The sequence below is a fragment of the Tetrao urogallus genome (genome assembly GCF_951394365.1).
Source record: "Tetrao urogallus genome assembly, chromosome: 5".
Lineage (NCBI taxonomy): Eukaryota > Metazoa > Chordata > Aves > Galliformes > Phasianidae > Tetrao > Tetrao urogallus.
Genome location: NC_136818.1, coordinates 25,958,561 through 26,535,276, shown reverse-complemented (window position 1 = coordinate 26,535,276; position 576,716 = coordinate 25,958,561). Strand labels below are relative to the sequence as shown.

Sequence of the window (576,716 nt, the reverse complement as noted above, 5' to 3'; positions counted from 1 at the left end):
AAAGAACATCTGTCTTGCCTGGATTTTACCACCTTCATGACAAAATTGCGTGTTATGTGAAAAATCCAGCTGCTTGCAACATCTGAAGGAATGTTTGAGAGCCTTACTCTCATTCCAAAGCTCTTTTCTGCCTCAGTTCTCAAGCAGCATTACATTTTCTCCTGAGAGATTCTTTAGGTTCACAGGAAAGTTCTTAATAATAAGATCATGAACTCTCTCTCTCGACTTCCTACTATGGGTAAAAGCATATAAACACATATATGTTTCTAAAGCAAAAGAACCAAGATAGCCAAGAATTCCTGCATTTCCTGTCTGTGCTTCCTGACTTTATTTTCCTAGTTAGATCAGAAGTAGCATGCAACAGTTCTTGGAGAACTCTCCATGGTTATTTTAATTCTGAAGGGCACAGCCTTGCTTTTCAAGAGTTCTGTCACACAAATGGAAACAAAACCCAGCACGCATGTGTCCTGCTGCTCTTTTCTGCCGCTGCAGAATAGTTTTTGATGCTCAGACTGATGTTACTGTGAGCAGAGAACAGCTTCACTTTTTATCTGTTACAGAGTGAAGCAGAAGATCTGATGTTCAACATCTTAAGTCCTGCCAAACCAGCTCTTACTTTATTCCCTGCAGCCACACTACTTTTAAGAAGCAAACCATCCCTGCTTGACTAGCTAAGCTTTGGCTACTTAGCCATCTGTTTGCAAACCAAACATAGCACTATTTATAAAGCAGTGCTCCAAGCTATATACAGAATGAAATGCTCAGAACTCTCTCAAAACGCTCCAAATTCTAATGCGATTAGTGAGATTCCTGTGTGTAATTTGCTCACAGCTCATGCACAGCAAGACGGGATCTGCAGCAGACTACAACAATCTTCCTAATTTCTATCACCTGCATGCTGTGTGTTCGGAGCACCCATTTGGCACACTACATATTTACAATATGCACGGAGACCCGGTGACACCTCACATGAACGGTGCCAGCATGAATGCAGATGACCAAAAGCAGCCCACTGAGATGCCAGGGCGGTTTGTAACTCTGCTGAGCAGCTAAAGACAATGCAAATCTGTCTTGAGTGAGCTAGAGTCCTCAAATTCAGCTCTGGGATTGTGAGAATACAAGGCAGTTCTGTGTGGTCAGAAAACCCTTTTTTGCATTCCAAAGGACAGGATTTACAAAACAAAAAGCTATTTCACTCGCAGGGCTCACTCGTAGAAGTCTATGACATAGACCACATAATTGGTGGTGATGCTGGTTTCAGCAGTGCTGGTAGACAAAACATCCTACAAAAAACAGGAAAAGTATACTGAAAAATCTATGGATAGACTGCAAGATAAAGTACATAACCTCTATCAAACCCAAAACAAATGGAAAACCAACAATTCATTCTACAAAAGGACAACAGCACAAAATATTGTCCCCACAGAAAAATTATCCTTTTCTTACCCCAGGAAGTCCAAGATGGAGAACTGGATGAACTCAATTTTGTCATTCACACCTCTGCCACAAAAGGACAAGGACTCCTAACTACTTTCTCTGTGCACAATAGTGCTATTTTGAGAAGGAACAAAAAGCTAAAACACCCAAATTTTCATGGATATATATATGATATTCACATACCTGTAAATTGGAGTTTTTACAGCCTTACCTACTTCAGCCTCAAATGTTGAGGAAGAGATTCTACCTCTGTAGAACCTGAACCAGTTCTGACCAGAAGAGAGAATGAAGGGAATTATCAGCAGGCTTGTATAGGGTAAAGCTTCTTACTGTTTAGCTAAAAAACTGCTCAGGTACTTAGAGAGATCGTGCATCATTATGTAATAGCAAGCCCTAGTAATAATCCCAGGAGTAAAGCCCTGTTAAAAACTGAAAGAAAGAGAAGAGCTGAATACTTGGCTTTTTCTGAGTGCTCTATAAAAAGATTTCCAGCCAACAAGTAGCTGAAGTTCAGCAATTCTAGAATTGACTGTTTTGGCACCTAGGGAAAGATAACAAACACTGGGCTGTATCTCACATCCAGGAAAATCCAAAAGACTCTTTATGAACACATCCATCTTCATGTCATTCACCCAAATCAAGCAAGTGACAAGGTCTCTGGCAGTGCTGTTCTGCACGTCTCTCTTGCTGGTGGAATTGTCCGTGGCAATGTCATTTAAGCCTTTCACCCAGAGCTGCAAACAGAACTGCTGATCTGCTGTGGGTGCAGGGTAGACTGCCTTATAAACCAATAAGTAATATACAAGCGCTAAATTTAAGTTGCTAAAAGTACCAGAGAACATTACCAAACATTACCACATACCACTGTGTATATATATATAGCTCTGCAGACAGATAGATAGATGCACGTTCCCATAGGTTTTTCATGTATAAGTTGTGGCCAGAAAATCCTTCGTATCTATGAAAGGAAACGCTGCAGTTCGTTCTCAGAGAGTAGGATTGTACTGCAAAATCTCACTGAGCAACACCAAGAGGCGTAGGCAGGGATTCTGCCAAAAGGCAGCAGCAAACCGCACAGCTTCACTCCCCGCATCCTCCATCTCAAACCCTCAGACAAGGACAGGAGCGAGCTCGTGCGTCCTCTGCTGCTGCTCCACGTCATTACAGTTAGCAACAAGCAACTTCATCAACAGAACTGATGCTTCAGAGCAGCAGCTCTGCTATTCTGCCTGTAGAGCAGCAAAGCCTGGCTCCCCAGCAGCACATGCAGGACCCCAGGAGCCAGGATCAGCCCAGCAGCGCACAGAGCAGATGCCAACCCAGTGGAATTTAATACATTTCAGCATAAGTTCAACAGACGTCTGTAGTTCTTTATGACCCAGTCTCACAGCAGCAGTTTTTACCAGCCTGCTTCATGCCTGACAAAGTGGTTTAGCTCACTTCTCACTCACCCTTAGAGCTCCCAGATGCCTGCACTGGATTACCCCAGGTCCCCACCTGAGGGTCTTGTCACAAAGCCCCAAAGGGACCGCCCTCCCACCCAACACATTGAGCTCACTTCTCTCCAGGGCCCACAACATCAGCTGCCCCCCTGCCCAGCAGCCAACCCACAGCGAACCCTCCCACCCAGGGTGCAGAATGGAGTTGGCAGTGGTCAGGGAAGGCTCCACCACCACAGGAGAGCACCCATCCCATGGCAGGGCTGTGTCATGACGGGTCATAGATGTGCCAAACATTTGGGCTACAAGGAAACAGCTGCAGAGACCATGGCTCATTGGAGAGTCAACAGATGTTAGAAAAGGGTTGGTTTAGGTTTTTTGTTTTAAATTTTGCAGGAAGTAAAGATGTGTGAAGACAATGAGAGGAGGTAAACAGTGATTTGACACAACTAATGTACAAATGACTTGGCGAGAAGCAGCAGAACACCAGCCTGAGCAGGCAGGTTGTGGTACAGCAGTGACACCTCAGGGCTTGAGACGCGCAGGGAGAGATAAAACAGAGTCATAGAATGGCTTGGGTTGGAAGGAACACCAAGGATCACCAAATTCCAACCCCCCTGCCATAGACAGGCCCACCAACCTCCAGATCTGGTAGCAGACCAGATGCTGCCCAGGGTCCTATCCAACCTGGTCCTGAACACCCCCAAGAACAGAGCATCCAGAGCTCTCTGAGCAGGCTGTTCCAGCACCTCACCACTCTCCCTGTGAAGAGCTTCCTCCTGACATCCAGTCTAAACTTACCCTCCTTGAGGTTAAAGCCATTCCCCCTTGTCCTATCACTGCCTACCCATGTAAAAAGTTGATTCCCCTCCTGTTTGGGGCAGTGCAGACAGACCTTTCTTTCTAGACAAAAGGAGGTCAGGATCCCTCTGCTGGAACAAACCAGGTTTTTTGTCTTTTTTTTTCGTTTGTTTGTTTAATGATAGCAGCCAGTGCTGGGCAGTGCAGAGCTCCAGAGGAGCAGAGAGAAGTTAAAGAACAGGTGGCTGGCTACATGTGTGCCAGCCCCTTCCACGCCGATTACTTTCATTTTCCTGAAGGAGATCCCAGCCAAACCAGGGCATTGCATGAGGAGCATGCCAAGTGACAGCAAATCCTGGAAAAGGAGCCCCCTGCACACCGATGTGGGAGTGAAGTCAGTCACCATCGGGCCACACAATGCTCTCCAGCTTGGCTTTGGCCTTGGCAATGAATTCCTCAGAGGCACTAACAAGCGGAAGCCGTGGAGGTCCCATGGGGATGCCAGAAACAAAAGTCATTACAGCTTTTGTCTGTGCAACCCCAAAACCTGCGCAGACAAAAGCAAGATCAGGTTATTTCACACATACCAGTCTCTGTGCAGAAGTCAAAAAGCAGCAGCACACAGTTCCTGTGTAATATGGCATCAACTGGGCTTGAAGCACTTCCCAGAAGTGAGAACAGCATAACAAAGAGATGATTGTGCTTGCAGGCAGGAAAGACATTACAGCAAAAACTACACCTAGTTATTACATGTCTTATACTACTACTGTTTCCCTCCTGCTGATACCAAATCAAAGTACCATCTTAGACAATTGCTTCTCTGTCTTCAACATTTGCAGCCTCACAGCTATCCCTGACACAACCTATGGAGCATTCATGTGAAATAGAGCCCTGGGAAAGATAACATCCTGTTGGCATGTGATGGTGACAGCGGGGCAGTAGCTTCAACCACCAAGGGAAACTTCAGGATGCCTACCTGCCTGTACATCAAGTCTCCCTATATACTCTGGGTGTTTGCTTCTTAACCTGTAAGACTAAATGATGATGCATTTCCTCTTAGTTCTAACCTGAAAGCTCAGTTGGATTCATTGGAGTACTTATAAAACACGTATAGCAAAAGCACAGCGGATGGTTCTGTTCACCAGGTGATCATTTTGAAATATCTTATTCAGCTTCTCTACATGACTCTGGTTTAGTTGGTTTTAATTGCTTTTCACATTAAAACTTAATTTCTAAAAATCAATACAATTTGAAAATGCTTTGGCCTTGTACATCCTCAAGCAGTTACTCTAAATTATAGAGCAGCACGAGAAACAAGTATGAGTGCTGCATTCCCCTACTTGGGCACCACTATTCCAGAGAGGTGACTCTTAACAAACACTACCAATGGGCTTTAGGAGACTGAAAAAAAAAAACGACAAACAAAAAAACACTACAGTCAGGATAAGAAAGGAAAGTAAATCACAGCTTTGAAACTGTAAAATTTCACAGAAGGAAGTGAGAGTGAGATCTCTCAGGGATGCCTGGTCAGCTATCAACTCAGGAAGCTGCATAAGTAGCAGTTTCTCATTGTGAAATCTTTCAGGAAGGAAATTCTTAGGGTACAGCGTCCCTGGAGTACTGAGTCTGCATGTTAAGATATAACAACAGACATGGGCAGTATAGAACTTACCTAGTTTGATGACAAAACTGAGAAATTCCCCCGTGAGAAACTAAAAGAGACAAACAACAGTTTAACCATTCCTTCAAATTTAAAGAAGCAAAGCATATAGAACCATAATGATATTTACATTTTATACAATTGCTACACTGCTTTGAGAAAAGTCTTTTGTCACTGTAACATGAGGAAAGCACAGCAACAACAACAGAGCAGCAAGGTCCCAGGCAACAGTAAGTGAGGATTTGCTCAGATGCAACAGTCATAGGCACAGAAATAAAGGAAACCTGCTTACCTTCAAAAAGCTTCAGGTAGGCAGGACCCTCAAAAAGGCAGCCTTATCTCCACCACCAACCCTTAAATGAGGCCTGGAACCTCAAATGAGGTGCATTGCTTGTACCTGAGCTCCCCTGCGTTGGCCCTGCCTTCCTGCCAGGTGCTCAATCACTGCTTCAAGCCATGACTTAGCTTTTCCACTACAGCCACCTGGGCAGCCCATGTGAAATAATAACTATTCCATTGGAATAGGTGAGAGAGTGAAATATTAAAAAAACATTAGACTCATTCTATTACTAAAGCTCAAGCTGCCCCTCAATGCAAGCAGTCTTTAAATAGTGGTAAGCCTTGTGGCAGGCTCCAGGGGGTTTACCAAGCTGAACATCCACTGCCTAGTGAAGAGATTTCCCAGAGCAGATCATTCTTTAGGTGTTTGGGCTTTCTTACATTCATCCTGCAGCCACATATCTTTTAAGGCAAAAAAAAAAAGGAAGCATCAAATGTCCCAGTGAGACATAAAGATATTGAGTAGAGTTTGCATACTGGTTGCTCACAACTCCTCCAAAACCTTCGTGCAGCCCAAGTCCAGGAGGGGTCAGGGCAGAGCACGTTTGGGAAAGTTTTCTGTATTACATCTTGTAAGGTATCAGAATATGCCTAGCCAAGAATTTTAGTTACTGTGGGGCCTGCTCAAGGCAAAAGGCCAAGCCATTGTTTGCTCTGCATAAATGAAACCAGCGTGCTGAGGGTAAGTATATGTTCATGTTATGAATAGGAAGCAGGGGGCTGGAGCTGAAAGCAGTTTGCTTTAGCAGGGATACATGTCAGGGCACAGATGACAAAAAGACACAGAGCACATCCCAGTGCAGGTAGAGGAGAAACAAGGGTGCTCTCTGTGGGGACAGCAAAATACTGTACCTGGTACTTCTGTGCTAATGCAAGGTCTGGCTTTGCAAAAGCTTGCAGCATCAGGTTGGTTTTCCTACCTAGGTAGTTGTAGGTACTGTCAAAAAAAAAAGTATGTACATTAAATTAATAAAGCCACGAAGTCAGAAAATGTGGAATAAGAGCTTAGAACCACTGAAACAAAGTAGCTGCTGGCTTTCTCTGCTGATATTATCAGAATGCCTGTTACTTTCCTGCTGCTAAGTGCTGTTAACAGAAAAGCACCAGAAGTATGCAAGGCCTATGAAGAAGTTTGGAGATCAGATTTCTCTGCCAAGTTCTTTCAAAAGGGAATTGTTTTTAAAATGTATAAGTAAAAATAAATAATTAGGCTCTGAATACTAACATTCTAGATAGTAATTCATTTAATGGATCGTCTACACAAAACCATGGGTGTCATACAGGAATTCGTTTAAGAAGCCCAGCAGCCCAGTACAAAAGGAAGAAGTGAAATCAGAAACCAAGCTGCAAAAACTGTCAAAGAGCCCACAGACTTATAATGTGAACTGAAGTAAATGACTTTAATCTGCCTGGGTTTTGGTTCCTTACCAATACAGTGAAGACAGGAGTGATTCCCTATTTCAAAAAAAAGTATGCTGAAACCTTTGTGTTTGCTTATGGACTGCAGCAATAATCCCTTAAACTATAATTAAGGTATATTATGCCCTTATCCCAGATAATAAAACTATCCCAATGCTATCTTGTCTGCCTGCTTTGTACTGTGCAGCTTTACCCTGAAGAACCCTCTGTCTCTGTGACAGAGGACAGTTACAGAAACACCCCATAGACAGTGGAAGATGTAACAGTAAGATGTGTGTGGGAGAGGGAAAAGTTTAAGAAATACTGACCTTCCAACTGCTCCATTTGCCCCTATTGCCAGTGCACTCAACAGTTGCTAGTTTAGGAGGAGAAAGAGAATGTTAAATAAATAATCATAGATGCACTTTCAAGAAGAGAGAAACCCCCTGGGACATACAGGAAGGGGGGAGGACCTTGGCCCACGGGGATGTGGTCAGTGGGCAATATGGGTGGTAGGTGGATGGTTGGACTAGATGATCTTAGAGACCTTTTCCAACTTTAATGAGTCTATGATTCTAAGATTTTTACTTCAATTAACAAAAGAAAAGGGGAAAGAAAAAAAAAAAGTGAGGAGGACAGCAAAACTACCTGACACTGTATGTTCAGGGTTATTTTTTTCCTCAAGGCTGAAACAAGAGAATACCTTAGAATAAATCATTAAAAGGAGCCTCTTACCTCATCTACTCCATAGAGGAACATGAACTGTTCTCTCTCATTCTTGTTTATACACTGTGCAAGGTCCAAGAGGTCTGTGTCGCTGAACTTCACACCCTGGAAGGTGGGGATCTGCTCTCTTATTCCATCCAGCAACTCCTCAACACGAACTGTGCATAACAGCAACCACACATGAAGAAGAACAGCCCTGTTCTGGGAGATTTCCCTGTCTCTTCCCTAAGTGTTAGACTTTTATTTTACAGATTACCCACTTTTGGCCTAAGCCTGGTAAACTACACACCTTTTAAAACAACTACAAGACAATTTGAGCGACATAAAAGTTACATTAAAAACATATTTTTGAATACTTTGAAACATTCCTTTTACAAGATCAAGAAGAAAAAGAAAATGAGTTGAGGGGCTCAAGAAGAGCTGACTAAGCAGTACTTACTCTTTACACCCGTCAGAGCTGGAATGTGGTAGTAATAAAATGGAACTGTAGGGGCTTCGGATGCAACTTTCTGTAAGAAACCAAGGAGTTCATCTGGAAGAAAAGGATCAAGTGAAGGGAAGTTCAAATTCACAGCAGCCAGGGACTGTGGAACAACCATTCATAGCTTGTGGAACGTACATAGCCAATAACATATAAACCTGCACACATCACAAAAATAAATTGTAACTGTCCTTAATGAAAGACCTCAGGAAAGGTCATATTTATTCTAAGCCAGTCTGGTTTCAGCTGACATTCTTTCTTCCTGAGAATCTTTTCATTGCATCCTTCATAATTCTGAGGCAATCTTCCCATTGGCATTAGAAGGAAGAGGAATGCCAAAAAGCTCTGTGTTGAAACCTTGTTGTCATCCTACTACAATCACTGCAAATGTCTTCTACTGTTTGTGCCTCTGTGTTTTCACCAATTCAGTTGCTGCTGATTGTGCCCTTGGCCATTGATACCAGCCATCCTGGCAATCCACTCCTGTTTCTTTTGGTGCTTTCATATGTACAATTCCATTCATAAACCACTCAAACAAAACGTTTCTGTTCCAAACCTCCATGTGATATGTGTTTTGTTTTTGTTTTTTAATCTTACATTAGTTATGTTAAAAGCTAAAGATTCAATTTCTAAGTTTTGAGAACCAAAGGGCAGATAACCCTGCTAGGCATGCCAAGTCACAAACCCCATCACCTCAGTGACAGTGGATGTGGCTGAATCTACAGCTCATTGAGTTGGTCAGCGTCCACTGAGGGTGATCATGGTTCTGAATTCTTTCTAGCATAGCCCAAACCAAGTGTGACTTCAGTACTGACTATTCAGAAGACAGACAAGCTGACTACTCTCTCAAAAGACATCCCTCCCACTTCTTGCTGTGAAATATTTGGTGCTTCCCATTTTTAAAAAGATTGTCCTAGGTTTTGCTTTTGTATGGTGCCAGGCACATCACAGATGTGCAAACATTATAACCAGCACATTTTACAAAGAAGGAAAACAGCACGCAGGAGAGCTCTGAGAGAGGATTAATGCACAACTCAAATGCTTAGCCTTAGAGAATATCCTTTAAAATGTAGGAATTGGAAGAGACACCTTGCAAGCAGCTGAAAATACCCCTATTGCTCAGAGGAAAGCCACATTTGCTCTACAAGGTGCACTATTATCATCACTGGTTCTCATGGACTGGAGCTGGCTTTTGCCATGAAACACTGTTAATGGTTTGAGGACAGCATAAAAGGGCCTCGAGAGGTCTGGTAGTCACATCTACTCACCTTTGTTTGTGGGTTTGAAGAAGGAGGGAGCTATTACTGCAATGCCACTAGCACCTATGGCTGCTGCATGTCTGGCCTACAAAAGAAGGAATCGTAAATACCTGAAGGTACATCTGCTTTTATATTTATTACGCACATAGTGGAAAGAAATCTTATCATATACACACCAGTTCTTGGGACTCCAGTAGACTTAAAGCTCCCACGTGAATTATCACATGATCCAGCCTGCACAACAACAAATTCAGAAGGTTTGAGGAGGTTTCAGCAGCGACAAAAAATACCCATCTGCCAAAAGGAACCAGTTTAAACTAGAAGTGACACAGACTAAGAACTTCAGTGGGATAAATTAAAAGACTGCTCCTGCCAAGGGAGTTTCCAGGGTTTTTATCTGTCCACCCTTCGGTGTAGCAAAAAGGACTCTCACAAGTGCTGAGCTGAGTGGAAATGGATACTATCTATCTGGCAACTACAAAAAAGCAGGCTTCTATGACAAAAGAGCTGGGGAACAAAGATCAAAAACAAAAGTACTCAAAGAAAAAAAAAAGGTTATCAGCAAATGTGGCTTTGCAATCAAGTATGCCTGTACCATAACGTGAGATCTGGAATTCCCGGCTCCCTCTCAGCTACTCACTTGTCTTTCCCTTGGCACATCCATTCTTCTGCCAACTGCTTCCTCTCCTGGATGCTAAGGGACAGGCCTTCTCCTGTGGTGCCATTCACTGTTACAACACAACATAGCTGTTGAGATCTGGCCCAATACATTGGTTATGCTGAAGAAAAGTACTGACAATTCTGATGATATTAAGCAGAATTATATTTCCCTCAATACATTTTAAGACAACATCAGTCTGCACGAGCATCTGCAAGGAGTTTAAAGTGTTGCCATTGCTAAATGCTTGTGTCTAAAGCATGTTTCAGCATCAGCAGTTGTAAGAGGAAGGAGACAAAGCCAGCTGCTGAAACTGTCCCATGTCCTCCCCAACAGGTGCTACCTCTTTCACCCAGCAAAATGTCAAGTGCATGAAAGGATACTCAGCAAGGGAACAGTCACTCCTTCACTACAAGGAAAAAGTCTGAACTGAAATTTGGTGATTCTGTCATGAAGTGGAACCACGTATCTGAGGCTTAACACCTAATGGAAACAAGGAAATGTCAGTATGCTCAGTCACAAAGTTAAAATAAAATAGATTAAACTGAGGCTGCTGAAGTCACTGCCATGCTCCAGTTTCCATTATGAACCTCTTTTGACTAAAATTTTGAACAGAAATCTCAGCATTGACTTCAGCTTACTTAACTACACAAGGCTATGAACAGAAATGGTTTATCAGATGCTCTGTCACCTATCCAGCCATCCCTCAGAGAGGGGAACAAGGGAGAGCAGCGGCTGCTGTTGCATCACACAGTGCATCACGCATCTCTTACAGAAATTCACTTGGCTTTGATGAACCCTTTGGAACTTCTGGACTCCTGAGTGAACTTTTTTTAAGTCAGATGATTATATCCTACTCGGGAAAAGGGAAGAATCACTCAATTGAGTTTTCTCTTTCAAATACAGTATTATCCATCACTGCTGGGAAGTCACTGTATGAAGGCAATACTTATTTTACCCTGCACAGAAATGGCTGTAGGTAAAACCAGATCTTTAAGTATTGTTTACACTCTCTCCAGTGGTGAATATAAACATGAGTGATGACCTCATATCCATATTCCCTCCCATTCCAGCTCCTATGAGGCTAGGCAGCACAGGATTGCTCTCCAGGCAAAAGGAACATTATGCACTTCCTGTGGGGAATAAAAAAAACTTACCAAAGATGTTCTTCACATTCTGCTTGCTTACCAGGTAATCCACATACTGGTGAATCACTGAAAGGTTGATTTGTCTGAAATGAAAGGAACCACAGCAACTTTAGGAGTCTCAGCAACCGTGTCTACCTACAACAATTTTAAACTTAAGATTCAGTAATCAAAAATAAAGTCATCATGTATTTCTCAAGTTTTGCATCTGTGCACACACAAATTACCCCAAGGTATGATACCTTCAGCATGTGTTTAACATACCACAAGCAATGAGACACACTTGAATCTTCTGGACTGTTAAGAGAAGCAAGAATGCTCTTGAGAGCCCAAAGGTATTTGTGCACGTGCTGGCCAATAGTTAAACTACACTTGTAACTACAGGACACAGGCTGTGAGACAGAGCCTGCTGCATGTGACTTTGACCTCTCTCTCATTAGAGGATGGGGAAAACAACAGACTTCCTTGACAAACAGAAGAAATTGATTTATAGGTTTGTCTTCACTCCAGAAAAAAAAGAAAAAATGTTTATCAGTGCATAGTATTTTATTCTTGTTCCTATTTGCCAAGCATGCAGACCGACCCCACAGTCTGATGTTTGATTCTGGGACCTTTACTGGGTTCATAATTTACCCCAGTTCTCACAGGATGTATCTTATGAGGGCCAAGCATCCCAGGTAGAGGGCCCAGATCACATTCCAAATACCACCTCGCAGTAAATTCAAGCAGTAATAAAAAACAACACTGAAAATAAGTTTTCTTTAAAGGAAGAAAGCAAGCTGTGACGGCAATGTACCTAAATTCCCTTACTGATCTCAGACCATGCTCTACAGTACATTTACATTGTAAAGGCTCACTTTCAGAGGACTGTATCAGTAAATAGCAACCACCTTCCTCAAAAACACATACAGATCGTGACACATCCCCCACTAGAGAAGCTCAGGGCCCTTTGCTGACTCCAAACAACTCAGTCTTGCAACATCAAACTGCAGTAAGGACGACATCTGTTTATCATTTCCATGAGGAAGGCGGAAATTCAACTTTTGATTTGACATTATTTTTGCAGTCCTTGCAATATTTTGTTCTTGTTTAGACTAATTCTGCTGACACATGAATGCACGCAAAAGCACGTGTGAGTTCGTTAGGGGCAAGAGAAGAGTAAAAGGACATCAGATTTAGATCATTATTCCTTTGCTCCTAAGACTTCTTTTTAACGAGCGATGTGATCTGAGTTTGAAAATACTGCAATACTAACACGATTTCCTGTGATTTAGTATTGCATCTACAAAAACAGCTGAAAAAATGGATTAAGGACTGATCTAACCTCCAAGCCCTGACAGACAGCCTCTCACCCAGCAGTTCCCCATCCCACAGAGATCTGATCCAAATCACAGCCCAAAGCCATCCGTTCCAAATACGAAAGGAAATCCCGAGGAGAGAGCTGACAGCGTGACACAACCGTGCAGAGGTGCCAGGCGATGCTCACCCATCAGGAGTCATCGGGGTGACTGTGGCAGCGACCAGACCCTCCAGCTTCTTTCTGGGCGTCATCGAGCTGATCGGGGAAAAATAAAGAAAAATACCGATTAGCAATCGCACATCTTTAAAGCTTTGTCTCCGCTCACTCCAGCTTTGAACAGCGTCAAAGTTCTGAAGCAGGTTTCGACAGGGTGCTGGGGGCCGGGTGTGTCGGAGTCCGTCCCGCCCCCCCGGCCCCACAGCCCCCTCACCTCCGCAACCAGCGCCCGAAGCGCCCCGCCGGCTCCGGAGCGGCCCTGAGGCGGCTCCGCCTCGCCCCGCCCCGCCGCGGGGGTTCGGGGCTGGAGAACGAGTTAGGAGGAGCGGCTGAGGGAAGCGGGGCTGCTCGGTTTGGAGAAGAGGAGGCTGAGGGAAAACCTCATCGCCCCCCGCAGCTATCTCTTTTTCTCGGGTGAGAAGCGATCGGATAGGTGGAAGCGGCCCCAAACTGTGCCGAGTGAGGTTTAGATTAGACATCGGGAAGAATTTCTTGGTGGAAAGGCTGGGGTCCCCAGCCCTGCAGGTAGAGACACGGGGACGTGGCACTGAGGGTGAGGGTGGTGGTTCAGTGGCCTTGGCAGCAGGGCTGGGTGACGCTTGGACTTGATAATCTTAAGGGTCTTTTCCAAACTAAGTAATTCTACGATTCTAAGTCGTGGCACTGAAAAATGAGCAGAAGACAATGGCAGATGGGTGCTAAAACCACTGCCCACACGCAGCCCATGTGGTTTTTGTTTGCTTCCCCCACGTGTGGTTTCACCAGATGTGTGGCACATGCAGCACGGCGGCTGGGTCCCATGGAGAAAGGCAGCAGTGCACATCACCACCCCATCTGTCCTCCCAGCACAATCATCTGGGTTTCCTACAGCTGATGCCTTAGAGCCAGCTATCTGCCAGTTTTGCTCAGACTTATAGTTCTGCATAGAACTTCCAGATGTACTGCTGATCTATGCTATGATAAGACCAATATACTTAAATATCCGCCATTTTGCCTAATCAAGGTGCTTGCTCAAAGCAATAGTTACTTCCATACGAATTGCTTATCATGACACTCACAGAATCATAGAACAGTGTGGGTTGGAAGGGACCTCAAGGATCATGAAGTTCCAACACTCCCTCCACATGCAGGGCCACCAACCTCCACATTTCATACCAGCCCAGGCTGCCCAGGGCCCATCCAACCTGGCCTTGAACACCTCCAGGGATGGACGGGGCATCCACGGCCTCTCTGGGCAGCTGTTCCAGCACCTCACCACTCTCATAGGAAACAACTTCCCCCTGACATCCAACCTAAATCCTCCCTCCTTGAGCTTAAAGCCATTCCCACTTATCCTATCACTGTCTACCCTCGTAAAAAGTCAATTCCCCTCCTGTTTATAATCACATTTTAAATACTGGAAGGCTGCAACTGAGGTCTCCTATCTGCCTTTTCTTCTCCAGGCTGAACAGGCCCAGCTTGCTCAGCCTGCCAAATAAATAAACATCCTTTCTGACCACAAGACTTCTATACTGAGAGCAACATCCTTGAGACAGGGGCACGAGTCCAACACAGTAACCAATCAGCAGAATGCAGACGGAGACTAGGTGCCCTCAGAAATCCTGTGTCCAAACATCAAAGTGAGTAGGGGGACACCTCCCCAAACGACCACCAAAGACCCTGAAGAACTCTGCCCAGGCACAGAAGACTCAATTATGTTTGTGTAACCTGCAGAACAATCCCCTGTTGTTGCATGCTCCGGGAGCACATTTTTCATGCAGTCACATAACGATCTCAGAGGTGGTTGGGTCTCTGGTATTCCTCCTCCACTCCAAAATATGCTCACTGTGGGCCGTTAGTGCTCAGTGGTCACTTTTCGTGCTGTTTGGCTTCATTAGCAGGTTGTCACAAAGCACATCTATTTTTCATTTCTTTGAGACTTTTCTCCCTTTTCCAGGTGTCCTTAGAGCAGCTCAGAACAGTCTGTAGGGCTTTAGAGGAGTTAGATACATTTAGAAGGATGTGGAGCTGATAGCATCATTGAGTTTTAAAGGCCCAAAGAGAAGTGTTATTTCTAGAAAAGAAGTTTCGGAGCTGCAGAAAAGAGTTCTAGAGCAGTTGCATGGGGATCGAGAGGGTTTTGAGAGCTATTTTGTCCTGTTATAGTATTGCTTAAAGCAGTGTAAGAGAATTTAGATTAGATTATTGCAATTTAGAGGGTTTTCAGAGGGGCAGAGTGGAGGTTTTAGATGAATATATAGCTTCTCACCATTGCTTAGAACTGATTCTGGAGCTGTTTAAGGAAGTCCAGGCTGATTTAGTGACACTTTAGAGTGCTTTAGAAACAGTTAACTTCTATTATTTAATTAATAAATACATTTTAATTTAATTGAGCAATTTAGGGGGTGTAATTCAGCTCTTTAAGAGGTGTTTCATAGCTGTCCAAAGGGCTTTAGAGCATCTCAAAGCATCTCCAAGCAGTTTAAAAAGTCCTTGGAGGAACTGCAGAGACCCAAATGAAATTCAGAGGTTCTCATATCAATATAGAAGGGGTCTAGATATGATCAGATGAATCTGAAAGTTGCTTAGAGCAGGTTTAGAAGGATGTTAGGGTAGTTCAGAGGACCCTAGCACTCTTTATGGGCATATTACAGCTTCTCAGGACTGCTTAGATTGCTTTTGTGGAGCTTTGGAGGAATTTGAGTTATTTCTGAGATTTTCAGAGATGTTAACAGGAAGTTCAAAGCATCTGAATGGCAATAAATCCTATGAGATATTTAGAACTGTTGTGGGGCAGCTTAAAGCTGATTAGAAAAGTTTTAGAGTAGTTGAGAGACCATTCAAAGCTGTGTAGATTACACACTTTGAGGCAATTGCCTTACTGTGGCTACAGTAAGCTGTCCTTACAGCTCTCCAGAGCTGATTAAAGGATTTTCAAGCAATCTGGAAGAGATATATAGTTTAGAGCTGCCTATAAGGGGGTTAGGATAGTTTTAGAGTGGTTAAGAGCGCTTTTGAGGAATGTTACAGTGGTCCCAGCCCATTACCTCCACAGCTTAGAATTGGTTGATGGTTGGGACTGTCTTCCTGCATCTTTCTAAGCCATGCTCACTGTTTCTGACACTCCTCACTGACGATGGCTCTCTCCCCCAGTCCTTAGGTGAGGGCTTTATGTTTCAGGTCGGTCTCTGCTTATTTCAGAAAGAATGTAATTAAGAAAAGGATGGTTAAAAAAAGCCTGTAAGGCTCTCAGATATTTACACTGATGAAGCTCTCTGTAATTACCAGAAGAAAGCAAAGAGAACTGCACCTCAACTAAAACTGATGTGCAAATTATTCAACAGTGGATTGAAAGATGGCGTAAGTTCACTTCCACAGTAGTATGTAATAGAGTGGATAATTACTAACCGTCCTCCAGGCATCAGCAAATTAACACCTGCATAAAAGAGAATTCTTCCTGAACAATGCAAGAGTCTCATTAGGCCGAAACTCACACTCATACTTTACTTTTGTCCATCTACTAAAATCCTGCCATCCCAATACACCAATTGAGCAATCAGCAGTGCCAATGATGTGGATGTGAGTACAGCATCCTAAGGAAGATGTTTCCCTCGAGGGAAAGAGGAAAAGAGCTTACTGTGGCCATTTAAAATACTTCCTCTCCTTTATACTCATTTTAAGAGTGTGTTTAATGCCAAAAATACACATTTAGAAAGGCTTAAAAGGCTCTGGAAATTTATATTCAGGAAAATGCAAACAAGAGAGCTTGTATTCAGGAGAGAATCCAACATTTGCATTGTAAATTTTGGGTAAGGCAGAAGAAAGGTTTAGGCTGTGTGCAGCTGCAGCACGCTGTGCAGTGACCGGAAAAGCATCACCCCGGTAACCAGAGAAATGAGTGGCAAAGTGTCAGTGCTGCCAAAACGCAGAGGATGGTAAGGACACCACTGAAAACAACAAAAATACAGTGGCTGTTTTTCAAAAACTATTACAGGAATAAAAATACAGTTTTACAGATGTATTTTTTTTTTCCACTGGGAAAATAAATGAACACCAGTGTCAAAAGCTTATCTAAATTACCCCATGTATCAGTTCAATTTCAAAGAGGGGAGTTATAAACATCTAAGAATCAGAATTTTTGTGCCAAGAGGCACAGCTAGGTTGCCATGTGCTGACATAGCGAATTGACATAGCTACTAAGAACTTGCTTCATTATTCAGATCACTGATTTGCTAAGGCAGGTCAGCCAAAGGTACTCCAATTTCCCTCCAAAGGACGTTAGATTGCTGTGCTTTCTGTTGCTGTTTGTACATTAACATCTCCAACATTTTTTACATTGGCTACAATTGAACACCTCTGTACTTTAATTTGACCTTCCCCAAACTACCTGCACCAAAGATCTGGATTTTCCCATTTCTCAAGCTATCACGTGTGCGGTTGTGTTTGGGTGTAATTAGGATATACTTTGGCTTCTATTTGTCTCTGAAGTAAATAGACGTACCCAGATACACTCTTCTTTCAAAGACAATATTCTGACCCAAATCTATTTTCAGAACTAACTGCAAGTACCAAAGCCTAAATGATGGCAGAAACTCTAAAAGGTACTAGGGGTGGAAGTGATGAAATTCCCTTACATAGCCTATTGTCTACTGGCACTCAGAAGTACAATATTTGAGAAGCCGATGCGATGTTTTTCCTAATTTTTCTGACACGGATATTCACACGTGTCTGCTGCACTAAAGATGTTCGGCATGCCAAGATGTTAAAGCTCTAGATGTCAAGGCATTTGAATACTTAATGGCCCCAGAGACAGCTCACCAGAGAATATTCACATGCAAGGCTCTAGAATTATAGAGAACTGTCACTATACAATGGATCTGTTAATGAACCAAAGGGACTCTCGGCAAGCAAGAGGGTTTGAGGGAATTTGTAATTAAAGTAAACTTCACCTCTGAAAACAAACAACAGTGCCATCTGCTGCAGGAAGCAGCACTGGATCATCTCTGGAGAGAGAACGGGTTCTTCAAGAAGCCCCATCAGGAAGCCTTACTGCATAATCTAAGCAAGAAAAATACCCATCAAAATACCCACACTCGTTACCAAAATCTCCACCCTTAGGAGATGGGAAAAGTTCTGATATGATCCAAACTCATGCAAGAAGGATCAGGAACAACCTCAGGAGACAAGCCCTCAGTCAGAGTACACTTTCCTACTGCCATACAACACTAACACTAACACCAGTGTGCCAAAACTACACTCACGACTTGATTGCAAGGACTTTGAAATTGATTCTGTGTTCTGCCTCACATTACATGGTACACAGTGGTCCTCATCTGTATTGTTGAAGACCTGAAAATAGAAAGCCCCCTAACAAGAAGCATGCTGCTTTTTCAGTTATCTCCTAAGTTTTTGTAGAATGTGGAAAAATCTGTTCTAGGAGAGCATTTTCTTTGACACTTCTCTTATTCTCTGGGCCTGTTTCCATTATCCCTGGACATGCTTTCAGGTCCCTGGGCTCTCTATGGCAATTTCTGCATGCCTAGGTCTTTTTCACATTGGGGACTGTCCCCATTATCAAAAAACTTTGAGCCAAGAGCACCCAGACCACAAGACAGGGAAGCTGTAAGGTGCTGTCACTGCATGCAGCATGCAGATGGAGAAAGTTGAGAATGAGAGGGAGAGAAGGAGGGAAAAAGAAGAAGTAGAAGGCCAAAGCAGGCAAAGAAAAATGGAAGTGAGACATCGCATTAAAGACTAGGAAGATGGAGCAAAAAAGAGAAATTGTGGAAGCACTGTCTTTCTGCCTTTAAAGACAGGGCAACAGGCATTTGCTTGAGGAACTGCTGGAAGATGTAGGTAATCAGTCTTTCTGGGGATGATACTGAATGCCTACTTTCTTCTGGAGAGCCTGTCTAGTAGACAGAGGCCTTGGGCTGCTGCTGTGGTTGTTAATAACTTCATTTTCCTCATTTCTGGGGAACATTATTTGTGGTGTGGATGGCTGGTGACTTCAAACACCACGCTTTCAAACATGGTTGACTTTCCTGTTGATAAGAAACCATCAATATGTAGCTGTTCTCCTTAGAGCTGCCTTTGCTCTAAGTAATGCCCTTAGACAACTGTTATCTGGCTCTTTAATCTTCAGAGTTGTGTTTGCAAAGGAGGATATACATTGTTTCTTACATTACGCTATAGCTGTTATCGCGACAGTCTTATATCACTGTTAAATACAATTAAAAAAATCAAAAATACCACTAAAACATCTCAAAGATAAGGATTCCCCTTGATTCATGTTCATTTTTCTGAGTAGAATCTGTCAAAAGCAGAAAGAGGATAAACTGGTAGGGGAAACTGAATTTGCTCCATATCCTTCCAGCGCTTGAGGGGGATGCAGGTTTCCTCTGCATTATTTTGCCATACTAATGCTGGCTAAAGAAGTTTCCTGAAGGAACTGCTTGTGGTTCAGCTGGCAGCTAGATCCCTAAACAGATTCATATTAAAAATAACTCTTGTTTTGGAAAGTAGCCAAGTGAATAAAGCAGTGTATTAAGCTGAGAAAGATTCCAATATCTTTGGGCTGTATGGACAGAAGAGAAGGAGCTTTAGGAAGATTCTTCATGGAAGCTGCGAGGATTAATTTAGGATTAATTCTTCAAACTTAGATTGATTCAGAAAAGGTGACCTTCAGCAAGAAAATCTTCTAAAACTCTAAGTCAGGAATGCTCTGGAGTGGTGCTGGATGTAGGATGCTTTTTATTTGGACAAGATCAGTGAGTTCCATGCAAACCCTGATGAAGTGAACCACTAGCAACAAGTCACTCATTTGGAAAGCTTTTAGATAGTGCTCTCACTGAACAGCTGTTGTCTCATTCACAAAGGCTATCTGGATGTAGTGAAAAAACAATATTCATCATCAACTTAGAACGAGAATTGCTTTAGCAACTGTGTCATCTGTTCAAGGCAGAAGGGAGATGCAACATTTTCATGTATCTCTTGTAACAGGCAAAAAGCACATGGACAAAATACACACAGGTATTTCCAGAAAGCAAAGGATTTATGGCTGAAGGCCAACCAAATAATGGCAAGTTGCTGTACTGAAACATAAAATGTTACAGCACAAGGTCCAAACACCACCTCATTAGAGAGATCTTCCATTTACAAGGGATAACATGGAGACTTCTTGGAACAGCACTTTAGTACATTCAACTGCTTCTTCAGAAGGTGGTAGTCTTGTGTTATTCCCATTCCCTTATTGGAAATGAGAAGAAAATAGAACTTGCTAGAAGCTTTTCTCTTTCTTTAGAGCAAGGAGATAAGAGGTTTCTTTAAGCAGATGAATTAGAAAGATAAGGATCATCTAATCATATAGAAAGACTCAGACCATTATTTTCAGTAACTAGAAACATCAACACCTACTTTCTCTGTTTTGAAGTAGAAGCTTCTGCAGCAACTGATAGGTGTTTGCAAAAGCAAATGCATTTATACCTGAAGACTCCCAGTTCTTTTAAATCAGAATCATCAAGTGGAAGAGCAGCTGATGCTGGGAGAAGCTTAAGCAGGAAAGCAAGACTGCCTGGAGCATGTGAGCAGCGTGCATTCCTCTCAGTCCCTTACACACCCTTTTTTTCCTATCAGTATACAGACTTCCCAGTTAGAAGAACACGACTCAAAGTTATCACTAACTATACTGTAACAAAACATTTTCCATGAGTTTGTCTAAGGCTGACACAATTAGGCCAGTGGAAAAGATTCATCAATTTGTGCAAGCAATGTGAAAAGAACCCCTAGGAATAAAGGCGACCTAAAAAACACTTGCATACATTTGACAGCAGTGATTGTAATTACGACAAAGAACAAACCTAGGCATTTTTGCTTTACAGCATGTTGTTTAAGGCCTTGTCTAGGCTTGTTAATGACAAGTGTAGCTAAGCCTACACAGAGGAAAAATGGAAACCACCAGTACCACAGCTTTGTCCTTGTATTTATCCAATAGAAGTTGGTAGCCTGAAATACCACGACTTAAGTTCAAGCGCACTACACCGTAACACACACAAGTATCTTATGAAAACAGTAAAGTTCCAGCTACAAACAGCAAGCTATAGCCTGTGAGCTTTTACTCTCATTACTGCCTCTTGAGCTTACAATACAGAAAAATATTGCTTTGTTAGCTATTGTACAGAATACCAGCCAAGTCCCACACATACGTACATACAGATGAGATACTGAATATTGTCTGCTTAATTAATATATTTTAGAGCTCTTCTGTGAGCAACAAGTCTTTTACCTATGTTTGCATTAGAAGTATAATGTACAAGGAGAGGTTGATATTTATGAAAGCATACTTATGTAAGCTTGTATTATGATATGGCTTGCTTTCCCCATGTAGTAGAGATAGACAGACACACCAGCAGTACAGATGAACATCCCTGCCTGTATGTTCTGCAAACTACCAGGACCTCAAGGTGCTAAAACAGCTTTTTTATGTTATTTTTTTGTGTAACAGACAATGGCTACAGATCAGCGTGCTCAGGTGTTACCCTGGAGATAAAACCATGTGCCAGCTGTCATCCTGCCCCTTCCCCCAGTTATTTATGATACAGGCACATATATAGTTATGTACTGAATGCATGTCCTCATGGCTGCCCTGCTGCCCTTCACAACTGTTGGCATGTCTTCACAATGCATCCATGAGGAACAAGAGAGGGTTGAAAAACAACCTCTTGGGGGAACACTGATGATTGTTCTCAAATCTCAGGCTACTCCACTGGGAACAGTTAGCTCTTTGTTGGGGACAGAAACATCATCTGGGCACATACATACTGACTGGGGATTTGTTCTCTGCTTCAGAAACAAAACAAGAATTCAGTGGGCTTGTGTTTATCTACATTTTAGTCGCCCTCCTTTTCAAGGCAATACTCCTCCATGCATGTGAGCAGGGCTAACTGTGGAGATGGACCAAAGTGGTGTGGTAGGATGTAGTCCTTCCATGGCCTTCTCTGCTCTGGAGAAAGTAATTATCAGCATACACTTCACAGGAACTTCAGGGTGACAGAATAATTTAACAGCTAACCTTGCAGAAGCAAGTGCAGCTCCAATGCAAACTCCAGAAAATAGCAGCTTCTCCGTCCCCAAAACACCTTGGTGATGATTTTCCTGTTTGATCCAAGCAGAAAACAGGTGGAACAGTTTACTCCACAGGAAGAGTTAAACCTGCAGAGAACCTGTTTCAGGCCCTAGCATGTTCTAACAGGCTCAACTAGTAAATTCCTCTTTACACAACCCTATTTTCATGGCATTAGATCAAGGTTTGCAAGTGCTACTTGCATATACTTTTTTTTTTTTTTAATTGAACCTTTTAGAATATAAGTGTATCAGCCAGCACCCTGGTATAGATCTCTGCAGGCAGCATGTTTTCTATTAGAAGTCATTCCCAGCTATTGATTTCAAATGTCTCAGAGAGCTTGGGTGAATCGAGCTGCAAGAAATCTGTGTGAAGTGTGGGAAACATGAGAGGTATTCTTAGAAATCAAATGGTGAAGTTTAATTTGCCCTATTGTGCTGGCATCTAAATATGTCGAGAACTGCAGCTGGTTAAATGGAGAGTCCAGCTTCACTTTGTGTACTATAAACACAATAGAATTTCACAATAGCTCTGTATAACCCCTTTGTGCACATATCCAAGAGCTAAGGGGGCTGACCAGCCCCAAATGCCATTCAAAACAGCCAGCTATCAGAGAACACTGTGCTTTTCATAACATGTCAGCAGAAATCTTGTGAGGATGGTCTTAGCTGTTTACAGCCAGATTTGTACCCACCATTTCACACCAGGGTTAAAAAGGAAAAGCTCTCATTCTCTAACATCACCTTCTGACCTGAGTTGGAGGGGTGTGACATTATTTTTTTGTACAGTTCTTTCTCCTGGGAGCGCGAAACCTATTGCTGAGCCAGCCCTAAGTAGGCACGGTGCCATAGAAGCGGTGGAAGTTACACAAGGGCGTGAAACTGCTTATGGAGCCAGATCACACATCGGACCCAGTGTTGCCTGGTGGGCAGGAGGTGGAGCTTTCGGCCTTTTGTGTGGAAGATCTCCAATGAGACCCAGAGCTCCGGTTTTCCTAACAGCATCCCCTGCATCGGGGCTGAGGCATGGGCGGAGTCTGATCGAACTAAAATAAACACCGACTTGTAGCACCTCGTGGGTGCGCGCAGCCTCCAATAGCTAGGACAGCCTATTCACCAAAATGTAAGTACATCCACTTTCTCCGCTCTTAAATGCAACTAACAGCTCCATGGAATGGCTTATTTTTGCTACGTTTACTCACTGCATCAGCCTGCTGTGCTTTCTGTCCTTTCAACCTTTGTGTTAACAGCAACAGGAAACGACTTCTTGGGTTAGAGATATATTAATACAATAGAAAATCCAAAGCTAAGCTTTACTGTAGGTCTAAGAATGAATTCAACTCTATATTTGAAAGACTCGTTTTCCTCTCTCTTCCCCAGAAAGAGCTGTTTTATGTTCATAATCCAAAAGTATTTCTTGCATGCAGTCATGATGGTTTTGGTTGCAAAGTTACAAAGTGCTGTGAGCAGCAGCTCTGAAAACGTGTCAGGACTGGCAATTACAGAATCAGACTAGCTAGTGCAGCTATGGAAATGGAGGAACATTCATTTCTCTGCTAGGGTACCAGCAGCATATGAATTGTTTCCTATCAAAGTGTGACAAAGAGAAATAAAGGGAAGTACCAACCAAGTTTTTTCAGCTTTGTCTTTGAGATGGCAAAGGATAAAACATATCCACGTATTAAGTTTCAGTATAGATTGTTCACATTTGCTTCTAATAAAGCAATTGGATTCCTGCTTCCTTGTTATTTTTGATTTGTAAATACTATAGACAGAAATTGTACTAGAGTGGAACAGTGCCTTGTGGTCTAAGTGCTGACTGGGCAGTTATGCTGTATGTTAAGGCTGGGACACGGAAAGGGACAGTGCCTGCTTTTAACTGCTGCCATCAGGTCCGTGTTATATCACTCTCATACTCACTGCTGTACTACAACTCTACAGCAGCTGCTAGATAGCGCTTTTCAGCATGCGTGTCTGTATACTTTAAGGATTGTAAATGAAAGCACTGCCAGCAGTTTGGGGTGGGTTTTTAAAGCTTCTCACCCTTATAAATCCCAAATAGAAAACTCCTTTTAGCCACCTCACAAGCAAGGTGTACAGGGAAATCAAAGCAAGGCGTACAGGGGTATCAATAGTATTCAACTCTAGTCTCTAGCAGCCTGTGGGCTGCAAGTGTAATATACACCATATTCATGGCTACCAGGCCACTGAAAGCAAACAGAAAGCAGTCTTGGTTTTACATACGTAGTCGTGGCCTGACGTTCACAAACCACTGTGTTAAAGGCAGCGTAACTCAAGACTTTTAAAATATATTTGTCATGGATTGCACATGGTCCACCACTCATGTTAGATACCGCTATCAGTCAGTAACAAAACATGGACACTGTCTTTGTTGGTAATATGAGGTGGCATGATTTCACCTTGTCACTCAGAGCAGTCAGGTGGGAGATGCTATTAATTACGTTCATCCACCTTGAATGCTGTAAGCCTATGAGAAAAAAAAAGCAGTCACGGGGCAACAGCTTCTTGTGAGGGCAGCTGTAAGCAAAGAAATGCAAAATAACCTCAAAGCTTGTTCTAATGCCCAAATCACACACAATTGAGTTGTGCTTTGAGAAGATGGCCCGCTATGACCTCATTATCAGCACTCATGGTGGCTTAATGACATGCTGCTTCTGCAACATAAAATGCATGCTAGGAATACTGTAACATGTAAAGGCAGACTTTGTCTGGATATGGGTTATGTAGTGTCATCTAGCGAGTAATGACAAAAATTATAAGCCAAGGCTCTTAGCATTTCAAGCTAGAACTTTAAACCTCACAGTTTTTTGCTTCATATTGGGGCTGAAAGGTGTTACTTACAGGTTAGAAACCAAAGGATGAGGAAAACCTGTTGAAATTAAGCAGAAAAGCCTTACTGTTTTCTCACATCCCATCTATGCCGCATTGACTGGAGAGGCCAACAAACTGTGTCTCCTTTTCAGATCTGGCAAGATGATCAAATCCTTCAAGCAAACGTTTCTGTCCCTGGATCTGCAGTCCCCTAGGTGGAGCTCAATAGAGACCATGGTAAGTACTAAAGGCCTGGGAGGAGATTCTCTACAGCCAAGGTGCTGCAGAGCTAAGGTGGATTTGGGATTCTTTGATGAGCAATGAAGAAACGTTGCTATGAACACTGCTCATGCCTAACAGCAAAGTGGGAAGAGGGACACTTGTAAATTCTAAGCAACTTGTTCTAAGGCAGAACAGCGTAGTTTTGCAATGGAGAAAGTTTGATTTCGGGGTGTGCCTACAGCTATGAGGCTGCCTGGGGTTTTCTGATCACAGTGCGTTAATGCTGATTTGGGAAGAATAGCTACCCTTTTGTGTCATCTTCAGTATTCTGCTTGTGGTCACGGTAACTTCTGCTGCCTTTCAGGCAAAGGACTCCGAACTGCGCCAGTATGAGACAGCCAAGTGGGTCAGCACAGTCATTAAGGGAGAGACCCAGAAGGAAGCAATGCGCCAGGGTTTCTGGAAACTCTTCCACTACATCCAAGGGAAGAATGAGAAAGGTAGGACACACTGGTATTTAACTCCCACTTTCAAGTGCGAAACTTCAGCTCAAAGAACCACATCAGGATGGATTTGCATCCCAGGCAATGACTGTCAGTGCAGAATTGCTCTGCAGAGAGAAGCAGAATCATGCTGGGCAACGTAAAAACCAGATTTTTTTCAGCCGCAACACCGAGGCCACCTTAGCACCTGATTTTAGGCTAAGCCTGCAGCAGTCTTTACACTTGCATTCACCATTTTTGCTTGCAGCTTACTATGGATCTTTCATCCTTCTTTAGAAATCAAGATTGATATGACTGTGCCAGTGACGTGTCTGGTGAAGTCTGGCTGTGCAGACTTCAAGATCTCCTTCTTCGTGCCATTTGAACATCAGGACTCCCCACCACAGCCCACTGACTCCGATGTGTTTGTCGAGGAACGGAAGGCAGCCGCCATCTTTGTCAGGTAAGCAGCACAGGTGTAGCTGACAAACTAAGAGCTGCACTATTCTTAGTTCTATCACTTTTTAGCTGTACAGTGAATATACCATGCTAACCAGGAGCCTGGAGTTTAGCTGTAGCATGTACCTGTACACTGACTGGTAGTTCTAACTACAAACTGCGTGAGAATTGCTCAAATACTGATGCTCCCCATCCCAGCACTTCTGGGGAAAGAAAGCAGAGAACAGTTGCATTTTGGCCTGAACTCCTAACAGAATGAAACAACCTTTCCTTTTTACTTCCACCAGGTCCTTCAGTGGATTTGCCTCACCAGATAAATACGCTGAAGAAGCTGAAGCCTTGGCTAAACTTTTAAGAAACAGAGGCCAACCATTCCATGAAGATTTCTTTTACACAGCAGGCTATGACAGTCCCTTCAAGCTCTTTAACAGGCACAATGAAGTGTGGTATTTTAGGAAATAATCTAGAGTCAGAGAATACTAGGAGGCTACTAATCAACTCTGAAGGGAAACAGACCCTATTAATGGCTTTTGCTTTACTGCAGAAGATATTTGTATGCAAACACAGGAACATCTCTAACTGATTTTATCTATGATGAAGTTACTCTGGCTAAAAACTCAAGTAGTTCACACCAGCTGGAGGGGGAGGGAGATGAAACTCAATCTTGTTCCTCTTAATCAAAAATTCTGGGAAGCATCAGAAAATATTCCTGTAAGAGTTATCTAGTTTTTCTTGTTCGAAGTGCTGTACCAATACAATAGCTCAAGTGTTAAGAGCAGCAAGTTTCCTTTTTCATCACAAAAAGATGGGGGAAGAACATTAGTTTTTCCAGAAAATAATGGCATTAATGAGTTTTGATAACAGATATGCCTTAACAGGCTCTAGTACCATACAAACATTTCTACCCTTAAAACAGGATTGGATTATCCAAGTCTCCCACCTCTGCTAGCATTTTTCTTCCTCACAGAGGATGGACAGTCATACCCCATCCCAATGCCACTGACCAGACCAGACTTCATCCAGCAGAAAAGAGTTAATAGAATCCAAGCCCTGTGGTGGTTCTGTGAAAAATCTGTTCTGCTGTTTTTCTTTTCAACTTCACCCAAGCCTAGGTATTGCTCAGGTCAACTCCAGTCTGCCTTAACACTCATATTAGCTACACTCTACAGCAGAGAGCACTTGCAGGACTAGCATTTCTCTTAACTAGTTGGCTCCCTGCACTAAACCAAGTATTGTAGCTTTTATCAAACACTCTAGAGCTGCTTCATAGCCAGCAATCAAATCACAAAGCAGTTCACAACAACAGGTAGAGTTCACAAGATTTTATTGGCTCCAGTCCTCAGTGTATGAGGCAAATGTTAACATCACAAAGTCTTGTTTTAATGCCGCTCATGTAAATGCAACCCATTATCCCAGGATCTTCCACCTATTAAGTAAGGCATAAGAACTGTTACAAGGCACCAAACCAGTACAACAAGCTTACTGGAACAACTCAGACCTTAGGTTTTCATCTCTGTTCAGTGAGAGAGTTCAAGCTAAGGTTTTAATCATCATCATCTGTTCCAGCAACTAAGTTTTATTAATAGCTACACTCACCTGTTTGCTCATACAGTCCCAAAGTTGCATCCTCACCTAAAGCAGGAAAAAACACTTAGCATGCAGTGACACACCTGCCAAGAGATCCTCTCAGCAGCTGTGTAACCTCAGAAAGAATGGAACGGAAATGGTAATATCACAGAAATTCATCTGGCAGAATCAAGTTTCATCAGTGGTTACCAATACTCCCAGAAGAGAGAATTAATCTGTGTTATCTTACGCAGTGAGGTGGCAGAGCAGTCCTTTCCTGAGGAAGAGAGAAAATGTTTCAGAGTAAGATATCACTATATGTGTGTTTATAAAATATCAAACTAATTTTAACCTGTACAAAGGCTGTATTTCAGCTGTCAACTGGCAACTTCAATTTGTAACACCTAATGTAATATTAAAAAGCTTATAATCCTAAATGAACTGGAAATACAGAATCACTAACACCAGAGGAATCAGAAAAAAGTTGGCTATACTTGCTTAATGGTGCTTTAACTGAGAGTCATTTTGTTGGAATGAGCTGATATAAGCCCCATAAAACCACTGGAACAAAGTGCTACAGCAACCTACATCTTCAACTCAATCCTAAATTTGTGTACCTCCAACATAAGCAAGATTACTATTATTCTACTATGAAGTTTTTGCCAGCTAAAGAGTATTTTTATTCCATTTCAAGCGTGCAGCAGTGTTAGTGTCAGTTCACAGAACAGCCAGGTTCATGTAGGCAGGTGTTGAGCCAGGAGTTGTATGCCTGCTGCTGTGCATTCTGCTGTATTAAACTGTCAACATATTGGCTTAAGTAGTCCCCACTGATTCAGCTTTTATGATTTTTACTGTGTGAAGACACCAAGCAATAAAAAAATGTTTTTTTGAGCCACTGTGGCCAAGCCTTTTCTTCATAGAAACAGAAGACATGAAGTTTACCAGTGACTACAGTTTAAGAATTATCAGACTACCAGATTTGCTGGTAAAGTTCCTAACTCAAATTGAGAACTGCAGCTCACTGTTGCTCCATGCACACAATGTTATTCTCCCAACAGCAGGGAGTGCAAGACTCACAACAAAATACACACAAATCAACTTTCATGCACCACCACCGTTACAACAACATCCCAGAGATTAGTGGACCTCATAACCTCCAAAATATACTCTAGTTTAAACTTACCTCAAAGTTGGTGTTATTTCTCACATGCTCCCCTTCAGCTTCACTCTGTAACAATGATTTTTCTTATTAACACTCTGCTTGGCAGTGTTTCAAGAAAGATTGAAATCTGTGTACTGTTTCAGATCAAAGGTCCTCCTCAGTCTCTTTCAGAGAGATTCCCATTGCTTAGAACTAATCATCATGAACAGTACATGCTTAGAGAAGCTTGAAGTTGTTACTGTTGTTTTTCCTTAGTGGGCACTCAGTATTTCAGACTTTGCCTCATTCACATGAAGTAAAAACTCACCTTGCCACAGAGACAAGTAATTTATTACATTATTCAGTAATAATCCTTGCAAAAATCCACTGTATGAGTTACCCAACAAACAGTTGAACAGTAACTGTACTGTTTCCTATCAGCAGCAGTCACTGATGCAAGCTCTGCACTGCTAGGCTTAGGCATTCTTTCCAACAGGAGCACTTACATATTTCAACTGGTCGACACATCTCATTAAAATATTTCATGGCAACTGAGAAGCAAAGAGCTTACCAACCAAGCATCTGGCACAAAATCTTGGGCAGTTCTTCTGTTCTCAAATCTAAGATAAACACAACGATGTAAGTTCTTAGTACAGTGCTAGCGCTGCATTACAACCACAAGACTTCCAGAAACTTCTTTTTCCTTCTGGAAAAATTATCACCACCTGTCTTTGGTGATTCCACACATGAATTGAAGCTACTGGTGCTCACAAATGCGATCAGCAGATGAACATCTGCCATTTATCTGGCAACACAGAAGCATTCACATTCCACCAACTCCATCCCAGAAAAAAGCAGCAGCTACCTCCAAAGCATTCTCCTCTAGGAAAGATCCTAAATTACAGTTCAAAAATAGGTAGCGCTTTTCCTATACCCCCCCTAGAGAGCAACTTCTGTAAAAGCCTCAAAGAGAAGTTGTTCCCCTTTATATCCGTTGCTACACAGAAATCCCTCCCATTGCAAGTTATTAATGATCTATTACCAGCACACCTATGGCTACTGCCAGACACAGGGTTTTTCAGTGAAGAGAAGTCTACATTAGTAGTTTCAGGTCAGACATTTGACAACATCATTATAACCCTGTAAGACATGCCTAGCCTGTCTGTGCAATTACATTCTTTACAGAGCACTGAAATAATTGGAGCCTCAAATACAAAATTCAATTCCCAGTACCTTGGTAGGTGAAGCCTGCTGGCTGCTATAAAATTATCTACTGCAGGAGGTTAAGAATAATCCTGCAGCTACAAGATGGCAGCACAATTAGAGGCTAACATCTAGCATCTTCCCCATCACACGCACACAGTCATGACCAGTAATAGAAATTCACTGGCTACTCACTTCTGCCTGCAGCACAACCAACTGCACCACTTCACAGTTCCACAACAGTACTAGAAGAAAAAGTAGTCAGGAGAGCACAAAAACAAACACAGAAGAATGAAATCTAGTCAGATGCCTGAAGTCAGATAGAGCTAATTGCAGACCTCCATGATTGAAGTCAGGGTATTTATGTCTCATCACACAGGCAGCCTACACATCCAGTCACTGGACAGCTATCTGCTCTGGGCTATGGCTGCTTTAGGAACAGGATGGACCCAGATGTGCTGTGCTATCAACAATTTCACAAGCACACATGCAGATTAACAAAGCCAGCCCATGTAGGATGGGCCTTTATCCAGCTCTTCTTTTATACATCCCTCTGGACTGGCTGAAATGCAATTAGCAGCCAATGCTGCCCTCTTTCCCCGCCCTCAGCTGAGTATTTCATTTCACAAGCACATTCTAGGCTTGTTAATGCTAACACTCGAAGTTAAAAACAAGTACTTACGTCTTGATGAGAAGCACTTTCAAAGCCTGCAAAGGAAAAGCTGCCATTAGATGTGATCCAACAAAAATCTTTAGCTCAAGAACAACCACCTCAGTCAAATACTGTATCAGTGTTTAGTCAAGTTTTATCCTCATTGGGATCAGAGACCTGATTCAACATCATTTACAGCAGACTGCAACATTTCCATCCTTCACAGGGGAGCCCAAATCTACCCCCCAGCTCTCCTCACCATCTTCGGGATCTTACTCCTCAACTGCTAGAATTGCAAAAAGCAGCCAAAAAAACTTCCAGTAACCTCAACTCCATGCAAACATTCAAGTTGGCCTAAACCAGAAAAAGCATTTCAGATACTAAATTAGCACTGCTGCATTTACTGTTCAAGGCATTTAGTCTCAGCAGGAACATTCTAGAAATTTTAACACTTCACAAAATTTCTACTTTACTGGGAAGTATACAGGATCATAAGACATATTTAGGGCACGTATCTTTGCTGCAAATTTTCCAGAAGCAATATGGTTCTGCGTTTTCCAAATGCAAGCCTAAATGTAGCACTGTAACTGACCTAGTCCACAAAAGCAGCACAGTCAAACACAGCCTTCTAAAATATGTTTAATTACCTTCAGTTATAACAGCAGCATGTTCACCAACATCAGCAAAGGTAAATCAGCTCTGCTGGGCACAGGCACTCTTCCATCTCCAGGCAAGGCAGACTGTAAAGCAACAACATGGTGAATACAGTGTTTCACCCAAGCTTCCCATGTGAGCTGTCTGCCAGAATTACCCCAGGCACAAGAGGCTGCATCAGATAGGAGCGAAAGACCAGTAGAGTGATCATCACAAGTCATCTGCTGAACTATGTTGTCATCACACACAGCCTTCTGACGGGTCAGGAACAGAAAGCTAGTTTGTGCAACTGCAGTTAATGCAATATTTACCTTGCACATTCATCTCGTGGCTTTTCCCAGTGCCTGCAACAAAAGAAAATCAGATTCCCTCCGCCTTCTTAGTCAAGTCTAGACTCCCTAGCAAGGAGCCACACACAACAGCAAGATACATCAGATAGGAGCGAAAGACAGAACATGGCTCATCATGAGACAATCTGCTGAACTATGCTGTCATCACTGTATCTGCTTTGGAGTAATAGTATCAAGCAGTCATCTAGCAAGGACTTTGAAAAGCTCAAATTCTCAAAATGAAACATGTAAAATCTCCGTACAGTGCTTGAAATACTAACAAGTACCCATTTCTGTGCATCAGGGGCAATGAATCCCAAAGCACTGCCATCCCATTTTATGCATCCCACCCTTTTCACTGCAGTGACTCAGCAGCTACACAGAACAAACCCAAACACAGACTGCACAAAGGTTCTTACCAGGTGATGTTTCTTCCATGAGTGCATTATTCAAATCCTGGAAGAAAAAAAGCTTATGAAAGTAAATTCAAGGCCAAAATATTTTATCAAGGTGAATTTTAAGCTGCTGTGCCTCAGATAGAAATTATGGTGGTTTGAGCTCTCATCATTTTCTTGGTCAAGAGTAGCAAACTATACAGTCATCATTGTGGCACCAGAGGATTAACTTAGAGAATAAAGTCTGCCTACTGAGGTCATTAAAATAAAAATAAGATCTAAACAGTGAGCCCTTAAATGTTTGATTTTTTTTTCCCCAATAAGTTTTACCTTGTGAAGTAGAATCAAGTCTTCATATTCAGCAGCAGGCCTGAAAGACAGACAGGACATCATCAAATGCCTGCAGAACTAGGGAGCATCTCCAGCTGTCACTGCAGTAACGGTAAGCATGGAAAAAGCCTCAGCACAGAGTTTTCAGAAATCACTTCTGTCCACTACTCTAATACTGAAAACATCACAGGCTCTCCAGTTTAGTGACAAATCCTGATCATTACAGGTCCTTTTTAGAAACATGCATTGAGCATGTTTTCCCCAATCTGTTGGTGTGGATGGTGAAATATCAGTAATGAACAGACACACATCTAGTGTACTCTTGGTCTGGTTAGAAGCTGAACTAATTTTCTAGAACCAGGAGCCTGAAATCCAATTTCCAGCAAAGGAACATGTGGCTTTTCCCAGCAGTAGAATGAAAATTGCTTAAGAGACATCAGAATTGCTTTACACGGGTCCTGCAATTTCTTCCTGAGACAGAAGAGAAATCCAGGCTAGTTGCTCTAAGTGCACCTACACAGTACATATTTTTCAGTTTAAGCTCTATATTCCAAAAACAGCACTCACCTATTTTGAAGCCGCAGGAGAGAGAAGAGTGTAACCGGTTCATCTTACACTGAGAACAAAAGAGCATGCGTCAGCTTTTCTCTTAAGTCTGAGGATATTATGGTCACACATTTCCTTTAAAAAAGGAGGAAGCGCAACTCAAAGCAACACCCTGAGCCTCGCTGCAAAGCTTCCCCTTACTGAAACGACACCAACTTGGAGACAAACCCACCCACATAACTACTTGCCCGTACTGCTTACCAGGAACAGGTCAGAATCACTGAACTGCTCCAACTGACTGCAGCCAGCGGGTGGATCCAGCAGCACCAGGAGCACTGAACACGTGGTGCCTCAGCCACTCCATCTGCCTGCCTGCCTCCCTCCCTCCCCGGTTCCACGTCCAGCTCAGATATGTTGGTACTCATCAGCCTCTCAGATGTCCCTACCAACATAGTTTTCATCATGTGCGGGCACATGGAATGCCAAGGGAGCTCTGATACTCTTCCAACAGCACAGGAGGTTCGAGGCCTTCTAGAGCTCAGCCTACAACCCGAATAAAGGGGCAGGGGCACCTCCTCAGTTGCAATACATATTTGAAAGCCTCCCCAGAGAGGGTTCTCCCTCCCCAACATCACTAGAACCACTCGTTCACCCCCGAGCAGGCAACAGTGAGCCCTACCACCTCCTGGAAATCTTCAAGTAGAGCTGCACAGCGCAACCAGCCGGTGCTCATGTCTGCACCGGCTATTTTCCCCGTGCGCTTCGCTCCGAGCTTTTCCGAGCTGCTCTCGCCGCACAAAGCAAAGCGGCGGCAGCGCAGGGCGCTCCCACGCAGCCGCTCCCGCCCTCACAGTGAGCCGAGGCCTAACGGGCGCGCCGGGCCCCGTCGCCACAATCCATCTCCATCTTCCTCCTCTAGCTTCCATCGCGAACCAACAACGACCCACACAGCCTCCACACCCCCCATCGAACGCGCCGGAGCGGAGCTGAGCGGAATAACCCCACACGCACGCCGCTGGCGACACGCAGAGCTACGTAAACATACCCGCTCCCGTGGCATAGGCGGAAAGGCAGGACGCGTGCCCGCGCGCCCCTTATATAGCCCCACGGCAGTCACGTGACCATGGAGCGGCCCCTCCCTCCGGGCTGAGGCGGGATGGCGATGCGCGGCAGAGAGGGCGGGAATTTTCTTCCGGGGTGGGGGGGCGGTTTCGCTTCCGGGCCGGCGCTCGGGGCCGTGCCCACCCCCGGGAGGTCGGTGCCGGCGGCGGGGCGGGGCGCGGCGGGGCGGGGCGGGGGGAGCGGGGGGAGCGGGGCCGCCCGTGACAGCGCGGCCGCGCCGTACCCCCGGCAGCCCCGGCGGGGCCTCCGCTGTGCCGCCCGCCGTGTCGGTAAGGAGGCGGGGGAGGCGGGCGGACTGTGGGAGGTGTCGGGTTGTCCGAGGGGCTGTCGCGGGCTGGGGCGGGCAGCGGCACCGGCCGTCCGGGGGGAGAGCGGGGCCGGGGGCTGCAGCTCCTCGCGGGGAGTGGGGGGACGGCGCTGAGCTCCGCTCTCTGGGGGCGGCGGTGGGGCTCGGGGGGTGGCACGGAGCCGTGTCAGTGGAAGGGCGGGGGGGGGAAGGGTCTGCGCTGTGGGCACGGCGGGCGTGGAAGTGGCCGGGCCGCAGGGAAGGGCTTGGGGTGCCGTGTGGGGACGGGCTGAGCTGAGGGGTCCCTGTGCCGAGGGAGCGATGCGCTGCTGCTCGCCTTCGGGTTTGTGTCGCCGGGCTTCTGCTCTCCGTAGCTGTGAGGGCTAAAAATTAACCGTAATTGCCTCATTCGTGGAGAGAAGGCCTTGAGTCATCGCTCCTTAGAGATTTGGTGAGGAAGAAACGAGCTTTGTGCAGCTCGCTGGTGGCTGAGGAAGGCAGCATCCCGGGAGGCGGCTGTGGAGGGGCTGGAGGAGCGCGGAGATGTGGCACTGAGGGACGTGGGGTGGGCTGCGGTTGGACTTGGTGAGCTGAGAGGTCTTTCTTGGCCTTCATGATCCTGTGATCTCTCCTCACAGTTCACGGTGGGCTTTGAAAGGTTTTTATTCAAGTCCCGTCTTAATTTGGAAGCCGTCGGCTTGGCCAGTGACAGCACGTCTCCTCAGCCCCAAGGCGCAGCGCTTCTCAAATCAACTGCTGCCGCTGTGCGCAGCGCCCAAATTTTCTGACAAGGGAGATGTTGGTCTCCCAAGTTTGACATTTTCCATCCAGCGCCCAAACGTGACTGTTTCTGCCCCAGATACACCCAGCCTGACCTCCGCCCAAAACCCCGAGTGCTGGCGGGGGGTTCCTGCTGCACTCCATGGTGGCTGTCAGCCACCTCACGGTGGGGAAGAGGCATTTTCTGAGATAAGCCCAAATCACAGCTGCTGATGCTTTAAATTGTATTAAAAATAGAGAAGCGTCTTCAGCATGCTCTCTGCGAAGAGCAGCGCTCAGCAGGAGATCCCACTTATCCTCCAGGTGAGGAGTGTGCAGTGCGGTGCCAGGAAACACAAAGGCTGAGGCTGCCGTGTAAGCTCGTTATCCTCTGCCTCCGTGGTCAGCGTCCAGTCTTCTGAGCAGAGAGATTACGCCTCGCCAGCATCTAATTGAGGCTGCCCCCAAAACGTGTCACAAATTGCTGCTCCCTGGGTACGGAGGCAGCGACGTGTCCGTGCTGTTGGAGCAAGCGCACAAGCGGAGTTTGGGGCTCCCCGGGGAGCAGCTGACTTCTGACCCCGGCTGCACACAGCCCCCATCAGCAGGCAGCGTCTGACTTTTCCTTTTATTTTTCTTTCTGCGCTTTCCAAGCTGATTTCCTGAGAACTCGTGGGATTCCCCTGTGTGCTGGGCCTGCCCACAGCCCTGCAGGCCTGACTGGGCCCAGGCGTCCCAGCCCTGCACTCCCTGTGTAATGTGTGCCGGCCACGCTCCTGCAAGAGTCTGTTTGCCTTGATTAAGAGAATGCTTTGGATTTCATCGCTTTAGAAACCGGTGGCTGGGAAGATTATGCGATTACAGGGCCCCGGTCCTGTAAACATTTGCACATACTTGACGTGATTTCAGCTGTGTGTTTCTAATGGTATAAGTGAAACGGCTGATGTGAGTAAGGCCCTGCACATTTAAATGCCTGCAGGGTTGGGGCTGGAGATATCGGCCACGTAGGAGAGGAAATGACTTGACTTGGATTATCTGCACTTCCATTTTCCTATTTTAATGACCGTCCATGCAACACAAACACGGAGCAGGCGGTGGGGAAAGATCAGTGTGATAAGACTCAGTATTTCCTTGGCTCTGCGGTTTGGGGTGGGACGTCATGTATTAGTTAGCTAATACTGCAGCTGTATCCTCCAACACAACACCATGACAAAACCTGACATCCTCGATTCTGTTAGGGACAGCCCTATTCTTCTATGCAACATTTGTTCTTCTTTTTCCTTCCAAAGGCAAAGGGGGCAAAAAGTTTTGAGACATTACAACCTCAGAAGAAAAAAGGAGAACAGCAGCACGCCAGCCCCATTTCCTCCCTGGTGCATGTTACCATTAGCGTTACAGGTAAGACAGCGGATTTGCTGCTTCACCACATTTTGTGTGTTTGAAGTTCTGCTCTTAACTCTGTGTTGAGGTGGACCTGTGTGCTACAGTTACTTCTTCATTTCGTGTGGGTTCTGTTGCTTTCCTCCAAACGTAGCAAAGGGGAGAAGAAGCCTTCAGATGTGGCATTGTTAAGCTGCGCCTTGGGAAGCTTTATGCAACTCTGATCTCATCCGCCCTGTAGATACGCAGCCGTCCTGCCGTGTAGCAATCCCTTTGCACAACCCCAGAAGATTGACAGGCTGCTCTGCAGCTTCAGGTTTAGTAACATATTTTGCCAAGTTTGCACAAAGTCTGTTTTGGCATATGAACATGCACTATCCTGCATGAAAGAAAAAAGCCCGTTGAAGCTCTAGAGCCCTGTCCTTCAAAGGCACATATGCTTAAGTTTAAGCATGTGTTAGTGCCTTTGATTGGGAGATTTCTCAGAGTAGGCACTATCAGCCTTGATATTCCTGGACTGCCTGAAATTGTTTTGATATCTGTAGCACTCTGCCTAATTGACGCGCGGATGCCATCCGGCTTGGAAGCTGCTCGTGCCAAAAGTGGTCTTTAATGAAGATATTTATTTTCCTTTTTTTCTTTCTTTCTTTTTTTTTTTTTTTTTTTTTTTGTGTGAGTTTACGTCTAATTTTGGACCATTCCGAATTTTTACCATATATGGTCAGGGCTCCTTTTCAAACTTTGCCAAAATGAAATGTGATGATTTATAAAAAAAAAAAACACAAAACAAAACCAAAAACCTAAGAGAGCTAGTTTGCTAATCCCCATTGTTCAGGAGTCATATTTTGCTGTATGCAATATCTAACGACACAAATGTTAGCTTCTTTTTTTCACAGAGTCATTTGTGCTCGGTGGATGGTCTGATCGGCTGATGTTCAGAGTTGGATGCTGTTCTTTTTCTCCCCTGGCCTGTTGTGTGTTTTTTGCCCTCTGTTGGAAGCGCTACAGATGACAGATATTTTGGGTTTAATGACACGATTAAGATGCCTTCAGTTCAAATACGTGCTGGTCAGCTTTTGAAAAGTCTCTGTGGAGAGAGGTTCTCTCTCCTTCCTGCTCCTGTCCTATAAAGGACAATTATTGTAACAACACTGCTCTCCCCTATCAACGTGCTATGAAGGTAGAAGTGCTAAGTATTTTAATCCATTATGCAATCATTACCTATTTTTAGAACCTGAACCATTTTTTTATGTTCTTTTTACAATGCAAATGTGCTTTTATTGCGGCTCACAGAACGAACTGTTTAGAGCACTTGAGCCGCAGGGAACAGGAATGAGGATCTGTCAGGGTCTGTTTTAACACAACGTTTGTAAAAGGTGGTGTGCAGAACATAAAGATCAGAGAACTGCTGCGAGCCACTTGTAAATTAAATGCTGGAAAAGCTCTCTAAAACCTGCAATATTTCAAGCAGAATGAAAGGAGATGAAAGACGTTCTAAATGCAAATGGTAGCCCAGCTCTGTTAACGATGGCATTTTTCTTTCTTTGCCAGTAGGGCCGTACACCTGCAACTCAGACAGCCATGGAGAAGAGCGGGAACATTCAGCTGGAAATTCCTGACTTCAGTAACTCTGTCCTGAGCCACCTGAATCAGCTGCGCATGCAGGGTCGCCTGTGTGACATCGTGGTCAACGTGCAGGGGCAAGCTTTCCGCGCTCACAAGGTGGTGCTGGCTGCCAGCTCGCCCTACTTCCGTGACCACATGTCCTTGAACGAAATGAGCACGGTTTCCATTTCTGTCATCAAGAACCCGTCTGTTTTTGAGCAGCTCCTTTCTTTTTGCTACACCGGTCGGATATGTCTGCAGCTGGCTGACATCATAAGTTACCTAACGGCCGCCAGTTTCTTGCAGATGCAGCACATCATAGACAAATGCACGCAGATTCTCGAGGGAATTCATTTCAAAATCAACGTGGCGGAGGTGGAAGCAGAATTGAGCCAGACCAGGACGAAACATCAGGAGAGACCCCCGGAGTCCCACCGGGTGACGCCAAATCTGAACCGTTCCCTGAGCCCCCGTCACAACACCCTGAAGGGGAGCCGCCTGGGCCAGGTTAGCACAGTGCTGGACATTCGGGAGCTGAGCCCACCGGCAGAGTCCACCAGCCCTCAGATAATCGAGCAGAGCTCGGACGTGGAAAGCAGGGAACCCATCCTGCGGATTAACAGAGCGGGACAGTGGTATGTTGAGACAGGAGTGGGAGAGCGCGGGGGACGGAACGACGATGACGTCCGGGTGCTGGGAGGAGTGCGCATTAAAACAGAGAACCTGGAGGAGTGGCTGGGGACAGAGAATCAGCCGTCAGGAGAAGATGGCAGCAGTGCTGAGGAGGTCACTGCTATGGTCATCGACACCACGGGCCATGGATCAATAAGCCAAGAGACTTACACGTTAGGGTCCTCCGGGGCCAAAGTGGTGAGGCCGACCAGCAGTGAGATTGACAGGTGAGTTTTCTTGAGCTTATTTACTGACCCTGGCTGTATGAAGAGATTAAGCAAGATTTTCACTTGTCTGGATTGTTCCATTTTGAATATCTGCCCCTAATATTTCACGTGGCCATCTTAAGCAAAAGAGCTGATGGAATTTTTCTATCGTGTTAGAGAGTGTATGGTTTTGGTTATGATGTTTTGGCTGGATCGTGATCAGACCAGGTTCTCCATGTGCAAGCTGACTTGGGAACTCGAGTTTTAGCACTTAGAGACGTATAGATTGGAATCTCTGTGTCTCAGTGTTCCAACTGTGGTGGGATTTCTGTCTAAAAGAGACGTTGCAGTTCAACCTCAGCAGATGGAATCGATGAGATTGTATGCAATACGTTACACAAAGTGCCACTGTAGCAATGCCTTCTGGCCTGGGAACTGGTGGGTTGCTCTGCTTTAGGGACTAGCTGGTCACCAGCTATGGGTCTAGAGGAAATTTTCTTCCTGGTGGCCCAGCATAGCAGCGGATCTTGGGTTTATCTCTTCTGAAGCTACCAAAGCGGGGACCCTTTTGGCCTCCACTGTTTATGTGAAAGAGCAAAAAGCTTTTATTGGTAATAGATAGTGAAATACCCTGTGTTTTGTTTCTCCATCCATCTACTTCCCCTGAGCTCCAGCATTTGTTTTCTTGCCCTTAGCTCAGACCAAACAGCGGAGCTGATAAAGGGTGGATTGTTTGTATCTGTGAGGTTATGGATTTGTGGGAGATTTCCCTTCACATCTGCCTCTGTTCTCTTCCATCTCAATCCCTCTGGTCCCATGGGGCAACAGCTACCCAGAAGCAGGGGATATTCCATCACTTTAATAAATCAGTCTGTGGGAGTGGTCTTGAGCTGGCCTGTGGGACAGGAAGCCTTTCCTAACTTCTCACCTCTTTTCCATGGGTCATCTAGCCCTGAGCATCTCTTTTTGCATTGCATTCCATATCTGCTGTTTCCTACCTGGAACCCACCTCATCACTGCTGTTTGATGTGTCTCAGTGTCACTCTTGTGAGGGGAGGAGGATGAGGGTGGCACGTGAGGGACGCCCTTGGAGAAATGGTTTCCTCTCCCATAGAGTTCCTGAGTTCCCCGGGCCCATATCAATTTATTTGCTTGCAGTAGCAACCAAAAAGTTCACTGTTACTGAACTGGAAGCCAAATGACTCAGTTTTATTTTTCAGATGTTAAGACTGAAACTGCAGACCACTATGACTTGGTTTTTCCTTTATACTTGTGCTGTTCCGCATTCCGCCTCCTGTGTGTTAGCTGGTGAGGATGAAGAGATGTTACACAGGTGCCTCTATTGCTCACCCATTGTTCTACACACCACAGTGACCTGATGCCCATTAAAAACTGCACTTACGCTCTTCCCCCACCCCACAGATTTAGCCCTTCTGGCAGCATGGTTGCTGTGACTGAGCGGTACAGATCAAAAAGCGAGTCTCCCGGGCGGATGGATGAGCCCAAGCAGCCCAGTTCCCAGGTAGGCAGCTCTAGAGGTTTGCAAGTAAACGTTGTCGTTGAAGGCTAAGGGGACTATGTCGTGGTGTAATATCTAATGCTCTGCATTTACAAGCAGTGCTGCTTGAGAAACAAGAACCATTTGCTGTGGCAAGGGGTTCAGTTGTGTGCACTGATATCGCATGCCATCAGTATATGATTTAAAACCGATTGTCTGTTGTTTGGGATTTCATCCAGATAGCTGGAAGACATGAGGAGTTTCTCTTGTTGTCTGAGGGCATAAATGCCAGCCCTCATTTCTGGGCAGGCCACCAGCTCCTGCGGAGAAACTTTGTTCACCTGCAGAGCTGTATCTGCTAATTTGCTGACAGCAAATGCCTGAGCTGAAGGAGGAGGTATTAGCTGGCTTCTGTAGAAGGGCTGAGGGGTGACAACATCTGAGCTTTTTCCTACTAGTATCAAAACCATCCCCAAAAGCCCTCCCAGTGTTACACCAGTAAAGCTTTTGGGTGGAGCGTCAGGTGGCTGTAGGTTTACCCTGTGGGTTTGTACCGTTTTGTCCTTTGTCTAGTTTCTTTCTTGCATATAGTCAGCGTTGCAGTGACACTGTAGTGCAAGTGCATCACCCAGCACTGCATAGTATGACTCTCGTGTTCCTGACACATGAGCAATGTGTCAGTTCGTAATCAAGTGACTTTGCTGGAAGCAGGTGAGAAGTTAGCAGGCTGCTCTGACCTTGAGTGAGAGCGAGTGAAGAGAGGAATAAAAAAAATCACAATTTCTATCTGCTAACTTCCTAATACCCTTCAAAAAACCAGATGATACCTTTTTGTTCCTATTTTGCTGAAGGTTTGTTTTGTGTCCTCAGAATTCATCTACAAAATTTCAGGTCAAACTAACCCTCCAGGGCAAACGCGACATAAAAAGCAATTTTAGCTCCTAGTGTGGAAAAGCTGCCGTTATTTCTTTGTAGTGAGATGGCCTCAAACTTAGAACCGTAGGCTTCAGCATATGCAGGGCAGTATTATCACCTTTCACTCTTCTGGTGTTCCTGTACTGGTGTTATAAATAGTTTGCCTTTAATCCCTGCCTGGTGGCAGAGTGCAAGCAAAGTACCATAGCATGATGCATCTCCTTTAATTCCCTGCAGCTTGCCACTGCTTGAACAGCCTATTTCAGGGGCACCTGATGTGGTTATGCTGCTGCTTGCACGTGCCCAGCCCCAGCAGCCAGAGAAGAGCTTCTCCTGTGCTTACGCTGCTTGCTTGTCTGTGTTTGGCATCGTCAGGAAATGCCACAGGCATGGGATGCAAACGCTGCATCCTGCAACACGGAGGCAATCGGGGCCATCTGCCCGCATTCATTTTGGATGTGATAGCTCTGGAAAGTTCCAGAAAGCAGTGCCCATGGCTGCCCTAGAGCAGTGCAGCCCTCGGCTGTTTGTCTTTCTGGCAGCCTGCTGCCCTGGCTGTGTGTCTTGGACCACACATCTCAGCTCTCTGTGCTGTGGCTTCCCCTGCCATGACACGGGGGTAGATGGATTGGATAAGAATTTAGGCAAACATCATTCATGATAAAACGAAGCCTGAATTACACCTGAATAAATAACACCTGTGAAATGACACCTGAAGAGTTTCAGATGTGATTTGGAGTTTACTCCACCTTGGTTTTACTGTAAGCTCATCAGCTGGCTTTTTTTTTTTTTTTTTTTTTTTTTTTTTAAAACACTGAATAAATAAAATAGGGCACAGTGAAACTGACCCAAATTTAAGGGGAAAAAAAAAGAATAAAAAAAAGAATACCATGAATTGACCTATTTGATCCACAACTCCATCAGTGGCTGAGTGCCCTTCTGACAAAGGCAGTATTTTCTTCCCCAGACCTAGTGAGTGGCTTGGCAGAAGGGGCGGTGGAGCAGAGGTTTCTAATTGATTGCTCATTTGTTTCCAGCCCCAAGGCTCCTGTTAAGCACTTAAATGTGTGCTTGAGGTTGAAAACATTAGTGCTGTTGATTTCTAGGCTTGGCACATGCTTCAATGTTTGACTGGACTGGGGCTTAGAGGAACAAGCAGCAGATCTTCTTCCCTTCTTTTCTATAAAGCCACCTATTTGTATAATCAATGTATATACAGATGTCATAATTATGAAATAAACAAGAGAGTTTAGCTAAGCAAGTTATTATACCAAAAGAGAATAGATAGAATGCTTACCCATATCCTGGGCTCAGTGTAAAACTCCAAAGGAGGGATTTCGAGAAAGAGATCCTTCCCCACTGGCAGTCAGCTCTTAAATGGGTCTAGGAGAGGTGCAGCCTGGCTCCATCCCTTCCAACAGCGCAGGTGAATTGCTCCCATGGCTGACTCATTGCTGGCCTCAGGTGATCAATCAGAGGTTCAGGCCGTGATTCAGCAGTCCCCATACACTGTTTTTCTAAATCTGTGTTGTTTCCTGGGCAGGGGGAGGAATCTGCCATGATCGGAGTGAGCGGTTACGTGGAATACCTGCGGGAGCAGGAAGTGTCAGAGCGCTGGTTCCGGTACAACCCACGGCTCACCTGCATTTACTGTGCCAAATCCTTCAACCAGAAGGGCAGCCTGGACCGGCACATGCGTCTGCACATGGGCATCACGCCTTTCGTCTGCCGCATGTGTGGGAAGAAGTACACCCGCAAGGATCAGCTGGAGTATCACATCCGCAAGCACACGGGCAACAAGCCCTTTCATTGCCACGTCTGCGGCAAGAGCTTCCCTTTCCAGGCCATCCTCAACCAGCACTTTCGCAAGAACCACCCGGGCTGTGTGCCTCTGGAGGGGCCTCACAGCATTTCCCCCGAGACCACGGTCACGTCCCGGGGGCAGGCGGAGGAGGAGTCCCCCCCGCAGGAGGAAGCTGTCGCTGTGGGGGAGACGGCACAGGGATCTGTGTCCACTACTGGGCCGGATTGAAGCGCGGCTGTGGAGTCTGGGGAGAAAGGACCGTCTTCCCACTCGGGCTCTGGAGGCAGCACCAACCTCACAGGCTGGTACTGTAATTAGTGCAATGCCACCACCGGACAGAAAGAAGCTCCCAAGATGTTGCCAAAACAGAAAAATCTCTCTCTCTCTCTCTCTTTCTCTCTCTCACACACACACACACACAACACACTTAGAGTGTTAAACGTTTTTCCCCTTTATTCCTCCTGGGGAGAAACAAGACAACTGTGTCAATCATCTTCTTATTCAGGGATCGACAGGATTTTAAATTTTTGTAATGTTTAATAGTGATCCAGGACAACAGTCACTTTTATTTCTCAGCCGCATCGTGGCCCAGCAGGTGAGCCAGGCTGTTCCTCGCCATAGCCAGCGGCGAGGGGAGAGCAGGGCAAGGGGCAGTCGCCTTTCTCCCTTTCCCAGGTAGCTGCCACGTTGAAGAAATCAGACTGTCCTGGTGGAACCTGCCTTGCCTCACTGTATTTATCCCTGTCTTGTTTTTGGTGTGTCTCTTTTTACATTTCTACTCCAACTATTATTTTAGGGCTTTTGGCTTGCCCGTCCCAGGTGCGTGGCCTCCAGCCCCTTGTTAAGAAAGGGCAAGGCTGGAAAGCAGTATTCATTCTAGAGGTCAGCAAAATTGGAAGCGCTTCGGCTACTGAAAGTAAGATTTAGCAGCTGTGAGGTCTGCATTACTCTTAATGTGTTGGAAGAAGGTTTGGAGGGGTCTTTTGGGGAGAGGCATCTTTTGACCGGGACAGGTCAGGGCGCTCTGACTTCAAACCAGTGCACTGCTGTGCTTTGGCTGTTGCCAAGCTTTAGGAAGAGGTTTGTGGACTGGCTGAACAGAGGAGTTAGAGGCTGGCTACCAAAGTCGTCCTTCACCCCAGCTCTCCCTTGACACGCACTTGATATTTTATAACAGCAATATGGTTTACCGAGATACTATAATCCCAGCCAAGCAATCATGGGTGGTTGCTTTTAAACTTGTTTCTACAAACTAATTTGATAAGTTTTTTATCAATGAAACGCAAAAAGAAAACCTTACTTTATTTCCTTCTAAGGGTTTGGGAATCTTCATGGTTCCTGGAGCAATCACGACTCTGTCCCCTTGCATGGACTACAAGTTCTAAGCAGTTCTGACGTTTAGAGCAAGTTTGGCAAACCCAGAGAGACATGCCTGCATTGTGTATCATAGGTGTTTGCACGTGCTTACGTGTTTCGTAAATGGAACAGCATGGGACAGGTAGAGAAGTGCAAATATCTCGACGTCTTTTGAAGAAGTCTTCTTTTTAAAAATATGCAATACTTTAAGAATTTTCTTTGGTTCTGGTGCTGAATTGTTCATGGTGGAGAGGGAAATGAGTGACGTGTTGCGCAGATTGGGTTTGGAAGAGGACGTTTGTTTGAAGGGATTCTCTGGAGGATGTCTAATGTGTATAATAAGGAAGGATGAGGTTCTGATCCTTAAGATGATGGGAGGAACAATGAGACATTGAAAAAGTAACATTCCATCCTGCTTTCACAAAGGAAGCCAGGCAAGCGGTTACGGCGTGGGCTTGGCAGGCGGCAGGCTTCCCAAGTGAAACTGCAGCTTGTCCTGTCATCCTGCTGTCTGACTGCACCCTGGTGGGCACAGGGAACACCCCTGGCCCTGCTCTCCCCAGTCCAGATTGGGACTTGTGATCATTTTCCTACCTCCTTAAAGGCAAGAATTTGGGGAAGAGGGAAGTACTCTTACCTTGCTTCTGCTTTGTGCAGGTGAGGGGTCTCACTGTTCCTCCCACGTCTCTCAGAAGGCAGACGTGGCTCTAATGAATGTTTTTTGTGTGCGGGGGAGGGAAGGGCTTGGTGTTCATCAGCAGTACTAGGGATGTGCTCCTCAGAGGAACCTCGGCCAGTGTTCCGAGCAGGGAGCCTGCAGAGTACAAGTTCACTGAGCATTTTGGACAGGAAAACGATATCTCGCCTCCATTTTCCTTCCTCTCCTTCTTTCTCTCTTGTCAAGTGCATCATCACGTGGGGAATGACTCTCTGAGCAGCCACCCCATTCAGTTTCCTATCAGAGGTCAAGCAGTACGGTCGCTGGAGAGCAGTGACAACAGATGAGAGCTCAGAGGTGGCTGAGGCAGGCTGTGTTGCAATTGAGGTGTGGGGGGAGTGGAGATATGCAGAGTATGCTGCTTTAGTCATAGCTTTTGAAGTTACCAAAAATCATTAAGAGAAAGAGTTACAAACTTTGAAATGCTATCCTGTTCACACTAGAGAGCGTCAGAAGTTACTTTAGTTGCTTAAAAGATTTTTAAGTGTTTTAAAATAGAACTTTTAAAAGAATACTACCAAACTATAAAAACATAAAATTATTTATATACATATATTATATATAAATATAGTGGGAAAGTTTCCCTGCTAAGCTTGCTGTGAAGAGAGGGGTGAAGGTGCAGTGACTGCTATACAAGCAGCATTGGTCTGAAACAGATGGCAACCGATCCATCAGTGCGTAGTGATGGAGATGAGATGGTGAATGCCTTACTTGTATGGCATAGCTGCGAGTTTCTCAAGCAGATTTTTGGGCTTTTTTTTTACTGTATTGATACTGTGAATGGAGGAGCATCCACAGCCCAGGTTGGAATCCTGTTGGGCTGATTCGCTACTTTTGATTGGCCTGGTGAAAATCATTACCTTGTTCCTTCATATTGTTCTAGGCTAGTCTGAAAACAAAGCTTGTGAAAGGTCTTTATTTTTTCCTCTGGGTTTTTTTGTTTTGTTTTGTTTTGTTTTAGTGCAGAGGTTGCCACTGTATAAATGATCATTTCTGATTGCATGCAAAAGAGCCAATATTCTTGCCCAGGCCTCACCGAGGTGAAGTTTATAGCTTGTAGCTAGAGTCAGTATAAGGTATGGTAGTGGGAATCATTTTAATATTATTTCTGTACATTTAATGGATGTGTATATGTATGTATGTGTGGAAATCACGGTGCCTCTGACATTTTCTCGAGCAGTGCTGAAAGCAGTCGAAGCCCATCTGCACCAGGAGAGGGAATCGGTTCAGAGGGAATTGTTCACCTAACTTTTCTTTCGGCGATTGATTGCTCGGTGCAGACAGGGCTGCGATTGGAGAGTAAAGGGTTGGAGGTCGCGTGCAGTGTGGCCAAACCTGGGCTGAGCTTCCCAGCTTGGCAGAGCTGCTCGGTGTGGTGATGGCGTCCTTGGTTGCGCCGAGCTCTTTGCGGTCGCGCCGAAGCTGTGGAGGAACAGACGCCGGCTTTCCAAGTACGAATGCTTCTGTGACGGGTTGAGGCACAGCTTTGCGTTTCCACGTCTAGCTGCGGCTTTTTCCCCTTTGCCAAAACTGTGATTTCAACTGTGATTCAAGGAGGATGTGAAGCGAAGTGTTGTCGTGATACCTCTGTAACTTAACATTTCTGCCAACTTCAGCTGGGGCTCACTGACCCATTTGTTTGCTTGCCTCAGGCGGCAGGGGGGACGTCCTCTATTTCTGCAGGCTTCAGTGTCAGAGGGAGAACACATTTCTTAGCTCTTTTAGTTTCTTACCTCTTTTAGTTTCTTTTAGTTTCTTTGCTGCGGCAAAGAAACCTTCCTCATGCCAAGTGTAACGCTTCTCTCCAAGCAGCCTGCAGAAAGCCCTGAGTGACAGCAGAGCAAAGCGCTCAGACGGTCCCCGCTGCCGCCAGCTTCCCTGTGAATAGCTGTGAAAATAATGAGAATTATGTTAGTACTGTGCTGCTGCTTTGAGAAAAGCCGAGCCTTCCTCTGGGGAGGAATGGCTGGGAGAGAGACGAGCGAAATGTCTTGCTGTTCTCCTGCAACAGGAGCTTGGGACAGCAAGCAGGGCTGCTTCGCTCCAGCAGCTGGCGAGGGATGAGCAAAGAGGGCTCGTGAAATGGGAATTCATCACAGCAGGGTGACAGCACGCTTAGAGACACAGAATGAGAGCCAGTGCTGGGGCAGGTTGGCGGGGCAGGCCCCAGCGCTCATCCTGCACTGAGCTGCACCAGTGCTGTGGTTACCATGTCAGGAACATTTTGAGGATGGGAGAAATCCAGGGGCTTTGGTTCAGGAAATGTCTCGTGTTTTATTTGGGCTTGGGCTCCGAGTTCCCCCAGGAGCTGAGCCATAACCACAGCCAGAAATCTGGGGTCTTCCGTGGAGCTGTTACTGCTCTGAAATAATCTGAGGAGTCCTGCCATCTCTTGCCAGCCGCCTCGGGTTTGTCGATGAAAAGCTCTCTTGTGTGAAATATAGGGAAAATCAGAGGGTATAGGAGTGCCTGAACTGCGGGGGTTGGGGTGCTAGTTGGAGGAGAGGTGCCGGGAGAGGAAGGCCTGGCAGCATCTTATTTCTGTGCGTAGGATTGATTGGGTTGTTTTCATTGTGCAAATAGTGAATGCTGCCATTGCGAGGATGGTGGCTGTGATGAAAGCAGGGCTGGGCTGCGTGCTGGTCCCACACAGGTACTGGAGGTCTTCCTACTGATCTGAAGGTACCAGAGCTTGTCTGCTGGGGAGCTGCCATGCGGTTCCTGCCATTTCTTTGTGTCAGATCCGACCATGGCTTTTTTTTAGGTTGAACTAAAAGATATCCGACTGTAATCTTCACTGACCTGTTTGACTTTTTATTCCTAGGGACTGTAGAAAATTCAGGTTTCATCTAACATTATCCTCATCCCAACTGTGAACACGTTACTACTGCTTCTTATAATTTATTACCTTTCCGTTCCTGAACGTCTGTGCGATCCGGCTGTTTACCAGTGCCACCTTCCAGTGCTCCATTAGTTTTCATGCACAGGGAATTGTTGCAATGGATAAGCTGACCATGCTAGTTGGAAGAGTAGAAGCTTTTGCAGAGTGACTTTTGCTTCCTCTAGCTGTCATTAGGGAATGCACACACACATACTGTATATACATATATATGTATACATATATAAAGTGTTTCAATATAAGCTCATTTAGCATTATTCTTATTTAATTTATATTTTAATCCAGTTGTAAACCAAAGTATTACAGCTTATGAAATGATGTGTCTTGGAAACAGGAGGAACCATTTGAGGTGGGAGTTCCGAAAGATCTGTATTGACAAAAATACGGATACAAGTAAGGTGTAAGAGTTTGCTCTGGTGAATCTTAGGGATTTGGAACCTTGGGCAGGTTTAAGATTTTCTGGATAAGGTTTGACTGAGGGGAGGCAGTGTGAGTTACTGTTTTAAAGCTCTGTTTTTTTTCTCACCCAGTCTGACTTGGTGTTGGAGGAGCTGCTTCAGGAACAGTGCAGCTGGCACTTCAGCTACCTTTGCTGGACGAAGCAGGACTTCCCTGCAGGGGAACTGAGGCCTGGATTTGCTGCCCTCCCTTCTTGTCGCGGGACTGGAGGAGTTTTTGTTGGAACAGGCTGTCTCTGTGCTGGCTGTGGCTTTGCCTCCGTCTCCCCCAGCCTGCTGTTCCTGGCTGCGGTGGGTCAGGGCTGGGAGGTTTGCACTGAGGTGGAGGAGAGCTGCAGCCAGGCACAGTGCTGCAGGGCTCTGGCTCACGTGTGCTGTCACAGCAATTACAGCCATCCCTGATGGTCTTCAGGGCCTTCTGAAGGCCTCTGAACAGCCCTGAGGTACAGAGAAATGGTTTTGTTAAACAGAATCGAGGCTTAAAACTTGCCATGTTCTTCATGGCACTTAGCTGTTTTGTGGAAAACAAGTGTATTCTGGCAAGCCCAGAAATAAAAAGAGGGAAGGCAGCAAATCAGAATGTAGTCTGGCACAACCAGGAGCAAGAGAAGGGCCACACAGAGCTGCCAGTGTGTTTAGTGGCCAATGAGGTGCCGTAGCAAACAGGCGCTTGCTGCTGACTGATGTTGAGAGGCGCGTTTGTTTTTCAGTAACCTCTATGGAGGGGCACATTTTGCTGTCACCAATGGAAGTAAGGTCAGAGATAAAATCTTGCTAATTGTTCTGCACGGGAGAGTAATTGCCTATCCAAGGAAGGCACAAATTCTGCAGCCAGCTCTACCGCAATGTCTCTTGCAGGCTTGGCAGCGGCCGTGCCTCCTCTCAGAGCCTCTTTTTGTAGCAGGCTGCCCTGCGTCCTTGCACCGAGCAGCAGTGAGCTGCCCGCCCGCTGCTGCTGATCAAATAGGTTCCCTTCATACTCTCCTGCAGGATTAGTGCGTGCTCACAGCTCGGGGTGTACACACAGTACCATTTTTAGCTCCTGAGTTCAGATCTGGCAAATATAAAAAGCCTGTAAGCTAATCTATGTCTGATTGCAGGTGCTGGGCACTGGGGCTGAGCGCAGGAGCCCTGCTGTGCCGCGTTCCTTCTACGTGAAGGACAGGGAGCAGAGAAGACAGAGCCGGGCACATCTCCGAGGCGCACGGTGCAAGGAGCAGCAGCAGGCAGGAGCTAATGCATGGGATGTGCAGGTTAGGTGTAACGGAGAAGCTTCTTCACCCTGAGCACAGCCAAACACTGAATAGGTTATCCACAGAGGCTGGGGGATCTCCCCCCTGCCTGAAGGTAGCCCCGAGCCAGCTGCCTGAAGGTGGCCCTGCCCTGAGGTGGGAGCTGGGGGTCCCTGTCCCTGTGCTGTGCTACACGAAGTGAGGGGCAGAGGCTCCAACCCTGCCCATGCATTACCATTGTATTTTCATTTGCCAGTGATAGACCTGTGACACAGCATCTTGTCTGCAGCGGTCTGTGGAGAGGCTCGGTGCTTGCCGTGCCTGAGTGCAGCAGCTTGTGTTCCTCGGACTAAGCCAAGCTATATTTCTGTTAGACTTGTATTTTATTTTGAAGAATTACCATGTAACAATGGGCAGCTATAACAGGCTGCCTAGTTCATATCAGTTAAGCTTTTGAAACATATTCAGGTATCATTTAAGTACTGCTGTGTAACTCCTCGTTTAACCTGACATACTCTGAGTTAATCGTGTTTCTGCAGTTGTCTACGTCAGTACTTTAAAGCAAATCAGTGTATTTTTTTTTTTTTTTTTTGCAGACTGTCAGTTATGTTAAGCTTCCAACTTTACGTAGATTTTGTACTTAACCCCCCTCAGTTTTACAGTTAAATGTCTTCATTATTTTTATTATAAATTGAGTGAAGCTTATTTATTTGAACCTTCCTGTTACATTTGCAGTCAGACCCAGTACCATTGGCCACGGCCCACGAAACTGTGAAACTAATTGTAAAGTAAGAATGAAGCTAGATTGGTGAATTACTCGTGGTTATAAAATGCAGTGAGTAGCAGCATCAGAATAGGATTAAAGCTGCTGAGGCTGGGGGAGGAATCATGAAACTACAGCTGGGAAACCTCTGGGAACATCACCTGAAGATGTTTCTGCACCAGTTCCCCACTTGGCCAAGTTCAGGAGCTGTCCTTAGACAGAGAGTTTTGTCTGGGGCCTGCGTGCTAGTCGGTGTGTTGCAGGCATTGGTTTGGTATGGGTGCTCTGTGATGCCATTTCCTTAGTGCTAACACATCTGAGGCAACTCTGGATTACTGTGAAGCTTTTGTTTAACGCTCCATTGCGTGGGAGTTGGTATCTGAACAATCGTTGGTTTGACAGACGTGAGGGCTGAGGCAGCAACTGCGTGACACTAACAAAACGGGATGGTGCAATTCTCTGAAGGACAGCTCTGGTTTTGGCCCAGAGTGCGCCTGGGGAGCAGTGGAGCTGCTGGCTGTTCGGCCCCTGGCGTAAGGCAAACACCTCTTGGCTCCCCGAATTTTGTGCCTGGGGAAGAAGCTCTGTTGGCAGAGAGCAAGTGCCAGAGAGATATTTGAAAGTGCAAGGGAACGCTGTCATTAAATAACACACACTTCTTGTGTACGTAGAACTGCTGCTGGTTAGGATGAACTGAGGAGCAAGAGGGATCCTCTGTGGTGGAAACTGAGGATGAGAACCACGCACAGCTCCCTGCTCCTGTGGTCACTTCTCCACCGCCTGTAACACGAGGTGAAGCCCTGTTGTAACCCAAGGTGCTCTCTGCCCCCACCTTCCCCCAGCATCACCCTCCTCTTTCCTGTACAACACTGTGAATGACACCAGTCACTCTTTTAACGCTCCCATCCAGCTTGCTGGGAGCACGAAGTGCTGCCCTACGTGGTGATGCTGGGGGAGATGGGGCTGAGGACTCTGTCTGCACACAGGGACAGCTGCGGCCCAGCGCTCCGTGCAGAGGCGTTGGCGCACAGTTAATGACGTAAGCAGCTTTGTGTAGCAATTTGCTAATCACGCCTGATTTCCTAATGAACTAAACTGACAATCAATTTCTAAAATATAAGAGCTTCTTGGAGGGAATAGTCGAGGATGTCTTCACCAGGAGGATTTAACTGGGATAACTTTATAAAGAGCACAGGAGCTTTTCTGTTCTGTATCTGAGCAATCACTCCAGAAAGTGTGTTGCATTAAGCAGCAGAGTCCCAGGACAGTAACTACCTCTCTCTCTCTCGGAGTGCTGAGGTTGCCACGCTACGTGCTGTCAGCAGTTTGTTTTCCTTACCTCCGTGTGGCAGCAGCACAGGGGGGCTCTAGAGCAGGGAAATGGCACTGGGGAGCACCCTGCAGTGCCTGCAGCTCTCTGTGAGCCCCATGGGTCTGTATGTCACAGCGAGGCTCCCAGGGTTACGTGCTCTGCACTGGGAGAGATGGAGGGCGTGAGGGTGAGGAGGACCCACCTCCCTCCCACCCCAAGGGAGCAGGCAGCAGCAAAAAGCAATAAATTCAATAACAATAACAACTTTTATAAGTCAGTCATTACTCAGCAGATGTGACTCCCTGGTTTCATGTCTTGTACAAACGTACAGGGAGCAGATCTGACCTGTGAAAAGGTGCCATTTTTTTTTTTTAAATTTTTTATTTTTAATTAAACAAACAGAGTCCCTTTCCAAACTAGAACAGCACTTTAAAATAGGTTCCTCTTTAAGAAAAAAAAAAAAAAAAAAAAAAAAAGGAAAAAAAAAAGGAAAAAAAAAAAAAAAGGAAAAATGAAAAAAGAAAAACCCTTTACTGAAGAAATGCACTTTAACTGGTAGGTGAGCACGGCTGCTGTTGAGGCGGCCGTCCCGGCGGAGGCTCGCTGTCAGCCAGAGCCCAGGGAGCAGCACTGCCCAACGCACGGTGCCCGCGTGCCCACGCACTACTGCAGCTCTACCTCCCACTGCGTGCCCCTGGGCCTGTGCTGCTGCAGGAGTCCCACCCGAAGGCAACAACAGGATGGGGCCTGTTGCAATCCGGTTGTAAATCGGTCACAAAAACAAAACCCGCCACCACCTTTGCCTGTAGGGAGAATTTAACCCATTTACAGTAGGTCAGACGGTGCCCCCAGGTCCAGCGCAGCACAGGGCTGAGCTAAGGTGAGGCTGTTCCTGGGGGTGTGAGGTTTTTCATATTGTGGATATGGAGCCCTCAGCAGTTGAGTATTTAAAAATAATAATAGTCCAAGTCCACGTGTCCCCTGTTGATTCCGCTCAGAGCTGGGTTGCAGAGTAAGCATTTGTAAGAGAAATTGTGCTGTCACCATCGACTCTTGGCTTATAACTCGAACGCGTAGGACACACGTCCTCACCCTCAAGACTTATTCTCACACTTAAGAAAATTTCCTGCTGTACTAATTATTGTTTATTTTAATTTTATTCTTGGTTGCAATGAAAAAAAAGATAAAAAAAGAAGTCTGTACTCACACTCGGTCTGCAGTAGGTTGCAGCATGGTCCTGCTGTTCTCAGCGATCCCACCAGCCGTCCCCGTGCTGCTCCGTGCCCCATGGGATGGGCAGGGGCTGCAGTGTGAGCAGCAGAGCTGTGGCAGGGGCACAAGGCCGAGGCGGAGGGGTTGTGCAGTTGTACAATTGCATTTCAGCAGTTCAGCAAATAAGTGCTCTCGTCAGACAGCTTTAAGAACAATGTGAATGAAAAAATCTAGCGACTTGGGTAGGAATCTTTGAAAATTCTAGCAATGTATACTTGAACTTCTGTTTGTATCAAAAACAAATTGCATTTTTCTTCTTTCTTTTAACACGGTGTAAAAGAACATTATGCATGTGAGTGGTTTGAGAATTAAATGGTTTAATACTCAGCTCTGTGCCTGTCTCTTGTAGCTGACTGCTCCTGCCTAGCGGGGTTTCCTCCCAGCCAGGCCGGGCACCTGCACACCATGGGTGGCTGTGATGGGGGTGAGCCTGCCCAGCTTTCCCAGCTGCTTCCTTTCTCATCATCTTCAACATCCACAGTCCGGAACATTACTAGAAAGCTCACACAGATGCCCTACCAAATCCAGAGCAAATGGCAGCCCAGGGACTGCCCCCCACTCTGGTGTCAGCAGCAGTCTGCGCTCAGCTCTTCTGGAACTTGCACCAACAGCAGGACAAGACCGTGTTTTTTCACCGCCTTTGTTATTTTAAACTCTGGCCATAAATGCAGATTTCTCAGAGGAGGGAGCTCGTTTAAAGCTCATTACTCAGACAAACAGCCTGAGCAGCCATGGCGAGGCTTTCACTAGTTCTGCACTTGGGCACGGCAGGGCTGCTGGAAGCAGAGCCCTGGTGCTTGGCAGCTCCTCCACCCACCAGCTGTACGCTGCAGAGCTGCAGAAGATGGCCCTGGCCCAGCACTGGTTGCTTGGCTGCTGCTGCTGCGACTGAGGAGTGTGGGAAAGGGCACGTTCATTGAGAAAGGGAAGGTTAAGCCTAGGAAGTGACTTAGTGAAAAGCGTCCGTTCAGAGATGAGTTTATTCCATACAGATCTGTAGGCCTTAACGTACTGGAGGATCAGTTACAGTTTGATGCCTGAGAGGGAGGAGGGGTCGGATGCAAGAATGCCAGTGATACTGGAATGGCTGCCATGAAAATACCAGTGCCATTATTTAAGAAAAAAAAATAAATCAGCTTCCTTTGAACGAGGGTTGGAGCGGGAGAAGGACGGCCCCTCCCTGCAGCTGGCACCAAACAGTAATACAGCCACCCCAGCACAACCTGGGTTGCATGACAGTGCCCTACCATCCCTTTCCCAAGGGCAGGGAGGGGAAAGGTGAGGCTCGGACAGCCTTTAGGAGCAAGGATCAGATATTCTGCCCATGAATATAATGGTGTTGAGGGCGGCTTCCCGGATGAAGAGCAAGAAGGGCCTGTTGGCCTCAAAGATAATTCTGTTCATGGGGAAGGAACGGCCAGAGATAAGAACAGATGTCGCTGCTGACGCCTCACTGCCTTCTTCATTCACCTACCAACCAGAAGAGGAGGAGGAATTAAGACACAGGCGTTATGCAGCATTTAGAGGGCTCTACATCCCTCCCCACCAATTTGAAGCACAAGGATGCACTGTGCTTCAGTGTCTCCTTGTGGAGACAATCTGTGTTAGAGCCACAGTCTTTTACATTTTTCCTGTTACACTTCATGCTTTTAAAAAACAAAAAGCAAAACACATCCTGGGACAAAATGAAGCTTACCTCAATGAAGGCTTTGTGGAAAGCCTCAGATACATACAGGTCTGTACGGCCCTCTGCAACTATACCTGAAACCCAGAATAACAAAACAAGGAAATCAAAACCATGTTTTGAGACAGGAGCTCGAGATGCAAAACAGTCCCTCCCTTCATGGACAGCACTGAAACCCAGCAGGCACATCTGCCCTAAAACGAGGATATCCTCCACCAACTGCACGCAGTGGATTGCTCAACTCCCGTGCCCTCAGAGCTAAGCAGGGCTGTGTGCCCAGAGCGAGGGCTGAGTGCCGAGTCCCTCAGTGGTGCAGCATCACTTAAACGTGCTCAGTGTTCTTCTCCTAAAAGGCAGGTTGCCCCCACCCTCACAGCTCACCTGGCAGCTTGGCGTTTTCTGGACTGAAGAGATCTTCCAGCCCCATTTTTCTCAGTTTCTCCTTGACGCTGAAGCTGTCCTCGATGCGGAAGCGTGGCAGGGACACAGTAAGGGAGACCTCCCTCATAGAGTTGATCCAGTCCTGCAGCTTGTCCGACGTCAGGTCTCGCTCCACCTCCACCAGCGGCGTGCCAGCTTTGGGCAAAACCAGCACCATGGTGATGTCGTCCCCTTTGTAAGGCAGCTCCAGCACCTGGACTTTGTCCTCCTGGATGAACGCATGGCGGAACCTGGACTCCTGGTACATGATGGGGACTTTGCAGGTCTCACCGTTGGCTTTGTGAAATAAATCCAGTCTCGTGTTTGGAGCTGGGAACTGTGACTTCCAGTGCCCCTGACAGGGAGATGATGAGGACAAAAGCAAACATGAGCAACGTCGCTGCCCCTTGGAAATTGGCTGCTTTCCAGCTTTGTTAGCCGTACCTTAAAATAAATGGTGTTGACCAGGACCAAGACAGTGAGCTCATCGATACCTTTTTCTGGGATCACTTCTGTAATGCGCCTCTCTGTCTTATTGGCTACCCACTCGTTTATGATCTGCCTGGAAAGCTCTGGCTTCTCCTGAAGGATGAGACCAAAATAGCTTAAGTGGAAGGTTATAAACACCTCCCAAGGGAGGACACTGTGCAGCACAGCACCGTTTAGAAAGGAGAAGCTGGGAAGTGACTGTGGTTACAGAGCTGGGACAGGAGAAGCTGCTGTCTGTCTTCACCAGTGTTCCCTGTGCTGAGCGTGGCACTCCCTGCAGCAGGGGATGGGGGATGCAGCAAAAGCAGGACAGGGAGGAAAAAAAACAAACAAACCAGGAATCTCAAGCAGTTCAAACTCACTTTGAAGTTCAACGGCCAGAGTTTGGCTCCGTAAACTATTTCACTAATGTTCTGGTAAGTCTCATTGAAGACCAAGGATTTCTCTCCAAAGAGACGGTTTGCTGATACTAGCTCTGATGACTTGTTGGCTTTCTTGTAAAGACGGCAGTTGAGCTTGGCAAAGAAGAAGTGGACCTGGTCAGACGTCTTCTCTGAAATAGTGTCAAACTGGAAGACCTGGAGGGGCCACAGAGGAAAAAGGAATCCATCAGCAGGCTCCTGTGCTCCAACAGCAAGTGGTGATATAGCTCTTGCCCTCCGCTCATCCCCTAAGGCACAGCCTTAGAATAACAGAACCACAGAATATCCCAAGTTGGAAGGGACTCAAAAGGACCATTGGGACCAACTCCTGGCTCTACACATGGACCACCCAAAACTCAGACCCTGTGTCCAACAGCATCATCCAGACACTTCTTGAACTCCGTCAGCTTAGCGCTGTGCCCACTGCCTTGGGGAGGCTGTTCCAGTGCCAACCACCCACTGGCACAGAACCTACTCCTGATATCCAACCTGACCCTTTCCTGAATCGACAGCAGCCTGGCCTTTTCCCATGAGAGCCCTGCACCAGGTGGGCATGGCACTGATGGGGCCAGATGCAGCTCTTGGGTCAGCGCAGGCCATGGGAGAACTTGCAGGGTTTGCTCTAATCCTGTGAGAATGCCAAAGGCTGCTCCTTCCCAGGAGTAATTCTCATGGTCTGTTGAGTAATTCTGCTACTTGTTATCTATTTTCAAGTATGTGGCAATTGTTTTGAGGGTAGATTGCAGCAGCACAGTGATTTTTTTCTATTCTGCTCCTAGCTGTCAGCTGGAAAGACAGCTCCAATTTGTCAGCTCCTATCCATCTCAGGGCTTCAGGCACAGAAAATCCCATAGCACGTTGCTTATTATCTGTGGCATCACTTCCTATGAGAGGCAGAAGTGGGTGTTACCAGCCCTTCTGTAGGGAAAAGGAGAGTGTTGGGAGCACGGCCCAGGGAGAGAAGGGTTCCTGTCCCACAGCAGGGGCTGTCCACAGAGGAAGGCACACCTCAAGGTTTTGGTGGCTCCTTGCAGAGCTGGAACCCAAATGAGCCGAGGCCCAAGCAGCCTCCTGCGTCCCACCCAACAGCTGCTTAAATAAAAGCATCCCCTCCCATGCCAGCTGCCCCGGCCAGGCAGCCCCCAGCAGCCGCTGGCACCACTGGCTCCACAGCCTTCCAGGCCCCAGTAGCAGCTACAGGGAAGACTGAGGAAACGCCACCGACCTCCATGAGCTGCTGCAGGGTGTCACCGCACGCCCCGAGCTTGGTCATGGCGAAGGCTGTGGAAATGCTGAGGGGAGACAGGAAGATGTTCTCCTCGTTGTCCTTGGAGTCGGCCAGGTGCTTGTAGAAGACGACGGCGAAGCGCGAGTTGGCTCTGGACAGCTCCCAGACACGGGGGTTGGTGAACTCCGGGATCCTGCCCTTCTTCCCCGGCTCCAGCACCTCGCTTTCCTGGGGCTTCTTCTCAGGGTTGCGGTAGATGCAGATGGGGTTCACTGGGATGTCGCGGGGCTTCGCAGTGCAAATGTCTTCCACGGCATAGCGTACAGGGGCAGCCATGCCCCAGAGGCCGAAGAGACACACCATGAAGAGATGCATCATCCTGGAAGCAGAGAGTTTGCTGAGCGTGTGCCTGCCTGCCCAGGGAGCTCCCGGTGCCCCCAGCCCAGCCAGCATCGGGACCCTCATGGTCCTCCTCCCATTGCCCTCCTGTAGTGCAGCTGTGGGATGGACCGGGACAGCCCCAGCAGGGCAGCACACCTCTGAGCACACCCTGCTTTTAGAATAGCACGATGGAAACAGTGCTTTCCTAGAGCCACGGGTGCCCTTTTTTAAGCAGACCTAACAAGCTGGTGCAAAAACAGACCAAAGCTCTGACCACTCTATGGGGAAGGCGTCAAAATCCGCTCTGAACTGCATTCACATCTTTGCTTTGTACAGACCCTGCCCTGCTCCCTCCTGGGGAAGAGCTCCGTGCCCCAAGCTCAGCAGAGGAGCACCCTCAGACACAGTGCTTTGGATGGTTTCCTTCCCTTTTTGCTGGGGAGACCTCCCTCTCCAGCTCTGTTTCCTTCCTTCCCTCAAATCCTTCTGCCCTTTCAATTTCTAGCTGTGCTTTCAGGCCCACCTCAGCCTTGCGCTGTTCTAACTACTGCAGGAAGCTCAAGCAGGGGATACACATCCCGCCAGCCCCAGCAGCACATTACTGGGCACCCTAGGGCTGATAAACACTGCATCCTAGAGATGTCCTCTGTGTAACTCCCGATGGGTTTGCTCATGTCCCCACGGCTCCTCTGGAGGCAGGGATGGGGAAAGACCCCCATGTGCCCACTGCTGCAGCCACCCAGCCACCTTGTGCTGCTCCTTCAGTGGCAAAACTGAAGGTTTTTTTTTAACGACCACTGGAGCTGCCAGCACCCAGCAGGGCAGCACAGGGTGATGCACGGAGCTCTGGGCTCTTTCACAACTCCCTGCCCATGCTCTTGTGCAATGGCTGGATGATCTTCCAACCCAGATCAGTCTGTGACTTCATCTGGGCTGCAGTTCTTCCATGAAAGCAGAAATTACCTCATTTGGCACTGGGGCTGTACCGAGCCTTGGGGGCCCTCTCCAGCACACTGTTAGTGCAGCAGCAAGCACTGCAAGAGGACGTGCACAAGATGCTCTTGCTCTTGAGAACACGGCCTCTCTGAGTGGTAAAAGCAAACATACTGTTGCAAGAATATGAAGGACAGATGCATGGAACAGCTGCAGCAGCACAGAACGCAAAGCCTGAAAGGGGTGGGAAGTCAAATAGACTGACCCTGCAAGCACCATGGCAGGCAGGAGGAAGGGAAGCACTCTGGCAGTTGGGAGCACCGCAGGAAGTGGCACTGTTCCCTACTTCCAGCTCCTGCAGGGGAGGGAGCTCAGCCCCACACCACTGCACTGCATGCCCTGCGGTTGGTGCTGAGCATCCCACAGCTTGTCCCGGCTTTAGATTCCATCCGTTTGGGGGGGGATGTGAGATTTCACACTCTTAGCCCCTTCAATCTGATGTATCAGCTCCTTGGGCCATCCCAGCCCCCCAGCATACCCAGGGCACACACACACGGTGGGAGAGGAACACAAGACCCACAGGGCTGCATGCCGTACCACTGGCTGGGAGCTGCCCTGCTCCCCCCAGCAGCTCCTTGGGCCTCCCTTTCATACTGTCCACACTCCACGCATCAGCTGGAGGGAGTCCAAAAGTATTACAGCAAATGGCTGCCTGGGAAGGGTTACTGGCAAGGAAGCGCACACAGAGGGGGAAGGGCTTGGCCGTCCTGTTTCAGTCACCTCTGTGAGAAGCACAGAAAACCAAGGAACAAGTTGCTGATTCAGCTAAAAACCAGAGGGCTCCATACAGATGTGGGGACCCCCAATCCCACAGCCAGGCTGCAGCCAGCACAGCCCATGTGTCCTCCCACAGCTTTGCCTTCATCCCACAACAAGCATTGCACTCACCCCTGCTACCTGCCCTGGCAGTCCTGCAGCACTCCTCTGAGCCCAGCAGCTCAACCTGATTAGAGATCAACAGAAAACCCTTCCCTACTGCTCCCCTCCCCCAGACCGGTGCAGAGCAGACCAGGGCTGCTCCTACGCAGCCAGACCGGGGTTGGTGCTCACCCAGGACAACCCAGCCTACAAAGATGTCGCCACAGCATGAAGCAGTGCCACAAAGAAATAAGATGAAGCACAGTCCATCAGTGAGCTGGGCACAAATTGCTCCTCGATGGGAACTGTGATGTTCTAAGCTCCCCATGTCCTGGGCAGAAGCCCCACATCCAGAGCAGTAGCAGCCTGAGTTCCTTCAATAGGAAAATGGAGCTGTGATTCGGTTAAAAACGAAGCATTAGCAGAAGTGGTTTCTCTTACCCGGCCTGGTGTCTCCAGCCTCCTGTGTTCTGGATGTAAATGCAGATCCCCAGGAGGACGGGCAGTGCTCAAGCCCTAGGCACCCAGAGCAGCTCCACACTGGGCTCCAGCAGCGGGCAGGATGGGGGCAGGATGCTGGGGCCAAAGGCTGATGACCGCTGCAGAAGGTTAAACAAAGAGCAGGAAAACAAAAAAGCAATGTTTGGCTTGAAAGAGGTTTTAAAGTTCAATCTGACAAGGGAAAGTTTGACCACCTACCCCTTACAAACGTAAGGCGCCTTCCTTTCTTGCCAATAAAAAAATTAACTGCTCGTGAAAAAGTTTTCAAGAGGTCACTAAATCCCAACCCCTGAGGTGTCTGTGAATCTCACTCTGGTACCTCATTGCTCAGCAAAACGCAGCTCTCAGGAGCAGCGCTTGCGGTCGCAGGCTGCAGAGGAGGGCCTCCAAAGCAAGGCTGTGTTACAGCCCAGGGCCATAAGTACCACCTGGAAACTGGCTGTGCCCAACACGTCAGTCTCGCACATGTTCTTGCTCTCACCCATCCTCCAGCAGGGCTGTCTTTGTCCAAAGTGAGCACAGAAGCCACACGGTGCCCTTTGAGCAGCACCCAGCAACTCCAGGCGAGCAGCGCACTGCAAGGAAGGGCTCAGCTGTGCTGCTCACAGTGCTCCCAGCAGTGCTGGTGTAACCACTGAGGTAAGGTCTGCTCACAGCCCTGGAGCCTTCAGAAGGGATCGCCTGTTCTCTGCTCCCAGCACAGCAGTGCGCTGCACCCAAGCAGGGGCTCTTCACCCAGTGCTGAGGGGTAGCTCTATGCCACGTGAAACAGGGGCAGGCACCCACTGTGTTCTGCACATCCCATGCAGCTCAAGCTACGGGATTGAAGGCTCATCAGTGTGATGAGGCACAGCAGCACTGCAGCTATGCACTCACTGCAAACAGAGGCAGAATGTCTAAAACAGAGCAAGGGAACAACTCCTTTACGATGGTGGCTCTATTAGCGGCGAGGCTAATTGCAGAATGCAGGAAGACGGCAAGCTGGGGGCTTCCTCTAAGTATTTATTCCCAAACCTAGCATAGGGCTGAAGGGATCCATCAGCTGCCCAAGCCATACTCCACAGGGGAGCTGATAAATACCTATCTTGAGTGCAGTAGCTAAGTGGCAATTTATTGCGGGTTCAGCTCAAACTAACAGCTCAGCACTGGCTGGGCAGAGCCACCCCTGAGGAGGCCAGAGAAAAAAAACAGCAGGTTATTTCCCCAAAGCTCCCCATTCAGTCCCTTTGATCAGACTGCAGCAATTCACACTTTTTTTTTTTTTTTTTTTTTTTTCCCCAAGCAAACTTCTGCAGAAGTTCAAGCTGGTTTTAAGTGTACCTGAACATCCTTGAGCCCTCAGACCAGTGGGGAAAATGAGAAAGGGAACCATTGCCTGCAGAAACACCCAGTTTCCACATGATTGCTTACCAAACACAACTCTCTTCATAGGAACTGAATGTCTCAAGTGACCCAGTGAGAGGCCAGCTGTGTGACTGCCCTAAAGGCAGCGAGGACAGCATTTGGTGCTCACTGCATGCTGGACCTCCAGTCAATTAGCAAAATGGGTTATGTTGAACATTCTTTCTTGTTGGAAGGAGCGACCTGGCTTGCAGGCAGGTAGAGAACAGACAGCCCACAGAAGCAGCTGCTTCTCTGCCATTCAGCATCTCTCATGCTCCAGCCCCAAGGAGAACCAACACCTTGGTCTGAACCCATACGCCATCAGGACAGCAGACCCAGAGGAATGCACATTCATCCGAGACAGAAAATGAGAGATATTTCAGTGTTCTCCATTAATTTATCATTTAATATAAATGCTGACAGAAAAGCAGATAAGACCTTGTAGACACTTCCATCTATTTACAGACCAAGTAGTGAATCACCACCTTTCCACCGGTTCAAGTGTTTGTTGGATCTGCAACTCAAAGGACTCTCAGACACTGTGAAAGCAAGGTGAGGCTGAGCCAGCTTGAACAGGGAGAAAAAGCAAAGCAAAGAGAGGAAAGGAAACAGCATTTCAACATAAGGCTTTTTCTATGTCACCATCATGCACACGCAATAGGTCTCCGCTTCCTTGCTCTTTAACACAAGTGACACCGTAGGCTCTGTACTTTAAGAAAGAAACAGGGAGACAAACACTGACTTTCAGACCTCTGGACCTCCCTTGCCTCTTGCCTCCTTCAGCCCGCTCCGTCCTACTGCAGCACATTTTCTGGCAGGCTGTTCTTCCCACCATAAGAAGTCTACTGCAGGAGTAAAGGCAGTCAGATACAGTGACCTCTTCTACTCCTTTTGTCACCTGGGTTTTCCCAAAAGGCAGGAAAGTACCTCATGCTTCAAGGAGAGGTACTGCAGTGCCTTGCAGGCTCAGTGTGTGTACAAGGCTTCCAGCTTCCCCTGAACTTGCAAAGAATTCACTTGATGGAACTCTTCTCATAAGCTCTACTTCATCTCTACTTCTATTGAAAGCGTCCCGATAGTTACACACAGCACATATTCACAAAATCACTCCAACAGTCAGCCATCCACATAAGGCTTAAGAATTATTATTTTTCAATGGGAAAGCGAAGCAGGAAAGAAAGAAAAACAGGGGGAGGAAAAAAGCAAGAAAAGAACCAGCTCAACACATGGCAATAACGACGCTTTGTTTAGCAGTGACTTATGAGAACAGCAGACAAGGAATTTCACTTATCCAAAATCCTAAATAAATTCAAGAAATAGTTCATAACCTGACTCAACAAATCTCATGGTCTCCTTTATTACCTAGACTATCCTTTTTATTTTTTGTTAAATATACCTCTGCAGGGCACAATCACATACAATCAATACGATTGGAAAATTACATGAGCTCTATCCCAAGCATATATGCACCAATGTTAAAAAGTTATTTAAAAAACCAAACAAACCAAAAAATAAACTCCACCCAAAAAGGTGATAATGACTGCAGTATGTCTCGGGGAGACCGGTACAGAACTAACAAGATCAAAAAAAACCAAACAAACACCTAGGCTTACAAAAACAAGAGAAAAAAAGTCATCTATAGAGAAATCCCACAACTGGAAGCAGATATTTCCAAGAGGAGCTGGGAGCTGTTGCACTGACCTTCCTGTAACTCCTCCTCTCTCTTCTCACGAGTGCTTTGCCTCACCTCTTCCTCCCCATAGCAACAGCTACAATGAGAAAGGAGCTCCTGACACTATGTTACTGGGTATAGAAAACGGGGCAAATAATCAAGCTACAGCACAGTTGCTAAGCTGACTTCAAGGAAAGCTCCTCTTAGCACAGAGGCTGCTTACACAGCAAGCAAAGGCCAAAGGGGTAACGGGAACTCCTTAAAATTAGAAAAACCAAGCCGTCTGGTGTGCTGGGTTTGCCTGTGTTACAGCAGCTTCCTGCAGAAGGGGCTGCAGATAAAAGGGGCCAACTGTAAACTCTGGAGCAGCTGTGATGCAAACAGGGTTTCCACTCTGTTGCTTTACACATTTCTAAAGTGCTGCTACCAAGTTTTATTTTAAAAAGCTGGAAATGAAGAGGTCAGTGCACACGTCCAGTTGTGGGATTCATCCAGTACACAATCTGGTTCGGATGCCAAAGACTTGTGAGTACAGCCTGCCACAGAACTATCCATAAATCCATTTAACAGTACAAGGAAGCAAATCATTTCTTAAACATCAAATACTCCACAAGATTGTTGTTTTTTTTTTTTTTTTTTTTTTTTCCTTACACATATATTTTCTCCCATTCACATTTCATACGTAACCCCATTACCTGTAATGCGTTGTGTTGTTATTTTTTCAGAGACACTGCACCACCTGTTACTTCTGTTTTTCTCAAGGCTGTGTTTCCTTCACCTGAAGCTGATTTTTCCTAGAACTCTCTTGTTTCCTGGAGCAGGAAAACATCCAACTGTGTGCTGGATGCAGCCAGGCACCTAAACTGCCCAAAATGCTGAACACTTGGCAATCTGCACTAAAATCATACGCCAACTCACTGAAATTGCAAAGATTGACTGGGACAAATAGTTAATTATTTACGTTACTAAGCTACAAGACATCCAATTTTGATTACTATGGTCACAGATTTTAAGCTTCTAATGACTGGGATGTTTCTGATGTAGAAAGAAGAGGATGCAGAAAAATCCAAATTCCCACATGCTCTTTTTATTAGGAATTTTCAGAAAAAACTGCACCCTCTTAACTTACAACAGCATTCAGAGTTTCCACCACTCCATGTTACTCTTGCCATAAAAAATAAATAAATCAGTATTAAGTTTGTTCTCCTTTCCCCTGCTAATCAAGACCCTACCTGCATCACAAGAAGTGCCTCACAGACAGTGACAACACTGAGCTTCTTCCTACACAAGAGTAAAGACCATTTATTAACTAGGTAAGGGGACTCGGCTGGGATAACGTTCCCCTGAACTGTTTACTTACATAACTTGAGCTGATTTACTCTTCAGCCTCTTTCTTCCTCCTTTCAGTAGGAGTTAATGCACTTGATAACAGCTGAGTGTGGAAAACAGAAACCCCAGTGCAGTGTTTGACATTCCAAGCTATGCATGATCAATCTGTGCTACGCAGACCGCGTGCTCGGGTACTGCAAGCAGCAGCCATCCAACTTCTAGCACCAAGGTCTGACCTCACTCTCCTCAAATTCAGACTTTATGCAAGCAAGGCAGATGGTCTTTCTAATTCATGTCTAAACTCCTTTTTAAACAACTCAAGAACTTTGCTTCCTTTTTTTCACCCAGGGAAATTGATCTGTTGTCATACAAAAGATTAAGCTGCTGACACTTATTTTTTTTTTTTTAGCTCAGAGTAGGAGGTGATGTTCTGTAAAAACGAACAGTGACCAAATCCGATGGCAGTGAAGTCATAGAAACAGCCAGTCTTGCTCTGTGTTCCTTCTAGCTATTCTAAGACGACAAATACTCCATCTGCACGTGGACACACACAGCACTTGCACGCTGCTGATACGGGTTTTCTTCGTTCCTCACTTTAGAACAGGGAAGGTGAGTCAGCACTCCTGCTGCTGAGCCTCCTGACTGTTAGCTCTGAATTTGTTGAACCATACAAGTAGGCGTGAAATAGCTAGTTTATACTGCACTCCTTCAGGAAACTATCCTGCAGTTTGCTTCGTTATAGTTCAGATTATAAGTGGAAATGGCAGCAAGGAGTTAGGCTCCTCACAGATTTCTCTCTGAACCCAAAAACCTGAGTAACAGTCTGCAAGAATTTAAGTTAGGCAGGGAAATGCAAGTGAACTTTTATTTTTGTCAGTGAAAAGCCTCCTTCCTAGTCCTTTCTAAAAGGATTTTGCCTTTTTTGCTGTCATGAGACAAGGTAGTCGTATGAGTTTGCTTCTTATTCATCTAATTTAATGGTAGTTTGATGTACCTTTTCAGTTCCAAAGGGCTCAATAGCTCAATAAATCTGTTTGTAGCACAGATTTATCTTTTACTGCAAATAAAGATAATTCAAATCAGTATTCAAGTCAATTTAAACTAAGACAAGGCTTCTTCAATTATACAAAATTTCTGTTTCTTCTCCCTCTCTAAATGAGCCACTCGAGCAGCTGGGAGAGCACACGGGAGACAGAACATGTCAGAATACCCCAGATACATCTCAGTACATGGCAATTTGTATGACTACACAGAATGATTTTCCACAACACAATGCATGGGTAAGGCTTGACAATTGTGAAGATTTTAAAATTTCTGTTAGGATAATACAGTCAACTCACAGAACCCTACAAAGATTTGACAATCAAATGGCTACACCAGGAAAAAAAAAAAAAAAAGTGTAAAGCACAAGTCTTTGGCTCTCCTTTAAAGAAAAACAGCAGTTTACCATGTTTATACAGATCCCTCGTTTGCCTACCAGTAGGGGCAATATCACATTTGTGCATCACTGAGTAATAACACCATTAGAAAAGGCAACTTCACAGAAGTTATTGGCTAAGCGAATTCATTTGAATGCTCTGTTTTGAGGCAGCAAGCTGTCACTGTTACACAATCAGGGAGGGTGAATGGGCAAGCCAAGAAGGAAAGAAAGGAAGGTATGGACAAGAGGCAGAGAAGAAGGCTCGAAGGAAACAAGACAGAAAAGAAATTGAGGGAAAGAAGGGGACAGCAGTACTCCAAGTTTTGAAAGGTCCTCTGATAATAAGGAAAAAGGTGCTATTCTAAAATGGGACAGGATACAGTAACATACAAAAGGGGAAACTAAGTATAGATTTCTCCTACATAGAGAACTAGGGCGTAGGAAAGGATGCAGTGATGTTTCTAAAAGAAAGATACTGATGGTACAGAATAAACCAACATCACTTCTACACTGGCTGAATCACTGACACACTGAAGCTTAACCTACCACCTGAAGCTTCCCGCTCTTGGGGGGAGAGGGAGGGTTGTCCATGCTGAAGCTGAAACTCAGGTATCAACAACTCCAAAGGTGTCTATTGCAGGAGAAAATCCAACCTACCTACGAAATGATGCTCTTAACACCACTGTAATACTATTCCCTCTTGCTTTAGTAGGAGGACTGAACTGCTTTACAGATCAGACCAGCTTCATGCAGGTGCACACGTATTCCTGTACAACTGGGGCCATGATGCGGTATAGGGTTGCTCCAGGAACTGTCACTCTCTGGTTACATACTGCAACTGTCAGTGCCTTCACTGTATGTATAACTACCTGCTCTCCCAGTTTTTTTCGTAAAAAGTGAACATTTTAGGTGCTGCTTTCAGAAAGAATTAAACACATGCACCATACATGGCTGTTTGACTGTCTCATCAACTAAGCTTTTCCAGAGAAACAAGGAAAGGGCAAGAGGAGGGGGGAAATAACAAAAATCAATATTGCTGGTAGATATTAAACAAACTATTTAACAAGCCAAACTATAATACTGGGCAAAGAGGCCATTCACCTGAACACATTGATCACAACAAGGACACCACGCACAAAGTACAGCACGGAGAGCAGGACACAGGAGAAGCAACAAGAGTAAGGTCTCCTTTCTAATCCATGTTTTGGAAGCATTTGCTATATGTAGGCCAGCAGAGGCAATCTGAAAGATTTAATGCTAACCTCCAAGGAGCAAAAGAAGAGGGAGCAATTCCTAACGTGGAAAGGAAACTAGCTGGCAGAAGCAATAAAAGGTAAAACAAAGTTCTCTGCTCCTCCAGATTTTCTTACTAGTGTTGAAAAGGAATCTGTAGTTCCAATCATAACCGTTCTTGAGAATTCAGTTCACATTAAAAAAATATTGCAGTAAACAGAAGATACCTTCTGGGCTTGTCCTCCTAGGTGAGAATATTGCACTAATTATCTCAACAAAAACGAGCTCCCTGTGCTGATAAAGACTCAGCAGGAAGAAGTACACTAATTAAAACCAAGGAAGAGCAGGCTGACCTGATGGTGGAGCTCTGCGCTCGAGAATGGGAGGACACAGCGCCGTGCTGCGTCAGCCGGCTGCCAAGCACGCTGCCAGGAACCTGTAGCTCCTCACCACGCTCAGAGCAGAGAAGGGGGGAAACAGACCTACCAGGCTCTAAACTGCATCAGCCTCGCTCTGCTCAGTGCCAAGGGAACGGCTGTGCTGCTAGGCTTCAAGTAGGAGATGCGGATGGATGGGGGCTGGCAAAGTTGCAGCGCCAAGATGATTCTTTGCCAAAAGTTAAGAGGGGTTTAAAAAATAAAAGCATGCTTTAAAACTACTGCTAGCAGTTAAGAGGCTAAAGCTCAACTAAGAGCAAAATAAATATGCGTGAAGATATGGAGATACATGGGTGTGTGCTGAAAAATGCCTTTATTTTCACTCAGTGCTTCTACCTCCCAGATATCTGATCACAACAGCTGCGCTCATGCGAAAAAATTCTTAAAACATACCCAATATATATACAGATATAACTATGTATATATGTATATATATATATTTATATATAAATTTTTATTTAAATAAAAAAGAAAGCTCGAATCCCAAGCCAATATGTGTATCAAATCCTTGACCAGCCAGGTCTGTAGGGCATAATCAAATTCAATGTGAAATAGTATACAAACGCGGTGCCTTGACTGGGCAAATTAAATAATTGCTACTCAAAAGAGTCTTCTGTTTGGACTCTCCTACTGGTAGGCAATAGTGGGACTGTATCCCCTCCCACCCCCCATATTTTGTTTTATTTAACAGTATGATGAATGCAAAGCTTAGCCCAAGGTTGCTATGACCTCAGCAGGAGTTAAAGTTAAGGAAAAAACAAACAAACAAACAAGAAAATTATTAACTCTTGCTTTACCCAACAAAAGCAATGCAGTAATTTATTACATAACCAGTGCTTTCTGATTTAGTAGTCTAACCCAGAAAGAAAATAACAGGGCAAGAAGGTGCAGAGGGAGCAGCACTTCAAAAATCAACCTCTATGAAGTTCTTCATATGCAGGGTCTCACCCTAGCGCACGCCAACAAAGTCAAAAAATGTGCAGCAAGAACAAGTCCCTTGTTTCTTTAAAGGCTCACGGTTCCTCCAACTCACGCTTACAAAGCATCTACTAGAAGCAGCACGCTAGGTCTCAAACCAAATTTACTTTCCACTATGACTGATAGGATCAGTGCTGCACCTGACGTGGAATTTTTGATGCAGCTTTTCTCCTCTAAATAGGCATCTGGGAAGGATTCAGTGCAGCAGCGACAGACAAACCAGAAATTGATTCCGAAGTCTGTGACACACAGAACCTAAACAATGGGAACTTTACAAGAGAACAAACAATTCTCCTCTGTTTTTGAGATATGACCATTGCTGATGTGCACAAACCAAAGATGACCATCTCTGTCAGTGAAAGGCACTCAAAACAGCATCACAATTAAATACCTGATGTGCCACTGAACAGAAAAAAATAATCCGGTCATAGAAGAAATTATTATATGTTTAATAATAAAGTAACTATGAAGAAATAACAAAGGCAAGAATTGCTGAGAGGGAAGTGCACACAAAAGACCTGTTTCAGAAAGCAGAGAGGTTAATGAGTCCCTCTGCATTAACCTCATTGTATGCACTTTGGACAAGCTTATTTTAAAAGCGTAACGAGAGTGGGAAAAACAACCAAGCAAAACCAACCTAACACTGGGTGACCAAGTACAGGCCAACAGTTCACCTCCAGTTAACACCCTTCCAAGCAACTGCACAGCCTTATATTCTTCCTGCTTGCTATTTCTAGAGACCTTGCCTCACTAATGCTGCACAACCCTGACTGGATAGTTCAGTCTCTCTACTGTGAGCCTCAGCTGCCTGCATTCTGCTGAACTCCACCAAAATAAAACCCACCATGACAGCAATCTTCAAATAAAAGTACTGAATGTTGGACATATCGTTTGTTCCTGTTCTGATCACCCATGCTGTGCACAAGCTTACATTTGGTCTGCATCTGTTGCACAGAAAAAGATTTTGTCATATTTAAACTTAAAATTACTTAAACGAGAAAAAAGCTGGGCTCAGTTCCTACAAACAAGGGGAGAAACTGTTCTATGAATTTAATTTGCTGCACATCTTCTGACAAACTGCAATCCAGAGCTACTCTACAGCCCACATTCCCTGTTTACCTTTAAATCATACAAAAGAAATGGCCAGGTTGTTATATTTGTTGAGAAATAGAAGTGATAAGGAATTACGCACTGGGTATGTAATAATACCAAAAAAAAAAAGAAAAAACCTACTTCATTAAGATCATACAATTAATCAAACAGAGTATATATATAATATCTTATTTTTTTAAGCCCTGGGACCCAAGGCGTCCGAAGTTATTAAAATAAAGTTCATTCACAGAACAAAAACAAATTTAATTTGAATTGCTTGCAGATACTGCTAATTTTCATTTTTTTTTAATTAAAAAATGCGTTAATGTGAACTATGTGCAGGATTTGTTTCTAGTATTTGTGTTTGTGCACATTGCCTCTGGACCTGCTGCTCTGCTAAGGCTGTTGCTCCTGGGTTTCTCCAATCACTCCTAGAATAAAACGTGACGGAAGCTACCAACACCCCAGCAAAAGGAACTCTGGGGTACGCTGGCCTCTCTTCATGGAGCAGATGTGGGTGTAACACCCATTCTCTGGGAGTCTTGGCTGTCTCCTCCTCCCTCCGGGTCCTCTGACAGGCTGAGAGATGCTGCCTTGTTTGACAGGAGGCTGATGTTTTCTTGTGTCAAGGCTGATCCATTTGGAACATCGCTGCTGGAAAAGTTGTGAGGAGAAAGGGGATGAGATGAAGAGGAGAAAGGGGATGAGATGAAGAGGAGTAATTATTGAGCTTTGAAAGTTTAAGTGAAAGGATTTCAATACTTGTTGCAGCACCTCAATAAGCAGTTCTGAACATGTGTAATCACAAACCACGTACAACGAATAGGCTGTCTGCTACACTTCAGATCTCATCAGGAAGACATAAGATTTTACGAAAACAAACAAAACCAAACGCCTTTAGTATTCTAGATAAGTTCTGCATGATACACACATTTATTCCAGAATATTTAACATGCATGGATGTATGGAAGTTGTTTCTATTTCATTACTTCCAGGGTTTTGTACTAAAATAGCAACTGAAACAGTTTCCCCTTCGGAAGTCTCAGTCTAATGGTGCAAAGGAGAGCTAAGAGTGGATATAAGAAGCGTGGACTTTCATAAACTATTGAAAAGGATGCATTTTCTGAATAAATATGCAGATTCCAAACCACTTGCATGAAGTACCATAGTCTTGACTAATGACGCATCTGCAGCATTTGAGCTTTTCTGATAACATCTGAATATCTGCACATACTTGCAGCCAATGAAAACTGTAGATTCCCCAGCACTGCCAGCCAACAACTTATTTCAACTGAGTATCAAACTAATTCTAGAATCTACATTAAAAATTATTGCCTTCTAATAGAAATGAACTCGGTTTCAAAGCTATGTACTATCCTACACACAGCACTCACGTTACAAACCGGGATGGAATAACTTCCCCCTCACATCTGGAACATTTATTTGAAACTAAATCAGCAGATAAAGAATTCTTCTACTCTCACTGTGCATTTCCCACTCCCCCCTATTAACCATCCAATATTGACTACATGAACTTCTGGTCTGAAAAATACAGCAGTTTTTCTGACGTGTTAACTACCGTACAGCGAGCTACCCATCAGCTGAAATGGCCCTTAATTCACACTTGCACTGCAACAACTGGATTTGTACAATCTTTTCCTAGCAGTTGCTTCCACATCAGAAACATGAGGCAAGGGGTATTTATTTATATAACAGTCTGACCCCAATTAAGCCATTCCCCTGTTGTGCAAAGAAAGCTCGTAATATTCATGTTACCTGAATGCCAGTGCGAGGTCCTCAGCTGGAACCTTGCTTTGTGGTTCTAACTGTCCATTTTCTGTCTGTTTAGTGGTGCCCAGTTTGTTTTTTATATCCAGTGAAGACTGGCTTTCCTTTTAAAAAAAAAAAAAAAAAAAGGGTGGGGGGGAGAAGAAATAACTCTTTAACATGGCGTTAAAAGAACCTGAGACTTTTTCTTTAGGATCAGTGATGAGTGCCTGTAAATTGGAGTTGCAAAGTGCAGCCCACAAAAGCCATGAGACAAGAAAAGAGACTCAGTAAGATATTCTCATCATCTCAGGACGCAGTACTTTCTGAAAGGAAGGGGTAATTCTTGTAAGAACACACAAAGACCATAGACTGTAACAGCACACAGACCACTGAACACTAGCCTACACCTGCAGGAGATGTTTTCTGTACTAAAGCGATTTACACAACTCACAGCACAGTGATCTTGGAGACAATTCATATTTTCAGCAAATCCAGCGCCACGCTCATTTTCAAACAGCAACAAAATAAAAGCAGAGTATTTTAAAGTGGCTCAAATTCAAATCCTTTACAAAGAATCACAAAACTTCTCTGGAGGTTTCGAAGAATCAAGAGGTGAAGAGGGAGATGGGTGACTCCAGCTGTTGGCAGCCAGCAGAGAGCCATTTTGCTGGGGTGAAAGGGCTGCAGGCAGCTACACAGCCCTCCACTCCACCTCTCTGCCTCCCAGCCCCACAGCACTCACCATGCTCAGCTCCCGGGTTCTCTTCCCAATTTCCCTTTCCACCTGGTGTAGCTCCAAGCTCAGCTGTTCACTTGAGATCATCCCAGGCCACTTGGGAGGTGGGGGTGGGGGCTGTGGTTGGCCTGCCAGGGTAGTCGCCTCCCTCTGCAACAGCAGCCTGTTACTAACAGCCTAAATGCATAAAGCCAAGCACATACACAACTGAGCACATGGCACAGCAAGCACAAAAAGAGCACTAGGCCATAACTCTGGAGTATCGCTTATTTGTAAAACCAAGACCTTCTCACTCCATGCTTAACAAGGTCCCACCTGAAATAATTTCAGTGCAACTTCAAACGTCTCTTCTACTTACAGACATATCTTTCCATTTTTGAAGTGTTAAATACCTTTTACTATAACAAATTTGCATGGATATTCCCTTCATGCCTCTCCCTCCCTGAAAGTAAGGTAAAGCATAAGAGCAAAAACTCTTTTGTGAGCTACCTGTTGAGAAAAGATAAGAGCAGATACATAAACCTGCTGCTTTGTTTTACAGCGTAGAATTTATCACACCACTATGTTAGAGTTCGGTATATATATAAGATAATGGCACATGTCATTCTCTACTGACCCAGATAAGGAAGCACAGGAAGAGAGAGGGTCAGAAGACTGTAGTCACAGGTTATCAGCAGCCAAGTTAAAAGCAGTAACCATGTCAGCCCCTCCAAAAATCTGTTAACATCTGGGAATGAGTTCTGTGAGTTTGTGCTCTGCATTTAGACACTGAGAACTGCACCATCTACTCACAGCCAAGCATATGGCTGGTCTATAAGTAGAGGTGCTCATTAATTTGACCAAAAAAAAGTAAGATAATCTAGTTATTTATGCTCAGACTTGAATTTTAGTGACTATGAGAATGTGGTAACAGGCAAATTATAAAGCTTTCTGTATTACAAATATACTTACAACTTGAAGGCTGCTGTTACTCACAATAACCCGTGAGTTCCAACAAATCCAAATTGTTGGATTTACCATCCATTATGGTAAAATCAAAGTTCAAACTCAACTATGTAGGATTTAACACTGACACAACTGCAGTAACAATGAGGAGGAGAGGCAGGCCATTCAAGGGTTTTGAAAACTTTCCAATACTCTTCCATTATGGCAAAAGTAGACATGCAAAATTTTGAACAATCTCTTGTTCCCAAACAAGAGCACGAGAACACAAGTTACGTTTCAAGTATCTAAAAAATACAGACTACTTGTAACTGCTGCTGCCACTTCAAATTTGTCAGCTGTTACAACAAATCAGCAATAATCCTTCTAACTTGACACAAGTTCTCACATAGCCATAGCTTAAGTAGAAACTGCTAACAACTCACTACTTATAGCAATTCCTCCTGCAAAGACAACTGATAGGAGTACTTGCTGAGGAACTTAGAATAGTTTTCTAGTGTTTTCTGAAGACAGAAATGTTTACTGATTTCTCCCCTGCTCAATGTATTACGAAAATGAAACAAGCAAAAAAAAAAAAAAAAAAAAAAAAAGATTTGCTATATCCACTGCTTCGTTATGCCCTGGTATTTCTCCTTCTATTTAAATCTCACAAAATACAAACAAAAATTTCAGCTCATTAATTCCTTTACAAATGCAGACTCCCATATTTCTTTATGTTGCAAGTGACAACATTTCTTCCAAAAGGAGACAAAATATTAAGCTTTAATTTGTTCAGTTTAACTGTACTTAATAGTTAATTTTCACTTCTGTGGCTTGTGCTATTCAGGAAGAAACAGGTACAACACAAAGCCAAACATGAAACAGATGAAGGTCACACAGCTGTCTGCACACAGAATCAGACATTTTCAGGGCCAATGGAGCCAAGAGGAACAAACAGCCACTTCAAAAAAGAAGTTTGCCTCTGAGTGAACAGGTGAACAGAGAGGGGGAGTGAGAGAGATAATGAAAGCAAACATGAATGAGCACAGAGTGCACATTCAAGTATGGTGTTGATTTGCTTAATTGCGAAGTCCTGGAAGTTTCTGCTGCTAAGCAAAGACGTTTACACTTCTACCACAGTCCTAATGTCTATCATCAGAGAATTAAATATTGATACTGAGTATTATTACAGAGAAAAGGGTCATCAACATACAAAAAGCAGCTCCATATGAAAAGTTAGCTTCATCTCTCTCTCCCTGCCACTTCTCATCACTCTTACAAATGTTGGTACCAACCTCCAGTCCTCTCATTTGTGTCTGCTGGCTAATCTGATGGTCCACTTGCTGCAGCTCCATGCGCAGTTGCTGCTCCCGCTCAGCTGAGGGCAACTGTTTTCCATGACCAGCCACATCTGACATGGACAGTCTCTCCCTTTGAGATCAGAAAAACAACGAGAAGAAAGGAGATTAAAAATAATAATAATTGAGCTGGTACAGAAGGAAAGAGATAAGAAGGAAGATCTTAGAAAAAGGCAGAAGAAAAAAAAAAAACGTAGAACACTTCTACCTGTCATTGAAACGTCCCTGAGAAGGTATATTCTGATGGGGAGAATATGGAGAGCCTCCCCAGCCACCATGAGTTCCGTAAGGACTGTAGTCTGCCAGCAAACAAGGAAAACAAGTCATGTTGTAATCCTACAAAATTATCACTTAAATCACTCAGCTAACTCATACCTGAGAAAGCAGCCAATTTCTAGATTCTACTGCAACAGATTTAAAGTAACCTCACCTCAGAGGGACCAGGAGAACAAATTAATTTTCCTGTATCACTGACAACATGTTACCAATGCACATTCTGTGTGTGAACAAGTCTGTCCTTGGAACAGGAAGAAGCTGCAGCTTTTTATCTGGGTTTCTCAGTCTGCCATAGCTCTAGCAGTTATTTTACGGTCATAACATACACCTTACCTATATTTCTGAGGCAAGAAAGAAGCTCAGAGCCTGTCTTCACTTTGCACTATACTGTAGCACTGAAGAAAACAGTGACAACCATCAAAATCCCAGAGCACGTGCATACCTGAAATGATTGATTTGGTGGAAGCTCCCTGAACCGCCATGGCCTGAATGGGACCAGAATTCTGGTACATTGCTTTGGAAGTACGAGAGATAGCCCCAAATCTCGACACAGTCGGTCGGTCTCCAAATGGAATGAGGTCATCATCACCAGCCTCTGCTGCTCTTCTCTGCATGTCTAATCGTTGGTCACGCATGGCTTTACTATCCACGTTCTAGACAAGAGATGGGAAAGAAGAATTTAATCAGAAGAGAGCAAAACCACACCCCTTTTAAACAAGCTGGTACCAGTACAATAAGGTGCCCTCCTGTTCTGTTTCTTCATCCTTCAAATAGTCTTCCTGTTCTGCAGTTTGTATCTCCGCTGCTTTTGGTTCACGAATCATTAATAGTTTAGCTTAAGATGTTCACCACTACCACCAATGTGAAACAGAGCAAACCAAGAGAAGAGAGCAGCAGCCGATGGAAGACAGAGAAAGTTTAATGGGACAAGCAGTGAAGAACTAGAGAATAAAATCAAGGAGATCAGTAGGCATCACTGAGGAATACATATTCCTTCCACAGCCCAAAAGAAATGCCTCTGAAGCACAGGGTTAAGGCCTTTATCACCTAACAGCCTGCAGAATTGGAATCAGTCAGTAAAACACTTACTTGGACACGTACAATACATCTCTCCGTAGTCAGATTTTTTTTTAAGCAGTCGTACTGTTTGGAACACCCAGGTTTCTAACTGAGGTGCATAGTCAACACTCTTAGGGGCCACAGAAGACCAGAGAGAAGTCAAAATTTTAAAATCGCTTCATTACAGCTCAAAATTAAAACTCTGCAAGCTTTCAGTGAGGAGAGGATTGATGGAAATTGACCAGGTAACAAACAGGAATAAAGGGATGACAGCAGAAATCACTGCTGAACTGAAAACTAAAGAAATTTAACATGCTGAAAGAAGCATTAGGCAAAGGGATTCTAAAAAAAGCCTGACATTTTCATCTCAAGTCTGTTGGATGATAGCATCAATTCTCATGTACTTCTTTTCACTGAGTGACGAGGAGTTAAAGCAGCAAAAGTCACAATGCCAAATGCATGAAATCCAGCATTATGTATTTTCAGCATCTCTAAAATAGTCCCTCAGACAAAACAGACATTTCCCTTCAAGGTCTGCAGGCATTTCTACTTCCATGGGCTAACACTATACTTCTTCTGAAATGTTAGGAAGAAATAGAACAGTGGTGTTACTTCAGAATCAGATTTTTTTCCTACACTCACGTCTCCCAGTAGTGGCCCCCCAGTAGCTCTGCCCCTTTCTTTTTGCAGAAGTGATCTAGAAAAACACAGCTGCATGAAGTAACATCATATCCAGTCATAGCATCAGTGAAGGACTGAATATGCACAGCAAAGAGTTGGAAACTGTTCTCAAGATGAATCAATCAAGTGTTATGACTACACTTCCTTTGAGAAATTTCAAGCAAATATAGAGCATTCTTGTGGTCACAACATCTCAGAAAGTCTTTCTAATAGCATCTGATGATACAGTTGACAGCAGTCATAATCACCGTAAATGGAATTAATAGCACAAAGTTATGGTATCTCCCTATTACAGAGAGAAGTAAAGGAAGCAACAGATGGATGTGTCTAATTAACAAGCTGCCTGCAGAGTCATTTTTAGATTTCAAGTAAGCATAAAGAACCACGGCAGAGTGGTTAGCTGCATCTACATCCAGAATTTAAAAACAGTAATGCAGGCTGTTCATAACCTCAAAAGCAGAGCTCTCCGCTCACTTGCAAATACACTCTTTCACTATGATGCACTTTTGAGCTTAAAAGCCCATCACAAGTACTGCCATCAACATGGAGAGCAAAGAGTCCTTCCTAACCTGGAGAAGCATTAACCTTTGTTCAGTGCTCCCGTAATCCCTACATACCGCCATCTCCACACTCCTTGCTGCCACAACATCTTTGGGTTTCGCATCTTTGGTTCCAATGTAGGAGCCGATGGTGTCACAGGACCAGGGAGAATACTGGCTGTAGTCATTTCCTTTGTATTTCCCAGCTACCTTCAGGTCTTCGTCTAAGTACTGTACAAAAACAAAGATCTGGTTCTGTCAGTAAGGAGAAGATGCAGCTTCACAGCCACAACTGATTAGATCAACAGCACTGAGCTTAAAAAGACACCATCAGAATTTATTATTATTATTATTATTATTTAAATTGAATCCATTTGGAATTAGGCCACAACAGGCACAACACATATCAAATCCTGATCGCCTGGTAACAGTTCCAGTGTCAACTGTTCACTTGCTCAGTATGAGAGTGATATATTAACCCTGGTTTAAAAAACAAACAATACCAAAGAAGCCCCACATCTCTGTCAAACTGTTGGGTAACTCAAAACTTGTCGGGAATGAATGAAGCCAAGTTTAGTGACTTAAAGTCTGACAACCTCAATTAATAATGGCTTGATCTAATTCTCTTGGTGGCACCTACAGCAGATCACTTCAGATCAGTGGTAGATCACATAATAGCCAGCCATGTTGGAGATCATACTACAAGGGCTTCACACCTGCAATATATGATTATCTCCACAATGTTTTTCAACACAGTACTGTTCTATTTTTCTTGTTATGGTCACTTGTCAGCACACACAAAAAAAACTCTACAATATTTTCTAATCATACTCACAAGTGAAAATATGCTTACCTCTTCTGAATGAAAAGGATGAGGCAAGGTTGGAGAAGGTGCAAAAGGAGGTGGGGAAATAACCTTCCTCTCCTCTAACTGTGCCATGATCTCTTTCCTTCGTCGGTGCAGTTCATCCAGGCTGGGATGAGGCTGAAATTAAGACAGAAATACATTACAAAACTTCTGAAGCATTAACATACTGAATTACTAAACTAGAAAATGTTTTATCCAAGCAAGGGATGGCAGCTGTATGTTGCAAGAAATGGAAAACTACGGTACTTATACTTTTCAAGCTCTAAGCAGCAAGCTGCTTTTTTACACACTAACAATCATTACAATTGCCTAGTTGGTCAATAATAAACAGCCTTCTGGTTTTTCATCAGCTTCACTAAATTCTCCTTTTTTTTTTTTTTTTTTAATTCCTCATAAAACCATCACCTTATTGAAAAAAAAAAAAAAGAAACAAAAAAAGAAACATCCATTTCTCAACTAGTTTGTATTTTCTCTCTGGGGAATGATTTCAAAAACACAATAGGAAAACCGTACCCGGTGGCAGGAAGGTCTGATCTGACTGAGATGCGGAGCCACTGGGCAATAACCCTCCGTTTGTGGGTATCTGTCCCTGGATTCAGGTACGTAGGAGGGTACAGCTGCTTGTGGAATTTCAATGGGCCGAGGAAGCCCTGTCCCCATCTCCTCTCGCTGATAGGGCTGCACAGGGGGATAGACGCGGCGGCTGTCGTAGTGTGGTGGATATATGGGCTGTCCCATGGGAGGATATTGCTGCGGCTGTGTGTACTGGGGGCTCACCACACGATCCTGAAGGTAGGGGGAGTAATGGTCTAAATAAGGCGGACCAGGCTCTGGAGCTGATGGAGGAGGCCGCACAAAGCGAGACATGGTTTGAGGATAGTAAACTCCTGAATTTAGGCAAGAAAAAGACAAACGAAATACAGAAAGTAATTACAACAATCGTTCATAAACGCAGGTTGATCCAAATACTGCAGTTTACAAGTATCACGATCACAGGAATAAATTCATTCACATTTATTGTTTGCCACCGCTGTCTAATAGGTGTTTCTACTCAGGAATAACCACTTCAGAAGATCCTGGAGAAGCAGGATTTGATCCAAAGCACAAGTGACAGCAAGATGTAAAGATTACCGTAGCTGAAGAAAAGGCAGCGAGATTGAGCCCACCACAGGTACCACAGCATACTAACTAGAACTAATTCACTAGGATGTCTCTCTTTTTACATGAATGCTTTTAGCTAGAGGAGAGCTAAAAGCAAAAGGAACCGTCACTTTGTATGCCTCTATCCGTGCAACTAAAGCTCAGTTTGCCCCAACACATCAGTCACTGCCTGCACAAACAGGGACTGGTGAGGTTTTTAAAGTTATTCAAATATTCCTTCCACCTCTTGAAAAGCAGCAGCAAATTTCAGTCCTGTGAACCACACAAAGACCTCTAAAAATCACACCTGCTAATTACCTGAACGTTTCAGGTAATTCATCTGGAATTTCTGGATAATTTAAAAACGCATATGGACAGGGGCACATCACTAAGTATGAGCACATTCAACTTTGTGGGTAACTTACATCTTCACTGGCATGTAAAAATTAAATACAAGCTTCCTATTCCCCCAAATGCTTTCCTCCACTCCTTTCTAGAGCTTCTTCTTTCCACTTCCCTTAGTCACTTCCTTTCTTTTTCTATGACATTATTTTCACTTTATTTCAGTTCTCTCTTCAATTTCTTCTTTCATGACAAGACTAATCCCCCATCTTAATATAGCCGTAGGTTTTTGGGTTTTTTTTTTTTTTTTTTTTTTTTTTTTTTATAAATATCCTTCAATATTTTCTTTCTCCATTTGGTCTCTTCACACATAACTTCTCCTCCTGTGTCCTTTACTTTTCCTTTCCCATTATTTCCACTTTTTTAACATTGTTTTTTGTGCCCAGCTGTTCTCCAATTTCACTCGTTTCTACCCATCATATGCATGAGCACACATTTCTGAAATATTAACACACCTTGCATTAAAGAACTTATTTTACCCCTCAAGAATAAACCTCTCTGCAGCTTAAATATTTCTTTCCATTTTTCCTGCATCAAATTGAATTGAGGGTTACCCTATTAATTTCCTGACCTGGCCAACTGTTCAGAAAAACTGAGGAAAGAGGACTTACTACAGAGGACAAAAACCTCTAAAGCAAATGAAAACAGAGTCCTCAATCAAGACCTAAGCAGTCTGGCAGGAGGTAACTCACCAAATGCATTTACACACTAAAGCACACCTGTGCAGCATCCTGACACATGCATTTCCATTGTACTTTACCATAACCACAATAATGCCTAAAGTCTCCATAACATGCAAAAAAAAACTAATCGGAAACATATACACCAAGGTGAGAAGGAAGAATAAAACTGGTATGTAAATCAAAAGACAGAGAGCTTGGCCTCAAATTTACCTTGTTGGTAGGGTGCTGGCTCAAATGGTGGGGCAGTTCCCCTATGATCTTGATAAAAGATATCTGCCTGCTGAGTATTATACAGCTGAGATCCACGAGGTACCATTTGCAACTGTTTTGTGACAGACACTGAAGGCAGATCTGTTGGTGCCCGAGCAGGCACAGGATGAGGGTTCACTGGTAAGGCAGAAATAGAGCTCTTGGGGACAGATTCCAGCCTAAAAAGTAGAAAGATGACATTGCCCATTAACAGCTGATACAGTTCACAGGCACTCTGTCTATACCTCACTTTCTGAAGACTTGCATCATCTCTTCCAATTAAAATACAAGCAATCAGGGATGTAATGCAATTTATAGTTTAAGCTATAGTTTTCTATTGCACTCTACCACTACAAAACAAAACAACAAGAAAACCATTCTGTTTCTTTCCTAAAGAATGGGTTTACTTTGTTTCTACTGCATATTAACACACAGCACTTTGAACAACAGTTAGGAAGACCCGTACAAGTTAGGAGGGGATCCGGGGGCACTGCTACTCAGATGGTCCATCTTTCCTGGCTTCAGAGCACTTTCATAACTGGAGTCAGTCCCTCGAGAAATAAGTTGCGTCACTGTGCTGCCTGTTGACACAATTCCATTTGGCAGAGCAGAGGTTTTCCTATTGGGCAAGTCCACTCCCCCTTCATCCGAGAGGATAGCTCCTGAAGGCAGGCCCACCTCATTCAGCTGGCCCAGGGAGGCACTCAGAGGTCTTCTTGGAACCAGACGCTTGTTCATTTTACGAAATCTTCAAAACAGAAGTTACACGTCAAAAGCCAAAACAAAACACTGAAAGGACTTTCAAGATTTTTTTTTTTTGTTTCCCCAAAAGCAGGTGGCACCCGAAGCTTCAAGTTCATATTTCATTCATGTTTCCTAATGACTTGAGAGATTTATTATTAATACCTGGCAGACTGGGATCTCACTGCAATTCGACACGTTGATATCAATTTCAATCAAACGAACTAGTACCGGTCACACCAAGGATGTATTTTTCATGACAAGTACACCAAGCATTCAGAGCTCAGAGAATCTGAAATCTTACCTCCTGCACATATATCCATTACAACTGTAACGGAGCAAATCAACCAAAGAACAAACAGCATATGAAATAAGACCTGTAATAATGGAAGTTTCAAAGCAAGATTCACAGACTATTCTCTACATCAAGAAGACTTCAATAAACCAACAGCAGACAACTAAAGGAATGACAGAAGACAATCAGATTCCCTTTTACACCATTTGTCCAACAGTAAGCCAACTTAAGTCCGTAGTGCCAAAATTGTATCATCTTTACAAAGCATGATCTATCAAGATCTACATTACTATAGCAATATACAGCTAATACCACTTGCATGGTTTGATAAATGACTACAGAGAGAAAAATCTCTAAACACAATATAAGTCAAAATCTAACAGCTTTTGATGAACAAACAAGAGCCTTTTAACATTAACAAAAAACACCAGCAGACTGATGGTACCGGACTAACAAAGAGAGCTAATTCCAGAGTTGAAGGTTCTCCACTAAGCCTCCTGCCATTAGCTTAGAAACGGGAACACAAGTGGGAGGGCACATCTGTTAGCCTGAGTGCTCACAGAGCAAGAGAATGTTTCCTATGTGGGAAGCCTTCACAGGGGTTGGACTGGCTGAAGCAAACGCTCTGAGCAAAGTGAGATGATAACACAACAAGACTTTAAATCCAAGTTATGTGGTAATGACAGCAGGCATCGTTCAGAACATATTAGTAGGAATAAACAGATATTAACACACTATGAACACCCGAGGAGGGACAGACAGTTTAAGGCATTCTAAACACACGCTGCTCAGAAGTCATTCTGGCATTTCCTGCCAGCTGGAGACACAGAGGTGAGCTCCCAAGACTGAAAAGACTGAATGTATCACTTTACTTGGCCATCCCACTCCAGGCTAAACTGGTTTTCCCTGCAAAGCAGCAGCACGCCATGTTCTGCCTGCCAATAACTTCTGGTCATCTCACTCATATTAGGTCTCATGGAGGTGCAGTGCCTCCTAGCTCCTGACCTTTTGAAGGTCTGCATATAAATTGCAGGAGGAAGACAGCTAGCAATCCCTGCTTGCTCATCTAGAGCACACCAGTACGCTCAAGAGGCAGACACACACATACAAACACTCATTCCAAAACCACAGCAAACATTTCTAGATACACTCCATAATATAATGCTTAGAAAGAAACACAGTTATACAGTGTATCCCTCTGGATTCTTCCTCAAAACACAATGTTGCAGTCTCCAGGTGCGCAGGACAAAAATCGTCTTAAACAAACAACATCAACAGAAACAGTAACACCCCCACCAAAATCAGACTTGTCCTCGGTCCATTCCAAGTCACTTAAGCAGCACAAGATGACAATTTGCTATCAAGACATCATCACATATTTCCCTATAAACCCACCTTGCAAAATTAAAGCTATACATAGGTATGTAACAATTATGCAGCAACTATTTTCTTCCCCCAAAAAAGTTTATTTCAGGGATTCTGCCATGCATATTACTCATACTAAATATTTCTAAAAGGAGAACAATTAAAGCGCAATCTACTAAAAGGAATTAAGCAGAGATAAAAGGCACAAGGAGGAATCAGAACTCAAAGTTTTCCAACTGCCTACAGTAACTGCTGCAGCTGACACAGAGCACTCACCTCACTTGCCCCAGGACAACATTATCACTAAAGCAAACAATGCACTCTGGATAAAATTGGCCTCCTCCACCTGCAAACCTGACAAACTGTCCTTGATATACACTACTAGTTTAGAGGCACTAATACTGACTCACCACTCTTGTCAATCATCCAAAATAGTACTACCAGTCTTCATCTTAATATTACGACAAAAGGGGAAAAATCCAATTGCTTCTGCAAAAAAAGTACCAAAGTCCCCATTCTGCTAGCCTGAAGAACTGCTTTTCTCATTCTAACACCACGTGCTCTCCTCTTTTTATTTCTTTTTGCCTATGTATTGCCTGCTGTATAGCTAATGAACTGCTGTACCACTACTTGAAGCTTTAGAGGTTTAAAGAAAAAGCAGACACCATTTCCAAATCTCTGGAGTTGTCTCCTGATTGCAGAAAACAAGTATTCTGCTTGGAAATTTTAGTCCTGAAACCAGAGGTCAAGTTGCATACACTTTTTTTCTTTCAACTCTCAATACAGCTTCTCTTTTTTTTTCCTAGAAAAACCATAAATAAGCTTCAAAACAGAGCAGATTGCACTCAAATAACCTGCCTGGATCTGTAATCCATTCAGCTTATTTTCTGCAAACTTCCTATGTCCACCATTTTGTTACTCTTCAGCAATAAAGTCAACCACCTTCAGGCTGTTGCACATGTAACTAGCTAAACAGTACCAGCCAAACTGTACAGGATAACTGCCCAAGAAAAAAATGCACAGTTTTGTGCTCTTTAGCTTTGTGAATAGCAAAAGCAGCACAGAAGAACAAAACCCTAGATCTGGGAACATGTCAGTATCAAGCTCTCACACTCAACTATAAAGCCAGGTTGAGAAACACACATGAAGAAGTAACCACAATGGATGCAATCTAGTAGCATATTTATACACACAAAAGAAGTAATTAAAATAATAATAAAAAAAAACCAACAAAATATTTATAATGTTTATCCCCAAAATCGCAAGTAATGCTTCTTGTGCAAATATCAAAGTTTCAGAGCTGCACTGTTGCTGAACAAAGCAAAACATTCTCTATTCAAGAATGAACAGCTCCAAAACTTTACAGGTAACTGCTGTAACATTTTTGAGTTGTTTCTGGCTGGTGTAACAGACAAGTTATGCTTCCACTCCCCATTCCTAGATGTGATGAAGAACTCAGGATAAGGTGAAGCAAATACTGGACTGATCTGTACACTTACTTCTCTAGCTCCTCCTGTGAATGTGCAAAGGTGCAGCTGGCCCCTCGGGGGCATCCTCCTCTCTGTTTCATGTCTCGGCACATGTACGTCTTGTATTTGCTGTGCTGAGGAGGCTGACAAGGTTAAAAAAAACAAGATATCTGAATATAAGTGCACGTAGGCAAGAACAGGATATACCTCCCCTTACTAGAAGACTGAGGTGTAACTAGAGTATTCCTTCAAATTTAAGCTTTCCAGGAGTACCTAATAAGAAGTGACTGGAGCAGCATCCGTGTTTGCTCAACAGATCACAGAAAACAAGCTTTGTCAACTGAGTCATTATCAGGCTTTTAAAACTTCCTTATTCCTTACTGGAGCTCCATTGGAATGTATGTTTCCGGACAAAACTGAAAGAACAGTGAAGGATATAATCTTACTCCTACACAGGTCATCAGGACATGGGCTGTCTTCTGAATTCTTACTGGTTCAGTTCCCAAATAAACAATGACTTGCTGCAATCTCACCATCTGTCTGTCTGCCCATTTTCCACTCTCCCTAAGTAAACTTTGACAGGACAGAGGTGGGCTCAAAGATACCAAGTTCCTATTGGCTTTACAGCAAAATTTCATCAGTTGATGGCAGAAAAAAAGCCATATCGAACTTCCCACCATGGAAAAGGCCTGTAAAGAAACCCAGGCAGACGATGAAAACCTGTAAGATGGCATTTGGAAACTGTTTTTTTCTGTTTGTTTCATTTCTGCTATCTACTACAGTGGAAAAGGCTTAGGACGTGCTGACGGCCCAATACTCAGCAACTGTTCCCTTCCCCACTTGGAGTTTTGCATTCCCTCACAAAATACCCCAAGTCCTGGTAAGTGTCAAAAAAACAGAATTCCTCACTTTTTTCCCACCCCAATTTCTACATGTGTATTTATACTGCTTCTCCTCTTGCCAGTAACAGCAGCAGTGAAACACAAAAAGGTAAAAGGAGCTGAAATAATTCACTCTGATTTTGTGATCATTTTTCCCCACACGGGTTCAGCTCCCTGAACCAGCTCTCCAGGTGGCAGAGTGCCAATGCAGTAAGAGTGGGAACGTATGGCAAGCAGCTCTGTCTCTCAGTAGTAGCTAGCATTTAGATTAACTCAGTTGAACAACAAAATGAGATCAAAGAACCATGTGATAAGATACATATTAGCTTATCTCATACTCGTATTTGGCAACATCAACTTCTGAAACAAACAAAAAATCACAAAAAAAATTGTTTGATGAACCCAAATGGTCTTCCTAAAACTTTGCAATTTATACCTCCATTAAGCATAGATTTAATAATCATTGGTAACACAGAGTGACCTGGCTAACATGTCACATTAAGGCAAGAAAATTCCCACAGCTCAGTGCTAGGCACCCCAGCTTCCTTTCCCACCCTCTAATCAGGAATCTCTATGCTTGCAACTTCATCAGATTGTTTTCTTTCCATCCTAATGAACTCTGCAAATTCATGCAATTTTTTTTTTTTTTTTAATACATACATATGAAAGAGCAGCAACATTCTCAACATACTCTTTGTGAAGTCAGATCTCCCCAGGTGACATCAGTAAACCCCTACTATTACACAGAGCCAAATAAAATTTAGGAGCAAGCTTTTCTTAAATGATTTGGCTTTTACCTGTTGCTGATCAGTTCCTTTCTTGCTGTGATTCTGGATATAATCAACTAAGCCGTGAACCACAGTCCTTACAGCAACCAGCCCATTTTCCAGTTGTTCCCACGTTGGAGGTGGAGCATCTACAGTATCAGCAGGAAACAAAATAAAGTGAGGAAGGATTTCCAAAACCAGGTATAAGGAAACCATCAGTATCACCAAAAAAAAAGTTACCAAGTTTTATTAGAAGCAAAAGTCATGGAATAAAAGAGGATGAAGAGTATTTCAGAGGTACACACCATTCAAAGAATAAAGCTACCTACAGATTCAATATTGAACCACAGAAAATAAGTCAGACAGCAAGTCTACTATTATCACATCGATGTTCTCCTTTTACAAGGGATTTCATACCTCACAGAACTCCAGAGGAAATGCCTTGTACAAACCCTGCATGTAATGGAAAATCAAAATCCCACTTCACACTCAGATTCCTTTAGGCAAAATCATTCTGTACAAATGTCATTATCAATGGCCTAGATCACACAGCCAGTTACTGAGCAGCAAACAAAGCTGCTGTGTCCCACATGCAAACACATGGGACACAGAGCAAATCTATGCATCCAACCATCTAGCACGCAGCAGTGTGAACAAAGTGCAATTTCAGACCCACAGGGGCATCTGCTCTCTCTAGCTGACTTGTCCTTTAGCCTGTTCCAACAGAAGACACTCCACAGTATGCTGACACGCTCTGCTGCAATATATTGGACCTCAAAGAGCTTCACTGAGTGTGTTTCAAGATCTTTAACACAATTACATCCCGTTCTGCTCACAAGTACTTGATTCCCAAGGAATTTCAGCGTACCTACAGAATATAGTAGGGAAGCAGCTCCATAGCACAGCAGAGAAATGACTTCAAGATCAGACTCACCCACTGAAATTTCCAAACTGTCAGTACATAGAATTCTGTCTCTGACTACTTACAACGTAAAAGATTTGAGAAACCACTGCATTGCCTTTAACTGCTAAGTGCAGCACGTTCTCATTTAGAAGGTATCTTTTTTGGCTTAAAAATGTAGAGACTATCTACAACTTTTCATCTCCTGATGTCAGATTAGGCATTCATATTCTTCACACTAGTCTCAATTTCACAAATATCAACAGGTATAAAATAAAGCTTCAGTTTCAGCACTCTCTCTTCTATTCCTGCTGCTGACTTTTCCAACATCTTTCATCGCTTTCTTCTCTGTCAACATCTTAATTTCCCAGTTATGCTCTTTTCACCTAATTTCCCCTCTTTAGATCATCATCCACAGTTTTGCAGATCTACAGATTCCTTAAGATAATGTGTCTCATTAAGACAGACTCTTGCCAAGCTTTTATCTATCAAAATTTCACTTTGATGTCTGAAATTGTTCACATGGAAGGCACCCTATGGTCTTAAGCTGCCTTCAAGGGTGTCTACTGAGTGCAGTGTCTGCTGTCTGGAGACCTTGGATCAACAACTAACATGTACAGTTTTTAGAGTAATGGAAAAGATGTACAATTTTTAGATAGGGGATTAATGGAAGTCCTTAATTACTCCCATCAGTTCATAAATAATTTGTTCTAGTAAAGAACTGGAGATACAAAAATAACACAGTGACAACCAAAGCACCGAACTAGAGGTTCTACTAACCCTCCTGTCACTTTGCAAGTCTGGCTTCCAACAGCAGCAAATGCACTGAAGAGGGGAAAGGAGAAAACTAAGACTGCTGTCAGTCCCTCCAGCTAGCATTGCCTAATATGAAGTATGCACTGTGTAATCTCACAAGACTGTATGTATTCCAAATCCTCATCAGCACTCACCTGGTGCTGACAAACAAGAAGGTGTCTCCAGAAAAGTGGCTGAACTATTCCTTCCATTCTTTTTGTTGGCTTCAAAATGGTTGATTTTCTCAGAGATCACTGCTGTTCTCAAGTTGGTTATGAATGCCATTCAAAAATCTTAAATTTGAGTTACAGAAGATGTTTCCTCTACTTGAGGAATACAGTTTTATCCCTTAGCATTCTTAAGGCTCCTCTTGCTAAACTAGAGCTTGTGATTTTTTTCGGCCTCCCCACCTCCAGCCCTGCAAAGCATCTAGGCTTACCTGGGCTGGGATCAATATTTGCCAAGAGCTCAAGGTGAGGTCGAAGACGATTCAGGTTAGCTGGATCTCCAGTCCTCTGAAGAGCAATAGTTAATTCCTGAACACTCTGTGCAAATGAGGCTGGGGTCTGCAACTTAAAAAAATTGTAATAATTAACTTTCTACAGGCAAAGCAATCCTCAGGGTTTCTCAAGGTTTCTCCACAAGACCAGAGAGCTGCTTTAACAAACCAGACTACATTTTTCTCCACACACAGACCGATTTCAGCAGCTTGTACTAATTCTCCCTTACAGTGTTATGAACACACCTTTTCTTTGATATTGTAGGTTAAAATATAGCCCTAAAGAAACAAAATAGGCTGGCATTACATCTAGCAATGCACCCACGATCTCTTCTGTGCTGTGTTGGCAGAAAGAAATGCAGATACTAAGGTTCAGCTATATGATATTTCTGAGGAGTCTAGTATCTCCAACTTCTGAACCAACAGAACTGCACTGTGAGTACAGCAGCCAGGAAAGAGCATGGTGGAAGAAAGAAAAAAGATTAATAACATCCCACATTTTAGCATTTGTAAGTTCTATAAGTCTGCCTAGAAACTTCAGGAGATGTCTGGCAGGACATCTGAAAACATGGGCAAATACATGAGTTACAGAAGATGTTTCCTCTACTTGAGGAACACAGTTTTATCCCTTAGCACTTTTAAGGATCCTCTTGCTAAACTTACATAAATACATAGCAGATCCTGAAGCCAATCCTCCTTAATGGCACTCAACGCAACTGTTTCACAGCTTTTATAACCATTCACCAAGACATTAGGGCTCAGTTCTTCCTACCTAATTTAGGCAGTTTTATGAGTTGTCTGATCTACTATTTAGGGGGAACCCCCTGATTTAAACATTTGAAGGGAACATCAGCCCTCTCATTAGTGCTCACTCTGAAAAAAAAAGTGATCTGGGCATTTCCAGAGGTGGAATCATTTTATTTAAGAAACACATTTCATCCTCTCTCTCTTCATCTGAGTACAGAGTAAACAAGCGATTTCTTTCAATTTAATGACTAGTTCCCTGCCTGAAAGCATGAACCTTTAGTTTCTTTTTTTGTGTTGGCAGTTATCAGGTGTTTAGAAAGGACACATGCCAATCATGCAGCTAACTTCTGTGGTTTTTCATCTGTTGAAAGAGGTAAAGAAGAAAGAGATGGCAAGGTGACAGAAAGGAGCAAGATTCACTAGATTACAAACATATATTGCAATTATTCAAGCTGTAACAGGTTTTATAATAATAGGGCAAATGATTAATGAGTAAGGTGAGTACACCCGGGCACAACGTGCAAATCTAAGTATTCAAGTTACAAGCACATAAATCTACAACTGCAAACAAGATAAAGTGGGCTGATTTTAGGTGGCTTTACCTTGTCAATGATAGACTGCATGTGGGATTTGTGAGACTGGTCTCCATACAACAGTGAGGACCACTGATCTGGTGCAATGCGTAAACCTGCTTCCATGGCAATTTGAACAATTTGAGAATCATGTTCCCTTCTCAGAGCTTCGTAAGTACGAAATTCCTCCTTCAGTTGCATCAGGGAGGAATCTTCATCGCGCTTTGTCACCTAGCACGGAAAAACAAGCCAAGTACAATTAAGCAGGATAAACTGATGTGAAGTACAAGGCAAGAGAAACATTTAGCCAGCAGTGAACACTGCTATTGGTGCCTACTAAAATAACATGCACTCTTCATCAACTGCAGTCACTATGAAACAGATGCCAACTGTAACTCACTCAGAATCTGACCCAGACATTACTCACTGCAGTGCCACACTCTGTAAACATATCACAACATGATCGCTTCATTTCTCCAATCAAGGTATTTTATGTGCATTGCAGTTTTTAGTTTACTTTAGAATACAATTGCCAGCAATAAAGCATTTTTTTTTCCTCATTTAACAAGACTGAAGAATTTAGCACATAAGAATGGGCGTTTAAATAGCATTAAGCAGCAAACACAGCTTTACTTTACTGCAACTCCCATATTCCATTGCCTCATATTTCTTTGTTTCTAAGCACATCACCACTCAATTAACAGAACTGGCAATTTTTCAGTTTTAGGCCTCTTCCAAGGAGATACATTACACTGACTTGCATACAGGTTTAGTCATGGTGCATCCATTAAACTCGGACAGAATTCAAACTTAGATTTACAGCTTAGAATTGCAATTTCTGCCCACACTGCCATCAGAGATGTAGGAGAAACTCTCTAAACACATATGGGACTTGATAGAAATATTTTCTGTAACCGTTTTTAGACTCATGTAATTGTACGGGACAATGAAAAAAGAAAAGCAGAAATCTTTTCAGACGCAGTGAACGCTTATTAAAAAGAATTTTACATTGAGGGATCTTTTTGTTATATGAAGAAACATTTTCCTGCATGATGAAATCTCTGAGCAGAATCTTCATACCTTGAAGCATGAGGCTCTGTAAAGAAGCTGGACAACATGCCCAATGCTAGTTTTAGAAGCCTGAGGAAATCGCGGCTCCAGCCTCTGAACCACAAAGAGAACCAAGACCTTTCGTGACAAGGCAGATCCATCTTCCAGAGCCAGCAGAACCAGCTTTAAAGCCTCTTCTTGCATAGCTGTGAGGAAATAATGAAAGAGAATATTAAAAAAAAAAAAAAAAAAAAAAAAAAGAGAGAAAACCAAGGAAGGTCTCTGCACTGTTTCACGTCTCCCTGCAAGCAAGGCTAAGAGGCTAGGCACAAAGCACACAGAGTTTGGGATATCAGATGATAGGAAGATTTCTTTATTCCTGTCTATCTTGATGATTTTTTAACATAAGTTTTTTAAGTGCACTGCTCTCACATCTTTCCCAGCAACAGAATACTGAGAGGCTAAAGAATGGCAAAGCTGGTTCCCATGCAGGTAAAAGAGCAATTAGTGCCCAAACAAATTAGGAGCTATACCGCTACATATTTTGCTAGCAAATTAGCCTCAATGTTCCTTGCAGCAGAGCCAAAGCTAGCATCCCAAAGCTAGTCTTCTTCCACTTGTTTCAGTGGTAAAAAGCTTCTATTTAAAGAAACTGGCTTCTGATTCAAATAATTCTTTTTCTTCTGAGTTGGCACTCAAAGTGAACTCTCTTTCAAGCAACCAGCCTTTATACTGATTTGTTTTTAGCAAAAGCAGTTTAGTGTTCCATGCAAAAGAATTCAGATTTCTGAGTAACTTCTAAGCTTCTAAAAAGACATGTATACACAAACACCTGCAGGTACCAGATCGCTCCCTACAGCTGTTTTGTCTGCTTATTTCCCTTGGTTAGGAAAAGATGACATGTCTAGTCGCTGCCTTCCTGTTTCTAGAAAGATCCTGCTTCTCCAAAGGATAGCAGGAGAGACTACTTCCTATTTTATTGTAGCACAAGAACAGAAGGACATCGATTATTCTGAATTTTATGGAAGAGCTGCAAAAGCATTAAAAAGGTGAAAAAGACCAGGACAGCAGCCCAACAGATACATCATTAATTCTGAAGACCTACAATTAAGAAATCAGGCCACAGCCTAAAAGAAAAGAAATCCCTCAATGTCAGTCACAAGGATACCCATTTCTCAATCCTCCTCAATTCTGAATTGCTTCTAGAACAAAGTAGTATTAAAAGCAACATCACCTACCAGGTCCAAGGAACTGGCATCCTCTGGCTCTCACTGCAGCCCAGAGGTTGGAAGAGAGCTGCTGAGGATTTTGATGCTGAAGAATGAGCTCTGTGACTGTTCTTTCACCAAGTGACCGTGCCGCACGCATGGCTCTGATCCGTCCTTCTTCCTCCACTAGCTGGCAGTGAACCAGTGTCACAAGTTTCCTTTGCATAGGACGACTCAGGACACTCTGAGTAGTACTGTTCAGACCCACACCTTCAAAATAAAATGAGGGAGAAAAAGAATAAACTATCTCATATCTCCTTTTCCTGTGTCAGTTCTCAATTACTATGCTGGAGGAACACAAAACTAGTTTTTCTGATGCTACACAAAAGGTGTATAAGTTTGTTTTGGTTAGTTTGTTTCACTCAGCATTAGAAGCTAACCGTCAGCCTTCCCACAGATTTATGCCTTGTTGATTGATTTGGCTCTCTAAGACGGTGCAGCCTCAAATGAATTCTCTCCCCACACTAGAAGTCTGTCCTGAGCCTTCTCCTATGGATTCCCAAGCGTCTCCTCAATGGTAAAATCATATTGCAGTCTTTCCCTTATTCACAGGCCGCAGGGATCACTGCCTTCTTTGACCACCTGTTTTCAGACATCAGTTTCTTGCCTGTGTTTCATTAGCTTCCACATCTAGGAGGGAGTGACAGATTTTCTAAGTTCATCATATGTAAGGCAGATAAGATACAAAACTCTTGAATTCAGCTCTGTTTTGCTGTGTTAGGATTATTCACTGACCCTGCTCTTGTGTACGACCTTGTATAAACACAGTATTACTTCTCTTTTATGCTCCATATCCACTAACTTCCTTGTTTCAGCTTTTTTCCTCTGCCACAAACACCCTGCATTACAGTTATCTCAAAGCAAAGCAGAAGTCAAAAAATACTAATTTTTATTTTTACCTGATGTGCTTTGGGTTTCTTTACCAACGAATTCAGCCTTTTCCTCAGTATTATTTTTGACAGAATGGTTTTATTTATTTCCCGTAAGTAAAGGCATGACCTTAATGCTCACGAAAGCGGTTTCAATGTGGTTCTGAACTAGGTCTATGCCCATTTATCCCAAACAGACTAAATAGCACCTGAACAGTTTGTTACACATGGTATTTCCACCTATCATCTTCCCAGGAAACTAGGCAGGAATTACCTCTTGCGCTGCTGAGTGGTTTGAGGTACAATGCTAATTCTTCCACACATTTTTTGCTCTCCTCGTAATGCTTGGTATCTTCAGCTCCACTACATATAGTAATTGGCTGCTGTTCAGGAACCTGGAAAGAGATGACGTACATTTATGACAAATACACAGAAATATCTGGCAGCCATGCTTACAAATATCAAATTAAGTTTGTTAATACCAAGTATTTCCTGTTTTGTTCTTTTCTGCATTTTTCTACATTGGCAAGCAATTTTTTCAGCTTTAGTAAACAAACTGCAAAAATCTACCAGTTAAAAACAAGATTAAACAGATGTAGAAAATTCATGATTATTGTATCAGATTTCTTTTATTTGGTGGCTGACAGGAAACAGAAATATGACAAGAGATATCAGCATTTTTTGCAATTATACTTTTTTTTTTGCTGAAGCCACGTGCATACTGAGACATCCCCAAAGCTGGATGACCAAATACAGAACAGATCAGATGAACACTGATTTACAGGAAAGTGCAGATTCGCATCCAGGGCCTCACAGCTCTACAGTCATCCTGGGATAAGCAATCTGAGCTACTTGGATTAGTGGGAGAAAGATTTAGCAGCAAATACACTAGGCCACTCCTGCAATGTATTTTGCCCAGACCCAATTAATCAAGTAGTAAGAGGACATTATCCTACACAGCTTTATGAACACAAAGTCCAAGTGTTAAACTGACATCACAGGCCACGCTTGGTTTTATTATGTTTTGGTTATGGCACTTGTGCAAGTATTCACCAGGAACCGACGTTTTTCAAAGATCCTAGCCCCCAAAGTTTTATTTTTGTTGCTGTTTTCTCCAGTTGAATTCTTACAGCTTTAAACAAGTTTGGATGGACAGTACAGCACTGTACTAGTGCTTATAAGCAACACTATTCAGCAATCAATCCAATAAACACACAACAGCATCAAGAACTGGGGTTTCTCACAAGACTAACTGCAAGATTTTAGCATACACTACCCAAGTGCAAACAGACCTCAGACTTTGACTTCTATTATTTCCAACTCAATCCCCATCCCACCGGCAATAACATAATGCTAATCCTGTATAGCTGCTTACATGACCCTCAATCTAAAAGAGCAAGCCTTTAATGCTTGAGCTATGAACCTGCCAGCCTTCACATGTTATACAGCCATGCAGAGTACCATTACAATGGCAGCAGTGAACATACGTAAAATACACACGCAAACACACATTTATGTTCATCACCATGCATACAAACAGGAGCTTCCCTGTTGATTTAAGTAGAAAGCCATCTGTTCCAGTTAGAGGGGATGTCACTTCCACAGGCCCAGAAGACCAGCTGTGCCAGATGCTCATTCTGGCACACATCACAAAGTTACTGTTTGCATCATTTTTGCTTCAAAAGTTGGTGACAAAAAAGTCTGCCAGTGTAACATACAGGCTGCAACAATTAGGACAGTTGATACCACCCCAAAAACAACACAAGATAGGATGCATCTGGCACTTTCACACCACTTACACGGGAAAACAACAAGCTTAATCACAGCAAGCCAGGAAAGCTGGCCTGGATGCTTTCCATGGACCACAGCTAACTTGGGAAGGATTTTTTTTTCCCTAGTTTCTATGCAAAAAAGCTTTGAGCAGAAGATTTTGCAGCTGTGCCTTATGGAGGTCAGCCATAACTGTTTCAACTGCAGCAGCCTCAGCTGTACAGGATTACTGGGCTTTGGGAAACACACATTAGCACCTACAACATTTGCTTTCATGTTCACAGAACGCTCCACCTCCTTCTCAAAGTTGCTGCCATTTTATCAGCCTGCTTCTGTCTGGGAAGTTACGCAAGCAGAACTGGCTCATTGATCAAACAGCACACGCATCTCATGCATTTGTACTGAGACAGACGGTGCCCTATAGGGCAGTCCCTGCTCTATCTACTGCTGGAATGGGTTTTCTGCACAACTCCCACGTCCCTCTGCAAGCATTCAATCTGCCAGCAGCAACAACTTGAAATGCAAGCAGAGCATCACAGCAGCAGCAGCCATGGGGCAGGAATCATAGAATGGCTCGCTCAGCCCTGGATTTCAGTCAGGAATCAGGCAGGGTTGGTTCAGCACGCGTTCACAGCTGTGGTCTGGAACGCTGTATGCAGCACAACACAGCCCACCAGACACTCTTGCAGAAGCTCACAGAAAGCTTCCCCTTTCCCAAGAGAAAGTTGGCACAGGAAAATCTGCCAAGAGTTAACAAAGCTATTCAACTCTGCATATCTGCACATCACTGCTATTTCTCCTCTTCGCAAAGGAAGCTTTAGTGTAAAATCCAAAAGAGCAGCTCAAAAGAGATGCAACGTTCATCTTAAGCATCGCGTGGAACAATAAAACAAGATGCTTATTTTGTGGTTTCAGGAGTCTCAGGAGATGAAAATACCTTTCTTCTCACACACACAACGCCACTGAAGATGGAGTACCTCACAGCAGAGCTTGTAATTTGTCCTTTTGCTGGTACTGCTATATGCAGTTCCATTTCTCCCCATGCATTTATCGTTGTAACGACTGTAAGAACAGCACTGACCAAGAGAAAAAAAAGTACAGCCACAGTTTATGAAAGTCACATGAGAGCTGAATGTTAATTCTGGCTTTGTCAAGCAGTTGCTGGAGGACAACTGAGAAATCACTCAAGTTCAAAGCATTTTCACTTCCCCTTCTCAAAATATCTTTCCAAGAGCAGGCCGGACGCCACAGTCCCTTCTGTTTACGCCTCTTGAGAACCTCAAAATAGATGCCCTGCAGAATGAGTTCATGATTTTCACCCTCACTCAATATTCCGTTTTCTCAGACACCACACCCTTTGCAGTTTTCACTGCAAGTACATTTACATAATATCACAGACATCTCCCAACAGAGAACAAGACCGGAAAAATAATCTCAGGTGCTTTATTACTTTCAACTTGTGTTCCTTTTGAGTACATCTGCCTTGGCAATGAGTGCAGAATGGCAGCGTGGTTGTGGGAAGAGGCAGGTTGTGACACATGAGAAGGTGACCAGGAAAGCATGCCGCTGCATCACCTCATACCAGGCAGAGATTCGGAACTGGTGATTTAGCTGTAATTTCATGAAGGATGTCAGCTTGAGTTGTCACTAATTACCATCAGATATTTAACTGCACAGAACAAAAACATGCTGAGTGGACCAAATCCCTCTTTGTCTGGTATGAAAACTGTTTTCCCCCACTCTTATCCTCCTACAAACGTGCATCTTGCTTCCTGTCAGCAAGAAACAGTTAAAAATTCAAACCAACATGACTACAGTCTCCTGTCTTCAGTTCCTCAAGAGCTTTCACCAGGGATTTGTGAAGGGCCCTGCAGAAAGCTCCTTTTTTGTGACACCTCATTTCACCGAAATTATCAAGTGAGCTGCTAATATAAGCTCTGCAGTTGTAATCTTCCCCTTTCTCGTGGGCTGTCACTTCATGACATTCCCACATTCTCTCTCCATACACACAATTGCATTGCCTAATGTCTGGAATTGTATTTATCACAGGTGACTACAATAGAAATTGAAGTGCCACAGGAACTTTTGCCACTTGACACCACCTGTCTGGAATGTGAACCCTTCTGTTTTGTATGGCACAGAAAAGAGGAGGGAAGAAATGAGATGACAGATCCATGACTGCGCACCTTCAAAACACTGGCCCAGTGAATGCTTAAAGCAGCCACACAATAGCAAGTGATCTGTGGATGCCTGAGCAGTCAAAATTCAAGCCTATTTCTAATGGAATTAAGTTTTAAGAGATTTCTTCTCTACTTGAGAAGTTTAAAAAGTTTTGAATCCATTCCTATGAACGCTCTAATAATAAAGCCTTTTTGATTTGTACTAACGACCACTGTCCGTCTCTTTCTTCACTTCTTCTCTTAGCTCTTACTTAGGTGCTCAGCTATTTCCAGCTCCCTCAAGGACAGCAACTGCCTCCTTCCCCCCACCATCCCTTCTCCCCCCACCTCACTCGTGTGTGTGCTGAACCACGTGGCCACTGCTCCAGAGCTCACCCTGCACCCACTGCTGATGTGCACCATGCTACAGCAGGAAAGCAGAAGGGTTAATTTTCACATCAAGCATGGCTTTAAAATGGGCAACAATTTCACTCATTGGAAAATGACTGGGAGAGCCAAAACTGACAAACAAGCAGTAACTCAAAGAAGAAACCGACACTCTCCAATGCTAACCAGCTCTTCAGGAAGTTAATGCTGTTGCCAGAGAAACAGGCACCGCTCCTCTTGGTGCCCATGTGACAATTGTAGCCCATTTTCCCTGCTTACTTCACCCACTGTGCCTGTGTGAAAGCCAGCCAACGTGATTCGTCCTGGAATCCTATCACTGCTGCCAGTCACAGCAGAATAGATTTGTTTCTTCAAACTGCTTGCTCTCTGCCTCCAGCAAAAAAGCACACAACGCTTCTAAGTGTGTACTTCTCAAAAGCTTCCCCAAAGGGAAAAGAGCAAACTGTTCTTTCTTCTCCCAGATAAAAGCTATAATTGTGTTCCACTCTATTTCCTTCTAAAATGAAGCCTCTTTTATGGAATTCATCATTTAAAAATAAAGTATTACTGGTTTTCCTGGGCTCAGGTTCAGGTGTACAGTTTGCTGGAAATTAGGGGAGGTTAAAGACATACAGCCTACTAAAACTACTAAGCCACAAAGTGGAACAAGAAAATGGATTTTGTTTCACACCAAAATTGATGATTCTACTCATTTCATAAACTGGATTTGCTGCTCACAGATCGTTTTTGTTGATGTATGCAAAAGAGCCCATCTTCTTAAAAGGACAGAGTTCAAAGTTAACATAGTTTCTCTGTACTCTTTCTGTCCTTTAGCCAAGGTTTTTTTTTTTTTCGTCCTTTGTAAAACAAGTCCAAAACAAGTCCAGACTTTAAAAAGACCAGAGGAAAAAAAGCAGCCATTTCCCTGTCCTTCACAGAAAAGTAGTCTAATTATTTTATAGTACTCCAGAGTCTGGTAAACACTCCCAGAGGTGCCAGGAAGGGGAAGGGAAAGTAAAAGAAAGGAGAGTGAATTATACTGAGTGCTGATTTCACTTAGAGCACTAGAAAGTGCTCACTGAAACTAGGAAATGAGGGGGCTGTGTGTGTGTATGCGTTTATCTCATGGGGAAAGTGCACGCGTGTACTAAAAACTGCTAAGATCACCAGTTATTGTTTGGTTAACAGAATGCAGCTGGCAGCATCCATACAGGAATGGATGGCAATCAAAAGGCAAGAGAATGCAGACTCCTTTAGTAGCATTTGCAGCTTTTAAGGACATCATGAAATAAACAAGGTTATATGAATCTTCACTATGTGAAGTATAAGATAGAAGAAGACCAAAGAAATATGCCAGTAAGTTTAAGTCTGAAGCTAGAGTTCAGAAGGCTCTCAAGATAAATACTTACCACACTATTCTTCATAGCTCACACACAAACAGATGAGGAAATTCTGGTTGGCTAACTAGCAAAACCAGAATAAAATTCTCCATTACCTGTAACAGGGGGCAGGGTTATTTTTCATCTCATTCCAGAGGGCTTATTTTTGTGGAAATTCTAATTTAAGCTATCACAGCTCCTTTACATGAAGTGCACACAAAACAACTGAACAAATGCAGAACATTTACCACAAGTGTATCTGGATACAACCAGAATTATTTCTGGATCTCCAGAGAAAAGGGAGGAATATATAAAGGAGAAAGGGAGAATGAAGAGAATGATAAATATTCATGGCATCACACAGATTTCACAGTGCTTGGACACTCTTCAAAGATGGAGCATGTACACATTCATTACAAAAATGGCAGCACAGGGACTTATTACCTTCTTCTGCAGAGTGAGATGAATCACCAGTACAGTGAGAAACAGAAATCAATTTTTATCTTCTGATACAAGTTCTAGACCAATACATAGCAAGAAAACAAGAAATAAGCCACACTCCTCGATAAATCAAATGAAAACAAGAAGTGGCAAAACCACATCTGGATCTAAGTCACAGAATCTAACGAGAAGCATCGTAGCAACATATTAGCTTCCCCTTTTTATAGCTCCTCTGGAATACAACTCATCTCTTTTCCTTGAGCTGTGCACTTCCCTGAATTTTCTGCTGCCTCTTCAACTCAGCTGAATCCAGGCAGCTGAGCAGCAAACAGAAAACAATGACCACTCTAAGATAACCGCATTCCTTCTATATTTTTGTCCTTACTCATAAGTTAGACATGATCACCCCTGCTTGCCCCTATCTCACAGTTCTGTCCAGCCTTGGCAGGTACAGATCACAAGAAATCACTGGTGAACTAATCAGTAAGCTTACACTAATTTAAGCCTGCACTGCAACTGATGAACTGGCCACATCCTTGCCCTTTTCCCTGGGCTGCCAGTAGTACCAGTGCTGCAGGACTACTCACGCAGTTCATTACAATTCAGCTGACCCCTGAGTAACCTTTGAGCAGAAAGACCATCTTGGGCAGCCTCCCTGATTCACCTTTGTGAGTTTATATTAACATGCCAGCTCACGAAGATACACTTTCAGAGTTCAGTTTCAAATTAAACATAAGGCAGTACAAAGGTTGCTGCCAGAGGGGTCTGTCCCACTTCTTCCCCCCTACGTCCTGCTTTTGGGCCAGCTGATTATGAGAGCCCCTTGGGTCATCCAGGCAAAGCAAGTAACCTACTCACAAAAGAAAAATGGCTTTCCAGATCTGACACTGATCCTGATCCAGTTCATCCTTTCAGCAGAGTCTGGCTAAATACAACTTAAGCAAGAAGGAAGAGAACAGAACCAGCCCTTTGTGGTGACAGCCCACAGTTACACTAAATCACAAGCACAAAATTAGTCAGTGACTGGCAGAAGCAAGATCTGAACTGCTGTTCCAGCCATATTGTCTACAGCACGTCACAGCTCAAAACCTGTACTCACCAAAGAGATGCCTACACAGTTACATCTTCAATCAGTAATTGTTTTCCTTCTTTTTATGAAGACAACACGGGAAGAGGTAATAGCAAAGCACTGTTACCTGAGCACCCACGAGCTGCAGCAAGGCTGAGTTCACAGGAAGAAGTTCAATATCTGTGTTGATAGTGGTCTGGTCAAAAGGGCACGCCTTACGGTGGAGCTTGTTGAGGCACATCTTGCAGACAGTGTGGCCACAACCCAAGCTGATGGGCTTCCGAATTGTTTCGTCAAAAGTCTGTGTGCAAATTGGACAGGAGAGAAAATCCGTCCACTGTGGAGCTTGTACAGGCATTGTTTCAGGAGTTAATTGACAAGACAAAAATCTAAAGCAGATTCCACTGGAATCAAAATCTTCGAAAAAAAAGTCTGTTTGCTTTTAAATATCTTCTGTAAGTACAGACAGTCAGCACATAGTGTGAAACATAACCTGGAAGAAAACAGAAACAGAAAATTAGCATTCTCTACCGGAACAGGCATCTGAAATCCTCTGTGCTACGTGAATACCACTTGTAGAGGTAGAGCTGAACTAGGAGTGCAGTTCTGACATTAAACAGAGGATTCAGTCATGACTTGTTTTAATTCCAGCTATTTTCTGGCACTGGAAAAGACACTTAAACCTTCCTGCTCTTATCCATCTTAGAAAAAAGAAAAAAAAAAAAAAAAACAAATCAAGATAGTTATCTTAAGAAAGATATAAGGCTGGATTAATTACCTTTCAAATTTTTACATTTTTCTTTACAAATGATTCAATTAGCATTAACTAGATCTGAATCAAAACAAGACAGCTTTCAAAGTGCTGCTGTATTGATTCCACCAAAACATTTTTTTTTTCAAGTATTCACTAGAAGTTTCAATAATTTCACCCAAAAGCTGAATCACAAGCCAGCTTCCTCCCAAGCTCAGGAGCTCTGGATTGGCACATGATGACTCTGTGAAAGCACCTGAGATGCCACAGCCTCAGAAGATGGATGTATGGCTCAGGGTTACGGTCAGACACCAACAGCACACAATGCAGTCACACACAGTGCCAGGCATTTACAACTGCTGCAACACCACCAGACTGCAGCTGATCTATATGCCCCCATGGAAGCGTTTGGGGCCAGGCTGGATGGGGCTGTGAGCAACCTGGTTTGGTGGGAGGTGTCCCTGCCTATAGCACGGTGTTGGAACTAGATATTCTTAGAGCTCCATTCCAATTCAAACCATCCTATGATTCTACATGGAGCTACATTATCCCACATGGACCTACCTGGGCACACCTCCCATGCCCTGGGAATCCCCATGCATTACTGAGTGCAATTCTGCACTGACAGCTTGCCCTCAGTCTGTCAACCACAACAAGAATTTACAGAAGTCACTGTCAGCTGTAAGAGCCGGAACTATTTCTCAAATACCCTTTTCTAACCTTGGTCTATATCATTAATTGCCATAAAAGCAGAGCTACATCATGTGTGCGATGGGAAATATGAAAGAGTAAATGTGAGAGGAGGTTATATGAAAAGAATCATTACCAGAAGCAAAATTGGTAATGAAAAAAAAACATTCTGATGCCTGGCTTGCTTTCTTTCATCAGTGAAGGCAGCAGAAAGCAACTCAGGTCACAGTGAACTACTACTAAACAGATTTTTCTAAACCAATCACTTCTCTACAAGTCATTGGTTTAGGTTCCATACTAAGGTGTGAGCGCTTGCTTGCTATTATTTGTTTAAATAGAAGCAAACCTAGCAACCTCTGAACAAATCTTAGCTTAAAAAACAAACACACAACTCAAAGGCAGAAAGAAACTTCAAGTAAGAACTTGTGCAGTTTAGAATCAAAGCATTTTGAAATGGCAACAAAAATCCGATGCCAAAACAGAGACTGAAAAGCCTGAGGCCTTTGTTCCAGAATTTAGCACAATGCGGTTCACGCTTAACATCATTTTGCCAGTGCAAACAATGAACAGTTACAAGTTAAGCTTTTAGCCATGTTTCAACAGTGTATCTAAAGCCTGGTTCTACAGCTAATGAAAAATAATTACATCTATCATCAACAGATGCACAATGCCATATATTGTAGTCTGCTAGGCAGCCAACAAGGAACCATGAGGAAATCAGCACTGCCCAGTCAGACGGCACTGAGGAACAGGCACTGCAGCTGTATGAGCACCTAGGTATTCCATATCCCATTAGAACCTGCAGTAGGTATTACCTTGAAATATCACAAGACCTTTCTGCAAAGAGCAGCACACAGCTTCATAAATCTAGTGCAAGTACTGCCGTGTTGTGAAATACCACTCGGTGCTCACAGCTTAACAGCTGAATCACACTGCTTCCTTTCCATCATGCTGCTATTAAAAGATCCACCAACAGTCTCCCAGTCTCCTCTCCAATTCAGAAATGATTTGAACAGCCTATGTGAAACACTGATTATTAACCACTATGTTAATCCAAGCATTAACAAAAAGAGCAATTTTTTACTAACTGAGAAAATCTAAAACCAGATGCTTATGTGAAACCACACTGCCAATGCACAAAGGTAGGCATGGACATGCAGGCTTCGCTATCCCACTTTCTCAACTGGAGAAAATGAGTTGACACGCTTTAACACAAGAGTTAATTAATTTAAAAAATAAACAGAGATGTTGTTCATACCCATGCCTCTGGCCACTCAAGAAAACCAGCGTAACAAAATAGATAATTTATTTACAATCTTAACATTAGGGAAAGTTTTTGCTTTCTAGTCTGGGAAGGGTTTTGAAGGGCTGGATAACAAAGGAGGCAAAGCTCACAGCTAAGCACAGCACACAGAACAGTCCTTGCATGTATTGGCCAGCTGGGCTAGAATGGCCTTCACACACATACAGCCCAGCAGTGGAAACACAACAACTCCGGGACACCAGGCAGCAGCTCTCCCCATGACAGGCTGCCCTCCAGCCCCTGGCTGCAAGCACCCACAGCCCCAGACTGGTGCCTAAATGCTAGAGGCCACTGGTAGCACTGACAATAGAAAGTATGGCTGGGAGAAACCTCAGGAAACCATCTACTTTTGCATGGTCTAACTGCTGAAACAGATGGCTAACTGGCTTGAGCCAGCCAACCTTTCCCCACAGAGGAAAGGAATAGCTGTGTGAACAACAAGCCCTGCTCTGCTAATAAATCTCCCTGCTGCTCAGCATAGAGCTGAACTCCAGTGCCACATACAGTGGGAATGACATCGCAGGGGCTAACAACTCTGAGCTGTGCGTATGCAGGCTGGCCCTGAGCTAAGCCTTCCACAGCTGCCCACGTACACAGCTTTGGTCTCACTGCTGGGTCCTCATCCTCAGCACCAAGCAGAGTCACACACTGAAATATAACTTAAATCCCACCCAGAAGCACCACAGGCAGATGGTGTGTCAGTAAGCAGTGAGGTGAGGTAAGAGATGTCTTCTTGCAAGCTTTGCGACCTGCTACAACCTTGAAAATAACAGGAAAAGTACTCTCTAACTTGATAGAACAAGCACACGAGCAAACACAAGCTGCAATAAAACAACAGAAATGAGACAGCTTCAATCACCCCTCCAGAGTCACGCTGGAGGTATGAAACCTCATGAGCAAAACCCAGACTGCAGCCATTTAGGAAGACAAACCCATATAAAAAAAAGCCTCTCCCCATAACATTCCGACTTTTTAACTCATCCCTTCCATTCTCTTTCCTGCTTTAACTCCCAGTATTATATACACACACACCTACACACACACTTCTTTAAGCATGACTGAGGAAAATAAGGACATGCCAGAAGAAAAGAGGAGAAAACACAGCCCCAGCACACAGCCCATCACGTGCGCTGCGTCACGCACAGCCCGCAACAATCGCAGCTTGTCAGCTGGAGGCAGATGACTCAGCACCCTACAGCACCACTCCTGCCCTTTCAGGATATGCATCACCAAGAGCACTACCTGCTCCTCCATTCCCACCTCTCCCTTTATGGCACTTCTCTAAGCTTTCCTACCCTGGCAGTGTGAGCTCTGGGACGTCTGCAGACCGAAATTGTGGATAATGGTAACTTTTCTTGCCTGCTTTTCTTTCGGTCCTGAAGCTGTATTATTTCTGCCGAGTCTCAGAAACAAAACAAGCAGAACTCCCTGCACCACTGAACGTACAAGTAAGCCTATTTAGTGCAAAGCTTAATGCAAAAGCAGCTCCTCACTGCCAAAACAAACATAGCTGTGCCAACTGATCTGCTCAAGCAAATACGGCTCTTGGCTGATCTATAGTTTAATCTAATAAAGCATACACCGCTTGATTAATTCTTTCAAAGACTCTTACTGCTCGGCAGTAATAAAACAATTCTGAGAAAGAGCAACCTGGCCAAAGGCACAGGGCTGGTTCTGTGATACATTAATAAACCTCTGAAGCTCTAGGTGAAAAACAAATCAACCTAAATGAAGGGAATAGATAACACTGAACCATCTATCTGATAAGAGGAAACAGATGCATACAGCACAGCCCTACCCAGCAACTGCCACACAAACACCCCAAGACTCACCAACGCCTCACAAGGCATATTTAAGTATTTCTCCCATTCCAACGCAGCACGTAATAAACAGCATTTCTGAGAGTGCAGAAATGTATTTCTTTTCTTTCCTGAAGGGAAGCACAGCACCTAACGCTTCAACAAGTCCTGAATCTCATCTTAGGGAAAAGCTGACAAGCCGACCCCTGGGAAATGACGACCAGCCACAAGTAACCAGTTGTTTATACAGACAAGGCAGTTCCCCAAAAGCACACTGAAGCGACACACACTAACAGCGCACACAGCCACCCAGACAGGCTGCACAACAGGACAAACACTGGCCAGCATTCTCTGTATCTAGTTCCACAGAAAAGCCTCTGGGGAAATAAGAGGGGAAAAAAAAAAATGGAGAAAGAGACAGCCCATGCCTGAGCAGGGAATAGAAGGCAGAAGAAAAAGCTGCTTACCTCTGCCTGGGGAGCTCCATGAACACCACTAATACAATAACCCAGAAGAGTATTTCCGACAGGCTGAGCTCTCCCACCTCTAGTCTTTGCTCTCTGAAACTCTGCTGCACACCCTCGAGTGACGCCAAGCTCCTCGCTTCCTCATTCCTGCCCTGCTGCACGCATGCCCAGCCTGCCCGCTCCCAGCGCAGCCCTCAGCAACACAAGGCAGGGATTCCCACCCCGCTCAAATCCCAGAAGCCTGTGTGTAACACCTTCCTATTCTTCTTTCCAACCCACAGAAAAACCAACAGGCTCCAGTGACGTAAAGCCTCTTAGAAAAAATAGTAATAGCAAATTATCAACACCATCAAAATTCTGCACCAAAAGCACTGAAGCTCAGTTAAACCAGACTCAAGGTTTGCTTTCTCTTAGCCTCAGAGGGCTTTCATTCAAAATTATCTTATTTGGTCATCTGTAAAGTTCCTTGGGAAAATGGGGCTGTTTAAGGTCAAGACATTATACTTGTGCAATTTCCTGGCTTGTCACAGCACAAGGGAGAAGGGTGGAGGAATATCACATCTCTCTTCAAGTACCTCTCCGACAGAGAACCTAAAACTAATTTGCAATGATTTACACTTCACACATCCTGTGAGGCAAGGAAGACGTCTTCCTATGGACTATAAAACTTCAATAGAGTTGTTCACTCTGTTTTCCACAGGAGAAAAAACAAAACACAAAAGGAATGAAACCTAACAAATCATCTTCTCGACTCCTTGTCCTCTTTCACCAGTCTCATTCCATCAGGACAAGAGCACTGAAAGGCAGTGTGCATGGAAAGGAGGTCCTGCTCACCCTGCCCCGCAGCACAACCCTGGATGAGGCCCCAGCAGTGCACTGTCAGGGATGCCACACGTGCCTACCTTCGTAACTTCTGGGTGGTATCAGACATCTCTTACAGCTCATTTAAAAGAAAGGGGAAGCGACCAACCGTTCATAGCAAATGGTTTCATGGCCTATTACCTAGGAAAAATTTCCTACCAATCATAAGGAACCTCAAACCCACAGATGATTAAAGCTAGGGAATTAAGAGCAGACAAGCAGGTCCAGAACACGCTCCCTTCAAATTAAGACTTCTTGCATATTTCAATGCAGATGACTATCTCCAGCAGCACAACGATTAAACCAGGATTTAAAAAATAAATTAAGGAAAGAATCAATCAGATCAACAGCAAAAAGCACTTGAAATATCCACTGCTTTCAGAATGCACTCAGGTTCAACTGGTCACAACATATCAAGAGCCACCAACTCTGCTCTCCAGAAGCGACGGCAACCAAACACTTCTACACCCAGAAGCAGAGCCATGTTTGATGAGCTGCCATCTAAACACACCAATAAAAGAATGGCAAACACTAACCTGCTCCCAAGAGCTAATGCCGAAGCAATTCATGTGCCCCCAGCCAACAACACTGTGACACTACTGAGCCTGAGACTTCTGTAAGTCATGGGGAAGGAAAGTAAGGACAATTCCTTATCTATCCCAGGAGACTGAAACAGAAGGCAAAGTTTCTGCATCCAGGGGGACTGTTCTCCCCTGTGATATTTTGCAGAACTTACACAAAAGCCTACATTGCAGAACATACCCATTAACATCTACTTCTATATATAAATGCAACCTTTTAATAAACACAAATGTGCAGAAATACGGCTGGACAGCAACTACACAAATATATAATTTTAACTGAAACAGGGCATCAAACCAGTTTGTATGAGCTCACAAACACCTCACCTGAAAAGTAATGTAAGCAGCAGGAAACTCAAGAGACAGAGATTGGAAGCAGGTAGTAAGCTACAGGTGGTAAATACTTCAGTTGCATGGGCACAGTTCAAAGAACAGGGATCAGGGAACTGGAGCACCTCCCTACAAAGACGGGCTGAGGGAGCTGGGCTTGTTCAGCCTGGAGAAAAAAAGGCTGCGGGGTGACCTCATTGCAGCCTTTCAGTACCTCAAGGGAGCCTACAAACAGGAGGGGAGTCAACTCATTGAAAATGTAGATAACAGCAGGACAAAGGGAAATGGTTTGAAGCTGAGGGAAGGAAGATTTAGGTTGGATATCAGGGGGAGGTTGTTTGCTATGAGAGTGGTGAGGTGCTGGAACAGCTGCCCAGAGAGGCTGTGGATGCCCCGTCCATCCCTGGAGGTGTTGAAGGCCAGGTTGGATGGGGCTGGTATTGAATGTGGAGGTTGGTGGCCCTGCCTGTGGCAGGTTGGAGGCCCTGCCTGTGGCAGGTAGGAGGAGTTTGGAGATTCATCATCCTTGAGGTCCCTTCTAACCCGGGCCATTCTGTGATGCTGTGAGAGAATGTATCAGAGATCAAAATCATGAAATTTGCATCACTCCTTTCTATGCAGGAAAACCTGCAGTGACCTGACTACTACTATAGGTGTTCCGTAACTGAAAAGTAAACATAGGTAAGGGGTGAGGAACCAGAAACTCATCACCACTACAGCTCCCAGTACCTTGCAGGAAACAAGGATGTTAAGTACCCATTTGAAAATTTGGAGTCAGGAGTTCCTCCTGAGCTTTTTTACCCCTTCCAGTCCCTTTAACTTGGAGCTGGTTTTTCTCCTCATTCAGTAGGTACTGCCCCCATTTTAAAAGCAGATAGCAAACAGCCTTATGTTAATAACTGTTTACATAACAGGAGTCTCTAATAAACCTTTGGTTACTGTATTTACCTCCTAACGCCGTTTAATTTGGAAGAGTGCATTTAAACATCAAAAAGAGCTTTTAATAAAAGCATCAAGTAAAACAAAGTTACGAATTTTTAAAAAACAGAAACCTATGGAACCATATCCAACTATGGATACCACTGCATACCTGCCCATGTTTTTATTCAAGAGTTGTTTTTACAATCAAAAGAAGAGATCTCCTATTTTCTGCTGTATACAAAACAAACTCTAGACTACTAGATTTCATTTCAAAGGGCAATGGAGCACCTAGTGCACTGGCATGCTTTTCACCATAACAGGAATTCCTAAATAGGTTGTTTGGTTTTTTTTTTTTTTTTTTTTTTTTTTTTTTTTTTACTCACTGAACCTCATAATTCTATTGTGTGTTACACCCTCCTCTCTCTAATACTTCTGAGACAGAAGTATTAAACTACATCAGCTTCAGGATTTCAACTGCTCTTCTCCTGCACTTCTTCAGTCAATAATGCCTATCGCTTCTGCATTAGCGTGATACTGGATGGTGCATCAACTTTGGAAAAGAGACGCAGGTTTGAGAACAGTTGTCCAAACACTGCTTTGCTTACTATGACACCACAACCATAGCCACTGCTTCCAAGAAGTAATGCTGGCACACTGAGGAGATGCCAATGGAGTGTAATCTGAATTTCCCCCATTTTTCTCCCTGCTTGCAGCTCAAGCCTCCCTTCATTTGCCACGTCAAGAGCTGAAAGGAGTACTGTTAGAAGCTGTTGACTGGAAATACCCACATTGTAAACAAAGACCAAACCACAACCTCAGCCTACAAATGGGATTCTCCAGTTAAGGTCTAACACTGCAGCAACAGAACTTTATCTCCACTAAGACACCAGATAATTATCTGTGCTGCTCACAAGCTAAAAAGGGCTAACCATCTTATCCCTGTGAGGACTGAATCACCCAGACTTACATTTTAACTCCACAATCAAAGAAGACAGCTAATTAAATATACTAATTAAGGCTCTTCGGTGTTTTCAGTGCAGTTTCATATACAGCTTATGCTGGGGCAAATCAGAACCACATCACAGCAAGGCAGCAGCACCACGGCCCAGCATTCTTACATCCCTCCCATGTCCCAGCTCTACACCCGACACATCTGTCTCATCTATACCAGGGACCTTGTTCTGATAAAACCAAATCCCTTTCCATCCCATGTCAGCTCCTTATAGACTCCAAAGCTGCTCCAGTTTAGCTGACTGGTCAAGAAGTCCCGGAAACATAAAGGAAAGAAGAAGGGAGAAGGGGGCCAACTGCAAGCCACATTTTGCATCAGTGCAGTTTTATGAAGTTTTTAGAAGCATCTTCACGAGCAGCATATTGCATAAGGGCAAGGGCAACAGACTTTAAAAGTGTGTCTTATGTAATGAGATCTGTTTCTAAAGTACTAGCTTTTTTCACCTATATATTTAAACTGTACTAAATCCCAGCACTGAGAATAGCAGTCTGGCATGATGAAAAGAGGTGAAATGGAACACAGAACTCAAATGAACACAATTAATGGAATTCTCCCTTTAGGAAGGTAAAAGCAATCATGTGAATGTTCCAGTAACTAACAGAAAAAGAGGTCACTGAGACCAAACTCAGCCAGATACCCCCTTCTGGCAACCATTGCAGTAGCTTCACTGATAATAACAGGGGGAATATTCAGATAAAGAACGTAAGTTTCACAGATGAGTATTGTGCTTGTTTCCGTGACACAGGCTGCAATTGCATCTCATTAACCACTCAGTCTACACTGGGGCTCTGGTGTCATCCAAGGTTAAGCAGCAGCTCCTTGCAGTAATGGCAGGGAGCCTGGAGAGTTACAGCTCTGTTGCAACTGTTGGATTAAGAAAAAATAAAAGACAACAATAAAAGAGTCAAACAAACTGTTCCAAAGGTTTTCTCCATGCCTGAGCACAGTTTCGTTATAAAAAAGTTAAACACTGTGCAACACAGACAAACCTGCTCAACATTTCCAAGTAGTTTTAAATTACCACGCACACACAGCTTGAAAGACTTCAAATAGCAGCAGGAGAATCACACCACCTTTGCTGAAAAGCAGGTTCATTCAGGTACTTCTGACTCACAGTGTAATTGAGCCTGATCTGCCTTATGCTACTGGCACCTAGTGATTCAATTTGTAGTATTGCTAAAAAGAACAGTCCCAGGGGCCAGAAATAGCCTGGAGCAAGCTACAACTTCTGAATGTGGTATTTCACCTAACTTGCAATTATTAAACAAAACCTCACATTTATTTCTTATTTTTGCTTTGCTGTTAGTCTCACCTTCCAGATTTATAAATAGTGCCTCTTCTTTGCAGCTTTAAGATTATTAAAAACAATACTTGCGTGGTTCTGGCGAGTGGAAACAAGCAGGCTTAAGTCTCAGCATTTCCATTAACTGCTTACTCCTATCCAACGACTGACATTTCAGAGCTAAACCACAAAAAAAGAACACTACTTGATATTTTTTGATTTAAGTACACCAAACCATGCAAGACAGCCTTGAATAAAGAAGAAAAAATAAAACACCTTCCAACATCCCAGGCATCCTCCTATCAGTAATGATGAGAGGTATAACTACCTTTGGCAAGAGCCTGAATTCAGATGGGAGCAAAAGAGTATGTGGCGTATAAGGGTTCTGAATTATAAACCCAGTCTTAAAAGTTCAAAGTTATATAACTTGAAAATAATCCAAGTGAAAGGGCAAAACATAATCCCACGAAGTTACCTATTAAAATTCCATTGCCAACTTGATGGTTTTCACTACACCAGTCTTGTAAATGCAGTTCTGCTACACACACACTTCTTTTAGAAGAAAGTTCTCTAATTTACTGCTTACTTAGCATAGAACTGATGCAAGTGGAGCAGTCCACGGAAAATAATTCTCTCATTCTCAGTTGATACCACTGTTAAGTACTACAAGATTAGTTCATCTCCAAAAACACACTATAACCACATTTTAGCAGCACCAACAACTAGAAAGAAAATAAGAAATACTCAGGACACTCCATCTCACACAATCTGCTGCCCCAATTCTAGTACAGAAGTATACTATTAAGTATAGAACTCTTCATGGCTGCTGAACTAGTATACTTTTTAAAAGCAAAGAGGAAACTTCTGCTAATGAACCTGATTCTGAAAGAAAATCGAAGTAGCTCTTTAGTCTGACATCCCTATAATTCAACTGGGCGTTTTGGCTCCTGCTAAGAACCTTCTTCCTGACGTGGTTGCAGCCCATCAAGAGCTTCTAACACTGACTGCTGTCAGCCCACTGTTTGAGCCTCTAACAGTCCTACGAAGCTCTTACACTTGGGCTGGGAATTACTTTAACATAACACACAAAGCCTGCTAGGACCAAAACATTTCAGTGTATTTATTAGCATACTTCAGTCACTGGATTTCCACAGGCTTACTGTCAATTTTCATTCTACAAAGACAGCAGTCAAACCAGCTCATCACAGCAACACGGTTGATTTTATTCCCACTCCTCAAAATCTACATTAATTCATTCATGTTGCTTCAGAACTTATCAGTGAGGCATTGCTGCTGCCCACTTCCCCTCCTGAAGGCTCCCAGTTACTGTCACACAAGCTGCCAGATGAAGGTCCACGGTTTTTCCTCTCTTTCCTGGGGCAGGGTGAGGGGAACAGCCAGCTCCCATTTTTATTTAGCAGGTGAATTCATGTATTATTCAGGGGAAGACACAATGGAATGTGTTTTTAACTCAGATTTTACATAAGAGAAGCTACACCTGGGATAGTTTCAAAGCTCAGTGAGCAACTCTGCCACCACACCCCATTCTTGTCACACAGTGCTAACATGACAGCCACACCATTATGTCCAGAATGCCGAAGTGCTTAGCTCACCTACCATGTATTGCTGTGGCAGCCTTCTTCCAGGTATGCCTGGAAATCATCTAAATCATACCCAGGCTTCAGCTTGACAGAGATCAAGTTACTCTATTCTAAATTGGGCTAGTGAATCCAGAAACCCGCATATAGATGGTTGTGATCGTGTAATTCCTCCTCAGGAGCACACCCAGACACATCCCCACCCAGTCCTGGTGCGCAGTTTTGTTAGAAACATTTGACTGAGAAGTTCCACTGGGAAAGGAACCGACCAGAAAAGCTAACTGCAGGCTGCCGTTTGCTGAACCCACGTAAATCCTCAGCCACCAAAACACAGGGGTGGAAATATTTAATTTCTATGAACTGTAACGCAGAGACTTTGATGCGTGGTGTAGAATAATCCTACTCATTTCTGATATGTCTGGTACAGGAATACATGCTAAGAAAGGCTGAAAGTGCCTTGCCAGTTCTTATGCCATTTTAATAGCTCTATTTTTCTTCATTCCTTTTTGCAAATACTGCAGAAAGAAAACAAAACATAGCATGAGGACATGTACAAATCTGCCACATATTCCTCCTCTTCTGGAAGCTTCTCTGCCATAATTACAGTGCTCGGGGAGAAGGTTAGCCTCAACAGCTCTGGTAATAATTGAGAAAAAGGGAGTTCTCCTGTTCTCACCTAAGTCAGCCCTTATCAGCAGCTCTCAAAGCACAAGGCCAAAACAGAAACACTACTGTCAGAATTCAAGCAGACAATTAAAGGTGACTTTTTACAAAACAAGTCCTTAATTTGAACAGTAGCGACTTAACTGTGCCTTCCTGCTGTACTTTGCCCACAGTACCATTTTTTTAAGCCACAGTTATCAACGTGAAACTCGTTATTCAGATCCTTAACACAAACATGCCCTTAAACCTGGCAAACAGAATAGACGATTCAGAAGAGAAGAACACAGGAAAATACAAAGTGAGCCATCCTCAAGTCAGAAAATGGCTCTCTGCAAAGTACAACACGCAGAAGCTCAGTAGCATACAAAGGCATCACAGAAGTAACACCTTCAGGTAACAGTCACAATGCGACAGAGCACGTAGACAAGAGGTTAATAATATGCACAGGCATTATCAAGTTCAGAAGACAGCCCTGATGGCTCAAGCTCTTCCGTAGAATTCAATAGCAGCTGGCAACAAAGCGGTCACATAAAGCAGTCTGGATTAATGCAGGCAACTGAAGTCCAACTAATGCTCACTTTACGCCACAACATTCTCTTCTGCTTGTTGTATGCATCTCCTACGAATTAGTCACAGTGTCCAGGCTTCCATCTTTAAGGAGGTTAAAGAAGGGAGAGTAAAGTTACAGTTGGCCAAACTGCAAGGTTCTTGAAGTACTACTAAGATCCCTTTTAATTAATTCCACAGGAGGCCTCTTCACACAATTAAATAGGAATGACTCACAAACAGGAAGGGCAGCCCGAACTGCAACCTCTCATCTAACTTAGCAGCTCATTCCAACAAGCCAGTTTAACCTAGCTTATTTTTATCTTTCACATTCACAGGAACAGCCCAAGTAGTCACGAGGGAACGTGCCATGAACAATGCTTCCCAATTTCTCCCTGCTTCCAGAGGAAGCAAGGACATTTTGGGAGACCACAGCAAAGTTCCAAGAACAAAGAGTCCCATGGCCTCTCCATTATCCAAACAACCCATCCTGAATCGTCCAAGCAACAAAATTAACAAGCAATATGCCATCTCTGTTACCTTCATTAACTAGCTGAATTGAATACTGGCTGATAGCAGCACAAAAACAAAACACTCAGGAGGAAAGTAGGTAACACCAGAGAAAGATCATGAAAAACAATGAGAGGTGAAGACACCAATGGACTGGGGAGAACTCAGCAAGCAAAATCCAAAAACCAAACCAGCAGTTAAGCAGGCAACCAAATACAGACCCTTATAGAAAAGTCACTGCAAGTCTGGAAAGACACACAGGAGAGGTACGCTCTCCCTGTGATCAGTCGTCTTTGAGACTTGGCTTTGTCCTGGCTGATTTTTGAAACAAAAATCCACATTTGCTGTACAAAGTAAGTAAAACTTCAAATTCCTGATCTTTTAGAGCTGCCAATAAAAGCTGCTAAGTAAAAATTAGCCATATTTTAGCTTTAAAAAAAAAAGTTTTTGGATGCTGATGTCTACCCACATTGATGACCAGTGACAGTTTCAGTACCATCATTTATCATTTTTAATTTGATTAATTCATTCTGCTGTTTGCAACGGGGTACTCTGTCAATTAAGCATGTCACTTGGGAACTCCTGAGTTCCTCTGACAAGACTAAAAAAATTAGCTGACCACCATCTAAAGCAGATCCTTTTAATGGCTCTAGAAGGCTCAAAAAATATTGATTTAGGCAAGCTCCAAGCAAGCTAGGAAACACACCGTGAAAGCTGAGATAATGTCCCATCCAACGAGGGGGTAGGCTGAGAATTGCTTCACAGCATGTATATGTTCTTCCTTTCCTCCACGTGAAGCAGGACAGCATTTTGGTATTTTATATCTCCTCACAATACTTGGAAGATCCGATTGGGGCACAGAATTTAGCTCTGATTCTGTAAAATTTCTGTTTAGGTCCTTTTTAAAGTATCACAAACAGAGAAACTGCTTCACTGGGCTCACCAGGGGAACATCTGTCCAGAAATGGGATTTAATTAACATTAAGTCTGTGTAACTGCCAGAATTATGAATGGTCATTAAATCATGATTATGCAGTGTGTCACAAGTTCAGACAGCCATGTAAGGCAATCAAACTCACTTTCTGCTATTTCTTTTGAACTAGCTGATAATTTCAAGGTCTTTAGTTCTCGTGTCTCGGCACGCAATTAGAAAAAGGGCACAAACCACTTCAGCCTTCCTGTACTGTGAGTACCAGATTCAACAGATACGAACACTGGATAAGGAACTCTTAGCACTTGCCTTTGTTTGTACAGTTCCAAACACCAAACAGTACCTGAAGGACTTCTATTCCAAACTGATAACAAAAGGAAGGAGGGGGTCAAAAAAAGAAGCCAAACCATGTGACTTACAGGACAAGCAAGAGTCAACAGTTAAAGGTCTCATTTAACTCTCACTTTTGAAGGAAATGACAAAGATTTATATTACACAAGCTTTGTATTAAAACATGGAAGAGTTACTGATTCATGTACAACTGCTACAAAAAAAAAAAAAAGGAGAGTAGGTCAGCATGAATAACATCTCAAAACAAATGGAAAAATGCTACTGAACAGTGGGAGTGTTGCAAAGAAGATGGTTTACTAATAAGTAGGTAATTAAAACCGTCCCCCTTGGAACAAATCTCAATTCATTCACTCTGTAATACCTTCCTTCAACCTGACTCCTTTCGCCTCAGAAGACAGCTCTTCAATTTGAACTGGAGACCAATGCTGCCTGCCACAATTTATCAAAAATAATTAGTTTGCAGGTCCCTGAAGACCTTCAATGCATACTTAATAGACATGACCCTGCTTCTATACCAGAAGCTTCCTTTCAAAACTGAAGGGAAGTTAAAAATTTTAATTGCAAAATCTTCCAGCTTGCTCATTTTTTATCTGAAGTAATTGCTGTAAGTGATTTTAGAAGGAAACTCTGAGACCTTTAAAACTGGGCTGAAACCACTACTGTTCCACCAGCTGATTAACCAGAAGTTTGTAACAACAAACAACAGATTTCAAAACGGCCATACCTCAACCTTCAAAGCTTAGCCTGGCAGCTTTTTGGCATCCTAAGAAGTCATGCCATTTGGAATGCCCGGACTGCATGTTCAACATAACAGCCTGCCTTTAAGCAGTAGTTAAATAGCATCATTTCTAAAAACACGTATTAAACCGGCACGGTGAAAGGGGGCCATAAATCAGGCTTTGTTAGAACACAAATTAACCACACGAAAAGGAATGAGGAATGACCTGCAAGATGCAGGCTCTCCCAGAGCAGCAGGTACTTGAGTTACTGCAGCTAGCCATGCACTTGGTTTCTTCAGTAGTCCTGTAGCTGAAGTGCAGTCAGTCTCAGATCAACACAATATTTACCCCCTTCAAGTATTTGTGCATGTGGCCCTTACGCTTTCTAACAGCATGCTGAGCAAAAGCTTTCAGGTGGAAGCCTGTAAAAGATGTGCAGTGCTTTCTGCTGTGTGAATTAAAGTGTTTTGATTTCCCAGTTGTCAATGGATGGTGCTGAAAAATGCAGCTAAACAAACATGACATTCTTCATCTAAATAAGGCACCAGTTTCTTCTTCACAAGTGAAAGCTTGAGCCAGAGCCAGGAGCTGCCACCTCCTCAGAGGTAACACAAGTTACACCTGCTCTTGTGACGCTGATGGCCTTTCTAAAGCCCACCTGCACAAACTGTGTTGCTCACAGCAAGCCACCTGTACCTGCCAGAAGTACCCCAGTCCACACAGACCCACCTTCCTTCCTGCTACATTAAAAAACGAATCTCCAGGTAAGTAAGCAACCTTGAATGAAACACACTCCTCTAACAACTCCAGCACAGGGAACTGCACAAGTGAAGAAACGATCTCGAAATCTTGATCTTTCAAACACAAAAGTCAGTTTCCTTTCTCACTGGTACCGCAGAATAAGTTTCTACCATACAGAAGTGATGAAGTTATTTCCATAAACAACTCAAACCAGACAACTGTTTTATGTCAGAATATCTACTTACAACAATGTGATGGGGCTTCCTCACCTTCTTCCCAGTTACACATTTCCACAAACAAAAAAAAATAAATCAGAAATCAGTTAGCCCTTTGGAATCTAATACGATTTCAGCTCTTACTGTAACCAAGAAATTGAAACCAATGCAGAAGATAATATCGTCAGAAGCACTTCTTGAGAAAAACAAGTGGCCAAAGTGGGTGATGGGAACTGCACTCAATTCAGCACACACTGAGAACTGTCTCTACAGAAAGGAAAGTAACAGAGGTAAATACCTGTGGCTTTCTTTCTCAGTTAGTGTGAGTCTGCAGACTTCAGATTGCTTGACTGTAATACATCCTATAAAGAAGTAACCTTGAAGGCAACTCTGAAATTTCAGCTGGATTAGAACATTTATATAAAAATCTTTCACAACAGCAGTATAATACAGCTTTATTTCTGTATAATAGCTGAATATTCATTGCTAAACGCTGTGCAAGGCATTAGCTTCAAACTACAAATCCCCCATTGAGTCAGAATTTATGGCCTAACAGCTTGGGGTTCTCCAGCAAATGGCTATCCCCCAACTTGGGGTGTGCATGGAACGGGACAACCCACAAACCACAGCTTTATCTGCCAAATGATTCACTGAATCCACTGGAGATAAGAATCTTACACAGGGAACAGTCTTATAAAAAAAAAAATTAACAACTTTTACAAAAGATCTTCTGCTTACACGGCATCATACAGTGGCTGCTGCATAGCTATTTTGAGACACTGGGGATGCACATTTATGAGTGTAATTGCAGATGAGTACTTGTTAAATATTGTAAAAACATCCCCTTTGCAGCAGGAGTTACTTCGGAGATACAGACCCCAGATAATCAGTGATATCAGTCTCTGCATCATTATTATCAAGGGTGATCACGGTCATCGTCACCCAAGACCTCCGAATCAAATATAAAGAAATTCAGTCGCTATTTCAATACACTCGCTTGCCGAATCTCAGTATCTGCAATGCTTAATTCAACAAGAGTGGTTTCCTCCCAGATTGCCGATGAATCACTGGCAACAGGGCAGAGGTTTCTGAAAACAATCCTGCTAATCTCAGTTCACCTGATCGTGTACTGTTATACAGTAATATGTATGTCCTAAGCTGCCCTTCAATTAAGCCTTGACATACCAGTGTATGCAACTGCAGGATCCACACGTTTACCTGTACATTAGAACATTTTAATACCTTTATGAGCATACAATAATATTACAAATCTCTAAATCACTTTTCCTTTAAACTAGTTCAAACACAATGCTGACAAAACAAAACAACAACGCAGAAAACATGCAAATAACTCTGTTTCTCATCTCCATTAGTGTTAACGCTGCTCAGAAGTGACTGAGAAACTCGACATGCCTCCCAAGACTCTGGTTTTCAAAACAGACTACAATGACAGTACTCTCATTTCTAAATTCCTCTCAAACCAACCCATCATGCTGCCTGCTTCGGCAGAACAGGAAGGTAAAACAACTGCAGAGAAAAACAAAGGTGCCTACCTGATAAAGTCTGCTTCTATTTATGTTAGTGGAAACCGTAATTTCATATCCATGTTGTGTATTAATAGAATAAAGAAAGTCACATTCTGTGGTTCTAGCAGAGAAGCACTGAAACTGTCCATTGCATGCACACACCTCCTAGGTGCGCCTGGCTTTTTACACAGCTAGGAAGGCTTTCATCAGCTTCACTGATCTCAACACACAAATGTAGAGATGCACAGTTTGCCAACTAGCACCACTCTCCTTGTAAGACTGAAAGGGAAAGAGAGGTCAGGAACAGGAAGAAGAGGTGAAGTTCTGCATTGGAGCACTGCAGAGCTACCTAACAGCTCTGTGTAGGCCTACGGCACGAATGGAATACAAACGCAGAGTTTGACAACTGTGTTTCTCTTCCTAGGAGGGCCATAAGAAGACGGTGCTGCTAAATCAGTTACAGGGATGACAGCAATTTTTGGCTCTTTTATAATTTTTTTTTTTTTTCTATTTAGTTCGGCCATATTCCATATAATACAAAACACGCAGGATTTTTCATTCATAACTGATTGAAATTGCAAAACAAGAGAGCAACTCCTAGGGTTACAAGTACAGAGAAACTCAGCCTTACCGCTTCCAAGGAATAAAGCACAGAGGTTCCCTGCTTTTAACACAAAACACGCCTCACGACGGCTTTGGCGGACAAAACCTTACACCGGGGCACTCCCAGCCACCGCAACTCGCACCCGGCCGCAAACCGCGACCGTGACAATCACGCCGCAATCGTAACATAACGCAGGGTTTAAAAGCGGTAAAAGCGCCCGCCGTCAGCTCCGCGCCGCTCTCGGAGCCGCAGACAAAAGGGCGACCGCTGGCACGTCACCGGCCGGGGGCTCCGGCCTCGCCGCCGGGCCGCTCTCTCCGAGCCGTGCCGAGCGACGCGCGGATGGCCGTCGGTCCTCCTCGGGAAGGGCGGCAGCAGACGCGGGCCGCGCACAAAGCCGCCGGCCCCCTCCCTCCCCACCACAGCCCGAGGCGACGCCGCCCGCCCCCACCCCCCGGCCGGACCCAACCGGCGGGCCCTGCCCTCCCCTCCCCCCTAGCCTCGCCGGCTCCCTCCCTACCTCCCTCCCGGGGCGCTCGGAAATAGAGCCCGGCGAAGCCCGAGGCCTTAGCGAGACGGGCGGCGCCGCGGGCCCGAGAGCCGCGCCCTCCCCTCCGCCGCACCCCACGGGACGCGGGCACGGCCCGCCCGCCCTCGGCGGCACCCCGGGGCTGGCCCCGCTCCCCGCCGCCCCGCTCCCCGCCGCGGTGAGGGCAGAGGGAAGCTGCACTCACCACGCGGGCCGGGTTCCCGGCGGCGGCCTCCGGCCCCCCTCAGCTGCGGCACACGGGGGCGGCCGCAGCGCCCTCCGCCTCCTGCACCCGCCGGCTCCGGGCTCCCCCCGCCAGCTCCCGCCGCCCCGCCGCCGCCACCCCCTCCGCCGCCGCTGCAGCAGCGGCCATCTTGTGCCTCGGCTGCCTCCCTGCGCCGCCGCCCGCCCCTTCCTGCGCCCGGCGGGCGGAGGGAGAGGAGGAACCGGCAGAAACAGCCGAGTCACGGGCCGGGCCCTGCGGGGCGAGGGGCTGCCGGGCGGGGGAGCCGTCCGCTGCGCTGCTCCCTGCCTTCCGTGTTTTTGGTTTGTTGTTGGATTTTTTTTTTTTTTTTTTTCCCTTCGTTCTTTCACTTCATTTCCTCGTCCCCAGCGCTCACGCAGTCGCAGCGAGGTTGCGGGACCGAGGTTTTGGCTCTTCGTTGCGTTCTGTGCGTGCTAGGGAGCTGTGTGAGCTGGAAGCCCCTCGGGCTCCTGCCCGCCATTTTACCTCAGGCGGGGCGCGCTGCGGTCCTGCTCGGAACCCCCCGGCGCCGGCATTACAGCTTGGGTTTTCTTCCTAAAAATAAAATAATAAATAAATAAATGCTGTTCCCTAGCTTGGCACTCTCAGATGTCTGCGCACTGCTTTGTTCAGGAGGTCCTCGGGAATGCACAGAGCTGGGCTGGCTGCCGGGAAGGTCCATCATCCTCCAAAAACAAGGAGCAGCCTGGTCAGGTGGTTGGCAACCCTGCACATAGCAGGGGCTTAAAACGAGATGATCACTGTCGTCCTTTTCGACCCAGGCCGTTCTATGATTCCATGATTCAGTGTGTTGGGGACCCACCAAGCCCTTCTGTGGAGCTAGTTTGGTTACTGAAGAAATTTTGAAGTATTTTACACATATTCTTGACAACTACCGCATTTAGTTAGCGCAAACGGATGGACATTTAGTCCCCAGAACATTCAACTATTTAACATCAGGATATTTCAGTGTAGCATCAAGCTGATTCTCGTTCTTTGGAAGCACGATCTGAGATATCAAATACAATGGAATTTGTTCGAATTTGTATACAAAACCCAGCACTGGGGTCACTGGCCCCAAGGCGTTCCCCAGGGATGTCCCTGCGTGGGCGTCCAGCTGGAGCCACAGCAGCTGCTTGGGGTTTGTTTTGTGCAGCTCTTCCTTCAGAGCTACAACAGGCACCAGCAGCTGATGTTGTGCTTTTGAAAGGTCTTACTTACAGAGTTACATGCTGATACTTTTTCTGTTATTCTCCTTTCAGGAAAGGCTTTGGTGTACAACGCATACAGTAAGGATGCTGCACGTGGAATCCTTGCATTGCTAACCACTTCACAATACTGCAAGGAACGTGCACTGCTCTGTCAGTTCAACATCCCAACAGCAGAGGACTGTGTGACCTTCATCTGCCATTGAAGCAATGTGATGTCAGGTGAGGAATAATAAAGCTCAGAGTCAGGGCCTCGAGATAGCAACCTGCAAAAAGATGCAGGGCCACGTCGTTCAGACAGACCTGGAAATAAATACCTAGAGCCTCTTAGACAATGGGGAAAGCTTATGTGGAGTTTAATATTCCGTTCATCTTTCTGGCTCTTTTATTCGTTGCAGACTGCTATGATTTTCATATGAATTTTACAAGAATTGTGCTGGTGATAGCTAAATATTAATTCTATCACACTTACTGGTTTTAACAATATCACTTTCAATCATACTTCTATTTGGAGTTTTCCACCAACATAATTAAAACTTCATGCTTTTCAAGAATCAGTGCTTGAATAAAATAATATTAAAAACAGGCATTTGGCATTGTATGAACATGGAAGATTAGGATCTTTGCAAAGGCCACTTTTAACTTAGCCAGGCTCAATTCTAAATGAATTTGCCACCTAGGGTGTAAATTGTGTGCTCTGAATAATCCATTAGCTGTTCCTTGGCCTATTTTTCACTATTGCCTAGAGAACAGAAAAAACCTTTATGAATTAGTCCTTTCTTTCAGCAATTATGGGTCTTAGTGTGAACTATAGAAGTGCAACTTCCACAGTTTAATATGGAATTGTGAATCTCAAGCATTATGGCTGTTTTATTGTTATGTCCAAGAACTTAACAGAAGAGCTGTGAAAGCTTAAGGACAACAGAAATCTAAAGCAATGTTTGTAAGCATTGAGATCCTTTGTACCATCTTTACACAATTAAATATCCTGATGAATGATTTAACCAAGACTGTCAATGTTTGCCAGATTCAGAAATCAGGGATGATCACAGATCAGTACATTATTACATTTTTTTCATTATGTTCATGTTTTAATGCTTCCTACAATGACACACTAAGATCACTTGTTTGCAATGACTGTGTAAATTATCTAAGAGTCTCTCTTGAAGCACAATCCGTCATATGACCACTTGGCAAATTGCAGCCTGGTTTATTATAAAAAAAATCTGAATCATCATACTGCTATCTAATTAACCCCTCTGCTTGCAAATGAACTATGAAACAGTATCTCTGCACATTACCCTATATAAATTTGAATATCTACTTCATCCTATTATTTTAAACATTTTGTATCACAGAAAACTTTGAACCAACAGTTGCTGTCTTTTGCAGGTTCCTTTCTTAGCTGCTATGCTACAAGTGCTGAAGTTGCTAGTATCTTGTTCAGACACAGAAGCCAGCACCAGGAGCTAAAATGGTTGGTGTTCTATGCAAACTTTGAAGTTGAAGAAACTAGAACCAGTTGAGGTCCAAAGACGTGCTCCTTCTTCCTGGTGTATATCAAGTGGTGGTACAGAGTACATAATCCTAGTATTTTATTCAGCTGTGTTCTCAGTACTTCATTCAGAAGCCTTCTACTACTTCCTATAGTCAGTTCCTATATATTGTTCCTGTCTATTGAAAGGTTTTAATTTCAGGTAACTTATATTTGCCTTCAACATTTAATTCTGTTACCACTTAGTAAATTCTGTTACCAGTATTTACTCATTAACAACAAATTTCTGTATTATAGCATAGTCTGTCCCAGTGCTGCATTGTTTAGAGAAGAGGGCTCTGGAATGACCTTGCTTGTTAAGAAACATTGCAAAGATGACTGCTCTGAATTTCATAACCCATTTTAATCTTCATCAGAGTAATGCTTCTAGGTCATTATTCTTTGTCCTGGATTTTAAATATTCAGGAATTTGTAGGTGAGCTTCTTCCTTCTTATTCTTTTTTTTTTTTTCCCTCTTTTTTTTTTTTTTTTCTTCAGGAGATGATCTCACAAGATAGCTGGTTTATTCTTAAGGTTCACTTTGTCCACTTATCCAGCATTACTTCCTATATGATATACTGCTTCAATATATGAAACAGAAAATATTTGCTTTCAGGATTACTGTTTTCATATCTCATTTCAGCTTTTTAATTCTGCTGTAATTTATCTTCACTTATTCACATTGTTCTATTATTATTATTATTATTTTGTCCTCAAAAAAACATAATTATAAAAAAACATAAATTAGTTTAGATTCTACAATACCATGTGTCAGTTTTCCATTTCATCTTTATTATTTTTGTTCCTCTCATCAATGAGATGCTAATGTTGGCACAGTTCTAGTAGCCAACCTAGTAGCCTTCAGATTCATTAGAAATGAGTCCCTCTACAAGCCTACATGACTGACAGAAATAGCTAAAATATCAATGCAACTGTGAAATAGTATCAATTTGATTATTCAATTTATATTAGTTTCCATATTAATCTTAGTGCAGTAACGCAGTAGCCATCTGCATAAAAGAGAAAGGTTTTTAACGAGTCGGCAGTGTTTCAGTTTGCTATTTCAGTTACCTGCGTGACCTATAAAGCTGATAATAGTGGAAATTTTCTCATTTTGAAACCTGTGATATCAAAATGAAAGGAAAGAAAGAAATATTTTTTCCAACTGGCCTCAAGCATTAAAAAATGTTCCTTTTCTTTCACATATGCAGGACTCTTGCATATATGATATAAAATAAAAGATAACACTAGAGGAAAGCTTCAGCAGTTTTGTGTGCTTGACCATTGCAAATATATGCATTAACAAAACCTGAAATTCCTGCTGTTTTACAAAGTGTCACTGACAGAAGCAGAAGACAGAAGCATGTCCTTCCAATGTGAAAACTGCAAAAGTAAAAAATATTCATTAAAGAAAATGCTGAATATCATCCAAATGGAAGTTCAGATGCAACTTTCAGAACCAGTCATATGTGCTTATTGTAAAGTAATAAGAGGATGAAAACAAAGTAAAGTTTTCCCCTGTGGAATGCTATGCCCAGTATCTTAAACGTAGTAACATACAAAGTTTAGATTTCATTTATACAAGAGAAGCCTTAGTGGTGTAACGGAATGTGAAGGGCATGAGTGTGAGATTCATGTTACCTTCATGAATGCTTATCTCTCTACCATTCAGTTTACACAAGCAAGAACACGCTATGTAACTCTCCAAATGTTATCGTATTTGTTCAAAAATCTGTAAAGCTTCCTACAGTTCTATGATGCTATGTGCAACAGATTTGCAGGATATCACCACAGTTAACATTTGTGTTTTCTGGTTGCTAGGAATGAAATAATTACATAAATATACACTGTGGCTTCAGTTGGTGTTAAAAAATATATAATAAGAGAAGAAATGGCAAGGAAGGTAAGAAACTTCCCTCTGATGATTTCTCAAGAACAGTTTCACTTCACTGTAACATCTCATTAGTCTCCTTGGCCCACTGACATTGAGGGATCCTACAGACTGATCTGGTAGAGTGTCACAGATTCTCATGGTACTCTTTAGTGCCTTTTGCTTGCTTTGCCTTGCTTGCTTTAACTGTATACCTTCCAGTGTCATTCAGCACCACCTCTTTCCAGGCAGGAGGGAAACGCAAAACAAAACACAAGAAAAAAGCTTACATAAAAAACTTATTGGAATCAATATAAGTAAAGTCAGGGCATAACGAGGTCACAAACCCATTCTAAGGCTGAGGGGATATCAGGGATTTAATGCTCACAGGGCAGAGCAAGTCGAAGGCACTACAACGTGCTTGTCGTTTTGGTGCCCTCTGCTGAAATAACCGTCTGCTTGGCTTCTGGATCCTCCGTGGGGAGGGCCAAGAGCCTATGTCAAGTGCCATATGCTGCTACCTCTTTATCTTGTAGTTCAGTTCCTTTTTATTTCCTTTTCTATCTCAACAAAACGCAGCACTTTTTTTTTTTTTTTTTTTTTTTTTCCTGTGCTTCCTTAGCAGTACTTCTGTTGTGAAATCTGTTCTCTTCCTTACTAACATCGTTGCACAGCAGTTTGCAACAGCCTCTCCCTGAGCATGGTGTCCATGAGAATTAAGAAAATTGCATTTTACAAGAATACTTGCTTGCATGCATTTAAAACCAAAAACCACCATCAGTAGCCACATAATTTTTGTTCCTTTCTGGCAGATTCCTCATGTTCTGTAAAACTGGAGGAAAAAGACAAGTGTGATACTGTCAGCATGGGTTTTTTGCAGCAATTCAATATCTTTGCTGAGCTGCCTGTAAAACCACAACCTTACTCTCACTTTGAAAGGGAAGCTAAATGTAGTAGATGTTTAGCAACTGTTCAGGTTCACACAGCAAGCAGTGGCAAGATAAGGAATAAAGGCCTGACACATGGTCTGGTCTCCTAACCACCAGGCATCACTGCGTCCTCCACACTTACGCAAGTTACAGTAACTGCATTATGAGTAAACTATTATCTGAGTAATTTTTCCTATCATTTTTCCAAGTTAGAGCGTAAGTAGTAAGTGGGACTCTTTCACCTTTCTGTGGTACAATTCTGTAGAAAAAGAAAACACTGTTTCCAGGAGCTACTTTGCTTTGTATCACCCATAAAGAGTGAAGGGTGCCCTGGTTTGGTTTCAGAACATCCAGTACACATCTTCCCCAGTGTGTCTTTCAGCAAACAGAATTGTCAGTTCTCGCAGGAAAATGGAAGCAAAGGACCAAATAAGATTTAATACCTTAATGATGCGTGCGTAAAGCAAGTTTGCGTGGTATTTTTTGATTTGATTTTTGGTTTTTAAATAATTACTATTATTAGTGGGGTTACCTAGTAGCTTCTGCTTTTTCAAATATCACAGACCAGAATTCTGCTAGTGTTATAAAAAGTATTATTTTCAGGTAATTGCAGGGGGGCATATATAAGATATCATCTCACACCGTTTTTTGAGAAGATGCTGAGTAACTTAGAATCATAGAATCACAAGGTTGGAAAGGACCTACAAGATCATCGAGTCCAAGCGTCCTCCCATTACCATTGCTACCACAAGCACAGAGGTGCAGTACACACTTGAGAAGCATTTTTCAAAAATAGTATTTTCAGTGGGAACATGTTAAATTTGTTCAGGTAGGCTGAGATCATTTTTTATGAGTTCATAGCTGTATGGTTATTTGTTTAATTCTTTCAACAACTTCTACATATCACAGCTACTTTCACAACCAAATTTTATCACACACAGAACATTACCTTTTTACTAGTATTTTCCTCTCCTAGTTTTATAACTTTAAAGTTATTTTCAAGATAATATTTTTATGTTTTTTTCTTCTGTCTTACTACTGTGCCAGTAAAAAGCTGTTACACAGCACTCCAACAGTTCAATCTGAGTGGGAAACACAGGTGTTTCTGAACTGTAAGTGTAAAGTATCATTTGGTGATACTGAATCACAGAATCACAGAATGGCCCAGGTTGGAAGGGACCTCAAGGATCACGAATCTCCAACCCCCTGCCGCATGCAGGGCCACCAACCTCCGCATTTCATACCAGCCCAGGCTGCCCAGGGCTCCATCCAACCTGGCCTTGAACACCTCCAGGGATGGACGGGGCATCCACGGCCTCTCTGGGCAGCTGTTCCAGCACCTCACCACTCTCACAGCAAACAACTTCCCCCTGACATCCAACCGAAATCTTCCTTCCCTCAGCTTGAAATCATTTCCCCTTGTCCCGCTGTTATCAACCCTTTCAAAGAGTTGATTCCCCTCCTGCTTGTAGGCTCCCTTGAGGTACTGAAAGGCTGCAATGAGGTCACCCCGCAGCCTTCTTCTCTCCAGGCTGAACAAGCCCAGCTCCCTCAGCCTGTCTTTGCAGGGAGGTGCTCCAGTCCCGTGACCATCTTTGTGGCTCCTCTGGACCCTTTCTAACAGCTCCCTGTCTTTCTTGTTCTGGGGGGCTCCAGACCTGGACACAATACTGCAGACAGGGCCTCACAAGAGCAGAGCAGAGGGGGACAATCACCTCCCTGTCCCTGCTGGCCACTGTTTGTGTTTATCTGCTGGTGGTAAATCATTATCAATAATTACATATTTAATCCTAACCTTGAAGGATTTTTTTAACTTAACATTCTGACTATGGACATTCATTTTATTAACGAAGTTAAAAGCTAAGTTGCTATCTTTTATTTTTAATAAAAATAAAAAGATTTTTCAAACTTCTTTTTCTTTGGCTGATTGAAGGCAGGAGTAATCTGTTGTGCCACGTGATGCTGTCTACTTTTCTTTGATTCAAGCAGAGGAAGGAGGAGGCATTCACAAAAGAAAACGGAAATTCATAAAGGGAAACTGTAAGTTGAGTATGAAATAGTAACTAAATAGTGGAATTATCACTCATTACCAGACAGGAAGGAATAGTATTTGTGGTTTGGCTGGTTAGGTACTTCTGATGTTATTTTTCTTCATAAACTACTGATATAATTGCTAAAAGAAACAAGCAACAAAACAACCAAAAAAACCACAACAGTGGAAGGATCAGAATATACTCTGCAAACATGAACACAGATGTGGCTTGTATATAAAATTATAAGGCATTAAATTAATTTCATTTTTGAATGAGTGACATCAGTTTCTTAGACATTAGAGAGAATTAGTTTTGTGCTCACTGAGGCGCCTAGAAGGCTGCAGCACGAGCAGAAGTGTTAGCCTGTTAACAATACTGTATTTTGTAAAGTGTATTGTATTTTGAAAGTGCACTTTCTGTTCTGTTGGGGACATTTCCCATTCCTGTATGTAAAGCCACAGTATCCATGGTGCATTGTCTCCAATGCTTTCGGTTTTCTAGTGGTTCTGCTTGACAGACACGTGAAAACAGGAATCAGAAAGGAAGAGGTATTCATCTTGCTGTCTTCAGTCTTAATAACTTGACTGTAGTTGAACTTCTTGTCAGCAGTTAGGTTTTGTTTGTTTATGCTGCAGTTTATTGCTGTTTCTCTTAGGCAGCAGCTTTTCTTACCAGTATTTCTATTAACATACAGTGCTCTGCAAAAAAAGGGAGTGTCCTCTATTTTAAAACCAAAAAAAAGTTCTCCTTATATTTTCTTCCAAAGGAAGCACACGTGCATCTCTATACTTATTTTTGTATGAAACAGACAACATAAATCTGTTTGTAATACACACGGGTGAGTTAACCATTTAAAAACAGATAAGAGTGGACATGTGACTCAAGCACTGTAGAACAGATAGGAGTGCATATGTGAGTCAAACACTGAAGAACAGGTAAGAGTGGACATACACTAATTTCTGAGGTCCAAGAGCCACGACACACAAGTGTCAGGAGGCAAAGACTGAAAAGAATTGGTCTCAAGCTCACAAATCTAAAGGAAAATCATTGGAATGCAATTAAAAATTCTAGAAGTCTGACCCTCAATCTACCTTTTATTGCTAGCTGCAAAAAAAAAAAAAGCTACAAAACCCACCACCAACAAAAACAGAGAATCTATGTGATTATTAAATATTGAGCTGCAGCATAGCAGAGTAAATTATTGCTTCTTATGTTTTTGGAAGTTTTTCTGCTACTTACAAGATTACAACTGCTGAGTTACTCTACATATTTCAGGTTTTCTGTGTATCTTGAAGGAGATTTACATTCTCTTAACCAGCTTCTCCATCATCACTGAATCCTATAGCCATTGCTGCTCAGTTTAGTTATCAGATCTTAAGAGGAGCCAACTGATGGATATCTTCCCCAGAAAACTGTTTATCACAAAATCTATAATTTCCTTATTCAGAGCTTTTCAGGTGAAGGGTTAGTTTGAAGGTCAGGAATTCTCATGATAATAAATGCACACTGTGTACAGCAGAAATACGTCAGCAATACGGAAGCCTTTCCCCCTCTCTTTGCATTCTGCTTCACATTAAGACTGACTTTTTGTCTTATACTTACATCTTTGTAGGACACCACTATTGGAGCCTACCAATTGCAGTTTGCCACAGACAGGCCTGAAGTTCCAACAGCTTTTCTGATGTTAATATTCAGAAGCAATTTTTTTATGCAGCAACTTTTAGGGATGTCTCACATTTCTGAAGGATGTCAACAGATTGGCATTGATGGAAATAAGACACTTGGCTTTAAAGGCAGGAGAGCATAGATTTGACAACACAGCAGTTCTAGATATCAGAGAATGTGTACAATACACAGAGTGTTTGTGTGGGTGTATGTTTATATAAAATGAATACTTATGAATATACATAGTATAGATATGCATAAACACAAAAGCCCTTTGTGATCTCATGGTAGCATTTCCTAGCACTCACTTTTGCACTTATCTGGCTTTGTTTCTTAAACAAGATAGAGATCTTCTAACGCAGCAGCATGAAATGTAAGCATTAGAACTAGGTAAGCATCAGGAAATAAATAGATGTTGGCCCTTCATTTTTTTGATAATGAACTATCCTCACCTCAGCAAGTCGAGGTATAGTCTACATTAATTGACACGTAATGACTAGCCATGAAGTGATCACTCCTGCTGTGCTATGTGGAACATAACGCATACAAGTTATGCAAGATATGTACAGGAAATCTCAGCTTCCATGTGCTCCATTAATGGTTTGGTAATTTGGATGCAGATTCAGAATCAACTGTTTCTTTTTCATAATGCCATACACCAGAAATAGAGAGATTAGGTCATGACGATAAGGCCCGCGTAAAGCATATATTGTCAAGTGGATTTGTATTATGTACTCAGTGAAGGGAAAGGTTACATGACACAGTGTGCCTCTGCTGCCTTCAGAAGATTGATGTAATCCTTACCAGCTTTCTCAGGAAAGTGACCTATTTTTTCCAGCTTCATTTCACATAAAAAGTTTACTCTGATGTACCTAAAGTCTACAGATAGCCTTTTCTAAAATTTCATTTCCAAACTCTTCCACCAAATATGAGTTCATTACTAATTAAATGATCAAAGCTACATTTCTCAGAAGGAGGCAGCTTCCTTGTTGTGTATTCTTTTACATCCCCAACCCCAAAAAACGAGGAAGGCTTCTCTCTTCATTCTGCTGGCCTGTTACTGAGCTGATGGCACTTTAGCAGTGTCATTGAATCCACTGTTGCATACATATTGATTTGTTCTGGCAGAAATAACTTGTGAACTCATTTCTGTGCTACTGAACCACCAAATATGGGAAACCAACAACCACGTTATAAAATAAATTATCTATATTCTGTTCTTGGTTATGTGTACAGAATTCAACACAGTGTTGATTTAAGGCTGTGTCAATATTTAAGTACAATTTGACAATATGCTGAGCATCTTTAATACACTGAACTTAACTTCTCCATATCTTGTAGCTAGAAAGCCTCAATAGGCATTTAAACTGTAAAATACTTAACATAAAGTACAAGTATTAATTGCTTACTCACTGAAGATAAATTGACTTGATTTTACCTCAGGCATATTATATTTGGCTCTAGCCTTATGGTTTTAAGGATATGAAATCTCCCTACATAGAGAAAAGTCACTGCATAATCTATTCCTAAGTATTTCTAAAGCTATTAGTTCTAAATGTGTAAGAAATCACTCACTTTTCTGGATTTTAAAGCTTACTCAAGCAATAAGATCAATATAGAAATATATCAAGGCAGTGTGCTTAGGTGTACTATGGACACCCGAGGCAAGGTCCTTGTAATGATGCTACTGCTTGAGCTGTGGGGGAAAAACATGGTCAGATCAATTATAAATACTCTCTACAGTTTATTTTTTTTTATTTTGGGAATTCTGTTTTAAAAAGACGTTAAAAAACACATACAAAGATAGATGAATGTTTCTGGGACCTTTCTGTCCATACTAGCTGCGTTTCCTGGTATATCCTAGAATTGAACAGATTTTTCCTGGCATTCCTTCCCCCAGATTTTGTTGTTTTGTTCTGAACATGCAGTTTCTTCCTATAATTTACAGGGATAAGATTAATTACCTCCTAAATAGGAATCCTTCCTCAAGCCTGTTTTCTCAAGCAGACCCCATAGTTCCCTGGCTCCTGATGCAGTGGCAGAGGGAATGGATGCAGGAGGTACCCATTCTGGGCAGATCCTGGATGACATCATCACCCTTCAGAGAAGATGGGATTGCATTCACATTTATATGTGAGTTCTGCAGAGATCAGGTTGTGGAAATTAGTACATGTGAACTTTATAGCTCCAACTAAGAGCACAACTGGATTCCTTTATCACCATCTATCCAGCAAGATTACCCTTCAGCTCCCCATAGTGGATAATGCAGGAGAGGCCTAGCGTTGATTTTTATTTTTATTTTTTACCTTGGTGTATTTTTATCCACCAAGGTAAAAATCCACACTATTTTTCCCTAGCATATGGACGCTCTGTGTCCTCAGGACTTCTACTGCACCTCACAGGATATTGTGAGTTTGAGGATTTGGGTATACTAAAAAAGAAAGGCTCATTATGACATTCAGTGCCTTTGGCTGAGAGTTTATTATGCAGCAAAAAAGTATTTCTTTTGCCAAACAGATGGGCTGGTGTGTGTATTCACTTTTCTCATATACAGACTACTTTCTTTGTGTCAAATTCTCATACTGTTTCGGCTGTACATTCAGAAGTCCTTACAGACTTTTCAGGTGTCCAACTGTACTTCCATCAGTCACGCTCAGTGGGTGGAGTTCTCACACTTCTGTGAGAAGTGTTTCTGTCCTCCACAGAACTCTCTGTAATTGAAAGGAGGTGCCCAAAACCGAGAAGTTTTCTTCACCAGAAGCCATTTGGAACCGTAGTGGAGTAGAAACATTTCTTTGCTTTTCTTGTGCCTGACAGCCTTTTACTGTACTTAACTAATCACATTTTTTTAACACCAAATCTCTACTGACTCATTTTCTTTTGTGCACTGCTATGAATGAAGTCTTCTTTTTATGAAGTAACCGCTTAACCAGTTTGTCTCCAGCTTACATTTCTGCAGTCAATTCTTCCCAGCACTGTGTAAGCTTCTCACCTTACAGAATTACTTTCTATTTACTTCAGAACTCTGTTTCGACTTGTCAGGATTTGTTCAATTCTGTCTTCTGAAGTGCTTGTAGCTCTCACCGGAACGGGATATCCTCCATAAATACAATAAAAATATTCTGTCTTATTGCATCACCTAAAATCAGGCAGTTTGGGATTCAGGACAAAAATATCAGGAGATCTCACTTGTGAGAAACTTCTCGTTTGTATGTGAATCGTGTGACACTGCTCCTGAGTGCCATTTTCTAACCATTATATGTGAATTTCACACAGCCCATTCTCCTCTCACCTTCTTATGTGAATAGTAGGTGGCTCAGCGGCAGAAACCTCACCGAAGACAAAATCTCATGATCTGTTTTTGATACATCACAGTTTAATTAATAATAATAATACAGTTAATAAAAACTAGTTTTATCATGACTCTTTGATTGCTTTAGCTTGCTTTGCACGTTAACCTTCCTGAATTTCCCCTACTCATTATTACAGTCATTTTGTCACCAGTTCTTGTCATTTAACCTAGATTCTGCTCTTGTACATCTTTTTGCAAGAGATACAAGTCATCAAAATGGTTTAGATTTAGTCACGGCTTTCTCTCGCCAGCTTCCCTTCTTTCTCATTGGGATGGTCTGTTTGTGGCCCTATATTTCTTTAAGAAACTGCAAGCTTTCTGTAGTGTACTCATTCCTAGATCTGGCGTGGTGGGATTTTACATGCAGGCTGGGAGTTCCCTCTCTCAAATCATTACTTAAAGACCACTGTCACCTGGATAGTCTCCCAAAGTCTAATCTGAGGAGTTATCTAGCTAGTTCAAGTCTCTTGCTGTCACCACCAGTTCTGTAACAGAAATGCTAAGTCATGGCTTGAAGCAGTGATGGAGCACCTGGTGGGAAGGCAGGGCCAACCCAGGAGAGCTCAGGTGTATGCAATGAACCTGAGTGACCAGAAGGGATGGAGCCAAGATCTACCCCTTCCCTGACCTCATTTAAGGGTTGGCAGTGGAGGCAAGGGAATCTTGCTGGAGATCACTGCCTACCTGAGGCTTTCTGAAGGTAAGCAGCTTCTTTCCTTTATTTCTCAACAGCTCATGGCTGTTACATCTGTGCAAATCCTCACTTGTCTAGGACTTTGCTGCTCTGCTGCTGTTGCTATGCTTTCCATCGTGTTACGAGTCTTTATGCTTTGTATGATTTTATTTAAATTAAGGCACCACACACTTGATCTTTTTGGTTCACAGTTCTAACGTGTCCCTTCTTTTTCTTTTTGTCCTTCTCTATTTCCTCTTTTTGTCATTCTCCAAATACATATATGGCTCCAAAAGGAATGCTGCCTATTTATTTCTATGGAAATTACAACACATACAACGAACACAATAACACCATTTGATAGAGTAAATTCTCAAATGCAAAATACTTTCTTTTCAATATAGTAGCTGCTGTTAGCTATGCATTTTTGCTAGCAATTAATAAGAATGTAAAATGCTGTGCTTGTAAATATACTATAATGCAGCAACCACCCCTCACTGTGCCAGCATCCACTGTTTGGTCTCCATGAATGTTCAGCAGGAGTCAGTAAGCCATTTTTTTCCTCTGCATGGAGGAATTCAGTGGGACACCAATGCTCTGTGTGCACTTCCATGTCAGATGCCATTCTGTCAGACTCTGCTGCTATCAGTCACACAGCAACAACGTGTAATGAGACTGGCAGGAAGGTTCAAACTCTGTCACACCACCACCATCTGCCTCTGTCACTGTGTGGGCCAACAGAATGACACAGGAAGTGGTGTTACTTCTGGAGCAGCCCTGTATCAACAGCTGTGTGCTCTAATGTTAGTTTCTTCACCAGTGCCTCCTGAGCAAACTGTTTCCATAATGGTCACCATTTATAACCATTTCTGATTACGAACGTGACTTTCAGTTCCTGCTGTGTGTTGCTCACATCCTCACAGCAGTGTGTAGCACCTGAGCATGCTGACAGTTACACTTTGTTCATCTCATTTCTCATAACATTCACTGCAGTGATTGGTGGAAGGAAGGGATGTCATTCAAAGGGACCTCGATAGGCTTGAAAGGTGGGAGCAGCTGAACCTAATGAGGTTCAACATGGCAAAGTGCAAGGTTTTGCACTTGGGCTGGAGGAATTCCAGGCATCCATAAAGACTGGAAGGAGCAGCCCTTCAGAGAAGAACCTGGGGGTCCTGATGTCTGAAAAACAGAATGTGAACCAGCAGTGTGCCTTTGCAGCTCAGAAAGCAAATGGTATCTTGGGCTCCATCAGAAGAGGTGTGGCCAGCAGGGACAGGGAGGTGATTGTCCCCCTCTGCTCTGCTCTTGTGAGGCCCTGTCTGCAGTATTGTGTCCAGGTCTGGAGCCCCCCAGAACAAGAAAGACAGGGAGCTGTTAGAAAGGGTCCAGAGGAGCCACAAAGATGGTCAGGGGGCTGCAGCACCTCCCTACAGAGACAGGCTGAGGGAGCTGGGCTTGTTCAGCCTGGAGAGAAGGCTGCGGGGTGACCTCATTGCAGCCTTTCAGTACCTCAAGGGAGCCTACAAGCAGGAGGGGAGTCAACTCTTTGAAAGGATTGATAACTGCAGGACAAGGGGAAATGGTTTGAAGTTGAGGGAGGGAAGATTTCGGTTGGATGTCAGGGGGAAGTTGTTTGCTGTGAGAGTGGTGAGGTGCTGGAACAGCTGCCCAGAGAGGCCGTGGATGCCCCGTCCATCCCTGGAGGTTGGATGGAGCCCTGGGCAGCCTGGGCTGGTATGAAATGCGGAGGTTGGTGGCCCTGCATGTGGCAGGGGGTTGGAGATTCGTGATCCTTGGAGTCCTTTCCAGCCCAGGCAGTTCTGTGTGATTGCTGTGCTTTGTAACGAGGTTTGGGGCTGCTGTGCTCTGCTGGGCTGTGTCCGATGCTGAGAGCACGGCAGCTGTGTGAGTTATGGGGTAATTTGAGGGCAATTTGTTCCACATGGAATACAAAGGGGAGGAAAGAAACCACCGGGACAACCTCTTGTTATTTGCACACAAACAGTGCAGATGTTTTCCTAAACGTAGGCGTCTGTTTACGACTTGAATATTAAATATTGATTTAACCGTACCTAAACACCTGATAAGCAGCGCGACGAGCCAGCACCAAACAAATGCCGTCTCTCCCGGGCAGCTCTGCAGGCACGTCGCTGCCCATCGGCTGCAGCCGGGACTTCGACGATTTCACAGCCGGCCTTTCTCACGTTCAAAGGGACGGGGAGAAAGGTCGTGCAGCTCAGGCTCTCTTAACGTTACGGACTCGGGCCTCTCCGGTGCCCGAGGCGCGCTGAGCCGGGGACGGCAGCGCCGCCACCCCGGGAGCGGGCGCTCGCGGCCCGCCGGCAGGAGGAGGAGGAGGAGGGGAGCGGCGCGCGCGTGCCCCCACCCGCCGCGCCGCGCTCCGCCATCCTCCCTGCACTCCCTTCCCTTCCCCTCCCGCCGCCGGAATGTGGACGGCTCTCGCCCGGCCCTGAGGCGGCTGCGCGGCCGCCGCGTTCCGCTCGCTCGGCCTCCCCCTGCCCGCCGCCCCGCGTCCAGAGGCGGGCCGGGACGGGCCGGAGGCGCCCCGGAGGACGGCTGGGCCGGCAGCGGTGAGAGAGGCGATGCCGCCGCGGGGCTCGCGAGCTGAGGGGAGGGAGCGGGCCGGGCCGCCGTTCCGTGTCCCGCGTGAGGGCGGCGGGTTGTTCGCGGCGTAAAGTTGGGCGCGGGAGCTGGGGAGCGCGCTGTGCCCTCCTCCGTGAGGGGGAGAGCGAAGTCTCTGCCCGCGGCCGGACGAGCGCGAGCCTGCGCCGTCCGCACGGCTCGGAGTTACCTCCCTGTTTCCGAGCGCTTTGGGTTTCTTTTTTTTTCCCCTTTAATCCCCAGGCTCCCTGCTAGGCCCTCCCTGGCCGAGGCTCGGCGCAAACATCCGTGTCCTCCGGCGCTCTGCTGCCCGGCTGCTCCCGGAGCCGCTGTGCTTCTGTGCCGCGTCCCGGCACGAAGGAGTGCGGGCTGAGCAGCGCGGGTTGGGCAGGGCGCCGGAGGGACTGGGGGGGCTTTGGGGCTCCTTCTAAGCCAACCGTGCGGTGATCTCATACCTGCGTGCCTGCATCCATGCTTTTGCCTAAAAGAGTTACAAAAAAAAAAGTCAATACTTTTTTTTTTTTTTTTTTTTTTTTTTTTTTTTTTTTTTAAAGCTTAAGAGAAATAAATCCAGTAAGACATAAGAAATAGCTCCCTTGGGTAAGCACTGCTTCTCCTCTTCTCAGGCTGTAGTCTCACTAGTGATTCTTTTCCAAAGGGCAGCAGTCTTTCTGTCTGCAAAGAGAGTTGCTGGCTGCATTGCAGGCATCATCCTCTCCCTGTGAATTAGGGAATAGCGTGGCTTTGTTTGGCCAAACCTTGTCAAAGTCCTGAGTAGCGTCAGCCTGACTCATGTGCCACGTCTTTTGAACGTATGCTGGGGGAAGAGAGCGGTTCTGCGTGTTGTACTCGGGTAGCACTGCAGGCAGTGCTGTTCATCTGCATGGGTGATGTGGTGTTAAGAGGTTAGTTTGCAGTTTAAACTTGAAGGGACCACTCACGCAGGCACACATGTGAGCACACGTTGGCTTAGTGTTGCAGGGGTCTAAGCTAATTCAGAATGGTTTGAAGTGCTCTGCGGTGTTCTCTTTAAGGTAGTGACAGTGAAATGCAGGATTGCTTGGGTAAAAATAGAATGCAGGCTTTTGAAAAGTGATTCACAGATTAAGATTAGGTGATGTTAGTAAGAGGACTGCAAAAACATCTAGGCCATAGCATGTACTGCAGAGCAATTGAGGATGAGGTGAGTTGAGGCTTTTTCTTCCCCTGCGTCAACAAATGGGACTTGTGCAGCAAGGAAGTGAGTTCAGAGAACTGGTCAAAAAGCAGTACTTGTTATTTCTTTTTTCCCCCTCCAGGTTACTTTATGGTTAGAACAACTTCCTGAACTAGTTCACTTGTCTGGTTGTAGGGATGTTGGCTCCATCCGAAGGAAGAAGTGCGTTGGGGTGTGTGTGGCTATTGCCGTGTCTCTGACACAGCCACGAGCTGCAGTGGGTGATGTGCTTATCTGGGTCACGCTCTTAGGACCATTGAGATCATGTAAGGAGGCACTGCTGCCAGGAGTTGCTGTGTGTGTGCCGGCTAGTGCCACTTGTGCTGAAGGTAATAAATGACAGTGACGGTGATAAGAGCTCCTGTGTGCTGGCATGCATTGGTTAGGAAACCACAAGATTGTTTGTGGTGGTGCTTATTGTTTTTGTTTTTCTCGAAGCAACAGAGCCACCTCTATTTCTGCATTTTAATTCTGCTCGCCCACATCAGTGGCTGGATCTTTGCTCTCTCCTGGTTATCTTTTCTTCTCTCTAAAGCTGCTGTCGATTCGTTAATTGCAAAGAATGACGTGGGCATTATCAGATAGAGACATTTGTAAATGTATTCAGCTCTAATTTAAAAATAATCAGTTGTATTTTTATTATTTCTGTTATAGCTGAAAGGCTATTTCAGACTTGACTGACCTTAGTAATTACAAACCTTCTGATTTCCAGTTCAGGCTAGTTTGTCATTAGATTATACCCGTTCTACGTGCGCAGTGGGCAGATGCACCGTATCAGCACTCTTAATCCTGGTATAGCAGCACGAGGGATGCACAAATGTGTCAGATTGCAACACTGAACCTTTTAAATTTCTGACCACCAGCTGTACTAATCTTTAAGTGCTCTTCCACCCCATGAATTTTAATCTTGACCTTCTAAGTGAAAAATAAAATGTATATTTCAAACGTGAACAGTAAGCCTCATAGAATTGTCCTCTTAAAGGAGACAAAGGTGTTTTAAGTATATTTTGTAAGATTTTTTTTGTTTTGACAGTTATATTTTTGATAATTTATTCCAGCCTCAATCTTTGCTGCACCAGTACAGGTATTAAAGGAGCCACTGCTGTAACCTGGATTGCTGGAGTGATTCTCTTTCCTTTGCTGGAGTCCTGCTTCCTAAGAAAAGCCTGAAATATTTGACAAGAGTTTGAAATTAATGTTTTTTCATCCTTTTTTTTCTGTATTCTTAACTTCAAAAAGAGGCAAAGTTTCTGTAGAGAGTATTGGAAAGTGCCTCTATGGGTTTTAAAGTGTTTACTTAATTTTGGTGTCAGAACTGTTCCAGGAGGACACCACGAAGCTGAAAGAGATAATGTGGTTTGATTGTGTGTATGTGACTCTCTTAAATTATACATGAATCTTTTTCAGAAACCTGCTTAATTAAGTTGGTTACTCTGAAAGATGAGTAAGGCCTCTGTAGAAAGCCTGTTCTTTTGCAGGGATGTTTCCTGTCCTTGGGAAGCACAGCAGGGACAAAGATCTTCCTGATGTTTTTAAGCAGACAGGGTTAAAACTGAAGTTCTTGCTGCATAGCAAGAGGTCCTGAACACACTGCCCTCCTGTGTACTGACCACTGGTGCCCAGCTCATTGGCAAACCAGCTGAGGTTGCACTCTTTAATGACCTCCGTAATGGGTGTGAAGACACTCAGAGGTACTGGCTTCAGTGGTAGTCCCTGCAGAATGTGACTGTGTGACTGTGACTGCCAGTTAATGGAGTTGGTGCTGCTGATAATTTCCTCAGAACAATATTGCTCTTCTCTGCAGTGCCTGTCTCACCAGTTGGGGTTGGATACAGCGTGGGACTGTGCTGATGGTCTTCCACATCCGCTGCTTGTCTGTCACCCAGTAAGCCAGCTGTCTCCTTGTACTGCTCAGGTGTTGTTTGTACTCTGGATCTATGCTTGCTGTTCCCAATAACCCTGTTCACCTTGGGCATAGGAATGCCTTCCAGGAGGATTTGCTCCATGATCCCGTTGTTGTGTTTGGTTAGGCCACCTGGTCTGCAGCCACCTGAATCCTCCTCTTGGCTCTTGAAGTTGGATGTGATGTTTGCCTTTCTTCCAGCCGTAAGGAACCTCTGTCAGTCTTACGGCCTTTCGCAGCTTTGTCTCTCAGTGAAATTGGCCAGCTCCTCTGGACTTTCAGATGCATCCCACCTGGTCTGTGTGTTTCCAGTTTGCTGAAATGTGTCTTTGTTCCAGCAGACTCTGCTGCTGGACTCAGGGCTCTGAGAGTCTGGAGCCATGAGGTTATGCTGCTTGTTGGTGCTAAGCGGTGTGTAAACCTTGTCCTCCCAGGGTGCCTTACAGCTAAATAGCTGTGCTTTTAAATTATAGTATAGTTAATGTCTCAATTTATATCATGTAGTTGTGTATATCTTAAGGCATAGACAGGTTTTCCTTGATAGGAGGAATGTTCCAGGCAGTGGTCTGTTGCATTTGATAAGCTTATGTTCTTATTTGCTTTTGGAAAGAACAGACTGAGAGCTCAGGCTTCTTACTCTGAGGACTGGCATTAACTAAACAATTAGATGACACAAATTTTAATAACTTTCATTGCTATTTAGAGAGATGCCACCTTTTATTTTAACATGGTTTCTATCTTAACAAGAAATCATAGTAATTTAAGAAAATACACCAGAAAACCAACCCACAGCAGTATTTTGTTTGCAAGTTGTTATGTTGAAATACATGGATTACACTTCAGTAGAATCACTCATTGAGCATTGTGGGCTTGCAGTGGGTTAATAGGAGCATGTCTTTTTTTAGTATTTTGATTATAAGTTCTACAGCAGTCTGTACTTTCTTGGAGGAAAGCAATTGAATGTAATTAAAATCAGCTACTTTTACTTGATTGCTGCACTTCACAGAGGTCTGGACTCCCGTTGACTATTTCAGTGTAATAAATTAAGATGGACAAGAAAAGTACAAGTTAGAACAATGTAAAACACTGTATTTTTATGGAAATAATTAGTAAAGAAGTAATTGGTGATTCGTAGATGGGTTCATTTGTGTATTGTGTTTATGTTGTGCATACGTATTTGTATTTCTAACAAACGTTTCACAGTTAACACTGTAAAGAGCTGGTGCACTGTCCTTGTGTGCTTGTTTCTGTGTGCAATACAGAGCCCAGAACATTAATTTAGGAATAGGTGCAGAACTGTAAGAACAGGCAAAATAGTTAAAATAAGCTTGCAGAAATAATTTGGAGTTTTTTCTTCGTCCTTCAATAACATCCAGGTGTCTTTGAGTTCAGTGTGAGCACCGCATGCTGACATGCATTCCACAGCAGCCTGTTCCTCGGGGAACCTTTCGGACCTTGGGCTGAATCATCTGGATTGCCCGTGGCAGAGAGAAGTGCTGGCTGGTTTTGATTCTTTCCTTTCTGCGGAGCCTTTGCTTTATCTTCTTCCTCTGGCATGTACTTTCATTATTTCCTCTTATTTTGAACTCAGATCTCGCAAGTAAATTCTTGGTGGCAGTGCAGCATAAGTAATAGTTGTCCCAGTCCGAGCTGCCAGTTTCTGTCTGCGCTGTGCAGTGATGGTGCATGCACAGGCACTTGCCTAGCCAAGCGTTGAGCTGGGAGGAGATGCTCCAATCCTCCATTCCCCTTTGGGGTTAATGGTCAGCCAGTCACAGGAGGTGTCCCGTCTCCTTCAGCGTGTTGCTGCCAGCACAGAAGGTGGGTGAGGTCGCTGCTTTTTTAGACAATTCTTCACCTCCTGTAACTTTGAGATATTACTGGGCTATCTGTAGCTTGTGTCAACATTTTCAGCGTGTGTGTGAGCATTTGAGCAGAAAGAAGCAGTGAAGTTGGAAGAGAGCTTTCTGTGCATGGCAGCGGTTGCTCTGGGGTTAAAACTTGAAGTGGAAAGCAGATCAGGCAGTGCAAGGAAAGCAAGCTTTTGGAAATATCAGTCCTGTCAGTTTCTGCAGGCTGTGTTTGCTCATAGATGTCTCTACCACAGAAACTTTTCTTATTCCTGTCGTACTTGATTCTATTTGTTGATTCTTTAATAAGAATAATTTGAATACGAGTTACTTACTGTATAAAGTTCCAAGAAACAGAGGTGTTAACTAGATTTGTGTATTTCTTGGAGATAACTGTTCAGTGATTTTTGAGACTGGAATGGAAGTGGTTACAGGCGCAGTTGAAAACTCAGTGCCTGATACAATACACTGTTTTGAGAATATTATTTGTCAACTATTTATTGCTCTACGTATATATAAAAACTGTTAGGGGAGAGAGGTGCGGGAAAGCATTGGTCAAAATGTCCATTAGAGTATGTTGTCAAGCCCCAGAAAATTAATATCAAGTTGGAAGTTCCTCGTAGTTGTCCTGACTTCTGTATTTGCCTTTGACTCCTACAGCTTCCCTTTTATCTGACTGAAGTTGACATTATAGGGGGGTCAGACTGCAGATTAATATCTAGCTTTTGATGGTAGTCAGAGAAGAGAGTGGCTGTGGCAGAGTGACAAGACAAGCACAGATCATCCTTCCTCCAGCACGCCCTCCTGGTTTCTATCCCTGGCCTCTGTGTTGTTTCTGGTGCTTATAATCTTTCTGGGGTCGTACTGTAGAGTATGAAAAAAGTAGCCACATTATTGTGTGTGTTCCCTTCAGAATATAAAAGGTGCCAAAATAACATCTGTTCTTAACTCTGTAGGTGTGCAGTGAAGCTGTCTGCTTCATTGGGACTTCAGAATACCTGGTGGTTGGGTTTTTTTCCCTGCTCTTAGTGCTTGGATGCTTTGTTGGGCTTGTTGGAGACTCACCTTTGACTTCCATGTGTGGCAGGATGCTGAAGCTCACCTGTCTGCACTTTGTATTTTGGATTAGGATTCCTTCTATTGTAAACCATTTGCTTGTCCCATGGCTCCTGTGAGCGTGGAAAGAACTGAGCAGTGCCTATGAATATATCCTACTGTACGTCCTGCTAAACAGGTTTATGGGTGTCAGAATAGTTGCTATCTCCATTCGTTGTGTAGTTGAATAAAAAATGTAAGAGTTGGTTACACTGAAATGTTCAGAGTGGACTGCTGTGATGGATTCGAGAGGTTTTTCTGTGGCACCTTTGTAATTTTGACTTTCCTGCTTTACTTCCAAGAATAACACTTTATTCCCAAATAAACATTTTAGTTTTCAACTTTCAGCATCAAAACGACAAGATGTGGGTTTGTGTCAGTCCCCTTTTCCTGGGTGATGTCAGCTTTCCCTGCTGACAGCACTGGCTCTGAGGTTATACAGTGTCCCCACCTCTCCTAGGTGCTGCATGTTTACTTGTCTCTCAACAGAATGCTTGCTGTATGGTGCTTAGCAATTGGAGAGACACCTCTATGGCTCCTCAGGATTTGTTTGATTTTATGCAAGCTGGTGAACTTTTTAAATTAGAAATATAACACATCCGGCTATTTGGATGGTTTGGAGTTTGGAATAAGAAGTGATCTTCTTGAGATCAAACCTTGTTCTCATCTAGATAGAACACATTGTATTGATCCTTTAGACTTAAAATGAGAAAAGGCTTTTCTTCCCTTTCTGCTTATTACTACTTTCTTTCCCTTGATGTGACTGAGTGGACAGAGCACTGTAGTACCAGATGTATCTGATCACATATTGTCCTGTTCTTACAGGAAGATCTTTTTTTCTGTGAAGGGAACAATTTTGTATTCTTTCACAAGTTTCCCTTCGTTTTCTAAGATCTGTCACAGCCTTTGAAATTAGCACTAAATCTGCATCTCAGAATATTTTTGTAAGAGCTTGCCCCAGGAACGTGGGGTGTGAGATGTTACTTCCAGCATGCAGAGGAATTTAGAATGCACTGGTCAAATCAAAATTCAGGTAGTATTTCGTAGAATCACAGAATGGTTTGGGTTGGAAGGGGCCTTAGAGATCGTGTTCCAACCCCCTGCTATGGGCAAGGACTCCTCCCACCAGATTCAGCAGTGGTTTTGGTATTAGGTCATCTGGCAGTTAACATAATCGCCATGGATATTTTCTTTGGATCAATCACTCCTTAATTCAAGTAACTGCTTTCTGTTCAAATGATACTTCTACGTCATCTTAGCTGCAGAAACAGCACAGCTGTAGTAGAGAAATAATGTCAAGTTCAAGGTATGCTTTTAGCAAACAGGAAAATGTACAAAATGAACAGAGAATTACACGTGAGCATTGAGAATGGGAGAATATGAAAATGATAGCATGCTGAAGCTTGTTTTTGTGTCGTACCATCATGGTTCAACACACACAGGACTGAGGCAGACAATAGTTAAAGCCATTTGCTGTGCTACATTCCAGTTGCTCAATTTGAAGCAGTTATCCTAACTTCCATGAGGTTTCATTTTCAGTTCACCATGGCCTTTAAAATAACCATTCTCTTCTCATCTTTACATGTTAGAAGCTTGGGTGGCTGTCTGACCAGAACTCATAGGCCCTCTCATTCTGGAAAATCTGTAAGTGAAGAATGTAAAGAATTCACTGCTCAGGATTGCCTGTGACAGCTGATGGAATGAAAGATGTGTAGTGCTTAATTACAGTTGAACAATGTTTGAGAAGTAGAAATGTTATTGTCTATTTGTGGTTGGATAGTATGAAGTTAATTTCTGAGATTAAGGACAGAGCACTGGAAATCCAAGTTAAACCTGTGAAATTTGCTATTCCCAAAATGCACTTTGCTGGTTTCAGATGAGAACTGTGAGCTATGGCAGTGGTTACATTGAGGAAGAGGGACGTTACTGGCTCTGAAGGCAGGCAAGAAGTCATCATTTCTCTTGTTTCAGTGGGGTTTGTCAAAGTGATGCTCCATGAGGTGTGTTTGGCAGGGAGAGAGGTTGGCACCCAGAATCTCTGCTGCCTTTATCATACTGCTCTTCCATATGCTCTCTTCTGCATTACATAATGTGTTTTTAATGGGAAATAATAGCTTGTAGGGAAACTACCTGCTTGAAACTTGCAGTGTGTTCAGTAGAGAGGCTGTCCCATAGTCCTATAGGCTAAATTAGGCCAACACTTATTTTTCACTAAAGGAATAAAAGATGAAATCTTTAAAGCAATGATTGCCCTATGCTGCTTCAGCCAAGAATAATCGGATACTCTTTGAAGAGAACTTTTTGCTGCTACCTTTTGTTTTCCAAACACAAAAAGGATGGACTGGCTCAAGAAGATTGGTGTGGTGTTCAATTGCTGACAGCCAACAGTGTGACCATGTGCTTGAGTTGCTCGTTTGTGCTGTTTGCTTTATCCTGGAGGTAGAAATTGGAGCTGCTGCGCTCAAGTGAGTTGTTTGAAATTCTGATAAGCTGCCCAGTGAACCTGTATAGCAGAACTTGGTGTGTCTGTGCTGTGCTTTTTGTTGGTGGGGGTTTGTTTGCTTTTCCTTCCATAAAATACCCATAAAGACTGATAGGATATCCCTCTTTAGGATAGCGGGAGCTGGCTTATTTGCACCTTAAAGGTGTGCACTTTCACAGGGGGTTGTTAGGGAAAGGACTTTTAATTGGCAGCAAATCAAACATATTTCCTAAAGTTGTTTGCATACAAACTGGATGAGCTAGCATTGCTTGCACTTGTGAACAGCATGTAGTATGTGTGAGTGAGAAGTGTGTATGCTAGTGTGAGCTGCCTGTCACCTGGTGGCTCATGCCACTAACTGTGGCCAAATCTTAGGCCTGAGGAGTTGTTTCTTTTTAAAATCTCACTCCCCAACCTTATTTTAATTGCTTTGTAGCTTGTGTCCTGCAGCTATGCCATTTGTTTGCGGATGCCCCATCCCTGGAGGTGTTGAAGGCCGGGTTGGATGGGGCCCTGGGCAGCCTGGGCTGCTCTTAAATGGGGAGGTTGGTGGCCCTGCATGTGTCAGGGGGTTGGAGATTTGTGATCCTTGGGGTCCCTTCCAACCTGGGTCATTCTGTGAGTTTGAGCAAATGCAAACAGGCAAGTTACTGGGGGCTGCCTCTGTGGTTGACCTGATCTTCTTTCCTTCCTTGATCTGGTCTGATAGTTTGTTTACCATTTGTGATGCCCTTCTCCCCACCCGTTCCACATTGTACTTCACATCGGTGGTTTTGTTTTTTAATGTGCTTCTCATCTTCGCTCTCGCCTGTGGTTTGCAGCGGTTGATGATCTCTGCAGAAGAGGAGAGGTGCTGCTTCTCTCTTGGGCTGTAAATGTCAGCTGCTTCCTTGCCTGAGTCACCGTGCCTGCAGTGCCAGCACGCCTGCCAGCCGACGGGCCTGGAGTCAAGATGAATGAAAACAGTCTTTTTCCCTGAGCAGTTCAAAATGGAATCTCTGCAATGTTTAAGTGGCTGATGTGTAATCCAGAACTCCAGCTCAGGAAAGCTGTTTCTCTCCTTTATAATAGTTGCCTTAGTATGCAAAATGCCATCAGGTCAGAATTCTGTAAGCTGTGGATGCAGAATGCTTTGAGGCTGAATGGACATTTTCTTGTTTATGTAGTTTTCTTTTGAATCTGTTTTCCTTCTAATAGTTATTCCTTGGCTTATGATTGACGTAGGAGCAGTCTGTGTCGAGGCCTCCTGTATCCTCTGTATCTAGGCACCCGGTGCAGGAATTAAAAACAGCCTGCTCTTTGTGAACAGACTAATTATTTGTTGTGGTGTATTAAGTAGAAGCTCACTTTCACAGAGGAGACAAAGCTGCCAAAATAAGCTATGTGGTTTTTCAGTTGTGTGGTCATTCTTTCTTTCTTTGTTTTGTTTATTTGAGTTCTTACTATTGCTTTCACTGAAACTAGGTTTTTTAATGCATACACATGGCCTTATATTTTAATATGAATACAACAGAGATCTTTTTATATTAGAGTGATTTTAATCTGGGGGAGCAGTATCAGTAAGGCAAGTGAATGCTAGTTTCTATTTTTCCCAGGTGTGTTTTATATTGTCTTTCACAGAGATAGACACTAGGAAACATCTTACGGATAGTAAAGCAGCACTTGGTTTGAACAGAGAGTTCAGCTTCTTTCTCCTCTTATATGAGAGAAAGGGAGATGAAGGGCAAGATTAGAGTGGTGATGATCTTGGTGAAATTGAAGCAGAGTGGGATTTACAGAAACAGTTTTGACATCTTCAGCATAGGAAGCAGCGGTAAAGATTGAATTAGTGAGCTGTTTCCAGTGCCCTGAGCAGGAAATTAGAATGAAATGCACGTTACCTCTTTGTAAACCAGAAATGTGAGTCACGTTGCACTTGTGTTTTATAGTTAAGTCAGCTTAATGCTTTTTTTGCTCGTGTGCATTGTATTGAGCGGCTCAAAAAGGGGAACAAACGACCCTTTTCAGTGTACATCTGTGCTTTGAACATCTGTTAGCAGAAGAGAAATCACTGCGTAGCCGTGTGGGACCTTCCTCTCAGAAGGCTTCCAGAGAGTCCCTTGAAAATCTTTCTTCTGTGTTGTGTTTTGGTTGTGAGATTATCAGTGAAACCATATGGCTTTGAAAGTTCATCGTTAATACGGGATCTGATTTGGCCTGGCTGATGATGGAAAGTGTGAATTTGATTGATCTGCACTGCCCTGGAAGAAGATTGGAAGCTTTCCTTTAAAGCACGTTTCATTTTGCACAGTGAAAACAGATGCATCAACATTCACCTTGTTTTTGTGTTGTCTTTTCTTTCTTTTTCATAGATGTTATCAAGTTTTATCAAAGCCTTGGTGCTGTTGAATGCAATACTGTTTTTTTTTGTTTTTTTTTAAAGAAAATATATCATTTTTTTGAATGGTGAACTTGAGCATTAATTTTGAAATATTTGTTGAACACAAACTGGAAGTAAATGCAAAGTACCAGGTTAGTGCTTCCGAGGACTAGTTCATGTATTGGTATTTACTAATGGGGACCGGCTTGATGAGGAAGTTTCTGAAACCATTCAGGGAATGCAAAGCAAATCCAATCCAACGCCACGAGCGCTTCCTTTTGAGTCTCTCTCCTATCATAGCAGCTTTGCCAGTGGTCATGGCTGAGCTTCTCTGCCCAGCGGTCCCCTGGATGCGCATCGCTGCTCAGGTCTGTGTGGTTTTGTTTGTGATGTGGTTTTCCAGTTTACACGCAGTACGAAATGCATGGAAGAGTTAGGGAGAGGGGGAATTGAGAAACACCTCCGTCCTGTGGCCCTCCTCTTGTACACTTGGGTAAGCTAGTGTAGGGAGTTGCAGTGAGCCCACGGTGCCTTCCTGGAAGAAAGAGCTGTAGCTTCTGAGACTGGGCTGTCTGGTGACTGGGATGTATACGCGGTAAGTTCCACTTCCTGGCCCCCAGAAAGCTCTATTCCAGGTATGTGTGGCTTCGTTTTTATCCCAACTCAAAACCTTGGGAGCTGAAGTACGGAAAGCTGAAGTGAGTTGGCCAAAACTATAAGATAAAGCTCAAAGAGGAAAATAACAGCTTTTCCTTAGTCATTGCTGTAGCACTACGAGATTTCCTCCCTTCTATTTTAAAACTAGATAAATCTGATTAATAACTTTATATCTTGAAAACCTTTTGTTTTGAAACTCGCTTTGTCAGAAAGCTGTGCTGAGATGTTGCTTTTCCTTGGAGTTGTACTCCTTTTGCCAACCGGTTGGCTTTGATCAGCAGAATTTAGGAAGTCTTCCTCCCATGTGATTGTTGCAGGGCTCTCAACTTGTTTTCTGTGTGGCATTGCTCATCTGTGTGGAGGAGGAATCATCCTCTGTACGGGGAAGAACAGGACTGCTCAGGACTTCTCTTACAGAAATTGCTTCCTTGTGGTAGCAGAACGTAATTCAGCATTTCTTACTGTGAAGAGAACTTGGAAAACACAGTTTATCACCATTTTTCTGAAGATGTGCTTGGAAGACCCCTTCTGATTCTAGGCTCTGATGGCTTGGGGAGTTACCATCTGCTCTGTGGTTTTGTTCTTGGAACGGTGTTGGTCAAACAGAAAGTTTATTTGCACCTCAGACGTGTTAATTCATTTGAAGTAAAACTGCACCAGCAGCTGAACGAAGCTTGTGGGCTCGGTGCAGAAGTAGCTGAGGTGTGTTACTTCTGCTGCCTTCCTGCCCCTGTCTGTCACATGCACTCTGAGCAGCAACCAAATGCAAATGCTGAACCTCTTTAATGACTGTTGTGAGCGACGGTTCAGCTCCAGGAATAAACTGAGCATGACTGGAGGCTGTATGGCTGTCTGTGTGTTCTGACTGATGATTGCATACCTGGTGTTGGCAGTCACTTGTTCCAAACCTTTGGTTCATCTCTGCCATGGGTGAAACAGGAGTAAGTACTCAGTACGGGGTAAAGCGAATGCTGAAAGTGAAATAACGTAACTGCCTGCAGTCTGGAGGTGACTGGAAAGTCCAGAAAATGTTTCTCTCTTTTCTTAGTCATAAAGAATAAGAAATAAAGTAAAAAAAATCACGTGTTCTGTTTTTCTCCCCTTCCCCAAAGCGCCTTAGTATGTGATTCATTCAGGAGAGGTTTTTATTCTTTTTACTGCTTTTCTTAAAAGTGCTTAGTTGGAGTAACAGAACGTGCGTATTTTTCCCCTCTAAGTAGCTTCTTAAGGCAGTAAAGCCTCAGTAATCTTCTTGAGACTCAGAGTTACATTATTATATTCTCCTATCAACTTTATTCTACTTGTTTAATTTGAAACGTGACTCAGTCATGATTTAGAGGTGGTCTTGGCAAAAGACCTGAGGGGTTTGTAGACTGGTAGCTTAGGTGAGCTGATGAGTGAGGAGATGTCCTGGAGCTCCCTGCCTGGCCTGCTGGTGTTTGATTACCAAGCAGAAACCAGGCTGGTTTTGTTGTGACTAGAATGGCGCAGAGAGCATCCATGTGAGTAATGCTGATGGCAGCTTGGAGTTGGCTGTAATGAAAGGCAGGAATGAAGGTGTTTAGGGTGGTGTTTTGTTCAGCCATGGCAGAGGTGTGTCTGCTCACCATGTTGATGGTCAGGCTTGAGCTGCACTCTCAACAACATTAAATAGCTTGTAAATCTGTAAGTGCAATGACATGCATGGTATGCTTTTAGGAATTCTGAAGGGAATTAGAAATTCCCTGCAGTCATCTCATGTTAATTATATTTCCTTCCTCTGTTCCAGAAGAGGAACTTCCCTAAAACTGTCTTTACCTACATGGGGATATTTTGTACTTCATTATGCTTTTCTAGTTGCATTATCATCATTTTCTCCTTACAAACGTGCATTTACTGTGCTTTTCTTCTTATATATTGCTACAGAAAGCTTTTGGCAGTTGATGTGCCTGTCTGTCCTCCATGGCTGCAGACAGAAGGCGGTGCAGCAGCTGGCATTTGTCTTATAACAATTAATGCAGTAGAGCCCTTTATGCATAAAGTGCATGTGTGCACTGAACTCTCTGATTGAAAGTTAAGAGGCAAGAGGAGCTTTGTGGGGGTCTGCATCCTTTCTGCTGATGTGGCCAGGAGGGCTGGCTGTCATCCTCTGCTGTTTTCTCCAGTGCTGGAGTAACCTTGCAGACCTGATGCTCATGCACATTATGCTGTGTTTGGGGAGTGTGTATTTATGTTCTTCCGTTTTCTTTAAAGAACTCCATAAGTGTCAAATTCCACTATTATACTGAAGAATTACTTTGAAATGAGTATTCAAGCTAGACTTAGTGTTTATTGCAAATAAATATGCTTTTACACCCTGATATCTGTTAAGCAGTTTGTTCATGGTTTTTTTTGTTTGTTTTTTTTTTTTAATAATATACTCAGTCTTTTATATTTAAAACTCTTTTTGGTCCCTTTTGCCAGGAACACCTTTAGAGTTAAGATGCCTTAAAATGCTGAGATGAAGCTGACTTCAGTGGAGAATCCATGGCCTAGGGTTGGGTGGAGCCCACATGATGTCATGTCTGCAAGCTGCTGCTTTGGGTTCATTGCACTGCCAGTCCAAACTGGTAGTCTCTCTCTGAATATGGCAGCTGTTTGGTGGCTTTTTCCTAATGCCACTCTCCTGACAAGTTTCCTGTGCTGTAATACAGTGCTTGAAGTTGAGTTGGTGGTTGTTGACCCTGCACGTAGCAGGGGGTTGAAACTAGGTGATCACTGTGGTCCTTTTCAACCCAGGCCGTTCTATGATTCTGTGATACGATACACTGGGATTTCTGTGTGTAATGCTCTCACTCACTTGAAAGGTAAAATTGTGGTTGTGTTAGGGAGGGGGAAAATTTGTTTGGAGAGAGGTGGGTGTAAATAGATCAAGTCTTGAGAAGAGCAAAAGGCTACTGACCGTGGTTTCAGAAGTGACACAGAATGGTTTTGTATTGAACTTGGCTTAGTTCCCAAACTTGTTCTTTGGTACAAAGTTGCTGAACTGCGTGTTGTGGCTAGCAGGCTTAAATAGCGCTTGCTCAGAACGGAGGAGGACTTGCTCGTCTCAAGGGCTGTTTATGTGCTTCCCTGCCAGGAAACCTAAATTTGTGATCTCGATTGCATGTTTTGAAAATAAAACTGAGAAGCGAGCATGGCACGGTTCTGTGCCCTGGTACTGCTGTGAAGGCAGTGTGAAGCAAAACCTGTCTGTGCTCACAAGTCACAGCACAAGTCTGGCTGAGCTCCCCTCTAGGGGAGCTGATCCTCCCAGTGTGAAACTGGGTTTGGTGGGCACTGAGCTGAGCTTTAGGTCTCCGTATCCAGCTTCAGGGGAAGCGTTATGTTCCACCTTGCAAATAAGGCAGTAAGGGAAGCTTCCCTCCCTGCTCTAGGTTATTCATCACAGCTTTGTCTCTTAAGGAAAACACTGTGCAGCACCAAGCCAAAGCAGAGCTCTCTGGAAACTGATGTGGAAGTACACTGTGTCTGCAAATATGTGCTATTTACCAAGAGTATCTGAAAATGCCTTTCTTCTTTTCACAGAGGAATTATAAAAACGCAGAGACACTTTAAAAACAACATTTTAGCCCACTGTTCCTGTAAGGTCCAGGGAAAATGTTCTACTCTAATAGAGATGATCCTCTCTTTGTGTTGGATACCTACAGTTTTTCTTATTCAGGAGTGCTGGGAATGATTTCAACTGTTTTTTTTTTTTTTTTTTTAATGGTCTTTTAAATGAACTTGTAGACATACCAATCCTTTGCCCTTTTTTGGTTGTGCCTGGGCTTATTTCTGCCCAGAGAAGAGAAAACCTGTTCTTGGTTTCTGTAATATTTGCAGCTAATTCTTTTTTTTTGTGAGTAACGTGATTAACTGTTGTAGACTTTTCAGAGAAACTGCTGAGAAGAATATGATTGTGGTTTAGTATGATCTTTGATGCTTCATCACATATAGATATAAATACCTTGCTGAGAAAACGTTGCTAAACATGTTTTCATGGTATGGCACACGCTTGGAAAATTAGTCATAGGGTAATTTGCATCTTCACATAACCTGGGTGATGCTGATGTTGAGAAATGCATCTGTATGAGAGAAAAGGAGGAAAAAGGGCAGGAATTGGGGGAGGTAGAGGGAGCAGGATCTGGAGGATTAGAAACAGTAGAAGTGGAAGCTCCAAGGTGAACTCTGTTGAGAGTTATCTATGCATGCAGATAACAGTTTCTGCTGTTCAATCAGATTTTTTTAATACCCCAAAATACACTTTGCTGTTAAAATGTTCTTATACCAATGGAATCAGAGAAATGTCATTAAATGTAGTATAATACATTCATACAACTTTAGGTATTGTATTATCTGATAGAAACTTCCTGTTACACCTGTTGAGATATTAAAGAACACGTTTTTAATCTGTTCATAATGTTTTTTTCCTTCTGTAGGTGGCTGTGGCAGCTGCTGACCTGAGATGGAAGTCAGAACATCATTTAGCAAAGCCAGGAGAATTCCTGAAACCGTATCCACATTAATTAATGAAGAGTTTGTTGTGGTTCACCAGCAAACTGAGGATTCCTCTGGGAAAGATGCAAAACCTCAGCTAAAGGTTGACTACTGTTTTATTTGAAATATATGATAAGATTCTTATTGAGCAAAAAATAGCTTCTTCTTTGAAGTGTTTAACTAAGATACTTGTGTGTGCTTGAGGAGAATCTTAACTGCCCATTTTTGTCAGTGCTTGTTGCCATTGAAATCAGGAGCTCAGATTAAGGAAGCCTGTCCAAATGTGGCAGTTCAGTTTTTCTTGTAGTAACTTCTATGGGGGCTAGCTTTGTTAGTGTTCTGTGGATTTATACATTAAACAGGGAATAAAATATTATTTTCAAAGAATAAGTTTCAGATTAATGCTTAGGAGGTATTCTTTATTTAGGGCTCACAGCCTTAGAATGTTTTTTTCATTGAAGAACACAATTAGGGTGCATAGGAATAGACCACAATGGACCTTGTTTTTGTTTCCTTCTTGGTGCTGCCTTAAGCACGACTAAGACCTGTGGAAGCTTTCTAGCACAGAATGCCTGAATGTTTCAGTATTGGGGTAACAGCTAATTGGTTAATGGCAAGTTTCCTCACTTTGGTTGCTAGAGCAGAGGTGATCCTCTTGGAAAAATAGGAATTTGTTCCCCTTGAAATGACAACAATGATTCTATCTTTCCATAACTGTTGGGCAGTTTACAACTGATGATTTCAGAAATTAAATTAATTAAACACTGACTGCTTCTTTAGTTATTATATCTAGATGGTAAAATCCATAAAGCAGCTTTATTACTGGCTGTGTTGGTTTTTTGGTTGGAAATGCTGGTATCTGTGAAAGGCGCTTTTTTTTGGAGGGGAGGAGAAATGTCTGACCATGTTCTGGCTATTTTTATACATTTACTTTTGAACTACACATGGAGTAATTGGTGAGACAACTGAGATGGCTTGGATATGACTAAGAAAGTACAATTTTCTGTAAGGAAAGTGTGGAACAAATTCTGTTATTTCTCTGTTTTGAATGGAGAATCTAAACACAATCCTGTTATTTTAACAGTGGTCTGTAAGTTTTGAATGGTTGTTTGTAAAGATTGTGTGTTTGAAAGATAGTAGCCAAATAAACATACACATAGCTATATATTTTTGGGGAAAAAAACTAATCTCCTTCTTACAGGTGTTTTCAAATGGAGATGATCAACTGGAGAAGGCAATGGAGGAGATACTGAGGGATTCTGAAAAAGACCAGAACGACTCCACTGCTTTCTCCGAAGGTTCTAGTGATGCATGCAGCCAGGCATCTGGACTGGGCTCAGCAGGTCAAACAAATCAACCGTCCTTGCAACTTGTTTTAGACCCTTCTACTACAGGTATTCCTGAAGAGTACCCTTGTCTTATGTCCCATCACCCCATACCTCCCCATGGATATCAGTTCTTTTCTTTAAAGCTTGAAGTTAAAATAGATGTAATGCTTTCTGGAACTTAATTCTGTAAGTATTCCGGAGAATATTCTGTAGCCTATTCAAGTTTTCTCATTGGGAGAAGATTGTAGATAGGAACAGATCATTACCAGGTCGATACACCTTTGCTGCTCAGTTTTCATCAAGATAATTTTTGTTTTGTCACCAGCTCTGGTTTAGTTGGGACTCAGTGTCAGGTAACTGCTGAATGTACTGTAGGTAAGATAGAGATGCTGCTGGAGGAATATCAGAAATTTCAAGATTGAGTCCACTGACATACATTCAGTTCTGCAGCATTTTTTGAGTGTTTCACAAGCAATGGTTGTAGTCAAAAGAAATATGAAAAAACAGGGCAAAATGCTAGGAGAGACTTGGAATTTCCATTTTTGGAGCTAAAACTCAGCTCAACAGGACCTTCAGCAGCCTGATTCAGCTAGCTCCAGTCTAACCCGTTCTGCTTGTAAATGAGTTTAAGATGGAAACGATCTCTAGAGTTAATCCAACCTGGATTACTCTGATTCATACTTCTGATTTTTATTTTTTTTAACTTCACCTTTCTTTTCTTAAATGCCAAATAGCCTTTAAAAAAACACAGAAGAATAATCCAAAAAGAATGCTTCTTTTCCTCTGATTAGAAGAGCAAGTGTCCCTTTGCTTTTCTCCAGTTCGCTGATGTTTCATGCAGTCAGTGTATCTACCTCAAGAATGTGAACCACATTTGAATTTAATAATTCTTTACAAATTGTAAATTAATGGGAGAGAAGAGAATTAGAAGCATCTTTATGCAAAAATAACGAGTAGAAATTTGGGTATGTAAGCAAATTGAACTAGGTAAGGAACACTTTAGCATAGCTAAAAAGAATCAAACAGTAAATTGACCTAAAGCAATACTTGGAAACCTGTGTTAGAACAGGCATAACATTATTAATGCTGAGTGGATTTCTCACTGTTGGACTTCGATCCCTGTGTCCATTCTTACAAGCAGCAGGAGATTTCGCTATGGAACTTGCTCAGTAAACAATATGTAAAAATAAAAACAAACAGTTAAAGAAATGGTTTCTTCATTTTCAGAAGTGTCTACACGAAGTTCATCTTCTCCCCATGAACCCTTGGAAGAGGACAGCGTGTTATTTAACAAACTGACTTACCTGGGTTGCATGAAGGTGTCTGCCCCTCGCAATGAGCCAGAAGCTCTACGTGCCATGGCAAACATGAAATCCTCAAGTCAGGCCCCTCTATCTGTAACTCTCTATGTTCCCAATGTTCCAGAAGGCTCTGTAAGGTAATGTGTAAATGATTCTTCTGTTACTTGCACTGCACGTGGAAGGTGGATTTGAAGTTTGTTACTCTCACAAGGAGGTAGAATGGTTGGATTTTTGGCTCAGGTTCTTTACAGTACAGTGAGACACCTCACCCTGTAAAAGGAAAGTCTGTGGAAGTGCTGTACATGGTCATGTTCCATTTCTTTGTGGGCATCTTCTTGAAGTACTTAAAATGCTCAGTTGGGCCTCTTCAAACCAATGAAAATGAAGCATAAGGTTGAAAGTCATTTTTGGGTGTAGGAGTATCTGAGTGCTAGTTTCTCTATACTGGTTATCAGCAAGTTCCTGTTTGTCAGCTTTAGGGCCAAATATTCTCAAACATCTTGTTCACTGATTTCTGCTGTTTTGGAAAGAGGTACCATGTTCTCTTGGAGCATTAAAAAAAAATTAGGCCAGCGTTGCAACCAAGAATATTTACATCTTACAGCCAGAAAGCCTGACTTATCTGTTCCTACTCTCCATCTTGTATACTTAGTTGTAAGTTCAGTTTAGGTATTTATCTAATTGCAGGAAGTTATTTTGTGTATGTTTGTTTGATTTGCTTTTTTTTTTTTTTGTTCTTCACTGTTTCACTTCTTTCCTTGGCAGAATAATAGATCAGTCAAGCAATGTGGAGATAGCCTCTTTTCCAATCTATAAGGTGTTGTTTTGTGTGCGTGGACAGAATGGGACTTCAGAAAGTGACTGTTTTGCGTTTACTGAAAGCAGTTGTGGAACAGAAGAGTTCCAGATTCATGTTTTCTCTTGTGAAATTAAAGAGGCAGTAAGTATTAAATATGGTATAAATGGCTCATATAAAGGATGCAGGGCATATCTGGGAAAGTTATTCCAGATTTGGGAATGGTATGTATTTGAGAAACACATTAACACATGTTCAGTGGATTTTAGAGAATGTGCAAATAGTCAAGTGTGACTATTAAAGTAAGTTAAAAGTTACAGCATTGCAATAAGATAGCAAAGTGCACTGTAATGGGAATATTGTAGAAAGCCTTTTGTTTTTCAGGCCTCATTTGAGTAGGTTCCAGGTTAGTGTTGCAGTGTAGATCTTGGGAATTAGAATCACTTTACAGTGCTGTGATTGCCCTTGCTATTTTGGGAAGAACTGCTGGAAGTTTGAGATAGGAGGATTTTTTTAGGCTGGAAGAGTAAGGGATGAAAAAGATGACAAAACAGGGTTCCACTTTAGCAAACTGTAAGATATGTTATTAAAGGCACAACTTGAAAAATGCAGTATTAGGGTCTTCTAATGAGTTGCATTCCCAATCTTGTGACGTATTAGCTTACTGAGAAAACATTGTTGAGTGGTTATGAAACACACGATCTAAAAGCTTTCTGTTTTAAATAAAGTTTAAGAAAAGAAAAAAAGAAAAAAAAAAAAAAAAGCAAAGATAGGTGTTTTTTTCATCTTTTAGTATTTATACCACTTGTTCTTTCGCTTTTCTGCAGGTCAGCCGAATTTTATACAGCTTCTCCACAGCGTTCAAACGTTCTTCCAAACAAGCATCTGATCACGTTAAGGATTTCGTTCTTCCTACTCCAGACAGTGATGTGTATACTTTCAGTGTTTCCTTAGAAGTCAAAGAAGATGATGGGAAAGGAAATTTCAGGTAATTTGAATGGAATGGGAGAGTTGAAAATCTTCTTCAATCAAGCATACTTGCAGAATGCACAACTGTTGTGCTGCAGTGAAATTGATTTAGCTTCTTTTCGTAAGTGGACCTGCTATGAGGAGGAAGCTACTGCTTTGCTTTTGGTTTTCTTCTCTGTATGTTTTCCGTTTAAGGATTTAAAAATCAGCACCCTTTTGAAATCAGCTTCTTTTAAAGATGTATCTGTTGACAGAAATGCTCAAGATAGGCTTGTGCAAATGAAAAAGATGGTAGGATGTCTGTACAAACTTCTGTCAAACCAGTTTTCCCAAATAAATACAATGTAGTGCTCTTTTAAGTTGGTTTAATTGAAGGTTGGATGTTGGTGAGAAGTTCTTTCCTATGAGAGTGGTGAGGTGCTGGAACACCTGGAGGTGTTGAAGGCCAGGTTGGATGGGGCCCTGGGCAGCCTGGGCTGGTATGAAATGTGGAAGTTGGTGGCTCTGCCTGTGGCAGGGGGTTGGAGATTCGTGATCCTTGAGGTCCCTTCCAACCCGGGCCATTCTGTGATTCTGTGATTTAATGAATTCTGAATGCATTGAAGGTTTAGAAGCTGTAAAGTTCTCAGAGCGTTACAGGGAAGCAAAATATTTTTTAACCTAATAGTTGATTACATGACTACTAAAATGGGCAGAGTTGATGAGAAGAGTTGATCTGTTAAAATGTCCTGTTGTTTTTTTGGTTCGTATGGTGCACGTGTTTCTGTTGTTTCAAAAAACAAAGTGCCCTATGCATTTTTAGCCACATGATCCTGATAATTTCTCTGGATAGTTAAGATACGAGGTGCGAGATACAGCTTTTTTCTTCAGTGTTGGTTTATTAACCAAGTTTAAATGGCGAGGTCTCAAGCAAGTTATAAACAGCTTAAGTGGGTTACTGTTCTCTGCTGTACTTAACAGTTAATGTCCTCTTTTCATACTAACTTTTAAAAAATTTATTTTAGCCCTGTGCCTAAGGACAGAGACAAATTATATTTCAAACTTAAGCAGGGAGTTGAGAAGAAAGTGGTGATTACAGTTCAGCAGCTCTCGAACAAAGAACTGGCCATTGAAAGGTAAGAGCCATATAAAAGTAGTGCAGACTACCTTTTCATGAGAACATTTGTTCTCAACCTGGCTTTGCAGGTTATGCAACTGAAAGAAGAAAAACAGTGACACGGTATTATTGCATAATAAAATTCACTTATAGGTGCATGGTTAAATTTTAATTCTCTTTTTAAGTAACTGATGTGATTTTTAAGGTGGAAACATGATGTCTTGGAAGCATAGCATGTAACTAAGCAAACTTTTCATTTTAATTGCATTTTTTGAATGTGAATTTTTTGAACTAGGATACTTGGGCATTCTTATATTTTTCATTTTGTTTTTTCTTGTTAAGTAGCACAGAACACATGCTTATTATAACCCTTCCTTATTACCACTGGCTGTGTTGTGAAAGTAACCAAGTTGGGTTGTCTGAACTATGTTAACCTTAGATCTGTTTCCTCTTCCAGTACTTATCTTGAAGTAGTAGTGAGGATCTCAGGTATGGTTGGTGACCAAAGGTGTATATACTGGAAACTAAATGAGAGGAGAACTCTTTCATACAAAATAAATATCTTTTGAGGAAGACATTTGCACAAAAAGCAGAAGAGCATGAGGAGTAGCTCTTTGTTGTTAGGTTCAGTAACAGGGGACTTGTGCTACAACAGTAGTAGGCATTGCGTTAGCTTAAATTAGGAAATTCTTTCTCAGTAGCTCATATTTTAAAAAGAGCAAATGCCACCAGATGGCAATCTTACCAAAAAAGTAACAATAGGAGAATTCACTCCTATTGAGGAGAATTGAAGATAATGGGAGAATGTAAGGAACTCATATAGCCTAAGATTGATCTCTATTTGCTTTCAGGCTATTTTTATCAAAAAAGAAACTGTAATTTTCTGTAACAAGAAGGACACAGCAGATTACTTTATCAATACTGTAAAACTGTTCTTTTGCTTCTCAGTAGATTAAATTTGTAATTGAAATAAAGTTGATTTGAAACTTCATGGATGATAAGCTGTTAAGCTTTTCTGAATAATATTAATTCTCTATTCAGCATTTTCCTTGTGAAGGATCTTAAGGAGCTTGGTTTTGTGTTGTTTTTTTTTTCCTCTTAAAACTATCTTCATTAGAAAAGAGCTTTAACTTAGGTGGTATTTAGGATGATTCAATATGGATGTTATTTTTATCACCACAAGCTTTGCTGGTAAGTTATTGGTGTGACACGCACAACCTTGCAAGTCATTTTATATACATACAGAATGCAATATTGAAATAAAAAAATTAGCATGATCAATTGACATTACGTGAGAACTTCTAGCTCTTTAATGCATTCTCTGAAGTATTTCTAAGGGAAATCATAATGGAAAAACGTGATTGTTGCTGCAGAAGAGTGGCCTGTAGTCAAAAGTGTTCCAAAAATCTGTGTTGATGGTTTCAGAAAAAACCACCTGAGAAACCTCTGCTGATGCCAGTAGGTGGTGTTCAGATAGGGCTGAGTAGGTTTCCCACAGGGGATCCTGTGTTGCTTTCTGGCTGTGATGCCTATTTGACCTGAGCTTGCCTGCTTTTCTGTTGTTCAGAGCAGGTGAAGAAGCACTGTTCTGTCCTGCATTGCAGCTGTGAGCGGCACTATGTAGGCTCATGGCTGCAGTGCTGTGTGGGATATCACGTCTCTGTTACTTACAGGGTTCAAGAAGAAAATTCTGGTTAATTATTGAGGGATGTAAAGAGTGTTTTGGAGAGTGAAGAAACAGCCTTTTGTTCTGAGAGGCAGTAGGACTGCCTTTGTTCTTGTTGAGGGGTGTTTAATGGTAGAACACTACTGTTCGTGTGGAGGACTCGTACCAAGTCATGGAAGTGTGCCTTAGTCTAGAGCCTGTACCTGTAGGGTTGATGTGTAGAATACTGGCTGGTTGCTCGCTATTGCTTGAGCTCATTTGAAATCATTTTACTCTTCTGAACTTAGAAGAGTAGCCTTGACTCTTCCAGTAGCAGGATGTTCCCAGTCATCATCAGTATCTACTTCTGCAGGAATCACATTTTAGTGACTCCCTTTCTTTTGGAAGCATACAGGCCAGAATCTTTGAGAAGTACATCACGGCTTATTTCCATCTGATGGAAGTGCAGTGAGGGCTGGGATCTGGTGAGCTGGTGCCTTAGAAAAGCACAGATGTTTCACCTGCCTCTGGATCTCAGGCCTGCAGGTTTCTTTAGCAGGCTTACCAGAAGCTAGTGACCACTCTGTTGTAATAAACTATAGCTCCTTCTGAGCTATTTCTACCTTAGGAACAAAAAGTGGTGCAGTTGGTCCATGGTACGTTCTGCCTGGTCTCATTAGTCTCACAGAAGCCTTCTCATGTGGCTCAGTACAAGTCCTGGCATCTGCACTGTTATGTGGCACTGTGTTATGCTATAGATGAGATGAGTCTTATAGATGAGTCTTCATCATTGTCTACTGTTTTATTTGCTACTGTCCATGAAAGGGTTTTTGCTTGAAAGCTGTGAAACTGTTGTCTGCATTACTGTCCACTGGCTGTTCAGATAATATCTTAGGATTTCTGCTTGCTGACTAATCTGAATTTTCCTTTGGGTAACTGAGCTGCCCAGATGATGGAGCATCTTTTGTTGGGTCTTAGAGAAGGTGAGAATGTGAGCTGTTTATGGTGCCTTCAGGTGCCTGGGGGAGGGATAGGGAAGAGATGGAGCCTGATCCTCCCTAAGGGTGCAGAGTGGAAGGATTGGAGTCAGTGAGCACATGTTACTTCTCTGGAAATTCCTCTGTTGGGTTGTTATCAGTACAAAGGGAGCTGAGCACTGGAACAGATTGACCAGAGAAGTTATTTAACCTGTGTTCTTGTAGATGCTTAGAACTTGACCACAATGAAAGAAAAGTTTTCAAAGCAAACCCTTCTGAACTATGAAGTTCAGTTAAAACTATCAAGAAAGATTGCTAGTTAAATGACTGGACTGGAATTCAAGACCGTGGCTTATGTATGATCTCTGTGGCAGAGTACCCATGTAGTGGTGGTGATGGCCATGAAACTTCCTTTGTCCCTTCTGTTTAGGTTGCAAACTCTATAGCAGAAGCTGCTTTCTACTCTTGTATATGCACGCTTTAGATGGTGGGGCAATTGTAGAGAACTCTTGTTAAGTCTTTATATCTTGCATTCCTTAATAAAATGACAATAATAAAGCATCCCATGATTAGATAAGAAAGTGTAAGCAAGCAAGATGCATCTTGAAATAGCTAACAGTTATTAAAATGGTATTAAAACCTACAAAAAAGTGACCAGTGTTTGAAGTAAAGGAGAGAGCAGAGAACAGGCATACGTACAGAAGGGGTTAGCAGGACATTAATGACACCTGATGAGCTGTTCTTTGCTTGTGGCAAGCAAGGTGTGAGCCTACTTGCTTTGGCCTGTTAGATCCATTTTTTGAGTGCAGTGAGTACTGTGAAATGAAGGTAATGAGGCTGGTATAGAATCTGCTGGGCAAAATTGAAGCTGGTTTATACTGGATTAATACTCTACTTCGAGAGGCATGGGGGGATGCTGGTGGGGTTTTTTTGTTGTTGTTAAAATCTCATGCTAATGACAGGTTGTCACAGTGATTCGTCATGTAACATTTGGGGGCCATAAGTTGTGACTGTGAAGAATCCTTGCATCTATGTAATAGAGAGGATCAGATGTAAAAAATAGGCTGAAGTGTAAGACCAGAGCAAATTGGTATTTTTAAGGATCTGTGAAGCTGGGTGATGTTGATTTACACCAGTGAAGTTATGGATGATAAAATATGTAAATTGTTACTTTAATTTAATTGTATGAAAGCAGGTTTAAAATTTATTTTCATGTTGCCAATCTGTCTCATTTGTGTTGAGGAATCTTGTGTCTTTTAAACTCAGTGTCTTAAATTGTCTTTAAGAGCAATTAATTCATAGGTTAGACACTAATTTCTGTTGTCTTCATTCTGGAAAATAATTTTATTGTCACTTCTGTGATTTATATTGTGATGTTGGCTGAGTGTTGCCATAACACTGGTAGAAAATTACTGAGATTTTCTCTAAATTAGAAGCAGTGGGTGCTGTGCCATTATGTTCAACAAAATGCTTTTGTCTTTGAAATGCTAACATATATGTGTATATATATTTTTTGATAAAACTTCACAGATGCTTTGGGATGCTGCTGAGTCCTGGAAGAAATGTGAAGAACAGTGACATGCATTTACTAGACATGGTAATGTATGTTTTTAGTAATCGTTTTAATAAGATAGGTAATTTAAAAGCAAACAAAAAGCCCCAACCGTATAGAAGCACCTCCCAAAAATAAAACTGCCACTGTTTGTTTACTTTGGTTTCTTAAATCCTGAATCTTCTATCTTAGGACTAGAAACAAATGCTTCACGCAATGGGCAGAACATCTCAATGTCAAAATCTTTGGCATCTGTTTTTGTGAAATTGATCGTTAGTTGCTCCAAAAAATTGTTAAACATGTTATCTAAAAATTTAGAGCCAATAATTGTCTTTATGCTTGGATCTTAGAGATGTGCTGCTGGTTTTTGCTGAAAATGTTGCCATTAATTGCTTAATCTGAATTAAATTCTTGCTCAGAGCTTGAAAGAGTTGCTTATCTTTTAAGAGCCTTCCTTTCTTATAATGAGTTGCATCTAAGAGAGCTGCAAGTTCATAGGATACTTTGTGATTGTATCAATTCAGTTTTATGCAATGGACAAGAATACAACTGTTTTCAAGTCAAAAAGTGCTCAAGTTAAATCAGCCAGGCATTTTGTAATTACACAGACAGTTTTGCCTTGTCCACTTCTTTATCCATGTTGATGATTCTGGCTGTTGGTATTCAGTTCTCTTGTCAGAGGTAAGATACTTGTATGCTGTTATGTTTATGTATATGCTAACACAGTTTTCATTTGTTGATATTAGTTCTGATGTTACATTTCAATTTTTTGATTGATAGAAAATAGAATAAATTATGAGTAACAGAGCATAATGAGTTCTATTAATCCATATAACATGTTTTTACTGTACAGGCTGCGTATTTGAATCCATATCTTTATCCCAGCCCTAGTTCCATACATTTAACTGCTGGATGTGATAGCTTGTTAATCATCTCCTGTGTGTACATGGAAACTTGTGTTTTTCTCACAGCTGCCTTTCTCCCTCTTTAAATTTGGAGGACTTGGTCACTCCCACAAATCCTACAAATCAGATTGCAGAGTAGGAATGTCATTCTCATTTGCCTCTGAAGTGGCGACCATGCAGGCTTGTTGGATCCATAGGAACTGCCCAGGGAAACTGCAGGAAATATGAACTGTTACTGGTGTGGGACAAGTATGGAAGTAACAGATGCATGGTATAAGATTATCCTAATGCAAATATAGAGGCTTTCCTGTTGTTACTAACTTGAAGATATGTGGCTCTTTTGACTTCAATTGCATATTGTCCTGAAACTTGGTTCTTTAAATGTCAAATTTTTATGGACTGGAGTTGCAAACTGCTTTCATACTTAGAGAAGGTCTGTGCCTGAGCAACTCAGGGGCAAGTATGGCAGAGAGATAATTTTGGAGTAAAAACACTAACCTAATTTTTTGGTTGATGTAATTAAGGTCTTAAGTAAGATTATATTTTGGACTGTTTCTCTGTATACAGAGACAGGGTTTGGTCTCTTCTCACTGGTGACAGGAAGAGGGGAAATAGCATCAAGTTGCTCCAGGGGAGGTTTAGGCTGGATATCACGAAACACTTCTTTACACAAAGGGTTGTTAAGCACTGGAATAGGCTCCCAGGGAGGTGGTTGAGTCACCATCCCTGGATGTGTTTAAAAACCATTTGGATGTGGTGCTCAGGGACATGATTTAGGAGGGTTGTTGGAGTTAGGGTGGTATGGTTAGGTTGTGGTTGGACTTGATGATCTTTGAGGTCTTTTCCAACCTGAGCGATTCTGTGATTCTGTGATACTAGTTTAATTTTTTGAAGTCTCTTATATTCCATCACCCCATTATATTTCTGCTTAGACAGTAGTGACAGACATCCCACCAAAAGCCTCTATTTTAATAAGTATTAAAAAAGTAGGTTAAGCTATCTTTGCCTTCATTTTCTTGTATATAATGTTTCTTCTTTCTTTGCCATTTCCGTATCCATTTTCCCGTCCATTATACCATGTTCCCACTTTGGGTTGTGTTCTCTAACATGAATGTAATGATATTCTTAAATTCCTAGAACTGTTTTACCTCCACGCACTCTTGTCTCTTGATCTCTAATGAAGTCCTTTATTTCTCTTTTATTTCTAGGAATCCATGGGAAAAAGCTCTGATGGGAAGGCTTATGTAATTACTGGACTATGGAATCCTAATGCACCTATGTTTCTAGTACTTAATGAGGAAACACCTAAAGGTAATTTAATCTAACTTATGTGTTTTTTATATGACCTGAGTTTGATGCATATATTTTTTCCTGGGAATCAGGATGTATATGTCTGAGTACATACACCATCATGTTCTGAGCATCTGTGACAGGAAACAGAACTTTTCTGTACGTACATATGCAACACAGAAATGTGAATAATTGTATGTAGACCTTATGTGTTGCAGGTTTAGAGATACTAAGCTAGTGTTTGGCCTTATGTTCCTGCTCCCTGATTATCAGGATTTTTGCTCCCTAAGCATACAGTAGTTTTCCCCATTCTGTAACCAGCAGAGTAGTATAAAACCTAAACGTAGCTGTTGTTTTTCTTTTAACTCGGAGGTGAGCTGATTACAAGTAGCATTACATGACCTTCATCTTTGAAGAAGTGATGCACAGAAGCACTTGCACTTACAGCACACTTCCTTGTTGCTGGAATTGATGTTCTCTGATGTGATATAAAGTTTTAATGCAAATCTGGAGTCTGTTTCCTGTTCCAAGGCAGAGCTCCCATCAGTGGCATAAAAGCATATCCAAGGGTATGCAGTCAGTGTTGCTGTTTTCCTGCTGGTTTTTCAAATCACATTATTTCTGGTAGCATGTAGACTGTTGTGTGAAACTACTTGCTGTGAAGCTTGACACAGTTTCCATTATAGGATATGACTTTGTGTTGTTGTGTTTGGTTTTTAAACGTGTATTTAGTTTTTAAATGCCTTCTTGCCTCTTTGGCCTGAGAACGTGAGAGCCTAGGTGTTCAAAGCCTGATGTTCAGTGTTTATTTCAAAAAGCTGTGCTTCCTGGCTGGAGGATATCAATTCTGTTTCAAAATGGTGGTTGCTACATTTCATGTATTTTCAAAAGGCACAATCTTTTTCTTGCATTCTAAATCTACAAGATACACTTGAACTATTTCTGCTTCATCTTCTGGTTGATTGTGTATTTTGCTCTACTTTGAATTATGCTTAGGTACAAAGGGAGAAAAAAATAGCATTGCACACTGCTTCTGCAAAGATCATCTGACCCATAGAATAGGAAAGGGGCAGGTGAAACTTCTTTAGTCATAGAATCATAGAATGGGTTGGGTTGGAAGGGACTTTTAAGTCCATCCAGATCCAACCCCTGCTGTAGGCAGGGACACCTCCTGCCAGACCAAGTTGCCCCATCTAGCCTGGCCTTGAATGCCTGCAGAGAGGTGGCATTCACAGCCTCTGGATAACCTGTTCCAGTGTTTCAGTGCCCCCACAGTAAAGACTTTCTTCCTAATATCCAGTCTAAATCTACCCTCTTCCAATTCATAGCCATTTCTCCTTTTCCTGTTGCTACCTGCCCTTATAAAAAGTACCCCCCAGCTCTCCTGTAGGCCCCTTCAGGTACTGGAAGGCTGCTATAAGGTCTCCTCAGAGTCGTCTCCAGGATGAGCAACCCCAGCTCTCTCAGCCTGTCCCCATGGTGGAGGTGCTCCAGCCCTCTGATCATCTCTATGGCCCTTCTCTGGACCTTCTCCAACAGCTCCATGTCCTTCCTACTCCTTATAACTGACAGAGTATGGACATGGAGATAAACAAGGATCTAGAGTGTTCCTTTGAGTTAGTTTTCAATTTGAGCAGCAGCTCACTTGTTTATTGTTTTAAGGAATTTGTTCTTTGCCAACTTCTTCTTCTGTATGTGACTTAATTTTGTGTTTCAGATAAGCGTGTGTACATGACTGTGGCAGTGGATATGGTTGTTACTGAAGTAGTAGAGCCAGTGAGATTTTTGCTGGAGACTGTTGTGCGCGTGTATCCTGCCAACGAACGCTTCTGGTACTTCAGTAGGAAAACCTTCACAGAAACTTTCTATATGAAGCTGAAACAGGTATTGCGTGCTCATTTTTTAAGCAGAAGTTGGTGCTGGGAATGTTTGTTTTGTTTCTTTTAATTTGACCTTTGTCTCAGTAGATTTTTTTTCTAGAGCTAGTTATTGCTGAAAGGATTAAATGCGAAATTAGGTAGCGTGTATTGTTCTTCAGTGCTCTTTGTAAACTGCATCATTATATGTATCATAAGTGATTGGCTTTGTGGGCTTAAACAATTTTAGACATTTGTTGAATTCTGCATAATTTCCTACAATCTGACCTATGTGCAGACATTTGAAGCAAGTCCATTTGACTGGTAAAATCAGGAAATGGCTTCAGCTGACTTTACAACGAGTAACTGGTATCTAACAAAGGGAAATCCTGGGTACTAAGGTTCAAAATCTGAACCTATGCATCTGTAAGGATGTAATCAATTAAAGGCAGTGGTTTAAAAGAGTTAGCTGATTGCTGAGTTTGTTTCAAGGTATCTGAGGAGGTGAGCTTCTCTGTGTTTTTTCAAAAGAGTTACATGAACAATTGTTTGGAAAAAGCAAGTTCAGACACATGGAGAAGTTGTTTTCACACTCACGCTTGCTGATGAATGGATAAAATGCACTAACTTCACATCCTTCACTGCCCTATGGTTTTGTGAAGGGCAGGGGCATTGTTGTTTCAATGAGTAAGTTAGTGTTGTTCATACTGGTGACTGTAACCTTAGGAAATGTTGAAAGAAGAGTAAAGAAGTGTTTTTTGCATGCTATTTGTCTGAAATTCTTTTGTTTGTCTGTTCCTTGGAGTTTAACTTTGAAGGTGTACAAAAAACACCCCTCTATGGAGGGAAGAAGTGAGGAAGATGAAGCTTAATGCACAGTAGTGTACTCCCTCTGTTAGCTTTCCCAGTCCTGTGTTCGTGTGATTAATGTGCGTTTATTACTTCCTCAAGCACTGAGAGATGCTATATCCATCTCATCTGGTAATGGCTGTGGAATAATTCCCTATTGAACAGAATGCTAAAGACCCAGTGCTGTGAGCAGTGCAGGACTGAAATGCATGAAATGTGTATGTCTTCCCAGCATCAGTGTTGGGTGGTGTACAGCTGCATCCTTACGCAGCGAGCATTGACCTGCTTTCTCCAAAGATTTATGCTGGAGTTTCAGCTCAAAAAATGAGCGGCAGAGGCTACGAGTGTCGTTTGCATTGGAATAATGATCCATCATTTTTGACTAATGAAACCAAATGGGAGTGATTTCATTCTACTGAGCTTAGTGTGAACGTTTTAATTCTCATCTTTCTGTGTGGCACAGTAATGGGTCTTGAAAAGCAGGCTGTGTACATGGTATACAGAAAAATAGTAACTGTTTAACATCTAGTAAGTAAATCTCATGAAATGCTCTTTATGTAGTTCTAGAAATTAGCACAGTAGCTTGGTTTTCTCACATTTTCTTAAGTTCCCTCTTATATGCAAATGTTGAGAGTATCTACATTTTAAATTTAAGGAAAATGCATTTGAAGATGCTGCTTTCTCAACTGTTTGATACTCATTTATAATGAACTAAGATTTCCAGTAAGTCATTTACAACTATATCATTTTTGAGTCATACGGATGTGTTCTTTTTCCTTTCTCGCCCCTTATAATGTGACAAAACATGCTTGCCTTCTCTCCCTAAAATCCACAAGCTTTTCTTACACCTGTAGAATCCTGAGAAGCTGTTGTGCAGACTTTGAGAAGAGGAACATATTTAATCTTGTTAAACTTTCTCCCAGATGAGGCTCAGATTACGGATGGCAGGATCGGTGTGGTTGAGCTGTAGCGGCAGTTTATTCATCCAGTTACTGGCTGCACAGCTTGTGTTGCAGCAGCTCTTCCTGTATGTAGCTCTATGAGAGCCCATCCCCTGGGACTCTTCCTCCTCTGAAAGCAGCTGTGCAGGTGGCATTGGGATCAGCCACCTGGGCACTGTTTGAGAAAGCAGTTGGATTTAAGCAGAACTGCAAGTTGGTAACATCAGCTCTGAAGAGAGGTGGCTTCTCTGTGCAGGACTACAAATCCTGGGCTATAGTTTACCTTCGGATGTAAAATCATGGCTATAATGGTGCAGAGTTACTTGTGTTGTGTACAGATGGCTCTTGCAGTCAACCAGAGCACGTGCAAGGCACCAAAAACTTGTCATTTTGTATGCTGCAGCAAAATCCATAGTACCTCATGCCTCACTCCTGCTCAAATAAAAGCTACAGATAATGATGGTGAATAACACTCGGAGGTATCAATTTAGTCAAGTACTTTGTAATTGCATGATAAAAGTGTTCTGTGAAAGTAAAACGGGGATAATGGCTGTAATATCCTGCTGAATGTTTAAAAGAAAATACAGGATATTTATGTCTTCATCCCAAAGTTCATTAAGCACTTTGAGAAGTTCAGTCAGCAAAACTGGCTGCTAATTGGAGCCCTGTGACTGTCTGCTTCTGGGAGTATCAGCTTTAAAGGAGGCAGATCTGAATGATTAATGTCTTTGAAATAGAGTGGGATTCATCAGTACAAAACTGTGAAAGCTGCAGTAGTGCAAGTGTTTAAGCTACCTACCTTAGCAATGTCAGCAGCTTGCTGGAAATGCCAGTTCTGTTCAGCAGTTCATCTCCAGCAAAGGGTGATATGACATTGTCTTCCAAATCTTTCCTAATTTTGCATTTGAATCTAATTGAATACACTCTGAGACTGTATTCCTTTATTTTCATGGATAATTTGATGTTCTTAATATCCTCAGAAAATTACCTTATTTGAACTGATTAGATAAGAACACAAATAAGAAAACAGAGTTTTAGTTCTAGTTCATTTACTACAACCATTAGTTTTCAATTTTGTGTAACTCTCTGTGAGTATATTAATCATTGCATGTCACTGAATAATAATTGTTTCCAGAGCTGGAGCTCACAGGAAAAGCTACTGTTGGTTTTCCTTTAAAAACTCACACTGCTGCACCCACTGGGATGTTGGTACCTTTTTTCACATGAATGTCCACTGAATGCAGAAGAGGTAAATTAAACTCTGAACTTTTCCACCTGAAAGTAAAACTAAAACCATTTCTCCGTGCCCCCCATCTTTGCCCTGAGAGTTATTGAACTCCCAAAAAGGCAGGTGAAAAGGATAAAAGCTGCTGTTACAGAACAAAGAGCTTTCTAGGGAAAATGCTCTGCCCTCAGTTCTGTATAGTTAAGCATGGCTCTCAAATTGCCAAGATAATTAATTTGTTAGATTGACACATATATGCAGTTTCTTCAGACACCCACACAGACATGCAAGCTTATATGTACATGTGTGTGTAATGTATAGGTAGTTTGTATGTATATATAATATATGCATATATATTTCAAATAGATAACTGTCAGGTTATTGAAGTCCATTGAAAGGACTGTATTACAGATTCTACTGTGAAATAAAGCTAAATTGTTCTGTTGTTTTTGCTTGAGTAAAACAGTAAAGAGCTTTTCAATTTATGGTTTTAAAAGCATTAGGATTTGTTGCTTTGTTTTCTCTCTACTTACTAAAACCCTTAACTTTTTCCTCTAAGACAGCTGATTCCTGTTTCTGTGTTTATGTTGGTTACCCTATTTTTTTTTTTCCCTGCTTCTTCTCTCATCTTTTATTTTGCTGCATTTTCTCCTTGCCCTCATCTCTATATTTAAATGGGAAAGGTTTTTGAGCATGGTAATTAAAATGGAAGCAGAGACAGCATTGGAAATAATGCAGTTTTATTTGCATCTTTGGACCATAAACCTCAAAAGAGAAACATAGCTGTATGTTACAGCCAGCCTACATATGCCATTGCAGAGGAGTCTGAGGCAGTCTTGCCCAAACTATTATTTAGCTGCAATAAGAAATTTGTGTGTTTTCGGTTGATTTTGGCATACTATTAGAGTTGGAATTGTCAATGGGGGGTCCTAATAAATGCACCTATTTGCTTTAGTCTGAAGGAAAAAGCCATACCAGCGCTGGGGATCCCATTTATGAAGTTGCCAGCCTACAGAGAGAGTCTGCAAGAGAAGAGCAGCTGCTGAGCCCAGCAAGTGGAGGGGGCCCTGTATCATCCCAGGAAGATGAGGCAGAAGAAGGTAAGAATAAATAAGAAAGCACTTGTAGTTTCTGTAGACAGTACCACGATATTTTTGCTGATTGCTTACTCAATTCTTCCTGTTTGTGTCTAATAGAAATACAGCTGTTCTGGGCAGCAGGTTCACACATAACTTTCTTCTGGCGGCAGTTTGTTGAGCAATTTTTTTTGAGCAAGTATTTTTGCCAACCCTATTATTTAGAGTTCTTCTAATAGCAGCATCAGACTATACATTGCTGTTTTTCTGTATGCTTCAGAATTTGTTACTACTACACTTGTGCTCTGCTAATGTGGTAGAAAACCTTTGCTAGAGTGTTTTTCATGTGATCGGAAGCCATTTGCCTTTGTGCTGCTAAAGAATAGCATTGGAATGGCTGGCTGTAAATGCCTGTGTGCAGGAAAAGAACCAACAGGGTAGCAGTCTCATAAAGGGAATTCTGCTGCCCATCATCTGTATGGCAAGCATGTGATTATGAGTTTTTTTTACACTTACAAATCAAAATACCTCTAGGTTCAGTTGGCGAGCGCATTGTGGATTGCTGCTGTCGATGGACACGTAGTATTTGCCTTCTTCCTCCAAGGCTAATGGTTGTGCAGAGTTTTTCTCTTGTTTTTGGAAGCCCTTGGCCTACTGCAGTCCCTTTGTACCTGAAGGTTGGCTTATAGCCTTCAGAACAGGCTCTCAAGGGGCCTTCTTTCTTTACGACGTCCAACCTTCCTGAACTCGTGACAGTTTTACGAAGTTACACTTGAGATTTCTGGCACTGTTCTGTCAGTACTGTAAAAAGTTTTGCTTATTACAGTGGAAAAATTCCTTCTAGATTCATACTTGATTGTAAATAGTTGAATATCAGTTTATGCAGTGGGAGTCAGAGCCCTGTGGTTAACACAGGAGCAACAGATACATTTACTCTTTTCTGTTTACAAACCAGAAAACCCTAATCCAAGGTGATACCATGCTTAAAAAAACATAGCTAACTGATCTTTGAATTTGGCAGGGTGGCTGTTGACTATCACTGTCATTCTATTATCAATTCTAAAAAGCAAAAATAACATTATCTCGAATGCAACTTTTGTGTTAAATTGTTACTTGAGAATGCCTTACTGTTTATAGCAGGAATTATTTCAGATTGACCTTTGGGTCTTGTGGTTCAGTGTAGTGAAGCTCAACATTTATGGGTATTCTTTTCCCTGCTGGATGTTTGTGCACTGGCAGTCAGAATGCTTTCTAGAGCTTGTTAGATAGGATAGGACTCAAATAATAACTTGAATTTTTTTTTTCCCCTCCATATTTCTTCTCACCAAGAAGAGTAAAAATGCTATTGTAGAATTTGATGAATATAGCTTAATTAGTTATAACTAATAATAAGCTATTGTCCTCTTGGTGCTATTACAAAGCAGCTATATTTTATTATAGGGTGTGAGTTCATATGAGGCATGAACCGAAGTTTAACTTTGGTTTAGCTTCCTAATGCTGGTTTCCGTATTATAAATGTGGATTACATCCTAAGAGAAGACATAAAAATACCATGATGTGACTCTGTTCTCATGGAAACTGCATTTAGAACTATCTGCTTAGAAGTTATCTATCCTAGTGGATATGCAGGTTAAATGAGTCACTGCCAGTTGTTCTAAATAAATCTCTTCATTCTTTTTCTTTCTTTTTCTTTTCAGGGTACTAATTATGATGATGGAAAAAAAACCTTGAGTTTACAGTGTCTTAGCCTTGGAAGAAAGCTTTTTCTTTTCTTTAATGTTAAGGCTCTCTGGCCTCGTAGATTTTTTTCTGCTTGCTCCAATGGCCAGTTTGCATTATAAAGAATATTAGATAGACCAGAGGCTGCCGTACCCATTTACAGATATTTCATATACAGATTTATTTACAGGATTTTTCTCTCTTTTTATATATATTTAAAGGCACATACTGCACTCGTAGAGAACATTAATTTAGTTTAGAAACACTGCATTCAAGTTTGGTTTGTGTAACGCTGTGAGAATGCATGACCCATTTGTAACTTACCTGCTTTCTATGTACTCCGTGCACACAGTTGGTGAGATGTCATATGTTGTGAGTATATGAATAAAGGTTATCTTCATAAGAAGGCATCTTTTTCAATATTCTTGTTCTTTTTATTTTAATGAAAGGCCAAACATATTTTCCCTGTATATTATTCTTTGCTTTTACTCTTCTTTTTCTTTCCATTTTAGCTTCTTTCTTCACGTAGTTTTTTCAATTGAAAACTAATGTTTGCAAAGATTGTGAAGTAGCTTAGAGATCTTGTAGGTCAACTTTTTTCTTTTTTTTTACTTATTTATACTGTAGTAGATATTTCTGGCAACTCTGCCATCTAAGGTTCACTGCTCTGGAGATAGCATTTTTAAAAACATTAATTAATATTAATGATTCCTTGTCAAAATCTGGAATCTGAAGTACACTCCTTAGTAAGAAATGTTCTCTTAAATTCAGGTTTAAGCTTAAAGGAATTAAATATCTAATGAGAAAATTCTTGCTTTCTGGGAAAGCTTCAAAAAAAAGATTAAAGTATCAGTTTTCATCCATAAGCAGAAAACTGCATTGCTAACATGGAATTCTGAGTATGACCTGGTAAGAAGTGCAGAGCACCATTGGTTGAACTGATCCTCCTCAGTTATTCTGTGAGCCGAAGCACTGGAGAAAAGTTTTTTTCTGGCAGAAGGATTTGCAAGGAGAGCATACAAAGGGGAAGAATAAGTTGGCTTCTTTTAGCAGGAAGCCTTCCTTAGATGATGGATGGAATCCTGACCTTTCTATGACTCTAATGTTTTTTTTCTTTTTAAAATAATCAAACTTTGCAGGAGAATACTAGACAGCTTTTTGGGTTTTGTCTTCAATTAGAACGCTGTTAAGAGGTTAAGGGTCATTGTAAATAAGAGCAGTTGTGTTTAGAACCACAAAATACTTTGTGTTTCCAGAGTCTTTAAACTGACTGCAAGTAAGCTGAAGTCTTTTGCTTATGTTTTATGTGGTCTCAAGTGCCTGGTTACTAACTCTTCTCCCAAGCTATCCATTAGACTCACAGTAAACACAGGGTACTTAGCACACATTCCAAAACAGGTAATTGATGTTAGGTGAAGGTTAACTTGCTTACCAAGTCTCTGGAAAGAAGATGGAGGATGAGCTGCAAACTGGCTTTAGAACCACCTGAAATGACCTCCAGGAATGCAATAATGTTTGTGGGTTTTATTTACTGCAACAGTAGATTTCTTGATGTTCAAAGATGCTTCATTTTTGACAGCTGGGATCCAGTTGACAACGCAGTACCAGCAAGAGGCCTAGTGAGATGTGTTTGGAGTTGAATAATTTTCTCTTTTAGTAAGGAGAAGTTTACATAAATATCAAGCTGTAGGAGTAGGAAAGGGCAGCAGAAGAGAAGAAATAACAAGGTAATGCTTCCTCTGTGTTCTATCTGCCTCAGCTCTTAAGTACAAAGGGAAGTATTAAACAATAGAGAAATTAATGTGTGAGATATGGAAATTGACTTTGGAGATAGTGAAATTTGACTGTGAAGATGAAAAGATAGAGGAATTCTGAAAGCTTCAAAGAGATCTGAGGTAGTAATGTTTTTTCGGGCAGCCCAGGAAGACTGGATGGGTAGGGTGATTGAGGAGTGGGCAATGCTAAGTGATCAGAGCTGATCGTTGAGGCTAAATTAAGATGCTGGGTCAAAAGTTGTGAGTGGTTAGAGGCTGTTCTCAGGAACTGAAAAGGCAGAAGAATAGAGGAGATGATATTTTAGGAGTTAGTAGAGCTATTCAAGGTATTTTATGATAAAATAGGGCTTATGATCAGGGAGAATGTGAGCAAACGAAGATGATGAGTGAGAAGAATGACATTAGTACTATGGAAATAATCAACTCTGCTTTTTCACCCATATTAAAAATAACTTTATGGAATTCATAGGAAATGTTTCTTGTATTAGCTCAAAACACAGAGTAATGATGCTGCGCCCCAAACAAGATAACACTGAATCTGCTTTGGAGTATTTTTGTTAATGCCGTAAAAGTAAACTAAAATTTAACAAATCCTACGTTTATTAAGCTGTTTTTCTGTTTGACAGATACTAGTTAACCTTTGCTTGAAGTTCTGTCAGAGAGATTCTTAAAACACAAGTGCTTGAAGAAATGTGAATCTGTAACTTCCAAATGGAAACAGTCTTGATGTCATCTGATGGACTGCACTGTACATTGTCTTGGGTTGTCTTGCCTTAGGAGTTAACTTCTGTTATTAAAATTGTTGTGTTAGATGGGATGTGATCACTTTGTTAATGTATATTTTAGCAAACAAAAGATGCAGAGGACTTTACTTATTTTGCACTGGATGATGGAAGATGTTATTGATAGTTACAATCATATTCACATTTATTCATGCAAGTATGGACTTTCCATTAAAAAGGCAAATATTTAAAATGGCTTCAACTTGGAGCATTTCTGCAGTTTCAAATGAAGTACTGATTGTGATGAAATTGCAAGGTTGTACGTGAAACGGAAACAAACCTGCGATTCCCCAGTTTTCCATTTCAGTTTTAGAGGTAAATATCAAATAGGGAATTAATGTGCAAATGCTAAAGCTGAGTCGCATTGAATGGCGAGTTGCATTGTCTTAGAACTGTGACAGCATCTCACACTTGATTTTTTTTCTTGCATGTTCTCGAGGATGTCAGTTTTCAGACAGCGCAGTACATGTGGAAGATGTTTGTATTTACAAGAATACCTCCGTTGAGCAGCGCTGAGTTGGCTTTGTCATCTGTGTGGGAGCAAAACTACTGAACTGAAGCTCTTTTATTCAGCTTCAGGCACTTTTACATTGCATATAGAGATGTTGTAGTGGCCCATTTGTGTATTTGCTACAGAAGGGTAAAATCTTTGCACGCTTCCGCACTCAGACTTGGATGAAGAGTTGAGGTTTATTGCTGTGAATTTTAATTTTGTTATACGACAGTAAGTCGGTGCCTATGTACGAACGGTGTGATGTGGAACTGAGGGATTTTTTATTGCATTGAGAAGAAAAGGGCAGCTTGGCTAGTCATTTCACTGCATTGATGGGGTTGTTCCAAAGTGGAGATGTAGATGCTGAGAGATACTGCACAGGCTGCATTACTTGTGTGAGAGCCGTTCTTGTGTGCAGGCTGAATGTGAGTGGCAGTGAAGGACAGGCATGATTTCCTCCACTTCTTTCAGTGCTTATCAGATGCAGGCTTTCATTTTTGTGTTTGTTCTCTGTGCACTCCAGCAGTGAGAAGTATATTTTCTTCAAGTCTTTTATGTAACTCAAATACTAACAGAACTCTGTTGTGAACAGAACTCAGTGCAGGTTTTCTTCATTTATATTCTAAACCTCTTTTTTTTCTGATGCTGATCATTATTTTTTCCTTCTGACTTAGGAAATGTGCTGTATTTGATTAATTTCCTGGTGTAAATTTTCTGAGGATCATCATTTCATAAATGTATGATTTAAAAGGCATTTTGAGGCTTTTTACCTTCATCAGAATATTTTGTAATGCATTGATAAGTTGAATCTTTCTGAAAGTCTGCTTTATTTAATATTAGAATTAACTCTATGACCTAAACTTTGTTTCCCTCTTGTCTTCCCTGGCAAAACTATAGCTCGTGCTCTGTATAATTTCCTTTTGCCTTATAAATGGAAACTTGCTTTTTTTGTGGCCTTTCTCATGATCGTCTTTCATTTCTAATGTATGGAATGATTCCACGTGAAGTCTCTGTCTTGTTGCCCTGATGATACGCTGCCAACGTCAGCCCTCCCTTCATTTTTGTTCTTCTCCTACATAATGATCAAACTCCTCATTTTTGAATTACTCCCATTCTATTCCCACCTATCTTTACAACCTAATTTCCTTCTCCTACAAGCTGCCCTGCTCAGGCTGCTCCAAGTGTATTATTTTTCAGTTCCACCTACTCTTTATTTCACTTGTAATAGCTTCTCAATTAAAACCCATTAAAAATCCTTTTTTCTTCTTCACACCCCACCTGTTCATTTTTTTTCTGCTATATTCATGCGTTTTCACTCACTTTAGATTGTACTTATTTGCTTGTATGCTGAGCTCTTGGTATCAACACTGTAGTTTTCTAATTTATTTGCATTTTGTGTCAACATATTAGTCTGACTTCTAAAGCACTGCTGTACTTCAAGTAATCTAGTAGGCTTCTTTTAAGGGGAGCAGAGCTGCTTTCTCAAAAGTTGGTTCTGTCTGTATCTATAATGTTTGTTTCAAACAGGGATAAAAGAAGAGTGTGGTTTTAAAGGTAACTTCTAAGAAAAATGAAAAAAACCCAACCAAATCCCCCTCATTTGCAGTTAAAAAATAAAATAACAAGGTCAGAAACACTCAAGCCTACTTAACACCTATTTTTTTGTTGACAGGAGCAAGAGTTCTTAACTGGCATCTATTGCCTTATGCCAAAAATGAACAATTCTGATGCACAAAGCTGCTTGTTTTTTCCTAAGAGTATGCCAGGTACCTGAGGAGGTACAGGTACATGGTGCTGTCAGAATACATAAAGGGAAGGAAAAGGCCAAGACTTTGTTTGCAAGTGTGTGTGTGTGTGTTTTATTCCTGTGAGATGCCAGGTTATGATCAAGAGAGAGCATCTGCATGGTTCTTCTGTACTGGACACGTGAGGTCTTGGTGTTTTGTTTGAACGTGGCTCACTGGGAAAATACAGACATAATACATACATAAATACATACATAAAGTGGAGAGAGGCTGGAGGAAGTAGTCAGCAATGAGCAGAAGCACTGAGGACGTGTCTTTTGAGAGAAGAAGTGGGCAGACAAAGATTCTTTTTTAACGTGAGACATGTTAAAATTGTTTTTAAAATTGTCTGCTCTGTTTAGGAGAAAAAACAATTGGTTAAGTTGGAGAAAGAAAGCATTGAGAACTGGGAGAGGTGAGACCAAGAGCTACAGTAGGAAGGACTTGGAATGAACTTGGGGGGGTAACTGGAAGTCTGTCTGTTAACAAGTGTCTGCAGGGGGCTGTGTGATCCAGGCCTGTGTTTTCTGTGGTCAAGTTGAAAAAAGAGCAACTTAGATAACCTACCTGAACTCTCTTTTAAGGCTTGTTGAACGCTCCACGGTGTTCTTGGGAGGTAGTCAAAACCTATTCTGGTTTTACTTGTGGCACAGGGTGGTCCCACTAAAAGTAGCTTTTCAGGTTATGGCTCTGCTATGTGGAAGGCAGAGCACGTCAGGAAATGTAACTAACCATTTGGAAAACCAAGTATAAAGAGCCCAGCTTTATTTCTCACGGAATGGTAAAAGGTCTTTCATAAGGGCACTCTACAGGATGGAGTCCGTCTTTTAAAGGCAGAAAAATGTTATAGTTGAGCCTGGTCAGTAAAGGATTTTAACTTAATAGATGACATGAGCGCTGGGCCTCTTAAAGTGCAACTCTGTGCCCTCTTCAAAATAGGCTGCTCAAATAATGAATGATGAGGTAGTTCCTTCCCCAGCCCCAGTGATATCTGTACAGGCTTCAAGATCTCTCATGCAAATTGTGTCCAGTTTGGGGCTGCGCAGTACCAGACAGATGCTGACACTGCAGTGAAGGTCACCAGGCTGATCAGAAGGCTGCAGCACATACTGTGCTGGGATAATTTAAAGGTACTGTGTTTATTGAGGATGGGAAACAAAACTTGTCCAGAGGAGAACCTTACTGTTATCTACAAGCACTGCATCAGGAGTTGAAGATGGAGCCATGCTCTACTCAAAGTTCTACAGTGACATGCTGAGAGGCAGCAGATATCAAGTGTGGGGAATTCTAATTACCTAATGGGACGTTTTTAAGCCATAATCATTGTTCAAGCAGTGGAAAGGTTTGTTTAGAGAGATTCTGGAATCATCTTTCTTGACGATCTTCAAGACTCCACACTTACTCTCAAGCCCCTGAGTGACCTAATCTAACTAGAGCTGCTTGGAGCAGAAGGTTGGACCAAGTGATCTCCAGAGGTCTCTTCCAACCCAAGATATTCTCTGATTCTGTGTTGTAGCCATGCAGAGTGATGCTGGCTATTTAAATTCAATTCTTCGGGCTTGCATTAAAGTGAAACTTGGAATTTAGGCAACTGTTTTGTGGGATGTCCATCCACAAAGTAAGAGCGTGTACTGCGTTAAAAAAAGAGACATTATTGGCTGTAAATATCCTCAGGGGCCATGTGTGTTGCACACATTCACAACCCAGCCACACTGATCTGCTTCCTTGCCAATCCTTGTCCTCCTGTTCTGCTGAGGTATGCATTCAGATTTGCATCTGAGAGCTTCTGAGAGGGCAGGACATAAAAACAAGAGAAAAATACATGATACATTCAGAGGAAGGGTTCTATTGCATTCCCTGCAGAATCAGACAGGATAAAACTGCTTTGGCTAGTGCTGCTGGCTTATAGATGCTATACAGTGTGGGGGGAAAAAGGCACACTTCGGGGAAGAATTTGTACAGCTAAAAATTCCTCCCAGGATCCATTTTCTTTTCTTTTTTCCTTAATTTATACCGAAGGGATTGCATGGATCAGAGCATGTGAAAAGTCTTCAGAATGGAAACAAAGTAGAGATTTTTAAAACTGTTTATTCTCCACCCTTTGCCCTGTTCTATTTTGAAATTTGACGTTAGTGTCTTTTGAAAGGGAGCATATGGCATTTCTAATTAAGGCCTGTGATTTTCTGACATACAACTGAATAATGCATTCCAACTACCGTGAAGCCTTCCAGATGAAAGAGTTTCCAGGGCTGAAGCACTGTAGCTTTGTGCTGCATCTGATTGGGATAATTATGCTTTGTAACACTGATCTCCTTAGGAGCTTTGAAGGATGTTGTGTAGCATACTGACCTGGTGAGGGAAGGAAGGCTTTCCTGCATTGGCTGGCGTTGATGTTCCTTGGTAAGCTTGTGCTTGAATCAGATAACAACCCAGAAGTATTAAGTGTAGCTTCTTTTCTAAGTGCTTTAGTATGGTAAGAATTTGATGACAATTTAGTTAAAATGATCCTTCTGTTTGTTTATTTTTACATCCCCATGTTTCCATCTCCAACTTTAGTGTACGTACGAAGGTTTGTGAGCCTTTAGAATTAGGAGCTTTTTGTCCATTTAAAATGTTTCTTTTTTTTTTTATTGTCATCTAATGTGACATACAAACAACCTTACTGGTTCCAAAACATAAAACCAACCTATGTTTGAATACTTTGCCATGCAATTCAAAAAAACTAAACAAACATTTGTTGTGCTGTTGTACGTGCACAGCATTTTTGCCATTAACTGTCCTTGAAATACAGTTATCTTTTGTCCTTGTGTTTTGTTACCAGATTCAAAACCTGACAATGTTTCCATTACTGACTTGCCTTTGGCAATTGCTGAGAGTAAACAATAGAAATGTGTAATTGAAGTCTGAATGACAGGGATGAAGACGTAGCTGCTTGAGATAGCTCCAGAGCAAGCTCAGGCATTCTGACACCTGAGCTGTCCGTACTCTGAGGCCTCTGAGGAGAACGGGGCTGTTTCAGTGCCTCATTTGGACTGGATTTCACTAACAAAGGTGCTGAGAGCTGCAGACCATTTAAATTTTAGTGTTGTCAAAACTGTACTCGTGTTTAATCTTTAGCAGTGTTTTCTGCAGATAACACTAGAAAAAGCCCAGAATAACTGCAAAGCCATGATCGCATCAGGAGCTGTTCTAAAAAGTTCCCATTCACTGTAGTGAGCAGCTGCATAGGCTTCCAAAACACTTCAAAACTGGCTTGTTACTGCCTGTTTGAGCCTACTATCCTAAGCTCATGCTATCTTCTTGAGTTGTGTGTGTTAGTCATATATAATGGCACGTATTCCTGCACAAGTCATTTGTTCTGATACTTATTTTGCTGCTTTTCCATCTGAAGCATTCTGTTCCTTACCGTGTGACCTTTAATGTGGCAGTGTCATTTTTACTGCACTTTGAGCTTATTTCGTTAAAAAAATAATTTCATTGCTCTGAGCAGGCTTTGGAGAGCACTGTGCCACATGAGAGCAGAATGCCACAGAAAGGATGGATGTAATGAAGTGGTGTTATTGTCTGTGTTTTGCAAGAGAGTTCTTTTTATGTGAAACTCAGAGTGGATGTGACTTTTAGATAATTTTACATTGTGAAGTATCACTGAATGAAGAGCTGATTGCCTTGAATCTTTTCTCATGTAATGCTTTTCTGCATCTCAGCCCTTTCTCTCATAACAGCCCTGTCAATTCTTCTGTAGCCTTGTCTTTTAAACTTTATGGTGACTTTACTAATACATTTATTTTGTCAAATCCACCAACCATTCTTTACAGTTCCACTAATACTATCTATGTCTCTTGCTTGTTTCGAAGCTGATAAGTGAGAAGAATTTGTCTGACACATTCATGTATGCGTCCTTAATGTCTGTTCTTTTTTGGTAAATCTGTGCATGCTTTTGTTTTCTTGTTTGTGTCTTTGTTTTTATTTTGCAGAGAGTGATAATGAACTCTCCAGTGGCACTGGTGATGTGTCAAAGGATTGTCCTGAGAAGATTTTGTACTCCTGGGGAGAATTACTAGGGAGATGGTAATGCTTCTTTTTTTATATATAAAAATATAGATTTTAAGCATTAATTTTTTCTTTGTTTTTGAGCCTTATATGGAATATATACATATATACATATATATATATATATATATATATGTATATATATATATAATATGCAGGAAGCTTGAAACTCTCTGCTTTACAGGAGAGCTGCTGTGGCTGAGGTACATTTCATTGAATTGTTTAGGAAGGCTCTTCCTTCTCTTCTTTCATGTGCTTTGTATCAGCACAAGAAATTCTGGAAGGACTGCAACCCTCACTGTAAACTGTTTCTGGTGAGGAGTAAGATGGTTTGTAAGCCTGGAGCAGCATTAATTCTGTGCTTTAATTTCTGTGCTTTAATTAAGCACAGCAGTGTATGTTTTGCCAAGAGAGAAAAAGACAGTGAATTTGCTGCTTCTGCAAGACCTTATGCTGTTAGCAAATGCCAGAACCACTTACTTGGTTTTGTCTTTATAAGTAATAGCTCATACTGCCTGGGTCAAATATAATCATAGGTTCTTAACCCAAAATTGGCACAGTTGGTTCTTCCCTGCTCCAAAAAGAGCTGAAAAACGTTTTAAGGCTTAGTAAGATGCTTTCCCTCTTTACTTGACCACCTTGTCTGTTTGGAGATGAAACAACCATTTATTGCAGATCTTAGATGTAAGGGACGCCTTGTGGAAGGGCCACCTCGATGAGACACCACCGAGTTCTCAGCAGAGCCCCTCCTTCCTGCCTTTGTCATTTCTCACCACATTTTGAGTGCTGAAGAAAATGAGGAAGTGTATGGAAATTGATTGATCCCTGTACACAGATGCCTTCCTCCTGTGGGATAGCTAGAAACAGATCTGCTCTGGAGCTACTCAGGACTATCCAAGGCTTGTTCTAAAGGCCAACCCAAAGAAAGAATTTATAAATGGTTTGAAATCTTACATCTGGCACCACAAAACCAATGAGCCACTTAAGTCAGAGGATCTTTTGGTGGTCAGACATCCCAGTTGCAGTAAGTTAAATACAGGATGAGAAATGAGATGTCCCAGTTAGCTTGAAGTCTAGCAGTAGCATTTAGTTTAGCAGAGTCTCATACAGTATTCCCTTTTGAGATGAATTGAAATACATAAAGGACTTGGATTCTTAAACAGCGTTATGTTACATTTTAAGAACAAAACCTGGAAAGCGTAACATGAAAAAATTTTGACAATTTGAAATGTTTTAAACAGTGCACCATATGCTAAAGGAGTATCTGTGTGCTTGTAGAAAGCGTAAAGAAATAAATAGGAACGTTTTCACGTGGGGAAGTGGTGTGCCCATTTGCCTTGTAGGTGAAAAATTCCTTGCATTTTAAATTCTCCATGTCAGTTAATTGAAATGTCACTGTAAGCTCATGGACTGAGTCAGCAGAAACATTGCTCCAACAGTCTCCTTCAAAGGGCACGGCAGAGCACGGAATAATTGCACAAGAAGATGCGGTAAGCAGTTGGAAAGCAGTGGAATGCTTTTAATTTATTTCACAAAGCCTATTCCTCACTACATCCTAAAGTTGCTAAAGTGTTACTGCTGCTGTGAAGCTATCTAAATACATGTCAGCTGCAGTAATGTACTGTGGCATGCTCAGTTCCTGATAGTGAGCATGACGTGATGAGGTGCTGTAACATGGAAGGAGCATCTCCATTAGTGGCTGCTTGGAGGTTATTAGTATTGTTTCTTAGCATGACTCAGCACACCCCTGTGATGTTTATATGGGAATGTTCCTTTTTAGCTGCTGATTTTATCTTATCTACTCGCTGACTCATTAGCGAAGGCTTTGTGTTTTATATACAATGCATATGACCAGATCCACTTAATAACCAAGCTAATTTGATATGAAGTGTACAGTGAATAGTTTGTATTTGCAAAATTTAAAGTCTCTATTGTATTTTATTTATACCTGGATGTATGCTTCATCATACTGTAGCTATTCAGAGTGTGTGACTCTTTTAATCTGTGAATATTGTCTTTGCTTTCAAACTTCTTCCTGTCATGGCACTACTAATGTGCCCTGCCTCAGGATATACCAGAAAAAGGAGCAGGGCCTGGCAAGGCCTTCATTTTGGCTGACTGAATGATGAAGTTTGAAGTGACTTCTGTTGCACCGCATGCTTAAAATTAAAGCTAATCAGTTTTTAAAAGCATTATGCATAGTAAGTCATGCCTTCCGGCCCGTCCCCGGTGTCACAGTGATTTGAGACAACGGGGGTATCATGGATACCATCCTCTGAGTATGGGACAAAGAACATTGTTTAGAGTGGCTTTTGAATGGAAACAGCAGTGGAAAACTGTTCACGTCTTAATGAGCTGCTTCAGAGAATGAGTACTCCAAACATTTATATAAAATTGAGGGTCAAATTATGGGTTATTTAATTAAATGGCAGCTTGCTAGCATTTGGCTAAACTGTAGCTCTTAGCATTCTCCTGCCAGTAGAACTGAAAAACATAACAATGGTCAAAACAATAACAAAGCAAATTCCTGCAAGCATTTTGTACCTTAGCAAGAGTAGCATCAATTCACACGGCCTTCTTGCTGCACTGTTAGGAAAATTGTCATAATAAATCAAACCGAGGTTTAATCTACAGCAGTAAACACCATTATCTCAGAAAGGGTTTTTAAATATCTGTGTCTGAACGCTGTGCAGTGTTGTACGTGCAGTTGTTTTATCCTGAAGGCATGGGCTCAGTTGTGAAAAATACCCTGCCTTCAGTATTCGATCTGTGTGGTTGCAGCCTCCTCACATTTACGTGTGCCCACTTCTGAGGGTTACTGACATGGTGCGGGGGGCAGGGAAGAGCCAGCCTGGTGCTGCAGCATGGCCTGGTGGCTGTGCAGCCTCGTGGGCAGCTGTGCTTGGGGTGCTGGCATTTTAGCAAGCTGCACGTCAGGGCTGCTGTGCAGTTAGCTGTGTGTTCATGGAGCTTGGAGTAAGAGCAGGACTGCAGATCTTTCTGTTAGCACTTAAAGTCACCTTCTGATTGCTCCCAGAATGTCATTCCCTATGCAGGGAACTTATGCTAAACATACACGTTGCACATACAGTTTAGTTTTCCCTTTCAATTCAGTTACTTTTTTATTGACCAGTTTATTGACCAGTTCAGTTTCTACAGTTTATTATTTTAATTCTCATTACCATTTCTCATCTTCCCTGGCATAACTTGGGAAACCACTATATTTTGCCATTGGTTCTCGCTGTAAATCCTTGCTTCCCATCTGACGAATACTAGTTAGTATGACCCGTGGAAGAAATGTTTATAGCTGATGACTCTTAGTTTTCAGAGCACTATTGGAAAGCTTGAGCTCTTTTTGTCTCACTTTCTGTTCACGTAATTAACAGGTGAACGGTTCTCTGTTTCTCAGGCACAATAACCTTGTGGTGAGACCCAACGGATTGTCCACGCTGGTGAAAAGAGGAGTTCCCGAGGCACTGAGAGCAGAGGTTTGGCAGCTGCTGGCAGGATGCCACGACAATGAGGCAATGCTGGATAAATACAGAATTCTCATCACAATGGTAAGTGATTTTTTTTTTCCCCTTCTCTTTTTTGAGGAGTTAAAATGAATTCTACATTTTAATACAATTTTATTCGGTGGCAAAGTAGCAGAAGAGTGGAGCGTTTTGGCTTGTTTGAAGCAACTGAAGTTGTGATGGTGGCTTTACCTCCTGCCAGGGGTACCTGCTGAATGACATTAGCGACAGAAACTGCTGACCTGTATCTGCAGTAATACTTGACATTTAGGTTTTCTGATCTCTTGCTGAGATGATAATAAGCACATCAGCTTCTTGTCCAGGTGTTTGCTTTTTAAATTCATACCTTTGTTTTTCAGCAGTTTCTGTTTACTCTGTGTCTTATTTTCCTGCTTTTTAGTAAGAAATAAGGATACAAACTCGAGTGGTTTTTATTTTGTTGTTTAAAAAAGAAATTCAGAAATATTTTCCTTAAGAAAAGACCAGTCTCCTTGTGGTACAGATGGTTTGAGAGGACTGCATCAGTAATCTGTTCCTATTCCACACATCAATGCTACCAGTGCAGTCAGTGAGCGCTTGAAGTTGTCTGTGGTGTTGTCCCAGACTGCTTATAGCTGTAATCTAAAGATTGAGAACCACTGGGTTAAACTGGCAAAAACTTTGTGCAGAGTGAGTACATTCACTTACTGTGATTCTACAATTCACCGCAGGGTGCTCATGCACTTTGAGGGGGAGAAAAAGCAGTATCAAGAATGGTCACAATGGCACAAATAGGTGAATATACTTCTGTATGTTGATCAAAGAAAATGTTGGATTCATTGTATGGAGAATGAATCACATGTCCACAGAAAAGTTCTGGGGTAGAGGTTGTTAGTAAATGCTTCCTTTCATAATCTTGTGACATCTTTTTGATGCTTGTCCTGTTTGTCTGACCTACCAGCTTTGTCGGTCAAGTTTAAAAAGTCCCAGCGTGAGATCTGCCATCATGACTTCTTTTTCCTTTACCAATTAATAGAGTTATTTTGACGGTGTACATTTTTCTTTTTGAAGTGGTACTTGGGTTGTATTTTCCTTGGAAACCATTCGCAGGACATCTGTCAGCTGTATGTTGCATCAAAGCCACCTCCATTATTTTTCTGCTTGCTTTCCAAAAGTGGCAAATATGTTTGTTTCACTGTGGAGGAGGGAATGGAGAGCTTCTAAAATACAAATCTGATCTTGAAGCTAGGGTCTCATGCCTCTAAAATACCTTGCCACATTTAGCCTTTTCATGGTAGAAGTATTTAGGTGGTGTGTATTTTGGAAGATGATAGATGCTGCACACACTGGTATGGATTATGGAATGATTTGCTGAAGCATTTGTGCAAATTCAGTTTTCTTCTGAAATAAATCTATTCTGAAATCATAAGCTTTCTTCTGTAGCCAAGCCACACGTAGCTACTGGTGATAACATCACCCAGCATACGTTGGACGAAAGAGTTCATAAAAATAAATGGATGAGAGGGCTACTGTGCCAAACTGAAGATAAGGCCTGTTTTTGGTTGGATGCAATTGAAAAACTTGTCAGACTTTTTGTAGGAACTTTCTGTGCTATATCTGAAGAAAAACGGTTTCAGTTCTGTGTGCTTGTAAAGTGAATTAAGCTACTTAAGGATTGTCATACATCCGTTCTTCTCTGAGTCCTGCTGAAAGCTTTCTGGTAGCAGTATTTTATGTGTATCAGTAATGAGATGCATGTTCAGCAGGTTTGTAATGCAAGTATTGTTCAATTGTTCACTTTCTTCTGTATGCCAGAGCAGAACTGATTTTTCTGCATTGTTTGTGCACTGCTGTCCCAATATATGAACACGTGCGTGATTTTTTTCCGTAATTAACTTTTCTTCCCATCAAATATATAGCTTTCATTTTGATTCTTTCCATTTGTGCATACATCTGGGCAGTTTCATTGTCTCCTTGACTACTTCAGAATTTTCAGTAAGCACGTGCATCCTTGAGCATCTTCCTGTAAAACACTGCAACATGGTAAGAGATGGCAACGTTCTGCATTTGACTGTCCTGAGAGTCAGGTGTGTCAGAGGTGGGAGCACCATCTGTGCCATGCCCTGCTGCCTGCTTGCCCCTGGTACAGCTCGCCCTGACCCAGCTGCCCGCTTGCCTTGGAGCTGCAGCCATGCTGTCCCATGCTGCTCCATCTCCCAGCTTCTTATCACAGCTCTCTCCCAACACCCCGGCCCGTTTTCCTTTCTGTCATCCAGCCTCAGCAGTACTGTTCGGTTGAGCTGCCAATTGCACTGCCTCAGAAAGAGTGAAGACACCTGGAAATCAATGGAAGAAGCTCTTCATGTGGAGATCTGTAAGGAAGAAAGTTTATGTAGGTGCAGGTTTGCTTTTCTTTGCCTGCTGATCAAAACAATATGACTAAACAGTGTCACTCTGTAGAACGGTGTGGAGTGCTGCAGTCATTAACTTAGCATTAGCCATTACTTCCTGGTAATGTAAGGAATGCTGGTCAGTTTCCTTGAATGTATTTCTTGACTATAATAGCACATTTGATTATATGGGATCTACAAAATTTTTATTCTAAAGCAAATTGTAGAGAACTAACTTGAGGAACAAATCTTGAAAACTGTCATTTTACTGTCACAGGTTCTATGTTGATCTGATAGCTAGGGTTACCTGTATTGGGCTTATGATACCTGATCTGTGGATGCATTTTCTGGGCAACACAAAGAAACATATTAAGTGCTGGAGCTTTAAAACTACTGGGTGAGTCCTGGGAAACTGCTTGCTGCGGAAGGAGAACAGTGTTGACAGATTGAAAATGGGTCACTTGTGAATGGTAGCACAATCTCAATATAAAGATTTACTAAGAAATTGTGATACAAACACGGCCTTTCTGTTAGGGAAGTGTTTTGTTCTGTGTTTTCTGTCAGGGGCAAATAATTTGGGTTTTGTTTAGTGTTTCAGTTCAACACAGAAAGAAAAATGTCTGACCTAGTTAGAAAAATCAGTGCTGTTCTTACTGGCTTGAAAAGGCAAGTCCTGTCATCCCCTGTGCTGGAGGTCAGCAGGCTGCTGAGAGCCATCTAGTGAGCTGTATTTCCAATGCCAGAGCCTTCTCATGGCGGCATGTTTCCCATCTCTGCTTCGAGCTTCTGGGAGGGCGAGGAGGGAGCAGCACTTCTGTGCTGAGAAATACTGCCTTACTGACAAGCCACTGCTCTGTCTTTCATCTCCTGCTGAGTTCCAGCTTGGTGATTGCTGTGAGCCTCTCAGAAATCTTGACTGGAGCACAATAGCAGGCCTTGCGTACAATTTCTGTACGAGAAAGTGGGAGTTGTGATTTGGCAGTGTTTCATTTCTGGCATATATGTAAATTTGTTCTGTATAAAAATTCCCTGCAGTTACCTTTATGACATGTGAGCCACGGGCTTCTGACCCTGCTGCATGTGGCACCATGCAGAGGGGAAAAGATGTGCGTTAGCAGAGATAAATATGTATTTCTCTCCATTTGTTAAGTAAGAAACAAATGCAAATCTCTGAGAAAACTGCTTACATGATGATAATGAAGGGATAATATTGGTATTTATAGAGTTCCTGTAAAGTCATGTCAGATCTGTTTGTTAGATGCAGATGAACAGGACTAACACACAAATGTGGGTTGCTTCAGTGATGGAGGCTTTCTCCTGTGTGTGTGTGACAGGAGTTCTTGTTCACCTTCCCATTCCCTCTCAAGTTGCTCAGGTGGGCTATTTCCATATATTTGGAGCTCCCATAAATTAACCAGTGCAAGGCACAGTTTACCCCATTTGCAGCTGTTGTGACTGGTAGTGGTCTTCAGCAGCCATGATGCTCTGTCACATCTCACTGACCCTGTCAGAACTGATGTGTAAATGGTTAGCAATCTGCTGTCACTTGATGGCAGCAATAAGGTAATATTTGCTTGACTTTTTTTTAATGCAAGTTTGTTAGCATAGGTAGAAAATGGAATGTGGAGGAGATTACAAGTGAGCCACTGTGTCTAATCTGATGTGATAAAACGCAGTTGGCTTTGAAACTGGTGCCTTGATACCATGTTTGTTATTTGTGCGAAAGGGTGGCATTAAAACTGTTTAGTTGTGGATTGAGAGTTACATGCATGGTTTGAGTGGAAAATTAACCAAGCTTGTTATTTGCAGCTATACCAAAGACTATGATACTAGCACCAGGAAGAGGAATATCTTTTGTCTCAATGGCATCGTGCAGGGTTCCACTGCTCAGTGCTCTGAGACTAATTAATCAGTAAAGGAGACTAATTAAAAAGATGACTGTTCACCAGCTGCCACAGCAGGTTGGTTAATGGACTGAAACATTAGAGTATTTTCGTGGCAAATATTTGTGTTCAGAATTCTGCATCTCTTTGACCTCAGTGAATCTGGGAGAGCTGTTTACCCTTCTTTGTGGAGTGGAGCAACTTCTGGGTTTTCTGCTTGGTTCCATGGGGATTGTCCATGTCATCTGAGCTCTGCCTACTGAGCAGGCTGATTACCAACAACAGAGAGCATCCGGAATGGCATATAAAACTGTCTGCTTTTCTTTCTGTTTTTTTTTTCCAGCAGTTTTTTGAAAATGTGTCTGTCTGTAGTGAAGCATTCTCATTATTCCCAAAACGACTGGCAGGTTTTCTTCTGAGATGTGTTCTAATGGCAAATACCTATGGAAAATCATAAATGTCCCTCCTTTGGAGGAAAGAGAAAAAGAATCTTAAGATCTTTGATTGTCTCAACTCTTATCACTAGGAAATTTCCGTGATAATATATTGGAAAATGCCAATTTCTGATGTTTTGGTTCTAACTTTTTATTTGCATCTTTATATCATTTTCTGCTAATAGGAAAATACTCGCTTCTCTTCTAGAGGTACTAGATATCAATGGTACAGCTATATGCTTATTGATGATTAAAAAAAAAAAAAAAAGCTGTTATGATGATCAATTATCAATTACTAGAAAGTCACTTTTTCAGTAGGCTAAAAGGAGATATGTAATACTTCACAGAATTGTAGGGATTGGAAGGGATCTCTGGATGCCATAGAGTCCAACTCCACTGCTAAGGCAGGTTCCCTTCGGTAGGTCACACAGGAAAGCATCCAGGGAGGTTCTGAATATCTCCAGAGGAGACTTCACCACCTCTCAGGGCTGCATGTTCCAGTGCTCTGTCACCTCACCGTTGTTTTCCTTCATGTTTGTATGAACTTCCTATGTTCCAGTTTCTGCCCCTTGCCCTTGTACTGTTGCTGGGCACTACTGAAAGAGCCTGGACCCATCCATTTGGCTCCTGCCCCTTAGACACTTATTAGCATTGATGAGATCCCCTCATAGTCTTCTCCAGGCTGAACAGCCCCAGGTCTCTCAGCCTTTCCTCAGATGGGAGATGCTCCAGGCCTTAAGAATCTTTGTAGCCCTTCACTGGATGATCTGTAGAATTTCCCTGTCTTTCTTGAACTGGGGAGCCCAGAACAGGGCACAGTACTCTGGATGTGGCCTCACCAGGGCAAAGCAGAGGGAGAGGATCACCTCCCTTGACCTGCTGGCCGCACTCTTGTTAATGCACTGCAGGTCCCGTTGGCTTTCTTGGCCACAACTACACACTGCAGGCTTGTGGCCAACCTGTTGTTCCTCAGGACATCCAGGTCCTTCTCTGCAGAGCTCCTCTCTGGCAGGCCATCCCTAACCTGCACTGATGAGTGTGGTTAATCCTCCACAGGTGTGGGACTCTACATTTGCCCTTGTTGAACCTTACATGATTCCTTTCTGCCCAACTCTCCAGCCTATCCAGGTCTCACTGAATGGCAGCGCAGCCTTATAGTGTGTCAACCATGTCTCTCAGGTTTGTATCATCAGCAGACTTGCTGAGCTGCACTCTACCTCTTCATCCAGGTCATTGATGGAGATGTAGAATAAGCCCAGAACCACTACTGACCCTTGAGGAACACTGCTAGCTATGGGCCTCCAACCAGACTCTGTGCTGCCAGTCACAACTCTCTGAGCTCTAGTCAGTCAGCCAGTTCTCAGCCCACCCCTCTGTCACTCATCTGTCCCACACTTGCTTAACTTATTGATGAGGAGGTTATCAGTGACAGTGTCAGAAGCCTTGCTGAACTCAAGGTAGACAGCGTCTACTGCTCTCCTCACTGACCCAGCCAGTCATGACATCACACAAGGCTACCACGTTGGTCAAGCATGATTTCCTCTTGCAAATGCTGACTTCATCTGATAACCTTCCTTTCTTTTACTTCTTGGTGATGGCATCCAGAATAAGTTCTTCCATCAACTTGTATCTTGTTCGAAACAGAATAACACAATAACTGTGCAGGAACAGATAATCAGACACATACATAGCAATTCCAGTTTTGTGTTTGTTTTATATTCAGCTAACTCAATATCTGTTGGCAGGTTCTTAAGTTTTACTTGTATCTGCCTTCCCTAAAGGGGTGAGAATAGGATGGCTTTTACTTACCTGATCTGTTAAACTTGATTGTTCATTTTGGGTCAGATAGATTTGTGATGTTTTTATAATTTAATGTGGTTTCTAGGGAAAGAGCCAATCAAACATGATTGGATTGATGGGATGTCTCGTCTTTGATATTGGTTATTATTGCCTCATTAGTGGTATTTTGGTTACTGCTAGAGGTTAATTTTCCCCTCTACGTGTTGTGGCATAACAAATTATATCTGAACTGAAAATACTTTCCAGAAATTAATAAGAAAATACTGCCTCTGAAGAGCAGACGTTGACAGAGGTTTTAATTCTTTAAAGAGCTTTATTTAAATTCAGACTTCAGATAAAAGGTTTAGTTTATTATGAATGTGCCAAGGTATCTAGTCACATAGTAAATGTTAACACTTCTGTTAGAAATTCAGGAATAAGATGTCCCTGAGGTGAATTTAATTTGTCAAGTTTTGATTCATTTATTGCTCATCTGGAGAAAATTTTTCAATTTTGTGTGCACGGAAGGGAAAACCTTGTACTCACTCTTTGTCTCTGAAGGAATTCTTATGTTTAATGACAGCTCTTTGCAGAAAGAAAAAATAGCATCCATCAGTAATTTCTGTGTTATCTAAATTTTAACCTTTATGCATGGTATTAAAAAAATACGTAAAATAATTCCAAATTTTTTTTCAGGGCCTGTGTAAAAATTAGAAAGCATTCTACCAGATGCAGAATTGTCCTGCATTTTCTCTTCTGTGCTCAACCACTTAGGATAACACTGATGGCACTCAGGATGCAACCCTGACTCTTGGGGCACTGTAAGACGTACCAGCTCTAAAAATCACATGCACTCACACATCTGTTCTGAAGGGTAAAGTGCAAATGAGATTTGCATTTGTCCTCTTGGAGGCCACCTTCTGTTGGGATCTGTGTAAATTTATAATCCGTTATCTGCAGAAGCGGGGGAGCATCAGTTGAAATAGAATGGTAATAACAGTATTATGGCCTGAATAGGCTTAACTGATGGCTACTGGAAGAACTGATACTTAAATTCATGTCCTCATAGTCTCTGAATGTACACTGATATATACAATGATACAGTGTTTTGTTAGGCAGAATGGAGCAGGGATATCTCAGTATCTCTGTTCCTTTAGTGTGCAATAAAAGCTGCTAGTTCTGGTAGATGCTTCATACCTCTGAATGAGTTTTAAAGCTCTACTCTATCCCTCCATAGATAAAACACTGATAGCTATCCTAGTTTAGCTGTTAACAAACCGGGATTCAAACTGATCAGTTTTTGTGCAGACAGTTGTAAGAATATAGAATCATTTGATTTGAAAGGGACTTTTAAAGGTCAGCTAGCTCTACCTCCCTGCAATGAACACAGACGTCTCCAGCTCCGTCAGGGTGCTCAGAGCCCAGGCCAGCCTGAGAGCTCTACAAATCCTAACAGCGTTTATCTTCTCAATGTTCTCATGGTGCTGCCTTTCATCTGTAATTCTTTGCATGCTGACTTCCTCCTAACCATTCCCTGCTTCCATGCAAAGGTCACGTAACTGCTGTTCAGGAGGCCACGTTACTCGAGGGATGGAGCTGTTTGAAGGTGAGCAGAAGAGACAAAGCATCATTTTGTGTACGTTGCTGTAATGGAGCAGCTAGGAGTAGAGTTCAGTGATGTTACCCGCACAGCATCTGCAGTCTGGAAATTGAAAAGCTGCACTGAAAGACAGAGCAATTGCATTTTAAGTGCCTTGTTTATAAGGGTGACTAATTTCTGTTATTGCACATGTAAATTAATAGTGACATTAGTCTCCAGAAACAAATGGGGACAGCCTCAGACTGACTTGTAAATAAGAAGGCCATTTGTGCATCAGCTGGCTGCTGAACTGCAGCGGTGCCACACAGAAGGCACTGACATATCCAAATGCAGTGAGTATCTAAAAATGATCTCTGTCTTGAAAATCTGAATTGCTAGTTGCAGTTTTGGCTTCGAACGGTCTTTGTCTGTATTAAAGCTGAGCGAAACTTTGCTCTTGTTCTGCTGTGTGCTTTTGAAAGCTTTAAACCAAGTATTTTCTCTAAGAACTCAGTCTGAAGTCCTAAACTTTCGCATGTAGAAGGCGGCACAGGAGTCAGTTTTCAAAGCAAGCAGTTATTTTCTGTGACTAACTGTTGAGAGCTGATATTTCAAAATCTTGGTGAGTGAGCAGTAATAATATAAGCAATGTGTGTATCACTTAAATTCAAGCTAGCATCTAATACATGAGAGGATCCTGATACCCTTTTCAACCTTAATTTATCTGTGACTTCTTTTAGATTGTAATTTGGGATTTATTGTTATTCATACTTGTTCTGATAGGATGCTCTAAGGAAATGAGCCAGTGTTAGGTGCATTTCACAGTAATTGCTTTAAAGGAGATGAGAGACCTGTAGATCTCATTTACTGCCTGTAGCCTATAAACATTTTCTCTTTGAAATTAATATTTTCATACCAGTTAAGAGAAATTTCCCCATCAGTACAAGATTTGCAGCCGGTGCAAAAAGCAGCTGCCCTAAAGGAGACCACTTGCATCCTATTTGTGCATCTCTTCTTTCTAATAATCTTTCACATGGGTTTCTATGAACATGCCCAAATACTGCGGCGGCTAAGAATTTAGTCCAGTTGGAGATTGTCATGGGATGTTCTTTGGAACTGACAGCTGAATATTAGTGATGTTGAGCAATGTTTTAGTCAGATATAATATTTGATAGAATCATAGAGTCACAGAATATCCTGGGTTGAGAAGGACCACAGTGACCCTCGAGTTTCAAACCCCTGCTATGTGCAGGGTCACCAACCACCAGACCAGGCTGTCCAAAGCCACATCCGGCCTGGATAAAGCCACGTTTCTATGGCTGACTTTCTCAAAAGCAACCCTTTTTCAAAATCTAATCTTATTTTGACCAGATAGTACAGTATACACCCTGACTCTAAACTAAAACCCATATTTCGGGGTGCATTTTCAGGCTGTGCCTCTTCCAGACCGTCAGCCTGCCAGAAGAGGTTTTTTTTACTGCTGGTGAAGGCAGCTGCGCTGTGGTGACTTCTACATATTTCTTCAGAGAACTTCCTCCTTTTCCTATGGTAGTGGTGAGGTGCATTCCCTCTGCAGCTGCCATGCAAGGCAGAATGCAAGCAATGGATGAAGGTAGCTCTCAGTTGGGTGGGGTGTTGTTTGGTCTGCTGCATGTTTTCTTTGGAATTGAAGACCTGCACTTCAAGCAACCATGCACTTGAATTAATTTTAGACTAACACAATGAGGAAACAAATTTCATAGCAAGCTCACAACAGTTTGTCTTTTGTCTTCGCTAGCTGGTTGAGTCAGCAACAAGCCTTGAAAATATGCAGCCTGGCTCCTTCAGCCTGAGTGTTACAAAGCATGCTGCTAAAATTTTTGATTTAAGGCTTTGATTTTCCTGTTTCTAAGGTTTATCTTGACTGAAAATTGCTGTACAGTGACTATTGTACATGGAGTTTCCTCTGCAGAAGCTCTTGACTTTGTCAGGATTCCTCATTTAACATCCATTCCTGCCTCCATGTTTGCACCTCTGGAAACAATTGTGGCTTCACGTAGTGCTTACAGGGGAATGGGTAACTGTGCACCTACCCTCAGGGATTAGTACAGAGATTGAGCAAACAAGCCCACAAAAATACACTTAAATTTATCTGTGTTACCCTTGCTGCCCTTCCTTACGTCTTGCTTGACTTTCCAGTGCACAGTAAGGAATCGGTCAGATTCTTCTCCCTTTAGTACAAATCTGAATTCTTGGCTGTGCAAGCAGTGAATGCGGATAGCTGTGGTGGATGGGGCTCTCAGAGGGGTAAGACAGGAGTACTTCACATAGGGACTGTGGGTATACTGTGTTAAATGTCAGCCAGCATGGGCATGGGGGTAAATGCTGTGTGTGTGGTTCCAATGGACGTTATTGCCAGTGGAAGTTATTGCCAGTAAAAGTTACCATCTCAAGTCCCTGACGTATTTGTTAGATACTCTGCCTACTATTAATTACGGCTTATCTGACTACGGGCCTCGGAAAGTTTCACTGTGTGCAGCTCTGTTAATTTGATAAGTGGTAATTTTGATATGTGCCTGTCTGCTGCGGGGAAGTACAGCTCACAAGGCTGACCAGCCATCTAGCAGACGCTGAAGGGGAGAATGATCTTGTAATTACAGTCATCTGTATGTGTGAAGGGTCAGAACTCTGCTTGCTCAGCGCAGTAAGGAGGCAGCACAGGGTGTGCGTTGCTCCCAGTGACCAAAAGAAGTCCCAGAGGTGAAGTGTCTGTTCTCATACAGCTCCTACCTTGTGCTCTGCGGAGCTCTCTGGAGTTTGTGCTAATTGTGAGCTCTGGAGCACCACCAAAAAGAGAACTCTACTTGTCTCCGAAGCTCTCTCTGAAAATTGAGTCATAGACGTTACATTTTAAGCCAGCAGAATGTTTGGTTATTCTACTTTTGACTGCCTTTTAAAATGCTAGTTGCCATAACAACTTTATTTCTTTATTTTTAGCACATCAGTTGCCATAACAATAAAATATAGCTTTTTGAATGTAACCATTTTTTTTTTTAGCTTTATTTTACAAAGGACCTTGGGGGGGGGAAGGAAACATAGCAAAGCTTTTCTCTGTGAGCACTTTGATTAGAACATGAGCTGATTTTTTTTTCCTTTTTTAATCTAGTTCTGTTCGATTTCTACTGATTTTGTGACTACTGAGCATTTTCATAACTTGGGCAGGAAAAGTAATGCAGATCACTGTATAAAGCCCTCCCTTATGTAGAAAACTGCTGCTGGGATTTCATTTTGTCCATTGTATGCAGTGTATTCAAGCACCATAACTGTTGGAGTCACTTCCAACTATCTTTATTTCATTATATGGACTGGCTGTAAATACGGTGTTGACAACTGCTGCTGATACAGTGATATGGGAGTGTTCTTTATGCTATTGAAAGCTGTCCTTCTTTCTGCTTGCTTGTTTCTTTTTCTTACTGTAAGATAGCTTTAAAGATTGTTCTGCAGCCAATAACTTCTTTTTTTTTGTCATGTCATTCTTTATCTTGCTTTTCATTAGAAGTACGAGAACAAATTATGCTCAGCTTGCTCTTGCAGCAAATATTAGAGATGTGCTGGGAAGAAAAGTGCTGAAGGAATGTGCTGTGTGCCTTTTCCAGCCCAACTAATCCCAGGGGCCAGGTGAAGATGCTGGCCTCTGCAGCATCCTGTGCAGGTGGAGCAGGCAGCATCCAGTGCACAGAATCCTTGCTTCTATGTGGCCTTCCAGGTAGGGTCAGTGTGTTTATCTGCCAGCTGTGGGGTGCTTACATCTGACATCTTCAAACATGAAGAGCCTGATATTTAGCTTCGAGGCTCAGCTTTGAGTGGAGGAGAGAGACTTAATTGTGAGTTTAGTATTGGTGAAAAAAGTTGGCCTTGAATTTGATCTATAGGCTTGAACTCTCTGCTGCCTGGCAGCGTCCTCTCCAAATGCATTTGTAAAATGCATTCATAGATTCTCTCAAAAATGTTGTCTTTTGCCTGGGATTTGGCAATCCACAACATGATTGGCCCGGTAAAGGGCTGTAACAAGATGTCTCAGTGCTAGTTTTAAAGACAGCACCTAGATCTGCTTTGTAGATGTAATATAGAATTAAAACTGAAGTGAACACGAAGTAGTCAGCATTTACTTAGAGAAAATGTATCAGTTTTTTCAGGTTTCGTGGAGCAGAACTAATGTAGATTTATTTTTTGCTGTGCACATTTATCAGAGCAGCTTTGACCTGGAAGGACTTGTAATGTTTTTGTAAGATCTAAAATCAAGTTATACCTAAAATCAAGTTATAAAAAACCCACTGCTTTTAATCATAAATACTCAGTTGGACGTTTTAAGAGGCAGTGTGATAAAGTGCCCTTGCAAAATCTTGAAACAGAACTATAACATGGAAAGCTCATTGGTTTGCCTCTATTTGAACATAATAATAATAAAGCCATACATAGTGCAAAAGTTGGAAGTTCTGTTCTTCAGTTTTCTGCTGTTTATTTTATTAACAAGATATTTTACCTAATATCAGCACTAACAAAGTATGTGTTTAATTCTATTTGTTTCTTAGATGGCAAATAATGTCATTTTCTTTATTGGGCAAAGAAATATCAGAACTAATTTCTCAGCTCACATAACATTTTACATGTGCCAATTTCTATCTATAAATATAAATGTCCTCATATAATCTAATTTAAGATACAATCAGTACTTATTTGCAACTGAATGTATTTAGATGTTACTAAGCTCAAAGCACAGATATGAAATATCTTGAAACTTGACTTAGCTAGCTTTTAACTCTGGGGAAAGAAAAGTGAGGAGTGCAGTGGCATTTCCAACATTCTGTTATTGTTGTGTGCCATGCCTGAGTCTGCTTCTGTTGCTGTTTGCTGATTTTTCCCTACAGACTCCTGTTGGTAAGGTGCTGCTCCTGGACCTTTCTTGTCTGCTGTTATCGATGTCAGTGGGTGCTGATACATTCCCTGGCAGCACACAGGCTATGAGTGCTACCTCTTCAGCTGTTCCAGCTGGGAGGAAAATTCAGCCTAAATGAAGCTTAAAATCTATATAAAGAAATTGTACCACGTTTCAGTTTATAAATAATTTCCATGCCATATCCTTCCCATGTTTCTCTCGTCCGTTTCTTATCCGAAGTGGTGGAGTAGCAGTCACGTTGTTTAAAGGCAGACTTTGAAAGATCCCAGGTTTGCTTGGATTGTCCTCACCTTTTTGCTCTCAGGAAGTGATGGATCGGAGGGCTGAGTCCACATCTGGGTTCAGTACCACGTCATCCTCAGCAGATTTTGCACTAAGGTAAATATTGAATCTTTAGCTCTCAGCTGCATTTGTTAGCTCCAGCACTTCAAGCTCTCGCTTTTTCTCCTAATGGCCACTAAACAATTACTCAAGGAAAGGTTTAGGGTGGAATGTACCCATTGTGTAAGCAAAGCTAACTTGTCCCTGAGATCAGGCACACGTTTCCAGGCAGCCTGTCTTATTCAGCTGGTGCTTAATGGGAGCTGTGACCATAAACAGGGGGACGGAATCTGTTTTTGACACGCACCTGTGAATTTGTCCTGTAGTGCTAGCTCCCAGGCAGCAGTGTTTTTAGTAAGAGGAACTGGAGTGAAGTGGATGATCTGAAGGGTTTTAAGCCGTTTTTGAGAAGAAGATAAATTACTGCTGGAAGTGCTCTGTGTGTGTGCTGTAGCTCTCAGCACAGTGTTTCAGCAGTCAGCAGCAGCACCTTGCTTCCGAGTGTTTTCTGCCTCTCTTCTGTGTGCATGCCTATCTTTAGTAAGTGAACAAAGGTTACAGAGGGGAGATCTGTCATGTGAGTCTGTCTTTGTGAAGGGGAAAGGTGCTGTGTTGAGGTGGAAAAGGAAGAGCCGTAGGTGGGCCTGGCATGGAGTTCTGTGCTACGTTTGGAGGGCAAAATAGAGGTGATGCTCTTGGGTGCACTAAAGTTAGTATTGTGCACAGGTTTTTTTGTTTGCTTTATTTTGTTTTTGAAGAATGGAAATTATCTGTACGTGTACTTCAGCTTTGCTCTTGTTGCATCCAAACTTGTGCTTCTGCAAGCCTGACAGATGTGCACAGGTATGAATCTTGGGTTTGTATCTTGGGAGCCGCTGTTGGACCGGGCTCAGAACTTGGTTTCCTAACCAAGGTTGCAACAGATTATTCGCTATATGAATTCATTAAGTCAGAATGGCTCTCAGCAGATCATGCTGTAGTTTAAGACAAGTATTTGGCTTTCATTAGGTGCAGATAGGTGATCACAGTGTTTGGCGTTTGTTTTTTACTAACATTAAAAACTGTTGTTCTGGCTATGCTGAAATAGAATTACTGCTTATGCTGACAGAGCTTATGCTTCTGTCAAGTCAGCAGGAGTGCCTTTGAACAGATCATCTCCTGGTGTCCAGTTGTTGATAGGCTTCTAGAATACCAATTTAGACGTATCTGTGGCATTTTGTTCCAACTTTCTGGCTTGCTGCAGAAAAAGGTATTAGTAAAACCACAGCTGTGTCAAAGTGTGCCTTCAAGAAACGTATAGGAACACAGTATTAAAGTCAGCAAGGGGGTTGAACTGGGTGATCTTTGAGGTCCCTTCCACCCCTGTGATGTTACTGGTGGTTTAAGGGCAGGTGGTTGAGTTGTGATTGCAGCCACATGACCTGCTCTGAGGGTGCATCCCTGAGCTTTTTCTTTTTCATAGCATCCAAAGACTTTTTTTTTTTGCCATTTTTCCGTGGTCCATTTTTGATCATTTGAAGGCTTTTCTTTTCCCATGCAGCCAGTTAGCAACAGTGTCCTTACACTGCTTTTGTCCTAAGTGCTGTTTCTTCAAGCAGATGTTGTGTTTAATTCCTAAGGAATACTAATGATCACCATTCATTACACTTGACAGCATTTCCCTGAGGAAAGTTCATTTCTTTATGGATGGTTTACTCCAGGGTGTTTTATTTTGATTGAGTTGAAGCTCAGAAGTTTGGGAGGGCTTGTTGCTCTGAACTGAGTGTGTGAATTCCATTTATCATGTAATCTTGAGAACCTTCTTCCAAAGGAAAGTCTTATTGAATGTAGGACTCGGAAAAATAACCAAGTCTCAGGTAGTTATGTTTGAAAGGAAATTGTAGCATTTTACTCAATGAGTTTGCTCAATATTTATTAAATACAAGAATACTGTTGGTAGCCAGTTGTGAAGTTTCAAACCTTACAAGTGCTGATAGTAATTGCTAAATAACAGCATGGAAGGGCTGCACAGGAAACTTGCAAACATGAATGCTCAGCTTTCTGTACTGATCCATCACAACACAGAAATGATAGTTTTTGCCAATTTCTCGTTCTGCATGGCAGAATGGTAATTACCTAACATTTGTATGAGACTGGCTAATATTTATCACATTAGAAGCAGCAATGGAGGCGGAATGAGTGCAGCAGAGGAGCAGGCAGCACCAGAGCTTGCATGAAAAATGTTCAGTAGTTCCCTTCTGCATCCTTTGCACCTTGACCTTTCAGAAAGCTGCTGTCTCCTTCCAGCCCGTTATCCAAAACTGGCATCGTGGATCTCATCACTTGATCTTTTCTGCAGTCACTGGGGCATGGGGGCCATTGTGTTATAAAATGCAGATCCTCGTTTCTTTTCCACCTCTGCTGCTTTAGGTTGCAGTGCAAGCTGCAGGCTTGATAGGGCAATGTTTTCCTGGAGGCACTAAAATCAAAACGGGTGTTCACATGATGTTGTGGACTGCTAAATACCAGAGGCAGTAAAGGTAAAAGTACAGTGAGCTGAAGAAACACCTTTGTTCTATAGGCTCTGAAGGTGGGTAGAGGAAAACAATAGGAGGAGCTGAGGAGAAGAGATGGCGTCGAGCTGGTAGAGAGCTGTTAACAACAATGTCATTCAGGTCTGCATCTAAATAAGTAACTATGATGTTCCTTATCCTACACTCCTGCCTGCATCTCCCTGCTCTAATCAATAGCTTAAAAAAAAATAAAAATTGAGCAAATGTAGTTGACCGTTTAGTCAGCTGACCATCCAGTTTTCTAACAGAGTCCTGGAAGACTTGAAGCCGGAAATAGACCAGGAAAAAGATTATTTTCTTGCTTGGAGCTCCTAAATCAACTTCTGTGTGGACTTTTTCTGTCTGAGAAGCTTCATCTCACCTCCTCGCAGGGTCACACACATCATGCTGCTTTCACAGCCCTGAAGCTCAAGTTCCTACCACATCCCCTCTGTTTGTTTTTAGCAGGATTGGGTGGTGCGAGCCTCCTGCTCTGGCTGGCAGCTTCTGTTGTATCTAGATGATGTAACTCATAAGGAAGGTGTGGAATTGCTGCTTCTGTTCACTGACAGAGTGCTCTGTCCCTTTGCTGGACAGAACCAGCTACGGGACTTATTCTGCTTGTAAGATACCCCTGAGTAACAGCCTTTGGCTTTGCCCAATGTAATTGTTCTTTCTCACTTCCTTTCCCCTAGATGCAAATATGAAAATCCCGAAGCACACTTTGTTTAGAACTGTGCCAGAATCTTTGTGTCCCTAATGTGCAGACAGAAAGCTTCTCCCATGCAGCTTTTTCATGTTCTGCCTGTGAAGAAACGCTGCAGTATTGTTCCATCTCTGCCTGTGATTGCGGAGCTCCATCAGGACAGGACAGCTGATTTCTGCTTTAATTCTCATTAGCCTTCAAACTCGTGGGAAATGCCGCTCAAGTTGGAGCAGTCGGGTTGCTGCTGTTGGCAGTGCTGCCTCTTGGAGCTGCTGCTGGGAGCAAGGCAGAGAGCAGCACAGGGTAGGGCTGCTGGCAGCTTGCAGCAGGGCCCTTATAGCTGCCGTGGAGGAAATCTATTCGCAACTAAGGGATGTCCACTCCCTTACTTCATCCCCTTTGTTATAATTCAGGCAACATTCATTGCACTTGCACTGAAAACCAACCAGTGGAGTTTGCTGTTAATGGGCACTCCTGCGTGGGGCCCACCTCTGAGGATGCATTCTGTGTTGCAGCCACTTTCCATGCTGAGGCCCTGGGCTGATTCTTGTATTTTATTCAATCCTTCATACTTGCCATCATCACACAGCCACACTTTGTTTTTTTTGAGCACTGGAGCTGTAATGTGCTGCCTGCAGTTCTTGCTCCAGGCTGCGTATGGCAGCCCTGCCTCTGCCTTGCTCGGAGCTATGGCATTGAAATCCCTTTGTCAAACTCTCCCACGCCATTCTTCACACATGTATTTTGCTGATCTGTAGCCTAAAGTACAGGGTTGGTATTTTCATATTTCCATTTATCTCTGTGCCTAAAGGCACCCAGCATCCCCGCAGGCTGATGAGGCTCTATATGGATATTTAGCATGCGGAGCTGGGGGTTGGATGCAGCCGACTCCTCCAGCAGGAGCAGGATGGCAAGACTGAAGTTGGATGTCAGGGGGAAGTTGTTTGCTGTGAGAGTGGTGAGGTGCTGGAACAGCTGCCCAGAGAGGCTGTGGATGCCCCGTCCATCCCTGGAGGTGTTCAAGGCCAGGTTGGATGGGGTCACGGACAGCCTGGGCTGGTACTGAATGTGGAGGTTGGCGGCCCTGCATGTGGCAGGGGGTTGGAGATTCGTGATCCTTTAAGGTCTCTTCCAACCCGGGCCATTCTGTGTGTCTGTGATGGGGGCTTGGGAAATGGGGGGTGCTGCTGTTGTGCATCTGTACTTGCAGATGGGTGTGATACCAAGTGTAGTTGCAGATGAGTTTTAAAACGAGTCTAACTTCAGTATAAAAATAATGGATGCTTAGGAGACTGATATATATATATATTTTTGTCTGTTGGACACAGCACGTAGTTAACGAAGTTAGCCACTTCCAGGCGTTACACGGAGACTCCGACACCATTAGATGAAAGTTAGGTGTAGATGACCGAGGTTTCTGGTCGTTCTGTGCGGGCACTTCCTCGCACCGCCGGCTCCCGTTCCCACGCGCGGCTTTTCAGCCTCGTCCTCGTCCTCGTCCGTCCATCCGCGCCGCCGTTCCCGCGCTGCGCTGCGGGGGGCGCCGCCGCCCCGAGCCGCCTGGGCGCCGCAGCGCCGGCCCGGAGGAGGGGAGGGGAGGGGAGGAGCGGCTCAGGTGCGAGCGGCGCTGGCGGGGAACGGAGCGGCGGCGGCCGCAGCCGCAGCACGGCGAGCGGGAGACCGCGGGCGGGCGGGCGGGCGGGCGGCGGCCGGCGAGGATGCGCGGAGGGGAGGCGGCTCTCCTCGGTGCCGTAACAAAGAAGCGGAGAAAAAAGTAACGGTTCTGTGCGCTCTCTGCCGCTCGTAGACGAGGGAATAACCGGCGATATTCTGCAATCCGAAGGACTTTGTGTGCGGCGCCGGGATGCGCGGCAGGAAATTAACTCCGACGGGAATGGTTTCTCTCAAAGTGCCGCGACAGGATTGGAGGAAATGTTTCTTTTCTGGCAGCTGAAATCCCTCCTGCGGACGCAGCGAGGGCTGCCGAACGCACCGGGGACTTTTGCGGAGACTTAAAGCAGATGCCGGCGTTAATACCGGAATGACCTTGGGATCGGTGTGTGTGGATCCCTCACTTCCCCCCGCCGGGCTCCAGAACTCTCGGCTGAAGGCGGTTCTGGCATTTCTGGGGCCTTTCGGAAACCGCGAGTGTGTACAATTAATTACCTGCCTAACGATTCCGGAACTAATCGAGCATTTACTTAAAACTGAACCCAGAAGATGCTTTCTGTTAATGTTTGCTTTCTGCCCAGCTGCAAATACAGTGAGCAAGGTAACGTCCTGCAATTAGAAGAACGATTATTTTAAGCGGTTATTTATCACGCCGATCACCTATAAACGTAGGAGCCCTAAAGCCACGTAGAAGATGAAGCAGAACAGCAGGATGATGGAGTAGTAAACAATGGCAGCTTTTCTGGTCAAATCAGCGTTTCGTTAGCATCGCAGCAGAATGCGGATGGAAGTTTCTGTCCCTGTGGTGTGGGGGTTTGTGAAATGATTCAGGTGTTGCTACAGAGGTGAGCGCTGCCATGGCCGGACCCGCGAACTCCTGAGCGCTGGGCTTTGCTACAGCAGAGCTCCCAAAGATGATGATTTTAAATTGCCGTTGCTGAAATAGAATTCAAGAGGATTTATTTTGTCTGTGGGGACCTTGAGGTATGCTTCTGGCATTGATAATTGTAACAGACGATAACTGTTTAAAGGGATTGTGAACACTGACAGAAGTCTCCAAATTCTATTCTTAAAGCATTTTGATCTTTAAATGAATAGACGCAATCTTCCTCATTGTTTGTGAGATGTATGCTTGCTTCCTGGGCAGTCAGAGGACAAACCTGCCTTGTCCCCCACCCGCCTCCCTCCAAATAAAATTCATTATTCATACCCAAACGGTGGTGAGTCTGTTGGAATTAACCTTGACAAAAGTGTTTTCCTTACCTTCCTAACAAATAGAGTGGATAAGACGGAGTGCCATCTCCCAGACGGAGACAGAAAAGGCAGCGTTAGATGATGAACTTTTTCCTTTACTCTCAAGTCGCTCTGATTTAAACTGAGACGTTAAAAGATGACCTCTAGCACCTGCTGGTCCAGGAACCCTGAGCTGTGCCGAGGTTCCTCCTTCCCTCCCTCCTCTCACCCCGCTGTGTTCCAAAGTCAATGACTTTCTCAGGAAAATAAAAGTCAGATATTTCCCCTCTCTCCCTCCCCCTGCCACTCACCCTGGGGAATGAAGGTGGCTCTTCAGTTTTTATTTCCCTACTTCATGGTACCTGCTTGCTTTAGAAGTGCCTTGTGTTTGCTAAGGATTGGTCAAGAGCACTGGAGCAACTGATCAGTGGCCTTTCTCTTTCTGGCTTTTTTTTTTTTTTTTTTCCCCCCTTCTTTCTTTCTTTCTTTCTTTCCTTAAAGCTAAGGCGTGCCAGAGGTGATGCGCTGGTGCTGAGGAGCATCAACAGCTGCGGGACAGTAGAACCCTCCCAACTGTAAGCGCTGGCAGCAGGAGAGACTGTGGGACACTGGAGTAGTCCGGCTGCTGCTGAGCAGGTCACCTGCCTGCTGCCTGCAGTCACAGTGATCCCACCACAAAACATGAACCGGTCGCGATGGGTTGAATGGAGGACTCTGAATATGAGTGGTAGCGTGGTGAACCTGTCTGAGCACCTCTCCTGCCCTCTGGGATTTGGTCACTACAACGCAGTCGACATCTGTATCCTCGAGACAGTTGTTATCGTCCTGCTCACCTTCCTGATCATTGCGGGTAACCTGACTGTTATCTTCGTTTTCCACTGCGCCCCGCTTCTGCACCATTACACCACCAGCTATTTCATTCAGACCATGGCCTACGCCGACCTTTTTGTTGGAGTTAGCTGCTTGGTCCCCACGCTGTCCCTGCTTCACTACTCAACAGGCGTCCACGAGTCCCTGACGTGCCAAGTTTTCGGATACATCATCTCCGTGCTGAAAAGCGTGTCCATGGCATGTCTGGCTTGCATCAGCGTGGATCGCTATCTCGCTATAACAAAGCCTCTCTCGTATAATCAACTGGTCACACCTTGTCGCTTGAGAATCTGCATCATTTTGATTTGGATATACTCTTGCCTGATCTTCTTGCCTTCCTTTTTCGGCTGGGGAAAACCTGGTTACCACGGAGATATTTTTGAGTGGTGTGCTACCTCCTGGCTAACTAATGCCTACTTCACTGGCTTTATCGTCTGCTTACTGTACGCTCCTGCTGCCTTTGTCATCTGTTTCACGTACTTCCACATCTTCAAGATCTGCCGGCAGCACACCAAAGAGATCAACGATCGGAGGGCTCGGTTTCCCAGCCACGAAGTGGACGCTGCTGGGGAGACGGGGCACAGCCCTGACCGCCGCTACGCCATGGTGTTGTTTCGGATCACCAGCGTGTTCTACATGCTGTGGCTTCCCTATATCATATACTTCCTGCTGGAGAGCTCTAGGGTGTTGGAGAACCCCGCGATTTCCTTCTTAACAACGTGGCTTGCTATAAGCAATAGTTTCTGCAACTGTGTGATCTATAGCCTCTCCAACAGTGTTTTTAGGCTGGGACTACGGAGACTGTCAGAGACCATGTGTTCATCTTGCACGTGTTTAAAGGACAGGGATGTACAGGACCCTAAACCAAGGAAACGGGCTAATTCCTGCTCCATTTAAAGAACACCGGCGCGTGCCATCAGATGTGGAGCTTTGATAGCGCTTGCTGTATCTGGGAACTTACCAGAGGAGAAATGTTTACTTGAATAGTTTGCTATGCTGTTAGAGATGAGTTGAAAAGTGCTTTTGGGAAGGAAAAGGCTGCGGTAAGAGGGGTCACTGGACTCTGACTGTAGCTCTGAAACTGTGAGCAGAGCCATTCAGCAGAGACAACAGAGAAAGTCAGAACTTAAATCTTCCAAAGGGCATGATGCAGCTCCTGCATGGCAGGAGAGTCCTCACAAAATAAACGAGTTAGTTACTACCTTCTCTTTTCTCCCTCGTAGAAAAGTTGTCTTACTATCTTTGTGTCAGAATATACTGTAGCCTTCTGAATTTAAGTATATTTACGAGGAAGCAATCAACTACACAGTAAGTGGCTATCCGTAAATTATATTCCTGAGGACTTGCAGTAGATGTTGCAGATCAATAACCAGCTCTGTCTCTGCTCACACCTGGTACCATTTTCAGTTACACAGACAATCTGCAGTGCATACAACCTACGCAGGGCGTGATGCTTTTGGATAAAAGGGCACATTCTGCTACAACCAAACCTCCCCCTCTCACTTCCTTTTATTTCCACCCCCCCGGCCCCTTCCATCCCGTGCATCTTTAGATCCCATCGTGTTGCAGGGGTTTAGTTTGAGGGCACCTACGAGGTAAGCTGAGTAACTGCAGCTGCCCGCCTGTAAGGACTTCTCTCTTTCATTCTCTCGATCCTGCTAAATTAGCACACGGTGTTGATGTAATGTCCTTTAGGGTGTACTAAAGCTTTTCCCTTATTGTCTACACAAATAATCCTAACGCAGATATGGTATTTGCACACAGCAGTGCGCATCACTGCTTAGAAAATTAAAAATAAGTAACGAAACCTTTTCTTTTGGAAGTCTAGCTTACTGTTGTGGCTGCCAATCCTTTGTGTGAACCTAGCTTGCACATCATGTATTCTTTTCAGATTACTTTTTTTTTTTTTCTAAGAGAAAATGTAAGCTGTGGTCTGTGCCTAATGTTTTCCTAGCACATGGGATAGGTCAGTGCTACAGGATTAAAACACTGCACTCATTTGAAGAGAAATCCTTCTGTGCAGTTGTTGAATAGATGTTTGTCAGGCAAGCTCTTGGAGAAGGTGAACAAGGCAGTTCGGTATCAAATACAGGCAATGAGCTTCAGTATTTCCTTTTGTAGTGAACTGACTTTCAGGTCCACTGATTAAATCTTTTTTATTTCGCAAGGGCACACATTGGGTTTGTGAAATAAATTGCCAGGGGTTCAGATGCATGCCAGTTGATGAAACAAATTATTATTTTGAACCAAATGTAATTTTCTTAGATGGTTATTGGCTTTTAAAAAAGGCCCAATTATTGATTATTGGTGCCTTTTAACACTGCACTATGATTCCTCCTTTCACCAAAACGCATATGTAATATCGTGCCTATTACTTTTTGTAATGGAAGCTAACCACGTTTGCACACTTGTGGTTTGACTCTAGATCTCCCGTACTGATGTACTCTCTGTTTTGTGGAGGTGGTTCTGAACCCCTGTACGTTTCTAAACCTGTAAGAAAGATGAAACAATGGAATAAAGTAGTATTATGTATATCAAACCCAGCCTGATTGTAGTTCCCTGATGTTACGCTCTCTTCTCTGTGCAAGTTCTTCTGGGTTCCAGTGACCTTCCAAAGGACTTTGGAATTGCCCATTTCAAATCCCAAACTCGGACTGCTTGCTTTCTGTCCTCAGTGTTTGTACGCTGGTTTCTGTCATCACACAGCCTTTAAAGCAGATTGAAATATGACTTGAAACATTCCTCTAGCTGAACTGAGCTGTTGCTGATGATTATCCCTGACAGATACTATGGAGAAGCGAGTAGCGTTCTTTGCACGTACTCATGTCTGTGGCAGTGTGTGTATTGCCTTCTTTAGAGAAGCTGCTGTTTATTTCAGAAGTCTCCTTGGCTGCTCCAGAAGGTTGTTCAGCCCTGTCTCACCTCAAAAACCAGGCCTGTATTTGTGCTCTCTGTGGTGATGTACTTACTTTCCTGCCTGGTGAGGTTCTCGGTGCACAAGATTTGGCCAACAAGTGGGGAAATGCCTTATTCCTCCCAGCTCGTGTGGTTGGTTTCAAGCCAATGAAATAGTTCTGCATTTGTGCTCAGGGCTTTGTTGGCTTTTCCAGTAAGAGGTTTCGGTGTGACCTTTGGAAATCCAAGGAGAGTTCTAGGAAATCCTTGTAGCTGACCAAACCTTTTATTAAAAAGAAGAAACCCAACTTGAAGGCACCAGGTGCATATTTATGTGGTGCTGTAGCTTCGAACATGTTGAGATACACGAGCTAGCTCATTTGTATCAGTTGAACCCTGCTGAACCCTGCTTGTGCAGCCCCGTAGGATTGGTGCAGCAGCCCATGGGGCAGGCAGCAAAACCTCTCCCCCATGTGCTGAGCTGGCACGTGGCACTTCCCTGGGACCTCAGGCTGGTGTTGAAGGGACAGGACCTGGCAGAAAACCCCTACTCTGCATATGAACTGTAGGCACCCAGGTTCCTTGCTTTCTTTTTCTTTGAACCTCAATGTAACAGTAATGCAAGAGCGCTGACTTGCGTATCTGAAGCCAGAATTTCACTCACTCCAGCCCGTTCTGTGTAAACCTGGAGTATGTCAAATTATCCGCAGCCAAGTTCAAGCCTTTGCTTCCTGGTGCTGTTCCCTATATGACAGAATTTGACATGGTGGTCAGTCACATGAATTTTTAAATTTAGTAAGTGTGTTTCATTTTCTTGCAGTGCTTTTTAAACTCATGATTTCAAATGTTATTGAAGGGAGGTTTGTTGCTGTTTTACTGATGCTGTCTGAAGACTCCAGCTGGTGCTGAATTCTCTTCCAGAAATGATAGGGCTGGATGTTTTGGTGGGTTTAAAAAAAGTCCAGTAGAAATTTCACTCTCCTGACCTGTCAGTTTTGATTTTCAGTCTGTCTTTATTATATAAAGTTTCATGATCTTGTATTAAAAGGCAAGAGAACCCCAATCGTGCAGTGGCAGCCAAAGTGCCACCAGAAAAGCGACTTTCTCTTCACCGAGTACCACGTGCTGCTTTATTTCCTGAAACAGCCAGGTGATTTCCCCTTAGAATACTCCTTACAGAGCAAGAAAATGGTGGTCACGAAAAGCATAAGGCAGTGTTTTAAATGCTTTCTTATTGATTTTCTCATAGTAAGATTTTTTTTTCCCCACTTCTGCTTACAGACACATCTTGTGATTGTACTTGGTAAAGCACGAGGTGTCATGCTAGGTTTATTTTTGGGCAGAATCTTTGTGTGTCCTCTGCTGAACAGTTCACTGTTCTTTAATGAGCTGCCTTTTGTGGTACAGTTTATGAAGACCTTTTAAAAATAGCATTTATTTTGTTCTTCCAAATATTTTACTGCATTACTGTTTGCCAACTGAATATCTGTAGCCGTGCTTTGTTTTCACCCTCAGCAAAGCTAGTAAAAATGGCTTTTTTTGGTAAATTGACATGCCAGTCAATATTAGAAATTGGTTGTTGAGAATCATGGATCGACACAATGATTTGCAGTTTCATTAGCTTATCATTCTGCATAAGACAAGCAGAGTTTCAATACGAACAAAAGACAGTTGCTGTGATGGGATATCAAGTTGATGGGAAATGAATTAGTTTGTATACTATCCCACAGCTGGTTCTCAACATGGAGCTCTTTCATCTTTCCATATTACATATTGATTCTATGATTCTTTGATACACTTGTAGCCCAGCCAGCACATCTATGGATTTTTGTGCTGCTATTCGAATGTCTCTATTCTGCCTTGGGGTGCTGCTGCAGTGGGAAGAAGCCTTTGCCAGCAGCAGTTCGGCTGGCGCTGCCTTTGCAGGGAGGGAGGAGTGCGCGATGTTTGCTAAGCCAAATACAAAGCTCAAATAAAACCTGTTTTTTCCCCCCTATTTAACCTATACATCTCAATTTTTTTGTAGTGTATACTGACTACTTTCTCCATTCGATAGCCAGAAAATCCTTCCAGAGGACACAAGCGGGGCTCCACGGGCCTGAGGCGCTAACAGGGCAGTGCATGAGCAGAGGAGAGGCTGCTGAGGGCACTCTTCCTCAGCAGAGCCTTAAGAAACACTGCCAACCACTCATCTCACCTTCACATCCACCATTTCTCTGGGCGTTTCCTTTATCAAAGTACTGCGAATGACACGGGCAAGTAGAAGGAGGCCCTCGTGCTTTCAGCTGTGCTGGCAGCAAGCTGGGAAATGCTATTTGAGGCCATGGAAATGCCTGCAGATCTTTGGGATTTTATCACCATCTTACCCTGCCTCCTGCCAGACATAACCCTCCTGAGAAGGATGTGGCAGAAACACTGCAGGCGTTTCGTGCTCATCACCCTGCAGCTCACTGTGAGCAAAGCACAGATGGTTCTGATTGAAAGGAAACTTCTATACATGCAGTGATTGCCAGGAAAAGAGATTTTACTTTGGTGTTTGCCCTGGCCCGTAATCTAGGTTTTGTGAGCAGAAATATTAGAAAAATGGACAAACTGAAGTTTTTGAGGAGGATCAGAGATGTCAGCATTGAGGGCATTTCTGCATCTTGACGATACTGCTTTTTGTTTCTGCCTTTTCTTGGCATGGAATACATCTGCCTGTTGTCTGGTTTTTCTTCTGTAAATTATTTGAATAAGCTCAAATGCTTCACGGTTGAAGTCCAGGTAATGAAGTATTTGCGTGACAAGTTGGACTTGGGAAAGTGTGATGGAGTGACAGAGAGACAGCGAGGTGCATCACTCATAGAGCATGCAGGTATTTCACATTTCCCGTGCGTTAGGTAGGAGAGTCTTTGAATACCTGCATCCAGTGAAGGTTTCTGCCCTTGAATGATCTCTCAAGTGTTATTTATACTTGGGCATGTATTATTTAAAAGCTGCTCTTGTGTGATGTTTAAATTTATAATTGTAAATGGACAGATGATGTTTCCAGCGCTCAGGCGGATCCGTTCTGACCTCTGCAAGAGGTCTGCTGCAGCCCCAGGCTCTTAATGCTTATTAACTGGTGGCAGCATGCAGCTTCTCGTTAGCAGCTGTACCGGGGTGGTGGGGCTGGGAGCTGTGCAGGGAGCAGGAGCTGCTGGGGCCTCGGCTGGGCTCTCCTGGTACGCTTTGCAGGGCAGCCAGCCTGGGGCTTTGGGGGCCAGGCACTGCTTGATACTGCTGTGGTACTGGATGTCTGTGCTTTATTTGTGCTTAAATGACGAGCATCAAATCTTAAGGCGTTTGTGTCCTTTTGCAAGATGTATTCCCTCCTATTTCCTATCCCTATGGATCCTTTTCAGCGCAGCTTGCCATTTAAATCTCTGATTCATGCTCACTGACTAAACCTGGGGCGGTTTAAATTGTTCCAGCAACAGGATGAAGCAGGGCCCTGCCTTGCCTCCTTTCCCTCAGCAGTACTGGGCTCCTCTGTCATCCCACCCTGCACCTTGAGAGCTGCGGGGGCTCCTGTTGGACTGGGCTGCATGAAGGTGATCTGCCCCAAAAGCAGTGGGACAGGTTGCTGAAGACAGCAATGCTTTCCATGGCCTCAGCAAGGTTTTTGCAGGAGGCTGTGGGTTAGAATCTTTTATGGCGAGCAGTAAGTTAAAAATAAACATTTCAAGGAGAGATCCGTGTGATGAGAGTAATGAGTTGTTGTTAGGTCAGGAACAGATTGGTCTCCTTTCCACCTGTGCCCTCAATAGGGGAGCAGGGTCATAAAATAATCGCGTTATAACCAGGCGGATTTTTGACTCTCCGGTTTCTATAATGCTCATGCAGCTTGTATGCATATACATACGTGTACACTTAAGGATTGCAAATAGAACAGCAGGTTTCTGTGGGAGCTTTCTCTGTTTCAAGGGCTTTGAGGACTGCTTTGTGGCTGGAGTCAGATAAGTGCGGTCTGTGCTGAAACAACCAGAGCCAAACCAGCAAGCAGGCTGTCAGGGAAAGGCCTTTACCCCCACGCCGCTGTCTCTGGAGTACTGGCTACTTAATGTTTTCCAGGCAGTAACTCGGAGTGGTTTATGACGATGGCATAAAACATTAAAAAAAGTCTAATAAATTCAAATGTAATTCCATGCTATCATGACAAAATTATTTTTAATATATTTAATTTTTCAACTCAGGACTTAAGGAGACCGTTCTTTCTGGTATCTAGCATCTCAGGAAGAAGCAGTTAATTAGTATCATTTGCTGACTTTGCTTTATTTCTGTGCTTGATCTCTGCCTTTTTTAAATTTTATTTGAATACAATTTTTAAATTCAGTTTTGCTGATACTTAGATGTGTTCTTCACTTCTGTAAAAGCCTTTACGAGGATAGGAGAGGGAGCTTCAAAGGAGCTGTGTCTAGTCCTAGGTCTACTTAAGATGTATTCTGTGCTATCAAAACAAAGTTGCTGCTGTACCTTTTTTACTAGAATTCGGGTGTTTTGGCAGCAAGCCTCAAGCACAGGTGCCAGATTCTCCCAGCTTTTTCTTTTGGGCTGAAATATGATGTGTCACTGCTTTTATTTGTGAATTTACACATAAAGAAACTGTTTGGGTGGAGAATTAACATTTTGGATGGGATTTATGGAGATACTTTCTCGTTTTTGTATTTCCTTCAATTTTGCTGAGAGTATACGAGGGTTATTGCTGAAGTGCAGCTGGAGGTGTTACCTGTTTTCCTCATGCATTTGCAGTTCCTTTCTCCTGAGTTCTCAACTCAGCACTTCTGGGGGGACAGTATGGTTGTGATGGTTGGGCATTGGTACGGTTGTGCTTGGTGGTCATCTGATTTGATGAATCTGCTGCATTAAGTGCTTGTAATTTTAAAAATGAAAGTCACAACAGAGTGCTCCTATGATGCTGATTTTGTCTGTGGTAGAAAAATAGATTTATAGCAAGCCAGAAATGTTCTACGTTGGTAAAAAGAGATTTGGAATGCGACGTAGGTGAGGAATATCTGCTTGTGATTTATCTGGGGTAAGATTTAAATTTGGGAAGGCAGATGAGATTTAAGAGAGAAATGTAATTATTGATCCTGTAGAAAAGCAGCCCTGACTTTTCAGCTGGCTGTGGAACAGACAGTGTCTGTGTCCTATCAGGAAGAGGTTCTGGGTTACTGTAAGAAGTATTAGGGAAGTTTTAGTTTAATAAACAACAGCTGATCCAAAAGCGGTGAGATGTTTGTAGTTATAAAGAAGGAAAGAAAACTGTTAGCATCAGTACCATCAGCATGAGGTTTCTGATTCAAACAGTGTAGTTATAGATCTCTTGGACAATTAAACTACTAACTAGTAGATTCTGAATTAACTGAGTGCCTGTGCTCTCTATCTCATCTGCACTCTTCTGGGCTAGTTTCTCTCTGTGTGTGTGAGATCAACCATGCAGGGGAAAGCAGGGCTGTCCTTTTCTGCCCAGTTCTTTGTTGGCCATCTTGGAGCAGCCAAGCATCATCACTGTTGGAGCTGCTGTTGTGGTGGAAGAGGAACTCGTCATGTGGAGGAGAAGAGTTAGTTGACACCATGCCAAGACTGAAAATCAGAAAGATGAGAGGAGTGCGACTTTGAATTGCAAAAGAGAAGTATGTGTTTTAAGGGATCTGTTGTTTGCTTTCAACCTCCAGCTTAGCTAAAGCATTCTGAAACCATATTAACCCTGCTGGTGTTTTCACCCACAAAATGCACTGAGCAAGAAATGAAGATGCAGAACGTTTCCTGTCATCCCTCCATTGCCAAGGGTTATTTCATGTGAACTCCCTCCCTCCCAGGGAATATAATGGGAGCTGGGCCTGGTGTTTTCCAGAGCCACCCCACTGCGGACAGCTTCAACATTTTGACCTATCACTGGAATCTTTTCTGCTCTGAGATTGATGAGCTCTCAGAGACTCTGCTGTTGGCTGCACCTATGTGAGCTCTGGCTCATCAGTGACAAGACAGGTGCTGGAAGCATCATTCCACCAAATGGATTTCTTGTGTTTGATGGGCACGCTGAGGGCTGGGCAGCCATTGGCTTTGTTGTTACATTCCTTGGCTGAAAGATGGCAGCCTCTTTGGGTGCCTTGGTCCTCAGTGCCATCTTGGCCATCCTGCTGTGCAGGCGCTGGGGCAGCAGTCACTGGAGGGAGGGCACAGTGGCCTCCAGGACCTCAGCCAGCTGCTCTGGAGCATGGATCAGTGATGTTTGTGCCGGTGATGGTTCTCTCTTGGTTTCCTCGTTCTCCGTCTGACTGAGGTAGGCACCATATTGCAGAGCAGCCAGGCTGTGTGCTGCCAGGTGCCAATGGAACCCAACTGGCACAGCCTGGGTTCCACTGGGAGATGGAACCCACATGTCATGGTGGTGACATCCCTGCCTGGTGGTCCAGATGCTGTAGGCAGTCCACTACAAAAAGGGCTTCTAACCCTATCTAAATAACTTTTTAAAATGCAGGAATGACAAAAGCAGTGAGGCTAACAGCAGGATTCCACAGTGAGCAAGACCTTGATGGGCCATTGGTAAGGTTAGAGTGTTCCTCTTGTAGTCACCAGCATGTCATTTTTTTTCTGGAATAACACATTATTCATTCAAAAATAAAATCCAGCATCCGAACAGGACTTCTGTGGAACCAGGGCTGATATATTTAATGGAGTTGGAAACAGCATCTAGTTTGCTCTGCCCATCAGCATATCTCCTCAACTGGATGTTCTCACCTCTACTTCTTGTAGAGAGCTTTCATCCCGCCCCTTTCACTGCAATTAGACTTTCTGCAATTAAACTTTCTGCAATTAAAGTTGTTACATATGGTTTGCCTCTAAGAACACATTCACATTTTCTTTAAAACCAGCATCAGTAATGACTGTTCTGTGAATAAAACTGTTGTTTAAGGTATGTTTGTGTTTTTTTTCTGCTAAGTTCCACATATGAGTGTTAGTGCTTTGTCTTGCTTGTTCTTACTGAATTTACTGAACTTGTGGAAACCAGTAGACTATGGGAATTCTTATTTTTCTTGCATACAAAGAAGTTATTAATAGAAAAAAACCAATATGCTTATGTAGCACTGGGACTTTGCAGTATTTTCAGCAGGATTCCCTTTTGCAGCTTCTAAAGCGGCCAGCTTGTTACAATTATTAATTACAGATATTTTGGTCTAATTCTTCATTCCTTCTGCAAGCAGAATTCGTATTGACTTTGGGGGAATCTTGGAATACTAAGGAGCCTCTGCTCAGGTCTCTCTATTCAGGTGACCAGTAGTATGGAGAGCCCTAGACTTGTGATGTTTAGGCAGGTACACGACATGACTCATGTCTAGCTCCATTACAGTAGAGACAAATGCATCAGCAGCATTACTAATGAGAGCAGAAGAATTGCGTAATAAAAGTGTGCATCTGTGTGTTTGTGCTGAACTGAAAACAGTACGTTAAAGTATGTTCAGAAATGTCACGTTTCTCATCTCTGTGAAGTGAAATGGCTAAAATGCTTATTTTATACATTATGCATTTTTTACATTATTTTATAAGCTTACTGAGAAACTTAAAATATAGGTTATTACAATAAAAACATGCTAATGTAACTCTGGAAAGTAATAACATTAGAATGCTGATTAAAATGTCTGCATTCCAAAGAGACTGGCGATGTTTTGTTACAGATTTGCTGAACCCTTGTATCCCAACCTGTTCTGCATTGATTGCATTGCTCTTATTTTATGATTTAACAGCGCTTCCTGTTTTTCCTTGAAGTGAAATAAGATCATATGAACAGAAAAGGCATTGTATAGCAAATTAATTCATTCGAGATTGTATCGTATTTTTCATTACTGCTATCTGATACTGTCTCTGTTGACTGATAGAATATTTGAACATTCAAAAATAGAGTTGAAATCTGAAACCTGGTGGTAAATGTACTCTTTTTTAATGGAAAAATAATTTTGTTTCATCTGCAAGACTGTGATCTCTCTGTATCTGTATTGTTTACCATTGTGTAGGTTTCTTGTTAGACATTTAACATGGTTCCTTAACTCCTGCGACAAGAAGCCTTCTTACAGCCTCTGAGAGCTTTCTGCATAACAGAAGATTGGTGGTCATGCTTCAGTTTATTATTTGTCCCTTCTTCATTGTCTGCAAGAAAATAATCTCATGCGTACAAATCAAGTTCAGGTTATGTTTGTGCTTTCCCTTTGTTCAGCCTCGTCAGTTCATATGCTCCATTGCAGCAGCATCTCTGGCTGTATTTGAGTTGACCTGCTTTCCTATAAATCATTTTACTTCAAAAAAACTCATTTTAATTCAAAAATTAGGGCAGCATTAGCATACATTGTGTTACTTTTATATTTGATTGTTCGTGGAGTTCTGTGAATTCACAGTTAAGATTCAGAGCCTGAATTTAGTGTTTGCTGCCAGTAGATTTGTATCCTGTCTTGCTAACCACTGCTTATAATATTTAAAGTAGTTATAATGTTAACATTTAGATAATGGAGCTTTAAATTTAGACCTGGTTCTTTACTTCTCATAATATACTAGTGGTTTTTGTTCATCTTGGTTCTAAACTTACTTTTAACATTGACCAGAAAAGATTCTTTTCTTGTTTTTATTTTGGTCTTGTTTTTGAAGATTTAGAGCCTGATCAGAAATGTAGCTGTAGGCTGTAAAATGGACAACCTTCAGTTTGCACATTTTGTTAGTAGTACTGAATTCACAAGAGGTAAACGGCATGTAGGGCTGCATATGAGTCTGTGCTGAGCTCTTTTTCACTCTGCCTTCTGTAGTTCTGCCTTTCAAGATTTGAGATCTCATGCTCATCCCAAACTTCAACAAGGAAACCAGAAGGTGGGACATTTTCAGACCTGTGAGGTAAATGCTCCTGGAGAATGCTCAGGGTGTGAGCACTGAATGTCGTACCAGCAAGGCAGAAGCTATGTGTGTTATGCTTGAGATGTGGTCCTGGATCACAGAACCAGCCTGAAGACACTGAATTTCTACTTTTTGTTTGAGTGGAGCCTTGTGCATAGGGCTGCTGTTAGGGCTTACCTAAAATGGGAGGCTGAGGAAGGATGTCTTTCTCCCACTGCACCACATGCAGAGAGCCCATCTGGGCACACGCAGGGCTCCAGGGAGGGCTTGGAGCAGGGCCAGCAGGTGCTGCAGGAACCTGGACACAAACACAGCAAATAGGACTGAGTGAAGCCTTGCAGCACCAGCAGTGCTTTTGGTGACTGGAGGATTGTCAATTATTGGCTTCTGGACTGATGCTCTTCTTCACTGTTTGATTAGTTAATTTATTTCTCCCATAGGACTGAGCAAGAGAGACGAGCGAAGCTTCCACAGCCATCCTTGCCTATCTTTGTTCTGATTTCTAGCATTTTGGCATTTTTTTTGTCTTTGAAAAGTCATTTTCTCAGACCTTAGAAGTGGTGGATGACTTAGGAAAACAAGAACCATTTCTCTGTTCTTTTCCTGGGGTACGGCTTCTGAAGTGGTTATCAGGCAGCACTTCCTGAGGCAAAAATTAAATCACATGGCTTGGAGAGCTTTGTGTATTGTGATATCTTTTTGGAGGGTATAGCAGAAATTGGTAAAACTGCACTTGGAGTACTGAGGCTTTAAAGTTAAGTTCCTGAATACTCATTTGGGCTCACTAAGCAGATCTGGCCTGATTTTTCAGGTCTGCTGAGCAACCTGGGCGCTTTCAGTCTTTTCCAGCAAATGATGCTCCAGGAAGAATCTGCGTTGTGTTGTTCTGAGAGCGTGGTGTGAATGGCAGCAGTGTGGCTGGGGATAAAGAGCTGGTGTAACTGAGCAGGCTGAATGCTTCCTGAGCCCATGGCTGGGTGCTTCCTGCTGGCTGCAAGAGCAACAGAGCCCGGCGGAGTCGTGGTGTGCCAGCATACGTGTTGTTCAACACTTGGGTGGGATCAGGAGGGTTAAATGGCCTTTCTGAGTATAGATATTGGTATAAAATATTTGTATATTACTTCTTCCAGTTTAAATTGGGAACTGGAAGTCTCTAGGGCACAAGCAATTAATACTTAATGAAGAGCAGTTGCGAAGCAAGTAAGTTTTTGTTGATCAAAACATTTCAAAGACAGTATTCAAAGTTGGAATTGGGAGCATTTTCAACTGGGATGAAAACGTGTGGAAAAAAGAAATCAAGAGAAACAAAGACTTGTTGCAAGCTGTTTTCCACTGTTTTCTTATTGAGGTGTACGTGCTGTATTCTCATCGGTCTTGCTGGGCTGTGTCATATTGAAATGTATTTCTGGAGTGGGCTGCTCTTGAAGCAAACACCAGAAGGCAGGTATTACCACTGTGGATACATGTATCTGCAGTTAGTATGGTGGTGTTCCTCAGCTTCTCCATTTTGCAGATTTTGTCGACAGGTTTTTATCGTTAGCCTCTCGCCCTGTCTGTGCAAATGCCTCAGCCCTTCTGCCTCCCCGTGGGAGCAGATAAGGCCCGGTGCTAACAAGGAGACAGCAGGGTGCACTTATTTTAATAATGATTAAAGCCCAGCTGACCCCCAAAGTAAAGATTACAGATCTCTGTATGGAAGAGTAAGCTGTGATGCCCTTTCTGGAAGAAACGGAGGGTAACTAATTTGAATGCTAGAAAATAATGTACTTTTCCTCAAAGTGAGCTACGGAGAAGAAATGGGAATGAGGACACCTTGTTCAGAGTTACCTGAATTTCAGGCAAAATCTGTGTCACAAAGAAGAATGTTTTACCCAAAATGTAAGCAAGGCAGATCTTGTGAAGGACATTACCTTTCCCTACTCAGAGTAAACCATGAGTCATCGACGTAGTATTCAGGGATGGGGCCCTGGGCAGCCCGGGCTGGTATTAAATGTAGAGGTTGGTGGTCCTGCATGTGGCAGGGGGTTGGAGATTCATCATCCTTGAGGTCACTCCCAACCCAGGCCATTCTGTGAACATGCAGGTGTCATCCATATGTGTTAGGAAGCAGCTAGCTATTCACAGGCACAAGAAATTAGCAGCTTTACGAATCTGTGCTGCCCAACAGTGATTGCAGAAGCAAGGAAAAATGTAATTTAGTGAAAATAATGGGTCTGAAGTCATTAATTTTCCATTTCTGTCATGACAGTCATAAACAGTTTGTCTACAAGTAGGATGGGCAGTGTGGAGCAGCTCTGTGTTAGGTGACGATTGGAGAGCATCCCTTCCTCCTGTCCCTTGAGATCCAGAAGGAGGGAGGCAGGAGCCTCACACAGGCTGGGTGGGGGTTTATTTCCATAAGAAACAAGACTAGAATCTATCAGAGTGCATCACTGGTAGTGATGTATTGGTGAGAGCAAGTTCAATGAAAAGCTGTCTTATGCATTTACAGGGTAACATTGTCCCTGTAATTGGGTGCTGAAAGCTGGCCTTGTTATTTGTTGTAACGAATGCCATAGAAATGACAAGATAAGGAAGCCAGGTCATGAAGTGATGATGAAGCCTTTAAAATAGATTTAAAACAGAAACAATACACACAGATGCTTCCAATTACAAGATGGTGCTTGAATGGTATCAGTGCTTATGTGCAGTTGGTAGGATGAAAGTTACTGTCATGGAACATGTGTTCAGCATGTAGACAGAGTTTTGTGGAGCCTCCTCACCTGATTTTTTAAAGCAGTACTTGAGGATTTTCTTGCCTTTTCAACACAGAATAGTTCAGTACAGCCTTATGTTGCCAAACACTACATGGTTCTACTAAGGGGACACAGGATGGTCTGCAGAGCTGAAGGGTGGTGAGGTCAGCAGGGTGATGCTGTCCTCAGTGGCACCTACCTGCCTAGGAAAGGCTGTAGTATCAAATGTTCCTATTTCAGTTACAGTGAATAATGTTTTATGTGCTATATGTGCCCATCGTGTAGGCATTTGTCTTAACTATGGTGGGTCACATTCTTCTCAGAAGTGAAATGCTAATATAATTTGCTTCTTAATTAATGCTTTAGCATCTAATGCATTATATATACGTATAGAATTTAGTTTGTTGCATCTATTGAATGTGTACTAATAGTTATTATTCTCATATTCCCCATTTGTATTTAAAAAAGCAGTAGTTTTTGCTGCCTTCGTTGAGTTATCCACCCATCCATAATGTTTGGATCCATTTGTAAGCCTGCTTTTCTATTATAGCAGCAGGCTGGGAAAATACTTTGCAATGGATACATGGATAAAAAAAAAAAAAAGCAGTATTTATTCTCATCAAAGTAATCCATGGTGTGAGGAGCTCAGGGCAAAGCCAGGAGTGATGCTGATGAGGGTGAGATGAGAGCCCCAGCTATGGGGCTGAGCTCCTGCCCCTTGGCTCTGTCAGTCTCCCTTGGGGTAGGAGTGAGGGTTGTTTTTCCTAGGGTGTGCTTTGAATTGCCCATGGAAAGGCTGCAGTTGCCCAATGAGCAGTGAGCAGTGGAAAGGTGTGGATTGTAGCTTAGTGAAAGCTAATTCTTTGTACCGTGCCAGAAAGTGTGTGGTGAGAGGTACTGGGGTACCCACTGCTCTCAGCTCTACGTCTATTGATAAGGCCTTGATGAAATCTGTATTTCTGGAGTTAAAAGTAAATAGTGACTTGATTTTCTTAAACTCAGCTGCATAGGATAAAGAAGATTAAACGCCTGGCTATGGAGAGCCTTGTTTGTAGCAATGGAAGGCTGTTCAGGAGAAATAACCAGGCACTGTTTTCATCCTTTTAATTTCAAGAATTCTTAAATAAGTGCCGGAAAAAGAACTTTGCATAAAGCTTTCAGCGAGCGCTTTCATTTCACAAAATCCATTCTTACCTAAAAAGCAGAGCAGAAACATAAACAGATTATCTGCCGTCTGCACTTTATTTGTGTCTGTTGGTCCCTGTTAATGTCAAGGAGATGTATGTTGTGATAGTAACGGGTCTGACATGGATTACTTTCAAATTCATTCTGTTTGCCCGGACTCCTGGGCCAGAGCAGTGATAGAATTACTGCTGTTTCCCCTTGAAGAAGCATCTCCTTGAAGAGAAGGAGCCTGCAGTCACCTTATTGTACAGCCATGCTTTCTGTCTATGTTACGTTATTTCCATGCCTTTCAATTTGATTGAAAATACTTTTTTAAAATATATATAATAATATAATACGTAATAAAATGTATTTTAGTACATATCATCACTTTATGACTTTCCTGTGTTCTGTTGGGAGATGCTGATGTATCCAAATTCTGGGTTGCAGTGCAGCGCATTGACCTGCTGTTGTCTTTGAATTGTAGGGAGTATGGAACTGTTTTTAGGTCTTACAAACTCAGTTTCGTATTGAAATGTGACCAGTTATCAAATGCAATCCTGTGCGAGTTTGCACAGAACATGGCACGGCAAGCTCTCTATTGAGGATTACATATTGTATTTTTGAAATACCTGCTGCTAAAATCAGGCAGAAAATGGAGACTGAGAAGGTATAGGAAGGAGGAAGCTAAAATTTTAGATGCCACGGGTTTATAAATGAGTTAATATCTTAATGTTGTAGACATGAGATGCGTACTTATTTTTTCAGTTTTCCAGCATGACATCCAAAGTGCAACAGTTGAAATGCTGTGTTAGAAAATAAAGAAGCAGCAAAAAATGCGGAAAAGCCTCGAAAATGTAATTGTATGTAGTAGTGAACTGCTGAAGCTGTTCAGCAGTACGTGTCATGAGTCTTTAATTACAGAAGTTAAAAGGTTGCTGCTTGTGATTTTCCGGATGATTGAAGGCATTCAAAGCTTTTCAAGTCAGTGCCACTTCTCCACTCTCCTCCCACCTCTATTTGTTCATTCTCTTTTGGTCGCCTCTGTGCGTGAGTCAGGGAGGGATGAAAAGAAACAATTATCAAAGCAGAAGAACACGGAGGGAACAAATGAGGTATTTCAAAAAATACCGTCGGATTCAGAGCTATACTTAGCACTCCTTTAGGGTGCCAGAACAGTGGAGATGTGCATTATATTCTGAGTTAACGCGTATCTACAAGTCACACGATGCTAAGAATATTCCTCAAAAGCATTTATTGATCCAGCTCTGAATGGGTCAAAGAGAGAAGCTTTTAAATCGCACAGCCTGAATTTTTAATGTTTTGGGATCTCTGTGCCTGCTTCCTATTCTCCACCCTTTAAACTTGTGTCCATCGCCTCTCTGCCAAGGATTTCATTTGCTCCATGTGGTTTCTCGTGGCGATGTGTGGATTTGTTTTCTCCCCCGTGAGCTGCTGTGCCCTCCTGCAATGTGAGCATCCTGTGAGCGTTTGAGCAAGAGCTGCTTTGGCTGCCGTCTGAGTAGGGTATGGAAAGGCTGCACTGAATTCTGTCCTTGCTTTAAGATGGGTTTTGCTCAGGAAAAGAAGAAATTGCTAAGTAACAGCGACAGTTTATAATAGGAGTAATTAGGAGCTAATAAAAGTACTTAATGTCTCATTTTCTTCTTTGCAAATATTACACTTTTTAGGAACAGATATTAGCTGCAAAAGAAATGACTGAAAGTAATTAATGAATAAAAAGGAAAGTGACATTTTGGTTTTCATCCTCCAAAGGGACGCATAAAAAAGAACGCCACATAAGTAATAATAGGAGACACGGTGTCAGTTTGTATTTAAATGATCACAAATTACATTTCCACTGCATCAAACCAAATTTTTTAATCTCCAGCTGCCTCTGATACTGGAGTGTTTTGCAGTGCTAAATCTTGGGGGTCTTTTCCAATCTTTGTGATCCTATGGTTTCAGTATATTGCTTTTGTTTCCTGACTGTAGGTTTTGTTTGGGTTTGACTGACAGCTCAAACCCAGAATTGCGATTCTGGATGCTGCTGTTTTCAGATTGATTGGTCTGTAAATATTCTCAGGAACTTTCTACACAAAAATACCGAGTTTTATTTAGGATAGAGCTGTGTAGGGAAGAATCAAATCTGTGCTAAGTCAGTTTAATTACAGATGAAGTGGAGGGATTTAAAAATAGCTAGTCTCAGATGGCATTTGATAAAGGTAATTAAAGCATGAAGAGTAATGATAAAAACCTTTTGTTCTGCTGCTCTCCTGTAGTGCTTGGAGCTTAATGTTTTACAATCAAAACACTTGTTTGTGGCCTGGAAGCTCGCTGTGATGGAAACGCCTTGTCTGCTGCAGGAATGGAAGAAGTCTTGTTCATGTCCTCTAAATGTACACATCTCCAAAAAGAAAAGCCCTTTTTTATTTTTTCATTGGATGTCATGACAGTCACCTGCCAGAAGCTGCTGGATCTCCATCCCAGGAGGTGCTCAGCTGCTGCCTGAAGGTGATCCTAAGCAGCTCGTGGCTGTAGAGTGGAGCATGCAATCTCCAGAGGTGCCTTCCAACCTCAGCCACTCTGTAATTCCCTATTAGCTGAGGAGCACTGAAATGGCAGGAGTTTGGCTGTATGTTTCTGTAGAGGTAAGAATTTTTTTAAGCCTTGTTGATGATGCCTCAAGTTCCCCGTGGATTCGTATTTCTCTGTGCGCACAAGAAACCTCTTGTGTGCTTTTTAGCTTGTTCAGACAGATGACTTTATCTTTTCAAGGATGAGATGAAAGTTCTGCAGAGGATGTGTTTTACCCAATTTGGCAATCTGAGCATGTAATTGAAAAAAAAATCTTTGATAGTCACTTAAGAGAAACGCAAAGTCTGCCAGCTACCCAGGAAGAGGCAATGAACATTTCTGTTTCTCAGGCTCTGCTGCTAAGGAGAATTCTCTGTGAAGGAAAAGTGGATATTTAAAGTGTCAAGACGGTGTAAGTTAGCAATACGTGGGTTAAAGTGTGTTCAAGATTACCTTGTCAGAAAGATTACCTTGTGAGTATTTGCTGTCTCCTCCTACTGACTTGTTTCATAGCTGCTGAAGTGACTGCCGCCTGCTCGCTGCCTTGCTCTGTGCATGCACTGAGCTGCTCTGAGCAGAGGCCCTGCATGTGCTCACACTGAGGATAAGGAAGCTTGCAGGATCCTGGTGGGCATCAGGGGGAAGTGGCAGTGCCTGGCAGGTGCCATCCTTTGGAACCAGGCAGCGAGCTGGGGGAAACTGAGTACAGCAGGTGACTTGAAACCAGTTTGAAGCCTGATTCCTGAGAGGAATCCTCGCTTACCACCTCAGAATTTCTTTTTCCCTTCCCCAGGTCTGCTTGGAGAATTCTAATCCTTCTAGCAGAGGTCCCAAATAGAAACAGCGCCTGGACAAATGCGCTGTAGGACTGAAGGACCTTTCAAAGAGATGGGGAAGGAACATCTGGCCTGAAGGTCAGCCATCCCAGCCTCCTTCCCAGAGCATGACTGGCACTATCTCTCAATCAGGGCAGCTGTACCTTGGTCTGGTGAGGTCTTGGAGACCTCCGGTGTGGTTTTGAATCTGCTGTGGTTTGTGCTGGGTTCTCTGCCTTCCTAACATCCCATCGGTGCACAGCGTATTGAAGATGCAGCATCACCAGCTCTGAGTGCAGAAGAATAATTGCTTCCCTTGATCTGCTGTGTAGAATGTTTACATAGATTAGCAGAGAAACGAGAGCTCCATTTTGAAAGCATTAGGGTTATTGAGGAAGTATGTGCAATATGACAAACGTACTCAAGGAAAATTACAGTGTTTAAAAACGTAAGCAAAATGTGCTTGCTCAGTCTATTGATAACAGCTCTGTGAACATAGATTTGTAAATGTGAGAAACACATTGCAGAATTTGGTGTAATTTCTGGTGCTAAGCCTTAATGTGTAGAGATAGCTTCTCCTTTGGAGCTGTAAGGCCATTGTGGTGCTGCTTCATTGGCAGTGCTGCTGCTGGACGCAGGGAAAGCAGAATCAAGCCCCAAGTCTGTAATCATGAAAGAGTGGGGGAGAGAAAAAGAATAACAAAACACCATGTCTTTTTTCCCAAATTAGCTACATCATTTGGCGGTGATTTTGTAGCCAGCACATTGCAGTGTGTCGTTCTGGTGAAATGCCAGCTTTATCAGCCCTGTCAGACAGGTGTGTACTCCCAGGGATCACCTGCATCCTGGGGACTGCATGAAAGATTTTGCACTGCAAGCCTCACAGCAACATGCCTGCTGCTGGCTTTGGTGCATCTGTGCAAAGTGAGCTGCGCTAGGAGCAAGGAGATGCTTTTGGGTCATTCATCTGCCTTGGAACAGCAGGAGGAGGGTCTGTTGGTGTGCCAGGCACTGCTCTGATGGGGATGGGCAAACCCTGCACCTCGCCATGCGCCCGCCTGCCTGCTGCTGACTCATGCACAGGGCTAGGCTTGGCTCCCCAGCTGGATTATTTTTGGCTGCTGCGGTTGGTGTTTGAGGTTTATTTTTATCTATTACTAATTTCTATGTATCCAAAAGCAAGAATGGTGTCATGGTGAAGAATTCTGCTTGAATGTTAAGCGCCTGCAGACAACGCGCAGCGTTATTAATTATACCTCTGAGTTTCTGTCGGCATTCATAGCTTCCTTTACAGCAAGGGATATCATCCCAGGAGCTAATTACAGTGCAAGCAGCTCGTTGCTCACCTCATTATCTGGCTCTCGCCCGGGCACTGCATGCCCCAGGGCTGGCAGAGAGCAGCACGGCGGGCACGGCACAGGGATGGGCGGGCAGCTGGCACAGCCCTATTTATAGCTGCAGCCCATCTGCCCGCACTGCTGCCAGCTATTAGGAGATGGAGCAGACCATCGGAGGGAAAAGGCATCATTTGCATTCCTCTGAAGCCTCCCTGGAAATGCAGCAGGCTCTTATTGCACTGATTTCTGCACTAGGAACCAAGGAAGCTGTTTTTTCCTCTCCGTTGTGCCCTGTCCCCCCCGGGTGCCCTGCAAACCTGCCGCAGAAGGCTCCTGCCCAGCTCCAGGCACCACTCACAGCTGAGCTCTGGCAGTTTCTTCTTCTGGAGAAGTTGTGCTGCCATGGCAACTCGGCGCATGGAATTTTAATTGCAAGGCACAATATATGTTTATGAAAGTAATTAATAAAAATGCTAGCGGGGATGGGTTCCTTACATGAGTGGTATCTTTTCTACTATGTTTCTTGCTCCAGCTGTTTTGCTCAGAAAGGAAGCATCAGGCAGGGTTTGTTAGGGTGCCTAATTTTCCTGTTTTCATCGCAAACTTTTTGCAAAGCTCAGGTGAAACACGGTTTGCTCAGTGCTTAACCTAGGCACATATGGTTGGGTTTAATTGAAGGCATTCCCATTCAAGCTGTACACAGTCTGTTGTGGCAGAGCAATCCAGCTGCAGATGCACACAGTCCTGAACCTCCACTCTTTGGGCTGTGTGAGAAGGCAGAGCAGAGATCTTTTTAAAGTTTCTTGTTGGCCAAGCAGTCTCCTGTCCCTTCACAGCTCTTATTGTTTGTCTGTGCGTTGTGTGTTTGCCAGATGCTCAGTCCAGCACCTGAGCTGTTGCTGCCTCCTCGGTATGAGTCATTACAAAGTATTTTATATTCTTATTTTTAAAAGAATCAAAGCAAAAATGCAGGCTACTTAGTTTTGTGTTGAGTGAAGCACTGACATGGTGGTCTTGGTGAGTCTGTTCCGTTATTCCACTTTCTCCTCATTTATCTCTGCCCCTCAAGCATGAAGACTTTAATGCTGTAGCTGCTAGCAAAGTGAAATGTCATCTAGCTCATTACCATGATCTTTGCTGGGTACATGCAATATATGAATTTAAATGCTAATGAGTGGGTAATTTTTCTAAAATGTGATACCTTGTGAAGTTTCTGTTAAGTAAGAAATCTTAAGTAAGAACGTGACTTCTTCCTTTATGGGTTATGGATATGCGATGCCAGTGAGACTTTGTATTGGGTCAGGAAAGCCATATACAATTCAGTTAAAAAATGTATGTATCCTTGTTTTCTACAGCCTTTCTCAGGTGTTCCCAAGTGCTATCTCTGTTACAATACATTGTGCAGTTAATGTGCTGGCTTAATGATTCTGTTGCTGTGTGATAACTTTCAAATGACTGGGAAAACAAAAATACATTCTGCTCATTACAGGGTTGTGTATCAAGTTCAACTTCATTAGTTTTGATTAGGACTGAGCTGGTGCCATCTGTGCTGTCAGTATTGTACATCTCTTACCAAAAGATGGGAGATCTGAAATCCAATTCTCTCACGGTGTACTGCCCTTTTCTTTCCTATGCTTTTGTACAAAATTAACTTGGCTGTGTTCGATCTCTTTGTAGCTGAGCTTTTTATTTTTGGCTTCAGGTACCTGGCAGCAGAGTCTTACGGCCAAGGTTTGATCTTCTGTGCCTAAGTCCTTACCCTGAAAAATTATTTTTATGCTTTGTGTATTGGTTTCAATGGATTTTCAAATCTGAGAAATATTGCAGAATATTATTGCTGTGCCTAGAAAAAACATTAAAGGAAAGTTGTCTGAGATGGTACTGAAATACTTGAGAAGTGTTTGGGAAATGCAGGAAGCAGCACAGGCTTCTAGCAGAGCAAAGAGCCATCCCCTGGCAGAGAGCAGCCCTGGTGAGCAGGGCTCCATCGGGTTTTGCCTGCCAGCCTCCGATGGCTGGGGCCCACTCCTGTGTCAGCAGAGCCTTTGGCTTGAAGTGGCACTCGGTGTCTTTGATCCTCTTTACTTCCAACTGAACTATGACTTCTATTTAGGGTTTAAGTGCTGTCGTTTGGCCTTGCAGTATTTGTATACAGTATACGAAATTCAGTATAGATTCGTTGATTCATAGAATGGCCTGGGTTGAAAAGGACCACAATGATCGTGTAGATTCAACCCCCCTGCTATGTGCAGGGCTGCCAACCACCAGACCAGGCTGCCCTTAAATGCCTCCAGGTATGGGGCATCCACAGCCTCCTTGGGCAACCTGTTCCAGTGTGCCACCACCATCTGTGCGAGCCGTGTCTTACGATGACCAGGCAGGCTGGAGATGCGAGCTGCTCGGTAAGGGCGGTTTCAGCATGGTAAGTGAAAAAAGTACTTTTCATCATTCACTTTACACATGTTCACCTTGAAGCCTTGAAAAAAAAGTGGCATGGTTTTGGTGAGCAGATGCAGCAGCAGGAGCCAGGCAGAAACCATCCGTTGGTACTCTCTCTCTGTGGTGCCGGGTCCTCCTTGAAACACTGGTGTAATTTGATGTTACAGTTTGCATGGAGATGTTTGGGCAGCTCCTGCAACCACAGGACACTGTTACCTGCTGCTACTTGGATTTCATTTGCTGAGTTGGAAGTAATCCTCAGTGGTGCATCGCTATAGATTAATAGTTAAAGACTTTGTTTTATTTTTCCAAAGGTCTGTGCTTGTTTCCTCAAGAAGAAAAGGATAGCTCCACACCACTGATGCATTTTTAGGTAGTTTTCTCAGAAAGAAGTGTGGAGAAAAAAAAATTGCTGAAGATTACAGTTGGTTTGCACCTAAAGTGAGAATGATGCATTTCGGTCTGTGTGTGAAGTGTACTCTGAATGTTACATTTTGGTATCAGTCATCAGTTTGGTGTTGTTTCATGGGTCCGTTACAACCTCTAAACAACTTACCTAGTCTGCTGCTTTGCAGTGTAATTATTGCAGTGCCAGTGGTGAGTGGGAATGGTGTTGTAACCCCTAACGGTGTTGCTGGTGAGCATTTTCCTCCTCATTTTTCTTCTGAGGTTTCTCAGTATTGTTTATTTCTCTCTTGCAAGTTTCTTGCTCTCGTTCCATCAATTATTGATGAATTCTTCTCTCGGAGCATTTGTTCGTAATGAATAATTTCAAAGACAAATAAAAGACCCCTCTGCAAATTTAACGTATTGCCCTTTTGTAGTGTTTTATACTGCTTTCTTGGAACGGTGCACTGGAGAAAACAGTCCAAGGTAAAAGCTACTTTGTTTGAAGTTCTATGCATTATGTATATTTCTTCTGTGAAGAACCTCATGACATATCTGGGATGGCTGAGAATGACAGGCAGTTGTGTGATTGGCAAATGGAATGACAAATATTCCTTTTAAGTCAGCATTTCATATATTTAGTATTTTGTTTTCTTCTGTTAAAGGGCATGCAAGCAAGAGAGGATGGATAAGATAAGGGGGAATGAAAAAAGTCTTTGCGTGGAAGAAAAAGAAAACAACCCACAACCTTATTTAACAAATAGTCTCCTTTGTGAAAACAAAAGTTTGTTGTGATAATGTGTCTTTCTTACTTTTGAAATGATTGACAGAGTAATATTCTTTCCTAACTAATGTCATTGCAATCTAAAATGTGCATGGATTAATTGCATCCTGGGTCTGAGAATCAGGGACCATTAGTGCTGTCGGATGGTATGGCTTTCTCTTGAAAATGGCACCTATGAGCCCTGACCTAATCATTGGCAGCCCAACCAAAATGTGCTCGCTGGAGGAGGTGGTGTTGTGTGGTCAGCTGGGAAGTGCTGAGTTGGCATGTCCGTGGCTGTTAGGAACCCTAACACAGCTGAATATTTGCCTTCTGCATGGCAAGGTGGAAATCCATCAGTCCTGCTCTGTCTGAGCTGTCTCAAAGACCAGGCTGAGCTGTGCCAAACGTACGTTGTGCCCTTCCTTCCCTTTGCTCTGCTGCCTGTGTTGTGATGGGCTCTTTCAGCAGCTCAGTGTATGATGTAATATAAGCTAACTGAAAAATCCTAGTCATGGTATATTAGATTTGATAGCTCTCTGAAGTTTTAAACTGGGAACCTTACTTTCCCCACACTTCTTTTTTCCGCGTCATTTCAGTTTCCCCCTTTGTTTTGATTTGTAGCTGACAGTGGTTCTCAGATTGAGTACAACTTTTAGGTCATTTTTGTACTGCTTTCTTTGAAATGGTAAATTCAGGTGGAGGAAAACTGTAGCAATAATTTCAAAATCTGTGTTCAGTCTGAACCTCTAAATTTTGTCTTTTTTTTCTACGGCACAAAGCAAAGCTGAACTAAAAATAGCAAGCTGTGAGCTTGATTGTAGCTATCTGCTGATTGAGCCACTGTCACACTGCGTGGTTTTAAGAGCAAGATAAGAGAGAGATAATGGAGTTAAAAAGTTAGATAATCACAGAATGGCCCAGGTTGGAAGGGACCTCAAGGATGATGAATCTCCAACTCCCTGCCACATGCAGGGCCACCAACCTCCACATTTCATACCAGCCCAGGCTGCCAGGGGCCCCATCCAACCTGGCCTTGAACACCTCCAGGGATGGACGGGGCATCCATAGCCTCTCTGGGCAGCCTGTTCTAGATAAAAGCTTAGCCAATTACAAAGCTGGCATTATCTATTCAATAAATAACTCCCTACCTTACTCTGAGATGTGTGCTGTAATGTATTTAAATTCTCATTATTAATAGGATACGTAGTTCTCTGATAGCTTTGCAAGAAATCAGGCTTCACATCAAATACTGTAGCAATCTCTGGAGATAAAATCTTTTCTGATTTAGAAAAGCCTTGGAAAGAGGAGGCTGCCATAGAAGAACACTGTATGGAAGCAAGAAGTGAGAGGCTCCAGGTGTTTCCTGGACACATATTCTGTATTGCCTATAAATAGCCATCCATGTTTACACTTACTGATTCTTTGCAGAAAAAGCTGCTGATACACAATGGAAAACTTTTGTACCCCATTCTGTTTAGAATCAGATGTGGCGTTATATAATGCTTTCGATGCTTTCCATCTTTTATCTTGACAGACATTTATATATACGGTTGTTGATCTTTTCTCTCTGCTTAACCTCTCCATGAGAGCCTGCAGCTCGCTTTTCTGTGACAGCAAATTCAATTTTCTACCTTGGCCTTGAGAAGGTGAAAGTACTGGGAACATGTTCAGGACTGGCATGTCCTGGCCAGCTGATGAGTGGGTGTTGCACCCAGCAAGCTATTCAGGCTGAGGGAGAATGAATCCACCGTGTAGGCTGGCACATCAGGTGGATGTGCCTTCTACGTCATAAAGCAGTAGTTCATAGAATCATAGAATCACCAAGGTTGGAAAAGACCCACAGGATCATCGAGTCCAACCATCCACTGATCACCGATAGTTCTCACTAACCCATGTCCCTCAGCACAACGTCCAAACCTTCCTTGAACGTTGTTGTTGTTAGTTGTTGGTGTTGGTAGTACTTCTCCTTTGTTTTTTGACTTTCCTGGTTTGTTTATGTTTGTGGGCAATACAAATAACTTTTGCATAGTTTGTCAAATAGTTTTGTCCTTCGTTGTTTATTCCTTACTTTGCGACTGAGAAAAAAAACGGGTTTGAGAAGCACGCGGTGTTCTTTGGGACGCATTTAATCCTCTGCCTGTGTTCCACACTGCTTGGGAGTGATGATGCGCACATTCTTATAAACCTGTAAGGCATTGTGTGTCAAAATAGAACTAAATGCAGAAGGTGGCTTCATAAATTGCTTTTGACCTTCTGGAATAGACTTCCCACATTGAACAACCCAAAACTTGGGTGGGTCTCATTTCTGTGAGCCAAGTGATCTGATGCAGTGTAGGCTATTATTGAGGTAGAATCACAGATACCTCAGAGGCTACCATGTATTCCAGAAGGAACACCCTCTGAAAGCAGAAAAAATAGAAATGTTGTTTGACTCATGCATATTACCTACATAGAAATATGGGTGCCTGGCATAAATGGCTGCATGTCAAAATGGACTCATGGTGAGAGGGAAATATAGATTGAGAAGTAGCGAGAAATGATCTGTATTTGTGGTGTTTTCTGATGCACATTTATGCATTTTTTAAGCAGATTTTTCAATTAATATTTCTTTCAGTGTGTGCGTTGTCAGTTGTACTTGGAGATGAAAGCTGCAAATACCCAACTGAAACACAGAGCTTAGTCTAGGTGAGCCGAGGTCAGCCATCTAAGGAATCACACACTGTGTCCATGCAGAAGTGCGATGAAGCATGGTGCAGGCATGGACAGGAATGCCTGTCAGGAGCAGTAATGAGAACTGTCCTGCATTGCTTTCAGCAGTGCCTGCTAGCAGCCAGGAGAAAGGGAGCACTGCAGCATGGGCCGTGTTCTCTCTGCTCTTGGCTTCAGGCTGCCATCAAGTAGAGAAGTGTGCAGCTGTATGCAGAATGCGCTTTGCTAATCCCAGAGCAGATAAGCAGCTTTAAGAAATGAAAAAATTTAACATATATCAGCTGTATATTGTAGGAGTTACAGAATTCTTGATAGCAGGATCGTTTTAATAATAGAGAATATATTTATAATAAGAGGGAGAAAAAGCCCTTTTCATCAGTGTAATAGCTGAAACTAGATTTTATAGAATTCGGTACCCTGCACAGTACAAAACCAATCTGGATTTTCTTTCAGGCTGATTTTCACTGATTTAAATGAGCATATTTGATTTATAGCTTCCTTTTTTGAGCTGGCGAGAACTAAATATAACCTCTCTGGTACTTGTCTTTTCTCTTCCATACTATATTTTATTCCCCATTATTTCTTCTTGTTCCTCTCCATTTCACCATCATTTCTTGTCTTCCTTTCTGTTCCTACAGCCTTAGTCTGCTTCTCGTCTCTCTGTTTCACCCCCCCCTCCTTGTGCTGCACAGCTCTGTGCTGTGGCAGTCTGGCAAAATTGCTTTTCCTGTTGTGCCGATGACCAGCCTTCCCTCATCACTCCTGTGAAGTACTTGAGATCATTCATTCTCCAGCTGGAGCCCCTCCTTCACCTCAGGCAAACACACGTGTAATGAAGTAATACAATTCATGTCGAGTATTTGGTTTGCAAAGCCAGGAGGGGTAAAAAGGAGGAAGAAAAGCTGAATCAAGGTTACCCCTTGTCAGAGATGCTAAGAAGATCAGCGTTGGTCTGCTTAGAATCAGCATATTGAAGCAAATGCACTTCTGTTCCATCATGGAGAATGCAGGTTTTGTTCATGCCTTACTTGTGAAAACCAAGGGATTAAAAAAGAGCTCACTGTGGAATGTTTGCATTATCAGTAAACTCAGATCAGCATCCCACCGTAATCAGAGTAACTGGAATAAACTAAACATAATCATAAAATAAGGGGTGGATGTAGGCTCTGTTGGCTGCTTCCAGGGAGAAGGAGCAGCTGTAATCTGCTTGTACCTGTGCAGTGGTTATATAAACTGCTTGAGAAGTGTTCAGACACACTGAGAAGTGGTATATAGAAAACACGTATCATTGAAACTGAGTTAGGATTATTTTAGTGTGCAATGCCATCTTTGCACTGTCTGGTCTTTATTGTTATGACCCATATATGACCAGCTAAATGCTCTCTAATGTCTGTACTGCATTGACCTGAGTGTTAGGTGGTGCTGAATCTAAGGCAAATTTCATTTTCAAACTATAGCAATGAACTGGAACAAAACACAGAGGCAGAAATGGAGCTGCTTTTGATGATTCACACGCAGCCCCATAGGTCCCAATTACAGGCAGAGCTCTATAGCACGGCCCTCCCATTGCCACATGTGGCAGTCGCACTGCTGGCTCAGCCAGTGAGAGTGGGACTTAAGGGACTTCTGGGGCTTACACTGAATTAAGGAATTGTAGCCTGAAAGCACTGCTTTTGCTTGTGATACAGTCAGCACAGACTAGCTGATGTGCGATTCTGTCCTTCTTGCAGTGTTCTTTGTGACTTCATCTACAGTTGTGTTAAAATCTGCTGATAAACCTAGGTATAGACAGCTAATTGTTAGCCTAGGCAGCATCTGCTTGCAGTCACTTGTGACTGTATGAAGTATTGTCAGGAGGTGAAAGCCCCTTCATGCTGCATTTCCTCTCCTTGTGGCAGGAGAAGATTTGAAAGAGTGGAAGCAGAGCTGCAGCCCCCTGTGTCAGCGTCTCTAAGTTGTTTATGTCTGGGGTTCGTCTTGCAGCATATTCCAGAGCCGCCTTCACAGCACGTGCCACCTGTGGGCTGTGGTTTCAGCAGCTGTATTCAGGGTGGCATTCCCAAAGATCCGGTGAGGTACTCAGAAATAAATGCACACGATCCAGCGGATGGTAGGGAGCGTGGTGTCACCATTTTGTAGAGAGAGCGCTTTGTGGGCCGCCTGCTGCTTCCCGCCCGCCTCGCTCTGCTCTCCGCTGCCGCCATGCTGTGTGCCTGTGTGGCCGCCGTCCTCGCCCGCTCCCTGCTGATTTCCAGAAACACCTTTGGTGCAGCATTTGTTGCTACCAGAAACATCCATGCCTCCTTAATGGACTTTCAGAAAACAGGCACTGCTGAGGTATCTTCTGTTCTTGAGGAACGTATTTTGAGAGCTGACGCCTCTGCTGAACTTGAGGAGACTGGCTGTGTGCACTCAGTTGGTGATGGTGTTGCCCGTGTGTATGGCCTATGAAATGTCCAAGCAGAAGAAATGGTTGAGTTCTCTTCTGGGCCGAAGGGAACGTCCTTGAACCTGGAGTCCGACAACGTTGGTGGTGTTGTTTTTGGTAATGACAGACTGATGAAGGAAGGGGTTGTTGTGAAGAAGACTGGTGCCACTGTGGATGTTCCAGTTGGGGAAGAGCTGCTGGACCATGTTGTAGACACCCTGGGCAATCCAGTTGATGGGAAATTACATCTAAGACACATAGAAGAGTTGGCTTGAAGGCCCCTGGCATCATTCCCAGGATCTCTGTGCAGAAGCCCATACAAACTGGTATTAAAGCTGTGGACAACTTGGTGCCCATTGGTCGTGGGCAGCGTGAGCTGATCATCGGTGACAGGCAGACTGGGAAAACTTCAATTGCCATTGACACAATAATCAACCAGAAATGATTTAATGATGGAACAGATGAGAAAAAGAAGCTGTACTTTATCTGCGTTGCCATCAACCAGAAGAGATCTACTGTTGCTCAGCTGGTGAAGAGGCTCACGGATTCAGATGCCATGAAGTACGCAATTGTGGTGTCTGCGACAGCGTCTGATGCTGCAGCCCTTCAGTGGCTCCTTACTCGGGCTGCTCCATGGGGGAATACTTCAGAGACAATGGAAAACATGCATTGATCATTTATGATGACTTGTCCAAACAGGCTGTTGCCTACCATCAGATGTCTGCTGCTGCGTTCTATGATTCTATATCTACAACTGCATCGTTTTCCAAAGGCAGGAACGAAAACTCCGTGGTGATATTTCTGCTCTTGTCCCTCTCCATCTGGTTGGCCTTCCTCTTCTGCAGTGCTTGGTGCCCTGCAGCTGGAGCAAACACTTCAGGGTACTATTGAAAGGTGAGTTTGTGTTACATGCAGAAGTCTTCAGTATTATGTTCTGATATGAGCACTGAGGGATGCAAAATGCTGTCAATGATACCATCAGTTTTTGGATTTCTTACACGAAGAATAGAAAAGATTAATCTGTAGTGGGTTTGTTGATCTCAGTAGTTCTGGAAGAGCGGTTCACAGAAGTACATACCTCAGCATAATGAAGCACCTTCACTTAATGGAAACAGAGAGGCAGTATTGTCACTAGCAAGAATTAAAATGAAGGGTATCAGGATCCCAAGTTGTAGCTTGGATCATATAGCTGTCTTCAGGGAGAGAGAATCTGGGTGGTAACTGAATTGGTGCTTTTTTGTCTTGGGAGCATTTCTGTTGACCACAGGTCTTGCTGAAGTGTTTCTGTCTGGATTATTGGAAGAACCCCAGCGTTCAAGAACATGAAGGGCAGATGTTTCCATTTTCAAGAAATAGTATGCACACTTCAGCTACAGTCTTAACCATTTAAAAATCTTTATCTGCATAGTGCTCCAAGACATTTCCTTCTTGTTGAAAGCTAGAAACACTGAAGCAGATAAACCTACTTGACATGGAAGTATTTTCTCTTTATATTAATGTTTTGCCAACAGCAAGCTATGCAGATGCCAAGAGGAGCATGGGCTGGGAGGCACGATGTGTTTATGAACTTCATTAGTGTTCTGTCTTAGACCTGGAGTCACTCATTCTGTAAAGGAGAAGCAACCATTTCTTTACAATCTTACATGAACCGGTTGCATTGATCACATCATCTTCTAATGGCCAGAAGTCAATTTAATTTCAAAATTTGTAAAGCCACGCTGGAAGAGACAGTGACAAGACAGACATCTCCTTGGGCAGCAATACTGCAGGGCACAAATCTTCTAAGCCACTATTTTGCAAAATTGACTTGTTAAAGATGTCTTTTTTAACAGTAACAGTATTTTTCTTTCTTATCCTTCTTGTAGCAAAGATTTCAAGCCACTTAATAAAACTGAGCTAAGTTTGGTAACACTCAATTGAGATAGGTACGTAGGAGCCCGGGATCCATAAACACTGCTTTTGTGATTTTCTGTAAACATTTTCAACTTCATTTTTCACAGCCATCTGCTGTGCGTGCAGCTAAGTATTGTTTGTTACAAGCAGGCTCACCTGCTTCTGGAAGTTACCCAGCGAGTTGGTGGCAGAGTCAGGGCTGTTTGAATTTCAAATTGCAGATTAATCACGAGAACACTTTCTCCAAACTTTACGAATGCAGTTGCATCTCTAATAGAAGGGACTTCTAAAAAAGCCTGATTTGAGGAGTAACGAGCCAGAAGGAACGTGGACAAAAGTAACTGACTAAATAGATAAGTTTGTGAATCATGTATTTGCTTTTCTGTTCATGAGGTAATAAAGTGCATAATGCCTATGCGCTTTTGGTGAACTAATGGTGAGTAACCTGGATAGCATGCCTGTCACCTGGTCTGATACAGCTTCAGATCCTCTGCAGGGATCAGCCTTCTGAAGTAACAGCTATTAAGGGCAAGAGGAAGCCGAAGACAAAATGCACATTTACAAAAGGATGTTTGGTATCAGGTTTGCCTAAAAATGTGACACAAAGCTCCAAATAGAACAAAATCAAAACTGAAATGCTGTCATGCCTAGATGTGCATGGCCCTTCATGCTGACCATACATTACATGGATAAAAATGACCCCAAAACCATCTGCTGGTGTGCAGAGCTCCTTGTCTCTTGGGGGAGAGCGGGGAGCTTTCAAGATAAGTGTTTAAGGGGAGCTCAGACTTCAGCTTGCTGTGCCAGTGGCAAGGATTTGAGCCTGGCATATCCAAAAATTGATCTCTTGCCCAATAGCACAAACAGCATTTTTCTTTTGACAACGTCTTTTCAGAAAGGATATGGCAGAGAAAGGAGAGTGAATTATGTATCTGTATATACCAGAGAGAGAGGCTGCATAGAGCAGAGGAAAGGAAATAAAACACAAAGATAGTAAAGGTCACGGATGTACTCCCTTTTGGAGAACGAGTGAGTGTATGCAGAATTGGTATTTTGTAGCTGATCTAATATGCTGTGGTTTTTACAGAAAAATATCATCAAGTCTGCGGCAGATTGATGGCTCAGCCCTGTTAAAATGTGAGCTGTTTCTCCTTTACCTATGAGAAGGCTACAGCAGCACTTCCCTGCTATAGCCAGGTACAGAAGAATAGTTATATTCATGCTGATGAGAGAAAAGAGACTGACACGAGCCACCAGAAGCAGAGGTCTGCTTGGGCTGGAGCTGATGGGCCCATCTCCAACAGGACTGTTGGGTCATGCTGCTTGCAGAGAGCACTTCTGCCTAAGCAGCAATAAATACAGCTGGTAGGAAGACTAGATCTGCAGAGCTTAGTTGACCCACGTTTTTACTGAACTGTTGTGTTTATGACACGTGTCCTTTTTCTCAGTTTGTTTCTCTGTTAATAAGAAATCTGAGTGTTTGTGCTCTCTGCTGAATACAAGCTGCTGATGATAGAAAGAAAATCTATTTATAGGAAAGAGCTGAGCTACAAGGTATGTATTACAAAAATGTTACAGAGGAACTGAGCATAAGCCAAACCTCTGGTTGTTGGTTTATTTTCCCAAGTACTTGTTGGTAGAGAACATGGGATTTTCTTAGGTCGCATATCTACTTGGAGGGCTGTGGTATGCAGAGAGGATGATGAGAGGAGAGGGGTTGGTGATGTGCATATGTGGGAACAATAGAATATTAGGTTTCGCTGGAAGCAGGAGCTTGGGAGGATGTCACCAATAACAAGGGCCAAAGCTACATGCAGGAGCGTGGCTCATTTTGAACCTGTTTTGACTGACCTCTTTGCTGTGTTGTATTTTCTACCTATTTGTGATGGTGTTTTAGAGAATTTTTTTGTCTTTCCTTGAGACTCTGGGACGTGGATATTTAAGCCAGTGAGGAGATGAAGCATGGGTGGGACAATTTGCTGAAAAACTGCTATCTGCACCTCAGCAGAGATGCAGGCCTTACAAGTGAGTCCTTTCAGGTGAGTTTGTGCTCACTATGGCACATACAAATGACACTGTTTTCATGTGCAGTATGATAAGACCAAACTGGAAGGGGGTTTTCTAAGATTAGGGATGAGCTTTGGGAGGTAAGAAGTATGGTATAAAATTGTCTGATTGCATGCATAGTGATGTGGTCTTGGTTGCACACAGCTCCGTGGTTTTGGTTTCTTCTTCCCTTATTGTATACAGAAGGAATAGTATATATCTATGTTTATTTCTTTTCTTTTTTTTCCCTTTACTGTGTTTCATTGCGTAGCCCCATGCCTTATAGTAAGCAGTTTAGATCAGAATTTGAGGATGAAGTTATTATTCTCCTCTTTGGCATTTCTGTAGGATTCAGCGCTAAAGTATTTCTGCACTTCAGATGTTAATTGATTTTCACTACACCCTACTGAGACAGGGAATTATTATTAAGCAGAGAAATGGAGCACAAGGACACTGAGGTCAGAAGTACTGCTCAGTTTAAGTGCCGGGTCTGAGACACCTGTGACCTGATTTATTACTTTTCTTTGTACTCACATGAAACTTCTGAAGCAAAACTTCTCCTTCCTTTGGTTGCATCCGTGAATAATGCTGCATTTCTCCATACTGAGTCCACGGCTGTAATGCAGGCAACTGTGTAATAAGGGAAGCTCAGCTAACCTCTTGTGGTGTATTTGTGAAAGCTGTGTGCCTGTTTCCATGTAAAAACCTGGGGGCAGAAGTAGAGAAAGGATGTGCATCTTCCAGGCTGGATGTGGCTCTCGGCAGCCTGGTCTGGTGGTTGGTGACCCTGCACATAGCAGGGAGGTTGGAACCAGATGAGCACTATGGTCCTTTTCAACCCAGGCCATTCTGTGATTCTGTGACTCTATGATTCTCTGATCTAGCAGCCGGCAGGGAGATGTCACACCTAGGATGGGTATGCTTGGGGCGATACATGAGCAGGAGTCTTTTCCGAAGTGTCTGAAATGTCCTCAATTGAGACATAATTCAGGATATGCCTGCACAAAGATTGCCCTGTATTTCTTACTTCTGAGGGCCGTGTAGCCTTAATTTTCTTTTAACATTTACTTTAATGGAAATAGTTTTCAGTTGTTGTTTTTTTCTCTCTCTGTTTTTCTATTTCAATCTGCCTTCTGGCATCCCGTGTCCACATTCAGCAGTGCCTTAATAGTTCAGAACGACAGCAGTGTCACCACACGGGTACGGTTGCTTCGCAGTTGCAGAAGTTGGGTTGTTTCATAGTGTGCCAACTCAAAATAGAGAGCTCGTTCAGTACGATGTCAGCTGTCACAGAGTTGACACATGAAGATAATTCTTTTCCTCAGTAGAATATTGTTTCTCTGAGTTGGCAGTGCAAAAATGATTGTTAGAAGTGAGGAAGATCATTAGAACTCTTCGTGCTTTGATAGCCATCTCACCTGATCTTTTTTTCATAAGGAATTAACTAATCATGACTTTCAGAAGAACAAAATCCCTCTGAAAGCCCAAATTAAGATAAGGGTAAACTCGTGTGCTGCGGTACTCCTGAGAGCAGGCCAGTGAATGAATGCAGTATGGAAAAAGGTGGAGAGTTGCGCGGATTTTGTATATATTTAAATATATGAAGGAATTTTCTATACTGATCTCCTCTCTGGTCTTACTTCTTAGTTTTCTTAAATGGTGGCTTTAAAGCATTTCGGGTGGGTGTTGTCTTTAGGGACTACATTTATTGTCTTATTTTAAATACTCTTTTTGATGCATTTAACTATTTCCCTCTAGCTTTCTAGAGCATCTGTACTCACTGCTGGATACAGCCTCTGCCTCTGACTCCTTCCACATCAGCAAAAGTGTGCAATGGGGCCTTCACACCAATGTTTTGTGGGCCTGCCTTGGGCATTTACCCTGCCAGCTTTTGTTTTGTTGATTTGTGTGAGGAAAGGTGACATAGTAATGAAGGCACAAGGAGAAAATAGAAGGGCATGTGGAAGGATGACTTGTTAATTGATGGTGAGAAAAACAGAAGATGCTGAACCAATGTATTGATTCTTTTTCTTTGTTTTGATGGGAGTTTCCGCAGTGGCGTTTCACTCTTCTCACTGTGCCTGTAATGGGATTGCTCCTGGACTGGGCTTCGGGGATATGATAAGAGAGCTCTAAGAATGCTGCTTAGAGAACTGCTGTTTATCAAACATTAATTCTTATCTGTATTGTTGCATATGATTTTGGCTGCATGGTTAGTTTCACTCACTAACAGTGTCTTGATGCTTAGGGATCCTGAAGGTGCTGATGGTGACCCGGGGAAAGCCCAAAAGCACGTCTGTTTTCTCCAGCAAGTGTAATAAAAACAGCGCCTCTCTGTAAGCTTTCCTTTCCTCAGCACATCACAACATGCCTGGTATTTTGCAAAATACAGATTGTGTCACTGCCTTGTACTGAAGATGTTGTCAAGCAAAGGCAAAGCAACCGTTGAGATCACTAAGAATTAGGACGACATAAATGAAGCATCCACTGTTGCTTCTTTCTCTCCAGAAGAGAGAGAAGATTTGTAGGAGACATGGACTTGAGTGGAGATCAGAGAGGAGGAAGAGGACGGCTGCTGAGGGCTGTGGAGGAAGGAGCATTCCTGTGCAGCTCTGCAGAGCCTGTGTGGGGTTAGGGATGCCCCAGCCACAGGAGATGAGCTGCCTGCTGGCTCCAGCAGATTTCAAGCTCGTTTCTGTAGAGCGCTGGATTACAAATTGCAGTCTGAGGGTTTAGAAGCTTCTGTGTAACAAATGGATGTATTTCATTTTCATGGCAAAAGTGCTTATAAAAGATTTATTTTCTAAGTCGCATATGAGGGTTCTCTTGGCTTTCCCTTTAGGATTACAAAGGGAACAGAGAAAAGCAGTGTTTGGTATTGACTGGTGTAAAGGTGCTATCTTCCACTGCGAGTAACTGGAACCTGAAGATAATGGATGAGATGCTGAGGCTCCAGCACTTTGGTGCCATGTCCTCGTACACACAGCTCTTATCACATAAAAATACAGTGTTGTAAGCAGTTACTGCATTATCTAAAGAGGCAGGTATGTCTTGGGAACAACTCAGTTCCAAGCACAAGCATTTGGTGTTGTTTCAGATGTGTTTGGATGTGCAGATCATCCGTATGGAGCTTGCAGAGCTGCTGCAGCACTTAAGGAGCCTCCTACCCTCCTGCAGCACAGCTGCCTATCAGTCAGGGCTATCTTAGGGCTTCTGCTGTGGTGTTTTCAGACATGGTTAGGCACATGAGCTTCTCCCTGGTGCTCGTCCTTGTAAAAATGAATTTAGGTCCTGTTGAGGATGTTCTAGCAGCAAGGAGATACAGGATTTACCTGAAAGCATAACATTTTCTTATACTTCTGGTTTTGTTCTCTTAAAGACCACTTACTGGTAAACTTTGAACATTTCCCAGGAATAGTTCTAAGTGGTAATTAACACGGTTTTTATCACAGATTGATATACATTTAAAAATAAATACCTTTGAGCTTTCGAAAGAGAGACGGTCTCATTTTCCTTTTCTGCTGGTAGAGAAATCAGTAAGCATATGTTCCGTAGGAAAAAATGCATCTGCAATTAAATAACCAGTCATTTTCTCTGCGTTCTGAAGTTGAACTGTAAGCCTGAAGGACAGAAAACATGCCACGCTGCTCTTGTTAAACTGTCAAATTATTACTGCGTTTGAGACCAGAGGCTTTTCAGTTTCTTCTCAGAGCATTTTCTGAGCATGAGTCAGTAAAGCTATCTAATGTAACCGCATTGACTGCATATAGAATTGTATGTGCTGTGTGTTTAATTACACAGTTGCCAGGCTAATATTCAGGGATTTTTTTCTCTTTTTTACAGGATTCTGCTCAGGAGAATGTCATTACACGAGATATTCATCGTACGTTTCCAGCACATGATTATTTCAAAGATACAGAAGGAGACGGTCAGGAATCTCTATACAAAATCTGCAAGGTACAGTCAGTACTCTGAATTTTAAGATGTTCCATATAATGCTGTGACTGTATTTTGCCCAGCTAACCCTGTTCTGATCCAAATCATCAATCAGTACGATTTAAAGCTTTTTTTATATTGTTTATGAAGAATATAGTGTTGTTGTAGTACTACATATTCTGCTGAAGTAGTTTTGCAGCTTTGCCTTTTCTGCATCCTAAGATGCATGTGAGAATAGTTGAGGCTCCCGATAGTATTATTAGTGGGCAGTGTGGGATCTGGGGCCGTTCTTGTAGGAGCCTGGGGGAGCAGAGCTTTTGTTTCTCTGCCAATAGAGACAGTTTCTGAGGGTGAGAAATCTCAGAGCAGTCACTGCAGTGATGCTGAGCAGGAGTGTCTCTGAGGTAATTATCTAGAGAACAAGTTAGCTGACCATTCCATGAGTGATGTGCTTTTCACTCATGCCATCCATGTCACCCTCTGATCCAGGAAAAACCTAATACTTTTTTTCCAGTTCACACATAGGGGAGGTGAGGTACTGAGTGATCAGATTTGGCCAGGCTGTGCAGGCAGGCTTGCTGCTCAGGAGAGATGCAAATGGTATTAGATTGCTGCTGGATAGGCAATTCTCCTGTTGTCAGTTACAGACTGTATTGTGTTTCTGGCAGTCAGTTTTCATTTTACATTTTTTTCTACAAATAGAAAAAAGGATTGCCTCAGACAAAGCCATTCCTACTGCTCTTCTTTCTCCTTGCTGCTCTGTTTCCTCCTCGAGCTGCTGTACAGACAGAATTGATGGAGTTGTCATAACAAGCAGACAAGTGTCCTGCCTTTGGGGTATATTGATACATATTCTCCTTCTCCAGATAAATGTGGTGGTGATGCAGTCTGCTATTCAAACAGTAATTTGGACAGCGGGTAAAAAATACCTGCTTAGGTTATTAAAATGATGTTCACAGACCTAAATAATTCGCATTAACATTTTCTTTTAGAGAAAAAAAAGCAAAGAATGAAGCAGACAGGATGTTGGACCAATTACATTGATTCCTCGCTAATCTTGGAGGGCTTTGAAAAGAATAACTGGAATGATGTGGGTAATTACGGGCTTGTCAGTTTGAGATCAGTTAAGTGAAAAATGATGGAATGGCATTCAGCTTATCAGGAATTAAATGTGAGAAGTATATTATAATGAATGCCTGTGAGTTTATTGAAAATAGATCTTGACAGGCTAAGATAAGGAAGGGAAATACAGTTTTCTTTGGTGAAGGCAATTTTATAACGATTTTGTAGAACTGATGCCATACAAAAGAAATATGTATATATATATATATATAAATGCTGGACAAGTTGGAACATAATAAAATGCACGTTAAGGAATTAAAGCTTACTAAAGCTTAGGTTTCTAAACGTAGCTACATTGAACTAAATGCATTTCAAACAGGGTGTCATGAAGATCACTTGTTTATTTGGTGTGCTTTCGTTCGTCGTCTGAAAGAAAACAGAAAAATCATTTCTGCTAAGGATTTGTAGGTGGCACAGAGAAGGGAATTGTAAGTAATAAGGATGTATAAATGGATGAAGCTTAGGTAGGAATAGAATGACTTGAGCGGCCCTGTTTCTTAGATGCTGCAGCTGCTTTTGCTTGCCATATCCAGAATTAAACAACTATGTCTAACTTCAGAGGGGCAGAGGTTTCAGTCCTTCCTGGACTGCCTGCAGCAGAAGTGAAGGGCTGTGCTCACCTTCCATGGCCAGGAGCTTTCCCTGCTCTCCCAATCTCAGCTTCTCCTGCTCAGAAAGGAGCTGCAAAAGCAGGTGTTGGTTTTCCCATTCCTCAGTTTTCTGATTAGAGCCCATCAGCATGCAAATCAGTTTGAGGGCTGTGTTTCCCTTGAAAAGTTCTCTTGAGTTCTCTCTGCCGTTTTCCCACCTTCTATTGATACAAACAGATTCTACGTGATGTCTTTGCAGTCAGCTTTCAGTTTACTACTCTGAGCAGCTTCGTGTCATCACCAGACTTTGTTACTGTGCTATTTTTATGTGTATCTATATGATTGATGCAGATTTTCAATAGCGTCAGCTCTAGCACATCTTCCTGTGAGGTTCTTTGAGAGACTTTGCCTTCATTCAGTGGGTGAAAACTGACTATTCCTTCTTCTGGTTTCCTGTCCTCTAATCGATTGTTTGAGCCTTTTCCTGTGGCTGCTTAATTGCCTAAAAGTGTTTGGGAAGGGATCTCGTTGGATGTCTTTCCAAAATCCTCGTGGGCTGCACTGACTGCTTCATGTTTTGTGTGCTCATTGGTTCCTTAAAAAAAGGATTTGTGAAGCGTTGCTTCCTATACAACAGCCATATCGAATCTTCGGCATTGAATTCATAAGTATTCTGCTTTTATTCTTGCAAGTTTGTACCTTCTTGCCAGTATGGAGATGAGACTTAACTGCTCTGTAGGTTTCTGAGCAGCCCTTCGTCCTTGTTGAGTGGTGATAGAGCTCTGTTCTATGGCTGTGTCTGACCAGACCTTGCATTTATGATGGACTTGGTCATTTACAAAGGAACAGTGTTAAAATTTAATTAATTTGCTCATAAATATGTCATTCTAATAACCGCTTTAGGTTGCTGACATAGCTTTGAACAGAGCTGTGTGCTCAGGGCCTTCTTTTGACGTGAAAATGAGATATTTGAAGAATGGGATTATTGTATGAAGCCAGAAGGGGTCTTTCCTCAAGTGGGAGAGTAAAAAGAAGAGCTTTTCCTCCGTGCCCCACTGAAACAAGAGATGATCTGAGCTGTCAGATAAAAAGGGAAACCATTAAAAGCTCACTGCCTCATTTTAACAGGTCTGTCAGTTCTAGTTCCATCTCTTAAGTCTCTTCTTCAGAACAGTAGGAAATCAGGGAAGATGGGAACTTGTTCAATTTCAGAACGTATATGTGACAAAGTAAGGTGTCTAAAAATAAACTGTAAGGCTGACGGTGGTGATAAGGAATGAAAAGAGTTCCAGATTTGAGATCTGAGATTTCACTAGAGGACATCACATAAACTATATTTGCTCAGAGAGAACATCTTTGGGAAATATTTGTGCTTCTTGCAGACTTTCTGTTAAAATACTCTGAAAATTCAAGCTTTATCTAAAGAGTTTGCTCCTGGTGTTACAACGCATAACAGGATAGTACTCTCGACCTACTTCTATGCTTGCATATGTAGTTAGCAGCTCTGTGCTCCAGGGAATCAAGGCGTGTGACAGAAATAGTTCTCTTAACTGTTTGGAACGTACACAGTGCACAATTTAATATGAGATACGTTTTCTCTAATTTTCTGATTACAGTAGCTCTTCTTTGACAAACAACCGCTGTGATGTTAATAGAAGAAACTGAATTTGCTGCAGTGAACTCAATTTATCAGGGTTAATAATGTTATCGGGCAGGCTGAAACAATAGACACAGCATTTCCCTGCTTTTGTGAAAGTAGATGGATGGGTTTTTCAGAGGTTCAGAGTTGGTGTCAGTGAAAAAGGCACAAGGAAGGCTATGAATCACTCCTATCATGATGTATTTTGTTACTGTTACTTGTCTTCTTGGTTTATCAGATTTGTAGTTTTATCCTAATCCTGGTCGTACTTGCCAGGATGTGATCGTAGAATCATAGAATGGCCTGGGTTGCAAAGGACCACAATGCTCATCCGGTTCCAACCCCTTGCTATGTGCAGGGTCACCAACCAGCAGACCAGGCTGCCCAGAGCCACATCCACATGCCGTTCTGTAAACTGTCTGCCCTTTATCTTTTCATGAAAAATATTCACTTCTTTGCGGTGCCTTCATTCTGATGACGACCTCTTGACACCGTGTGCATATTCTTTTCTCAATACTTTTTTAGCTACTGTTCTAGTTTACAAATGGGTGTTTGGCCACTTTAGTTTAATTCCTTGTCAAAGAGCAGATCTCTTTCTTTCCTGTAGTGGTCTGTCGTATTTTAGAATACACATAGGAGCATAAGCAGATTTAGTTAAGAATTATTCTTCATCTATTTTTAGTTGTTTATTTTCTTCACTCCTGGGTTGAAGAGCAATTTCAGTAAATATTGTTGTCTTGTTTCATGCAAAGGATTTTTAATGCTATCTTGTCGTCTTCAATTTACATTGGTTCCTTCTCTGTGCATCTGTGCCCAGCAAGGAAGCAGCAGTACTGTTCTTGCATATGGATTTTCTGCTGAGTTGTGCTGGTTAAAAGGCCAGGATTGTGAATCTTGAATACTGGAATTAGAGCAAAGACGTCACTGTTTTCAGGAGCCTGCATGAGAGAGCATGAGCACTTATTCATTCTTTGGGCCTATGGTTTGGGGTGGTAGGGTGCACACATACCTGCCTCTGGGGGATGCACAATAAACGGGTAAATGCAGTCTGCAGTGAAGACAGAAATTCCTTGTAGGATGCAGTACATAGAAGCAGACATAGAAATGTCATTGCTTTCAGACTGTTAGCCTTGCAATAAATTCAGGTACGGAGTTTTAAATTCTCCTTTTAGGCGTGGCACTTTAAAGTGTATTATCACCAATGTCACTCAGTGAGCAAGCGTGTCATAAAATTCCTTGTTGCTTGAGAAGGCTGCCTCCAGCTCTGAGTGTTTTCTTGAGGCACCACGTTCTTCAGACTCTGCACAAGTCTTTTTCCCTTCAGCACAGAGCACTTTCTGTATCAAACACTGATTCCTGAGATCATTTCGGTAGTGACACAAAGGTAAGTAGTGGGAACAAACCAGGCATGCATGTCAAAAAGTCTTGCATTCCTTTTTCATTTTCTTTTTTTCTGGGGTCGAGATCATGGATATGTAGTATGGCTGCTGAGCAGCTTGCCAGAGTGCCTGTCGCTTTTTCAGAGAAGTGAGATTTCCCTGTGCCAGAAGACATTACTACTGACAGGAGATGGTGTTCTTGCAGATGAGGATGGGGATGTGTAGCTCCTCTGCTCACACCTTTCCCACTGCATTGCTGGGAAGCGTGTGAAAGCTCTGGCAAATATGAGGAAGATCTTTTCATGAGACAGACGCTATAGAAATACTTTTTCATGGAGTCTGTTTAATTTCTAATTCGTTGCAATTAATGCAGTTGAGGCAAATAGGCTGTGTGATTGTAAGCTGCTTATGAGTTAGTGTTTTATGTTTTGTTGTTTCAAGTCCATGTGAACCTTCAGCAAGTACAAGGAATCATTTTCATGCTTGTGAAGATGAAAAATGGCAAAAAACAGTTGGTGTGGAATTCAAGATGAACCTTTGTAAACTTCCTCTTTTCAGACCATTGGGACTCACACAGAGTGGTTGCAGAAATCCAGAGTCTGAGTTACTGCATTCCAATAAGCAACCTTTCCACGTGTGATTTTCAATGGTACTGACCAGTGGAATGGAATTTAGCATGGAATTATTGTATCTACAGAACCATAGAATCACAGAATTGTAGAATGGCCTGGGTTGAAAAGGACCACAATGATCATCTGGTTCCAACCCCCTGCTGTGTGCAGGGTCACCAACCAGCAGAGCAGGCTGCCCAGAGCCACATCCAGCCTGGCCTTGAATGCCTGCAGGGATGAGGCATCCACAACCTCGTTGGGCAACCTGTTCCACTGCCTCACCATTCTCTTCTTCTACAGAAGATTGGTTCATTTATGGATTCTTCATTCACATGGTTCTCTACTGCTCGTTTATTTCATGAGACTCTTTAGCTTTCAAACAGTTTGTTTGCTAACAATGTGCTTAATAACCGTGCAGTTCTCTGTGGAAGACTGATAACTATTGAAAAGATGATTTAATTCTGTAATAAGATCTTTGCTAAGTTAAAGGGAATTAAGGAAGGCTTTAAGTCAGAATCAGAATATTTATTAAATCTAAACTGCAAGAAAGGGAATATTTAAGATCTCAGTTAATTGAAGTATTGATGTTGGAGGTTCCTGAAGAGCTTGAAAAAATAAGAACTGGAAGTTTACAGCATTGTCACAAGTTATCATGGGAAAAATACCATTCCCTTGAAATTAGAAGAAACAGCGGCTTCAGTGGAAGTGGGAGATTTGGGATTTTGTTTTGTTTTCGTATTTCATGTGGAAAATCAAAGTTAATGCTCTTAAGTCCCTTAAAGAATAAATCCTAAATAATTCATCTTAGATCTTTTCTTAATTACGTAGCATTATTGTGGTTTGTAGGCAGCATCTTTGAGGATATTTTGGTTAATTACATCGTATTTCAGCAATATCAAGTCCCCAAGGTTACTTAAAGCTATAAGTATACATATAATTGGAAACGTAATATGCATAAAACTCAAAAATCTATTTGCTTTGGGCAAGTGAAATAAAATCATGTTGATTCTGCAGAGTTAGTTTAAAAAATATATATCTTTATTTGCCCATATCACGTAGCTTCGACTTAGAATCTTTAGAATCTTTTTCAGTTTTGTCGTAATTCCTGTCCTGAGCTGAAGATGACAGTCATGTATCTGGCCATAGCTGCTCGTGTGGATCACGCTGTGGGGAGTTTCCTTCAAAACTTTTTGTGTCCATGCTATCTGTTCTAAATACATGTTCAGTATTTTTCTTCATTTTGATTTATAATCTCTTCTGATGCTCGGTTGGAGACAGAGCCTTCAACGCATTCCCTGCAGGAAGTCATTCCAGCAGAATGACAGCCTCTGTGATTATTCTGCAATAACACAGGCACAAAGAAAGTTCATGTGGATGTTGTGCTGGAGTTTAAACACAACTTTTGTACCTCCATCATGTATTTTCCAAGTATAATCTCTGCCTTCTTGCTCTGGTTATGTTTGAAAATGGATTTATTACTACTTCTGTTGTGCTCAGGAAGTTGATCATGAGAATGTTCCTTATTCTTCCTTCGTATTTGTGTTTAAAATGCAGAGTGATGTGATTGGGGTTGCTTTTTTTTTTTTTTTTTTACTCTACATTTTCCATCTTCTGCCACAATTTCATGTTGTTTCCCAGTCTCAAAGGCATATGTTTACATTCCTGATAGTTTCTCTTACCTTAAATTTTATCCTTGCCAGTTTGCGAAGCAGTTTATGTATGGTCTTGAAGCTGGTTTGGATTAAGTCAGTGCTGTTTTTAGCAAACAATTAGCCATTATGCTAATACTCCCTCTTACAACAGAGGGAGCTACCATGAAGGTTGATCATTTCATTTTTACCTTACGTGTTTTTGTTGCTGTTGTTAATTTAAAATGTTTCTCTTTTAATATGAAGAAAGCGTCAATCACGTGTATTATTTGTAATTTCGTGTACCTGGAGCTGTCCTTTCAAGACAGAAATTATGCATGTTTTAGGACTGCTGCACAATTAAAATAGACCGGTAGATTTGGCGAGCGTAGAGATAAAGGCTGCTTATTGTTGATTATTAACAAGTGATGGTTTTAATTATTATTTTCAGCAGTGTACTTGACTAGTCATCTTGTAGTTGCTTGACTGGTGAAAATGAGCAGTAGATTGGGATCATGGTCGCCTCTATTTCCTCTGTTAAGGAACAGTAAGCAGTAGAGGCCAAGGGACAAATGTATTAGGAAATGCATGGATGAGTTGCTGCTAAACAGTGAGCTTTAAGAGAATGCTCAGTTTATGTTCCTGATGAAAGTCTTCCTTACTGGGGTCACTGCCGACTTCCTTAGAAATATTTGTTTCTTGGTTTCTGCCAGTCAGAATGGAAAAGGAAAGGTGGTTTTAAGACTTGACATGTATTTTGGCTTCGATTCCAGTGTTTCTGGCAGAAGTTAGTGGCAATTATGTTATTACTCTTGGCTTTAAAGGAGCCAAATGTCATTTTGAGACAAAGAATTGGCTGAAGGCACTGTGAAGACTCTCAAGTGTTTTTTAATGATCTTGGGAATCTGGAGGGGTCCCAGTTGACTGGGAGCTGGCAAGTGTTGTCCTGGTTTTGAGGAAGGGCACGAATGAAGATCTCGATAATCACCTGTCAGTTTCACTTCAGCGCCTGGTAGAATGATGGATGCAGTGCCTTCTCTGTAAAGGGAAGGTTTGCTCTAGAGCTGGAGCCTGCATGCAGGACTGGAATGCACACAGGTATGTTTGCAGAGGATACGGACTGAGGAGGAGCTGTTGACTTGTTCCTGCAGCTCTGGCCTTGCAGTTTTCCCTCACCATAACCTCGTTGTTTCCTCAGGATGGCCGTCTTTTTCCTGTCAGTCCTGCTCTGGGTTACTTACTGTCTCAGGTTTCCTCCAATCCTCAACATCCTCTAACGTGGCTTTCAAAACATCATCTTGTCTCTGAGAAGCAGAGAAGAAAGGAAGGTTTTGTTATTTTCAATGATAAGAAAAAAATAGCACGGCCATCTTACCATAAAGGAAGATAAAAATAATTAATTGTCTTCATTTTTCTGCATAACAAGGATGTGGAAAAACTGTTTCTGATGAAATTTTCCATGTAGTTTTCAGTGGTTTTCTAGCAGATGACCTTGAGTCCTGTTTTTTTCACAGTGTGAAGATTTGTTTTCCCCAAACCAAAGAAGGAAGCACACTCCCCACACAACCCACAGTTGCCTGTTTCTTAGCTCATGCTTGCTGCATCATTCCCATTCTTACACTCCTGACTTCAGCAGAATTATCCCTGGTTTAGGTGAAGAGAAATTGCATCCAGCTCTTTTCATGCAGTTTGAAAAATAAATGCATTTTAAATATATGTTGACTGTTATCTTTTCTAGGCATACTCTGTCTACGATGAAGACATTGGCTATTGCCAGGGACAGTCCTTCCTTGCAGCTGTGCTACTGCTTCATGTGAGTTAATTGCTAAATGAATGCTTTGATACTTAGAGCAGCTTTAAACCTTAAAATCAGTAGTACTGGAACATTGTATTTGACAGATATGCACTGTTTCATATTTGTCTAAATTTATTTTACTGCTTTTGCTTTCTGGCAAATAGTGAATAAAAGCTTCTGTTTTTATGAATGTAGATTTCATTTATTTAGGAGAAATCCATTAAATTATCAAGTAGTTCTGTGTGAAAACCAGAAAGCGATGTGCTAGATTTTCTTTGAGTTTAGTACTCCTGTACGTAAACTCCCCTTGTGATTAAAAGGAACTTAGATTTGGGAGATGCTCTGAGTAGCTCACAGAAGAAAGCATGCCCATCAATTTCAGCAATACCTTTCCTCCTGAGGACATTTTATAAATTCTTCTGAATGAAAGCTGAATTTGAATGTTGATATTTCAGCCTGTAACCAAAATCTTTACAAACATTGACCTGTCACTTCGTGTACATACACGTGTAGGTGTAAACACATGGGGAGATAAATACATGATTTTTGTATTTTGTGAGATGCTTTAACTTAGATGCATCAGTAGAAAAGAAGCAGATTCAAATACTGGTAGATACTGTGAAGAGTTTCTAAACAAAACGCCTAAGATCCCAACACCAGCTCTTTTTCTGCCCATTGCCTTTTTCTGTCAGGCTTTCAATTATTAATCATGATTGAAATACACTACAGACCGTGGGTTTGCATAGGATGTTCGTGGCACATGTGTTACGTATGCTCTTCCTCAGCCACCTGGAAATCAAATTCAGATTTATTTAACCACAAGCTGTAATTTCAGGTGAGATCTATGATGTGAAATTGTTACAGAGAAACTTGAGATTCCTCAAGAGTTAATCTGAATTCTGTTAGATTACTGCAGTCCCACATATTCTGCAAATCAGCTCATACCTATCAGTTACTTTGCAAGTAATTTTTTTTACCCAAAGAAGGTTTCTAATTTCCACTGGAGGGATAATCCATTTGCAATGCCCAAGTTGTTTAGAATTGAATGGGTGTCACATTCTTGGTGTTTGACTAATATTTAGCTTCTCTCTCTTGGTAGTATGCTGTCATTGCAGTAGAGAATTTCCTTTCTTTCTAGTGTTTCTGGAGTTAGAAGAAAGTGCCCTGTTTTGCAGGGAATGCTAAATGGCAATTGCACTCATTTTAATATGCCCTTTATAATGTTTGCTTTTACAATAGGATATTAAACTGAAATAATCAGAGAAAGGGGGGAAGGGAAGCAGTGTCACTCATGTAAGTTGGGAGCTTCCCAGGATATCCTCCAACTTGTGTTTTTCTCAAATTCTTCAACCAATCTGCATCTGTGAATGCTTGTACAACCCCCTCTAACTCTCCAGTCTTTGCATGGATTCTAGACTCCTTCGTTTCCCCTTCTCTTCTGGGACAGGATATTTCTTTTCAGTGTAGATATCTTTCAGGGATGGTTGGGTAGCCTGAACTTCCATCCTGGCTTTTTGTGATTTTGCTGCTTTGGTGAAATTGCCATCAAAGATGAGCAGGTAATCTCTAATCTCAGGGGACCAGTGTTGCCATCTCTAATAAGATTTGCTGTCAGTCTCACTGCATTTGGCTTTCTTTGTATGATTGACTCTTGGAGATGCTACTATGTGAAAAAACTAATATTTCTTTTTAAAGGAACAAAATACAAATTTCTGGCTTTTGTAATTCCAAATAATTGGTTTTGTTTAAAATTAAAAACAAAAACAAAGTAAATTTCATTTACAAATTTTGAATCCTTGGGGCTGGTAATGCTGGAGAACCTGCATCCACAGAGTGAGGACTCCATGGCCTCTGCCTGTACTGTCTTTGGCCCAGTGCTCACCTCTGTTCCCTCTCCCTGTGGCGGGGGAGGAATGACTGTCACTGCACGTGTCTGATTGAGCATGCAAGGTAGGTGTGCTTGTGCATGAGCATCTGTCATTTTATTAGAAATAATTGTTACCTTGCAAAAAATGTGCGTTTGCTTTCATTTTATTCTGGAGCAGACTGAAGCTTTTTGGTCAGGGTAATTTTTTTTTCTCCTTTCCTTTAGCTGCAGCCTTGATCGGCTGTCAGTGGGGATTGTTCTGTCCAGATAGAATGGTGATAAGAGCTTTGAGATTCATAAGAGCTCTGAGATTCCTAAGAGCTTGTTCTAGGTGAATCTAGCCTGCACAGATAGCTAACAGCTGACCTGGCAGTTCTTTATGTTAACTAGTTGTTTTTACATATGCTGTCTGAAAATGGAAATGTCTGCACGTGGCCCTGGAGATAGGGCATAATCATAGGATGAACCAGAAATGATGAGACCCTGGAGGTAAATAACAAGGGACTCTTTGAAAAATACTGAGCTTTCATCAATTGCTGATATTTGATAAGGGGTTGGCATGGGAGTGGATGAGTGAATTATGCTAGAAGGTCAAGAGCTGTCATTCTTGATACTCAATGAATGTTTTCCCATATAACAATCCAGTGCCCATAAAAGCAAGTTGTTTTTTTTTCCCCCTGCACGTGATTGAAGACCTGATTTGGGGTCTGCTTGTGCCTATCTTATTATTCTGTTGCCTGAGGGCACAAAGGAGATGTGATGACACAGGGCTTCCCACAAATTCGGTGCTCAGTGGACTGAAGCCAACCAATGCAGTTTCAGAGTGGCTCACACAGCCATTTGTATTGCTTTCTGAAGTTCTGTTGAGTGAGAAATTTTGGCCAACATGAAATAGAGTTTACAGAGATTGGGCTTCTGAAAAAAATACCATGATGTTAGCAGGGGGGATCAGCCAGCCTCAAGGTCACAAGGAGATTCTGAAGGCAACATTTATTTCTACTTTATTCATCATGGAAAACCTGACTTCAGAGGTTGTCATGCTCTGGGGTTTGGATGAGAGTAGATAAGCATTATTCTCACAGAGGGTTGGTTATAACCTCTGCGGTTTATATGGTTCTGCATATTTTACAACTAACCAAGTCTTTCATGGTAGAAGTCAGTGTCTTAGGGTGGTTTGTTGTTGCGTTTTGCTTTAAAGCTGGACTTCTGCACCTGAGATGGATCTCAGACTTACTGGCACAAAGTATAGTTGTAGGGATGCAATACTGACATGAGCCTATGATCTGATCCCTCCTTTTCTTCAGAGGAAGTCTTACAGAGCCACATCAGGGTGTCCATCAAGTAGAACAATCCCTTTGAGATTTGAGTAGCTTAATTCTAAATTCTGAGTGCTTTGCTGAAAAATTTAATACATCCCTGGTTTTGAATTCATCTTAAGGTATTTAAGTGTGCGTGTGTGTCTGTCTGTGGAAAGAATGTCCATCCTCAGCTCGGTTCTTAAAATCACATTTGTGTGTTGTTCCAGATGCCAGAGGAGCAGGCATTCTGTGTGTTTGTGAAAATCATGTATGACTATGGCTTGCGGGACCTCTACAGAAATAACTTTGAAGATCTCCATTGCAAATTTTTCCAGCTGGAGAAGCTAATGCAGGTGGGGCCAGACTAACAAATTACTTAATAAATGGGAATACTGGTGTGGGGACTGGTGCTTTGTTTCCATCACCTTCTGGGCAGCAAAGCCCCTCATTTAGAGGTGGAATAGAACCAAGGCAGGAAAGCTTAATACCTACATCCAAACATTGTGAAATCAGATTTACTTATAATTTTTCTTTTCATATAATGATGTTGCTGCTAATCTGTTGTGTTTTTTTTCCGTCTGTCAGTTTGCTCACTCTCTCTCTTCCCTAATTTCTTATGTTACACAGAGAGAATTTCTCTGCTCTGCAAAGGGCAAGGTCAGTCTTTCGGACTGCCTCTATCAGTGTCCTGCTTTCTAAGAGTTGTACTGGTGGTTAAGAAGTCAGGCAAATCAGGACATCTTGACACTTATGAAATACAAATTAACTGTAGGTCATTTTACTGTGATTTCAGTGCATTGCTCTTTTTTCGGGTGTAATTATGTCCTATTCAGAACAAGTTAAAGAAAAAGTTGCAAGTTTGACACTGTTGCTCTGACTAATAAGCACTTACTAGCAGTTCACTAAGACTTGACCTGGGTTTCTATTGCAGAGTGAAAGCTAACTAGTAGAGCTAGCTTTACTTCATGGTCTGCAAGGTGAGCTTGTTCCAGTATCTATTGCTTTTTTAACAGAATAGTTTATAAACGACAAGACATGATTAAGAAATAACTTTTAAAAATATATCTGTACATGATGTAAGTTTCACAGCTACTCTGTCTTTCCCTTATTGAAGATTTTGTAATTTCTCAGTATAATTTAATAGTATATTGTTTGATGCTGTGATAGAATTCATAGTGGTTATTAAATGTCATTAAAACTGTATCTCATTAAAACTGTAACCGTGACCACTAAAAGTTATAAAGAAACTTATTACTGCTGCTCAAAAGAAGCCAGGATTTCACTTTACTGTTTCTTAGTCTTCAGCAGCCTGGTACTTACTGACACTGCAGATGATGATCCTGTTTTAAGGAGGAGTACTGAAGCATTTATTATTTTTTCCTGTACTCCAGGAGCAGTTGCCTGATTTGTATAGCCATTTCTCAGACCTCAACTTGGAAGCTCATATGTACGCGTCCCAGTGGTTCCTCACTCTTTTTACTGCCAAATTTCCACTCTGCATGGTCTTCCACATCATTGATTTACTACTTTGTGAGGTAAGAAAAACCCTTGAATCAGAAAGCCCTCTCTCCACCTCGTGAATGTGTTAAGAATTTCTGTCTTTCTGTGTTTCATTTTGTTGGAGTCATTTACAGTTTAACTGTGTGTAGTGAATTCTTCAGAAACCATGATTATATTGAAGAGATGATGTTCAGTGAAACGCTGGTCCGGTTTTCAAATTAAAATTGTGATTTGCCTCATTCTTTACGAAGGGATCTTATTAACAGTATCTGATGTACACATCTGTTCTCATTTAATTTGTTACACAGTTTATTCAAAGTTGGAAATTCTAATCTCCAGAAGATACCCCGTAGGCTTTTAGTGGTAAAACTCTTGAGATTTTGCATTTCAGAATGTCACCCAGAGACATGATGGCATGGTATTCAGCAAATAATGAGAACTTCTAAACAGTACCCTTTAATGAAACTCTCTCCTTCCTGTTATTCCAACTAAGGGGAATACATGACTCCACATAGCAAATAGTACATTTCTGTATTGTAGACACATCTGCGCTTTGACTGAAGACAAAAATGGTAGTCAGGAGTGTTTATTTTGGTGAGATGTTAGCACTTCTTTTTGTCATTAGGAAGTCAGGGTGGAGAGGTGGTCATATGTGTGTGTACAGTTGTGTACACGTGTATATGATTGGCATTTTCAGATGCAGAGGGTTTCACGAATGTGAAACACTGTTGACTCTGATTCATTCTGTACATTTTTTAGCATTAAGTATTTTACTTGGGAATTCTCAGGCTTGCTGCACATGTTGATGTTGATAACATTCCTTGCAGAACAAATATGGCCTGCAATTCATAACTTGCTGTGTTTTCCTTAAGAGTGTTGCTTTGCATATGTGCTCAGTTATTAAAAAAAAAAAAGGTTAATACCTCCAGGTATCCAAGTGAATGTGACAGGTAATAATGGAGAATGGATTCCACATTTACACACGAATATGTTTCAGTTTGGATATATCTGAGCTCTAACTTTTTCACAGTGCCTTAATTACTAAGTGTGCAAATAGGAGAATAACAGTTGTTGGTTTGTCCTGTCTCTGCCCTCCTTTTTGCAGAGATAGCTGTCCAACAGAGAACAAAATACCTCGATCACCTTGGGGTTCTTTGTGAGTTAGGTTTTAGAATGGTCTTCAATGGATTTGATCATTCTTTGTTGGTTGATTTTTATTTCTTCGTTCTGATCTTGATATAGTGCTGCATTGGGAAATAACCATTTTAAGAACTTGTTTACCAAGAAGTACAGAATGCCATTCCAAAGTGGTGATTATTGTGCTAGCAATATAGCTGCATCCTATCTGAAGCTCGTGTACTTCTTATTGCATTAGGCTTGAAGGTGAAACATGCTGTAGAGAGATTTTAGTTATGGTTAATATGGATTTAAATATTTGCATTCATCTCACGTGTGGCAGTGTTTATCTCAGCATGTCTGAAGGAATTACTCTGGGAAGAAAGGTGATGGAATCTGAAAGGGACATAGGGAAACCAATGCGGGAGTCTGCTAGAGACAGGGAAACTGGTTAGCATCTGTGGAGGGCAGTCATATAGAACCAAAGGAGCATCCTTTACAACAGTTAAAATCAGAAAGTGATAAGAAAATTGATTTCAAGTGAGAAGGTACGTACAGACATCTTGAGAAACAGTGGGGCATTGTGTATTGAGAACATACAGAGGCAACAGTGCAGACAATCAGAACATTGCTCCTAATGTTCATGACTCACCCAGTCTGGAGTAGCAGGCAGTTCTGAGCATTTGTGAGAGGAGTGTAGATTAAAATCACCTTAAACTAAAAATCTAGTTGACCCTCACCGTAGAGAGAAAATAAGATCTGAAGGCACATAGACAAAATAGGAAAGAAACCATTCCTTAATGGAGGGCTGAAAATGTATTGCAAAGCAGTCTGTCCAGGCAGCTTCCAGAAGGAGTGGTGGAGCAGTCAAAAAGTAATTTTTGTCTGCATTAAATTGCTCTTTATCTCTGAACAAACAGCATGCCTATAATTCCAGCAACTGGAAGGAGAAAAAACAGTTGCAGCTGCTAAGCCCAGAACATGTTCTTCTGGAGAAAAAAAATCCTCAAAAAATCAGACTCCTTTGAAGTCTTATGTTTTTGTTGTTTTTTTTTTTTTTAATTTAAACAAGCTTCCAGCCTTCTCATTAATTTGTCATAAATACAGATGAATTTAAAATAGCTCAGGTTTCCTTCCTGGCTGTGCTTTCTGCATAATCCTGTCCTGTCTGCTGCTGACAACAAGTTTACATCCTACTTATCTGTTGTGACAGAAAAGTACTGGGGGAAGGGAAAAAAATGGTTAAATTGATGGCAATTGATGCCTGGGTGCTACAAAAAAGTAGTCATTCCAAGGGTAGTTCTCTGGTATCCATGAAAATCTTTGAATTGTGGATGAATGGTTTGGGTTGCCCAGGAATGTTTGGATGAGACTTGTCATTTCAATTCTTGACCTTGGCTGGAAGAGATACTACAGATACTTTTTAACTCTCAATCTGGAGAGGAAACATTGGAAGTGCTGCAGTTGTGCTGCTGTGATCAGGTAGGCCTGCCTGCTTCCCTTGGGTGTGCTGGAGTGGCAGCTCCACAGCTGGGATGTGAGCCTTCAGGATACATCATTTTCATGGATCATCCTCCATCATGGGATTCCAGGGAGGTGGGATCCCATAAAAAATAAGCTGAATTTGTGATGGGAATTGTGGAGAAAATTTTAAAATCAAATTGAAGTGTGTGCTGTTACTGTCAAGGTCTTTTCATCATTCTTGCATTAAAAATGACTTGATTAATAACTAAATAAATAGCTCAGGTTCACACGAGTTTTGGGCTTGGCATGGCCTCTACAGGATTGAATTCTTCCATCCTGTTGTCTTTCTCTGACCTTTTTTAAGCCATATGCAGGCTGCTGAAGATATGTTTCAACTCCAGAATTACTTAATGTAAAAATAACCAATGTTGCCTCGATAGCCATAGGACAGAATATGTCACCCAGGGTCGTCTGGAAAGGAGATGTTTTGAAATTCTTTGTCTTTTCTTGGATAGAAACTGAAAGCTTGCCAGCTTGGAGGCAGGTAAGCCATACCATGATGGTGCTCATTGTAAGGCTCAGTACTTGGTGTCCAAGTGCCTGTTGTAAAAGCAAACAAACCAACCTCTAGATCCAGTTGCAAGCATCCATGAGATTACATCAGAGTGCTGGTTTTCAGCCTGGCTCTGCAGATAAATTTCAACATCTCAATGTCAGCTGAAGAGCTTCCTCCAAGGCTCCTGTTAGCTGCTTGTTTCAGCCACTTCATTAGTCTCCTTTTGCTGTTTCTATTTGCATTACAGAACAACTGTGTTGATGAAATGCAGAATTCTGTGTGGGCTTGTCAGTCTTAACTATCAATGTGACATCATGCTATTGAGTGCTCCTGAGCCTGCTTTGTCTTGCTCCCACCTTTGACTAAAAAATTCACATCATTTAACTTTTTAACATTTAATTTCCTCTTGCATTTTAGAATATACAACTTGGAATCAAAATGCTTTTTAGAAGCACTGAACAAGTAACCTTGATTAGACATTTAAAAGAGGAGAAAAGCAGTTGGCAGGCTACTTAGAAGCTTTTAATTTTGATTTCACGTAAGTTTCCTCTTAAAAAAGGAAAAAGAAAATATATTTGGGATATATACACACACAGATGCAGTGCTGCCAAAACTGAAGGAGGTTCAGAGCTCAAGCTGATGTTCTGTTCTTTACCTGGCATTTTGAGATGTTATTGCTAACCTGCTGTGTGTGTGTCTGGCTGCTCTTGTGTGCAGGGCTTGGGGATATAGAATACAAAAGGATTGTGGCTCTTTCCTTTCAAGGAGTGTGCAAAAATCCCTCTGTGCTGCCTTTCCTGAGCTGGTACATATATTTACATATCTCAGTGTCAGTAATTACATAGTCCATTACAAAAATTAGTGTTTTGACTGCAGAGCTGCGATTTTTGGATCAGGACTGAAAAGACAAGGATGCAACTGCTTTCCTGTCACTTCTGTGTATGAATGCATTGTTTTCTGTACAGCTCTTATCAGAGAAATGAGACTGCCTTCTCTAGGACTACGTAGTAGCAGCTCTGTCTTATGTTGCCGTGATGCCTGGGAGCACCACTTCACAGCGAGATCACGACAATTTCAGAAGTTTTCTAAGTACTGGCATGGAGGATTTGATTTCTCTCTTCTGTGTGCCTTGCTGGGGAATGGGTGTGCCAGGAGACACTGAGTTGTGTGGTGTGGCTCAAGTAAGCACAGTGTTCCTGCAGTGGGTGCCCCATCAGGATGCTGCTTTCTGTCTGTCACAGTACCTCCATTGTGAGTGCTTTGGCACTGCTAGGTTGAGAAAGAGCAGATTAGCATTTTAATTTATTAAACTGACTCAGGAGTTGAGTAGGGAGCAAGCCCACTTCATCTGTAAATCCATACTCCCCACACTCTGTGTGTACTTCAGTGAATCTTGTGAAACAGCAGCCTACCTCAGGAGCAGCATATTAAAAACTGGACTTATATATTATGAGTCGATACAGCACTGAAACATGCAGTATTTCAGTGCTGTGTACAAAAGTGAAGTCAGCGTCATACATGTGAGCTGGAGAAGGCTGGGCCTTGGGGTTGTTTTCCTTTGCACAAATACGGACTGTCCAGCTTTGGCATTTATCCCATGCTGTTCCTCCTGTCCATCTCTCTTTGTGTTTCACCTGCTGGGGAGCTCAGCCTCCTTCCTGAGGTCTCTGTACCCACTGCACTTTCATCTAAAGAGGATGGGAAGGCTTTCCTTCTGAGCTTGTTCCAGCTAGATCCTAATTGGTTTAAGAAAGAGAATAGGTTGTGTCTCAGGCTGTGGGTGGAAGGGATCTCAACACGCGTGCATTGTATGGCACTGATTTGTGCATTTGATGCTTGCTATTCTGAGGAAGAAAGTAGGCATGGATTGTTCGGTGGTTTGAGGCCTTCCACACAGTAAGGCACGAGTTCTTGTATAAAAGTCTGTGTTTTCAAATGATGCTCATCAGGTTTAGACTCTGAAATTATCGTCGCAAGGCTGCTGCCAGCAATATTTTCACAAAAGAATTGCGACGTTCATGCAGCATCCTTAATTCAGAGTGTGACATGTATGCATGAATATAGCATGTGCAGTCTCTTGTCTCCTGAAATAGACGTTCCTTTAAACATAGTGAGGCAAAGCAGTGATAGGCAGTTAGGGTGATGCATACACTATAGAAAGATACAGAATTTTATGTCAATTATTGAGAGAACAATTGAGACTTTTCTGCATCGAGAAGCATCTGCTGATAGATCAGTCATCATCACCTTCACTGCAAAAGCCTGAGGTCTGGAGTACAATGGATATTTTGCTTTTATTATTTAGATGACTTACATAAATCCACGCTAAAAGGAATTTTAGCTTAATTTGTGTGATGACTACAGCTGTACAGCACTGTGGCTTTTTTCCAGTACTAGAACAGAAATAAAACTGAAAATAATTTGGAATGAATGTAGTATTTGATTGTGTTTTATGGATGAGGAACTCGCCAAAGTTTTTGTATGCGTGTGTTTAAAATGTCCAGGTTATAATAAAGAATTGCAAGTTATTTTCTAACTAAAGGTTGTAAGAAGCCTTAGGTATTTGGATATAAAATTCCGATCAACAGCAGAAACATTGGAGGCATGTAACAATGTGTTCTGTATTGCCTTGGGGATGCAGCATGCAAAATGCTCTATTCACTTTTAAAGCTATAGAGAACCTGTAAGAATTCCAGCTTGAATTGAGGGGAGTATTTTAATAGAGCACATTCAAGAGGTTCTTGGTGAGCCACCAGGTTTAACATAATGCTTTACACTGTGTTGTCCAGCTGTTCCTGTGACATCCATAATGTACATGTCTTCTATTCATAGCTGCAGCTTGTTTATCCCCAATTATGAGAAGGCTGGTGATAAACACCCAGCGTGAGCAAAGAAAAAACGATTTCACAGCAATCTGCAATTCAAGATAACTTCTGTGAACAGAAGGTACCTTTTTGGTGATGTTGATAAATGTTGTGGTCCTGTAACACTGAGCCTATTTCTGCTTTGGAAAATGTTTTGAGATACAGGTGAGAAGTTTGTGGAGACAGGGATCCAAGAGAGCGACTTGCTTGTGCCTTAGCAGGAAGAGGCAGCTAATGCCATATCACAGTATGTCTCTGAATCACTTTCCCCAATGCCTGAAGTAATTTAGCAACTTACTAGTTGATGTTCACTTGGTTGATTTTTCTAGGAATACAGTAAATTTCCATAATGCTTACTTAACACCAGTGCCATCTGCTGTAGCGGGATAGCAGCATATTACAGGCAGTCTTGGCTTGCTGAAAAATGCTTCAGAAATAACTGAAGGGAGGGATAACAAACAGCAGAGAGTGATATTCCATGAACAAATCCAGGAAGCTGAGCTAATTTGGAGGCTGTTTTTAAAAGAGAGGGTGGTGCAGCCTGCCTCTGCCAAAACATTTTCCGTCATTTCGTGCTTGGAAACTGAGGGCCTGCTGAATTTCTGATGAAATACATTAAATCAACAAGTAAACGTTGTATTCAAGGGATGATGAAGGTGAAGGTGTGACAAAGCCAGTGCCAGGGCTGTGCTGTGATAGAGACAGCATGAAGAATGGACGTTCAGAAAGAGATCAGATGGAATGGAGGAAGGTTTAACATGGGCATGCATTTTCCCCTGCGTGCTGTGACTGAGGGAACATGCAGAGGGGAAGGGCACACATCTGTGATGTCTCAAATCCTGTGCTTCATCTCCTCTCAAGAAAATTGGGGTCTGGAAGATTCCTTCTCCTTTAGTATGTTCTGATGGCCATTCCCAGTTTCCATGGGGAGTTGGAGGATCTGCCTGCAGAGATCTGAGGACTCTATCATAGAATCATATCATAGAATCCTAGAATAGCCCGGGTTGGAAGAGACCTCAAGGATCACGAATCTCCAACCCCCCTGCCGCATGCAGGGCCACCAACCTCCACATTTCATACCAGCCCAGGCTGCCCAGGGCCCATCCAACCTGGCCTTCAACACCTCCAGGGATGGACGGGGCATCCACGGCCTCTCTGGGCAGCTGTTCCAGCACCTCACCACTCTCATAGCAAACAACTTCCCCCTGACATCCAACCGAAATCTTCCCTCCCTCAACTTCAAACCATTTCCCCTCGTCCTGCAGTTATCTACCCTCTCAAAGAGTTGATTCCCCTCCTGTTTGTAGGCTCCCTTGAGGTACTGAAAGGCTGCAATGAGGTCACCCCACAACCTTCTTTTCTCCAGGCTGAACAAGACCAGCTCCCTCAGCCTCCTTGTATGCCCTTGATGTGGACTCAGCCCTCATTTTTTTGTCCCCATACTTTCAGATTTGGAAAGAGAGAAAGTCCTCTAGTTTAAGCCTCTGAAAACAAGGAGTGAGAAGGTGATGTTAGTAAATGGCTTGGTGAAGCAAACAGAAGGCATGCTGCCAGCTGGTAACCAGCTGCTGGTGGGTTAAGAGCACACTACTGCAGAAACACCAGAAACCAGGGAGCAGTTGGGCATGGGAAAATGCCTTAAAATCCTGGGGCTATGATTTTTATACTTTGAAAGCAATCACAGAAACTTGATAGAAAAAGGGCTAATCTTGTAGCACCGTAGACTCCATCCAGCTATTGCAATATCTTAGCATTAAATGAGGTGAAAGTCACACAAAGCATCTAAATATTTAGTAGCACTCTGGAATCACATTCATTTCATTTAAAAGCAACCAACCAAACACTATTTCAGGCAAAATCTTACTTTCATGGTTGTCTGGTAATATTTATCATGTGCCATTTCATGCAGTACAATACAGAAAAGTGGCACAATGAGTACTGAATCTCAAGACACCGTTTTTGTTACCTCCATGGTGCCTGCTTATCTGATAGTTCATTCAACTGGTTTTAATTGGGTGTATGTGTTATTCACAGCATTTGTAGTATCAGGATGAAGAATTTTGTACTTTCTTTCCTTCTTTTGTGTGTTTATAGCATTTTCTGCTGTTAGTTATTGTAGGAGCAATACATGTGGATGCACTGGGGGAAAACCAGTTTGAGATGTCAGCTATACCTCATACTTGGCAGTAAGATCTCTTTGCATTTTGTTTTTCTCCAAGATGACTGCTTAGGAAGAAAGGTGTATCCATTTCTAATACAAAGCTTGCTCTTATCCACATTACTGAGATCATGGTTTTGTAGCTTTTACTTCTATGGAGTCAACCAGAATTTGAAGATCAAGTTTCGTTTGGCCTTCTAGAGCAAGAATTACAAACTATTTTTCCAATGGAATCCAGCAATTCGTTTCATGTGTGCCTGTGATGTGCTGGGCTAACAAGAGGCAATAATTCAAATGGCATTCAGTCACCAGAGCAAGTAGCCATGACCGAACACAGATGCACACATGTGTATGTGCTGTGTGCAAGTGCAGCAAATACTGGTAAATAGAACTGTTCCTTTTGTTCTGTGCCTTATTTCAATGAGTTAGCTTTTCATTTCCTTCGTTGTCACTGAACTAGAACAAAAGCACAAGCTGTGCATCTGAGTAGAAGGTTCAAATTAATGTGCATATCTCTGCAGAGCGTGCTCCAAGCCTGCGTTACTTAAAAAGAGAAATTTGGGCTTCAGAGCATATTTTATGGTGTCAGCAAAGTAAATATATTTTGTGACATTCCTGAAGTTTGTTGTGTATTCACGGCGCGTTACAGATGCCAAACAAATGTTTTGCTGGAAGCAATCCAAAACATAAATAGAATTTTAATTCTCCTTTTGAGTCTCTAACCCCAATTACCCTCTACAGCTCTTTTGAAGGAGTATGCAATTGAACACATAATTATGAAACACTTTCAAATGATGAAACAATGTCAAATTAACTTCAGTGGAATAGCTAATCTCTCCTTAAAGAAAGGAAAATGCACTTATAAGACTGGAGCAGGTTAACTGGTTCTTGATGGCATGTCACATTAGTCTTCAGATTACTCCAGCCTTAAGCATGTGCTCACACATTCTTCTTCACCTCGTGCTGAACTTTGGAGAATGTTATATCAATGCCTTCACTGCTTTCCCCTGCACGTTGCCTAAATCTAGGAGCAAAGATAAGGACACTCAGATGAATTGCTTGTGTGCTTCTTGAAGAGATTCATTTCTCTTACTTATGGAAATGATGTATAGGTGCTGCCTTGTAACCAGAGGAAGGTCTGTCATGGTCTGGGTTGGATGCTGGTATGTAATGTAGCCTGCCTTCCTGCGAGGCTACTGTCTTCTAAGACAGGATTTAAGATGAGAGAGAAATCCCAAGGGAATCCCATATGGAAATGTTGTCCAGATACAGGATTAAACTGTATGACCTGACTCTTCTGTCTTCCCCCAGTGTGCTGGAGAGCTTTGTCAGTTGCCAAAATGTGTTTGCTGCTCCCTCCTTCAGCTCCCTTTGTTCCTGTCTCCTGGCAGGTTTGCTGGATGGACACAGATATATCTCCTCACTTATAAGGGAGGACAGAAGCAGCCTTTCTACCACAGAGATCTCACTAAATAAAATCACTTTCAGAGGACTTGAAGGCCAGGCTGGATGTGGCTCTGGGCAGCCTGTCCTGTGGTTGGCGACCCTGCACGTAGCAGGGCGGTTGAAACTAGATGATCATCGTGGTCCTTTCCAACCCAGGCCGTTCTGTGATTCTGTCAGTTTATGACCTTTACCATCATCTGTTTGTTGCTCCTGGTTCCCCATCTTCTTATCAGGCCTTTTTGGAAGCCAGCTTGTTTTGGAGAGCAGAGAGAGTCAAGCTGAGGACTCCTGGAGGAGTGCTTCTGGCTGCTCAGGGTTGAGGAACTGTGAGCATCTCTCTCTAGAAGAGCTAGCTCCTGAGCTTAATGAGGTCTGTTAGAGTGCTCGAGGCCTGTGTGCGAGCTTAAAGGGTTCTTCAATAACACCTGATGGAAGCAGGAAGATACTGTGCAGATACTCAGCTAGACAGATAAGCCTCTAGACAGGCTGTTATAGGAACTGCTAGTTCTTCAGGTCGCTGCAAGCTCTGCAGAGGAGCACATCCACATGCCTTCCTTCTGGGATCTCTGCCCCTGGGCTTCCTGTCTGAAAGCTGTGCAGTCTGCACACCATCCTTTGTTTGCCCAGCAAAGCTTCTTCGGTTGAAAAACAGAATGGCTGCATGAGAAGCAATAGGGCACGATAAGCCCCTCACCATTCCTGTGCTCTGAGAGCAGCTCTTGTCTAGAATAGTGAATATTTTTCACTTTGGCTGTTACATGTCAAACAAGCACTTAGGTAATTATTGACAGCTTTCGTGTTTGCAAGGACACTTCAGTATTGAGTTCTGCATATTAAGGTGGCTATTTCAAAATGCACTGTTAAAATGATGACCTTTGGTTTTAAAAAGTCATTATCTAAAGCTTATTTAATACAGGCTCTCTCCTCTTTCCTTTGTGGTGATTTGCATGTACTTCCATGTTTTCATTATAAAATTGCTGGAGGGATACTGCTAGCAATGATTTATATGTCTGGTACGCACTGGTATTTTTGGTTCTTCTGCTTCTAAAATAGATGGAGGAGTTTAAGCTGAATCTTATAAATCAGCGTGTTGTAAATGAAGGAGGATTTTAAATAAGAGACTGGAAAAAATGAGCTGAGATAGCCGAGTTGAACAGTTATGAAAAAGGAGGCAGTGTCAGAACAGTCTTTCTTGCACTAGGAGGAGGCATTTGGGTCTGTGGTTTGAGTCAGTGGTTATGAGTTACTAAACCAGGTGGGTAAGGCATCACACTGGAAATGTAAAGCATCTTGCTGCCAGTCCAGCACGTGGGTGCTGGATGCTTGCCTGAAGGCTGCCAGGGGCCACCTCTATTTCTCCCAGCCGCCACTGGTGTTTGGCCATTACTCCTCAGGTGCAGGCAGCCCAACCTGGGCGCCATGGGACTGCCCTCGCCTGCAGCACTTGCTGCATCTGTTCCAAAATATCACCTTGAGTTGGGAGTTGCCTCTTCTTTGGAGGCAAGGGGAGGGTTGCTCTCTGTGCTCAGGACTGGATGGGGTGCTGCTGAGGGCTGTGCTGTGTACCTTCAGTCCCTTTGGCCTTCTGGTGTTAGGGTGCTGGTATGTCAGGCAGGGCCTCTGCTGTAACGTGCCTATTCTTTGGTAATCCAACAACTGCACACATTACTCTTAGCCATAAGCTAAGGTCTCTGTGATGGCTTGTGGTTGTGACTCTCACTTACAGATCGCATATTCTTATCCAACCCGCTCTGCTAGGAGCTCATTGCTGTTCATGTGTCATGGCTGCATGCAATGGGGCATTGGCCTCGGGTGGGTGTTTGGAATATAGCTGGGAGTGCCGTCCACTGAAAGAATGGCTGTAGGTGCTCTGGGATTGAGTGTCATGACTGAAACTCACAGGCAGACTTTTTTCTTGTTAAAACGAAGTGTGAGGAGCAAAATAACGACTGTATTTGAAATCTCTGTTATCACTTTTGGAAAAAGGGTTTCCTGTTGATGCTTTTTGGCTCAGGCCTGCTGCAATTGTGACCTCTAGTGGAAAAAGGCAGTCATCATGATAGCTGCACAGTAATTCATTCAGCGTTGCAATATTCAGTGTGTCTAATGTAGTAGCATATCTGAGACTAATTAATGGTAACATCCCTTGAAGGCATTGCACTACCTACAGGAAAAAAATACAGTTTGTTCCCAGGAATGCCTCCAAAGTCTCTGCACATTTTTATAAAGTCTAATTTTGATAGGAGTATAGTCACAATGCTTTTAGGAGGAGACTTGGACAAATACTCCATTGCAGAAGCAGAAATTCCTTGAAGGTGGCTCCCTCCTCCAAAGTTCTGCTGTTATCTCACAACGAATTACAGTGACAGTAATAAGTGATTGATAACAGCTCTCAGTTACTGGGAAAAGTCTTGCCAACTCGAATATTTATGACACTTTCCTGAAGGGCTGCTTGGTACAGTATTCTGCACTGCTGATGAGAAACAGCATTGGCAGGTAGTGGAGAGCTGGAGAGGTGTCCTGTGACATGCAAAACACCTGGCTAATTGCTCAGCGAGATTCCAGAGCTCCAAAGAGCCTTCATCTTCCCCAGCCAGGAGTTTGAGAGCTGAGCCTTGGAACTTTAATGATGAGCTTTGAAGTGTATGTGGTGATAAGTAGCAGAGAAAAGAGATTTGTATACTGGCAATGATTGAAGTCTCTTTCTTCTTATTTTTCAGGGTATGAACATAATCTTTCACGTAGCCCTGGCTCTCTTGAAGGTAAGTCATTGATCAGAAGCTTTTCTTATTCAATTGTATGGAGTGTTTGAATGTATTGTAATGAAGGGGTGATCGTGGTGAGACTTCTGGGAGAGAGAGTAGAGGAAAAGTATGTGCTGAAGTAGAACTGTCTTCAAAACTACAGTTATGGTAGATTTGTTTTTCCTTTTTAAACTAAACTTAATCATATTGTAAAGTTCCTGGTACAAGGAGTGCTGTCTTAGCACTTACGTGTCTCATATGAGACTATTTAGAAAACAATGCTGATTCACCTCCCAGCATATTTATTTTATAGCTGGGTTCTTACATATAAATACTCGAGAAATGTGATGGAAAGTTATTTGGTGTCAAATGTATTTTTAATGCTGAGAGGAGTGGAAGTTTTTTATGGAATGAGTAGCTTCTATCTTTGGTTTAGACTCAGAGCTCACCTAAAGCGAAGAACCACACACAGGAAAAACCCACCTGTGGATGAACCATTGGCCCTTCTGATGCTAGTGAGACCGCTCAAAATGAACTTGTATCAACCTTCACAAGTTGGCTTTAGTACACATCCAGCCCTTACATGGGCATATGATACAGAATTAGAAATTCCACCGTAGAATTCAAATGATTTGGTCCAAAGCTCAGGGTAGAGCAGTCTGCCAGTACTGACACAGCAGCCCCGTGATGTGGATGCAGACAGTGTCATTCACCTGTTGCTGGTCCTCCTGTATATTTTTCCAGTTCTTCCTCATTTTCCTCAAAAAGACAAACAGCTCCCAGTTGAGCTCTTCACTAAAGAGCAATTTTCAGGATCTCAACTTCTGCAGCACACAGTCCTACAGCACAAATGCTCCACAGTAGGAATATATCTGTGTGCATCCATATCTGTCTGTCTGTCTGTCTGTCTGTCTATATGTGTTGGTGCTGCATCACAAATTTCAGGGCACAGGCAATCACTTGGGGGAGAATAAGCTAAGTGGGGGAGTACAGCTAAGTATAAGACAGCAGGTAGCTTTATGGGATATACTTGGGATGTGTCCCAAATAACTTGTGTTGTACTCACACAGTCAGCATCAAGTGGTGGTGTCATTTTCAATGTGAGTATACGTATTAAATGAACCAGCCTATAAGCAGAAAAGTTGGTTGATGTATGTTTCCAAGGAAGTGCTCCCACACAGGAATCTAAATTTGTACGTTCAAGAAAAAGAAAGGTGGGGTTGAGAGGAGTGTGCACTCTTTTCTGTCTGTTTTGTAACTTGTTTGCAACCATGGAGGTGCTTCTGTTTTCTGCTTTTTATAGCCTACATGGTTAAAGGGCAGCTTAGCAGGTGATGACATGAGAGATAGTGAAGAGGTAAGACCAAGCCTCCAAGTGGCAGCCAGTTGGGATCAGAACCTGGAGACAGGGAGAGGTACCAGTGTATGGATCTTCAGCTGAGGAAAAGGAAAAGGAGGAGTGCTTGTGTTCAGCTGAAAATGGCTGGCAAGGCTTTCAGGAAATTAGAATTCAGTTCCACGTAGTTCTGTGGTCTGGCTTGGAGACCATGAGTATACACCCAGTGGTCTGTTTTCCTTGTGTTTCCTGCTGCTGCTGTTGGAGACAGTTGAACTGAGGTTAGCAACGTAACAACTCTTCAGGAAACATGATAAGGCTTGGAATGGTGAATAGGAATTTTGTAATGCCAGAAAATTACCCCAGTTTCTTTTAACAGAAAATACTCAGTTCTTTCCTTGTGTATATATATTCCACAACACACTGTATTTCCAATTGATCATTTCTCTTTGGCCTTTCCAGGAGAGGAGAATTCAAGGAAGTGTGTTGTCAGTTTTGTTGTGACTATTTTATGATCTGAAGAGTTTGCAAGTTGATTTTAATTCTGCACATAGCAGATCTAATACTTACACAGGGTGCTGTATCTGCTGCTTGCTCCATCAGTCACAGGCTCTTAGTGGAAAGGGAGGCATTATCCCCCATAGATGTTGCTATACCACAGCCAGTACCAGCTACAAAGAAGACACAGAAAGTAGGATCAGTTTCTAAATCAGAAACACTCACATCAGAGCATATTTCTGTAGTGGTACCATCACAGGGCTGGTGATTGTATGTCATCAAATTAGCATGTTATGATTGGATTGCAAGCGTGCGTTGCTATTCTTTTATGAAGGAAAACTTGGAGACCTGAAATATTTTTTTCCTATTCAGATGTGTTCATAACCTCTTACAGTCATTAGAGGTGATATGTTTTAGTCCACAGGTTGTTGTAAATGGCAAAAAGTGAACATGAATTCTGCAGAGAAAGAGCTCTGAGAGCTGTGAGGTTATAAGGCTGTGCCTGTTGCTGGTTCTGAAGTGAATGGAAGCAATTCATAGAATCGTAGAATGGCCTGGGGGTTGAAAATAAACACAACGATCATCTAGATCCAACCCCCTGCTATGTGTGGGATTGCCAACCCCAGAGCAGGCAGCCCAGAGCCACATCCAGCCCGGCCTTGCATGCCTGCAGGGATGGGGCATCCACAACCTCCTTGGGCAACCTGTTCCAGTGCGTCACTACCCTATGCAAAAAGCTTCCTCTTAATATCTAACCTAAACCTCCACTGTCTGAGTTTAAAACTGTTCCCCCTTGTCCTATCACCGTCCACCCTCGTAATTCCTAGGTTTTGTTCTGTCTTAAAACATTTGTTTTATTGTTTTCTCATCATCAACCTCTTGGATTTAGTTTGGAGGAGGAAATCGTCCGACAGTGGAATATGAGTCTTCATTCTGTAAATGCCATTTTTCTTGCATTTTTGTGAAGTGTATGCCCCTCAGTCCCCCATTAAATAGCAACAGAAAGCTTTTCTCTTGAGCTCCCCCCGTCTCACTGCAGTTTCTCACTATTCCAGCCAGCTGCTCATGCTTAAGGTGAGTGACTACTGGTTAGGAAGCAGCAGTGCTGCTTCTGTGACCAGTGACCCGTGATATCTCAGTGCTGTGCTCTTCAGAAAATGAACATGTGTTTGAGGCACGAGGGCTGTCCTTTCCCTTTCCTCCTCCCACCTTCTGAGTATGCAACAGTGTGGATTAAAGCTCCTTAGCAGTGGAGGCCGCCCTTTGTGGCAGGGCATTAGTCTGATTTATCGACTGCAAAACAGCTTTCATTTGCTGTAGCATCCCAGTGTTCTGCTTTCCAATACGTGCTGCTTATCAGCATGCTGTCGGCCTCTCCATCCAGCTGGTGGCAGCATTTTACAGCTTGGCATTAATCACTGGGTTACATCACGTTGAGACTGCACCTGAATTAACATTCACTGAGCTGTGCTGGTGGCACAGACATTGCTGGCTTTTCTTCTTCTGAGCATCAGATAACAACAAAGCACTGAGGTGGGAGAAGAACCCAGTGCTGAAAGAGGCAGCTGAGAAAAGCATGGTTCAGACAGCTCTGCAAGCAACGTTGCACTGATATTTTCACTTAAAATCCTTGGTAGGGCTGTTAGAGGAAAATGAACCATTCCAGTTCCAGCATATTTTCAGATCTTATTTATCATCAGCTGGTTAGTTTCTTTGTTGGAAAATAGCCTGGAGAAGAGAAGACTGAGAGTGGATTGTATAAATGCCAATCAATATCTGAAGGGCAGGAGTCAAGAAGATGGGGCCTTTTCAGTGGTGCCCTGCAGCAGACAAGGGGCTGTGGGCACAAACTGGAACATGGGAAGTTTCATACAAACATGAGAACCTCTTTACTGTGAGGGTGGCAGAGCACTGGAACTGGCTGCCCAGAGAGGTTCTGGAGTCTCTTTCTGTGGAGATATTCAGGACCCAACTGGATGCTTTCTGTGCCACCTACTGCAGGGAGCTGCTTTAGCAGAGATTCACTTCAGTACCCTATTATCTACAAGTCAGTACTTAAGTATATTGTTTGTTACACTCAGCCAAATGTAAGCAGCATTTCTAATGGCTGCTCCGAGTTCTTAAACTGCTTTTCATTGCACATATCAAATAATAACAGTGTATAATACAAACACAACAGTTTTGTGGTTCCTCATTGTTTCTGCTTCCATCTTTCCATCTCAACATTGTTTGTGCCAGTATGTGCCCTACATAAAAGAGAGCACCAGCTACAGAGACAGCGACAGCAGATGATGCTATCAATTTAGTAGTTGATACTGATACTCCCTATATTAAAAAGAAGATAAAAAGTCAAATTTGTTCTAGCTTAGGAGAATTATTTGATTATTATTTTTTTTTTTTAGTTATCCTATATGTGGACTGAAAAGGACCTTCTGGGCCAAAGAATTGCTTCTGTGTTGTACTTGCACCATTGTGTGACATGGCATCCATGTTATAGCTGGTAGCAGCAGCAGTGTGCTGGTGGAACTCTGTTTTTCCTGTTGCAGTCTGATCTTCTTCCTGTGTTTTTTACACTCCTCTGCTCTTACATCAACGTTGTCCTCTTTTCTTAGATTGTCCCATAGGGGGGCACACTTATCGCCTTGAACTGCGTATAGATACCAGTCATATTCTTTAATACACAGCCCAATAGTCTTGGTATTCTTGAACTTCTGAGCATCTTAGTGGTAGCTTTCTGCATCTGCTCAGATCTGATTTGGCTGTTTGAATGTGCTGTGTTTTCTGTATTGACCTTGTGTTGACACTGCACTGTCATGTATAGGCATCCTTCTACCTACAGAAATTTATTTTTCTGATAACTGTGAGTATTGTATTGTTCTCTAATTTTTTATGGAATAATACTCACGACTAACCTTAACGACCCACCCATAATTTTTCACTACTTTAGATATGGACCTCTACAAAGGCAAACATTTTGATGCTTTTTTTTCCTGTACTTTAGCATTTCACTTCTTAATGAGCATTTTAAGGATTGTAAATTTTCTTATTTTGCTTCCAAAGCATTGAGAATAGACATTTCACCTAACCTGTCTTGGGTTTTGTCCATCGTTTACCTCCTAAATTACCACTTGTGCCAACACAGAACTTCAAAACGACATCTGAGATTTTGCTCAGCATTAAAGATATAGCTCAAAAGTGTATCCTTGTGAGAAGTGGATGTAGCAGAGATTGACAGAGCAGTGATTGATTCTCACAGGCCTTGGATTCTATTGCTTATGGATGAGCTGTACCTCATTCTTCAGGGAGCTCTGCGGTTTGCAGTGTAAGCCAAAATGGCCATTGTCACATCCCTTAAGATGAAGCTGCCTTTATCCCCCAGCACACATCCACTGCTGATATTACCCCTTGCTCTCTCTCATTAGAGTTTAAAAAGTGGGGCTGAAGGGGGTTTTGTACCTCTTTACTTTCTCCAGGCCGCTCATGATTTTACAGGTCTGCTGTATCCCTCATCAGTCATCTATTTTACAGGCTTGATCATTTGAATCTATTTTTTATCTCCTCACCTGGAAGCTTCTGATGAGCCTTATTTCCTCATTATTCCATACATACATATATACATATATATATGTATATATATATATACATATATATGTATGTAATACATATATTTCTTGGTCTCTGTTGTTTCCTTTTTGAGGTCGGAGTACCAGACTAGTGCATAATGTTGAAGATGTTGTGGAGTTGTATTGCAGAATAATGGCATCCTCAGTTTAAATTACCTTTACTTTCCTATTAATTCCTACCATTTGACTTATTTTGTTGACGTCAGCTGTGCTATTTTCATTGAACCGTCCATGGTAATGCCAAGATTCATTCTGAGTGGCAGTTGCCAGCTGTCACTTATATGTAAAAATGATAGATTTTTTTTCCCATTTGCTGCAATTTACTCTTATGTACACTGAATTTCCATTTACTGTACTATTGCACAGTCACTCAGACTCTTACAGTCCTTCTTCAGTTCTTTACTGTAAACCCTGAATAATTCGGTAGCATTTGCCAACATTGTCACCTTGTGACTCATCCTCTTTTCTAAGCCATCTAAGAACAGGTTAACCAGCACAGACCCTGGCATAGGGTTGGAATCTGCTCTGAGAAGTAATTGCTTTGTCGTGTTCTCTCTGATCATGTTAAGAGATGTAAACTTCAGTAAATTCAGATTATTCTGTTGCAACTAGACCTGAAAAACAGGCACGACAAAGTAATTTCTGATAAGGTAAGAGGTGAAGCACTCATTGCGGGCACGATGCATTTCATATGGCTTTTCAGATGTGTTCTGCTGCAGGGTTTGTCTTATCCTTTTGCAGAGAAGAACTTGAAAGAGAGCTTTCTTTTTTGTTCTTCGAGCTTCAGATTCTATTTAGCTTTTCAAAGCCAGTTATTTTTCCACTGCAGTGTTGAAGACGATCCAGTTCCCTTTTTTTTATGGATAGTTGACATGTAAAAGAGAGATGCTATCATGCGTAGGCATTGATCAGTTAGCAGCTGATGTAGCAATTACGGAAATGTCCAGTTTATCTCAGCACTGACCTTTCAGTAGCATGCCCCATTATCATAAAAAATTGATATTCTTGTGGACACAAAGCACGGGATGGGAGGTAAGGCCAGCAGGGCTCCTGCAGAAGGGCAGGGATAGAAGGAGGGCACAGGGCTGGGAGAATGTGTGGGCAGGGAGAGGGTGCAGAAAGGGAGAAAGAAATCCTCGCCACATACATAGGGCTGTAATTTTAAAATGATGGGAGCTGGGCAAGTCACTGCTTTTCATAGCAAATTGTCATGTCTTCTTAAGTATGCAGGGGAGAACGCTGTTAAAACCAACACGTTTGTGTTTGGGCACTGGGCGCTCCTGGCAACATATTAAGGCAGAGCTGCAATAACCATGTTGGCACATAGTTTTTCTCTGTAGAAAACACTGCAAGAAGCACAAAGCTCCTGCTTCAACCATCATAAAAGGATAAATAGAAACCCATCATTCTCCTTGGAGTCTCATGAGCCTTCTCTATGTATTTTCTCTGTGTCTACACCTCTGTATACATAGCTCAGATTCCATACGGTTTGCTTTGCATAAAGACCATTTTTCCACGAGCCAATTCGTCAAAGTTCAGTGGGCCTCTGCTGTCTGTGTCTGAGCTGACCTAATGGCAGCATTGCCATGTGAGCAGGTATTTCATGGCCAGAAAAAGAATGTAACCATACTTCAAAAACCAGATAGTCTCCAACTTGGAAGTCAAAGCTCAAGTAATGTGTGCTTACCCTAAGGCATTCTTCTTAGTGTGCCAGTTACTGTCTTCTGGGCTGTTTCCAGGTTTTATGTTGGCTTCAGCCAGGACTTTCTGAAGAACCCAGGGCAGCAAAGCTAACAGCAGAGCTGAGAGCAGTGCCAAAGGCATGGATGAGAGCAGCGAGGTCTGCATGAAGGACAAACCTCAATTCTGCATCAGACAAATAGAAGTAAGATGCAGTGTTCAGTTAGGATGTAGAAAGATCTGAGAATGGTACGGAGTATAAAAAGTTTCAAACTGCAGATCTAATGACAGGTCACTGTTATGCTCTGTAATAAACAATGAGTGATGGATTTTAGCTGGCAGTTCAGGTTTTTTAGGAAGTCTTGAAACTTCTCAGGGTTTCTAAAACCTGTTTTTTAAAGAAGAAATCCAGGGCTGATGGAAAAACTGTAATGATGGCAGTAGACCACATCCTTTGGGATGCTTGTCCTGTAGTTAATTTTCCTTCTTCCTAAAAGTGTGAACCTTATTTCTAACCTGAATTCATCTGGTTTTAGCCTCTAACTACTGGATCCTATTATAACTTTCTAGAATTAAAGACTTTATTTAATAATCACTTCATTCCATTATTCATAAGCCCGGATCTTACCCATAGTGAACCAAATCTTGTTAAGTTTGATTTTTGCAAGGAGAAATGAGAGGCTTTTCACACGGCCAGTGCTCTGCATGCTCTGCCCACAGGTTGTGCCTGGTCCCCAGTGACTCTGCCTCTTCTGGTCTCTTATGTCTCTTCTTTGTTTCCCAAAGCACGCCATATAATGCTCTCTCTCTTCCTTTTTAATGTTTTGAGCCATGTTTTCAGTCTCTGATTGAGGATAGAACCTTGATGCTTCCTGAATATCATGCTTACCACTGTGTGTTTCAACAAGGTGTAAACACTTGTCTGATTTTTTTTCGGATTTTTTTCAAGCTACCTTCCTTTCTTTAAACCCTTTCACCCTGCAGAGATGGTTTAGTGAGAATTCAACCAATGATGAATAACCAGTCAGTTATGGTGCTGACTTACACACATAGTACTAAACAAGAAGATAAGCTGGAGTCTTTGGAACTGCACACTGAGGGAGTTTGGGAGGCATAGGGGAGTCCCCATCACAATGTTACTGTAGTCTTAAACCACAATGAAACGTGTAGGTGCTCATAGAATCATTAAGGTTGGAGAAGACCCCAAAGGTCATTTAGGACAGCCATCACCACTGTGTCCTGCAGTGCCACGTAGCTTCTCTTCAGCATCACCACAGTAGATGCCTGAGCTCAGCCAGGCTGAGGTATGGTCGTCATCACCATCGCAGCTGTCATCTGCTCCTCTGGGGGGATCTGCATCTCCAAAGCCATGCTTCACAGCCTGAGAGAGGACAGCCTCTATCAAACAGCTTGCTCAGTACTGCATGAGGTTTGCAAGTGCGTTAGTTGGCTTCAGTCCCGCGTTGTTGTGAGCTGCCATCTCTGACTTACTGCTTCCTTCTGTGTTCCACCTGCTTCATGTGTCACCGTGAGCCAGGCTGAACAGAGTGGGTGGGGCCGTTTTTGGTATTTATGTCCTTTTCTTCATCCTTTTACATCCTTTTCATCATTCTTTACTTCCTTTCGTCCAAGACAATTTACTTGTATTTGAGAGTTCAGTTTGGGTGGTGTATCAAACTGAATTAAATGAATTTATGTCTCTCATTTTCTCTGTTGTTTGCTGAGTTTACGTATGCTTGTCCAATGTGAATTAAAATGAATTTTCCTATTTTAGTTACACATGACCATGTTTCTTATTTCAATTCAGCAACTCCAAGCTACTGATTTTTACTTTGTGTCACTATTTTACCTAAACATGATGTTTCAGAATGTGATAAACACAAGATTTTTGTATCTAAATATGCAGTGCAGAATCATTTCAATTACTGTGGTTTAGGTGTCTAGAGCTCATTGTGGTATGTTATGATTTTATTTCTTTCTGATGGGGTGCCGCTCTGTGATGAAAACATGCATTGTTCTGTTACAGAGCCCATTTTATAGCTAGGCAGCGCAGAGGGGCAGCAGCAGCAAAGCACTCTGCCTGAATGCAGGCCTACGAGTGCAGTGATGTGCTGCCTTGTCCCCAGGCAGATGGCCAGAGCTCCTGGGGAGGTGCAGGACCACGGATTTGTGACATCATTGCTTTCTTGACAAATGTGCGGCTAATTTCTAGTCGATTCAGAGCATATGCTGACATCATCCCCTCTCTGCCTGTCTTCTCTAGATTTAGAAATGCCTCTGGAGAAGGCAGGGCTGGAAGTGATTGCTGCTTATTTCATTCAGCGCTGCACAGGCCGTGCAAAGCTGGCTGCATCTGAGGCATCTGCCCTTCCCTCGCCAGCAGCCCCTTGTGGTGTCCTTTCCCCTCTCCAGTCCAGCAGGAACGATGGTTCCAGCCCTACCTGCCCATCTCTGTAGTGCACTTTGTGCCTGCGTTGTCCAGCAGCACGTCAGCCAGCAGCCCCTGTGCTGCCTGACAGTCTTCTTTCTCCCTACCCACCGAGGATGCCGTTCGTGTACGTGAGCCTGGGATCCAGCAGCAGAGCCTGTCACAGTGGGATTGATGGGAGGTGGAGGGGAGGGGAGCCCATCCGTCCCGCCGCTCACTATTGGCTTCTTATTACGGCATTCTCCCCCGAGACGCACACTGCATGCTCATTCCCCCTCCCAGCCCCCTCCTCCCCATCCCTTCATTGCCAATGCACAGCGAGAGGCAGCAGCAGCCGCCGCCACGCTTGTCACCAGCCCGAGCTTGCAATGAGCTCATCCTTTTCTCTTTGCAGCTCCAGAACTGCCCCGGCTTTATTGCTCTTATCGCTGCTGCTGTCTGCTCGCACACGCAGCCTTAGACACGCTGAGCCCTGAGAGCTCTCCCTCTCCTTTCTTGCATCAGAGCTCTCCCGCACTCGATTTCTGCCATTTTCCTGCCTTTTGGGTACATTTTAGATCCATGTTTTCTTTGGTTTGTTTTTCACATCCTCTCCGGACTCAGCCTGAGCAAACACAGTGGATGATATTTTTCCTCGATTCTTAGCAAAGATGCTTTTCTTGCTCTGAGCTGTAGACGCCCATCTGAGCCGGTTTCCGAGAGTCGGGGCTGGCTCACCTCACCTCTCATTGCACTTCTGGAAATTGGGGTTAGAAGCCTGTTCTTCTCACTCTGGATACTTACTACTTGCTGCTGATGGAAGAAGGGGTACCTTGCAAAACTCCGGCTGCCAAGCTCACCCCGCCTGTCAAAAAGTCCCAGGACATGCATGACGAGAGGAGCAAGCTGGTGAATGAGTATGCATGTCGGGTGCTGGAACTTCTGGGGATGGGGCATCGCCTGTTTGTGCCTCGGCTGCTTGCGGTGAGATCACGTTTTCTTCAAATTAAGTCATTGTGAATTTGCCATCTCCCCTCCCAAACCTGCTTCCCCTGGGATTCTTTATACTGGATGGAGGTGGGAGACCTCGCTTATTTGATTTTTTTCTCTTGGCTTCTCTCAGTCCAGCTCCTGAGTGGTGACTCTTCCCTATGCCCTATGATACCTGCAGTCACAACCAGGGCTCTTCCCATAAAACATGTCCTAAAGCGGTGAATGCTTTTGTTCTCAGTTCTGTAATGGTTCGAAATAACCGTGCTCTGTCTGCTCCCGGGTGCTGCTGGAAAGTGCTTTAATTTGCAGCAGCTCAAATTTGATTCTTGGAGCATCAGAGGTTTGTTTTAAGCATTGTAGGCAATGATAACAATTCAAGATGTGGTGTATTGTAGTTTTCTGCTGTTTCTGTGTTTAGTTTTGGTGAGGGAATTTAAGTATAAAGTTTAAAATGCTTGTGTGGAACAATCTGGGAGATAAATTGTTAAAGCTGTTTTTATATGCCATAGCAAATGATGTCTGTCTGTGAGATGGCCCGAAATTGGTGTGGCACCTTATGGCACAGAGAAGTGCACTTTCATCATCACTGCTGCTGCACAAAACACACCCAAAGCCACACAACAGCAGAGGATGCGGAGTTGGTCCCTGCCTTGGGTGTGCTCTGGCTGCTGCCCTGGCGTTGGGCGGCACAGCACACCAAAATGCTATTTGGGAGTCATGTCTGGGAAGAAGCAGCTGCTGCTGCCCCATGCCTTATTTCCACGCCCTGCGTAGCCCCATATTGCGCTGTGGTTGAGTGACCTGTCGTGCATTTTCATCGTGCTGCTGAGCCATCGCTGCGTGTTCTGCGGTACCCTTGGATGAGGGGTGCTGTTCTTGGTGGTGTAAGATGCTCAGCATTTGGGTAATGAAAAATAATCAAAAGAAAGAAAGGTGATTACTTGCACCTTGCAAGCGTTGTGAAGTGGCAGATGCGATATTCACAAACTCACAGATTGCTAGTGAAGTGAAGGGCAGTCTGGGTATGCCTGCAGTCACTTGTAGAACTGGGTGTAGTGCTGGCTGTAATGCATGGCTGAAGGTGCTGTGTGTGAGCACTGTGCCTGCACAGCTCCTAGTGCTCCTCAGCACTCCCCTACCCCAATCTGTAGCCTCAGTGCTGCTGATCTCCTGGGAGAAGGCTGCCAGGTTGTTCTGAATTGGTCTGTGATGAGACAGAGCCACTAGGCTTTTTCACTTGATTCATCAGGCTTTGGAGCTGAGCCTCCAGGTGGGGAATACCAGGAAATTGGTGGACTTAGTCACCTGGGCAATGAGCTTTGCTGAATGACGTGGTTATTAAAAAATGGAGGATAAAAAGGACAAAGCGATGCTAATGATGCCTGTTCTCTTAAAGAGGTTTGATTGACATTCTTCCATATTTTAGATGGCAGATGGAACATTACCTTCTGTTGTCTGGATCAGCAATCACCAGTGGCATTGGAGCAAAGGTGCAGCACTGTGTGTACGCAGTGGGAAGCGTGAGCCCATTGCAGGGTGCCAGCCCATTGCCTACAAAGCCAGGCCTTCTGGAAGCTTTCACCTATCCACTCAGGTTTTGGGTTTTACAGAGATAACAGGTGTTAATGAAAAACGTTATTTGTGACAGCATAGCTTTCACATCCTAGAAGGGAATAGAAGTGATGCCAATGGAAGGAGCCCATTGATGGTTCGTATTGGCGGTGCGTGCCAGGTCTCTTGAGCCAGGACATGTGCCCAGAGCTGGGTTCCAGGTCTGCACTGCCTGGTGCTCCTCAGCAGCTCCGTGTCCTCCTCTTGGGGTCGTCTGACAGACGTCTGGAGCTCTGCTTGGAGCAAAACAGAACAACATACAACATTGAGAAGGAGCAGTCAGAGTAGAAGGAGCTCCCATGCCTTCACAGTGCATTGCACATTCTTCAAGAGCTTAAAACCACATTTGGGTATGTTAAAGATTAAAGACTATGGTCTGAAAGAGTAGTGTAGGGCCACTTGAAAGCATTTTGGATTTATTGGTAGCACATATAATAGTGGAGTAGAGTATAGCCGGGTTCTCCTCTGCCTTCCACTGGCTCTCTCCTTCCTAACTGATGCCCATTAGATTGTACAACAGGTTTATGCTCCCTGGCATTCTGTGGAAATTCTAAACAGATATACTATATATGCTTAACTCTATAGAAATTACAGTGGAATTTTTCAATCTGTTTGTATAAAAAAGGAAGAATGAAATCAAGGATATGCAGCGTGGTTGATTGGAAATTCCTTCTGCTCTCTGAGCTCCCAGCTGGGATCAGGGGATTTAGTTGGTACAGTCAGTGAGGAATGAGACTGCAAAATTAATAATTGAAGAAAAGAAAAAAACCAAGCCTCTGTCTTAATCGCATTTCCCTCTATATTTTGAGAGGTAATAATAATAATAAAATAAACACACCATTACTTAAGTCGGTCACAAAGAAGAGCTCAGATTTTCTGCTCTTCTTTTTCAGACACCTGCACATTCCCAGCACTTCATCTGTAGACTTGAATGCTTCCTTAACTACTTCTGCAAAAGGGCTTGTCCTTCATTTCAGCTGTTCCATATATGGCCATTTTGTGAATATGCTGAAATATGTGGGAAGGACACTTGAGGAGACACTGAACCAACACCTACAAGGCAAGCAGAGACTTCAGAAGTGCATTGTTCTCGGCGAGTCTCCTCTTTTGCCTGTCTCTTTAACACGTATTTTAAACACAAATGTGATTATTTAAGAATTACATCTCGAATATTAAGAAATGCCCTGGAGTCCCCAGGTGCACAGCAATGCCATGTACCTGCCAAACTGGAATTAGCGGCTCATTAGGCTTACAGATGGCAGAGGGAATGAAGTTGTTGGTGAGGTCCATGAGCTGAGTGGTATGAACCAGCACATTTACAGAGCCCTGCCAGTCACACAGCTGCCAGAGGGGACTGGAATGTCTTTGTGATTTATTGATTAAGATCACAAAATGTGAATCATTGAATAGCAACAACACTGTGTACTTCTTTGTGCTACATATGCATCCATCCATCCGTCCCTCTTTCTAAATACACGTACATATGTACTTCTATATGCACACTGGTTTTTGTTGTTTCCTGTTTTTAATTAAAACCTGAAAAGATTTGTTTGCATGATGTACACAAATATATGTATATATGCACAAAATAGCCCACTTAAAATTGATCTTAAAAGGTTGCTTCGATTTCTTGTCATTTTAATAGTGAAACTCATAGCTTTCTGACCAACTGACTATTTTGATGAAGTAAAAACACACAGCAAGGTTCAGAGAGCTGAAAATCTGGGCTCCACCACTCATACTACCAAAATATGCAGTATGATGGGTTATCATTTTTCAATTTCAATAGTTCCCATTGCCATGGCTCACTCTATTTTTTACAGATTTTAATTGGCCAAAGGCTTCTCAGACCTCAACATTCTCCATAACTACAATGTTGTGAAAGTAATTGGTTTGAGGGCTGTTGCAAAGTCAGTGTAGCAGTGATACAAAGGGAACTGGGGGAGAACTACCTCCAAGTATGAATTTTTACACATCTTTGTTGTTCTGACATATTTGCCTCTGTCTTTTTTGACATTTGTTTATTTTAGTGAAGTGCTGTAGACATAAAGGGTAGGTGCCTCTTCTTCTCTGAGGTTTGGTGGGATAATTTAGGTATTGATCTTTAACGTTAAAGTTCTCGATTATGAGAGTGGTGAGGTGCTGGATCAGCTGCCCAGAGAGGCTGTGGATGCCCCATGCATCCCTGGAGGTGTTGAAGGCCAGGTTGGATGGGCGCTGGGCAGCCTGGGCTGGTATGAAATGTGGAGGTTGGAGATTCATCATCCTTGAATCATGAGTCCCTTCCAACCCAGGCCATCTTATGATTCTGTTTTTAAAGAAAAAGAAATTCAAGAGCCCAAAATACATGATGATAATTTTCAGAAAGCTAAACCAAAATACACATTTCAGATAGAATCATACAGTCGGGCACTCCGGGAAAAATGTTTGCTTGAAATGAGGGCACTCAGCACCTACTAAAATGGTGAAACTCCGACAAGAAGTGTGCTCTGTGTTTGTTTAGTGCTAGGAGCAACTGTCCAGGAGCTGTGATTGAAAACAGCCTCCCACTGTGTCGGAAGCAAGGCAGTCAGCCTGGCTGGCAGTTCTGCAGTGTGAAATCAATAACAGCAGCAAAATGGGGTTTAGAGGCTGCTCCTGTGCCCCTGCAGGCTGCTCAGAGCTATGGCTAGGCCAGCAGGGGCTGCAGAGGTGCGGGGACAAGAATACAGCGGGGGTCTCATCTCCACAGAGGGCAGATCTGCAGTGGAATAGGAAGACCTTTTTGGTCCATATAGTGATCACAGCTGTCAGCATCGCAGAGAGGAGGGTAATCGTTTTCAAGTAAGCTGGTTATCCAACATTTACTGCTTTTTTTCCTGGGACAGGCTGCCTGCAGAGTGCCTGGGGGTGTTGGAGAATCATGGAGATGTGGCACTGAGGGATGTAGGCAGCAGGCACATTGGGCTGGGGTTGGACTTGAGGATCTTAGAGGTCTTTCCCAGCCTTAACAGCTCTATGATGGACCAGCACTGCCCAGCTAACACTGTCCAGAGCTTTGTCATGGCACTGTGATGCTGTGCCTTGTAGCTGCTATGTCACAGCTCTGTGGGTGCGCAACAGGAGCTCATCTGCAGCGGGGCATAGTGCACATCACTCTAGCAAACCTGGTCCAGAAGGAAAACTGCCTTCAGAAGAGGAAGCGGATGCCTTGGCCAGAATTGTGTTCACGAGTGGGTCTGATTCATTGGATACCTCAGCAGCAGCTTGCTGTCAACACAGCATCGGTCTTGCCTCGGCCAAGCAGCCCTCCTGCCAAATTGCTGTGGGCAGAAGCGGATGTGCTCGTTTGTAAAGCTGAGCAGTGCTCATCAGCATCCTGACGGCAGCCCTTCTTGTGCGCCTGCAGGGATGACCCAGCAGCTTTCTGGCTGCCAAGGAAGGGAGGATCCAACAGATCTTGAGGGAACTCTGAGCAGTTTGAAGACAAAGTTTAAAAAAATGAATCCCGCGGTTGCAGGGAAACAGATCCTCCAAAGCTACTTCAGCTACACTTAGCATTTTCTCACTCTTGCCCTGTGATTAATGTAGCAGAAGTTATTAGTAAGTGCTCAGCAGGGCATGAAGTATAATGATCTTTGGGAATATGTGGAGTCATAGATAACCATGCACAGTGCAGGTTTCATCCTCATGTGGGGCCGAGTTCACATCCAGCACTTTGCCTTTACAGGGGGCTGTGTTGCCCCACACGTGTCAGTGGTGGCACTGGGGCGTACAGCCTGACTCACCCCGCTGTACATTGCCACACTTTTCTTTATTCCTTCTGCTTTGAAAAGAATTCCCATTTTGAGGTGATGTCCTGGATGCATTCTCTGGATGTCAGATCTCTGTGAGCCTTTTAAGGGAGCTGTCTGCAGGCTTCTACTTAGCTGCAAGATCGCGTCCTGTAGTTCTTGCAGCTCCAAAAATGAATTAATTTGTTCCTGAGTAATGAATCATATTACCTCCTCAGCAGCAGAATGGGATTAGTGAAGAATGTTTCACATTTCTGACCTGTTAGGCTTGATACCACAGCAAGAAGTACAGTCTTATGACAGATATAGAAATAAACATGGGAAGCGTTCTCTGGCATGGTGTTCTTTGAGAAATGGTGTCACAGACTTTTGCACACTGACTTGCTGGTGCCTCCTATGAGTCATATGCATTTCTGCTTCTGCTGTTAATGTCTGTAACCATATATATCCATATATACATTGTCTTTTTAGAGCAGCATGATAAAAGCCAGTGCTGTTACAAAGAGAAGCTCTCTAAAAAATATTACAGATTCCCTTGTTTCTTTTTGTTGTTTTTTACTTGCTGAGCTGCAGCTTGACAGGCTTTGCCAGAATCCCTTTCTTACCCTGCAGGTACAGAAGGACTGCATACATTCGTGTGTGCCAGAGGCTGCACCTCTCTGCATGGCATTTTTCTCGGCTAGGTTTTAAGGTCTGGTTTGTTTTACGAGATAGGAATTAAAGAGTTGATTGCAAAGGTGATGTCTTTTGAGCCAGTGTGAATATCAGTGATTTGGAATACATTCAGTAAATGACAAATCTGGTGAAACAGCATGACTTCATGTTCTCAGTGTTTATAGAGTAGTTCTCTGTGTTCGGTTACAGACCTCCAAAGAAGACCTTCTACAAGCTGATTTTGAAGGAGCTTTAAAATTCTTCAGGGTTCAGTTGCCCAAGAGGTACAGAGCTGAGGAGAACGCCAGGAGGCTGATGGAACAAGCCTGCAACATCAAGGTAAGGCTGTCTGTATTTCTGCTCATGGCAAAAGTAAGGTGCAGTGCTAAGAAAGTAGAGTGCTGAGCTTTTCCCTCTTTGCTTTGCAACAAGCTTTGTTATTAAAATACTAAACTCGTGATCAGAACTCTCTAATTCATTGACTGATATATAAGCAGTGGTAGCAGCAGCACAATGAATCAAATATCTGATAATCACATAGTCACGGGTCATAATTATTTGTTTTGTCCTGATGCTATTGATTTGCAAAATGCTGCTGTGTGATACAGTTGTATTGGAGTAGAAACTGAAATTCTGTTTGCTTACCAAGCTTACCGAGATGGAAAATCTTTTTATCCAAGGCTGTGCTGCCAAAAAGGAAGCTTGGAGAACATCTGGATTGCTGGTGTTGGGCTTGGAATGAGTGATAGCAAACCGGAGGAGCCTGACTCCATTTTGTTGGTGGAAATTAATTAAAAAGGGCTACAGACATTCATAAAACCAACATTTGAAAGGCTGAGCATTTCTTCTGGGATTTTTATGTTGTTGGAATATGTCTGGCAGTGGATGGTCTTTAATATCTGGTCTGTTGGTGTGGCCCTGCGGTGGGCTGGTACTGTATGATGGGACAGAAGGCTCTGCCCACTCTCAGCTGTTCTTCATATCTCTCCATGTATTTATTCATTTGCTTTTGTGCTGCTTCATTTCATCGTTTATTAAGTAAGAGCTCTTTCCATTCTGGTTAGAACATTGATCTTGTCAAAGAGCAGGGCTTGCCAGACTAATGATGATTCCAGCCAGAAAGAGATGATCTGTGCAAAGCTTTTATGAAAATTGGATTTGAGATTTGAGCTCTGCTGCTGAAAGAGTTCCTGGGAGTAAAAGATGGTTGGATATTTCATGTGTAGTTTTTTGCTCTGCTCTTGGCAATGAGTAACTGAAGGACATAACAAGCACAGTAAGTTTATCTTTTTGCTCTTAGTAACTGGTCAGTTGTGCATCCCTACTGAGACATTCTGTGCTGCCTTGGCTGTGCTAGCTCCATGTCTCACGTCACATTGAAACATGGGGGTTGGACTGACTTCACATTCACAGCTGCTATTTATTTGGATCAATTTTTCTCACTTTTGCCAACAAAATGTCTCTAGAGAGCCAAGTCTGAATGAAGGAAAGGTAAACTCTGACTGCAGGTGGCACGGTAACTATTTGATGGGTGGTGAAAAATCAGCTGATAAGGGACAAGGTAATTGAGAGTAATTAGTGTGAGTTTATAGAGGGAAAATCACACTGATAGCTTCTGTGATGAGATAGCTGGTGTAGGGGATGAGAGCAGTAAAACTTCTCCATGACATCATCACAGACAAACTGCTGAAGCGTGGACTAGGTGTGTGGACAGAGGGTGGGTTGGAATGTGGCTGAGCTGCCCAGCATCGGTGGCTGTGACAGGCAGCTGGACCCAGGGGTTGCTTCGTTGGTAGCCTGCAGATGGAACAGGAGCATCCTCAGCAAGTTGCAGGTGGTTTGGGGTTGTTTAATTTTCTCAGACTTGAACGGTAATCAGTCACGGTAATGGCTTGCCCCAGAGGTTGTGGACTCTCCATCAGGGGAGCCACTGACAACACAAGTGGCCCTGAGCAGCCAGCTGTCCTTCACCCTGCTGTGTTGGACAAGGTCCCTTACAAGGTCCAAAATTCTGTAATCAGATACCATAATTGTGGTATAGATGTACGAACAGGAGCTGATAATTACAGAACTTGACGTGGTCAAATAGGAAATTATGGTCTTGATAATTACCGTCAGAAGAGGTTCCGTGGAATGCAGAGGTTGTGTGAAGGGTATTTTTCTGTCTTGTTGAATGCAGCGAAACCTGTTCTGTTTAAAAAAACTATCAACAAACAGACCTCCTACCATGTACTTTCTACTGAATAAATTGAGCACCATGTGTCTGTCACTGCTTCTCACTTGTGTGTTAGTATTTGTAGACCAAACACCAGATGTTTTTAGGGTAAGTATCATGCAGTAAGTGCCAGAGATTTGTTTCAGGACTGTAAACTAATGGCTGAGGCATAACAACTTGAGAACAAAATCATGGTGCAGCCAAGCTTCATGCTCTTGATCTATCTTCTCCAGTGTGTCATGGTCTTTTTTGCATTACTATGAAACAGGACGTTACCCAAGTAATAATGTACCTCTTGGTGCTTTTTTTTTCCCATGTATTTTGCCCTGAGCTCAACCTGTCGTGGTTCTAGAGAAGGCAAATGAAAAAATGTGTGGTGTTTTTTTCTCCTTAATTTCACACTGCATTTTAACTCAGGATTTCAGGAGCTAACCCTTGGATTTTGAAGGTGCTGCGTTGGAAGTAGTAGTCTTGTCGTCCTATTTTTAAAATGAATCTGAAAGAATGAGCATCAGACTCTCCCTTGAGAACTGTTCTGTGAATACCAAGAAAAAGCTCCTATTAACTTAAATTTGTATTTAAAGTGTGGTGGAGGCTGTCTCATTCAATTAAGGGTTATCCACGGTGATTACTTACCAGGTCTGAATTTCCATAGCTTACCGGTGAGGAAATTGCTGTGATCGAAGTCAGTGGAATTAGAAATAACTGTTGCATTTCTCAGCGCTGATTGGTGGACGGCATTCCGTGGCTGAGGAATGGAGCTCCATACTCCGAAATAAGATTGCCTGAGAAGCTTCCCTTTGGTCTTGGTGTGTGTGTGTTACACAAGTGATGTATTATATCCCACATTTGCGGAATGCAAGGTTTGTTCAGCTGGGGGAGGCTAAATTGGGAAGGTCTCTGCTGAGACTCTTAGAGTAGATGGAGACCTCTATTGCACAGATATCCCAGCTTAGAATCAGTCACACAGGGCAAAGGCATTAATTCTCTGGGTAGGATGGCAGGTGCTATTTTAAGGACTAATAAAAATTTAATAAAAGACTAAAATAAAAATGGCAAATGATGAAAATTTAGATTTAATACATGGGAGGTTTTCCTCCTTTCTTTCTTGTTGTCTGCAATACCACACCTTTCATTTTGGTGTAGCCTTTATGGAGGAGGAACATGTTTCTCCCAGAGCATTCTGTAAGCTTTACAATTATAAAAATGGGCTTGGGGGTGATTTTATGCCTGAGCAAAGCAGGTTGCATGTTATGCCTCTGTGATAAGGAATCACCTTAGGATGACTGATTGGCAGTGTGTTTTTGCACTCACACTTTTAGGGGGGTGGAATTTGGAAGTTTTTCTATGTGTCTGGAAGCTCAATTTGATGAGCAAGCAAAGAACTCAGTCTGTTGAGTTGTAGGTTGGGCCAACCTGCAGCTCAGAAAGCAAATGGTATCTTGGGCTCCATCACAAGATGGGTGGCAGCAGGGACAGGGAGGTGATTGTCTTCCTCTGCTCTGCTCTTGTGAGGCCCCATCTGCAGTACTGTATCCAGGTCTGGAGCCCCCAGAACAAGAAAGACAGGGAGCTGTTGGAGAGGGTCCAGAGGAGAACCACAAAGATGATCAGGGGGCTGCAGCACCTCCCTACAAAGACAGGCTGAGGGAGCTGGTCTTGTTCAGCCTGGAGAAAAGAAGGCTGCGGGGTGACCTCATTGCAACCTTTCAGTACCTCAAGGGAGCCTACAAACAGGAGGGGAATCAACTCTTTGAGAGGGTAGATAACTGCAGGACGAGGGGAAATGGTTTGAAGTTGAGGGAGGGAAGATTTCGGTTGGATGTCAGGGGGAAGTTGTTTGCTATGAGAGTGGTGAGGTGCTGGAACAGATGCCCGGAGAGGCTGTGGATGCCCCGTCCATCCCTGGAGGTGTTGAAGGCCAGGTTGGATGGGCCCTGGGCAGCCTGGGCTGGTATGAAATGTGGAGGTTGGTGGCCCTGCATGCGGCAGGGGGGTTGGAGCTTCATGATCCTTGAGGTGTCTTTCAACCCCGGCTATTCTAGGATTCTATGATATGATTCTATGATAGAGTCCTCAGATCTCTGCAGGCAGATCCTCCAACTCCCCATGGAAACTGGGAATGGCCATCAGAACATACTAAAGGAGAAGGAATCTTCCAGACCCCAATTTTCTTGAGAGGAGATGAAGCACAGGATTTGAGACAGAATCATAGGATGGCCTGGGTTGGAAGGGACTCATGATTCAAGGATGATGAATGTGGCAGGGGGTTGGAGATTTGTGATCCTTGAGGTCCCTGCCAACCCGGGCCATTCTGTGATTCTGTGACAATGGGAATCTCACTGTGAGATTTTCTCTGTAGGACAATTTCTTTGTCTGACAGCATCCAAGTGCTTTCAGGGATTTCTGCCCATTTGGGTAGTAGGGTTTGGTGTTCAAACTGGTGTTCCAAAGCCAGCACCACGCTGATGTGGATGCATTACTGTTGTTTGATCTGGAAGTGAGTTTTTGCAGGCATGGTTTAGCAAGGAATTACACATTGATTTCTGTGAATTTCAGCAGAAGGAAGGAAAAATAGCTCTCTTGCTCTCCTGTTCCCTCTCTAGAACATTCTCTAGCTTTGTGTTTGTGTATTTATCTGGTTACTCAGGTTTTCTTGCTATTGTGTGAGGAGGCAAAACACCACAGATGGAGCAGAAAGCCCTGAGTCTGGATGAGCCTCTTCTTCCTCTGATTCTACCCACAGTGCATCCAATTCATCTTCCATTGTGAAGGGCAGGAAAAAGATTGCTCATGTATCACCTTCTTGAGAAAAGGCCAAACCAAATTGAAAAGAATAGTGTTTAGATCTATAGAAAATCCTGCTGTGCCTGGATATGAATTCTTACTAAAAGCCAGTGATCAATTCCACTTATTATGTCAGCACTGTTATCTCCAAAGCACAGGATCCTGTTGTTGCCATAGGAGGGCAGTGGGTTTTGATGCCCACTCCGTTTTCACCTTCAGCTTCTTCCTTATTGCTTGGCTTTTTGCTACACTGCAGCATGATGACCTGGTGTCTGACTATCGGATGGAAGTGGCTACAGTGGATTTGGATGTTTAATATTCTGTCATCTCACTGATAAGTGTCAACTGTGTGGAAAGACTTATCAGCTGAAATCAGTTTCAGCTAAGAAATACTTATTTATTGAACTCTGTGCATCTGGTTTTCCAGTGAGCAGACACGGTGGTGAGATAAGACTGTCATGGTGATTCAGCATTAGGAAAGCTGCTCTCTTCTTTTTTAATTTGCTTGGAGTGGATATTGTAAATGAAATCTGATAGATCGTTATTTTTTATCAATAAGGAAGAAATGATATCATTTTCTTATTAATACCTGATCACATTTTAACTATCTAAAGCAGCTTTGTAATCTGACTGAATACCAATATTTTGGTGTCCTTGTAGTCGTTTGTGTTTGTACTTCCCACAGCAGTGGCATCACCAAGAAGAGCGCCAAAGGTAAGGATCTTTACAATGCTATGTAAGCTTGAGATGGAAGAATGGCTAGAAATATCCTTTGTTTCTATTTGCAAGAGTTGTATCATAGCGTATGTCATGAAGAGACTTGACCTAAACATTGTAAGTTTAATTGAGTGAAGTGGGGGCATCTGAAAATTGTTGCATGGTCCAGCAGGCTGCAGATGGGAGATTTCCTCAGTTTTGTTTTGGTGAGCGTTGTGCTGCCAGGGGCCCCAGCTGTGCCCAACAGTAGATGGCTTCTGTCTCAGACCTGGGGAAGGAAGGCATGCTCATGTTTTCTGGCTTCATCTCGAGTCTGGCTCTTTCCTTCTGGATGAGTAACATCTCCTCTCTGTCCTCAGTTCTTGGATCTCTGTCATCAGTAAAACCTACGTGCCTTTTCTGGGATTGTCTCCTAATGTGTTATCTGTGATAATTCCTCCCTGAACTCAGATTGTTAGCTCTCACATGGGAGGAGGATGCTACCATAAGGCCAGGTGGAAAGCACAAGGTGACAGATGAGCTACAGACATGGCTGTCCCTTGCTTTCCTCCATGGTAACCTGAAGTTACCTGACCTTAATTCAGAGTGACTAGACATGTCAAATGGAACCTAGCCAGAAGATCTCACTGCGTGTTGTATTTGCCAAAAGCTCATTTGGATCATGCAAAACTGTTAAGATTTTAAGTTGAATCACTGTCTATCAGTTTTGAGGGCAGAGAGGGGAATTAATTTTATCTTCCATCCTTTTTGTGAAAAGGATTCTGAAGATAGCGCAGAGAGCTACTGATAAAGGTGGCATGGAGTCTTGCTGTTTGATATTTCTCTCCTATCAGGTATATCACAGTTAAATTAAAGTAACTCAGTTCTGTGAGGTTTTCTTTTTTCTTAAGTTCAGTCAGATGTATTTGAATCCCAGGTGCAGGTTGGCTGTGGGGTTTTGTTAAGTCCTGACTAATGTGGTGACAAGATTTTGTATGAACAGATTTCTACCTCCAGTGGTCTGGAGGTCAAGTTGTCAGAGTTATGTCGAGTTCCCATTGTGAGTGTGACAGTTGTTTTGGTTGTTCGTCAGAAGCAGAAGTCTCAACTTTCTTCTTTTTTTGAGGAATGCTTTGAGTTTGAGTATTGTGGAAGACTGTGACGACGGTGCCCAGCAGGCTCCAGCACCACTTGTTCACAGTGAGATGTGTTCCTCCTGTAGGCACCTTTGTGATGCACAAAGAGGCTGTAGGGAAAAAATTAATCACGGAATCACCGAGATTGGAGAGGACTTCCAAGATCATCCAGTCCAACCATCTACCTATCACCAACATTTCCCACTAAACTGTGTCCCTCAATACAACATCTGAATGTTTCTTGAACACCTCCAGGGACACAGCACTCCCTGGGCAGCCTGTTCCAGTGCCTGACCTCATGGAGAATGTATCTCAGGATCAGCACTTACGACCACACTTCAAATACAAACATAACTCCAGGTGTTCCTGTTTTGTAGAGGAAGAATGCAGTTGAACGTGCAGTTGCTGAAATGCCTAGAAAGGAGCTCTGTGCACCACACTTACACTGGCCAAGAAGTGTTCCTTCAGCACTAACAAAAGTGGTGAAGCTCCTTTCTGGAGGTGCAAATTCATCTCTCCTTCTCCTGGACCATTTTAAGCAGTCAGACCAAGGAAAAATCCTTGCCGTGCTGTCGGGTCTGCTCTGCTGTTTAGGAAATGAAATGAGGTAACAACTTTTGAAGCACTCTGCTATATTGAGACCTAAGGGTAAAACTTTAAAAATAAACTTTAAAAAAGTACTAAAAAAAAAAAAAAGACAAAGGCTGACAATGTTCCCTTTTTTTTCCCCAAGAGCTTTTTGCAAATGAACAAAGAAAAGACATTGAGGACAGTGTCGTTATGCATTTTTTTTTTTTTTTTTGCTGGTGTTTGGTTTCTTGGGCACCTGCAGCTGAAGTTCTCTGCTTTAAAAATAAGTGAGCAAACAAAGCTATGTATAGAAAGATGGCACTGTGCGTTTTATACACGCAGAGGTCTGCAGGTGGGATTCAGAACCAAATCCCTATTAATAACTTCCCATTACAAATCCTGGGGGCTATTTTTGCCATTATTGATAGTGTTAAATTCAGTGAGTGGTTACTTGATTGCTGTGTAAGCAACCAGCAGCTTCTGGAGGAGAGGTATAGCTGAGTGCCTCCTGATGGCAGCACTCACAGTTCTAGGTCTCCTTGTGGCTTTGCTTCAGGATTCTCCTGCAGTTACTTCCTTTTATTTTTGCTATATCATAGCCTCCTTCCTCTTGTGGTAGGTAAGTTGTGTAGCAAACACAGGGTTAAGTTATTTATTTGGTTTGTGTTGTGTTTTGAGCTTATGTAATTACAGGAAGCTGGTAGACGTAGGTAAAGGGCCATATGCTGAAGGCTTTGGAGGATGCAACTAAGACACAGTATAGAAACACCCAAGTGTGTTTGCCTCTATCTGCAGAGGTGTTTCTTTCTATTTAAAAATGGCAGCGTGTCATTTCACTTTTCTGCAGGTTTTTAAATACTTTCTTGCTCTTTGGCTTTTTCGTATTGCTCAAATCTGACACAGTTCCTTTTCATGCCGTGGTGCAAATGCCTTTCAACTTCCTTTGCCTAATTAATGCCATGTCCTTGACAATAATTCCTAACCCAAATTTGATTCTGCAAGTGAAGTCAAAAGCTGTGGAAAACAAACAACCAAAAGCAGAAAACCTCATCTCCAATTAATCAGCATGGTAAGCATTCACTTAAATCAGGAAGCACGGGTACAAATTGGATGCACACACCCCAGGGCATCACATCACACTGAGTCACCAGTTGCTATGAGAACAGAGCTGCAAATTCTTGAGCTTCAGTGGACCTTCAGCCCAGCTGCACCTGTGTGGTCACCAGCATGGTGGGGATCTTCTTTGCCCCTGTCCCAAATATGAAATAGAGGTGTGCTTATTACGTAAATATGACACAGCTGATGAGCCTGGAGGTCAAATCCTTGATCTCTGAAAAGAAATAGAAGTACAGCTAACATTCTTAGCAGAGTCAAGAGGTTGTCTGAGCAGCAGTGACCTTAGCTCCTCCTGAGGAACTGTCTTACAGCCTGTCCCACCTGGCTGGGCCACCCTTACCCAGCAGGGAATATCGATTGTATCACAGCTAGTCAAGAGCCATGGAAGGGATTGGAAACAAACCAAGGCCTCGATTCCTAAATGGCTAACAAGAATGCTTTGTCCTGCTTGCTCACATGCACACTTTCTCTCCCAAGGAAAGCTGGTTGCAAGCTGCTGTATTCAGTAACATCTACATTGTCTGATTAAGTGTTTTTGTCACTTCAAGCTCTTTTCTTTTTCCACTATCAGTGGCACAAGAAAATTTTATTGTCAGGCTGTTAGTTTTGATGACTTTGCAATCTGCCTGACTTGTCGAAATGAGAGGAAAAAAATGTCCTTGCCTTTGTCAGTCCTGAAAATAGTAAGCATGATTTCTTTATTTGTGAGGTAGAGATGGAAGGGGGCAATAGCACTGAGAGGAGCTGCTAGTCAGTGACTGTAGAGAATTGATCCCAGCAGAAGGATAGTAAGAAAGAAGAAAAGTCATCTTTGCACAGGCCCATCTAGGCACACATCCCATTGCTTTAATAGCAGGGTGTTCAGGGGCAGATTTGGCCTGTGTTTCCCTTGTAACACAAGGGGAAATTTAAGTGTGTTTTGTCATAAACTTCTACCGTGTCACAGAATCATAGAATGGCTTGGGTTGGAAGGGACCCCAAGGATCATCAAGCTCCAAGCCCCTGCAACAGGCAAGTCCACCAACCTCCAGAAACGTATGTAATTTGTTCTTCCCTTCTCCAGCACAGCTTTAAGAAGGGATTATCCTTTCCCAATCCTTCCTGGATCAGGAAAGCAGCATCTTGCTCAGCCCAGTCTGTGTCTCCCCAAGCAGTGTGCTGAGAGGGGCTGGGGACTTCTCCAGCTGCTGTGACAAACCCAGCAGCTTTGGGACATGACCCAGATGTCTCCAGCCTGGTCAGGGCTGGAGGACGAGGCCCCAGAAAGGTGTGAAAGGGCTTGGAATGGAAAACCCTTAAGAATCCTCCTCCTCTTGTTCTCTTACAGCAGGGAAACTGTCATCTGAAGTGAAAGGAATGTCATGTGGGAACAGCAGGGAGCAGCAGTCTATTGAAACTAGCACTGTGACCACCAACAAGGAAACTACAAGACATTAAAAGAGACTTTGCATCTCTTAGAAAGACATTGAAGGGATCAGGAGCACAAGTGGTTTTCTCCTTCCAACCCAAGCCATTCTATGATGTTTCTATCAAAGGGTTCCCCACAGACCCCACTAATTCACTCCAAGGTGAATTAGGAGGGCAGATGGCTGTGGGCAGTGCCAGACGCCCATCTTGGGTTCTGCTTGTGCTCATCAGCCTCTCTCTATCCAACAGCTGCTCCTCTGGAAGCAGGCTGAAGCCCTAATGGCCTGTGTGGGCTGGAAGCGAGAAGTGCATTCATAGATGGAGTGCTGAGTTGCGAGCACACACAGGGCTCCTAAGGGATCCTGCTCTGCTGGGAGCAGCCAGGAGCCCCTCTTTTGTTTTCCTTCCAGCTTTCTCTATTGTAACATCCACAAGATTTCAATAAGAGTAATGTCTTACAGGAGTACTGTGTTGCAGGCAGCGCTTACAGAATACCTGTTTAAACAAGAGAACTGTTTGCCTGTATGCCTTACGGGTTTTCAACCTTTGATCCATGATATAAGCATGTTATACAAGTTATACAAGATCGTGTACCATCACAGGAATCTGGGGACAGGGGGAGAGGTTTAAAAAAAACCCACAAATATTTTCACATCAGTGAGGTAAGGGGGTTTCACAGGTCCTTTGCAGTGCATAGTGTGAGTACCTGCCTTATCGTTCCATGTTATCTGGATTTCATATTTGTCCTCTTTTTGTTGTGTTTATGATCAAAAGGAAGTTGTAAGCATTAACAAGAAGATAACTAAGTTTGTACTTCTTGGAAGTAACAGTAATGATTGCTCTTAACATTTTAATGTGCCTTATGCTATGCTAATGGACCTCAAGCAGCATTTCCGTTCCAAAAGCAGATTTGTTGACAGCAGGAAAGGAAACTCAGCTTCTACAGAAGTGTAGAGAGCATACAGGAGATGGTAACGTAGAAAGGTACTGAGCTTTTAGTTCTGTGGCCTTGTCCAAATAGGAAGTAATTACAAAGTAATTAAGCTCTAAAAGTCTGGAAACCATTACGATTGAAAGAAAGTGGCATTTTAAGAGACATATGCATGTGTTTTAGTGTGTCTTGTCTTTTAAGCTCCTAAGCAATGTTGGTGTCATTTGTTCTTCCTTTCTTTTCTGCTTTTCGTATACTCTCCACCCTACATTTATCACTGAGCTGGCTTCAGCAGGCAGTGCTAGCCCTGCAGGCAGTGCTGCTTCCCCAGAAGCTGAAGCTAAGCAGTGCAAAATGAGCAGGACTGGGTCTTAGTTATCTTCTAAATAAAAGCTTGTGTGGTGAATGATGGTGGTGTGCATTGCTCTGGCCTGTAGCTGGGATTGCTCAAGTTCAGAGAGCACTAATAACACCACCAGACACATGGCTCCCCAAATTCCATGGAGCTGAGTATGTCAGCATCTCCGTGAAGTGGGGTTTATCATCTCCCCTTCAGAGGAAGGGAAGCTGAAGCAGATGGGGAAGCTGTATGCTCAGTCATACAGCCAATGCTTTGGCTGTGCAAAAAGGAGAACTATCCAGGTATGTGAGATTGTACCTCTCCAGCAGAATTGCATTGTTCCCACCTGACCATTGTAGCCTGTGGGTTGTTTCTGTGTGTTCATGGGCTGGGAATATCTCAGGACAATCTGTTTTTTTGCTCTGCTTTTTCCCTTTGAGACCCATCCCTACGCTCTTGATAGATCCTCTTAATAGGCTCGTTAAGGAAATGGACCGTTTCTCTCCTAAGCATTTGTCATGCATGAGCCTCAGTTGCCTTCTTTCCAACCCCAGACAAAAGCAAAATACTGCTAACAATACCCCAAAGTGAACAGCTCCCCAAAGGGCCCAGAAATCGTAATTATGAGGTTTGAGAACAACCAACACGTTCGTAATTCATGCTATGAAACATGGTGGCTTGCAAAGTAAGTTACTTCTGAGTGCTGGAAACAGACCATTGCCTTCCCCCCCAGCCTGCCTGGGTCTTGTGGCAGTGGGTCCATGGCAGTGTCTGGCTGTGAAGAGCAGCAGCCTCCACATTTAGCAGTGGAAAACAATTAACTGCTGCAGTCTGAGCCTGCATTCAGTGACCCAGAAATAAGTTTCATTCAGAATTCCTGTTTAAGGCTTCCATAAAATGTGTACACATGTAGTTCTTGCTGTTCTCATTAAGCTGCTCTTTTCAGCAGTTGCTGTCTATGTAATGATCCACAGTGGGCCATGCAGAGTGGTTCCAGAAGGCTGCAGATGCAACATGACTTAGAAGGATTTTTTGGCCAGTGGATCTGTGATGCTGATTCAGTTACTCAAAAGATGCGTAGGGAACGCCAAGCTGGCCTTGAGATAACCTAGTGCTGAAGTAATGGGGCAATACATTAGATAAGTCCATAACTGAAAATGTGGCTTACAGTCAGCTGCCACTAACAAAGCAAGAGTAGCCTGATACGACTGGCTTTGAGCTTTTTAAGATCGCTAATAAGTAATTAACCCGTGAGGTGACTGTAAAGGACATCATTTTAGTTAAGATGGAATTACAGGCTAGCTGGGCGTGCTTTGGAGTTGATCTGGGCAGGCAGGGTGCAGCCCTTGGCTGCTTCAATTAGCGATCCCTTTGCTGGGGGAGCATCCTTAGAGATGCCCTTATGTCAGTCACTGCTCTGCCCTGCTGCCCCTCAGAGGACACCTCCCTTCAATTCAAAGCCAAAACACAGCTCTGTAGTTGTGCACAGCTCTAGCTCTGCAGCCTCTGTTACCAGCCAACCTCTGAAATAATGCCTGGGCCTCCCTCTCACCACTTGTACGCAGCTGGCCTTTGGTTTTATTTCTTTATTTGCACGCTTTATTCCCTTATTTAGCCGAGCAGATTTCTTCCGTTGCTCATAAGCAGAGCAGTTGCAGCAGTGTTCCCAGCCCCACCTCTGCTGGTTTTCCCATGCAGCAGCTGAGCAAATTCCTCATGATATTTGCTGAGCTGGGGGTGACACCCACCAGGTGCATTTTGAGTGCAGAGCTGGCCATGCTGCACTCAACTGTGAGATCGCTGAGCTGTGGATTTGGTCCCAGGTGTTTTTGATGGGGAAAGTAGAAAAGTCCCAAACAAAGACAGCGTTAAGCTATTTTCATGCTTTATTTCTGGCTGCTTTGACTTCAGCTGTGTCTGTGTTCCAGGCATGAGAAGACTTTTTCCTTTCCCTGCAGCACAGCTGAGAAGAGCCCTGCTGCAGAGGCGGTTCTGCAGGACCAACCTCATTTTTGCAGGGTGCGGCCGGAGGAGCAGCTTGCTGCAAGAGGGTTTGTGCTGCCATAAACCAGCAGCTTGCTTGTAGAGCCTGCACGTGGGTGGGCCAGGGGTGCTGCCCAGAGAAGCTCCTTGCTAAGCACAAGCTGGCAGCTCTGCGTTGAGTCGCTTGCACAACCAGGTAGGCATTAAGTGGGAATAAGAGAACAGCACAGCCTGGCTTTGAGTGGCAGCACCACTCACGTTGCCTTGGAAGGCTGTGTAGGTGCTCTCACGCCCGGTGTTTTGCACTTTTACTCCAACACAGTGCTGCAGAGCTTGAGAAAGAGCAGAGGGAACCCTGTGGAGATTTATTTAGAACAAGCAGGTGTCAAAATGTTTTCACCCCCTTTTCCTTTTGTATTCTTTTACCCTCTCATTGCTATATGCAAGCTATCCATGAGCCTATGCTCTGCACTCCACTTCTCTGACAACTGCCACCCTTTGGTCTTCTTGCTGCTGCTAGCTGGCAGCTGCTCTGTGTGCCTGTGCTGTGTGTTCATCATGGGCTTCTAGTGGAAAATCACTGTTCTGCTTTGATGATCTGTCCTTACCTGACCCTCTGAAGAGAAACAAAGGCAAGCACATAAATACTCCCTTTTGTGCATGCAGCCCAGCAGACTGAGGTTGTGTACGAGGGCAAATGTAGCTTTTTACATCCAAGTAAGAGAATATCAGGTTTTCAGTCCAGACTGAATGTTCATCTTGTTTACATAATTCAGTTGCCCATTTGGAAAAATGAAATATATCTGGGATTGGCATAGCATTCTTAGGTAGCTGTATTCTGAGCTTTTCAAAATAGGCTCTTGGTCTTTTTGTCATTTGTGATGTAAGTCTGTCTCTGGGATGTCTGTGTGCATGCAGTGTGTGCATTTTGGTGCCTTTGTTCACGTGGAGCTCAGAAGTTTGGTGCTTGGTTAAGTATTTCATAGAATCATAGAAGTGTTTGAGCTGGAAGAGACCTTTAAAGGCCATCTGGTCCCACTGCCTGTACTGAGCAGGCACACCCACAGCTCCATCAGTGCTCACAGCCCATCCAGCCTGACCTCGGTGTCTGCAGGGATGGGGCACCACCACCTCTCTGGGCAGCCTGTGCCACTGTCTTGCAGCCCTTATCATAAAAACTTCTTCCTTATATCCCATCTAAGTGTCTCGTAATTTATCTCAAGTGTTCTTGAAGCTGAGTAGTGAACAAAGCAAAAGCTTACAGCCATCTGAAATGCCCTGAAATACTCCTGCTGCCCTGAGAATTTGTTTCAGGTATTTTTGACAAGATTGAGCTGATTGCTGGTTTGTGCTGCTGCCTCCTGTACCGCGAGAGCAGCCCCAGCCAGCTGCCTGCATCTGACATCCTGCAGCTCAGGAAGGATCCAGAAGGAGCGAAGGAATGCAAACAGTACCGACTGAGACAGCACAGGTTGTGCATTCCTGATAGGAAAATGTGAAATAAGTGAGAATACAAATACAGCATTGCCCAACCAAATGGGTGTTTTGCAATGCTCTGATAACAGCGGGCCAAGAACAGGGAGGTACTGAGGTAGGGTGCTCAGTCCTTACCTTGCAGTAACCTTTTTCTTTGGCTGCTGTTTTACTCCATTATGAGAGATGAGAAAGGTGTGATTCAGACCTTGTCTTTCTCAATTTTATAGTCATGAACAGCGATAAGGAAACTGTTATCTATGTATTTTTTTCCCTAAGATGGCTCAATGGACAGAGCATCCCTCTCTATAATGTCAGTACTGTGCAGCACAAGGAATGCTTCACAAAATGTGTCATAAAAATTGCCATATTCTCCAGCTTACTGTGAAGTCCTGCAATGAGTTGTTTCAATAGAAGAAAAAGAGTAGTATCACTTACTGGTAAATCAACTACACTGCTCTTGTTCAACATCATCAGGTTCCTCCCTGCCCAACTCTCCAGTCTGTCCACATCTTGTGGAATGGTAGCACAGCCCTCTAGTTTGTAGGTACTATAATGGCACTAATACCAGAGCTGTAGGCTAATTGAAATAAATGATTAAATTAGAATGGGACAAACTAAGAGGCAGGAAAAGGATGCTTACACATTTCAGGTCTCTGCTGCCTGAAGAAATGCCCATCACCAAGCAGGGAGTTGCTCCAGCAACGTGTGTAGGAACCTGCTTCCCATCCATTCAGACCAATTGAGCCCTTCAAGTAAGCTTATTAACAGTCAAATTGAGACAAGTTAATCTTTAAATCATATGTAAATACAGAAGCTTTTCTCATAGTGGTATTTTGAGGCATTAAACGTAGATGCAGATTTTCACAGTGGGAGACTAGATCAGCACAGTTAAGCACTGAAATAGTTCGTCTCCCAAATCATCTTCTGAGAGCAGAATTTGCCTTTTGCTGTGCTGTGCGGTGGTGAATAGGGATTTAGCAGCAAAGGATAATGTGAGGCTCAGCTTAGTGCTGCTGGAAGCCTTCTGCCGAGCGGCTCACACGGCCCTGAGCTGCTTCCCTTGGCTGGTCCAGGGGAGCTCTGAGTCTGAGCTGCCCTCCTCTGACCCCAGCAAGCAGGGCTCATGGCAAAGGCTTTCTCTATCTGATCCCTCTTACTCATCTTTGGTATGCAAGTGCTGTTTGCGGGGCTTTTTTTTTTTTTTGGATCCTTTGACCTCCAAGTTAATGTTTTCATTTTTAAGTCCGGCACAGTGGGACACGCTGCTCTCCTGGAAAGAGTCAGTGGTTTGTGGTGTTAATGTATAATGCATGAAATAATCTCTTTTCAGAGTCCTGAAGCATTCCTCAGTCTAGACTGCCTCTCGCAGCCCAGCTGTCTGACTTCAGCCCTCAGCCACCAAGGTGCTTGGGCTGCTCTGTCCGGTTTGGGCCCATTCAGCTGGCACTGTGTGCCGTTCACCCCTGTAATTTCAGCCTTCATTATTTTTATCTCACCTAGTCAGCACCCATACTCTTGATGTACTGTTTGTGTTGGCAGTTTACTACTGTCCTGTTCACACATCAAGGTGTCCCACCTTTTCCATTCTGCTCTGTCAAGGCTCTGGGATGAAAACACGGCCACAGACCACTGTGGGGCTTTGCTGTGGGGTTCTGCATGGGTAGGAGCACAGCCCCTGCCTAACTATTGCACAGCAGGCATGTTGCTGTGGGTTTGTGCCCAGCCAGCCCTGGTGTTTTGATGGGTAGGGGAAGCTCTGTGCTCCTGCCTTCTTCCATTAACCACAATTTCTCCATTAACAGCACTCAGAGAAAACAGCATAATACCAATAATAATGATAATGATCACCTTTATCTTTGCACCTGTCATGGATTTTGCTGTTATTAATCTTCTGCTGGAAGGTTGATAAAGGCTGGTAATTCCTATCTGAGGAGGTTAAGGGTGAATCTGTAGATAGGTATCTACCTTGAGAAATCCGGGTGTGGGTTTTAGAATGGGAAGCCCCAAGCCTTGAAACCCAACCCAAGCCTCTTCATAAGACAGACATTGCTTCTCAATATGCTACTAGACATTAATTAATGCCTTTTGTTTGCTGATCATTCGCTTTCAATGAAAAGCCAATAGAGTACGGATAAAGATAGCAGTACAGTTGTATACGTATTGTGTGACTGTTGTTTTCATGAAGCCTGGGCTGGCCCTGCTCCTCAGATGGATGTTGTGCTTGATGAAATTGGCTCTGCTTGTTGTTGGCTTCCATGCTGTTTGGGTGAAATCCCTGAATGAGGCCATGCTGAAGTCTTTCCAGAAATCCACTGAAGTGGATAAGTGCAAAACACTCCTACTACAACTGCTATGCTAATTTTCTCAAAAAATACTTTTTTTTTTTCTTTTCTTTGAAATACCCATTGAAGTGATAAATGCAACAAAATTCCATACAAACACCATTCAGCTCTTGGATTAGCAGCCCCAGGGACATTATACCAGGGACATTACACGTGGTTCATGTGTGTGCCCTGGGCAGCTGGAGGGACCTATTTGCATTGGTTTGGCTCTGAGGGCACAGATTCAGAAGACGTGGCTGTGGCCTGGGGCACGTGTGTGGAGTTCCCTGGGCTGTCCCTGCTGGGTCTGCTCCAGCACCCTGCTCATGCAGCTGCCTTGGGTAAGGGTTCCTCTGCCACTGAAGTGGGAGGAGAGGAAAAACAGTTCCCCAAGGAGAAAGGGTGGAACGTGACTCAGGTGACAGAAGTCTGCTGCTTTTCAGGAAATGGTGCCTGAAGCTTGTGCTTTAATTTCTGACTGGTTTCTGCAGGGAAGGCTGCAGTGCAAACCAATGTGGTCCTACTGAGAGCGCATCTGTAGGCAGCAGCTGTGGTGTTTCGTGTGTTTGGGAGAGGCTGAGAGAGGGGTATGTGAGCATTTTCTGCAGTGTTCCTTGTCATCCATAAGGCAGCAAGGACTGCACTTGTGAAGGTTCCTGTCTCATTCACAGTGAGTTTGATGCTACTGCCTTCCTGTAAGACTGCAGCAGACCAGGGAGATGGAACTGGCTTCCTTCATTAGCTGTACTCACAGTAATGCAAAGCTGGCAGTTTCACTGAAGAACCAAACCCTCGACCTTTATCCAGGATGCACCCTGACATGGAGGGGAATGCGTGGCAGCAGCTGGCAAGAGAACCTCAGCCTCAGCAGTTCCATCCCACCAGCCTCTGCCCCCCTTGGAGGACCAGCAATTGCGCTCTGCCACGGAATGGCTCTTCTGGCTTTAATCTGTGAAAATGAGTTTGAAGTTTTACCTGTGTTCAAATCCTAAGAATGTGGCATAGGAAGGAACCTCAAGGATCATCATGTTCCTATTCCCCTGCCACAGACAGGGTCCCCATCCACTAGATCCAGTGCTAGATCAGGCTGCCCAGGCCTCATCTAACCTGGCCTTAAATGCTTCCAGGGATGGGGCATCCACAGCTCTGGGCAGCACCTCGCCACCCTTTCAGTGTAAAACTTCCCCCTGACATCTCAACTAAATCTCCCCTCCTTTGGTTTCAAATCATTCCTCCTCATCTTATCTCCGTCTAACTGTGTAAAAAGTTGATTCACCTCCTATTTATAATCTCCCTTCAAATATTGAAAGGCTGCAATGAGGTCACCCCGCAGCCTGCTTTTCTCCAGGCTGAACAAGCCCAGCTCCCTCAGCCTGTCTTTGTAGGGAGGTGCTGCAGCCCCCTGATCATCTTTGTGGCTCCTCTGGACCCTCTCCAACAGCTCCCTGTCTTTTCTGTACTGGGCAGACCTGGACACAGTACTGCAGATGGGGCCTCACAAGAGCAGGGCAGAGGGGGACAATCACCTCCCTGTTCCTGCTGGCCACCCCTCTTGTGATGGAGCCCAGGATCCCATTGGCCTTCTGGGCTGCAAGGGCACACTGCTGGCTCACGTTCTGCTTTTCATCTAGCAGGATCCAGTTCTCCATTCTCATTTAGCAGAGGAGGTATGCTCTCTTCGGCCTGTATCTTCTGACCAATGTGCCAATAGAACCCCTTCTTGTTTTTGACATCCCAAGTTCAGTTCCATCTGTAAAGACACGTGCTAAAGCACATCAAGCCCAGATTTTTTCCACACGTTAAGAGAATTATTTTAGGAGAAACACAGGTGCACTCACCCACTTCGTTGGAAAAAATAATAAGCCATAGTATTTGACATTTTAATAGAAATAGAAATAAAACTTGGAGAAGCAATTGCTGTACCATAGATCGGGCTGAGCCTGACAGCTGCGTTTTTCGGATGGTATTAGGTGTTCTCGAGCTGTGTGTTCAGTGCTCACTGAGTCCAAAATCACCTCTAGAAAGACTTCTGATGTCTAAAAGTGGAACAAGTAAAATTGCAGCCTGCTTGAGAGCTGCCCAGCACAGGAGCCAGGGATTTGCTCCCCAGCTGGCCGGGTTAGCACAGGACGGGCTGCCCTCCTGCTGCTCCAGCTCAGAGCTTTTGTCTGGCCAAGGGATGGACACAACAGTGATGGGACCTGGGCTTGGCCAGCCACATCTGGGGCTGCAGGTGGGTCTTCAGATAACCTTGGATGTCCACTAGGCATTTGGGGTCAGCATGTTTTCCTTGGGTGTGGAGAGAAACAACTTCATTTTGGAAGTCACGGTGTTTGCCCTTTACAAGCAATTTTCACTCGCTGATTGCATTTGAAGCAGTGGTCATTACTGAGTAAGGAATGATGGAATCATTATTCCATCTCATTTGGGTGGAAAAAATCACGCTATAAGCTTATCTTGAATGCTGCCAAATGCCATTCCAAGTGCTATGAAAAGAGTGCTATGTTTCCTTATCTGAGGGCTGCTGTGAATTCCTGGAGTCATTAATGCAAGAAAAACAGATCATAGAAAATGACACAGGAAGCACAGCAGGAGGAATGACTACTTAGCTAGAAACTGCACACACCTCACATACGTAATGCTTTGCAGTCTATCAGAAGATCCTATCCCTGTCAGATAGCAGTAAGACATTCCCGGGGGTGGAGTGAAGTGAATTTATCTCAGGAACGAGCAGGTTCTGCTTTGCTAAGCTGGCTGCTGTGCTCAGTTCGGGAATTTTCCACTCACCTCTGATATCCACCAGCACAGAAATCCCAATTAGGGCTACTTACCTGATTAGGTAACGGCTGTCTGCAGCTTACCTGTCCTTCTGTGGGCTCTCCTCTGCCGTCCTGACTGCTCGCTTGAAAAATTGCTGCTTTGGAGGTATGCCTTAAAAACGTGTTGTGGAAGGGACTGTGCTCCTGTTCCTAGCAGAAGGCAGCTGCGAGGCAGCCGTGGTGTTGCTCAGAGAAGGGCTGTCTGCTGATGCTGCATGGGGCTGTTAGTGTGTTTTAATATCTGGTTCATTAGTGCAGCACTCATGTTTGCAAGGGGATGATGCTTTGAGATGCTGTCAGAAAGGGGTGGTGCGTCCTGAGGAGGTGGCCATGGCCAGCTCTGTGCTTGCTGCCTTTTTCTTCCATCAGCGTTTGCTTCCATCAGTACAGGCTTATGCTAACTGGATTGAAGTGCTTATTATAATTTTATGCTGTGACTCAGATTATAGCACAGACTGTTAACGTGGATGCAAGCCGCAGGCTCACAGAGATTGGTAGGCAGCTCAGCTATGCTAGCTGGAAATAACAGCTGAAAACCTCCCTTTAAGAGTGAAGATAGGCATTAGCCAACATCAGAAATCAGTGGTTAGTTCCTGAGATTGCTAGTTAGAACATGCCAAAATTGCAAGCCCTCTGTGAAGGATGTATATGAGAAGAATCATTCAGCCAGTGATACGTTGGGAACATGTCTGTTCAGTTCTCTTAAATCATCTACCCCTCCTGGTGAAGGCACAAAAAGGGGATGCAGATCCCCATCCACGATTCCTTATGAACGCAATTCCCTGCTGGCTGAATCAGCAAAGGGATCTGAGTGGCCACAGCTGCCGAGTCCTTCTGATGATTTGCATTCTCCACCTCCTGCCCTTATTGCAGCATTGAGTCTGTCCCTCGTTACCATGGGGCTGCTGGTTGTGAGCTCAGCCCCGTAGGGAGGCATTGTGGGAGAGCTCTGACAACAGGTGCCTTTGTCAGCACACCTTTGGCAGCTCCCATGCAGTGAGCTGGGAGCAGCAGCTGAGTGCTACGTGTTCCTTCTGCAAGGAAAGGAACCCACGGGGCACCTCCCGAAGCCAAAGAGGAGGCGGTCATGCAAAGGGCTTCTGAAAACAGGTTTTAGCGTATCAGGTATGATTTTTGTTTGGCGTGGCACAGAGAGCGGCCCTGTGAGCTGGATGTTGCGTCAGGATCTGAATCTGAGCTACCTCTGCCGTGGGAAGAAATTGCAAAAACTCTGTATGCCTCTGAAGAGAGACACGGATCTTTTAAAGCAGCGTTATAGATACATTTTGAGTAAAAAATACCTTCCTTCATCCTGCAAGGGTTAAGCGTGGTCAGAAGCTGCTTTGGTCTCAAGGATTTAACCTCAAGTACTGCATTTTTGTTTGCCATAAGCCTATTAGAATTCTCTCAGTTTCCTAGCAATAACGTGTAATTTCCCCCCTATTTAAGTGAAAGAGGTGTCGGGTTTTAATCCTGAACGCTACAGCTGTTGCTCAAGTTTCCTATTCAAATGCAGATAACACCTGGTGCTTTTTGGACACCCATGTAATCTGTGATAAGGATACTGCAGGAGCACAGGAAAAAGAGAAGAGCAAGGTGCGTCTTAACCCAGTTTGCTCTGGAAAGCGAAAGTGTAACCATCTGCTACCGACTCATTCAACTGGAAACTTCCAGCCGAGCTGCAGCACCCGGCGTGCGCTCCTTGGGGACAGCTGGAAAGATCGTGCTCCTGAAACAGGTCAGATTTGCTGCTGGGATGGACAGAAGGCTTCCAGAGAGAAGAACATAGCAGATGTGCCCACGCAGGAGTGCAGATTTGGTTGGAAGTTTCACCTGAGTTTGTTCTGGAGGTGATCAGTTTGTTTCTGCAGACTGCTTGCTGTGATTCTCCTGTTTTAATCCCTGCGCTGGCTTTTGGTGTGTGTCAGATGTTAGGATAAACAAATTGACATCTCAGAGTAAGTTGGAAGGCAACTATGCTTTGTAAGGCTCAGAGACAAGATAGCGTGCTGCTTAAATAAAAGCAGAACAATCCTGGGTTCAGGTTAAAAATCTTCCACTGCAAAACTTTTCAGTTGAGTCATTTTTTTTTTTTTTTAATTTCACTTGTGGAAGTTCAGGCTTATTCAAAGAAGGTCCTACAGACTTCATTGCCTTTTGCACAACTGTTGTACTGTGTTACAAGTGGAACCAAAGGACCCTTCTGGGGCGGGGGGGGGGTTGTGGCTTGGTACTGTTACCTTCCTGCTCATAGCAAGGGTCTGAGTGGCACAAAATGCAGTTTGGATTTGTGTAGAAGAAAAGGTGAATGTTCTTCAGAGCTTCCGAGGAGAGATTTAGAAACTCGTGGACAGCTGAGAAATGTTTGAAAGACGTCATCATAACGCCATTCTCTGTGGATTTAGAAATAAGCCAGGAGAAAACACTTGCTGGGAAGCAAGCTAACCTGCTAAAGAAGGCTACCAGCTTTCAGTGGAGAAAAGTTGAGAGAAGTACAAAGTTTGAGAAGAACAGAAGTGATTGCAGTCCTGCCATCAAGCGCTGGTGGGTCAGTTCTTCCTTAACACTAATCTGGTTTGGCTGCTGCTCGTTCCTCTTCAGCCTGATACTGGAATTTCAAGTACTTGCGTCTCCTGAAGGCTGAAAAAATCCGGCTTTTGCAAGCGGACCGCTGAGAATGTGAGCAGGTGTTCTTCCTGCAGTAATAAGAGGCACCCTCGAGAGGGAGATCCGCGCAGGAGGTCTCTGCTAGGTCGGCTCTGCTCCTGACACTCCTTCCTCATTAGCTCTTGAGGTGGGTGTGAACAACTGACAAAGAGCCGTGCCAAGGCTCAGGCTCGCGCTCCCACTGCTAACGGCAGGATGATGGAAGAGGTGTCCATCATGGTGGCTTACGACGCGCATGTTTTCAGCCAGCAGTGCGATGAGGACTTTCTGGCCAATCTGGTGGCAGTCAGCAAGCCCAGATCTGTGGTAGGTGTTCCTCTCACTCCTTTGCCAACAGTGCTTAAGGTTATGCTCTTTGCAGCAGCTCAGTCCTCCTGCTGAAAGCTGTTTGTTTTTTTCTTTTGAGTACCTTCTCAGCAGTTTGCCTTTGTGTGCCAGTGAGACTAAAGTTTATTTCAGTGGGGAGAAGATTATTAAAATAATACCCTTCTAGATTGCTAAATTTAGAAGAGGATGACCTGCTTACCAGGGAAATAACACTTTTGGAAATAATCTTTAAATAATTGAAATAACAAACTGGAAAATAACTGTTGTTGGTGCTAAATGATGGGAACTCCCTCTGTGTCTGAGCAGTCAGCTGGAGGCTCAGACCTGGGGTCTGTGGTGGAGCTTACTGTCAGCCATTGAATCTAAGAGGACCTGGCCTTTGCAAGGCAAGGATGATTCAACGTTTCTCTATGCTTTTGAAGCCAACATAAGTATCTGTTAGAACTTCTTAGTCGAACTACCACTTACTTTTTCCTAAGTAGCATGTCTGTGTAAATTCCATGTAGTGTGATCCCCTTCTGCCCTTGTAGAGATCCCAGCCCTTCTCTGTGGAGTTGCAGCGATGCTTTTCTGACTCCAGAGTTTGGTGCCAGCATTCATTTTGGTCTCAGTTCTACAGCTGTGCCCATGGTGAGCCAATCCAGCTAGAATGGGTCGAAAGGGGCCTTTGAAATCTGGATGTCCAGCTTACCTTGAAAGCAGATACAGTGAAAAGTTCAGTATGAATACAATCAGACTAATTATTTAGGAATCCAGTTAAGCATCTCTGTCCTCAGTTTGGTCTATGTATGTGTTTGTATGCACTAAGTTAGTCCTAAAGGTACTTACAGCAGTTCATTAAGCTGTGACGAAAGAGATTTCTCAGAAGAATACTTCCCTTTTTTGCTATGTGTGAAGTCTCCCTGCACGTATTTCCTGCTTGGATTTGTCTGCCTGTGTGTGCTTGGGGAGTGGGCAGGGCATGAACTCATCTCCTGCATACTCTCTGTAAGGTAACGGCCTTGTATTCCAGAGCTGTGGAGATGTGGCATTTGGGGTTGGTGGGTGGTTGGACTTGGGGATCTGAAAGGTTTTTTCCAGCCTTAATGATTCTGTGATCTAAAGCAGAGTCTTACCCAGCCCCTTTTATTACTCTGCCTTTGTCTGCTTGAGGAGCACCGTGATGGCACCGCAGCTCCGGCACACGGAGTCCTCTTGCACAGGTGAGAGAGCCTCTCCTAATGACACCAGGCTGCAAAGGGCTAATTACCAAAATGGAAACCAGCCCAGATTACAGCTGCCAGTCTCAGTGCATGCAGCCTTTGTACTGCAGGAAGTGGGACTGCCATGGGGTTGCTCACGTGTGGGGCCAGCCCTGCTCAGATGCCCAGTGCTATGTAGGTAACAGGCTTGCCTAAGGAGAGTCAGGGTTAGCTGCTGTATCCCTGCTCCCATCAGTCCTGGTCAGATTTTTTTTTCCACTGAAAATTTCACACTTCCATTTAAATGCAGCAGTGCTTTTAGTGTTGCTTTGATGCACGTAAATAGCAGACAGTTTTAACAGAAATATTTGCTCTCAATGCTGTATGACAGCAAACTCCCAACGTATATCTTTATAAAATTAGTCATATTGCAGTGTGACCATGACGTGTGATTATTTCTCTGTGCAGTTTTGCTTCTCTGTTGGTTTGCATCTTAGACAATCACTTGCACCTGTACAAAAAGAGTAGAAATTTGTCACTATCAGGATCTGATAGATGTTGCATGAGGGGTAGCTGACATGGCAAGTGGAAGGCATCAGATAAATAGCATCAGTGAGCATGGACCAGGATGCCTTCCTTTTAGTATCTTTGTTAGTCCAAAATCACATTGCACTGAGATGCAAGGAAGCATATAAGTTGGCTGCTGGGAGAGCTGAGTAGCTTTACTTCAGGGAATTTAAATTCTCAACTTATCTGCAGGAAACTTGGATGCTAAGACTTACAAAAATGCTATGCTAAGTGGTATAATCCTCTTAATCCAGAGCTGAAGGACGTTCTTCTGGAAAGCTGCATTGTATTTTCATTTGCCTGCCCGCCTTGCCCCTCTGTTCAGGGGGATTATCAGGCATTTCACAGAAATCCTTCATGGTTACACGCCAGCACGTGCTGCAATAATGATTCCTTGGTCACCACTTCCCACAGAAGCTTTGGAGCCAAAAGGAGGAGGTTCAGAGCGGATGGGTTGGCTGCACAGTGGGTGGGAAGCTGGGTGGCCTGGCAGGAGAGCAGGGCATAGTGGTCGTGGTTGAAGGTCTCACTGGCAGCTAGCTGAAACTGGAGGTTGGTGGTGGGGTGGGGATCGTGCTGGATGCTGTTAGATGTTTTCAGGCCTATGCACAAGGAGAGGATGACTCTTCGCTTTCAGATGACAAAAACCTCCCAAGCAGGAGGTAAGACTGTGTGCCCACTGCAAAGCCCTTCCAGTCTCTGTTCATGTGAGGCTGTAGCTGAGTCTTCTGTGTGGTCTGGTGGTCAGGAGGAGCTGCCAGCATAGGAGCTTTCCCTGGATGGCATTGCCCCCAGCTTGCTGCTGCTAAAAGGAGTACAAGTTGAGATGGTCACTGTTGTTAGGATCGGCTTTTCCCAATGGATGTTTGGGATTGGTGTTAGGATTGGCTTATCTGCACTCTCCTATAATCTTTTCCTTTCCCTACTGCAGCAGGGATCTGACCCTCAGCAGCTCTGCCTCTGCTCCCCTGCAGGGCAGGAACAACTAGATTGTGATCTGCTCATGTCCTAGGAAAAACAGCTATTTTATATATATATATATAGATCAAAAAAAAAAAAAATATATATATATATATAGATCAAAAAAAATATAAATTCTACTTTTAAGTAGTCAGCCTTACCATGTCATCTTCTTCCCCTTAAACTCATCAGGATTTTAAGTGGGCAAAGAAAGCACTCTCATAAAGCTAATTAAAGGGGCAGTCATATCACCATAGTTTGCTTAGTAACTTCAGATTTGTCAGTGTGACCAATGAATATTAATTTGGTAAGAATTCATTTGCCATTATGACTTGGTTAACATCCTTAGATGTCAGAAATAAGCACATTAAAATAAAATGCCTTCTTTTCTTGGGTTCCTCACGTTTTAAACTCTTACTTTTTCCACATATTCGGGAAAACTGGCACGGCTTCCATGTTGACAATGTGAGGCATCTGCAGGTCCCTTGGCACGTGGAATCCCTTTGGGCCAGAAAGGAGTACCAGCTCTAGTTGAGCTCCTGCTGCTGATAGCAAAGACATCGTTATGGAGCAGATAGCTGTCTGAGAAAACTCAGTGCTTGTTTTAATGTGCACAGATCAAGCCCCAAAAGTGCATCTTATAAACAGCATAAAGCGCGTGTTTTATGTTGCAGTAATGTGTAGTTCTTGTGCAGTTTGACTACTTGTTCCTGCTTATTTGACCTCCCTCACTCATCTGTGATTAAATATGAAAATTGGTACCAAATTCCCTGGGGCTTGTTGCTTTAGCATTGCATCCCATTTGCTTTCTGCTGTCCCAAGCCTTCCACGTGCAGTACATTCTGGTAGCCACATCTAATGAGAGTCCTGGGGCCTGGAGTCAGCTACTGTGGGGCATCCAGCCCTGCCCTGCTGTGGGTTGGTGTGTGTGGGGCTGGTTTTCATCTTTCTGTTCAGTGCTCTGTGGTGCAGTTTGTATCTGGCAGCGTCATCAAACAGGGGAAGAAGATATAGGGGAAAATACAGAGGAGAAGCAAACAGCTCTCACTTGAGTTTGGCAGGAGTTGTGAAAGATGTCGTTTTCCATGGAAATCTGTTCATCTCTGGCTGTTGGAAATACGTTTCCAACGCGACATATTCAGGTTTCAGCTTCTCATCTTGGTTCTCAGCATGCCTTTTTTTGGCAGAACGCAGCATTCTGTGCTATTATGGCTTTTATCCCCATGCAGGTACCAGCGTGCTGTGAGCAGCTCAGCTCTCTGCTCTCTTGTACAAGCCGAGAAGCTTGAGCTCTTAAGCCCCCTGCTGTACGGCATTTATGCTGTGCACAAGGCAGTTTGGTAGCTTTGCTCTGCATGCTTTTTGTTTATCCCAAATGCATATTGCATATAGCAAGATCAGATACCATATTCCAGTATTGGTCTCCTAATGATGACCTAGGGTTAAAAACTTCTTCCTTTGTCCTTTTCCTGTCCTTGTGCAGACTCACTGTCCTCAGTGAGCTTGGTCCAGGCCTGGCTCTGTGCTGTGCTGCACAGGAATGAGATGTCTCACAACATTTCACATCCATCCGAGCAGTTTTCTGTTCCTACCCTCTTCTTACCCACTTGTCATCTGCAGACTTCATTAACAGGATTTTATTTTCCACTTCCAGGTCACTGATGTAACATTTAACAGTGCTGAATGTTTGATGAGTCCCAGAAGAAACCCTTTCAAATGTCACTGACCAAAAAATGAGAAATACCACTGAGTAACGATTCCCTTTGCCGGTGTTTATCTGACCCAATTCCTAAGCTCTGTAATTCATGCTTCGTGGCTATTGTGCACTCTTCTGCTTTTTATTTATTTATTATTGTTGCCATATTTAAAATCTGTCACGTGCTGGGGAATCCAGTGCTGGAGGAGTCCGTTATGGGTGTGAAGTTTTATCAGTCAGCCCAGTAATCAGCCCTGGAGATAAGGAGTGAAGTGGGACCTGCAGTTGGCAATAGCAATGGATGTGGAACCAGCTGTGTTCCCAGGCCTGTTATGAGCTGGCTCCAGCTTTTCATAGATGGCACGTGGGGTTTTCTGGGTTTCACTTACCAGCCAAGGGGTCTGGGGGATTTGATTTGTGCTTCTTAAATATCAGTAATGCAGAATCTTCTTCAAGTCTAGGTGAGTCTCTTCTGTGTTCAGTGAGCATCAGTGGGCCGGAGAGCTTGTCTGTCAGTTCTGCTAACACTTCTGCACTGCCTTGTTTTCAATGCATCAAAGCTGTTCTCTGGACACTTCTGGCTCTTCTGCATCACAGATCTCTAAGTATTAATGGAAATGAACAACATAGAAATCCTTTCATTCCCACCAAGCTCTAGGAAAAAAATATTTATTGACCTTCCTTAGGCTGAACTTGAAGTTTTTTATCTTCTGCTTTTTAACTTCTATTATAAAATCATAGAATGGCCTGGGTTGAAAAGGACCACAATGATCATCTAGTTTCAACCCCCCTGCTGTGGGCAGGGTCGCCAACCCTCTTATTTTCATTTATTTCATTTATTTTGTTCCTCTTCTAATAATCTGTGCTACTTTCACTTTACGTCCTCTTAATGTTTAAATGTGTTTCTTCTTTCTGCCCTTGTACAGTAATTGGATTTAGAAGCAATTATTTAAACAGTCTTTGTGATTAAGCACTCAGGAGTATTTCAGTATTTTGGAGCTTCCTCATTTTCTTCTAACAAATAATCCCAGGAAAATTGATACAGGGTTTTCCAGGTAATCTAGGAACTCTGCATTGTTATAAGCACACTTGGGAGAAGAAATCTGCAATAGGTTTCTAGGTATCATTGATTCACCAGCTCTTTAGTTTAATTGATCTGGAGTGTATTGAGTATTATTATGGATGTTTAAAACTAAAGAAGAGCGGGTGGTGAGTAACTTTGCTGTGTTAGGCCACATTTTAGCATTTAAATACAGAAATGGTTTAAAGTAGAGTAATGGCTTATCAGAAATCCTATGTAAAGCAGAGTTTAGCTTACTTGCACAGGTGAGATAGGTCAGGTACATGGTACAGCCACTCCAAGTCTGTTAGATACAGCAACCATCACAGGATGAAAAAGCAGAGTCAGTCAGAATAAAGATTTGAAGCTCTTGAATTCAAACCCTACAGCTTTCTTACCTCACCCTCGTGTTTTGCAGATTAATGTAATACATTACACCTTAGTTAAAGTTATAAATAAAACCAAAACCTGTGTGCAATCATAAGAAATGCAGTTATTCACTATTCTTAATGTCTCCATGGTCTATGGCTCATCCACTTTGAAAGAAGCACTAAAACTAGATGAAAAGACAGTTAATCTATTTACAAAAGCCTAATTACTGAACTATTAGAAAATGAATGTAAAGTTCATGCAGGTGGATGTCTTAGTTGAAAGTCTTGTCTTTGTTGTCTGTGACTGTTTTCACTCTTTGAACCCAGTTCTCAGAAGAATTTAGCAATGTGTATCAGTGCTGTGCTCAAGATGTGTATTTCAGTATTTGTAATCCTGTTTGTTCTTTCATGCACATTCAGTGTGTACAAATCTTCTTTACTGCCTCCTCCTAGCTGTGTCAATATGAACTTACAACAAAATAAATACAATACTGAGTGCAGGTTATGCAGCTTGCCATTGCTTCAAACCTGCAAGCTTGTCTTTTGTGCTGAGAAAAGTCCAGAGCAACACATTAGATATGTCAAAGCAAAGCTCGGTGTATGTAAAAAGTCACTGCAGAGTCACCAAAGTAATGTCAAGTTAGGATATTACGGTGTTTGTCCTTCACCCTGTGTGTCACCAAAGGGTGTTGGAATGAACAAGCACGTTCAGATTGTCTGTATTCAGGCTGAACTGTCATAGCAGCTCCTGCAGCGTTGAGCTTTGTCGTCCCAGAATTGTGTTTTTTATCCTTGCCAAGAGGAATGGGGGATGAGAGGCAGGCCTGGGTCAGAGAGCTCAGCGAGGAAATCTGTGCTGCTCAAATGGGATTGGCTTTCCAGCTGAGGTTGGCAGTATGGCCATGTCATCTTCAGCCCCTCCTGCCGATGCCCCTCTTGCTTTTGTCCGAGCTTAGTTTGCTCTTGGGCTGTGCCCTGCTGCATGAAGTCTTGAGTTTGGTAATGGACTAAACCTAACAGACTCAGATAACTGTAAAGGGTGAGTGCAAGTCTCAAAAGAAAAAAAAAAAAAAGTTTATGTATATATACTTTATATATATATCTTATATACATAAGACTTCTGCATGTTGATCTTCAAATCAGCATGCCTGATTGGATCTCCTGGGGGCCAATGAGCAGTGCTGCTGCATGTTCCCTTCCCTAGAGGTGCTCTCTAGCAGCTACTTACAGCATGCTACTGGCTGACTAAGGCTTCTAAACTCTGCTGGTCTTCCTCTAGGCACCTGCCTGCTCTGTGGTGAGATGCTTTGCAGGTCCCACAGAGGCTGAAAGGTGCAAATATGGCAAAGCTTGAAGCTTCATTAAAGGCATAGAGGAATCCTTGGCAGATGAAGGAGTGCAGACAACGTGGCAGGGCACACATCAGTGATCAGAGTGAAATGCTATATGCGGCTTCAGTGACCCTTTCTGGTACCTTGGAAGCTGGATGTTGTTTCTCTTGCTTTTTCAAAACCCCTGTCATTCAATCTGTTTGGTTTTTATTTTAAGGCTTTGGACAGCAGCATTTATGGAGTAGGGAAAGAAAGAGGATAGGGAGGAAGGTTGCAGGGAGGAAGGTTGCAGGGCAAAAGCCCAGCTTCAACTCAACTTGGCCAGTGGGATGAAGTTCAACAAGACCAAGTGTCTGGTCCTGCATTTGGCCACAGCAACCTATTCATCCCAGATCCCTACACTTACACTGCAGTGACAAGGACCAGAGTGATAGAGCCAGGAGGGAGTCATGGCATAAGGGTTGAGAACTGCTGCTCATGACAGATTTCTGTCTTTCAGAAAAGCTGGTGGGTCTGCACAGAGAGGTAGTAGTCATATTTTGCACATGAATCAGAGTCATGAGGTTTTTGGCACAGCAACGTGAGGACAATAGACCACAGTGGAACTGGGGGAAAGCAGTAGCTGATGTGTCAACAACCAGTGTACAGATGATGTATCTTGCACAGGAACCTTTGGCCAGCCATCCTGTCTGTAAATAGGGTTTACTGAGTAAACCATATGGGCATGGCCAGGAGAAGTGCTGTTCTAAAATTGTGCTTTGTACTGCTGCTGTAAGGCGTTCCTTCCTATCCTAAAAGCAGAATTATGCCACTGTTTTTAACTGAATGTCACTGCTTTCTCTGTGTTGAGGCAGGACAGGATTTCTCCATTGAGTGCTACAGCTGGGTGTAATTTACCACCCCTGATTTCTTTTCATTGTCATAGATGTGGATTAGATCAAAATCAGGGAATGGTGCCTCTCAACCTGGGGGAGGGCTGACGGTCACCAAGAAGGAGTGTGTTTGTAACGTATAGCACCAAATGCACTGGAAGGTTTGTGGAAGATTGTAAACTTTCAGGGAAATATAATGCTATGAGGTACAACCATAATAATTATGTGGTGGAAAATCTGCTCTGGTCAGTGTGCCAGTTCTGCTGTTACCTGCTCCTGCACTGAGTCCTATGGGTCTCTAGGAGTCATTAGACTACATCATCTTTTGTGGCAGAGACCTCGTTGTTCAGGCATTTTTTAAGTTCTGTTGGGTAATAAAAATGACCTGTATACAGATATTTTTCCATCTAGAATGTTTTGTTTACCCTTAACCACTGCACTCTTGTTGACCAGAACTGATTTAAATGCAAAAGGATGCTTGCTGACAACGTGAATGTGGCTGTTTCCTGAATGTAGCTGTTTCCTTTCGCTGTGTGCCTCTCAATACTGAATCTCGTATTGTGACAGGAAGCACTTCTTGTCTGTGTGAGCTGCAAGACATCCGCTGTGATGATAGAAAATAATCAGCCATTTATAAGCACTGCTTTTAAGCCACAGAGGATGGTTGTTGGGTTACTTGGTTGGTCTTTTTGTAGTTTGTTTGTTTGTTTTTTTGCTAAAACAAACAGAGTTGAAGTGGATAAGAAGCCCTCCATAGCCCAGAGCGAAAATGAATTTTGGAATGCTGAAAAATTTGTGGATCTGAAGATGAATATTTTACTTCCTTTTTAATGCAGATCCCTCTGCAGTCCATACATGTGCTTGTAACACAGAAGTATTGCTGTGAGTGCGTAAGTACACTCCAAGGTTCAGAGCTGCAGCTCAGGAAATGTGAATTTCTTGTTCTCTTTGCCTGTGCTGCTGCATAATGAGGCTTGCTGCATATCTCTTGGTCTCAGCTTACTCTTTTAACTAAGTTAACTGTATTGTTAACTGAGCCTAAGTAAGCAGATCTTTAAATGGAGGGGCAATGGAAGAATAATGTGTTCTGCCAGGTTCAGCAGGTTTAGATGAATGGAAATGCAGTAGAGAGATTAGAAGCTGACAAAAGAATCTGGTGTTGGAAATCAAGCAGAGTCACTGACTGCAGCCACTGCTGTTCTGAATCACAGTTGGTTGGGCAGGTGCTCTGGAAATTTGCTCCTTTTCACCCTTCGTATAAATTCCTGTGGATGTCTTAGCTGCAATTGATATATTTTGTTAATGGGGTGATGTGGAAAAGGTAAATAAAAATTCAAAACAAAGCTGATTTGCTTTGCCTTCACCCTGCATTCAAATTGGATTTCTGTTATCCTAAAGACTCTCTCTGAGAGGTCTTAGACCTACAGAAGTGACAAAGGGATGATATGCAGCAAGAATAAAATTCTTCCTGCAGTGAAGCAGTACTTAGGCATGCTGCTTTGGGACAAGCTGCTTTGCTGGTATGAAAAGAGCATCTCTGCAGGTTCTTTTTTTCCAAATGCAAGATAGAGGTGGTGCTGTGCAGCTGGCACTCAGACAGACACATGGTAAGCAGACAGTCTCTCCAGCATAGTGAATGTTTCCAAGGAATCTCAGGGAGCATCTCCTTCTTGCCAGTGCAGATAGTAAAATAGCAACTGACATTCAGGGCTTTTATTGTGCTGCATGCAACTCGTGAGCTGGAGCAGGGTAACAGTACTGTGGGTTCATCTTTATCCACTGTGATGAAAGGTGGTAAATCAGCCTGAGCCCTGCAGATTTTATACTGCAGATTCACCTGAAGCCGGTCTGCAGGGAGGATGATGCTGGAATCAGGTGGTAAGACGCTGCTTCCCAGGAACTAGTTGACCACATTGCCCCAAAACCAGGGATTGGGTGATGTTTAATGAGGTTGGTGGTTGTGTTTTGGAGTGGGGCACTTGGCCGTGGTGCTTTAGCTAGGTGAAAGAGCAACACCTGTTGTTCCATTGGATTTCAAACCTGCAGGGAAACAGCATGTTATCAGCAAGCCCTTAGCTGCACAGTGACAAAAGGAGCGGTGGGAGTTCTTCAAACCCTGTTCCAGCTTTTGGATTTTCTTTAGGCAGCAGCTGATTTAAATCCCTACGTTTCTTCACCATACAAAGTCTGTTCTGCAGGCGTTTGCAGGCGGGGAAACTCTGATTTGGCCTTTTTCCTCTGAGATTTCACGCTTGTGGTTAATATCTCATAGGGGATCAAGTTGTTCTGGTTGCTTTGCATAACATCTATAGATGACATCCCACTCATCCCCTTTAAAATCAAATCCAAGAGACAAGTCTCTTGTGCCAACATGTTACTGTCGGTTTTATTCTTTCTTTTTCATTACTGCGTTCTCCCAAAAGAAAAATAAATTGCTTATCTACTTCTGAATCTTATTTCCAGTGACGGATATTGCAAAGTATTTCTTCTTGGTTTTTGGCAGCCACATTTGTAAAGATGGGTGGTACAGTTATCCATAGCAGTGACTAGGCAGAGCAGGGAAGCATTGACTCAGTTTCTTCATCTGCTCTTGTTACATTAGAGCCTTAATTTGGCTAAATGAACAAAATCATACTGTCCTTCCTTGAACCTGATTTAGTTGTTTTTAAATATTAAATATGAATTAGATCAAATCAATGTGGCAACAAATGAAGGCATCGTGTGAGATCTGAAATGCATTATCACCAGTCTCCTTCCTAAGGTTCTACTTAAAGCTTGCTCTCTTCGTATGACACGCTTCAGAGAAACAAGCATCATTTTGAAAGGAGGAGTGCAGAGGTAACTGAATGCTGCTGCCTACATTGGTAGTTTGATGGGACTGCGTATTTTTGGAGTCTTTATGCAGTGCCAGATAGAAAAGGAGAGGGGAGCTGGGAAAGGTGCACTGTGTGGCACTCATTATTTCCTTACTGGAAACTGGAGATCAGGTAATGGGATTTTTCTCTCTGGATCAGCCTCTGACTCTCTTCAATATGTTCAGGAAATCACTTTACATCTCTGCTTCCATTTCCTTTGGCTGTCAAATGAACATAATGATAACTACCTTCTCTGAGTGCTTGTGCCTCATTAGAGCGATAAAACATTTCGGAGGAAGGAATCATTGATGTGTGACTTATTAATCCTGCAAGGTCAGGCTGAACTGCCTGTAAACAGCCACAGAAATTGCAGGATGAGGAAAAGGTCTCCCGTAGCTGAGTGAACGCTGGTGCTCCACACGCTGCCAGTGAGCAGGATTGCTAGAGAAGGGTGAAGCAGATTTTTCCAGCCCTGTTTGAACAAGGGCCAGTTAACAACAGAGCATTTTTCTCACCTGCTGCCTATCAGCTCACTGCAGTGCATCCCTGAATGTTCTGTGCACTCGTATGTTGTTTTTGCAGGAAGAGGATTTGCTGTTCAGTTCATCTGCTTGGATGTCTTATCGAGATGCTCTGTGTGTTTTTCCTGTACATACAACCACTTGCGACATGATAAAAGAGCACAGGTCAAGAAGATACTGAGATAAACAGATGAGCCATGTTTTAAACTGTAAGAGCCTCCTAAATTTGATAACCATCAGTTCTAGCCAGTATAACCGTGGTGCTAAAGAAAGAAGAAATCAATATTGCAGAAGCTTTTGCAGAAAATTTATGAGCACACTTTGTTCAGGAGCAATCCATGAAGACTGAAGCATAGCTAGCACTGTGCTCTGATGGAGGAGCTTAAAGAGAAGCCCCTTGTTGAATCCACAAAGTGTTCCAGGGAATAGGAAAACAGGCTTATTTTTTGGTTTTAGTGTAGCAGTGTGTGTGCAGAAGAAGGAAGTTCTGTGAAAAATTGTCAAGCTCATTTGGGTACTGCGGCTGAATGGACAGTAACAGTGGAGCCTGCTCCCTGCCAGAGCTATAACTATACTGCTTTGGGTTTATATTCATGGGGTAAATGGTTTGTATGAATTGTTTCTCTAACTGTTTTCCCTCAAAATCCTTAAGATGGAATTTCACTGTGTTTAGATGCTACTTTTCAGCTGAGACAAACTTGTGTCATAAGCAGGCATTAATGTACCAGTCAGGTTATTCTTTCAGCATACATGGCAACCATTTTCTAACTATGTCATTGCATATTCCCCTATGCCCAGTGTTTGCACTCTTTGGTTTGATCCTGGCTTATGATTTACTGTTAATACAGGTGAAGTGTCACTCTGCCTTCATCCCAGCTGACAGGCTCTGCAACCATGGGCAGCTCTTATAGTTGCATACAGGGGAGCTCATCCCTCTGATGGCCGCAGAGGACCCACGTTTGGTCCCGCTCATGGCTATCTATTGAAACCTAGAGGTGAAACAGAAGAGTGGTTGGTGTGAATTGTTACCAGGTATTAAGAAATCCCTTTGGAGGGCTCGATTCCCACCACAGTATTTGCGTGGCTGTTTGCTGGGGGATGCTTGTCTCTTCGTGTAGGGAGGTTTACTTCTTATTTGTACCTTAAAGACTGATTTGGTCTTCATTAAAAACATCAAAAATACAGGAAAATATGTAGTTGTACAGATCGTCTTCTGTTTTACACCTGCGCTGTGCCTTTTTCCTATACTGCTCCATGACATCTCCCCCATATTTACCTTCACTTTGTGCTGGTAGCATATAGGAGCACAGAATGACAAAATAACACAGGAGAGCTGAGTCTGGAGGATCTCAGTGCTCCAGCCTGAGAACCTTGATCTGTCTGTCTGAACAAGATTAAAGCAAGCACTGTGGAAGCTGAGAATAGATGAAGATTGGATATATGATGGGTTCACATCATTTAAAATTCTGTCTTGAAATTATTTCTTATTCTTGATTATTAAATAGCATCAATGGCATCAAGTTGCAGCTAAAACAAAGCAGGCTGGTTTTGCTTCCTGAATGTTGCCCTGTTGAAAAATAAAAACATTCTCACTCTTCTGATTAAATCATTTTCATCTTGTTGTGGTTTGCAATAAAGAGTGATCAAAGGGAAATTCTCTTCTATGTCTGTCCAAAATGCTGAAAGTTTTTATCTTTCTCCTTTCCTCCTCACTTTGTGTGTTGATTGGTTTGACTCCATCTGTAGCTGCAAGCAGTAGTGCTGCTTTATCAGCTCTGTGCTGCTTTGCAGGTCACAGGTTTCATGTTTTCTGCTGTACCAAGGACCTTGCCTGGTCCCTTCCTGCATCACAGAGGAAGGAGGTATTGGATTGAAAACCAGTAAGAGAAAAACAACACCCAAACTACATGTAAACATATAACTCCCATTGGCAGTAACTTTGTGTCCTAAGGCAAGGTGATAGGAGCATGTCCTCATGCCAGCAGCTGGCTAGACAAGATCAATATGTGAAAGAGGAGGAGATATGTGCATAACAGAGAAAGAGCGTTTCCGAGTCACAGTGGTCAGTGGTGTTAGTGATCTCTCTGGGTGCCAGCCCTTGAGGCCACACTTAGCAGGGCTGAGTTCTTGCTGCACAGAAGGGACATGGTAATGCTATTGGAGGCCTCCAGAGAGATGGTCACATAGCACAGTGTACCAAGGTGAAAGGTCACAGCATCTCTGTGCTTGGTTTGTAGAAAATACAGGTGCTCTTTGTGTCCCTTGTTTCATGTTCAAAGCTGTGTCTTCCCAGAAACCAAGCTTGCTGGGACCTTATCCTTACGCACCGTTGTTTACTGAATTTGCTTGTGATTTCAGTGTTGTTGCCTCTCTGTTTCCCTGCTGTGGCTGGCAGCAAGCACTGCAGCATCTCCACCTTTGCCGAGGAGTGTGGTGCCAGACTTCACGAGGGCATTGGTCACAAGCCAGTAATTTAGACATTAATACTCTTTCAGCAATAAAAACCATTACTCTCATCTCCCCCAGGGAATTCTCCAGTCGTTTTGCACTCACACTTCTTTCTTCTAATTCATTTTAGCAGGTTTTTTTTTTTATAAGGCACTTTATTTCATATCAAAGCATATTTTCTTCTTCCCTGTTCTCTGGCTCCATTTTGTTCTTGTTTCTTATTGCAATGTCTCAAAGTATTTGAAAAATTAACAGCAATAGGCACAGAAAGATTTCAGCCAGCCTGCAATGTATCGGTAAGTGACATGGCTTGCTGAGCAAGGGGGGAGGGAGCAATGGGGAGCAACTTAATTCAGCAGCAGTTTCCAGCGCTTCCTTTGCTTCCTGCTTGCAGGCAGAGCTTTCAGAAAGCCTTTCTGGTGTTTCTCTGATCTTTAAATGCATGTCTTCCAAATGTGTCCCACAGGTGCCAACAAAAAAACTGAAGAAATATGAGAGAGAGTACCAAACAATGCGAGAGAGTCAGCTGCAGCAGGAAGATCCTATGGACAGATACAAGGTACGGGAGATGCTGTGTGGGAACCTTTTTCGTTTGCTGAATGACATGGGGAGAAATGCAGTCCCAGCCATTAGGCAGAGGTGTGCTCCCACCCTCACCTCTCCAGGATTTGCTGATGTAGATTTCAGGGAATTAAAATGGCAGGCAAAACTCATTCCCTCTCCTGAACGAGCACTTTGAACACTCAGTGTTTTTGCAGGGGTGTTTGAATCATGATTTGTTAGCCTCAAGACATTTTAAAGTAGCCACATATAATATTTTTCTTCTTTCAGTTTATATGTTTGTAGGTAACTCTCCTGCTGTTGCACTTTTACGGGAGACCTTCCTGAGACGCAGAAACAAAGGGTGATTCTCAGCTACAGACACAGAAAGGAGAAAATACACATTGTTCTAGCCCAAGCTGTGTGCAGTAACATCCACAGAGACTTTTGGAAGATGCACTCTTCCTTGGCTTGATATGTTCTTGTTTCTCAACTCTGTTTATAGCAAATGTCAGTAATTTTATGTCAGTATAATGGCTAGTACAGTGGGACCCAGTGTTCTTCTGGGGTCCTAGTATACTACTGCAATAGAATTAATAGTCATAAATAGCAGCAGAAGAATAAAGTTCAGTTATTAATATGACAGCTCAATAGTTGACAAAAAAGAATTAGTCCTTGATAAGTTTGGATCAGCGTTGTTTCCATTATGCTTGTTTTATTGTTACTGCTACATTCTGTTACTGCAGATTTTTGTGTGATGGAGGCTCTGCCTCTAGGTTTATATTTTACACAGTGTCCAGGATTCTTTTATCGCTTACCCAGTATTAAAAAGAGGTTAGTGTTTCTTGGGAAAAGCTGCCAAAGATGAAGCACCTTTCTGGATATTGCCCGGTTTTGCTGGGAACTGACATTGCTTATATACACCTGTGATGTTCTCCTGCCGTTCTTCATTGTGCCTTATTATGTTGGTACAAAGTCTGCCCAGAGTGCGGGCTAGTAAATAATTACAGGTGCTGCCACAGGTTTACATGGTATGTGAGCACAAGGAAAGTGCGGCGTGTTCGTAAAACCACAGTGTGAAAGACTGTAAATATGATAAGATAGAGTTACTGTTACAAAGAAAGTAAAACTGACTTTAAAGGTAATATTTGCTTGTGGAAAAACAGTGTTTTAAGTGTAGTTGTTTTATGTCAAAGAGTGTATGTTTTATTGTTTCTGAGAACTGGGACTGCCAAGAGCTGATGATCAGAACATTGAGAAAAAAACACAACTTGCTGCTGATGAACTTCTTTTCCAGTGGTTCGCTTCTACTACTGTGAAATTAATACTTAAAAGCCAAAGAGAGCTTCTTTAAAGCTCTGTGGAAATGTATTAACTGGTTAATCCTTGGTGATGGGTGGTGAAGAATATCATCTCCAAACTGCAAATGAGGGTATAGAAAGTGGCTCTGTGGTCACTGCCTGTGTGAGTCCCTGTCACAGCCAAGAGCACAGCGCAGCTGTTGCCTTGCACTTGCCCAACTGCCTTTGTGGGGTCTGCTCTGCTTACTGATGGTGTGCTTAGGTAGGCTCCGTAACTTGTTAGCTGCACATTAAATGCCAAGTTCAGACTCATTCTTCAGCTGATTGATGTGGTGCAGAAATGCTTGTCGGTGCTCTCTGTCCGTTGTCTTGCTTGCTTGTTTTTCATTTGTGTGTCAGGCTGAGGTTGGTGAGATTCCAAAGGGCAACAGGAAGTGCAAGCTGTGGACCCTCGGGGACAGAACGTGGAGAGCCAGCTTCGCTTGTCCCTTAAATGATCACACAGCAGCCCTTGTGTTTGAAATGCATTTGGTTTTGGCAGTGTCACTGTTAGACCGCCTGGCTGGGCTTGGTTAGGGAAATGCTGGAGGCAGTGCTGGTGAAAAGCCAATATATTGCCTCTGAGCACAGCATTGCTGTTAGCTCCTCTGGCCTTGTGTGCTCTGTGTGCACTCTGCCCTAGAGGTCCACCTTGTTTGTAATCTTCCAGAACACTGTGTTGCTTACGTTTACTTACCTGGGAAGAGGGGACTGCTCAGACTCATGGTGCCACTTGGAATGTTCCTCTTAGAGGTTGAGAAGGAAACAGGCTTGCAGCCTCTTAACACAGTTTTTAGTTATAATTGTTACAGTTTTTGCTGTTTGCAGTGTGTGGTGCTTTTTGTTGCCAATAGATTTGTCAGGACCATAGGGATGTACTCAGTCATGGTGTTGTATTGGCACTCCTGACTTGCAGGGATGAAGGATGTGTTGAGTAAGACCCTTCCCTGTTGGAGAGCAGATGAGAGCAAGACCCCCTGTGGTGGCAACAGGGCTCCAGCCGAGCTGCTGCCTCTTCCTGCTGTCCCCGCTGCCCTGTGAGCAGCAGGGAGAGAGCTCACAGGAGGTGATGCAGAGAGACTGAGGAGCAGTCAGACTTCAGGGAGAGAGACCATGACCCATGGAGTGCACGACAGCTTCTTCCTGTCCTGGTATTCCTGAGCACAGTAACACTGGGGCTGAGGAGCAATGCCAGGAAGGAGATGCCTCGTGCCCGAGGGCAGCTGGGTGCATCCCGCAGGGTGCTCCTGTAGAGCCACCACCCCCACACTCCCCATAAACTCCAAAAAAGGGCTACTGCTGCCGTGTCACACCTGCCATTAACCAGTCACATTTCCTTGACAGGTTGAGTTTGCATGCTACAGTAAGATGTGCTGTATGAACAGTATTAACAGGTGCCATATGTTCTGGTGTTTATTTCCTTCTGTATCTACAGGTATTATGTAGGAAAAGTATATTTTTTTATGGACACGTTTTCATGGTCAAGTAATTTCATCTTTCATTATTCATGAGAAGTCATCATTCACAATGCTGTTAGGTTTTTAAAGGGTGCAAAAGTAAACACATTCTAAATTGCTTGTTGCCACCAAATTTCATACTTTTTAGTTAAAATAAAGAACAAGTTGCCTAAAAGAGTCAGTTAAAAAAAAGTGACCTGTATGTGCAGGAAAAAAAATAGCAGTATGGTTCAGATTGATATTTTCTGTATATTGTTACAGGTATTTTTTTCTGTGTTCAAGAACATCTCATGAAGCAGGGCTGTGTTTGACTTGCTAAGAAATTGCTGAAGTTGGGCTCAGCAGCCTTTTGTTTTAAATAAAAGGGAGAATATCCAGATAAAGTTGGCTGGACCCTGCTTGTGCCCAAGGCTTTGTTCTGAAGGTAGAAATGCATTTTCCTCCATGGACTCCATTGTGCGACAGAGATGTTGTCTATCTGAATAAATGTGTGATTTGGACATAATAGCTTTTTCTGTCTTTGAAGTGGAAGCATTTTTATTCAGAGTCATGGTAACCGAATGGTAACTGCCATGTGGGAAAACATGAGGTAACTCTCGTTGGGATTTCTTGTTTGTGGGTTGGTTTGGGTTGGTTTTTTTGTTTGATTGTTTATTTTTGTTCAATTTGTTGAAAGTGCTAGTGCCCTTCTGGGACGTTATGTTCACAGTCAACAAGGAAAGACACAAACCACTTCCAGGAGCCTCTGAGTTGCTTCCCACGAAAGGTTTTCCTGGGTAGTGGTGTAAAAGCCTTTTGGCTTTCTAGATGGTGTTTCTCAGGGTTTTCCTTTAGAGCTGCCCTTGCAATCCAGGGCTCTTCCCAATGGGCTTACAAAGACTTGAGTTTGATTGCATCAGGAAAGTGAATTGTTAGCAGTGTTTTCATTCCACCACCGAGGACCTGTTCTTGCCAAAGATCTGTGGTTTGGGTGTTTGCTTACCCCAAAAATGTGACACTGAATTGCTTAACAAGGTTTGTGACTCGTTACACCCAGCTTGAGTAGCAGCATAGAGAGGATGCATCATGATCACTGATTGTGTCTGGTATTGCTCCTTTGTGCAGGCTGGTTGGGAGCAGAGGGTGGAGTTTCAGCCCTTCAGTCTCCCTGAACTGAGGCTTGCCTCCTGCTTTCAAATTTGCCTTCGTTCCATCAAGTGTGTGATGGAAGCTGGAGAATATCCTCTTTAAAAAATAGGAACTAAAGACCTTCTGAAGAATTGGCAACTTTTTTTTTTTTTTCTTCTGATTTTGCTGGTATTAAAAATATTTTATATCCTGTTTTCACTGTCTTTACATCAATGGTTGAAAGCAGTATTTGGTCTGTGACTTTGCTGGAGGTAAGTTTCTTTGTGTTTGTTCGTACCAGCAATGTTTGTCCCTCTTGGAAATGCAGTATCCTCCTTTTAAAAGAGTTCACGGGATGCTTTTTGTAACAGGAAGGAGGAATTTAGGAAAGAGGGAATATCATGTTTTAATGATCGTAGGAACTGGGTAGTGCTGATGAGAAGGAAATTGTCGGCACAGTCAGTGAATTATTAGCAGTGTGCAAAAAAAAGGCAGGAAGCTGGCTGCTTATACCAAAGACATCTAGCAGGTCTGACGAGTTGGCTCATGCCAGGTTACAAAATACTGCCTGTGAGTCCTGCTGGAACAAACCAGCTCCATCTATTGAACTCTGTTCCATCGCAACCGGTATTTTATAAAACCTGTATGTATTTCAGAGCCATCGGAAGTAGTCTGCTAGATACAAAAAGCACCATTCGATATTTTGATTTGTTGTATAACGTTAGGTTTTATTTAGACTTAAGCAGATGAGAGTTTCCTCCTGAGGAAGGAGGCAGTTTTTCACTGCTAGATCAGGGGGGAGGAGCTGGAAAGGACAAACCATCTAATCGTGCACACTGCCCTGTATGGAGGAAGAGTAAAGGTGGCCCAATGAGAGACTCAGCTCTTAGACTGGATGCCCAAGGTAAGAGATGTTTAACTTACTAAAGATGTCAGTTCCAGTTTAAGAGGAGGATAGTGCATTTCCAACCACGCAGCTTGCTTACCACTTGTCTGCAAATGCAAAGCAGGAACTTCAGACTTCACGTTGTGCAGCTTGCTTTGCAGACACCGAAGCTTCTGGCGAAAGCAGAGCAAAAATGTTACAGCAAACTTCTTCCTGGGTTATTTTTGCTCTAAGCAACATCCCTATGAAAAGGTATTGGTGCTGTAGCATCTGACAGCAGTACAGCCCTAATTCAGTCCCAGTTTCTAAATGAACTGAAGAGACTTTCTGTTACCTGCTCACTGACAAACCTTGTCTGTAAAAACGACGTTTCTTGGGTGGCCTGAATTCGTACAGAAGTAAAGATGCATTGGAGCTTCTTGTTACTGAAGACAGCAATTTAGTTTTATGCTTTAAAGTACATGCTATCCTTACAGGATAGTTCCACTTCTAAAAATTCCCCGTCTCAAGCAGAACACAATGTGATTAAAATTTAAAAAATCCCCTCTTTCTGCAATGGTTATTTTAACTGTGAGAGACACGAATATTTTACAGTTCCTATTTAAAAAAGAAAACAACAAAGTTATTTAAAGTACTGTCTTTGAGAGAGGAAACAAGCTGACTTTCCTGTGCAGGGCAGTGCACAATCTATTTGCACAATAAGGTCACACTAAGGAGAATGTATTTGCACAATTTCTGCTTCCTGCCACAGAGGAAGCTAACACAAAGAGGAGACCTTTTTTAGCATACTCTTAGAGCCAGAGTTGTCCTTTTTTGTTTAAGATGAACATGCAGAATTTTTGTTTTTTTGCAGCAGATGAAAGCAGCAGTTTCACTGCGGTGAGCTTTGGAAGGAGCAAAATATGTGAGCATAGCTGTTGAGCAGGAGGAAGTGAAGGCTGGTGAATAGTACGCTTCTGCAAAGAAATCACATTGTGTGGAAAAGCATTCACTGAGCAACCCTTGGAAAACATTGCTGATCTATATTCCCTTTTACTGTTTTTCTTTGGAGAGCAGAACTTACCTTTGGAGTGTCCTTTTTGTGATGCTGTTGTGTAGGTTGCCATTTCTCCATCTACAGGTTTCCATGCGAGCTTGTCATTTTCATAGTGCACAAATTCCAACATCTGTCTCTTTCGCAGTCACTGTGTGACCAAAGGCCAGAAAATTTTGTACTTCTCTCGAAATGTATTTGAGGAGGGGAGCTGCATCTGGCTCAACTGGCTGTGCTTTCTGTAGGCAGAGTGTTTGGTGTGGACTTCTGCAAGCCCACCAACCCACAGATACCTTCTGAATGGAATTCTGCTTCTCATCTCCAGAACAGTCACTTAAACTGATTTTTAAGAATGTGCCTTGTTAATTGTTTTTTCCCCATGCACTTACCCTCATTAGTTAGTGCTCTGCTCCTTTGTGGAACAGGTCTGGTTGTGCTGAGGGGAGCATCGGGGCCTGCAGTTCTACATTTTGTGTTGCCATGCATCAGCTGCAGAAGATGTTCTGGATTTGTGCTTAGGGAGTGACAGCCCCTCTTCATCTGGTGCTTTTGCCCAGCAGGAACCCTTAAAACATACTTGTTGTCACTGGTGCAGGTTGTAGAGAGAGCATGCAAATGGAGGTGCAGGTTATGGTTCTATACTGGTCCCACAGAAGATGAGCGGTTGGCATAATGTCATCTACAAATGGACTGCTTTTGTGAACTACCTGCAGACAAAGTTTTGTAAAATGGAGCAGAGGGTAGCTTTGTTCTTTTGATTGAGAACTTTATTGTGAGTATTTCCCTGTTTACTGCTGCTGGTGGGATTTTATCTGCCTTATTTCTTTTGATGATGAGCAAGCAGAAACGAAGCATTTTTACGGAGAGGACTGAGTTTACTTTGGACAGAGAAGCCCTACAGTCACTGTGTCACTTAGCGCGACTCAAACATATCCATTGGGATGTAAGTGGAATTGCTGCATTTGCACTGCTGGCTTAATTCACTGTTGTTTCTCAGAGCAGCAGTCCTGTCTTAATGTGCACTTCTGCCTTCTCGGTGCTTTATACACACAGTATATTCACTTATCACTCGTTAATATTGATAAGAATTAATATCCTCTTCTGGTTGTTCTTTTCTTTCTGCAGAGGGAAAACCGCAGGCTCCAAGAAGCTAGCATGAGGCTGGAGCAGGAGAACGATGACCTTGCCCATGAGCTTGTAACGAGCAAAATTGCCTTACGGAATGACCTGGACCAGGTAACGGGGATTTGTCATGGAGATGTGTCCAAGCTCCAGCTTATCAGTGCCAGTTTTAGGAGCCAGGTTATGCTCCATAACAGGTTGTGGGCTCAAGTAAAAGCATCAATACAAAATTAGAAACATTATAATCTGTACCCACGTCTTCCTGACAACCTTATTTCTAGTCACACTCAGAGAGCCATCTCTCCACATGAATGCAGGTGTACCAAAGAATGAACACGTATTTGAGAATGGTGTCATATGCTCCTTGAAAGACTGATTTAAAGGGAAGTTACCTACCTTACATGGATTTATTTTTTTTAACTGTAGATCCATGGCAACAAAAATTAGAAGTGTTCGTTGGCATCCACTGATAACTGCTTGTTTCCTCTGAAGACTGGACCATAGAGGGGCAGCTTTCAGAGCTCTTTAAGTCACAGATGATGTCAGAGAACTACATGTGCAACCCTCCTCTTTCTGGATCTGTTTTATGCACTACTGATAAATTCCTTAATGACTATTATTGCGGTAGAGAAGACAAGAGGGCCATGCTGTAACACCCCTCCTGATTGGCGTCATGCTTAGTGAAAGCTGTAGTGCCTCTTGTAATTTAAAATCTTTTCCTGCAAGAGACTCTCAGTTTGATTCTCAGTAGTTATTTGGCTATCTCTGTCTAACCTCAGAATTGTAAACATAATTGATGATAGCAGTGCAAGTTGTATTTCTACTTAGTTAGACCCCTGACAGCTAGGCTCTACTGATCTTCGTTCATGTGATTCTAAAAATCAGAGCCATTTGGATGTGTAAGTACAAGCAGATACTGCATTGTGTGGTGAACATTGTGGTGTAAAGGCCAAAAACAATGCATCACGGTGCTCTGTCTTCCCTAAGAATAACAGCTATGTCTGCTTCTGCCCCTGCTGTTTTCTGCAGTATCATGACAGAGCTGCTGAGCGTGTACTTTTGCCCGCTCCGTTCTTTGCTCTCCTCCATTTTAGCACCTTTCTGTAGATGAGGGGGACTCCATGAAGCTTTCCCACCCCACCTCAGGTCAGCAGCACTGAAAGAAAAGCTTTGTTCCTCACTTGCAAGGAGAGGTGAGACTGTGCACCACTGCAGGTGCTTGGGGAACCTGGAAAAACCACATAAAAGGAGGAAAGATTTTAAATTATTCCTTCTAAGTATGGCTTTAGCAAGTCTTTTATCAAAAATACCTTTGTCATTCTCAAGTCGTTTTGTTCTAAGATATCAACCTTATCACTTGTTTGTTCCTTCACTGCTCATTTTTCCTCTTTCCCATACAGCCACATATACGCAGTAAGCAATGCAGGAGACTTCAATCCATCACTTCAGCCAGGGCCTGCTACCCACAGCCACCACCAGCCCCCTCCCTCATAATTCACACTGTGGCAGTAGATAAGCTGATACCACTGGCAGTGTAGAAAAACGAAGTGCAAGTCAGAGACAAGCTCTTTCCTGTTATTCGTTGTTTATGATGCTATTTTCTCTCCTGTATTTTCAGCGAAGTATTACTTGTCAGTGTCCACAGCCTGTCCTACCATGTAGTTACTGAGGACATGTGGTGTGATGCAGTGTGCATCTGCCAGTTGGGGAAGCCAACAGAATATATCTAGGCACTGAAAAATACATTTCTCCCCTGGTGATGGATCTGGTGACCAGTGAGGACAGTGCTCACAAATCCCAAAGCATTCCCAGTGTATTGTCCAGTACACGCACTGTGTCAGGTTTCTCCAGGAAGTACTTGTTTGCACTGATGAACAAACTTATTTGGTGATTCAGTTTGTCTCTGCTACTTACCTAAGCTCTGGCACATGGTAAGGTACATAGCAGGCCCCTGACTTTTTCTGCAGTATGCAAAGTTATGCAGCAGCTGCCCTCACTTGGATTAATATTGCTGCCAACCAAAAGTACTTTATATACTGTTTATCTTAGGTTTGTATTAGGATGTGTGATCTGTGCTTACCTGTCACCTGGGTATGGATAACATTTGGCAAAAGGGTCATTCTGCAGAGTTTTTGAAGCACAAAGGAATATCTTAGCAGCTACTTGAAACGGGAATTTCATTTACAAACTAGATTGGGTGAACCCTCTGATGTCAGGAAAAGGCAACTCTAGATCCTGAATCCATGATACTTGTGAGATACATCCATCAGTGCACTTGCATTGGCACAGGTAACGTGGTTTACACCACTGCTTCTCATTCTAGGCTGAAGACAAAGCAGATGTGCTGAACAAAGAACTTCTCCTGACCAAACAGAAACTCGTGGAGACTGAGGAAGAGAAACGGAAGCAGGAAGAGGAAACTGCTCAGGTGAGGCATTCCTCCCATCTTTCCCATTTAGCTGAATGCACGCAAAAAGTTAATCAGAAAAGCAGGAATGAACTGAAGTTACAGAAGGGACTTTTGTCCTCAAAATGCAGTGGCAAAAATTCAAAGTGCCAGGCTGAACGTGTACGGTTTGTTTTTTTGAGTGTTTTCCTGAATGTCCACTTTTCTGTATCTTATCCTCTCCCCAGTATAGAAAGAATTTTCACTGGTGGAGAGCAATCACAACTAAGGAGGCACAATCAGATGTTTTTTAATTATCTAAAAAGGTTGCTGGAAGAATCATTGCCTTGTAAGAGGCTGCAACTTGACTGAGTTAAAGCTGTGGATGTTCCTTTTTGAAGCTAGAACCAACAGCAGGACGGAGTTGAGGGTTGAAGTAATGCTGCTGACCAGACCTCATGCTCTTTAGCAAAAGGTGCAGTTTTAATCCTACATAACTTACATACTGAATAGCAGCACACACGTTGGAATGTTTTGAGAGCAGTACCGTGGTTTTTGTTATTGCCATTCGACAACAGTAATTGTAACAATCAAACCAATTATTATTCCCTTTCTGCCTAAAATGGAGGCTGCCAGGATCTGTATTTACTACATACAAGGCAATGGAAGCCTTCTTCCTACTGAAAGGGTGCTTCATGTTTAGCACTTGTAAACAGTAGAGGAATGAGTTAACTGTGTTTTGATGCAGTACCACTGACTAAACCAGGTATTTACAGAGGTGAGTGATAGTGCTGAGAGACTCTTTTCCCTGTTCCAATTCCAACCAACCAACCTGTCTGCCCATACCTCTTGTCACCCACTTGGCTGTCTTTTATCTTCTCTGAACCATGCTCTGCTATTTGACAGAGAGAACTCTCTAAACAGTGATACGCTGTATGACAGAAGAGACTTCTTGGTTATAGTAGGTATTTGTGTAATAAGTGAGTCAGACCTTTTCCAGTTCTCCAGAGCTGGGAATTGGTAAGAAAAAGGTGTAGAAATGTTGTAAACACAGACCGTCTTTGAGAGAACAATTTGATGATGCATTTCAAGAACTTCTTTTGGTGTGCTGTGTAACTTCTCTCCTTCAATTCCTAGCTGAAGGAAGTCTTCAGGAAGCAACTGGAGAAGGCAGAATCTGAGATTAAGAAAACCACAGCTATTATTGCGGACTACAAACAGGTAACGTTCTATAAAGACACTTTCTCATATTTATTTGTAAATTGTTTTTTCAGCCCCTTTTGAGAGCTGAATTGTCAGAGTTGCACATCTCATCCTTCATATAAACATTAAAAAGCTTTAAAAAAACATTACACTTCAGGCTTTCAGAAAGCTTTATAATTTTTGATACATCTTTTTTTAGATTTCCTAATAGTCTGCTGACTTAGGGAAACCAAAATAATCTATCTTTAAACTATTTCTAGTGATTTTTATTTATGTTTTTGCTGTGGTGACACAGAGCCGTGTAAACATTATAAATCAGATAATCTGTAAAATATTCTTGTCCCTGTGTTCAGGTTCTGTATCAAATATTGCTATTTTTAAGTCTTAGTTATCACCAGCAGTGAATTTGTTAAGGGGTAACACGTGTAGCTGAGTGAGGCAGAAGTTAATAAGTGTTTGCTCTAAAATAATCATTACTATAAAGCACAGATCATATTTTTGTAAAGTCCATTTCATCTAAGAAAGTGCTTTCTCTGCTCCAGATTTGTTCCCAACTGAGCACCAGGCTGGAAAAACAACAGACAGCCAGTAAGGATGAACTGGAAGTTGTAAAGGTGAGACCAATGCTTCTCTGTACGGAATGGTTTGAATGCAAGTGTTGCTGAATGCCAATGATACAGAACAAAATGTGAATTGAAGCTTATTGCAACAACAGTAACGTTCACCCAGCTGCACTGACAGCCCTGTATGTTTTTCATGCAGTGTAAAAAAATGAAGTTTATCAGATTAGAACTTTCAAAATGAATGGAATGTCGATTTTTAAAAAATTTTATTTTTATTTTTTGTAGAAATGTGCTTTTGGCAGCAGTGTAGAAAGGCTGTATTTACTCAGATGTTTCCATTAAATGTAAACAAAAGAAGGCTCTCTAGAGGAGAAAACCTGCTGCTACTTGGGTGTGCATAGTGGAGAGGATCAGAATTACTATTAGGGCACAGCTTGGGCCATCCCCAGAATTTCATTAGCAGTTCCTCTCTATTCCCTAAATCCCATTCCTAGTATCTACACAAATGCTAAGTATTTCCTGATCAGGTAATAATTCCATCCCTCTGCTTTGTCACTGCTAAGTAGGTGGAATCATTTTCTGCCAACGGTAACATCTAGTGGTTCCCTTAGTACTCAAGCTGAACCTGATTTGTTGCTTTTTAGTGACCATTTCTATCTGTTACTCGTCAAAAGATATACTACTATTGATGTTCTTATAAACTGAAACAATTCAATATTCTGTGTTAGTTTGCAAGTCCAGACCAGCTGTGCTACATCCTCAGCCACCAGTGTCTATTTCACCTCACCAGGCAGCATGAAAACCTTGCAGCTGTGTGTCAAATGTTAGTAAGAAAGGCTGTCCCCTATGATTCTAACCATGCACTGAGGGCCAGTACTAGATCTTGCAGCCAACTGATTACTTCTGGAAATACAGAAAAGCTGGCTGGATTTCTTGCAAATAACAAAATCTGTACAAATTTGATCAAGAAAGTCCCTAGTCTGTAATTTATTCTGAATTGTGCCAACATAAATACTGCAAAATATGACAAAGCTTTGGTAGCAAGAAGGTTGGAGTCTCACTGAGAAGTCAAGTCTTTGTGCTTAAACAGAGAATGCTAACTAGTTTCTAAGGTCTTTTTTTTTTTTTTTTAATAGTGTTTCATATACTCAGGGTGTTGTTCATGAACTTACCAAACTCTTTTAATGTGAAGTGTGAAAGTAGCTTTCTGGCTATTCCAGGGTAAAGTGATGGCCTGCAAACACTGCAGTGAGATTTTCAGTAAGGAGGGGACACTGAAGCTGCCTGCTTTAAGCCTGGATAATAAAGGCTTAGAAATAGATGATGAGAAGGATGCACTGAAGAAGCAGCTGAGAGAGATGGAGCTGGAACTTGCACAGACCAAACTGCAGCTTGTGGAAGCCAAGTGCAAAATTCAGGTATGTGGAATCCAAGGACTGCGTGGCAGTCTCCCTAAACCAAAAAAAAGGCATATATCTATACTGCTGTATGCGTGTGAACTCCCAGAATCCTCTGTCTGTCCTTAAAAAGACAGAAATAAGGATTCTCATTTGTATATCTAAACATCATCTGCTGTTTTGGTGGTTTTAATCCGTCCTTTCTCCCCAGTGCCTGGGAGGCTGCAAAGAAAGTTAGAAGACTGAGTTTGAAGGTTTTTATTTTTTCTTTTTTTTAAATTCTTTTTGATCACTTCTGACCATTCTGCTTTCTTAGGAGCTGGAGCACCAGAGGGGAGCCCTTATGAATGAAATCCAAGCTGCCAAAAACTCTTGGTTTAGCAAAACCCTGAACTCTATCAAAACTGCCACAGGCACACAGCCACCGCAGCAGCCTCAGCCGTCCCTGCCACCCAAAGAGGGCAGCACATAGTTCCAGCCAGACCTAACACAAGAGCACAAAGAACAACACAACTGAAACCCTGGGGGAGTCTTCCAGTGGTCTCTCTTCTCCGGTAAAGGACAAAAGGCAGGCGTGCAGGCTTGAAGTGAAATTCTTCAGTGTTTTTCATTCATTCTGATGTGACCCTTTTCAAAGAGGGTAAAAATATATTGTTTTACGTTGAATTCCTACTTCCCAAACTGCCTTGCTGAAAGCCACGTTCTGATACCTTCATACTTTTACACTTTATTTTATATGACTAGATGAATAAATAATTCAAAACTAGCTCTTTAATACATGACTAATGATTCAGAATTATTTTTATCTTGCATAGAAGGTTTTTTCTTCTGGAAGAGGAGGAGAGAGAATGTCAAATGTAAAGTGCTGCAGCATCATCTCTTCCCAGAAAGCACAGTGTAACAAGTACCAGTGTGTGTGCGAGTCTAGGATAACTTATGCCCTGGGACCATCTCAGAAGTTTATCGCAGTGACTGCGTCCTGCAGAGAAGCACTTTTTGTAAAGCTTAGGCAGAGATGCCTTGTGCTCTCTTGGCACAATTGTTCGTGAGCTTCCCCGAGAATTTCGTCCTTGTTTGGGTTGTTTTTTTCTTCAGAAATGCAAGTCGTGCAGTTGTTCGTAGCACTGAGTAGCACTGTTGTTTAAAGGTGATTTACAGCTGAACTGGAACTTAACAAAGTTACCTAGTTCCCCTTTTTTATTTCATGTTTATACTAAGAACTCCAAGAAGTCATTCCTTCCACTGGGAGAAAGGGAAAACTGTTGGAAATGTATTTGTTTAGCAGAGAAGCAGAGGAAAGACCTTGCAAAGTTTGGCCCTTTTGTAAATGCTGTGCAATGAAGCAGAGCTTTTATGAATACAATTAACAGAAACCTTTCCCTGGGTCTATTTGCAAGTTCTGAATTTGACACAGAAATGAGGTACCAAATACAAACCCAAAAGGCTTTTTGCTGCACTGATGAATAAAACATCACAGAAGCAGGATCATTTTTTTGCTGTAAATCTTTGGCCAGGAAATGCTGTTGATAGTACTTATTTTATAAAGACAGACATTTTCAAGTGAAATACAGAACTTAGACTTTTCCCGTGGGATAGACTTCTCTGATGATTCCCAAACCTGTCTGGTTGTTTTATATGTTGTCTAAGGTAAGAAAACTCAAAAGTGTTTGTTTTGACTGAACATAAAGTGTTCATAGAAAGACTTATTTCATGGAAAATTAAACTATTGCTTGAACTGATGGAATATTTTTTTAATCATACCTCTCATATCTATAAAATGGTCTTGCAGGTAAATATTGCTGCTGAACAAAAGGTTGTGTAGTAATTGTTCCATTAACAACACTGTTCCAGGTATAGCAGTTTTGTTTTGACTTGGTTGTTGTTTTTATTAATTTGAAGGAATGCCATATCTTGTCAGTTTTGTATAATAAAATTTAATGATACTCATTCTGTGCTTTGTTGTCAAGCAAAATTGTGAATTACTTCAAACAGAGTAGTACGAATTTAATGTTTATCTGTGCCAAAGGAATGATTCAGAAGGATAGTCACCTGTTTGAAGCAGAGATCAGATTATAATCATAGTCCTGACACAGAGATCCTGCGACTGAATTCTCTCTTCTAAGAGTTAGGAGTTAAAGAATGTTAGCGTTTTTAAAAGTACCTGCAAGTGATCGTCTGGAAACCTTAAGACTGGGGGGCGGAAGGGGGAATAAAGAGAGAGAAAGCAGAAGGGATCTCTTTTGCAAACAGGAGAAAAATACACTTTCATGCTAATATTTACATAGATGTTTCCATTGTGTGGACTATCTTAACCTAGCATTATTCATTCACTTATCAGTACCATTCCACACTTGGTATCAACGGCGTAAAAAATTGGAAGTGACACTTGAGAACACCTGGCGAGCGTTCACTGATCACGTTTGAGAGTACTGTGCTGATGAGTGACACTGATGGTTTGACAAGTGTCCACATTTCTTAAATAGATCTTACATTTACCTTCAGTCTGATTTAAAGCCTTGATTGGAAAAATGCCATCAGAATCAAGAAAAAACGGTTAAGACTGTAATTCCCTGAGCAGCCGTGCTCACGTAACAGCTGACTGCTGCTCAGAGACCTTGCCCCCCAACTCCCTGCTGTACAGTCGTGTCCCTGTCCTTGGTATGGCACTTACTGCAGATGAATCTTAAAATATTGTGTGTGTGGATATTTTCCTGCCCTTTAGTCCTTTGACAAGTCAGTACATGAAGTCATGTCAGCGGGTCCAGTGAGAGTGAGTGGATGAGGGGGAAATGGGAGTGGTGCTCTCACAGTTTATCAAAAGGGAATTAAGTAAGCTTCTGTGTTTCATGAAACTAGGTTTGACAGAACATCATCTTTCTCAGCTCTCTGACTTTAGAAGTTGAGTTCCTGTGACAAAATCACGTTTGCTACCTGCTAGCCAGGATGATTTCATAGCTCTGTCAGATAGAAACTGGCTTACCTTGTACCTCTCAAAAGAAGTTTCAGAAGGCAATGAACGGCTGAACTATCCACTTTTGGTAATGATACAAAGGTAGTAAATGACTTTCATCTTCCATCTGTACATCCCACTTAGTGTTTGTAGCAGTGGCATTTGGAAGAGTGATATTTATACGTGGAGACTGTTTTCTCACAATTACTGCAAAGCAAATAAGCAAAAACAGCTCTGTGGAATCTTGAGAAATAAGCATTGTTATATTCAGAAACAAAGAAAGTAGCAAAACTGCGGGATTAAATCAGGAAAGCTAAAACTCAGACTGCTGACTGTACGTGTTACTGAGATACTTTCTTGTGAGGAAAAAGAAAGTCTGGCTTTTAATTAGTCCTTTCAGCAGTGGATTACAGACACGCTCATATTCCAGGGCAACTGGTCTGTCAGGGGTAGCTGGCTCAACCTTGAGATTTTCAGCAGGAAATACCAATCTTACTTTCGTGTGGCACTGGAAAGTAGCTCATAAGACTGGAGTGATTAGTTGTTTTTTTTTCCTGATTCAGTATCAAACTATGTGTCCATTTAAAAAATTAAAATTACTTTCAATACAGCTTTATGGAACTAAATCTAGTTTTAATTTTACTGAGACTGCACTACTCTGGAATGAAGCCTTTACTTTCATTAGGGATAAGCTTCCAAAGAATGTTTTTAGTATAACCGTTTCATCTTGTTGGATTCAAATTGCTCCTGAGATGTCCAGTATGGAAAAACAAACAAAGCTGCTTATCTTTTTTCCACTTTAAAAAGAAGTGTTTACTTTGACTGTAACACTTTACAGGGTCAATTAAGCAAGGTACTTACATGGTACATCTGTGAACTAGTCTCATCTTTGTGGCTCAGTACTGAAAAGCAACAGCACGTACTTTAACAAATCCTAAATTTACCTAGAGAGACATAAAAACAAAGATACGGTGGGTGGCTTTAATCCAAGGAACTGCAAAATCCCTGGAGCCCATAGGCTTTAATGTTCAGTGAAATCACTACGGGAAAGCTGGTCAGCCATGTAATCAGTATTGACAGCTGACAAACACGTTCTTGCCTCGCCCATTAATTACTACATTCTATAGGTTGCCACAGCCAAGTTACAAGTCAGATAAACGATTTTTTTTCTTGTTAGGCACCTTAAAGAACTTGTTTGCTGAGGTTTGTTTTTTTTTTCCTCCCTAAAATAGACGCTTAAATCTGTGCCATTGTGTGAAAAACAACACAGAATAAAGACAGCCATTTACAACAGGAGAGGGAGCTCCAACATCAAGAGCAGGAATAATTCAGCCCTTTGACAAAGCATGAAGTATCCCATTGACTTCAGAGTCACAGTATCGCTCACCGATTGAACAGGGCACTTGGAGTTAAATGAAAATCTTAATTACTGGCATTAAAACTTAAAAGCTGCATGAGAAATTGATGCTTTCTTCACGAGAAACAGGACTGTTCCCATCTTTGTTTTAAGTAGTTGCAGTGAAATCCACGGAACTGCTTGTATGCGTGGGAGAATTATACCTCTTATGTTGATTTACTGTTAGACTCAGGGATAATTGGCATACTTCTACATGATCTAGTAAGCCTAAATACCTTTGGCATTGAAACCAGAAACTCTCTTGTCTTACAATGCTGGGTTTTTTTCCAGCTGCTACAGAGAAAACCTTACTGTATGTCATTCTGGTTGACCAGCATGCCTCTGTTACAGCTAAACCCTGCAGAAAGGGCTGTTGCTCAAACACTGGCTGCACGAGATATGCAATGCCAAGTGTACCCAGCACCGTGGGTACACACAGCACCAGGCATCACGTTGTTCTTTCAAATGCAAAGGATTGAACTAAGGTTCTATTTATTTCCATCTGTTACCCTACCGTCCTACTGGGAGCTGTCCCTTACCTCCTTCCAAGTAACAACACTAAGGGGAGACACAGTGAAGCACTGATTTTTGGACATTTCAGAATGGATTATGTAGTAGACATCACTGCAGCCTTTAAAACTGGGCTAATCCATAGGTGGATTTAGGGAAATACAAAGAATTTGGAACTCATGACTAATTATCAGCATTGATCAAGATCCTATCTTTCTCAACTCAGAAGTCTACACAAGTTGTTTCAGGATCATGACTTAAGATGTACAGGTTAATCCTCCAGGAATACAGGGCTCTCCACTTCTCCTGGATTCCAACTGCTTTGCTACTGAATGTATTTCATGCTATTTTTACCTGGAAAAAAAAAAAAAGAAAAAAGAAAAAAAAAAAAAAAGATATGGGTAGAGAATTAGAATGTTACTTCCTCTTATTTTCTTATTCAGTGGGACTTGCTTTTATTTAACCTGTAAAGGAATATATATGTATCTTGGGAAAACTATATCTTATATATAGAATAATATATAGGAAACTGAATCCCAAGGAGATAAATACAGCAAAAGGATCGAGTATCATAGATTTCATTTGTGATTTGATACCACCAGAATCCTGGGCTGTACTGATTTCCTTCCAGTTTCTCTTATTTTTGTATTTTATATAATACATGGATGCTACTGTCAATGCAAACAAAAGCGTATGTTCTCAGCTTTTTCTCCAGGTCCCAAGTCCCCCATTCCAGTAATTCCCGGGGACACGCTGGTACCAATACCACCTTCTAAAGCTGTACTATGAGCTCTCCTGAGCTTTGGGAACTGATGCTTTTCTGTGTAAGAGGATTCTCTGGTATGTTCACACAGGGAAAAGGTTAGCAATGCAGAAAAGGATCGAATCAAGCATAATTCTGATCCAGAGCACTCTGTGTCTGCAATCACATCAGCGCATTGAATGTAGAGAGCACCCTCAAAGTGCTGATTACCAATGAGATTTTCCAAGTTTTTAGCTGCATTTGATATCTGAGTGCGTCCCTTGTTCATAAAATATAGTCACTAGAAAGAGTTATTAGGAAGAAAGAGCATCACAGCGCTGTGAGACTTTTGAGAACAGTTCCATACTGCCGTTCTTGTGTAACAAATCCATGTATTATATAAAGTATGATACAGAAATATAAGTGTAACGCTTGTTATTCAAAGTGCAATTTAATGTACATGGTCACAACAAATGTTTACTTTTCTAATTGTTACAGAATTGTTTGGATCAGTACCTTGTTATCATTGTGTGAACGATGCCTTGTAAAATAAATGGAAATGCAAACAAAATGAGAATAAGATGCTTATTTTGAGAAGCCACTTAAGAAACAGTCTGCAGGAATAAACGGCCACATTGGGTTTTCTGATACAGTTCACTCCAGTTGGTCATTTTGAAGCACACATGGTTGTACCAGGACACTGATGCTCAGCAGACAGCTGTCCAAAATGTGCACGTTGCACAGCTTATTCCAAACTGATGGTATTATGTACCTGCTCACAAGAGTAACCTGTACCGCAGGGATCTGACTGACAAGCACTGTGCTGGACACTCCAGGTGCTGTTCTGAGATTTCTAGCACAGAAAACAGACTGGTAAATATATTTATCCTAAAGGTTGTTCATATACGACAGTGGGGAAGCAGGAGTGGCTGGGACTTCATGCTTCCCTGAAGTATGCAAGAGAAACAGGCAGCAGCCCTAAGGAAGAAAAGCGGGACCAAGAGGACCCAGCAAGAAATAGCAACAGAGAAGCATGGCTGAGCAAGATCAGGGCAGAACAGTTGTGGCAGATAGCAACCAGAAGTATTCAAATGCTTCATGAAACCAGTTTTTCCTGCAGTTGTTACAGGATATATATATTTTTTTTTTATTAACTGAGATGAACAGCCACAGCTCTCTGCATAACTAGATAAGCTCCATGGGGAGTTATAAAGGAACAGAGATAGAAAAGCTGAAGATTAAAAACTTGTCTCTGGTTAATTTACCAGAGGTAACATTTTGTACTGATTCACCTCCATATCACTACCCAGAAGTTGCTTGTCATCAGTTTGTATCAGTGTCTATGGAAGGAGGGAATGGCTACCTCGTGCTCCACAGAGAGGTCAGATCCTCTCAATTGACTTTACCCCATCCTTTGAGCTGCTAGGAACACACTGCACAGCCCCGTGTTCACCACAAAGACCAGATGAGGATCCTACAGCTGAGTTTCAGCACTCCTACCTGTCCTACCAAGCTCCTTCTTCCCTTCCTGCTGCACAAACAGCTCCCATTCTTGTCCCCTGGGAGAAGCCACTTGGCTCCTCATGAGGATGCACAGAAGAAAACTTTTGTCATTCTCTCCTGTTTATAGCCAAGGTAGGACACAGCATTCAGGTGGCACTGCAGCTTTACCCCAGAAGAGCCATGCAGAACTTGTTTTCATAGTAGAAGAGTTAAAAACTGCTAGAAAACAAGCAAATTACAGGAGCACTTATGTATTTAAGTGTTTTCCCCTGTATCCAGAAATCAAATTGCAAAGGAATACCAATTTAAATCCTAAAGCTGTGAACACTTCCTAATGAAATCCCACCACAGACAGAGGAGAGACTCTAATCAGTAGTCATGGAAATTGCACTGATTTTTTCTCTTCTCAGCGGCCGCTCAGCAGAACGATCACAAGGAAACAACTTCAGAATAAGAAACTGGGCTTAGCCCATTAACTAACCGCGCCACAGAAGTTCTTTCCAGCTGACCACAATGCATCCTGTCAGATGAAATCTGCAGCTGAGAAGCTGCAAGACGAGGAGCAGATAGACGCTTCAGAAAAATCATTAAGGTTGGAAAGGACCTCTAAGATCATCCAGCCCAACCACTGAAACCAAGCATTACTGGAGGATCTACTTCCAAAGGGAACCAGTAACAGGTTGACAAGCTATTGCTAACAAATGAGACAAGATACTGCAGCAGCACGACTCTGCCATAACACTGTCCAAACCCCCCTTGGGAGGGCAAACCCCTGCTAGGAAGGTATTCTAACCCTCACTTCAAAAGAAAAACAAGTTGCAACAGAATAGAGCACTTCACTTGCCAATCTTCAAGAGCAATCCTTCTAAATATTACTTGTTTCAACTGTTCATAGTTTTATATTTTTCAAGTTGGGCAATTTGTTGCATATTTCAACTGCAAAGCTGAAGAAGAACGGAATAAAACCAAGCCCCCAGGTGGAACAATGTGCACGCTGAGCTCGGTCGTTACAAATACCACAGACTGAAGTTCACTACATACGACACTGAAGCTACGCGCAGCGCGCGAGGCAGGCCGAACCCACTGAGGTAACAGCCCCGCTTCCTCGGGTTCTAGGGCGCTGTCAATCAAGCTGCTCGTCGTCATGGCAACGCCGCGGTTTGGCCCTCCCCTTCCGCTGAGAGAGCGGAAGTGGGGAAGGGGGCAGCGTGCGCCCCGGGGAGGAGGAGACGTACGTCACTTCCGCTGCACGGGGGCGGGGCGGGAGGTCGGAAGGTTCCAGAGGGGCCGTGGAGTTGGCGGCTTTGCTGTGGAGGTGCGGCTCGGCGTTGTGCCACACACGACATGGCTGCTGCGCGCGAGGAGGTGAGCGGCTTCCCTTCCTTCCCCATGCTCTTGACTGGGAACTGGCGGGAAGGACGCTGCTCACGCAAGGGTCTGTTGGCCTCTGAGCGCGGAGAAGCTGTTTCGGTTGTAAAGCATTTACGGCTTTCCGCTGTGTTCCGGTTGATGAGAGCTTAAACGTTGATGTACGTGTAGTAGGGGAGGGAAGGTGTTCATAGCCTCGTGCTTAGCAGCATGCCGAGTGACATTGATTGCGTGAATCTGAGGTATCTGGTGAGCGGGGGAGAGCTCGGCAGTGAACCTTGAGCAGGTTCGTCTGATTGGCGTGTGCGATCTTTTGTTGTTAAACAGCTGCAGAAGGATTTGGAGGAGGTTAAAGAGCTGCTTGTGAAGGCCACGAGGAAGCGGCTGCGTGATGTCCTGATGATGGAAAAGCACAAGCTAGAGCTAGAAATCAAGAGTCAGCCTCTGCCAAAGCCAAAAGATGTGATAGAGGAAGAAAAGTCATCACTGGGAGGGTACACAGTGAAAATCAACAATTACGGTAGGTTTGCTTCTCAAAAAGCCCTTACAGCTCAGGCTTCTGCCTGAAGAGAAGCCTGAGTGGTGTCAGTGACTTACAGTCTTCACATAGTGCTGTAAGAAGCCGTCCTGAATGTTTGTTTTGTACTGGAGACCCCACTTATAAAGGTTCTGTGTGCTTGCTGTGTGGCCCTGAGCACAGTATGTGCTCATGTGTTGGTGTGAGTGCTGTCCTATACTGGTAGAAAGTATTAACAGTCCCTGCTGTACCAGCGAGTGTTTTTTCCATTGTGTAACACTCAGCAAGACTGAAAGAGTGAGCTTTGGCTTCTCTGCTTGTCACGTAGGTAAAAGGAGAAGGAGTTGCTCAAGATGCTTGTCTGGCGTGTTGGGAGAAAGTGGGCCAAGGAAACTGCAGCAAAAACAGACATCTCCAATTCCTGCACAGACAGAGTTCTGTCATTTTAACTGAGCTGATGCATGGCTTTTCTCCAAATTTAGAGGAGTTCAGGAATGTGTGAGGACCTTCTTTTACTCGCAAATTTCCCTTATCCCTCTGAAGGTTGTTTCAGTAAGGCACAGGTTGTGATCATTACCATGGACTTCATGAGAATATTGGAATCATGCAATCATAGAATAGAATGCATTAAGTGTATGGAGGAAAGCTAGATCTTAATTTCTTATTCTCTTGCAGGTTGGGATCAGTCAGACAAGTTTATTAAGATTTATGTCTCTTTAAATGGAGTCCAGAAGCTTCCAGCTGAGAACGTCCAGGTGAATTTCACAGAGAGGTGAGTTCATCTTGTTGCACTATTCCATGAGGGAGAAGCATGGATGAGGAACTGTTGAAATATTGTTTGAAAAGCAGGGCTGTGTAGTGTTGAGTACTGTTCTAGGTCAACTAGGCCTTTTCCTGTCCCCCTGCTTCAGTTTATTTAGTACATACCCTTAAGCATAGCCCTCTTCAGAGGGCATTTTAAAAAAAATTTTACAAATGCTCGTTACACCTCATATCGCTTGACAGGGTATGTGGCACCAGCCCTGTTTTTAATGGTGATGTAACTGAAATGTTGATTAAATAAAATTGCCTTAGTTGCAGGAGGTCAGTGAGAAAGAACCCTGTAAAGATCTTGATTTGATGTGTAATCTATATATATTTTTTTTTATGTGGCAGTATTAAATCCAACTGAAAGGGTAGGAGGAAAGTTGGGCCAGTTGACATGCTCTCCCAAGTAATGCACCTGCTAAAGGGATCTAGGACAGTTTGCAGTGGCAGTGTGGAACAGTCTTGTACAGACTGGAGTATGTATTTATGTTTGCCTTCTCCACAACTTCTGGCTTCAGGTCATTTGATCTGCTAGTGAAGAATCTGAATGGAAAGAACTACACCATGACGTTCAACAACCTCTTGAAGCCCATCTCTGTGGAAGGCAGCTCCAGAAAGGTCAGTGCAAACCCCGTGTGTTACAGGTAATACCATGGTCGTTGCCTGAATGTCATTCTTAAGAATCTCTAGTTGTTGTAATTGTGGAATCATTCTCTAGAGCCCATAGGCTTTTTTTGAAAAGATCATAGCTAGGTATCGTATGCTTTTTCTAAACTGCCTCCAATTGGGATTTCAGCAATAATTAAGCAGAAAATTCCACTAAGCATTAGTTTGCATTCTTCTGCTCTGAAACACTTGTGAGAGCCTTTGCAGTTTTAAGGACTGGAGACTTGTCAGCAGACTGAAGCCTTGAGTAGCTTAATTAGGCATAATGCCCAAAACAATGTCAAAACTTGCTCTGGCTTTGGTAGGGATAGATTAAACAGGAGCAACTTTTCACTGCTGATGACTGCAACTGAAATACTCTTCCTACTTTGCTGTTTGTAACACCATTGAACCAAATGATGGTTCAGTTTGAAACTGTCCTGAAACTAGAATAGTGTACCAAAAGAAAAAAAAAAAAAGAATGGTGCTCCAGCGATTTTATTTATTTTATTTTATTTTATTCCTTTTAATACAGTGTGAAAAAGAACAGTGGTCATGCCACTGAGCTAAGCTAATTCTCAGGGAGAATTCTGTGTGCCATGGGTACAATCAGGGTAGCAATTAAACAGGCTTTGCTTATAACTTGCAAACATACTGTGAAATGAAGCAATACCCTTAAACCAGTTTCTTGTCCTAGGAGAAATGAGTTGGGAGAGCTTCTTCCAAAACTTGGTATCACCCAGGCAGTCTTGTGTGCTTTTAGTATCCTAAAATGACTGACTGGTGCTTCTACAGCACTGTATGTTCTGCTGTACCATAGAGTAGTTAGTACTGTAGTACTGTACTAGTACTCTATCAGTCATGCCATTTAATCCACTACAGTGAGGTCAGCGCTTGGTGCTGTGAAGCTGAATACGTGCTAGAATTTCTGTATATTACCTAAAAATCAACAGGAAATAAATGTTTTGGGAATTGGTGGATATAGAAAGAGGTGAAAGATCATTGTGGTTGTGTCTAGCATCCTTTATTAGTATTCTAAATTCCTATCTTGCTGTTCTCCATCCAGATAAAGACAGACACAGTCCTTGTGATGTGTAAGAAGAAGCGGGAGGAAAAATGGGAGTGTCTCACTCAAGTGGAAAAAGAAAGCAAAGAGAAAGAGTAAGTGTCTCCTTGCCCCTCCATCTTATCTTCTTTCTGAAACTGCTTTAGGACAGGCAAGAGAAGAGCTGTAATGCACTGACAGTCAGATTAAGAGAACTGCTGTTCTGGGGCACAAGCCCCCAAGGTATTTGTGAACCATTAGGCTGGGATTTTTGTGGTACCAGTAAGACTGACAGCGGAGGAGATGCTCTTTGAGAGCTGATTGCCACTCTTCTACTGGTTTATTGCTTATTATGAATGTCACATCATTGGAAATAAGACAGATGAGACCTTCAGTGAGAGTGCTAGAGATAATTAACCAATTAATGAGTCAGTTTTATCTTGATGGCTGCGTTTCTAGCAAGAACTGCTCTGGTGAGGTTGACTTTGTTTTTAGGCTATATTCTGTAGATATACAGAAAAAATAATATTTATTTTACATGCATTTGAAATGCCCACACAAAACACCCAGCATCCTTTTGGCAAAGGTTTTTTTTTTTTTTTTTCTTTTTTTTGTTTGCTTACCTGGTCATTGTACAAAATTTTCAGACAACTTTAAATCAGTTTGCTTCAAATTCTTGGGACCAGTACTACAGGCAGCTTGGGCACTGGATGTGAAAAAGTGATAAGCTACAGCCAGAAACACCTGGGGACAAAATGCATTTCTGTGTGTGTAGTAGTAATATATAGCTAGTATAAATTAGTATAATACTTTCATGCTGTCTTAAAATATACACATTCTCATCCAGAAGAGAATTTGCAGGCCCACTTTGAAGTGTGGAAGCATTCACTTTTGAGACACTTATGGCCTGACAACAACTATTCATTTTGCTTTGGTTTTTTTGTTTTTAATCTCTGTAAAATGACTAGCTTGAACTGATCAGTCCTGGCTAACAGAGCAAAAACTGCCTTCCCCTCTCAAACAACAGCATTAAAGACTAGGAGAAGGTGACTTGACTACTGATCAGTTGCTGGAGGAACGTAGTCATTTTATTAAATCTGTTTCTTGTGCAGAGAAATACCATCTGCTGCACAGCCTGACAGGGCTAGCATTGCTGCCTTGTTCAAAGGCTTGAGGATTTACAGTAAGACAAATGAGTCACTCCAGAAATATTCCTCCCAGTTTACCAGTGTTCAGGTCTTGGAGGCTGGTGCCTAGCCCCATACTTGGGGATCTCGCTCCCTCTGCTGATTTATTTTGATCTGCGTGTTTTGCAGGTAGCCTGCAGCTACCTGAAGAATACCTGTGGGATTTTAGAAAAATGGGATATAGAGGCAGTTTAGCCAGAGATGGTATAATATGAAGTCTGGTAATGTGGGTCATGTCATAGCAAGATGCTTCCCACATGGAGTATTATTCTTCTTCACTGTTGCTGGCTTTGTAGGGTGAGAAAATTGCTTAGAAATGCAAGGTGCTATGATGAGGCAGTTAACCTCTGAACACCATAACAGCTGGAAACAGAAAGTGCCTTTTGGGTCACGGATATGGCCACTTGAAAAGCTCAGTGTTGTCGTTCTTCTGTTGGTTTTTGGTTTTTTTTTTTCCTTTTAATTCACAGACAGATGTTGGCACTTTCTGGGTTTGTTACATTAAAGTCCTGCTTTTTAAAATTAATTTTGGGTGGTGGGTCACATTTACTGCAAATTGCTTCCTGTTATCCTTAACTGTACAGCTTCTAAGTGGAATTACATTTAGTCTAAATGCACCTGAAGACACGGTGACAAAAATGTGATTAATGGTTTCCATGATGTAAAGACTTGGCCAAAACAAAATGCTCACTGATGATGTTTCTAACAAATTCTGGTGTTCAGATTTTTGCAGAGAATTGTTAGCTAGGATTGATCTTCTCATATATATCTGTCTTGCAGGAAGGCTGCCTATGACACCTCAGATCCTAGTGAAGGGCTTATGAACCTTTTAAAAAAGATGTATGCAGAAGGAGATGATGAAATGAAGCGCACCATCAACAAGGCCTGGGTTGAAAGCAGAGAAAAGCAATCCAAAGGGGACATACCAATGGATATTTGAAAGTACTCTAAGGGCTGCCTTAATACAGATCTTCCATGTGAGAACTCGCTGTGCTGCAAAGATCATTGTTTACACAATCTTCTTCCAAGCAAAGACACTCATTTTCCATTTCAGGTTGGAGAAAATATTTAAATAAAATAGCTTATAAAGCATTTCCTTCAGTCAAGTGATTCACCATTTCCTGAGGAGTGGAGCGTAGGTAAATCCTTACCCACCCTAAAAAAGCACCTCAGATAAGTGGAGGCTTTTGTGAAACTGAGAAGGGAATGTAGAAGAAAAAAGGAATCCTAAATCGGGGTGGGTCAAGGTCTCTGTCCCATCTGGTTACTGGGACTAATGTCACTGTGGGGTACGCTTTTTTGACATGTGGGATAGTATGTTGTGACAAAAGGAAAAATGCTGAGGCAAGCAGAACCACTATCTCAAGACAGTGCACTTGCTAGCTGAGCAGAAGTGGTATGGTGTTCATACTGTGGTATTAAAAAATGTAAGTACTACCTGTTTAACTGCTCACGGCTTTTGAAAACTGCCCTTTAGCTTCTATGCCAAGTGTGACCTCCTTGGGGTGTCTCTAGGTGGCACCAGTCACAGAAGAGTAGTGAGCTGCTGATGCTAGCAAGTTGACCCTGGCTCTAGCAGTGTATGAGGAAAAGAGAGAAGCTCCATAACCTCCTATCAACTTTGAAAGGTTTTAATGTAACAGAGTAAGTAGTGTGTTAAGTTATACACCAAAGTTTCACAAAACTGGGGGCGATGGATTGCTGTTAACTTGCTGCCTGTGTGTCTTCCACCTGAGGATAGTACAACTTGGCCTATTTATTGCAGCCCCTGCCACGTACAGCTAGGGAGGGCAGAGTGGCCATTTCCCCTTTATTGCCCTGCTTGAAGAAGAGTACATGGCAAACATGAACTTAGCAGCAGGCTTGCTGGGGCTACTGTTATTTCTTTCATGCTTCCTCCTTGTGTTTCTCCCAGGGACAGGTTTACTTAACGTTACCTGCCAAATTAAGCAAGCCATTACTGCCCTGTTATGGTCTGGACTAGGACTTAATTGCTACTTTATTTTTAAAGCACTGGAACAAGTTCTGCACTATAGGTAGGAGAAGAATATTAACATGTTGCTGTTTCCAGTAGGTTCTCTACCTGTTCTTCGTCGCTTGTTAATATGTTTGTATTAAGTTTGCATAGCAAGATTATCTGAACTTGAGATTATGTTTTTAAGTTCATGCTCGTTCCTGTTCATGGCAGAATACTACTTTGCCCTGTTGTGAAGTTTCATTTATGCTTTTACCTAAATTACCATGGTGAATTTAACCATATAGTGGCAAAAAAAAAAAAAAATAATGCTTAAATGAGCCTTTGCTATATGTCTTTATTTTAAATGTTACCCATCACAGACCTCAGCTCAGTTCTGCAATAATGCGATTGATTTTATTTCCCTCCCCCTTTCCCCCCCCCCCAAAATAAAACTGCTTCTTACACAGACTGGCTTAGTGTAGTTATGCTGCTGCTTGTCAGTGAGCTGATCCCGAGCACAATCCAGTAAATGAGTCAGTGTGGCTCTTCTTCCATCCTGCATCAGTTTGAGGCTGGATTTACACATAGGAGTCTGTTTTAACTGAACTTGCAAACTGAGCCTGTCTTGTGTTTTCTGTCTGAACACATATCCATGCAGTGAACTACCACATGGCCCTCTGTATCCCAGACATCTGAGCATGGTCAGCAAAATGGCGGAAAACAATCCTGCTAAGCCTCCAACGCCGCTTCACCCCCCGAGGGCGGGACGTCAGGACGCACCTATTTCGGATCCTCACAGGGCAGCTGTCCCGGGGCAAGGCAGCGATCTCTCTATCAGCCACTTCCTAAAACAGAAGACCACAGCTTAGAGTTTAACCATGTTCCCTAGGATTTTGAGGGGTCTTATTTCCAGACCTCCGAATCCCGTTGTAGAACAGATATCACTACAAGCTACTATTACATCATGAGTATGCTTGAATATTTAATGGTAAACTTCCTCCTGCCTTTCTTTCTGGACACCCTAACAGTGAATGTAAAATGATCTACATCAAGGCTTAAAATTTAACCTTCTGATGCACCATACAACCTCAAGCCAGTAAATATGGAGTGGGTTAGTCCTTCAAGATAAGCTGTTTCTTATCTGCCTTCACAGGTTGCCGATTAAAAATGGATATTACAGCTCGTTCTTCATAAGGAGCTACAGGCAGAAGAGAATGAGTGAAAATGTCTCTGCTCTAGCGAGAAGCTTCAAGTTCTGTCTGTGTACAAGAGAGCAAAAAGTCAGCAGAAAGCATCAGGTAGCAGCAGTTGGTAAATAATAATGAAAACAACAAAAAAGCAAGGCTTAAAGGATCCTGTGATAGGAAGACATGGTTGGACGTAAAAGGAAGGTGATGCTGGACTACGAAAGTTCCCATTATATTGCAAGCGTTGAAAAGCATTAGTGTCAGGCTACCTTCTAAGGGGATCCATATCTTCAAAAGAAGTCAGGATGAAGGATGACACCAAGATGAGTTGTGCAGTTGATGCAACAGTAAGGAGGGATGTCAACCAAAGTTTGGGACAGGCTTGAGAAGTAGGTCCATGCGAACCTAATGAGGATCAACGTGGCCACGTGCAAGGTGCTATACTGGTGCTGGGGCAATACCAGATACGTGTACAGACTGGGAGAAGAAATCATAAAATCATAGGATGACTTGAGTTGAAAAGGACCACAATGATCATCTGGTTCCAACCCCCTGCTATGTGCAGGGTCACCAACCAGCAGACCAGGCTGCCCAGAGCCACATCCAGCCTGGCCCTGAATGCCTTCAGGGATGGGGCATGCACAGCCTCCTTGGGCAACCTGTTCCAGTGCCTCATCACCCTCTGTGTGAAAATCCTTAAAAGAAGCCCTGCACAGAAGGGCCTAAGGCTCCTGGTGGACAAAAAGGTGGATGTGAAACAGCTGTGTGCTCTTGCAGCCCAGATGGCCAGTCCTGGGCAGCATCAACAGAGGGGTGGCAGTGGGCAGGGAAGGGACTGTCCCCTTCTGCTCTGCCCTTGCAACGGCCCCCACCTGCAGTACTACATCCCGGTCTGCCCCCAGCACAGGAGGGATGTGGAGCAGTTGGAGTGGGTCCTGAGGAAGGCTACAAAGATCATTACAGGGCTGGAGCACCTCTCCTATGGAGAAATGTTGAGGGAGTTGGACTTGTCTAGCTTGGAGAAGGTCCAGGGGAGACCTCAATGTGGCCTTCCAGGATTTGGGGGTATAAGCAGGACGGGGACCAAATTTGTACACAGCCTGATTGTGACCTGATTGTGATAATACGGCTTTAGTGTAAGAGAGGAGAAAATAAGGTTAGACATAAGCTGTTCTAGGTTTCCATGTTAAAATTAACAATTTCTAATTAAACTAGTGGCTTTGGCAGGATTGGGCTTCCAAGCTTCTAAACAAAGATGTAAAAATCTTTATTCAGGCAGCTATACAAGTAAACAGACAGCACGCAATAAAGGAAAACAGCCTTCCCAAGCTATGCAACTGACAATTCAGAGGAGAAAGGAGACTTAAGCCAGTCAGGCTGCGCTGCGTGCCCTGCCCGTACCTGCAGCTCCTTGGGCAGGATGGTGTTCTTCCGGATGGCGTTGATCCGCAGCCGCTCGTCCGCGTACTCGTAGGCCAGCTTCCTCCTCTTGACATCGCGCAGCATCCTCCAGTCCACGTAGTAGCCCCGCGTTTGGCTTGGGAGAACCTAGTTTAAAACAGCAACAGAAAATAGGCTGCTGCAGCTCCGGGCCGTCTCTCTGCAGGGAAAGAGAAGGGCAGGAGAGAGGCTGACCTGCCGAGCGACCCTCAGCGCCCAGCACAGTGCGCACGCCGCCATCTTGTCGGGGCGCGGGGCCGAACCGCGCCTGCGCAGCAGCTGCCTGCGGGGCGGGGCTCGGTGCTGCGCCTCGCCCTGCCTGGGAGTCCGCCTTCACCTGGGCTGTCAGAGCTGTTTTCTGCGTGCTGCTTTCAGGCGGAGCGTGTTACGTTTTAAACGTTGCATTCATTATTTTGAGTATGTTTTCGGTTCATGCGAGCTCGCTAGATTCATCAAAAAGTCGTGTGAGGGTCTGGAGTCCTTCATATGAGCCCAGGCGTTACAGAATCACAGAGTGGCCAGGGTTGGAAGGGATCTCGAGGATCACGAATCTCCAACTCCCCTCCACATGTGGGGCCACCAACCTCCACATTTCATACCAGCCCAGGCTGCGCAGGGCGCCATCCAACCTGTCCTTGAACACCTCCAGGGATGGACGGGGCATCCACAGCCTCTCTGGGCAGCTGTTCCAGCACCTCACCACTCATAGCAAAGAACTTCCCCCTGACATCCAACCTCAATCTTCCCTCCTTCAACTTCAAACCATTTCCCCTTATTCCACTGTTACAAAGCCTGTGGGCTACAAAGCTTCTGTGAGCATCTTCAAAGCTCAAGGTGTTGGTGACTGTTGCTCAGTGAAGTGCTCTGTGGATGCCTGACTGCCATGGAAGATTACTGTTGTTTCAGGGAGAAAAAAAATCAAGATTAATTCCCAGATGATATTGTTCATAATTTCTTATTTCTGCATCTTTCCAGCTCATAAAATCAGTCAGTGGAAAATAGGCTTAGAAAATTAAGCAAGGAATCAGATGCACTTAATCAAAAGGCATTTGGTGTAACCAAAGGGCATTTGTATGTTAGAACACACTGTCAGTTGTTCAGTATGTTTTTATGTTTCCCTTTGGTGTCTGTGTGCTTCTTAGGTGGTCCAGATGGATGAGGTGTGCATGAAGGTGGGCTGTTTTTGGTGGGATCCCTTGTTGAAGTGGGTGTTGGTCGCTGTCTAGGGTTAGGGTCTGAGTTAAGGTTCAACTTAGGGTTGGGATTTGGAGAGAGAGAGAAACCACACATCCCCATGTGAGTGGTGCTGGGAAGGGTCTGCCAAAGACGTTTGATGTGTACCAGAAGCTTTGACTTGAGGTTCCCTATGTAGGATCCCCAGCTAGAGTAGATGTTGGAGCTTTGAGTGGGTGGTTGTTTGAGTTGGTCTCTATCCAGGTTTACTGTTTGGATAAGTTTTAATGTTTGGATTCTGGCTAGAGTTTGAAAACCAAGTGCATTTCTCCCATACGTTGGATCTGGTCACTGTCTGGGTTCTGGGTTAGGGTTTCTAAAGAGAAAGTGCACATCTGTTGTGTGAGTGGGGCTGTCAGAGAAGGTTGAGCTGTACCAGCAGCTCAGATATGTGGGTCTTTTTTGGTGGGATCCCTACTTTGGGTGGATGTTGGAGCTAGTCAACTAGTTTTAGGGCTCAGTTTAGATTTTGACTGGTGTGTGGGGACTGCTAGGTCAAGGCCTAAACCAGTGACGGAGTAGCAAGTGAGAAGGTGTGGCTAACCCAGGGCACACAGGTGCAAGCAGTGCACCTGTATGACTGGAAGTGGGTAGACCCAAGGTCTGTCCTTCCTCACTCTCATTTGAGGGAGCAGGTTCTCTATTTGGTGGTTGCTCCTTCTGGAGACTTTACTGGGTCTTTGGAAAGGATAAGCCACTTAGTTCACTTCTTAGGTCATCTTCTGAACTATATCTTCACAAAAACCAAGTATGTTTCTGTTCTGATAGAAAGCAATATTGTTGCCTTCCCTTACTCTACAGCTTAGGAGAGAGAGAAAGCCCAGAGTGCCTTGTGTGTCAGTGAGGTTGGGAAGGATCTGCCAAAGAAAAAGCAGGGTGTACCAGATGCTACTTTGAATCGTAGTTTCCCTAGTTAGTAGTTTGCACCTCTGGGTGTTGGAGCTACTCACTACCTAGGGTTAACATTTAGGTTTGGGGAGAGGAACGGAACAGAGCCCTTGTGTGAGTGGGATTGGGAAGAGTCTGTGAAGGAAACTGAATTGTGATCCATTTTCGGTGGGATTCCTAGTTAGGTTGTGTATCAGAGCAGGTTACTGTCCAGGGTGTGAGTTAGGGTTTTGAGAGGGAGGGGTGGTGCAAAGCTACCATCAGAGTTTATAGTGTTTTGTTTTGTTTTGATGTGAGAAATAGAGTTTTAGTTCACATCCCCACCTAGCTATGGTAAAGTCTTCATATGCATAGCTAGCCTTTGCCATCCTGAGGTTTTTGCAGACAGTTTCTCTTACAGGGAAGTAAAGCAACTGATTAGAATCTTTGCATATGTTTTATCTAAAAACTGGTATGTATAACGTGTGCCTGAGATCATCTACTGGGTACTCAAGTAATGGTGTTGGCATTTCTTTTGCTTATTTGTAAGTCCTTCTGTGTTTGTTTGTTTTTTTTTTTAATTTCCCAGATAATTGTAGTTTTTATGTATTGCTCTGTTTTAAAGTATATTGTTTTTGCATTTGGTGCTGACTATGCAAAAATCTCACATCTTTTAGTTTTTTAGAAGTGCTTCTGAATATTGGGTCCCTACAGCCATGCCAAGATGTTTTCTGCCACATATACAGGTCTGGAAAGGCTTTTTGGCTTTGCATTTGGGGTGGAGCATATAATGAACAGGACAGGCTCTTTTTCTGCTGGTAGGATAGACTGAGTGGGGGAAACACTCTGGGCAAACGCTCAGAGACCTTATTGGTTCCTTCCATTTGATGCGTGGGGACTTAAATTCACTACGGGGACTGGTAGAGTGGTCTGGGAAGAGAAGAGAGCTTTCAGCTTGCTCAGATAGGCTCTGCAAGTGGCAGATACATCAGAAGGGCATCTGAAAGTACTTGAAGGGTAAGAGGAATCTTTCAGTTTTTTTGTTGTTGTATTTTTGTTTGTTTGTTTGTTTGTTTTTATTTTTTGCCTGAGATTCTTGTTTCTGAATGGAAAAACGCATCCATTCCTTCTTTGACATCCTGTAGTATATGCCTGCCATTTAAAGTTCTGAAAGCCTTTGCACAAACATCAGCAATCCTGTGTTAGGCAGATGTGTTACTGCTGCAAAATGTATAGTGTATGGAGTAGTAGTTAATATTGCTCCCAGACAAAGGGATTAAGGTTTCAAAGGTTGTTTCCTCCACAGTGGAACCACAGCTACTGAAATGAATGTGAGTTTTGCCATTGACTTTAACAGGGCAAAGTTTTAACCTGCAAGTTAATTATTTTAGAGTGCTTGTTCCTGGCAATTTCCAATTTAGGCTCTTGTTTCTGTGTGATAGTGATTGCATACAATTACAACAAACACTATTAGTACTTTTTCGTTATTTTCTCACAGAAAAGCTCTTTTTATGCTTTCTAGTGTACCTTTTCACAGACTCACTGGTGGAAGCCAATACAGTACTATTTCCATAATAATACTACTTTATTATTCATGCCAGTTATAAAATGTGAAATTCTGTGGGTGAGTAAAATTGAGCAAATACAGATGTCTGAATGTTTTTGAACTATACATGCAGCAAAACAAAGATTTGCTTCAGGAGAGACCACTTGACTTATGCTGGAAACTAATGATTTAAGAAAAGGGAGGTAGGCAAATCATTATAAAACACATGCTGATCCTAACTAACAAAAGTGAAATTACTGTTAAGCCTCTCTACGTTTTCTAATGAGTATATATCATGTCAGAAGCAGTCTGTCCTTTTTGTGGGAAGGGTTAATACATCTTGCTTATCAGACACTGCAAAAGAATTAGTGTAGCAGAATATCTATTATTCCTCCTGTGTTCCTTGAGGACCCTCCCGTGGCTTTAGGATGGTTAGATATGCCCACTTTTCTAACTCAGCAGTTAGGAAACCGCCAACTCCTCTGTGTCCGGTGCTGCGGTACAACTTGGCAGCGTTTATTCTAGCTCAGGATTGCAAAAATAGCACGATGTACCAGCCCCTGGCACTTAACAAGCTCAGGTCTCAGTCCATGGCTTCTTGCAATGTATCCCCTTTTTCTCTGGCTGCTTTCCTTCAGCTTTAATTTGTGTTGCTTCTGGTGTTGCCTTGTATACTCTTGCTGTGCCCATACATACGTGTTCTACTCTGCTGTTTGGAAAGGCTTCCTGATCTCTGGAAATTATTTCCTTCCTCTATGAACTTGTTCTGTTGAGAGAGTTTTTCATCAATCATCTGCCATGATTAGTTCCCCAGCGCTCACAATTTGATCTTTCAGTTATTTCTGCCTCTCTCTTCCTTCTGCAACCTAGATCTGTGCTGGACCTGCACTTCCTTTCTCCTCTGATTGCAAGCCCCTTTTCTCTCCTCAGTCCCATCTCCATCTGCATCATTAGGAGACACTCTGCTGGTACCCACAGCCAGGTCTTCATCAGCTCTTGCTTTGATTGTAGCAGCTTCCAGTCATGCATCTTCCCCAGAACATCATAGTGCAACGGTCTGCACGCTGTATCCTCAAGTGCTGATCTGTGGGACGGAGAAAAGCTTACAGAGCTAGGCTGATGAAATCTTCCACTGTAGGTTCTCTCCAGCTTTGGTTATCCTGTGCTTTGCACAGTGAAAGATGTGAGCAGGGATTCTTCCACCCCTTTCCTCAGGAGAATATTTTCTAGCTTCACAGACCTGACTTCTAGGCATTCTTTCCTAAATTCTTCCTTTCCTTGGTCTCCTGTTATTGCTCATTATGTGTATGACATGATATTCTCCACAATGAGTCAGTTAAACCCGCTCGTTTTAACAGCAGGGGAAAATCTCTTTATTACATGATGAAGAAGCCAAAATAGCTGTCCTCCTCTTTCATTATGCTTGACAGAAATCCATATGTCTGAGGGTTTTTCCTCATAAATGATCTCCAGGCCGAGGAAAGTCTGAGATCAATTTGTGGTTCTCAGGAAGCCCTACTTAGTAATGACATCATGTTGTAACCCAGAATGCTGTTTAGCACTTAATGCTGAGAGAAGGGATTTTGTCTGTGCTTTGTAGGGGCAAGGATTGGATTCTGGCTCCTCATTTCCAGATTTGGAAATAAAGGAGGCAAGGAAGAAGCCCTACCTCAGCAGCACAACGTACCCTTTCTCCCCATTCCTCTTGCAGGAAATTAAATCTTCTAGGTAAGTGCTGAATGGAGGAGGAAGAAGACTAGCAAAGCAGAGTGCTGCTTGTGAATGAGAAGCAGAGATGATTGTCTTATTTAATTAATATAAAAATAAAATGAAATCAATACCCTTTGCTTGATCTCAGTGAAGATCTTCTCGTGGACAGGCCATCAAGCTTCTAGTTGAAAGCCAGGCTAGCTGAGGTGCTGCTGGAGATCTCTTACTCTGACCAGAAGACATTGGTAATTGTAATGTAGAGCACTGACTAGAAGACTGACTGTTTTAGCTGCATAGGGCTGAAAAGGGTTATGGCATAGTTAATAGTTGTGTTGGACTGCAATATTGAGTCTCGTTTAAGAAATACAAGTTTAAAGCTCCTAGTCAGGAGGGTCTGGAAGCACTCTTGATCTAATTCATACAGTGTGACTCTTTTGCAGGTACTTACCAACCTTATGCTGAATCAAAGCAGAGTACTTGTGGAAAACTATGAATGCCAGCTTTATGATCATATCTCTTACATCTTCTTTCCTTCTTTTTGAAAGCAGCTTTGCAGTTCAGGGGTCAGTGCTTCCTCTGAAAACCTACTGGATGGATTTCCAGAGCTTGTTTGCCTTCCCCATTGGGATACTGCTATGCTGTACTCTTCAGGCATCTGCCATTCAACTTCCTGCATCTGAAAACTGCACCAGCAATGGTCAAAGGATATCCTTCAGCCATTCCTACAAGATTGACCTGCCCACATCCTCCCAGATCAAGGTGGAGGCGGATCCATTGCAGCACGAAGGCAGCAGTGGGGTGCAGCTAGATCCTGGTGAGGCTGAGGAAAATGAAGAGCAGGATATCATCTTTAGGCACAACATCCATGTGCATGCACCCAAAGCAAGCTGTGAAACTCTGGCCCATGTTAAAGATCTTCTTGAGAGAATGGAGAAGCTAGAGAAAGAAGTTGCAGAGCTGAGAGAAATCTGCAGCCCTCAGAAGTGCTGTGGGGGAAGCCAGGGTATGTAACAATTGAAGTATCTGTTTTTATCTTCTACATATAGCCTGTTTTCTGCAGAGAGATGGGGACTGGAATCCTTTTGTAAGGGTTATGAGAGTGAAAAGCTCGAAGTGCAGACAGAATGGTGGTTTTGTGAGCGGAAGGGAAATCTGAAGGTCCCAAAATGTGGTAGAAGACACCACTTCCAGAACCAGTGCAGAGGAAATCTCCCCCAGTCATCTCCTAGCAATGGAAGGAAAGAGTTCCTGAGTTTCACATGGGTGAGAGAGAGGATTAAATGGAGGAACTCTGAGAGAGGTGAAAATGAAGGGGGCAATTTGTTGCCATCTTTTCCTTTCTCATTTCTGTCTCCAGAATTTTGCATTTGTTGAGAACTGCTGGTTTTGTTTCTTCCTCAATACCTGTCTAAAAGAAGAGCAGTTCCTGGTGGTGTTTTTTTTGGCAGTCACTTGCTCTCTATCAAATTTATCTGCTTGGCACATGGGAATAATGAACTTTCCATTTTCATAATAACAGTGATGATAAGTGGTGAGCTTAAATTACAACTCAGCTTAGAGGCTGTGGAAAGCCTTCTAATTGATTGGTGTGTTAGTGGATTTTTGCATTCCTGCTGACTCCAGACAAATGCACTGGGAAAGACAAGAGGGAGCAGGACTCTCTTTGGACCAGGGGCATGTGGTTGTATGATCTTCAGCTCTTCTTCAGCCCATATATAGTCATACTTTAATGACTTTGAACTCACCTTCTCATCGATCTGTTCCTCAGTTTGTTTCCTTTTATTTTTTTCCTCTCTGTGCATCACCCTTTGCTGTTGTGCATCGTGGTGCTGCTGTGGCCAGGTGTCACGCAGTGCAGCGGTCACGGGATGTTCCTCTATGAGACCTGCAGCTGTAAGTGTGCAGAGGGCTGGGAGGGCAGTGACTGCTCCCGCCCCACCTGCCCCAAGCTCTGCAGTGGCCACGGGCGCTGTGATGGCGGGAGGTGTATCTGTGATGAGCCTTATTTCAGTGAGGACTGCAGCCAGCAGCTCTGTCCTGAGAACTGCAGCGGCAATGGGATCTGTGACACAGCTAAAGGCGTCTGCCTGTGCTATGAGGAGTTCATCGGAGAGGACTGCAGCGAGAAACGATGTCCCGGGGACTGCAGTGGCAATGGGTTCTGTGACACAGGAGAGTGCTACTGCCATGAGGGGTTCTTTGGCCCTGACTGCTCCCAGGGTAAGATATGCTTGTGAGTTATTTCTCCCTTCTTACTTTCATTCTGCATTTCCCTTTTGTCTCTTGAGGAAGTGCTGGGCAAACCAGGCCTGGAATCACCAAAGTCCCTTCTGAGTTCCTGTTGGGATTGTACTCAGGGATGGCTGTGAGTGTCCCATGTCTTCAAGAATTGCCTGGAAAGTGTTTCTGGATCGAGAAAATAGGAAAACACAGGTTAAGGCAAAGCTAGCACATACATGTGGATAGTGGCTGAAGGAGAGAGCTTAACAAAGTACAGATCCTGTAATTAAAGATGGAACTTTAAATCTGTTTCTTGACATATAAGTGAGATAATAAAAGGTGAAATTATGGCTGCTGTAGTGTGTGCTGCTTGCTGATAAAGTAGTTGATTTGATAAAAACTTGTTAGATGAAAGATGCGTAAAGCCATTAAGTAACTACCCTTTGAAAGCAAGGGCTTTAGGAAACTCTTACAATACTCTATTATGAGGCAGAAGGATTTGCCTGAGGTGGACTGAGCTCACCTTGAAGTGTGCATCCAACAGTCTCTGCTTAAATGCTGGATGGCTTGGTGTGTATTCTGAAAAACCTATAATCTCCCTATAACCACAAGCTGATACTCCAGGCCTTAACCCTCAACCTTGTGCCCTGAAAGCCACCTTGCTTTCTGTGCTTAGTCTAATCTTTCACAGCTGCTCAGAAAGGAGAGGTAAGAAACAACCACACACTGAGCAGCAGCTGGTGCTCAGTAGGGGTTCACAGTGACCTTACTGGCAAGTCTTTAATGCTCCCTGTCATCCCTCACCTCTCAGACTCAACCTGTCTGCTTAGAGGCTCACCGTTTATACAGCTTACTAGCTCAAATTCTTCACTGAAACAAGAGCTGCACATGGAAGTTTCACTCCTGCTATCCATTCCTCACTACTCATTTTTCTTTATGGCTGCAGCACTCTCCTGTCCTTTCAGCAGACTGGGATTTGCAGCTCAGGCCAGCACCTTTACAGAGGTAGCAAGAAGAGAACTGTTTCTCAGTGCAGCCTCACTAAGGGGCTGGCTGGCTCCATCCTTGGGTCATCTTCCTTACACAGCACCTGCAGCTGTTTTATAGGCTGTAAAAGGTGCCTCTATTCTGAGTATACAAGTGAGCAAGCGCTGCAGAGCTAGTGTATATTGCACAGTCTATTTTGCTGCTGTTCCTAACAATAGGCTTTCACTCCCAGTTAAAAAGTGTTTTAAGTCCACAATCAAATGCTTCTTGTGTCAGCACCTGTAGCCAAGTTGTCCCCTTTCTATAGCTGCCCCATTGCCTTTTCTCCTTTTCTGTTCCATTTGATTAGATTCTTGTAACCTGGGAACTTAAATTGAGCACTGTTCTTTCTGTGTTTTTAATGTATCTCAGATAATGAAAAAGCATCTTGTTGTGTGTTGCCATGGTAACTGGCAGGTCTGATCATCTAGAACTTATTCCCAAGCATGCAACAGTATAATTAGTGCTTGCAATTCCTTGCAAAGGAAAGTTGATGAGAAGGGCATGCTGAATAGCAGATACTGACTTGTGCTCTTTCTCGAGTTTCAGTTTACTGTCTGCTCAAAGATAGTGTTGTGGGATATTTGTAGATGAATAAAACAGGAATTTCAAATGAAAATATCCTTAGAAGTTTGTTTTTTTGGTATCTCAGCATGACATGGGTCTAATGAGGAACTCTGTGTTTTGATGCTGTAATCAGAAAAACGGGAAAGAAAACAAAGCAGAGCTGGCTAGTCTCAGCAGAATAAGATTCTTGACAAGTCCCATGAGCCATCACTGAATCTATGAATGTGCTGTTCAGTACCTGCTCATGTATTCCATTATGGCCTCAGTCTGCTTCTGGAGGAGAAGCTACCTGATGGAGAGGGATTGATGAGCACGAGCAGAGCCCAAGAAGGACTTGTGGCATGGCCCACAGCCACCTGTCCTAATTCACCTCAGAGTGCGTTAGTAGGGTCTGTGGGAACCCTTTTGCTTCAGGCCAGGAGCTTCCCTTTCCATCTCCTGGACTTGGTACTCTCCAGGAGTTACTTTCCACTCCATAAAAGGAATAATAAAATAGCAACTTTTTCACTTAGATTGACAAGGAGGTGAATGTTTGCTTTGCAGATGGACTCTGAATGGGCTTGTGTCTCTGCAGAGCCTGGTGGTCTCAGTTTGCACTTCTTAGTGGAACTATAGCTGTCCGTATGCAAAGGACTTCTGTTATGATAGCCTTTTCATCCATTCACAGAGCAACAAGTTGTCTTCTGCTGCAGCCTGCTGAAATAGAATCCTTGTGACTTCACTGAGTCCTGGACCAGATTGTAACCCATCATCCTCATTGCAGTATTTCTGTTTGTTTTTCTTCTAGTGCTTGCCCCTCAAAACTTGCAGCTGCTGAATGCTACAGAGGATTCCATGGCTGTCAGTTGGAATCAAATGATTGATGTGGATAATTACCTCATCAGCTATTACCCAGTGGGGCATGAGACACTGGAGAAACAAGTCCATGTGCTCAAAGAGCAGCTCAGCTATGAGATTACAGGTCTGCATCCTAGCACCACATACAATGTCACACTTCGTCATGTGAAGAAGGGGATTGCCAGTGAGCCCGTGCAACTAGAAGCAAGTACAGGTAGGAACGGACAGACCTTTCTTTCAGAGTTGAAATCTGTAGGTCTTTCATGTTAGATTTAAGCAAACAGAGTAAATGGTTTGGCTTTGCAAGCTTGGAGCTTGCAAGATCCTGTCTGAATGCTGGAGAGCATTTCTGATCTTATCTCATTTTTTTTGCTATTGCTCTCTTTTGGAGAATCTGCTTATAGATCTGTATTTCTGGAACTGAATGCATTGCAAATTTCCTGTGTCTCCTTTTATCTTTTCCAAATCTGACTGGCATAGACACTTCTGAATTCCAGGGAATCAATGATGTTGCCCACTGCAGGAAGCATACCAAAAGCCAGCATGTTATTAAGAGTAGTGCACTGTTTGACTGGATGAAGGAGGGACTTCAAAGTAGGGAGGGCATCTTTTCTATGTGTCACTTGCCAGACATGCCTTCAGTAGCAAACTTTCCTCATAGTCTCCTCATAGGACTGAATGAATCAGATGCTACTGAGAACAGCGAGCTGGGTGTGGAAAGACTGAATTTGAAGCAGACTCTCTATAAGTGAATGCCATTTTATTAGTAGCTGGTAGCATGCTGTCTGCCTGCACTTGGTAAAAACATGGAAAAGTCGGGTTATTTTGACATTTTTTCTTAGCTCTAGCGTAACAGGTTGAGAGCTGAGAGCCAGAGAACTCCTGAATCAGAGCGTTACTGTGGATGAGACGACTCCTGTTGAGATAGTGGTTGTGCCATACTCACTTAAATCTTAAGTTTGGCTGAGGAAAATGGCTTAGGTCTCAGAGCAGTCATCTGAGGAGGGAGAAGGTCTGTTCAGCAACTTCCTATCTTATACAGGTCTAAAAATAAGGTGTGGGGGGCAGAATGGCGAGGCCAGACTGTTTTCAGTGGTGAGTGGAGACAGGACAAGGGGAAACGGCTGGAAACTGCAGCATAGGAAGTTCCGCACAAACATGCGCAAGAACTTCTTTACAGTGAGGTGACGGAGCACTGGAACAGGCTGCCCAGGGAGGTGGTGGAGTCTCCTTCTCTGGAGATGTTCAAGACCTGCCTGGATGCCTACCTGTGCGACCTGGTGTAGGGAACCTGCTTTGGCAGAGGGGTTGGACTCGATGATCTCTGGAGGTCCCTTCCAACCCCTACAATTCTGTGATTCTGTGATATTCACCTTTTGATGGTTGTGCTGCTTTTTCCTGGCATGCTTTTCTGTCCTTCCCAGTCCCATCTGCACTCAGTGCCATCTGGGTGACGGAGGAGATGGAGTATTCCCTGGAAGTAGAGTGGGAGAACCCACCAACAGATGTGGATTATTACAAGTTGAAATTCAGATCCCTGGTGGGCATGGATGAGAAGCAGGTCATGGTGCCCAAAAGCAGTGACCCCAAGAGCAGACACATCATGACTGGTGAGTACTTGTGACTATTCCATATTGGGCAGGGAGAGATGATACAAGTGATTTGTCTTTATCACAGTTCTGAGATGATTCTTCTCTGTTGTGTTCTCCTTCACCTTGAGACCACTGTATGCCAGGATGAGATCTGCTGGGAGTCCTTCAACAGGGAGAAATTTTCTGTGCACTGTGGATAGCAGCTTTCAAGACTGACAGCTTTAATTCTATCCTTGTTACAAAATAAAGCATATTCTTTTATTTCAGAACTGGAAATACCAATGTTACAGAAATCCTCGCTATAGTTAATATGGACCCTAATGACAAGACTGGACCAAGAATGCTTCCAAGGCATTCTCAAGACAAGAGGAAGTTTAGATAGATATCTACATTTTTAAATGCTTCTCTGCTACAAACCTAGAACTGGGGAGACTAAACAAAACAGCTTTTAAGAAAAATTACCTTCTGATTACAGGCCTAAAACCTGGCATGGAGTATGAGGTTACTGTCATACCTGTGAAAGATGATACAGAGGGTAAACCATCCTCAGTGAGTGGCAGGACAGGTAGGTGGAATGTTTCTTTTATGGTAATGATTTTACTACAGATTTTGGGGACAATTCTGTCAAGGTCACAATGTGAAAGGTACTCAGTTTACTGTTTCTTCATGCATACTGCTGTCAGGGCTGCTATTACCTCATTTAAGCTTGTTTCTGTTTATTAAACACTAGAGCTAGCCCTTGATTTTTAAACCTACTTTATTCTTAACCTGAAATGAGCTCAGGAGGTTCTGCTGGTTGAGTTCCCTAACCAGATGATTGACAAGATGACCTCACTGAAACCATGTACACATGATTTCCAGTCTGGGTATGGCTGCTGCTGCTGACTGCTTTGCAGCTGTTAGCTGCTAGCGATTTGTTTGGCTCCTGAGCCTAGGAACAGTAAGGAAGAGAGTAAATTCTTCTTCCTTCCTGTATTCCCTGGCTGCAGCATCATTTTTCTGTTTATTAGACTGTGAACTGAACAGTAGTGCATGCTGAATGTTTAAACAGGTCTGGAAAACCTGTCGGTTCATTGGTGCTCCAGGCTCTTCAAAAATATGGCAACACATTTTTGAGCTATTCATTATATTACAAAAGGAATCTTGAAGAAATTTCAGTTTCTCATACCGTGAGAAGTATTGTAGTGGTTTAATTTATATGGACTTTCCTAATCCTGCATTTCAAAATGCTGTTCTCAGGAATTGATAGCCCAACCAATGTGGTGACAGATCAAGTGACGGAGGACACAGCCACTGTCTCATGGAATAAAGTTCAGGCTCCCATAGACAGGTACATGGTGAGATACACCTCAGCTGATGGAGACACCCGGGAAACAGAGGTAGGCAGTGAAAACAGCATCATCACCTTATTGAATCTGAAGCCAGGCATGGAATACACCATCCATATCTGGGCAGAGAAGGGACCGCACAGGAGCAAGAAAGCCAGCACCAGAGCTCTGACAGGTAAGTTGCAGTGGCAGCAGGAGTAAACTGGGTCTGAATTTCAAACACCTTTATTAATTTTACTTGTTTCAGTACAGCTTCTGTATTGCACAAGTTTAGCAAGTCAAATTCATTTAATTCTTATCAGTGTGACTAATAAGTCTCCAGCTTAGCAGAAAGTTCTTTGTGTGAGTCCTGTTGTGTGGAGACACTATGGCTTGGCACCAGTTTTGTGAGTACAGAGAATGGTTAAACACAATGAATACTAAAGCCTTAGAACTGTGATACATTAAAAATGTCTTAAAAGTACCATCAACCACCTCCAAGATGTTCTTGTGACCTTGCCCAGTAGTAAAGTGAGATCATAGAAGTGTTGCAGAGTCAATTGTGACAGTGTTTGTTAAAAAGGAAAAATGAAATATATTCATATTCATGGCATAAGGTAAAAATTGTGTGGGGAATCAAATCTCCTTAACAGGACAGTCATGTGGTGATAGGGATCCTCAGTTGTAAGGGCATGTGAGCAGCATCTGCATCTCTTTTGGGAAACCCCTCAAAGCACTGCTTTGTTCATTTTTTATAATCAAGCCTGATATATTCTCACATGGCCATGCAGGAGCAGATTCTACTGACTACCTACAAATGTCTTTGTGCATACAAGCTCTTTCCAGATCTTTGGGCACAGAATAATTTCCCAAAGCTCATCTGTTTTTCAAAATATATGTTAGTCTAATAAAATATACTGCCTCTGCCTACAAAACTTATGTTGTCTGTATCTTCAGACCATTGTGATTACCACAGTGCTATGCTGAAACTTCTAACAAAGAATTTTACTTACAGAGATTGACAGCCCCACTAAACTGTTGACTGATCAAGTGACAGAGAATGCAATCACAATTTCCTGGAACAAAGTCCGGGCTTTAATAGACAGATACAGAGTGAATTACACCTCAGCTGATGGGGATACAGAGGAGAGAGAAGTGGAGAAAGACAAGAATATCACCACCTTGGCAGGACTGAAGCCAGGCATGGAGTATGTTATTCACATCTGGGCAGAAAAGGGAGAACAACAGAGCAAGAAGGCCAGCACTGAGGCTGTGACCGGTAAGAGGGCAGTAGGTTGAGAGTATAAGCTACAGTCTGGGTTTGCCTTAACATTGAATAAGTCTCTCATTTTCGTGACAAAGGGAAATTCAAGCTTAGGAGATACAATCTTTGGGTTAAAGCATCTTGCTGTGAAGCCCATTCAACTTTATCACAGAGAGATCATAATTACCAGTATGTACTACAGATAGGCTGCATGGTGATTACTAATTGTGTTAGTGGTCTTCACCTGTGAAAATGATGCTATTCCATTCTCGCATCAATCATGTATTTGTCTGGTCTTAGTTTGGTTTGTTGGTTTATCCTTTTTCAAGGGTTAAGTAAATGCTCAGTTCCTTTTTACAGATGGGCAACTTGAAGTGCAGAGTAACAGCATGCAGGATTTTTATTTATTTATTTTTTTTTTTTTTCTTGCAACAGGATAATTCGTCCAAGTTCCTCAGTTGTTCTTACCATTCTGTTCTCTCTTCTGTGGTCAGTCCTGGTAAAGATGATAGAGTGCTCTGCCCGTTGTTGGCTTATAACATTGTGAAGATGAGTGTATCCATTACAAGCAGTTGTAAGCATTTACAAGACCCATGCTCTTAATCAGGGACTTGCTGAAGAGAAATGAGTAAAAGAGTACCTGGGTCTCTTAAAAGAAAAAAAAAAAAAAAGGGAGAAACCAGCCCCAGAGGGGAAGGAGTCTTGTGGTGTCACAACCCAGCCTGATTGTGACATCTTGCATTCTTGACTTTTTCTTCTCTGCAGAAATTGACAGCCCCACTCACCTGGTAACTGATCAAGTGACAGAGGACACAGTCACCATCTCCTGGGACAGGGTTCTGGCTCTCATAGATAAGTACGTGGTGAATTACACCTCTGCCGATGGTGATACTGAGGAGATAGAAGTGGGGAAGAACAAGACTGCCACAACTCTGGTAGGACTGAAACCTGGCACTGAATATGTCATCTACCTCTGGGCAGAGAAGGGAGTGCAGCAGAGCAAGAGAACCAGCACTGAGGCACTGACAGGTATTCTAGAAGAATCCTTGTGGTTCTGTCCTATGTTGTGAAGGTGATCTGTTTCTACCCTGCCTGCTTCCTTCTGTTGCAGCCTGTACTAGACAGCAATTTATCTTGTGCTTGCTTATGATGTGGAAACATTCATACTACAGTCACTTCAAGCTTCGGGTAGAAATACTGCCTTCTCTCAAGTCAAGAGAAAAGATTTTAATTGCTTGCAGGAACTAAAAACTGATTTAGAAACTGTCAGACTAGTATGAGCTTCATTATGCTTTGCTAAAGCACTGTAGCCCTCACTTACCAGCCATATGTGCTGGTTTTGGTCTCCAGATATGCTGAGCTCTGTAGGTGTGGCTGAGTGTTGTTCCACAGTACTGTTGAATACTACTGAATACTGCTGTTGAATCCTACTTAAAATTATGTGCCACTGATAAGAATGGCATTAGCCAGTGAATCAAGGCTTGGAAGGAGACAGCCCCACTTTACTCATCTTCCATAACCCAAGAGGGTGAAGAATTTTTTGAGCCCAGAATAAGTCTCTCAAGTATCAGTAATTCAATTCATGTCATGAAGGCCGTTGCTTGCAGGATCTGGATGCTTAATTAGGCTGAAAACTGACTGTCTGGCAGCTTTCTAGAAATGAGGAGAAGATAGAGAAGGTTGCCAGTCTCACTATCCTGATTAGCTTGAAGGCAGACATGGTGTCCATCATCTGTATCATGGGGCTATAGAAAGCTAAAGCTTTTAAGAGTAACATGTGTGTGTTTTAGTTCCTTATACTTCATACTTTACACTCGACTTTTTAGAATTGGACAGCCCAAAGAATCTGGTAACTGACCAAGTGACAGAAGACTCAGCCACAATCTCCTGGGATAGCGTCCGAGCTCCCATAGATAGGTATATCGTGAGCTACACTTCTGCTGATGGGGGCACCAAGGAAATAGAAGTGGGGAAGGCTGAGAGCATTACAACTCTGACAGGACTGAAAGCAGGCATGAAGTACACCATTCATCTCTGGGCAGAGCTGGGAAGCATGCAAAGCAAGAGGGCAAGCACTGATGCGCTGACAGGTAACTGTGCGGAGAAGAGAAGCAGAGTAGAAGAACCCCACTTGTTTGTTAATTTACATTTCCACGATCTCTCTTTGCATTACTGGGTAATGAAGATCTACTGTGGTAAATACGTTCTGGAGATAAGTGCATGATTATAGCCTGACATAACAGAAACTGCTATTAGAGGCTGCTGTAGAAGAGACAGATGTCAGAACACAGAATGGTGACAGCTGAGTACACAGCTTATTTCACTTCTTAATCAAAAGCATGCACTGCTTTGTATGCTGCTATCAAGTGTAACAATAACAGACATTTAACAACCAAAGTTAAACCACCTTAGACTCGGAGGCAGTTAAAAAATGATGGCTTGACTCATGACCTTAGACTGTCCTAGGAGACTGCAAAACAGGCTTAAATCTATCTTGTTCAATCAGCTATAAGGATGATGGTGTTCTGGCAATATTTCAGGGTCACTCCATATCTGTTGGCCTTGCTAATGTGCTTTTTCTTAGTTTCTGAGTCAAGCTGGTGTGAGATAGAAAAGATAAAGCTTGAACTCGGGGCAAGGTGCCAGACAGATCCCCAGTGCTTGCAGAGGGCAAGGGCAGCACGTGGAAATAAAAGGTTATCTTTTAAGGCCAAGTGTCTAAGCCTGCCTTTAACTGAAAAATTTAAGGAGCATTTAAGTAAATTGAAGTTTTTTTTTTTTTTTTTTTTTTTCAACTAGAATGAAAATGGATTCACCTGGAAATTTCACATGAATTGAAACTGCCCAGAGAGGGAATGCATTTAGCTTCAGTAGGGGCGTTTTAGAAATATCCGTGCCCATTAAAAAGTGCTTTTTCTTTTTTTTCTTTCCCTCCCCCCCTCTCCCCCATCTTGGTGGTGTTTTTCAAAAAAAAAATGTGACACCTCTGGTAAAATAATCTAACTCCTGAAAAAAAACAAACACGTTTTTAACTCTACGTGCTGGCTGCTTACTCACTAACATTCCTAAAATATGCTGTAGCAGGGAGCTATTCTGCAGTTATATCCTTCACCTGGGGAAACTGCAGGAACAGTGCTGTAAAATTGAAGTCCTGCCGGGAGGCTTCCCAGCACTTGCTTCTCGTGTTGGATTTGGCACCTTTTAGCTCCCTCTTCTGTCCATGGAGTGGTACACATGTAATGAGTAATACATTATTACACGTGTAATAAGAATGGAGTCATTAATTTAAAGCAGTTGTGTGGTGGTCTCTTGTATGAAGTAGGAGTTGATTAATAACAAACAAATGCTTGTCTCAGTGAATGGTGGATTTCATTTATAATGAATAACTCAACTTTTAAGCAGCACATTCTGTCAACTTAAGAGTTAATGTCTTTGTTGATTCAATTTATCTGGTGTTTTATTTTTTTTCTTTTCTGTTTTTATGTCTTTTTTTTTTAAGCAGTAGCCCCACACTCCAGGAATGTAGAGAAGCTGTACTGTTCTCTTCTTCTTGTTTATCTAATAAAGGCCAAAGTATTGGCCTTGTTTTCCTCTGTGGCCTTTTCATAACTTGTAATATTTCATTGTTGCATTATAATCACTGTTATGATTGTTCTCATAACACTCTCCAAGATCTGAGAAGTGTTATTGCTTGGCTTATACAGAGAAGAACTGAATCAATGAGAAAGCTAAGTGGCATGCTTGTCACCTCCCATGGAGGTCCATGGAAGAACAGGAAACTGTTCTGAATTATTCAGTTCTAGTTTGCTATAAACTCAGGCATTCTTCAGGGCTGGAGCACTCTTCCCTCAAGGCTAGCACTGCCCACCAAATGCCTTCTTTCTAAAATGTGGAAGGCCACACAGTCCTACTGCTTAAGTTGTTTTCTCTAAGACATTCCCAAAGCACCAGAATAGCAAGCATAGGATGAAAATTTGCGAGAGGCTGCTTCTATTGTTATTACTTCCAGATGAGCTTAGCAATTTGGTTTTATCACGAGGGAAGCACTGGAGCCTTGTTATGGGTATCTTGTAAGACAGATGCTTTTTGACACCTGCTGTGAATTAGTGTTGCTTAAAAATAATTGTCAGACTTCTCAGACAGATGAGTCAGGAGCTTTCAGCCCCTGGGAGTCTCTATACAGCTGAGCCAGTTGCAGGGCTCACAAAACCACAAACCAAATCTGTGATGATCTTGCCATGGTTGCTGTAGGCTTCTGTTGCTTGCAAACTTCACTGAGTGACTTCTGTAGTTTCCAGTTCACAGGATCAGGCATTGCAAAGCTCAGCCCAAGTTTAGCACAGGAATTGCTGTATTTCTTTTATGCAGAGGGACTTGAATTTTCTTTTCTTTTTCAATAGAGATTGATCCTCCCAGGAACCTCCATGTATCTGATGTGACTCAGACTACTGGTGTAGTTACCTGGGCTCCTCCTGCAGCACAGATTGATGGCTACACTCTGACCTACCAGGGTCAAAATGGCACCAGCAAGGTACAGTGAATTCCTCAGCCCTGCAGAACTCACTGACATCACCCTTATGGTTATAGGCTCTGACATTTGAATCTTGTGGATATATGGACCACAGGTAAATAATTTTGAGGTGGAATCTATGCTATTATTAGCCTGGGGAGGCAGAGCCTGAGGAAATGTGCTACTGTTATGAGTAGAAGCTGTGGAGAGACTCTGAGACAGTGGATACCACTTTCCAGCAGATCTTCAGGACGCAGAGAACAAGTTTACTGCTTCACTTTCCTTTTCTAACTTGTTACTACATGAAAAAGCAGCATTAACCAGGGACACAGTGTCTTCAGTATTTTAACAGTGTTTATTGAGACCCTGCATCAAACCTTTCTCCTGAGGAAATGGATTTCATGTCTTAAAGATATGCAGCTAGTGTATGCCTATCTGAACTCCTACGAGAAAAGCCTATAAATAGTTACTGAGTGTGAGGCACTGTGGTCCAGAAAAGCTAAGTGTTGTACAGAGTTGGGTTGATCTTCAGTCTGTTTTATTTGGCAGGAAGTGCAGCTGGGTCCTAGGGAACAACAGTTTGTGCTGGAAGGACTGGAACAAGGAACAAAGTACACTGTGTTTGTGATGGCCTATAAGGGAGATCACCAGAGCAGAAAGACAGTCGGTACCTTCTCAACAGGTAGGATTTGGTCTTGAGTGTTGCACTTGCTCCGTGGGCTCTGCAGCTGTTGTGTCTTTATGGATGAGGTCTGAGAAGGAATTCCTGTTCTGGGAAACAATGTGATCAGAAGCAAATTGTTTAGTGAGTTGAAAACTTGTCTTCTGGCTGGGTTCTGTTCTAAGCCACACTGTCCAGAGCTTTGGAATCCCAACAGGATAGTGCAAGAGGAAATTGCCCACACTGGTCAATGCTTCTGCCAAACCCTGCTGGTCAAGTGCAGGGCAAAGCCTCCTGGTGAGTTGCCATTGGGCAGGAGAGAAGATAACGGGCTAGGGATTTTTCAGCACTGTCACAGTAATGACAGGCCAGCAGTTGTGTAAGTACTGTTGTGGTCCTGAGTAGCTGCCTGGTTGTTCCCAGAGATCAGGAAATGTATGCCTGGATGCCAGCAAGTCAAATATTCTCATGCCTTGATGTGGGTGCCTCTTATACTGAGCTGGTCCTCACAGAGGCTGCCAATTGTGGGTAGGTTGTGAGATGCGGATAAAATGCCTTTTTACTGGCGTTCCCACTTTCACAAACCAGGGTTTCTCTTCCTGCTCTCACTGTGACCCAAGGCAGCATCTCCTGCAGCCTCTGGTGACCCCATCCATGCTTCAGCTTCTGAGCAGTGGGGAAGGCTGCCAACAGCTACCTGCTGATGCAGCTGGGTGCTTTCTTTACTTCTCTTCCAGTACTGTTGTCCATAAGAGATTCCTAGGGGTGTGAGATGGCTCCTCCAGCTTTGCTCTCTCTTCTCCCAGTTAGCTTCCTCTACCCGTACCCTGCGGACTGTGCCCAGATGCAGCAGAATGGAAACATCTCCAGCGGCCTGTACACCATTTATCTCAATGGCAATGGCAGCAGGCCCATGCAGGTGTACTGTGACATGACCACTGATGGAGGCGGGTGGATAGTGAGTGATTCTCTGCTACTTTTTAAATTTTTTTTAATGAGCATCATCAAGTGAACCTGGTAGTGGGCTTAGCTGGTGTTCCTTTTGGTCTACTGTGCTGTATTTCAGCTCCTCCTGTGATGGAGGAGCATGTTTTAGGAAGGGAGCGGATGCTGTTGTACCGAGAGCAGGAATACTGTGGAAGGCTGGATGGCTCAGAAACAAGGGGATGCTGAACTTTGATTGCTTAGTCATGAATGTGACTCAAGGCTTATATTATTCCTGACTGAGGCAATGCCAGTTTGACGTTACCTCTTACTAGCTGGGCACACGAGTTTTCTATGAAAGTGCAAGGCAAGGTAGAGCAACTTAAAAGTCTTTTGTAATGAATGGACTAAGCTCTGTTATCTCATCTTGACCACTGTGAAAGGCTACAAGTATGGACAGTTAATGCAGTTCAGCTGATGATCATATTTTAAATGCTAGAACTGTGAGCATGCCCCTGGATGGAGAGCAGCTGGAGGCAGAAACACAGACGCTTTGAGGTGGTGAATTTGTATAAGGGTGAGATAACGAATCTGAGATTCTCTGATAGCTGACTCCCTACACAAACAAATAAAAATATCTTTATTCACTTCTTTACCTTTTATTTTCAGTGATCCACTGAAACAAATTGTGTGTTACTGCCCGTGGCCCATGGATTCTGGTGAAATTTAGATACCTAAGTGTCTCTGTGGGTTTTGACCCTAAGCCTGATTTGTCCAGGTGCTGAGATCACACTGGGATTTTTGCTGCCCCCAGGCATTTGTGGAAAAGTGCAAAATTTGCACTACAAAGTACTCACCCCAGGTGCTTCTGTGCAATCAGAAAATGGTAATGTATCCTGCTCAGTTGCAGCATACCTTTTAACTAGATGTATCTGTTCCCAAACAATTCACCTTTCTGCCTGTACTTGGATCAGGATGAGGATTTTTCACCCCCACCCTCCTTGACTCTCAAATATCTGCCATGAGCTCTCACTCAGCAATCCTTGCCTTGCAGGTGTTTCAGAGGCGGAGCAGTGGTGAACTGGATTTCTACAAACGCTGGAAAAATTATGTGGAAGGCTTTGGAGATCCCACTGGGGAATTTTGGCTTGGTACAGCACAAGGGTGTGACTGCTGAAGATCAGCTTCGTAGAGATGTCTAAATGCTGAAATAGTCAGACCCTGCTGAGTCTGCAGTCCTGACTTGTCAGCTGTTATGTCTTTCTTAGAAGTGCCATTTAAGCCATGAGTGTCTCTGAAGGCCAGCTAAGTCTTTCCACTGGCATCTTTGGTATTTATAACAGTCCCAGAACAAGGCAAACTGAGGAAATATTTATTGCAGGCATGCATGCTGCTATGCAAGGAGAAATAAAGACATTGTGTTAATGAAAATGCACAGTCTAAGCTATTACACAAAACATAGTGTGCTCAGGTTTTTTTTGTTAGATAACTGCTTGCATCAGAGAATCCAGCCCTAAATAAGCCAAGGTCTTTGGGGCAAGAGTCTTTGAATGTTCTTGGAAAAATACTGTTGCACAGTCTGTCCTGTGCTGCTTTAAACTGTTTTTTGTTTTTCTTTTTTCTGACATTGCTATCTCTTGCCAGAAAATGGGATAAGACAGCATAAACTTGGCACAATGTCATGATAGCATCAAGCAATATGGGAGGCAGGCAGGAAATAGCTGATCGAACCAAAATGGCCACAGGGTGAGATTCCAGGACTGCAAAGGTGAACAGGCCTTTCCCTTTTAACAGTAGTTTCCTTCTTTCTAGGTCTTGACCAGCTGCACAATCTCACAAGCAGCAGCCTCATCCACTATGAGCTGCGGGTGGATCTGCGGACAGCCAACGAGTCTGCCTATGCTGTCTATGACTTCTTCCAGGTTGCCTCGAGCAGGGAGAGATACAGGCTGTCCGTGGGGAATTACAGAGGCAATGCTGGTGAGGAGTGCCTGAGACTTGTTCTGTCTGCGCCATGCAGGGGAGCAAGTGCTGGGATTTAAGTATTTGTTTTGCCTGTTGCGTGGGAGCTCCTTAGTTCAAGTCAGATTGCATGTCCCTCCTTTTGAAGAGAGAACTTTGTATTTCCCAGGAAGACTGAGGAAAGACTTGTCTTCTGCTGAGGACACGATTAAGCTGTTCTTTCACAGAGAAGAGAGCTGCTCTGTGACCCATTGAAACACCACAGCTGAACAGGCAGACCTGAAGCATTTTCATGAGATTATCAATTCACGGAGGAGCAACTTCTGGGGCTCCCCAGTTGAGAAGTGCAAAGAAAGTGGCTTTTGTTCAGAAGGAGACTTTGCTAAGCAGTAGTAGTCCTGGTGCTGGCTTCTGCCACTGGTAAATTCTTACCACTGCTATTGTGTCCATAGTCTTCCACTTATCCTTTGTTACCCTACTGCCCTGAGATTGAGATCTTCAGGTCCAGAGGATCCAGTCCATGAACGTGCCCTCTATTAGCAGCCAATTAGAAATTATTTTCTACATCTATTGCGTGCCGTTGCTTTTTTCCTGACAGGTCTTCTGTGTTCTGCCTAATGAAGGCCGCATGAAATGCTCGGGCTGAGCCACTGCACACCCTTACTCTTACCCATGCCTGTAATCCTTTCTCTTAGGAGATGCAATGACTTACCACAATGGCTGGAAGTTCACAACGTGGGACAGAGACAATGATGTGGCTCTCAGCAACTGTGCTCTGACGCACCATGGTGCGTGGTGGTACAAGAACTGCCACTTGGCCAACCTCAATGGGAAATATGGGGAGAGCAAGCACAGTGAGGTGAGTGGCAGAGCTTTGACTGTCAGCAATTCTCTCTAGCCTGGGAAAAACATATGGAGGGGGGAGTTGCAGCAGGACAGGTTGCCCATGCTATTTGAACTCATTTTGTTTTAAAGGATAATGACCCATAAGGAAACTCATGGATTCTCCTACAATCTGAAGGGCTTAAGCTCACAACCTGTTTCTTGTGGTGGACAGAGACACCTAAGGTGGAGCTGTCTTAATTTCAGAGAGGAACAGGGAAAAGAAGTCGGATGCTTTGAGTGTGTTCCTTGTTCACATCTCATTGTACAGCCTGATTTGTGCTGGAAGATAACACAGTCCTGTTGAGCTCCAGATTGTATGGATAGAGATTTAGTTTTGTATTAGGAGCATCTAGAATACTGACTGTGGTTATGGTTTAAAAAAAAATCTGGTGGAAAACAACATCTCTGTTTGTGGAAAGATGAAATGGCATTAGAAGGGGCAGTAGCAGACTCCAAACACCTGGTCTAAGTATTTTACTAAAAGAAATCATATGGTCTTTTTGCAGGGGGTGAATTGGGAGCCATGGAAGGGCCATGAGTTCTCCATCCCTTTTACTGAGATGAAGATTCGTCCTCAGTCTTCTAGTAATGAGTCAGTCTTGGCAAGGAAGAAGAGATCTCTACAAGGAAAAACGAGGAAGATCAGATTTTAAATTGTCCTCTGTGCGTGACAGCACCCAAAGATTATGATTTGGTATTTCTTAACAAAATTAGGTTTGGATGACTTCCTCCACTACTTTGGAAGCAGCTGCTGACCCAGCTTGGGCCCAGAAGTCTCTGAATCTGCAGCCCAGCCTGTTTCCAGCCTTTGGAGGTCCTGGTGGGTGCTCTGTCAGAGACTGGGAGGGGACTTGTGGGCGGCATGCCACTTGTAGCTTTCCTGGTTAAACGTGACTAGGACCTGCTTGATCCAATGTGTGCAACTTTTATGAATTGTTCGTAAAACAAGCTTTAACATGTTATTGTTTCTCAAAACCCAGCTTGCTGACTCCTGATTTCTGTCCTTCTGACTTCTGTCCAGTTCAGACTTTAAAGAACTTCATTTTGATCTCACTGAAAAATGAAATCTTTCTGATTTACATTAGAGAGCTTTTCTGAGACTGTTTTCTCCCTCATCTCTTGGTCAGTGGTTCTTTTTTTCCGTTCCCCTCATCATTTGGAGTGCAGCACTTCTTTCTTTTTCTCCAATCAAGGCACTGAGATTTGGGAAATGTTGTCAAGCTGCTGACAATGGGCCTCATTAATGCAGGCAAAGCCTGTTGTCTGGGTTCCTCAACCTCCAATACAACATCTTTCCAGGTAATATATCCTGATATATATTTAGCTTGTTTCTTCTTATTTCCCAGCCAAAGAAAAGCCTGAGGAAACATGCAGTAAAGGAATGTTCACACTCCCAGGTGATGCCCCAAAGAAGGTAAAAGTAAGGGCTACTCTCCTCCGAGCGTGTCTCACAATCACAAACCTCTGTATAATCCTTGCTCGATACAGACTGTGAAGAAAATTCTCCATGTGACCATCCTATCTGCCAGCCTCTGCTTTTTCATTAGCAGTGTAGATAGATAGCGATGTTGAAAAGGTAATGTTTGTCATCCAGCCCTAAAATTAGCATCACAGAACTAAATGGACCTGCACACTCTCCCTTAGGCTTTTCTTTCAGGGTGTCTGGAGATTCAGGTAGGCTCCAGTAGCTGTTTTCACATTTAGCTGTTTTCTTTATGGTCTGAGTTAAAAAAAAAAAAAAGTCTTACTTTCTCGCTCTGAGCAGATATTTAAATTCTGGACCACCAGCCTCATGCAGGGGAGAAATAGGAACTCACCAAATGATGCTTACTTAAAGGCTTGCTTGTCTGAGCAGATTGGAACATGATTGTCCTATGCTTTAATGGCTTTTTCTATCCCAGTGCTGAGCTGACTAATACATTTTAAAGAGTCCTCAGACTCTGAAGAAGCAATAAAATTGCAGATAAAGGAGGTCTTAAAATATTTCTGTCTTCCTTGCTTTGAGTGTCAGAATTATTATTCTTTCTCAATTTGAACTAAGCTTTATTTACAGAGGTGGAGCAATACCCAGGCCTGTAGCATTGCAGAACAATGTGGAAAAACTAGTGCTGTGAAAATTAGTTCTCTAGAATTTCCAAAATGGGGATGGGGGTCTGTGTGATCTCTTCATTACTTGATACTGCAAAGAAGGTAACTGATCTTTGGCTGCCAGGACTTTGCTGAGGTGAGCTAGCCAGGGAGTTGTCTCTCACAAGTGAGGTCTAAATTCTTTGTTTTACTTCCATTTCCATGCTACTTGCATGAGTGGGCAGGCAGAGACTCAGCAGAGCTGCATTAGGCTATCCATTCCCCTTAGCATGAGCGAAGGAGGAAAGTTGCACTTGAAGTTGCAACTCTGTCTTAAGAGCATGAGGGAAGGAAATGGGAAAAGGAGGGGGAGGGTATTGTGCTGAAGTGGTTCCTCTGCACTGCTCAGATGCGGGCAGGTTTCACTTTGTCGGTCAGCCAGAGAGCAGGTAACTAAGGGGGACTTGAGGATTAAATGTTTTACACTGAGCCTCTAAAAGCAAGCCTATGCTCTAAAAGGTAACAGATGTGATCTCTCCCAGCAGCACTTTCATGTGCACACTGCAAAGACAAAGCTCAATTGCGTTCCAAACCTGAATCTTACCTGGGAGCAGAGAATATTCTCTTAAGAAGGCTGAGCTTTGTATTTTAGAATGAAAAGAAAGGTACCTTACTAGCAGTTTCCGGATTGGCATTTGTTTCTCTCAAGTGCAGGCCTGTCTCCTTCCTAGAGTAGTCAGGGACCACTGCTTACATGGGAAGCCAGTATTTCCAGACAGCCACAGGATGGCATCCTCTCTTCGTGCTGCTTTAGGAGAACCAGTCCTGTATCCAGCTGGCCTCCACGGAAAGATGTTTTGAGGGCTAATCAGACTGTATCACAGATTTAAAGGTTGGGACTGCTCTGATAAAGCAGTTTCTTTGACTGCAGGAGCCGGCTGGTCTGGTTTAAAGATTTGGGCTTCCTGGAGTAGTCCAATTTAAAAAAAAAATAAAATTCACATCCTCCTAGTGCCCTTGTTTTGTTGCTGTACCCAACCCCAAACACCTCAGGACCAGAACAACTTCTCAAAGCCTCTGCCTTGCTGGAAAATCACTTAAATTTCATAGACAGAGGGGTTTGCAACATGCCTGGGGTAGAATTTGAATCCTAGAAAGAAGATGTGCTGTCTGGGCATCACTGAATTGACCAGGACTATGCAGTTGATGGGTCATGCAAACCCAGCTCTATCAGGGTCTCAGCATGGCCACTGCTCCATCCAGAGGGCTGGACTCTGCAAAATGCTGCTGTTGGGGAGAGGTGGCTGCTTTCTAAAGGCATTGGACTCTGTAATTCAGCATTCACTGGGCCACAGGAGGAGAAGATGGGAGTGTCTTACCACACTGGGCACTTGGTTGGAAAGTAGCCAAACTACTTTTGGTTGCTGCTTCAGGCTTCGTTGACTGAAGAAATAGGGGAATGGTTAGTGAGAATCCAATTCTCCCCTCCTAATGGGACTTCAGGGACTATATGGGGCAATTCTGGCACCCTTTCAATCCCTGGGGCTGTTCCAGGGAACAATCAAAAATTAATATCAGCTTCCTCCCACCCCCACCTCCTCCTGCCAGTCCTTCCCAGACCTCTGTGGCTTTTGTGCAGGACCTCAGTGCAGCATCCAGGTGAGAGACAGTTTTTATTTTCATTCATTTTCATGGAGGGATTAATTACTTAGTGGTACAGATGCCCACCGTGCCATTTGGAAAAACTTGGCTCCTTTTGCATGCCCAGTGCAGACAGCTACCAGGAGCTGCAGACACCACAAAATACTTGTCTGATAGAAATCAGCTGGGTTTCACCCTGTGCTGCAGAGCCTTCACACAGAGGAAAAAACAAAAAACAAAAAACCCTTCCCTGCAGCCTGAAATGCTGCTTTTCTTTTTCCCAGTACTTTTTGCCCTTGGGGAGAGGAGTTTGACTGTGTTCATTAACAAGGCGAGGCTAATAAATTTGATTAAGCTAAGCTGTTTCTTTAAGAAAACTTCAAGCTGCACAGCTGTCTGCAGGCAGAGAGGCATAGCACATCTGACCACTAAGCCCTCCCAGCGTCTTATCTAGGGCCAGGGAACAGATACAAGAAAAATTTCCCCATGAAAATAAACACAACAGCTAGAGGCACAGCATTTGTTTGCAGTTTTAGTCGTTTATTTTTGTACAAAAAAAAAAAAAAAAGCTAGAAAAATGTTTTGTTTTTTTTTCTCCTGTTGTATGGACTCTTTAGGAAAAGGCTGATACTGAAATGCAGTTGTGGGGAGGCAGTGCGGGGGGGGGTGCAGCCGCGTTTCCGTACCATGCTGCTCTTGCCTTCGTGCTCAGATGGCTGTCACCCTGCTGATAGACACATCTCTCTTGCTTTTGTCTTGAGATGCAGTGGTTCAGTGCATGGTTTGGCCAAAACTGGGGAAAAGTACCTGGGTGGGGGACGGATGTACGTGTGGCAAAGCCTGAAAGTTTTCTACCATTATACATCGCTTCCTGTTTTGGAGGAGGAGGGAGTCACTTATTTCAATGGTCATGAAGTAAACTGGAATATAAGGCACATATGGGGGCAATTTAAAGCCCTTGTGTGGTGAGGAGCTTTGAGGCTGTCACCAGTGCAGCCAGACAGAGCCAAGCCCTGTGACGTGATGTTAGCACCACCACCCCGCTGGAGTTGCACAAACTGGGATGGGTGGCACAAGGAACTGCCAGGAGCTGGTGGCTTTGCCAGGGAGAGGAAGGAGATGGAGAGGGAGATGAGTGCAAGGTCCAGTCCCAGCTGTGCTGATGGCCATGCAGCAGCTGGCAGTGGTGTGTGCTTGTGGGTCTGTGCGTGCCCCTGATGTGTGGCATGGGGAGGACTGTGCTGGGAAAGTATCTGCTGCTCCAATAGCAATTCAGTGCACCAAGCCCTGTAACAGAGGGGCCTTTGGTCCTGCTCTTCAGTAGTCATTCAATAAATAACTCTAATAGCCATAGCTAAGCTGTTACACAGCGTCAGCTTACGTCTCCGCTCCTGCAGTAGCATAGAGGTGATGCAGACTTTGCTGCAGTATGATGGGCTCTTTAAAAGCAAGTCTGTACAAAAAAAAGTCTTTTAAGGAAGACTTTTTAGGTGCTGGTGAAAAAGGGCTGGTCTTGCAACTTCCTGGCTCCTTCCTGCCTTTGGGCTGAGTGGCAGCATGGCCTTCTGCTTTGCTGCCTTAGTTTGGGACTTGAGGTTTCTGAGGTTGGGCTGAGTGCATCCTGCGAAACTCGTATTGCTTTTGATTTGGGGGTGGAGGGCCAGGATGTCTGCACTGTACTGTAATGCTGCACTCGGCTTGCCTTGCATCTCCGAGGTGAGAGTGAGCATGGCCCCATGGTGGCTCAGCAGGCCGTCTGTCCTTTGCAGAGGGTTTCACCTTGGTGGGGGCACAAACCCGTGTCTACAGGCCTTGCTCTGTGCCGGCCCTTTGATACCCCACTGATGGGCTGAGCCTCTTTTCAAAGTCACCATAAAGTGGCAGCAGTTTGGGCATCTCCTTGTAGCACAGCTGGAAGGACCGGAGACATCAGAGTTGGTTGCTAGATAGGCAGAGACGGCCTCTTGTCTAGCAAGAGCAGCTTGGGCTGAGCTGAGATCCACAGGTCCTCCTCATCCTTCTTCTTCTTCTTCTTCTTCTTGTTCCTCTCGGCCTGCAGCTGCCCATTGCTGCTGGGGCTGTCCCTCTTCGTGCTCTGTCTCCTCCAGTGGGAGAAGCAGCAGTGGCAGCAGATGAAGATGGATGCGATGAGGACGACAAAGGGCAGGCCCAACAGCACTGCGAGGCAGACGGTGTTGAAGACGCCCTCCTTGTGCTTGGTGCGAACAAGTTCCAAGATGGAATTAAAGAAAGAGCTGATCTTCTGCTCCATGCTGGCTCTCGGGCAGGATTCCTCTTTTATGGCTCCTCAGGATATGTTTGACTCCTGTGAGGAGCTAACAGGCTGCACGAGCTGCTCTGGATGGTGCCTGCAGAGACAAGAAATCACTCAGATCAGGTGCCTGCGCCCTCGGCGTGTTTTTCTTTTCCCAGAGCTGCCAGCACTGCCAAAGCCTCTGCAGGGCGAGAGGTCTGTGCCCACAGAGTCCAGCCAGGAATCGCTCTATGGAGGAGCATTCAGGTGGGTGGGAGCCTGCAGAACCCAAGCAGATCACCCACGGCTCAGCGTGGGACTCTGGTCCCCAGAAAGCAGCCTCATGCCCCCCAGGGGCTGTCTGCAGTGCCTGGGCTGAGAAGCCTCCATGACTCACCTGGGAATTGCTCCAAGGCTTGGGCAGGGCTGAGGAGCATTTTTGTGGCATGACGTGAGGTTTTCTTCCCCCTCAAGGAGGGAGAGGTGCTGCTGAGCCCTAGGTTTTTGGGGAAGCCCTCCTGCAGTAGAGGCGGCCAGGGTAAGGGAGCTGCTGCCTCTACTCCCAACCACCCTCTGTTCCTGCTCGAGGGCCAGGCAGAGCTCCTGGGGGTTTTAAGCCAAGAATTTGGAGGTCATTGAGTTAAGGATTGTATAGATGGAAAGTCAGCAGGAGCAACATCAGGCTCTGAGAGCAAGTTTCACCCTGATTTGGCATTTTACATCAGTGTCTCGTTGCTTTGCTTTTGCCTTTGGGAGTCCAGCCCCACAGTCTCTCAAGGGAGTATTGAAGCCCCCATTGTGCACCACAGGGGAAGCTGAGACACAGCAAAAGGAAAACTAAGACTTTCACAAGGCAGCAGCTCAGACATACAGCCAGACATACGCACAAAGGTGTCACAGAGGAGCTGCTTGCCTACACTAACAGATCTAAGGTGAAGGGGTGAAATGCTAATCAGAGCATTTCTCTGGCACCTGAACTCCGTTTGCTGTATCCACTGAATTGCTGGTTCTCCTCCTCTAGGGAGCAGTGGGAAGGGCCCCAAACTGAAACCTCAATCTCTCCAGTGCTGCCCTTCCCTGCTCATGTATCGCTGCAGTGGTACCAGCTATCTCCAGATACCCCTGTACTAAGCATTTGGTTTCCTGCAACACTTTGGGTGCACGCACACCCAGCCTATCTCCTAACAACCACCAAAGCTATCTGATCCAATAGAAAAACCATAAAAGCCCGACAGCCTGCAGCACAGCACCTGCGACCTGCCAAGAGGAAGCAGCACTGTGGTGGGCAGGTTCCAAATGGCAGCTCAGAGGCAAAAATCCTGTCGCTGCTCCATTGCCTACTTCATGCATGGTAAAAAAGGAATTAAAAAAGCCTTGTTCCCAGGAGGGGTTAGAAAAAGTCCCTGGGTGCTCGTGGTGCTTCCTGCTGCCCACTGCTTTGCAAGTAAAGGGCATGGAGGAGTGCAGAGAGCACTTCTTTGAGCTGTGCTTGTCCCAGATTTCCTCCTCTCTGAGACCATTTTTAGTGCAGATGTCGTAAGGTTAAATGGCCGTACAAATAAACAGAGCAGCTTTCCCTTGGCTTGAATCGTCTGCCTGAAGCAGGTTTGCCACTTATCCATGAATATCCTGACAGCTTGCTATCCAGGCAGGAACACTGAGATCCTATGATGCACTTCATTCCAAAAGGCTTCTAAAGAAAAGAAAAGGAAAAAGAAAAAGAAAAAGAAAAAGAGAAAAGAAAAGAGCAAAAAAAACCAACCGCCTCAATTTCAGACAAAACAGGATGTTCAATTTTACTCCTGCCCTAAGCCGCTTCATGTTTACTGCCTGTAAACTTCAGGGGAGGGAAGGAGGGCTGGGACTTCCTTTTAAGCTCATAATTAATTGTTTGCAGTGGGGGGGAAAAAGAAAAAAAGGAGAGAGTCCTTTGAAATGTTTCCATTTGAAAATGGATCTGAATGTGGGGAAAAAGCCCTCACTGGCTGTTTAGTCTGCAGGGTGAGGCTGGCAGCTGGGACCCTTACCCTGCAGGGTGGGATAGCAGAACCAAGGGGTGATGCATCCTTGCAGGGCAAGCAGAGGCACGGCACCCAGCATGACAGCCAGGCTGCCTTGTAGCACTGCTGCTTTTCAAATGCCTTTTCTTTTTGGTGCGTGCATCGCCTTTTGTGTTGTGGATGAAGAGATGCCTGTGCGCTACATGAAGGGGTTCTTCTGTTACTAAATAAATAAATAGGAGAGGGGAGAGCAGGAAAACGGGTGCCTTGTTGAGCCTGAGAGTGCTGGGGTTAGCCGAGGCCACCCATTGCTAGCTCAGCGCCTGCCTTCCTGCACGCAGCCCTTCCTTCTCACTGCTTTTTAGGAAAGTTTAGCGCTGCTGCCCCGTTTAATGCTGCAGCAGCAGCATCTCCCTTTGGAGAAGGATGGAGGGGCAGAGCCACAATCCAAGCTGTGATCCAGGATGGGTGTGAGCGTACACGGAGCTGCCGGTGGGAGGTCGTCGTGTTTCTGGGCCAAGAACCATCAACTGGGCCAGGAGGCACTTGGAGACAGGGCAGTGTCTGGGAGGGCTGCTCAGCGCCTGCTAAATGCGTTCTTTGTGCTGGGGAAGTGTTGGCAGCGCATCAGGAGGAGGCTGACAGGAGAACTGGCTCGGGAGGTCCTGCAGTAGGGTTTGGAGCTGACGTGTGTGCCTCTCCTGTTGGAGTTTTTGGAGGTGGGGACCTAGCTCCGCATCCTTTAATCCACCTCAGCTGGAAGCAAACTGGTTTTAAGGACGGAGCATCTCCTGCGTTACAGGGGAGGGGAAGCAAGCTGAGGGGCACAGGCTGGGCACAGGGAACCTAGCACAGGCAGCCTGGCTTGCCCACATCCGCGGCACAGCAACCACAGCCGTGCAAGGAACTGCAGGGCCTCTGCAGATGAGGTCAAGGGCTGGGAGTCACTGTGCACCAAGCCAAGGTGCAATGTGTCCCAGGTCCCCTGGAGCCTGCGAGCTCCGTGACGCAGCCAGGTACGCATGCGGAACACCGCCGGTTTTCCCTGTTTGCACCTGCAGATTGGAAGGCAGCGGGGTGAAGCCATCGCAGACCTGGAAGTGGTGAGCAGCAGCAGCAGCAGCAGCCCTGCCGTCATCCACTTCAAACGCTGCAAAGCAAACGCGTGCCGAGAGCCGCCGCACGGACCAGAACTTCACCCCGTGCCCCCAAGGCGCACGGCTACGGCCCGGCATGAGCACTCCCTACGCGGCTGCTGCTAACGGGGTTAAAGCGAAAGCACGGGCTGAGCTGCACTAAGCACAGCACGGACCTCGCCCGGCACTGTGCCACAGCGGCCGCAAGACCCTCTCTATGCCCACACCAATGTCATCAAGAGCCCCGCAAGCGCGGCTCCACCTGGCTCAGCCCCGGAGCCCAGCTGCCAACCGAGGGAGTCGACAGCATCTCCTGCATCCCTTCCGAGGTGGCAGCCGCGGTCACCCCAACACCTCGCACCCCCATCCCGCACCTGGGCACCCCGCAGGGGGCTCCGCGTGTCGCCGGCCCGCACCTACCTCGTCCCGCCGAGCAGAGGGAATGGGCCGCCCGCCCCGCAGCCTCCGCCCCCGGCCCGGCCCCGGCGGGGCTCCCCCCGCTCCGCCCCGGTTCTGGCTGCGCTCCCGGGCCCTAGAGGAGGAGCTGAGGGGACGGGGCGGACGGCCCGAGGGGAGCTGGGCTCACAGCGCGGGGTTTGGGCACAGCGGGCAGGAACTGGAGAGAGCTGTCCTTAGACGGGACGGACTGCGGAGGAGGCGGCTTCCCTGCAGGGCGGTGCACGGAGGGTTCGGTGCTTTCCAGACGTGATTCCTGCTCGGTTTCGAACGCCCCCACCCCTCCCACTTTAGGCTTTCCTTCCCGTTTCTCTTTTATCTGCTCACGAGGGATAACCTGGATCCGCCGTAGCCCCGTGCGCTGTGCTGGCGGCCGGGCGTGCTGTGACTGGAAGAGCGCACAGCTGGGGCTGTCCCGGCCACAGCAAGCGGGGCAAACCCCACGCCTGTTTGATCCTCCTTAACTAGAAGTGGCCATTTTTAGCGGCTTCAGGGCCAGCATAGCTGCAGGTGTTGGGCCATGGGCTCGTTGCCCTGTACTGTGGCTCAGTCCTTTCTTGTTGCTGGCTGACTTTGGCAGAAGCCTCACCAAGCAAGGAACTGCTGAGCCCCAGCCTTTGGGGCCCCACGTGCCCCTTTGCCAAGCTCTCAGGTTTTGCCAGTGAAGGTTCAGGTTGGATATTAGGAACAATTACTTCTCCAAAAGAGCAGTGATGCAGTGGCACAGCCGCCCAGGAGGTGTTACAGACCCATGGAGGGATGTGGTTAGTGAGCAGTATTGGAGGCAGGTTGGACTCGATGGTCTTTTGAGGTCTTTTCCAACCTGAATGGTTCTATAACTTACAAGGATATCTGAATACCTCATATCCTCTTTCCAGTGGTGGTCTGGAACAGATGCGTTACAAGAACACAAATCCCTCCTAACTGATGGGGCAAGGAGCCCCACAGCTCAGCTATGTGTGGTGTTAAAAAAAAAAAAAATAAAATAAAATAAAAAACAGCCAAATTTTGGGGGTTTGAACCTGTCACCTGTTAGTTTCATTCAGCCTCCCCACTTCCCTATCAGTGAGGCCGCTCTTACTCAGCAAGCACGAGTGCTGGGGATGGGAACAAAGATGCAGTGACCATGCTGAGGGGATGTGATGGATCTGGTGACGATGGCTCTGCCCTTGGGCAAGATGTGGCCACTGCTGCTAGTACTGAACTCTCTGGGTGCTTTGTTTTCCAGAAGTAGCACCAAGTCAGAGGAAGCTGTGACTCAGAGGCCGATGAATCACTCCTGCTCCGGATTACACGGCTTTTTTCCTCCTCCTGGGCCTCCAGCACGGACTGAGGAGCCCAAGGTCTCATTGGTAAGAATCCTTTTAAAGCTAGAATGAGACCTGAACATTTGGGAAACACTGCAATGACTGGTGGTGAACACGCTGCTGTAACACATCGGTGCTCCACGAGCAGGGCTCTGTATCCCACGGGACCCATAGGATCTGCCAGCACATGGCCTATTTTTAACCCAAAACACGCAGTCCCCCAGGATGTTGTGTTTTCAACCCACATCCGTGCACCCTCACCCTCCTCGCAGCCTCACTGCAGCAAAATCCCCCAATTTCCCCCCTCCAACACAGAGCAGAACTGCTGCTCACGGGCACACCTTTCCCTCTGCTCTGTTTGCACACTGTGGCGCAGCTCAAAGTAAGCAATGGAAAACTCTGCTCACAGGGAAACATTCCTCTCATTTTTCCCCGATGCTTCTGCCTTTTCCCTCCTTCTCCCCCTCCCAGCAAAAAGAAAGGAAAAAAAAAAAAAAAAAAGGAAAAGGAGGCTGCAGTTTAAATGCTAAAAATAAAGCTGCCCGGTCGCTTGCTGGATAAAAATAGCGGCCCCTGGTATTTATTTGAGCAGCAGCAGTCGCCTTTCCGGCTTTGGAGCAGAGCTCAGGAGGAGGATGGGGAGGGCGATGCTTGAGGCCAGGTGGTGGGCACAGAAGCTGCATTGGGTTTGGCTTGAGGTCAGGCCTTCCTCTACCTGGGTCAGTTCTCCAGGAGCAGGACAGGCCCCAGTGCGCTGGGTTCCATCTGTCTGCCAGGGAGCTATGCCCCCACAAGTGCCTGTGGCTCCGTTCTGCACCCGCAGCGATGTGGATGCTGCTCCTGTGCTGTGCGGGGCTGTCAGGCTGAGCACCCCCTGTTAAAAGGAGGATTTGTTTGGGACATTCCAAACAATTGGTGGTTGCTTTGTGTGTGTGAGCAGGAGCTTCTTCCTGAGGAAATCCCATGGCAGCAGGAGGTGGGGAGAGCGGAACTGCCTGCAGGAGCTGTATGGGGAGCAGCCTGAGGATGAGGTGGTGCCCTGGCATGGAGATTGGGCAGTGGGGTAACCCTCCCCCAGCACCATAATGGACTGGACCTCAGGGCTGGACTTCTTGGGAATGTCAACCACATGCTCGGGGATGAAAAACACTGGGATGTGGGCCTTCCTACCTGAGGGCTGTATCTGACCTGTTTTGCTGTCTGTTGGGATTGCTCACTGCAAAGCAGAGTCCCAGGGGTTAATGGCTTGGAGCGGAGGTGTGGTTGGGCTGCTTGGATTCTGTTGTGTTGTTGTTTTTTTTTTAATCTCATGCTGCTCTGAACACCTGGTTTCTGCCTGATGAGAGCTGCCAAGATGGGTTTTTTTTTGGGTAGGAATGTGCTTGTAATGATGGGAGCAGGGCACAGCCCTCTGCATTGCGCTCCATCCCTCTGCTGCCGCTGAGCATCGGGCACCCCTCAGTGTCAGCACCCCAAACCTGAGCCGAGCAGAGCAGCAGCAGGGCAGGGCAATGCCATTCCTTTAACAAATAGCAGACACCATTTTTCTTTCTTTTTTTTTTAATAAATATTTTTTTAATCTCACATTCAGCACAAAGCTTCATTGCGAGCAGCGTAAGACCTCAGTGTTTGGGGCCCAGTGCTGCCCCACGGCTCTGCTCTATGGGGACCGTGCAGCTGGGGCAGGGGGGAAATGAAAGCAAGATGCAAATCGTTGGAGGGGAGAGAGGACAAACAGCCAGAGGCCTTTCTCCTGTGGGTGTTTCACCTCTCCCTGACCCCCTCAAGGGACAACAGGTGCCTTTCTTTGGTGATGCTCAAAGCTTTGCATGGTGCTAGGATCAGTGGGCAGGCAGGAGGATGCAGCTTCAGTATTTCTGCCTTGATTACCATGTATATCCCCTATGCTTTTATCAAGAGAACCTGCTGGAATGAATTGGAAGTGGAACAGTGTGTATGTATAGGTGGGAAAGGGAACAGCCCATGGGCTGCCCTCACCTCTCTCCCAATCCCACAGAGAGGATAATGGATCAATGAAAATTAAAAGCTCTACATTTGGATTTGATTAAAAGAGATTTTTTTTTTAATGCCCTTCATAATGATGTGGTAGCGCTTGTAGCTATGGGAGTCGGAGAGATAAAAAGGGGAATGAGGGTTTTAAATGGATGATGAGCACATTCAGGCTTACGAGGGGGAATAAAAACCAAGAAACAAACATTAGAAACAGGGCTGTAAGGAAATATCACGTTCTGCAAGGCATCAAACATGGGAGGTGAGCAGCCCAAGCTCAGGAAACTGAGCACTCTCTCTGCAGGGCACTGGGTGCTTTCCCAGCCCCCTAAGCTGGAAAGCAGAGAAGGGGGGATGGCAGTGGGGGTTTGGGATGGGGGGTTACAGCTGCTGTTGCTCAAGTGCCAGGCTTGGAGTCAATGCTTACAGACTGGCTGAGAACCCTTGTGTGCCCTCCTGATGTTTGCTGGTGGGACAAAGTTCCCAAGCATCACTCATGCAAGAAGGGGACTTTGGTAAGAGGGCTCTGATGAAATATTTGGGTACAAAGTGCAGATGGGGTGGCGGGCAGCACAGTGCTTGGCTGGAGCTTGGCCCCAGGAGGAAAGGGGCTGCTGTGCAAAGGCCAGGAATTATGCTTCTTGGAGAGGTTGGGAATGGGAATGGGACATCTTACCATGTGTGACCCCATCTGGAATGTGCTGAACTTAGTATCATCACTGCATGCAATAAGTGCATGTGCCATGGAAAAAATGTGCTGTGCAGGGGTTGTAGGGTGATGGGCTGGGTGGGCACCGGTGGTGGGTGATGGGGTTGGTGTGGTGGGGTTCAGGACTGCCCTGGCCTGAAGGAGGAGTATATGGGGAATTTGGGAAAGGGCTTGTGGCAGCCTGGCCCCCTCCTTATCCAGTCTGAAATGTGTTGGAGAGCAGTGGCCTCACTTAGGGGTCATACAGGGCACCCACCAGGTTGGGTTGCTGAGATGCAAAGCACAGTCAGCCTTAGCAGCACAGGTGGTGGGACACCTCTGGGTGTTACCCACAGTGATCACTGCTACCCAGATGGGCACCACGATGGAGACTGAGATGTCCTCTACCTCCTACATCTCCAGAAGACTTTGTGATCCTTGGTGCAAATTGGAGTTGAGATTTTTCATTGGCACAGGATTCATTTGGTGCCAATGGCTGAGCTCCAGGCTTTGCTATTCCTCTCCCCACAGCAGTGGGGCTGCAGATGTGCCCCGTGCTCTGCAGTTCCCTTTTTTCTCTCCAATTGGAGTAAGAAACAGGAGCATAGAAAGCACTGCAAAGCAAATTCCCCTGGTTTTGTCTCCCTGGAATTAAATTTAGCAGTCTGGCAGAAGTTCTGCCAGTTCTTTGGGGTTTTCTCATTCTGGTTGGCTGCACGGTGAACATGAAAATTTAAGATGTGAGATCTAAATAAAGCCTGCATGTGGAATGAAGGGAGGCTTCCCATACTCTCTGAGATTCACACTTGTCCTGGAGGTTTTGCTAAACCCATGCTGTGTTTTGTTTTACCAGGAGCACGTTCTGCCAGGAAGGTGCTGGTGGAGGGAGGGTACCTTGCAATGGGGCTTCAGCCCTCGAGTCACAGAATTGTAGAACCATTCAGGTTGGAGAAGACCTCTCAGATCCCCAAGTCCAACCCCAACCCACCCCACCATGCCCACATCCCTCAGTGCTACATGTTCATGGTTCACAACACCTCCAGGGATGGTGACCCCGCCACTCCCAGGGCAGCCTGTGCCACTGCATCACCACTTCTTTGGATGAGTTTTTCCTAATATCCAACCTGAACCTTCCCTGGAACAATAGAAGGCCATCACCTCTCATTCCTCCCCTTTTGTTGTTTCTTCCCAGACAGGCACACAGCTCACTCGTTTGGTATCTTTTATTAATGTATAGAAAATGCATTAAAAAAAGGAACTATACATAGCCTAAGAGCGGTCAAGACTAAAAATACTAGTTAACAATGGTTAACAAGCGTCGATCCCATTCTCCCAGCTACGTTTTCATTATGGGGTGGGGGAGGGTTGTTTAATATATTATTTATTTATATTATTTATTTTCTCTCTTTATGCATTTATCTGCTTTCATCTTCCCCTCATTTGGCTGCACTGGTCTGCATTTGGTTCATCAAAATCTCTCCAAAGGGTTTCGTTGCCTCTGTTCTTCCGTTGCCTTTCTGTGTTGTTTAGTTTTTAGTTTCTGAAGGAGTAAACACAATTGCAGTGTAACACCTGTACATGAGGCTCTGCTTTTTGCTTGGTTGGTTCTATCCCCATGTCACCATCCCTCTGTCAAACCTCTGACACCTGTATAGCTCTGAGCTGGGCAGGGACATGCCACTCATCCGTGTGGGCTTGCTTGGGTTTGGTGACCCAACTACAGGTGGTTGGTTGGTAGAAATGGGGCTGGGTTTGGTCCTGGGGCAGAGCCTTTGGTTGGGGAGGGGGGTATAAGCATGGATTAAAGTTTTTTGGGGTGAGAACTTTTTGCTGGCAGTATCTGACAGGGTGAAGGCTACTGGGTGCTGCTTGGAGGTGTGTGGTCACCCCAGGATGTGATGTGCTGGGGTCTGGAAAAGGGAACCCGGCTGGTGTGGAGATGAGATGCTGGGTGGGTGCTGGGGCTCCTGCTGCTCTTCTGCAAGCTGCCTGAACCTCTGCCTCACATGGTGTGAATATTACTTTGGGAAGGAGCTGAGAGCGCATTTAGACTTGTACTGCGCTTTGTGATGCCCACAGTAAAGCAGCGCAAAGAGGAGGAGCAGAAGTGAAGGCTCTGATGCTCTTGAAGCATCCTCCTGCCAAAACCCAGCTATCTTTGGGAACGCCCCCACTCCATTATTCCTCCATAAATGCTGCCCTAAGTGTCACTTCACTGAATGCAGCTCTTCCTTTCAGGCCTTCTTGTCTTTGGTCATGCAGTTTAGCAGCGTGTGGTGGAAAGGTGGACGTCAGGTGGGAACAGAAACAGAGGGATAACTGCATTGGGAAAGAGGTGAGAGGGTCCCTTGGTGTTTCCTTCTGGTGTTTAGGGTTCAGAAACAAGAGGTGGCTTTGGAAGGCTGTGGAGGTGCTGGAGCATGTGGTCTTCTGCAGGGTGAAGGGCTGACATGCTGCTGGTGCTGTGGGCTTTGGGGTGTGACGGCAGCAGGGCAAAGGGGCCCTGACCCATCAGGATGGTGGTGGAAGGAAGCAGAGCTGGTGACGTTGAAAGGAGAACTGGGAAGAAGCCAGGCTTCTGGCAAGCATTCTGGCTTGTAACAACCCTTTTGTTTTCCTGAAAGAACTTGTTTTGTTTCACTGGAAGATTGAATATTGTCCCCAGGGGTGTCCTTCAGACTTGGTGACAGAGCTGTGTTGGCCAGACCCTCCTGTCCCAGCTGCAGGACCACAGGATGATGGATGTGAGCAGAGAGGGAGGGATGCATATCAGGACATCTACTGTAAGAATAACCAGCCTCTTTGAGGATCTTCTTTTGTGCCTCCTGGAAAAGCAAGGCAGGTTTTGATTTTCTGTTTGTTTTGTGCTTATGAAAACAATTTTCTTGCCTTCCCCTTGATAGCCAGTATTGAGTTACCATTTTTTTTTTCACTGCCATCTCTTTGTTACACCTGGGTGGAAAAGCAAACAGCTCAGTCCTGAGCAGGAGATGAACACCATCCACCACTAACCTCTGTTCCTAGCTGTAACTGCTGTACTACGGCACTTTATTTAGGGTACTTCTTACCCGTAAACTCTCGGTTATGGGGAAAATGTTACTGTGTTGGTCTAGCAGGAGGCCTCTTCAGTTTTAATCAGTCCTGTCTGCTGCTTTTTGGGATCTTTAATGGGGCAGGCTGCTCAGGTGGACTGAGATATTGCCATCAGTGACGCTGCAGAGATCTCAACACGTGCAGCCTCCTGCCTGGCTTGTGCCCCAGCTGCTGGACTCAGCACCAAGCAGTACTTGGTGAGTACTGATTAAAATCTGATTTGTGACAGCAGGCTGTGAGCTGCCCACCTTGGGGCAGGAACCCATGTCTAATCCTGACCTCGGGGCCAGCTGAGGTTGTGTGCCCAGCATGGACAAAGGGGCTGGATTCCTGCTTAATGCCCTCCTTCAGCTCCGCAGGGTGATGAGTAACGTCAGCAAATCAAGGAGCATGACCATGAAAGAGACACTGGCCTGAATTATAAGCTACTGTAAAGATGCCTTTATGTTGCCATCTGGAAGATGTTTCCTGAGACAAAGCAGCTTCAGTGTGATAAAATCAAAAAGCAATGTTTAGCCTTTGTAATTCTGCCTCAGCTGTGCATCCAGCGATGGGCTGCATTGTCCTGGAACACATGGGTGACAAAGCACTGCATTGAGCAGAGCCTCTGTGGAGTGATGGGTCCATGGTGATGGCCACTGGGGTCTCTGTGCAGGTGGCAGCAATGGCAGCACAGCACAACAAAGTCTACCTGAGGTGTCCGTTTTCCATAAGATAAGAGAAATTAAGAATGGGAAGAGTGAATGCGTCTGTTCTTTCAAGGGTCTCCAGGTGCTCCAAAATCTAAATGGGCCAAGCCTTCTTTTGAGGAGGGAAGTAGTTGATTTCCCATGAGAAAGATGGTGATACCAAGGCACTGAGATTTGGGTCCCTCTTATGATGGAAGCATGGAGGGATAGAGAGAAAGCAACAAGCCTTTCTCAGCATGCACTTGTCTTCCCTTGGCTGTGCTGTCATCATCCCCTGCTGCATGCAGGTCCCTGAACATGGCATGACACAACTGCTGGCTTCAGGCTGAGCTCTGGCTGTGTGATGGCTTTTTTGGTTGCTGGTCCTTCACTGTGGCTCTTTGGTTTGGGACCAGAGACCGCTGTGAATGACATCATGGTGGCATAAAGAAGTAGCAGAAGAAACGGACCCTAATGATGACTTCAAGACTGAAAGAATTGATCTTCTTTTTAACTCAGTCTATCATCTTCTCTTTTCTTCTCTTTTTCTCTCAAGCTCAGTAACCCAAACACATTGCCATGGGCTTGAAGTGTGACAGCTTGCTTATTGAAGGATGGTGTCTATAGGGACTCAGGGCCTTCCTGCTGAGAAAAGACAGGGATGGGGAGGAGGCCAGGTGTCCCTGGCTGTGCCTTGGGGTAGAAATGATGGCACTAAGGTCCCCTTCTGGGAAGGCTTCTGCCACCAGCCCTGTGACAAAAGTGTCGGACAGGGTTTGCTGGGGATTTCTAGGTCTTTTAACAAAAATATCAAAAAATCTCTCTGTCTCTTTCTCTTTCTTTTCATGTTAAGGGCCAGAGTATGGGGTTAGGGAGACTGGAAATTTGGTATTTCTCTGGGACAGATGCAAAGCAATGAGGTCTTTCTTTCCCCACAGCCTTTGCTTGTGCTGTGGTTCCCTCCAGGACTTGTGAGGGGTAGGTTGCTATCTCAGAGTAGGAGTATTTTTTTTTTTCCCCTTTTCATATTATAAAATACAAACAAATGACAGAAAAGGTCAGGTGGTGGGAAGGGAGTTCTGCTGGCTCAGAGCTGTAGGGACCGTCGCTTCCTCCCAGAGATGTTACGGTGGTTGTAAGGTCGCATCTTCATTTCCACGAAGGGGATGGAGAACTCGTGGCCTTTCCAATGGTACCAGTTAATTCCCTGGAAGGAGGAAGAAGTAAAGGGTAAAAGCTTAGGATTTGGGGTAAAGAAAGGCATACACACACACGAAATGAAAGCGTGAGAGGAAGGAAACGAGCTTGGTTGCATAGAGAAACCAGAGGAAAACCCTGCTACAGGAAGAGCAAGAAACTCTTCTGCTGCACTGGCTTGCTTGTTTTTCATTTTTTTCCCACTGCCCAAAGGCTCCAAATGAGATCTGATGGATATATTTTGTAGTGTGACCTAAAAGAATGCCATGGCAAATGACCAAGGCAGGCAATGTAAGCGACCCCAGTGCCTCAACCATGCAGCCCAAGCCTGAAGAAATACTGAAGGGTCTCAGCCCAGCTCTGCCCTTACCTGACTGTGCCTGGACTCTCCGTACTTGCCGTTGAGGTTGGTCCGGTGGCAGTTCTTATACCACCAAGCCCCCTTGTAGGACATGGCACAGTTGGTCACGGCCACGTCGTTGTCCCTGTCCTTGGTGGAGAAGGGACGGCCCTGGTGGTAGGTGAGGGAGTCCCCTGTGGAAAGAGATGCTGTTAAGGGGGATGGACCAACAAGCCTGCTTCTGGCTTGTGTGCCTCAATGCCATCTGGTCTTTCACGAGGAAATTCTGGTGTGTGTGGTAGCCTGTCAGTCAACAGCTCAAAGAGCTGAAGGGTGGTGGGATGGTGTGGGAATAGCGTTAATTGGGATTGCTCATGGTGGATTAATCTGAGGTCCTCTGCTGTTGATTTTGGGTCAGTACAGACCATAGGAAACCTTAGGGTTTGGAAGATAAAGTAGCAGTCTGTCGTATCTGAATTTCAGTGTTTCAGAAGTGAGCTAAAGCCCTTATTTCTTGGAGCCTGGATCTGCTGCATACCTTCAGGAATTTCCCTCCCTCCTTCCGTTTTGCTAACCAAAGGGACCTTCCCATTCTAGAGGAAACCAAGCATGTTTTTCTTCAACCAAAATGCTTGCCCTTCTTTTCTCCCTCTGGATAAGAGGAATAAGACATATTTATAACCCACCAGCCTGCTCTCCCCTCCCTGCTAAGGGAGGAGAAACTCACTTTGGAGGAAAGAAGAGTGCTGCACAAATGCAGCTGCAGAAATGGAAGGCAGAAAACTATACAGTCTAGGACTACTTTTTTTCCCAAATTGTGCATTGGATGCTTTAACTAGTATTGAAACACACAAGGGTGTTCATGGAAGCTTGCAGTCACTGGACACTTCTACCCCAGCTAGAGGGGCTGTAGCTGTACCCCTATCCCCTTCTTGGGGTAGAGACCCCCATGTTCTCCTTCCTTCCTTACACGGTGGGCAAAGCTCAATGCTGCTGTGTCAGCTGAACCTGTGTCCTTACGAAAGTGGCTACCTTTGGTTCTGTATGGGACAAAGTTCTGCAGAGGATTTCAGATTTTTCCATTGCTGTAGGAGAGTGATAAACACACCCTGCAGCACAGCATCAATAGCGAGCTGTGGTGCTGTTCACTGAGATGACACCTCCGGTGGTTGACCTGATTATCTGAACAGCAACGACTCTGATATTTATTATCCCTGATGGAAAATGCTCTCGGTCCCTAGTGAAATTTACCAGCCTGCTTTGCACAGTGAACTGCAGGAAGACAGAAAGGGCTACAGGCTTGCATCTTGCCACTCCAGAAATGCAAGCTTTGATACTGAGATTTCCTTTACAACTTCAGACTGACCGGTCCCAGCATTTCTCTACTGCACCCGAGATACCAGCTAGCCCTGAAACTGTACCAGAAGTGCCATTGTAGTCTCCTATCCGGAGCTTGTAGAGGCTCCGGGAGTCACCGATGGAGAATTTGTCATAGTAAGCATATGCTGCTTCCTGGCCATCCCTCATGTCTATGCGCAGCTCGTAGCGTCCCTGCGATGTGATCTTGTGGATGTTGTCCAAGCCTGGGGACACAAGCAACAAGACACCTGGTGAGATGCAGCACCTGGATCTGCTGTGTCAGCCAACCAGAAAGCTCTGGGCAAGTAAAGTGTTTCTGGGTAATGAAAGCAAGACGAGGCAGTAGAGGGAAGCTTGTGGTTAAGCCTTATATCTGCTGACACTGATGAGGTCTAAGCTCTCTGTTTCCACTCAAGCTTCACCTCCCCAATGGCTCTGAGAGGTGAGTTTGAGTCCCAGTCTCATGTTCTGAGCGTCGCCAAAGCAGGGAGTGATAATCTGTGGAGCTCTGGTTCTTCCCATGTTGCACACCCATCATTCAGTTAAGCTGTTTATGAGTCAGAACATACTGCAGGGCTAGCATTGGTTCACACTTGGAGAATGCTCTATTTCAGAGCTTTGATAGGTCTACCGTCACCTCTTTCCTGCTTTGGGCAACTGGCTTGCTGGCTAAGGCCGGTAGAGGTCCTTAAGAAGTTGTGCTGTTAACTGTATTATTCACCAACGCTTTTAGTCATCCAAGAGAAGATGCTGGTCCATGAAGGTCCCCAGCCTGGGAGCAGCAAACTTGGGACCTCCACAGCATGCTTTTGTATCACCCAGAAGTGTGAATTTCAAATGCAAAGGGCAGGGAATGAACAAGGGAAGGAAAACAGCCTGGAGAGATTGCAGAGGAAAGGAGCTCAGGTTTGACACTTCGGTGTAAGACCAATGATGAAGGTCTTACCCAGCCAAAACTCATCCTCCAAGTTCCCAAAGCCGACCCGGTAATCTGCCCATTTTCGGAAGAAGTCAGTCAGCCCATTCTGCCGCCTTTGGAAGACCTGCAGTGGGGGAAATCAAGGGAAGCTCTGTGAGAAGTGGCTTTAGAACGCATGGCCAGGAGGACACTCTGCCCTGTCATAGTGCCTTTCAGTGGAGAAAATGGCAATGACCATCTGGTTAACGTTAATCACAGCCGTGCCATTTGTTCAGGTGTGGATGGATCAGCCGAATACAAGTTAAAAGATGTGGGCAGCAATGTTACAATAGACCTAGGAGGAAAGATTCAGCCTTCAGACTTCATGCTGTACCCAGTGTGTGGTTTCTCTGGTTTTCTAGCACATGATTCTGTGTTTGCTTGGCTCTTTTGTGATACCCAATGGGATGCTTTGAATCAGAGTAAGATGGAGGAAAAATTCTTGGCTGAAAATATAGCTCTTCTAGAACTCAGCATTTAGAGAAAACCTTTTTTTTTTTTTTTTTTTTTTTTCCCCTTCTTGTTTGGGCTATACATCTATTGGAGTTTTATATAATACATGCAGTGAGTATTTGAGACAAAAACAATCCAAGTGCCAAAGTATTGTTTCCCTCAGTGGCCAGTACATCTAAGTAAAGACAAGTGGTGATGGTGCAATTCAATAGCAAAACAGGGATCTGCCTCTAAGATGCTCCAGTGCGGATTCAATCTGGGCGATGCCTGACACCCTCCTATTGCAGGCAATGTGAATCATTTCCTATGAAAGCTAGTAGACATTAATTTCATTTCTAGAACAATAAATCAACTTCAAATTTACTTGCAGATTTTTTCTCTGCAAAAGCACTGCAAACACGTCAAATAAATCAAAGGCCATTTCGCCAAGTGTAACTATTATTACTGGAGTGTGGGCCATTCCCTGTGGTGTGGGAAATGAAGCGAGCAATATTAAGCTGGCGTGGAGCTTGGTTTTGCTGGCAGGATGGGATGGGGTTCCTTAGTGATGGGGACAACGTGCAAGAAGACTGCCATTGGGTAAGCTGGGCAGGGAGTTGCGTGGCTCAGGGCGTTGCTGTCCCCCTTGGAGAGGGCCTCAATTCTATAGGGCTGCTCCGGGAGCTTTGTTGGGGCCAGGGGGTGCCACAGCAACTCACAATCCAGCCCCCGCCGTCCGTGCTCATGTCACAGAACACCTGCACCCGCTGGCTGAGGTCCCCGTTGATGGAGATGGTGTAGACACCGCTCAGCGTGTCTCCGTTCATCAAGTGCTGGGCACAGTCCTGAGGGTTGGCAAAGACACGGCCACCTACAAAAGGAAAAAAAAAAAAAAGATCAAAATTTGGGCAGGCAAACAACTTTTCACTGTGCCTCGCGCCTTGATGGTTACAGTCCAGCAAGGATCTAACTTCGTTTGTATGTCCTGAGTTCTGCAAGGCAGAGGTGACTGTGTATCCGTTGACAGCATCATAGAATGCAATGGAGTAAATCTGTGCACACATTAATGGATTTCCACACATCCTACATTGGAAAGATGCGTGGTAACGTTGTGGTGAGTGATGAGGAATGTCACACCTTTGGTCGTCTTCCATTTCTGAAACCCTGGGGTTTAAGCTGTCACTGGCATATTTGGACAGCTGTGAAAATGCCAAAAACTGTTCTCCTCTTAGGATTGCCAACTCTAAGTAGGTTTTATGACTTTACTGTTTCCAGGGGAGTTCTTCTGATCCGTATCCTTGTGAATGACGTCAGACTTGCAGTGGGCTGATGGTTGAGCAAATGGAGCAGGAATTGGGTCATAGGAAATGTTGGAGATGAGCAGGGTGAGGCCGGTGGCCATGCTCCATGTGTCCTACATTGAAGACACCTCATTTGGAGGCTGGAGTTGTAGAGAGCCCTAACTGTGAGATCTCGGCAGGACGGGGTTCATGTTCTTTCTCATTTAGTGGAAGAGAGAATTGCATTTTTTCCCCCCCATTGCTCAAATGACTGAGTGCAAAGCAGGCAAGGCGCATGTTGGCTTTCAAGAGTGGTTTGAACGAAGACCTTGAGAGAGTGTGAAGGACGTGCCATGTTCATCTATCCCTACTGCACAGCCCCATAGGAGTGGCAGGACAGAGAGTTCTCCCATTGTTCCTTTTGACCTGAAGACCCAAAATTGTCAAGTTGTCACTTTTTACAAATATTGAAGATCCCCTACTTCTTCCTCTCCCTGCAGAGCATAGCACCAGTTCTGGTGAGACAGTGTTCACATTTTATAGCATTCAACAATGTAAATTACTTCAAAGGCATCCACTCCAGGCTCCCCTGGGCTCTGTGCAGATTAGTTGTTTCTTAATTCATATTCATATCTTAAAGAACCAAGCAGACCTTGAAAGACATTTCAAACCACTATAAATTATAAATACCGTATCTGTTTCTTCCTTTTGTCCCATCTGTATACAACTCCCTAAGAACGTTATGCAAACATGAAACAAAGAGATGGAGCTATTAATATGTCAGAGGGAACGGAAGAACCCTGGGATGTGTACTGAGAGCATAAAGAAGCATAACATTTTAAATTAAGACTTTTTTTTTTTTTCTTCCTTTTCTTTCTTCTTTAGGTGGGGTAGGTTGGGAGAAATGTTTCCTGCTAATGCCTACCTTGAAGCGAGTTAAACTTCTGTTGAGATGCCGTACCAGCTGGCACTGGTGTTTAATGCAGTCAAGGAGCCACATTTTTATTTAATTGAAGTGATGCTCTCATTGCCTGGTGTGAGTTGGTTTTCCCTGCATTCTCCTCTCTGAGAAGCCAGCTATGAGATGCTTTGTCCCTGACTCCTGAGCAGCCTTGAAGATTACACACGTTTTTCCATCACCTGCTGGAATTGCACTGACATAATGCATCCACATAAGAGATGAGAAAAACTAGAGTACCTCATCTATTTAAAAAAAAAAAAAAGCCTTTTTCCGTTGGTGTAAATAGTTTCTGTTATCTCTTGAAAGCAGGTGAAGGGACTTTTGCATTTAACCAGGATGGGGAAATGTATCCACAGCAAACTCAAAGAAAACTGCATTGAATTGGCAGTGCAGATGGAGGGAATTTCTTTTCAGGGGCATGAGCATCATCTTCGCCTGGCCTACCAGGCGTGGGTCCTCACCTGTGGTGAAGGTGGTGGAGATGAAGCTGCTCCGCACGGCGTTTTGGGCAGCCTGCAGGCGCACTGTGTACTCGGTGGTCTCAGAAAGACCCTCCAGGCGGATCCACGTGTCCTCAGCATCCACAATCAGCTCCTGTACGTGGGTAGACACCAAGAGCAACAGATGAGAAAAACGATGGGAGCGTAAAGAGCAAGCAAGGAGGGAAGGGAAGCAACAACTACTGCAGCTCTTGGCTGAGGGTGCTGCATGGCTGCTTACAGTTCTGGGCTAAGTCAGCATGAGGTCCAGCTTTGGGATGGTTCAGTTGAGAGCTCACTGCTTTGGACACCGGAGGCTTAAATGCAGTCTGTGTGCTCTATTTACTGACACTGCTAGGATCTGCACACGTTCAGAGTGGGGCATGACAGATTTCCTGAGCATTGCAAGGAGCAGGGCTGGCCAAGCCTGGTTATCAGCCAGCTTTGGCTCCATCAATCCCTGTCATGTTAATTTTTCTGATCATCAGCCAATGCCACAGAGCATTATATTGAACACCTCTGCAAAGCTGTTATCCTCCAGCTGCTGCAAGCTACCTGCACCAGGAAATGAGATGATTTGCAGTGACATACTTCTGATAGTGTTTGTAGCATTTCCTCCAGACAGACAGATATGGATACACTCATTAAATAATCAAATATATTGTACTGAGGGATTTATTAGCTGTCTGTACCTACCTTCCTCTTTGCAGGGAGGGCAAATCACCTTTCTAACATCTCTACTTGCTGGAAATTTTTCTCCTGCCTCAACTTGCTTGTGTTTCACGAGTTGTGAATTTTGTCTGTTCCCTCAGACTTCCCCAGGCATACCCTCTTTGCCCAAACTTGCAGATTTTGCCCTAGGCAATCCTTTTCCCTATTGATTGTCTAAGGTAAGCTTACTGGAGAGTGTAACATGCCCTTGTGGTCTCCCTGGCCTAATGAGTATCATTCTATTGGTTTTATGGGTTTCTCCTGCTCGTTCCTCCATGGTTGAGTTATCCCTGGACTCAATGAGCCTCTTTTCCCATGAGGACTCACCTTGCGACTTCCATCAGTTGATCTGTAGGTCAGGACGTAGTTCTCGATGTCTCCCACGGGAGGCACCCAGGAGAGCAGTGCACTCCGTCGGGTGACCTCGCTTGCAGTCAGGTTTGTTGGAGGATCCAAAACTGCAGGTTGGATAGGCACAAGGGAAGGCCATGTCCTCACACACAACCATCCCACCTTCTCTAAGCTGCTCCCTGACTAGCTGGACTAGTATCCAACTCCACAGTCTTGTGCTGCAGCCCAAAGTCCATCCTCATCCCCAGTTTCCAGCTCTGATTACCTGTCCCCAGCCTTAAACAGAGCTATGCAAGCCCTCTAAGTGCCATTCAATGCATGCTGTCTGGAATGCATGTGCTATGGAGTCTATCACGCTCCTTGGAATCACAGAATCATGAGGTTTGAAGGGACCACTGGAGGTCATCTAGTCCAACCCCATGCTAAAGCAGATTCCCTACAGTAGGTCACCCAGGAAAGTGTTCAGGAAGGTTTGAGTATCTCCAGAGAAGGAGACTCCACAACCCAATTTGGTGGCCCCTTCCAGAGCCAGACTATGGCTCTAGGAAAGAAGACCTGGTCAAGGATCTTCTCAGGAAATCGAATCCAAGGGGAGTCAGAGAAAGATGTCATTGGTTGTTGGAAGAGTGATAATGATGGTTAATGCATGCAGTAGTGGTAAACCTGTCCTCATGCTGTGCCTAGCATTGGTATTTGGGTGTCCTTTTAGCAAATGGCCACATCTACATTGATATGTTTGGAACAAGAGCTTAGCATCAGCCTTTCTGTCTTTTCCTGGGGTGGATGGCTGGTTAGGGGTGTGCAGGAGTGGGACTGTACGTACGGGTTGTGAAGTTGGTGCTGATGGTCTGGCTGGTGAGGGGCCCATTGGTGGCATACATGGCAACCGTGTAGGTGGTGCTGGGCTGAAGGTTGGTCAGCTGGTATTCCTGGTTGATTCCATCCACAAGAATTGTTTCTCCTGCAACTGTAAGCCAAAAGATGAGTTAGGGCAGTGCTACGAGGCTGGGTAGTGGTACATGCCATGGGGCCCATGGGATGAGACATGGGGCCTAAGGATGGGGTGCATCTCCACCACCCACCAGCTACTGCCCTCCCAAGGCACAGGCTCCTTTACTGCTCCCTCCATGGAAGAAACCACCAACATCCCAGGTTTGGGGTGGGGGAGAGGTGGAGGTGAGCTGAGATGGAGCTCTAGCAAATCTTGCAGCGGAGGGATGTGGGGTTTCAGCACACCTGCGTGGCGGGTGAGGACGAGGACATAGCTCTCCACATCCATGAGCGGTGGGTTCCACTGCAGCAGTGCCTCGGTGGGGGTGATGTTGGTGGCGGTGACACCCAGCGGGGCATCCATGGCTGCACAGGAGACAGATTTGGAGGGTCAGATGCATTAAGGGACTATGGGCTAGGAGCTGGAAGAGCTTCCTGTGGCCCTGCCTCTCTTTCCAGGCACACTTTTACCTACAGAGGAAATTTTACTGCCCTCGTTGGAGAGTGGCATGTTGTAGCTTGTACTGCTCCACTATCTGGGTTTGCCTTCCACTGTTTGCCTGATACAGTCTGGGGAGCTAAGGTTTTTTAGGTTTTGAGAAGTCTGGGGATAGCAGAGGATTTTATTCTTGCAACAGATGATGTTTGTTTCAGGGCTTTGACACATATTTCCCTAGGGATTATTTTTGGAAGCCTGTACTTCCTTTAGGAAAGGTTGTTATGGTTGCCCAGCATCACATCTCTGCCCTCCCTGTGACTGGTACACAGATTTGTCACTCCCTCCATGACAAGCCACGCATATACAGGAAAAGCTTTTCTTAGACATACTTTGAAAGTCCCCAGTGTATCCTCGTGAGTCTCACTCATCATCTCAAGCTCACCTCAGGATGCCATTAAGTTCAGCTTGCTCTTGGCTGTCTGATTGCCAGGAATAGTATGGACTACCAGCCCTTTCCCAGGACAGGACGTGGCCCAGTTGATCACTGCCTGCCACTGGGAGCCCTTTCCCACCTGTGTATGTGGTGATGGAGGCCACCTCGCTCTCCTCCCGGCCCCGCACACTCTTCACTCCAATCTCGTACTTGGTGGCAGGCTGCAGAAGGCGGATGGTGTACTCGGTGGCATCGCTGCCGATGGCCGTGCTGTCTGTCCTCCCTGCAAGGACAGAGCCAAGAGCTTTGGTGACATGCCTGGCCCTGACCCGAGGTTCGGAGTTTGCCCAGGAGGAGATGGCAATGCCACAACCCAGGGCTGACACTGGGAACAAATGTGTTCTGTGCCCACGTGTTGACACTGATGTGCCCATCATTCTTACTGACTCGGCCTTTCCAGCATGATAGGCAAAAACTAGGCTCAAGGGTTGGAGAGGAGGGTGCAAGAGGAGGGCAAGGCTTTCTGGGCTGGTTGTGGTTTGGGTCACGCAGTGGTGTGGGATTTTGACCTCTGGCCCTGCTCCCCAACCCCAGCACCTGCTCTTGCACCACATTTTCCAAAAGAAAAGTAAGAGCGAAATGGCCTGAAGCTGTTGGGAAACTGTTGAAGTCCTTTGCTTAACTTAGGACCAGCCCCACACACACCCTGCAGTACAGCATAGCAGGGAGGGACTCTGTACAATGTCTGACCCCTTACCTTCAGCAGCACGGTAGGATATTCTGTAGTGATCAAAGGGAGCAACAGGAGGGCTCCAATAGATGACCATGGAGTCCTGAGTGATGTTGCCCACTCTGAGGTCCTTTGGTGCATCCATCCCTGGTGAGATAAAACAGAAAGCACAGCTGTGGGAGGCAGGTCCACACCCCCTCCCTCCACCCACCTTCTTGGCGGGGTCTCACACCCAGTACCTGTCGTGATGGAGCCTGTGACAGGCTCAGAGCTGATTGCACCATGGACAGCCACTAGGGACACAAGGTACTCGGTGGATGGCCGCAGACCCGTGAGGCTGGCATGCCTGCGGGTGCCATCAAGTGCCAACTGCTGTGCTGCCTCCTCATCCCGGGGGCTGTAGGTGAGGACCAGGCGGTCTGCAGGGGGGGACGGATCGCTCCACGTGATGTTCACACTTGAGGATGTCAGCTGGGAGAAGTGCAGCTGCGTGATGGGCCGGACCCCTGAAAGCCATAGAGGGGAGATGCAGCCCCCCACAGTCTGCAGCTCCCAACCTCTTGTCATACCCAGCATTGTGCACTGGTGCCCATAGGGGATATAAGGGAGGTTGCAAAGCCCCACATGTGGGTGCTCCAGTGGTCTGAATCTCTGCTGGGATCAAGAGGCAGAATAGGAAAGGGGAAGTGGTGTTTTCCTCAGTTCTGACTACAAACATGTTCAATCCCAGCCTCATGGAGGGGACAATCTGATACAATTTGGATGAGCTGTCTGTGCTTCTCAACCATGTTTTTTTTCATCCCAGAGGTGCTTCTCAGGCCCCTCAAGGCCTGGATTCTCCTTTCTGCCAACTCAGAGCACAGAGGACCACATGTTTTCCTACAGAGGCTTCCCTACCTCCTCCTTATGGAAATCATCCAAGCAAACATGTTCAGTGCCATTATCCAGAAGGGCAGGACCCCCGCACTGGTAGGGCCATCACCTTTCTCAGGTCCATGGACCTGCTCTGATGTGGATGGATTGCCCCCAAGCTCTCATCCCCATCCCCGTCTCATGAGTTTTGGTGCTGGGGAATTGGTAATGGGGTAGTGCCCTGTGCTTGGTCCCATCTCCACTTGGTTTTCTTTACCTGTGAAAGCATCCACGGTGGCCTCTAGGCTCTGCTGACGTCCCCTCTCAGCGATGATGGAGATGGTATACTCTGTCCCTGGCTCCAGCTCAGAGAGGGTGAGCTGAGACTCATCACGGGACACTGTCACCTCAGAGGCCATCCCCGAGGCAGGGGTAAAGGTGACACGGTAGTGGTCAATGGGACCCATGGCTTTGGTCCAGGACAGTGAGATGGACGTCTCCGTGGAAGCTGTTACCATGAGGTCCCGGGGGCTATCAAGCTCTGTGAGTTGAATATTACAGATATTTGTTCCCATGCATGGTTTGTGCCATGGAGGTTGTAGGAGCTGGAGGGCCATAGGATCTGGCTGTGTTTGGAGGCCAAAAGCAGTGGGGTTAGACTCACCTGTCCTAGCATTCATGGTCGCTGGCACACTCTGCTGGCTGTCCATCACAGCTGAAATCCCAATGCCATATTCTGTCCCTGGCACCAGATCTGCAAGATTGAGTAAAGCACAGAGAGGTGCATGAGAACAGCATCCAACTTGGTGGTCGTGGAGAGTGACCCCCACCACGGCTGGAGATAAAGGGGCACTCCTGAGTGCTTCTAGAATCACCAACCTTCCCACAGCTCAGCCACTCCACTGGGTGCTGTAGAAAGCCTTTTGAAAAAGCCCCCAAATGCCTTTGGACAGGGAAGTGGGATTAGTCTAGCTCAGAAATAACCAGTTTTTAAAAGGAGTTACTGAGGTCTGCTGTAATTGCTGGCATCAAGACAGAAATTGTGTGTGTGAGCGAGAGGGAGCAAAATGAGATGGGAATGATAAAGTAGCTGTGTTTGTTTCCAAAATGATTCAGCTTCAAATATTGTCACAGGGTTGGTGTCGCAAAAAGAAATAAATTACGCAGAGTAAATGAAATGGACATTAATTAGTAAACATACAGCCTAGCTGGGAGCCGACTCAAGCACGCTCCTTGAGGAGGACGTGTCCTGTGGTTCCTCTCACCTGGGGAATGGGAAATGAGCTAATCGAGCTCATTTTGTCTGTGCCTATTACTGGTGGCTGCTCTATCTCCATGGAACATCTCCTGGGTCTTCACTCCTGCTTGGCCTTTGACAGCTTCATTTCTCTCCTCCTCATGCTCTGTTGATCTTTCCCATCGGGTCAGAGAAAGCCATAAGCCTTGCAGCCCAGCCTCTTCTCTCCCGTCACTTGGATAGGGAAAAATCACCAATATTTTTGACAGCTTTGCAAATTCTCATCTTTGAAAAGAGACCTCTGGGGCAGGGCAAGATTTGCTGTATTTTTAAGATTAAATATTCAATAAGCTCTGTTCAGCACCTTTCCTCAACACTTTTCTTAGGGGCAGATGAAGGCTTTTATTCCATGGACCCCACTAAGTCCTCAGCATCTGGAAATTTTCCCCAACACTCCACACCATGGGCGATGAAGCTCTGGAGGAGAAGGCTACAGTGTTTGTGACAAAGATAGAGAGAGGCTGTTTGCAGCTGCTTGCCATCAGCAAAGGCTGTCCTCTCATCTGTCCCCTCCATATCATCCCAAAAGGCAGTAAATATCCTAGAGGACAGAGGACCAGCACCAGAACCCCTATCTCCCATTGTCCTCATCCATCTCCGTCCCACTTCTCCACTCATGAGTGCAGCAGAAACTGTCACTACTACATTCTTTCTTACACACCACATTTTTCAAGCTAACTGCTCTAAATGTTTTCCTGCCCTCCAGCCTTTCTCATGACTCAGTGCTGCTGTGCCTGTAACTTTGCATTAGACTTTTCCACTGCACACGTTTGTTCCTATAGGTCCATATGGCAGTTGTCTGAGCCTGACACAATACGGGAGAACCTGGTGCCGTGCCATACTGAAGATCTAGATAAGTCCCAAGCTCAAAAAATGATATTTTTTTGGTATGTAAGTGTTGGGGGTTTTTTTGCCCCCAAAATGCCACCTGAGCTGCAGATCTGGCAGGCAACCAGCTGCAGCTGAAAAAGGAAAATAGATCTTGGATGGCTCTCCATGGTGCTAATACAAAGTGTGTTTGGGGACATTCCTGGTAAGGCTGACAGAGGGATACAATGGTGCTTGCAGAGCATGGTGGCACCCATGTGCCAGCCTGGACCACAAAATGCTGGAGGGACTTGCTTGGAATTGCCATCCCTGGTTTTGGGTTTACTTTGTGCTGATGAGGAAAAAGACAAAGAACTTGGGTAGGCCAGCCTATGGAGCATCAGTGTCCCAACAAGGGGGAAAAAAGTAAAAAGAGAAGTAGTGTTTTTCTCTACATCAACCTGAAGTGTCTTCCTCTCCCCAGTTCTCACTCCAGCCATTGCTAGCTCTTTTTGGACCCTTGGGGCAGCCCCACCAAAGGACATCACTTGGCTCCCAGCAGAGTATCACCCAGACTCACAGAAGGAGCACTAGGGCAAGCTGATTTGGACTTGCAAGGAGAATGGGGATGAGTGAGGGTAAAGATGAAGATGATGAAGATGACGATGAAGGTAACGCAGGCATACCTGCAAGAGTGGCCCGGGTGGTGGGGCCAGTGTCCCGTGGCACCAGAACCTCGTGGTAATGCTCTCCAGCCAGAGTGCTGTAGACCACCCTATAGCTGTGTGCCTCTGCCTCGCTGTTGTCCCAGGTGAGCTCGAGGCTGGCAGGGGTCCGTGAGCCCACCCGTAGGTTCTTGGGTGCATCGATCTCTGTCCAACACAAGGAAGAAAGGCATGGTCTCTCTATGGTTGAACTAGATCTCAGAGGTCCTCTCCAGCCTTAATGATTCTATGATTCTGTGTTCTTGCCAATGGGCTCTGGGAGCTGTGGCATGGCTGAGAAGTGGGGAGGGGACACAGGTGGCACATCCCCATGGCTGGGACATCTCTCGCCCCCTGCTCAGAACAGACCTGGAGGTGCCACTCACAGACTCATCAAGACCAGTGCTCTGAAGCCATCCAGCACTGGCCTGAACTTCTCCTAGAAGACCTCAAGCATCTCTGCAGATTTATTCATGCTCAGACACTGTCCAGACTGATCAAATGTTTTATTTGTGCTGCGGAGGCTGCATGCCAGACCTGCTCGGATATGTACAATAGCTGCCTGCGAGGGATGAGTTTGAGCAGGGCAGGATCTGATTGCACAGGAGGTAGGCATTAATTCCTGCTCTGGGTCTGGGCTTAGGAGGGATTTTTATGCTGTCTTTTAGAAATAGAGCAAAGAAGGCCAACTCAGCAAATCAATTGCAATGAACATCTCATTCTTACATATACATCTGCATAGATATATATACACAATTCACACGCTATGGTTATTGTAAAAGGAGCCTAGTATTCCCCAGTGATGTACATGGCAACTAATTTATATACCATAAAACAGCACTGATATATGCTCTCTACCTACTCCTTTATGGCACGGTAAATTAAACCTGTTAGCTCTCTGCAGGCTTAACATTAATTAAAATTTTACTGACCTGTTAGACTATTCATATAAGATATAAAATAAGATATCCATGTTTTTAACTGGGCTTCTTCCAGCTGCCTGATTGCTGATTTTTCAGGCACTGTGCCTGCCTCAGCTCTCAGTGCTGTGCAAGTATGGGAGCACTGTCTTGAAATCAGACCTCCCTGATGCACACTGGTCTGTGGGTGGCATTAAGGGTGAAAATTGCTGTTTTGGGGGTGGAATTGTTTAACCTAGAGAAGAGGAGGATGAAGGGAGATCCTATCACCCTCTACAACAACCTGACAAGAGATTGGCTGTATGGAGCCCTGGGTAACTGATCTGATGCCTGATTCAGTGGTTGGCAGCCCTAGAACTAGATGATCTTTGCAGTCCCTTCCAACCCAAGCCATTCTGCCATTCTACAATGCTATGATGATTGCAGTGAAGTGGGTGTTCATCTCTTTTCTTGGGTGATAATTGATAGGACAGGAAGAAATGGCCTCAAGTTGCACCAGGGAAGGTTTAGGCTGGGCATTAGGAACAATTTCTTCAAGGGGAGGGTAGGCAAGGATTAGAACAGGCTTCCCAGGTCAGTGGAGGAGTCTCCATCCCTGGAGATACTCGAGAGACGTGTGGATACGGTGCTAAGGAACATGTTAGTGTAGGGTGCTCAGTAGGTCAGGTTGATGGCTGGACCTGGTCTTTCCTGAAGGTCTTTCCCACCCACCCACCACACCACTCTGCAGCATTCAGCCCCCACGCCGGCTCCTCCAGCTACCTGTGGTGAACTGAGTGAGGGCCGGCTGGCTCTCGTTGGCACCCCGGAGGGCGCTGACAGCGAGGTGGTAGCGGGCGCCGGGCCGCAGGGCCTGCAGGGAGTACTGGCTGAGGGGGGGCTGCAGGCGGAAGGTGGTCCTCCCGCCCTCCCCGTCCGCCAGCCCGTACTTCAGCAGGATGGCGTCCACCCGGGCGCGAGGCGGAGTCCACTCCACAAAGGCCACCGTGTCGGAGATGTCCCGCACCAGGATCTGCGTCGGGCCGTCGATGACTGCAGAGTGTGGGGGAAAGGAGGGGCGGTTAATGGGGGAGAGTTGGATGGGGAAGGGCAGCAGATATGGGGACATCAAGCTGCCACTCGGCCTTTGGAGCGGCGTGAGTTAGAGGTGGCATGGGCACGAGGCTCGACTCTTCCACCCTAAAGCACTCACAGGGCTTGGTCATGGTGAGTTCCAGTGCCTTCTTCCAGACCCTCCACTTTCCTGACATCTCTCTTGAGCAGAGCATTACAGATACATGCCAGTAACAGATAGAATGAAACTTCTGCCCTTCTCAAGCTGAGTGTTGACAATTCCTCTCTGTCTTATTCAGAAGTCATCTCCCAGAATAAAACCTCCTACATTTCTCTCCGGTCCGTTTTTGTTGCTCCTAGATAACTGCTCATACTTGGTGATGCATAGAAAAATGCAGTTTTCCTTTGTGCCTGGCTCTTCGAGCCATTCAAAATGCTTTTATCGATGATCTCCTTCTTTCCACTCAATTTACTCTTTTACAAGCCTTTCTATCATTGGCAAAATTTATCAGCAATGATACTTTGTCTATTATGGCTCTTGAAAGGTGTTGACAATGTGTTAAATAACACAGGGCCAAGGACTGATTCAACCATCAGGAGCTGGAGAAAGTCTCTAGACATGTTCCAGCATTGGTGCCAGCTCCTGCTTTGTAGCTAAGCTGCAGGATCAGCTCTTGGAGCTGCTGATGTGTTAGCACTGGGGAGGGAGGGGAAAATGCAACTGCTCTGATGAGGCTTCATAACTAGCTGGGAGCAGGGCTATGGAGGGTGTCCACCACCAAACACCCTCAGACAAAGAGGTTTTAGCTAAAGCATTCACATCGAGCATCTCCTGAGAGGCTGCTTAGGGCATTTTTGCTCTATTTTGCAGAGAATTGCACTCATTCTTCCTCTGCATTCTCCTGCGCTTGGTCAATCACATGCTCAGCCCAAGTGAGGGATGCTTTGAGTCCTGCAGGACCATCGGCATGGACTGAGGCTACTGTGCCATGGCACTGCTGATGCACTGGCTGCCTGCTTTGTCTCTTCTGTGACCAAAAGGTGGTGAAAAAACACACTAATCTTGTAGTTTGAGCTGTGCTGCATATGTCCTTTACACTACATACATTGGAAACGTTGTGGTGTAATAAGGATGTGCTGAATGCTGTGCCTCAGGGTGGGAAATCCTGGGGGCTATATGCAGGGGTGGGGAAGGGATGAAGGAGCTTAGAATAGACGTGTGGGGGAATTGGGAGTAGTGGGATGAAGTCTGGGGACAAAACAGCAACAGAGGAGGAAGGATGGCTGGGAAGCAGGGTTTTTAGGTTGGAGCTGAGTGTCCAGCTTGGCCAAGGCTCATCCAAACCGTGCATCTCATGTTGGTGGTGGAGAGCACAGCGCTGCTGTGCTCCCTTGCTAAAGTCAATCACTTAATTTGATGTACCAGCCTCTTTTTTTTTTCTTTTTTTTTTCTTTTTCCCCCGTGACTTCCTAGGAAAAGGGAAAGGTTTGCCTTGACCAGGAGATGTCTCTGTTAAGCCGTGTCAAGCGGAGCAGGACTGTACTGAGGAAGCTCAGATGTGCTGCCAGAGAGGGGCTGTCTGATGGAGGGACCATCCCTGCACCACCCCTTCCTCTCCAAAGCCCTACATTAGCATCTCCCCATGCTCTGCCCAGCGCCACATCCTCTTGGCGAGGAAGGGACTACGTTCTTCCACACATGCTGAATTTCATAGAGCTGCTTCTGGCTCTCTGCCCCGCTGCCTGATTTGCCTGAATGGGTGGGAGGACAGGGTGTTCGGCTGCACAAAAGCATGTAGGAGCTTTAATATGGAGGAGATGAGTAGGCAGTGCACTTTTAGAGTTGTTTCTTGGGCACATCCAGCCTCCCAAATGTGCCTGGGGTGAGATTAATGGAGAAGAGGAATTCATGCAGCTACACTGTGCAAGCTGACCAGAGCCGTGACTCCCAACCCCATTAAACACATCATGCTTTCTGTGCTCGCAGCAGTTTGGGGAGGAGAAGGACAAAGTGTTGCGTGAAAACCTATTGCTGCAATGCACCTGTAGCATTTGGGTTGTGCTAAGCATTCAGATTCAGAACACTGGTTGAAGAAAACCACTTCTGTGTATCTGATGCCCCAGCGCCTGGCTCGGGCAGCTTTCTGGCCCCAGCAGATGTTGTGTTTGGACCTGATTTTGCTATGGGGTGCTGAGGTTCTTGGGATGCACTGCCCAGTGCCGGGCTCACTCACGGGTGGAGATGCTGTCGGAGGCCGGGGGGCTCCTGGCTTGGTCCTTCAGAGCCACCACAGTGACAGTGTACTCCTCGCCTGGCTTCAGCCCAGTCTGGTTGAAGGTGGTGACGGTGCTGGGGAGCTGGGCAATCACACCACCCTCGTTGTTCTGCCGGGGGCGGGGGGAGAAAAGGCAACAGGAAGGAGGAAGGGGTTTAAAAACAACAGAAAAAGCTTTATTCTCAGGGAGTACAGGCACTGATGCATGGCAAAGTGATGACCCAGCCATGCACCCCCAGATCATGTCTTCATCCCAGTACATCTCATCACGGAGATGCAGGAGCCTGGGGCAAAGTCACCCACCAGCTGTGGAGCACCTGAGCTGTAGAGCTGGGAAATGCTCCCGTCCCCTCTCCTGCCTCATACCTTGCTGTGTTTTGCCATCTGAATATTCTCCAGAACATAAAAGTAAAACCAAAGCCTCCTTTTCCTGCATGGCTGCTACCCAGGTGCCGGGAGCTGTCTATGTTTCATGCAGAGGTGAAACCATCACGTATTTATTTTGGATGCCCCCCTTTTTAAAATATCTTGATTGAATTTGTTATACTTTCTGTTTTGTGCTCCAAAAAACACATAAGTCTTTTAAGCAACTGCAAATGTCACCTTCCCTGCCAGTGTTTGGACAATGGATCTTTTCTTGCTGCTGTCTTTACTAATAACACACTAAACAAATCTGTGCACATAGCTCTCAATCCATATTCATCTCTTTTCCTCATTAGACAGGAAATCTTCCATTTTATCCATAAATTGCCATCTCACCTTGCCTAATTTTCTTTTCTATGTCTGTTATCACTCCAGTCTTTCACTAATTGTCTCTCTGAGCCTCTCTCATTGCCCCAAATACCCCTGCATTGCTTTCTCCTTTTTTTTTGCCCGCCAGCATGAGCAGATGTGCAATAACTCCCCCAATCCTGTATCTAGGGATAATTTAGGGTGTGGAGTGGCTTGCACAGAGGGAGGGCGTGCACTCCCCCAGGGGACACTGAGGACAAAGTTAGTGTCCCCACACCCAGCTTTTGGAAAGGCAGTTTGACCTCGATTTGCAAGCCTACAGCACAGGGGTTATTTGCAATAGAGCTTCTTTAACATTTCTTTAACATTATATATATATATATATATATATATATATATATATATATATATATATTTTTTTTTTTCACATCACTGCCTCTTGGGTTTTGCTTTAAGTTGGGGTGTAGCAATGGTTTTGTGTCTCTGTCTGAGCAAACCATGACCGCAGCTTCCAGGCAGCCAAGGAGACAGCACCCTCTGTCTTGTTTCAGGGGAAAAGCTGATAATGTAGACTTGAGAAAACCCAATTTTGGCAGCAGGAGAACAACTGCATCTTCACAATGCAAGACCTCATGCTTGATGGACGGTACTAAAATGAAAGCCCTATGAGCTGCAACCATTCCCATCCCTGAAAAGGCTGCCCAAGGAACAGCTTTCCTTTTGTACTTTATCTCTCTGTTTCATTCCCTGCATGTTTCTTGATGGTTTTAAGCTTAAATAAGAGAAATGGGAGCCAGCAGCTTGCTTCAGTGGTCTGGCTTGAGGAAAACCTATTGCTGATGTCCTTGTAGGAGAGACATTTGCAAACATCCCACGAACTCCTCACCCCAAAACACGCCTATACCAATTTGTCTGCTTCAGGGCGGATGTTGCTGAGATTAATTCATGAGTATCGATGAAATGCTTGAATGATGCATGATTTGTTTGCCATTAGACTCAAAGCGCCGGTGGTCTTTTCCTGGCATTGCCCTATTTTGTGGCGTGGGGTTGGAACTACATCATCTCTAAAGTCCCTTCCAATCTAAGCCGTTCTGTGATTCTATTACTCTATTTCATCCTGAAATACAACGTTTTTGTATTCCATCCCGACACCCTTGGTTTTGTAACAGCGGTACCCAAACTTTGGCTTCTGACACCATCTGTGGATCAAAAATTGCACCAAGATGCTCCCAGCCCTTTTTGGAAGCGAGGAGTAAGTTATCTCAGGCCCCCAGGCCCATGTTTTGTGGAGTGTCTCATGACACTTTGCAATTGAGAGCTGTTAAAACTTTGGGGCCAACTTCTGCTGTTCCTACTGCCCAGAGCTGCCTGACTCCAGCGAGGATTTTGTACAAGGGAAAACGGCATAATTGTGCCTTAATCAGCATTTCTTTTACTGCTGGGGATTGAAAGCCTCTTGTAAAGAGGCTCCATATACAATTGAAGCTATACTTATGGCTAAATGGTGTAGAAATTATGAATATAGATGAAATACTTGATGTACAATTTTTGTTACTGCGTATGGAAAATAGGCGATATTTAGGGCAACACTTTCATCATTTTCATTTTTTCTGGCACCAGTTCTACCTGTTCTTCACTGCAATTAAAATGCCGTGGCAGGAGCTATCTGGGCACGTGATTGGGGATACTGGAGCCCTGACAGCCTACGGCTGGTCATTGAGATCTGGGCTTAGGGTGTACCCCACGATGTCGTGCTGTGAGGTAGCATTACCTTGGGGATGAAGCTGATTTCCCAGCCATCAAAAGGGAAGGAGAAGGGTTCCCACTGCACCTCCACGGTCGTCTCTGTGATGGTTTTGAACTTCAGCCCCTGCGGAGTGGCCAAGTCTAGAAGGGACCAGGAGGTTGTGAGGGCTGGGTTGACTCCTTGCAACTATTTTGTTATTGGGGTGATGGAAATGGGGCCCTGGTGGTCTCTGTTAGCAGCATCATTGTTCTTTTGGGCTGGAGGGGGAGGAGGGGGATGCCCTCCACTGTGGCATCCTACTGCTTTGTGCCCAGTAACATTGTGCCAACAGGGTGAGCAATGGGGTTACAAAAGCGGCACTGGCATCACTTGTTTTTCCCCTGCTTACTCTGCCTTTAATTTCCCAAGGATACTTTCTGGAAGCTGCTGTCACAGCCTGCTGTTCCCTTTTTCCTCTGGCACTAAGAACCGCATGATGCACAGCAACATCCCCTCTTGCTGTGCTATTAGCTATGTTGTGGGGATTTGCCTTGGGGAGCCCATCCAGAAAAAGGAGCAGAACCTGTGACTTGTATGGTATATCACAAAAATATAAGATATTTTGGGCCGTGTTTGGGGGCTTCAAGCAAGCACTGAAATTTTCCTTGATTGTCAGCGATTTGGGTTTCCATCCCAAACAGAGACTTCTTGCAGCAAGTGGTGTAATTTCCACCTTTCCTTTATCCCCATGTGGATATACATGTGGGTAAACATATCTCCACTATTTTTTTCTGAAGGCTCAATTTTCTGCTGCTGGAAGGTCTTTACAGAAAACATGAGCTAGCTTGAGAAAGCTGCATGACACCATGGCAAGACTGTGCATTGTGCCAAGAATGCCATCATAGGATAGGTCAAATATCAGATGGATGCACCTTTACAGGCTGCTTCTTGTATTCCTCATTATATGGGCCAGTGCTGTATTCTGCAGCTGTCTGATGAGCATAACCTCTGGTTTTTGGGGTACCAAGGGACAAGTGCAGGCAGATACTTACTGGTTGTCACCTTGGTGGTGACAGGGCTGCTCAAGACATCGCTGATGACTGCGTAGATGCTGATGTTGTAGGCGACGCCTGGCTCCAGCTCTGTGATGGTGATGGTGCTCCAGTCCCCAGGCACCCGCTGCTGGAGCTGGGATCCCCCTGGCCCCGCTGCCTGGTATGATACCATGTACTCAGTGGCTGCCCCGGGGCTGTCCCATGCCAGCTCAATGGAGCCATCGCTGATCCCTGTCACACGCAGGTTTTCAGGAGGAGCCACTGATGGGGAAAGAGAGGGAGAGCATCAGGACGTGCATGACTTATCCTCCGGCCACGGGTGAGGGAGTGTGGGTCTGCTGGTTGGACATGGGTAAGGGCTCTTGCTTGGGGGTCATGTGCTCACAAGTTTTATTGCAAGGCAAAGGCTCAGGAGAACCTGCTTGTACTGCTGTTGTAAAAGTGGATCACCACCAATATTTGGACAAAACTCAATGGCTTTTTGCTTGCCTCCCAAACCTTTATGCATCTCTGGCAGATGGGAACAACAGGCAGGCAGTCGAACTATGGGATGTGAGCACAAAGTGCTCTGCCAGCTATGGGTTCCTCCCATGCTGTGTGGTGCTCCTGTGGGACTCTGGGAACTTTGTGTCCCTTTCTCACACAATCAGGTCTGACTCCCCCCACACACCCCTGCTACCTGCCGAGCAGTCCTGCCCTCCGTAGCCATCCTCACAGACGCAGAGGCCATCCTGGCAGACACCTCGTCCACTGCAGGCGTTGGGACACCGCAGCAACCCGCAGTCCTCCCCAGCATAGCCCTCGGCGCACACGCAGGTGCCGTTGTCACAGTGTCCCCTTCCCGAGCAATCGCGGGGGCAGCGGGGCTGAGAGCAGTCATCCCCACCGAAGCCCTCCTCGCAGATGCATTCTCCATCCACGCAGAGCCCACGGGAGCCGCAGCCGGCGGGGCAGCGGAGCTGGGAGCAGTCCTCACCACCGTAGTCGTTGTCACACACACACTGACCCTCCAGGCACACCCCACGGCTGGAGCAGCCCCTTGGGCAGCGTGGCTCTGAGCAGTTGCTGCCCGCCCAGCCCTCGCTGCAGATGCAGCGGCACGACTCAAGGCTGAAGTTCCCGTGACCGCTGCACGGTAAGGTGTAATCCAGGCGTCCTGCAAAATGATGTGGGATGGGTGGTCAGAGCCTGGTGTGGGGTCTGTGAATGGAGGGCAAGTGGCAGGGTGGTCCTCCCTATGGCTGAGCTCTCCTGTCTTGCAGGAGTTGGGGGGTGGCTGAGGCTCAGGTTTGATATGGGTCATGCTGGGGCTTGGGGTGGGAGCTCTAGTCTCAACTCCTGGCTGTGGACCTGCTGGGTGCCAGAGCTCCCCTTAGTTTCTCTGTAGTTCCCTAGACAGCTACATAGCAAAAAGCCCTCTGTGGCCAACCCCTCTGCACCAACCACAGCTCAGTGGGCTCTGCTGTCTCCTCTCCACACATAGATTCATCGTAAAGTTGAGAGATCCCAACATTGTGTCTGAGTATTACGATCAAAGACATATAATATTCATCCCTATCCTGGTGATTCCAGATTGGTTTGCACATGAGTTAGGGATGTGGGAAAGCAGGGAGAACACGTGGCCACCTCCTCTGATGTCCCTGTTTTGCTCAGCAGTAGGGTGAGGAGGGACATGTGGGGGTGAGGACACCAGTTGCTCTGACACTGCCCATCCTCCCATATTTTGCCTCACAACATGGACCTGCTGCTTCAGCTTCGGGTTTACACCAGCCTGGCTAATTCTTCCCTTTCTGACTTTGCCTGCTCTTTCTCACATGAAAGAAAGGAGGAGTGGAACCCTTTCAGTTCTTCCTCCAACCCTTAGGAAGCCTCTGCACCAGAAAGACCGTGAGTCACATTTTGTCCTCCCCTAGTGAACCTCTCATCCTAGGTGAGTTATCTGGGTGACAACTGATAGATACCCCCGCAGCAAGGCTTAGCTGTATGCTAAGCCAGACAGATCGGTTTGGGCTTCTTTGCAGGATGCTTCCCCCAGAAACTGCAAGCGTTGGGAATGGCGATCAGGTTCTCTTCAGATCTCATCCTCTAGTTAAGTTATCAAATGAAGAGAGAGGATGCTTGTAGGTGTGCTGTAAGAAGCTCTTTCCTTGGGGAAGTGCCTCAGGCTGTGGGGTCGGGATCCTGCTCTCATTTTAAGTGTGGTGAATTGAAAGCAGCTTGGTTAAAATGAATGAAATTACTCCAGTTCTACCTCATCATGCATCTGTGGTTTGAGTGAAGACTCCAACTACTGATAAATGTTTAATGGGACCAGCTACATATGTTGCAAGTAACCCAAATTGTTCCATCAGTGTTTCAAATGAATTCCTTAAAATCAGGTTTTTCCCATTGCTCTTCCCATTCCATTTTAACTGTGCAAACCGTCTTGTCTTTCAGTGGTGTTTTCCAGTCTCTTTTATGCTCACAGCTGATTGGTACCACACTGGGGGCATCCCAGCAGGACTGAGCAAAGCCTGGAGCCACGAGGTGCCCTTCCAGACAGCACCCTTCAGGGGCTACCTGAGAGATCAGAGACCAGCTGTGTGCTAGCACCTCTGCTCAGCAGCCTCTAAACCAAATCTTTCACAACCCATGTTGTTACCATGTTATCTCACTATCACAGAGGGACTGAGCTGTGCCTTTACTGGAGAAACCCTGATGGAGGCTCTGAGAGCTTCACCATTGTCTTAGTTTCAACTGAGACGAACTGTTTTCTTCAGAGTGCCTGGTATGATGCTGTTTTTTGTTTCTGGGTGAATGCTGATAACACACTGATGCTTACAGTTGCTGCTAAGCAGTGCTGTTCAGAGCCAAGGCCATTCTCAGCAAAGGGCCCAAGGAGCTGGGAGGGAACAGGTTGGGAAGTTCACCCTGCTCATCCCTTATCAGCCACAATTTTATTTTAATGGGATTTTAGCTCTGTCTGATGGATACATTTATGGGGTTTCCACAACAAGTGGGCTTTGGGAGCTGAAGTTACTGAATCCCTCCCAGGGAATTCCCTGCCTTGGAGGCCCTAAACTGGACTTTTCTGTAATGGCACAGCTATGACACCATGGCTGAGCAGAGATTTTCCTTCATCATTACTCTGAGTGACATTACTAGCTCTGTATTTATTTCTCCTGCCTTTTGCTTGAGCCCTGTGTCCCCAACAAGAGCTAACAGCATCGCATTACTACCTGTGGCTGCATTTTCTTGGCAGCAATTGGAGTTGCATTGGTCCCGGAGCATGGAGACCTCCCTCTCCAGCATCTCAATCCTGCTCAGCAGCTCCTGCAGGGACGGGAGGGAGGTGGAGCACTTACAGGCTTGCTTGGGCAAGTTTATCCTGTGGGTGAAGGTGACCTGGCTCTCGCTGTCGGAGGTCTGCTCCGTGTACTCCGCCAGCCTGTCGTCTTCTGAACTCACCTCCTCAGCCGAAGACCTGAGCATGGAGGAGCAGCAGCTGTCCACGGGGACGTTGATGTTGTAAATGTGGTGGAAGACCATGGGCTGCTCTTTGATGGGTGGGCTGCAGTTGGCCAGGCCCCCCTCCTCATCCACTGCCGGCCTCTCGGCTGGCTCTGTTGTCACCTCCAGCCGGCACTCGAATGGCTTCAGGACAGCACCCAGCAGCAACAAGTTGAAGCTGATGAGCACGTTTCTCAGGACTGGGTTTTCACTGTCAGTCCCCATTTTCTTAGGAGGGAGGTGAGCCTTCTAAGCCAACCTTGGTTGGCCAAGCGTGAGGAGGACCTATGGAGAGAGGAAAGAGAGCATGATTAGTGTTAGACTTGACACTGCACTAAGGTCGGAGAGGTGAGTTGTCCAGAGAGATGTGGGCCAGCTTGACACACATGCAGTCCCACTGACCTTGGTAGAGCCCAAAGCATCTCCAAGATGGGCCCAGGGCTGGGAGAAGAAGATGGGCCTTCTCCAGAGTATGCATTCCCAGTGTTTTGGCTCCAGCCCTCAAAGGATGACAGAAGCAGGTTCTTATTCCTATAGTATTTTTGAAGGTAACAGTTGATTTGGTACTAACAAAGCCCCACGTGCTTCTGTTTCCAGCAGAAATACCCCATATGGCTACTGCAATCAGTGCAACATCAGCACAGAGCATAGGGCGTAAGGGGTTAAATCGTGGGTGCCAGCAATGTGTGGGTGATGACAATGCATGGATGAAAATGCCACATCCCTACTTTTCTCTGGACCCCTCCACGAGCACAAATGGTGCTCCAGGAGCTGAACCTGAGGTTGCTAAGCTTCCTCTAGTAGCTATAGGAACAGCAGCCTCAACTCAAAACACCGTTAAATTACAGCACACAGGCTTGAGCTCCTTTAGGTCTGCGCAGACAAATCCCTTGTGATGAAGTGGCTTCACTTCCTACCCATGCTCTGGATTACAGGTTAAAGTTGCCTTGATTTGAAAATAAATAACTTCTCACTTCTATATCGATTGCAAGCCCCCAGGTACCAATCTGGGCTCCAAGGACACGATTATCTGCAGCCAAAAACCACCAGTGTCAGCTCACTTGTTCTGGGGATGAGTTTGGTCCCATTACTTTTGCTGGGACTACTGTCTGCTGACCAATGATGGACATCAACAGGTTTGCCATGAGGAATCACTGCCTGACCCATCCCAGGATAGAGCTAGTGAGCAGGTGAGACTGGGACTGCAATTGCATTGCTCTCATCTTTTGGAGAGACCCAGTATGGATGGAGTTAGCCAAAGGGACTTTCCCAGTATCTTTTTTTTTTCCTAGGAGTGCCTTATGCCCTGGGAGAGGGATGGACAAAATCTGGTCCCATTGGGACAAGACAGCCAGTGTGCTCGTGCAGGGTCAGTCTCCTTCAGGTGAAGCTTGGGTTTTTGGAGATGGGAGAGAACAGTGGTGTGCTGCTTGGCTGTGATCTGACTCTACTGCTGTCTGCAAGGGCCATAATCTTGAGCAGCTCCCCTCTCTCACTGCTATCCCCCTGTTGTAATGCTCTTCTTTGAGGGACAATCATGCCTCTCCCTCTTTCCCAGCTTCTCAGTGAAAATATTTGTTTACTGGTTTTCTCTTACAATACCACGGTACTACAGGAAATACAGCTATTCAGCCGCCTCTCAGTCTTTGCAGGGTTATTATCCCATATTACTGCAGTGTTCCTCCTGCACGTTTCTTCCTGGCTCTGTGCTCAATGCCTACCTCTCTTCTGAGCAGGCGCATGGAGCTTTGCTAGGCTTTCTCTCTCTCTTTCTTTGTGATTTCAAGCAAAGCAAATATATGAAGTTTCTCCAAGGTGGAGTGACCTCTGCACCTTTTCAGATGGGGGGTGGCATGTGGTATGGGATATGTTTGCAGCCAATAGTGGTTGCTTCCACCATTATAAGCACATGGTGAGTTTGCGGGTGAGTGATACGATCCACCTGCCAGTTCTTTCCATATTTATATTTCAGCCATCATCCTCCATACCAAATATGGAGGATGATGGAGTGTCCACTTGGCTTGCTGGCCATCACGAAGGGTGGAAGATGAGGAAGAGACTGAAGCCATCTGACTCCTAATGTTGACTATGCTGCCACCTGGATGCTCCAGTGCTGGGATTGTAGAACCAGTACTCTGGTCTTAGTGGGCAGTGAAGCCAAGCAGCTGGGACCTCTTTCTATGGAAAGTGGCGTTGACAAAGCAATTGGAAAAAGGACACAGCCTTTCACCCTATGGTGATGGCACTCGTCAGCCATGAGGGAAAGATATCCCTTCAAGGAAGACCTGATAATTAACTCAGGTAAATGGACCACCATGAAGAAAGTTATCTTGAGGTAACTAACTGTGGTAGAGATGATATATAGAATTAACCAACAACCCATGACCCAGCCTGGCTCAGTGGGGCTGCATGCAGTGCCTCCCAGCAGCCCCAGGTCTTCGTCTACCCCAGGCTCCTCCGCAGCTCCTTGGTGGCCCTGGCTGACTCTTCTTGTCCCCAGCTGACAGATAGGCCAGGCGTAGGGGGAGGCAGGGGGACTAATTAGCACTTCCTGCCTTTGATTGACTCACTGGCATGCAAGGCTCAGCGTGAGCTCCTTGGCCTCTCTCCCTGCTTTTATTTTTTTGTGCGTGTTCAGTGGGGAAGGAATTGTGGCTGCAAGCCAGCAGCATGGAGCTGGGCCAGAGCTTCAAAGCAACATCATCACAGAGCATCTTAGGTGGTAGGAATGAAATAAAGTCCTCCCCCAGATCTCCATCAGAGCAGGTGCCTATGGGGTGCTGCCCAGTCCTCATTTCTTGAATGATGAATGGTAGCATCACCACTCTGTCCACCCCACACAGTGACTTTGGGCAGTGGAGATACGGCAGCGGGGTTGCTTCCCCATGGCACAATGATAAGGGATCTCTCTCTTTGTTTTCTTTTAGTATTATAAACAGGACCATGGATGCATTTTGGGGTTGCAGGTATTTCTGAAAGCTACCAAGGGAGAGAGGCTGCATTAACAACAGGTTTGTGGGCGAATCTGGGGCCTGCCCAGTGTGAATTAAAGTTCAAATTCAAGTTTGGCAGGCATCAAGTGCTTCAACTTTGGGGATAATGTGAGATGATCAATCTGCTGCTGTTTATGTGCATGGGGCTCAATAAAAAGAGACAATCTGAAACTGAGAAAAACACTGGAGTGCTGTTTCCAGAAGTGGCAAAGCGCTCTACCTCCCAGATGTCCTCCCTTCACCCAGGATTTGTGTCCTGGGGGCCTGCAAAGGGAGGAAGTGAAAAGCCAAGATACATCCTGCAGTGCATCCACCTGAATTATAGATGTTTGTGGCCCTGAGCAGCATCTGCAGCCCTTTTTTTATTGACTGTAAATACGGCCTTGACAAGCCCAAACCATGCGATGGATGTGGGTATGGCACAGCTGCAAAACCACTTGGTTTTGGGGAGCATCTTGCTGGAGATGATTTCAGGCTTAAAAAACCCAACAGCATCCCTGTGCAAAAACAGATTGAACATGTCAGGTGCCTCCAGGACCCGTTGGCTCTTGTGACATGGGTACCTGTAGAGCAAGTGCTTTTCCCCCGCTGACTAATTGCGTGGTTAAGGATGAAATACTCTTCTGCTTTAAACAGCAGTTCCCTAACTATACATGGAGAAAGAAATCTATAGTTCCCCAAGCTGCCTGTAAATTCGGCAGGCTTAATAATTCATGTATGCCTTTGTGATCGCAGTCTACATTATATCTTTCTTTCATTACACGCTTCTTTATTGAATTTTTGCGGCATATATCAGTAGCCTCTATACGTTCCCATGGGAAAGTTTGAGAGCAAAGTTTCAAGATGAGCTCTTTTCCTTGATACATGGACAGATGGAGCCTGAATCTGATCCGTGTGACCCCACAGCATCCTCAGGTGATGCTTGACATGGTGACTTGCAGTGCTGTATGCACTGCTCCACTCTCTGCTCTGCAGACCCTTTTCCCCCCAAAATGCCCAAGTTTATGAAGAAAGAGGTTCTGGCAATCCCATCTGTAGTGTCAGCCACCAGCTCTACCTCTCACCTCCACATGCAGCTCTTCCGGCCCTAGAACTGTGCTGGTGATGCTCTGAAGCCATAAAGGAGGAATTAACCATAATTGCAGAGCATCATGGGGCACAAACAGCCTCTAAATCCTCTCCAATTACATAGTAGCACTTAATCTATAAGGAAACTGTAGTTTAAGAGCAAAAATAAATATGAGGTTATTTTTATCTTCAGCATGGGCACTGGCCACTAATTTTGGAGGGTGATGGAGGACCCGCATGGTAGGGGCTGTTGGATGGGGCTGTGTCCCACAGGGATATGCTGTGAACTGCTGCTAGGTCCAACCATACCAACAGGCTTTTAGCTGTTCCCATACCCATGCTAACCCAGCTCTGCTTTTCCTTCAGTACTCTGCTTTTTTGCCCATCCTAAATGGACTTCAGGTGCAAATGACTGTGAGATTGCTTTCTAATTATGGCTACGTTTAGCACCTGCATGGCAGGAGCTGGGTGTGGGCTGTGGGGACCTGGTGAAGCATCACTTAAACGGGCAGTTTCTATCCTGCTCTTTCCCTCTCCATCAATCGTGGCTTTTCCCACTCCTGTTCCTGGCATTCCTCCCTTTGTCCATCCTTGCACAGGACTCATGGATGTAAGGTGCAGGATCACGTGGGCATCTTCCAGCAAGGAGAAAATCCATCCCGAGGGCCCAGATCTCTAGCGAATTCACCCCACCTGAACAGCACTGGCTTTGGGTCCCTCTCAGCCACGTGCATGGGTTTTATTTTTCCCTGTTTGCTCTCAGCACACAGCTCCAGGAAAGGCAGCAAAGCCTCGTGCTCGTGTATCTGCTGCTTGCTGTCATGTTTCATTAGTGCGTGAGCCGTCCTGCTCCTCCTCAGAGCTGTGTGCATAGCTGCAGTGGATGCGAATTACCCAGCCTGGGATACTCCCATCCCAGCTTCTCCAAAGCACTGCCAACCGCTACCCCTGCCTGGTAACGATGCAAATTAATGTGTGCAACACATCCACATGTGCATCCAGAAGCTGGATGCGTGTCCAGAAGGCACTGCTTGGGCACAATGCATCCCCTCTGCAGAGCCCAGTGTTTTAGAAGGGCAGTGAGCCCTTCTAAGCTCACCCCCAGACCTACTGCAGGGCTCAGGCTGGTTTCTACCATTGAGAAGACAACCGGAGCAGGGAAATGAATCGTGGACCTGCTGCAGAGGCTTCATTTGATAAATAATGTATATAGAGTTTGCAGTAATAACCACTTTTTTTTTTCCGAGCCAGCCAGCCAGGCTGGCTTTGACACATCCTGGCTGTACTGTCAGATAGGTTTATCTGTTTTATTTATTTATTTTTTTTCTGCCTCAGATGAGCTGCATGCATGTGTACAGAGAGGAGGTGGCAGCCCTGGCTTTGCACTGGGATGCTAGTGGCTGCCCCAGATCCAGGGCTGCTCTCCTCTTCTTTGGCCTCAAGCAGGCCCCCATTTCCTGCTGTATGCCCAGATGGGTTCTCTGTTTCTTTCTTGACACTGCATCGAGAGAGAGTGGGAAACCCACCTATCTACATCCCCCTGAAGGAACAAGAAACAATCCCAGTGCTTTGCCCTGCCCAAGATGCTTGGGAAACAGCAGTGCCTCAGTGTGGGCTGGCACTGAGGACCCAAGCCAGGCTGGGTTTTTATTGCCCTATAATAAGCAAGTACCTCGTTAAGGAGTGGATATAAATGCATAATGTAATTTTGCTGAGCTTGGAGCTGGTGCAGGGCATGGGAGCTTGGAAGCATGCCTGCCGGTCTGTCAGGTTTTGTGGGATCCAGCTTGATACTGCTCACTGAAATTCTCCCCCTAGCACCATGAGAGCTGGGTTGGACTGTTTACAAGCCTGCACTTAAAATCAATTTTAAGGTTATACTTTGGTTGTGTGGCAGTGATGTGCCATATGCCTTGCTGGCTCAGTTCCCTCCTCTCCCTCAGTACCCAGCACCCACACGCACATATGTGCAGTTGCCCTTTCCTGCTCAGAGAAGGCTAGTTCAGCACCTCTGAATTTGTGAGTCTTATCATTTCAAAGCCCAAATTAGCCACAGCCATCTGAAGCACACTTTCTTGCTGCCCTCCTCCCCTTTTGTTCCAGTGGATGGATAAATAGTGGTAAGTGATGCACTGTGATCTTCTGTGCAGGGCTTGCTGACCTGAGCAATGAGATCTCTTGGACAGCAATTACAGCACTGTGGGAAGAGCCAAAAGTATGCATGGAGCTGGAGCACAGAGGTGTGAAAGGCAGGGATTTTTGGTTGCAGGAACTTGGGAGCAAACAGCCCCTGATGCCAGCTGAGAGCAGAACAGCTGGTCAGATTCAGCAAACCCAACCTACTCATTGATATGGCCTGCTGCTCTCCTGTCTTATTACACACAGCAAACAGTACAGAGGTCAGGGCAGGAGAGACGCTGTGGTGGATGGCTGCAGCTTCCAACAAAGCTCAAATATCCATAAAAAGCTACTGGTTGCCAAAGCCCCCAAGGGGCTGGCAGGCAGCACTGTGCTGCTGGGGGCAGCCCTCTGAGCCTGCAAAAAACCTGCAGGAAAACAGGACCCAAAGATTCATTTGCAACCTCCTGGTCACTGCGATGGAGACGGGATGGCTTTGTCCTCCATGGGGCTCAGGGACAGCTTGGGGCTGAGAACATGGCTTTAGTTTGTTATACTTTAAGTCCCAGCTCTGATGGTGTCATGTTAGAGCTTCTGCACACCCAAATGCTGACTCTGCCTGGGCTGGCATCCAGGCCCGTTGCTCTCTCCTGTTCTTCTCTCTGCCAAGGAAGAAAACATCTCGGGGCCATCAGCAGCAATTTTTTGTTCCCACCAGTGGAATACCAGCTCTATCCCCCAAAGACATGACAAAGTGAGGACCAAACACGTGCCTAGCTGTGCAACATGAGCCGAGGGATGCTCAGCCCTTTGCAGGGGCTGAGCACACCTCCTCTGAGCCTGAAAGAGCCAATTTCTAATTTTGACAAGGTCAGCAACAAATCAGCATGAAGGCAGCAGCATCATGGATGCCTTAGGCAGTATCATTCCCAAAGATGAGAGGAGCACTGGGGCTGGCAGCGGCCTGTGCCTGTAGGAGATTTTTGGATTCCCAATTTTTGAATGGAAGCTGATTTTCCCCACTGCTTATCCACGGTCACGTCCTAGAACCACGAAAACCCCTGTGCTGTTTTACCTAACAAACCCTGGGCTGAAACCTTGAGGTACAGCCCAAAGCTGGCTCCCAGCCACACCTGGAGCCTCCAAGCTGAGCTGTGGGGCTGCAAAGTACCCCAAAGTCACTCCCAACCAACCAACCATGGATGCCAGAAGTGGAGAGTCTGACGTATGAATCCCTGCGAGACTTACACTAAGAAGTTAAAAAACAAAAACAACAAAACACCATAAAACTTCAGGAAAATGTAACTTCGGTTGCATTTTTTTGCTTTTTTTGCCCCCTTGAAAGCAATAAAGAGCTTAATAGAAAATGACTTTCTGTGGATCGCGCTATGAAATTGAGAGAGTTATTCACCCTGCCATAAAAAAATGTAATTGGCTAGTTAAAACCACTCTTAGAAGGAGTATCCTAAGCTGTTAAATCCTACAAGTTGCAGGGCAACGCTGCTAGCTGCATTGCTAACACATCTTGCAAGACCTGCTGTATGGGAACTGCTGAATCACAGCCTGAACCTCTGATTGACCACCTGAGGAGAGCAATGAGTCAGCCCTGGGAGCACAGGTGAGGGCAATTCATCTGTGTACCAGGTGGAAGCCTGGCTCCACCTCTCCTAGACTCATGTAAGAGCTGACTACACTGGGGAAGGATCTGTTTTGGAGATCGCTCTTTTTGGAGCCTTCTCAGTAAGCCCAGGATGGGGGTAAGATTTCTATCCATTCTTCTTTAGTGTGATAATCTGTTTAGCCTAACTTTGTTGTATATTTCTTAATTATAACATCTGTATATTCGTTGATTATACTCCTGCCCACAGGGCACTGTTTCTCAGGAACCTGAAGCACATTTGCTGATATGTGGGCATTGACAACAGCCAAGATAACGCCAGTAACGTATCTTGCATGCTGGGGAGTTGATCTCATTCAGTTATTTTATCCTCTTATTCTCTCTCTGGTAATTCCAAGAACTTCCTGAGCTTGTGCCCAGATGCTGATACCCAAGTGAAAGGAGAGGTCAGCCCTCACCCCATGGAATTGCCCTTAACTTGGATGTTGCATTTTGATTCTTAATTTTTTTATTATTATTATTATTTCCCTCCATTGAGCAGCTCTGTTCCACACTGACCAGCAGATGTTCTGAACTCTCTGCAAGGAGCTCTGAGCATCCTGGCCAGCCCTGTACTGGAAACATGAGACATCCTAATTCCTCTGTTCAAGCAAAAGCAGCACCTCAGGGGTGAGAGCTGGCTGCTGTAACTCCTCTTTAAGGCACTATTTCTTTCCTTGATTTTCACTGCATGACACTGCTCACAATTCATCATTTTTTTACCAAGATTGGAGCCTCTGGGTGATGACACCAATGGGAGTTTTTCACCAACTTCCCAGGGCAGCCACAACTGGTTGGCCATTAAGGGATCTATGTGCAAGTCAGCCCTGGAGCCAGGCCAACTTTCTCTTCCAATTTCCCCTCCTTTTCTTCACCCTCACTGCCTGTTTTCCCTTTGGGAGACTTGTTGTAGTTCAGTGTTTCTTTTTCTTTTTTTACTTTTTTCCCCTTTGTTTTTTTTTTGTTACTGTATATAGCGGAGTTTGATCTGGCAACCAGCCAGGGGACCTGCAATTGCTTTGTCCTTTGGTGTGCTGGGTTAATTCGACTTCAAGTTTTTCTATTGAGAAGCTGATTAAGACCAAAGCGCGCAAAAAAAAAAAAAAAAAAAAAAAAAAAAAAAAGCCACATCTGTAAGTGGAAGTAAACCTTTAGGTTATCTCAGAGGCAATCTCCTTAGTTCTTTTCTTTCTAGTTCTTCACCTTGACTTTTCTTTAGTTGTTAGCTCTTTCATTTCCTTCACAGGTGCTTGAGGCATTTAAAGGATGCTTCTCCCTTTCCCAGGCAGATGCCACTTTCAACTCACCAAATTGTACCCCTTAAAAGCAGAAGCAGACCTACAAAGGTTATAGCATTGTAGTCATGCTGGCTTGCTGATAAAGGGAGGAAGCACTGCCTAAAAAATACCAGCAAATGGCAAGAAAGAATGGGACTTTCTTCTAAAGTTTAGCAAGGAACTGGGAGCGGATGACTTGGATGTGTACCAGCCCTCAAGAGAGTCATGGGGAGGTAGGTGGGTAAAGGGGACTTTTCAAACCCTGGATCTATCATTACCTGTTGGTGATGGAACCTTCAAATCCACCAACACCTCATGGGAAAGTGATACAGCAGCATGGAGTTGTTCCATTCTTGGGGTGTATGAGGATAACATCTCATTTCCAATGATTTGGGAAGAGCTACTGGAGAAGCTGCTACTCTGGCTTTGATTTGGGCTAATAGACAAGAACTGCTTGGGGGGAAAAAAAGAAAAAGTAGGATGTAATTTCAGGAAATAAATCACAAAATAATGGAGTGCACAGTGCCAAGAGAAGGGGAGCGAGAACAGCAGAATGAGGATAATGGTCTGCAAAAAATCTCTGGGAACGGGTAGGTGACATCTCTAGGGAAGATAATCTGAGGGAGGAAGAGAGCAGGGAAGCTGGCAATTACCTAAAACGACTGCATTAGAAACACCTAAACAAGCCATCTCGATGCAGAGGGACAAGAGGAAGGTGGCTGAGAGACCTGGTGGATATCAGGCCCTAAAGGAGTTGCAGAGAAAGGGAAATGAAAACAGGGACCCAGCGATGAGGAGAGCAGATGCACAGATGCAAGCAGAACACACTCCAATAGGCCATCAGATTAATGGCTGTGGAAAACTACTTTCTAAGTGCATGGGAAGGAGAACGAGAGCTAAGGAGAGCCCAAGCTCTTTGCTTCTTGAATGGAGGAGAGCCAAAAGTTGCAGTGCAGGAACCCTGTGTGGGCTGAGCTTCAGCCCTCCCTCCCATCCAGCTCATTAGGACAGGCTTCAAACCAGCCTGGAGGAGAACATCCTCCAGGGCATTTAGAGTCAAGTGTGCTCATGGCAGCAGGGCATGCCCCGAGCTGCCTTCACAGAGCTAACCCAACCTCTGGGGCGTGCAGGGTTTCTCCAAGTCCTGCAGGAGCATAGTGGTCTGGGAGCATCGTGGTGGGGCTGCACAAGAAATCACCTGCAGGAACTCAAAAATGGCCATTAATGTGACTGAAGGAAGGGCTGGGAACCTTGTGCTGAGCTTCAGGAGGAGGTGAGTGAATCAAATGCTCTGCCTCATTCCCTGCAGTTGTGCCAGCATCGCTGCAAGCCGATGAGCTCACTCATGTGTCTGTCCCAGCCAGTCACTGCCACACAGTGCAGCCCACAGGGCCCATCCCTGCCCAGCAGCCACTGGCTCGTCCCAGTCACTGTCATCTCCGCTGCAGGTGCTCCTCATCTTCATGCCTGCCATGGGCTGCCCCCCATCCCTGTCTCTTGGGTTCAGAAACCTGAAGAAAATCTCAGGGTTTGCTCAGGGCTTGTTTTCCATCTCTTCTGCCCTTTTCCTTATACTACAGCACAGCATCCCCACTGCCCGTCACCTCTACGCTGTGTCCCCAGGGACCACAGTTCTGCCGTGCTCTTTGCATGTCTGTGTTTGTCTTAGTGGTTGACCCCTTCAGTTGATATTAGCCTCCTGGTCACCTCCACCACTGCCTGTCACAGCCAATTAGAAATATAGTCATCTCTGCATCATGGTCCTCGTTAAACCAACCATCCCTTCTACCTGCTGCAGTCATCACCTCATTATAACTCCATTACCTTTAACAACAACTCCATTACCATCCATTATCTTTCTTATCATCTCCTTTACAAGGCTGTTATCTGCGCCTCCTCCTCTCCAGCTATCCCCTCCTCAATTACGATACCATTATCTTTATTACCTCCCCATTAGAGTCATAATTATTCCCATTACAATTCCAAGATCTGTGCCTCCATCCAGACACCCCGTGGTCTCCAGCAGCCCCATTACCACCACCAGCACTGCTCCTCGTTGCCTCCCTTAGGTAGCACTGTAACAGCCTCCCTCCCTGTATTCCTACTAATCCCCATGCCGGCAGCCGTCTTTTAATTATTTTTCAGTACAGTTTTATTGTGTTTTGCTGTTATTGCTTCCTCTACCAGCCATTCTGCTAGAGTGCTGCGATTGGAATCGGTACCTGGGTGGGAGCTGGTGCTCAGGTCTGTGGTGTTACAGCACTACACTGACTTGCACTGGCCCTGAGTGGGTATCTTCACCCCATCCTCTGCATTAGAAATAGTGTGGCCAGCAGGAGCAGGGAGGTGATCATCCCCCTGTACTCAGCACTGGTGAGGCCGCACCTCGAGTATTGTGTTCAGTTTTGGGCCCCTCACTACAAGAAAGACATTGAGGCCCTGGAGCATGTCCAGAGAAGGGCAACGAAACTGGTGAGGGGTCTGGAGCACAAGTCTTACGAGGAGCGGCTGAGGGAGCTGGGATTGTTCAGTCTGGAGAAGAGGAGGCTCAGGGGAGACCTCATTGCACTCTACAACTTCCTGAAGGGAGGTTGTGGTGCAAAAGGGTCTGGCCTCTTCTTCCAGGCAAATAGTACGACCCGAGGAAATGGCAGAGGAGGTTTAGGTTGGATATTAGGAGAAACTTTTTCTCTCAAAGGGTGGTCAGGCACTGGAATGGCCTGCCCAGGGAGGTGGTGGAGTCGCCGTCCCTGGCAGTGTTCAAGAGGCGCCTGGATGAGGAGCTACGAGAGATGGTTTAGTAGCTTGTGGCACTGATAGGAATGGGAGGGTGGTTGGACTGGATGATCTTGCAGGTCGTTTCCAACCTTGTGATTCTGTGATAATTCCAGCATTTCCACATCTGCTGTAGCCTAATTACTGGCATTTTCTTTCCACTAGCCTCCCACTCATCCCCATTGCAGCTCCCTGCTGGGCAAGGCTTCTGCTCCAGCCACCACAGCTCCTCTCCTCCTGCCTTGGCAGAGCAGCATCCCCAACCCTCTATGATTTCCCATACCTACAACTGGCAGCAGCTCCAGGCACAGCTTAATCTCTTCATTAATCCCATTATTGTAGGGGAAGAAGTGTTTCACTTGCAGAAGTACCGACTTCCCCAAACTCCCAACTTTCCCAAATTCCTGTGGTGCAGACCTGAGCACTGCATCCCATTGGTGCTCCTCTCCGTATGGCTGCTGTACTTTGGGTGCTGCCAGCACCATTTGCCTGTGACCACAGCACCTTCCCTAAACCACCCCATTCACTCAGAAATGATGTTGGAAGGCTCTTCCATCAGCCCTGATAGGCGTGTTTCTTGCTTGGCATCAGCACCATACCTGTGGTTTTTGGGGTCTGGGAGTGCTGTATCTCTCTGAATCTCATGGGAATGGTTAAGAGTAGGGCAGAGTTTCTTAAGAAGTCTGTGTGGCTTATCCAGAGTGACCAAAGCATCATAACGCAGCTCTTTGCTTCATCACAGCCCTTACTCTGTGTTTAGGAGCACAGAACATTGCCAGCTAAATCTGTGAGCACCTAAACCTGGCACTGAGGAAGGTGCTAGGATGGACTTCTCCATCCTTGGGGCATCATCTGGGAAGATGGGACTGTATGGGGGAACGGGAGGAGCTGTGCAGGGAAAGGGCACCATTCTGAGGGTGCTGAGCTGGAGTGCTTTGCTCTGCCTGTCAGCAGAGGAGTACATGGAATCAGAGCAGTTGCAAAGAGTCACAAAATCACCAGAGGGTGGGGAGACTGCCTCGCTGGAGAGATGCAGAGAGCTGAACCTGCTCGGTCCATCAGGAAGATGGAGAGGTAGCTTCGTTTGTTCCCATAAGAACTGTCAAGGCAGGGAAACACTAAAGAAGGTACTAAAGAGCTCCTGAGCACTGAGAGGAGAGTAGAGCGAGGTGGCAGGGAGCGAAAGCAGCAGGGCTGGGGATGCGAGGATGCCCACTCTGTGTGCGGGCAGTGCTCGGAGGAGCTGATGGACCCACCCCGCTGGGATCGCGGGCGCTGGGAAGGGCCGGCGGGTAATTAAGGCTGCGGTGCGAACCGCGATTTCGATCGGGTTGGAATACCCTGGGGTTATTTCCCACGATCGATGCGAGTCATAAATAATGCATCTGCGGTTGGGGGGGGGGGGTGGGGGGTGGTGGTGGTGTATGTGTGTGTGTGTGGTGGAATGCTGCCTTTCTTTATCAGATGCAGAGCTCTGAGTGGATCGGCGGCGCTGGGAGGGAGCACGGCTCAGAGCTAAGGGTGAAAAAGGGGAATAAACACATGGAGGAGGTTTGGCTAATTCCAGCTCTGCCGAAGCAGACCAAAGGGAGATGGTGCAGCTACTATTTCTAGATTCTGATAGGGTGGATATAATAGAGGGTGGAAGGGGATTTGGGAGTCAGAGGGAAGGATTTGGATGGATGGGGCAGCACTAAGTTCCCTGGCTTTCAGCTTCCATCTGGAGCCTCAGGTTGCCTCACACCGAGCATCAGTCAGGCTTGCCTAGGGGATCTGCATGACTGCCACCACGGTCAGGTAATCCTTTACCAGGAGACTCTTCAGCCAGTCTAATTCATAACTCAGGGTCTTAGCCCACATGGCCCCATTTTCCATCTCCTGCTCTGAGTTTGCTGTCAACCCATCATCACAGAATGGGCAGGGTTGGAAGGGACCTCAAGGATCATGAATCTCCAACCTCCCTGCCATATGCAGGGCTACCAGCCTCCCCATTTAATAATCAACCCTCCAAGTACTCTGGGAGCAAAAACTGGGATCTGGCTCATCTTGGTGCAATCATGGCTCTTTACCAAGAGAGTGGTGAGGTGCTGGAACAGCTGCCCAGTGGATACCCTATCCATCCCTGGAGGTGTTCAAGGCCAGGTTGGATGGGACCCTGGAAAGCCTGAGCTGGTATTAAACATGGAGGTTGGTGGCCCTGCCTGTGGCAGGGGGTTGGAGATTTGTGATCCTTGAGGTCCCTTCCAACCCTGCCGATTCTGTGATTCTGTGGTGCCTTTCCCTGCCTTTCTATTTCCAAAAATGAGAGATCTAGAGCTGGTCTGATGGGGACAGGGCTTTCCAGTCCCCTGGGCTGCAGCCCAGATGGTCTGTGCAGATTATTGCAGCCTCCAGGGCCACCAATCCCAAGCAGTTTGGCAGGGCTGAATTCCCTCCAAATGACAAAAATAAATAAAATCTCTCTGCATTAAATGCCGGGAAGACCATGAAAGAGCTCTGTACACAATGAAAACAAATACATGGTTAAATAACCTCTCCAACAGTATTTCTCTAAAATGCCTCTCTAAATAACGCAAAGTGAAAGGCTTGCTCAGCAGTGATTAACTTCAGTTCAGGAAGATGGTCTGTATCAAATCGTTACCGTCAGCTGATTAAAAATGAATTAAACCTAACAGAAAACAACTCCCAAAACATCATCTCGTCTTTCAAATGCAATTCCCAAATACAAATAATTGCAGACCCTACCGAAGGAGGTACCTGGAGAGCCCAAGGATGAAGCTGCTGATGGGACCAAGGATAGGGGTTGTAGGGGCAAAGGGGATGCTGATAAGATTGAAGGAAAGTAACTCAACCTGGAGACTGTGCTGCCTTGAGGGGACATTTATTTCCAAGCTGTTGGTTTTGAAAAATAAAATAAATGAAACAAGGGGGAAGGACCGCAGCTAATTTAGCATCATTTGTCTGCTTGGCATCTGGTAAAGGTCTGAAGGATCAGGAAGGACAAGCAGGTGGGAGAGACACACGCTTGTGCCAGGCTTTGGCATGGGTTCTAATTCCTGCCAATCAAGTTTAGCCAGCTTTTAATTGCCATGCTCCATGTGAGTCCACTAAATGGCAACGCTTCAAATATCGCTTCTCAAGGCAGATTTTCTTTTTAAGTAGTTCCAGTTTTCTTAATTTTTTTTCATCAGCAATTTCAAATTGGTTGTCTCATCATTGCCCCCCTTATTTGGAGTGACCAAGAGGCATCTCTCCTGGGGGCTGTGCCAGGGGAGGATTAGGTTGGACAGCAGGAAGAATTTCTTCATGAGGAGGATGGCCAAGCATTGGATCAGGTGGTGGAGTCCCCATCCCTGGATGGGAACATGGGTTAGTATGGTGGGTCTTGGTAGGACAGGCTGATGGTTGGACCTGGTGATCCTGAAGGTCTTGTCCATTACCTAAGATAGAGAGAAAAAGGAAGAACACCCCCACATTTTTGGAGGGGATGCATCCTGCAGCAATACTGTGCTGGTGACCCAGCTGACGTGTCCACACATCTCCCATGTGAGCTCAGTGGAGGGTATGGGTCTTGAGGTAAGGCTGGGAGCCTGCTGGCAGAATTTCTGCTTCTTGGACACTGATCTGCACTGTTATAAAGCAGAGCCTCATTACCAAATCTAATTATAAAGGGGAGTAAATCACCTGGATTTTTTTTTTTTTTTTTTTTTTTTTTTTGTGCTTTTGGAGAGTACTTTTGGAGATATCATAAAAAAGGATAATTGACAATCAAAGGGAGCCCATCATTCTGACACATTAATAACAGCCTATTTTAAGCCACCAAGAACACGACTCAGCAGGTTGGGAAGTTGTAAAGCCATCACACAGTGCTCTGCCTCTCTCCTCATATGTGCCCCCTGAAAGCAGCAGAAAACCCAAATAGTAGTGCTAACAGCAGCACGTATGTATGCATATGTATGCACACCCAGTTCTTCCCAGCGTATGGATATCTATATACTGGCACAGGGTTTGGGGTATGCCAATGGTGTCGTTCCATGGCACATCCCTGCTGGGTGTCACTGCTCTTGGCCTACACAAGCATTCCTGCTGAGGGTCTCACTGCATCCTCTGCTTCTCTTCCCACCAGCAAAGGAAGCCTGTGCCCAGTCCTTCATGTCTGGGGACAACAGGGACCCTATCCCCATCCTCTGTGTAATGCTCCTGGTAATGCTCTCATCTCATCACTTCCATGCACTGTTTATCCTGCACCCTTTATTCCCCACCAATCCTCCCTCACCAGTCCCTTGCGCTCTGGGTTGAAGCCTGTTTATACTCTTAACCTTTGTCTCTCTTTCCTCTGCCTCTTTGATCTGCCCATCAATCTTGCCTGCAGCCTCCATCACACCCAGCCCCACATCACCATCACCACGCTCTCCATCAGAGCTATGCGCATTTCCCCATGGGGCAGAGTGTGGTAGGAGATGAAGGCACAGGGCCTCAGCATCCCATAGGGGATGGGCATTGCCCAATTTTCTTCATCCCTGTTCCTGGAACCTTGGCTGTGACGTTTTTGGGTGCTTTCCCTGGGGCCTGGGCCCCTTCCAGCCACATAAAGTGAACACAGCCAAAAAAAACCACACGTGTGCACTGAGCAAACCCAACCACGGGCTGCTCAGCCAAGTCTGGGCACTCATTTTTCCCCGGGCTCCCCCAAATCCTATCCCATGAAAAGGTCTTTTTCAGTAGAGCATTACCAATAAACAAGAGGTTCCTGCGATGGAGACATGGTACTAGGGAGGATAACAGCAGTGGGTACAGATCCCACAGTGCTCCCATTCCTCATGTTTGGGACAGGAGCTGAAGTGTTTAAGAAAACAGCTGCAGAACTGATGGGAGGGGAGAAAGCGAAGCAGAGCATCCACAGAACATCACCAAGATAGGGAAAGAAAGCACCAGTAGGGACGTGCTGCCTACAGCAGGAATTTTCTTACAGCCACAGGTAGTTAATGATCGATTTGTACCACAAAGCCCTGGAGATGTATCTCTTTTCATCCCCTGGGTGTTCTGTTTAACACAGCCTCTTGAATTATTAATCCTGTTAGGAGCAGGATTCGTGCTTCTTGCTCCAGTGCTGGGGTGTTCCCCAGCTTCACGGGGTTAAAATGAACAGCACCATGGTCCTGGATGCATGTTGGGGTGTTAGGAGTATCACCATCACTCCCGTCTTGGTGCTGCAGGGCATGCACAGCCCAACCCAGCCACCGCATGCATCCCTGCTGCATCTCTCTGCCCACAGCGGCGGTGGCATCTCTCCTGAAATCTGTCCTCTAATCTGTTCTGAAATCTGTCTGTCTGATCAGGCAACCCAGACTGCCTTACGAGACCAAGCAGCCTTGTTATAAAGTCACTGGTGTCAACCTGGGGTGCAGGACAGTGCCACGTCCAAGAAAGCACAGTTGAAAGAGGAAGCCTGCTTGAGCTCGAATCCCTCACTGCTTCCAACCTGGGTCAGCTGTGCTGCTGGGTGGCACCAAAGTGGACATGAGATCATCAGACCCAACAACCAGGATCTAATTAAAGCCTCTAATCGAGGCCTCTTTAATTCAATGATCTTGTGGGACGAGTCACAAGACAGAGGAAAAATAAAGAGAAGTTTGTCAGAGAGATCTGCTGCACCATGAGCAGATGGAATTACCAAGGCCCGCAGAATGAGGAGCAGGGACAGCATCACCTGTATGGGTACCACTGGGGCCAAGTAGAGCGTCATCACATCACCACCCATTTCCATGGGTGGAACTAGCCCTGCCTGGTGCTATTTTAAGGGAACGGCTGCCTTCCCATCACCTTCCTTCTCCCTGCACTTCCATTGCCCTCCCATCAGCCCTTCCCCACACGGCTCTCCCCTCCATTCTGTCTCCTTACCTCAGTCCTTCTCATCTCCCAGCCTTTGTGCCGCTGTCTGTCTCTGCTCCAAACCCTCCTTATCTCCACCTCTCCCTGCTCCAGCTCTGTTTACATCACTAAAACACTTGTCCAGGTCAAACACGTTTTCCTGATAAACACATTTCCATTGATTGCTGGGAAGAAAATCCTCCAGAGCAGCAGATTTTGCACTCTGGGGATCGATAACGAAAATCCCCTTTACCCCAGCTCTCTCCATCCCACAGGCTGTGGAGGTCCAACATCCTGCAGGGTGATTTGGAGGGAATCAAAGGGAGAGGGCAGGGGTGATGGGGACCTACCTGTTGGTGGGGTCACTCCAGCTACCACCGAGCGCAGGTGACAGATGTCCCCCAGCTGAGCCCTGGGGTGTGTGAGCAGCCCTCAGTGTGGTCAGCTAATGCACTTGTGAGGGGGAAGCTCATGCATTTCCACAGCGAGTGGCTTAGCTGTAAATCCGCAATCGATAAGGAGAAATTTAACGGGATTAAGCCTTCTGCTTCTGCTGCAGAAGAGATGCTCCCCACCAGGGTTCCCTCTCCCGAGCCGCTGCCATGGGATAAGACATGGCCTTTGGTACCACGGGGACTACCATCACCTCTTCAGGGTGCAGGGAAACGTTGGGGCGAAACCACCCGGGTGTAATGCAGAGATGGAGCTCTTCCCAAGGGCAAACCCACCCCATGGGCGTCCATGGGACTGGGGGGGCTCCTCTCCATGCCCCCCACCCAGCTGCACACCCATGGTGCCGCCCAACCCCTGCCCTGCTGGGATGGCTTTTTTAATTGGATTGTGACTAACATTTAATGCCTAATAGAGCTCACACTGGCACAGTTAATTAAGGATATGACTAATCCAATTCACTCGTGGGAGCACAGGAGGAGACGAGCAAGAGCAAGTGCATGCATGGGGGGCAGTGGAGGGGAGGGATCCGGATGGGGAATGGTCAGCTCAAACACTACTGCTCTTCCTTTTACTCTCTATAAATGATGATGAGGGGCTTTTTCCCCCTTATTTTCAATTCCCCCTTCCTCTTATGTGGAGGCCGAACACTGCAGGCTCTTCGTGAGCATCCCTGCTGCGGGTGGGATGCTGAGACCCCAAAGCTTCCCCGCAGCCGGGCACGTAGTGCCGGCCCAGCCAGCTGTGCCAACATCTGTATGCCACTCACTCCTTGTCCCCCCGGAGTTTATAAATAAAACAAACGGAGTTATTTTGGCTCCGTGGACAGGGCTGTCTCCTGCAGCACAGAGCTGCTCTTTCTCCAGCCTGAGTTCATTGTTATTCCCCAGCTGAGAACAAGACACGGATTGAGTGAGGTCCCCATCTGCAGCGGGCAGCCAGAGAGAGACTCTCTTCATATTAGTGCCTAATGCAATAAATAGAGCTTTTCAATGAAGCTGGGATGGAAACAAAAGCCCAGAGTGGGGAAGAGAGCGTGGCAAGGCTGGGGAGGGAGAGGGAAGGGGCTGAAGCAGGAAGATGGAGATGGATGGAGGATAGAGGATGGAGATGGAGGTGGAGATGGACTGAGAATAGAGGATGGAGGGGGAGATAGAGGATGAAAGTTGGAGATAGGAGATGGAGAGGGAAAATGGAGGATGGAGTTGAGCAGAGCTGTGAAGCTCTGTGATCCAATACTGGACCACCCTCTGGGTCCAGTTTTTCTAGTTGGTGGACCAGGAAAGTAATGCATCCCCAGGCATGCCGACCCAGGCTGGACAAATAAGGCAATGCTGATCCTGAGTGGAACACTGACTCCCTCCATAAGCCTTGCCTTGAGCATCATCAAAGCCATCTGTTCCCTTGCATGAAGTTGGGTTCAGATGTTGGATGCCGCAAGAATCCAAAGCCCTACAGAAGGCAGCAGTGAGGGAAAGCAAGGAGTGGGGCTTGGGTGGTTGTTTGCCAGGATGCAGCAGCAATGCAACATCCTGCGTCCTGGGGACCCCTCCAGCACAATCCCACAGTAGGACACAACCCTTGCAGGTAGGACACCATGTTCCCATCTCCAGCATCACCCTTCAGCTGGATGCCAGGGACACTGGCTGTGCCAGTTGTGGCCAGGAAGCGAGCCATACATTAATCTTTGTTCCCCACCATTAATCTTCATTAACACAAAGCTAACACAGGGAAGTAGCACTTCAGGAAAATGATGGATTCACACCCAATTTACTGTCTCTGAACCCTAGTGGGGTCAGGATGCTGCCACACACACAGGGACCATCCCAGCCTCCATTGCTGCAGGGATGCTGTGTCCCCAGGCAGCACCATAGATGCTGCCCATGGGGGCAGAGCCACGAAAACCACACCTGCCATCCTGGTTCAGCTGCTGGGAGAGGTGCACATCAGTTATTAATGAGGAATTACACAGAGGGCTCATCCCTTCTGCAGCTGGGAGTCCCCTGAGGCACTCCTGCCCTGCCCCCTTGTAGGAAATAATTACTGGCGTTAAAATTATTTACTGAATGAAGCAATTCTTCCAGTGCTATCTCAGAACTGTTTGTCTGGTTTGCTCTGCTTCTAGTGCTACATAACAGATTAACTGGGTAATTACAGCTGAGTTTAAGGCTTGCACTTTGCAATGGGATTTTCTTGGATACCTTGGGGCGAGGGGGTCCCATTATTGCCAGCTTGAGCAGTTCTTGTGGACACCCCACTGCACCCAAAGGGAAAACAGCCAATCAATCCCAATCAATCCATGTATAATTAGCAGCCGGGAGCCCTGGCTGGCTAACTTGAAGGCAGCCAGCCTCTGTTGCAGGGCTGTGCTTCTGCTCAGGGATGTGCTTCAGCAGTTGAGCTCGTTTTCAGACATTTCTGCTGATGAACATGATTTCAGCAGGAAAAAATGGAAGGGGTTCACTGTTCAGTGTTTCCATTTTTAAAAGGATGCTTTGGGACTGAAATGGGTTGGAGGCAAAGTCTGAAGACCCAGGGCATCCTCGTCCTTCTTGCTCGCCAACCCACACCCACTCCATTCCCTGCTCAGCACATTTGGCCCTCCCCAAATGCACCCTGTTGACTCAGAAGATGGCATTCACCAAAGGACATCTCTTCACTTGGAGGTCCATACGTGACAATTCCCAACAGTGGCGATAATTTTGAGCTCTCCTTTGGGGATGAGTGAAGGATCTATGTATGCTTCTAGAGACAGGTGTCTCAGAGAGCACATCCTGTTGTCCCTTTTGCTAAGAATTCTTGGGGTCTGGGCCTCTTTATGCCCCCCATCTGACCACAGAACATGGATAGTTTGGGAATTCAGGATCCCCATAGCAGCAAACCCAGCAGTAGCCATCCGTGGGAAATCAAAAGGACCACTAAGTGCTGCCAGGCACACACCTGGAGAGAAAGACCAAAACCCAGCTGAAGAGCAAGAATATTTCTATAAACATTCTTTTAGCAAGAGCAGAATAGCCTCTCACAGCAGGACCTTGGTTCTGCTCACCACCCAAAGGCAGCAAGCATCACTTGGACCTGTCTATAGTGGGAGACACCCAATCAGGTCCTCTTGGGATGCTGGAGTGTCTCCAGTGATGGGAAGCCATCAGAGCTAAGGTAACATTGAGACAACTCAAGCAATGGCCTGACCATCTCCCAGTCCAGGGTTGGGTGCCATCCTGGCTGTGCCTCCATTCCCTGCCTGGTTTTGGAAGCAGGGCAGCTCCTGGCGCTTCCAGCCCTGCCATTTTCAGCTCCCCCTGCAAATTTGGGGAAGGGGGGGCAAGGAGGGGGGAAGATCAAAGAATTACCTGGGGCTCGTCAGGAAGCAGCTGCAAGAGATTGTGAGGGGTAATTATAAAGGTAAAGTGAAGGATTTTGAAATCAAGCTCTGAGATGAGCACACAGAGGCAGGGGGACTTGGAAGAGGCGGGAGAGCCCTGCACCAGGCATGGTTCTGACCCTGTCCTCTGCACCCAGGCCAGCACACTCAGGAGCTTTGGTCCCCTCATGATTTTTGTGGCCGTTGCCACACAAGGGCTCCATGCCTCCTGGGAAGCCCAGCACCAGACCCAGCACTGCAGGTGTCACCTCAGAAGGGATGGATCACCCCTCGATCGGCTGGCTGGCAATGCTAAGGCAGCCCAGAGCACCACCCACCTTCTTTGCAGCTGGTTCATGTTCATCACGGTGTTCACCACAGCTACCAGGCTCAGTTCTCTATATGAAACTAGGAAGGCTCCCTCTGTCCATCCCAGGATGGGATTTCTCCAACTACCCCAAGCTTTGGCAGAGCTTTACTTTACTACTCAGAGAACACCACAATAAATCAGTTTGTGCAACTGAGACAAAACTGCATGTTGAGCTTTAGGGAAACCACCCTAAAAGCCAAGGAGCCAAGGAGCCCCCTGGCACGGACCTGCACAGCCCAGCCCCTTGGCAACACCTGTCCATGTGCTCCACAGAATCATAGAATCATTTGGGTTGGAAGGGAATTAAAAGTCATCTAGTCCAACTACTCTGCAATAAATAGAGACAAAGACGATGATGTGGCAGGGACGTAGGCTGTGGGACGATGGTGCTGGCTTTCCTCTGGTGTTACAGCAGATGCTTTTGGCATCGGCAACACCGCCAGAACTCCAGCATGGACCCAGAAGTGCTCTGCCATCAGGATGGGTCTCAACATCCTCAACCTTCAGCTTCACTGTGAAGCTGGGAGCCGTGCAGGGAGCCACAGCCTCCTCCCCTGTTTTTCCTTCTCTTTTCCTTTTCTCCTACATTATTACTCCTTTACATCCCAGCCTGCCGCTCTCTTGGCAGAGGGGCTGAATAGCTCACAACAAAGCTGGGGGCACTCAACCCTGCATGGGCCCCGTGCCCCTGTGCCACACCGTCAGGGACAGCGAGAGGCAGCATCTAATGACATTGACATTTCGTTTCTCATTATAGACACAATTAAAAGCAGAGCGGATTATAAGCTGCTGCCACGCCATGTCACCCTGCTGCCGGCTTTATCCCTTCTGCTTGGGCAGCTCCGTCAATGAATCGACTCCTTCCCCCTCCGCGCTGGTGGCTCCTTTCTGTTTGTTTATATAACACGCCCAAACGTTCACTTTGCACCCTCACTCCTGTACTCACTAATGAACATTTGCTCGGTGCTCACCGCATTCACCACACGCTCTGGGATGATGCAGGGGGCTGTGGGAGCCCAAGGCCCCTCTGCTCCCCCTGCCCACCCCACAATGTCGCTCCCTGTCTGGTACTCCCCTGCTCGAGCTGGGCACAGCCACACTGGTCCCAGACGGCATGCAGACCTGGCTAAAGGCGGGATGCTCAGCTGGGCAGCATCCCCCGTTGGGCTTAGCATCCTCCTCTCCCCAGGGCAGATGCTTTCTGCCTGGAGCTCTAACAGGTACCCGTTCACGGAGCGTGCCTAATTAATCCGTGCCTCGGCAGCTCCCACGCATCGCTCTCCCCGCCGGCTCGGCAGCAGTAACCCCGCCAACAGCGCTCTCTCCCCGCTCCGGAGCCGCCGCTCAGCGCGCATCCCGCAGCTCCCAGCCGACCCCCAGCAGCGCATCCCGCGGGCAGGAGAAGGGCACCGGGTGCTGGGGGAGGGACACGGAGGAAAAAGCCCTCTGGAGCTCGGCGCGGGGTGCCAGCGGGGCTGTTTCCTCTATTTGGTATTCTCCAGCTCCACGAAGCGTTGGAGCTGCTGTTTAAATCTCCGTGTTTTGTTCTGAGAAGCCGCTCCAAACCCGCAGATTTGCCCCCCAAACCGTACGTGCCTCCATCCGGCTGCCATCGGGGTATTCCCGAGTGAGCAAGAGGAGAGGCATAATCTCGTTCAAACTTTAACCAGAAAGCGGGGATGCGGGCAGCTCGGCGCAGCCTGGGAGAGCTGCGGGGCGGAGATGGGAGGGCAGCGCTGCGGGGCTGGGTGCGGAGGGCAGCGCTGCGCAGGGGATGCTCCCTGCCCGCCCGAGGACGGCTGCGACTGGTACAGACACGGCACCGGGAAAAGGGGAAATAGGAGAGTGGTGTGGGAAGGAGCACGAAAGGGAGATGGGGAGAGAGTGTGAGCGAGCCCCCCAGCACCTCCTGCGAGCACGCAGTGAGATGCATTCCCCCTCTTCTCCCCACACGACGCGGGGGCTAAGAGCCCAATTTCTTTTAGCCTCATACCAGCAACAAAGGGAACTTGCAGAAAGTGCGGGCACCTTCCCCCCGAAAGCGCAGCCCTTGCCCCGCGCAGCCCCGCGCCCGGGCCGCCTCCCCCCGCTCCCAGCCCCGCGTCGCCCCGCAGCGCGGAGAGCCGCAGAGCGCGGAGCTGTCCGCGGTGCTGAACGCACTCACCGGGCCGGGCCGGGCCGGCTCCTCTTGCCTCCAGCCGCCTCCTGCCGCCTCCTCCTGCCTCCTCCTTCCTCCTCCTGCCTCCCGCAACTGTCGAGGTGGAACTGGGGCGTCCCCTCTCCGGGGGGGTCCCCGCGCTCGGCCTGGCGCCTGCCTGGCGCCGGCAGCCCGCTACCTACTGTGGCAGAGCGGAGAGACCCTGGGACTGCCTGGCAGCCGCTCCCTCCTCTGCTTAAATTTCAGCGGCTCGCTTTTTTTTTTTTTTTTTTTTTTTTTTTCTTATTATTTTTTTTTAATTTCCTGCTCTCCCCTCTTCTCCCCTCGCTCCCCGCTCCGGGCTCTCCCAGCACGCAGCCACCTAGTGGGCAGAAGTGGGAGGAAAATCCCGCCCGAACACCCAGGCGGCACCGCTGCGGCTGCACCGCCTTCCCCCGCCGGCCTCGCTGCAGGGCGGCTGCCCCGGGGGAGGCATGGAAAGGGCAGATGGGGTGGGAGCCAGAAGAGCGCTGATGGGGAGGGAATGAAAAAAAAAAAAGCAAGAGATGCAAAGAATGAGCTGAGTTCTGCTGGGCTGGGAACGTGAACCACTGGAGCAAGACAACAAGGTTTGGGTCCTGCTGTTCCTCCTTAACAGCAGTGGAAACAGCCAGTGGTCTGGGGCGGCTTCCTGCCCGCAGATCATAGAAACACAGAATTGTTGGAGTTAGAAGAGACCTTAATGATCATCCAGTTCTAATCCCTCTAGATCCTTCCAACCCAACACTTTCCACTAGACCGAGTTGCCTTGAGCATCTTCAAGAATGGGGCATCCACAGCTTCTCTGGTCAACCTGTTCCAGTCCACCACCACCCACAGAGTGAAGAGTTTTTTCCTAGTCACTGAATCACAGAAAATCCCAAGTTGGAAGGGATTTTCCAGCTCCCTTCCCATGTAGGATGGACAAGGTACTGTATCGGCACCATGCCTGCCTCAGACCAGCTGCCAGACCTTGGGGAAGTGGAAGAATGCATGGCCAGGCTGGCACGAGGGATTTTTGCACCTGTCCTTGGCTTAATACAGGGAAAAATCCCTGAGTTCAGTGGTCCACACTGCTCCTATAGACACTCTTGCTGGTGACACCAGGAAAATGAAAAACAAGCTTGCTTCCCTGGTGCTTGCTGCCTCAAACACAACCAGGAGAAAGTTTCAACTGAATTCTCCTTTTGCAGGTTTGGAGCTGTTTGTGTATTCCTGACAAATCCTCCCAATTACCATCACTCAGCCCCCAGTATGCAGGAAAGATACTGAAGAGATTGTGAGGTTGTATTTTAACATATTCAGAGCGCTCTGATTCCTTTTGACTTCAGAACTTGGCTGAATATTCCTCGTAACGAGCCTGCCAATGCTTTATGCCCAACGAGGAATAGCAGCACTGTTGATGTTTTTTTCCCAGTTGAACTGGTGAACCAAAGTCGAAAAGAGCAATCTGACCTAATTATGTGTACAGCTTTGGACACAGCTCCCACAGGTGGGTCCTGGGTCCAACCACACCTTGGCATGGTGCTGAGGTGGCTCTAAAGGTGTCTCTGAATCCGGAGACGTGATTTCACTTCCCAGTGTCCCCATGCCATGCTGGGTGGATGGCTATTTGTTTGCAAGCAGTGACTGAGAGCCTTGAGGTCCATCATTTTCTGCCTCATGCCTTCAAATCCAAAATGTTTCCCCACTGCGCTGGGTGAAACAACATCCCCAAGCACTTTGTTTCATCTTCCACTGGAGAAAGACAGATTCCAAGAAGCCCCTTTGAAACGTACACCTCTGAATGTGGGCTTTAGGCTTTTGCATTACAAAGAGGGCAAATTTGAAACGGAGTGTTTAATCTGAAAGATGTCTCACTTTTCTGTTTAAGAAATGTTCAAACAAGGCAAAAATGTATGTACGTTCCTTGGAGCAGTCTGATGGAAAAAAAGCAGTAGTTGGGCATCGCTGGTCAGCAGCACTCAGCATCCCAAGGCAGGCCAAATGGTCACTGGATTGCTGGATCCCTTTGGGGTCCTGCTGGGATCCTGCAATCCCCACAGCTGGAGCAGCAGAGGCCACCGCCAACAAAACCAGGAGTAAACTGAGAAGCAGAACACAAATCCCTCACCCCAAAAAACCAAGAACTCCAGTTGTGTGGCCAACAGGAGCAGCTCGAGGGCTGAGACTGTGGGCTGTGGATAATGAGAGGCAGAGAGCAGGAGCGATATTAAAGCAGTTTGAGTGCAGTCACGGAAGCAATAAACCCAAATCTTTAAATCCATCTAATGCCCTGTGATCAAATCCCAAATTTCCCGCTCCCGTGCAGCAGCTGCAGAGGCAGAACCTGGGGCTGGTGGGGAGAAGCAAACTCTGAGACACGAGGAGTTTCTCTCCCTTGGATGGCATGCAGTGCGTCCAATTTTCATATAAATATTAATATTATTGCATGGCCTCACCGTGTGCTCATGCTGTGGGTTGCAGCCGACACCGCCGTCTATAAAATGCTTATTACCAGCAGATAGCTTTCTGAAAACATCCAATAAAGCCATGTTTATAGATCATAGCCAGCACACGAGAAACCAAATGGATTTTTCATTTTGTGTTTGAGGGAAACGACCCAGTGCTGCTGCTGACAGCGTGGAGACCTGTTGCTCCTTGGGAGAGGCAGCTTTAAAAGAAAAAAAATAAATACAAATGAAACCAAAAAAGGGACCCCCAAAGGGTTGGGGTTTGGGGAAAAGTCAGCGGGCAGTGCTCCCATGCAGCATTCTCTGCTCTGGTCCCTCTCCCTCATCGCTTTCATGCTGTCCTGGGTAAGCGATGCTGACGTTGGCACTTCATCATCATTAAAGAGTCGTTGCTGCTACGAGCTCTTGATTTCTCATCTGTCCACACCGAGAGCATCTCCATCACCAGAATAAATTACTTCTAAAAGCGGAGGCAATAGGCTCAGCGGTGATGACCTGGGTCTCAGGGAGAGGCAGGTTGAATACGGGGTTACCCTTTGCTCACCCTGGACAGCCCCATCCCAGGGTAGCAGTCAGTAGCAACCTTCCCTTCTGCACCAACATTTCCCTGCACCTTTGATTTAATTGAGCCCAGGCGAGTGGGACTGTTCTCCTGGCCACTGTGCTCAGTGCCCAGGTAAACCTGTGATGCTGCAAAGCAAGGGCAGGCAAGTTTTCTTTCCCCATTATGGCCACACAGCTGCCTTTTTGGGTAATTTTCTCTTGCCAATCTTCTGCTTCGTGAGCTTTCCAAAAGCTCCTTGCAAGGAAACCTCCTTTCCCCCAGTCCCAGCCCACACCCCAGCCCAGCACTGCTGACTCCGACAGCTTTGCATAGCGCAACGAACGGCTTCGCAGGCTCGCAGTCAGACAAATAGCTCTGTAAACAGCTACAGGAAAAATTGGCACCCGGGGGACGTTGTTCCAAGGACCGCGCTAAATGCAGGGATTTTAAACCATGATTTTTATGGCAAACAAGCCCGATACGCTTGCAGTGGGAGTGCTCACACGCTGCCTTCTGCATCTCCATCCTCTCCTCGCCCTCAGGCAGAAGGATGTGCAGGTGGGGTTCCTGCAACAGGTTCCTGGGGTTGTTAAAAATGCAAAATGCCCTTCAGTGCTGTTATTACCGAGACAATTCATTCCGATGTTACAGCGTGTTAAGGAGCGTATTAAAGCAATTAAGCTCTGCGTTCAGGTTTAATATCTGGAATTAGATGAGGCTCTGGTAGCTCTGGGAGGGCTCCAGGAATAGCTGGTGGCTCAGGGGACAGAGGTGGCCGCAGTGGGGCTCACCCATTGGCCCCATCATGTGGCACCCTATAGCACTCCGTGCCCACTGCTGCCTGATGGACAAGAGGGAAGCTGGAGCCTTCTCTGTAGGAAGCACAATGCAGTACTGTTTGGAACAGGGATGAATTTGTGCCCATTTCACAGATGGGTAAAACAGAGTCCTGGAAGGGCCGTGGGCTGGGATCACCGACCCTGGGTCCTACAGACTCAACTTTCTGTTCATCATTGTGCAGCCCTGTTTCTCTTCAAACAGGCAACACACAGTGCTGGTGTTTCCATCTCTGGACTGCACACGGGTTATTAGGGAAAAAAAAAGATGATAAATAAAGATAAATGGAGGAAAGGGGAGCGTGCTGGCAGTCCTTCTCCATCATTCCTTTCCTTCCTTAAGCAGATCAAATTATGACCTGAAATCACTGAATACATATTTTATTATGTGGATAATTTAAAGGATAAGGGTGAGAGAGAATTCGTAAGGCGCAGTGGTGTTAGAAGACAAAGAGTTACCATTAATCTCCTACAGGGGGAGAAAAAAAAGAAAAGGAGAAAACGAATGGGAGGAGGGAAGAGAGGTGAGAAGCATCCATGGCTCACAAGCATCGTGGTGGTGTGTACGTTGCTCCTGAACAATTTTTGAGCCCTGTGGCCCCTGCTTGCCCTTGCCAGGGCTGTGCCCAGGGCTACAGCCTTGCGGTCTGCTGGGCTTTGGCTCAACTTAGGCGGCAGCTGGAGCGTGATGCTGCCATGACTTTGAGGGGTTGCCCCTCTTCGTCACCCCTCTGCCCCTGCAGATCGATAGTGGCTTCGGGATGTTTGGCAGTCAGCACGGGATCAGGAGGAGATGTTGAGTTTGTGACTTAATATAAATAAGTCACAGGGTTGTCATGCATAGGGTGTGGGAGGCGAGGGTTGGAAAAGAGGGGGGCATGAAGACTTGACTGAAGAGGGTATGTCCACCCCAGAGACCCATGGAAGGCTGCATGGCTCAGGGAAGCACTGAGAGATGCTGCGTTGGTGGGGGCCTGAGCACAAGACAAAGGGGCTGAATTCTGGCTTCAGTGGGATGTTATTTGCACACACTCACATTTTCAGGTTGTCTTGAATGGGATTTGGTCTTCACTGCCAGCAAAGACAGATACCAGGTTGAAGGCAACTTTTGGGATTAAAAACATACATGCAACATCTGTATGTTTTTAGGAGTATCTGGAATTCAGAGTGCTGTTTGTTTCAGTGAGGACAAATGAGTTTCTCCCTGCCCAATGTGCACATTTCTTGGGTTCACACCTACAGCCTTCACTCCCCTCCTTGCTGCTCAAGTACACAAAAACAATCCAATAGGGAAGAGTGGTCCCTGTAAGAAATAAAGGAGGGGCAATTCTGTAAAAAAAAACAACCCCCAAAGCTTGTTTACCCATGGTGAGGCTCCTGCTAGAGGAACAGGAGCATTCTCAGGTCCAGGCCTGCTGTAACACTTGGCTGAAATGAGCCCAATGGTGTCTTTTGGCCCAGGGGAACACTGAACTTGCTCTTTCCCTGCACACCTAGATCCTGTATGCTGTCCCTTGGAGGGTCTGTTAGCAAAGCACAGGGTCAGAGGGATGCACGAGCAGGCAGAGCTGTGTGCAAGCTGCTAGCTCACATTTTGCAAACCGCATTGCCACTGCAGCAATCCCCACAAAAATCATCCCAGGTGCAGCAAACAGGAACGAAACTCTACCCAAGGCCCCCAGGCTGCATGAGCAGTTTGGGATTCGCGTTCGGCTTGCACCACTGACTTGATTTCAGCTGTCACATGCTATTACTCATGCCTCCTAAGGATGGCCTGTATGTTCCTTTAATTTGAACGTCTCCAAATTATGTTCCTTGGCTGCCTGAGAGGATTTTAGAGATGAGGTGGCAGCGCTGCCCAGCTGCAGCTGCCAGCAGCCCCCAGCCCCATGGTAGGAGCAGGGAGGGATTTCAAGGAGAATGTTGGGGCTGGAGGTGCTCGTGCCCCACAGCTACTTGTGCAAGTCCTCAAGAAGTCACTGCACGCCCTGCCCCAAAGGCTTTTTCCCACTGCTCAATTTTATAGGACGAGTTCTTATTCTGCCTCTGCTGAGTAGAAATGGTGAATCATCATCCAGACCCAGGTTTAAGGGGGTGAAAGTTTAAGTAGGAACGTAAAAATTTCCTGGTTTTGGAGCTAAGCTAAGATTTAAAACCACTGTTTTTGGTGAAGCTGACTCAACTCAAATGGCCTGTCAGTGGGGAGCAGGGAAGGCAGACTTGCTTTAACCCAAAGCAATTTCATTTCATTAACAAAGAGTGAAGACACAGAACAAATACCCCAGCATTGCCTTGTTGAGCTGAGAGCAGGTTGGGAAGACTCCCAACACCAGAACCCATTCTCAAAGCAGAGCTAAAGCAAAGTGATGGTCACCAGCAGGCTGTGGGGATGGGCTCCGGTCTTTGTGTCACAAATCCTGCCACACCACAGCTTCCTGGGGGCTTCAGCTCCTTGTCTCTCCATGTCATGGCAGGCAATGGGCTAGCAGGGTGCTTTCTTCCAGCCAAATGTCAGGGTTTGGCTGCCCTCTGGCCTCCTCCAACAAGGAGAAAGGAAAGACGACTTCCGAGCAAGGAAGGATTGGCTTTGCTTTTCCAATTATCTGCTGGTGTCTTTGCAACCTTCTGGAGTTAGACCAAATTAAACAAACAAGGATCCAGCATGCGAGTTGAATGCTGGCATTAGCAGCCTGCCTGCACTTGCTGCTGAAGAGCCCTGACATATTGATATTAATTTAAATTTCCCCTTGACCATCACTTTCGATTCCCTCCAGCAATGAACTTCTTTTTAGCACTGAAGCGTGTTCCTCCCACTCTCCTATTAAATGCTTTAAGATTAATTAAAAAGGTTGGCTTGCTGTGTAGCATTTCAAAATCCCCTTTCTTGCAGAAAAACCCTCACCCAACAGCTCTCCCAGGGACACAAGCACTGGAGGCAAAAGCTGCTGTGGGGCAGCTACCAGCCACAGGCTTTGTCACTTTGGTCTTCCAATGCAAGAAACTGTAAGGACTGCACACACCTACCATCTGCAATTAATTTTCACAATGAGAGTTAAGCACTGGAACAAGTTTCCCAGAGAGGCTTAAGAATCTCTGTCCTTGCTCGGTTGAGCTTTTGAGCATCTCCAAGCCCTGGAGCAACCCTAACCAGCTTTGAAGCTCTGAGGAGGGGGTGGAGCAGAGACTTCCAGAGGTGCCTCCTGAATTTGATTACTCCCCGACACTAAAATGCTGAAAACCTCACTGGGGCCATGAGTCCAGGATGGAAAGGAGGCTGTTGAAGGCTAGCACATTGCTGAAGGAACATAGCAAGGTATCAGTACACCAAGTGTGTGAAGTGGGAACTCACCAGCCATTAACCAACCTGCCTGGGGATGGCTTCTTCTCAAAACAGTAGATGAGAACTTCTGCAGGTCTGTGCAAGAGTTGTTTGGACAGGGAAAACCACTGCCTCTTCCACAGCCTCTGCTAACTGGACCTGCTCCTTCCACGTGGGTCATCTGCAGGATCCTCGCTTCTCCTGGCAAACACCACACACAGCAAACCAGTGGCTTTTGGATAGTGAGCTGCTCGTACAGAGGACACGGGAAGACAACTAATTCAAAAGAAATTCAACCAAACGCCATTAAAAGATTATAGTAATTATATGCAACTTAATACACGTCAACACTGAGAGTTACCTGAAGGAAAGAAAATTAAGGGGATTAAAATAAGGAGCATATCACTTGTGACAAAAAGACAAAGACAAAAAATGCCATCAACCCGTGTTTATGAGCTGCTGTGTTTCTAATTAGGGCCAGACTCCGAATTTGCATTTTATCTTGATTGAAGCGGAATGAAAACCTAGAAAATAAAGGAGGCTAATGTTAAACTGTTTTCACTGCTTAATTCATGGAGTAACCTTACGGCATTCAAAATAGCTGTTTTTTTTTTCCCTTCTGTTTTCAACATCTCATCCCCATCAGAGCCATTTCAATTTAAAGTCCAGAGGACATTCAAGTAGGGAGCAGAGGAGGAATGAAGGCAGCTGCCAAGTGGCTGCTTGTGGCATGGAGCAGGGGGACAAGAAATGTGCCCGAGGGGTCCTGTCACAACACCAGACACAACAGCAGCAGCTCAAATCAAAACAAATCAATAGGCACCAATAAATGAGACAGGCTGAGGGAAACCCAGCATCCAAGGCAGGGAGGGTGGCAGATCTCAGGCACAAGCACCCATCCTAAAACGCAGTGAAAATGGAGACGGACTGCTTGGCAGGAGGCCGAAGGAACCCATCTTGATTCCTTCGACCACAGCGACCCTGGTGACTCACATGGCTGAGACCTGCAGCCCTGCAGCAAGGCAGTATGATCTCATGCTCTGTTCTCTCTCCCTGCTCTCCTTGCTCTCACTATCCCAGCACGTCAGCAATCCCAAAGAAACCCAACGCACACCGGGTGCTGCCTATGTAGCTCTTGGAGCTGAGCGCCCCCAGCTTCCTCCCAGCTGGACACAGCTTTCCAGAAGCCAGCAAGGATTCGCATCCCACTCCCTTCTAGCTGAGAGCTTCAGCATGCCTGCCTGCTGCAGCTCACTGGAAACAAGCATGAGCATTGGGTCAGGACAGGATCTGTCCTCAGCTCTGATGCAGAACTATGCAAAACATCAGTTCCAAGCATTTACCACCTTGCATACACAGCAGGCACAGCTGCATGACTGGCGGCCCAAGCCTGCAGCAAGACCTTGCCGTGCTCACGCACAGCACACGAAACCCCATGCAGCAACCCCAAGCCTTGGAGGCACAAGTGAGAATGAATGAACACAAAGGGGCTCTGCTTGTGAACTGAAATGCTGCCTACAGGTATCACTGTGTGCATTGCACCTTCACCACATGCAACGAGAAAAAGCTGCTACACCCACCCATTCCACTTCCAGGCTTAACAAGTGCTGGCAGCTCCGTGTGACTGCTGCTCCTGGGGACCATCTGCACCTTCTTCCTCCCCCTGCTCTTCTGACAACAAAGCAACGACAGCTCTTAGCATCATGGTTTATTCCCCCTCCATATGTACAATTAAGTGTATGCACAACCATTAAAAATAAGGCTACTTATATCATGGCTCTGAAACACATTACAAACCAACTCTATCCCCTCTCTTATTACAGCATTCACAACGCTCAGCTTCCATTGATGGTTTGCAGAGGGGCAAACATCAGCAGACCACACAGGAGACGAGTGGTGCAGGGCTTTGGTAACTGGATCAAGATGCTTTCTCCTCTAGCTGATGTAGTCAGAGAGGCAGCTCAGTGTCAATGAGGGCACCTCTCCACGATGTCTCAGTGAGGGCAGTCCAGGTCCCAGGCAGCTGCAGCTCACATCATTTCTGCACAGTCAGTGGCAGGCAGCAGAGGACTGGGCTCACGTGGGTGAAAGGCTGACTTACTCCTCTCCTTTGGAGCAGCCCCTTAGGGCCAGAGCAGGGGCATAAAGGGAAGAAGAAGGGGAAGCTGCCCTTCTCTTCTGAGTAACCAAAGGACTTTAGTCTCCAGTGATGTCAACCTGGGTGACATTTCTCAACATTTAATGCATCTAAAAAATAAAATCAAAGGAACAACTCAACCATGTCTGAAAGCGAATTGCTTGCACGTCCAGGTAAGGCTTAGAGACTTTATGCCAACACGGATGAAGGAATAGTCCAGATAAAGATGAGTGGAGATATGAAACTGAGGACAGCCCTGTGTGGTCCAGTAAGCTCCCTTCCCCAGTAAATCTGTTCCCATATGCAACAAGAGAGAATCTTCCCGCTTCAGCTTGTGGCTCAATAAATTTTATTATTCCTTTTTGTTTTTATTTAAAAGAATTTGTTTTCCTATCATAAAAATTAGACAACCATACCACCACCAGCAGCAGCAAAGTCTGTGGAGTTAATGTTGATGGCAGACAGTTCACCGGTGTTCTCAGCATCTCAAAAATGTCCTTGAAAGTCCATATATGGGAAAACAAACAAACAAACAAACATGGTGGTTTTGGGGAGGAATATCAAGGTGGTTTCGGTTTCTTGTCCTACTGAAGATCCCAGATGAACACTGCAGCATATCAGCAGGACCAAGTACCTCAAGCCTTGAGAAAAGCCTTCATACCAGCTCCAGTACCTGATTAATAGGGAAGAAAAGGCGTGCAGAATAGGAATTTATGATGTTCATTATCTCCTACATCAGCATATAGATCACTAGGACAGGTCTGACCCTTCTTGTCTCCACCTCTTACCCTTTATTCACCAGCATGCAATAATATCAAACAAACGAGATGAGCATTATGAGGGCTGTCACCTGCTGAGCGATTTGTACAGCTTGTAACAACCCAGGGTGGTTTTTCTGGGGACAGCTGAGGGCTGTAAGCCCATGGGCATGGACTGCCATGGTGGAGAGGGATAGGCCCACAGCATAACTGCAAATCCTGCCCTTTCCTGGGCACTGCCAGACTGTCGCACCTTCCCCACTATCTGATAACAAGCTCAAATAGAAATACTAGAATCCAAATAACCTTGGCTGTTTACACATTTCTCTCTCCACCCTCTCTCATTAACAAGCAAAGTGCATGAGCAAAACCACTCCTGTTGGTGCTGGATTCACTTAAAGGTATCAGAAGCACCCGTGTGCTTTGCTCATTTAAGTAGGAAGGAAGTGACCAAAGTAATGAGCAACCAATTCCAAAGTCTGCCAAATAAATCACCTACAAATGAAAGGCTACAGCATCACAAACTGCAATAACAGGAGTAACCAGGCCAATCGTGGCCTAAAAAGGAGGAAAAACAGAAACCTAGTCACAGAAACAGAGATGACTTGGGACTAATTTCTGCTTTTTCAGTGATTTTTCCAGGTTCCTTCAGACCATCGGATCTGATCTGGCTCCAGAAAACTGCTGTCACACGATGGCACGAGGGAGAACTGGGAGGAGGAAGCTCAGATTCACAAGGGTGACAACACAGCATGGAACTCTGCAGACAGCAAGTAAATTCCTTTATCAGCAGACACGGAAAGCGTCAGAGCTCTGGGCTACGAGCCTGCAGCATGAACACCAAGACCTCAAAAGCACAGTGGAGGTGAATGCTGCTGGGTTCAATCCAGGACAATGCTGGACCTGGGGCTCTCCAGAGGAGCAGCACCTGGGTTTGGGCAATATTTCTGCTCGGCTGTGTGCTTGATAGAGACACAAAGTGGGACAAACGTTATTTGACATTGTGTGGACAGAAATACGTTGAACAGATATTCTGGAAAGACGTTTATTCAAGCACTGAATACCTGGCAAAACATCAGCCTCTCTGTGCACAGGGAAGGCTGTTGCTTTCGTAAAACTCTATGTTGGCAGCTGCTCTCTGTTAAAGTCAGTCCACATGCTCAGAGTAAGCAACGCGATGGAGCAGCCCTGCTCATTTCAAGCACTGCTCTAGCTGGCTGCACATCAGGAGCTCAGCTTTCAGCTCTGCTGCACCAGCCAGAAGATGGGGTCTGGCTAATGCCAGCGAGCAAACGCAGAGCCTCCTCTGCTGTCACAAAAATCAACACGAGCGCGTGGAGATGTTTGTGCCAGACAGCACTAATTTAAAACCTCTCCGTTCAAAGCAACGCCATGCAGCTGCTTTCGAACCAATGTGGAAACGCAGCGGCTGCTGTGGCAACTGAGACGTGGCACCTATTATCAGTCAGGAAAAATATTGCATACATAACACCCAGTGCCAGGCCTGTGTTTAATTTAAGCAGCACATCACTGCAGAGCATCGAGCTCTCCCGATGCAGGCCGCTTTCCCTTCTGCACTGTTTAGAGCTAAGGGGCAGCGGGTGCAGGGCAGCACCAGCAGCTTTCTGCACCCTGCTCCTACCTCTGCTGTGTGCTCACTCCCCCACATGCCAGAGGCAAATACATCATTTAAAATGCATACTTCCACAGCTGGGATGACCTCCTCTGATGCCTACTCCTGGCTGTACCATGTCTGTGGCCTCACTCTTTACTAACAACGGATTTGAGCGCTTAAAGAGATGATGCACAAAATAACTTACCTTAATTGTACCCTGACTGTTAGCAGCAATTAGCACGTTGGACTCCTGGAAAAAAAAAGAGGAGGCACTGTCACTATTTGCCATTGCTTTTCCATTTTTTCCTTTTCCTTTTTTTTTTTTTCTTTTTTTTTTTTTTTTTTTTGAAGAAACAGCTGTGAAGTAGTTGCTTTTTACCTTACACACTGTAAGTATATCTAATTGCAAAAGGAACTTAACTCTTCCCACTTCCAGGATACTTTTGAGGCTAGAAGTCTTCATAAAAGTTACATTACCTTAAAGAGTGAGAAAGCAATAATCCCTAGTGCTCGTACGCAGCTTTAAATCTCAAAAGCAATTTACAAACATGAATTAATCCTCACAGCCCCCTTGTGAAGTGGGCAAATAATAACAATCATTTTATCTTTTGGCGGCATATGTCATATGTCATATTTTGGCGGACAAAGGTCTCTGGTGCCCTACCTAACTAAACCAACTCATCAATGTGACAAAAGCTCTCCAGCTCAGCCAAGGGGTTTCCAACCAACAGAACAAAGAGGGTAAGACAAAGCTACTCTTTTCCCTGCTGTCAGAAAGCAACAGCAAATAGACCACATTTGGAAGGAAAGGAAAAGAGGGCTTCAGCTTTGCCGTGATTCAGAAAGACAGCACCTGCTTACGTCCTGTGAGCCAAAGGAGTTTTCTTTGGAGATATCCTGGTTGTCTGCAAATTAACACCTGCCACACCACCAGGTAACCTCAGGCATACATTGTGTGCCAGCCACGGACAGGAGGATCTCTGCCCTGCTGCCTGAATGCCTGATGTGACCCGCAGTGCAAACATACCCTCACAACCAGAATCAGTTAGGGCAGGGAAATCCCAAATGAACGACACGGTGCCTAGAAACATAAAAAAAAAACCTGAGCACTATAGCGATGGCAGCAGCACTGGAAGTAACACCTCCCCACCTGGTGTCCTGCACGCCCTTTTCCAGCCATCCAGCAGCACTATATGCAACAGCACTATATGCTGCCAAACCACCTGCCACAAACTGTTTTGTCTAACGATAGCCGATATCTTTCCTCCAACATCTTTCAATTTCTCTTGCTGCCGCTATCCGTTCTCCAAGTTGCTGTAATTATCCCATCACTTAACGCATGCATTTTTAATGAAGGCGACTGGAACAAACCTGCTGGCATTCAGCGGGCTGGAGGTGACCATGCAGCAGGCACATCACTGCCTGGGGCACAGGGCAATGGATGGATGGAGCTCTGGGAGCCTGCACAGCCACCAGCTCCGAAGCAAAGGGAGAGAAATCCCATTTGATGTGTAAGATCAGGTAAGAGCAGCCTCCTGGTGGCCCACTGGGGCTAATTGTTAGAAATAGAATTGTTCACCCCCAGTTCTATCCACTAGGGGATTAGTTACTACTCCTGGTATTATCTCAGCAATGATCATCCAATGTCAAAGCTCCCAAGAAGAAAATACATCCTCAAAGAAAATATACTCCGTATACTCCACCTTCCATTAATTTGGAGGCTAGCAGAGTCTAATCCTGTGAGCTTCTGGTTAACAACTACAATCCAAAAACAGCAGAAAGGATGCAGATCTAAGTGTGATCTGGTGACCAGAACAGGGAGCAGATCCCTCTGTTATGCCTAATAGGATTTTGGGGGAGAGGCACGGGTACCAATCCACTGAACGGTGCCAAAGAGTGAAATCCTAGGTACAGATGGGCTGGGGCCTGAATGATTCCTGTATGCACTGCGAGCGATTGGTAATTCATCCTGTGGCTGCAGTCTGCTGGGGTACCACTGTAAATGAACTCTGGTTCAATGAACAATTTTACCTTGCTAAATAAAATAAAAACGCCAGAGGGTAATATACTCTCGCTCTCTAGTTCTTCAGAAGTCACCGTTTCTTCAGCAGGGCTTGAGCTAATCGCTGCTCTGCCGCTTTCATCCACAACCACAACACACAAATGGGAGCAGACAGCGGCAAAATTAGCACCAAATCTGTCATTGAACAAACAGGGACTCGTGTGTTAGGCATTCCAACATTGCTTCTCTGGGAACACAGCAAGGGAACTTTTTAATCCTCTAGAGGAACAACACTCTTCCTTCTGCGCTGCCTGCGAAACAAGCAATACATGCAAGGCATCAAAAACCTAAGCAAGTCATGCAGCTGCTTAGATAGCAGCGTGAGCCCTGTCAGTTTGTACCTCCCATCAGCTACGCACACGTTGAGCCAACCTGTTTGCCTGGGTGGGTAGAACAGTTACTTCAAAGAACAACTACCGTGGCCACCTCATCTGGCAGACTTATGGCACCACTGTGAGCATCCAGGCGTGAACAAACAGGCTCCCACTGTTGGCTTTGACTGCATGTCCTGCTTGATCACTCTGTAACCATGCATGGCAGGATGGCTGGAAGGCTGGCCTTTGATCCCTCTCTAATTTACTGCATGAGCCCAAAGATCCCAAAGCAGATGTAGAGGGATGTGGAAGACCCACCACAACTGAATGCTTGTGCCCTGGAGTAACCAAGTTTTGAAATGACTCTGCTACACACGCGCCCCGCTGGGTCCTGCTGTGGATGGTGAGCAGCTGCAGCCCTTCTTGCAGCAGGAGCTGTAGGTGCCAGCTGCCTTTGCTAAAAGAAGATTGAAGGGGAAAACAAAAATAAAGAACAAACACGATAAAAATCAGGCGAAGGTTTTACTGCCCAGCAAACAGCAGCATTTTTCCATCCGGCAAGCATTACTGCACCCTGATGAAATGTGGCAATCTCTCCCATGCACATCAGGGCAGATGAGGGGTGATGGGCAGAGATGTGATGCAGCGTGCATGGGTCCCCTGACATGAGATAACACAGCATTTCAACAAGCCAGGGACAGCCAGAGAACTGACAAGAGACTGCTGAAGATTTTTGGTCCTGTTAAATGAATAAAAAAGAGCACGGCTCTGGGGATTGTCAGAACTATACAATTGGAGTTATGCACAAATTTAAAAAAGATTAATTGACAAATCTAGGTGCACCTCAGGATTTGCATCGAGATGAACACGGAGTGCAGGTCCACAGATGCTCCAGGGCTGAAGTCTTGTCTTGTGCTGAGAACAGCCTTTCTTTCATGCTGTCTTTCCGTCAGGTGCCCTGACATTACTATGAGAAGTCTGACAGACAGTTCCTCAATGTTGGGAAGGGCTCAAGTCCACCACCAATCCCTTCCTTCCTACAGACTGGATGTGGATCTACACAGAGATAGGCACTATGCAAAATGAATTTGTAGTGAGAGCATAGGTGGCCCAGACAGAAGCACCTCTGACCTGAACCTGGCATCCCCATCACCAGGAGCCAGCAGAATGTGACTCACACACCCCAAGCAACTTCAAAGCACTCACCCTTGGGATCTGATGGGATTTTCACTGATTGCACCAAAAGAAGAAATTGCTACAGCACATTCTTGAAGGGAAAGAAAAACAAAATCAAATCTGGGACCTTCCTGAGTAGATGAGATACCTGCTACATTCATCATTCAAAGGAGTTATTCACCTGGTGACAGCTGGGTTTGAAGCACTCTGATTTCCTTTCCTCCTAGATGAGCCCTGTGTTTGGATGGCCCTGGGGAGGCAATTTGTACAGGGGGAGGGAGGGGAAGGCAAGCCTGGCTGGCTGCTGGTATTCATGCAAGAGCAGTCAGAGAATCAGAATTGCTCTGGAAGTTTCCTAAAGCTTGAGGTAACTCAGCTGAACAACTGAAGCCCTGAAAATTGTCAGAGCTGCTTCAGTGCGATAGGAAGTAAGGGCTGTAGCTCTGTGCAAGAAAACATTGGTGGGCGTCATTGGATGAAAGTCAGCCCAGATGGATAGTTGTTAGAGCCACAGTAAGGGCACAGCTTCTTGGATGGGCACACATTGGCACTTAAGCATACAACTCTGCAGTGCAATTGCATGACCCATCTCTGCCAGCCCCCCTTGTTAACAAAGAGGTGAGCAGGAGCCTGCAGGAGCCTGCAGCCTCAGCCTCCAGACGTTGTGCATCCCTCATCAGTGGGCTCCAGTGAAATCACAGGCAAGTGGCTTAAGGTCTTCCTCTCCTGATAATTTTTTTAGAGAGCCTGTTCCAAAAGGACTTGGTACAGGCAAGATGAACACAAATAACTTACCTTTTTTTTCCTTTAATCCTCTTCGCAAGACCACTCACCTGCTGCTAACCCACACACACCAAAGCTTAAATTCAGATGTTCCCACTCTCAGCTGCAACTTTCCCTGAAGGAAAAGCTGAAGCATCATTCTCACGAAGAGAAGAGCACAGATGCACACTTGAAACATCTCTGCCTCTCCAGTATGAATCGGAGCACTTGTGTATGAACATAACCTACACTTCTACAGTTTGCAAATGGAATAGTTTTGTGATTGCTGGTCCAACCAGACCAGTCAGAGCTCTTGAAGAGCTGCTAAATGCACTGGGTAGCTAACAGACACTGCTTTAACTGTGTATGCAAACACATAAAAGATGCAGAAGCACTCCTCAGTGCCATTAACCAGACACAACTAAGCTTCAAACCAACTTGGCCAACTGTTTCCCACAAGGACTGCGCTGAGGAAGAAGTCTGCTTAATGGAGAAAAGAGACAATGTGGACTTGTTTCCTACTTTTGCACTCTCCCCTGTCTCCTACAAATAGCAACAAGAATGCAACGGGCTGAAGAAATTGCTTGTTAGGAAGATTAATGTACCGACGGTGGAGCAAAATGTTTCTCCAAATTATATGTGCACGTGTTCACACAACAGACTCAAAATCTTATTTGGGACTTTCAATGTCTTATAAATACTTACAGAAGATGAAGTCGTGCCTCTCCTATCCCTACACTTCTGCATAAATAAACCACATTCCCTTCAAAACTTCCAGCCCCATAGTCATTGAGGTAAGCGTGAGTTTTCTGCATTTTCAGCTAGATTTGTTCTATAGATTCACAGTTAGGATTCTTAAAGAACTTATTTTAAATTAACAACTTCTCACCTTCCCGCCCCAGCAGACATTTTTGCTAACAAAAGCTTGGTTTGTCAGCAATTCTCTTTCAAGCAGCTCAGCCCCGAACACGTATTCAAAGGAGCTAGAGCTCTAATTAAGAAAAGCTGTTGATACAATAGCAAGATATACTAGCTGAGAAAGCTTGTGCTCAAATGGCCATTGTTTTATGTTATTTATAGGCAGAATTAAAGTGCACAGTTGGATTAAATCTAGTGCAGCTTGTGCAGAAAGCCATTTTTTAACAGCAAAGCTACTGGGTCCTTACAGGAGATGGCTATTACTCAAGACATATTCCATGGAAAGTTCTCACACCGACACCATGCACGAAGCCTTTTCATGTATCAAGATGCATGAAAGTGGTTCCCCAACAGAACACCAATGCTTGACTGCTCTTCATCTTGTAATTAGCAGATTATAATGGCTTTTCACTCTAAATCCCCTGAGATCCAGCTATTTTCTTGTTGCATGACTCAAGTCAGCCTTTGTTTTTGAAAGAAAATTACAAATTCTAAGCTGCGAAACAAGATGAACCTCCAGCATACAAAATCAAATGCTAAAATTCCCACCAATAAATTACACCTCTCCCCAGCAGGGCAGTACTTTGCATGCAGAATTCTCTTCCTTCCATTGTTGCAGTACAATCGTTATCGATGAGCACTGCTCAGCAGCAGTGTCCAACCTGTTATCTCCCCATGTTCCAGAGCCCACTTCACGTGCCATCACACTTGCCTAACATCAATCCCTTCGGAACAAATTTGACCGAATGTTGTCTACTCTGGGAACATCAGGCCTGAGCAGAAATTAAGTAATTCTTTAAACTGAGCAGCTTTTTAAAAAAACAGGTCTTCCATACAAACGATGTCACACCAAGGCATTTCAGTAGCAGCACCATCCAGCTTTTGAACCTGGAACAGAACACGTGCCTAAACAGTGGTTTTTAATCCTTAGAAACTGTATTTTTATCTCGTTCTGAAGGTAATTCCTTTGTACACGGAGATAAAGCCTCCTTAGGCTTATCTGGGGGGGGGAAATGCAACAACTCAATAATCTAAAAAGGTCTCATCTGTGCCTCTTTCTCGCTCCAGCTGCACAGACAATTTTTCTCCCCTCTAGGTTTATAAATGCTACACAGCCACACCTGCACAGCATCGTAAAGGTATTTTCTTAACACATTAACCTAGAGATTTACAGATGACAACACTCCTTCAGTTGCTTTCTTTGGAAAGGGTTGCCCACAATCACATATGCGCTTTCCTCTCACGTAGGAATTCACGGGTACTCTATAAAGGGGAAAAAGCTTTCAAACAAATTAGTTTTCATCATTCTGCCTCATGCAGAGCTTGCAGCTTCTGCGCAAGATGAATCTAGCCTTGCTGGGAAACGTGCACAGGTAGAAAGTCAGCATCTTGTTCAATCCCTGCTCTCATTTTTCTGCAATCCCATCCTTTAACCTCTTTACCGTGGACACTTTTATTAAAAGTTTCCTGACACATCCACAACTGGTATTTTCCAACCGCAACTCCCAGTACATGAATACATCCCTCATTCCAGCCCTACGAAAGCCTCCCAGAAGCAGCAGTCTTCTCATTTATGGATTTTACACTTAATGTATTTTTCTACTTTTATTCAGACAGAACTCAGCACAAGAAGAAACCGTATAACTGGAGGCTCATTCGCTATCATATAGACAGGTCTCTATTCACAGCCCGTGGGTTGCTCAGAGGCAAGCAGTCCAAGACTTGCTCCAATGACATACTCAAATAAATAGTAAGCCATCTCTCAGCCAAGTGAGAAATCACTTTTTCATAGCGTGACCTTTCTTTTCAGCATGTAGCTCTCAAGAAAACAAGATCAACACAGCAACTGAAGACCAGGCTCCAAGAAAACAGGCACACGTGTATGGAGCAGCACGCGGACAGGCACCAATTTGCTCCTTCCTACACCATCTTCTGAATTCAAGATGGAAATGGAGGCCAGTGAGGATGATTGAAGAGGGCAAAGCAAGCTGTGCAAAGGCAAGAGCCAGTCAGCAAAGCCCACCCCAGGATGGTAACCCTGCTGATTATGGCTACGGGCAACCCTTTATCATTCAGGTGCTTTGGAACAAAGCCATTTTTGATGAGCACCCAATTTATTTAGAATTCAACTCAAGAATAATTTCTCAGAGCCTTATTACTTTGCATCTAATGCAGACTGAACAACACAGCTCTAACGGCTGTTGCACACTCCCCATCAGGCAAGGTAGACAGACATACATTAAAAGCAAATTACGTTAGTATTAATTTACACACACCCTGCCAGCCCTCATTCTTCCCAAAGGGCAAGTCTTCCCATCCTACGTGTGGGACTGCTGAGCTCTGGTGCCCATTATACATGGCAAAGTCTCTAAAGCTGCTTGTTTCTATCATCCTACATCCTGGGATTTCAGACACTTGCCATAAACAAACAGCTCAAGGCCTTGAACAAAGCGTCAGCAGTACATAAATACAGCTTGCAATAAGCCTACAAAAAAAAATATACATAAACATGCAACACATTAGCATCAATACTGTAAAGTTACAGGAAGTGGTTAGGCATTAGTTTAGTGAAAACAGCTTTTAGCATCTATTCTGTTAATTCTAAAGCTCCCAAACATTCATTTGGCAATTCTACATGTTGCACTGCAGAGTTACTTCACAACTGCATCGTCCAAGAGCCACATTCTTGCTGCCCATACATTTTCCTCCCTCCCTCCCTCCTCCTGTTTGTTGTGCTCAGTCATTACCTCATGCTGGAGGTGATGAATTTAATCTCTTCCCAACCAAGGTCATGCTTCCCTGCCCATCAGAGCTGCGTGTGGCAAAAGGAAGCCCCAGGGTGCTAGCACTTACTATTGCTATCGCTGTATGTTTCTCTCCCAAATGCTCATTTAATCAGAAACAAAATGTGTGATCCCAGAAATTGTCACAAAGTCTGCGTAAGAGTACTCAGAAATGTGATCTAAATCCAGTAGTTTAGATTTTCATCTTATGCACACCAACTGCAAGCCATCAGGGATCAGAGGCTCTAAATACAAGTCAGCAGAATGTGAAAAGCCTTTTCAGACTAAGCTATCCTGGAATTGCACAAGCAGCTCACCCTATAAATGCAGCCTACCATGGGTGCTGAAGGCTTCTGGTGCATAGTGAGAGCCCTGCTTCTAACTGCTGCTCTGAACTGGGGAAAGGGGGGAACAGGTGCTGATGGGAACCCCTGAAAGATGCTAAAGCCATCTTTTTTTGTTTCCCAGCCTCTTGGTCCTCCTCCATTTACAACACGCTCCTTCACAGAATCACAGAATGGTCCGGGTTGGAAGGGACCTCAAGGATCACGAATCTCCAAGCCCCTGCCACACGCAGGGCCGCCAACCTCCACATTTCATACCAGCCCAGGCTGCCCAGGGCCCCATCCAACCTGGCCTTGAACACCTCCAGGGATGGACAGGGCATCCACAGCCTCTCTGGGCAGCTGTTCCAGCACCTCACCACTCTCATAGCAAAGAACTTCCCCCTGACATCCAACCTAAATCTTCCCTCCCTCAACTTAAAACCATTTCCCCTTGTCCTGCAGTTATCTACCCTTTCAAATAGAGGAGAGTTCTCCTTGACCTACTGTTAAGGGCTAACTCCAACTTGTTTAAGCGTTTCTTTGCATTTAGTTAGTCCTCATACGCCTCTTTCTTTCACAATCCCATGTTCTTCCATCTCTCTTCTGTTCTCTTCTCATTTTCACCAAACCAGGGCTTTCTCTTCCAGCAATACTAAACCCAGCTGCTCAGTTTCCTCTTTCTAATCTTCACACACCTGTCTGTGCCAGAGCACTTTGATCTCTCCCACACCATCTGTCTATAGCCTTGGGAAACTTTATATCTGAGACCATTCTCCTTAGCACGGGATCTCACACCACACCCCTCCATTCTGTGCTCTTTATTTAAGCTTCAGGTGCCTGTTTGACACCAGCTTTGTAAATCCTGCCTCCTTTCCTTCCTGACCCTTTTGCCTCCAACATGCTATCTTATCTCCCACGCCAGCACACACACCTTGCTTGGGTTCTGAAAGGGAATGGATGCTGGCTAAACCCATTATTTGACCAACTGTATCTACTTCCATGCATTTTCTCAGCTCTCCATCCTTCTAAGTCCCTGAACTCACTAGCACAGCTCTTGACAACATATCTGTTCCTCTGGTCCCTGCTCTGGCTTGCAGGCTTCCACCTTCACCTCAAACATCTACCCAGCCAGGAAAAAAAAGAAAAGAATATATGGAGGCAGAAGCCTTGTGACTAGAGACTGAAACTCCATGTTACTTGGTGGGGAAAATAACTGTTGCAGGGGGCCAGGAGTGTTCAGCAGGCAGTGATCTGCGTCAGCAGCCTGGCAGACACACATTCCCCCAGACATACTTTCTTTTGTGTTTTTTTTCCCTTGCTTCACAGAAGCAAATTTTGCATGTCATCTGCTGTGCCGAACTGAAGCGCTCTCTTCTGCATGCTGACAAATGGTTTCCAAGTTGGGCCAGGACAACATGTCATGTTCCCTGCTCTCTGAAGCTCAGTGCATGCTGATGGCATCCCTGCCCCAGGCCTTACAGCTTGGGTGCTGCTGTTAAATCAGCCCCCATAAAGAGATACCACTAAATAAGCCAACTGCTGGTCAAGCTCCTGCTTCCCCTCTCTTCCAATACCATCCTCTAAATTTTCAGTACTAGCTTCAAACCTCTACATAGGCGGATGATACAGTCTTAAAACTGACCCAACCCCCTTGATGCTAACATTTTAAATTTTTAAGGCTTATTTTTTTCTAACACCAATAAATCATTTATATGTGCACATTTAATTAACAATCCAATCAGTAAAAACAACTTAGCATTCACACAGCACGTTCAATCAGAAGAACCAAAGGCATATTACAACATTAATTAAGTGTAACAAATGTCCTGGCAAGCCAACCAACTATTAACCTACTTTGACACGCGGGGAAACAGAGGCAACACACCCACTGGATTTGCCCCAGGTTAATCCTGATGTTCACAACTAGGAAGACACAAAGCAGGGAGTAATACCATTGAGATTTAGCTCTCTTAATAAGCATTCCTTTTCTAAGCTGCGGTATTTACTTATTTGCTGATGAGAAATCTGTTCCATCTGCATTTCTCTCCCAAACAGTCCAGGGGCACAAATCATTGCTGCTAATCACACTAACCCACAAGTCCGCCAGGTGAGGCTGAACGTACTGCATCCAACATGAACTCTGCTCGTGGGTTTTGAAGAGAATGCCATGGCCCTTCCTATCCCATAGCTCACACCTATGAACGCTTGGTATGCAGGGCACTTGCTTTCTAGGACACCAGTGCCACCAGACCTACACCAGTGCCTGCTATCTCCCACGCACTCTGACCACTTCTGCTTTTGCTTCGAGGGGATACCTCAATGCATTACAAACATAGAATGGTGGCAATCGACGCAGGAGAACGGGTTAACACTAAAAGATGTCAGGAATGATGAAGAGATCCACACTGAGGCAGGCTGGCTGGGTCAGCAAGAGGGGAACATCTTGGCAAAATCTCAAGGAATGGCTGATGGACTGAGGAAATCAATTTATTTAAAACTGATAACAGATTCATACTCTGCTACCGTTCATTTTGGACAGTTTGGCTGTCAAACCTTCAGGGGCAATAGGCTGTCACTGGCTGTCTGTTTGGACAATACCCAGCAAATTGGGTCTCGTACCGATCACAGCTTCTTTGCACTGTGCTAACGAAAGTCACCTCCACCTTCGCCTGATGCAGACGGGAGAGAAAAATCTCACATTAAGACAACCACATTCTGACAGTTAATTTGCAAGCTTTAACTGCAATAACGTCCCTTTTGAAGTGAAATCCCACCCCCAAACCCTGATGCTACAGCAAAAGCACAGGAGGTATGACAGCTACTGCACAGTCTGCGTGGCAGTGGTGCGCTGCTACGCTGTGCTGGTGGCAGTGCCAGGCAGGGAAATGGGGCACTGCAAAACTCCAAGCTTCTTGCTTGCAATCTGTAACACCTGACTTCGGCTACATGGAGGTTTAGGGGCAATGGTGACTCAAAACACACACTTCAGCATCTCCCTCCACATCCAAGACAACTTTGAAGGTTTGAAACGTACATTAAAATCCTCACCATTTTGTTGATGGGTCTTGGAATAATATTGCATAGAGACCCAAGTGCTCTGATACCTGTGAAACACACTGACTAACTGAATGAAGAAATATACTGGTTTCAGTGCATAGTTTCAGTTTTTCTCCTTAGGCCAGGAGTGGGGTTTTTAATAGCAGCTGAAATGAAACCAAGGGTCTAACTGTCAATCCTGAAGATGCTGTCTGCAGGGCCAAAATGAGAGCATGCCTAAGATGCTATACCTCTAGCTAGCATTGCATGCAGAGAAGGCAGAGGTTTAGGCATCTATGTGACAAGCAGAGCTACAAGCAAGGGTCAGGGAAGCAAGACACAGCAGAAGAACAAGAGCATCTGACCCCCATAGATTGCTTCCACCCAAAGGGCTGCAGCAGTGTGATGTAAGAACAGAAAAGGGAAAGGTAAGACAGCTCAACTTGTAGCTGTATGACCACTATAGGAAATATAAAAATATATACACACGGACTTTTTTTTTTTCCTAAAGCAGGAGAAAATGCATAAACCAAGATGCAACTCTGAACACAAGTGTTTCCACATAACAGTTTTTGGCAGAGTGGGAGGAGATGTGTCAGAAAAAGCTAGGGGAGACCTCAGGGAAAGGCACAAGGCCAAAGCCCTGTACAGCACCCTAGAACATGGTATGGCTTTGGTGTGCCACAAATGAAATCACCAGAACCTGGTGAGAGAAAAGGAACAAATTGTTTCTTGCAGAGAAAATGCTAACATTAGAGTGCACACAAGCTTCATGAAATTATCCCCATACTAAAGCTATTTGTAACATACACCTATTTGAAGAAGAGGACTTTAATTTAATGAATACAAGTTTAATTAAAGTAAAACAATACTTTCCATTAATCTCAAAACAATTCACAACCCGCTGCTCTCCTTCAACATTCAATCTAGCTAATGGTATAAACAGACCAAGCGCAGTGCTACACACCTGAAGCCTCCTGCAATGCAGACAAGGCAGTGCAAGTTTTACCATACCATGTTGTTTTCTCTAGTCTCCAGAAACAGGAAGCTGTCTCTCCTCAAAATGCTGTTTTTCAAAGTGCTCCAGATGCAGCGAGCAAATATTTTCATTGATTGGATTGATGAACACATAAGAAAATTAATAGGAGATAATAGGCTGATAAACTTGAGATTGGCAATGGAAATGTCTACAGCCTCTGTTTTCTTCTTCCGTGTTCTACTCTGGTGCTACAGGGTAAGCATGAATAGGGTTGGGGCAGCCGAGCAGGAAATTCTCCCTCAGCCAACAGAGACATTTCCTTGCTCACCCATGGCCAAGAAGAGGGCTGGAGTCAGACTGGCTTGGCATCAGCATGGTCTCTGTAAATCCTTATCAGTATGGGCACATGCAAAGGTGGCTCAACTGGACCTCGAGCTGGGTCACGTTAGCAAGGCTGGGAGGCAGACTGTTATCTTCCACTTGGAAACCAAAAGAAATCTTGGAATCGCCGAAGGAAGGTATGTTGCAGCCCACACAGCATTTTTGCAAGCGAGCTTTCAAAGGCAGGCCACACTGCAAAATATCAGCACTGATTACCAAATGGTACTGCTGGTACTGAAAGACAGTACAGTAAATTGAATTTTAATAAGGAGTAAAGCTCTGACACTGAAGGTGAAGAACTTCATTAAACAAAACCATAGATTGTACAGATGATACATAAGAGGTTGTTTCTCTAATATCCTTCTACTGATGCTTTCTCTATTGTATTCATCTGAGGGAGAAGTGAGCAGGAAGAGATGATGGCTATGCCTTAGGTATTGAGAATGATGAGAGCTCAGCTTTATAGCTTCAGTGCAGTAAGTGCAAAGCATGACATCTTCCCTACTTAGTTCTGCAGAATGACCTATTCAAAAGGTAATAATGAACTGCACATCATCTAAAGGACTCAATTGTGCTCCTCTGCTTGCTTCCCTGATCCCATCCATCTAACATGCCCCAGAATCCAGAAGGACAGGTGAAACCAGCAACAGAAATGCATCTGAGAGATCAGAAATCACCGAGTCATTCAACTATAGAAAAGCATCGCAGATTTCACAACTACGAGAATGCAAAATTAACAGCCTACCAAAAACTGAAATTGAAGTCAGAAGAAAAAAGGTAGGATGTTCTTAGACAAGTTCACTGATTGTGAGAAGAAAAAACAATCTCTGCACACAATCCTTACAGCTAGAGAGAAAACTCCCATTCTTTGTTACAGCTCTCTGTAACTCAGTCACTTCTGGAGGGATATCAGGAGGCAGCCCCCAAATTCTAATTGCATTTGCTATTATACTAATCATGTGGATTTCAATGGGTAAAATCAGTGGGACTCGCATACCAGGTATTCTCTACAATACTAGAAGAGAAGTCATCCAAAAATCTTGATGGGCTTTTTTTGTCTAAGATCTTTAAATAATTCAGAGAGGAGTTGTCAAGCTGAATCTGCAAAGCTCCCTTGACTTTGTACTCTCACTGTTAGTCTGACTGTCTATTGTTTACGAAGACAAAAGGGAAAACATTACTGGATCATATGCCCAGAGAGAGGGGAGTCAAGGACTAGAGGGACAAGGGCTACCAGTGGAGAAGTCATAAAATCCAGATGGCAAAGCACGCAATAGGTGAAAACCAGACGCACCAGCAAGACGGCGAGAGAAAGTTCCTGGTTCAGTCGTGCTCTAAATAAGCAGCGCTAGCAGTTTCGTGCATAATATCATGTCATTCTTTAAAAAAGGAAAACCCCAAATGCAAATGGTAATTTTAATTAGTTAGCAATTAAAAGCACAACTTTTCAGCTGTACAGCTGCAGCCACCTCTTCCAGATCTGTCTCACTTGTGCGGAGCAGTGACAGGAACCAGGCAGTAGGCCAGCACTTAATAATCATCCGAAGCCCCGGAGAGAGCAATTTCGTCCTACTCGCTTTTGCTTTCAGTCTGTGGGCTCTCTGGGCAGACAAACACAGCGAGAAGATTCTCTAGGTCCCATCTGGGGACACCAGCAACGACTGCAACGGCCCCTGGCATCCCAGGGAGCTCTCGTGCTCCAAAGTGCCTTTTAGGTATAAATATCCATATATATATTTTAAATGACTCTGGGACGTGAACAGCTTTGACAAGGTTTTGCACAGTCATTTCCAATCACAAGTGAAAGCCTGGCTTGCAGCAAATTACTGCTTCACTAAGCAGCAGGAAGAATTGAGAGGGAACAGAAGCCTAGGAGCCCTGTCCCACACCTGTGTATCTCTCCAGAGGGAATTCAATCACTTCCACCTATAAACCAAATGAGGACTTTAAAAAAAAAAAAAAAAAAAAAAAAAAAGGAAAATGCAATAGCTATGATTATAATCTTGCTTTAAACCACAGGGCTAGCCTCGCTCTAAGCAATTACACACAGTTTTGGGTTGCCCAATGGCCCTCCCCACGCTGTGGGACCATTGCAGTTGGCAGCAGAACAAGCTGTCCCCACACATTTTGGCATAAAACATGTATGGAGGGGAACGATCCAGTTTAGTTGGCTCTCCTAAAGCAGACAGAGACCTCCACTTTACTCTAGGAAGACTGCAAGAGTGGACAAAACACTTGTTTTGCCCACGACTGGTCCCAATTGGTCCCAACAGCTTCCAGTCCTCGAGCATTTTGTGATTAAAGCAGACTTATTAGAGTCTTTTATCCCAAGCTTCTGAGCGTATCCAATCCTAAACACAACATGATTTTAATGCATGCAAACAAGCAGTCAGAAAAAGGATTCAAATACTAGAAAAGCATCACAAAGTGGGAAGTTCAACTCAGAAGGTCAAAAGCATTCTGGCCACAAGAAAGAGGCTGCACAAAGCACGGGAATAACAGCACTCAGCAACACCCCAAAGACTTTCTTAGTCTTTCTTATTTGCTAGGTGACTGCTAGCTAGCAGGAGTGCTGAAGCCGCAGTGCCTTTAATAAGCTCCTAAATCTCCTGGCCTTGACTACCCTCCTAAACTACAGGGAGAAGCGTGCCAGCAGCGTGCTGGCAGCCAGCATCCTTACAGCAAGGCCATTAAACAACAAGCTGCTGTGGTTTTTTTTTTTTTTGTTGGATGTGGTACATGCATCTCGAATGAGTACTACCACATCCCAAATGTTCCTGATCACAAACCATTCTCAGCTGGGAGTCCTGAAATGAAGCGATGGACCATGGAGTTCACGCATGCCAGCCCAAAAGCCCTTGATAATTAGATGCTTCTCCCTGTTCTTGGGCCTTCAAAAGGGGCAAGTAAACCCCTAGAAATCATTATCGTGTTCTATAACTGGAGATTTAGGACAAGTTACAAGCTCTACACACTTCTTGCTGAAAAAGAGGAGCTACAGAAGGCATTAATTCTTGAAAGATGCAGCAACTGTAGTACAAAAACACTCTGAAAACATTTTTCTTTCCAAAGAGGCAGCAAATGAAGCAGCAGCGTCCTCCCTTACATGGTGCACATCACAAGCAGCTCACAGGCCCGTGATTTCTTAGCACTGCAAGACTGTAAAAGGATTTCGATCAAGAGGGTAATGTTCTACATCACTGTTTAAGGACAATTCAATCACCTTCTGGATTAAGCCTTGCTCCCGATTAATCTTAACAGAGAGCAATGAATAGGAAATCCAGGTCCCAGGAACGAGGAAGATTTTATCTTTAAACCCAATTCACAAGCAAAATCACCTCTCTTACAACAGATAATTCTACTACTGTTCAAGTTATTTTCACACAGTGGGTATAAAAATTATCTCCAGATATCTCAAATTGAAAGGAGTGATTTTTACGCGCTGTCTTTCTGAACACAGATTAACAAAACTGTACCAAAAAGAGGAGCTCAGCTATCAAGAAATCCATTAAGCCACCAACAACACTAATAGCAAAAAGGACGTTTAAAAAGATTCAAGTTCATAAAGAAAAAATTGTGTTACATACTACTGGAATTACAGGAATGAATGAGCCCCTGGTGCTGAGATGCACAGCACCTCTGATTTTATATCCTTCAGCAATGTAAGTAAGGGGCACCTGAGCTCTGCTGATGACAGCAAAAACTTCTGGCAATTGATCAGTTTTGTTTTATATTTTTAACCTAATCTGCTTCCTCCTCCCTCGATCATTGCCTTTTAAATACTCTTTCTGCATAGATGCTGCTGTTTGCTCATTCCTCCATGTACATCACGGCTCTGGAGCAGGTACCTGCTGCTTCCTTGCAGGCTGCTGGAACCTGAGAGCAAGTCAGAGCAGAGATGGGAAGAAATATAGGACAAAGTACAGTCAATCTGAAGATAACAACAACTGTTCTGTGCCAGGACTAAGCACAGCTTATTTCCTGTCACAGCAAAACTATGTGCTCTGCTACATCATCAGCAGAAAGACAGCTCCTGCAAAGAGTTCACGATCATCTACTGCCCCAGCTAAGGCATCCAGGGAGGAAATAAATGACACAGGAAGAAACGGCCTCCAAAAAGCTACACGCAGCACATGCACAGGGTAAGGGACAGAGACAACGCGGCTCAGCTTGCGACAGGTTCATTACTTCATCCCCTTTTATTTATAGGGAGAGGGACTCCAATTCCACATCTACGTGTTATCTGAAATTAATACAGGAGCCCCCGCCTGGCTGAGAACACACTTGTCAGCATTGTAAAACCACTTTCAACCTGCACATAAAGGAGAACAGAAGCCTTAAGAGCCTGCACAAACACAAGCTATCACCTGCTCTGCAGTGGGAAGGGAACTGTAATTCCAGTTCAGAACAACTATCAAAAGCTAAGAGCTGTGTGGTGGGCTCACAGGGAAGCAGCCCTTGTCCCACTTGTATGTTCAGCCTGCACTGCTCCTGGGGAAAGCAAGGAGCATCATTCTGAGAGCCACAGGATGATTGCAGAGGTCCACTCCAGGATACTGGGAAAGCTGCTGCCAGCCAGCTGCATCTCCTCACCCCGTCACCGTACACCTATCCAAACATTTATCTAAAAGAAATCTTTAAAGCGGTATTTTTCTTGTACAAACATCTGAGCATCAGCAGAGTGATTTTCACAGTGTGACTGCTTACTCTTTGTAAGGTAAATACATCCCCTCGCACCCTGAAACAAAGCCACCTCATGCATACCCAAAGCAGGCTGCAGAACCAGAACAAAAGTTCCACAAGCTCCTGCTTTCCTTCACATTTTCAAAGAGTTTCCAAGAGTTTAAATTTCTTCTTTTACGTTGTCAAGTCAAGCAAGAACCTAATGAAAACAGAAAGCCTACAGAGAGATGAATTCTTTTGTACTAAATAAGGACATCTGTATTTCACTTCCAGCTCATTTTCTTTTTTTTTTTTTTTTTTTTTTTTTTTTTCCCCAAACTGCTGCTGGCTCAAATTCATCCCTTCAAATTCTGCAGCTAACGTGCATGTTCTAAACCAAGGCACATACAGGAGCACCATTAACCTCCTATTTTAATCAAGGATATTTCGCTCTAAACGATCACGGCTTTCCACGAGCACATACTTCCCAGATGAGACAGGCTTTCCATCATGCCGTGGTCAGGAGAACGAACTTGGCCAGAGAAGCCTGCTTGGTAGAAACATTTTTTCCTGGAAGAACAAGGGCTCAGACAATCAAATTGATCAACCAGGAAACAAGGAAGAAAAAATAATCATGTATGCTGCCTTACGCTGGAGGCTTGGCTGAGAATGTGGAGTCCCCGTTAGTGGGGTAGTGAAAAGAGATGAAGCTTCTCCTCCTCCCACTGCAATTAATTTATAATGCTATCTGCAGATTACAGGTAAAAGAAATTATTATTATTACTTTTTTTTTCCTCTTTAAGTAGATCTGAACCAATCTTTCCTCCTTGTACATGCAATATTGCTTATCTTCCCTCCAGAATCTCTCATTATTAGAAGTAAGTGGAAAACAATGCAGTTCTATCTGCCTGCTCCCCAGGCTGCACCTCTTAATATTCATTTCAGACACGCTAAATAAATCTAGAAAACCCAATGCTGCAGCAAGCAGCTTACTTTTCTACAGTTTTAGAGACTAGATAAGAGCTCAGGAAGTGATGGTTATGGGCACTAACATAAGAGAGGCACAACTGTTTGAAGACCTCCGCTGCAGAATTCAGAGTTCCTCGTGTAAGCGTGAGCACAGCTCTATTGAGCTGCACAACCTTCACTAACAGCATCACTCTCATCTACAAGGTACCCATTAACTTACTAAGTGTAATTTTCCAGCTGCACTGGATTCTCTTCCTCAGGCAGGGCTGATTAGTCTAATTCTGTATGTACTCTACATACAATAATTACACAGCCTAATTACACAGCCAGGCAGTTGGATTCATTGATGGGGTGACCACTGCATGCAGGTGGCTTGCTTGTCGGCCCTCAGTGAGAATTAGGCTGGGACAACAGCAGAAAGAAAAGCAGTCTTATTTCAGTAGGTTAGAGATTACTCCATTCCTGAGTAGGAACCCATAGGGATCATTGAGTCCAACTCCCAGCTCCACAAAGGACCACCCAAAATTCAAACCCTACATCTGAAAGAGATGCATCAATCCTTTTTGCCAGGGGAAAACCAGCACCACAAAAGCCTTAATTCTTCCTCTACCAGCAGGCAATGTGATTGACACTGAACTAGTCACATGTTGCAAGGTTCTTAGGGTTTTGCTAGTGATAATGGCAGTGCAGAAAGCATAAGGAAACCTTCAGAACAGTTGCTCCAAAGTCAAGCAGTAACTGTTACTGCAGAGACCTACATAAAGCAAAGCTTTTGCAGACAAAACCACCTGCGCACAAATGCTTCCACTTCCCTTTCACCCAGAGATTAAATCATCTGATCAAAATCTTGTGCCAGGAAGAAAAAAAAAATTATTTCATATTTTTTCCACTTCATTTAGACTCCGTAAAACATCAAATCCTTGCCAGTACAACCACTTAATTGGGAGCACCAGAGCAAAAGGTTGGTGCAGCTCATGAACTGCGACAACGGAATGGCGGTGACCTGGCAGAACTCAGCGTCAGCAGGTGTGCCAGAGAATGAGAAAAAGAGTACCCTGAGGTTGTTCTGACTGAAGCAGTGGCACTTGTTAAAAGGGATGAGGTTATAAAACCACCATCAAGCAGCAGTGAGAGAGGAACACCAGCAGTGAGGTTTTGGATGCCCTTGGTTTGGGAATCGTGCTGCTCCACTGAAGCTGGCTTCAAAGGCAGTGGTGAGCCCAGTGCCAAGGGGCTGCTCACAACCTGCTCTGCTCTTACTGCTCTAAAACCAGGCTATTCCTTTAGTGCTGAGATGGGAATTTGACCCCTGCAGTTCCCATCGTAAATGGGAGAAGCTTCACTAAGCACAGAGTGACTGCTGCCTAGCTTGCTGAGAATTGGCTAAAGGAGTCACATCTCACTTTGTGCCGATCAGACTTCAAAATAGATGGTGCTACCATCACAAAAGCCAGATGAACTGAACAGGGGAAAGGGTAACAGTGCTTGCTCAGGTAGTCTTCATGATGAATTTGGAGGAGGGCAGCTTTTGTCAGAGCTTGAGATCAGTCAATACGTGCCAGCTCTGGTACCCACACATCTCCTCTGCTTTATTCCAACAGTGACTTACAGACTTCAGTGTACAGAGATGAGAAGGGGGACAGCAGCATTATTTAAAAAATAAAAAAAACAAGGATAGGCCTTCCTATCTGAAGGCTACGAGTTCAGAAAGCAAGCCTAACACCTCTAAGCCCTAGTGTTATAGAGGGCAAAAATCCCATGAGGCTGAGCTCTCCCACAAGAAGAACAAGCCTGGCAAAAGAGAAGCTTACAACTCACAGTAAGCAGGTTTCTAGGCACCATCTGACCAACCAACACCTCTATCAGTCATTGGATTCAGTGTCTTTACAGCTCAGCAGGACATCTATCAGAATTCAGGCCAAGGATCCAACAGCAGCACTACAGAGGACTGGTGAAGAAGAAAAGAAGCCATAAACACCTAATTAGAAAAGCAAATGTGCGAATCTGCTCTTTTTTCCCTTCACAGAACACACAAGGGTACCCCTAAGCAATACTGTTATATAAGTAATTTTCTATCATGTGGTATTATTTGGGATACAGTTTATGTGAAGAGCCACACGAATCCATACTGCTACCTCTCTGCTCGTGCCTTGCAGCATTACGGTACAGCAGGGAACCAAGGATGGAGTTGGGAATGAAGTCAAGGTTACAGCTGAACTCCTGACTTTGGCTCATCTGTTATAAAATTCAGACCTGAATAAAGAACTGATGTTTACAAAAGCAACAGAGGCCCGACAGGAGAGAAACAGCCACTTACAAGTTTAATGACAGCTGCACAGAGACTTCTTCGCATCCTCAGCTCACGGTGTGTACCATACCAATGCAATTTCTGATTGCATTGGGATGCTCTTGTTTTTTTAAAACCAAGGAAACAACAAGAGCCTGCTTAGACCTCTACTTACACCGGCAGTGAGCTGCAATCCATTATCTGTACAGCTGCACCACTGGGATCAGCTCCCGGACTGTAGTGCCAACAGTGTTACGCTGACCGCCGTGTCATTCACTGCTATAAGAAACAGATGACTCTAATAAGGAGGACCTCAGTCCCACCTGCGTGGCACTTCTAGTGGCATTAAAAGAGATGCATCAGTAAGCAAATATCAGAAGTTTGGGAGTATATTTCATATTTCATTCAGGAAAAATGAGCAACTTTGATCTGCTTTCGCTTCAAAAAAACATCGGCCCCGTGGCAATATTCTGTGATTATGCAGGGAAAAAAGATGCACGCCTCACCTTGCGGAAGGAGAGAGAAATTGAGTTTGCAAATGTAAACGTAAAGCTAACAAAGGAAAACCAAGCCACCTACACTTCTTGGAGAGGCTATTCTTAAAATAGAAACTCAAATGATATCAGAGTGCTGCAGTACCACAGGGGACCTGAACTTCCAGAGCTGAACAAAAGTGACAGGCTCACCCCCTCTGCTCACACCAACAGCAGCTCTGCATCTAGAGTTAACATATGCGTTATGCACCTGCTGGCATGCTGTGCTGAGCCCTGAGATAGCAAAATGAAGGGTGCAATGCATCTTTTTTTTTTCTTCTGAAACACCCCTCACCAGAGAACCAAGTGCCTGAAACCCTCCATCCCTGCCCCCATTGGGAGGCAGCTTGGGGAGCGCCCCGCAGCCAGGGAGAGGGAATAAGAAAAGCACTTACCAATATTTGTCTTCTTGTACAAAAGATTCACACTTAAACACTCTCTCCTAAAGCCTATCATTTACATAATCACATTACCAACATGGTCTTTCACACAGAGTGAAGTGTCAAAATACTGCAATTTCAATATAACGCATGAAACATTAATAATAGAGTATGATGTCCTTCCCCCATGAAGTTCTCTGTGGTTGGACTTCAAGGCTTCCGATAAGGAGTAAAATATTGTTACAGTAACCTGAGCAGTTTTTCAGAATCGATTCTCATTAGTCAAACAGAAAAACAGAGCCCAGAAATTAACGTTTGAAGAGAAGTGGGTATGAGAGGATATGAGCCATGTACAAAACCAAAGGAGCACGCACACTGAACTTGTGACTTCTTTTTGTCTGCAAGGTTGAAATTATTCTGCACGCAAAAATAGTTTTCAAGCAGCATACAAAACAATATATACTGTGTGTGTTGGTATGCATAAGTAATATGCTAAGATATGGAGAAAAAAAAAAAAAATCAAGCATGCATGATGTACGGTGTTATCTTGCGATATTCTGTTTCCACTTTTTTTCTTTAATGAAAACCAGAGATTCCCAAGCAAGTAAAGGAGGAAAAGACATGAAAAAGATAGAAGGGAAATAAAACATGTTTACAATCTAAGACTGGAAAGCGTGAAGCAGCTAAGTAAAGAAGTCAAAAACTTCTTGTTGAAAGCATTGCCAAAGGCCACGGAGAAGAAGAGGACATGCAGAGAGGAAGGGAAAGCCATCACACAGCTCCCAGCTTCACAGCACACACGCTGCAGGGCTTAGGCAAGTTCCACTGACAGGAGGAAAATCTTTGAAGAGTTTTTTCGGGGGGAAGAAAGGAAAGAAAATAGAAATCTGATCAAAGCCTCATCTCCTTACTTTTCTTAAAAGCTGATTGTTCTCAGCTTGCCTTAAACTGCTGTGCATCTCTATCAAGAGGGAGAACACGAAGAATGCATCCCCAGGATACTGCATCTCCAGCATACTGCAATGCTACAGCAGAGAATGACCTGCAAGAACACCAGGTTGGAGATGCTGCACGGCAATGCTGTGAGCCAGCTTCTGTGGAGCTCAGCCCAGGTTTGGGAAAGAAGGGCTGAGCCAGAGAACATCCTTACATGGCCATCCCCATCTGGTAGGGGGAGGCAAGGACAGTTGGGTCTGACTACCCACTGTTTTGTCCCTAAGCTTTAACTAGATCCCTGATTACAACTGAACTATGACCTGAGCAACAAGATGAGGATGCTGCAAAAACAAGAATATCTTGCTGAAAGTGTTAGGACAAAATTCTCAGCAATTTTGAGGCTTTAAACTTACCAGAAGCGAAGTAGAACAACAAAAAATATGAAGCCTTACTCTTGTTCCTTCTCCCCCCATTCCTCCCCCCCAAATCCCACTGAAATTACCACCACCATTACAAGAGCTATAGCTGCAGTCAACACAAGTTACTCAAGAATGATACTGAATAAGCTTTTGGTTTTTTGGGAATGACAAAGGAGGTTTCATTTCTAATGTTCATAAGTCATCCAAATTAATTAGTGCTTTAAAACAGCAATGAATCACTTCCCGAAATAATTTGTATTGGCTAAATTAAATCCAGTGAAGGGAGCCAATTTGCTGATTGTAAATTATCAGAGGCCCTGACTAGTTTGTGTGTACATTGTGTACTGTTTATTAGGCTACTGGGAAACAAAGGATGGCTACTTTTCATCACTGAACAAGATTACAGCCCTATTAAATGACCAGCTTATTGTGAAATAATTATGGGTTTCTATTTACAGAATTCAAGCCAGACATCATTAAATACAAAGCTGAGTGTCGAGAGGAGAGGAACAAACAAATGGAGGAAAAGCTTCCTTTCTGAAGAGCTGCACCAAAATCCACCTGGAGGGAATATTTCCATCTCCATAGATTAAGGAAAAGAAGTTCAGAGATGCAAAACTAATTATGTAAATGCTTCTGTCATATGACAGTGCCTAAAGGCAGCTTGAAGCCCGAGTCCCTCAGCCTCCTCCTCTCTGTTGCTGCTGGACAATTGTTTCCAGACCCCCATAAATCCAGATGCCTTCTGAAGAGTGCCAACAAGGTGAGAAGACACACAACCAGCATCTGCCACGTAACACAGAGGAGATGGATTCACAGTGCTGCCTTTCTTCCACCTGCTGTGGTCCTCCCAAACACCCAGCACACACACACATATGTAAGTAAGGCTTTACCTATGCTAATTTACATGACATTTTCCTGCTCATATCTTTATCTCCTTACTGGTATCAAAACCTTAACATTTCTGCTTGAGAAACCTTTCCCCAGCTCACCTGCTTATCAGCAGTAATGAATACTCATGCAAACAGGTACAAAATTAAATGGCTTCTTTACAGTGATTATGATAGATTGAGCCACGCTTAATCTACATAATCAAATTGCTTCTGCGTTCAGCAGTAATACCTTTTTGCTGTCCTGGGAGCAAGTTCAGCTGGTTTCTCTTCTGACAGCTTCTGAGAAATGCTAACTGCAGATGAGAAAGGGGCTAGCTGAGATGCAACCATTTAACACAGATGTGTGAGGCACATCCTGAACTCTGCAACATAGGAAACCAGGTCTAACAAAAGGTGCTCCCTTTAGGGAAGGAAAAAACACCATGTCTTTAGTCTGCTTGGATGCTAACAAAATAAAAGACTATTTTTAGCCATTTCAAGACCAGAGTTGGGTCTCAAATAAATTAAGCTAAATCTTGCCAAGGTACCAGAAATAGAGGCTGTATTACAAAAAGTAGAAGGTCAGGTTGAATATTAGGAAAAACTTCTCCACAAGAGTGGTTGGGCACAGCTGCCCAAGGAGTGTTGGGGTCACCGTCCCTGGAGGTGTTACAGAGCCATACAGATGTGGCACTGAGGGATGTGGGCACGGTGGGGTGGGCTTAAGGGTCTCTTCCAACCTTCATTATTCTATAATTCAGCAACATATGAAGTCACTTGGGCCAAAAATTTCCCAAAGCCTTCTCTGTTCTAGAGGAAAAAAAAGTGAGAAATGGCATTCCTCACCTGGTACAAAAAAGTGCCTTAAAAAAAAAAACAACACACAAAAATAAACCCATTTACTTATATTGAAAATGCAGCATCAAGAGAAGCATGAAGGCTTGCTTCCTCGAGTACATGCTGAAACATTTGTTCTTTTTGAACAGTCTAACAGAAACATTAGCCTACAAGCTAGCACTCATTTCTAAACATTACCTAAGAGCTGAAGAAGTGAATAAGCCTTACGCAAAATGCTAATAAGCACTTACAGAGAACAATTTCTCTAACTCGTTACAGCTTTGACACACATGGAGAAAACACATTGCCTTGGACCTGTGCAGCTGGAGAAGTGACAGCTGTAGCAAACAGATTTCTGTGTCATCTTAAGCAAGGGAAGACCATGGAAGGGGGAAAAAAAAAAAAAAAAAAAAAAAAGATGGGTTCTGGCAAGGACTGCTGGCACAGCTTGACTTTGGCTCAGGAGGAAGGAAAAGCTTGAGTTACACTAAAATAGGTTTAGGAAAGAATCAATGACATTTCATCTCAAAGTTTTAGCTTAAGTTTTAATTAGGATCCAAGATTTTGCACTTAACTGCATGAAGCAAAGGAATACACGTACTGATGCTTCCCAAGATAACTGACAGATCTGAAACTTACCCATCTCATCTCGAAAGGTTAATTAAGAAACAATCCTTGAGAGCAACACCGTAGGGAAACAGAAAAGAGTCTGCTCCACCTGGGAGTCCTAGGGAAAAGCTGGCAGGCAGCGCCCGCACCCCCACCTGGAAAGCTCCAGTTTGCAAACTGTAATCAGTGCACAGTGACCACTGCTGTGGAGACCCAAAATGATTTTGAACCGGTCCAGCAAGACACTGAGAAGAGCACACAGCTTGCCCACAGTGTTTGCTACGGCTCCTGGGCAAGTGCTGCAGTCTGGGCTGTGCTCTGTGTTTTGACACTCCTCAGCAGAGCGCAGAGCGATCGCCACCAGCAGCCAAAGGCAGGGGTGGTAATTCTTATAATTAGGAAACTAAGGCAGAGTGAGTCACCCAGGATCAAAGCCTGCAATTAACCTAGAAACAGGCGCTAGGTTCCCCAGTGCCCGTACACACTGACTGACTGTGCAAAGGACTTCTCTCATGCCAGCATCATTAAGAAACACGCCAGCTTTTAGGGAGCCTATATACAAAGCTCATTTGAAAATTTTATGCCTATTTAAGAGACATCATCAAAAAGGAGAATAAAAGTTTCATCATTTGAACAAGATTTTGTGGATGTGAGTGACCTTTGGCTGTGCAGTAATTTAATTTACTGGGAACATGAGCAAAGTCTCAATTAGGTCTGAGAGGGCCACTGCACCACCAGAAGAGAAAGGGAAGAGTGCAGATGCAGGGCTGGAGAGCACTTCACCTCTTGGGGAGGCTGCAGGGATAGTACAAGGCAGCAGTGAGGCTTCCTGGCCAAAGCCAGCACAGTTGCTTGCTAGGCATGTAAAGCAGGTTGGCAAGTGCTGCAAAAAGAAGTGAAATACTGAAGCAAAACACTGAGCTCTCAGACCATAGATAGTTTTCCTAAAAACTGAAGCCAGCTGCTGTGGCTGTTATGGGAGATGTTGAAATTTGGTAGAAGCCCAGAGGAGTGATAGAAAATAAAACCAGGATGGTGACAGATTCTGAATGCTGCTTAACAAAGGGAAGCTTCAATGTTATTTGGTACAATCTTTATGAGCCCAATTTAACTGTTACATTTTAAAATTCTTTCTCACATTCTCATCACTCAGAATTTTTTGTTCCTGTTATGGAGAATTGTTTGACAGCCTGTGGTGACCCCACAAAAGACTGTCAGTGGCCTGAACAGAAGGTTTGCCAGAGTAAGGCACAGTACATCAGAGACAGAAAAGGCTGATAAGGATGGACAGCAACAGAAATAATCCTGGAGTTGGGACCACTGTTAGTGTGCAGCCTGTAGGAAAGCTGCACAGCAGGTCAGTGGGCAGGACAGCCCAACAGAGAAATACTGCGGCAAAGAAAACTTAAGAAAGGGTGTCTACAGACACAGAGTTTTTCTGCAGCATGTTTTAATCCAGCAGAAACACAAAATTACACAACTTCCTATAGGAACTCTTCATCTGAGACATGACAACTGTGTGTACCAAAAACCTGAAACTCCCCAGCAAGGAAAGTGTTAGTGACCCCACACCATTCAGCCTGATGTCCACAGCTCAAACTGAAACCACCACTTTTTGTTTTTTGAACTGAAGAGCAATCTTTCATTTTAGATACTCGTGGTGTTTTCCCCCCCCCCTTTTTTTTTTTTTTTTTACTTAAAAGCATTCATCTGAAATAAGTTTATGGCAGTGACAATTGAATCACGGCTGTGGGGGCAGTTTCTTCATACACTGCATTTACAAAGATAACGTTTTAGAATTGGCAGATGCTGTCCTTCTAAAGTGTTATCTTTGTAAATGCAATGTCTAGAAACATCAATTAGGCAACATTCCACTTCAGCTACTTGATTGACTGCATTTAGGATGAGATCCTCTCCTTCTCCTCCCAAAAAACCAGTTAAGTATCTGATCTGCAAACACTTGCACAGAAGAGTCACTCACTCAAGTTCTTTACGCAAGGTTTTCAAGGACACTCAGAATTTAAAAGCAGCATTCTTGGGTCTCCAAAGCTTCCCCACACCTAAAGGATGCTCAGAAATGTGGATTCAGGTCTGCTTGCAGCATTAGTACACACTTTACGTATATGAACTGCCTGTCACTGATGTACTCATTGAAGTAACTGCAGCCAGGGCTCACCTCTTTTATATATTTACTCATCCATACATGGGGCACACATTTCAAATAGCAAGCCACGTATACAGGGTAACGTTTAAACCAGAGTACACAGAGAGTATCTGTAACTGCCTTGATTAATGCAATGCTTTTGCTAATGCACACACACAAGTGAACGCCAGAAGTATAGTGCTGCTTTTAGGATTTCAGACACAAAAGTAAAGGTATTCAGACCCATGGGTGGAAATCATCAGGCCACAGCAGTTTCCTGTCCCCCAGCATCCTCTCTCTGCAGCTCACAGCACTTCAGTCATCCTGCAGTCTTCACTTTCTCAAACAGGTCTGCAATACTCATGAACAGGAAAATACCAAACGTAACCAAACCCTCAGCAATGCCACTTGCTGTGAAATCAGGAGGCATCCTTTCAGCACCCTGCTGTGTGAGTGAGCAGAAAGCTTACCCCATCTGGTAGTGCCCTCCAGCAGACAGCACTCACAAATTCATTTGTGTCATCTTCTTTCCGGTCCTTGTCCAGGACGCTCTTGACCGTATCAAACTTGAATGTCAGGAGTGTCTTTGAGAGGCCTTTATAGTATAGGTAAAGGGAATTATTTTCACTTCCTAGAAATAAAAAAATACAGAAGATCATGTTCTGGAAGCATTAAAAAAAAAAACAAAACCAAACAGTTTCTTAGCTCTTTTATTCTTTCAAGAGATGACATTTCCTCCCAGTGGTTGTCATCATGCTTGTGGTGCCTTGGCAACTGGGCATGCCCCACAGCAAACTTTCACAATGCTTAAAAACAGAACAGGCTTTATTACCAAACAACTGCAGTATGCAGTGCATTTGTAAAATACACCAGATCCCAAATTTTCTCCAGAAAACTTCCTTAAGGTCAAGATCTTTGAGTATGGCATCTACACTAGCATGTGGAATGCATGCTCAGTGTCACAGCTGTGAGGCAGGTAGCACTGTCACACATTTGCCTGCAGTAATCGAATATGACAGTAGGGTCCACGGAGGTTAAAGTGAGAGAAACTAGACATTTTCATTTAAAATCCATCCCAATATCTGCCTTACAAACTTTGGGGAGATCAGAGAACACATGCTAAGGTTCCTGCAGTGCTGGAGCAGCCATCCCAATCATCTCAGTGGAATCAGCCTGCCCATGCTTTTCTACCAAGACCTGAGGATTTGCAGAGGTTCAACAGTCCAAAAAGCAGCAAAAAAACCCAGAAAGAACCCAAAGAGTAATTGCTTAAGGATGAGTTAGTCTTCTGAAAGTTGTTCACGATGAGGGAGTCACTGCTTCACCAGGTTGAACACTTGATTGAGCTTGAGGTTGAACACCAGGTTGAGCTAAAGTGACAAGTATTTGACCCACTCACATGGTCTAGATTGCTAACCTTCCTAAGAAAAAATGCAGGAAGATGCATCAGTTGATAAATTTGAAGGGTGTATGTCGTATGAACACCAACTATGTTAATAAGCAGTTTTTGGTGGCAGCAAAGACCTCATCTCAAATGAAGGGAAACCAAGTAGTAGTCCCTTAGGTCAAGCTGCTTACATCATTCCCAGGAAGGCTCAGGACAATCCTCTATTTAGAAGTCCATGCAACTACAGGGCATATTGCTGGTGTGCTTTGCAAATGACGAGGCAGGAGCCCCAAGGAGTCCCACCAGCACCAGTCAGGGCAGCTGCTCTACTCACCACAGGCGATGTAGTCTCCGTTGGACGCCAGCCCTACAAAATTCTTCTCATTGATGTGGCCCTTGAAGGAGCGCAAGCAGTGAGGTTTCCCGACGTTCCACAGCTTCAGCTGACTGTCTGTTGACCTGAAAACAATACTTGAAGTTACAATGCTGCCATACGGCAGGTAATCCTTGCTTGAAATGCTCCTCCTGAACACCCTACTTGCAGTGTTAGTGTGGGAAGTCTTAGTGTGCTTGCAGAGATTTATCCCACTTTCAATCACGTGCAACCCAGCTTGAGCCTGACAAAGTATCTGTTCTTTTTAAAAGCCTGTCAAAATGTTTGAATAAAATACTTCCTTGCAGTATTACTCTTCCTCTCTCCTATCAATTGCTGAGTCCTCCACTGAACTGTACAGCCTGTGGAACATCACTGCCTCCTCCAAATCCTTGCAGATCTGGGACATGATTTTTTTCCAACTTCTACAGCACAGAGGAAGTCTGCTCCTTCCTGCCTGCTTGCTGAAATTCTCATTCATGCCTTTACAGAATTCAAGGCAGTCTCCTCCTCTCTGGCTGCCTTGAAAGCACAGTGTTCTCCTCCTGCCCAATACCAAGCAGCAGCACATAGAAACCTATGGGGGTTCAGCATTACTACTTGCATTAAATTCATGTGGATTTCTCTTGTGTAACTGAGACTGCCTAAGATATAAATCTCAAACTTTCACTGTTTTCACCTTGACAGCAAAGCTAAATATTACTTTTAGAAATATACAACTCCATAGAGATTAAATCAAAATCGATGTTTTGCATTGTTCCCCCACTTGCAAACATACCTGTCTTCAAAATGCTTCTCTATTTACTGTGAGCAAACCTCCCTTTCAGCAAGAGCAAGGTGCTGTAGGTGCAGACTTCTCAGGCTGGCAGAGCTCAAGCAAACTAGGAAGACCCCAGATCTCAGGGCTAATACATTTCCTCAGAGCTGATAGGACTCGAGCCTCTCTCACCTGCCAGGATTTATTGTCTAACCAGGCTCTGATGTCCCAGCATTCCCTGACTTATGGCTGTGAGCACATCAACAGCTCCTGATGTGGAAGGGACTGGAGCTCGGTTAGCCCACCCTTGAGAAAACAGAGCTGTTCTGATCTTAAATTTGAAAGAGAACGGGAGTAGGACCTGTCATCTGGCTGAGATGGAAGAAAGGGGAGGCTGGTACAGGCTGCATCACCCAAACTTACTGCTTTTCAAATACTGGGAGTTGGGAGGAAAAAAAAACAAACCCACTCACAATATCCATCAAATATTCCCAACGTAACACATTAATCCAATGTCACATTTGCCTAAAAATATAGCATGAGAGAGATGCACCTCGTGCTTTACCGCAAAAACCTTATCTCAGCCCTCAATGACAGCTGGAATGACAAAGGAGAGATAAGGGAGCTGCAGCAAGATTTGTTAGTCATATGTAATAACAGCATGAGGTCGGATCTCGACGAAGGTATGAACTGTATCTCCAACACTGCGACTTGAGCAGAAGTGCTATCCTAGTCCCAGGGCTTGACCAGAGAGGCCTAAAAGAGAGCATTCAGTTTCCCTAGCTACACTGCAGCTCACTCTCCCTTCTACTCATCATCAGAGCAATGCAAAGAAAAGGAAAAAACATATACGGTACTGTTCTGGCTTTTTTTTTTTTTTTTTTTGGTATTTGTTGGTTTTTTTCACTGTTGTTTGTTTTTGCCTTTTGCCTTTTTTTTTTTATTGCCCAGAAGTACAAGGACATTGCCTTCTTTGCTGTTAGGATAGCAGTATTATTTTTAAAACGGTACATTTTAAAGCTTCAGAGTTGCCTGGAAACTAAAAATTTCAGAAGGCAGAGTGAGGCAGAAGAATAATTCCTGGTCTACAAGCTGTCAGGTTCCTGTGACAGCTTCTGCTATTAGCTAACCCATCAAGACGACCTTACGTACACAGGCACTTAACCTCCGTGTTTTAGTAACATACATTCTAGATCTTCATTAAAATAAAAACACTTCACATTAAAAGCATTCAATTAGTAATAGGTTAACAATATTCTATCACACTCTAGCCATTTTTTCACTCTTTAAGACAAGTGTGCCATACAAGATGATGGTTACCTGCCACTGTGCCACAAGGATAGGAACAGGCCATTGATCCTTCTGCTGTGACACTGCTCTTCTGGTTTCATACCCTCTCCAAAAAAATATCATGGATGTGCTGCTCTGGTAAATCTGCCTCTCTGTAAATCAGCACTGTAATCGATGTGTTGTGCTAAATACCAGGCAGTTCTGAACATTCTCGAGGTCAAAACCTAACTCTACAGGGCACAGTAAATCAATGCAATCTATAAAACAGCTTTAGCTAGAAATCTAAAGAATGTGAATACACAAATATTTTTTTTCTTTAAAGGAATTGGTGCTTGACTTTTGGGAGTCACTACTGCTGACACCCCAGTTTGCAAAATTAAGACATCTATTCTCTCTGACGCTTCCTTTTGTTCACACAGAAAGATAGATGAACCCTAGAGTTAGCTGCCTCGTCCTGTTACTGCCTGTCCAATTCCAACAGCTCTATTGATATTCCTCCCAGGGCTCAGGATATCCACTCTCAACTGGACAGCTCAAATAGGACAGGGACATTCTACCCCACCGAACCCCATGGCTGTAAAACATTCTCAGCCTCCTTATGCTTCTAGTAAACGCTTTCTTCTTAGACAGATCTGGTTCAAAGCATTCAATTTAATTTGATCTATGTTCTAGGTATGAATTTGCACCCTTACAAAGAGCTATAACACTGATGGAAATAAGAAGAGGAACAGATTAAATATAAACAGCACTGGAAGTCACTGGGGAATCTTCCATCACACTGCTCAGATCAGCATAATTCACCAGCAGTCTGAATACTCAGATGTATGCCTCAAGAAGCTCTGCTTTAGCTCCAGGCTGCTAGAGCAAGCAGTGAGAAAACACAGGGAGAACTACGATAGACAGACATCTACTCAGCTCAAGGAAGCAAGCCAGGACTAGATTTAACCCTGTGATTGCTTCCTACTGCCCCTGATGTCAACACAATCACATACAACGCCTAACATTCCTCTAGCAGCCCATAGCCTCCAAAAAGTTATTTGCCTTTTACCCATTGTTTAACAGGGACTCATCTCTGTTTGGTTCACGTACCCAGTCTTACAAATCTTTCCACACGTCATCTGATAGACATACTCACCCCTACATGACTGAAATCTTACTTCGAATGGAGGCAGCCAGATTTGGTTTTGGGGTGGTTCCACCTGATTTGCTTTCACGCTGTGGCTAAATGCCCTCTTCAGCTGTAGCAATACTATTTAATCACTTCTGTCACTCATCAGACGCCCTTCTGCTGCAGATTACTATTCTCAAGCTGCCAGCAGCCTTGTCTGCAGCAGGGCTCTGGTCAGGAGCACCCTCAGCGTACAGGCTCTTTAGAGGAGGACCATTGACTTGCAACTTATCAAAGCGGGGGCTTAAGGTCAGAAGTTGAATCTCTTCATCTTCACGTTCCTCAAGCTTCTCAGCTCCATAAGACAGAGCAGAGCCAAGTAACATGAGGAATTAATTTCTATTTTTGCCTTGGAAAAAGCAAATATCTGCTTCCTAAAAGCACAGCAAGTGTGCGCATCCACCCACACTGGCCACCTTGCAAAGCTGCCAGAAACCAAGGGCTACCAAGTTCTTACCCTACATAAAAATAAATACTTACGCAGAGACTATTTCCTCCCCACTCACAAACTTTGCATAGGAGACTGCCTTGCGATGCCCTTTGAACACCATGATGGGTTGCTTAGTGTTGCGAAGATCATAATAGTGGACACAGTGATCTGGAAACGAGAAAGAAGAGGTAATATTTATCAGCTGGGAAGGATGAATGGGACCTCTCATAGGTAATTAGCTCACAATGAGAGTGCTGCCTATGCTATATCTCACTTCATGCTGCAACTGGGGTGAACAATCTGCACAACAGGAAAGGAGTGTTTAAAACAGGCTGCTTCCAATGGCCCCAGAACTCAATTCTACAATCCCTTTAGCCCACGTGCAAGGCAGCAGCTAAAAGGATGCTCATCACTCCTGCCTTCCTTCTTGGCATTGTGCCTGGGCAGCCTAATTGCCACTTCTAAGGCACAACCCCTCTCCTTCCTCAATCTGGCCCCTCTTGGAAAACTGCTGAAGAACCTTAGGCTACGAACTCAGTCTGTCTGCTACTGAAATGGCAGAAAACACGGACTGAATTTCTTATGCTTACCCTATATGGGTAACCTCTATACTTTTGTTTTTGCTTCTCTCCTTGGGCTTCATTACCAATCAAGAGAGAATAAGCATTTCTGCTTGTGAAAGAGCAGAGACTAAATTTCAGTTCTTTAGATTTAATTCACAGATGTGCTGCAGTGCCACAGCCACATAAAAAGGATTGCGACGAAATTAGCAATACATTTTATTTCCTGCACAACTAAATGCCAATTCCCAGGAAAACAGAAAAAGAAAAGCAAGAATAGAAGCCCCCATGAGATCCAAGCCCTAAGGCCACCCACTGCTCTTCCTAGCCTAATGAGGTTAATCAGCTTCTCCCTCCCTGACCTTCCATTGTCAATGCTGAACTTCATTTAATTATCTCCTGCTGCTCTGGACACCCAGGGAGGGCAGGCAACACCGTGTGCATGGAAGCAGAGCAGGAAGCCTCCCTTAGAATTACAGAATCATTAAGGTTGGAAAAGACCTATAAAAGAGCATCTAGTCTAACCGTTGACCCATCTCAACCATACCACTAAACCATGTCCCTCAATGTCACATCTCCACAGTTCTTGAACACCTCCAGGGACAGTGACCCCACCACCTCCCTGCACAGCCTATGCCAAAACCCGACCACTCTTTTGGAGAAGAAATTTTCCCTAATATCCAAACAGAACCTCCCCTGGCGCACCTTGATGCCATCACCTCTCATCCTGTCGCAGCCTCTGGGAGCAGAGGCTGACCCCCACCTCACCACAGCCTCCTTTCAGGCAGTTACAGAGAGCAGTGAGGTCTCCCCTGAGCTCCTCTTCTCCATGCTGCCCCATCACATTCCCTCAGCTGCTCCCCATCACGCTGTGGTCCAGACACCACACAGCTCCACTGCCCTCAACCTTCTAACCCCTGCAATTCAAGGTACCCAGACATCACTCAACACTGCCCTGATCTTCCTTCTGCTGAAACAACACATCACCAGTGGAAGATTATCACTAAGGTTATCCAGAAATGAATTTAAATGTCAATAGCTACAGCTACTTCTGTATTTGCATGGTTTCGAAGCAGGGCTCTCAGTCTCACAAACAGTGCCTGGCTGTCTCAGCATCCCATGTGCTTTGGAAGATAACTGGATTCCCATTGATCAGGCCAGGGCACAGCAGCTCCTGGAGCAGAGGCAGATTTTCACCCATATTAAGGGACTAATTGCAGGACACAGGGACAGGGCCCTATGGCAGAACCTGCAGTCAGATGTGGCAAGAAGGCAAGCTGTCCTCTCTGCTTTAAGTGCCTCATTTCACTGCATATCAATACAGGTCTAGTGGCCTCTACGCTGAGTTTCCAGCTCTCCCCTCTCCTTCTCACAGTGCAGAAGCAGACACACTGAGTCTCCTCCATCACTCACACCAGGATTCAAGCAGGCAGGGTCTGGCCAAACCGCCCCACTGGACTCAAACTCTGCAGCTGCTGTGTCCCTTCCTGCTAGTACCAGGACACGGGGAAGTGCCATACTCTCAGACACTCCTTCATGTGCTCCTGTTCCTTCTACCTCCAAAACAGGAGCCTCAATGGCTGATGCTATTGACCAAAATTCCAGAGGCTTTCCTAAAATACATGCATTTAATCAGCTTTAGCACAACAGGGTGATGTAACAGGCACACTCAACAGAGGGGATGACTTTCAAGGAGAAGTTAGATTAAGTGTTAACGTTCCTTCCATACAATCTGAGCATCTCACTCCCCTCTATCTCTTTGAAAGCTTGCTTCAAACCAGGCACATTTGCTAACCTGGCCAGCATACACCTCCTGGAGCTATGAAACAGTTAACTGGCAATTGTTATTTTAATGAGCAGAAATGATTCTAGCAGGGCTTCCCATTAGGAGCCAGTTAGTAGATAAGCCTTTCAAGCCTATTTTTGCTCCCAGTTTCAGCCTCTTCTCCAGCTGGCCTGTCATTAGGATGCCTCTGGATCACCAGATTTTATCCTTCAGAGAGTGACAGGGAAAGGGGGATCTGCGGATGGGCTGAATGAGAATGTGTCAAAGCATCCGGACAACGGGGAAAGGCAAGAGCTGCAGCAGAAACCAGCGGTCCATTGCAGCAAAGGGATGCGGAGATGCACTCGCCTCCAAAATATGGCAACAAGCAGCTGGAAGTCTGCTGGCACCCGGCACAATGTGCCTCCCCATGGCACCAGGGCAATCAATCACTGTCTGCTCTCATCACCGCAGGGCTGGGGGAACAGCAAGGCCAGTGGGCTCTAAAATTAGCCACTTAATTATTAATTGATTATTTCAGCAGCCCAAGTGTTGGCGCGCAATTGAGGTTTTTTTTTTTTTTCTTTAATTCGACTGAAGCAGCTATTTTTAAAGCAGTTATGTGAAGACGAACGCATGCTGCATTCATTAAAACCAGAACAGGTGGTCATGTTTTACAATTAAAGAGATACTCTCTCTTTTAGGCCATATGGACTTTCCGCAAACAAGATAAAAACGCCATCTGCTGAGGAAGAGCAGAGCCTGAAAACGAAGCTAAATGAGAGGAATACAACTCCCAGGTAGCCCAGCAGGAGCCCCTCGGGGTGGACTGGGATGAGGGCACAGCAGCACTGAGTGCTGTGCAGCTCAGCAATGAGGTCCTAGGAGCCAGCTGGTGGTCAGGAGAATGGACATTGAGGGGACTCAGCTCCTAAGCTCGGCAATTACCCTTCAACTTTTTAAGAAGTTTGCACATTCCTAGAAGCCACAAGTGTTTTTTTCGCTGCCAGTTGTGTACAGCTCTAGTGAGACCTTTTGGTGATAAGTGGACAGCTGGACTGGATGATCTCATAGGTCTTTTCCAACCTTAGTGGCTCTGACTTCTTTGTTTTGTTGGGCATTAAAACCACCATCCAGCAAGTTTTATTTGTTAAACTCTACAGTTCCCACCCCTGACCCAAAAGCTCACTTAAAACAATTTCAATTTCCAAATGATATTTCCACAGTTAAAAGCCTCACACGTAACCCTCAGGCAGCAGCAGCAGCTCCCAACTTCACTTCTGCTTCCGCGTTCTGGCTTAATTGAAATATACACAAGAAACATACAAGATAATGGGGAGGAGTATGTATACATACCATAACAAATTAAACACTCCAAAGCAATTCTCATCTAATTCAGTGTCACTGCAGACACCGAGCATGACAGAATTCTGCTGCTGCTCCTCCTGAATTCAGATTTATCAGGTCATGTTGTATCTGTTTTTACTGCATTTTTTAAATGGCCTCAGAAGGCAAAAAGGGCAGCTCAGCTCTGCTACCACTGCCAGGAGGTCACAGACCCCAGAGCTGAGTTCTTAAATAGCACTTCCAGGAGTGCTTACTTCCCCAACCAAGCAGTGCTTTCACCTTCATGCTGCTCAGCGACAACTCATCAGGAATTCAGACTTTCTGCTGCAAGCACTGACAAGTCCAGCAAAACTTTCCAGAGATGTCCCAACCACCCAGGAAATACAGCCTGTGTCATCAGAGGCTGCCATCACTCACTGGTCAGCTCGTAAATTAGCAAGGCAATAGGACGTCTGGAACACGGCGAGGAGATGAGCATCTCCATCTCAGCTTGGGCACTGAGGAGGGGGTGAGATGAACAAAGTGATGATGTGGTTATACCAGTGCAGGAAATACTTCCACAAAGAGAGCTGGGAATTGCTAATGGACCCGGCAGCAGCTTCCATAATTTTGTAAGATGTAATTGCTCTTGGATTTTCGGTGGTTTAAACAACAATAAAAGAGAGCAAAGCCTGTTTTTTTTTGCCAAAAATGCTTTTCCTTACACTTAGGGAGATTTGCTGCTAAAGTTCACAAGACAGCTGTTATCAGAAAGCTCTAAATTCACATCACCGATTGAAAAGCTCTTAAAAATAGACTGAGGAGCAACTTTAGATCAAGGTTAGCAAAGAGCATCGTAGGGCAGCAGATTTTTTTCCCCCCTAATGTTTCTCTGAGTACCTGTGCGTAGTGGCGGTGACGCACAGACCAATCCAACTCTCCAGGTACCAGCAGTTCCAAGCCACATTCATCTTCCACATCACGTCCTTCACCAGCAGCATTAACTACCCTACAGCTCCAAGTACCTCGCAGCCCTCCAAAGCTTCTTTTTCCTGACTGAGAACCACTTCCTAGAAGGAATATCAAGCCAAGGACAGCAAAACAACAGTTTACCTGCAATGCAACAGCTTTGTATGCAATAGAGGTAGCGACTAGAAAGCCCCAAGAGCTGCACGCAAAGGTCCTGTAGCTCTCCTCAAGAAAATCAAATTGCTGACAAACTGAAGACCATTTTTCTTACTTCATTCAGAAATGCATATTTCTCAGCTCTTCAATATTTATGTTATTGATCTACTCAAAACATAAGCAATTTAGGTTGTTCTCATTTTTCAAGGGCTTACATGCCTGGGAATGCCAGTGGTGCTGACTGCTGCACGTCAGATGGATGCCATAGGCAGGAAGATGCCAGTATCCAAAACTGAAGCTGGAAAGCAGCAAATCAGATGCTGCTTAAGGTCTGTGAGAGGCCCTTTGTCATCCAAGCACATTTCAAATTATTATTATTATTTTTTTAAATAAACAAGGGATCAAATCCACTTCCTGTATCAATGCTCCAGCTCCAACCTGCAGTCCAGCATGCCTTGTGCTGCAGCTGTTCCACTGAAACAGAAGCCCAGGCTAGAACACAGCTCTCAAACATACTTCTCTTCTGCTTCTTTGTTCACAGCAGCCTTATCTGCTTATCTATTATCTCATGTCAGTGGTTGATAGTTCCTTCAGATTTGTCTGTTTCTTTTGCCTCTGTGATAGTTAAGTTTGGATCAAAGCTGCTGGCCTTTGCCACAGTGAAAATCTGTATGATAAGCAGCAAAAATTAAAGATATTTATATAAATGCAATCGAGAAGTGGAGGGAAGTATTTATACGACTTGCCCTGTAATGTTTAATCTGAATCTGGGCAAAATTGCTCTCCTCCAGTTAGGTTATCCAGATAAAACCAGTACAAAAAAAAAAAAAAAAACTAACAAAAGGGCACAAAAAAGGCCACAAAAAGCACAAAAAAGTAAAGGAAGAGAGGCATGATTTTGGGGGGCTAGATCCTATTTCTGCTTTCAGTGGTTAAAAAATGATTTTGGAAATCCTGAGGGAAGCACCCATTGCTCAATAGACATCAAGGGAGTTCAATGAAACCCCACTATTAATATTTAAATATCTACCTATAGAAAATAGTCTTTCTCCTCTGTACACAAAGCGTAAGCAAGAACATTCAGCACACAGAAAGGATAGAACAAAGCCCTCAAAGCTACCCAGAACTACATCTAGGCAACTTGCTCACAAAGAAAAGAATGAAACACATAGTCATGCCCCAATGCATTGCATTGATTCGAGCCCAGAGGTCCAAACAAAACCTTGTATTTCAAGTGTCTAAGTGAGAAAGAGAACACGTTATCACTCCCATGAGTGCTATGCCATAAAGAGAAGGGCAAGCCACCTTAATGAATTTTTGTTCACCGTACACAAACAAGCAATAGAAAAAACAACTTTGCCATCAAGATGAGTTAACCAAAAGTCTCTTTTTCTGCCAGGCTCAGTACATTCTGTCCTACAAAAAAGGAAACTTGCATCCTCAGAGGTAAAGGCTCTGGCTAGGCTAAAAATGGAAGCAGAATCAGGAGGCTTAAGTACAACCTCATTCTTCCCTGTTGAAAACTTATCTTCTGTTAGTGCAGAGAAAGAGGAAGGAGATGAAAAGGGACAACATCCTGATTTTAAAATAAGCTCACATCAACTGAGGTACACTGTCATATGATGTACTATATTGCATTACATGACTTCTGTAAGGACCAGTGCACATAACATGCATGCTGAGTAAGGGCCAGATAAATAAAAGTGTAGCTCTTTCTCAGACATCTGAGATAAGACAGAGAGCTGCTATCGGTGCCCAAGCCTTGAAGATGAAATACTTTAAAATAGATTTCCTTTAATTTGAGAGAAGACTTACAAAAGCCTCAGTGCTTCACTTGACCTCAAAGCCATCAAACAAGCTACACACTTACAGAGCAACCTGAAAGCTATTAAGAAGAAAGTGGAACCTCCTCAGCAGATCTTCTACCTGCGTCCACACCAGGAAACAGTGCATCCCCAAAAAGCAGTGATTGTTCAAAGGCTGGTCAAAAAACAACTCAGGATTTAATTATGAAGCCAAAACAGAACCTTAATCTTTATATACTTATGCAGAAAGCAATTTCTGTTTAAATCTGTTTTTTATTTATTTATTTTGCTCAAAGGCCCTCAAAGTTGCAGAATAATGCAGAATAGATTCCAGAGGTTTCTTCCAATAGATTCTACTTTTTGCTCCGATCAGAACCACCTGCTAAGTCAGTTTCAGGTCAGGTCAGGTCCAATAGCTGCACCCACAGTCCTACTCAGTTCAGCTCTGGGCATCTCAAAGATGGTGAAACCGCAAATTCTTCCATCATCTTGGCTACCTTGAAAAGAACTCTTATGTCAAAGGATAAGGGAGAATCTTTTTTTTTTTTTTTAATTTTTTTTTTTTTTTTTTATAAGATCCAAACTTGCTTAAACTGTTTGTTATTATTATCCTGGCTTCTTAGATCTTTCACATTTTGTCTACTTACTCCCACATACTGGAGGTGGTGCAAGGTGCTGCCATGCAACCTTTGTTCACGTGTAATTAACTTTATTCTTACTAGTTTAAAAAAAAAAAAAAAAAAAAAGAAAAGAAAAAAGGAAAATGAGGAACTACAGAACTTGAACTTTTGCAGAATCTGTAATACCAAACAACAGCACTTTGAGGTCTTTAAGGGAGTGAGAAAAAATATCCAGATGGAAAGTTAGCTTCCTTTACAAACAGAGAGGTAGACTGGAGTCTGAGCATCCATATGTGGGTCTCACTCCAGAGAGAAGGCTGGAGACATAGGAGGGTTCAGTGCTCCAACTCTGGGAACAATCCAATGCACTACGGAATGTGAAGACTGGTCTTTTCCAGGGTATAAGAGAGTATGGGAAAAAAAAAAAAAAGGGTCTTTACTACAGCAACAGAAAGGAAGGATGCAGTTTCAGCTTTCAAGAAAGAATGGTGAGGAAGCCTTCCAGCCAAAGAAACTCTACAAAAGATTGATTTCACTCTATAGAATAAAACCAGAATGGACTAGGATCAACACAGGCTTTAGTCTATCACAAGCCATTGCAGGGAGAAAAGACAACATAATAGTTTCTACTACATAAAGAAAATAGATGCTTTGGGAAAAAGAGAGAAGACAGCAACACATGAAGCAAAAGCGGACTTGAATTCAAAACAAAGTGGACTTGAATTCAAGAAAACAAAGCCCTGAAACAAAAATTAGCACAAGATTTTCTGAAGAAATTAGACAATATCAACAGCAGTGAGTTGACACCAGTGCCCTCTTTACAAACTATTTCCTTTACTGTAAGCGAAGAGATTAAATATGGGTTTGATACAGTTTGAAGCAAAGAGCCTTTGGCAGACAAAACAATCCAGAGCATTTTGCTGAAGAATGCAGCGTTCTGCACTTGCAGCATGACAAATCACATGGCAAGGAGAGAACAGAGATAAAACCATTCCATCCCAGCATTTCCCTGCTGGAAGATCATCACAGCACAGGCTGTGATAACTGATGCTTATTTTTCCTGTCCATAGCTTCCCTTCAAAAGAACTCACAATCAAAGAAAATTCTATCCCAGTACATCAGTGTTACATGCACAATTACAATGTTTGCTAGGTATAGCTTCGTATTCACAATGTTCTGCTGCAGAAGTCACAAGTACTCTGCTTATGTAACTAAAACAAAACTACCCATTTGAAGCATTTGCTTTACCTCTTCTTTTTAAAAGAAAAGAACAGTTTTCCTGGTTATCCATTTTCTTTTGCCCTGGGGGAGGTGATCTCAGCAACATATTCAAGGTGCAATGCCCTGCTCTGCAGCAGCCAACTGGAACAACATCCTTATTTTGTATTTCATGCGGTCACCTGACGTGATTTGGGATGCAGTGCTTCATTCATGTTTGCTCTCAGAGTTCTGTCTAGACAAGTGGTCTCAAACACCTCTGTACAGCACTCCCAGGGGGCTCATACACATCACAAGCATTTAAAGCCACCCACCAAGGGCCCAGGGTTGGAAAAGCACTCAATAGATTTTTCCCCGTGGGTTCAAACTCCCTGATGTTCTCTTCCCTTACATCCTGGTTCGGAAGACTACGCAACAGTAAGCAAGGTCTCTATGATTTATTTTGCTGGTGGCAAAATCTGAAATGTATCTGTTAAGTAAGCCACAGAGCAGTGATGTTAGTAGGGCTGTTAACGGGGAGTTTCTAAAGCAGAGGAAGGCACACAGGAATTTGGGGATGACTGCATTCTGACAACTCAATCTCACTTTCTCACGCTGTATTAAAAACTACTGTTGGAGGCAACTGCTCATCATATTTAAAGAATTCAACACAGAAATCCAGCCTAGATCTCCTCATAAACAAAGGCAGAATGCAGCTCTGAGAAGAAGGAAATGTCTAGCAGTCTTCTGTATGGCAGATTGGATGACGCAGAAAGCAATATGGGAAAGGTTCACCCCATGCAAACCGAATTCAAGGGAGCTGCAGTTGTATGGAGCACAACTGGCAGATTCAGTCTCATGCCTGGCAAAACCAACAGCTCCATAAGCACTCTTCCAAGGAAAAGCTCAAGGAGGTGCCAGCAGTGGGCTACAGGTTAGCATCTGATATATTCTCACAGAGCTCTGCAGGGAAGGTGATATCCCGCTTCAGCCAGTGACTGTAATCTCTAGCAAATGCATATATGTATATATTTTTAAATACATATCAACACTAGCACTTCACTGAAGATCTATATCTCCCTCTGCTGAACAGAAAAAGGGAACAGCAGCCTTGATGGGATCTGCCAACAGGGTTTTTAACCTTTGTATTCAACAGATTCCCTATGGCTTGAAGTTACAGACGACATTTGCCAGGGTATGGATAATGGTCTTTATGCACCAGGGACATTTTTTATTGACTTGTCTAAAGCTTTTGACACAGCAGACCATAAAGCGTCCACTAAGTAACTTGTATCATATTAAGGAGAGAAGGAGGAGACCTAGAGCATTAGAGATCTTAATCTGTTGAGAAAAAGAGCTGAGGAGGGAAGGGGAGCAAAACAGATTTCTCTTGAACTCCTTTGAAACTATGACCTTTATGGCTTTAAAGAACTGCAGAGATTTCTCATAGGAGCAAGGAATAGAAGGTCTGTAAGCAATTCAAAGTTTTTCATCTACCAGATTGCTGGAAAAAAAACCAAAAGATTCAGTACAGATAAGGCAGATGTATCAAAACAAAACTAATGAAGACAATAGCAGACCTGTAGAAAAGCTACTGTTCAGACTCTTGATCCAACTCTAGTTCTTGACAGTGAGCATGTATGACTATATCCACTAACGTACATGCTTCAATGTCCATAAATGACTTTCATGACACCCAGAATATGTGAAGAGAAGTCATTTAATAGTGAGAAGTGCCCCAATCCACACCGTCATTTAGATACAAGTCTGAAGATCTGAACTGTCTCAGGAGCACCAGAAGTCTAATTTATATAAAGACTGCTGGCTACATCCATCACAGCCATCAGTACCACCTCATTTGCTGAGCAGATCTCTCCTGATTCAAGATACTTGCTGCACACAACATTTGACCTTAGTGCAAACCAAAGATCTTGTTACTGATTGCCTCAAAGCACCACAAGTCATGGAGCAGTGATGGAGGTGGTAGTCAGGCTCACAGAGACCACAAGCTCCAAGACAACAAGTTCATGCAGGTAAGGGACTGAGACATTTTGAAAGATATATATGAAAAGGATCCCTAAGATTTTATGAGTATGTCTATGGAGCGACAGCGTTAGGGTTTCTGTTGCATCAGCAAATATCACAGAAGAACCAAACAACCAAACCAAACAAGCTTCACATCAACCAAAGTGGCTCTAGGAAAAGAGCAGGCTGCTGCAATAGGCATTACAATGCACAACTGAGGACATAGGTTTGTCAAATTTCAGTCAAACCTGATGTGGGCCCAGCACTATATGGTGGCTGACTAGCCTGAGGAGACAAAATCCTCCTCCTACTTGGTTTGGGAGTTGGTGATTTGACTCATCATCTAAATGGCCATCAAAGTAGATTCCAGTCTAGGTGGAAGAGATGATAGATGATATTGTCATAATCACTAATACTCAAGCTTCAGATAGGAGTGCTTCAATCAAAATCCTGAAGATACTGTAGATAATACAGATGAGGAAATAAGTATGGAAAAAGTACATGACGATACATAGGTGTCCAGTATGGAAAAGAGGCAATCTAGATAGACAGACAATGAAATGACCCATGAAGGAAGGATAACTGGATTTGTACATACATCTACAGCCTTTCCTTTTGTCACCAGCTTGAGATGCAAGTGGCTAACAGTTCCTCTTTAGACAAGCTCCTTTCCATCTAGCCCCAAGCATTCTGAAACTCTCCTCTTACAAAACATGTACAATCTTCACATGTTCAGCTACTATGACATGGAGCCTTCTACAAAACAGATCACACTGCATTTGTAGGTTGCAGATTTTTTCCTAAGCAACATGACAATTTTCACCAGTTTGTATGGAAAAAGTACTCCATGTTGTTTAAGTCTAAATGCATACCGTACCCAAATAAAAGCAGTTTGAAAAGGAGGTGAAACAGTGAGGCACTAGAGAAGATGTCATTCTAATAGTAATTCCATTAAATCAAACTACCAGAAAAAACTTCAGCTTTGAAAACTGATGTTGAAGCAGATTCAACTCTTAGGAATACAGCAAAAAATCCTAGCAAGAGCACTTTGGCATTTGGAGGAAAAGATGAATCTCAGAGCGGCCTGTTCTATTCTTCAATTTCAAGGCTTATTTCAATTTTAATTTGAAGTCTGTAGTGTTGACTAAATAACTTCTGCACCAGTTTTAAGACAAAATGTTGAGGAAAAGAATATTTAAGCAAACAATTAGAGAGCTCATTTCTGCTAACATCAGATTTATCCTTTTCTCCAGAAAATCAAATGGAGCTTCTCAAGTTCATTTTATTCATTTACTTGTCACTGAAGTGTGACGATCTCTTGGATAGTTTGGTACCTCCCAGTAGGTCTCTGTAGTGCTATTTGCTATGTATCTCAAGTGCTTCACCCAGTGAATCTGAGTATACACACAGACTTTTTTGTGTAAATATAGTTAAATAAGCTTTTAAGTCCTGAAATTTGTACATACAACATCTCCTACATGCCTGTGAATGATTTTTTTTTTTGTCCCAGTCTGATCTGAAGGCACTGCACGATGCCTGGCTGACCCAGCATCTCTCTGTTGGTCCCACACAGGCAGGTCCGTTTACACACAGCACTGGTTTAAATAACACTGTGTGGCTGCAATTCCTCCATTTCTCAGTTATGAACAGGTGCAGATCCACCATAAATGTCTGAAATCTGAGCCAGAAAGACAGTCTTTGGCCAGGCATCAGGACAGAAGGCACAGTCTGATACTTCACTTCATAAATGCTGGAATGTAATATAAAGAGGGATCACTTTTAAATCAAACCTTCAAGACAGTGCTCTAAACTAAACAATCTTACTAAGCTCAGTGCTTCCCCCAGAATATGTACTGTCAGTACAGACATACAATTACTACCACTGGCCAAAACCACAGAATCACAGGAGCTGGAAAGGACCAAAAGAGATAGTTGAGTCCAACCCCCTGCTAAAGCAGGTATGCTACAACAGATCTCACAGGCAGGCATCCAGCCAGGCCTTCAATATCTCCATAGAAGGAGACTCCACAACCTCTATGTGCAATCTGCCCAGTGCTCCATCGCCCTGACTGTAAAGGAGTTCTTCCACATGTCAGAATAGAACTTCCTGCGTTCAAGTTTTAGGCCACTGCTCCTTGTACCACCACTACACATCACTGTGAAGAGCCTGGCCTCATCCATTCGACTCCCACATTGATCAGATCCCCTCTCAGTCTTCTTTTCCACAGGCTGAATAGACCCAGGCTGCTCAGCCTTTCCTCGTATGCAAGATGCTCCAGGCCCTTCATCATCTTTGTGCCCCTCCATTGAACTCCTTCTAGGAGATCCATCTCTCTTGTGAACTGGGGAGCGCAGAACTGGATAGAATCTAAATGTGATATCATCAAGACAGAGTAGGGGGGAGGATCACCTCCCTCAGTCTGTTGGCCACAATATTTTTAATACACCCCAGAAACCCATTGGCCTTCTTGGCCACAAATACACACTGCTGGCTCGTGGCCAACCTGCTGTTCACCAGAACACCCAGGTTCTTCTTCATAGAGCTCCTCTCCAGCAGGTCATTCCCTAACCTGCACTGATGCATGCGGTTATTCCTCCACAGGTACAAGATTCTACATTTGCTCTTGTTAAACCTTGTCAGGTCCCTCCCTGCCCAACTCACCAGTCTGCCCAGATCTTGTTGAATGGCAGCACAGTCTTCAGATGTATCAGCCAATCCTCCCAGCAAATTTGCTGAGGGTGGACTCTATCCTTTCAACCAGATCGCTGATGAAGATACTGAACAAGACCAAAGCCAGCACTGACCTTTGGGAACACTGCTAGTTACACCTCCAGCCAGTCTCCGTGCCACTGATGATCACTGTCTGACCTCTGCCAGTCAGCCAGTGCTCAGTGCACCTCACCACCCACTCACCTATCCCACATTTTCTAAGTTTCATAACAAGGATGTTACGGGAGGCCACATCAAACACAGATTCCTTCTTTCAAAGTACCCTTAGAAGACTAAAGAAGGGCTGCAGATGCTTTCCTAGGCTGCAAGAAATGAAACACGTGCCATGGTTTCTGGAATTAGTTTAGTTTAAGCCATACGATGTCAAGCATGCATTTGAAAAAGCATGGCCTTGTCCCCATCTTTCCCTGGCAATAGCCTCAGAGATTATGGACTAGAAAAAACTCACTGAATACTCATAAAAAGGTAAGATACCCTGCAGGTCCAGCTCAACAGAATTTACAGGCAAGTCCTGGACTGCTGCACACTGCACCAGTTCCATAAAGGCTGAATTCTGAGCGTTGCTGTGAACTTTATCTGCATGCTTCAAAGAAATGCCTAACTTTAGCCTATGCCTTTGAATACCGAGCTCAATTCACAAACTAAAGGCAATCTTGTAGCTTAAGCTCAAAGAAGTTGCTTAACTCCACCCTAAACATATCACGTTTTCACATGGATAGATCCTTTCTGAGTCATTGCTGGCGTTCAGTAGAGCAAAGTACTTAACCCAGGAGAATCTATTAAGGTAAGACCTTGCTTTCAGCTGGAAAACATTAATTCTCTTCCAAAAAGGCACGCTGCCTTCTTGGTCATTAATATCACATCATTCTTCTGAGGTGAGTGACAAGGCAGGCAAGTCACCCAGATCTCAGGCAGCATGAAAGGCTGGCTCTACAGAAAGATATTTGGAAAAGAGAAATCACTCCTCCAGTTAGTGCAGCAAGAAAATCAATATTTCACTAGACAAAGATGGTCTTCAATGTAGTCCTGCTTAGGCATCAGGTACATTAGCAAAATTGAATGATGCTCACTAAAAAAACGACACGTGATCTTGAACTCTAAGTGCATAATGGCTGTGCAGAGAATTAAAGAGGTGGCGATACGGTTGGAAAAAATCAAAACAAAGCTGTTGACATAGCAACAGGAGTCCTTTTTCAAGTTGTATGCTGTGAATCAGAATCATTAGTTTTGCGGCCTTTCAACAAGGAACGAAAGGCTGTGGCATTCAAAGCCAGAGAGTGATGCCACTCTGTAATGCTGAAGATGGTGCAAGAAAAACATTTTAAATAGCATGCAAAACCTGCTGGGCAAGGGCAAAGTCATCTGGGAAGGACAGGCAGTTTCTTGGGAAGTGCTCTTGCTCAGCAGCATTGTATAAGTAGAGAAGGGAATAAGGAAAAGAGACAGAATGGGCAAGGAATACGTGGACAGGAACAAGTGGAGAAGCGTGAGCATAGGGAAGAGACTCCCCCAACCTAGACAACCTCAACCTCTGAGGGTGTAGTTTTATGTAAGCATTAATGCCAACACAATGAGTGCTGCCCTATGCTTTTCTGGGTCAGTTCACCTGAATCCACACTGTCAACAGTTTGTGACAACGCAGTGAGATCTGACTGAGGTTGAAACTAACCCACCAAAATGTTAAGCTCTGAATATGATGCAGATGTGCCACTGTACTTCTGTCTACAAATACTCATCAGCTGCTTCCACTTGTTTGTACAACTCCCGGGAAGCAGGTAGTCTGCCTTGCAGCTGTGCAGCACTGAGGAGCCCCTCTCATCCCTAACTCAACCTGCCACGTTTATGGGTCCTGCATGGCGAAAAACTACATGAAAGAAGATTATGAATCTAGTGCAAGAACTCAGGAATTCGAAGTTTTGATGATCTGATCTTCCCATAATATATGGGAAATAAAAGGTCAGCAGTAGCTGCTGACGGTATTACAGCATGCTGTGAATAAAGCATAGTTACTATCAATAGCTGTACTTAGCTCACTGGAGATGGTAGACAAGCTGATCTCACCCAGACTGCAGAACTTGGACTTTCGAGCTGCCAACTGCATGCATTTGCAGCCCATTTTTATTTTTTTTCCCCTAAAAGCAAGGAAACAGTACTGCTCGAAAATATATAGGTTGAGAGCATCAGTGCTGTTGCTGAAGCAGAACAATAACAACTTTGGCCATGATCTATACGGCTAATTTCAGGATAAAGACCCATCTATTTTTAAAAAGAGGAAAAGACCACAAAATTACCTAATTTTATATTCGTCAGTGATTACAGTTTATACTGCACAATGTTTCAACTCAGTAAGCATGCAAATAGAATATTTTATTAAAGTAGCAGACAGGAGGAATCTTTTCTTCTTTATGTGCCCTCTCCACTGCAATGGATTTTATCAGGTTGCAGTCTGATGTGATAGCTTTCTTCTTACCTGAAGGGCCTGACAAATTTTAAGACAATTATTTCCTAAACCACTTATTCCTCTGTTTTAGACTCTACTTCCAGTTTATTGCTTGTTTGTTTTGTTTTAAGCCACAAAAATGGTCATCTGAAAGCTTTCGGACTAAAGAGTCCAGAAAAGAAACATGTATCATCCATATAAGATGGGAATCCTGGGATCTGTAATAGCAACTAAACTAGTTTTCTGCAGCATCTACTCAAAGCCAAGCCAGTACTTCACTCTAAAGGAAGACACTTCATACGGAGATAAAGCACGAATGCTTGAGCACAGCTACATCCAACCCAAACATCACAGCTACTGCTTGCATTACCACTATTCCCAGTTACTTGTGGGTTGACTGAAGCACAGAAGAAATCCAAGATACAATAAATTCCAATCCTAGCCCTTCTCAGATGACGATGTTCAAGGCTGAAACTTCCCCTGCTGCCAATAAAGGGCAGGGATCTTCTGAGGAACTCAGCATGGGGAAGTGGATGACAACGTCCACAGGCTGCTGCCTCGGCTCACATCATTCGTACCATGAAAATTAGCAAGCATTCAGACATTTTAGAGAAATAGGAAGGGAGATGCTTCAAAAATTGAAGAAAGCGTGCAATTACAAAGTGAATCTCTCTCTGAATATTTTACCCATAGCATCAGTGGTAAAGGTAAGCAAAGAGTCAACATTTTACTAACAAATGAGAAGGGATACATAAATAAGAGATACGGCAGGGAGGATCTTAAGATAGCCATTCTGTTTTTTGCAGAGAACATAAAGCAGGGACCAGCACAGAGATTCAAGGAGATGCTGATCTGTCTGAAGTATCTGATGAGGAAAAACTACTTCAAAGAGACATTCTGAACAGACGGACGCAAGTGGACACAATGCTTTTGGCAAAGGTAGAGGAAAACATTTCATTCATCAAGATGCAGAAGAACAAGGCCTTACTAAAAAGGATTTCAGCTGTGGGGAGGGTTGAAGATTGAGCCTCAAGAGAAAATAAAGGGAAATAATAATTGGAAAAACAAAATGTGTGACAAAGACTAAGCGAAACCCCAGACTTACAGTCAGAACTGCAATACTTAAGCAAGGCTACCAACTTGCAACCTATCCCATGTATGGAGAAAGGGAGAATGGAAGGTGTATATAGTAATTTAATAGTTCAACCAATCCACATCATCCTTTTATATTTCAAACATTAGGTTCTTTTTCCACCAACCATTTCATCAATTGCTTCTCTCCTCAAGCTTCAAGCTGTAAGGATATATACACACATACAAGCACACAAACATAGCATCAGATTCCACCAAACCAACACTATGAAGGATATACAGGAGCAGCACTTCTGCTTAAACGCTGCACCCAATTCTGTTGCGTGGGCAACGTTAGGAAATCAGGGCTCCTTTATCATTGGATCAATCACTGGAAATGTAATTGACATGAATTATCAAAACTGAAACTCCTCTGAGCACCTAAGCAAGTCAACACAAAGACAAGCCCACTTCCTAAAACTGCCCATTATACTCCTTAGCGAGTCAATGTTTTGTAGTACTCACCTTTATTCCTGTGATGGCAAACAGGAACGTGCACATCCCCATGCCTTTTCTTTTTAAACACTGCTTAAGGAAATCAGCTTTTCTCTTTCTTTATTAATGTTATTGCCCACATGACAAACACACTATTCACAAGTTACACTTTTTTTTTTTTTTTTTTTTTTTTTTACGATAGACTCAGTGAAATTAGTAAACAAGATCAGTTGAAATTGATGGAGAAGAAAAAACTGCTTCTGTCATAACACATTAAGCAGGAGAGTGCCTACTTTCATACTCACTATAGAGTAAAATAAACTAATTTCTCTGCTCTGAATTTTTAATTTTAGAAATAAAACCAGCTTTTAAGATCCCTCTTTTTTGGTTAGTTTCACATGGCATTTTTTCACTTGTATTTATTGCTGAAAGATCAATTAAAATTCTTTTGTGGGAAATCATTCCCATCAGTACAATTAGTCCACATAATTGCTCCCGCAACCACCATTAAATATCCATTTTACTTTTTATTTAGACTTAATTACCAAGCTCCAAGAAGATGCTTGGTAACTGATGGTTAAGATGCTTTTACTTTTTACGAAAATCATCTTCTGCCTTCCTCCTATGCATTCTTCCATACCACAAATACTGTTTGACCCTCAGCTATCTCAAAAAAGTACACGTAGTCTTATGAAGCTTCCAGTTAACCCCTATTGTCCACTAATGCCTCTTTCCCCACCTAACTTGCTGAAGACAAGCGTGGTTTTAGTTTGGCATGAATTGTGGCCTGATAGATATAGACTCACAATTTGTCTTCATCCCATGTGCCCCTACAGCTCCAAAAACCTCTATAGATTTATCTGTGCCTTATTCTCTCCTCTGCCTTTCAGGTGGAAAAGAATCCCTGCCACTGATTTATCAGGAAGAATTCTGCTTCATGGTGCTGTTACATATCTATTTTAATCAGTAGCTGATCCATTTGGAGCTAGTGCTCTCATCATTCCCTAGAGCCTTTCACAGATAGCCCCTTTCATTCAAATACTGCTAGTAGGTATTGTAATTCAATTCTATTCTTGCATGTAATTCACTAACCTTCAGCAAGATGCCTGTCAAGCAAGTCAATATTTTACACTCCAACTTGAATCCATTTTTTGCAGTGTATCAAAATGCAAATGAATTTTTTCCTCCTAAGAGTCAATTCTGAGTAGAACCAGTCTGGAAATTGGAACACCTAAAGAAAATGGCAAACTAGCTGTTGCAAGAATGCGATCAACATATCTCCCGAAATCCAGAGATCGCAAGTGTCATCAGAACATCTAGTTACAAGCACATTAAAACTCCCTGAGGAGAAAGGAAATGCAGAGTTGGTTAAACATTTATAGGTACCTCAAAGTTTCAATTGCTGCATGCATAGCACAATGCAGTTTCCTCCTGAAGTGATACCCACTCTGCTTTTAAGACTTTGTGCAGACACCAAAACTTATTTAATCCAAGTGAATAGAAGTCTCATCGTGCCTTTCCCAGTGACATCAAGAAATCCCCAAAACCATGCTTTACTAACTTAGGAAAACATCAGCCCATGCACAGGGATCATAGCTGCTGCTATGGGAAACATGCACAGCCACTGTTCTACAGCACGCCTCAGGTAAAACCAGTTGAAACTCCCAGTATGGTTTTCTACTATTCATAAGAAATGCTGTAAATTTGAAAGAACAACTATCACCATGTTAACACGTTAACCTTGCTTCAAGACTCACAAAGCTACGATCTGCTTGGTTGCCTTAGCTATCTCAATAAACACATTGTGCCTCTCACTTCCATGAGCTTTTTTCTCTGATCCACAGGCAAATTAAAAAGTCAAGCTGCAGGAAGGAGTTGACGCTCGGGTATCATGATGCCTTCTGGGTGACTGCACATTTGAAAAGCCTTACTCAGAGGCATTTTAACTGCAGAGATACTGCACTGCTAAGAACAGCAGCCAACCTTAAGAAAGAAGCAGCTTAAAGGAAAGAAGAAACAATATCTCTTTGCTCAAAGATTCTTTCACCTACCTGCACAGCCAAAGGCTAGGTGGTATCTAGAAGAGGGGCTGAATTTGACACAACACACGTTTGCCTTGGCTTCAATGCTTGCTACGGAGTTGTCCAAATTGGTAGACCACAGCTTCACTAGAGAAACAGAAAAAGAATTAGTAAGCAAAAACTCCCAACTCCATCTGAAAAGTATAGAATCTCATTCATTATTAAGATTATGAACAACCTCATTTGCCAAGCTGTTAACAATTAGAAATGATCAGCTTCTAACTGATGGCTACTGAGCCTGATAACTTTCCCAGCTACATCAACACTCTACTCATCCCCATACACTCAGGAGATGTGGAAGGCACACATCCCACACATGACATCACACAAGTGATGGGTGCGAACAGATGACTCACTGTTACGTTATAATCTCAACGTTTAAGATCACTGGACTGCAGATCCTTTAACCAGGAGTGTTTAAACCCCTTTTGTTCTTTGTTCCTTTGTTCCTTCTTCTGTACATCCTGAGATGTACAGAACTCCATGCTCCAAGGCAGAACTGCTTTGCACTTAATAAATGCACCTAATTGTATGCTTAAACACAAGTGAGTAAGAACAACTTGTTTTATTCTCAAGAAACTGGCACAGACAGAAAAGAAATCAGTATGCTAGCTTCCTATGATGATATATTTCCTTGGTACAAAGAACTCTACTGTTTCTCAACACTGCTGTGTGAACACTGATTAAACTATGTTGTACAGAACAAGCTCTTCCCCAAAAGTACTACAGTGCTTCACAGGAAGATCAACAGAGAACACCAGTGGCTTTTCAAAATTTAGCTTTTTCCTCTCTCTACAAAAACTTCAAGCATCGTTTAACGTTCAAGATGAAGATAAGTGCTCCCCACGTGGTCAGTCCACAGAATGGTTTGAGTTCGAAAGCATCTTTAAAGATCCTCTAGTTCCAATGCCATTGCCGTGGATAGGGCTGTCACCCATCAGATCAGATTGCCCGGAGCCCTGTCCAACCTGGCCTGGAGCACCTCCAGGGATAGGGCACCCAGGCACCCACGCTTTTCTGGGCAGCCTGTAACAGCACCGCTCCTGTGAAGAATTTCTTTCTCGTATCTAACTTCCACCTACCCTCTTTTAGTTTAAAGCCCATTAATCACCGTCTAATTCCTACAAAAAGTCCCTCCCTAGCTTCCCAGTGGATTCCCCTTTTATGTACTGGAAGGCCACAATGAGGTCACCCTGGAGCCCTCCCTTCTCCTAGCTAAACAAGCCCGACTCCCTCAACCGTTCTCCACAGGAAAGGTGCTTCAGTCCTCTGAGCATCTTTGTGGCCCCTCTCTGGTTTTGCTCCAACAGCTCTGCAGCCTTCTTGTGCTGGGGGCCCCAGGCCTGGACACAGTACTCCAGATGGAACAGGGCAGAGCAGAAGGGGACGGTCACCTCACTCACACTGACTGATGACCACGCTGCTTTTGGTGGAGTTGAAGATAGTTGGAAAATGTACACCATTGGCACAGGTACAGATGCCCTGCACACAGCATACAAACATCAGCAAGGTTAATTTAAGTCTACAGCAAGTTGTGCTGTACTTGAGCATCACAAACTGTGTTCTGAGGCAGAGCAAGCTAAAGCTAAGAAGCTGAGCGTGTAGGAGATACACAGAGGCTCAAACCCTGTAACAGCTCCAAGAGCTGGTTAGGCTTATTCAGATCTGTGGCCATCTCTGCCATCTTTTGATAGAAGGCTTGCTTTGGAGGTGAAGGAGTGAGTAAAAATGGCAAAGAGTAGGAATCTTGTTTTCCGCTGTAGTCAGTAAAGCAGTGAAATAAGAAGTCTCATGTTGAGTCCATTCCACTTGCAGAGCGCTCCTCTGTACTTTCTCCTGATCATTCATTCCCTGGAGCTCTGAAGGAAAAGCAAGGCTTCAGTGTGGATTATTGGGGGTGTCTTAAGTCAAGGAAAAGAAGGAATGTTGGCAGGTTCTTTCCAATGCTCTTTTTAATAGTATTGCTATTAATGAAAAGCTGGCAATGTCTGAACATACCTTGGAGAACGGCTACAGGAATAGAGGAAATAGACAACTGCTCAGAGCACACCAACACATCATTTTCAAATACAGCACTATGCTGGCATCTGACAGCTGCCTGGAACCATTACAAGGCAGCGTGAAGACAACAGAAACACAAACACTGATGCATACCGGATTTACATAAAGCCATTACGTAAAATTCAATGAAAACAGCGCCCACGCTGTTGTTGGTTTTCAGAAGCAAATCTATCCTTATTTACCTGAGCTGTAATATTCACCTTAAACATCTAGCCGCGTTTGTAAATAAAACTAACAACCTTGTAAACATGGCTTAAGATGCTCTTTTTTTCCCCAAATCAGACTGGAAGGTATGCCTCCTCCACTGTATTTCTCACTGGGGGACAGAAGGGAAGCACAAAGCTAGGAAAGATAATTTTGCACTGTAATATAACACTAGTATTTTACTTTAATGAACAGACACCAAGATATATACACTCTAAGTTGCAGTGGCAGTAGAGGACATCACATTTATGAATGTGACAGTATAGGAAGCAAATAATGCTGTCACTCTAGAGGACGCCGTTGGCAGACACTGCTTAAACTTGAGACATGCAGAAAAGTTAAGTGTTCTCACAATTTAGAGCTATATTGTTCCCAAATCCAGGAATAAAAGCAAACAGACTCATCTTGAAGCCTTCCAGCTTCGACTGACATTTAATGCAGTGTCCAAAGTAGCCTACTTCCTTCTTGAAACCATCTCTACTAAACAGCCTCAGGTCTCAGTTTTGATGCAGAAGTTACATGAGGGCTACATTTCAGCTTCAGTTTTTTTCGTTCAAGTCTTCAGGTCACACTGCATTGCCATTTATCTAGAGAAGAGTCAACCTGTGTGCTCAAAGCCATCATAATATTCGTTCCAACTGACAGATGCAGATTAGAGTCTGCAGCAATTTCTGTGATCTGGCTGCTGTGGGATATAGTAGGCTTCAATTATATCTTAGTCAGTGCCATAAAAAAGGATATATGTAACGTGTAACAACACATAATGAAACCTGTCAAGTTCTACCTGCAACTGTCCATTATTTTTTCATAAAGAACTGACAGTTTAATAAAGCATAATTCATAAGAGTTTATTTACTGTAGCTTTCAGAGCTGAGGTCGAGGCAGTAATTATACAATATACAGATGTTTTTATCACTAAGAATTGTGTGAATGAGGCAAACAACCATCTGAGATTGGCTAGTTCTACAACATGTTCTCAAAGCACATTTCCTAGTATTGCTGCTACTGACAGATGCAGTTCCAAGTGGCCAAGTGTCCACTCCTCACCACACAAGAAAGAAGATGCTCAGGAACAGCCTTCTCCATTTCAAATGCGTAAGTCTTTTTAAGATTCTTTTTATTCAGGACCAAATTTATAAATTAATCTTCTGTAGACCAAACACTAACTAATAAAGGAGGTGGAAGCCTGCATTGCAATAACTGAAGGGGCTGATGTATGAAATCAGCACGCTGATGGTAAGGTCAGGAGCATGATATAAACTCCGGATTGTTAGCAGGCAATGACTCCTTGCACACTGAAAGTTTAAGACTGTCAGTCAGGTATCTGGGTTGCCACTTTACCTACCAGCATCATCTTGACCTTTTGAGACACTCCCAGTTGAATACAATGGCCCTCAAAGCTCCAGGAAATTATTGAACTGCTATTAGCCAGGAAAACGAACAACCTGAAAGTTCAGCCTGATATTTGAAGAGCTGTAAACATCTAAAACTCCAGTGAGAGTCAGTAGAAGATGAAGGAGCTAACTATCATTAAAAATGAGGCACCAAACAAACCTCTGATATCCTCACCACAGCTGGAAACATGCTCTGACCTGCAGTTGTCAGAACACTTCCACGAGGCCAACTGAGTGAACCTATGTTGCCCCATCACAGGTACTATGAGAAACAGCTGCAGGATTGGCATCCATGGCCTCACTTACAGAGGAAATAATTTTCTCTTGTATGTAATAAAACAAATACTTGCTTTCCCCCGTTGTCAAGAGGCAATGAAAAGTAACCTTTCACCACAGCTCAGAACCCTTGCAGCTGATTCTGTTCTGCTCCAGCTCTCCATTTTGAGCTGGAAATAGTGAAGGGACTTCAGCTAAGAAAGGACATAAAGCCAAGTCTCCTTCTGTAGTTTAACTAGTCATTATTGCTAGCATCTCTGCAAGCATCAAAGAGCTTCAAAAAGATCAGAACAGGGAATACAGACTTGATTGCTCCAGAACTGCCTCAGTGAAGATTTAAATTCTCCCTGCATGGCAACAGGTAATATTTTGCTCTCACTATCTCATTTACTAACTTCACTCTAGCCATTAAACTACATTCTCAGCCCAGAACTCATAGCAATGTTGAGTTCAGGAAGAGCTGCAAGTCTGCTCTGGCTCCAGCACTACCCAGCACTTCAATATCATCTGCACAGTCACAAAATTAAATTCTCTCTGCTCAAAGCGCAAAACTTCACTTTTTCCTACTCACATGAGAATCATAGCTCCTGCCATTATTATGTGAATAAAAGAGCTGAAATTAAGGCCATGCAGTTTCCTTAGGCTGCTTGTATCACAAGTAAACACTAATTTTGCTGACTGCCATCTAGGTGGCATGCACCTTCGGGTCTCTATAGAGATACTCAACTACCTTTGCCCCGTTAAGAGGGAAGTGCATTACAACCATAGACAAAATGGTGCTTTCATGCACACAGTAGCTATTTCAAGTACATTAATGCTTTTGCGCTCTCATTATCTACTATTAAAGCACAAAGATCTTCCACAAATAAGCATCCTGGATTATGTTCATCTAATGAAGAAGCTGATGCAGGACCCAAGACCCGAGGATGTTGTTTCTTACTGTATCAGAAGCATTTTATCCTTTGTGACACTTCATTCATTAGCATCCTCTTTGCCGCGTCTGAGCCCTGGCAGAGACAGTTGTGAAGCACCAATGACAGGATTATTAATCTAAAATCTCCTTTCCCAATATATACCTACTGAGGATACAGAGCACTTTAAAAATTAGCCTCCAACTTGAAAAGACTCAGAAGAGACAGGCTGATACACAGGCAAGCAGGAAGAACTGGCTAAGCTGTCACTTTTTTGCTGGCTTGTCCTGAATGCTTGACAGAAAAATTTTACACCCATGCCTTCTAGAGAAACATGGAGAGATTAGTTCCAATTGCTCTGGTCACACCAATATCTATCAACACTGAAATTTCTTGTTAGGAAGCCCAGTGTGGCCTTAAAAGCAGATAAGGAAAAGAGACCAGGAAGAGTATGCAGCTCTTATATTTCCCACCAGATGCTGCACCTGGCCAAATATGTCCTGAATGCACATCCAGAGCTGGACAGAACAATGTCAAGCACTCATTAAGGTAAGTAGAAAGACAAAAACAGAAGTTATGCAAATTTATGAGAGAAGACAATTCATAGGTATTACCTCTTCCTCAAAGTTAACCCTTTTTATGTGAAATGAAAGTTGGACACTGATGACAGTTCAATTTGGACGTTTGCTACTATTGCTTTGTACCTGAAAGACTTAAAAGCAGTGCTTATTTCTAACACTCACACAGGGCTCCATTTATTTGCTTGTTTTGTATGCAAATCACAGGCAAACTGTGGTGGAGGTAAAAGATAAAATGTTCCAGGCCAGTTCTATTCACTAAAAAAAGCTCACCAACATGCCTTCAAAAAACCTTTGAGGATTGAAATGCCATTTAAGTGGATCTGCAGACTTTATTACAATAATTTCTAAGTAAACGTCACTCTTAAAAACTGTTAATGAAGAAGTGAACTGTCAAGTTGGTGGCAAGAGCTTTGCTTGCAGCTGGCTTTCCACAACTGGACAACTTGTTAGCATGCTAATAAATGCGTGTCTACCTGGTGGATAAGCTTCTTCAAATGCACAGCATGAGTGGGGAGCAAAGTGATAGAAAGGCAGATAATTTACAAGGTGAACGTTCACGCTGCATTTAGGCACACACAAAACACTCTTGGCTATCAACCATAAGGGGGAAAGTGTAAAAAAAAAAAAAAAATTAAAAAGTACGTTATATACAAAATAATCATTAAAGCTACATTTTCTAAATGAAATCGCCAATGACATGAACAGCATTAAATGCATTTGACTAACATTAACACAGCCTTCTTTTGAAACAGTATTTAAAAGCATTTTAGAGGTTTCCAAGGTTTAATTGCTGCGCAAAATTTATCATTTCAAAGTAAATCATGAACAGCTCTGACCAGGGCTCTGTTAGCCCATCTAGCAGAGTTCATCTCCACTGACTACAAAAGGAAATTATTAAACAACTCTAAAGCTCTTCTTGCTTGATAAGCAATTTGTTATTGTAAACGCATTACAGATAAAATCTTTTTCATTAGGGATGAAGTATGTTACACGTGTTACATATTCCTCAGTGCTATCCTCTTCTTCAGATGTTTCCTGTCTCTTAGAAGAGGAATATTTACCCACAGGTAGGTTGGGAAAGAGCTGCCTTAAGGGTTCTCCAAAATCTCTTTGACCAATGGATCTTTGAGTACGGAAAGTTGAGAGTTGCTCCCAACGATCCCATTGAGTCCACTGCCCAACCTCAGTAAGATCTGAAAAATACACCCTACACGTTGTGAAAGAGAGATGCTTCTTGTCGTGCAGGACATTTAATGTTCAGACCTATAGTTAAAAACGCCTGCTGCTGTTCAGTGTCTGCTTTTTGCCTGACAACCTACTTTTTTGAAACATAAATACATGCTGCTGTTTTGAAAGGCCCTGAGGCTTTAACTCAACAAGCTTAACTAATGTTAAAACACACATGATTTTCTTTAGTGCTCTGGAAGATGCTGGCTAGAGAGTATGTTACCCCAAAAGCTGTACGTCACACCAAGAAATCTTAATCCCAAAAAAGGCTCTCACTCTGAGTTCTGAACAGTTCGGTGGTACCTTGACATGTTGCACACCAACAACAATTTTGAAGGCAGCTGAGGAATCAGCTACTTGAATTATCACATTTCTGTTCCTCAGAGAGAATGCAGAAAGTGTAAGTCTTGTGCACAGAGACAAGGGAAAAAAAACACAATACCTTTTGCATCATCAGAGCCTGAAGCTAATAGCTTTGGGTCCATCAAGTTGAAGTCAACACTCCAGCACCTTTTCTCATGCTCCTGTTTGGAGAAAGAAGGCAAATATTTCAAGGCAGTGAGCTGTAATCTGATCAAGCAGTGAAAGAAAAACGCATGCTGTTTGCTATAAATTGTCAGGCTATTCCTGGGCCTTCTGGTGGTTTCTCAAAAACTTTTCTCCCGATCAGATTAATGCTTGTAGCATGCTAAACATAGCTTGAAAGAAGCCAGCAGCATAACAGCAATTTTAAGAACTAAAACTGATTTTTTTCTCAATTTGAATTTTAAATTTGAAGCAATTATGATTTCAAGAAATATATGTTAAAGATCTGTATTTCCAGTATGATTTGGCTGTTTTTCCAATGTGTGCTGCTAATTATTCTAATAAAATACAGCTTTGTCTCCCAATACTGATTAAGACGTCTGTCTAAAGCCACTAGAACATCTTCTATGAGAAAGTCCTGGAAGCCCTCATCTTCATATTGAATTATTAAACAGCACTTCTGGTGTCTAATTCTGTGTTTCTCCACTCAAACATACACTTTCAAGCCTGCACACAAAACACAGAAGGGCTATATTTGTTATGCTGACATCTCGTGTGGAATCAAAAGCACTGCGCTGAATGAAACCTGAAATTGAGTCAAACCCTTTGTTTAAAGCCTATAAACAAGATGATAACATGAAAAGCTCGCCAGGACAAAGTCACTAAAGGATTTCTAATACACGTGAGGCAGATGTCAGTGTGTGTGCCTTTATCTTTGTAAATCTAAATCAAAAATTCAAGTGATCCAATAGGAAGCAAAATTAGTTTGTTTTAACACAAGCAACAGCTGGGTCCTCTCTAGGCTCATTACTGAGTCTCAAAGAAATGTAAAACGTATATGGGAGGAAAACAGACAAGATTTTGTCCGGCATCATTTCTGTTTAATTGACATATGTACAGGATTAATGAGAACAAACATTGTAAATGACTAAAACAATGAAAAAAGTAAACAAGGCTTTAAGTAGGAATTAAAACTTATGTAGAACTGTCAAGAAAGAAGAACTGAAGGCTTGCCTGCACAGACCAGTTTCAACGCAGTGTTCTACCTACACACCACGCTGCAGCACTTCCAACCTCACAACACCAGGCCACCTTTACTACCAACCTCCTTGTTCTAACCGCAAGGCTCTCAGATCCATTCAATGAAAACAAGTGTTCAAATCGCATGAAAAGACAAAGTACCACAAAGTTATCACAAAATAGGTCTAATTGTTGAGCTCAGTCCACATATCCACACACTGCTCTGCTGAGCACAGGACCGTACTGGGAAGCCTTCTGCCTACAGTTCCATTCTCCTAGGCTTGCTACATAAGCCTGCATTTGGCTCTTCTGCTTTACAAAGACCCATAACAGTAATCACTGCAGGATTTCACAAAAGGCTTTTGACAAAGACAGACGTGGAGCAGGTATGGAGAGAGCCAGACAAAGGTTTCTAAAGAAGGGTGAGACAAATAAGTTCCAGGAACTCATTTCTCCCTGTGTAAACTCCCTACCTAGAAGCAGCAGCAAGACTGGTGGCAAGAAAACATCAACTGCCTCACGACTGTGACGAGACAGAGCTGCCTCACTCAGAGGAAGACAGCTCAATAACATCACATGGATAAGACATTTGTCAAACAGAAGCTGCATCTATTTCACCTACTGCTGGACTAAAAGCAGCATCTCAATCTGAACGCTGCTCCCTCGACACAGTCTGTAGTGCAGAGAAGCGTTGCTTGCTGATTACATGTTACCTGGTAGACCTTGGATCTTTGTCCCGTGAACCCATCCCATAGGATGACTGTGCCTTCATAGTCGCTGCTGGCTAGCAGGTTCTTGTGGTAACTACTCCAGCTGATACAGCTTTAAAAAAAGAAAATAAAAAGCCAGGTCAGATTTTCATTAAGTCGTACCTTGCAATATGTCAGGTGATTAGACTTTAAAAAGCGTGCAACACTTGATGATCTTGAAGGTCTTTTTCAACCCAGATGATTCTGTGATTCATTCAGTCCATGCCACTGAAACACTTGAGAAAGAACAAAACCAAAAACCACCAGTAACAACAAACCTCCATCCACAAGCTAAAAGGAAAACATCATATAGGAGTGAGTGACAGAATGACATCACTTAAGCAAGCAAAGTGCTAGGATTTGAGTTAGTTATTTTTTGGATACATTCACCTCTAATTTAGCTATTGTCCTGGCTTTAATTCCTCAAAAACTCTCACAGAGAGTTCAGTGTTTGATGACCTAACTTCTTACCAATAGCTACTACTTTATTATTACTACAAAGATAACTACTTACCTAAGAAAAGCTACACATGCAAAGCACAAGCCTGCCTAGAAGGCAAAACAGTCTTGCTCCCTGGCACATATATAGTTCTGTATACACATATCTACTTACATAAGCCTGTAACTTCTGAAAAAGTATTTCCAAATATCAGTAAATGTGGAAAGCCCACTTCTTATGCAGAAGAAAACAGCAGTTTGTTTGCTACAGGCCATTTAGGAAATGCTGCTGACTGGGAAGTGCATTGCATGGGTTTATATCTTAACAGAATTAAATAGGCATAAAAACTAAATGACAATTCCATTGACAAACTAACTGCTAGCAGACAAAACAGGACCAACAGTACTGCCAAGTCACATTCATATCGCTCTGGCACTATGCCTCCGCTCTGCCTCCTGAAAATGTGACAGAGGTAAGCAAATTTGTAATACTTGCTCACCAATTTTTGGACCATCTGGCACAAAAGCACACCAGTTGGTATCAACCGCTACGCATGCAGCAGAAACTGAACTGACAGGGCCAGTTCACACAGGTCAAGCCACTCTGACACAGTTAACTAGATTAGGGCAGTCTCGGGACCAAGTTTTAACCAATAATACAGCTAAAAGTCCAGGATTGCCTAACTTTTTAGTCCCCCTTTGATTACTGCAGCTGCACTTTGAAATATGGTGTAGATGCATGGAATCACTTGGGAGTATTTTACCTTGGCAAATTCTTGGTTCCACTGTACACTTGTATCCTGTTTTCCTCAGGAATAAGGCACTTGAATATGGGAAAATCCTTTTCCTTTGTTAATGCAATTTAAAAATATAAACACCATTGTTCTTTGATTAGCACAGCTCTGGTGTTCTACTCTTGACAGTGCTCAGATTTACTGGGGGTGTCAATTTTAAAACTACAAGGGGATTGTAAGTACCAACCACTAATCTCAGCTGACTGCTATTTAACTGTAGCACCAACAAGTTTATTTGAGTAATGTGAAGCAAGAAACCCAGCTGGTTTCTAAAACAAATTGAAAGAAATATGTGAAAGAAATAACATGCTGTCAGTGCTTGCATCAACAGGAAACTTCATTGAGTGATCCAAGCCTTCTAGCTCTTCCTTGCTCTTCTGTACACATTAATCTAACTTAAAAAGAGACCAAGCCATCCAACAGGACCAGTTTTCAACAAATCTCTCACACCACTGCAATGCTCAGAGAAAGCTTTCAGAACTCTCCTTCCTCAGTGCATTACTGGCAACTTCCTTTAGCACAGCTGCACTCCTTGTGCTCACCTCTACCAACGTAGAGCCTGTTCTCACTCTTGGACATTTATTTCTTGCAACAGCCATCTACTACTTGCAAAACTTCACATTCAGAAATTTCAAAGTTTCACTTCATATAAATCATTATCTTGTACCACCAGGTGCTAAAAGAAGGGCTGAGGCAATACTGCTCAGGCTATGCTTTTCCTGAATAAGTCATTAATTAGAAAGCGTGTCTTCTGCCCTTGTAGGTACCATCCCCAAATGTATCATTAAGGAGATATCATCATTATGTCCATGCTACCACCTCCGGGTGCCAACACAAAGGCAAATCTTGAGTCGATGATTTACTTGAAGCTTCATTCTGAGAATGAAGTGGCTCCCTGTGGACCAAATGCAGCTGGCAGGCACTGCCCGCCAAGGACTGCAGCAGTCCAGAGATAACCATGGCTGACATCTGGAGTCCTGCTACCAGGTGACCACTGACGGAAGCAGCAGCAGCTCACAGCCCTACAGCTACAGCACAAGGCCCTGGGCTGGGAGCAGTCTCTAAGCACTGGCAGGGGGCAGGCACTGCACCATACCTGTGTGTTTAAACCTGTTCCTCTCGTCATCTTATCTTCATTCAAGCCAGAACTTCAAGGAGACAGCTTAAGAAAAACATATCTAAGTTTAGCCATCATAGAAGAGCAGAAAGAATGCAGCACAGGGCCAAATCTCTGAAAAAGCACTCTTCCATCCAGACAGCTCTGAGAGCATGTCAGACAGGCAGCATCAGCAGGAGCAGAGAAAGGCAGAGGGGAAGGTGCCAGCCTGGCCGATTAGAAATGAACTATGAAGAGGGTAACTGTGTAACCACATCGTGTAAATAATAATAATAATAATAATAATAATAATAATAATAATAATAATAATAATAATAATAATAATAAATCACCCCTAATGATGAAACTTTAGAACTACTGAGTAGATAGAAAAATATAAAGGTCAGTTTAACAGTGCTGTTTGAGATGCGCTAGACCAAAGAATGCCTAAGGATGTAAGGAATGTCAGGCTTGTAAGAAGTAATAGATTATCACAGCAATCAATATAAACAGAGAAAAATGAAGGGTTTCTGTGCCCTAAAGCATGTCCATTAGATCTGGCACAGCAAAGACCAAGCTAGACATTCTGCATCACTTATCCTGATAGTGTTAACAAGGGGTTAACACTCACTTGGAAACCATTTGTGGATAGACTGGGAGGGAAAACAGGAGCTGACAGGTGAAAAATGTTTTGGGATTTGCAGCAACTAAGTGGTTCAATTAACACCTTTTAAGTCACACACACCATAAATCTTTCATTTTTAAGGAATATGATTAAAGGATCATAATAAGACAAAGACAATCTTGTTCCACCTCTCTGCTTTAATTCCCCCCTCATCACCACCCAACTCTCTTTACAAAGTCTGAAATCAGAGCGTTCTCCTTGACATTCAGTACTTGAGCTTCTTTATGATTTAAAGCCTCAAAAGTAACTTTTCGTAGAGCGCAATTCAGGGTTGGAACTGAGAGGACAGCTCCTTCTCCAGGTAAAGGACACTTTTTACCTAATTGTTCTTTGTATCAAAATAAAGGCTGCCAAGAGATGAAGAACAAGTTGTTCTGAGCACACCTACAGCTATCTCCTTCACGTGGCTTCTCTGGGATCTACAGAGTGTTGGGATGGTACTGCAGATGCTACTGAGGAGAGGCTGATCATTTTCCCGTGCCCAACACAGGCAGTTTTGTTGAAATTTCGAAGGCCTTTTATCTTCTTGGGTTCCTGTAAGACGTTATCATGGATAACAAACTGAGTGAGACTCAGAAATGCATGGGTGAGCCAGACTGCGAATGGGAAAGGAAAGGGCAGAGGGGAGATGGGCCAAAAATGCAGCTTACTCAGTCCTCAGGTGAGTTAAGCACAAAAACCCCAGGAGTATATAGAAATGACCTTCTGTAGACAACCTTCGGATGGCCTGCAGTCACATACAGGGGAAAAAATGAAACGCGGAGGCTATGATGTATGATATAAAAGATAGATACCTAGGGCAGAGATAATGCATAATTAATGGGGGGTTGTGAAGGTCATCTCTTATTTTAAATACTAGTGGCCATACTTCTCAGTTTTCACTTTGTTCTTTCAACCACAAACTGTGCAACGGTTGCATCAGAGGTTTACTCTGCTGTAATTTATAACAGCTTTCCTTCCAAGAGATTAGCTAGGAGAAAGTTGCTGAGAAGGTCTCACTGAAAGCTAATTATCCCCTGCTGAAGCACTCTACTAACCTTGACATCTGGTCCGGACACACAAAATCCCTGACCCTGTGAAGCTGTTTGCTCATTTTGTTCAGTGACACGAGTGGGCAGCTCAGTGAGCGCTGTCAGCTGCGCTGATGTTTCTTTCATGAGCCAATGTTTTTATGGCTGAAAAGTCTCAAATCCACAATGAAGTTACCAAGTGTCAACTGGATGGAGCTCAAGCTTTTAATAAGGCACAAACTACTTGTGGGCTGACCTGCTTTCGAGTGCCAAATGTTTCAGATCCAGTCTAATGCCCAGTAATTTGAGGGCAGAAATGCCTTTAAAGGAATGATCTGTTACTCTGGGGTCCACCCCTGTGAGCAACAGCACTAACCAAATACTTCAGAGGCATACAGAATAACAGCATCATAGCAAATATTAAAACCAGATTTTTTTTTTTTGCTAATCAATCCAAAGAAAGTCCCTTGTGGGGTTAAGAGAGAAAAACTTTTAAACAAAAACATCTCACTACAAAATAAGGCAGTTACCTTGAAGCTGGAATTAATGGAAGTTGCAGGTGTTTCTGTTCTCTGCAGCAGAAATATAGACGCCCAACAACCATCCTTGAAGTTTTCCAGCATAAACAAAGATCATACCTCTCCAAATAGCCCACTAAGCTGAAAAACACCACACTGAGTTTTTGCTTAATTTAAGCTTAACAGCGGGGACTGAACGACACTTTAAAAATTGACAGTAATACACCTGCAAACTATTAGGCTAGAGCAATCGTGCATTTGATTTATTGACACCAAAAAATGAGAACAATAAAATACCAGCAGTCTCCTAAAAACACACAAACCAGCAACCAAGCTTTTACTGCAGCTGACTAAATAGATGCAGCCGATTTGGGCAGCTTGTGGTAACATCTATCACTGAAGTACAGACGCTGCAAACACGTACAGTGGTGAGCATGCAGAATATTAAACATGCATTTCAAAGGCGTGTTTACCTAGCCACGCTTGCACATCACCTACTATGGATTAACGAAGCCTAAAGCCAATTTCTTTCACCTGGAGTGCTAGCCCTCTTATTTTTTCTCTTTCTGCTGCAGCCTATGGCAGAGCAGCCATTCTGCCTGTTGGATAAATCACAAGAGGGCTGTGCTTGCTGCTCGTCCCACTCTGGTCCTCTCCCACCCCTTCCCTGCTTGGAGGGAGCTACAGATTACTGCCTGGGCCACAGCAAATCATAATTAGCACACACGGTGCTGTTTATAGCTTCTGCACAATGCCAGGTTTGTTTCTTGTGCTGAAGCTATGAATCTGTAAATGGGATTTTTATGAGGATTTATGTGTCATCTTGTGTTTTTCCTGGAAGCTTCTGCCTCTGCCGTTCCCGGGGGACGCAATGCGTGTTTACCAGAAAACTGACACACCAACTTCCTTCCCCATTCTTAAAAAAAATAAAGATCAGGAAAAGCTCAGCAGACGACGAAAAAGGAACACATTAAAGAAGCAGGTGGGTGTAAAGAGGGGGTTGGAAAAGAGGAAGAGAGGCTGTGATACAGCTGGTGCCAGGGCTCTGCTCCAAGCAGGCCTACGATCTATTGCAGTTTGGTGAGATCCGAGCTTGCAGCGGACACCCATGCTGGCAGGGCTGCCAGCCTCAACCAGGGCTGCCCTTCTCGTCCTTCCCATTTTCCTTTGCCTTCCCCTCCCCAGCTGCTCCAGGACAGCAGGCCTGGCACCAGGCTGAGCTTGGCTTTGCCTCTGCTGTCACCTGTCAGCTCGATGGAAGCCCGCCTGAGCCGCCGCTCCCCCAGAGCTGAGTCACTGGTGTTAAGCTCATGATTTATGTCCCAGCATCATCGCCTCGAACAAGGTTAACCAGGATCGATTTAGGGTGAGCTTCCCGTGACGTGGATTTGGAGAGCAAAACTGCCTGCAGACAGACAGCCCTGGTGCAGTGCACAGAGGGAAGGGATGTTACGAGTTGTGCTGTCTGCAAGATCACCATTATACCAGTAGCTTTTTTTGTTGTTGTTTTTTAAATGGCCTACTATAACCACCTAGGACATAAAGCTTCCCAAAGGCAGCCCGACAGCAAATGGATTTTTCAGTGGCAGCACCAGACAGAGCCCCAAAACCCATCCAAGGCAGCAGGCAAGAGAGGTGCCATCCATGCAGAGCTGCAGAGATATGTTTGTCCCTGGTAATAGAAAGGCATTAGTGAGGAGGTAGAATAAGCCTTTGGAAGATGCTGTATTTCCACCCAAATTAAGATGAAACAGCCTTAAGCCAAGGCTTTTTTTTTTTTTTTTTTTTTTTACCGTAATGCAGGCACGACTTCAGCATACTGCAATATTCTGTAATGAGATTACAGTCTTCCTTCCTATAACTTCTCCCTCAAGCTACATCACTTCAGAATAGCAAATTATTATACTGTTTCACATTGTGACAGAGAGCCCCAGGACCAGTGACTGGCAGCACAGCTAATGGATATAGCAGGGATGCATTTGACTGACAGCCTAACTTTATTTGTCAAAACCAAAAGCACCCACATGCCGAAGGAAGGTTGATATAATGTGAAGGTGCCAATGGAAAAAGAAAAAAAAAAAAAAAGAGCATTTTTTGGAAGGAAAGAGAGAAACTAGGGCAGGTAAATGAACGAAGAGGACCCTGTCCATCTCTGCTGAGGCAGAGTGTCAGAGGACAGTACATTTGCATTGTCACATATATATATGTATATACGTGCATGAGATGTGAGAAGGAAAAGAAATGCTGAATGCAAGTAGTGTCTTGTCTGGAGCACAAAGCTGACAAGAGTAACATCAGTGAATGTGCTAATGCAGCTCTCCTCACCAGCAGCTGCCAGGGAAGGGAGAACAAACAATTACCTAATGCCTGGCAGGACTGTCGGGGCAGATTCCTATCAAATGTGAAGCAGTACGTTGGGAAGTAGACTCGGACAGCAAAGCACCGAATTCGCATTACTTTCCTCCTTCTAATTAAGGCAAGAGGTAGTAATCAGCTCTGCTAGATTGTTCTCGTATTATTCTACTCTTCTCTTCAGAACAATGAAGCTGAACAATGTGAACTCTGCTACGACTTGGCCAAAAAAGCAGAGCATTTCACAAGCCCAGCAAAACTCAAGCTCTGTCAGCAGTACGGTTTATCAATACAGGATTCTCTCATATTATTTATATTCAGCTCCAAACAGGCGATAAATCAGAGTGGGAAGAGACAGCTGAATGATACTGATCTAAATATCAATGCTGTGAAAAGGAGACAGGTAAGAGAATGAAGAAGAAATCCAATAGTTGGTCATGAAGGGATCATTCCAAACAAACAGGTGCATTTACATAAACAAGCATCATACAAACACACAGCTGCACAGGGAGACTGCCTATTATATGTGTATGCTGCCTAGCCCACAAAGAACACATTCACCCAACAACGCTCGTGTCAGAAAGTCCTGAAAGCCAGCCCCTGAGCAGTTGCATTTATATCTCCTTCAGAGAACAGTCACACGCATACACAGCAATCACCGTAAGTGACACAACAGCAATTGATCTATTTCATGAAATATACTAACCACAAAACTACCATTTTTTGCTACAGACCTGCAAACATTACTATTTCTGTTAAGGTAGGAACTGGACTGCTGTCTAAAACAAATCTGTTGTTCACACTTCTGTAAGGTGCTTTACTGCTTTCAAAACGTAGAGTAGTGAATCAAAACAAATGAGATGCTGAAGACTTCCATTAATGTGCTGTATTGACATGATTGCTTCCATTATTTACTTTTGAACTTCAATCGAATTTTTGAATTGGGATTTTTTAAAGTTACGTTAGCTGGATTCTTTTGATAGAAGTTGTGGGATAGGCTACACTTCTTTTGGCTTAAGTCACTTACAGGGATTAAAAAATAAACAGCGACAGTAACAACAGAAGTACAAAAATCATGCAAGACTTTTTCCCTAGAGCTCAACATCATGAGGCCCATCAGGCAAATGTAAATTCATGGGCAGAAGGTGCAAATGAGGCACGTTTCCTGGGGATCATTAACCTTTTTTTGCAATGGAGGGGATCTTACCAATGAGTAGAAGAGCACAAATGAATTGGTGGCTGTTATAAGGAACTGGGGACAAAAGTTATCTGTATAAGCTCTGACATTGCCCGTAGATCCACAACTCAGGTTTTACTCTCCTTTTACCCAAGTGGATATCCAACAGCATTTGCAAAGAACACGAAGGCTCCTCACTACCATAAGCTGCTTTTTCTGAATACTTGGGCCCAGCATACTTGAGCAGGAGTGCTTAGTCCCATGTCGTCCCACCCAGAATACACAGCAAGCTCTCTGCCAGATCTTGCTTTCCACCCTTTCCCTCCCAGCCAAGTATTACTGACGGCAGATAAAGAAAGCAAAAAAAAACAACCAAACCAACCAAACCAATACACAAGCAAGCTAGTGGAAAAGGCAGTCTGAGTGTAAATGCAAAGTCAGTGCCTACCTGATTTTGGAATTACAGGTCATTTCATTCTCAGGGTAGTGAATATCCACTGCATCCTGAATGACTGTACCATATTCATAGACTTTAATCTTCTTTGTCACCCCAGCGATAGCAAAGTAGTCACAGTCCCGGTCAAACTCAATACTAGGAAAGAAAAGCAAAGACTGAGAATCACATGACACATATTCAGATAATAAAATACCTTGCTGGTAAGTACATTTCAGTATGGCAGAGCAGGTAATAAGCCTTCTTAAGACTGCAGTTAGCAAATATGCTGCACAGAGCACCATATAAGGTGTGGTACCAACCACAGAGTTCTTGCTCTCAAGCACCATTTTCTAATCATCCCCTCCAAGCACATCCACTTTTCGTTCTACAAAATGAACTTCTGTTCAGAAGCTCTGAAGGTTTTTCAGTTCAACTACACCAGCTACGTTACAAGGTACCCAAACATCACAGCTGACGGCTCACCCAGGAAACTTGCTTTACATTCAGCGGCACAGTCTACAAACAAGATGCTGCAGGATGCCTGCCCATTGATTTATTTTGGATGCACTGCTCCATCCTTCAGCAATTCTGTACAGCAGCTTGGTGAACTCTATGTATTAATGCAGAGCAAATCAGAACGTCTGGAAAAGGCCCTCTAAATTCCTTAAGCAACAACAGAGGGTTGAGACGTATATCATCAATACTGTAAAACACACACATGCTATGACTTCCACTTAGGGTTGCTCTTGGAAACAGAGGCACGTATTTTCTTGAACTGCAGGGCAAGTTCGTAATAGATATCAACAAAGCAGCAAGTAAAAGCAGTCACCTTATAACAAAGTTAAGCTGCAAATGAGAAAAGCCTGCGGTTGTACATGACATACGTCTGAGGGAAAGGCAGGCAACAGGGTATACACAGCTCAATTCACTGCTATTTCCACTGTTTGGAAGGGCTTGAAAGAAACATATTTAACATCTAGTAGCCAGAAAAGTAAGTCTCCTTTCTAGAAGTAGCTTCTTACCAGCCTGTAGCCCATGTTACACAAGGTGTGGCAGGACAGATGTGTGCAGACACCTACCTAGTTTCAGGAGCATCGCTGTCAGAGAGATTAAAATTTGGTGCTACTCCTAGAAAGAAGGTTGAAGTAGCATCTACTCTCAGTGTCTATGTTGCTATGACGAGTCACCAGCTCTTCTCAAGACTCCCACCTGAGCAATCTTCCATTGCTTGCCATTCAATAATTAATTTCAATCTCCACTGTCCGTATCAGAATCTCTTAAGAAGCATTTGTGAACCAGACAGCACATTCTTAGTGACAGCAGAGAACACCTAGTTTAAACTGAGCGGATTTCACACTCATATAGTCTGAAAAATCCTGAGCAGGGGTACTTATGGTACCTTTCTACAGTCAGAAAGTGACAAACCAATTATAAGAGGGCTCTTCAGGCAGCACTCACAGCTGCCACAGCTCGCGTTTCTTACCCCTTGCCACAGCTGAGCAGTTGAAGGCACTGCACTGCTTTCAAGGGAAGAGAACTTCAAATGCCAACAGAGTTTTCAAATCCTTGTAGAGGAGAGATATCATCAAGTTATTTTTAAACTATGGAGACGAAGGACTTTTGATATGCTGCCTGACGATATGCAGTAATTCAATGAAGCAGCTCGTAACTTGGCCTTTTAACTCAGGTGCCTAAAATTCCCCAAAGCACTGCAGGAGACAGTTCCTCCACCACTGCTTGATTGCTACAGGAGAGATAGAGCGAGTCAGGCCGAGCCTGCCAAATCACAGTCCCAAAGAAAGGCAAAGAAAAGGAACGTGCTTACAACTGGGGAATAAGGGAATAAAGTGGATGCGCACGCATCTATTTATATAAAATGGGAGAGAAAAAGCAAGCAGTAAAGCAGCCAGGCTGCTTCTCTCCTCCCCAGACGTCCCCAAGCCTCACCTCCTTCTAAATAGCCAGAACAAAAGCATCGTTCCAGACTTGTCTTGTCAGCTCACTCTGCTCTATGTGAGAACTGTATAATCGAAAGCACACCTAACAAAAGAAGGGATTTACTTGTACCACCGTCTTAATTGAACTGCAGTCTCCGCTCCTGCTTGCTGCCCCGTGGATTCAGGTAGAGCACAACTAAACTGATGGCAGCAATTCATCTGCCTGGACTCAATTTATACCTTCAGCCTTCTGCTACTGCAGAAAAAATAATTTATTACAATGTCTGGTGAAAAGCCAAGTTACTGGAATAGAACACTGTCTCACCTCGGGTAGTTTCCTTCTCTAGCATTAGTTCTATTTTTTTTTTTATTAAAAGATATACCACAGACATAACAAATGAGCATTTCAATATGTCTGTAAAAGTCAGCATACCATTAAAAAAAAATAATAAAAAGCATCAACCACCAAAACAGATTGTGAGACCTGCGACCTTCAAACAGCATCAAAGACACTGCAGGGAGAAAACTGATGCAGAAATGAAGCACCACCTGCACAGATGTGTTTGGTGGTTATGAGGAAGGCAGGCAAAGCCAAAACAGCAACGCTAACAGCATCTCATCCTGCCCTCCATAACATACACGCAGTGCTGGCAGAAAAAGCATCCCAGCTTTCTGACAATCAGATTTTCCTAAGCGACTGGAAAAGAAAAATATCAACAATCTAAGTAACTAATGGAGCAGATTATTCACTATGCAAAATTACTGCTAATATTTGCAGAGCTCTGTTTCCCCCCTCACTGATCAGGATTAGGACAAACAGCCCCATTTGCACAGCAGCAACTATTGCCACACTTTTTCCTACAAGTCTTCTAAGCATGTTTAGTATTAAGCAAGGCTCATTTGCACTTAACTAGCTCACTGGTATTCCTGTCACTTACTGTCTCAAATCTTTTTGTTTCAATATAAGCTGTGCCTTATGCGCATGTTTATCTTTATGAAAATTCACAGGAGAACTCAGTTTTACATATTGCCAAAAGACACAATGGGGCTAGCTCTGAAAAACAACAGCCTGCTTTTCAGGTGACACGTTTCTATAGGCAAATTTACATAAATAAATCAAGTTTTAGCCATTAGTACAACAATAACATGCAATCGGGTAATAGGAAATAACCGTCATTTTTGTCAAAAAAGGCCATCACTCAGCAAAGCAAGCAGCCAGAGCACAGCACATGCAGCAGTTAGCATCTGCTTCATGTGCAGCAAGAGGCCACCAGCGAGCCAACACAAGGCAGGAAGCGCTCGTGTGCTGGATGTTAATGTCCTTCTGAAAGAAGAGGCGAGGGTTTTGGCAGCGCTGTTATAACTAGACCTAACGTGGGACCAATAATGTGCTGGGGAGGGCTGAGGGAACAGCAGTGCTGGAGCTACAAACCTACCTCAGCCCTAGCTGGAAGCAACCACCTCCAGGGATGGGAGACTGTCCTCTAGACTGACAGCATCAGAAGTAGCCCCACGCTGGCCAAAAAGATGGCTACTTACTGCTCTGCGTGCTTAATCTAACATACAACTACCTGAAAAAGAAGCAAGGAAGCATGAGATGTCACAGCAGAGCACAAGGAATGAGAAGAAAACACAGGTGATTTCACTAGTGTGGTTTCTATCATTATTTTCTATACTTGAGGAAGCAGCAGTGGAGGTAAGCCACATTTAGAGCATCTCAAAGGGGAACACATCCAGTGAAGTTCCCTTTTGGACTGGCAGTGATCCTTGCTGTTCACATTTGTGCACATTAGGAATCATTAACAGTTGTTTTTTCTCCCCCACTTAGAACAGCACTTTTAAAACTCCTTATTTCCAACTATCTGAATTTTTGTAAGGAATCTTCTGGGGATGCAAGAACTCCTGGGTTTTTCAAAAAATGATTTATCAATGTGCAACAGAATTTATGTATAAAAAAAATCAAATTCAGAGTAAGTGATTGCTTTCTTCTAGAGAAAACAGAAGAGAGATTTCCATTTCCCAAATCACTGCTTTCTTTCTCCTAAGCTAAGCAACCGGCATCTACTGGAAGTACCACTAACAGTCAGTGGAAAGCAAACGCATTCTCAAGAGTTCTGGTTTCTCTGCTGCTTCTCTTTATTCTCAATCTCTGAGATTATAAATCAGCTTCTTCATTTTAATTCTAAAGCCAACGACCTTGGAGAGCACTTGCAGCTAACAAATGGAATTATGAAATAAATTGCTTCTGAAACACATCTTGGACCTTGGCTTAGTACTGAAGGTAGACCTATGGGGAAAACAGTGAAGAATGAGTATTCCCCATTTTTACTACTGCATAAAGCCTTGCTACATTTGCATCCTGATGGTGCACGTGGTTGTGTTCGCCACATCCCTGGATGATGCACCAGAGTTAGAGAATGCATACAGATGGGCAATTGGAGGGATTAAAGAGATGGAGCAGCTCCCTTACAGGAGGAACGCCAGAAAGGCTGAGGCTTTCGCTTTGGAAACAGAAGGTTGAGGGAAGGGACAAGCAGGGTGTACAAAGCCACAGTGTTTAAGAACAAAGTGACAGCAAAAGCGGTGGTGAACCACTTCATATTAGAAGTGGAAAGCACTTTGCCAGAAGACTGATTTGGAACAGATGAAGAACAGATCTTTGGTTCCCCACACCCCCACTTTAACACTAACACACACACACACACACACACACACCACCTGATCCTTGCTACTGCACAGCACCACTGTGCCAAAGGGAACCTGACACGGGTAATGAACACTGTACATATACACATGCCACAATCACCACTACAATTTTAAGTCCTGACTCAGTAACAGAATCTGAGACTGCAGGAGTTGCCATTTCCAGAAAGCATACGTCTCAGTCCCTCCCTCCCCATGGGACTATATATAGTTTTCTGACTGAATATACCAAATCCTTTCAATTCCACTTTCTACCTAATATGGGGCTGTTTCTATTTCTACATCTCCAGTTCCACATTCAACAGCAATCTGGAAAATTGCTCTCCAATTTGGGGGGGAAGTTAACTGGTGGGAGGGAAGAAGGAACTGCAGTTTTCGCTTTCAGTCTTTCTCACTTTGCGCTTCCACTCCCCAGAATCTGAAGGATATCCTGTCCCAAATCCTATTGCTTTCAGCCTCCTTGCTTATTTCCGACACCAAAGTCAAGAGATTAGAAATTTAGGTTACGATCCAATCCATGAGCAGCCCTGCAGACTGTTTGGCACCTGGGACCAATACAGAAATTGGTATTAATATCACATTCCTTAAAGACTGTTTTTACAGCAGACTTGTATTTTAAGGCAGTGTAATTAGTGTCACTAAGTGTGCACTAGCATACTAATTTGTAGCTTCTAAAAACAAAGCTACGTTCAGGCAGTGCTCATATTTTGCACTCCATCACCTCAAAGACGAAATGCTGTCACATATAAAAACAAAGATTACTGAGACAAAGCAATCAAGTCTCAGTATCAAAAAGCCATTATGCTAAAGCTGTGCATAAGAAAAATTATTTTTTGTTTTTTAATTATAAAACAACCGTTGCATTAGTGACACCTTGCTGCCCCTAAATCCTTGACCTGTGCCACAGGAATCCACACAGACCCTCAACTGAACATTTTGCCCAGGTGAACTGCTGTACTGCTAAGGGTGTTTCCAAATATACACTGAGCAAGTACAGTGCAACCTCAGGTTACTGCAGCCCCTAAATCTTAGGAAGGGCCTCTTAAAAAAAAGAGCATCTTTCAATTCTACAGTCTGTTACACAGACAGACAAGTTAACTACATAAATGAGACTCTGCTTAATGGATTCTATCATCAGAAAGTAAACATCTTCATCCTTAAGAACTGCATCAACCTGGGTTAGACACAACCATAGATTACCAGAACATTAGCTTTATTAGAGGACAAATCTGACAAAGATGTCTCAGCTACCACAATTAAGGCCTCCTAATGGATCAGATTCAAGTCTAAGAGAGGTCTGATGAAAAACTAATTTTGGTGGATGAGACATCCCAGAAGACAACCTGCAGGGCACAAAGCTCTAAAACAGTAGTAGAACAGAGCCTTTTAACCAATAGCAGAGATTAGTTTTACTATCCATACATTCATTTGCTTCAAGTGGTGACTTTCATGCACCTTCCTCACCTAATGCCACGCTGGCACAGTGGATTCTGTAGGTTGCTTGATCTGTTCTTTACTAGGCCACAGAGTAACCCAAACAGAAGACAATAATGAAACATCCACCACAAAGCAGGCCCAAGCAGACAATCAGGACACAACGATGTTAAGCAGGTGTATGAGCATCAAGTGCAAAATGAGGTCGTCATTCAGCAGCATCTGCCACTTCCACGGAAAGAGGTCTTTTCCAACCTTGATGATTCTAAGACCACCAAGTCAACCCCAACTCATCCCCACCATGCCAACTGACCACGTCCCTCAGTGCTCCCTCTTCATGGTTCTGAAACACCTCCAGGGATGGCAATCGCAACACATTCCTCCTGGGCAGCCTGTGCCAATGCCTCACCACTCTTTGAGAGAAGAATTTTTTCCCAATATTCAACCTGAACATCCTCTGGCACAACTTAAGCCTCTTGTCCTGTCAAGTGTGCCCACAAACCCCTATGCCAAAAGTCAAGATAATTTTATTTAGGTTTTAATACAACCTATATATGACTTGGAATCACAGTTTGGGGCTTTTGCACTCCTCCTGCTTCATTTATTCTCATTTAGGAAGGCAGTATGGATAAGTTCTGTGGAACGTTCAAGTCAAAGTTGAAACCAGAAGGATCATTTCAGTAATCTCAGCCACATGTCCCACCCAGCAGAAAGGAAACTTGAAGTGGACAGAAAGAATGGAAAGAGAGCATACAGCCCAGCTAATTAAACGAAAGTCCTTCAGCGCATGACAGCCTCTGGTCCCAACTGCCCAAAGAATGAAATTACATGAAAATTGATGCATAAAAATGAATGAGCCAGTAACTTGAGAAAGCCTTCCTTATTCCCTGATCATAACTGTAGTTATCATTTACTTCCCACGCCTAAGAGCTCCATCACTCAAAGAGTGCTGAAGCTCACTTGGTGCCTAGAGTTATTACCATTCTGTTCACAGCAAACCTGCCAGGAAAACTGGCAGAAATATTGGATTTTGGGATCCCTTTGATACTATGTATCCTGAAATTCAGGAAAAAAAGAAAGCTGAACATCTGTTGTAACTGTTGCACACAGATCTCTATTTTAACCTATGCCTCCTCTAGCAAAGGCAATCTGCTTTACAAAGCAAGCATTCCCGTCCAAAATTAAGTATATCACTTTTCATAAAGAAACACATTTAGATGCTTCTCTCTGCCCAAGGCAAGAGTCTCTGTCCATGATCAGAGCAGTACTAAGAACCAAGTTCAGAAATGCTTGGAAGCTGCAGAACAGCAGGAACTCAGCCCAGAAAAGTCTCACTCAGTGGAGATCATGAAAGACATGAGCTACATGCTAGAGGGTTCACAGTTTTGGGGTTTTTTTTTGCTGTTTGACTCCAGCAGTTGCAGTCAACTTGCCACAACAGTTTATAAGGTAGATCTGGATCTGAAGCAAGGCCATAGATAGAGGACACAGCAAGGCTTCAGGTCCATCTCTGCTGGACTTGCTAGAGTTGAGAGACAATTTCTTCACATGCACCTCCAGTGAGGGGCAAAGCAGCAGACCCAGAAGCCCACTGTTGCCTTAAGATCACTACCATCAGGGTTCAGCAGTCCTGTTACAATGACATCTCTCCTCACCACTGTAGGAGTATGAGAAGGGATGATCTTGACCAAAAACCCAGACTATTGAGCTGTTGGTAACAGCACATTTTCCCATCAAAAGCACAGGGTTTTGGGTTTGATCCCATTTCTTGGAGCTTTTTGGGATATGCTGGACACAGATGTTAGAACACATCTCAGGTAGCCTCATCTGCAACTGCTCCTCCACATTTCAATTGTTTTCAAGTAGAGCTCTGCTTAGGAGTCTATTTGCAACACAGAAACAAGGCAGTGGAGTGCCAGCTCTTCATCTGTTGATTATCTACTTTTCCCCGTAACAGTTTCCATCAGCTAGGGAACAAACAGGGAAGGACATCACTGTTTACTGAAGTCTGCACTGCCCAGAGAAGGTGAGTCCTCAGCTCTGGGCTCTTATGAAGACATTATAGCACCAACCATGCTGCAGTCACACTCAGTATCCTTCTCACAGCCACATTAGTCTGGAGTTTTATTCTGCTCTGTTTCAGAGAAAGGTATATAAAGGTACCAAGTTGACTAAGTAATGTCATTAGAGCTAGTTTTGGGCCCATTTCATGCATACAAAAATCCTTTTATGTGTAATGAAATGCCATCAGTTCTAATAGATGCCACTTAGTAATACTCTCAATTCATTCTGAATTGAAATTGAGGAGGTTTGGTAGGTTTAGTTCCATCTCGGTTCCAAAATCAAAACCAACAAAGCTACTTTCATGCCTTCTTATCGCTAGATAAAATAGAATTATTCCTTTTTAAAACTCAACAGGAGAATATGTTACTCTATGAGACAGTGCCTCCTACAGCAGCTTAACTTTCAAAATCAAGATCCCCTCTGTTTTGAGGGGAAGCAACCTTGAACATAATATCCTCTAAATACAACCTAAAAATCTCTTCTAACTTTGTCAGTAAGACCATGTAGCTAGGGACACACTATTCTACTAAATAACTTCTGTTCATACATGTATTCAGGGGAACCTAGCTTAATTAACACTAATGATGAGAAAAACCTATAGGGAACTACTGAATTTTGCAAGCAACTGAACATAAAGCGTACTGATAAAAAGCCACTTTAGTGCTAGCGATGCTCTTCTGCATGCTGAAGAGATGACGACAGTCCCAGGGTTTTTATGCCAGATACACAGAAGTACAATGATCCAAAGCAACTGCAAACAACTACCATGCAAGTCAATGAGGATTAAATTCAGTTTTTCCAAAGCCACCATTTTTAAATAAGCTAGGCTAGGGCAAACGTTAACTAAAAATCACCAACACTTAAATACACACAGCTGAAGTATTACAGAACGTTTCTAATGCAGCTTAAATACAGAGCGTTTCTAATGACTGTTTAAAACTGAAGCCAAGTATCAGACTGCCTGCTGCAATATTTCAGGTGGCCTATCCGTATTAGAAAAACAGGATCCTCAATTTTTGCCAGGTTTGCTGGTACACAAGAGTTTATTGACAGCTCCAGTGGTAGCACTGCACAGGCTCAGCATTCCAAAGCATCACGGCAGAAGAGGTTTTAGGTCTCCACACATACTCACCATTCTCTTTTCAAGCTTGGGAAATGTTTTCAGAAGGAAGCTCGCAGCCTCCTCCTGAGCTGTGTATGATGGAGCAGGCTTGAAGGAGGAAGCCTTACCCCACCCCGTGGCTAACTCAGGCCAGTTGGAAGGCTGTCTGCACATTCTATCAGGATGATGCCATGAATTAGGAATAAACTTCTGATAGTGATTGAAATTCCCTCTAAATATAGGGCCATCAAAAGCTTGCAAGCTTCCTTTCAAACCACCACATTTATTACCGTGCCAACAAAATTTTGTTTCTTCAAAACAGAGCATCACAGCTGCAACAGATCAACAACTGCATCCGAAAAGAGCTCAGCACAGGAAGCATCCATCAGTACCAGGACTGTAATCAACGCAGCCCATCCACAGGCTCCAATTCCCCATTTTCTCCATCACGCCAAAGGCATTACTGCCTCCAGCTGACCACATCGCCAGATCCCCCATTTCCCCGATGAGGAGCTCAGATCAAATCGGCGCCCAGCCCATACCAGGCACGCAGTCTGCCAAACTATTAGCCAGAGCCTCCGAATTCATCAGACTCCATTAGCTCTTCTGCCAGACTCCCTGCAGCAGAGTATCAGTAGGGACAGCTGGAGACAGTAACCTCTTCAGACACCTCGGCTGAATCCAACAGGCAGCACGAGGCAGGGCACCAGTCTTCATAAATATCGTGTCCACACACCGCAGATGAGCCGTGTCGAGGAGCCAAAGAACAGGCTGGGACAATTAATTCTGATGGCCCTGCTGCCTGGCGATGATGGAACGAGGTTAAAACGCCATTTGAAACATTTTCAGTTCACCTGCCAAGTCTGTTTCAGGGAATTGCTTTGATAGCATTCCGAATCTTTTTTTGGTCAGTATTTTGCATGCTATTTCTTCAGGGAAAGGTTCCGAGCGATCTTCCTTGTTTCAGTTTTGTAGAGAGAAACCTGACCTCACTCCCACCGTCATTTACATCAACATTTACACACGCTCATATAGAGCCCTGTAACCACACAAACATCAGTGTCGCTTCATAATTTATTCCACAAAACATCTAGGCAGCATATGGATCCAAAGCATCTCTGTCTTGCTTTGTAGTTATCAGCGCAGCCAACATTAATAACCATTAGCTCCTACCTCTTCTCCAAGCTGAGCTGCTGGGGGCTTTTCTTTTTTGCTTCTCTCTTTTCTCCCTCAGAACTATTCAAGCCCACACTGCTCCGCATGCCAGCCCATCATTTAACAACCTCACTCCCCCCTAAGCAAGCAAGGAAGAAAAACAAAAAAAATCCAAAGGCACACTAATTCTTTTCAGATAATGACCTACTACCAAAGCGAGGCATTTCCAACAAATCCAGCTAGAAAATTAAAGAGACCACTAATAAACTGCTGAAATTCATGCTCTGTTAATGACAGGCTTTGTTTCCTCAAGCAGTCAGCTATGAAACTCACTGCATCAAAACTCAGAAATTAAAGAAAGCTATAAAATTGGGAATGGGGGAGGCAAGCTCATGGAACCGCCTTTTGCCAACGCTGTCCTCATTTGAGTTCTGCAGATAAGGTGCTGTGAAACCACAGCTTTTGTGGTTTGTAAGTCCCACGTCTGAGGTCAAAGCACCACGCTACAGGCTAATGATGGCATTTATGTGAATAGGAGGAGAAGCAGAAGCACCACAGGAAAACCTTTCGTCCTGATCAATAAAGGAAGGGTGAACACAGGAACACAGGGATGCAACATGACTTCCACACACTCCTGGCTACCCCTCCCACATATTTGTCTCAGAAGACATTCTTGACACTACTGCATTCATTTTCAATTCCTGAAGTTCTACAAAATTATGCTTTGAAAGTCCAGCCTCATTAGGGTAAATGCTCATGTTTAAATTGACACCTAAATAAGTAGGAAGTGAATTTCGGTTTGCACGGTGGAAAAGCCACATGAGGACATTGCTTCTTCTTGAACCATAAGGCCAGAGAAAGATGCTCAGCAGGAAGCTGGAAGCAGAACCTGAAGTTTAAAAACAAGCTGACTGCGTGCATTCGGCCTAAGTGTACAGAACACAGACCTGGAAACAGAGGGATCTGAAAACTTCATTAAATGGCATTCAGCTCCAAGCTGCTTTACCTAGTGATAGAACAGAAAGTAATTCTGGTTGGAAGGGACCTTGGGAGGTCTTCAGCCCAAAACCCCACCCAAAGCAGGGTCAGCTCTTATCTGGGGCTTCCAAGGAAGGAAGAAGCCTGCTCTGATGCTTGCTGCCCTGTGCTGCAGCCAGGGAACACTACACTAAATTTTCCAGGAATTGCTCTCATCAGCTGCATGAAATTTTTCCAAATTATTAAAAAAAAAAATCATGAAGAGCAAAAGTTCTGTTTAATACATTTGGCTTAAAAGCTGATTCCCAAATTGATCAAGGACTCTTCAATACTTTTTACAGACTATTTATAAAAATTCATAAAATTTGATTTGAATTACAAAACTCATCTAATTACTTGCAATGGTAGGCAGCTTTGAAGAACTAAAAGCTTAATGGGAAGAAGATCTTTTTACTATCAGATAGTATGAAATTACCAGAGAAAAAATAAGGTCCCACTGGTGGCTATGAAACTTTCATTCATTAACTTCCCAATTCCAAATTAAGTAAATGTTATCCCAAAAAGCAAATTCACATGTAGATGCAAGAATATATATTGCTGCAATGGCAACACAGCCACCAGAAGGTTTGCATTTCTGGCTAGGGCTGGAGAGGTTTTCCTTTTGGTATTGCTGCTCTGTCCTCAGGAATGGGAGGGTTACAGCATGGAGCTGAGATGGCCTCAAAGTCAAAGCTGCACACTGACATCTGTATAACCCTTCTGCTGGTTACACATCATAGTGAGCTTCTGCTCCAGGGATCCAGACCACAATTATGTACTAAGAAATGCATTAGTTCTGCGCTCAAGAGAAAAAGTAATGGAAAGGTTCAGTATTTTGCCCAGCTCTAAGTAAACAAAATTCCATTTCAGCCCCAGACAACCTCTGGTGTGTAGGCCAAAACCTCATGTGAATCAAGGTAACAGAGCCAGAGGAGAAGCACAAACTTCAAAGAGGTTCAGGGCTTTCCACTTCAAGCATCCTCAGCTATTCTGCAGTTAAAGTCACTTTACCCAACCATTTCTCCTCTATCCAGTTATGGAGAACAATCCAAGGAAGACAGATCCATCCACAGTTTAGAACTGCCACCTTTAAATAAGGGTCTATTTCAAAAATGATCGCTTGAAGAAAAGGCCATAAGAAAAACTCAGCCCTCCTCATTTCTCACCTTCTCAAGCAGCAGCATCCATTGCACTCTGAAACATAATCCTGTGAAGGATAAACCCACTCACACATTTCTTTCATTCATCTTTACCACCAACACAGAAGCATCACCGGTCACCAGCTTAATAAAATGGCTCATCTAACCCCTGCCAGCCCAGTGCATTAAAAAGTAGGGGATGTAAGACAATAAAAAAAAAAAAAAAAAAAAAAAAAAGATTTGTGTTAGATAGAACAAAAAGGCATCTTATTAAGTACAGAACTCAATATATATGAAAAGCAATCGTAGGCCAAAGGAAAAAGGGGGGCAGAAAAATAAAATGGTCCAGTGAATCGATAGAAAACATGCTCCTAATGGACTTTTTTTCTTTTAGTCTCACTTTTGAGGAAAGAATTACAGGTCATGTTACTGAAAGGCTTAACTCAAAAGCACAACTGTGAAACAGTGGCTTAATTGTATGTGTGCGAGTGCAAGGAATGCCTCTTCACATCCTGTGCATGGCTTAGAGGCAAGAGAATAAAAAGTGATAAAAGAAATAAATCCAAAAAATGAACAGTGGACTCCAAAAGGTAAATCCCTAATTTGATTAGCAAGGTATCAGCAGCCAAAAAATACCTATTTTATTATTATTTTCTAATGAAGTAAATCACTAAATCACTGGGCAAACAGAGCTCTGTCTATCCAAACCTCCTCAGACGTCATTTCGAGACCTTTCAGAGGAGTGGTAAAACTAAACCAGAAGAATTTGCAGTGTGAGCCGATTAGAAAAACCCACACAGCATTTGCCCAAAAATCCTGAGGGCTTCTGAGGCAGAAATGCCCATGTCTGCACCCGACCTGAGGACTCCAAGCAGGAAGCAGCTGTGTGCTGATAACCCAACCTCGGGCAGGCATCCCGCTGCAGTCTTTCTTGTAGTTTTCTGTTCAGTTTCTTCAAACATGAAAGACTGCCACATTATACTCTGAAGGCCTCTGACAGCGCTAAAGCAATTTTCTACATAAATCATTGTAATGCTAACGCTGCAGTTTACAGTCTCATCTTTAAAAGAAAGCTTTCCACTATTTACTGCCTCAGTAAGTGGAGAGAAGAAAAGTTAAGCTCTGACGACTGCTCTGTCTGGTGGCATAATGAACGGAAAATTTATTCCTTGGCCCAATTCTAGCAAAACTTAATACACTCGTGAAAGCCATGTAAATAGTTTGTCCTCGGAGAACTGAGTGTATAAAAATACATTTAGCATGCTGAGCTACACGTATGCTCCGATTGCAAAGCAGGCCCGTTGGAAGTGCCCCTAACGATGAAGTGAAACTGAACAACCGGTCAGTGCAAATCCTTCCACATATTTTCACTCCATATCCTTTGTTCAGATTTTTCTCAAAGCAAATAGGGGAAAAAAGGACAACGTGTTGTAGCTTTCATGCACAAGCACCGTTTCTAAGCAAAGTGAGGAAGATCACCCAGGCTGGGCTCACCATCTGGCTGCGTGCATCTTATTAAATCAGTGTTAATGCGTGATGGACGATGCAGCAGAGGGAGCACAGCCCCTGCCCAGCTCCCAGCACCGCAACCGGCGGCTGCCACCGTGTGGATGCTGCCCATGGACAGCAGGACTGCAGAGCCAGGAGGAAGAGTTCCCAGGGTACACTCAGAGCTGGGGAAAGCTGCATCAGAGGACACGACAAGCCCTGCTCTGGAAAGCAGCAACAGCTTCATGCTTCACCAAAACACTTCTAGGTAACACAACGTGCCCAGGGTTGTTTATGAGCTTTCACTAGCCCTCAAGAAGCCCAGGCATTCATAAATATGCTTGTGGCAAGTGGCTCAGGAGACTGCTGCTCAGCTTTGGGGGTTTTCAGTCGGCTTATATACAGCCTTTAATTACACTTTTCATCCCATTCCCATAAATCCGGTTTTATTTCCCTTCTAAACAAACAAACGTTGCTGATAAGGAACATGTTTCCATTAACGTCCTTTGCACGCAGAGCTAATATATCTTAACACCTCTCTGTTAAAGAGAGCAGAGATCTCCAAGTCCAGCATATGAACTGCTATGGGATTAAAGCAATGCAAACCAGACACCTTTGTATTCTGCTGGTTCATACCGTCATTTTATTAAAAAAACTATTAGCTAAACTGCACACAAGAGAACTGAACTTCAGGTCAGTCTCATGTTCCACTTCTAAATATATTTGACATATCCCTTAAAAGCACCATCGGGTTGCTTTTTGGTTGTTTCTCCACTTTTTGGTTGTTGGGTTTCTTGTTTGCTTGTTTGGGGGGGGGAAGGGGAGTGAATTGATGAGGATTACTTACTAATAAGTCATATTTGCTTTTTATTTAAATGCATTTGTGTCAACAGCAGCTAAACAGCAAGACTTCTCCTTTTGTCCTTTATTTCATAGATGCTTCCAGCAGCACATCCAGAAGTAAGTTTGGGAATCAGTACAACAGAGGTCCAGATAAACAGTAAAACTTCGCACAGCATTTCACTCAGTAAGAAACCCTCTTATAGCACCCTGCTAATTAATTTGGCCCAATCATGACTACTTACAAGCTTCTATCATCATATGTTCTCCCCTAGACAGATTAGTTTTGGTTCACATTAGCTCAGTTAATAGTTTAAGAGTCTCTAAACCTGAGACTACTAATTTGGCTAAAGAACAATGGTGAAAGACTGAACACGTTGGCCAGCAGATATTACATATAAACTCTTGATTAACCAGTTCAAACTTTGAAGGAATTGTTTAGAGAGCCAGAAGCCAACTGGAGTTGCAGTGGCAGCACATTTGGCAGCATTGCTTTACCAAGGCACTTAAGGACATACTCAAACACAAACTGTCTTAACTCAGCCCACACACTGAAACCCCTAAACATTTCTTAAATGCTTTGATTAAAAATGGCACAAGCAAGGGAGAAACATGAAGGTGGAAGCCATACTTTTGGGGGGGTTAAATGTGTTGGAAATTAGGTAAGTACAGATTCTATCATTAGCTCAGACGGAGGACCCACACTATCTTCATTTTTAACAGCAGTGAAGTACTATTCAAAAGTATATTTCACCCAAGAATTATAATACCTTCAAAACCGGAGTGAGATTTACTGCCCTTCCAGTATTTTCTAACCAAATACCACAAAAATGCTGTTCTTGCAGAATGTCAAGGAGAAGAAAGGGCAAAGGAGAAAAATCCAATCCACGCTCAAGTTGGTAGCTGAGGAAGTTTGTCTGTGTTGCAGTGAGATTCCCATCTGCATTTCATTGCAGCTAGCATGAACCCAATCAGTGCAGGTTAAATACACGTCAGATCAGTGATTATTGTGTTCTGACCTCTGTGACTAAGTCAGACATTATACATTCTTGCTACATATTGCAGTAGTTAAGGGATCAGTGCTGCTTTAAAAAAATATGTATTTTACACTACACATGCCTTGATTCCTTCACAGAACATTTCTTGTAGCCTTTCAAGAAATACCTAAGCTGTTCTGTCACTGGCTGGATGGCTCTGTCACACAGCATTAGACCAAGGCTCATAGTCCAACTTCAATTCATCATGCCATTGTAGAATTTCTTTCAAGACCCCCGGTATGGCCTCTGGAACTCACACTCCCTAACTATAAATGATGATACTACTTCCACAACTGCATTTAAAATTTGTGAAGGTATTGCATTCTGTATGCCATACAGAAAAAAAAAAATCCCAATTAACATGTTGCATCATCTTTTCCAACACCACCAACAGCTCTAACCAAGATACCACAGACTAATTAAATCCCCCAGGGAATGCTTCCACAGCTGCTGAAGTCAGTTTAAAGTACGGCCTGCTGGCAGGTCCCAGCTTCTCCCTATTCTGTGTGCTTTCTCAGGCTTGATCCCTAAGGGAGCTGGTTCATGAGATGAAACTCGAAGAAACTGATTCTCTTGAAAGACATTTCACCAGCTTTTATGTCCAAACAGGTCCATTGCAGGCTCAGACCTTATTGGTACAGAAGACATGAGCCTCCCATACGGCAAAGGGTGCAGAGTTGTTGTTGGCACGAAAGGAATTATTGTGTTGACGTTACCATAACCACCCCCTCACTAGTTTAAGCACAGCAAAAAGAGCTTCCAATGCTTAGCAGAGGTCAAGCAATCACAGTCACAAACAACTCAGCTATTTAATATTCGCCATTACGACTGGCTCCACAAACAAGATTTAATAACACCACAGATTCCTAAAGTTACCAACATCAGGAAAAATGGCTTAAAATGCTAGATCTCCATTATTTTTTAATGCAACTGTACCATGAAGGGGACCGAGCCTACAGCAGCCTTCATGTCTTACCACAAGGGCTTCTCAAAGATTCTGCAGTTGGTTTTGATCTATATCAACTGGAAGAAAAGGTACTACTGAATACTCAAGCGCTTTCACAGATCAATGACAACCACACACTCATCACAGAACTATTTTGGTGAAGCCAAAGCATTTACACACCGTATTAAACAAGTGATTAACTCTGCCTCAGCAGCCTGTATCACCATGAAATGCACTGCTAGAGCCACCATATTTCTCACCTGGAGACTATGCTGGAGCCATTGTAGAGGTCACTAGCGTAGGACAGCGTTGCCAGGGGTCGGACAGAATTGTAGCGTGTGAACTTGGACAGACACTCCTGAAATTCATCCAGCTGGCTTGTGGTTCTGCTGTCATCTAGGGAGAGGTAGGAGAGTTGCAGAGGGTGAAAAATGAATAAGGAAGTAAATAAACAACGGCAAACATGATGCATGTCTTCATGTGATAACACCTCTGCTTGTTATCTGGGGAGGATTCTCGGTCAAAAATAGGTTCTCTCTTTTGTCTTTTTGGCATTCCCTCAAGGCAGCAGCATTTTCAGAGCACAAATTCAGTCCTTCCAATGAACCTACTGCATTGAGCATCTGCCTAGAGATCATAAATATGCTTTACTGATAGATGAGCTCACTTATTTTAGTCACATACAAAGCCTATGGGCCGTAAGGATTATTAACAGAAAAGCCTTAAGCACATCAAAATGCATGGTATAGAATGTCTAACATTCTATGGAAGTGAAAACATATTCCTTTTCCCCAGAACTGTACTTCAGGTACAATATGCCTACATTTGGTGTCAATTACATTCAAAATACTTGTAGCAAGAAGTATTTCTCTTGTTACTCCAAAAGCAACAGAGCTAAGGGAGAGCTGTTTCACGGCTAGAGAAAGGAGACAAGCATGAAACCAGAAGACTCCATGTGCTGTAAGTTTTGTGAAATTATGACCTTCAGCAGACAAGATGAAATTGAGCCAGCGTGAATAATAATGATGAATATTCTGTGGAAAATGGAACAGTTCACTACAAACGTTAAAACTAAATTGCAGTATAGATGGCTAAAAATTATTCCCCGAAACCTCACAAGTCTTAACTTTCTTCAGTACAAATGGAATTTTATTTCAACCATTTCAAAATTTAGAATTTCCTATATAAGGAAGAATTCCTAACTTACAGCCATGTCTCATGGACAAGCCAGCTTTCCTAATATGATCAAGCAACTGCAGTCAAACATCAGACAGAGCCCTCAGGCTGCGTAACAACCCCCAGAATTTGCAGCAATTCCCCCGTCTTACTTGCTTTGTCTTTCTGCTCCAATACCATGGAAAAGAACGAGCTCAGGGAGCAGCAACAGCTCTAACACACAACACTTTGGATTATAGGTAGTCCAGTATGCAAGTCACACTGCTGAATATTTTGCCTTTTATTAAACCACAGCATCCACTGCAGCAGCAGAAAGGTACACATCACTTGCCTGTGCAGCCGAGGTCACTAAATTATGCTATAGTTAAGCTTCTCTTATCAAATGCATAAGAAAGTGATAAATCTCAACTTACTGGAAGTCTTTGGAAACACTGGGGTGAAAAAAGGAGAAAAGTTGCAACAGTTATTTCTAAAATTTCTGCACTTTGGTAATTTCTTGCCATCAGAAGTGATCTTGCTTTGTAACCGTATGGCATTTTGAAGCGTCCCCTGCAAGCTGTTTAATGTTTGATTGCATAAAGAAATAGTGAAGTTCAGTAATAAGCATGTTACAGGGTACAGCCACAGGTACATTACCCACGTCAGACAGATCTAAATGAACAAAGCACTGCTTTAAATTAAACCTTCAGCACCTGACCACTACAGAAAACAGTTCGAGAAGCAGTACGTAAACATCTGTAAGTACTTTTCAAAGACTGATTCCTCCTTTGACACTTTAATAGGAGCAAATAGCTGCTGCTCTTCCATTTCCCTCATTTAGAGATCAAGCACACAATCCTCCTGTAATTTATTCTGCATCTAAGCCTGCAAAACGGAATGTTATTTCTCAAGACATTTTCCTCGTCAAAGTGTGAGGCCATTTCATAATTCCAGCTGTATTACTGCTCCGCTCCTTACTAGAAGATTTTCAGGCATCTCTTGCAAAAACCTTTGTACCCGTATTAAATCCTATTTAAAATGTGTCAAAAATCAGGAATGACTTTGAAGAGAAGAAAATCTAATTAAGCATTACAGGTTATCCCTTATTTAGGGCAAAAACTGCAGTAGCAAATCCTCCACTTTTGGTGCAGCTGACACACACATAAACAGAACAGCTTCTCCGCATTCATATTTATAGTTCCAATTATGAAGAAAGATGTCTTCAACAAGGGAATGCTGGGAAAAGTCCAATTTGTAATTCTTAGTTAATAAACGTGTTATTTTAACAAAAACAGCTCCGTATCACCAAGATAACACGCACGGAAGCATCTCTGCATGATCTGTGAAGTACTGCAGCCTGCAGAACATTGAGAGCTCCTCGCAGGAGCCTGGCTGGCCATACACAACTGCCTTCCTCCCATCTTCCAGCTGCTGAAGCCCATCGTGCCACAATTTGTTAGAACTGTGTTGCTGGACACGATGGGATCTGAGTCAGCCACTGCTCTGACACAGACATGCGCCAATCTTCCACCTGCGAGTGAGTTCTCCTAAAACACTTGGCAGCCTCCGAACATGAAAAGACCATGGTTTTTTTGTTTATTAATAACAATTTTTTTAAAGCTTGATAGTTTTTAAGCGGCCAAACCTCAAACTAAATTAACAGAGTATTCACGGAGCAGGGATCTGTGCCCCAGCTTGCTTGCTGATTCATGTCCTGACAGGTTGGTCCTTGCCTTCCAAGTCTATAAGTAAAGATGCTCTGCTGCAGCAGCCTCTGCCTGCATTATTTTTGTGCTTCTGAGGCGCTTTCTCAACCCCCAGTAGCTCCCTGCTCTTCACTGTAGCCTCTTCCTCTTTGCATAAGCTGCTGCTCGCTTGGTGCTGCACATCTCTTGCCTGACACAGCCCATTGCACAAAACTTTTTTCCCAAAAGCTTGCTTCTTCCCCAGGGGAGCCAGAGAGCGACCTTCCTCTCCCTTAAGAGGCATTTATTTGACCTGTTCACTTCCAAAGAGAATATTGTTATATAATTAAGAACCATCCATCCACCATGTAACAATTACTCTAGCCTGCTGTCACACTGATACTCAATTATGAATGAGGCAATCTAGGCAACTGTGAAAACAGCTTCTAATTCTACAAAACAAGTCTTAAATCTAAGGTGTGCCCCATGGGATAATGACATTGCTGCACACTCAGCTTCTATACTTCAAGCCATTTGTTAACTAAGACTCACAATCTGGATCTCCAAGTATTGTACCGCACATTAAGTATGGGAATATTTATCAATTTGTTTTCACCTCTCAAGTATTTCGATAAGTGTTTTAATGACTCTACTTATTCCACATCTAGAAGAAAGACTACCTAGCCACTGCTTTCAAATGTCTGCACCTTCAGAACAAAAATTAGTGAAAAATTATTTAGTGGTTACAACCTTCACAGTACAGCATTACAGAGCAACATGCGCGCCCCTCTGAAACAACTGTATTACATTGTATAGCTTAAAAACCTCAAAAATTGGTCAAGAAAAGTCTACACAGGATGACTTGAAGTAATACCTGCATATGTACAGCAACACACCCAGGCAGGGAAAAAGCAAAGGCTTCTCAAGGCTTCTCTCTTAAAAGTGAAGCTTTCCTGAAGAGTGGGACTGTGAAAAGTAAATGATGCTGGAAGTTGAACACCAAGCAGGAGGAACTCACCTGAGACACGTGTCATCCTTGTGGAAAAATAGCACTGCTCTAGGTCCTCAAAGTGAGCTGTGAGCCGCTTCCGTCGCGAGGCTAGCGTGCTGTTATACCATGGCTGCTTTTTGGCCTGAATGGAGAAGAGAACATGTTTCTTGAGAGAGGAAAAGCCAGGCCCGAGGTCTATTTCAATAGATTCCAAGAAACTGAAATACAATTTATCCACTGTATCTGGTGAGTCAGAATTTTACAATAACAATGAAGAATATCTTGTTACTATCAAGTCACAACCAGTGTCTCGCACTGCACTTCTAACCTGAGAAGCAAGAGCAGCTCCTTTTAGATAGGGGTTTTCTGAAGCTCTGCAAGTTTAACTTCACACACACAGGACAGATGACAGCAACCCATGTGGAGCCACATATTGCATTTGTGCACATAGACAGAGGCCCAACATACAGCCTTTCAGCTTCCCAAATCAAATGGTCTGTACAAGAATTACTTCCTAGATCCCTAGCAAACCACTGATAAAGAGCAGGGGCTTTTTATTTTAAGGAGTTAGTTAGTGAATTATTTCGTTTGAAGTAACTCAGTACCTATAAAAGTAAACAAAGGAAGAAAGAAGCAGGAATACACTAAGAGACTAAGTTCAAAGGTTAATTGAAAAGAAGTCCATGAAACACAAAAAACCACCACTTCCCAACCTACACAAGCATCAGTGCTAAGAGGGAGAACTGAAACTACATAAGCAAGCTCTCCCTTTGAAAGCAAATAGAAAACAAAGTACTTCTTGTTTCAATCACTAGTGAAAGGAACGAATTCCTCTACTGCACAGGGATGAAGAGCATCTTGCTTTTGTTTGTGTTTCAAAAGTCTCACACATCACTCAGAGACAATGGGAGAACTTAAAAAGAACCAACAGCTCTGCAGCCAAGATTTCTTATGGCACAATACCCTTGAACACACAAGGGGTACAGCCTCTCAAGCACTAACAAAACTCATTCAGCATGTGCCACAAAGAACACTGGTTCAATTGCCCCTCAAATCACGAGGCAGAATGGGGCTGCTCTCATTACAACCATCAAGAAGCCAACAAGAATAAACAAAGTTTAGAGCCTACTTTGAGATTCTGCTTATAACTGTACAAACAGTAACCTAAGGCTCAAGGGAAGAAACATACCCCAAGCAATGAAACTTCCAGATGCCACTTCCCGTGCGAGGCCCCTGGCTATGTGCTGACATCGTGACTCATGGCTCGACAGCTCATTTCATCTTGAAAGCAGCTCCAATCTCAAAACACATTTCCAGTGCTGGAAAGCACTCCTACCTCAACACCTTTTGAATATAATTTTCTAAAGCATAACAGCTTTAAGAGAGATGTAACAGAACGCTTTACAGAATCGCTCCCCTAATTTTGCACCCCTGCTCGCACGGGCTCCAGCCTCTCCTCACACATCAGACGTGATAAGGGCTCAAGATGACTCAAGAACCAAGGAACAATCACTCCAGTCTCGTTAAGACAAACAAGCTTATGACATGATGAGTGAATATTAGCCATGCTCATCTGTGATCTGCTGGATGTGTCCAGTCCATGCGGAGGTAAGCATCAGTGTTTTGAAGTAGCTTGCCTGCTGGGTAATACATCAGCAGAGGAAAATTCCCTCGGAGCAGTCTCAGACTGGCACCTGGTGACCCAGCTGTGCTGGGAATCGGACTGCATCTTGAGCTGAGACTCTGCAGCAAGAGGTTTAAAGCTGCTCAGGCTTTTATATAAAAACATTTATTGATCTTCTAAGCAGAGAAGACTGCTTGATGGCTAGTTGTTAAGCAATGCTAGGAAACAAGAGTGGAAAAAATAAGGCAGTGAAGGAGTGAAAAGGAGTGAAAACACATCCAGTGTTTTCTATTCAACTGCTCGCTATATTAAAAACTGAGAAAGCTATTAGTGTTGTTCCAGTTGAGAATGGTAAGTAAGGGTTACCCTTATCAAGTGTGATTCTTCTGTCTGAAGTCCAGTAGGCACCCTAAAGAGTCCTCTCAAACAACCATGGAAAACCTTCACAGCTGCACACAAGCTCCTCATTTTCAGCAGAAAAGCCAGGTACTGCAACTAAATACTACCTGCAGAACTCCCTAGCGCCTATGCAACTTGTCCACTGCTTTCTTCTGAAGCTCAGCCTCTGCAAGAAAATTGTCCTGTGGCTCAGCGACACATAAACTCTTCCTTAACATGTTTGCAAGCAATGCAAAAAGTAATTGCACTGTGAAAGCAAGCTATGCTGTCCTTTCTAGCTAAGTTGCACACTGCCAGCTGTAAAAATCTGCAATCTTTGTCGTGACTGACAATTTAAAGTGTACACCTGAATTTAAATTCTTAGAAACAGCCTCACTGCAGAAAAACTTTTTACTGTGAAGTCATATTGAAATGAGACTACACTTGAATGAAGTGTTTAAGAGTTCCCTCTCAACTCTCCATCCAAACATACATTAAAGTTTGATTAGTAAATTTGCACTAGAGAGTATAGATCTTGCACTGTCAAGGACAAAGAAATTGGATTTGAGGACAAAAAATAATCTCAAACAAATACGACTGTCATACTGAATGACTAGAAAATCTAGGTTGTTTGTTCTGTGCAGTACAGCTATGGTATTTTTTTTTTTCCATTTCAAAGGAAAAATTAAAGTACTGAGACAAGTAGTGTCAGTAGGGAACAAACACTATACCATATCAGTCCCAAACATAAAATCCCCATGAACATTTCATGTGCCCTTTACAGTAAGGTAGAAATGTGACATTTTGCTTAAGCAAAAACCCCACAGACTGCAGCAGAAGGAACAACAAACTTTTTTTTACACAGATTGAAAAAACTCCTCACTACTAATAAGTTATACAGCTCCAAACAGAATTCTGCATATGCACTCAAGCTCAAAATTTAGGTGCTTTTTCTTGATATCAGTTACTTAGTCAAATAAAATCCAGCAGCGCTTCTGTTAATTTGCCAGTTCCTGAGTTTCTCTGTGGCAGCACACAACAAAGCACCTCAGACACAAGTTAACACATAAACAACAGCCTAGCTAAATAAAAACTCACCTCTATAGTCAAAACCCCTCTGATTCAGTGAGCTGGATACCAGTGTCATCTTTGTAGCCCAGATGAACCACTCTGAACTGCAAGACCACAGCAGTGCTGTTTGTCATTTGGTAAGCTGTGTGAGTCAGACCAAGCTTGGAGGCTGCCTGCCAAATGGCCTCACTGTATGCTGAACCTTTTGCCCTCTACAATATGAATTCTTACTACAATTTGTAAGGCACTAACAATGATAAATTACAAGGCAACTGTATATTTGGAGAATGAATGTTCTTGGTTTAGAAGTCAGACTTGATCCAATGCAATGTAATTCAATGCAGAGCGTCAGAGATTTACCTCTCTTCTAAAACACTGCTGACTTGGGAGATGAAAAGCAGAAAATATCCTCTCTGCCCTGGAAGAGTCAGCTTTGGGAATAAAGTCACACACCTAATAAGTCAGTTATTTTCTTAGCTTGCATCACTGTGAATATTCACAGCTACGCACAGTCATTCCTACCGCTATAGTTTCAGCTCCAGTTTGACCACATAACCAGTTAAAGCAAGAGGCCAGTTGACTGGCACCCTGGAGATGGTCTGTGTTGTGCTGTGATGTCTCCACATCCACTGTTCCTTTCCCCTCGTGCACAGACACATGTATTACCTTACCTGAGAACTGCCACTGAAGCCTGGAGGCTGGCTGTACTCCGTGGAGTCAATAATACTACTGCAAACACAAAAGAAATAGTCTGCTTAAATCACTGTACAATCATCCTTTATTATTTCCAACCTCTTCTACTCTCCCCCAACCTTTTTACATCCTGTAGCATACTTACCTTTGAAACCCATTTTATAGACATGGAACACAATGCCGTTTTTTATTTGGGGATACAGGAGCAATATGGATTTTTTGTTCTGTTTTTAAATGCACAATGTCTAGAACAGAATGCTGATCAGCTCTGTACATACAATAGATTTGTTTACTGTCACACACAATTTAGTGTAGTACAATCTAATAGTTTCTAATTAGAATGCAAATGCATATCTTTTGCATGAAATATGCAGGTTAACACATCCTGAAAAATAACATGCTACCAATTGGTTTTCAGTTCCTTTAAATTAAAAAAAAGAGAAATTTAAATCTGTTGCACTTGAAACAGCAGTGTGAAGAAAAACCTAAAGGAATCAGCTTAAGAGAGACACAAGTGTTCCAGACATCTCTGAACACACACAGAACAGACACCAGCAATGAAACACAGAACTAAACTCAAATACCAACGGCCAAGAGTGCTACTATTAGAAACTGCTATGCTACATACAGCTCCATAGTTAGTATTTATAATTACACAGCATATTTAAGTCACTGCTTTTAAAACATAACATACACATGCCAACTCCAAATGTTTCGTTTTCAAAAATGCAAAGGTATCTGATAGAGCCAAAAAGAAGGTGCTAAGTACACTTTTGTTTATGGGCAAAATACAAATAAAGCACTGAAGTCAGCTTAAAGCACCCCTATTCAAAAATTTTAAATGCACAACACCATTTTGTTAATCACAAATAACACATTACAAGTATCACTGTTTCTGATTTGTTGGAGAAAAAGGATTTTTCAGAAACACATCTGCTGCGTCATTTCAATTGATTTGGACAGAAGCTATGCTCATTATTCTCAGCTTTACTTATAAGTTAACCCTAGATTTAAGCACCGCCTGGGAGGAGCTGAGCATTTCTTTAAAAAGCTGCCAGAACATTTCTATAAGTCCTGGTTTTGGAAGAGATGGTTGTATGTACTGATGTTCACATAATGGCTGCCAGAACAGATGGGCAGACATGACATTTTTGGTCATGAATCAAGTGGTCTGGCTGGAACACCAGTCAGGGTACCTGCAAGTCTAGGAGGATGAAATAGTGGTATTGGTGCTTAAGTATTTCTCTGAATGCTTTAAAGCTCTCCTGGAAGTAGAAGGAAGTAGAAACAGATGAGAGATGATTTTAAAGTATCGCTAGTGGCTAACTTGCAAGATGAGATTGATTGGAGTTCTGTAACAAGCAAGACAAAAGCTGCAAACAAAGAAAATCTAAGGGATAGAAATCATTATTTGCTGCTAGCTATTGCAAAGGAGAAATAGCAGAGTTGTTTCAAGCACAGTCATGGACAATGAACTTTAAATTAGGATGTGGCCACATGAAATAATGAAACACATACAGTAGATCCTGCCAGGAACAGCATGGATAAGACACTCGGCTGGAAAGCAATGAAGAAGTACTCCAGTCCGAGACAGGTATAGCAGCAATTAACAGCAAAACACACAGGCTTAGGGTGCCTAGTCTCGTTCTGCTGCAGGTTGTCTGGTGATGTAAAGCCTTCAGGAGTGCAGACATCATTTCCCTAACCAGAATACAAATTCAAAGCTGTTTCTGCATGGAGCCTGAAGCCGAGTTAAGCTGGCACATGTTTGCACGTTTCCCATTTAAAAAACGGGAAGCAAATAATCAGAAAAATCAAAGTTTCCTCTGAACTCTTTTTAAGAAGCTGTAGCAGCAGGCTCAATTAGGAAATCCAGCTACACTAAAACGATGTATTTAAAAACCTGGAATGAGAACAACAACGCAGCAGCATGCCTCTGTAAATCACGTTTGTTACATTCTTATGAGATGGTAAGAGCAAATTCAGGGGAAGGAGATCAGGATTTTGGTAACTGAGGCAGAGTTACCAGGCAACTAATTTTTTTTTTTTTTTTTTTTTTTTTTTTTTAACATCAGAATTTCTCCCCAGAAACACCTATTAGAGTGATGGTTTGTTATTGCTATTACTGCCTGAATACCTAGCCACAGAGAAGCTGCTGCTTCTATCTCCTGTTTGCACCATCTACCCATACCAAAAATAGCACACAAGCCTGTTCTGACAAACCCAGAACTATTTGTTCTTTTCCCTATTCTTCCCGTTCTCTATTAGTATACAAACCCAGCAATCTGCAGTCCTGTAAACAAGTGGCATGCTATTACTCAATTGAATATTTCCTCACGCCCTGTACAAGCATAAAAGAAAAAACACTTGTTTCTTGAAGCAGAGAACGCTCTGAACATGATAGTTGTGTTTGTTTTCTTGCTAAGCGACTCAGAATGGAAGATGGGGGGAGGCACAGTAATTCCACATTTTGAAGACGTTGAGGACGCTTGAAAAAAGCAACAAACAATGAAGAGAATTAATGAAGCAAGGCTGTAATTTAGAGCAAGTAGTTGAATAAGGGCAAGTCACTGGAGACCAGATAAAACTGATTTGCAGACAGCTATATTCTTGAGCTTTAAATTCAAAGACTATAGAGTTGTTTTTGGTTTTTTGTGTTTTCGTTTTTTTTTTTTTGTTGTTTTGTTTTGTTTTTTTGTTTTTTTATCTCAGCAGGGATCTATGATAGCCTTGTGCTATTTATGAGTTGTAGTAGTAAGTTTGATTGTATTTCTTTATCAAGGTGTTTAGCATATTAACAAGTTATACTCCAATTTAATATACCACTTTAACTCAGGTAAAGTGTAAAAAAGTCTTTGCCAGTTTAACATCATTTTAACAGAGAAGTGAAACTACCTCAAAAATATTTGCGTTTCATCCTTTCTGATTCACAGCACCAATAAAAAGCACTTGGAACATTAAATATATCAGCTACCACAGAACTGGAAAAACCTGCAGATTTTAAAGCTCCTATCAGTTGTCCTGCACCCCTCTTTCCAAGCAGGAATCACAGCTAATTTGGGAGATACTCCACAAAACTTAGACTTAACGTTAGGAAAAAGAAAGAAGAATTTCAAGTGGTAGAAGTTTCCGGAATCAGACTTCATGTAATTTAAGCCAATTCAATTACTTGTATTACATAAAACCACATCATCTGTCAGGATCAGGGAGGGATAGAAGCCACAAGAGCCAGGTAACTAAGGATGCCTGTTCAGACATTGCCTTCACCTACTATTTCCTCTTGCACTACTCACAACTACTCTTAACACAGCAATGCCATCAAGAAACAGAAAAGCAATCAGCAAATCCACGTAGTACAGAAAGACACTATATACTTTGTGTTATATATATATCACAGTCCTAGTATTATGTTGTACAACAGGAGAAGGAGAAAGAGGTTCAGACACAGCTGAGATAGAACAGAAGAAGCATAAGAAGGATCCACTAAGAAAACAGTCCCATGGTTTCAGCAGCTGCAATGGTCTGACCTACCATCATCTCCCAGCAGGCCTTAGCTGAAACTCCCTGAACTATTCAGGACACTATCTTACATCTTCAAAAGCAAGGACAAAGAACAATTGACCCTAGCACATGAAATAAGGAGGCATAAGAAATAGTAAGAAATTCTCAGTAGACTGAAATCAGCGTACGTCACACACAGCAGATACTCAAACCTTCTCACAAAAACTCTTGAGCTTAAAGTGTTATTTGAGATTTCAACAAATAAAGTTCTCCAGGAGCTTGTTTGTTAATTTACCCCGAGTAACAAAGATACATTTCTACTCGTAAATACAACCTTCTCAGAAAAAAAAAAAGGCTTCTACGCCTGAAGGCGCTCAACATGTGAGGAACAAATTCAGCCCAGCTCTTGCTGAAGTTATCCCCAAGCAGAAGTGACATGAAACAAACCACAAGCAATCTGTTTAATAGCCAACAACCAGAAAACTAGCATAACCTGACAAAAATCTCATCAGCTTCACAAAACTGATGCTTAGCAAAGCAGCAATAACCACACGGAAAACACACCCACACCCAGATGTTGGGCAAGCAGCGAAGGACAAAGCAACAAATGCTGCTCCCGTCCATCTCTGCTATATTCCTCTCCTTTCCATTAAAGCCAACTAGAACTTCCTAGAAATACTACTGATTCTTTTCTCCATCCAAAAATAGCAACTTAGTAAAAATTCCCAGCCACTAGTGCTGCACTCCATACCAACGCATTGTTCCTACATCTCTCCAGGAGAGGAAATCTGATCGTTTCTGTCTAGCTTACTTCTGAGCTACCACGTTTGGAGTTGCTAATTGCAGTAATGGTACCAAGAAATTCTGTAACAGGAATCAACTGCTTACAGAACGCTTGCTATTAGAGAAATACACTTGGGAGAGGTAGGAGAGATGATCGTTTAATAACATAACTTGGCCCTGTGAAATCAGAGCTTTCTTCCAACTGAAAAAAACGTGGCTATAAAGAGCACAGCACTTCAAACCTTGGCACATGCAACTTGGATGTAAGAAGCATCTGTAATTTTGTCATCAAGAAACCAGACTGTGCAGTATTCCAGACTAAAAATCCACATTGAAAATATGTTATTAGAAAGGCATTTCATTAAATCAAAGCAGACAGTAGATAAACCGAATCAACACTATGTGCATTTTACAGTCTGATTCTGTAATCAAGTACCTTTGGTCACTCATCCGGAGTGGAAAAGCCAGAGGACACTGGCATCTTGCAAAATTATGTTTTCATATGCCAAAAAACTGCACAATGTCCAATACATATTTAATAGTAATATTTCATACCATAGCAAAGGCTTATCACTCATGTTAACTAGCCCATCCTATATCTAAAACCATCAGCTTCTCACATCATCTGGATTGGAGAAGACTTTTCATCCAACTGTAAGCTCAGAGGACAATCTTTTCACTGCTCTGTTCATGTGAATTTATACCAGTAAAATCAAAACATGTAAATACCATATGGTATTGTATGGTACTTTTGCTTGTGTTTTTTGTGCATGGCAAGGAGAAGACTAACAAGTACAGCACAGCATGCACAGCTGCAGATCCAAGTTCCAAGTGGCAACTCCATACCTGTGCGAAGGTGAGGGAGCTTCAAACTGTGGCACCGTACTGTCCTCGCTGACTGGGGAGTACAAGCCACTCATTTCCTGAAACAGAAAGCCAGATTACAGCAAAGCTGACAAAACATCAAGAGTAGGTACATTTCAATATATGGAATTTACATAGACTTTTTGCATTTACTTTTTTTCCTAACAAAATAATGAACTGTAGCTTCAATTCTTCAGTTCCCTCCTGGAAGCTTCCCCCTGAAGCTGAATACCTGAAGAAACCTTGATTTTTTTTTTCCATTTATTTTTTCTTTCAGGTATTGTTCCGGACAAACCCAGGTATCATCTAGGTTTATGGAACCACACAGCTGCAGTGATTTCTTGCCCCACAAAAGGCAGCTGTAAAGTTTATACTCAAACAAAGAGAAAACACCAGTGGATTTAGTTAACATCCAAGAGTCCCTAACCCAGCATCTCCCTTAAGCACAGCAGAACAAGCAAGCTCTAAGCATGTTTTTGAAACACATGCTAACTTTTATCCAGCAGCCTTCGCAGCTATAAAGTTATGTCAGATGTAGGTCAAAGAAAGAACAGCCACAAGACAACAGGGCAAAGGTGGTATTGTGCTCCAGACTTAAAAGAGGATCTATGAGTCTTCTGTGGAGTAGGTGCACAAGGGAAACTTTACACATGAACTTGGCTTTGTCACTTCCAGTCTAAATCACTACAGTGCACCCAGTATGAGATTGTATCTTTAATCCATTTAAGAAATTGAAGCTATGCAGGATGCTGCAGCTCATTAGTTAGGGGGCCAAAATGTTCCAGGACGTTACTGTTACTTTTAGGATTCCCACTAGGTGCCCATTAGTTGTTAAGCAGAAAGTGAGATATTTGTGACAAGAGAGATCCCAGGCTTCAGAGGTCAGCACTGAGGTCACTGTCACACACTGGATACATACCCCAGCTGCAGCCCACTGAACTTCCAGATTAAAGAGCAGAAAACCAGGTAGCTAGATATTCTCCAAGGGACCCCACAGCTTTAAGAATAGCTTCTCCTAAATTTGAAGGCCTATTTTACCAGTCTAGCAAGCTAAGGCATATTTATTTCCCAAGAGCTGAGAAAGATTCAGGGAAGCCAGCTTGAAACACACTGTTATCTGCTGAACTACAATTTGCATAGTTATCAGCTGAAGGGAAGTTCCTGCAGCTGTCAGTTCTATTTATACTTTGATAATTCATCAGCATGTGCATGAATTCAACATAAATGTAGAAATCTAAGAGGCTTCTGGGCAGTGGATGGGAGATAGGACTGACTGCTTGAGGCAAGCAAGAAGAACAGCAGCCATGCAAACTGATTCCCAAGAAGCTCTAAGGGAAATCTACTTAGAGAGGTGGCAGAATCTGATGCATTCCTAAAACAGTTTCCTACCTCTGAATCAAAACACTAGGATGACTGGGGGAAAGGATCAAGCAGAAACCTGAAGGACTGAATGAGGATAGCAGGATTGAGCTGATGGGCTTACAAATACTTAGAGAAATAATTCTTAACAAAAAAAATCTCAAGAGGATCCTGAGGATCAGGAAGTAGCAGATGGTTTCTGTTCTGACATGCTGCAGGAGCTGATTCTGCTCCTACCCTGCCTCTGCATTATAGCTCTCTCATGCACCCCTGATGCATCTCCATTTCTACTGTGGCATGTTGCTAAGATTTAAACAGCCTATACAGACTGCCAGAATAGGGCAACACAGAAATCATAAATCATGATCAATAAATTGGCTGTTGATTTCTAGCAATTCTAAAACACTACTCACATAAAGAAATTGAAAGATATGATTACGTAAGAGCTAGGTTTCAATAAAGCCCTCCCTTACTAACCTGCAGTGTGCACGCATCAACTATGTGAACAAATTAAAGAAAGAGCATCATCTGTTCATTTTCCCATTACTGAAGCAACCGCCATAAATTTAACACATCAGCCCCACAGCAAGGCAGACAGCTTGATGGAAAAGAAAAATTGCCAGTCAGAACAACGTCTGGGCACCTCACCTCTACTCGTTTAATATCTTCTTCCAGAACACTTAGCTCCTTCTGGATCTGCTCCAGTTGCTGTGGATAAGAGAATGGGAGAAATCTAAATCAATCTGCACAGCACCGCTGCCAAGATAAATAAAGATCTTTTCAGAGAGAAACCTTAACTATTGTAACTGTAAGTGATTCAAGAGTCGCTAGGCAAATGTTCACATGTATAGATTGACATAAGTGTGCACAAACTACTTTTAAGACAAAGTTGCTATCGTAAAACGGTACAAAACAAGAGCATGATGTACTCTGATTTTAAACACAAAGATCACACATCATTCAAAGTTGCACTTCTACACTCCCACAGCACCTTCCATGCAAGATATTTATAACTTGTTTACAAGCACTGAACACGATCAGGCAAAGACCCCAAGAACGAGACCACAATCACTTCATCCTTGAAAAAAATGTGAAATACTTAGCTAAAAAGTATTACGAGCACTTCCCTTTCTAGCAGTTAATCTACTAATTGACAAGTTAAAGTTTCTAGTAAGATTTTCAGATTGGCAAAAACACCCAATATGACCAGGGAGAGATTTGCTCCTGGTACCAAGCAAGCGTGGCATTGCTTTAAAAGGTGCAAAACCTTGGATTACACCACAGATTCCAGCCAATCTAACCAAGGTCTGTCTGTGAAAGGCTCAGAAGGAAACTTCTTCCAAACTCACCAGCCACCATTTCCTTTCCCTTCTTGGGGTCACACTTTTTTTTCCCCTCTCTAACCAGACATTGCCCCAGTTTGATTCATCACACACACAGCGAAACCCACAGACTTGGTGCTTACTGCTTACTCCTAAGCAAGAGTATCACCTGCTCACCAGCTCTAATTCTCACTCCTCATTCAATAGACATCTCCCATCCAGACACCCACACAGCCAGTGCTCAGCCTCTCAACACTCAAACACATGCACCATACTAGGTGAGAGCTCTAAACAGACCAACCCCAGCTTCTGTGCAAGCCCAACTTACCGACATGCACAACCCTAACTAGGAGAATTAGAAGTCCACCTGACTTGCTTCACCTTGCCATAAAGATCTACAGACAGCTAGCACTGTGGCATTTGACCAGAAGCTATTATCAAGTTGGCAAGTCCACTGAAAGTGCATTAAGCACAACATTCTTTGAAGGCCAGTCACATTTTTGCCTCAATCTATTTACATCAAATTGACCAAAACTAAAATTATTAGCACTGCATTACATAATACTCTTAGCACAACATATTCCCAAGAATGTCTGGCAAATTGTTTCTGAAGACTTATTCCCTCAAGGGCCATTACAATGACAACCTTTTGCTTAAAGACTAAAATTCCCAGTATTGACCAGCACTGCAAATACTGGCATGCTCTGCATCAGAAAATCCATTCTTTTAATCTACCTTTTTCACATGAAGAATGCTTCTGTGCCTAAAGACAGGAGGGGATTGCTGCATTCACACCTATTTCTAAGATGGCAGCATCTTCCTTGGAATGAGATGATGCTGTACCTATATCATAGCCACCCTACTCTGAAGTCTTCAGTTCACAATTTTAGTCACAGACAGCACAGGTTTAATGGTTTAAACCTAGAGTGCCACAGATAATTTACAAACCACTACATATAACAGATAATTCCATTTTCACTTGCAAAACCTACAGCAAGAATAGCAGGTGGTGCTACAGCTCCAAGATTAGTGGTAAAGTTAAATGACACTTGCACAGTATGGGGGCCCTGCCTGTGCTCAGCTCTAGCAGTCAAATACCATTAGTCCCCTACTTCTATAAACTTATTTAAAAAGAAGTTACAAAACCTCACTTAGAAGTTCCAAAATTACAGCAAGGAAATGAGCTATTCTACAATGGACTGGACCATGGCCAAACTAGAAGACTGAAAAATAACTGATGGCTGTTGCCATCATGTAACCAGGAGACCTTTTTATAGGCACCAGAGCAGATACACTTCATTGGCCAGCTTTTAGTAACTACTGCATAGTGCCCAAAGTACCCAAAACTTCATTTGCTGTTGCTAATTCTTCCTTCCAGTTACATTTAAAAGAGCAATCAAATTTATCAAGCAGCAGCAAGCCTAAAAATGAGGTGTGTTGCATGTTCACTTCAGGAAGAGTCTTCTGACCCCATAAGCATCAAACCAGTTACCAGTACTCACACTGTGACCAGCTTTTTTGGTAGCTCAAATATCTCATGGTTCTGCTTTAGTCTACCAAAGTCCTTAAATCAGTCCATGTTCATTCCAATTTTAATCTGAAAAATGAGACGGCTGAATTATAATTGCTTGCCACTGCAAAACATTTAAGGAAAGCTAAATGAATTATAGTCCTCATAATATGCCCAGATTTATAGGTCATTTGATTTTCAGTCTTGTTGGGCTCAAAAAGCAAGCCAAGTCCTATCTCACTGATGGGCAGAATCATTTCTGTCAAGCTTTAGATTAAGTTGGCATAATGCTTAGAATGAATGCTTAAACAAATGCACAAAGAGAACCACTTATTATGAACTCTCAGACACGGATGCCTTCCCCAAACTGAAAGAGCCACTGTGAATAAGCAGAAGTCTTCAATTCAGCAGTTGTAACAAACTCAGTCATTTCAGCTCCACCGTGAATAAATTACAAGAAGCAGGTGTGTAACATTCTGGTCCCAGAAAAAGAGCTTCAGAACATGTAAGTCAAGAACTAATGGACTGGAAAAATAGGATGTCATAGATCCGCATGGCAATTAAGAAAAACAAGCCAATGGTACAACTCAGAGCTAGTCTCCACTAAGCAAAACTTCAAAGACAAACAAGCTTATGCAGTGAACCAGCTGCACAGTATTCTAGTCAGAGCGCACAACTTGATTCCCACACCAGAAGAACAATCTCTTCTAAGTTCAGTCATTTCAGAGGCTGCTGAAAAACTAACAAAATAAAAGGTAACTATTGGCAATATCCTTGTTCAAATAAACAGACTAGGAGTAGTAGTCAAAATAGCAAGTAACAGTAACAGCCAGGGAGAGACATCACAACCACAGAGGTTAGAACAGATTCTGGACATCCTCCAGTCCAACCCCGCTGCTAAGGAAGTTTCCCTACAGTAGGTTACACAGGAAAGTATCCAGGTAGGGTTTGAGTATTCCAGAGTACAAGACTCCAACAATTCTCTGGGCAGCCCATTACAGTGCTCTGCCAACCTCACAGTAAAGAAGTTTTTCCTCGTGTTAGTGTGGAACTTTTATGTTTGTGCCAATTGCCCCTGCTTCTGCTGCTGGGCACCACTGAAAAGAGCCCAGCCTCATCCACTTCACTCCTTACCACCAGATATCTGCACTACCATTTATAATTGTGAATGAGAAAGATCCCCCTCTCAGTCTTCTTCTGAATCATGTCTCTCAGCATCTCCTGACAAGGGAAACAGTCCAGCACCCTCATCATTTTTGTGGTCCCCACACAGTTACAAAAGAAATGTTACCACAGTAGGTAATGTATGGTCCCATAGCCTTCTTCTTACACAACCTTGCAGATCAGATTCCTTTCAGATCCCCAAGCAGTTTGCAAAAACCCTCTGGTTTGAATTTGAAGCTGTCTAGAATCACAGAATTGCTCAGGTTGGAAAAGACCTTAAAGACCATCAAGTCCAACCCCATCCTAACCTAAACATATTACCCTGTGGGTAATCTAGATACAGAGTTCTCTAAAATCAACTTTCAGCTATGGTCTAAGTGTACGAAAGGACATCCTCCATCTACAGTTATGCAGTGATAAATGCACCATCAATACCAAAATGCTCCTGACTTTCAATTCAAGAATCTAGGTTGGGATTATTAATTGCAGCATATACAGCACTAAACACCTTGGTCACAATTTGATGTTAGTTGGTTATGTAGCAACAAACGCAGCTGGGCACAGTGGGGGAATTTTCAACCTCATGCTTTTTGTTTTTCCTTGATCAAGAACTTTCTTCATTCACTTTGGTGAATCCTAGGTGCTACCATCTAGACCAAGGCTCAGCAGAATTTCTCAGTGCCACAGAGATGGCCTGGAAACAAACAGGCAAGAAAACCTCACGAGGCAGTCATTTGCCTTCAGCCAACTGGCTTTCCAATTCTAGAAGAAGGATAAGAAAGAAGTAGCAGAAGTTACTTTCTAAGGAAATACTGAGAAATCCCCAACGTAACTCCCACTGAACAGCTTAAACAGAACTTCTGGACTCACACTTTTGGAAACAAGCTATTTTGTGTCAGCTACACTCCTACAACACTCTGATCCAAAAGCTTCATGCATTCATCGCTCTGTATACAATAAGGACAAAAGCTCTCCACACAACATCCTCTTTCTACATCTTGTCCTTCTACCACCTAGTCCACCAGCAAATTTGAATGTGAACTCAGTAGATCAATAGCTGAACCCCAGCTCAGATACATAGCAAGATAAGTTTCTTCCCATAACACTCAATATCTCAAATACAGCTCAGATCAGCTTTCCCTAGAAATCAGTTGGAAGTCTCATATGCCTCAGTGTTTTCCTTCCATTACTACACAGAGCCTGCTACATAGATCAAGTAGGCAAGGAAGTGATCTTCTGAGTTGAAAGATATTTTAGGCCCTTAAACCACAAGTTTTGACATCAAATTCCATTTGTTGACATCTTTACTGATGAAGTTTTTGCATGAGTGGAAAACAAGACAAGGTTTCTTTCGAAGCATTCTTTTTATCTTTGTACAAGTCTTTACGTATTATTTTCATTGGTTAATTGTGGGAGATAAGCCTTTTAGACATAGGAGCAGGCCACCCATAAGACCTGTCTTGATGACATATTTCTTCCCTGCAGTCAATACTTCCTCCAAATAGCAATATATTTCCTCTTAGCAGGGGAAGGGCTAACAATGGTTTGGAGACTACCATCCTGATTAACACAAAACTCCTGCAAGCAGGAGGGGGGATGGATAACCAAGTACGTTTCACATTTGTAATTTCTCCAAAGCCCGCTTAAAATAAACCTCTAGTTCAGGTTGCAGAGACGATGCTTTGAATGCTTGCTGACAGTCAGGTAGAAGTACACCGCAAGAGAAAGATCACTGAGGCAGGGAACAAAACTGTTTAAACACTGAGATGGATTCAGTTTAATAAATTTATGTACAAGGCCACTTAACTCCTAGCATTAGGTTGCACCCTCCTTTCTTTAGGGAAATCTCCCCCATCTCAGTAGGGAATAACACTCAGCTATTACACACTGATATTTCTACGGTAATCCCCAGCTGTCTGTTCATACCCTAACTGCATCCTTGGCTTATCACTACAGTCAGAGCTCACGTCTAATTGAGCAGCTTAGAAATGCAAATAGATTTAAAATACCAGTTATTTAAGTGCAATGCACAGGAAAGAGTACTATAGCTATAAATTTACCTCAGGAGCCCTGGAATGTAATCAAGACTATATGACAACATAAGAGCATGACTGATTTCTAGTTCTGTCACCTCCTCTTGCTTATTCATTAGTTCATCCTTGTGTGTATGCACAGAACAATAAGATCTGACAGGTGAAGTGATTAACACAAGCTAATGACACCCCTGGAGAATTCATACTTATAATTCCCTGCAATTATCCCACAATAACTAATAACTCCTCTTATTTTTAGTATTTAACATGTTCACAGGATGGAATAATTGGAGACGGTTGGATAGATGTGTATCTGAGGCTGGAAAGGGTGATGATGATTCTGAAATGCTGAGCAAGCATTCAACAACCTGAGAGGTCTTGTTTGGTAAATAGGAGAGACTTAATGTGACCTTATTAGAAATAAAAAATATAAATACAAAGTAGTGACAGCTGCCAAGAGAAGCATGAATGCACCTAGACAGTACTGCCTATACAACTTGATTTGTGACATCAGTTGTTAAACTTGTTATCCACCTTGCCTAAGTGTGCTACTTCACAGAAACATTTAACAGACTCCCCACCAAGCAGCTGTGCTAAAAGCTGTTTAGGACAAATTATATATACACACAAAATACACAGATTCATATGGTACTACCTAGCTTCATGCAGTAGTGTTCAAACCACGACAAGGTATTTAGTTAAGTCTCCTTAAACTGGTAACAGAAGAGTTTTGGTAGCAAGAGAGCTGATAACAGCAGTTAAGTGTTCAAAATGAACAAACAATCATTTAAAAATAAACAAAGTTAAACTTGAATAAAGTATTTATGCAACACAGCTAAGGTAATGGCATCAAATTACTAATTTTAAAAGAGTCACAGGTTGATGTATTTGGTTTCCCTTGAGAACAGTAATAAACAATAAAGTCAAGCTTTTCATTATTAAACTTGACCTTCTAGACTCCTTGGATCTTTGATTTTAATAGAAGAGCCTGATAGATGGAAAAAAAGGGAAGTGTGCATCCAATTAACTCTGCACACATATGGAAAGGCACACAACCATGCTAAGTTTGTCTTTGAGAAAACCAGCTATTGTGGATGATCAATACACCCATCCACTATAAAACTATCTGTTATTTTGTTTAGAAGATATTTTCAGGCTTCAGCCATTTGTTTTCAATCTTTTTCCAAGTCAGATTCTTTTTTCTCCTACTAGTATTGCCAAGGATTTTTTTTTTTTAAGCCGTATTGCCGTAGGTCAGAAAGAAAACAAAACATAACCTTAAAAGAAAAAGAACTTGCAAATACCTTTGTGCAAAACACATGCAGTAAATTTCAGTTTGAAAGATCAATGTTTTGGAAAGTTATGAACACATCAAAACAGAATTTCTAATGGAAACTTCTGCAGGTGCTGAACTTCACATTTATCTTCTGAAGAAATGATGAAAGTGCAAGAAAGAAGCATTTGTCAGAAGACGACTACAGCAATATTCTGAATTCTTAAGTATGAGTCTGTAGAGTTTTCTTCTAGATGCAACTCCCCCTTTAATAAGTGAAGTCATCACCATTTCATGAAGGTAGGAGGAAAAAACTTTTATGAGTGAAATAAGCAGAGTTACAGGTGGTAAATTATATGCTCTGAACATGTTGTAATGAAATATTATACAAGTACACTAACTCCAGGGCAAGATCTGTATTAACTAACAAAATTGACAGTCCCAAAGAAACTGCAGTCTGTAATTAATAAAAGCTGTTAATAAAATCATGCAATAAATAATATTCAAAGAGGCACACTAGGAAACAAAGTTACCAGGCAATTTTGTATTTCTTTGAAGATTTAAAACAAAAATTGAAACAGACACTCAATCATACACAAAAGAAGCTGTAACTTACTGAGTGAAGTTGCAATTACTCACTCTGCAGTCATCTGTACTGGAACCAGGTTTGAATTAGTAAAAACAAAAAGAGCAGTGTTCCTTCAGACTCTCCCCACAAAAATAAAGCCTGCTTACATGACTCACAGCTCTGTCAAATATGTTAAACATTCCAGAGTCTTTGCATGTTGAGTTCCATCTTTATTTCTTAAAATCACCTATTGAAGCATCAAAAGAAACTTAAAATTTGCTAAAAGATCTGATAACCTTTCCTGTGCTTTACTGCTTATTAAGATAGTCATTTGAACCCCTCTTCCAAATTAGTACTTCAGCTTTTCTGCAGACATCTGCCCGCAGGTTAAGACTTGGATGCATCATCACCATAGGCATAGACCACCTCCTTCCCCAAACAGCAGCTCCTCTGGACGAAATCATTTGGAGAACAGAATGGAGTATTTGTAACAAACACTGCTGACCGTGCCAAAGATCTTGGGATTACTATAAAGAACCAACTGGATTAATTTAGCCTGTTGGTAGAACTGGAGTCTTGATTGATGAAAACAGTTTTTCTAAAACCTTCCTAGTAATTTTTATTTTCCACTCTTCTATCAATTGTTTCTTATCTTCCTTATTAAGTGAAAAGAAAGATTGCAAGTGGAAGTCTGACAAGGCTTCATTTCCTAAAAGATGAATGGCAAGGCCAGATGCTAACCACTACAGCAAGCTCAGAACTGACAGGCTTGCACAAATGTCTTTTGAGATGTGACAGTCTGCATTTGATGTTAGAATACAAAAGGGGAGGGGGGTTGATAAGAAACAACGTCAGAAGTAGTCTTGGCAACAAGAAGGAAAACATAAGCAGGGACAGAAAGGACCTGAAACAGATCCTCTGTCCCAACAGGCTTCAGGACGCTCCCAAGGCCCCCTTCCTAGCCTTAAGAAGTGATGACCATTACAACTGAAGCTTAGGGCAAACACAGATGATGTGGGAAAGGTTTCCCAGGTGCTGAATATTATTGTCAGTAGAGGAACGCTACACATGCTAAAAAACAACAAGAAAATACAGAAGCTGTGCATTTCACCCAAACTTAAACTAAAGCAGGCACTAATAGCAAATTCTACTGGGAGAGTTGTTTTAACTCTTTCAGCTGCAGTAGTACAAAGCAGAGTCGTCATTTTTTTCCAAGGCACTGACCCAAACATTGCACAGCTGAACCATCCCAGGACTTTTCAACTAAAGAACTCCCCAGCCAAGCTCTGTATCAGCCTCCCAGACAAACAGAGTTACTGCGAAACTTGGGCAATCTCTCAGTCCCTCAAGCTGCGCTGTATCTTCACAGTAGGTACTTACTGAATGCAGTTGGACAGTGGCCAGAGCCCACATTAGTTCTGCTGTGAAGGCAGGTCAAATTTGTGACATTATCTGCATAATCCTAAATATTACATGAAAAAATGACAGCAGATATACAACACTCCTCAATCTACAGAATAACTATTAAAAAAAAAAATGAAAGCTTAAAGATGTCTTAGCAGTTTCAAGCAGTGCTCAAGTCTCTGCTGTTTAAACAAGATAAAAACACAGGAATACGTATTTCTTTCTTAACATTGAGGGCTCAGACAAATAGCTTCATATTTAACAAAATAAGTGGACATCTTCACTGACACCTCTAGTATAAGATACCCAAGATATCCTCTAGCATTTGTTTTCCTTAGAAGATCAGGTATCCTAATCAGCAACATTGTCACCACTTCTCAGGTGAGACTCCCCCTTTTTCCTGTTACCTCTGTTGGTGGTTCTCATCAGAAGGCCATGGATGTCTATTTGCAGACAGGTTCAGGATAACTTCCTTTGGGAAGTTTTGTGTAAACAAATCCTCATGCCACTCTGAACAAGGTTGCTCATTGTGCATCACCTTTACGTGACTCAAGTTTGCTGCAGACACGCTGTTGTGTCTCAGATTTGTCTTTCAACAAAAAACAGTGCCTCCAGAAAGCTCATTCTTTTGTGGTTTTCACCATCATTTCTGTAGGTTTCTGAGAAATTTCTGCTACCGGAGTGTATACTATTGCATGACAGTAAGCAACAAGTTCCAAACCATGAAAGACAATGCATGATATGGAAACAACTTTCATTCCTTGAAGACATTCATTTTGAGACAAGTAAGAAAAGAGCACAGACTATTCATTCTTTTTTGACACAGCATTAGTCATGGCATTCGATACTATCAAATTAAGACAGACCACAATTTCACTCCTTCTCAGTCTTACAACTTTTCCATCACAAAAGAAAACAACTTGAAGAGCTTGGTGAAGAATGCTGGAGGAAGGGAAATAACTCTATGACAAAATAACTTGAGGATAAAAATTCTACATTAAATTCACATCAGCATGAGACAAAAAAGGCAAAAAAAAAAAAAAAAAAAAAAGAAGCTGTCACGTGGTAAATATATTAGATTGCAAGGAAAATTGTTTGTCCTCTGCATGAGGACTTCCCCAAACATGCCTTGCTTTATTTGCTGAGATAGTGCCAGACTTCCACATCACTTAAATAGAAATGAAGTGACAGAAAGCAGCAGACACCATCTCACACACTGAAAAAAAACAAAGCACATTACCTCTCGTTTGTTTCTTCTGGCAACTTTGAGAAATTCCATAAGGATCTGCAGCTGGGCAGCATGGGACTCCTGTAAAATAATAAATAAGGGTGTGCAACTCTTTCCTAGTACGAGAAACAAGCATTCATACACAGCATTCATATATTCACTTAGCAAAGAAACAGCTTTCATTCAGAGATGAGGACAAGAAAATGGATTATTAAGGCAGTTTTAAGAACAGTAGTTTTACTTGCCTCACAGGTTTTAAAGATTTTGTTTGGTTCATGACAAGTTTTAACACGAAAAAAGAAACCCTTGTAACAGTCCTTGTTTGTATATTTCTGAAGGCTTACTAAAAAAAAAAAAAAAAGCATTTATTTTTTTTCCCCTTCTGCTGCACATGAAATTGTTTTTGGAATACACATTTTTTTGCACACTTGTCTATCCTGGAAGATCGTTAGCATTCACTTCTGCAAATAGCACACTGAAGTATGAAATACTTCTATGAAAAACATCTCCCAAAACAAACAATTATTATGTAAAAAGACATGACGGCTGCTGAAGATTCTCCCTGAATGGAAGACAAAGTCACTGATGAAAGTAAAACATATATTTCTAGTCTTTCCATAATAAGTTATCTCCATCAAACTTTGGCTTAATAATTACACCCAAATTTGCTAAAACCTTAAAGAGGAGAAGGAGGACTGCAAGAGGGAATAAAAAACACTTCAGAATATAGTCCTACAGTTGTATTCCAGTACTCCGCAGTTCATTTTCGCAGTCTGCAGAAACATCCGCCACTGAAAGACTGTGAGCATTCAGTCAAAAAAAGTTCACGACATCAACACACACAGCCCATTAAGGGCAGAGGGGACAGAAAACATAAGGAGATTAGGATACAAGGAAATAATTTTCTCCCCTGTAATTTTCTTATTCTCTCCCTACTTCTGTGACTGTAATTAAAACGTAAAGCAAGTAAACACAAGAAAAATGCAGTCAAGCATTCTTCAAGTGTAAGAGGATGGCTTTTACTTTGTTTTTTGAAAGTTAAGTACCCTTACAAGATTTTCCTGCTCAGAAGTACTTATAAGCTCAATCACATTTCTTTGTTTCACATTTCACCCAAGTGACAAACAGGCTTGAGAACAAAGAGGTTTTACTTTGAAGCTAGAAACTATACTCCCACCCTGTCATCACCAAACGACAGTGAAAGAGTTAGGTACAAAACTTCACCCCCATGCCCCAAGAGAGGGCCATAATCTGGCTCGAATAATTATTTTTGTGTTACTCCCCCACTATCAGAGGCACAGACTGAGTAAATATTGATTCTACAGGAATAAGATACACAATTTCCAACACAACTTTTCCTCACCATTTCAATCCTACTCAGACTTCCCTTGTCCAAAGTTTGTAACCCAGTTTAATTTAGAAGATCTAGCTCTTATAACTGAAAATGGTCATCTGAAACCAATGGCATGGAATGGCTACATACCTAACTTTCCCAAACCAATGACATCGCTGATCAATCACAGGAACAGCTTGCTTCGCTCTGCACAGATCTTCAAACTGTCTTAATATATAAAGGCACAAAAAAAACAAACACTTACTGCTTCTAATTGCTTCTTCTTTTGTACCAGCAGCTCCAGCATCAGGTTGACATTAGCCAAGTCAAGATTGTCTTGATCAGTTCCCAACAAATCTTGAATTATCTGCCACCTGTGGCCATTCTAGAAAGAAAATGAGAGACATTGGACAGAAGGTTCAAGAAATTCAGGGCTATATCCAGCAACAAGTATCTAAACTGCACTATTTCATCCCTTCGTAAAAAATTTCAGAGCAGTTTTTGGAAATCAAAATCCCCAGCTCTCCCACATGTGCAGGAAATAGCTCTTCTGTCCCACTGCTCTGTGTAACTGCTTATCTCGTTTGGAAGATATTTTGAGAATCCGTGCTTTATGAGAACACAGCTACTGCAAGGAAGAGATTATTACACAGCCACAGTTTTATTTGATTTGTGCCCTAGTTTTTGAGAACATATTTCTATGGGGAGGAAAAGAAAGCATGTTTATGGAAACTCAGTTGAATTATATCTACCTGAAATATTGTTAAGTGGCAATACCTTTCAATTTTTTTAACCAAGGAATACGTAAAGCCTTTATGCTAAATTCAAATGGAAGAAAGTAGCATCAGCCCATTTCTTTTATGCCCCCCCCTGCCCACACTATTCCTCTTAAGTGTATTTTCATGGGAAACACAAGAGCAGGAAAGAAGATGGAGCCCAGCAGGCTGATCTTTTCATCCAACTTGTTAGAGCTGAAAAGGACTCCTTGGAGAGCAAGCACTCTACTGTACAGCCCAGACTCCCTTCCCTAAAGGTTGTTTGCCCTTCTTATTCTCAGTAAAGTTAGGCATAAAAAGTACCTTTCAGAAGAGAAAAGGCTGAATTACATGTTAACACCAGCATAGCTTTACATTAGGAGGACTCAGGATGCAGCTGAAAGGTCTTTGGGCCTCCTAAAACCCAGAGCTGGATCAAAAACCTTGTCCTCAAAAGCTATGACACTAAATCAAGATATTTAGGTTTGCAAGAACTAGAAGTGCCTTCCAATCTAAAGCAGACATTTTCTAAGAAGCTATAGAGTATTTGTATTGGCTACATTAAGACAAATAATGTAACATCCATATAGAACATTACTCCTTTTTACACAACACTTAAAACCTGTGGGAACAGCACAGACAAAAATCTCAATTTCAATCTGGAACAACTAGAAAAAAAATATACGTATAACTTCAAATCAAGACAATATGCTTATAGAGAAATTTTAAATAATACAACCTAGAATAAATTTCAGGGTGTACTTTTACTCTTCTAAGAATGGAAAGAAAGAACAAGCACCAGATTCATGAAAAAGAAAAGTTAACAGTGAACTTGCTGAACTATTAAAGATTTTTATTTATTTAATATTTTGAAAGGACAAAAAAGAGACAAAATATTAACCTGAAAATTATTAACCTGGAAATAAATTCCTTCCAGAAACAGAAAGTAATTGGAACACCGTTCAAAGGCTCGTCAGGCTCATTAGGTAAGGAGAAAGAGGTATTTGAGTAAAATGAGATGTACAGAGAAAGAAGGATTCATATTTGCAGATATCAGATTCTAGAACTGCACTTTCAGTATGGACAAGAATGCTGTAGATTTGTTAATGCTACACACAATGTGAATCTTGCCTTAGCCATCACTGAAGGGACCAGAAAACTGTCCTTATGTACTGGTGCTATTACTTAATGGATTCTACTAAATGATTTAGAAAGTTTCAGAGATCCCTTAATGTGGTTTCTTCAATTAACGAGACAAATCCACTGCCAAGAAACGGCACTCAGCACAGGATTCATTTGCTGTAACATGTCTCAACTTCTTTTATTACATTTGATGTCAAGAGAACAAGCACATTAAGCAGCACATGCAGCATCAAGGTTTCTTGTTTTAGAAGACGTGGTATTTTTGTTTACTGGCAAAAACAGATAATAGTATTTTTGGAGTAAGGTCATAGTTGATTTTCCACTTACTCACAGTTATCTAACATAGAGGCATCCACAAGTATAGTTTTAATGGTGCACTGTGAGAAAGCAGAATTGATTTCCAAAAAGCTGCTGCACATTCCTTCAGGTTAGCTGTATGAATTTTAAAGCTAGGTATTAAATCCCTTCCATTTTATCTTCAGTAGAAAATGGGTGGTAAGTAAGCCAATGAATCTTGAAAGCATACTCTTTTCTGAAGCACATTGGTGCTGGAAGCATTGTTTTCTACAGTGTAACCCCTAAATTAATAAGGCTTCAATAGAAATTTCATTTTTTTTTTTTTTTAACTGAACATATTTATTTTGCATCCTTATTTACGAGTTACGGAAGCCAAGGAAGGAAACCTGAAGAACTAAGACAAATATTATGCAAGTTTTCTGATTAATATCATGTACTGCTCTGAAATGTACAAAAGCATCCACTGCTACAGCAGAGGGATTTCCTCTAGAGAACACAGCTCAGCCTAAATTGCACTCTGATTCCACAACATGAACAAAGTTCTAGAAGAGAACCAGGCAGTTGTATCTGGGATCAGAGCCAGTACAGCAGTACTCCAAACACATCTTTCTCCCTCTTGTGGTTAGTATTATCCTTCCTTCAATTTCTTTTTAGAACCTAACCTCTCACACATGATCAGACAAGCCTCTATTACTTATTAGTCTTAATGTAGTAGCCATTTCCAGCACTGAATAAAGATAGTTACCTTTAAATAAGTGTGCTTTCACTGGTAGTTTCGCAGGTTATATTCACTACATTTCATGACATACAGTGCCACTGATATTGGTGTTATTCCCCCACAGAGCATATTAAAGCACCAGCTTGACGATATATTCTCTAACAAATTAAGCCCCACAATGACAATTGTTGTACAGAATATTTAAATAAATATAAAGTAAGAAAGGTTGAACATACGGTGCTACTCACTGAATGGTCCAGTTTGAATCGTTTCTCCTCAGATCTCTGTTTTTGTTTAAGAATAAGTTCATTAACTGAAAAAAAAAAAAAAAAAAAAAAAACCAAAACAAAAAAAAAAAAAAAAACAGGTATCAGAAGAGAGATTTAAGAACTCAAATATGAGAAAATCCATCCCAATTTTTATTTTCAATTACACAGACAGTTTACTAACAACTAAAACAATATGAAGTTACAGACATTTTTCTCTAATCAATTTACTATCTGGACAATCTTCTGCAAAAGGTATAAAGACACATAAGAAGTCATCAGCAAATATAATGCCTACACATTAACAAAATTGCTCCAGTTCATTTTTCTAAGCACCAGTGTATCTGTCTTGGAACTGAAAAACACATCACAGAAGAGTCTGAAGGAGACAAAACATCAACAGGTTTACTACAGGCCAAGAACAAGTGCAGCCAAATGAAAACTTTCTCCTTCATATCACTATGTTCATTGCTTAACATATTTTATTTCACACCAGTATTGTAAAGAGACAGAAGTAAGCTCACCACTCTCCCATACACATACTTCTTTTTCTCCCAAAGCAGACCCCTTAACTGTAAGTGTACAGAAACAATGCTTCAGCCTAACATACCCTCCACAACTTGCCTTAGCACCACCATCAGCGCAGCATGCTTGGGGCTAAGTCAGGGTGCCTGTTTCTGAAACATCTGTTGGCTACTGTGGCTCAGAGGCTATTACTAAATGAATACCCCAGCTATGAAATCAAGATTGGTTCTATTTTGATATTTCATACTCCAACATGTTTCACTCAGATCTTTTCTCCTTGTAACACAGTATTTAACTATTCCCCTTCTTTGTTTCTGCAGCAATTAAGTAGCACTGTGTACATATACAAATATTCTCTGCATGTAATTTAGACACAAAGATGCATCACATGAGCCACACTGTGGCAGTCAAAGTAGCATTCAGCCTCCCCACATCAGCATCTGTACTTCAGAAACAGCGCAAGTTCTTGGTTATTAAACAAATGACAGCACAAGAAATCAGAAGTAATTATAGAGATTGAAATCTCTACTCACCATAAAACATCATCATCTCGCTGCTGTTTGCATGCTATAAAAAGCAAATCACAGTCTTGCTGCCATAACTCAGCATACAGAACTGCTGGAGGCAGTGGAGTATTAACAATTTATACTACCAGCCACGTGTATTTATTTATTTTAAAACACAGTTGACCAAAGGGCTGATGCTTGGACTTCATTTTCAATCTCTGCATGTGGGTTATTTATAGGATGAATTTACAAGTACGTATCTCCCATCACAACTAAGATGTTACTTACACAAACAAACCCAGAGCTCACCTAAGAAGTTGGGATAAAGATGATCTATGTTGTCCACAACATAATTACATTTGGGACATCTGTTGTTGTCTTCCAAGCTCTGGTGAATACATTTGTAGCTATTAAAAAAAAAGAAAAGAAAATAGAAGAGGATAAACAGAAAATAAAAAGGTACACAAGCACAAAGGAAATTGTATAAACCTTGGATAATGTGTACTTCCTTTGGATGGCTAGTTAACAGCTGCATTGCCAAGATGCTACAGTGGAGTCAAGGCATTCCAATATTGACTAAGGGCAGGCTACAGCAAAAACTGGAGTTGGCAAGGATTACAAAATTGTGTTTAAGTACTTCACTCATTTATTTCAGTAAGAATTGTGACAATGTGGCTACTTCAGTCATGCCTGTGTCTTGAATTCATGCTCCTTTTCCACAGCTAGCGCAGGCAGATGAGCTGCATTATTCAGAAGCAACTTTTTTACATCAGCCAAATACTTTGCAAGTGACACTGGAAGCTACTGCACATTCAGATAATACTGCACAGACCTCTAAAAGAGTCTCACATTTCTCCCCCCACCTCCCAGTGGTTGTTCTTAATACAAGGCACTCTGAAGGTGCTGTGATAAACTAGTTAGCTATTTGAGGGGTGGACTAAAAAGATGCACTTCAGCATGGAGCTAAAGAACCTCACTCCCTACCTAGCTTCAAATCAACTGAAGAAAGAAACATCCAATGATGCATCATTGCTCTGTTGTACCTAAATAATGGTACTCTAATGCCTTTCATCTTGGACTTCTTAAAAAGAATCCCAGTGATCTGTAATGAAGCGTTATGTACAAAGCACGAAGTCAAGTGCTACCTTACCTGTATACAGGACAAAACATAGCCTGAAAGCTAACAGAATCTGCTTCTCAAGGTGATTGTTTTATGTTCCTAAAATACTACTAGTAAAAAGTAGGAGATTATTTTTTTTATTTAACAGGCACTGTAAGAGTGTAGTACACACCAGACATTAAAACCTCATGGGCCAACACTTATTCCAATCCTTAGCTGAAGCCAGGGAAGCAGGCAACTCCAAACCTGCACCTGGAGGGTTCTTGTCCTTCTTCAAACATTTGCTGCTTGTGAAAGCCAGGGATAACACACTGAAAAATACGTGAACCTCAAGCCAATCTGATGTAACAGTTTCCTAGTAAGCATTTTGCAAAGAGAAAAATATAAAGGAGTGAATAAAGAAGCAAGCCTGAAGCATACCCTCTCTCTTAGGTTCAGTAGAATTGCAACAGATAATGTGAAGGCCTCTTCAAATTGTGTAAGGTCTCGCCCAAAAGCAAAGAGGGCCTGCCAACACCAACACTGGCTTTCATGACCTTTATAACAGCAACACCCACTGCATTAGATGGCAATAGAAAAAAACCTTTTCATTTCCAACAGAAACAGCTCTGACCCTGGACATGGAGTGCTACCAACAGTTTACGACCATTTTTTTCTTTACACAGAAATATGGTAGCATTAAGCTTCATTTTAAATACTTAGGAGAATTTTTTAGTCTAACTGGTGGTAACCACCTCTTAAAACTTGATTTCAATGTCTTCAATGTAAGGCCAGAAAACAGAAGGAACAACTCACAAGGAAAGTGATCCACAGCAATGTTAGGTCTCAAGCACCATACAGGATGGATGATCTGTGCAATACAAAGATCTTACCAGAAGCTGTGTCCACATTTTGTCATGTAGGCTTCTTCAATCATATCAAAGCAGATGGGACTGAAAAAAAAAAAAAAACCAACAACCCAGTTATGTTTTTCTAAAGTATTAATCTGAAGCAGCCACGCAAACAAGTGTAATCTTTTATGTTTGTAAAATAGAAAAGAACAGAAAAAAAAGTGCAACAGCAACTCGACAGTATAAAGATCAAAAGGGCAATCAACAGTTCTTTGAACTATGAGCAATACCGCAGCTTGCTACAACTGGAAACCAGGTACGTGTTCACCCTTGAAGCTTTCAACAGTTGTAAACCACTCAAAGCCAGAGCACCAATGACAAGCAAAGAACCTCCTAGCCAATTCAAGCTGACCTTAGACTATTTTTAACATAAGTTATGTCTAGGTGACACCAAGATCAGTTTTTAATTCTGTTTTTTCAGCCAATAGCTAGGCACAATTAAAAGAAATGACTCAGTAGTGATGGTATGAGAATCAGCTGTAATAAACTTAAGGCACAGGTGCCAGTGAGGGCTGTGCCCTGCAGGGCACACCAGACAGCAGGCAGAGCAGAAGGACACCTGGAGTTACATACTGCAACGACTGGGAACCAACAGACCAGCAGTGTTCAGAGTCACAGGAGAAAACAGAAGAGAGGACATGGGAACCCAAATTAGGAAAACACTAGAATGCAGCCAGACACCAAAGCTTCAGCTCTTTCCAGAACTATTTCTCAACCAACACAAGCACAGCACTCAGAGCAAGACACGCAGCCAGGCAGTGCTCACAGAGCCTGGGGCAGGCAGTAGGTAAAGGGATCTACTGAGATGGCAATACAGGGTATCAGCCTCCTCGACAAGTGGCTGCAATGGATTTGGAAGGGAAAAGGAAGACAAACAAAAGCAGAAGAGCTGCAGTTGACTCCCAGTGCCTGCTATAATTTGCTGCTAGTGATGGTTAGTATGACATGCTATCACATAATGCCTTCAGAATTTGACCAGCTATCTAGCAAGGTGCTGTGGACAATAGAATCATAACTTTCTATGCAACACATGCAGCAGATGTGCCACAAGCTACATCTTGCTTTCAAGCCCAGAGATTCCAATGCTATCCTCACATTCCTGCTAGTCCATACAAACCTGCACTCGGAGAGAAGTTAACCAGCAGCTGCTTTCTTCACAAGCAGCCTCCCCTTAGGAGATGCATTCTCACAGAATAACCTGTTAAAAAACTGCTAACAGCCTTTGCTGTTTACACAACTCTTTTCTGAATTTAAGATGAAAGCATTTGATGTCAGACCAAACATGCAATGCCCAGCTAAGCAGACTCTATTTCGCCACAATTTCTCCCCTAGAACCTGAAAAAGATATCACAGCAGTCATTCCCCACATCCCACCACTCTTTTCAGAGGATACTTTCATCTAGGACCCACAGAGCATTTAAAAGGAGGAGCAGCATCTTTTAAAATATCTTTTAAGCCCATAGAGAGTGGAAGCCATGGCCACTGCAAACTAAATCCCCCTCGAAGTGACCAAATTGGGAAGGATGGATGCCTTTAAGTTTGTTCAACCTGATACACAAACTAGATGTCTTAAACACCCCAGAAAATCTGCTACATGAACACAACTTAACTGTGAGCAAAGCAGAACATTATTCTTTGCATCACTGCAAGAATAAAGACGCAACTTAAGTAACTAACTGGCACCTGCTTGCTCCTCTTGTGCCCCAGCAGATCCCTTACTGTGAATCAGTTGTCCCAAGCTGCACCACATGAGGCAATAAGGTCACTTGTTTCTAAAACAGGAGCAACTTAGTTTCAAGGCACTTTTTAGTCAGAATAAGTTCTCAACAAACTTGGCCAACAAGGATGTATGAACGAGAGGAGAAAAAAAAAAAAAAAAAAAAAAAAAAACAAGCATCCCTTAGGGGCTAGCTAACAGAATACAAAGAGAGTCAAAAACCTGTGGTTACTGAGACAGAGGATGAAGGTCTCTGAGGCTGGTCTCTCCCCACTGGTGATGAAGAGTTTCATTACCTTGCTGCCCCCCCGGTAAGCCATATAACATGGCATTATTTGGAGACAAGGGCTAAAAACTGCTGTTTTGTGCAGCATCAGATGCATTTTCTCTGGTACGCTCCTAGCAATAAGTACAGGAAACAACAAAGCTGCAAGGCTCTTCTGTCTGCAGCAAGACATCAGAAATTAGAGCTAAAGGAGGAATACACCCTCCTGACATGACAGCTATCCAAGACCATTGTTTCCCAACTTATTCTTCTTCATACCAGTTTGACTGGAGAAGTGACAGAGCTAAAACAGCTGAGAAAAAGCAAACAGAGCCTGCAAAAATAGCCACTCAGCTCTAGTGTCATTCTCAACAGAGCCTGAAGTTTCCACTCAGAACCATTTCTCAATCCAGATAATCAGTGACTTACAAAGGGAAACAAGATTGATGTCTTTGATACTTATCAAAGCCAAGCTGGCTGTAACCCATAGAAGTTGCTGTGCACCAGTTGTTTTATGTTAGCCTAACAGAGGGAAAGTTAAGAATTGAGCAGAGGCATGAGACAGGAACTTGAGTCTCATTGCAGCTTGCAGCACTCACTGAAGTACAGGGCATGGTGAAACCAAGGCCCCTACACTTGAGGTAGCTCCCATTCGCTGTTTGATGGACTCAAGAAGCAGAGTCATGTAAAAAAGGTGCAGATTACTCCAGAAAGCCACCAGTTTCACTGCTCTTTACCAGATACAGATACCCTATTGACTAAACAATTACCTGCCCTACACTTTCTAAACCACAAAGGCTTATCTGTGCATCTGGTTGAAGCAGTCATTATAAAACTCAAGCACATTCCATATTTCCTTCTGTTCCACAGCAAAGCAGACCTGCTAAAGTTTCTTCCTCCTACTCCATTCCTCTGGGATCTAAGAGAGCAGCACTGGCTACAGGCTCTGAATGGTCAAGCTCTGTGTAAACAACAAAGATCACTGCCATCAAGTATCTGCTTGATACAAAGCTCAAACAGCAGATCACAAGAATACAAACAACTATACTTAAACATGTCATCATTAACATGGAAACACCTAAAGAAAGAACTGGTTTTAAAGACCTACAAGCCTACCTTTAAACATAGCAAGCAGAGCTTCCCACACCCAAGTTAGCTGGGCGTACCTCTGTACACAATATACTCTTTTCCATATGCTCTTATTTATGTCAGAGCTCAAACAAGCACTGAAATGAAGCAGCCACTGAAAAGTCAGCCTGCAGTTCAGACCTCCCCCCGGTTTGGGAAGCAAAACAACTGGCAACTGGTTTTAGAAAGTTTTAGTCAACCATTAATTGGGAGGGTTAAGGTAAGGCCTGGGAAAACCATAGGCAATTACACTGCTACAGAGGAGGAAATCCTCCAATTAGAGGATTCCCTTTCAGACACTCCTGAGGCAACTGGAAAGAGGCTCGGCTACACAAGCAATACAAAGTCTGTCTTTAAATTCTACATCCTACACCAAGAGGAACAAGAAGTTTCCCCTATCACCATAAAGTTGTCTAGTAAGTCACACATATGTGCTTTCCTGGTCTGGCGTAACGCATTTCCAGGCAGAAGCTGAAAAGTACTACAAACAGTACCTATTTGCAAACCCCTGAGCTCAAGATTTCACAACCCAGACTAGCAGCGTATGCCAGCATTTGCATTAAAGCCTCAGCCTCACATTTCTGAGAGCACGTTTTTGGAAGACTGAGAGGCTGTGCACTTAGGCTACCAATAGGATTTTCACATAGAAGTTCAGGTGAGTTGTGTACCTGAAAGCCCTTCTTCCAGCTTCAGTTTGGTATAGGCAGGATCTATACCAAATCTCCAGCTGCATCTAACAGTAACTCACAATCCATATGCAGGAAGATCATTGAACGACCACTGCATCTGGCAGAGTCTTGAAAGCATCCTTGGAAAAGCTGCATATTGAAGCTCTCTCTTCTCAGACTAAAATAGCCAAAGCTTGTTTAAACCAATTCTTCAAACCTGCACAGACACCTGTCTTGTTGGATGTTACTCAAAGTTGCCAGTTGAGTTTTCACTTCTGTATTGCATAACTGTACTGCTACTTCAATAATTCAAACCTATTGTTAATAGCAGGTGCTACAGCCCACTGACATACATGGCAGTGAAGAACCCAGGAAAGTTACTATAATTATTACTTGCTCTTAAAGCTTCTGACCTATAGTTAAGTAGACCCAGCGTGGCTCTCCTTTAAAGTACAAAAGGGCAGTAAAGGCATTTTGCCTTGATTACTGCTCAGCTGACTTTTTTTTTTCCCCTTCTCACTTACTCAGCCAGCAGTATTCCTGAATGAGGAGAAAACAATTAATTACTCTCCTTGCAGCACTTACCTGCAGGGAAAAAAAAATAGCAGCATGCAACTCGGCTTTTTGAATGGACTCAAAGCACTCAAATTGTCCTACAAACATAATGGTAAGGATTTGATGTCCCTTGCTTTCAACAACCTTATTCCTATGACTCGCAACAAAGCATAAACTGACTGAACAGGGATGGGAAGTGATGGCTGTAGACCACACCATAACGAATATACAAGGGCATTCATCATCACATCACTTACCATAACCAGAAAAAAAGTAGCAAAGCAACTAAGCAGCTATTTCCCCAAACAAGTACCCTTAAACCCACTTCACATGGCCCATGTTCAGACAGAGCACACCAGCCAATAGCAGCTGTTTGCTCACCCCAATTCCACTACAGAGCAAACTTACAGCGACAGGTAATGACCAAAAATTACTTCCATTACTAGCAAGAAGTAGTTGCTGTTTTTCCTGCCTCCAACTTCTAAGCAGCTTCACTTAAGTAACAAGGATACTTCCCATCTACTCTGACAGTTTAAGATCAAGTCCATGGGGCTTTGCTACAACACATGTCCTGCAGACACAAACATCCAATCCTCCCCTGTAAGTCAGCAGTCAGACAGGGCCACCTTGGCAACTGCAGTCCACTTTCTTTTCCTCTTGTATTTCCAGCCGATGACTTTCCTACAGCTCACGCTTGTTTCTGGTCTCTTCTCAACATCAGCTGAGAACACTCACCCTACCTTTCTTTTCTCACATTTTAGTACATCCACCCAGCCATAAACACCAAACCTCCTCCTGATGTTTGAAGATTTGAAACCCGCAACCTGTCTTTAAACTGAGAATTACCACCAGCTCCCACAGCAGACACAGCACCGGGCTTTGTTCTTCCACATCTGCTGGATGGGTATTTTCAGCTACGAGCAGCAGCCCTGGCTGAACATCAGAAGGATGACATGTGGGGAGGTTCAAGGAAGAAAGCTTTTCTCATCACTGCAGAAGTTCTGAACATTAGAAGGACAACATACGTTGAGGATTAAGGAAGAAAATGTTTCTCATCATCGCAAAAGTTCCCTGCTTATCTGGGGTTAGGTGCTGGACTGACACAAACACTTACCTCCAACTAACAGAAGAAGGCCCACATCAGTTTCACTGGATTTATAGCGACCCAAAAATAATAAAAGCGATGGCCAAGGGGACACAGAATCATAGGGGTTGGTTGGAAGGGACTTCTGCTAAAGCAGGTTCCCTACAATAGGTAACACAGTGCTCAAGTGGCCTTAAATATTCTCAGAGAAGGGAACTCCACCACCACTCTGGGCAGCCTGTTCCACTGCTCTGCCATCTGCATAGTAAGGAAATCAGGACTTCAGGGGCTGGAAGGGAACTCTAGAGACCATCTAGTCCAACCCCCTGCCAAAGGAGGCTCCCTAGACCAGGTTGCACCGGTACTAAAGACCCAAGTGAATGTGTGTCTCCACAGGAGACTCCACAACCTTCCTGGGCAGCCCGTTCCAGTGCTCTGTCGCCCTTACCGTGAAGTCCTTACTCACATTTGTGTGGAACTTTCTATGCTCCAGTTTGTGGCCATTTCCCCTTGTCCTGTCACGACACAGCACTAAAGAGAGCCTGGTGCATACCACATCTTAGATATTTATACAGATTGATCAGATCCCCAAAGAACTTCTACCTCACTTTAGTATGAAACTCCCTATCTTGCAACCCGTGCCCACCGTCCCTCATTCTGTTGCTGGGCAGCACCAAAAGATGCCGGTCCAAGTCGCATGGATAAATAGCCACGAGTTCAGCTTTCCCACACCAGGGAGATATTCCAGGCCCATAACAGAGGGATTTCTGAAACTCCTTACAGCCCCCGCGCAGCAACCAAACAAGTAAGCAACCGAACCACGGGACCGGCTGCGGGATCCTCCTGATCCCCTCAGCTGAGCAGTGGGAACGGAACGCCGGGAGCCCTCTGTGAGAGCGGGGGAGACCGCGGGAAGGGCCGAGGGCCGCCTCGAGAGGCCTCGCTCCCCCTCCATCCCCGCACTCACCACACAAAGTCGTTGCTCTTGTCCTCGTAGGAGTTGAGCAGCCCGTTGCAGAGCGGGGTGAGCAGCGGCCTCTTCCTGCCCCCTCCTCCCGCCCCGCCGCCACCAGACGAGCCGCCGCCGCCGGGCCGCGCCGCCGCCGCCAGCCGGGCCAACCCCGCGCCCGCCGCCGCCGCTGCGCCCGAGCCCGACACGGCGGCTGCCACCAGCACGGGCCGCGCCGGCGCGCCGCCCGAAGAGGACGAACCGGGAGCCATGGCCGCAGAGGAGGAGGAGGAAGAAGAAGAAGAAGAGGAGGAGGAGGAGGAGGAGGAGGCCGGGGCGGCGGGCGGCGCGGCGGGGTGCGGCGGCGGGCGGCTGCCCGACATGCCGAGGCCGGGCGGAGCGGGGGCCGAGCGCGGCGGCCTCAGCGCATCGCGTGCGCGCGGCGCCGCCGGAACAATAAAGTTTGTTCGAAGAGGAAGAAAGAGAAGAAAAAAAAAAAAAACAAAAAAAAAACCAACAAAACGCGCCCGCCCGCGCACCCCCGGCCCGGCGCTTGTTCAATCTTTATTGACAGGCGGACACCGCCGCCGCGCATGCGCAGCCCGCGGCGGGGCTCCTCCTCTCAGGGCGGGGCGGCGGAGCGAGGCCCGTGGAGGCTGCTGTACGGCTGGTGTGCGCGGGGTTTTTGTGAGGGTCCTCGGGGCGCTGAGAGGCTCCCGAACGGGCCGGGATTTCGAGCA

General features: G+C 43.8%; 14 protein-coding genes and 1 pseudogene across 17 annotated transcripts; 7 read left to right on the top strand and 8 right to left on the bottom strand.

Moving 5' to 3' along the window:
* Nucleotides 1-4,072: 4,072 nt before the first annotated feature.
* On the bottom strand, nt 4,073-12,894 carry NPL (N-acetylneuraminate pyruvate lyase; the record flags this gene model as incomplete). Its single annotated transcript, XM_079536578.1, has 11 exons — nt 4,073-4,224; nt 5,350-5,389; nt 6,529-6,613; nt 7,404-7,450; nt 7,810-7,958; nt 8,240-8,332; nt 9,550-9,625; nt 9,717-9,774; nt 10,181-10,268; nt 11,356-11,429; nt 12,830-12,894. The coding sequence occupies 11 exons, from the start codon at nt 12,892-12,894 to the stop codon at nt 4,073-4,075; spliced, it is 927 nt and encodes a 308-aa protein (XP_079392704.1).
* Nucleotides 12,895-24,952: 12,058 nt separating this feature from the next.
* Nucleotides 24,953-26,415, top strand: HEBP2 (heme binding protein 2; the record flags this gene model as incomplete). The annotated part of the gene is made up of 4 exons (XM_079536057.1): nt 24,953-25,027; nt 25,377-25,512; nt 25,792-25,957; nt 26,241-26,415. The coding sequence occupies 4 exons, from the start codon at nt 24,953-24,955 to the stop codon at nt 26,413-26,415; spliced, it is 552 nt and encodes a 183-aa protein (XP_079392183.1).
* An 845-nt stretch (nt 26,416-27,260) lies between these two features.
* On the bottom strand, nt 27,261-33,829 carry LOC306946761 (uncharacterized protein; the record flags this gene model as incomplete). Its single annotated transcript, XM_079535864.1, has 7 exons — nt 27,261-27,379; nt 27,550-27,585; nt 27,770-27,796; nt 28,703-28,747; nt 29,232-29,280; nt 30,059-30,108; nt 33,815-33,829. The coding sequence occupies 7 exons, from the start codon at nt 33,827-33,829 to the stop codon at nt 27,293-27,295; spliced, it is 309 nt and encodes a 102-aa protein (XP_079391990.1). The 3' UTR covers nt 27,261-27,292.
* A 2,484-nt stretch (nt 33,830-36,313) lies between these two features.
* ZBTB37 (zinc finger and BTB domain containing 37) lies at nt 36,314-43,244 on the top strand (the record flags this gene model as incomplete). The annotated part of the gene is made up of 4 exons (XM_079536044.1): nt 36,314-36,334; nt 37,871-38,820; nt 40,222-40,321; nt 42,756-43,244. The coding sequence occupies 4 exons, from the start codon at nt 36,314-36,316 to the stop codon at nt 43,242-43,244; spliced, it is 1,560 nt and encodes a 519-aa protein (XP_079392170.1).
* Nucleotides 43,245-54,190: 10,946 nt separating this feature from the next.
* SERPINC1 (serpin family C member 1) lies at nt 54,191-57,659 on the bottom strand. Its single transcript, XM_079535728.1, has 6 exons — nt 57,267-57,659; nt 55,982-56,197; nt 55,575-55,712; nt 55,092-55,485; nt 54,723-54,787; nt 54,191-54,496 (listed from the first exon to the last, which is right to left on the bottom strand). Exons 1-6 carry the CDS (start codon nt 57,645-57,647, stop codon nt 54,323-54,325), a joined length of 1,368 nt encoding a protein of 455 aa, XP_079391854.1. The 5' UTR covers nt 57,648-57,659; the 3' UTR covers nt 54,191-54,322.
* Nucleotides 57,660-70,046: 12,387 nt separating this feature from the next.
* Nucleotides 70,047-100,010, bottom strand: RC3H1 (ring finger and CCCH-type domains 1; the record flags this gene model as incomplete). The annotated part of the gene is made up of 19 exons (XM_079535192.1): nt 70,047-70,200; nt 71,323-71,438; nt 72,059-72,229; nt 74,269-74,404; nt 74,540-74,630; nt 75,050-75,260; nt 76,965-77,117; nt 77,740-77,871; nt 78,268-78,641; nt 80,190-80,407; nt 80,695-80,976; nt 84,129-84,241; nt 85,777-85,895; nt 87,882-88,014; nt 89,291-89,491; nt 90,341-90,516; nt 91,549-91,788; nt 92,722-92,842; nt 99,780-100,010. 19 exons carry the CDS (start codon nt 100,008-100,010, stop codon nt 70,047-70,049), a joined length of 3,372 nt encoding a protein of 1,123 aa, XP_079391318.1.
* Nucleotides 100,011-150,739: 50,729 nt separating this feature from the next.
* On the top strand, nt 150,740-332,543 carry RABGAP1L (RAB GTPase activating protein 1 like; the record flags this gene model as incomplete). 2 transcript variants are annotated; one of them, XM_079536078.1, is made up of 25 exons in its annotated part: nt 150,740-150,874; nt 151,973-152,165; nt 153,330-153,537; nt 154,166-154,340; nt 155,024-155,184; nt 156,170-156,280; nt 160,414-160,480; nt 162,549-162,651; nt 164,348-164,514; nt 168,457-168,601; nt 179,105-179,198; nt 182,590-182,740; nt 239,940-240,053; nt 248,740-248,814; nt 252,189-252,314; nt 253,353-253,496; nt 265,786-265,827; nt 282,595-282,723; nt 319,504-319,596; nt 326,526-326,636; nt 328,846-328,950; nt 330,046-330,129; nt 330,654-330,725; nt 331,895-332,092; nt 332,388-332,543. In XM_079536078.1, 25 exons carry the CDS (start codon nt 150,740-150,742, stop codon nt 332,541-332,543), a joined length of 3,159 nt encoding a protein of 1,052 aa, XP_079392204.1. The 2 variants fall into 2 exon arrangements, with proteins under 2 accessions (XP_079392204.1, XP_079392203.1); XM_079536077.1 differs by having other exon boundaries at nt 153,327-153,537.
* Nucleotides 202,819-203,904, top strand: GPR52 (G protein-coupled receptor 52; the record flags this gene model as incomplete). The annotated part of the gene is made up of 1 exon (XM_079535464.1): nt 202,819-203,904. The coding sequence occupies one exon, from the start codon at nt 202,819-202,821 to the stop codon at nt 203,902-203,904; it is 1,086 nt and encodes a 361-aa protein (XP_079391590.1).
* Nucleotides 231,932-233,048, top strand: LOC306946417 (ATP synthase subunit alpha, mitochondrial pseudogene; annotated as a pseudogene). The gene has a single exon. The product of its transcript is annotated as an ATP synthase subunit alpha, mitochondrial pseudogene (transcript).
* A 7,958-nt stretch (nt 332,544-340,501) lies between the features above and the next one.
* On the top strand, nt 340,502-345,681 carry CACYBP (calcyclin binding protein; the record flags this gene model as incomplete). The annotated part of the gene is made up of 6 exons (XM_079536596.1): nt 340,502-340,537; nt 340,868-341,060; nt 341,733-341,829; nt 342,383-342,482; nt 343,576-343,670; nt 345,522-345,681. Exons 1-6 carry the CDS (start codon nt 340,517-340,519, stop codon nt 345,679-345,681), a joined length of 666 nt encoding a protein of 221 aa, XP_079392722.1. The 5' UTR covers nt 340,502-340,516.
* A 1,679-nt stretch (nt 345,682-347,360) lies between these two features.
* MRPS14 (mitochondrial ribosomal protein S14) lies at nt 347,361-349,565 on the bottom strand (the record flags this gene model as incomplete). The annotated part of the gene is made up of 3 exons (XM_079536226.1): nt 347,361-347,543; nt 349,287-349,433; nt 349,521-349,565. The coding sequence occupies 3 exons, from the start codon at nt 349,563-349,565 to the stop codon at nt 347,361-347,363; spliced, it is 375 nt and encodes a 124-aa protein (XP_079392352.1).
* A 5,707-nt stretch (nt 349,566-355,272) lies between these two features.
* TNN (tenascin N) lies at nt 355,273-373,089 on the top strand (the record flags this gene model as incomplete). The annotated part of the gene is made up of 16 exons (XM_079536603.1): nt 355,273-355,684; nt 356,524-356,901; nt 359,282-359,545; nt 360,756-360,941; nt 361,399-361,488; nt 362,163-362,426; nt 363,246-363,509; nt 364,260-364,523; nt 365,321-365,584; nt 367,895-368,025; nt 368,554-368,686; nt 369,472-369,623; nt 370,644-370,740; nt 371,402-371,569; nt 372,247-372,410; nt 372,943-373,089. The coding sequence occupies 16 exons, from the start codon at nt 355,273-355,275 to the stop codon at nt 373,087-373,089; spliced, it is 3,378 nt and encodes a 1,125-aa protein (XP_079392729.1).
* Nucleotides 373,090-378,086: 4,997 nt separating this feature from the next.
* KIAA0040 lies at nt 378,087-378,416 on the bottom strand (the record flags this gene model as incomplete). Its single annotated transcript, XM_079535271.1, has 1 exon — nt 378,087-378,416. The coding sequence occupies one exon, from the start codon at nt 378,414-378,416 to the stop codon at nt 378,087-378,089; it is 330 nt and encodes a 109-aa protein (XP_079391397.1).
* Nucleotides 378,417-390,843: 12,427 nt separating this feature from the next.
* TNR (tenascin R) lies at nt 390,844-415,552 on the bottom strand (the record flags this gene model as incomplete). 2 transcript variants are annotated; one of them, XM_079535492.1, is made up of 21 exons in its annotated part: nt 390,844-390,963; nt 391,324-391,487; nt 392,715-392,876; nt 393,599-393,695; nt 394,762-394,913; nt 396,745-396,877; nt 397,801-397,931; nt 398,648-398,791; nt 399,061-399,180; nt 399,826-399,969; nt 400,444-400,563; nt 400,656-400,922; nt 401,546-401,809; nt 401,933-402,022; nt 404,059-404,244; nt 405,759-406,028; nt 408,284-408,434; nt 410,829-410,944; nt 411,836-412,099; nt 412,518-412,994; nt 415,057-415,552. In XM_079535492.1, 21 exons carry the CDS (start codon nt 415,550-415,552, stop codon nt 390,844-390,846), a joined length of 4,068 nt encoding a protein of 1,355 aa, XP_079391618.1. The 2 variants fall into 2 exon arrangements, with proteins under 2 accessions (XP_079391618.1, XP_079391619.1); XM_079535493.1 differs by having other exon boundaries at nt 398,648-398,785.
* A 34,433-nt stretch (nt 415,553-449,985) lies between these two features.
* On the bottom strand, nt 449,986-576,359 carry COP1 (COP1 E3 ubiquitin ligase; the record flags this gene model as incomplete). Its single annotated transcript, XM_079535863.1, has 20 exons — nt 449,986-450,048; nt 451,239-451,355; nt 478,960-479,120; nt 480,211-480,335; nt 483,945-484,062; nt 503,106-503,222; nt 510,232-510,313; nt 512,048-512,156; nt 520,602-520,745; nt 537,712-537,847; nt 541,310-541,424; nt 545,027-545,084; nt 550,179-550,255; nt 552,204-552,263; nt 562,070-562,138; nt 563,656-563,775; nt 566,540-566,616; nt 567,910-568,007; nt 569,593-569,652; nt 575,995-576,359. The coding sequence occupies 20 exons, from the start codon at nt 576,357-576,359 to the stop codon at nt 449,986-449,988; spliced, it is 2,271 nt and encodes a 756-aa protein (XP_079391989.1).
* Between the last annotated feature and the right edge of the window lie 357 nt (nt 576,360-576,716).

Coding starts and splice junctions, on each gene's coding strand:
- SERPINC1 (XM_079535728.1), bottom strand. CDS start 57,647: ATGATGCATCTCTTCATGGTGTGTCTCTTCGGCCTCTGGGGCATGGCT. Junction 56,198..57,266: donor CCCTGCAGCAGCTCATGGAG/GTCGGTGGCGTT, acceptor TGGCCCCTCCAG/GTCTTCCAGTTTGACACTAT. Junction 55,713..55,981: donor TCTGGCCGTTGAACTTCAAA/GTGAGTTTGAAC, acceptor CTCATCCTTCAG/GAGAAGCCAGAGCTTTCCAG.